The sequence below is a fragment of the Homalodisca vitripennis genome, chromosome 2, assembly GCF_021130785.1.
Source record: "Homalodisca vitripennis isolate AUS2020 chromosome 2, UT_GWSS_2.1, whole genome shotgun sequence".
Taxonomy (NCBI): Eukaryota; Metazoa; Arthropoda; class Insecta; order Hemiptera; family Cicadellidae; genus Homalodisca; species Homalodisca vitripennis.
In genome coordinates, this window is record NC_060208.1 from 178,019,800 (window position 1) to 178,560,495 (window position 540,696).

Sequence of the window (540,696 nt, forward strand, 5' to 3'; positions counted from 1 at the left end):
CCTCTTATGTCAAGTTCTCAGGCTTCATCCCTTTTTGGAGAGCTATTTGGATGTAGTCTCCTGCTCTCCTGCTGGGAGCAACTAGGTATGATTAAGTGCAGAGATTGGGATTTCCAAATAACCCCAACAGATTTCAGTAAAACTTGGGTTATTTGTCAATGTTTTATGTCACAACTTCAGATCCCTCTTTGAAAGCCATATAAGTTATTGGAAACCCAGATATAAAGAGATGTGATTGTCTCCTAAAGACTTCAGATAACACAATATCCATGTTAGGTTACCAAGTAGGCATCATCCCTGTGAAGGGTCATTGGTGTTGTGCGTAAAGTTGAGATATATCTCATGAGATATTCATCACATTGAGTTGAGAACGTTGTCTGGTGAATAAAATTACCGGGGTTGTCAGTCAATTGGTATTGTGATAAGTGTTTAGACGTGGTAAGTTTCTTCTTGCGCTTTTAGCATAACTCTTAAATGAGACTGTAATTTCTAAAATTAAATGTTTAAAGGGTTGAAAGCTAATTTGTTACATTAGACAAGACTATTGTGTCTGGAATACAGGACTGGAAGAGTGAGTCAAAGGGATTAGAGAAGAACAGAACGAGAAGCGAATAATAAAGAAACTGACGAATATAAAAACAAGTTGACAAAAAACATCTAGTTCTGTTCAAGTTAGGAGACAAAAATATGTTTAAAGACTGGAAGTGTATTTTTTATGATTACTAAAGATGACAATCAAAACAAACGACTTTAAGACTGAAAGTTAAGATAATGTTTATTAGAAATAAAGTATTGTTATTTTCTTGAAGTGACTTGTATTATTAGTTAAGAGTTTCAACTATACTTCTTTTAAATAAGTTGTTTCTGCCTGTTCTTTACAACACAATCCATAGTTTTCCTGATAACGATGAAAACTATGTTGCTAAAGACGAAGCAGTTTCATCGCCAGTTTCGACTAATCCCGCGCCCCTGTATCCAAACAGTCCTGATCCGATTAGTTTGGTTACTTTGTGTATTTTATAACCAGAGTAATTAATTTATGACATTCACTCCATAAACATGTTTTTGATCACTCGTCGAGGAAGTTTAGGTAATCATTAGGATAAAGTAGCCCTTGCTTTATGGAAAACAGCCGAAGAAAAGAATAAAGCTATTTTACAGTATGTATCTGAATTATGACTTAAAACTACTAATTCATATATCTATATAAGTCAGCATATACTCAATATACATGATCATATACATGTTTATATAAAACATATGTCATTTATTTCATTTACGTACTCATCCTCATCTTCAGCCGTTTTATGTGGGCCTGATTTCAAGTGTTCAAATTATGAATTTATATGCCTTTAATACCTCACGTTCATACTCAAACGATTTAAAAAAATTTTCTTATGTTTTGCGTGGAGGTATTTTTAAGGCATGTGGCCATGGTATTTCTACAAAATTATAAATAATTACCCTCCTCGTTTAGATCTTCTGTAATTTCTTTTAGGATGGACTACAATTCACAACCTTTAAACACGGCTCAGTCTTCTTCTTCATTTCTTCAGGCAGCGTAGACATATCTAATACAATAAGGTTCCCTCCCCATTCCTAAGGTAAGTGAAGAAAACTCTATCTCTACAATTTACTCAGTTTACATAGTCCGATTACAAGACATTTCTTTAAGTTGGAACACTGATAAATGTTCCACATCACGTATGGATAATTCATAGCTATTAGCGATACCCCAATCTCTGAGCTATATTCAACTTCATAGCTCCACGCTGTATCCAAATGAACCCCATCTGGAGTGCTATCCCGATGATAAAAAAACAATAAAGTGATTTTTAGAACCACTGTGTTAATCCGAAGTCATTTGGGGACAACCTTATCTCTGTAAATATGAATTCCTAATAACTTGTTTTTATGACTTCCAAAATGGATACCACTTAAGCTGTGACATAAACAATGAAATGTCCATAAGGCTTACTGAAATCCATCATGATTAGCCTATCTTAGAAATCCCAATCTCTCCTACCTCTATGCCCTAGGCAGAATGGTTGGAGATAATCTATATCTATCACGACTGTAATAGGTAGGGTCATAATTTTATCTTCATTTAACTTTTCCCACTAGATGGAGATAGGGGGTTTTTATTAATGTATCAAGTACATTTTAGTAGCCAATTTCTAAATTGTGATACGATGGCATGAGGCGAATATGTATCCCTACTTATTACTAAGAGTAGGAGAATATAACGACTGCTCCGGGTGAATTCATATCCCAGGAACATATAATTTCCATACGACTATTTTACCAAATAGTGATAGGGGTTTTCCTATTTTGCATAAAGCTGTTCTAGTAGCTATTTTCAAAATTGTGAAATTAAGGAGGCAAATAGACTGAATGCTTGTTCTTATGTCATACGAACGCTACGATAATTTGGAAATCCACTGTAACGAAGGTCCTGGACTGTTCCACATGGGACATTGTACTACTATAGATAATTACTTTAATTCAGAAAAAACATTCTATTAGTTGGAATTTACTGATGTTTACTTACTTACAATGTGTTTTTGGGTTTATCTTTATTTCTAGCATAGATTTGATGACACAGGATTGACATAAGTTTAAATAAAATAAGAGTTTTAAATATCGATGATAAGAAGATGAGTATAAAGTGCAATAGTTAAAAATCAAACAACTTGTGTATCAGTTAAAAAGACCATCTAAATGTTTATTTAGCTTTATCTGCAGAGGAAGTTTGACAAAGAGCGAGAAGATAATGAGATATTTCAGAATTGGTAGCAACAAGTAGTAATACAAAAAAGTAAATAATTGTATAACAAATCTTTCTCCCTACTCAATAGGGAGAAAGGTAGATTTCACATGAGGCTGTCATAACTAAAATATCAAACTGAAGATGCATTATTTATATATTTGATTCACACACACTGATGGGACAACAAACCTCCATTTTTCATATCGATATAATCGTAATAATGCCAAACATTTATGAAGTCCATAATCTTGAAACCTTACTAGACATGAATTGTTATGACAATAGAAATGTCATTGTAACACGTGGACTTTAGTTACAATTAATCTTAAATTATGTTCCTAAACATATTCACTTATAACGGTTCAATTTTACACTTGTATAACTTGAACAGCCACAATTTTGAAACCTGAAAAGTTATCAAAAAATAAGAACGAACAGTTGCTTGGAATTACTTGAAATTTTTATGGAAAAGTTAAATTTTTATTTGTTTTGTGAAATACTCAAGATAAAAGTTTTTTTTCAAATGCGAATGACCGCCATCTTGAAATGTTTTATTGGTTAAGAATGACTGACGAACTCATCCAAACTACGAGTAGGCCTATATAGAAATACTGCCACTTTACATTGTTTAGTCTGTATCCATTAAAATTTACAGTAGTCATCGTGATCACAATTATTCTTGCAATTTTGTACACTAGTTAAAAATCTGTACGTCCACACCTGGAAACCATACGTGATAAAACAAACACGTTAGAAATATCTCGCACTGTACAAAATGTTCACTTGAAGGCCCTTGCAAAGATATACGGTATTTGGAAGTGTAAGGTTACAATTGGGAACGAGGTTTGCTTAAGAATACCGTAAAGGAGGAAACGTGGAGACAGTGAATAAGCTCAGGCTATGAGTAACGAAAAGGATAGAATAGGCCTACATTGTTCGGATGAATATTAAGATCTGAATCTCGTCAATACCAGGTGTTTTATTAAGATATCAAGATTTTCTGGAAGTGAATTATCGTCACCAGGAGCCAAATTATCGAAGAAGCTAGAACTCGAGTGTCCTGAAGTTAGAACTAACTACCTGCCATAACAACAGTGCCTACAAGCAGATTGTCTCAAAGTCTAGAAAATTCTTTAATCTAAATATTTTTGGACACTGTTACTCTCTGTAAGAAAGGTTTTAAAGAGATCAGAAGTGAAAATTGCTTGAATAGTCTTGTATACAGGAGGGGTCGACAGAGGTTTTGAGCAAAGAACTTGGGCTCCAGGGAGTCAGTATTTTAAAGAACGGGCGCTTTCATAAGTTGAAGCTAGATAATACCACATCTGGTAACTTCCTCAGATGAAACCTTCCAGAGCACGCAAAGAAATCATTTAAAACTAAAATCTAACCGTAATTGGTCACCTTCTATTATAAGGTTTTAAATAATGAAATGACCCTATAACCTTGATGTTCTTGACTCACAGAGACTGTAGGATCCAAGAACCTGACTGATCCCATAAACGACGAATGCCATAGATTGGAAAATCCGGTGCCACATGCTTAAGCTGAAGAATTTAAGAACCCTGTGATCCCAAGCCTTTGGAGCTCAATATGGACAAGTTTCTTGGAAAGGAGGAATGAACGATTTGAAGGATATACTGTAAAATTCCTTTTGAATGGGCGATTTAAAACACCCGCTCATTAGCTGAGAGTCGTAGGTATTGGATTTAGGAAAGTTTAGACAGGATATTTTGCACACAAGAGGTAAATAATGTCAGCACGACACACAACTAATAAATCCCCATTAAGCTTTTATCATTTATCACTTTCACTTAAAATTTTGGTAAATCAATCTCTGTGTTAAAATATGTGTATATAGGTCTAAACACCCCACTGTCTTGATTAGTATTCAATAAAATGTTACTTCATGACATAGGTAGTTCATGGAGTTGCATCCAATGATGCTTGTAATGATAGGATGTTTGGTGTCACCTATACAAGGGACACCCGCCCCCGTCACTAGTTAGCTTCGTCATTGCCATCTGGTTTCCAAGTAACAAGTAAATCGTTTTAAAGAAAGCAAGCTCGTAAAAGAGAGGAAAAGGCTTGGGTAAAGTATTTATGTTATATGGCACAATGGTTTATATCTCTCATCGATTAACCAATACCTACCCCTTACTTGACCATTACTTTTGCTAAATCTAAATTAATAAATGTAAGGTTTAAGGATTTTAAATTAAACAACATGAATAAGCTAATGCAGCGTTTAGTACTTACTTTTAACAATTATAACATAAATATTATATCCTCGAGGAAATCGGTTGTAGAGAGATTCAGAATCGATTTTCCAAGTCATCTACCTGGTGATATGGCCCTTCAAAAATTAATTCTATAATATTCAAACATACAGTTCCTTATTCACCTTGAAAGAGGACACACCTATTTGGTTCAGAAGAATATATTTCCACGTTATGAACTAGAAGATAAAATTTAAACCGATCAACAGATGAATACATTGACTTGTATATACGAGTCGGATGAGGAAGACTCCTTTGAAACCTGAATAGCGCTTGAAAATTCAATCTGATTTTCCATTATGCGTCTGTTTATTAATTTTATCCTTGGCAGTTTGAGGTTGTTAAATAGATCGTTCTGTAGCCCTTTTATTGGCTACGGTTGCCAAGACGTGCCATGTATCTTGGTGGATTAGGTACCTCCTCTCTGCCCCTCATCATCCCTGGTTTGATACTATTGGAAGTTTAAAGTTAGAGCAAATTGAGATTTTTGGATCGTTCTGTAGCCCTTTTATTGGCTAGTGTTGCCAAGAATGTACCAAGTGTCTTGGTGGTCACGTGATACGAGTTGCAAGTGAACTCACGATGGTCGCCTCGTTTATATGTCATGATTTTGATACGGTGGCTGCGGCTCTGAGGTAGCATATACACTTATATCCAGAACATCGAAAACCCCGATAACACTCAGTATCGAAGGACCCAACCGAAACTAATTTAATATGGCATATCTTTACGGAATTAACTAATTTTGGTGCTCATTGACCTTTTTATTCCAAAATTTAACTTTTTGGCGGAAGAGGCTTACCTTAGGCCAAAATGAACCATTGGACTAATTTCCAATGGTCTCTATAATCTTTTTTATCAAAAGCTGTAGTGCAGATGGATTGACAAACAATGGCACATTTTTAAGAAGGACCTATCGAATCATCAAAGCTGCAAGTGCTGTGTAATACACCCAAATGACCTCGTCTGAGAATCACCGGAGTTACACAAAAAGTCTTTGTTTAGGATACCAGCATTCCCTGTGCACACTGCGACCCGAACGCTACAATTTATGGTGGACCAATGGACTGAATATCATTGAAGAACAAAATATAACTCCCAGTTTTATTATAGGCTATAATAATTAATTTTACTATGCTCTATACATTATAATAAGACATCTCGCAGACCCATGTTAACATACTCAATATTTTATAAGTATACTGTTTGTCACAGGCATTGTAACTTTATAGGATTTTTCAATCAACAAATTATATTACTATTATTATTTTAAAATAAGGAGTGACGGAATTCGTACACAACAAAATCACAAGAGGTACACTAAATATATTTGATAATATCCAACTACATCATTGTTCATGATAAAAGTGACTAAGGAGATGAAACAAGAGGAGAATATTTGCTGCTCAGTTTCCAACGACGTTTTTTATCAACACAACCATGTTTTATGCTTGAAGATTCTGTAAACAAGCTTCACATTAACCCTTTTAATGCCAGCATAAATTTTTCTTTTGTAGAAAAATATGCCAAGCCAATATCAGATTGACTTGCGACAAAATGCCAATCTGCGACAAATGAGTTTTGTATAAAAATTCATATGTTTGTTAATTTATTGTCATAGGGTCATGAAATGGTCTTGTTTTGTTTGTATTTAGTTCCATTATTGAAAAAAAAATAGTTGTTTAAAACTTTTCAAAAATGGAAAAAAAAAAAATAAAATAACAAAATATCATTAAAAAAAAAAAAAATTTTTTTAATTTTTAGTTTGTTCTATAATAAGATAGCTTAAAATTAATACCAACAATAATTTCAATATTTTACATAATAACACAGTTAATTGTTAGTACACACAAAAAATTTCAAGTACTTACCTCAATAAATACAGAAGTTATTTTATATTTTTCCAGATATATACATATCTTGAAAAATCACTTTATTCTAACACGCGTATATAGTCCTATTGGTTTTGAGATCATACATTGTTCTAAGTCCAATAAAAACACAATGAAAACTCAAAAAACAGAAAAATTTATAACTTATTACTATGTAGTGTATACTATTGTGATGTATATTTACAAGAAAACTATATACAATTTTTTCCGGTATAATGTTCTAACACCTGTGGTCACCAAAGCATGTCGGGATGGACACCTTTCTTACATGCTTTACAAACAGTTTTTGTTCTCTTTTCTTCTTCCTCCAGTACTGGTACTTTGCTTTGCTGCAAACACAACAGTTTCTTAGCAAGATCCCAGGAAGAGATTCTAGGCCAAAGGGGGGATTAGCTCCAAGATTGTCACCCTCTCCCATAATCCGGGTTGGATCGATGAGGTTGAGACTTCTGCCTAAGCCACTCACTGGAAAGATCTTCAATTATTGAAGATGTAAATTGAAAATCTTGTCAATATTTTCCCTGAACTATTTTTCATTGTAAATTATGTAGGCATTCAGTACCATTCTAGAAAATATAAATTGAACACGACCTTCTTCCAATATTTGACGGTCCGACGTTCGTCTAAATAACAGTACAACATTTGGTCGGATCCGTCTATGCCGCCCATATACATGTTGTATGAGTTTATCATTTGAGGCTTTATTTTTAGGATTGTTCTCGTGCCTTTTTGTCTTCTAACTTGTTTGGACTGTGCTGGTTCTTTAGTAGAAAGTAGCAAAACTGGATTTTTTTTGGGATGCCTTCTCACGGTAACCTAACATCAACATATTTTTCTTGTCTCATGTATAACTTTTTTCCAACATCAAACTTTTCTTTGAACTGGTGAGGTATCCCTTTTCGATTGCTCCGTAAAGTGCCTGTCATGTACGTAAGGTTTTCAAATAAAAATTTAGCCAAAGGAAAGCTGGTAAAAAAATTGTCCATAAAACGTGATAACCCTTTTTTAGATACTGTCCAGTTTCTAAAAGTTTCCGAACAACATTGAAAGCAAGGCCAGTTTCTTTATCTTTATTTTTACTACCCCTATAGCAGAAGAAGAAGGCCAAACAATACTTTGTCACTGAGTCGCATAACATCCACATCTTTATGCCCCAGCGATGGTGGTGCTTGTTAGGCAAGTATTGCAATATTTGCGAGTGGCTCTTTGTTCCTATTAGACTTTCGTCTACAGAAATCTCCCGATGAGGGGTGTAGTGAGTTCTGAAAATCCTATTGGCATGTTCTAACAAAGGGGCAAACTTACCACAAGGATCATATTCAGGATGTCCTGGTTTCGCTAACAATCTGTTATCTGCAATGTGGAAAAACTGTAGGAGACACTGAAACCTGTTCCGGCTGAACATTTTTCCAAACCAAGGTGTGCTAAGTGAGCCAGTTAGCGACCAATAGCTATCAATTGTAGGCTTTTGAATTATTCCATATTTAATATAGTAGCTATAAAAGCTTTCATTTCATGCATAGTTACCGGTTTCCATTGTTGAGCTCTAGAGGAAGGTGATAGTGTTTGGGCATGGGATGCAATGTATTCTCGGGCATATTGATTGGTTCTAAGCACAACAGAATTGATCAAATTTACTGTAAAAAATAAATTGAAATATGAAATCGGTGGTGAATCATGTGGAGGACAATGTTTTGGTCCAGGTAGTTCATCAAATGCAAATGTGGTTTGGGAGTGGGTGTCATTATTTTCCGCAACTACGTTCCAGTCAGAGCCAGGTATATTTTGATTTGGGATATTTTGATTTAGTATATTTTGATTTTGAACGTTGTTTAGGCCTACATTATTTAATTAGTACATCTGTAAAATTAGATATTACATCTTTGATAACTTCATTTACAGAAACATGGTCTTGTACACTTCAAGTCTACGTTTACGTCTGATATGTAGGCTATGGTTGTCATCTCCTTCGTCAGATGAGTCTTCTGATTCTAGGCATATATAGTATGGGGTCAGCATCCGTATCGTCATTATATTCTTCCCTTAGACCCACAGAATCCTCAGATGTACTTGATTCATTTTCAGAAATCAGAAAGATTGTTCACAAAAACCATTTACTATAGTCTGAGTCATTCAAGACTTCAATTCCACTTCCTAACAAACTATTTACTAATGTATTTTCACTAACTGGTGATCTACTCCTCTTACTCATCTTCGAAACCAATATAAAACACCAATAAAAAGAAAAAGTTTTATACATAATATCTTTATAAAAACAATAAATCATCTACAATAACCTCAACACACTGAGCTGTCAGTCTCACTGAAGTGACCAAACCACAAAAGTAAACAACTATATTTTTCATAGATTATAATACATAGAGTAAAATCCAAAAAGGATAAAATGAGATTTATTTATGTTCCATGTAACCTCTAGACACTGCATAATACGTTTTGTGAGATTTGATGTACATTAAATGCTGTAAAGTAAGTTTAAACGAACGATCTTTATAACGATCGTCGGCAATTTTCGCGCAGTGCCATTGACGATCGCTATATCGATCGTTGGCATTAAAAGGGTTAAGGATTGTCGGCAGGTAGGCTATTCTCACAGTATTAATGACAGTGAAGAGCTGCTGATGACATGGGAAAAAACGCATTGTTGCTAATCTATTAGGGACATTTCATGAGACTCAATTCGTAACTTTGGTGTCCTTGGTTAAAATGTGGCCTTTCTCTGAAGTGTATCATTAACTTGTCACTTAACGCTTTACAGTCTGTTGTAGAAGATTCTCATGCCTCAACAGGAATTATGAATAATTACATAGGATAGTGAAGGATTCATGCCGTTTTAAATAGTTTTATTATGTCACACCTGAAAAAGAGAGGAGATGTAGTTTTCGAAACGTCTCGGATGTTTTAACGGTTTTTTACGTATGACTATAGGAAATGTTCGTTAACGTGCCAACATGTCTATTTTCACTATTCATGTGAATGGATTTTTCTACGGGCGACTTGTGGTCATAGTGGAGACCCAGCACACGATCTATAAGGCCGTGTATCCAATTACTTTCAATTTTGTCTTTAAGAAGAAGCAACGCTAATGTCAGGGATACATTCTGCTGACAGGAAGGGTTATTTTAAACATCACACATCAGTTTGAGGACAATTTAAACTTTATAGAACATTTGCTTTATAACAGCCTGATTTTACCTAAGGAATTTGATAATGGCACTACATTTCTAATCTAATAAAAATTGTGGTTTAAACAGTTTTGTGATCATTCTGAAACAAATAAAGAATATGAGTGCATGCTTTAAATATAGTCAGATCTGATTCCCAAATAATGGTTAAAAGTTCAGATATAGACGTACATACTTCTTTAAGACATTAGTGCCTGGTCAGAATTGAAATATTTCATTGAATGCTATAGAATAAAGGAAATATAGCCTAAAGATCACAAACAATAAATAACCATATGATACGTGAATTGCTAGGAGAGACAATAGCTTATGCCCAATTTCAGCCTTTCATTCAATGTTATTGTACCTTATAAAATGTTACTGCGTTTGTTAGAATCTAAAGTTGTTTAGTTAGCTGTTCATTTATTATTTTTAAGATTTCTTATATCTTTACTATTTAAAAGCACGTATAAGTCTGTAAAAAGAAAGTTCAGTAAGTCTACAAAGTTCAAAACTACAATTATGTTGTTGGCTGAGCTTTAGCGAACACTGTCACTTGAGGGGCTTGAAAAACTGTATTTGTGTATGTATGTCTACCCGCACTATAACTAGAAAACAAACTGACATATATACTTGAAATCTACCTTGACTCTTCAATTCTACATAGGCAACAATGTGTTCAATGATAGTGCATAATATTCGATGGGATTGGGCTGAGCGATAGCGAATAGTAGGTAGATTGTTTCATAACGCGGCTTGTAGAAATAACTGTAGAAAATAGCCCAATCAAGTTGAATTTGAATACAAAAATTTATCTTATAAATATCAGTTGGTTGGTCTGCTTAGTACGCCATTTTTTCAATATGACTGCCGTTCAAACTTCAAAAAAATCACAACTCTGTTATTTACAAACTTAAATAAAAAAATAAAAAAAGTGATCTAGAATGCACATACAATTTACCCAACATTTTTTAATTGACAATTTTATTTTTAATCTTGAACGACGGATTTCTGGGTATTTATTACATGTAAATCTCATAATTTCATAAAATGTTTTCATCAGTTTTCAAAATTTCAAACTTAGTACAAAAACTGAGCTCATAAATTATTTTGCTGGTCAGCTTGGTATGCGATGCTCCATTATGGTTTGTAACATTTCCTTTTTGTTACAAGCAAGTTTTCTATCCCGAACGGTATTTTCAGATATTGAGTAGGTCTAAGTGTAACCGAGTACAATCATATGAGATTTTAGTATATGTTATTTAGCACATGTTGCTTAACTACCCTAACACACTTGTTATCTTTTGGTGACTTGGTGTGTACACCTTTATTATTTAAACACTGCTGGCATAATATTTCGAGTAAGATTTCATCTGTAGACTTTAAACTTTGCATGAATAAGTATTTTGACACATGCAAGAGTGAGTTTTATGATGATACGTGTTTAACCATAGAGTAAGTGGAAGGAGAGGAGTCCTAACTTGGTACATGTCTAAACATGGATTTTCAGTGGAAGAGAAGACCTGGGGAGAGGTGTCCTAATTTGGTACATGTCTAACCATGGAGTTTCTGTGGAAGAGAAGACCTGGGGAGGGGTGTCCTAATTTGGTACATGTCTAACCATGGAGTTTCAGTGGAAGAGAAGACCTGGGGAGGGGTGTCCTAATTTGGTACATGTCTAACCATGGAGTTTCAGTGGAAGAGAAGACTTGGTAAGAGGAGCCCTAACTTGGTACATGTCTAACCATGGAGTTTCAGTGGAAGAGAATACGTGGGTAGAGGAGTCCTAACTTGGTACATGTCTAACCATAGAGTTATAAGGAAGACGTGGGGAGAGGAGTCCTAACTTGATACATAGGTCTAACCATAGAGTTATAAGTGAAGACATGGGGACAGGAGTCCTTACCTCGTATTTTTAATAGAGGCATTTTTATTTCATTTCATTTAATTGGATTTGGCTGAGCGTTCTTGAAGCTGGCTCAGTAGACTAACACAATGTATCTTTTGTTTGCCGGGGGATGTAAAATGTCTTTACTGTGTGATCTCTCTACAAGACATCTCGATAGTGAAACAAGTTATAGATTTGTAATTATGCATGCAACCTCAGCGAAGCCTGTTACGAGGTGTGGTGTATTCACACCTTGTTAAGCTGTCGAAGAAAAACAACTGTTGACTTCCACAAAAATAAATACTTGTCAAATCAAACTGCTTTTTTCTTTTCATACAAATCGATTGCAACTATTCCACACATTATGCAACAGAGGTTGTTGCTTGGCTGAGCGTTAAACGAAGCCTCTTTGACAGTGTTGATGATGAGGAAATCCAATTTCGGTCTCTTTGGAAACACGTAACTCTCTAAAGAGGTTACCTAGAGGGCTGAAACTCTGGTAAACGGATTGTAGGTCCATGTCATAGAATTGTCGGAGCCCTTTCTTACCTATTTCTTAAGGGATGGACACAGGATCCACGGTTCCGGCCTATGACCAACTGTCCGACCTTTTTGTGAGTGGTTGACAAGAGATCAAGTTCACACTGCAGTACTTGAACAGGCGTTTGTTTTGTAGATCTACTTACAGTTCAACTTTAATGCACAAATTATGAATTGTGCATTTGTGATTAAAACATAGGAATTTGTAATATGAAATCACAAGTAGTTTTCGTAACTGTTTAAACAATTGTTTATACTGCAGGTTTTTTTTATTTTAATGAACGTATTTATAGTAGTTATTAGAAAAAAAATTATAAAATTTCCCTAATTGTATTATATTTCTATGACAAACTGAATTTGAAATATAATTTGACTCCTAGAGAGACATAAGTTTCGTTTAGTTTTGGTTTATAGGCAAAGCGCCAAAATTTTGGGTAATACAGGCTTTGCTTTCAGTAAACTGTTGTTAATATATACTAACAGCAGCTCGCTGTGCAAATGTAAAGGAACCATCACTAGAATGAGTTCAGCTAGGAATACAAATGCACGGCCAGGTCAGTTTTGAAAAGCAGGATCGGTAGTCCACGGACTAACTGTCCTACCCTGCAGACAGTGACTTCGGCCACTCTTGTCAAAATCAGGCGTGGACCTACAGTCCTACAATCAGGGCCGCATTTACAAATTCGGCGCCCCTAGGCCTACAGACCAAAGAGCGCCCCCCCCCCCCCCCAGAGGACTCTGATTACACTGACGTAGAAATCCAGTAAATTTCTTAATTACGTAATTTTTATGAAAGATAATTACAATAGTATATATATATGTATATATATAATAGTATATATACATATATAGGAGTGTTTTGAATAAATAAAAGCAATGAACCAATGAATGAGTCAACGTCGCACCCCGGACCTAGTTGACCTTGGCCACCCGCCCCGCCGAGCGCCAACACCACCCGCCGCCGCAACTTTTTTCTTTTGTGTACTTTAAAATTTATGCGCCCCCTAAAATTTTGCGCCCTAGGCCTGGGCCTAGTGGGCCTATAGGGAAATGCGGCACTGCCTACAATATGAAACTCTACCAGCTCTACTATCTTTACGTCGGTATTGAAAATAATTGGGTCTACACATCAGTCCATAGCGAGTCCTAAGTCTGTCCATCAGAACGTTGGTCTTATACGGTAACCATGTTGGCAATGATAAAACACAAAATTAGTAAATAGAGTATATTGTGAAAGGTTACCATATGACATTGTCCAGTACCTTATCAAAACATGTGAAGTTCTCTGTTGGATTGGCTGGTTTCACAAATCAGAGCTTAACCTGCAATATGATATTCGTAGCAAGGTCATCCATCCATCATGTGTTAGGTTGACTGGGATTTCTGATGAAGAATGTGATGGACGGTATATGGATCTTGATATCTTGTATTTAGTTTCAAGAATTCTATTAACTCACTATCTTTCTTTCTGTTAAGTACAAATGTTGTATTGGTTATAACTAACTCTGCGAGGAACTAATAACTTGAACATAGCTCCAAACTGGAAAACAGTGATAGGTCTATAATATTTAATTTGCTAGTTTGCATAATAAACTTGAATATACTCGTACAAGTGTTTGCATATGTTTAGGTTAGTGCCATTTGATAGAGAAAGAATACCTTCTACCACCTGTAGATCAATATATATATATATATATATATATATATATATATATATATATATATATATATATATATATTCGTCACTAGATAATGTTTTTATTTAATTGCATTGTTTTGCAGACACAAGTAAACTCGCTGTGCGTTTACTTGTGTTCAGAGTATGAGCAAGACAATGTCACAATGAATTTTTTGATTGTAAAATCTAGGATTCTGTCCTTAAAACCTACTTAAATATTTAACATTAGCAAGTAGGAAGTTTAATTGGCTGAGCGTCTCGCCCACCTGTCCATGATGAAAGCAGATTTCTGTATTTGTGTCGTCCGCCTACAATATAGGCCTACCTTCGAATGAATTAACTTTCAATGAAATTTATAATGGAACTTTACCTCTATTATTTCTATATCGAAAATGTAAATGGTAAACAGCGGTTCATTGGGAATTGTGACACCTCCAGCGAGGATTTGTCCGCTATGGGCCGAACGTGAAACCTACGCTGACTCAAATTAACATTACAAGTTAAAGACTACTACTTATGTATTATAATCTAAGGTTTCCTGGGATATCTTTTAACTATTGAAATATAGTTGTGTATTGAGCACTTGTCATAAAAAACGTTCATTACCTTTTTACTAAATATAATGAACGTTTTTTATGACAAGTGCTCAATACACAACTATATTTCAATAGTTAAAAGATATCCAAGGAAACCTTAGATATAATACATAAGTAGTAGTATTTAACTTTACCTTTTTAATGTTACCTTTTTACTAAATATAACATTGAAATTTCGATTAATAAATACTAGATCTAATCTACTGCATTGTAAAAATGTCGTTTTAAATAAGTCAGTTGGGGATAAACTATCTGCTTTATTGGCTAATGTGTTCCCTATAAGCGGACTCCATTATTATTTTGTTTTCTTAGTTTTGTATTCTAGACATATGTACCATAATCCCAAGTTTTCAAACAAATAAGGATAATATCACAATAAAGGAGGTAATGTTAAAATCTTTAGGACAGCATTGAAATGTGGCGCAAAATATAAAGGCAATCTTTTAGTAAATGCTGTAGATGTGAGTTTCACGTGATCCCCTGATCAAGTTGGGCCTACATTCTAAGAAACGTAATTGATTCAACATCTTCCAAGAAAACGTCCACAATAATCACGCGACCACATTCTTGATCTTGTTGTTGACGAAGGCAAACACTCTTTACATTTTATTTCCAATTGCTTGTTTTCAAATCGATTCTTGAAAATACTCGATGAATCACCTAATTGTAAAACAATTTTTATTTAATTCAGAAAGTCATGTCGTTAAACCCACTTTCCAGTTTGAATGGGTGAACTCACCTGTTGAAACCAATAGGAAAAGTACCGGACCTAATATTGATCCCTGAGGTATACAATGGACATTCCGTTCCAGCCTCACAGAATATTCACAATCCGCACGAACTGCTCTTTGTCTTTAAACTAAGAAGAGATCCAGTCGTGTGACAAACCTCGAATACCTGGTGTAACAGTCACATAGTCAAAATCTTTGTAGAGGTCAAGAAAATATCCTTAGTAAAGTAACGTTTTTTTCCAGGCCATCGACAACATTGAGAATGAGTTCCGTTACTCATAGATAATTATTTTTCCTAAACTCAAAATCCTCGTTTCAAAGAACTTCGAAGAGGTCAAGAAATTGTTAGAATTGTTTTAGGGAAAAAAATTTCGGAAACTGTTGAGGACTGGAAGAATGGAAATCGGACGGTAATCGTTTGAGATGCAACGGTTGTTTTTGTGTTCATCGGAATTATTATTATGTCAAAAACATATTTTGACACGTTATTGTCCTGAAATATGGACACACTTACCAGACTTGTTGTCTCTTTCTACTTAGACTTCTACTACACATACCCCAATCAACCTGAGTTACTGTTATAAAGCGCAACAACTGTGGTGTCGTAGCATGCACACATTGGCCTAACCGTAGTCTGCACTTGCCGTATCGACCATGCCATAGTGTTTTACTAGGATTACGAGTATGAGTATTTACATGGACTTTGTTGTGTGTGTCCGTCATTGAACAAATACATACAGCCAATTAACATTTTATTGCCCTAACAAGATTTACAGCAGGGTTTGGGTCCAATTTGGAACATTCTCTAAGTTGTATATACTTTCAGTATCTAAATTGTAGAACATGTTGTATGCTCTATATCAACATTAATTACTAGTCCCATAAACAATCCTTATAAGCACCGTATTGAAAAAGAAACCACCTCTCACTCCAAATCATGTCAGGATATAGGCTAAATAGCCTATATTTAAATCCCCCCCTAAAGCCAACTCCTAGTTACACCACTGAGTCCCAACCGTAAGACCGAGCAAACCCCAGATACAGTTATCTCGATCATGTTCACATTGAGTAGACTTTCGCATTGATTCGAGATAGTTGACCCGTAGTCTATTACAAACTACAATATATTTATATCAAAATCAAAAATATTAAAATTTGAATAAAGAGGATTATTTAGTAGTAGGCCAAGATAGTCTAATACAAATTACAAACTTGAACAGGTTTTTGTACATAGGCTACTGAACTGAAAGGTCATTTCGGTAGCATACTTTACATTTTATAGGCATTAATCCTTATGTGGCATAAAAACATTAAAATGTATCATTTAGATATTTTCATTACGAATTTAGCCTATACGGTATAGGTATCAAAAGTACTAAGTGAAACGTTAATTATAGCCTATTAAATTACTTTACGCGGTTTACAAAGAAAACGTATTGACAATCAAATAATCATTCTTACGTAAAATTATATCGTTCCCGATACGATATTGTAAAAACTGCTAGTATATTGTTAGTGAAAAATTATATAATAAGCCCCAACGCCGTGATTGATAATTACAAATTACTAACACAAGCTCGCTGGTGATTATTAGTCATTGTATACCATTTGTGTACAATCACAATTGCGACAACTCGGGCAATAATAAATACGAAGGCCGTTTGATCGCACTCGCACACAATCCCCTCACCGGGCGGCGATTGGTGGATCAAAACGTATAAAGCGCATGCACTATTGGTCCGATTATCCTACGATGTAATGCCGTGCATTCAGTCGTTTTTTCTCCACCGATTACAGTAGAATAATCCGCGCGGCCCCGCCCCCAGCACGGTGCGCCGCGATTGGTCTGTAGCGCGGAGGGGAGGGGCGGACGGCCGTGGACAGTCAGTCTGGTTCTCGCTTCCTCCGTGGTCACACGTCATCCCGCATCCCGCATCCCGCGCACAGTTCAGCCGTCCGGTTATGTTACTGAGTCGAGAAACTGCGACCCGTGCTTTGTGACTGTGTCGGTCGTTTCTTCCTTCGTCAGGGAACCGCGTCAGTGTCGTCGTCCTCTAGTGACAGTGTGGTGATCTGTGTCACCCGGACTTTAGACCCCGCCAGTCGACTTAATCATTCAAAATTAGGGTCAAAAACAGAGATCCGGTGCCCGTCTACCAGGTCGAGATGGACCACCGTGACAGTGACATGGAAGGAGGGGTGGTGAGTCAATTGTCATACTACTATTTATTTACTAAGAACCTTAATCAGACTTCACTGTGTTATAGTATCAGTAGTTGTTGACAATGTAGTAAAAACCTCATTCACAGTAACGCATTTCACTCTTTTATACTTATTTCCTGATTAATGTAATATAAAAATTGAGATTAGCTTTAATTTTCATTGCAGGAGCTTTTGTAACTTCCTGTAGGCCTATATAAATCACTAAAGTAAACAAAATTTTCCACAACACCGGTAGAGTAGGCTTTATAGCTTTGTAATTAAATTAATTGCCTCTTAATCGTTGAGAAAAAAAACAAACGGTTAGGCATTAATTGCAGTACTGTTATAGCAATTTAAGTAAAGAATTATCATGTAGATCTAATTGACTGCCCAGTGTGTGGTTTCCATTAGTCTACAATCTGCTAACTGTTGGCCTATATTTGTTCCAAACAGTTTATTTGACGGTCTTCTACGTTTGTAAGAACATTTAATTGATTTACCCTTAGAATGAGAAAAATTAACATAAAATATAATAAAGGACAATTGGCAGAAACAAACATTTCCAAACAAAACAGTTAAAGGGACAGTCATTTTCTGACAAGAAGTAATCATAGGTTAAGCTTAGGTCCAATTTAATGGTTTAATTGTCGATAACGGTCGTGTTAAGGCATGATTAATTATTAAGTCCAGAGATCACAGGTCGCCAACTGTTCATTTTATACTCTGATTTCACAACGATATCTGATCGTGGAAATGGTCAAACTTAATGATCTCGTCCGTGAAGTCGAACAGAAAATAATAATTCCCGACATGTGACCAAGTCTGTACTATCGATATTTAATATACAATACTAAAATTATTTTAATATTGATAGCTACGCATAGTAGCCTAGCTTGAAATTTGTGTTTGTAACCGCGTAAAACGTTTAAATGATAGTCTAATATATAGACTACATACATAAGTTATTCAAAACTAAATATTATGAAAACTAGATATTTTACGTTATCTCACTATTTTTGTCCTAATCAAAAAGAACCGTTCAATGTATAGTATTCACAACATTCTTTAGTAAATATGGTAGGATTTTATAAATTGAGAATAGAAACCAATTAGTAGATAATTATTTATTTATTTAATCTGTGTTTTTTTATACATTCTAAAGTGTTTATGTTGAGATACAGTGTTATAAAACATTGCGTAATGTTTCCAATTGCGCAGGATAGTCTGTCATTTATTGTAGCAGTATGTCAATAGGTAATTTATAATACTATCTTATCCTGCTGATTTACGGATGTTTTTCAGCAAACAAACAATACGTCACTTGATATTTTCCCCCGTAACTCTGGTAAAAGAAATCCACATTCATTGTTAGAATTAATATATTGAATTGTGACAATATGCTATTACAATTGCCCTACTGGATTCACATCTACGTCTTACAGAGTACTTTCAGCTATTGGACTTCAGACATCTGTGTTGAAGGTAATAGTGAAGAGAAATGATAAAACCCGTTATCTTCCACAGGATCGCAGTCTGTAGATAACTAATCGATAATTAATAGCAGCTCGTACGTCTTGTTGTCTGCAAGCATTTCATACCTACTGAATTATGTTTACGCGATGAATTACTTCCGCATTCCCATCCAATGTAAGATTTTGCAGTTAATTAAATTAGCGAGGGTTTCTATAAATTCCTTATTGATTTCTCAGATTTATAGCGCTGTAGATGACGTTTTCTGTAGGTTTTTATTTAGCGCTTTAACACCTCTAAATAAAAAACTAAATAAGACACCTCTCTGATCTTGTATATTTGCTCGTCTCGTAATTTAAACTTTTATAGGCCTAATACGCGTTCGTTTGAATCTGACGTAGTTTTATTTACAAGAGTTTCAAACACATCTTCAACAGTTACAAGAGTGTTGCACTTGTCTGAAGACGTGATCTTGGCATTCTAGCTGCTTAAGAACGTCGGGTCTTGTTGCAGTATGAAAATGGCCTTTTCTGTTTGTTTTCACGTGTTGCTATTGATTTATATATTTATCTAACTTATGTTATCTAATTTTAATATGTAGTTTCTTTGTTGCTTGTTAAATATGAAATAATATTTATTTAAAATTGTTTACTCCATGTTGTTATTTATTATTTATTTAACTGATTGTATTTTGTATCACCGTTAAACTTATAATATATTTCGTCAATTGTTTTTTCCCCCGCAGTTTCTTTTCAAAGTTTTTTTTGCCAATATTATCGCATTAGTCCTTTGTTACTTTTCACACTTTTATAACTCTAAAATGCTACTTGAACATTTGTTGTCGTTAGTTATTAGTTCTTGGTATTAATTACAATAAGCGTTAATTAATATTCACCTTCTTGATTGTGTTATCTCTGTAAATAATTTGGCTGTTGCCGTTGGAATGATAAAAATGAACAATAAATCAAAAACATTCAAGACAGAGAATCAGTGGATTAGTTTTTTCAAGATTTACGCCAAAGTTAATTTTTGGGCAACAATTTTGCCGTCGTGAATCAGGTTATTGACCGACGTTTTGCAATCGGATATGGGGTTTTAATAATTAAATGGCTGACTAGGTAACCTACAAAATGTACAAGCGTAAAGAAACAAATCGGTTTGTTCAACGCACCTGGTTTATACAGCTGGCCGGGGTTATAAACAGATTCAATGTAAATAATAGTGTCTGTAACGTAAAACGCCATGGCAAAAACCGGGTAGATGGTTTTCTTATCTCCTGTTGCCATGGTTGTGTTCAACCGGCATGACCGATCTCCAATGGCAATGGGATACGCAAATACAGATAGTTTGTTTCAATGAATTAGCTATCCAGCGATTACTGTATTGTATGTATTGAAATTTCAAGCATTGGGGAACAAAGTTAGATAATTCCTAGAAACAGCATGATTTAAAAAGGCAATAACAACTACACTGGCCTTTTGGTGCAGTGAAATTTATTGCATGCAGATTGTGATGGTAGATTTATTTACCATCTTAAATGAACAACGCTCTTCCCTTTTATTACCTGAAGGGTGGAAAATCCCAATTGGTATTGTGCATTGTGTTTGCTTTCCTCGAACTAAGGGCTGACCGACTGAGTGGCGTGCCCTAAAACTGGCATTGTTGTGTTAGACAGGCCCTGGCTATTAGTGTTGGACCCTCATTTTGTCCACGGACTTGTATTAAATATGAACCGAACATTGAGTAGTCCACCCAATTAGTCAAGCTGTGACATGGTAGAAGAAATCTTTTGGTAGTCTTCTCTTTAACGTCAAGTAATACTAAACTATAAATTTGTACTATTTTAGCACATGTTTCTTATGAATTTACGAAGTATTTAACCAATTGTGGATCGTTAAACGGACATGATTTTTTTATTATCCTCTGGAGGCAAACATATTATTGGACTTCTTGAACACTAAACGGATGTTTTTTCCGGAGATATTAGCTGGTAATAAGTTAATTCTCATGGTTAAAATAAAAATACAAAACAATGCGCCGAGTTGACATGTTTTATACTGTTTTATTACACGCTTTCTTTTAATAAAGATGCGACTCTTCCGTTCCGATTAACTGATTGTTTAATAGTTTAATTCGATGTATCCTGTGCGCAATCTTAAACAAAATCAATAGTGATATTTTATCAAGATTAAATTGTAAAGATAAATGTCATTTATGAAAGCTCAGAGAAAGTAAAATACAATTAATACACGATTTGTTGTTAATTATTATTTTGTATGTGCATAGAGACATAATTTATTTCGCAACCTTAACATCACAGAGTAGATATGAAACACTTTAACTACAGATTGCTTTACGCCAATAGATTTGTTAGAATTAGAATGTCGTATATTTCTTTTATCAAAGGATACTTGGAAATACTACAACAGTTCTTTTATTTTGCTCTCCAACTTAGAAACAAAATTGATATTCATATTTATAAGTAGTGGTTAATAATTAAGATTTTCAGAAATTATTAATTTTACTTTCGCACTTTATTTTTTATGAATTTTATCCAAAACATGTCTTGGATTGTTCAATTCTGAAACTTATAAAAACTTACTTCTTAGAAAAAACAAATGAATGCTTATTGTATTATTAACTATTGTTTATTTCCACATTATAACTTCCTTTCCGGTAATAGCTTTTCTTTTACAAGTTGTCGACAATTCTGTCCAGCTGTCGACGGTGTATTTGGGTGAATATTTATGATCTTTGGCGTTAAATCATGACCGAGGGAGTCGTATGTCTGGGGGAGAACCCACGCGGCAGGGCTGTAAGATGGTATGGTTTTTCGGGTTCCGGGGTCTTAAATCAATATATTTAATGTAAGTAATTCGTATCAGTATGTTCAATTTTGATGTAGGTTAGGGTACGATGGTAGCTATAACACTGGCTCTCCTTTGCCAACATTGTGAACTTATACTTTCACTTATTCTTTCTGAAGCGTCGGGGTAGAATGATACCACAGAGGCGGTCTTCCAGAAATACGGTAAAGTGTTAAATTTATGTATAGGTGCTCCCTTAAGGCATCGCAACTCATCTATAATATTCGCCTTCAAATCCGTCGCAACCCATACTCGGTCGCCGGGGAGGGGCAGCGCCCCATTTGCCCCCCCGGCAGTCACGGCCCTGCAAAGCGCTAAGTCAGGAAAGCTGGACAGTGCGACCTGTACCGTCGGAGGGGTTCAAATAATTGATGTGTCATCCGTGTAACGAATGTGCTTCACAGACTCATCTCTGGCTTTCTCTAGGAGGTTGTGACGCTCCGGGCTCACTCGGCCATCATGTGTGAGACATGGATTGAGTATTCATAAGGCATCGTTTACGCCCAATGTTTGGCGTTTCTCAAATAATTGATTTACCGTAAATACACGGTGTCCTTGGCTTGTACCGTGAAGCTTTTTTAAAGTTAGGATGGTGTGAGCTATACAAAAAAGGGAGAACCAGTGCATTGCTCCTGTATAGGCTACATACTTTTCTACGTTAGTGTAACTTTGAATTAGCGCATTATTTTTATATTTACGAACGTATAAGAATCCGACATTTTAAATTTGCGTTGTTCTTTGTCCATCCGTGCGACAACTCTTGGTAGAACGGTCCAATTCAACCTTGACAGTTTCACACTTAAAAGGTAAAAGTTAAACGTACAAATAAAATCTGACCATTTTTACATCGGTCTTAAAGGCTAACTAAGATGGTAACGAGGAACTCGTATGATAAACTGATTTGCAAACAATCTGTGTAGAACTGGAACAATATACCGCGATACATCAACATCTTCGTATCTATATTTTATCATGTGGCACGTATCACTTTTATGCTCTTTTATATCGGTTTGTTTACAAACGGAATACTTAAAGATTTACGAGGTAATACTATTACAATTTCAACAAGAACTGCAATAACTTTGTTCAATCGCTAGGAAGCGTAGAACTATTAATTTAATTATATAATTTAAATTGCAACATCAACATTAACGTCCTGTAGTATGTCCAATGAGGTCTGTAGACTTATTTTGCTCAGGGCCCGTCAAAGCTCTCTACGTCTCTGCGGCCCATTATACATTATTTGGCCACATTTCGTTTAAACACAAATAATATACTAATTTTAAAGAAATCATATTGCTATTTTAGTGAAACGAGTGAATTGGAGGTTTGTGATAGTTGTTCCAGAAATTATAGAAATTCTCCCATTTCCCACATTTTTTTCTCTTGCCTTCAGTGTTTTTTGTTTTTACATTTAAAGAAATATTGAAAAACAAGTTGTGATGAGGTACGTGCAAAACAGGCTCATTGCGTATACTTGATTGGTTATGACATTTTTACCGATTACCAATAAAGTGTAAGTGATGCCACAATGATGACGTATTATAGACTTACACAGTAATTAAAAACATCTTTTACAACAATACCGTCCTAAGTGCTTTCAGCTCTAGCTCAGCGTTTGGTTATTTATACGCCTCTGTTTGGTTTCACGCTCATTCAGGGAGTCCCTCAAAAGAAAAAAAAAACAAGGTAGACAGACACTTTTGTATTGCTGCAGAAAGTGGGGACCCTTGGGTTTACACGTAATTGTCTGCACCCTAATTCTACCTGGGGTTCCGAAGAAGACGATACAAATCTGCGTAAGATTGTGAAAGTTCTACGAAAATTGCATAATGCATGGCACTTGGCACATTCATTATTCAAGTTTAAAAATCATAAGTTATATTTTTTTCGTTTATGGTGGGTTACGTTTAAGAACGTTCAGTGTGCTAATGTAGTGAAGTGAAGTTTAAAAACGTCTATACAAGTACCATTTTGAACAATTCTAACTCGTACACACAGACCTAAATTCGTTCAAACTCGTCTCACACGGCGAATTAATTGATTGGGCAATCAATATAGCCTATTGATGTCAGTTTAAACAATCCTAGACTTATTTTAAACGTTTTTGCGAATATTTCGTTATTCTACGATAGTGTAATTTCTACCAGAAACGTTAACCAATAAACAGTATTTATTTTGTATTATCGTATTAAAGGCTCCAAAATAATGGTTATTTATTGCACGCACTCTCTTTATTTAAACATTGGTTAAAGGTTACTAATAACTAAGGTTTTCAACAATAATATACAACTCTGAACTCAGGGAGTTAAATTTGTGTAAAGCCAAGGAACTAAGTACTTTATTGGCTAAACTGTGTGGTTATTATTTCAGCTATCTATCTTTTCCACTTGTGGTCACCAAGATACTTATTCAGAAACTTATATTGCATAGTAATTACTATTATTAATATTAAGTCCTATTGTTACCTGTTTAATGAAGAACTTTGTTATTTAAGTTAATTTATCATTGCACGCTCATAGCTCACTAGTCCATGCACTTTTCACAATGTCAAGCTAATTCCATTTTGGTTCCGTATCCTGTAATACTTCTCCAAAACTAATCTATGTCTTTGCCTCCATGTTAATAATATCTATATGATTATTTTGATAATTTTTTATGCCCTCAGAAAATGTACAGTAGCTTACACAAGATCTCGACCAATGTCAGTTTTATTGTTTGGCTCTTATTTCCTCGAATCTCCTGAAAAGTCCACATGGTATAGAAATGGAATTTGGCATCAATCCGATCTCCGGAAGACTAAAAACATGTGATTACGTAATTTTTGTACAATCTACAAAAACACGACATTAGTGGAACTGAGACGAAATGATATTTGAAGAGTACTTAAAAATAACAGACAATCTTTGCAAAATGGCTTGGAAATCGAAAATAAATTAATGTAAGCGTACGCTTATGCTGTTTTTTGTGTGAAATTTAACTTGAGTAGTGAAAGGCATTCGCCCAGAAATTTAGCGTCTGCGCTTAGAAACCCTGGGGTTCCTTGATAACGGTACGTTGGTGAAAGTTATTTACATTAATTTACATATTGCTTGTGACAACATGTACTGTATATGTCGTCTATTTTTCTTGGTAGTCAATTTCCAAATGTACTAGTAGTATAGTATTCTTATTCTACAAATAAGGTTTTATTTTTAAATTGCAGTAAGCTTATTTGGTGGTCGATTGATAATTAGTTTCAGAGAATGAATGCATACGTAATGTACCTTTACAGTTTAGAATATATATATAATTTGATGATCCCGTAATCTATATTATGTCTCAGGTGATGCGAATCAACAACTAGGAACCAAAGCACAAATATTGTCCCTAATTTTTTTTAGTTGGTAACCGTTGAGTGACTTACTTACTTAAATACTTTGAATTAAAATTACGGATACCAACGGCCATTCCACCAACCCTTTTATTTCATACTTCCTTCCCATTCGTATGTTTTCGTGGTAAATAAAAGAACAAGAAAAGTTGCTCAATAAAACATTCGTTTTTATGGGAGACACAATAGTAGTTAATAAATGACATGTTATGTGACAGTGGGTAATTTTTGTAAGCCCAATTTTGGCACGTAAAATGGCTCTCTACTTAAAAGGGGTGCGGTTAACAATAGCTTGCCTGTATTTATAACCCCCCCTCCCCGACATTATAACAAGGGATGACCCCTCAGTCTCAGATTGGTCTAGTGGGGTAACACAATCGAATCGTGCGCCATACGTCATGCAGAGACAATAACGTGACCGGTAACTCTCGCCCAATGGGTAAACCGTACAAGGGTAGTCCCAGTGTCGTATCTAGAGGGGGGATTCCCCCCGCAATCACTTTCCGAAATAAAAAAGCGCATAACTTAAGCTAATATATGCTAATTTAAAATGAGTTAAGGACGGAAAAAGCTGAGTTAATAAACTGTATGTTAAACTATGTTCATCACGGCTGTATATTTCGTGTAGGCCCTAAATGTAAAATATATAATGGAATTTTACATAAACTTTTTATAAATAACCAAAGTAGTACTATTATGAGATAATAACTTGGAGATATGTGCTATTCGCATTAAAAACTTTTTACATGAAAAATAATTATTTGTATTTAAAACCAAAATACGTTTCGGTGTGGGAAAAACTAAAACGTGAACGTGCTACCAATTTTGAAGACAATCCAATCTGAACATAGTATTTCGTTTTTAAATAACATGCTTGTATTTCGAGACAAATTTTTAAATACAAAGTTGTTTTAAGTAATTTAATTTTCTATACTAACTTACTTTATCAACTCCTAAAGTCGATTTGATATAATGAAGATTAAATACTTACTTACTTACTGCCGGGGCGTAACAAATCTCAGTCGATTCTTTGCCTCGTCTATGAGCCTCTTCCACGCCACCCTGTCTTCCGCCAGATCCACAGACCCTCCACACCGGGTCACATCTTCGACCACTTGATCGCACCATCTTATCTTTGGCCTACCCAAAGGGCGCCTTCCTGCCGGTATCGCCGGTATCGCCTGGTAGACCTCTTTTAACCTTGTGAAGGATTGAATAGGAGATTAAATAGGATTAAATGAAGATTAAATAGGAGAAATTATTAGAAATCTTGAGATCAAAGATGTTTCCGGTTTTTTTTGTTTTGGTTCCACTAGGTCGTGAATTTTGATAAATAATGAATTGCAGTATAGGTATAAATACATGCGCTATTGTCCCGAACGTAAGGTCTAGCTCGAAAGGTGCCTGAGTGTAATCATCGCGCGGGCAGACAGATGGCCGCGAATTTTTTATGGCTAACTACGTCAGTTACTTCGATACGCTCAGCCAACAAATAGCCATGATAAATTGCAACGGTGTAACTGCCCGTTTGAGAGCCCACCGTGGTAAACTAACACAAGCCGGAAAACAGGACTACTCTCAAGCGCGTGTGTTGATGCTGTGTGCTTCCTTTCGTTTAGGACACCACAAATGTTTTAAGGGAGCACAAACATGTAGTGTCTTTTTGTGATCCACTCAATTAAACTGGAAACATATTTTCAAATTAATTTCAGCTACAGCCATTTACGGACAGTCTCTGAACATTGAATAATAGAAATAAGAAATGTCATGCTGTACATTTTCCGTGAAAATCAGTTATTAAACATGCTTATTTCAATCTCTGCAAAATAATTCAATTTCATAATACTAATATCTTTTCACAGATTAAATTTGAATTGTTATAACATTCCCTCTATAAATTATCATGGCAGTAATGATTCTAACTCGCTATAACACTTAGGAAAGTCTGATTGATGTAGACATTGGCCGTAGGATCGACTTTTGGTACTTTGTAATTTCTTGAATTCTTTTAGAGGTTTATTATTACAGCTCTAAAAGTATACAAACTGATCAACAATTTTTAAATTTTGTTCGTAACGTTTTTTTCAAACTTCGATATAATTAGGCTACATTCAGTTCGTCCTGATTTGGGTTTAACAAAATTTCTTTGAAATATTTACAACTGAATATTAAAGATCACCCTGGAATGTCTCAGTGCGTGAATTGAATGTTGAATGAGTATAGTTTAAATGATAAAGCGTGGTTTTTGTAAGGTCACGCCCCAGTACTGGCACCCCTGTCAGGCTCAAGGTTCAGGGGTTTACAACCGCTCAGACCTTTTCCTTTGTTCCGAATTTTAATTCTTCGGAGTTGTAAATCTCTACTAATTGATTCGCCGCACAATGGCGATTGTATTTCAAGTTCTGTGACGTAACTTTTGTTGTGTCCAAAGGCGCCTGAGACGGGTCGAGGGCGGGGGTATCGTCTCATTTACTGACTCGAGACTAATTTTATTGGGCTGGATAAACACGTCCTCCACTACTCTGCACCAGTTGTATTTCAAAGTTTTCACTCAATCTACAGACCTTAAGTATATAAAATATCCTGAGAATGTTCTAACTTTAAAACCCCACTAAAGGTAAAACATCGTTTATGCAGTTACGTGATGTAAAAATGAACAGTATTTACTTTCGAGAGCTGTCCTGTAAAATTATATAATACGGGTGACCAAACAAAATACTTTCAGTAGATTTGATTTTTAGAATTGCTCATCCTCTATCAAAACATTACCGTGTAAGTCAATATTAAAACTTACTTTGCTAGTACTTAGGTTTTGGACACAAAGGGTTAAAATTTCGCTGACTCTTTACAGTCGTGCCGGATCCACACGTCCACGTCGTCGAGGGAATATTACCCACCGCACACGATGACAAAACACAAAGCCAGAGGAAATGACTTATTAAATTAATTCTCAGAAGTGTCTAGTGTAGTTATTCACTAATTGTTCGCCGTTCTCTGCCGCACCCGTCTCACCCCCTCTGGGACGAAGGGTTGACATATGTTCTATCGATCAATCGATGGTCAACGACCCAGCTTAGTCCGACGCCCACCCTACAACGGGACCTCTTTGTTGGGAACAAAAGCTCAAGACTTTTTCCACGATGGTCACTCCATCGATTTCAAAAAGCCTTCCGTATATTTTTGGGGTCAGTTCTGGGAAGGCGGGAAGGATATTCCGGTTTCGTCACGGAGCCTCCGTGAGACACCTGCTTCTGAGATGTCATCCGAGCCCTCATCACTGCACTACACCGCAAACTGCTCGTTGTTTAGTAAATAATGATGTGACACGATATGCTGGAACGGGTATAGAAAGCAAAACTAAATGCATTTCTACTGTAACTACATAGCATTTATTAGTCGAACGCCCATTCGCGGGGATGGAGTCGTGTTTGCTTGCACGTAAACCAGTGGCGTAACTAAGGGGGGTGATGAAGGGGGTAGAAACCCCCCCCAAAGCCTCGTGATTTAAAAACATGTAAACAATAATTTTAATATTTTTAAATACTCAGTTAAATGATCTACTTTGAATTAGGCCTATATAATTTATTTAAATTATTTCACATTTATTTCATACCCTCCACAGCGGTCTTGAAACAGATTTATACCCCGTACAGCCACATTCTAGCTACGTCACTGTAGCTATCCCAGGAATTCCAAAATTGGTGGACGTGTTTTCCTGTCAATCGGATACTCAAAAGAGACCTCACATGTATAAATGCTAAACCATATATAACCTAAACAAGGTTTCTAGGTTTATAGGATTGTATAGTTTTTCTTAAGTATGAGAAATTTAAATCAAGTAAGTTATGGATCGAGGCTTAAACAAAAAATGCATTTTGTGACAATCTACACTTTTGCGTTTGAGTCTTGGTGCTTTACTCTTTCATGAGCAAATGTTTTTTATCCAAAGCAAGACCACAGCACTACTTTGTTATTTTTGGAATAGCACACATGCTTCATTGTAAAAAGTATAAACATTAAGTATTAAATCATTTCTGCTTATTTTTTTTATGAATAATGTGTTTGTCGAAAGGTTTTTATAACAGAAACACCAACTAATAATTTAATTGCACGAGTTTCCTAGCACCAATGTGTCGAATTCACCACCCACGTCTCCCCCGACAACAAGGTTTTTTGCCGAATTTGCCAAGCAGTACAGATTTACTGCCGGCTGTAATTTTGCCATCCGATAAACTTATCGTCACGAACTCATTAAGTTTGCTGCTTCTTGCCGCACGTCCAGAACTATTTTCTTGCTGCGGAAGATTTACTCCAAGATGGCGCTTTTTTCTCAAAGATTTGCTGCAATTTTCCCGGCGGTGGAGCCATTACGGAAGTTACGATCAAGAATACGAATTTCTTTTTCGAAGTCTGGGGATTTCGTTGGAACGGAGTCTACCGACGAACCAAACTAAACTGGGCCAATAAATTGGTGTCTTATTAAGGGAGTGTTCCACCTCACTACTGAAGTTGAAAATAAATCTGCGGAGGATTAATGGCAGAGGTCCAAAGAATTACTTTTGCCTGCTAAATATCACGGCCAATTCTAGATTTTTTTTAGTTTTTAGGATTATTTGGAAAAATAAAGAGAACCAAGCAATCGAGTGAAAATATCGTGTAATGTTTGAACGCTATTTGTAAATTATTCTAAATAATTGATTATTATAGAATCAACAAATATAATGTATTTGTATATGTATAATGTGTCGCTGTTAAAACGGCATTTGTTAATCTCTCCAGAAAGTATGTCATTGTATGTCTAGCATATCTATAGCACTGCTTCTCGAAGCGCTGTTTCATGTTTGACGAAACTCCCTGAAATTGCTCGCACAGTTCAAATGAAATAAATAATAACTAGATCTACATACCGCAAGTAGCAGTATTTGAATGCACACATAATTTTGCTCCAAATATGTTTAATTTTAGAACAAAAGCAATTTGTCTCTCTTTGGGATGCCGTTTAACACGGGAACGAACCAGGACATTTTGTTTAAATCTACTACATCGAAATGAAATATAGCCAGCCTGTTTTTTAATTGAGCCTTTGAACCAACATCTAATACTGTACTTGAAAAACTGGAACATTTGCAGATACTGATAGAGATAAATCATAACGAAAGTTCTTCCATTTAATAAAAAAAAAACATCGTAATAGCGTCAATAAAATAATGCAGCAATGTAAACTTATGCACGGTTAATGCATTACAATGACAATGTACTTACATACACACAAAATCATATTGTATTTTTAAAGTGTTGCGGTAACGTTTTGGGAAAAATATTTGGAAAAGTGTACATAGCCTACAGTAGTTAGAAGCCTTTCATTGCTTCCTAACACGTGGTAACTTGCGTTCCAATATTGTCAAGTGATTTTCCATAAGTCCTTGATAAACTGGAAGTGTGTTCAACGCCAACTGTAATAGGCGCTTCTCTAGGTTTCATGAGTTTCCTTACAGTAAACAAATATTGTTACTTCCTTTATTTGACATGCCACTTCTTGCAAGTAACCTCTTTCACTGGTGAATTTCTGCCACATTCAAGTTCTGCCAAGACCGGTCCTGTTCGGATTTTGTTCGCAATGAAGTGAAAAGTCTACAAGAAAAGTGTCTCTCCCATCGAAAATGAGGCCGCTAAAACTGAATTGGTCTACGTCGTTGAGTTTTTTTTCGCGCAATTTGAAATGTATTATTTATTTGAAATGAATTATTGCTGTGTTGTGGTAATTATCTATATCATAGTAATCAATATAACAAAATTGGATGGATTGGAATAATCGTACTACTTCCCTTTGCTCACTTGTAAAATTTGTTTTATTGTCGTAATTGTGTTCTAATACCTAGTAACTTTGTTAAAGGGGAAATTTTGAAATTTTAGTGAGAAGGAATGAGGCTCTCCTCGGAAGGGTTGGGACAGTTGCTAACATTGCAATCTGTTTTTAGGATTGTAATACAATTTTAGGAAACCCTAAAGACATTTCAAATGACAATAAATCGGGAATTTATGAAATTGGATGCGATGACTGTGACAACATTTATATTGGACAAACAAAAAGAACAATAAAAACACGATTTAAAGAGCATTTATCGCACACAAAATATGGAAGAGTTGAAAAAGCTGCTGTATCCAAGCACTGCACCGAATCAGGACACAAAACATCCATTCAAAATCTAAAATTAATAAAAGAAGTAACAAAACCAATGAACTTAAATGCTTGGGAAACACTACACATAAACATAAATAAAGAAAAAAGTCTAAACAATGAAGAGGGCCCTATTGAAAATTCCAGTCTTCTATCTTCTCAATTTATTCACAAATTACACCGGAGCCATATCTAATTTTCATACTGGGTGAAATATTTCCAAAATCTTTCTATTTACATATTTACACCATATGGTATTTTAATAGTAATAAAAAGTATGTAAATATTTATTTGTGGAGTCGCCTGATGAGAAAAACCTTCGGTTTTGAAAGGCCTCGCACGAAAAATAAATGAATTGGAAATGATATGTATTATTTACATTTATTAATATTGTAATCTGTATTATCAGTATTTACTCATTTTTACTCCTCACTCATTTCATGTAATACTTACGATATGATGGGCCTGCCTTACAAGATTTTATTTCGCATAAGTGTACCAACATTCCATAATGCTCAAATTTTTGTTACGGGTCGCGGTCCATTTTTCATGCCCAGAAGGTGGCCAAACAGTTATAAAAAAGTATAACTTTATTCAGAAACTGATAAACGTAGTGAGCCCAAAACCAGAGTTGGCCTTATTTGCAGTTGGATGTTTCTGTCAAATTGAACGTATATATGCAACGTTTATTAATCAAAGCGAGGCACAATATAGCACCGAGTTTAGACTATATCTTATGCAAATGCAGTGCCCATTCATGGATTGGACCACACATGCACTTCTCGAAAACAAACAACCATTCGTAGTCACTTAGCTGCTCAAAACAGTTTGCAACGTTATTTGCTTTCGCGTCGAGCAGACTGTAGCCGTAAATGTTGATAATTTTCAGCATCGTATACGCCCGTATTGGCCATTACACTAGTATAACGTAATACGCCGAACTTGCACGGTGCACATTCGATTCTGTTTTATCGTAATTAAAATAACACGCTCTAGCGATGAGGGTTGTAAAACCGGCGGTATGGCAATAAAACCCTTTCTCTTCGCTTCGAATGTTGATGGCCCGGCTTAATTAAACGCGAGACTTTATTTCGTGCCGAATTCTGGCCTGTCGTAAACTGGCGATTGGCGTGGTCGGGATTGGTTCCTGACCGGGCTGCGAGCGCCGCCCTAACTCTGCGTGCGTCGCCGGTCTCCAGCCGTCGCGCAACGCAACTCCTTTCTTCCTTCCACTTCATTCTTCCTTCGTCCTTTCTATTGTTCCGATTCCATTTGCCTTTTCGTGTCCTCCAATTACTATTTTCCTTCCGTTCCTCTCTTTTTCCGCAGACATGTCGTGATTTCTCCACGGATCCGAAAAGCAGGTTGCAGGTCTTCTTGTTGGAATTATGTCCTTGATACAGCTAGCTGTCTTTGAGATGGAAAAGAGCTCAAGAAGGAATCTGGACCAACTATTATTATTGCTGATCCAATAGTAAGGTCTATCTCGAGTTTAGATCTCCAATTTATGAGCATTGAAAAAGTTTTAATCACATCTTGACCGACTTAGGATTAGTTTTCCGCTGTGTCGTTTATGCTCCACTATGCAAACAAACAAGAATTGCCGTTTTTCTACTATTTATTTAGTGGTTTTATAAATGAATTTCAATGCAGATCTCTGGTTTGAAAATCCTTACATAAACAACAGACAGTACAGTGCAGACCTATGCTCTAATATTGCCAACCACCAACTGAAGTCGCTAATAGACACAATTGTTTCAATATTTAATTTACGAATGGATAAGGCATATTCTTATTACCAGCTAACTGTTAAATAGTAGCCTAAGTTTCGTTTATAAATGATACATTCCTACCCCAGCAAAAATTTCAGACAAAGTTAATTTGCTGAAAACGTAAATCTCTAAGATTTTCTGAGATTGCCTGATGAAAAAATTCATTTTTTGTCACATTGCGATTTCTCTGAAAATATCATGTAAAAATAAGTCAGAAAATTTAACGGGTGAAATCGATACACAAGTATTTTACAATAGTAATGAGTAGAAATTAATTACTTAACTCAAGGAAAGCTATTCTTTACAAAAAGGATTTTGTTGAGGCGACAACATGTATGGTCTCTCAGAAATAAAACACGCACTAATTGAATGGAAACGCAACAATCCGACAACGTAACAAGTAGAATAGTTAAGTTGTCAAGATTGCAAAAATGACGAACGCCTACAGGCGATCCAGTGACAGTTGCATATAATAAATGCACGTTTTACAGCCGCTACAGACTCGGGCGGTGGTGAGATGACCTCATACCAGTCATTGTCGGCTGTTTATAGCTCACGGGTGACACAATATGGTCTTAATATGCATGATATAGCTGATGTCACCTCTGTATATTCGCTACGCCCCGCACCCCCACCCCCACCACCCACAATGTATATGTAGCGTTGCATTATGTGTTTCAATGTAGTACAAACTACGTCGGTTACAGACATTTCAGTTCTGCTAGGGCATGTGATTGAAACTTGGTGTTTCAAGATAAGATTACTTACTGCATAGATGGTTTAATGTGGAAGGTTTGTCATGTTTCAAACCTCAACTATGATTGCGGTAGAAATTTCAAGAAGCACTAATTACAAAGTACGTGAGTTGAAAGTAAACAAATGATGGAAAGATCTTTGTTGTCTAGAACAATGAAACTAGGACACCCCACTAACTGAGTTTGAACATTTCTTTGGATTTCAGCCTGAGCCACTAAAACAGACTACCGAGTGTCCCAAAAGTCAATTTTCAAGTTAAAGTAAAGTAAGGACAAATGTATACTAATTCATAAAATTATTGCATGTACCGAATGAATTTACATTGCGCAAAACTCACTCAAAACGCTTCGCAAAATTACATTTTCAGAACGTTTTCTGCAATTGAGACCTACCTTACTTGATATTTCAAATTCGTTTTCAATTGCTACTTTCAATTATTGTCGTCAGTGTTGGAGTTATTGAGCAAAAATAATGTTTTTTTTCAATTGCCCAAAATGCAATTCTAACAATGTTAGATCTCTTGATTTTTGGGGCGAACAAGTTATATCACGTCCTTTGATCTACTCGTCGAGTACGTAAGCTGAGAGATTCCCCCGCTATCAAACTGCGATGTGTTATTTAGTATCGCTAGAAAATGTTTCATTAATCGATATTGCATGGCAATGAAGCTTACTCAATAAGTTGATTACATGCTTACCGTGTGCCTTATTAAATGTAATGCTTACTTTGATTAAAATTGAAAAATTAAAAAAATATGTGTTTTTGCAGTGTTCTCCGGATTTCATCAGTAGGCGGATCTACGAGGCCCCACTCAGGGTAAGTTTTGAAATCACTTTTATGTAGTTTTAGGGTTTTTGAAATTATATATAAAACCTGAATATAATACAATAATACAAATTAAATAGGTTACAAAACTATAATCCATTTATATACGAGTTCAGAAATTAATTTATGCCTCTAAATTTGATTATAATTCTTTTTCCCTTTTTTATAAATGTACTACTTCAAACTAGGAGACCATACGTCTTGTGTTTTGTGGAAAGCAGTAATTTAAGTTAATAATCAAGTAATTTTGAACTTTCTCTAATCTATAAAGGTGGGTGCAATAACATAATTCTTCTAGGACTGTAAGGTTAAAATAGCACAACGGTTTTTACCCAGTGGTGGAACTAGATATTCATGTTGTGGAGGGGGGGGGGGTGAAACTGATCGAAGAGCTCACTACACCAAGGATTTTGATTAAATTTGAATAATTCTGAATTAAATAAGCGCATTAAAAATATTTTAAAGCTTATATATCAAACAACTTGGATAGTTATAAGATGTGTTTTACATATTTTAAGTGGGGGAGAGAGGGAGGTACTGTCCTCCTCATCCCCTCACAGTAGTTACGCCACTGTTCTAACTTACACATTAAATTTAACTAGGATAGTAAGCTTCTAGCTTTCAGTATACTTGTCCTCACCTCTCCTTTTATTTAGTCTATAAACACTTGTACTTGTGAGAATGCTTGAATCTGGAATATTAAGATAAAATCATTTGACGCTGTTATGCGTGGGTTTTTAAGTATCTGTGAAACTGTCAACAAGTTCAAGATACTATATAAATCCACAAGGTCGCGAGTAAGTTTCTTAGCTTCAGTTGCATACACTCGTAATAAACTACATGAAAAAGTCAGTTCAGTTACAGGAAGTTTATTACTACCCGCTCGGGGAAAGGCAGAACCGACTTCTTGTAGATCGCGTGCGACACAGGAATGTCGTCCGCCGTGTCGCCGAAGTGAAATCTTTAACTGGGTGCAAATTTTGATCCCCCGAGGCCGGATACGGATGTCGATTTGACAGGCTTCAAGTGCTTCTTGGGACCGCCTGTCCCTCCTGGCTTTCTCGGAAGCAACCCAGTTGTCCAGTCTGGGCTCTGAATGGGCGCCCTTTAATTTGGCATGAACTTTTCAGACGATTCCATTGACTTGGGTTGACTGTTCTGACCTTCGACTGTAGGATTGATGAGATTTTTGGGGTGCCTATTACCTGAATATGGTAGGGAATTGTGGAGAAAGAAGGGAGTTATTGGTCGTAAATCATGTACAGTTGAACAATATGATCGCTTTTGTCTACTTAACAATCGTTCTAAGCTCACAATTCTCTAATACCTCTCTGGCGTTCCTTGTTTAAAGTTTATTAATGTCGATGGAAGGTTTGAAAGGATAATATGATTTCGGATATTTGCCATCGTTATGTGTTACACAATTTATAACGATGACTAATGTCCAAATTCCGATTATCCTGTTCTGGTATATAGGACCTTTCAATATATTCAAGATGCGCACCCAAAATGCATGAAACAACAAATAAATAGGTAGACTGATTGTTCACGAAAAGTGAGGAAAACTTGAAAGCAGAAGGACGGATTTCGCTGCCTAAATCAAATGTTATCTAAGAATACTCTTTGATCCCTCAATGATAACGCTGTTGGACAAACATAACCTCGTAATCTATTTCGGTTTACACTTCAAAAGAAAAGAGCACTGTACACTTAGATCCTTTCGTTCGCTAGTATTTATAACGGGCGATACTTATAAACGCCATTCACGTTTCTTCAACCCCGAGTCAGAAACCGTTCCCATCGCCGAAGGCGGCATCTCGGCGGATTTTTAATTCACTTTATTTATCGGCTAGAAGATTCGCTATAAGTTTATTACCGGGTCGTTAACGAAAAGTGCGGACGACTATGGGAGTAATGTATTCAAGTTAATGGGGCCGTAAATCTGCTCTTTACTGGTGCGAAGAGCTGACAACGTGATTAGCATGGCATACACTGCACGAAAGCTTCCTTCCTTCCACGGGTCGTCTGCCTCTAGATAGTGCCTTATGAGGGATGAAGTCGAGTTGGACTACATAGCTCTTAAATGGACACTCTGATGCCGTTGCTTTGTTCCGAACTAATTTTACATCCTAAAGGAGGATGATTTTGGTTTGATTGTACTCTGTGGTGGTCTTTTCGAAATGGTCAAAAATGAGGTTCGGACATAAGTGGTGGAAGTTACACTCGACACGTGGAATCTGGAATTCATGATTGAAATGCTGTTATTTTCACGTTTCTAAATATTCGTCATCATTGTTTTGAGTTGCCTATTTATATTTTACAAACGTATTTCTGAGGACAAATAATATATACTGATATTTTGAGATATCGTGATCTCCAACATGTTTTGATATTTTGCTGATCTCTGCATCTCCAATTTTAGGTAGGTATAGCTATTGTTGCCTGCAGCTACAATGTTTGCTTTGCAACGCTTCTCGAAATGACGCATTTTTTAGATAAATATCGGAATTATAACGTCCTTTTTGTCAAACTCTACGTTGATTTCCACACTATTCCAATTCATTTTCCAACAGAATTTTAAAGTACTGAGTGAAAATCACTGATTAATGTCTCATTTCACATTTTCATGAAGCAATTCAATAACCAGATTACCAATCATCCAACCATTGGTTTCCATTTACTATTTCACAAACTGCTTGGCTATAAAGGTTATTTTGTAATACTACAGTTTAACGGACGATTATCTCGTCCACTCAGGCATGATATAAAGCAATAAAATCGGCAATGGTCGCGCTTTATAGCCAGAATAAATAATACTTCACAATTATAATCGTAATTAATTGGAGTTAACTTGACATAGCAGCAGTGCAGCGCGAGTTGGCCAGTGACATCGACGGGCTACGACTTTCTCCTTGCACGGGGTTGGACCACAATTGTAGACGTTCGTACCCAGTGTGGTTTACAAGTCGTAATTACCAACCCATTCTACAAGCTATTGTCACCTAAACGCCGGCGTGCCGCGCTGCGCTATAGTCGCAACTTTCTTCCATTAGCCTACCACACCTTCCCTCGGCATGTAGCCTAGAAACCACATAGGCATGGATTTGTAATGGTCTTTGGTCTTCCACTGGAATGAGTTGGGTTTCAGTTTCCGATGTTTAAAATAGATGACCAATAGATTCAGCATATAACGCTATTAAAGTTGCTGTCTAATAGAGAAATTACATTTTCAATATCATAGCCTAGGCATGGAGCAAATTTCCAACCCGGTAAAAATTAAAAATCAGATTATAAATAACTAATAAATTGAAACACGTTAAAATAATTAACTACATTATTGTCGCTTTATGTATTTTCATTGTTAATTCTAATCCGGGATAATTTGAATAGTATTTTTCAATTTTTGAATAATCAGTGAGACGTTAGCCAAGATTTCATTAATGGTTTACTCGCATGTCTTTTGAGTTGATAATAGCATTCGAAAGTATGAAGTAAATTTACTTATAGACTATGCCAATATGGATGCATTACACGAGCATCAGAGAATAAGGATGGGTTGGTTGATTGAAAACTATACTTTAGTTAGCCATTTGGAATGTTTATGGGTACAATGTAGTTTAATGTAGTTCAATATAGTGGGAATATTATTTAAGCTAAAGCGTTCCCAGAAATCCTTTTTGGATCAGAAAGAGAGGGAAAACTCATTAGTTACGCTACTGTATGGAGGAATGCATTATCATCAATAAATGTACAGATACTTTTTAAAAACTTGTTTTTGTTATAAACATTAATTTCATTGTTTTGCTTTGTTAAGGAAATGGTATAACCAATACTGCATTCGCGCCAATAATTAGGACATTCCCACATATCAATGCGGTTTAATTTTAGCCCTGCAAAGGTTATCATTAATTGCTTGAAATTCCACTCATTTATAGGTTATTTCCAGGACTAAAATTGGCATATACGTAAGACGGTGATCAATTATAATAGCACTAATGGTTCAGACAACACCAAAGATAATTTTAACAATAAATTAATCAGCCTCATATTTCTTAATGCAATGGGTAATTATGGCCTTTGCATTCTCCATCGGGTTCACATTGTTCCAACCTATTCTCGGCTACCTATTTGTGCTCAGAATCAACTGATGGTACGAAATACATAATATAATTGTATACTAGAATAAACGAAAAAGCGCCCAAGAACATATAGGCTATGATTTTCTCCACATAGCACTGGTACTGTCGTATTACTTTTTTAAATTTACACATGTATTGTGTCAGGTCCATTAACGTAAAAAGTATTTTAGGTAAGTTAAATGACATTTGAATAAAATTGATCTTGGTTTGCCCATTCTTTAGTTACCCTAGCCTACAGATGCTGTAGGCTAAAGACTCTAGCCTCCTTAATTTTGTTTTTATTTCAAGAAGAAAATACTCGTACTAGCCAATAACTATCGCACACAATAATTGTTATTATTGTTATAAAACACAACCTTAAGATGTTAATTTAATTTTGAATTTTGCTAAGTGCTATTCCGAACCTCACGTCGGTTCCGGTAGTTCCTTTCCAATTGGAAGATAATTTTAAACTAATTTCACTTTCCATGTGACTATCGCAACATTGATAATTATAGTCTAATTGTTGTTCCACATTAGGGTGTAGTTGGAGTAGGACAGGACTTTCACCACGTTCTGGGTTTAATTAATAGTAAAGTGGATCAACAATGCCGAAGGTCTGACGCCAGACCCAGACGAGCTTACGGGTGTTGTCGTGGACAAGTGGAATTCCAAGAACTGTCTGACATTCGACCCTCCAGTCTATTTCGGCTCATTGTGTAACCAGTTCAATTATTCGACATTCCAAACGCGCAAACAAGATAAGTTCTTTTATGAAAAACGCCAAATGGCGGTCGGTAATTTGGCGTAATTGTAAAATAAGCGAGCGGCCATTTGGTTGCCGTCATTTAAATGCGTAAGTGTTTAGGATAGGTTAGTGGTTAGGCAGCAACTACGGCAACTTAGGTGGGGGTTTATTTTACTAATCAATGTATGTGAGACGTAATCTTGGCAAGGTGTATGTGATGGAATTATAATACCACAACAATAACTGGTAAAAGCCGGTGAAACTCTTACAAACCAAATATGACGTTTTTCCATGGGATTTAATGTAATGTGTATGCCTGTTTAGGTATTTGGAAACATGAAGCAGTGATGTTCAACTTTTTTCTTAAAAATTTGAAGGCTTAGAGGTTTATGCGTTATCTATGAACCATCCTAACGTGCGAATGTCTATACCTAACGGAAAGTCCGATCACGTCACTGGAAATTCGATTTTGTGACGTGAAAAACGGGTATCTCTGTTCCGGAATTCGCGAACGACCACAACAAATCAAGGACCACTGATTGAAACGATTTCGTTGATTTGCAGTGTCTAACTTTTCGTAGTCTACGTTAAATTTGTTGATTAATTCTTAGAAATGAGTGTGTGAGCACTGGAACGGGCTTCTTCTCTTGAACATGTTTGCAAATGGGATGTGCCCTGAGGCTGAGCGTATATCGGTTACTGTCACAATTCGAGAAGTTTTATAATACTTCTACATTTCAGGATTGGTCTGTTGGTGGCCAAATGGTATACAGATGTTGACACGTATTTACTATTTAGCCAGCGACGCACTCTCCGGGGGAGGAGATTCTAGGAAAAAGGGTTAGGCGGGGTTGTGTCTTGGACAGGCAGCACATTGGAGAAACCGACACAAAAACTCTATTCCGAATTCCGTCCAGTGTCTCTAGAACTTCTTGCTAAGTTTCTTGAGGGGTGTAGAAGTTTCTGATAGAATCATCAAATGTGTGAATTGGATTCTATAGTCAGTCGAACAATCATAAATGTTTTTGTTGTATCAGTTTTATAACTTACCTGTACTGCGCTGAATTGTCGAAAACCTTAAGGGTATGTAACTCTTTCGTAATATAAATCAAAGAATTAGCTTATGTTTCTATTTCACTGGTTATATTGAAAGGCATTATCTTGAATATGCATCACTGAAATTTTCTTTGCTTTCATTGAACATTTAAATCTGATTACAAAAGTTAAAAGACTGAATGGAATATTTACAGCCATTGAATAAATGTATTAATAATACAATTAAACTGCCTTAATTTAGGAATGACAGCGAGTTTTCCCACACACTCCACGCTGAGGTTAGAAAGTGACAGTTCGATTAACCCACAACACATCAAGAGCGGTAGTAGAGATGGACGCCGGCCAGCTCGAGCACTCCTCGCCAGGCCAATATTTAGAATGGGCTCTCATCATAGCGCGTAAACACAGACATCATTTAGATCAGGAGCGTTGAGTGTAGATGTCGGGAATAATTATGTTTAACCACTATAACCTGCAAAGTACGATTCATCATTCAAACTATCACTATCGACTTGCTAGGTGTTACGGTGATTCAAAGATTGAGGCTCTCTTAGGTGAGAACGTTCACCAAGCTGCTGGAACAGGTTATAATATATGTATAGTATGTGTATGTGTTAGTAGGAAATAATAGATTAACAAGCAGCATTACGGTTACTATACGATAACCAGGAACAGTGATGTAATCCAGTTATATGCAGATAAATTAAATTAAATTGACATTTTACCACGATGATTGTGAACTGGGACATTTTAGTGTCTGGAGTGCGTTGTTTAGGTATATGAAGCATGCTGATTGCAGGCTGAGTGAGAGGTTTGGATGTTGACTCTGGTCATTGTGCTGTCAATTGCCCATTAATAATTAATTACAAATGTAAATTGAGTTAGTTAGCGCCATATTCGGAAAGTAGAATATGATGTTTCTTGAATTCAGGGAATAGAATCGCCAAAGACAAATAACTGCAACTTTGCAAAAATGCAAATTCCTAATACCAGAAGCAGATAGATACCAGAGGACAATCTAAATCACCGAATCCGAAGTGTTCTGTAGACGGTGTACTGACCGACTCGAGGAGCATATCCTAATGGCCACTTGACTGCCGCTTCCATCATCGCCAAGTCGGCGATAAGACTATCAGAGGTTAAACACTCCAAGACCGACCAGACCAGTCGTTCACGAAGCAGTTGAGTGTTACTACCTGTTTACAAGGCATTGTTCCTCTCCTCGAGTAATGTGTAGTCTACATCCCTGCCCCGAGCCGCAGCCGCGCAGGCGCAGTCCAGCCTCTCGTGCAAGGCTCATTGTTTACTTCAAGGCTATTAAAACCCAATTTCGCCAACAATTGCCGGCGGATACCAGGCATACGAAGGGGTTCAATAAACGTTGTCATTGAGCACTCACTGAGCCTTTGCACATGATTCTTTGTAACGTTCATTCTACAATTTGTAATAATGTATCATTCAGTTGGACTCATCTTCCGTACCTCTTCAGTGTTTCACACGTTCAACATTCTTTGTTCGAAGTTTATTTTGTACGATGGAAGGATTGTGAAGGAAACAGGATTTTTTTCCGGACATTTGCCATCGTTCAGTGAAACAAGAAATCAGTAACACTACGTTACTAGGTAAATAACTAACCTAACACATGATTACAAACTATTTTGATTCAGTTTGTATTTGTACAAACCTAACAGTTTGTAATCACGTGTTACTTTAGGTATTTACCTGAATAAAAGATCAATTTGCAGATCTCGAAATGTAGTGTTACTGATTTTTTGTTTCACTGAACGATTGCAGATGTCAGGAAAAATCCTGTCCACATCCTCCACGTCCTACATAATCGCACTGAAAAGAATTTGACCGTATTGAACGTGTACTTATAAAACTTAACATTACTTCATAGATTTTGGATTTCAAATGACCACTGACTAACAACATTCCTTATACACAGCTAACTTTTTATGTAGCGCATGAGGTTATAGGAACGTTTACTGAGAAAAAAAGGTTGATATCAAATTACTTACAAAAAGGATACAATACGTTAAGAGATTTCCCAACGGCTGCTTTCATTATTGGAATCCATTTTTGGACCTTGCTCTTATCTTGAATTTGAATGCAATTAGATTTACTCACCTCATCATTGCCTTTTGACTAGTAGAGTGTGCGAACCAGTTAGTACCGACATCTGTCTTTGATCTTTGACTATGACACCTGCATCAACTATGTCTAAGGGTGGTCCCGGCCCTAGCGGTCAAGGCCCTAATTAATTCCGGCGGATGGTCGGACAGAAGGCCGGTGTTTGCTCTAGGGTCGCGGTGATGGACAACAAGTGGCCGGTCATCGTCAACAGCCAGCATGCCGACCCTGCAGTGTGTGCTCTGGAGGACTGTGATACTTGTGTGATCCCGACACAGGCTAAGAGCCGCTCGTGGTCAAGTTCTGTCTGAGATCCATGGAGTAATGCTGGCCGGTCATCGTCAACAATGGAGTAATGCTGGCCGGTCATCGTCAACAACCAGCATGCCGACCCTGCAGTGTGTGCTCTGGAGGACTGTGATACTTGTGTGATCCCGACAGAGGCTAAGAGCCGCTCTTGGTCAAGTTCGGTCCAAGAGCCATGAAGTAATGCTGGCTGGCATTGGTGACAATTTAATTTAAAGTTGTGATTTTATTAGTCATTAATGTCAGTTAGTTCAACGCCGAGAAACATCACACGACCTCAACCCATCCGAAAAAACGCAAATACAGTTTTTGCGAATCTCCGCTATTAAGAAACAACATAATCCTAGAAAGAGATACGTTATTAACTTTGGCAAATATGCATTAAAAATAATTAATTATGTTCAAACAAAACACTCGTTTTTTTATATTGAAGCTGAATTACTAATCTTAATCGTGCAATCTTGAGAAAGAGGACCAACGTAACCTATTTTACAATTTATAAGTAAGACAGTCGGGAAAATAAATAAAGCAAAAATTCAATTGCATAGGAGGAAAATGTGAATTTCTCGGTTAAAGATTTTCCGGGATACTTGCACGTGAATAAAGGAATTGTGTTGTGATACATAGAGGAATGAAATACGAGGTTCAATCTTAATTGACTTTACAATTCGAAATATACATAATTTACATAACAGTTGTGTTTTCCTTAATGCTATATCTTCCTAGTACCGACTGCCTGTGGATTGACAATTATAGCAAGACTTATTAGCATAGATAGATACAAATATTGCCATTGCATTGGTGGAAATTGACTTGAAATGTTCTGCATGGGACGAATACAGCTGAAAGGAAGAACAAAGGCATAACAGGATGGGTTTGTGTTCAGTGTAGGGATGTTACGTTACCCTGTGCATAACGGCAGTTACAGCAATATACGAGCTAAAACGGTTCATTCTAAAAATTTTTGAATCAGCCGTTCTTTTTATAAATATAATTTGACCTTGATTTTCGCAGTGGCCATAACCCCGCAAATAGACAGCGGCGTCTCGCTGCCAACATAGTTGCACCCGGGTGACACCAGCCCAGAACTGCATTTATTTTAATTTAGCAGATTCGGAATGGGCTATAAAACGATGAGGTGGAAGTGACTCGTAAACGTCTCGTAAGTTGGGAGAAATACGTGTCGAGCGTTTTATGTGGTCCTTCCGCGTGCGATAGTTGGCAACAGTTCTGTACCGGGGCCGGTTCAGGTGTCAGTTGGCACAACTGAAGTACAGGTCCTTTGCTGAGAAACATTTTACATTTTGTGTCCAATTAAAATGTTAATTTATTTTTAAAATAAAATTCAATGGAAGGACGAATTTGGCAGAGCTAACATGTAACCTGACGTAACATCCCTGAACTTTCCTGTATCCTTAGTCAGAAAATGATAACTGCGTTAACGTATCCTACGTTTCCTATTCACACCGCGTAAAAATATTGCTAAAACAATTAGACCTACTGCTTAAAGACATGTCCTTCCTGCCAAATCAATGTGGAAAGCCAAATCACCAAGAACGTTTCTGTTTAACATCTCTTCACTCTGTGCGTACTTGTGGTGGTAGCTCTCTATAGTGAAGTCGAAATTTATCTCATCTTAAAATATTAATTCAGTTAGCACTGTGTGAATTTGAACAGTTTTAAAATGCAATTTTGAATTGTTTTTGGAATTTGAAACCGACATAGAACAGTGACGTTTATAACCTGCTATCATACATTGGGAAGTGTGATATGTAATGTGAATCGATACGTTTATTAAATTTACGTAACCAAAAAGTCACGTATATAATTGCCACTGTTCAAATCGTCATTATTTTTAACTAAGCTACGAGCAAGGTTACAAGTCTACTGTTCTTTTGAGAAGAACACGATACAGCTCAGTGTATATGACAACTTATTATATAGAATACTAGCAGTAACCCGCGGCTTTCCACGAAATTTCACAAAAAGAGCCCCTTGAGTATATATTTCACTAGGTTCTTTTTAGGAGAACAGTATAAAACTCAGTATATAATAAAATTATGACATAGAATACTAGCAGTTACCGGAGGCTTCGCACGCAATTTCATTTAAAAACGAAGCACCATGAGCATATTATTTTAAAACGGAATTTCAAATAATCCTGAGATAAGTAATGGTCACAGAGAGATATTCCAATCGCATTATCTATTTTAGATTTTGATCGTTTAATTATGGTACCCTGAAGTCGGAGAGTGAAAGTGTTTTTCGTAAATACCTCTGAAATTCTAGATTTTATCTAAAACTTTTCGTGATACTTTATTTAACAGCCCCAATAATTTCAGTAACTACTAGGCCAAATTTTGAAGATGGAGCCTGTATTGTCTATTCTTAATTTATTCACTAAATTAAAAACGCCAATCAATACTAATAACTTTTTTAAGAGGCTTTTCCATAGCAAGGTAATCTTCATCAGACACATCACAAAAGTAAATGCATAATGGAGTGTTAAGGGAGCTTTCAAGATCAGTGAGGCGTAGCCAATGATTACATAGTATAAAACCTATGTTTTATACTATGTAATCATTGGGCGTAGCCCGGAAGGATTTTCGAAATAGGAATAAGCCTTTATGTCAACCAGGGACGTTAAGAAAGTCCATATTATACCTCGGTACAATCGGTCCTGTAGTTTTTACGTGATTGAGTAACATGCAAACACAGACAGACACCACTAGATTTTGATATAATTGTATATATATATATATATATATATATATATATATATATATATATATATATATATATATATATATATATATATATATAATTATACCATCTAGTGCGACACTACTTACAAGCAAAGCAATTATTTTAGAAGCACAAATATTTAAAAAGTCACTGCTAAAAGATCACACGTTTTTTTTTATTTTAGGCTGATATTTGGCAGCCACGTCCAGTTGTCCGCGCGTGTGCCATAACTGTCCTTACAATGTCACGATTACTGCTACTTTACAATTTCCTGGTGTGTTTGTACAATGTTGGAGTATTCTCTCTCTATATCTAGCGTTGCTCACGTTTATACGAATATTACAGCAGGCTGATATTTGGCAGCCACATCCAGTTGTCCGCGCGTGTGCCATAACTGTCCTTACAATGTCGCGATTACTGCTACTTTACAGTTCCTGGTGTGTTTGTACAATGTTGGAGTATTCTCTCTCTCTATCTAGCGCTGCTCAGGTTTATATGAATATTACAACAGGCTGATATTTGGCAGCCACATCCAGTTGTCCGCGCGTGTGCCATAACTGTCCTTACAATGTCACGATTACTGCTACTTTACAGTTCCTGGTGTGTTTGTACAATGTTGGAGTATTCTCTCTCTCTATCTAGCGCTGCTCAGGTTTATATGAATATTACAGCAGGCTGATATTTGACAGCCACATCCAGTTGTCCGCGCGTGTGCCATAACTGTCCTTACAATGTCGCGATTACTGCTACTTTACAGTTCCTGGTGTGTTTGTACAATGTTGGAGTATTCTCTCTCTCTATCTAGCGCTGCTCAGGTTTATATGAATATTACAGCAGGCTGATATTTGACAGCCACATCCAGTTGTCCGCGCGTGTGCCATAACTGTCCTTACAATTTCGCGATTACTGCTACTTTACAGTTCCTGGTGTGTTTGTACAATGTTGGAGTATTCTCTCTCTCTATCTAGCGCTGCTCAGGTTTATATGAATATTACAGCAGGCTGATATTTGGCAGCCACATCCAGTTGTCCGCGCGTGTGCCATAACTGTCCTTACAATGTCGCGATTACTGCTACTTTACAGTTCCTGGTGTGTGTACAATGTTGGAGTATTCTCTCTCTCTATCTAGCGCTGCTCAGGTTTATATGAATATTACAGCAGGCTGATATTTGGCAGCCACATCCAGTTGTCCGCGCGTGTGCCATAACTGTCCTTACAATGTCGCGATTACTGCTACTTTACAGTTCCTGGTGTGTTTGTACAATGTTGGAGTATTCTCTCTCTCTATCTAGCGCTGCTCAGGTTTATATGAATATTACAGCAGGCTGATATTTGGCGGTCACGTCCAGTTGTCCGCGCGTGTGCCATAACTGTCCTTACAATGTCGCGATTACTGCTACTTTACAGTTCCTGGTGTGTGTACAATGTTGGAGTATTCTCTCTCTCTATCTAGCGCTGCTCAGGTTTATACGAATATTACAGCAGGCTGATATTTGGCAGCCACATCCAGTTGTCCGCGCGTGTGCCATAACTGTCCTTACAATGTCGCGTTTACTGCTACTTTACAGTTCCTGGTGTGTGTTTGTACAATGTTGGAGTATTCTCTCTCTCTCTATTTAGCGCTGCTCAGGTTTATACGAATATTACAGCAGGCTGATATTTGGCAGCCACATCCAGTTGTCCGCGCGTGTGCCATAACTGTCCTTACAATGTCGCGATTACTGCTACTTTACAGTTCCTGGTGTGTTTGTACAATGTTGGAGTATTCTCTCTCTCTCTATCTAGCGCTGCTCAGGTTTATATGAATATTACAGCAGGCTGATATTTGGCAGCCACATCCAGTTGTCCGCGCGTGTGCCATAACTGTCCTTACAATTTCGCGATTACTGCTACTTTACAGTTCCTGGTGTTTGTACAATGTTGGAGTATTCTCTCTCTCTCTATCTAGCGCTGCTCAGGTTTATATGAATATTACAGCAGGCTGATATTTGGCAGCCACATCCAGTTGTCCGCGCGTGTGCCATAACTGTCCTTACAATTTCGCGATTACTGCTACTTTACAGTTCCTGGTGTTTGTACAATGTTGGAGTATTCTCTCTCTCTCTATCTAGCGCTGCTCAGGTTTATATGAATATTACAGCAGGCTGATATTTGGCAGCCACATCCAGTTGTCCGCGCGTGTGCCATAACTGTCCTTACAATGTCGCGATTACTGCTACTTTACAGTTCCTGGTGTGTTTGTACAATGTTGGAGTATTCTCTCTCTCTATCTAGCGCTGCTCAGGTTTATATGAATATTACAGCAGGCTGATATTTGGCAGCCACATCCAGTTGTCCGCGCGTGTGCCATAACTGTCCTTACAATGTCGCGATTACTGCTACTTTACAGTTCCTGGTGTTTGTACAATGTTGGAGTATTCTCTCTCTCTCTATCTAGCGCTGCTCAGGTTTATACGAATATTACAGCAGGCTGATATTTGGCAGCCACATCCAGTTGTCCGCGCGTGTGCCATAACTGTCCTTACAATGTCGCGAACAGTTCTACTTTACGGCTTAAAGCTACGTTTTGGGCACTTTTTCCTGTTTACAATTCATTAAAATGCAAATTTGTGGTTGACTTAGATGTCTGGCAAGTCACCGAACACATAATGAAAATGATTCGTGTCTCATACGGGTTAATATCTGTATCGGTATTTATGGACTGTAAGCGGCTTTTATTTTCTAATCTCACCTTTGAATTATAATACGCAATATACTTAAAGTGGAGTGAAAGTTATTTTTTGTCCAGAGGCAAGTTCTTCTTCAAAGCTTTTATGTTTTATGGTTATTGTTGTTCATGTCCAAGATTTATGATTCTTTCAATTCAACATAATTGGATAGTGATATTGTTGCTAGGAATAGTTGGCCTTATTTTCTAGTTACATGTGTCAAAATGTCTTAAGTCTTACGCCTATAGTGCGTTTATCTATTTAATCGTAATTTAGTAGATGCAGTATATGCTGTAATTTGAATAAAGTGGTATATATTTGTATTTTACAATTTGGGTTCAATAGAATACCTTTTTCGGTTTAAGAATTTCATTTAAAAATAATTACTTGTGAAGAAAAGGACATGTCCTGATTTGCCGTAATGATTTTTGAAATGCTTTACGTATTTTCTATCCACGCATAAATAAAACGTAACACCAATTTTGAATCAATTGTGTGTAAATAAAAGATAGATTTCTTACTTCACAGCCCTAAGCTAAAATTAATTTCTAAATGACAGAGGTTAAATAAATACTTAACTTGTGGTATTGTAAAACAAAATATAAAAGTGTAAAACATGTCAAACTAAATACTTTCGCTAAAGGTCACCCAAATCCCAACGATTGACATGCACCATCATTGAACTCGATGTTGCCTTTATAGAAAAGAAGCTTCACGCAATATATCAAGTCTATAGGTTAGTTCTGACTTGATAAATTGGTCGGAGAGACATACAGACAGACATTAAATATGTCGATCGCCCCGAGTGATAGAGAAATATGGAATTTAGGAAATATGAATAATTTAGCACTCGGTTAAAAGTAGTCGAAAGTGGAGTGATTCGACTGTCAACAAATAACTCGGGCTGAAATCCAATCTCGGACAGCCTCCGCTTATAACATTATTATAAAATACATCAGGAAACCTACAGAGATTGCAAGTAGACATTAAATGTCGGATTCGGGGAGGTATTTTAACGTCCTGCAGGCTGTTCTTAACTGTCTCCGACAACGCGAAGCTTAACGGAATAATGACAGATCAAAGTAAGTTCCTTTATTCTAACATATGACTTTTAATACCGAATGTTGAGTTTAGCTCCAGTTCGCCTTCCTCTTACGAGCAGCATCTGAAATCAGATGCTGTTGCAGACTTGACTCCTGAAATCTGAAATAATCCAAAAATAGTCGACGACGAAGAGCGAAGTAGCTCAAAACGAAACCTCCCGCATCGTTTCGACATCAGAGACACCCAGACTACAAAAAGTAGTGCAATCTAGGTGAAGAGGTATTCTCATTGTCTTATCAGGTGCACAATTGAGTGCACTATGATGACAATCCCAAAGCACGGTGGAGCAACCGAGTATTCTACATTCTACACAAAACGCCTTTGAGGGGGTTCGTTTTGAGCTTCGTTCTTTGTCGCCGACTATTTTTGGATCCCTTCAGACAAAAATGACTTCAGATTTCTGGAGTCAAGTCTGCAACAGCATCAGATTTCAGATGCTGTACGTAAGCGGAAGGTGGACTGGAGCTAAACTAATCATTCGGTATTGAATCAACCCTTCCCACCATAGCTGCGATATGGCTTTTAATTCTCAATTAACTACTTTGACGACGTACTACATCATTGCTTGCAGCTGAAGGTTTGGTTTGTTATCCGACAGTCTTGAGTCAAAGCCGACCCAAACCCGAACGTCTCACTGATGTTAGTGACTAGAAGCAGCCAACAGAGGTCGCTAGTGCAGCGCTCGTCTCGCCAATGTTACAGCGAGACTTCTTCTGTATTATATCTTGTCTGAGTTCTTTGGTTTGAATGTTTCCGACGAAATACATCACGGAGTAACGTGTCTACCGCGTCACCCGTACCGGCAGTATGTGAACACGTTGATACCCATTCGCCTACGCCGCAATCGTGCCATCAGTAGCCTCAATGCGGTAGTAAAAGGAAGTGAAAACGATGATTTTATTACATAGCCTACTACTTTCGTTGGATGAAAGTTTTGCAGTTTTGAAAGTGAGTGTATGGTTGTAAAATCTCGATTGCATGTTTAAGTTTATTCAAGTAAAAGTAATGAAGAGTCCGTGTGTTTTCAATGTGGTTCGGTAGAGTAATGGAAGCAATCGCGCATTAAATCTGCTACTTCTTTATACGCGTGTAGTCTCTTCATGAGACTAGCCTGCAGGTCACATGGTACCTATCGAGTGTGATCTGACGATATAATAGTGCCACAGGTCGATATTTGATGTCCTCTACTGACAAGGACTTGTTTTGTTCTCAACAACTGATCCAGAAAGTTTGATTTCGACATTATTTTCATTAAAAACATTAATATCGTTGAGTCAAATATTTCTATTACAAATAAAGCTGTCAAGGTCAAGTAAGAAGTCGGCGTCTTACAGAATTAAGCATTGCGGGAGTTTAAAATTGACGTTAAAAGGATTTTCTTGACTGAGAATATGTTGTCTTCAGTTAGTTGAAAGGAAGCGAAAATTAGCAGTTGACGACAAGTACACATATTTTGTATTATATTGCACAGAGCATAATAATAATAATTGTTCGATAAGTTAAGTTCGCTCTTGACAGCGCACCTGGAATATTAATCGGTGTGCAATTCAATTTGCTCGGTTTAATTTACGGTAGTACGATTTTTTTAATACAGAAAATCTTTGTAGTATGATAAAAGCGTTGTTTTTCAATCGAAAAAGTGTCCTTTGGTACTAAAGCGTATTACTGGAACCTGCTTTTGTCTCGCTCGTAAAAGCCATTGCACAACAACACTCATTTTTGCACCCAGTTGTGAAAACTGCTATTAAATCATATTGGCTATTGTGCGGTATTGGATCAACCAAAAAGGGGGCAACATAAAATACATTCTTTCCCATCTGGGGCACTCGAGCTACAATAAAATTATGCCTAACATTATTACTCGATGCGTATTCGAATACTGAGTATTTATAAGAGAACGGTATGCAAAAACGTAACCGACGCAGTCTTAATTGCTATTGATTGTGTAAGAATATTTGTTTTATCATATTTTACAACTTGTTCAGTTGTATCGCCAGTAAAGATTAGACGGAGCGGAATGCAAGAAATTGCCGGCGAAGAAATCTGTGCGCCCTAGAGAAGGCGACAGTGATCGCATGTTTTAATTCGGCGTCGAAAGGTTTCCTCCTTGCAAGGCTTCTGTAGCGTCTTATCAAATATTGGATTTCTCCGATACCAAGGCTTCTCTTCAATATCAAATTAAACAGAATCGTCTTCCCTAATAGGATCACCGCCTTCCGTGTCCCTACCTACGTTATGTCATGCATTCCGACACGATCTTTCCGCTTTCTTATATTCCGATATTCCGAGGCGATCTTTCCGCTGTGTCACTCAGATTACGATATGCGATAGTCAAATTGAGATTCTGAAAAAAGAAGATTGTGGCTCATTTTACTGCTTGTCTTTTAGACGAATCTTAACTATGCAAAGTAAAGAAATAAAACTTAACTGATGAGCCAATGGCTGAAAAAGATATAGAACGCCAAAATCGTTGTGATGTTCAATGCAACTGTGTTGCATTTTGGCTTTTACAACCAAACTAAGGCCGGATAGTCTGATTTTCCAATTTTAGAATCTCCATGTTTGCACATCCAAGGAATAGCCACGATTGATCCTCGACATTGCTTATTATAGTAACAATTACTGTACCTTTTCGATAGGGCATTTGTAATTCTATGGTCTTTACCAAGTTTATAACTACAAAATAAAAAGCATGACCTCATTATAAGAATTCCAAATAGACTCTAAGAAGACTTATACAGTATTACTAACCTCCTGTTTTTCGGCCATCTTGATTTTAGTTTCTTAAGTACAATAAAATTATCAGCATCAAAGCACTATTACGTCCTTATCTTTGGTCGTTGGATTATCGAACTGAAAAATGCCATTTTTCCATTACTTAATCTCTTGAATTTATAAAAAGTTTATAGTTTTTGAATGCATACTAAATGCGTACGTAAAATTAGGAATCTCCTACAGTTTATGACTAAAATTAAGAGGCCAAAAGTGTTAAAGGTTTGATGTTGTTTTATGGGGTAAAATCAAGGTCGTTTCTCTACCGCCGCCTGTTAATAGAGAGAGTTTGATGGTAGTCTACTATTACATGAAGAATATAGAACGATTAATTAGTTGAAATTAAAGAAATTATTGAAAGTCAATTTTCAAACCGTACAAAACTAGTATAATAAATTTGGATTAAGATTGATAATTCTCACATCGCTCATTTCTATTACTGGGGAGCACCAGAATACTTATATCCAATATTCCGCCAATTATAAGAACAAAATGGCCTTTTTCAAACTTGTATAAACGAGTTAATCCACTGTTCAAATTCGATGAACACAAGAACGCAAGGCCACACATAGCGGAAAACTCCGTCATATGTCCGGGCGGTAAGTACGTCGTTTGATTTCATTTCACCCAGTTTATGTCTGGACATCCGAGATGCACTTGACGAAAATAAGTTTTCGCCACTGCTTGTCACACTTTAGAGTTTAGTGCCAATGTAAATGTTAAATTTGGAACAACTCCTCATCAATCATTTACAAATTGTGTTGTCTTTTCAAAAAGTCTGTAGGTTAGTTATTCCACCGATTCTTAATTTTATGCTTGTCTTGTAGATCCAGTCCGAACGGGTGGATGTGCAGCGTGAATGTGGATACGCGGTGTAGTGAAAATATAATGAATAAGTCTGATTGTTAATTTCGAAATCTCAAACTTCTATATATTCTTTTCGTTATTGTGAACCCCCTGGTATTTTAGTTTATCGAACCCACTTAATGCGGTTTTGACATTTTCAAGATGTTATCTTGGATATTTAAACTAATCATTCCAGTAAGTCGTTATGTTCCATGTGATGCGCAGGCTAACCCGAGCACAGATTATATAAACGGACACAATCACGATCCCCTGTCCTCGGGCTGGCGGTGTCGGTGTTATTCTAGAACGTGGAAATCCCTCCCTCCCTTTGATTGCGGCCCGACCCGCGACGTCTGACGGGACCAGAATATCCGCACACGCCACCGTAGGGGAGAGTCGGCGGACCGAAATAAAAACATCCCTTGGATGTAGCCCATGTGGGCAACCCCTACATTGATAAAGCGTGAACTGGATGCCATGTGACTCCTAAAATACGGCCAGCCTACATCTCGACATCCTGCGACTAATCCCGAGCCCTAGACACTGACGGATCTGCCCGATACTCTTCGTGAAAATCTTGCATTCCACCCGAGCTTACAACTCTTAGCATTTGTCAGTTTATTATCAGTCAGTTCCTGCCCTATGTCATCCTCACAGCATTGGCAGCTAAAGTCTGCACTGAGTTCGGATCGCTCCTGATACGTTTTTAAAGGTGAAATCGTTCCTGATACCTTATTTATACTGTTAATGTTGAACTCATTCCTGATACTTTATTTATACTGTTAATGGTGAAGTCGCTCCTGATACTTTACTTATACTGTTAATGGTGAAATCGCTCCTGATACTTAATTTGTGGAATTTTAAATATTAACTATTCCAATTCCGATAGTGTAGAAAATGTATCCTAATAACTATTCATGCCCACTTTAATCCACCAGAATGGTTGAATTCGCATTATTTCAACTTTGGTGGCTGAACAAGGCAAACTATGGTGATTATTCCCTCCGTAAATCTCCTAATTGTAAAACATTCCAGTCCGTGTTAAATAGCGGCGCTCTCCCCGACGCCGGCGAGCCTCTCGTTGGCTTCCTAGAAGGCAAGGCAGCCTATTGATTGCGCCTGCATTTGCATAACGGCCGAAAACAATTAGTGGAAGTCAGTCAGAGTCAGAGAAGGCCTATGGAAATAGGAGGCGGGCGAGAAGAATGCAGGGTAAGCCCATCATACTTTGAAATCCGGAATCGTTTAGTCAAACACGGGGTATTTACGAGCGGGCCTGTTAGTTTACGGGAGTTGTGCAAGCTGGAACAATGTGACGCGAGAGGGACGCGCCTCGCCGCAGCGTTAAATAGCGATATAAAAATCCACAGCGGAGTGGGCTGGCCGGCGACATGACAATGGGGCGCTGACAACGCGGGGCTGGATTTATCGCATTATTAATTTGTCTAATTTGAAATTAATGAAAACAACAGCGTCTACATTACCGAGGACGGCCTAGAGCGCCCACAGTCGAGGTCGCAGTGACGTCATTCGGTGAGCGATCGCTGTTGAGTTGTCACTGGCTGATACAGTAAACATAACCCGTGTGCGGAGATACAAGGACTTCCCCACTATCGAAACTGTTCACTTAATGCATTACGAGTCAGTATCGAAATCATACTTTCGGTTCTTATAAATGATTTCGTGACGATAGGATACATGTCATACTATATAGGTCCTCAAAACCTCTCATCATGAATTGATTTGTCAAAGAGACCTTTTGGCGAATACGTTCACTTTGGAATTCCGAGTTCTTAATAAGATTTGAGGAGATTTCTAGTTGAAATAATTATGATTAGGTTCTCCGAAGTGACATAACGACCTTTAAAAGGTGAAAACCCCCCTGCTCTGCACATGTTACTTGATCTTATCCTCCTCTTCGTATACGAGATTTGGGCGAGATAACCTCTATTACAGTTTCAGAAGGAATTTATGGACACACTGTCGGTTCCAAGGTTAAAAGCAGTCGATGTTACGTTTAAAATTCCCTTTCCTATCCACTATTTTCTGTATCTTCCTATCCCTCTGTCTCTTTCTTTGCCATAAGTATCAATTTGTGGTGCTGAGATTGTACAATGATAAGTACAACAAGTCTCATTTTCACGGAACACTCATGTGGAAGTAAACTTTACATCTTTGAAGTCACCGTTTTTACAATCGATTTTATAACTCATTTTTACAACCGATATACGAGTAGACTTATCGGTTGTAGCAGGCATAAAGTCATCACGCCTCATCACAAGGCCAACTTGTTCAATGCGAGATTTACTACATTCGTATGCTTCTATCGCGGAATCCTAAGTCATTCCTTTATATTATTTGATCCGTACAAGAACGAAGTCTGAATCTCGTTTCACACAAAACACGAGTGGCAATGAGTGTCGTGATGAGTGCTCGTGACTCACTACCTCACTGTTAATCGCGGAGTGATCACTACTCATTTACTACGTCGAGGAAGAAAATCAATTCTTATTTTAGAACAAGCCTGGGTTTACTTGTACACACTTTCACAGGAACATTTCCATCCTTTAAAAAGTGTAGACTAATAAGAGAGAGGGAGATAACTACTCCATACTTGCGTTACTGCTTCGTTTATGAGTGGCTGGTGTATGTGAAATTGCCGATGTGAAAGATATTTTACGTCCAAATAATGAATAACCATTTTCAAAAAAGTTCTTTAAATAATAAATTTCACTCATACATATTGTAGTGACAGTGCCTGCATGCAAAACACAACGATATACACCTTGTGGCCTCGGTGGTGACAATGCCATAAAGAATATCATAGCTGTTCATAAATCAAATGAGTCTCTAACACAACTAGATATCTAGAAAACCAGTACACATCTTTTCTTCTACGTACGTCTAGCGACTATATGGCGTGTGAATATTTTCCGAAAGGCCATATGCATTTCCCATCTAAAGTTTTCTAAATCATATCGTTCTATAGTTTTGGATCATTCAGCACTACTCCAAGAGTCTTCAGTACTTCTGCAGAAGGAGAGAACAAGAGTATCCATCCAACTGGAAGAAAGCAGGACAAGCATTTATACCTAGCAGTAGCCCTGTAGTCCCTTTCTTGCCGCGTATCCATCCCCTGCTGCAAGGGTTACATCCGGGGGCGAGGGCACGCGCCCGACCGCCAGTTTTTGTCCCTCCAAGAGCCGCGCTGAGCTCAATGAGCCCAACAATCGACGAGGTGTGTTCTCTACAAAACGACCACTTGACTGTCTCCACTCCCACCGCCCTTGGAATTGAATGGAGGTTTATTCTGCCCTCTCGCCCCATTTGGGGGACTTTCATTGTATGTGATGGATTGAACACGAGAGATGATGTTATTTACAAGGGTGGTATCGGATCTTGGACATTTTGTATAAAAACGTGATATTCCAAATAAAACGGAGTGCCGAAGAATCTCACAGAAAATAACAAAAGTCTTACCAACCGATCAAATAAAGTAACTCCATACCGTTTTCCTGTGTCAAATGATAAAATATGACTTGATTGTACTTAGTTTATTTACAAATTGGTTTATTCTGTGAGTATCTCGTTACCACCATCATTACTATAATACCAATGTAAATGTAAATATTTTTTTTACCTTTGATTTGATCTTTCGACCCCAAAACTAACATAGTTCTTTTCTTGGACAAAGATGAAACCTATGAACCAAGTTTCAACTCTCTAGGACTTAATAATCGTACAGATAACTACATGAGAGTGCCAAGGTTCTATTGAAATTCCATGAGTCATGATTTTGTTATCGTTATGAATGCAAGATCAGGCGTTTAATTGTGCGATAAGCCAATAGAATAAGGTTATAGCTGTGATAACGTGGAATTCTTCAGGAAGGCGCATTTGAATGGCATATTGATTACTCAGTACATTACTCAGTATCTATCTCATGTTTTTAGGTGGAACTCGCACAATAACGTTGTTATCCACTCATCCTGCCTTATCCCGACGAAAATTTGAGAGTATTATTAGATATTATAATTTCAATTGAGAGCGTTTCCGAGATATCAATGTAGTATGAACAGATTTTGCATTGGCTTCTGTAACAATCAGCTATGCAGTAGTCGGAAGTACCTGCAACATTCAAGCGGCAGATCTCGCGATTAAAGTTGCTTATCCTTGTTCACAAAGCGTAACAGTCGCGCAAGATTTTAGTGTAAACATAGTTTTTAGATGAGGGGGGACAAAGATTAAGCTTATTTCCTTATTCGTGTCTCAAACAAGAATTCTTATTCAGCAGTGGTCCAGTCTACACAGAATCGCTTATTCTTGTGGTAAGGGGCAACTAGTTGATGCCCTTTCGTGGAATTACAATACTATGTCGGTACAACACGAGAAGTATAACATACCCTTTCAACCAATCTACAAAAGTGCGTATCGGTAAGTAATGGAATAATCCTTCCATAACAGTGCGATAAACCAATAAGGCTCCTACACCAATGCGATATGGTCTCACTATCAGATACAGGACGATCTCAGCAGATAGTTCCGATAAATTATGTCAGGTCTCAGCTTCTTCTCCTATCTTAGTAGCGCTGCCTGATAAGATAATTTGGGTCGGATGTGAGATTTATAGCAAGGAGCCTTCGCTCTTTATCGTTGACCAAACAGAACTTCCACCAGGCCTTTCAACGAACGTTCTTAAGGGTAGCCCAAATAGGCTTTATGATTTTCCATCAATATTAAAATTTGTACTATTTTTTATCGGTTATCCTAATAAGAAAATAAATAATAAGCGCGCCTGATATTAACCTCTGATTCTCTGATACTTTTTCTGTGTAAAAGGGAATCATTCAAATGTTTCTTTTGATGAATACTTCAATCGAATTCAGGATCGAAGAACGATCTTCTGGTCACTCTTACCCCAGTGATCAGCTACCGTTCTCCCTCGGAGCGGTCCGGTTGGGGAAGAAGGATTGATCTAACAGTTCCGATTATATCCGATAGGATCAAGGCGTGGCCCTGAGACGGGATCACCAACAGACAGACGACAATGGGGAGGGTGTGTGGTCGTCGCCACCCCGACTCCATTATGATACCCTGCTACCTGCCTCACTTATCAAATCATTTACCCTGCTTTCTGCCTTGATCCGTCACCAAACACGTTCCCCTTATCTTTGGAAACGTCCAACAGCCTTCTGCCGTCCTCGGTTGAAAATCTGTCGCCACTTCGTATGATGTCGAATTCCAGTGTTTTTATCTAGTGTGTCTTTCTTGACGGATTGGTTACTGAGTGGATTGTAAACTACAGAGCGAGATTTTCGCAAAGGTGCAATTTAGATTATTTATGCGATCTACCATTGAAACTGTCAGTAGTTGACACGATGAATTGGAGTTGAGCACGTTTGTTTCTTGACAAATGGTCAAGATCCTAAGGTTTGAAGTTGATCTTGCTCGTTTCTGTTCGTCATGCTTGTTACTAAATCTTTTGCACTAGATATAAAAGGCTTTTATTCCTGATGGCCTTTTCTAAATAAATAGTCTTGGATCGTAAGTCACATATGTGTCTACTTCCTAGACGATAATCATCTTCTTCAATTGGAGCTTGAAGGCCAAAAATATTTCCTCAGAAAGGAGTCAGAGACGTAATCATAAGAGCCCGAAACCGATCGCTGTCGCTCGGATTGAATTGTGGAGTCGCCACATCACTCAAGATCCATCTATTTCGGGTCGGACCGCGACAGGTGAATCGAATTCCAGCGTAGGGGTCGCCAAATCTAATTTTATGCCAGGAGATGATAGAGTCCGCGATGGTTCTCAGCTGTCAGATGTCGGGCCTGCGGCCAGCCAGCATCATCTGATTGTTGATTGTTACATCTGTCGCCGCCAAACAGATGATGTCGCTGTCCGATTTGTTATTGGTGGCAGTGCACTGCGCACCCTACCTCACAGAACTTATTACTTTTCTGGACAGTTTCCAAGTATTGATATGAAAATAATAACCGTTCTGGCGCTCGCGTCTCTATTTTACGACTCGGCGCGCTGACTTATGACTCAGGATGAATAATTGGACGGGAATAACTGGTCGACACGGCGATGCGCAGTGGTGTGCTGATAGAGGCCCGGTGTCGACACTGTAGGAACCAATAGCGGGTTGTCCTGGAGCCTCCTGTTATCAGTTCACCAGCTATCGAGCTGTTCGTCACTGATGACATATCTCTTGTGGAGGAACTTGTACTGCAAAATTCAGCCGAAACGTTCACCTTGTTGTGACGTACTGAACAACATTCCTTGTATCTCCTAAAACGATTTCACCAAACTTAGTTTAGATGAAGAGTGCCTACGTGAGGTAATGTTTCCAAGACAATCCACCATTGTTACTGCACATTTGATTGTGCCTAACAAATTCAACACGGATAAAATTGAATGTGCCTCAACGAATTGCCAATCGGTGTTTTGGTGTTGTGTAGTGTATGACGAATAATGGACTTTAATAACTGTTTTAGAAACCTAAATATTGAAGTTGTTGTTACTAATCACACTAGTTCAAAGGAGACGAATTTCCAAGCTGTTTATCCTTGTTTTGTGAATTAAAATAGCCACCTAGATTCTCCTTCAGCAACTAGGACTTGTCAACAGAACCTGCTATTTCCGTGGGAGTACTAGATCTATTCAGCGGATCGCGTTGTAATCAGATGCTGCGGTGAGACCAGCAGCTTTCTTTTCTGCGGAGAGAACAATCAAACAATAAGACACCCCTATGTGATTAGGGGTGGTTTGGCACTGCTAAACCCCGCTTTCTCTGGTACAAACGAGCAAGTCTGGTGTCCGATCTGATAAATGAACACGACGCTAATCGCCCCCCGCCCCCGCCCTCAACCGCCGCACCGGGACGCTCCACCGTCACGACGCCTCACTTGATCGACGCCCGGTTAACAAATGACTTGACTGATATTGCATTTCAAGTGCCAACACTTTGCTCATAAACACCGGCCTGCCTCACTCAGCTCTCACAACATTAATTATACCGGCTCATCAATTTCCGCCCCGAGGTGCTGGTATGTCCCTACCTCTTCTATCCGTTCCGCCGCTCCCTCTGGCTAATGCGGAAAACTTTCTTTGTGGGCAAAGAGAAATAATACTTTTATCAATTTGTCTTCCTCTACAAACGTATCTAATTTGTTCAAAGGTTTCCTTGCTTAAGTGTTATCCGTTTCCATGGGCGCTATTTGGCGAGTAAAATTAGCATAGTGCACCATAACGTGTCTGTGTGTTGCAAACTTTAATGAGTCCATCGCCGAGTGGACTATAATGATTGTTTACTCTTAAGTAGCGATCGTCTAGATCCTAGCCTTACATGAAATTGTTACGATGTTATTCTTATTCATAGATTTGTGGGAGGGATCTCATTTAAAAAATAAATTAATATACGACAAAACGTGTTTTAATTTTTCATATTTTTATTAGAGATTTATAAACAAATCTAAAACTTTTTCGTACGTCATCGTTTAAATACTCTACAAGAATAACATTTACCAGAAAAAAACTAAAAAGCGTTCAAATATTTAATCACCATATTTCTAAAATAGATATCGTCCATACCCCTAAGATCGAAGGATGTGACAGTGTATAGAGTTAGACAGTTGTTCTTATAGGATAAGACTACGGTCGTTTCACTATACCGGCTCTTAAGAGTAAATGCTCATGTTAGTCCACATTTAACTATTTAAATTTTCATTTGGTTACGATTTTCCAAGTAGAAGTATTCATAGAATACTTGTAATAAGTACAAGAATCCAGACATAATTGTAGTATTTATTATATTGACATTCAAAACTTTGTACTTTTAACATGATCCCAAACCGGTTTGGAGCAAATGCCCATAATTTCTAAAATTCATCGAAAGATGGTATAGATTTAACTCGTGTGAGTTTTGATAATGAGCTGTTTTGAACTAAACAAAACTGCTCTCTTAAGATTAAAATTGAAACTTATAGAATCCCATATATCCCTATTATAGTCGGATGTATGCAATTCACAAAAGGTACATCTTAGATACAGGTACATCTTAGATAAAGGCACCTCTAGATTGTAAGAACTTTCGAGGGATATCAAATATATATATATATATATATATATATATACTTATATATGTATGTATAAGTTACAAATAGGTTGAAATACCCAAAATTGCTATAACAAATCAAAACTTCTTTTGATAATATAGATAATATTCTTAAATGGTGCATAGGACAAATGTTCCAGTTCTTGTAATTAGCAACAATCACGAAAGTTGGTAATTTTGATATTCTTTTATTACATGATATAAGTTTCATATTATTTAATCCAAATGGCTAAATGATTAGCGAAACCCATTTCTTATAATATAAATTTATATGTTACACCATGAACTTTGATTGATATATTTTGTGTCTTAGACTCTTAGAATTGTGAACATGAAGTTTTCACCTATGGTGTTGTTTACATACATTTTCAAGCTTACATTTTTCATGTATGACTTTCTACGTGGCTGTACTAGAAGTTCTAGTTCCTTGACTCGGAACCGTGGCTTGAGCGGCGAAGAAGAGGGCCGCCCTGAGAGGGCTAGGATGTCTGGGCCCCGGGAGAAGGAAGCTATAATTATCTACCGATTAACGAGGGACTAATTGGTGACGTATTATTATTTGTTAGTCGAGGAGATTACGTGGGGAATTAGATATGAACGGTGGCGCCGCGGACACGTAAACAGCCAATTCAGCGGCGGGGGTGTCGGCAATTACAGTAATTAATCACTATCACGGATCACGGAGTGAAAGCGTCAAAACAGAGATTCACATGATATCTTGCTGTAGGACGCCGCGACTTCTTTGAGAAGGTGCAGAAGAGATGTGTGAATAGCGTAATTAAATGGAATACCTGAAATTATAGTACAATAAACATTCTAGCTGTCAAGTTTGCAAGGACTGTAAAAAGGGAGCAAATTGTCGAAAACCTTATTTAATTAATTATTTGTCTCGATAATTTTTTTTTAATCAGACTCAATACATACAGGTCTCTTAGTGTGAAATCATGATTATTTTTTATCAGTTTAAAGTAATTAAGATCAAGACCTTCAGGCTTTATTAGGTTTCTTATGAGATATATAAAATTGTGTACGAAACAAATTTACAAGAAATGTATTAAAATTAACAATCGCCGTAAAACCCCCTACCAGTTGAACGATAAGTAAACTCTAAGAAACCGAGCTTTCATTTTAGTCCATATTGTTATAAAGGAAGAGTTTAAATTTTTTTTACTAACTTTATTTTGTGTGTATGCCTTGCATATACTGCTGAAGGTTGAAGGATTAGCAAACAATAAAATGAAGACGTGTTCTGAATGTTATGATCGATCCATAATTTTCCTTATCTCTTGTGTTGGTTACGTTGGGAGTAGTCAATGTCCGCCGATAGGTGTTTTGACGAAGGTTGTATGTATTACGTAAGTTGCTTCCTAGAATTCGCTAATAATTGGTTGATTTAGATATTATCAACGATAGGCAACTCGGTTTTGATATTAATTTGCTAATTATATTTACCATAAATCCTACAGGTATAATAATACATGTTAAACCTGAGCAAATGTCCCATTCAGAAACATCTTTTCAAACATTGCATTTCCAATGCGATGTACTAAGTAGATAGCTTTATATGTTGATTAAATACTTCCGCTTTTATCAGTCAGTTTCCAAAAACTTTAACAATCTATCGGTCCCAAAATCGCTCAGAGACAGATGAGTACACAGTCCCGGGGACTGTTCCCTCCAGCGGAGCTGCGATAGTGCAGGCAATTTCTCCCAACTAAACAGAGTTCGGCTTTGTATCTTCACACCTCCCTATTTGGCTTTCTCACGAGGCGGCCGTTCTTTGTTTTACCCTGTTTGTATTTCCAATGTAATTAAATATTCGGCCCCAGCATTAGATGGGTCAATGTTTATATTGTGGCGCGCCTTCTTCCGCCTTTTCTGCCATTCACTCGTTGCCCTCGGTAATCCTTTCGGGAGTGGCGGCGGACTGTGTTTGTATGAGAAATTACAGGCATATTTCATTCTTTCACGACTTTTGAAATCATTTCTAAAAATAAAAAAAATATAGGTGAAATAATAAAAAATATCAAATATATGTTCAAACTAATCTGTCTCCCCGTTTGTCTTTTACTGCTTACTTATTTTGCTATCCCAAAAAATATTATAGCAAAATTTAACTAGGTTTAATTGGATTAGAAAAGCTTTGTCATTATACAAGTTGTATTACTTAAATAATTAAATTAATAATAATCTTTCTGCGCATACAATATTTTGATTTCTGTCAATATCATTGTTGAATTTGCTTGTAGTAGGTACTTAAATAACGATTCTTTATTCAAACTTTAATTGTTTCATGACTTTTTATTTAATAATAATCTCTGTAGTCTTCTACTTCAAAGGAGACCGAAGACTGGGTTTGGAATGCAATAATAAATCTCTTTACATCTCCAAATACTTAAATGACCTTAAATTCCATGCACATTGAAACCATTTCACGAAGACAGATTATTCATCCAGGCTCAATAAACAACCAGATTAGAATGTTTTACAGGGTAATAGTGGTCCTCTGTCCAAAGGGTCTCACAGATGACTTCCCGATCATGACCTTGGAAAGTGTGTCACTATGACTAATGCGATCCCTAGGTGGCAAGCAGACCTATCGCTCGTCGGTCAGGCGCCGCGAACTTCCTCAGTCCTGGCCTTGAGAGGTTGGAACGATATCGATCACTCAGGAAGCCCTAAGTCGGCCAGGAGACTCAATCAATACTGTTTTTGACCGTTGCTATCTACCATCAGAGCCCTAAAATAGGCGTTACAGTAGTCTGCGAGTTCAACGAGTGCCAAAAAGCAGGTTTTGTAATCGTTGAAAGCCTCATCACAATTGATTTGCAAAATATATTAAAGATATTTCTATGCAACCATTTTTTTATATTTATTAATTTAAATTGCACATCTCATGTATTTTAATTAATGCACATCTTATTGTCCCCAGTTCAAAGAAAAGTCCCAAAGTCTTGGTAATATTTCATACCAGACAAAGCTAGCAATACTTGAAGGCATTTTCACCGGGTGAGAATAATTGATTGTGTATACATAAATACAACAGCCAAACGCCTGCCAAACTGACGATGCAATACAAACCCGTGTCTGTATTGCTGGACCCCCGCCAGGGTTGTTCTTTGGTCTCGCAGATAGGAGATTGTCTACTATCTGCTATTGAGTACTCTGTCACAAACATTTATTCTTTTTACACTTTTTACTGTAAATCGTGACACCGGAAGAAGAGAACAGATACCCACAGTCGGAACGTCGTGTTTGTAATAAATATCCATTATAATCGTTCACATCAATAAAATAATCTAAGCAAAAAATCATGTAGGCTACCAGAGTCAAATTCGAACACTGAAATAACGGTTTCAATAAATCATATGTCGAATAAATTCCGTATAGTCTGCAGAACACTTGAACGATCACAAGGAAAGGAGTGTCTGCTTTTTGCCAATTGTGTAACTTACAGACTATAATCTAGGCAAATTTACGTTATATAAACTTCATCAAGCGTTCGAAAACAATGGCATTCCAATAGATAGTTACAACTTTCAAGTTAAGACTTCTGGACATGTCATCCAAGAGTGAAGCGAAAGATGTTGCACTTCTACTTGGGCAGTGATACCGTAAGTCTAACATCAAGATTTTCCACCCCGTTCACCCCGGGGTTGAAACATTGCTTAAAAAAATTAATTCTTGGAATGTTACGATCCCCTGTGGAAATCATCATCAGGCAACAGAAGCGGAACTAAGATTGTGTACGTGTTTCAATCATATACTTGAATAAAAGTAAAATAATGCTTGTTGCCTCCGATTTCCTAATGATGATTCATTTTGCTAAACCGCTGCTTTAGTGCAGCCAACAACTGTAAACAACTGACAATACTTTTCCGGTTACTTAATAGCGTCAGGCCTGTCACGACCTAGAAGAACACCGTCCAGAGCTTGGAACAGTGCAGTAGTGCTAGATAATACAATAACCAGACCACAAAGTGTGACGGAGATAGAAAGTTCACCTCTGGTGCCCGGGACAGACCAGAAGATGCCCTGGTGCGACAGAGTTGCCAGTAATTGATTCAGCTGACAATGGATAGAGAGGTGTCTCTCTCAGCGCGTGGGTTGACGTTGACCTCGCCTTCCTCACCTTCATAAATTGCTCTCTTGATTTACACCTCGATAGTCCTGATAGAATTAATTGTCCACCGGTCGAATCGGGCCATTTTATTTGGCCGACTGACCGGTTTTATGTATATTTGATTGAAACCAATTATCTCCCTTATGAATTTATTATTTCGGACGATTCAAGTGGTACAGATTTATTCAGCTCATCCGGTAAGGAATGCTCGAACCCTTTTTGTCCGGCCTACGATATAACAGTCCGTTTCTCTTTGGGCTTTAATCTCTCTCTAGTTATGAATTTAGCATATTAATGTTGCGCACTGAAAGATGGCTGTTGAGCCTAATGAAGCGGAGAGTACGGTCTCTGAATCCTGATGACTTTTCTGAGCGTCTGCTTCACTAATTTGTTAATCCGGTCGAGATGATAGCGTTATTTTGATGAACTCGTAGGTTTGGAAATTTATTGGATTAAAACTAGATTTTTTTTGTAAAAAATCTTAAATAACTGTAGGAGTTCAGTTGTCACGAGTATAGTTTCACCTAACGCCTGTCAGTTATCTGAAATGTTTGCAGGTTTTATTTCACCAGATAATTTACTCTAGTGGGGGAAATACATTAACTTAATTTACTGCGGTGCTGTTTATAATCATACTTATTTGATGGAAGAGGCCATCTTGATAATTTACAGCGCCGTCGCCATTTATTGCCGCTCTCGGTTCCTCGCAAGCCATTATTGATCTCTTTGTAGTCCTTCATGCTTACGGCGGGTTCCTTCCACTTTGATGCTCTTCATTTTTATGTCGCTGTCATACTTTGGAGCCATTACATGTTGCATTGTGAACCGTATTTCTTGCTTCATCGAATTCAACACGGCCATAAATTTGAACTACTTGAAGATAAGTAGAAGCGACTAAAGTCTTATATGAGATACGAACTGCTGCACGGTGTATTTTAATTTCCCACACTCTTTGGTCCATAAATGGAGTTGTAAAAATAACATTTATTAATTTGTAGTACAACATTTTTATAGTTATTATTATGTAAACTACGTTATTTTTGCTTAACATCTTAGTTTCAGTTAGCCGTTAGTTAGATGTTCCTAAGGTACTACAGAAATAATCCAAATATATTCATATCTAATCTTAAAACAGTTTCGTTGTGTAAAATAATGAAAACTCGTATTTTGAAAATGCCTGTCATTAATACTTCAGTTTTAAAATGATATCCTAACAGTTATAAAATCCAATGTTCGAGCTAAGTCCAGATTCTGTTGGTACTCAATTGGAAAATCTCACATCATCCCTCAAATTTCAACTTTTGATCCTGAAGTTTCCAAATTAACATTTGATAGTACTAGTTTGATTTTATAATAGTAAAAGCGAATCAAAATGGCTCTTCAGTTTTTGTATCATTTATTTGTGTAGTGCAGTTGTAAGATGTAAGTTCATTACTTATCATGAAGATACACTCTTATGCATAATACCATTAATTTCTGATTAATTATTAATATCATTATGAGTGTTGGTCAATGCCTTTCAAACCAATTTTAGTCAAAATGAATGGTATATAGGGTTAAAACTTATATTTGCATAGTTTTTTATTGATCGTATTATCAAACTCCTGCACAGAACTCCGCGGAAAAACCATCATGCTGAAGGTGGTTTGCCCAATTGAACCTTCTTGAACTGGCTCTTGATATGAATTATTCCACACCCTAAGGGAAAGGTCACGGAGCAGTCACTACAATAGTGACGTATGATTGTGACTTCACGCCGAAGGTCTCCGACTGCAGCCTGCCCTTGAGGCTGAGGGCCCTCTAGCCCTAAACCGGTTTCCTTATTTATACAGATTTTATCATCAGATGTCCCACTGTTGGCGACATTCATATCTAGTAAATACCCTTGACCCACCCGATCCCGACTAGGGTATAGCTTTATCAGGCTATTTCTGAATGGCCCGTAGTGAGGGGTTTACAACTTCTTGATTACATGTATATTTTTCATTGTCCCTATTCATAATTTCAGTAAAGGAATAGGATTAAAATATTAGACATCGTGCTAAATAATAAGGCTCTATACTACAACAATCCTTACATTACCTTTCGATATTGCTGTATATAGTGGAAGGTCCTTAATCTAGTCCTTTTCCTTTTATCTCCCAAAATATAGTTTTACCACTTTCATTTGTCCATCCCTCTTTAATGAATAAACTTATATTTTTACCATAATTAACTTAACTCTATCTAAGAGCCCGTGGAGCCATAAGAATTGTTGGCCTTCGTATATTTATGTCGTCCTTTATAATTTACAATTACGTACCTGTAGTACTATTTCATTTTCTCTTAATTTTCCTTTTCTCTGATACTTTAAAACGGTATAGACGTAGTAGTTTACCTATTTTATTAAACTATATTTCTAGCGTAACAAAGCGAAGTGACGAGCGTATAAAAAAATTACAACAATAAAATTGTATTTACTGGTAATAAGCAACATAAACACGTAACTATATCATTTTTCTGTGATATACCTAAACTCATCTTGTTTTATCAGAACTTATGTATTGGTGTAATTATTATTATATAGTTAAATAAACTATCATTTTTATTTCTATATTTCTTATTAACCATATTTTAATAACACTCATAAAATTGCAAATACATAACTCATCCCTGGATTTTATCGTTGGCAAAATGGTTTAAGGGAATACAATTAGTAATAGTTCAGTAAATCAGAGATTCATTACAGGAAATCTTATGAATTTGTACTATTTGGTTTTGCAACAGAAAAATAATTCGCTGTCACGAAACCAAAATAACAGCGCGCCATCATGACTGGTTTAATACGTATTTTGACACTTCGGGAATTGTATTCCGTTACCGACAGATGAAGATAGCCTTTCATCGACATTGTTGAATACAATGAAAGTGAATGTGATTTCCAAGGGAAGTTTGAGCAGATGAATCACATTTGATGGAATCAAGTTAACCCTTTGTTTAAATCAAGTGTTTACACGCGATACCAGAGGTCTAAGGTTCTATTTGTCGATTAATTGCTCGATAACCCGGCGTCAGTAGTTGGGCAACATTTCCCCACGATTTGATCCTTGTTCAAGGGAATCAATATTGTCTCTGTGATATCGCATTGTATTTTGGAGAAGTTCAAAGTGAACTCGTTAACCAGCTTTGAGAGTCGTGTGAAGTCCTGAAATAAGCGGGCGTGGCTTTTTAAAGTTAGTTATAGATTAGGTTGTCGATCTTTTCCATTTCAAATTTGATCAAACAGCACACAATGAACCTACGTTTGCTCAAAATATTAACATGTGTCAAGATGGCTCGTTTAATTAAAATTTAAGTTAATATTTCATCGATACATTAATGATTATTAAGGGACTGTCAGTTAGTATTAAAGGTTTGTACGTTTTACGAGAAGACAACACTTTATTGTAAGTGTGATTGAATACCTGAAATAGCTCTACTATAAATCAATTGCAAAGAAGGTTAGTCAAACTTCAAACGTGAATTCTGTCAAGGAAATTATGTCTTTTAACTTCATTTTGGCCTTTCAAATGTTGAGGCAGACGTTTCATTGAAGTAAACAAAATGGCAAATTATTTGTACGTAGTAATAACGTCTCTTTTCTAATATAATTTTTACTTCGGGACGAGGTCTTTTGAAACGAATGGTTTCCACGTCAAGCGACTCCACAAACTCTTATTCCGCCTACTCCAATAGTCTTCAAATTGACAAATATTTTATGTGGTTTTCTACAGCCACATTGACTTTATAAACAATTTGTTGGAATTTTCAATGGGGCAAATGGACAGATTTGTTCAACATGTTCTGTTGCATGGAGATTCACATTATTTTACCTTACTTACATTTCATGCTATTCCAAATAGTAAAGGCTGCTTTTATTTTACAATTGATGTTTCATCAATATGTAAGTCTTATCTTCAGTATTGATATATTGATATTGAACTCCCTAGTTTAATTAGTTATCAAGACATACGAATAGATAATATCAGGTTATATATAATCTGTAAACTTCTCGATTCAAGATTACTTATTCTGGGCTACGATGTTGATCAGCTTGACAAGACGTCACGTAATCGTAACTTACGGATTTATTACACCACTAGTGGGGTCTTCAAGGTCGGTACGTGACTGATGGGATGGTATCACATAACATTAGGAGTTAGGTGAAAGAAATATCCATCGTTAATTTAAACAAATATCATACTGCGTTCTAGGATTGGAATCTATCCTCTTCTTAAGTGCAACAATAGGTTAAGCATGTACAAAAATATAACTTTAAGTTGTAAATCAAAACCCCAACCTGAGGATGCAGGGTGATTAGGGCAAGCGCCAAGCGTTGCACTGCACAAAACAAAACATTTGCACACACCTGATAAATGTTCTATTGTAATATTAACCATGGCTTATATTATGTTCGAAAATATCAAATCATCCAACGTCAACAATTTTAAATATAGTATAGTCAAATAATTCTACGTTCGCAGGACCTTAAATTAAATGATACAAGCTAATTTAAATATCAAATATGAATCACTAATTAATTATTCAACATATTTCATTTACGCGCTGGATTACACACATGAATATGTTAAAAATATTTCCCATAACATCATTACAGGTTATGTAACTTTATCCACTTATCACCGTAGTAATCTAGGACGTTTCGTCAACATTGCACTGGACGTTTTCAAGACAAGCAGAGTAGCTGCTACACGAGAGCCCGACACGTGCAAGGCAGAAGAATGTAAAGAGTGTTTAACTTCCCGTAATGACCAGCCGAGGCCTGAAAGCCGTACGAGCAATAATCTGGCGAAGCACTCACTCTGCCGTCGCCTCCACAGCCTTCATATAGAGGCTACGATGTACTGAGCAGTAGTACTAACAATTAACAGGCTGTTACGGCACGGGTTGTGTCTGGTCCCCGTGACCTCTGCAGCCTATACACGGCTCCTGTCGCTTACATCCCTATTAATTGTCGCGTTCCCCATGTCCAGATCCTCGGACACCGAGTGTGTAATTATCCTTCCCTCCCTGCACCGCTGCGCTGCACGCACTCATAATTGTTTCTCCCTAAATTGCCCCTCTCGCATTGCTTTTCCGATAAATTTAATCTCTTTTTATATTCCCGGTTAATATAAATATTAGAGCCGTGATTGCCTCGGGGTTCGTCTTTCGTGACGGAGATCCAGCGGCCGCGGTCACGCACAGCTACCGGAATTACCTGGGTGGGAATCGCCCCCGTCTTACACTGGACCTCTTTGTCTCCTCCGGATTCGGAGGAGAGCTCTTCTATCAGATCTGTTCCTTCTGTCAAGACTGAATTTCTTCTCTTGTAAGTCACTTGAAATGTTGGGTTGCTGTTTTATCGAGGTTGTTCTGAACTTCCACCTCAGGAACCGGAGGATAATTTATCAGCAATTTAACTTCAGAGAATTTGATTAGACCCAGTTTTTATACTAATTAGTTAATGTCTTTTGTGTGTTCATTGAGTAAGAGAATACAGAATTTTTAAACTGCATCATAAGACGAATGGTTTTTGGGAAAATCAACATTTTATTTTAAAAAAATACGGTAAATAGACTGGGTCTCTATGAAACGGAACGTGTTGGTGTAGACTGCTTAACTTAAGAAAATCAGCTGTTGGTCCAGGAGCTGAGAACCAATTTTTATTGTGTAAGCACTCAACGTAGTTTTCGTGAAACTAATATAAGAATTCCCTTTTGAAAAAAAATCAATCGGCGCAATGGTTTTGGTCGTTGTCGACACAAGAGAGAATCAGAAAGGCTGAAAATATTAACTAAATCTTAACTAAAATCATTAGTAGGCTATGTCCTTATGCAATGCAAACTGGCTCCCTGCTCCCGTAATACTCATAAGGATACAGAATAAATCTAATTGCGTTTACAATATTTGGTTCCTTCCATACTCCAACAAAATTGCATGCAATTCAATAGGGTTGTTATGGTACAATGCGTTTGGGAATTCGCTGCTACCGTTTAAAACGCTTCGATTTACTTGTTTATTTACGTGTTTACGTTTTGTTGCAGCCGACGACCGAGCTGAGTGAACATGAGGAGGATAGCGACAGCGCATCCTCGCGGCGGACACACGAAACTACCCCCGAGCAGGACGTTATCGCCAAAATCAAACGGGAGGTAAATACTCTGATTCTTATAAGCTCCTGTTTACTCGTTCTTACATGTTAAACACCAACAGTAGTAACAAACGAATAGTACACTCTGTTCAGGGAACTGTTGCCCGGAAGGATTACACACCCTTACCGATCCAAGAGCTCACATTTATAGCCTCAGTGGTCACTCACCTACCAATCATTGATAAGCTCCTGTTTACTCGTTCTTACATGTTAAACACCAACAGTAGTAACAAACGAATAGTACACTCTTTTCAGGGAACTGTTGCCCGGAAGGATTACACACCCTTACCGATCCAAGAGCTCACATTTATAGCCTCAGTGGTCACTCACCTACCAATCATTGATAAGCTCCTGTTTACTCGTTCTTACATGTAAAACACCAACAGTAGTAACAAACGAATAGTACACTCTGTTCAGGGAACTGTTGCCCCAAAGGATTACACACCCTTACCGATCCAAGAGCTCACATTTATAGCCTCAGTGGTCACTCACCTACCAATCATTGATAAGCTCCTGTTTACTCGTTCTTACATGTTAAACACCAACAGTAGTAACAAACGAATAGTACACTCTGTTCAGGGAACTGTTGCCCCAAAGGATTACACACCCTTACCGATCCAAGAGCTCACATTTATAGCCTCAGTGGTCACTCACCTACCAATCATTGATAAGCTCCTGTTTACTCGTTCTTACATGTTAAACACCAACAGTAGTAACAAACGAATAGTACACTCTGTTCAGGGAACTGTTGCCCCAAAGGATTACACACCCTTACCGATCCAAGAGCTCACATTTATAGCCTCAGTGGTCACTCACCTACCAATCATTGATAAGCTCCTGTTTACTCGTTCTTACATGTTAAACACCAACAGTAGTAACAAACGAATAGTACACTCTGTTCAGGGAACTGTTGCCCCAAAGGATTACATACCCTTGCCGATCCAATAGCTTATTCACAGACATCTATAGCCTTAATGGTTGGGCTCACCTGTCGATGTGCATTTATCAGTTTGCACACGTAATCTTCATAAAACAATAAAAACTAAGTCCGCGAATGATATACTTATGAATCTGAGTTTGAAAAAAGATAAAGGACGTCTTGTTTGCTAAGAATTCTAAAACTTAACACGATGATGAAGGTCACGTCAGGGTCACTACCAATGGCCGGTCAAGCGGCTACTTGCAAGAACAGGATCACTCAGTGGTCCCCATCCAAGGAGCAGCCAGTTTCCACGTTGTTTGACTATACAATATAATCATTATTTCACTAGCACAACACATCACATTTAAACGTCTTTAGACTTACATTCTTTATGTCCCATAGAAAACACTGATTTCAATCCATTAAAACATACGTCGACCAGTTGACGAATCACAGAAGGCAGGTAGTAATAATCCATGTGACGACCAAATTTGTACTGTATAAGTACACAACCTGAGGTTTCTTGATAAATTTCCGTTGAGCAGGAAATTAATAGTCTTAGATCATCTTTTTTCCTGGACACATTTATAACCATCCACAGACACGGAAATAAATGTTAAATCAGCGTGATCTAACCATATACAGACCCTTAAGTGGCGAATTTCAGCTTTTTATCCACTTGTCTGACGATGATTTATTAATACTTATGCTTTGCGGACGGAGTGTATCAATCTAGGGAAAATACACGACACATTGTTTCATCTATAATCCAGAAATTTTAAGAGCATTCATTTGAAAATTAAAACGAACTTATTTGTTGTTATGTTATTACTGGTTCACATTTGATGTCTATTGCTTTTGTATAAAAGCACAAAACTGTTAATATTTGCAAAATGATAGGGACTATTATCGTTCTAATGTTTGGCATATCCAAAATAGAAATTTAAAATTATGTTTAATTGTTATATGTTTACATGTGGATAGAAATTTAATGTTTATATATAGTTTTTAATGTTCAATAAGTTATTAATTTATTCAGTACATAATAAATAACGTGTATGATCCAGGTATGAGTGAGTTACTAATCATAATCATACAAGAACGGTTGTGAAAATGACTAAATGAAGAAAACCGTTCTCTTCCACAATAAGTGAAATGAACCTGCCCGAAGTGTTTTGCGGTTTTGTGGAAATCCAAGAATCAATGAGGGAGTTACTAGGAGTCCGTTTATTGCCTCTACTAATTGTAGGGGACTGAGCCACGAGCACAGACGGTTGCCCAACGAGCGCAGTGTTGCCGGGGGTTGGTAATTGGCGTTGGGTAACAATAAACTAACGATTAAACTGTCCTACTTTCTAATTTAGACCAGCAACTATCTTTTACTGGACATTGTTTGGGCATGCTGCCGTCTTTTGTGCACCTCTATGCAGAATTCAATTATAGCCTACTTGGTACTGTTAAAAAAATTGAACTTTTATCGATTTGTGATTTGAAACCGTCGGTTACGTTGCTAAGGGGAAATTTCGTGTAAATGCCCCAAAGTCATGTTTTTACTCTTTGTCAAACCAGAACATCTAGCTTTGTCTTAAGTTACGGAGAATTTTTTTAATATGAGAAAGCAAATGGAAATTTGGGAGTTTCGATGTTGTTATTTGTAATGTACGATGCATTACTCGTATATTTCTGAAAATTTATCAGTTTTATTCTGGCTACACAAAATCCTAATATAACAAGTATTCTATACAGATCACAGGTGTGGTTGGAAGAGTTGATACAATGCGAATGTTGAGTTTAGATCCATTTCAACTTCCGCTTATGCAGCGTCTGAAATCTGACACTGTCGCAGACTTGACTCCTAGAATTTAGAGTCAACGTTCGTCTGAAGTTTCGAAACTGAATTTTGAATACTCCAAAAGTTTCAAGTAGTGTCGCCAAAGTCCTGTACTATTCCGGGTCTTAAGATACACTTAAGATCGTAGACGCTGCACTAAGCGAAAGGTGAAATGAAGCTGAACTCAAGAATACTATTGTATTCTATGATCAAATAAAATTGTTTAAAATTAATAAATGCACATTTTTAATGTAATATAATAAGGAACTAAAAGTTTACTTTGATAATATAAACAATAATGACAAGCAGTTTGAATGCATTCCTATGCTTCTGAGGTTAAATGCTTTTAATTCTTTTGGAACTATAAATCCATTTTCTTACTTTGGATAGGGGTTTTTTCATATTTGCAACAAAGTACGAATACATATATTTACAGCTTTATTAGGTAATACATATGACACTTCATTTTAAAAAGAAAAGTTGCTTCACAGCCATGGCTATCAACGTCAATCAATCTGGTAACGGCAAACTTCGGACAAAGGTCCGTTTTTTCGTAGTTACGTTTGAAGGGTCCATGCAAAAACCTTGTTATTGGATTTATACGTCTGTGTTTGTAAACGAGTTTGTGTGTATTAGCCCTCTCTAAGTTGATTTTTTTATAAGTATTATAGGGTTTTTGTTGTGAAAAATAACATTTTTCATTGATGGGAGAAGCAAACGGCACTATATGCTCATGTTTCAAAAACCCTTTGCGTTGCTTCCGGAGTACCAACAAATGTTGTGTGTTAAAAAAATGAGGGAAAGGATTCCAAAAATCTTAATAATCGGTAAAGAGTTCGTATTGTTAATAGACGTAAAAATACTTTGGAATTATAAAACTATCAGGGATCGTGAATTTCATAATCATAATTATGATGAATGTTCTTTTAGTCCCCCAGAGTTGCTGAGAGATTTTTATAAAGGTGAAGTACTGTAGTAGATCGGCTATTTTTTAATCAAATTACTATGCAAATGACTACTCTATGACTACTAATGAGTACTAATTAGCCCTACATGTAAATCTCTATGAATATACTCTTTAAGTTGATTACACATTTTGCTATATAAGTCCAATCTCAACTTATGTGAAAGTATGCACACTAAATGCAATTTTTGCTGTCTCCAAGTTGGTAGCTTCGATTGCGCTCTTAATTAAGATCTTCAAAAGAGAAGATTACTATTAAACAATGTAACAGATGTAAAGAAAGTCAATAGTGTTCCATTATACGATGTTTACTGTTTGTATTTGCTCACTTTATCTTGACGCCACCACGGTTAACATGTGTTATTTTCACTCTTTCTTGTGAAATGACAATGTTTTCTAAATCAGGATCTTTTCGAAATGAGAGGAAAAAGAGAATTTGTTGAAGGTTTCAATTTTGGTGAAGTGGATAACTTAGAAGAAAAAAATGTCAATCAAAGAAAGATTTTCAAATTAAGGCGATCATCTTAGTTATTTAAATGTAGGATTTGTTTTATTGATCCTTGCTTTGTTTTTTCCAGAGGGATGCACATGAGGAGGCCCAGCGCGATACCAAGCCTCCACTGCCCATCTCCAGCGCCGCCTCCCCGATGGTGCCGCCCCCGGCGTTTTCGCTCCCCATGCCGTTCCCGTTCCCGCACCCCGGCGCCGCCTTCCTGCCGCCCGCCCCCGCCTACCCACCCGCTCCGCACCCTGCCACTGCCGCCACCCACCACGCCTCCTCGGGCTCCTCACACTCCTCGGAGTCCTCTACCTCCTCACAGACTCAGCAGTGGCCCTTCGAGGAGCAGTTCAAACAGGTACTGAGGCCAAGGACTTCTCTTAGTTTTAGGAATAAAGTTTAAAATCATGTCTACACAAGATTCACAAGTAGTGCTTCACTAAAGCTTCGTCCTCCATAACTATCCCCGCTGATAATATTTGGCTGTCCTTTATGTTGTCATCCAAAAAGGTAACGCTGCGGAATGCATTTGAATGTTGTCGACTTCAGTACCCGTAATCCAAGCATAGGGGGTTACTCGCGACACAAAGAGAATAACAACGCACTGGGAATATAATAAATTAAGGCTAAAGCAAATAAACATACATTTTAATCTTAAGTTTTCGCAATAAAGTGATTGCAATCTTCTTTCCTGTATTCTGATGCTTGTTTAGTAACGTAGTTAATTTAGACGCTGACGAATTCTACATGAATATTCTTGGTAACGTAATTCAAGACCAGGACATCACATAACGCAGATAGATTCCTTACAACCAAACACAGTTCAGATTGAGAACTTCTGATCTTTCCAGATTTTCCTAACTTTCCTAAAATTATTCCTAACTCAACTGTACAAGGTCTTTAAAGAGATTCGCAATTTTAAAAGTCTATTACCGCCACGCTTCAAGAATATCCAGAAACTCGAATCACAGCAATATTACAAGCTTCTCAGCCCTCTTGGCATAAAATCGAAGCCACAACTGCATAATTCACATCTTAGGAGTGATAAATAACTTCAGAGAATATCCATTCAAACTGATTTACAACTCCTCGAACGCGATAAGACATGAGGAGATAAATGAAAATATCACGTAATAATCACAGCACTTCGCGCCTGCACACTTAAGCGAGATCAACAATTGCGGTATTGTTGTGAATAGAGTCACGTTCCCCGATCGTAAGCTATCAGAACACCTGTTTCTGTGGCAGTTGCGGCCACTTAATCTGTCCGGCCGTGGACGGCTGTCGCTATACAATCACATTGAGAACCGAGAATGCCACGTTCACAGCCAGACTCTCATTAAACGCGAGGTGCAATTGTTAATGTTCCAACTTCAGCGCACGAATTCCGACGGCCTCCTCTTATATCAACCAGTTCGAGAACTGAGAGTGCCACGTTCACAGCCAGACTCTCATTAAACGCGAGGTGCAATTGTTAATGTTCCAACTTCAGCGCACGAATTCCGACGGCCTCCTCGTATATCAACCAGTTCGAGAACTGAGAGTGCCACGTTCACAGCCAGACTCTCATTGAACGCGAGGTGCAATCGTTAATATCCCATCGTCAGCGCACGAATTCCGACGGCCCACCTCCTGTATCAACCAGTTTGACAACTGAGAGTGCCACGTTTACAGCCAGACTCTCATTGAACGCGAGGTGCAATCGTTAATATCCCATCGTCAGCGCACGAATTCCGACGGCCCACCTCCTGTATCAACCAGTTTGACAACTGAGAGTGCCACGTTTACAGCCAGACTCTCATTGAACGCGAGGTGCAATCGTTAATATCCCATCGTCAGCGCACGAATTCCGACGGCCCACCTCCTGTATCAACCAGTTTGACAACTGAGAGTACCACGTTTACAGCCAGACTCTCATTGAACGCGAGGTGCAATCGTTAATCCCTATCGTCAACGAACGAATTCTGACGGCCGTCTCTATATCAACAAGATCGTCAACTGAGAGTGCCACGGTCACAGCCAGACTCTCATTGAACACGAGGTGCAATCGTTAATCCCTATCGTCAACGAACGAATTCTGACGGCCGTCTCTTATATCAACAAGATCGTCAACTGAGAGTGCCACGGTCACAGCCAGACTCTCATTAAACGCGAGGTGCAATTGTTAATGTTCCAACTTCAGCGCACGAATTCCGACGGCCTCCTCGTATATCAACCAGTTCGAGAACTGAGAGTGCCACGTTTCACAGCCAGACTCTCATTGAACGCGAGGTGCAATCGTTAATATCCCATCGTCAGCGCACGAATTCCGACGGCCCACCTCCTGTATCAACCAGTTTGACAACTGAGAGTGCCACGTTCACAGCCAGACTCTCATTGAACGCGAGGCGCAATCGTTAATCCCTATCGTCAACGAACGAATTCTGACGGCCGTCTCTTATATCAACAAGATCGTCAACTGAGAGTGCCACGGTCACAGCCAGACTCTCATTGAACACGAGGTGCAATCGTTAATGTCCCATCGTCAGCGCACGAATTCCGACGGCCGCATCGTATATCAACCAGTTCGGATTTGTAAAGCCTCAATTATTGCAGGAGAATGCGACAGCAATGAGAGAGTCACGGAATTCGCACCAAACATAAATGACAGTCATGTACATTAAAGTAAGGTAACTTATTGCATTTGGCTGAAAGATCTGAGGAAGACGACGCGACGATGCTAGATATAAACCGAGGCACTGTTGGGTTTATACGGCCACTGAGACGGTTACTGCTGTATGACACATAATTCACGGATTGTCCAGCAGAACAGGGCCGTGTTCTGTTTCACTGCACAATTATTACTCTCCAACTGACTGAAGTTGGCACTGATCACTAGGGGTTTGTGAGGTTTGGGCGGCTTTTGCTCAAATTACGTAGCAACGGAATTTCACAATCGCGTTTAAGTTATATACAAAGCTGATAACTGTTACTGGAGGTTTAAACAATTGTCGTAGAGAATTGATTTACTAAAATATTTGACTAGTACTAGAATGACTTCGTTTACTTTTATTACTCTGAAGCCTAGGGGTCCGGTATGTATTTGAACTGTATAAGCATACAATCTCGATTTCTTTGAAATTTTTACAAGAATTTATATTAAAAAAGAAATCGATCCTCAGCCTCGCCACTTTTGGTTTTGGTCGAAATGTGAGGGTATCGAAAAAGTTAAAATATGAAAGGATAATTTTTTTAGGATTATATTTTTGCTAGCTTGATACATTTACAACCAACTGTCAGACATATAATTAAATTATGTCACCGTCTGATAACTGGATTAAGAGTCTGAAAGTCACCATTTTAAGGGTGTATAATATGGTTATTTTCCAATGATGTAACATTTATTTTAGTGCCTGAGAATTGGTTTAGAATGAAAAATGACATAAAGTTATTTAATATTTTCAACCCTTTTGATACACTTAGATTTCTCCTTAACTAAAACATGTGCTGCTGAAGATTGGTTTCTTTTTAGGGGAAGTGTTTGTAACGATTTCAAGAAATAAAATGTTTTGTGTTTATACAATGCAAACTGGCTTTCAGTTCCTGCACTATAATTGAAATAAAATTCATCGTTGAACTCAAGTACACATTATTATTACCAGTCACATGTTTTGGGTAACAACTAAAATCATATAAGATAAGCTCTGTCTTACTTCATTACCTAACCACCAATAAGAAACCTGAGTCTCTTTGACACGATTTATAACAAATCTTCCAGATTTCAAAGCGTAACACATATAAATTGTCTATAATTTACTACGTGTGCTTGACGAATTTATGTAATTACACCGAACGACGCCATGTTTTTTATGGCAGTGATTAGATGTGGAAATTGGAATATAGTTTATCCGAAATGGACATAGTTTAATACGTTAAAGGTCCGAGGAACCATCATCGTAATTGTAAATGAGATTTAACTGGGATTTCCAATTTTCGAGGATTTTCTTGAGTCATTTACAATAGTATTGTACATTACACTTAAGGGCGAATTGTAGTATATCAAGATCCTATTAACTAAAGCGAAGAGAATCGATGTTGTGGCGGTGCCGACAACTACGCAATTGTTAGTGAATCGAGTTATTACGCCGTAATAATAAAACCTTGAACTTAATAACTCAATTAAATATCAGAATTACATCATATTACGATCAACCAATCATAGTTTCTGTTACCATCAACAGTTTTTCTATGTTAAGAATGTTTTATGTGTCTTATTTGCTAATTAGTTCTTTATTTAAAGCTTATCATTGACGATTTGAAAGAATAATAGAAATTTGGACATTTTCCCTTGTTTTATGTTACAATAGAACTACGTTTCGAGGGTTGAAATCTATCATCTTCATCAGGTGTCAAAAACCTTTTCCGTGACAATTATAGTTACATGTCGATAACGGGAAATATGTTCTTATTTTCTCTTTTAAAATAGTTGAAAACCTAATACAATCGTTTTACATACCTGTCCTTTCTTCAGCAATACGTACTTTACGTTGACATTATACACCCGGGATATTAGACACTGTCTGGTCATGTAAATAAAATGTTCAGTATATAAATTCATATTTCAAAGGTCATTTAGATTTCTCTTTGAAAATATTTGTACCTTTATGGTCTACAGTCTAAGTATCTAGGCCTCACCAAACCCGGCTTTTGGCTGCACGGAACTTTCCAGGCACTTGGGGTCATAATTATAAGGTTATAAAACGTGATATTAAAAACAATTTGTTTTGATCACTTTGCATATATAGTAATAAATATTTATCTCCTTGTTGTTGCGTCATCAATATCAATGTTTTAATTTAAAACTAAAACAGCTCTTTTTAAGGAAAAAAATTCATTCAAACTGTTTTTACACAATTCTAATAACACAGTCATAAATTGTTATCCTAATTATTACGAGCTGTTTTTGTAGCTCTTTACAATTTCATTTGAAGGTGACAGAGATTAAAATTAAGTTAGTGGTATAAGAAGTTACAAATTGCAAAACATCTTGTCAAACATGTATTTAAAATGTAAATATACAGAATGTTCGAATAAAAATCAATTCGAAATATTGGCCTAATTCATTTCGTAGCTATGGTGGAAAGAGTAGATTCAATGTGAATGATACATTTAGCTTCTTTTCACCTCTCTATTAGAGATACGTCTCATCTAACATTGTCACACACTTGGCTCCTAGAAACTGGAGTCCAAGTCCTCCTGAAGATTATAAAAAAGAGTCGGTGACGAAGACGTTGTAATGAACTCTTAGCGTCGTTTCGAGACATCCAGACTACAAAATTGGGATAGTGTCTAAAACATCGTAGTGCAACTGGTGAAAAAAAGAATACCTCTTGACTGAATGTCTGATGGGTAAACCAGAAGCATTTGTTTTGAAGTCTAGGGGTTTGATGTCGAAAAGATGCGAAGAGTTCGTTTTTAACGTCTTTGTCGCCGGCTGTTTTTGGATCTCTTCAGACGGACATGGACTCCATCCAGGAGACAAATCTGTAACAGAGTTAGATTTCAGACGATGCACTGAAGAGCTTTTAATAATTGAAGATTACTTTTTGAACCAAAAGCCATACTGCTAATAGGCTATGAAACAAGAGACTTCGATTTCGCGTGCCTCTTATTATTATTAAAGTTAGGTAGTGCGAAAACTGATAAAGTTTCCTAAGCAATATAAATGCAATTTTAAAGCTACCAAATTGTTGATTAAGGATATCAGATGATATAGTTTATTTTGGTTCATAACCTTAAATAATACTAATTAAACATTAAAATTATGTTCTTGGGCTTCCAGTATACAGTTTCTTTTTGGTAACAGAACCAAATAAGACTAAAGTGTAATGTGTAAAATTATTTACAAGATTAACATTTTCAACATATCTGCCTAAGAACTATCGTAAAAATGTCAACTTTATATTTTTTGGAGATATAATGTTCAGTGAATGACAATTTGTTTTCATACATCCATAAAGTATGTTACAAATGTTACAAAATAGATTGATTCAAGTATAACACTCCTTGCTACAAACGAAGTCATCAAAATTACAATACTAATACTGTAATTATGTACCCTAACAATAACAATAAATAACATTCATTGATTATATTCGTAAAGTAAGAAACAACTTCACTTATAAAGTTGACATTTTGACGATCCGAGTACACGTCCTGCGTCTTTGTTTGAAGGTACTCATCGACAACACTCATCCTCTAGCAATTTCATTTATGGAGGCGACGTGTCGGAAAACGGTAATGTCATCTGTAGCTAAGTTTTAATGATACTTCTTTAAAATTACTAGCGTGTGTATTCAAAAACATTAAATAACACAAATCATGTTACTCATACTTAAACCTTCTTTATATTCTTTGATAATACATACTTTGATATCAAGTGGGCTTTTAAATTAATGAAATTTAACCGCCAACAGCTGATTAAATACTACATAAACTGAAGCACTACGTTTAAAAAGCTAGAATCTGCCTTCTTTTTCCGGTATCCGAAACTAAAATATAAAGTTATGTATGCACAAAAATATTTAAAAAAAACTAATAATCATTTGTCTTAAGCTTTGAGACCTCAAGAAGAAAATAGAGATTACTTCTCGAAATGTAGTACGCCCAGGAATTACCCATCTCTAATAGGTCTTTAAGTAAAAGGTATTAAGAAATTTCTCTTTATAGAGGCTATGGGAGCTGATAAAAATGCCATGCCAGGGCCCGTAATCTAAACTGGTACTTGCTTGTATGGGTCATTATGATGTTTAACTCATCCCATTGTTGCTGCTGTGTAATGGCAAACAAATGAAGTTGGTCTACTGCAGAATACGGGTTCGATCTGCGCAGGACAAGAAAATGAGATTCGCGCGGGGAGGCGGCACTCCGAGAGGGGTATCTGCCATTATATCGGCCTCTATTATCTCGCAATATCGCCGGCCGGACGGGCGAACTCACATTATGCCTGCTGCAGCCCGGCCAATAGCATTTTTAATAATATTCGTTTCCTGGGGCCCCGGCCATAAAGCCGCCATTTTGATTATACCTCTGCTAAATATATTATCAAACAAAAGTATCGGCGGTCCATCTCACGAACGCGATATGTAGGGCCAGTCTTTATTGGTTTCACCGCGGACGTTTCTGAGAAAAACTACGCTAATATAATTTTATGATGGAAAATTACCCTATGATTAGATGTAGCTGTTCTCCCACCCAGGCTAGAAGGTTGGCAGCAGTTTTTGTCACGTGGAGTGGATGCCGTAGTACTGCCTCCAGGGCTGTACCTAGTGATTCGGCACCCTGAGAAGCTGTCTCAAAGAGTACATGAAAATTAGTTCGATGAACAATTTGTGAATATTCGAGGTCTAGATGTTGTGCAGCACAAGATAGTGTGTTAAAATAAAGCAAGGGTGACATTTTGTATTAGGCTACTAGCTGGTACACACATGGTTATTGCCAGCATATTACCCTAGGAACTCAGGTATGAATCACATTTTTGACCCGAATTTTTTTCTAGAAATAACCAAATAATTTTCGTCCGATGCAATAAGGGTACTTTAAAAAATGAAACACAAATGGATGTTCCATTCAGGATCGAGGCATTGTCAATTTTATCGATACACCCTTTTCAGAATATCGAAGGTAAACTAGTCTTAAGCATTATGCAACCTTAATGCTCGAAGGTGGATATTAAGTTTAGATATTTTTAAGGTTTTATATTTTTTATTCTCTTTATTCTCTCTTAGACGAATGATGAAAAGGAGGAACATTAGGCGGTTTAGCTTTAGCGTCTGAAGTCATTTTCATTTTGTTTTTGCCAGGTTCAAATTTATTCAAATAACATCTGTATTTCGACAATTAAAACAGTTGATATTAATTAAGTATCTAATTTCAATAAGCAGACAAAACATACACAAAAGTGCATAGAAACAGAAGTTAAAGGGAAATTAACAAGGTGCACACTAGACTTCTAGTAAGTGTTGGGAGATTCCCGTTCCTTCATCCTTACTTGTGTGTTCAATCAAATCCATGATGTATTACATCTATCCATGGAGAGGAGAGCACCACTCGCATGTCGGAGTTAGGCCTTTTCATCTGCACTATTCTCTGCTTTATAATGATCGTAGCTTGTCTCAATGAAAACTGTTAGGACTCTGACCACCGCTCACTCTGCAGATTTGCAGGCTCATGTCGTCTGAAGATAGAGTAAAAGCGAGCTTCTAACTCGGTAGTAGATTTGTTTGATTTTCGTTTCAACATACTTTCAGAATAGTTTATTACGTTTTGACATAAGCGAACCCTTCTCTCCAATGTCACAAAACACTTCAAATGTCACAAAAATTGTTTGAATCGTTTCTTGAATGTCTGCGAAACGTCTCTAAAATATATTCCAATTTGTCATCTTTTGATATTAAGAAAAGACTTATGTCTCCGTAGTAAAGAAACAAACTTCACATACTTGTTTGATCAATCTGTTGAAATGAAGTCTTATTGTAATTATCTAACATATATGCAACATTTCATGTAGTTTTACGTAATGTGACTTTGGCAGTTTTACCTCATAGTCTTCCAGATTAAAAAAATGTTGAAATAAAACATTTTTATTGCTTCTAAATTTTTTGGGACTTAAAATCTTTGGTATGGTCTTTCCAATTGTTGTCTAAAATGTGCCCTTTCCTCAAAAATACGGTCTCCAATCGGTTGCATTTACTGTAAAGAGGGCCACTCTTGCACAATTTAAAGTTCAAATCTTTATTAAGTAGACATGGAGTAAACAAGCAAACATCTGAAGTTGACCTTTACAACCACTGATGATAGAAGCAATCGCGTTAGCAAAGTTTAGACGTGTTGTGAAAAGGCACATTTAGATGTTAGACTTGACATCATCCGCGTAAGCCTTAGATTCTTTCACTAAAATAGTTGTTGAGAAAGATGTTCTAAAACGAGTGTATAAGAGGGCCTTGGCACTGCAGCAGACATCGATATGGCACCCGTTTCCTTGTATACACCACTGATGTGTTGAGAACGAGTGTATAAGAGGGCCTTGGCACTGCAGCAGACATCGATATGGCACCCGTTTCCTTGTATACACCACTGATGTGTTGAGAACGAGTGTATAAGAGAACCTTGGCACTGCAGCAGGCATCAAAATGTCACCCGTTTCCATATATACACCACTGTTGTGTCGAGAACAAGTGTATAAGAGGGCCTTGGCACTGCAGCAGGCATCAAAATGTCACCCGTTTCCATATATACACCACTGTTGTGTCGAGAACAAGTGTATAAGAGGGCCTTGGCACTGCAGCAGGCATCAAAATGTCACCCGTTTCCATATATACACCACTGATGTGTTGAGAACGAGTGTATAAGAGAACCTTGGCACTGCAGCAGGCATCAAAATGTCACCCGTTTCCATATATACACCACTGTTGTTGTCGAGAACAAGTGTATAAGAGGGCCTTGGCACTGCAGCAGGCATCAATATGGCACCCGTTTCCATATATACACCACTGTTGTGTCGAGAACAAGTGTATAAGAGGGCCTTGGCACTGCAGCAGACATCGATATGGCACCCGTTTCCTTGTATACACCACTGATGTGTTGAGAACGAGTGTATAAGAGAACCTTGGCACTGCAGCAGGCATCAAAATGTCACCCGTTTCCATATATACACCACTGTTGTGTCGAGAACAAGTGTATAAGAGAACCTTGGCACTGCAGCAGGCATCAAAATGTCACCCGTTTCCATATATACACCACTGTTGTGTCGAGAACAAGTGTATAAGAGGGCCTTGGCACTGCAGCAGGCATCAATATGGCACCCGTTTCCTTGTATACACCACTGCTGTCTTCGCCACGCCGCGCCGCCTTACGATTACCGGGAACCTATCCTTTATTGCACATGTTCCGGCTAACAAGCTTTATTACTCGGTTATTATCTCCATTTCATCAATCGCGAGCAAACCGTTCCTCCGACATTCCGATCTTAATGTTGACAATTCGTTGTTTATCTGTGCAATTGTGCGGCGAGTCGCCGCGGCGGCGTTACGATTCCTGGTATTGTTCACGGTTTATTGCTACAATACGGACCTATTGCAGTTGCGGAATGGCGGCGGACCGGTCGCTCGCGCTCCAAATGGATGAAGAAATCGGACCGCGGATATGGTCATGACTGGAAGAAACAAACTCGCGTGGTAGTCCGGTCATAACGGTTAACGGGGAGTTTAGAAAAATATTTTAGTGGGAACGGTTTGGCTCTCATGCTTCTGTGGCCGGAGTTGTTGGATCTCCTGAGTACCAGGCGGTGGTGTAGGGTTACAGGAGTAAGATTTACATTACCGTCATCCCCAGCTATAGGACTCCAAGGGTGATGGACTCGGTGTTTGTTTTGGAAATTAAAATATCTTTCTGGAGCTCTCAAGTTTATACACCCCTAAAAAACTTAATTGGCCATTCCAAAGAGGAGTTATAGTAATTTAAAATAGTCATTCTGATAATTTTGGAAGCAGGAACACCTGGAGTAGTGTATAAGGATTTGAATGTTTGTATATTATTTATATGAACGATGAATTAAAATAATAACATTTGTAAGGAACGATTTCTAAGTAAACTAAATTTTATTGAATCATAAATTAGGAAAATACATTTTTTTATATAAAAATATGTTATTCAGGTCTCATTTAATGTACACAATGTTAAAAGGTCATACACTTTCAGGTGGTCCTGATTTATTCGACTCCCAAATTACTTCCAGAAATGCGTACAATTCCGCGGGGAAATTATTAAAAACTATTTTATATGTTTAATGTCTTCGGAGAAGGTTCTTGTAAAATAAAAAAAACATATCTTGGCCGAAATCTGACTGCACCACCTTACAAATGAGTATACTAGAATTTACAAGCCCATTTGTTGGACGAAATTGCTTGCGATTTCACATTTGCGGATATCCCATGTTTTCAGCAATGATATTTGGTAACCGTTTGTTAATAACGTCATTAAAAGGCAGCACTCGTTATTTATAAACAACATAGTAATGGTGTGAAGGGTTGATTTAATATAAATGTTGAGTTAAGCTCCAGTTCACCTTCCTCTTCATGCAACGTCTGGAATCTGATGCTGTTACAGACTTTACTCTGGAGCAATGTTCGTATGAAGAGATCGAAAAAATCGACTACGAAGAAACTGTAAACGCACAATGTACATAGTTTCAACAACAGAGCCACCTAGATTACCAAATTTAAAATATGGTGTAATCCGGCTCGATTCTTTTTCGTCGATTTTTTTATCTCTTCAGAAGAACATGGCTCCAGATTCCAGGAGTCAAGTCTTTAACAACAGCAGATTCCAAACGCTGCATTAAGAGGAAGGTGAACTGGAGCTTAACTCAACATTCATACTCGTTATTTAATAATTCTGCATTCCAATTTTGTACATGGAATAATTACAATTTGCTTAGCACTATATTTAAATATTTTCTTTTAAAATTGGTAAACCTGTAGTAAACTGAATGTAAATATTTTGGAGATTAAAGCCCGCTAATCCTGTTTATTTTTTTCTCAGATGGACCAAAGATTTTCGAACGTGCCATACGACATGTTTCAAGGGTGTAGAATTTCTACAGTTCGCGATTCCTTGGTATGTTTTGTTGGATTTACATAATGTTCACTTTCCGTGGTGACGTCCTACACATACATCCCTAATTGTATTCTTGGAGTTGCATGATTGTATCAGTGTTAGTGCTTGAGTATTTTAACGTTGTGGAGGAACTTTTGGATGTCGGGTATTTTACTGTTCTTAATACACGATCTTGATGTTCTGATTAAGTACACACTCTTAGGACATTATGGGTGTATTTAACCTGGATTGTGTTTTATATAAAATATCCAACACTCGTACCATCATTGGCTGAGCGTTAGCGAAGCCTATCAGTCGCTGGCTTGACAAATCTCATTTCTCTTTGTCCAAAAGATATCTTATAAACGAACTGACGTATAGATTTGAAATTGTGCATGAGCCTTAATGTTTATTTGAGGAGCACTGAGGTCCATTATGGTGCATGTTACTGTATGGAATTTGGCTGAGCGTTAGCTCCCATATGTTAACACTGGTTTATATGGGTAACCATAATGAAAACGAGAAAATATCAGAATAAACAAATTTGTGAACAAACTGAATACAACCATAAATGTTTTAACCTGTGACTTATTAACACATGTAGAATAATTATCCCAACACATCTAATACAATTTTATGGTGACTTGGTGTGTAGAATTTTATTTTTTAAACACTGATATGAATGCCCATTCGATGAATAAAAATGTGAATGTATCATGTGGCAAGATATCTCGTAAAAAATGTCATTATTTGTAGACTAAAGTTCTACATAGAGAAGAATGAGTTATGATGTTGTATGTCCAACCATAGAATTTGGCTGAGCGTCGTTGAAGTCTATCACTCAGTAGGTTGACTTAACTACTCGTTTGTTTGCTGGGAGATGTAAACATTGCTTTGCAGTATAATAGATTGTCGTTTTAGCTGTCAATAATAAAATAAGCTATAGAAACTTTGTATTCATCCTCAATGAAACCTGTTATGCAAAACTTGATGGGGCATACTCATTGTTTATAATGTATAACAGCATTTTATTTGAGTTTTGTGGACAAATGACCTGATGCTCTAAACGGAACCGTTTTCACATTACTTCACGATAGGGTCAGATATTTGTTTTCCTACGCTGGAACCAAGATTCGAACCCAGATCCCTGTGGTAGTTTTGATGGAATATCTTCTATAGATTTCACGAGAACGTAGATTGTGATCTTATGCGATGCAAATTAGCTCTCGTCTACTAAACCATACGCTACAAGGTAGAAAATGTTAGATGTTGGAATGTTTAACACACGGATTACTGTAAACGCACATTACTACTATTCTAAGTCGGTACATGTCTCGTATCCCAGTGCAGATGTTAAAAATGACATATATACTGTTATTGACATCAGTAGCAATACCATATCATAGAAAGAAAATATATGTACATAAATTCACACTTCAGGTACGTTTTACTGAATTAGAATTATTTAAATATATTTTTAGCCTTTGAATAATGCTCAAGGATCTAAAATTAATTTAGGCCTTGACTGCAGTCAGGGAATTTATCGCGGCTGGGAACCAAAGAAGTCAATATGCAATCCTGATTTTGAAAAAGTGCAAACAAAATATTGGTCTCGGCTGAAAACCGTGACAAATACGATACATCCTGATTTTTTTTCTATTTTTTCTTTTTTTTTTTTTTTCTTTTTTCATTTTATAATATTTTGTGAAGTTGGCTGATGATGGAATCATTGATTCCGAAAGGCCTTGCAATAATAAACCTAATATTGGAAAATTTTTATTCATATACCAGTGCTCCATTTATTTTATATTAGTTTAAACTATTTTCTTCGCAAATTTCATATTTTTCAACAAACATTAATTTCGATTCGAACGATTTCACGTTGAAAAACTTGCTAAACTAATTATTGTTTAGTATTGCCATTGCTGAAGTTGGCTGTTTGGTTCTACAGTAAGTTTTGTTGTAATAGCAGTGATGTGTGCAAGGTCCAAAAAGGACTCTCTGGTAAAGTTCACATCTATACAGAATGGTCTTGAAGGCACCTAGCCCCAATGTATCCCAATAGTACTCAACCAAAAAATGCCAACTGCTAGATAACGCCTGCTAATCTATGCATAGTATAAAAGCAAGTGTTCTTAGCCGCCATTTTGGTGGAGGGGGAGGGGGGGCGTAGGCGTTCAACATGTAATTATAAGCTCCTTCGCGCTCGCGTGTCCGCGATGAAGACATAAATCAGGGCCTATTTGGTGTAAGTACGATCCGCTGCAGTTTACGGTGTTCGTGGCTCACAGACTTCGGCCATGCTCACGTTCGCGCTCTCTACACCATGACTTTATGGCTACTCCGTTAATTAACTGCTTCCTAGCAACACAATACCTCTTCTCCATTGGTTCTTGGCCGGTCTTATAGTGAAGGCTTTAACATTATACAATATCTTCTTCGTAAAGGATGTTTTCGAAAATGTTCAATGCATTTAAAATAAATTTAAGTTTATTTTCATAGAAAATTACATATTCTTGTCTTTCGATGTCTTAAGTTATAAATAAACGATAATATGATTAATTTTAGTAAATCTTTTCTTTTTTGAAAGAAAATTTAATGGTCTGGTAACGTCAGACGTATAGAATTTTTCAGTTTTGAATCTGTCCAGAGTAGTTTAAAATTAATTGTTTGAAAATAATCGATAAAATATTGGTACCATTTAAAGCTATTACTTCGATGTACTGCATTGAAATAGTTAAGTAGATGACTACTTCCTATTTAATAATAATTGTTTATGGCTAATGGTTAACCTTGTATTATTCACATCTACTACAGCTATTCGTAATCTCATCCATACAGTGCGATATATTGTTTATAACGTTTCTGTGCAGTCGATTTTCTTCAAATTTAGTTTTTTCCTTAAAGTTCGCATATATTGATGAATTGACGATGTAATAAAAAAATGTAGGTAGATTTTTAAATAAGGCTATGTGAAGTAAGTTGATTTTTTTAACAATACAATTCATGGAAGTCTGTTTACTTACCATAAAAATTGCACCAAGTATGGTAAGTAGAAGTAAGTTAGAAAATTTAACATTTATCGATTTTTGATGTGTTCTCGTAATGTGGTGAAAATAAGGTATAAACATTCTAACCAAAAACATTCAGTAACTGTTGATGAATAGTGAAGAATTTAATATATAAATATGTTACGCTTTTTGTTTTTATATTCTCATTTTGATTGATTGTAACAATAATTGATACTTTAACTTTAACTCTAACTTTAAATTAAGGGGTCTGGATAATAGTTTAACTTAGTTAATTTTGCCTTAGGAATGTTACATTAATTGAAAACATAAAGATGATTTACTCCATGCGTATGCTACTTGTTGTATATTTGTGCATGCCCATGTGTTTGTTGTGTTGTAAGGCAGTATTGTCTTATGCGCGTGTTTGTTTGCAGTACACCAACAAGGCGCCGGAGAGCTCGCCTCTGGCCAACATCGGGACGCCTGAGGAGCAATTCAAACAGGTAATAAAATCTAATTCTGTTTTGGGGAACATTTGTATTTTGGTAAAAGTGCTTTGAGATGCCTTTCATTTTGAAGAAGATTGCTGGTAAGTTTGACCTTTCCTACGAGTAGAAAGAAATTGAGGTATGAGCACTCTTGGACGGTGCGTCAGTTGTACGCTGCTAAGTGACTAGTGACGTCATCGGCGGTAGTTACCGCCTTCATATAGTTCACACTCACTTTCGTTAATAGTTTACTTAAACAGGAAATACGTCTTTGGGAATATTTCCAATAAAATGTGGGTACATATTGATGAATTTGGTTCAATAAGTGAAATTGCACAAATAACTCCTTCTAACATTTTGGTCTATTTCGCGTCGGTTAGTGTATGTATGTTTTTAAAACAAAAATATCATTACTCATAAATGGTTAACGTCATGGCGTTTCAACTTTGCAGGTTTATTAAGGTTGTTACTTTCTGGTAAAAAAAAAACAATCGATTTTTTATAGTTTCAAAATAGCGACCTTTTTAACAGTTTCAAGAAAAGAATCATGAAAAGCGATAGGAATACAAAACACATAGAATACGATAGAAGCATGTAAAAAAAGTAAGTTTTGATACCTTACTTGTTTTGAACGGATGAAACGTAAGGGATAAATGCACGTTTAAAGTCTCATGCAATCCGCTTCAGTTAATAAGTCACAGATACAGATTTCACGACAGTACTAGAAGGCATTACTAACCTTCGTGTTGACCATAGACCGTAGCGTTGGAAGAACCATTTTTTATTTTCACCTATTACACCACATCCCAAAATATTTCCACTCGCGTGTTCAATTTACGAAATTATGAGGACTATGGGGAAACCGTTGTTATAAAAAGAAGGAATCACTTTTTGGCTAGCATAATTATTGCCGCACTTTTCCTGTTTAAAGACGAGCTTTCCGGTACTGTGTATAGTAAGTGTATAGGGAAATTATGGTGTAAATTACATGCTGTCAATTGTCAAAACTTGATACCACCTGAACCGTATCTATCTACAAGCCCTTCGTTCGATATACCCCGCTAATTGAGTGGTTTAAAAACGAGTTTACTTCATTTTTTTACTGTTTCTGTAAAAGTAACGCATAAATTACAACTCGCCAAGAAGTGTTTATTTGTATGTTTGGTCTGATTTCCTTGTATGGAATTTGTCCTTACCTTCGCTTGGAATATTTGTTTGGATTTCCTGCTGAAATGAAAAAAGTGCTCGTGCACCGAATGACACAATTTGACTTTACTGTTCATTTACATCACCGTTATTTTTCAACCAAATCATCAGAGAGGTCGTCAAGGGGGGGGGTTTGAATGTGGTTGAAGAGGAGTTATGATATTGACAAGGTTTTGATGAAGAGGAGTTCAGATATGACATTGACAAGAGTTTGAAATAAACTATTCGAATCACAACTTGAAAGAAGTGGAAGGCATTCGTCGGCCTGTCCCAGCGTTAATTAAGTGTAAAATGTCATTAGTTACTATTTTTATGAGGTAAAAATTAAAACTTACAACTGGGAAGAACGAGCCGTAATCGCCGTCTTCCCTTTGTTTCCCTCATGTAACAATGGCCGGCCCCTTTTATTATTTCCTCTGACTACTCGGAATTAACATAAGCGCGATGCCCCATCTCTATTCATGACTCACTCACTGCCTCTAACTGCCTTAAACTTCTGTAATTATCAGTTTTGTTGAATTTCAATTTCGTCATGTTTATACCATTCCTAGAAGTTTGTTATTAGGGAAATGGAAATTTGATTGCCGCCATTAGCTTTGTTTTTGTCCAGTTTTGGGCTATACCTGTTTCTTTTTTGTAAAAACTTAGAAGATTCGTCATCCCAAAGACACAACTGTAAAATGCTAGACATAGACCTTTGTCAATGTATAATAAAAACTGTTCTTAGAAATGCTTATTAGAAAACTAAGGTAGTAACTTCTTTTCAGTTTAGAGTATTATTGGGATGTGATTTTACTAACATATTTGACCATTGAGCCTTTTCACCGACACTTCGAATTATCTCCGTATAGGAAGATTATCTCTCTCCCCTCTGGCGGTAATTTGGGAGCAATCGAATGCCAAAGTAGAGAGAGTGGAAAGGCGAGTGAGAGAGACAGGTGACCTAATGGCCATCAGATGGTTACTGTATTCCGAGAATCATTCGGGACAAATTGGAAAATACCGAAGAGAAATTATAGTTGCATGTCAGCACATTCATGGTGTCACTCTGCCGGCGGCTAATCCTTTCATTTCGTCCTTCTGACGTACCTGACGTCTTCGGGGACAATATCTTTATCACCACGCCAAGATATTGGAAGGCAGTGTAAGATCATACATTTTTGGAAGTGTTTATCAATTGTTGGTCATCAATTATAAATCAAAGACATCTGCTGAGTAATGTATATTTTGAAGTGAGCCACGACTCGCTAGTTGTTATTGGTAGTGCTTCTAGCTTTAAAAGTCCTTCTTATGATAAATTGTCCTTTATTTGTCATGTACCTCCACAGTGTTACTTTCCTTCTGATAGGATTACTCTGGTAATAGGTGTAATGGGTGGATATTTATAGTTTTGAAAGATTTGAAAAAAAAAACCAGTTTAATAATTATTTGAAAAACAAAAAAATCCACTAGGCGCTAAACAGTAAATAGATATAAACATTTTCAATAGGGCTATGTCATCTTGTCCACCAGACACTTACACACACAGTGGGGGTTCGGAATTCATATTCATTCAAGTCCTTGGTCCCCAGGTTAAGTGAGAGAGGGCTTCTTAGCCCTAAATTCACCTAGTAAAACAAGACATCTTTACTTTATACTTAACTAATCGCTTTCACTAGTTCACAAGGAATAGTTATCCTTTGATGCACACTTAGAATATTAGGTTCTCAGTGTAACTCGACCCGAATGGCACAAGATATAATACGACCGTGGATAATTCACGAACGGATTCTGCAGTATTTGATTGGTAGCTGAGACGTGATATAATATCACTATATGTTCGGCTGGGAAGTGAATCAATTTCAGTTTTCACCCCAAGCATGTCTTGGAAGATATACTGTGATTCCGTGGCTGATCTCAGTAGGAATAGTTTTTCTATAACCGATGACTCAGGAAAAGAAATTACAAGTGCTATTGCAGAGATGTATCAGTGTCTGACCATTGAGGTCCATCAGTAGATTGGATTTTCAAATAGAATCAGATACAAATTCAGATTTGTTAACCGCTTTTGCCACAATCGTTCAAAAGGTCTGCAAGTTGTGGAGGTTTCGGAAATACCTCAGACGTTCAAAAGGTGAGAGTCTTGAAGGACTTGGAGGTGAGGCACACGACTCAGGTCGAAGCACTCAGGTCCCCACCTGCACCCCACTTCCTTGTCATGCTAAACATTATGAATGATAGGATCATCGCTCAGTTTTAATACAGACGACATCTTGTCTCAGATCGTGAGAACTTATTAAACACGCTTCCATTCAACTGTTTCAAAAGCCTCGTGACAATGTAAGAATTCCTTCCGCGGCGACCCTCTCCTTTCATCGGCCCTTGGACGTGCCTTCCGCCTACTAATCAGATCATGTTTTTGTAATTACTCCATACGTCTTCGAGTTACTTCGGTTTGTCAACGATTGTAAAGGCCTGTTCTTTATTCGAGTCTTACGCAACACGTCTTCACCACTCTTGCGTCAGCTTTTGTTCCTTCTGGGTCCAAGGTACGATAAGAGTCTTGCCACATCTGGAGTGTATCGTAACAAAACAGCCTATGGATATTGTCTTAATCGTGTGAATAAGAATCGTTGTGCCACACACAATTGCAAAATGTTTGTTCATACATTTAAATGCCTTTTTGAATTTTTATCACGGTTGTTTCTTATTTCCGAGATTTCAACGAGTGGCTCGACATCAAAATACTGACTGCTATTTCTTCCTCCATTTTTGACTATTCCTATGGTGTTCATCTTCCCGCAGTATCCCACATTAACCCTGATATCCCGCAGTCTACGCGATGATGTCGACCAGCTCCCTCGAGCCTATCTCCCCTATTTCCGGCCGACCCGGCACTCTACCATTTAGTCTATTTTGAAGCTCAATTTCAGATCATCGATTATGCCCCCTTGTCTTCTATATTTACCACGCGACTAGGGCCTGCCTCAAACCATTCGCTCGATTGGGTCAGGAGCTGTTAGAGTCGGTGGTTCCTGTAGTTCTCTTCACTATGCTTACTTCATTAAAACCTGATGACTCCCATGTATGTAGGGAGTGTTCAGAGCAGCTTATTTGAAATATTCCATTTTGTAGAATTATAAAGTGAGAGCCGATGATGATCATAGACGGAGGACAAACAAAGTGGATTCGAGAGAATGTTTGACTTAACATCTGGCTGGAAGTCAGGAATGTAAGTCTTGCCCTTTTTGCCTCATTACGCTAGATAGGCAACTAGATTGGACGATACGGCTTTGACTTGGAGATACGCAACAGGCTTAGTTAGCACAAGATTAGATAAGGCTGTTTTGTGAGAGAGAATCGTCGTTGATTTGAAACATAAAAATTGGCAAAATTGCTTAACATGTAAAAGTATATCCATATGGTACATCAAGTAGTGAAGCCCCTTTTGACATTATAATGTAAAAATTTTAAATTTTGCCATAAAAAGATTGTTCCATACCACTACAAACACGAAAGGTGGGGGGGGGGGTAAAATTGCATGAAAACGTTGAAAATCATACTTGTGCTTGTTTCTACACCAGTGCCAGGTTCCAGAACAACAAATCAGGTTACCAGACAAATTTAAAGGATCTTAATGTTCTGTAACGAGATGTTTAACACACCCTCTACCCGATAAGGACACCCAGTAGTTGATTAGTCCTTGCCACGGTGAGGGGGGGGGGTGGATTGAGACATGGGGGAGGCCGGAGGGCGGAAATGTGACGGGCCGGACCCTAATAAACCTATTCCCAGGCCTGTTAGCCATCCGATTTCCAGAATCAATTAAAACCCTGCAACTCGACCCGTGGGGGTGGGTCGACATTGAGAAATCTCCACGGTTATGGGAATGTGACGGAGACTTGGTCGTTGAATCATTAATTTGGCGCCCCCTCCTCCAAAGTCCCCGACTCCATCGTGTCGCCCTCTCTCGGCGATAATCTACTGGCCACTGGGTTTGAGACTTGCCATACCGTATCTGAAACAGATCTCCTCAGAATTCAGGAGAAATTGTGAGTAAGCTTTATTCTTCGGTGAATGTACATCTTGGATTGATAAACGTACTTCAAATTGAAATGAAAATCAAGGAAGACGATCTTATTGATTTGTTGAGAATTAACGTGTTACACTCAGTTTAACTCATTCAAAATCATTGCTTTTGAGTATGAAATCCCTGTGTTTTAGAATAATTGAAAATACTGGACTGAAAAGTTATGTTCCATTTTGAGCAACACGAGTAAGCAAGCATCCACAGCAACGTCTACAATGGCTTTGGGGTTCTTTAAATACAACGTATAGAAAAGGAGTATTTCTTTTCATATCAATTTATCCAGCTTTTATCGCTTGTCTTGGAGAAGAACTTTTTCTTGAGCCTTGTAGAACAAATATGATCATGTATTTTCTTCGCGTTATTGCAACTTCATACTGTACTTTACAAATCTTAAGATTATTGATCTTCATTTGATGCTTATTCAGAGGCTAAGAAACGAATGCGCTACTCCATCATCACATCTAGCGTCTCGCTAGAGGAACCTCCCAATTTAGACTCTGTCAATCTTCGCCGATAAAAAGAAGCTCGCTGTCATCGTCTGCGCTGCGCTGCAGTCGGGTCGCGCCGCGGCGGGAGATATCGACCGGTATAAAATGATTGTTTAAATATAGCGCTAGTCCTTCGCTTCGTGTGAGTGCCGTAGCCGTATATCCCGAGTTATTGTTTCTCGGAGGAGGCCACATTAAAGTCCCCTCTCGTCACTGTCACTGCACCCCGCGCGAGGCTATTTCCGTGCCCGTACAACGCCGCGCCTGCACCTTTCGCTCATTTAATTAACTCAGTTGCGGGAACGCAATTAGTTGCGATGTACATGCCCCACCCGTCGCGCAGCTGCATTGCGTCGCAAATGAAAGTATATTATTGTAGTAATAGGTATGTTGAAAGGCAAATGTAAGAAGTTGATCACAAGTTTATAGGTTGCGAATTCTTGTATGTAACGTGTTGATGAGAACGTATCGAAATACCAACATTGTTATGGGTGGTCATGCCGGCTGGAAAGAATCATGTTCCAGAAACAAACAAAAACTCCAGACTCGGTAAAGATTCATGTCTTTTATGAGTGACTGTCTTCTTCGTCTCTCGGGTTCATGTGCCATGTTCCCATTAAATTGTGGTTTATACCTAATTTGTTCAGATCTTGATGGGACAAAGAAAAAGAGTAAGATCGAGAGAAGCGTTGGGTGTTCTGCATACTAACTATATAACATCATTTACTGTAACTGTTGACTGCAGGAACAACAAGCGTAGTGTGGCTCTGCTCAATGGAGATAGTATTAACCCTAGCCTCGACAATGGTTTGGGCAGGGTTGACAGCGAATGTTTGCGCCCTCAGCTCGCTGTTGTTGCCGAGTGAGAGGGTGGAGGCCCGTGATCGCGGTTTGTTACAGTGTCATAGATCGGGGGATGTTAGCATCTGCCCGGCACATGGCCTTCCCCCCCCCCGCCCCGCCACCACGGCGACCACCCCTGACCCCGGCTACTGCCCACTGTGCGGACTGATTTCCCCAACAACCTCCCGTCACAGCTAGGTCGTCTTGATGCCTCAGATTGATTCACTAACACTAAAGACATCTTGATTCGGACTCCCAATAGACTTCGTAAACGGTAAACACTCTCTGAACGTCAAATCCAATCATTTATTTGCTCGTTACAATTAACATTGCATGGCAAATGTCGTTTTTCATTATAAAATTTGGAACATTCACATCAAAATCCTACCACATTCAAATTTACATCAAATTCATATACTCAAGTGTCTATTGTCCATCGCCAATTGCAAATCACTTCCAGCGCCGGAGTCAGTCAGCGTTTCAGACGACATTTTGACGGATTGGGTGTAAGGGCATTTTTTATAAAATCGGGTAATCTGTTGATCAATTAAACACCTGCCTGCGAAGGCACATGCTCATACACTACCCTTCTGTGTCTTCCAGTACGGTAGTTCTCTCTCTTGTCTTCCTCATGTCACCGAAGATCCCCCAGAATATACGTCATAGATCCAAAGTAAACATAAGTCAACGCCAGCTACGTGCAATTCTATTTCCTCATTACATTCATACAAATTCAATTATAACCCAACTTTCCATATTTTTGGATGTTAAAACTAAATATGATAAAGCGTGATTCAAAGGTTGGGTTGCAGCGTTGGCATTTAAGCAACTAGTATAATAAAGAATTGTCTTGCCATAGTAACATCATACCTTGCATATTAGTAACAGTTACTACTTACTTTTTGTTTATACTCGTAACTTTATTTATGTGCAAAAAAACTGTAATAGGATCTGACCTTGTAGAAGTTATCTCTGTCTGGGTTTGGGGAAGAAAGTTCTATCAGTAACAAATTCTTCGATTACTAACAAAATCGTTTCATTTCCACTAATACCACGAACCACGATTATCGTGACAATTAATAGGGTCGTTATATAACGATTTAACGATGGCAAATAGCCGAAATCTTGTTATTCCCTTCAAATCACCCATCGTCAATAATGAACTCGCTTTTTAATGTTCTATAGTTCCGATATAGGAAATTCATAATGTTTTTCTATTGAATTTTTCTTTAAAAGACAAATAATTTAGTTCTAATAATTTATACACGTCCCCTACCCCTTATTTAATTTGCGTAGATAAAATGTGGTGTAATCTAATCAAAATGAATTAATAACTTTTTAAGGACCAACAGTTCTATGTAGGTTATAAAACGTTAAATATGCTGTGTTAACTTGTGAGTTTATGCGTTAGTGTGTTTAACTGAAAACTCAAGTTCTTATTCAATTTCTTAAAAACACAAAATAATGAATGGACAGATTTTGCACGCATTGTCTAAAGAGATCAGAGCACATACTCCTTGGTGGGCCAATGAAATTTTAATCCTATATTTTGGTAACACAGCTACTTTAAATTGTATTTGGAATCGAATACAATTATTGACCCAGTCCTCTAGACCCAGGACGTAATTTGTCCAGCGAGGGCTGGAGGGGTCCACGATTCTCCACGGCAGGACTGACCACTGCCATCGCTGATGTATGGCCAGCACATGTCCGCTCTCATGATGACTTAATTGCCGATTTGATGATCGTCAGCTCCCTCCCTCCCCGCGGACCCAGCTGTCTGTCCCCGGCGTCCAGTCATTCTAAAGTACAGTACGAAGTACGAATTGAGATTATTGGAATGGCGGCTCCATAAAATTCGAACTTTCGAAACTTTTCAAAATGTCATGTAAAAGTAATATGTGCTCGTAATTTTTCGTTAATTTCTTAGCATCCGCTGTATGATTGAATTAATTAAATCCATCCGATAATGACATTTTGGGAGGTTAAGATGGATCTTCTGTCCGGAGCTCGTGGTTTTCTTGTTGAATGCCTGCAATGTTCAACTATCAACTACGTGAGCAGAAAAATATGTCGAGTCCTCATTTTCTCGAATCTCTAAAATCGGTTAATAGTTTACACAAGCATTAAAAAATATGCCTTTCACGAAATCCCGATCAGTAACTCTGACATTACCGCATTTGTTTGATAATTCATCTCGATAATAATTTATTGCCCATTTATATGTAGATTAGATGGATACAGCTTGAAGAAGCGCATTACCAACTTCATTATGGAAAATTTATATTGCCTACTTGGTTTTTTTGATAACTTCCCTCTTGTAGTACTTTACGACTTTATGCTCTGTTTAAGTGAAGAACCAATGTTTATTTTTTCATGTTTAACACTTACACTTTAGGTGTAACATAATGATGTACATAGTTTCGAGAGCGATGTCCAGATAAACAGTGGCAATCGAACCTTAATCCAAAAATATGGATTAGCGGTTAAAGTACATGGATGTAAAAAAAACAATACACTTGTACTTATCTTGTATAAAAATTTGGTGTTAATTGGACTCCTGTAATTTTAGCTCAATTGGTTAATTTGTAGTTAACTTTCAATCTTGGTTATCTATACTTTTTTATCCTTTGAGTACTCAGAGATTAATACCAGCGGTAAGCACGGCTTAGAAAGTAGACTTCATAGTTTACAGAGATTTTGACGCAGGTGTCGCCGCTTTACGACTGCGAGTGGTATATAGCGACTGTTGTGTCGTGGTGGGGGGGGGGGGGGGGTGGCAGGAAACAGCGACACACTACACTGTAGTGTTGTTATTGGTTCGGCGGCAGTTAACGTTATCAGGCCATGTATTCCTACCGTGCCTGTACTCGTGTCGCAACCGCCACTTCTGATAACACCGCCTCCTCTATTACACCGCTGTTGCACAAACTAGATATCTAGTTATTACCTGTTTTTGCATTTCACAGTAATTCATTTAGCAAAGAATCCAACATTGGTGCAATGTAAGATATGCCTTTATCCGAGTGTGCAAACAGAGTTAGGCGGTACGACTATCGACTTTATATAAGTGTTTATAATTTAGTCCCTCGTGAAACAATCAAAACCTAAAAAAGATGTATATTTTAGCGAGATCAAGTGAAACGCAGTAAATAATTTTGCTTGAGCAGTTCGGGAACTATTACTTATTATAACGTTTTTAATACGTCGCCACAAAATGTTTTCGTTTATTTTTTCACATTCTCAACATAAGAATTTAAAAGTAACTTATTCGGTAAATGTTATTAAAAATAGAAATGCTATTATTATTATTTCATTTCATTTCATTTCAAACGCTAACATACTTATGTGTAATTAATTATTATATAACTTAATTACATTGTCCCTCCATGTCAGTGGAAGTTCAGTGCTCGCCTAAAATAAAAGTATGATAATCCTTTTTAGTTTAATTAATAAAGCCTTCGTACTATTGTTTAATTTAATCAATAAGATTGATTTTAATCGCTGCATTTAAAAATGCTCTATGATTATTGATAGGCATATATTTGATAATAATGTCCTTATAATAATAGAAGTCAAAATTGGTTCGCAGAAACGTGTTTACCAAAAACGTACACGCCATGTACCCGCACAATTGTAGGTAAAGTGTCGGTGAAGGTATCTGAAGAAATACAAAAGAATTTAGAGGGGAGCATTTCTACCCGCAAAAGCGGGGTTATTCCTTTCCGAAATTGTGCGTTTAATTATTGACAGAGTTAGACTTTTTTATACAAAATTTAAAGAATTTGAAAGAAATTTTGAGTAGTTTTCCAAATGAATTGTGACTTCTCGCAATAAAAATTTTTATTGACACCCCACTTTTAATTAAAAATGTAATACATTTTTGCATAATTTTGATCCCGCCGATTGAAGTCGAAAACCCAAAGCCCATGATTGAGTGACCGACCGTTACTCTCAGTTTGGCACTGCAGGGGTCACACTTGCTGATAACGGACAAAACTATTCAACCCGTCTCTCCAGGTGACTAGTAGGTGATTTTGCAACAGTGGCGTTCTTTGTAGCAGTTGGTCTATTCATTTTCTGCAAGTATCTGGGTCTTTGAAAACTAGATTTTTGGTTCTGTCGTATTTGCATTTTCGAACCATGTAACCGGGTCCCACTGAGGGCAAAGACAATCTAAACTGAGAAGTCTCACTGAGATGAGAATCTTGATAGTACTAGGCCTGGCCGTTAGATCGCGCTGCGAGCATTTGTCCGGAGATTTCTCTGCCTATATTTTGAGTCAGATTCTAAGGTAAGGGGAACACAAATTTGCGAAATCCAGTGATGTTAAATGCAACGAAGAAAGCAATTTTCATATCTTGCTTGTTTTTCCGGCCACGTGTTTTGCTTGTGCATCAAAATTTAAAGTGTTGCAATATAACATTATTATAACCAAACTTAGTGATAGAAAGTTTAAAATATACACCAGTTTCAGATTGGCCATAAAATACATCAAGGTTGAGATAATCGGGGGATAAATAACTGAGAAAGCTCATTTGAATGTTGAAACAAACCTTAATAGGCTACTCTATTAAAGAAACCCTCATACATAAGATTATTAAACATTATTTTTTGTATTTCTTAGTGACGTTACAACAGATCATAAAAAATGAGTTATTAAACTTTTTTTATTCTTACATGGGCTTTTGTGAAATTTGACATGGTCTATTCTAGTGGTTTTAAAACAGTCTCTATTTTATAATAGGCCTACTTCTTTTCAGCAGTAAGTTAGACCATAGTTGTAAACTAGTTTACAAGTCATTAATCATTCGAGGAAACATAGCATACGCACACGATGACGGAAAAACCTGAAAAAGATATGACCACAAATTAACATTAATGATTGTATATTGTGCTACATTAGAAACCAAATCGTGGTGCTTGGTTATACAATGTTTGAACATTTCGAACTCAATGGAAATTCCTAAGCTTTCACGTAGTAAATCGTCAAGTCTAACGTTGTAAACCAATACTAACAATTAGGTGAAGTATTTTACAATGTTCACAATACACCTTCAGTAACAAATGATCATCCCTTGATCTGCCTCCGGAATCATGAATCAAACCGCGACGCAACGCCAGGATGGAAGCGGTGGCAGTGGCAGACGTCATTGTGATCGCATCCCCTTATTAGTCCGCCATAGACGCGCAGTGAGGTGGCGACAGGTGACACGATATATCACGACAGGTCATTGACCTCCCGACAAACACTGATTATTAATAATTGTCAACTCAACTCTCTCCTCAATATGTGCTTAACTAACAGGTCGTTTGGCTTTCATCGTGCCGCGGGCCTCGCACCGCACCGTCCTTGTTTATTCTAATGTGGCCCACTTCTTGTGTGCAGCCATCGGCAGACAAATGCCCGTGGATAATAGGTAACATCGTTACTTTTGGCACAGTATCCGTGAATAATAGGTAACATCGTTACTTTTGGGACAGTATCCGTGGATAATAGGTAACATCGTTACTTTTGGCACAGTATCCGTGGATAATAGGTAACATCGTTACTTTTGGCACAGTATCCGTGGATAATAGGTAACATCGTTACTTTTGGCACAGTATCCGTGGATAATAGGTAACATCGTTAATTTTGGGACAGTATCCGTGGGTAATAGGTAACAATGTTATTTTTGGAACAGTATCCGTGGATAATATTGAACATCGTTACTTTTGGAAAAGTCTCTTTCGCGACTGTACTGTATTAATTATTATTTCAAAAGGGTACTCTTTCCTGTTTATGAACTGTCGTGCATATCTTGACCAGTTTTTACTCTTGTGCTCATTGATCTAAGGGAAAGAAAGGTTCCTTATAAATGGTTGAATACAATGGAATTGAGTTATTTCACCTAAGAGAAAAGGTTAACTAACCTTTACTTTAGGGCCTTAACTAACACAGGTCAGTGTTACGTCTTTTCACCCGTGTCTACTGGATGTAACCCACTTATTTATAGTAACCAAAGAGATTATTCCGCAACGGAATAATCAGCCTTTGTTATCAGTGATAAATTAGAGTTTTGTATGGAAAATATGAAACGTTTACTCTCTGCTCCAAAAAATCTGCTTTCTTTCGTTTTCTCTCTCTTTATTGGAAAGTTTTTCTTTATTTACAGATACAGTATAATCTTTGTTTTCGACCACTGTTAGACTATTTCCTAAACCCCAAAAGTTGATTGTATATGATAGTAACTGTAGACCAAGCTGTTGGATTATTTTACTTAGCGGAGCATTAACAAGGCGTATCTTTTAGGATCATACGACTAGAAAGAAACCTAGGAGAATGTACTGTTACATAGTTGTAATTCACAATCAACGCTACAAACGTTCCCGCAAACTGCAGGTTAATGTCTTGTCAAAGTAGTAATTCAGGTATGTTCTGTGAAGTAACAGAATGGATTAACTTATCTGTTAGTTATTAGGATTAAAATATCTGTAACTCGTGGACATTATTAGAAGTATTAACACTAGAAAATTAAAATAATCTCTAACCTGGAAGACAACGCCATTATGCATTTTTACAGGTCGAAGTGTTACTTTCCTGTTATGTTTTTCGAGGACCCAATCACAAAAAATGTTCGATTGAAAATTGTCTTTGTGACTCTCTAGATGCATCACTTTACTGTACATATATAATATAGTAAACTTGGCACATGCAGTCTTGTTTCATTTTTTGTTACAGTGTCGCTTAAAGAATGTGGCTGTAATACACCTAAAAGCACTAGAAAGAAGACTGGTATCAACATATAAATCATCCGTATAAGCTATGTTATGTCTCTGTGCCTTTGCCAAATTATGGAAATAAGATTGTTTGTGGCTATAAAGTGTGTCATTTCAGAACTTGCTCATAGTCTTATGATTGCCATAAATGTGCCTTTGCCAAATTATGGAAATAAGGTTCTGTATGGCTATAAAATGTATACTTTCTGAACTTTTTTATAGTCATGACTCCCAATTTAAGCAAGGCTATAAAATTCAAAATCACAGTGAATCATCTGGAACACCTTTTTAGAGGCCAAGGTTAAGTCGATAAATAATGTTCGTATATCGATACAGCACCCTCTGTATCTTCTCATGGTGAGGTGAACACGATACAGCTGCGATACGTAAATACTTTTTAGAGGACAATGTTAAGTCGACCAATGTTCGTATATCGATACAGCACCCTCTGTATCTTCTCATGGTGAGGTGAACACGATACAGCTGCGATACGTAAATACTTTTTAGAGGACAATGTTAAGTCGACCAATGTTCGTATATCGATACAGCACCCTCTGTATCTTCTCATGGTGAGGTGAACACGATACAGCTGCAATACGTAAATACTTTTTAGAGGACAATGTTAAGTCGACCAATGTTCGTGTATCGATACAGCACCCTCTCTATCTTCTCATGGTGAGGTGAACACGATACAGCTGCGATACGTAAATACTTTTTAGAGGACAATGTTAAGTCGACCAATGTTCGTATATCGATACAGCACCCTCTCTATCTTCTCATGGTGAGGTGAACACGATACAGCTCGATACGTAAATACTTTTTAGAGGACAATGTTAAGTCGATTCGTATATCGATACAGCACCCTCTGTATCTTCTCATGGTGAGGTGAACACGATACAGCTGCGATACGTAAATACTTTTTAGAGGACAATGTTAAGTCGACCAATGTTCGTGTATCGATACAGCACCCTCTGTATCTTCTCATGGTGAGGTGAACACGATACAGCTGCGATACGTAAATACTTTTTAGAGGACAATGTTAAGTCGACCAATGTTCGTGTATCGATACAGCACCCTCTGTATCTTCTCATGGTGAGGTGAACACGATACAGCTGCGATACGTAAATACTTTTTAGAGGACAATGTTAAGTCGACCAATGTTCGTGTATCGATACAGCACCCTCTCTATCTTCTCATGGTGATACAGCTGCGATACGTAAATACTTTTTTCTGCCACGAGGGACTCTCAGTTTTTGAAAGCCTTCGACTCCCCCCGTCCTCATCGGTCAGTGATCCGATGTCAACAATAAGGTAGCAGCTCATTACCGGCTCCGGGCAGATGTCGCACGGTAATTGAGCCCCAATTTGGCGGTATCTTCCCCATCCGTGGCTCGCCACATTGTGGTGAAGTGTCCATGCAGAATAACGACACATCCCTCTACCCCACCCCACCCCAGCGGCTAATTTGCCGCTAGTCTCCGTGAGGCCTCCAGGTTCTAGGTCTCGGAGACAAATGTTTTGTTTGTCCTTCTTCTGCTAATCCTCCCACTACAACGTTCTTGACAGTAATTGTTCCTGGGATTCCCACGCAACAACCCTTTCTTCACACCTGGGAGGGTGGTCTCATTAGTGGGTGAAACATAACTCGTCGGATCTCAGGCTCAGATTTAAGAGACAGATTCTAGTTGGTTTAGTTGTGTGGAGGAAAATGTTGCAACTCCCTGTTTGACTTGCCGAAACAGGGTGGTGACCATTCATAACTATAGATTGTTCGTTAAAAAAACCTTTTATTTATTTCAACGGAAAGCAACCAGTTTACAATGTTATACAACAACAACGTGACACACGTGTAGATTAGTTCGAGAAGGATGAAGAAACTTATACTAGGAATATCAAGACCACTTGACAGTAACCAATCGCCAGCATAGAAATGGTTCAACAACCACGGACAGAAAAATTAAAAAAAGTAAATTAATACAAGAAATATAACAACATGCATCGAATTAATAGAGACGTTAGCACATACTTATGGGTACATAAGTTAAATAAACAAGTACAATCTTTTGGTTTTGCAATTACCAATATCAAATCTTACTTTCTCGAAGAAATTCAAGTAAAATTCCTAAAATAAAATTTGGGAACGTTTATGGCTTTCATCGCAGCTTTCACAGACGATGTAAACCAAACACCAAAATCTCATGAAAGAAAACAGAATTATGGACATTTACGGTTTTTTTAAGGAATAGAATACCTTAAATATGTACCTTAAGAACGTAACTTACTTGGAAGATCCAATAACGCCATTACTTCCCATAGTGATGTTTTATAATTTTTCAATAAGAGTGGAACTAATTTAGCCCTAAGTACGAACTTTCAATAACTCATCAATAGTTCATGAAGTAATATTAAAAAAAAATAAAAACTTAAATCGTAAAACCAGAGACTGAATTTAAAAAGGCGTATTGTTAACTATTTGTACTCACATTAAAATGCAAAAATATTCCATAATTTTGGACAGGTCAGACCTTCATTACAATTTTTATTAAATTTGTATCACATCGCTCATAGCATCATTTTCAGAACAAATCCCAGTCAAGATCGTTTCAGAAAAAGTTCTTTGTAATATTTGATAAGTGGGTATGCTTAAAATAATAACACAATGAATATTATAATTTTAAATGTTTATTTAAAACAGCTAAATAACATATAACGCAGGACAAAGAAAGTTACGGGCTATTATAAAACTAAATTTATGCTGCCTTCAAATCAAAGATTTTATATTTTTGGTTGATATTTGCCGAAATTAAACCAGTTAAAAGTAAGCTACAATCTATAATCTTTAATTGGCCGTAATTACTGTACATGAACTTGTCTTTACAACGGCAGAAACTGAATATTAAACAATTTTGTAGATCGATCGTCTCAATTACGGATGAAATTTGTAGATAAGGGGACTTCAGTTTCGATCCACCCCGCACCTATAATTGATCGCAGATTTAATCCTCCTGAGCCCCGAGATTGTCCCCAAATCCGGCACAAAGCGCGGGCTGGCGTAAGCCGGTGATGATGACCGCTTTGAGCGGCTCTCTGGCGGAATAAGCCCGCGAGACTCGAGAAACCGACCCATTTATTTGCCTCAATGCTCGCTCCGTCTCTTCCTGGCCGAGCAATACCATCAATCGCCGGGCTCGCGTCTCTATTATTTCTTCCATTTTCTGCCGATGGGATTATCTATCAACTTCTTTAACTATACCTGGGCCATCTGTTAGCGTAATAGGTGTTTGTTATCGATTTGTTCTGTATAGCACTCGGTTTCTCTTCCGTTATTGCCTCTTGTTGATTTATCGCGGATTCGAACACGGGACTGTCCGCCGGGGGCGGCCGATTGTCGTGGTCCTTTTTGAGCGATCGAAGCTATCACTGGGGTACGGTCGTGATCTTGGGATCTCCCAAATATAAAATAGTTGTTAGCATTATTATGCAATGGGTTCTTCCAAGATTATATTTTTTATAATTTCCATTCGTCATTAATGTATTATTATCTTTAGTTCTTTGTTACTACACCTAATTTTCCTTAATTAGTCAACCCAGTAATTGTTTTAGAATTTTCCTTGAAAATACATTTCGAAGTGAATAAACTTACTCGGAACTTGATAAATAGACATTCTCCTGTCGATGGAGTTTTCAACGTCTCTTTAATTTATTGATCTTCTTGAGTAATGTTAAAACTAATGCTTTAGAGTAGTGTAGTGTAGTCTGGCTGGCTAATAATTCTGAATGTATGGTACTATCAGTGATGCAAGATTCTATAGATCTGTGCTGAGATGTTATCAAATTGAATGGATGAGTCATAAGTGGGCAGTGCGAATACAATTATCAAGCAAAGACAGTCATTACTTTGAACTACCATCAGTTCAGTATGAACCTAGTGCCTGTGATTGTATTAGTTAGACAGGAGTGGTGTGCTGACGTCCGGAATCTTATTTTAGTTAGCGCTAAGGTGCTTAGGCTCGATTATTACATAGCTTTGATTATTACCCTTCAGATATTATACCAAAGTCTTTAACTTTCAGTGTTCCGTGCCTCAATTTATAGCACTAGACGGGTTGTCTCTTGTGTAACTAATAGAATCAAAGCTAGTACCCATACGTACCCTAATTTCACACAAGCCGGTAACTTTCAGTGTGTTTTATGGCCACCACAAAAATGAGCAAAATTACTTTTGAGTTTTACTTCCCGAGTTTCAAAACCTTGTTGCAAATCGCAATGCACGTGAATCCTGTTAAACGAAAACGATGTATACCTGAGACGTGATTGGCGAGCTACAGATGAATGAGAGAACTACAGCGCAGCGTGGAGCGGCACGGCGAGGCGCTGACTGTAGTCGACTACAATGTAGTATTTATGCCTGGAGTCACACCCGAGTGTATTGCAGGTATTATACAAGTGTTGCAGTGTTCCAGGAACGTTCATTGGACGTGATGAACAAAGCGGTATAACGCGGCGACAATGTTGCGCGCCGTGATAACAAAACCCTTATCATGACAATGAGCGCGTATTGAGCGTGCAGAATGTCGTGGCCGGCCGGTGCGCACGTCCCTGTGCTTACATTACGAGCGTGCCTTGCCGTGACGTGCGGTGCCGTGCCGTGCCGTGCCGATAGCGTGACCAAGGTGACACCTTTATATCGCCCCACTGCGATTGCACAAGTCCCCCTAATTGATTAATTGCCGAGTTAATCAGAAAGCGAAGTTAGCAAAACACTGACTGTTGTGTCAAGGAGTGATAGCACGGCTATTAGACGTTCTTACATGCACTCTATTTGTAAGTGGAGTGCACAACTTTGTCAAAACAGAGGCTAGCCGAAGAAAACACAACAAAATAAGCTGCTCACAATATGAGATATGAAAACTATTTTACCATTTCAAAGTTGGCAATTTAATCAGCTTGTAATTTTTTTAACTTAGGAATAATTTTTAATTTGAATTGTAATCCGTATTACAGTATCCAAGAGCACTTTTAATTTTGTATGGCATCCGGTACTCAGTGGCGTAGCTAGAAGTTTCAAAAAGGATGGGTTACTACGAATCAGCAATAATCGTCATTGCGTGATTTAAACTGTACGAGTTTCAGAGTTAACGTAATGAGATTATGCACTGCATATGCAAAACCAGTCTTTATGGTAAAAAGACAAATCGATTGGTTTACGAAAGCCATACAATAGAAATGTCGAATGTTTCAAATAAATTGTGAAGTCAAAATGGTAAAGACTTGACGAATCTGTTTAGGTTAATCGAGCAATCGAATGGTAAAGATGTACTTTTTTTTAATCGTTAAGTCAATACGCGAAAACGTGCAGAAATTATAAAAATACCTTGAATACATAAGATAAATAGTGCCGCTGTCGATTTTTTAGAATGTACGATTTTACACCATGCATTATAGTGTAAACACAATATGATAACGTATAATGCTGCATTGTATTTAAATCGTGCAGTCTTTAGGGTAAAGAATTGTATCTGTTTAGAAAAATCCAGTAGTTCAAATGCCAAAGACATTTCGTATTTTTTTAGATTGATTGTTCAGTCTGTATGTTAAATACATGTCAAAATTTCAAAATGAATGTACAAACGAAATCGTGAGAATCGTGATTAATAGTGCTCTTGGATACTGTAATACGGATTGCAATTCAAATTAAAAATTATTCCTAAGTTATAAATAAAAAGAATTACAATCTGATTAAATTGCCAACTCTGAAATGGTAGTCATGTTTTCCTACCTCAGATTGTGGCATGTGCAGTTAATTTTGTTGTGATTTCTTTGGCTAGCCTCTGTTCTGACAAGGCTGTGCATCAGGTTGTTCAGCAACGCAGATTTGATACACGGTGTAAGGTTGGGCAGAGGCGTCACCAAGGACTCAGTTCCAGATACTTGCAGACGATCGACACGACCCGATAGCTAATGGGGATGTCTGGTAGGCTAGCAGCACATGTCTGCCGCCCCTAATGTGTTTCATATCTCCAGACCCTCGCCCTACCAAATACCTTTCATCCCCTTCCAGTCCCAGTTGTACTAGTATTTATAGCTCTGTGATTGATATCGTGTTTACCAAACCCTTCTGAAGTATCAGCTTTTTTATCGAGTTCATAAGTGTATCTCCGTCAGCACGTCCAGGGATTTTTAAACCAGTGGTTTTCTTTCCTTGACCCACGTCCTTGCAAAGTTATTGCTTATTTTACTAGAAATGTCTAATAAGGGAACTCAAATTGTACTTATGTGAAGCCAAATAAACGTCCTCCAACTTTCCCAACCAACCCGAAGAAGTGGTGTCTAACGCTCAGGAAATGAATACGTGTTGACCGGGACTCGCAAAAGGAGCAAAATCATGTATATTTTCCCTTACCAAAAGCATTACCTTTTAAGTAATCTTGTGATCGTGTATCTTGTGATCAATATATTTCGTCAATATCTGACGTGCCTTTGAAACCTTCATTGTTATAGCAGCTTCCTTATGATTGCCGTTGTCGCTTCGCAGCGGTCGTTAGAAATCTCGGTAACACCGACATCGTCAACCTCAGTGTAGGTTATGAAACAGCAGCGACCCCTTCCCCACTCCATCCCCTCCTAAAACCGCGACTACCTAATGGCATAAAGTCAGAACAATAAGTGATATAAAACTGGAAGAAATCATCGTATCGCCGAGCCGCCACCGACGACCGCAGCGACCGACTATCTATCGGAGCGACCGCGAGAACGACCGGTAAGCGACCACTCGCCGATACGGTACGTTATGTTATGGTGCATAACTTCACTGCCTTCACTATCTGCTGTCGCGGACTTCCTGTAGACGATGCGGGCGAGAGACTCATTACCGGTGATATCGCTCAATAAACCGCCTCCGATATGCGATAACCGCTGCCACCGAGCCGCCTGGATTAGGATACGGCCTGCAGTCACACGGAGCAGCATAAGTTATTTGTTCATTGTGAGAGTGTTACGTTTGTCCCATATGAGTTGAGTTCTGCGTTCGATAAGTAACTGAGAAATGAAAGAGTCTTATCATTCCAGAGTTGATATTGTCAAACTTACCATCCCTACCAAGTTATTTGGTTCACTGCTTTACAAAGCTACCAGAGCTATTTGTCAATGTGTTACCCTTTAAATTAATCGGTCAAGGTTATTTCGTTCCACGATCACTGTATAATGAGCATAACGACACAAAAACAGAAGGTCGGTCTATAAAAACTGTAATAACAGAGCAATTTCAATAATTTATGTTCTAGTTACAAAAATCGCCGCTGCATTGCAGTTGTTACGTTTGCAATCAATCCTAATCTCCGATTTACACGGCGAATTTAACGTCTGAAAAAGTCCATGAAACTACTGCAATCTTTTTATATCGTGTTTAAATGTAAAAAAGTAAAAACTGAATGTTGTCGTAAAATGTTAATAATTGTGATAGGTTTGGTTATTGTTATTGGTAATTTAAAAATTAAGAGTGTAAACAGTATTTTACTGTTAATTGCGTTATTTCTTAGATGTCATGGGGTCTCCCTCTTCTTCCGAACTAAATTGCATTGGGGCATAAACACTCATAATAATAAATGCCAGCCATATTAAATGGAAAGAAACAGAATATGTGGATAAGTAGGAGAAAAACAAATTAAGAGAAGCGTGGTGATCTTACAAATTTTAACACCATTCCATTTATGAAACTCCCATATATGAAATGGATGCGTGGATTACATACCACTCAGCTTCTGCAGCTCTGACAATTCTCCTATCAAATTTCATATAGTTCCCATGGAAACCCTTGAGATGTTGATACCAAGAACTCTGTGCGCTGAGTTACGTACTCGTTGATGCAGCAGCAAGGCACCAAGAGACTTCTAAGGAGATAAATCATCCTTAATGACTGGGCACAACGGTACCTCGTCTCTTTTCCGGCGTACAAAGTACTGAACGAAAGAACATAAGTTGAGAAAGGATATACGGTAGAAATCTCGAACATAATCGATAAAGAATCGTCGTGTCATAAATACAATAAGGATCGTAAGATTATAAATTAGTTCGCATAGATTTTATCATTTGCACAATTGATCATTTCATTAATCAACATCCTTGAACCTGTTCAATGTTAAAATTCTGGTAAGGTCAACGTAGTATTAACGCCCTTGTCAACATGGTGGTTCAACCAGCCATATTTTGAAAATATACAAAGAATCCACTATGGAAGAATCTAATGGACTGTGACAATAAACCCTATCTATAGCAAACGACAAGGTCGATCAAACGTAAACAGGTGTCGATAGACGGGGCGTGTTCCTGATAAACAAACTGTTTCTACGGCCAAAATCACGTAAACAGACATGAAGGACGGGCGTGACATTGAAAACCTTTTATTGGCCTCTGATAGGGGATTTTCCTAATTAAGCGATCATCAGTCACCCGTGTCAACATCGGATATCAGGGTCAAGATACCTCGTTGGTGCTTTGGTGTGGGCATACCAGTTAATATTCGCGGAATAGATGGCGAAAACAAATCCGCCCAAACACATGATGAAACTACTGACTTTTCACAAAATTATAGACTTTGATTAAAATGTACAGTGAAATGTTATTCGTCAATATTTTTAGGATGTAAATATAAATCTTTATTTTAAAATTCCTCCTCCAAGTATATTTCTGATAATACTAATTATTGGTACAAGGTAATCTAAATAAATTCAAACACTGTTATACTTTTCCGTTTTCTTTCAGAGGTAGACTAATTTTATTTGGATGGAATTTGGTATGCAATAACTCATCACTCTTTATAGAGAATGATCTGAACCAAAGATTTGGTTTGATAACTTTTCTGTCATGAGCACTAAACAGCCTTACGATTAAAGCAAAGACAAAATAAAGAAGCCTCAATGGAACAACTGTTCACAATCCGATTCGACGGCAAGATCTAGTACTACCATTGGCTGATCCTAGCACAGTAATTGCAAATTCTGTTGATTGGATCCCAGTTACTAACCTATATGTTTTTTGGATTATCTATGTTTGCGGAGATTGTTGGACATTTGTTGGATAAACGATAGGATCTTTTTATTTTAGTTTCATATTTCTCATTCAAGGGGATCGAGCTCCCTTGTGTTCTCTTCTCATTTTATTATTCTTTCAACCTTCCTTCGTACCCATCAGTGCCTATAAGTATCTTATTATACCTTCATACCTATCAATAGCTATAAGTCTTCACCATTACCTCTCAGTCCCATGGACTGTTCCTTCTTATCCATTACTGTCTTCTTAGTCTCCCTCTTATCCTCTTTTTTGCCGTGGCTCACCCTTCTTTTCTATTCTCGTCTCTCTCGCTCTCTCTCCGTATCCCTGTTTTTTCTGTCTTATTCTCTTTCAGCGTTTCTCAATTTCCTCTACGTTCCCCGAATCTCTTCTGTTTCTTTCTTATCTTATTATACCTTCATACCTATCAATAGCTATAAGTCTTCTTCATTATCTCTCAGTTCCATGCACTTTTCATTCTTATCCATTACTGTCTTCTTATAGTCTCCCTCTTATCCTCTTGTCTTATCTTAGACTTACTCTCCTCTATTATTTCCTATTCTCGTCTCTCTCTCTCCGTATCCCTCAGTTTTTCTGACTTATTCTCTTTCAGCGTTTCTCAATTACCTATATGCTCCCCGAATCTCTGTTTCTTCCTTATCTTGATATTCCTTTATACCCATCAGTAGCTATAAGTCTCCTTCTTTATATCTCGGTCCCATACACTTTTCCTTCTTATCCATTAGTGTCTTCTTATCTTAGACTTACCCTCCTATTCTTTCCTATTTACACCTATCTCTCCTTTGTTTCCATCTTACCGTCTCCTTCCGTCTTCCTCAGCTTCTCCCTTGCTCACTCGGTCTCCCCCAATCACGCTCAGGCGACGATTTCTCCCTCCTCGAGTAATTTAGCGAGACCGATGCGATCTACGACTAGCGCTAATGTGACAGGCACCGTGATCGTGCCTTGTTCTCGATCTGCAGCAGTAAGCTATGTGCGCGTGGGCGCTTATAAATGAACGGCAGCGGGCCTACACTCCGAGACAATGCCCATTAAACGGTGTAGGCCGCCATAATTAATAACAAGGATCACTCGGTCACGCCTCGATGTTGTTTTCGATTAGAATCGATTAATTATCGACTCATCGACTAATCAATTAACCGCCGCGCTCGGGTATTAGCCTGTCCGCAGGCGCGTCATCGCTAGACCCGATCTGCCTTCACTGCTCCGCCAGTTACTGCCTGCCTTTTGACAATTATTTCTCTCCGAAATTGTTACCAATTAGCAAGATAGCGATGTAGTTGAATATATAATCTAATTTACATGCGGCTCCTGTATACATACACATCTTTGGTATGGTAATAAACTATTTTTTGTACATTTATTCAACAAATACAGAATTAAAGAATTTAAAATCTGTGTGTTTTATTGATAATATTACTTCTTTGATACTGAGTTGTAATAAATACCAAAGTGTGACATTATTTTTCCACATTAATTTTAATTGTAAGAAATTAAAGTAGGTTACACTTTTTTAATTAGAGCCTAATGAAAATAGAGATGATAGTTTTTTTCTATACAATATTATCTAATTGTTCCCTTTATATGCAAATGTTAAAAAATGAAATATGAAAATATTATTTAAACACAGCTTATATGTTATCCTTGCACATTTTGTACGTAAGACGTATTAACCCAGGTTATAAACTGCCGGAGGTTTAATTAGTGAACGAAGAGAAAATTAATTAAACCACATAGAATCGTAGAAGAGTCGTAGCAACATATCGATCAACATGAGGTCTTTGCCTAGGAATCTTTAGGAATCTGCAATTCAGTACTGATCTTGACTTCTTACGTCTTTTCCATCAAATTGTAAAATAAATAGGACGCATTGGTTGATGATCGTTGTCTTGGGAGAGATCAAAAATAGTAAAAAGAGGCATCCGCATTTTCGAACAGTAAAATCGTCGCGCGAAGCGGACAAAATTGTGGCCAGATACTGTACCGTTCAATTTCCCCCCAGAATATATCTTCTTCCTACAGAATACCTAGAAACAGTTAACAGCAATGTAAGGTGTGCGCGCATGCGCATACCGATGATGGAAAGTGTTGCGATAGCTGTCCCCAATACACGTGTCCTACCCGTTATCGTGGTTAATGTATTCATGTCAACTGGTTAACGCGGTTAGCGTCTAGCTGCTCGCTGTACCGCCTACACACTCCCGTATTGCAGGACAAACACAGGCCCCATTCTGACCCCTGGGAGTCGACGAATCAGTGATCGATACTCATCAGCAAATCGGCCAACAAACACAACGTTGGCTGGAGTCGATTTTGTCGTAATTTATATATTGCCACTTTCTGCAAATATATACACATAAAGGACAAATATCACTGATTGACTAACCACAAAATCTTCAAAACTACAGTATGTATTTACAAGAACTATGTTTCCACATGTTCGTCTTACCTTTTAGACGCTCGCTAAGACAGTTTTTAAAATGTGCCTACCCGCGCCAAATCCGGTTAAACCCTGCGATCACTTTAAATTTTTTGTTTTATCGAACACACAAAATCCGGTGAAACTCGAAACCCCGCGATCCCCTTAACACAATTTTCATCAAAATCAGAATGTTTAAAGCGTTAACATTATTAGTACGGTCCCACATGAGTCTATAGACACTCTCAAGACGAGATTTTGCACGTTATCACATAACCAATTGCGAGAACTCGTGGAAAACCAGAATATCATCCTAGTGAACTGAACAATGGATATCGTGGCATGAAATATTGATAGGAAATGTTTGTGCACAATCGTGAGTGTAAGGGTGCTCGATGATATCTATATTTGAACCCACGAGATTATGGGCCAGGTGCTGTGGGCAGAGTTACGATGCGAAAACGTTGACGTATGTGAATGACTCAGATTTTATCGATCTCCAGGACAGGACAACAACAACAACAACATAAAGGTTTCTGCCAACTCTACAGTTAGAACCGTAAATGGTCTTTATTATTGCTATAAAATTATAACTGTTTTACATATTCTCAACAATACGAAAACTTTGAATTTCCTAATCGCCATGTCATAGTGATTAGCCACTCATTAAGTATGGCTTTTCAATTCAGTCAAAACACGAAGATAAATGAAAATTCGCTCACTAATAGAATTGACTGTACGATATGCCTTTATTAAAATATACGTTACTTTACAAAGTTTTAGTATAAATAATTGTATTAATACTACAAATATCGAAAACAAAAGAAATTATGTCCAAATCACAGTACATTTAAAGGTTCCACTTTCACTTTCAGCGTCACTTTGATGCATTGGGACATCTAAAAAGCAGGTCTTAATCTTTCGATTTCAAAATTGTCTGCATCAGGCCTTACTTCATTGTCTATTGTTCCACACTCTTCCATCCATCATGCCAACCGACTCCACCGGTGTCCTTTGCTCCGCGTAATTATCACCTCGGTTGACATTATTAATTGCGCTTATCCTTTCTCTTCCACCTCCTTTACCTTGCAGAATGCAGACTTCAAAATCTGCATATGCAATGAATAGAGCTGGAGATAAACTACACCCTTGAGGTACACCTCTACTGTTGATATTCCGCCGTCTCATCTGGTATTATTCTAGAAGATGTTTTACATCAAAGCAGGAAGGTTATCCTTTGAGGTGGACTGACAGGATACCACTAATCAAAATTTGAGGATATAGATGGTCTACTTGTGATCCTGACTGTAGAGATAATAGCCTCCTTGAAAATCCAGCATTCAATTGTGATAATTGCACTGGCAATACTTCCAGTTTCTTTCAGCTTCAAACTCATTTTTTATCTATATCTTCCACTTTAATGTTGTTCAATTATATACTAGTTTATTTTTACATTGGGTAAATAATTCATCCTGCATACAAACTAAGACTAAAGGACGATTTTCTGCCCACAGCTGTACGAGATTAGTGATGATCCCAAGAGGAAGGACTTTCTGGATGATCTCTTCAGCTTCATGCAGAGGAGAGGTAAGTCAGTTTATGGGCTTCTAACATACCAATTGTTGTTCACCATACTCTACTTCCGATGTGAAAATGGAATGCCAATTACGTTATTGTAAAGTTTGAGGATTGTTGATTTAATTAATTGATAGTTTTTGATAACCTGCAAAAATATTCAACGCTTACATTATAGTGGAAATGTCACCTTGTTTAATAAGAGATTGTTATACCTCAGTGAACACATTTAATCTCCATGCTGAGTTCGCTTTAGAAAAGTGTGAAGACGGAAAATGAACGTCAAAGGACGCATGCTGCGAGGCAATTACGATTGGACAATTTCGAATGAGATTTCTCGGGATGGAATTGTCACCGTTTCCATGACCAACATTTCAGCGGTCGGTCGAGAGTTTTTGCGCGCAACTACAGTTAAGTTGTTTTGCGGGTAGTGATTGCCAACGATTAGATAACCCATTAGCTATATCACGCATTGGAAGTGCTCGCGCCCCGCCGCGTCAGGCAACCGCTTTTTTGGATTCACGAGATTTCTCAGTTCCGTACCTAGCATAGTCACCCCTTTACCATCCCCGTGACATTCAAAATGTGAGATTAAATTTATTTGGTACACTAATTAAATTTGTGGGATTGTAAGATCTAACATCTCGTACTAGAATCAAAGTAAATGAAACAAATATATGTGTTCAAGCGATTAAATACATTGGACATCCAAGTGGTTTGACAGACCTTAAAGACTTATTGTCCTTTCTTTGTTTTAAGTTTGTTATTGACGATGGAAGGTTTGAAAGGATAACAGGATTTCGAAAATTTTCAATCGCTATATGTTACGAAAAGTAACAACGACAACATTAACAACATTTTGAGGATTGGAGTCTATCTATATTGGAATATATACCGACTCCACCTGACGGAGAGGTTAGAATACAATCCTCGAAACGTCGTGTTATTGTCCTTTAAATTGTGCCGAGGCCTGTCCGTCAATACAATAACTCTTGATACAAATCTCAGATACTAGAACTTTGGTTTATGGTTCCTTTTGATCCAAAGAAGAACTCTATAGATTTTGGGGTTAAAAGGTCAAGGAAAAGAAAAGGTTTTCTTTTTGCTTTTATTGCGTTCTGTCGGATTTCATTGTATCGGTGTATAAATTTAAAATTTATGTTAGATTGTATATGTAATAAGATTTAAAATAGTATACAAAAATATTTTCTAATTTCGTTGAAATGCTCGCAGGCAATTCGCATGGGGCCCCAAAAATGTTGGTACGGCCTTGCACTCATTACTGACATTACCGATGATTTCGCCACTCCAAGTGACAGCAATTACTGGTGTACAATTATGACCGCAAACCAAGTATAAAGTGATTCAAGCTCTAGAAAGTTTTTCCGCGAACGGTTGTCAGTGAGTCGAGGCCTGCTCAGCCAAACTGAGACACTCAGCGGTAGTAGCCTATACAAAGGGACCATGGCAATACTACATTGAATACATAAGCAATACATGTATGTGTACTTGTACATAGTCTGGTACGTTTCTCTTATTCCCTGTATTATCATACAGGTGGACAACGTATACAGTATTTATTATTTAGAGTTCTAATAGAGTTATTCTAGTGTTAAATTGCTGTTACGTTTATTATTAAAGAAATAACCATACTATACCATGCCACCGGGAGTGCCGATGGCCAAGCAGTCTAAGGCGTTGGACTTTGATTCTGAGTTAAGAGAGAGCGCAGGTTCAAATTCTGTTTGTGACGATGGCACTTTTTATCAGTACCATCGACCTTGTAGTCTATCGCCTCTCCCCCTTATTCTGTTTGATAAGATCCTCCCACAGGCCAGTGGCCCATGACGGGCAGAATAAGACTTTAAGAGAATCGGCTTCTCCTTTAAAAAAAAGAAAAGAAAAGAAAAATTCTATAACTGATCTTTACCTTTTCCATTCAACATTCGTAACACTAGAGTTATATGCAAATTAGATACAATTTTGTAGCTGAGTTTTGGGTGAATTGAGTTAAGAAATTAGGTAGTTATGTAGTACAAAAATGGAAGCGACTTATGTTGCTTTTTTGGTTTTAATATAAAAGACATTTATTTATTCTTCTACAATTTAAATTTATGTCAAAAGCGCTTTCGCCGGTTAAGCCGTTATCAGTTATTGTTAGCAGAAAAACATATGTGTAAAAAAATACCACACTGTCTTGTAGAATTATTCTAAAATTATAATTGCATTAAACTTAAGCATGTAAAAATATACAATACAAAAATTTTAAATAAAAACTAAAACGCGTTCATCTTAACAACTGGAAGTAAACACCCATTAAAGGCGAGATGAAGTAATAAAAATTAAAATAATCTGTACAAAACCTTCTTTTTTGTCCCGACAAGCAATTTTCTCCTTTGTATTCTTGATGGAAGTCACCAGGTTTTAATATAAAAGACGTTTTATTCTTCCACAATTTAACTGTATGTCAAAAGCGCTTTCGCCGGTTATATCATCATCAGTTATTGTTTATAGAAAAACAAAATTGCTTGTTCGGGACAAAAAAGGGTTTGTTCGGATTATTTTAATCTGTATTATTTCATCTCGCCTTTAAAGCGGGAGTTTACTTCCTGTTTTTAAGAAGATCGTGTTTTAGTTTTTACTTTTAAATTGCTAAATTTTATCTTCTTACATGCTAAAGTTTAATACAGTTATGTTTTTAGAATAATTCTACGAGTCAATGTGGTATTTCAGAAAAGGATGAGACTTCAAAAACGTTCTAGTTGTGTTTCTTAGGGGCGCGAATAAGGGAACAGCCTGCGACGCTGGCTCGCTGCGGGGAGCCAGGACCGCTGCGGTTAAGCCTATCGTTGATAGCGCACATCGCGCGACCGCAGTCTGTCACATTATCACACTGCGGTCGCCCCTGCCCGCCACCTCGTAAACTGAGTGGCTTTTACAACATTTTACCTCTCAGTGTCACGTTTAATACGGCGTATCTTCGGGCCCACTTTTATATCCCCAACCTTGTTATTCGTGTAACCATTTCAGTAGAAATTTATCTACATAATCGAGTCACTGGTCAACAATCACCTATTGTTTTATACTCGCTTGTTTTGTACAGGGTGTTACAGAAGTCTTGTTTTATATTTCAGACACTCTTACCTGGCGCCCGATCAAAAAAAATTACATAACATTGTAATTTTTCTGTCTGCTATGTTTTTTGTTATAATTGAGCATTGATATTTCTCTCACTAAAACTCGACTTTTGTCTTAAAATTACAATATATATAGCTTACGGGTTGAAATTGATAAACGCGCAAAAGTGTTCCGGTGAGTTTTATACAATTATATACAGTTAGTAAGTTAAATGCGTTATATTAAGTTAGTTTTCAAACATTTTTATATTTATTTTGTCATTTCTTGCTATTCAGGTATTGCTTGTTTGTGGAGTTTTAAATTAATCTTTTATACGGCCGCCACTTTGTAGACCATTGAAAGCAATTTGTAAGAAAAAAGTTAAATGTTAAATATAACAATACCAAATTGTAATTGGACTGGTTACATAAGTTTAATTTCATAGGAGTGTGAATGTTGAACGACAACATATAAAGGCGTAAAAGTAGTCGATTTAGACATGTGTTTTATATGCCATTTTGTATTTATTTGGAACCGAGCATCACTTCCCCAAAAACTTGACATGAGTTACTAAATAAATCTGTAAGATGTCACTCGCAATTTGTGTCGCAAAAACCAACCGAATGTAGGTTACAAAATTGTACTTTTCCTCCTAAACTCTCAACGCTTTTCACAATTGTGTTCTCAGATTCCTTTTAAAATGTTCCGCTTAAAAATCAGTGTTGTAAAATATTGATAACTAACTGTTGGGAAAATGTATCGTTCACAAATATTTTCTGAAGATATTGTAGCTGAAATAGAAATAAGCCTTCTTGAGATGCCAAAAGCGGCTCTTGTCCACAGTTTGTCTTGAAACTCTAATATTAAATTGCGAAAAGGAATGTTATTTAGTATTAGTACTGTACATTTGTTTAAAAAAATAGTTAACAAAGGAGTGGGCTGTTGATTGGTGGTAATTTCTAACGTCAGCGATCGTTGGAAGAACACAGCGAAACATTATTTTTACTAATCACAAACGTATGTACATTGTCGTTCAGCATATTTCATCCTTGACAACACTTATCAGCTTGTTTCAGACTAAGAACGGACACAGTTCATTCATAGTTTAAATGCCAAATGAGAAAATTGGACACGGTGAAAAATTTACGCTACCCAAGAGATTATTATGGCATAAAGGAATTATACGTCATTATATTTTAAGAAAATTATTTAAAGTTTTTCATCGAAAAGTACTTGGTTTCCAAATGAAAGACTCGTCAAGTTCGTGTTTAGTTAGAGTATTCTAGGCTCGTCTTAATACTGTAAGTATAGATATAGAATAATACTTAATATCTTTGTGACGTTTTTATATACTTTACAGAAACAACGTCACACATTGAAGGAGAGCTTTAGTAATATTGTAGTTTTGAATTAAATTTAACTTGTATTATCCTCGGATAAATCTAAAAACACCAACTTCACCGATTAGCTATGCTTTATCCGTCTATTTACACTAAAAACGATCGAAATATAACGAAACGTAGTAATTTAAAAACATCAGGACAGTCCAACTTAGTTTACATAGTATTCAAACTATTTTTAAATAAAAATGTATAACTACCGTAAACCAAAATCTTGTTTAAAAATTTATATCCGAGGTTTTATATATTTAAGGAAACGTATTTCACCCAACTAGATACAAAAAAGAGTACAATAATTAGAATTGCTAATGAGTGGATTCATTAATGACTGTTTGTGTACAGAACTCATTAAAACCTTTTATTATGGCTTAATTTAGTACCATTATCCATCATCAGGTTGAATTAACAATTCCCAATCGGGATTCGCTAATTCACTGTTGAATTACGACGCTCACTGTTTCCTCCGTTGATAATTAGGGAGCCCTAACTTACTGCTCACAACAATGGGCGAGGCGCGTCGAAATCATAATGAGTGTCTATGTTATTGTAATAACAGAATTAATAAACAATGCTACATAAAAAAGAATGATATATGGCCGAAATTTATGGCAGTCATAACACGCTTTATGGATTTGTGTCCGTCGAATTTTATTAGTGTCGAGACCAAGCCGGTACTGCCCTCCAGCCCGCTCGCTCTTTGGGCAATTTTAATGTTTATTTTTTCCGATACGGCGAGCCAATGACCTCCCCGATAGGCTGTAATTTTAGTTTATTGTAGTTCCACAAAGAAAGACTTGAAATTCTCTAACATATTGTTTGTGTTATTACGCTGTTATTGTGAAGGGTCTGCTTTGAAAGGGTCCTAATATTTATTTGTTACTCCCACACAGTATATTTTAGTATCTATAGAGCTTTTACTAAATAATTCTTGAATAACCTGTATGAATTTCACAAGAAATTGATTTAAATTGAATACATTTACAGCAATTTCTTTTTTAACATTAAACTAGACTGGAGACAATTATACTTTCAGTGCTTATATTTTCCTTTGTTTTTAAAATGTTCATAAATATTTACAAATGAACGAATGTAGGTATTTTATTTTTTATCAAGCGCCTGTCCAATACAAATACAAGCTCAAATCTTGTTTTAAAACTCTATACACAAAAAATGACGATTGTTGCTTAATATTTGTATGAATTTGTCATATTATCCAAACATACAAACGTCCGAGCACAAAGTAGCATTCACTTAGGACATATGTAGTAAAACTATTTTAAGTTTTTTTTAACGCCTACTTTACACATTTTAATATTACTGATAAGACATTGATGTGTATGTTTGGGCATTTTGATAAAATATTACTAGGGGATTCAATGAAGAGGAGTTCTGTTCTAGAGAAAGACTGTTGGTAAAATAATTTTGTCACTACTATGACTTGAAGTTGGCATCACTGGGACAAACCTTGATCAGCTGATCAGTCAACGTTGTTTGTACATAACCTCAAAATTAAGTTTAATCGTGACAAGTCTACTTAACAGGAACGAACGACCGCGACGTTCTATAAATCGTTTTACGCTTACTGTAGATTAAAACTAGGCTAATATTTAGGCTACTCTAGAATGTCAAAGGTTAGATGAAAGATGGATATAATTCAGAAATGTTTATATATTGTATAAATTTGTAATGTATACAGTAAATAGTTTAAAAATGGTTGAGTCTCGGTGATTGATTAATACTGTTACTCTTTCGTACAATATAGTCAGTGTAACTGAAATGTTCTTATGAAAAGTTGTGGATTTCAAATGATGATTGTGATTTTCTAGCATGGCAATGCGCACCCTCATGGCTACCAGGCTAACGCACCCTCTAATATTTAAAAAATATTAGGAATTGACACAGCCCGTGAGAGAAACATGTTTTTAACCTTTATAAGTCAACCAATTCACCATCTGGAAAAAAGTCCATGAATGCTGGTGGGGGATTATGTCGAACACTGCGAAATGTTTGTAAAAATACACAATTACTCGACTAGATAAAATTGTCTTTCGTGTTGAATTTTCCTCGTAGTTTATTAAAGCTAAGCACGGTATGTATTAACTAGGATCTCCAATTTTCCCATATCGTCTTTAACTGGCAGACAATAAATCACTATTGCCATATAATGTCAGCCGTCGTTATTCCAGTCCAACGTGCGTGTACTTTCCCTCTTGAGTAACTGAGGAAGTAAATTATAATTGGAGCTACCGCCCAATAGGAGGCAGTTTCAGAGTCCTTCAATTCTTCAGAACTGTGGTCCGGTAACAGTTGCGGTAGCGGTGAGGGCTCTGTGACGTGAGTACACCGGACAGTTGAGGTGTGCGGTCTGACTGGACTGTACCGCCCACTGATATCACTCCACACCTCTGATATCAGAGACAAAGACAGGAAACCGGGAATTAATGCCGTAATGAGTCGGCCACCAGGTGTGTGACGGCCTGCGTGGGACAGTCGGTACATGTAGCGGTGGTGAGTACCAAGACAGCATGCGGGTTGGAGGGTAGCATGACGATACCCAGAATGCCATTCGGGGAAAAATATTTAAAGTGTGTCTGATCGAAATATATGATCTTATTCAGTTTCTACTTTGGATCATGTCAACAGGGTAGGAGTTCTGATCGGACCATCACTTTCCTTTGGATGGATTCATTCGAATTATATTATTTCAGAATTTAAATAAAATTCTAATATTGTTGGGATAAGTGCTCATTGGAAAAAAGTTTGAATACTCATTTTTGTCTACGAAACGAGACTCGTCTACATTTGTGTAATAATACACAAACGGAATTAGGCTGCTTTCTCATGGATATACCGGAATTGACAGGGATGTACATGAATTTACATGTCTATCCCAGAATTGGCATATATATACCGAAATGAAAAGGGATATACCGGTGTTGGAATAGAATTGTTCTCGAGTGTGCTTATAGATCTTATTAATTAATAACTGTACCTGGCCCGAATCAGGATATGTTCCAACGAACGTTGAAGCATAACGGGTTGTAGGCCCACTTAGTGTAAAGTTTGTTATTTGATTGTAATTGTTCGCTAGAGTTAAATAAGACTAAATTGAAGCAATGCTGTGTTACTCAGGCCCAACACATTAGGTATTTATAATATTAGTTTCCAACATATCGTCGAAACTCAACAACCGACACAACCGTGGCCTCCCGGAGTCGATGGATGTGGTGTCGATGGGCCGGAAGGGCAATGTTCCACGGCAGATATGCAAATGTACGATAATAATAGGCCTATTAGCTTCTGCATGGGATTGTAATGACAGGAAATGGGACGAATGATAAATCCACGGTGGCGGTACGGGATAACGCTTAGTGTGCGACAGTTATCTGTCCCTGCCCTGGTATTGTGCCGACTTTCTACTAGATACCGCCCCTCCAATACTAATTTACTGTGGTTTATTGCGGGCGCGGCGTTTACTTGAATGTTCAATGAACCTAGCCAATTGGAACATGTCTGTTTTTATCAACGAGTTGCGTGATATACAGTTAGTTTTTCTATCTTGAAATTTGATAATAATTACACCTTTTTGGAATAGTAGTAATACTAATTGCAGCCATTGAAGAAAGCGCCCTTCTCTTTCTTTATTATTACCTACTTGTTCGTTTCATAACGAATCTTAGACAGCACAGTTTTTGCATTGACTTTAATTACGAAATGTTTTAACCATGTGCTGTTCTGTATTTTATGATCCACAGTCCATGTCTGAAATGTACCGTTTATGAATATCGCTTTTCTACACTAAGACATAAGTAATTTTAGTCAATATCATATTGCAATTTTGAGTCTGGATCTACGATACTTTATCCCTTTAATAAAAAATGTGTAGTCTGCCTGGCAGCCGTTTTGTAAAACAATGGTTACATAAGTTTGCAAAACTATTTCTAATCTAATAAATATATAGATGTATATTTAAATATCGTGTGTCGAATTGTCAGTTTGTCTAAGTTAGCATCGTAAAAGCTAAACATCGAACTAGTACTTTATAATTTTAAATAATTATTAAAATGTGAGATCCGCCACAATTAATTCTTAATTTTTTACTGCAGTGGTGTGTTTTACCAGGACAGAAATTTTTATAGGGAAAATAGCATAGTACTTATTAATTAAATGTGTGGCCCCGTAAATTGAAACTGCGCCCTCAGTAGAAACCGTAACCTTTGGCCTATAGATTTGTAGATTATACGGATTTTTTTCAAACAAATATTTTAACGCTTGCATACGACATCGCATTGACACTCTCGTCTGCCACATACACCACCACTACATTGTACACATTGTATCTCACAGTATACAATTACTAAGTGGCACATTACGAGATTATCGTATAAGTGGCGGAAAGCTCGGTCGATCAGGTTCTGCCAGTAAACGTTGGAGATAATCTCAACACTAAGTGTCAGTGATGACATGCCTGGCTTACACACTTACTTGATTTGTTCGCGATAACTCTGTAGTTTCGTTTCTGCACGGTCGCAACGGGCGCTTGACTTGAATGGTACGAGAAATTTCTTTCAATTTGTGAAAAAAAAAACTATTGTTTTGGATTGGTCTGTTGAGCGACACTAATTACGGAATGTATAAAAACGTTGGACCAATAGCACGTAACTGTGGTAATTTATTTATTTAATATATATATATATATATATATATATATATATATATATATATATATATATATATATAAAACATTTAATAAACCTTTTCTATTTAGTTTTTTAATTTTTAAATATCTCTTTTCTCTTTGGCGAAACCTATATATAAAGACATGTATAAAGTGAAATACTCTGATCGTATCATTACATGTATATGTGTAAAACCCATTAATATAGTTTTATAAAACATCAATGATGGATATTTTAAAAAGGACAGTAAATACTTTACTGTATAACGGATTATACTTAGGAACATTATACATTCTGGAACTAGTCAGCCCACCCATGGAAAAATTCAGAACGTTGACTAAACGTTTAAATATTATATGAATTAATTGTTAACATAGTAGTCAACCTAAACAATAAGTTTCAACTATCTTTATTTCACTTTTTTACTAGCGGTGACAGTGCGGCTCATTTAAATTTATAATAAGGTGAAATCTATGAGTCAGTTAATAAATAAGTATCAAAGTATGTGGCAATGTATGAACGACTGTTTAAGCAGGGAAAGTGGAAAACATAGAAAAGAATGCAAGCGTTTAAGGAGATTCGAAACTTAAATTTGGGAGATTACTGATTACGATTACTTATGTAGAACCTTTTTCGTTGCAATTTGTCATATCCGTTAAGTTCCAAATATTTTCAAATTCCAACATATTAAATTGAAATAGATTTAATCAACTACTACCATTGAACTCCATGACGTGCTTTTAAGGGATGGGTAATGAGAAGAACAATCGATTGAAAACTATATCGATTCATTCTTGTTGGGAAGTAATCGATTCAATCGGTTGTCCAATCCTTAGCGACAAAAAATGGTAATAAGTTTAACAGCAATTTTCAAGAAAACTGTTATAGTAAAAATTAAATTGTTGTGCTAAAAGATGCAGACAAGTTCTAAACAGAGAATTTACCGTACTTTATTCCATACAAATCATTAAAACGATGAAAAAAGAAGAAATAAGCTTGAAAGATCTCTGGAAGGAGCGTACAAAACTGACTGAAGCCGAGTGATATGTAAGGTTGGTACTTGTTACTCTGTACTACGATTGGCACAACTGTAGTTTATTACCGCCCGTTGTCGTAGCACCACTGTCTCATATTGTATCGGGTCAGGTTGCCCGACCACGGCCGGCGTTTATGAATATTTTATTGCCGCCGGCCAAATCGGAGTTTGCTTACGGTTAACCCGACCCGGCCGCGGATCAGTTGATGAAAAAGTATAAAATATAGAGAGCCATAAATCACGCCGTTTATATCGCCGACCATTAAGGAATAGTGGAACGAAATCGAATCGAGCACTGGCTCCGGCCGGGTTAGCCCTCAATAATAAACATATTTTTTAATACTCGACAAACCTCAATTTCTATAACTTTTTATAGAGATCTTTATAGCTTATTCGGTAATGGGTTTCTCGGGATTTAATGTGTGCCGTTCTTTATTTCGGTTCGCCTTTTTTGACGCCTAATCAGAGATTCCAGCGGCCGCAGTTCTACTACTCTTTGTGCAAACATTCGCCCCTCGCATTCTGTTCCCTCTTGTTGCGGCGCGCCAGATGTAGGGTAAATTTGAACGATTAAATTAATTGTAATAAATTATGATTGTCTGAATCCTTCGACTGGTTCAATTTATGGAATTGTACGTGTCATGCCAAATTGCACAAGTACTAGACCAGAAATTAACCTCAAAATATGGAAATGTACAGGATACCTCATTTCATGTCGAGGAATTATAATATCTACGGCACTATATTTGGAACTTAAGTACAGCAAACATACTGTGATATTGCCAAGAATAAACAATTAGCGATTTGAGAGTACTTATTTACAAGAATAACTGATTATAGCGAGAATAAGTTATAAACTCGGGGACTTGATGTCCCGTGAGCAATCAAAAACAATTTTTAATCTTAGAAAATCCATCGCCGCGCCGCTTTAAAGTGTTGTGTCACCCGTATGAATAATACAATATCCGTAATCGAGTTACAGCCGAAGACGAGAGTGATTGTATCGGAGTTCTCGTGCTCCAAGCTCATATTTCAAGTTTCCCTGTTGCAATTGGGACCTTGCGCTGCAGTAGCCCGAGGGAACAGGGGACCTTTTGATTCCTGCTGAAGAAGCCAATCAGAATGGCAGCGCCGGATCGAGCGGTGTGCCCCGGGCCTCGTTTACCATACGGCACCGCTCACCGAGCCGTAAATCACCGCTCTTTTTTGTCTCAGATTTTATACGAACGCCATTAAATAAAACATTTCCAGGGCGTTTAATTAGTGAGTGGCGGGTTGTTTAACGCGAGCGCGGGAATGGAAATTGATTTTCGCCCGATAGTGCGATAGGCGAGTCGATTGTGTTTATAATTAGCGTCGGCCGAGCACAGCGAGCTGAGTGATAATCACATTATCGGCAAGCGGCCTCCATCCGTGAACATTCCATTAGTGATTAGGGCTGTACGCTGTTCCGTTTGTATAAGTTCCCCCGGTGCAGATAACTTACATACATTCTTTTTGGTGGTTCAAGTAGTTCGTTAGAGCTACCGTGAACGTGTGAAATTCTGTTCCGGTCTTTAGACGATTGGAATACTTCACAGCTTAGCTATAATCTATGGCTTATCGTTATATTAATGAAATAATTCACAGCCTATCTATTATCTATAGATTATCTTAAAAAATTGATAAGCATTTAGCATTACTTTTTATGGTGATTATTTCCACGTAAATGGCATTTTTAGAGTTTCAAAGTTAAAACGGGTCAAATATTTTTGCCAATCTTAATGAACAACCTTGAGAATTTATTTTTTGACCTCGAGAGGCGTAACCTTACTCCTACACTTTCGTGGTGTCTTATTTTGAATATGTTAATTAATCATGGACTATATTGATGAACAAGATTATTCCCCTGTTCGTACATGAAAACATATTGTGATTCGTTGCTTTTGGGAACTTAACTATCAAATTGAAGATGAATGACTTAATACATGAATTTAAGTTAGGTTGTATTTAGCTTAGAAATTGCTTGTTCAATAAAATCATCTGTTAGGATGTACATTTCCATTTGGATAATCTTAGATACGAATGCATTGCTTTCATTGCTGGATAAAGCTAGGGCGAATTTCCAATCTGGAGACGAATCCATGGATGTGATTAACGATCAGTGCATTATTTTCTAATAAGAATCTTGGTGTGCAGAAGCAAACCAAAGCTCTTGTCGACATTTTCAAGAGCCTGTACCAAATCTCCCGCCGCTGAGATCCTGCAGCGGCTGAGCGAGATGACTGAGGATGAAGGAAGGGTTATTGTTTTAGCCCGAGAAGAAGGAGAGGTCCAGTGTTTGTCCACGGAGAGATCCCCCGTGTAGTATAACGACCAGTACAAACACAGCCCAAATGTTTGTCTGATTAGGTCAATAATCACGTATTCCTAGAAGTCGGACACCTGCGTGCCAGCAGCGGCCTCTGGGCGGTCTTCTCAACGGTCAGTCTCCACTGGGACTAGGGAGAGAAGATGAGTTCACGATTGAAGATCCTTTTGCTATTAGAATCTGAAATGTCATTCTGTGGGTGCTGTGACAATTATTTGAGCCAAAAAGAGCTTTACATAAGATACAGTATATTGCAAACATCGATATCCTCACCGCAATTTTAGGAATGATTCAATTACAGATAACTAATTGTGTGTGATCGGTGGCATAATTCTGTCAGATTACGTTTAATATCGTTTTCAGTGATATTTTTGTCTCAGATTATGGCTATGGTAATCTAATTAAAAGACCGTTTTACTGTTTTGAAATAAAAATAAAAAAGATAAAAATATTACTTTTGAAAACTTTATTTTTAGCAGAGCTAAACACTTCTTAGTTATGATTTACATATTTTTTATCAGAATTTATAGGTATATGATAAAATACTTGTTTACGAACAAATAAAATAAATTAAACTGTAAAAGAATATAGCCACAAATAGTCGTAACTGTAGTAAACGGGTTATTTTGGGTTTTATTGGAAGCAACTAAGTTATTTCGGACTTAAATCTTACGAAATACATCTAATTTTATTTACTGTAGCCGTACCGTATCGAGGCGACCTCAGGACCAAAATAAAAGTAACCTCTACCCAATTTAACTTCCTGACCCTACATTGTAGGATTCTCCCTCCTCCGCCAGACGGACGCTCCCCCTGGTAGCTACGGCCCTGTAACCCGCGACTTGTCGTCCATCTTGGTTGTACGTGGCTCGCCTTGTCACAGTTGTCATTACACTAATCTGCAAATTTCGCCCTTGTGGCCTATTGTGTACAGTCGCATACTTTCCACTTGTATCCTCCTCTGGTCCGACCCCATTCTTCTTGCAGTAGCCTTGCATTGAATTCGCAAAACCCGCACACGCTTCCGTCACCTTGAATCTGATAGTTGATTTCTTGAGTGATTTGCACAGTGTTTAATTCATCTTCGCTGGCTTTTTATGGAGTTCCCTGCTACCCCAAAATTGGAGCTATAAGCACTTAGTATGCGTTAAGGGGCAGAGTAATAGCAGGCTATGTTTAATGGCGTGTTCGGTTCAAATCCTTCAGCATTTTATAATGTTTACTCGTGTATTGATTAATTAATCTTCACATGTTATTGGACTTTAGAACCCTTTATTAGGTGGAGGTTTTTTTATTATGTAAATTTACGCTTTACACCTTATTTAATAGCACACGTGTGTGTAATGATTCCTAAAAATACGCTTAGTGATCCAAATAGTTTAAACATTCAATTTTTGAAGTTCGATTTAACCTGTAGCCAAGAGTGGGTGATATTGTCTCATACGGTAGTGGAAACACAAACCATTTGATTTACTTACATTACGAATTTAAGATTATAATTTGTTGTGGTACAGCCTAGAATAAAGGCTCTTTATAAATACATGTATTGTGATCCAATTAAATTTTACCCTACTTGTTGTCGGTCTGCATGTTGGTAGACTTGACCTGTCAGACGGTTCTGTTGAAACAAGCCAAGCAAACAAGGAACAGGAAGCCTCCACGCTGAGCCCGAGACCACATTAAGATGTAGATTGTGCGAACCGAGCGGTGCCGACCGTCGGTGTACAAACGATTAGGTCGTAATGCGGCTCGTTACCGGGCGAAGTGGAGGCTGATAATGATGATGATGACACTTCAATCAACGAGAGGGCGTGGCCAGATCCGACGATCGACCAATCGGGGCGGAGGCGGGCTCTGCGCCGGTGTCGAATTGATGGCTCGGCCCGAACAGACGAAATTCTTCTACAGCGAATTGCTGTCGATGTCTCTGAGCCGATCGATCGCAATCGATACCGAGCAGAGAACGCGATCTTGTAGAACACACGCTCTACAGCCTTGATCATCTCGCTTTGAGAGCGATCCAGTCAAACAAAAGGGTTAATAATTTATTCGTGGTGAAACGACTTTTTGATTGCCTCCCTGCCGGATTGATTTACATCCAAATGATCCCGGTGCAGACGAGTTTAATTAAAGAGATGATGGAAGTCCGCATCCTGTTGGATAACAGAGAGAGGTCTGGATCGCGTAATGGCCTTGTCTTAAACAACTTGACTTTTGGTGTTGCTTATGGATTATGGTAAACAATTATGTACAGTCGGTTTAGCCACGAAGTTGTTGATAATATACAACAGTAGTCGTGAAACATCCATATGAATTCCGCTAAATCTCCAGCGATGATGATCACTAGTGTTTGCGAAATTCGTGGAAAGTCCACTCCGAAATTCAGGCAGACACAACAGTGCGTTGAAGAATGTTCTAGCCCAGGACGAAACTGTGACAAGCGTGCCTGAATGATATTAATGTGCGATCATGAGGCGATCGTGCTAGTGGAAAGGGAAGGAGCCGCGACTGGGGACACCTGGCATGGTGAGGCGGGCGGCGAGGCGGGGAAGGCGCGTGGAAGCGCATAAACAGCTTGGGACAAGTGTACATGTCAACCTGCTGCGACCGGCGCATAACAACATGTAAGATATCAACTCTACTAGACAGGTAGAGTTCCCCCCTTCACTACCTAGGTGTCCAAATACGGGTACGTCAGGAATTTCTCACTATGTACGTTTGAAGATTTATTAATACTTCTCTTTTTTTATGAAAATTCTTTAATGTATCTTTTACTTTGATTGTCATCGGGAACAGAATTCTGTTGCCTTTGAAATTTAATTAGAGACCAAGATAAAGACAAGAACCATAATCTACCCTTGGGATATTCTGGAATATTAGGAGTGCCGATGGCCGAGCGCTCTAAGACGTTGGACTTTGGGTCTGGGTTAGAGATAGCGCAGGTTCAAATCCTGTATGTGACCGAAGCACTTTTTATCAGTACCATCGACCTTGTACTGTATCGACACTCCCCTTTATTCTGTTTGATAAGATCCTCGCACAGGTCAGTGGCCTATGAGGACGGACAGAATTAGGCTTAAAAGGGGATCGGAGAAAAAGATTAGTTGACATGTGGAAACTAAGACCAGCAAATAGTATTACACGAATTGAACCAGAGATGGAAAATATGAAATAATTCTGTGTTACTATGACAATAAGAGGATGCAATGAAAACATTAAGAGTAGAAGATATGTAGGGATATGACGTTGAAAGAATGCAGTGATAACAAGGAGAGTTGATATAGAGTTGATCGGACGAATCCCAGATAATTGCAGAGATGAAATAAAACTGTGTTACTATGACAATAAGAGGATACAATGAAAACAGTAGAAGGATACGCAAGGATATGATGTCGAAATAATGCAGTGATAGCAAGGAGAGTGCATATAGGGTTGATCAGACGGATCCCAGATAACTGCAAAGTTCTGCTTCTCTTGTTGCCCCGTGTTGCTCTATACTGGAACTAAAAATCCGCCATAAGTTTCAAAGTTCAAAATCCACTATCATAACAAGTTGCATAAAACATTCGTGGTGACCCCCGTACGATTGCGTACAATGTAAACCACTTTGTCCTGTGTTTGAGAAACGAGTCCTTGTCACGGTCTGTGGAAAGCCAAGCGAGCGAGAAAGCCTCCGGTGGCTTGACTCTCAAATACGACTCGTCCGGTAACAACAATTAACCCAATTAAGCAACTCTGCCGTTGTCACCTGAGTAGGTCCGAGTGTGTTTACAGTTTACACTGACACCAGCTCTCTGTTTACGTCAACAATACGTAGGTCCCCGCCTGCCTCGGTTCACTAGCACTCGACATGCGAAGTAAACAAATATAAGGATACGCTCATGTAATTAGTCTTATCCTGCAACTAAAATTTTGATCCGACTTGAATAAACCGTTCATGAACGAAATCTTTGCAATTATGCCTTTTTAAGTTATTTGGATTCATCTGACAAAGGATGAAGTTCGCAAAATGTTGTAGTTTTACCGTTTTAAGAAGATTGCCCGAAGTAGGAACCAATCGTATAAACCATTACGATTATGGAAAGAGTAATAGATTCTGTTAATTTCATGTCATGACAGTGATTAAGCTAAATCTATTCCTCGAGCGATCAGGATCAGATTGGACTATTTTGAAATCCCTTCAAGATGATCAATGTCGGACTGATTGTTTGATAGAACTCTCCTCTGAGGACGACTGTACCCGATCTTCTTCTGGCGCACATTAACGCCCGTCGCCACACGGACTGTACCGAAGATCAGATTGATTGTTTGATTTCCGCTGTCCGATTGTTGGCAGCGATTGATGGTGGCCTCGTCATTATATCCTCGCTCCCGGCATTTCTAATTACACTTTCATACATGTTAATACGTGCTTATAAACGAGCGGCCCTCGACGATTCGCTATTCTATCATTTTCGGCCTCAACGCCGAATGTATCCCGTTTGATTGATCTCTGGAGGAGCGTCTTTGGGTGATTATTCAGCCGAGCCTTAGGCCACTTCAAAACCTACCGCGGCTGAGTTCTCAGGATTATGCGTTTATGTAAGTTAGGGACATGCATCACATGAAACATGGAGATGCGTGTAGGAATGCGTTAATAAAACATCATAATTTCTGAAATTGAGCTAATTATTTTAATCACAATTCATATCCAAACTGTCTTGCGTGATTAAAAATTTGAATTGTAGATGTTTACTGATAGCCCATGAAAATTGAACTCATCAAAGATTTTCGATATCTCTGTCATCAAAGCAGTAAGAGAGACCTATATGTGAACTTTCTTGAATTTATGGCCTATGACAGTTCACCTTGTAAATACTTAGGTTTCTATCTATTTAAATGCAGCTTGGTGCTCCAGACACACCCAAGATAACCAAGGCTACATTATTTAAGAATCTAAACTGTATTTAACGAATAAGAAATAATTTATTTTTCTCGCGTGTTTCAAATCTATTTGCAATGTGCTTCTAATGTCACATACAATACTACGAGTTATCAATGGAAATAAGGAAGAGCAATTTTATGTTTGTGACTTTGAAGACAAAAGCAACACTTTTATGTTTTTGCAAGACGCGATAAACTACGCAATAACATTTGCAAGGAGGCTTGATATTAACTTTAATGACTGCAGCAGCATTTACATTTACATTGTTTACCACTTTCAAGTAATGCGTAAGGAATAATATGTTCAGAAATGGAAATAGAGAGGTCTTATGAACTAAAACTGTAATTGGTGATAATTTTCATACTTTCCCTATTTTTAACCTTGTCTGTTTCTCTATTCCTCAACTTTGATATCGGTATTATTTCTTTAAAATTATATATGGTCAGTGATCCTGTACATATCTTGAACACATTTGATCTAGGATAATCAAGTTGAGAATTCATGTAGTGTCTACCACAGAAATATTGCGAACAACTTTTCACCATTTTCACTTCGCAAGGAATGGATTATGAGGGATCCATGAAAAACGTGATGATGGCCTCAGAAAATGCCTTAGTTTGGTCAATTAAACTCTATTAGAACGTCTAATTATAAAGATGAACTGTCATTGATGTAGATTCAATCTCAGATATACAGTACATAGGATAATAACATCGTCTTTTCATCGTACACAATTATTTGACACGCTGTTAGTCGTCTCGAAGTGTGGAGTTCGATAATTTTGAGAAAGAAAATGTGTACTCTTTGGGAAATCATAGTTGGTGGAACATTTTCCAGATTCAGGTCAATCAGCCTGAGCAGTTAAGTTGATACACTATTATTTTTTCAATTCTATTGCAGATTCTAGGAGGTCCTCATTATAATACCAAATAATGTGACTAGATTTTTAAATTACATAGATGTCTCAGCTTTTAAAACAAGCCATTCGGCCTTCTCGAATGCCTTTCTCTAAGTGGCGAAGGCAAGGCTCTCTCCTATCAAGGGACCAGGTGTCAGTACAGCGTCACGTAGAGTTTACAATGAACACGCCTCTTCATTCTTACAAACACCTAATCACAAAAACAACTACTCAAGAAGCGGCCGATTCTTTTGTGTCCGGGTGGTTTTTTCGGCGTCATCAATCCAAATTTGTTTCCGGGGGAATGAAAGGGCCGGGTCGCGCGGAGAGGGCAGGCGGCACGGCGCGGTGAGCGGCCTGGGCTCGACACACACCGACATGTTTATTCATGTCCGATGCTAATGTCACTTCCAATCCCGAGTCACCGTTTCTATAGCAGCATTCAAGTCTCCATCGGCCGTGACGTCACCTCGCCTTAATATCTCCCATTGTCTCCCAAGATACGCCTAACGTCCGCAATTAGTGGATATTTAGAAATGGGTTTTACATGACAAAGGTGGCGCAAGGCTTTACACCGAGATGATAAATCGCGGTCCATTTCTCGAGAGGCTGGGCTTCCAAGTGGCACGCGAGGCTTTGATCTCCCGATCGTTTGGCGATCTCGAATTTATCTCTGAGTGTCTGAGTACACTCCACTTCCGTGCCTAGCCACACTCAGACGAGGAGTACACAGGATAGCAAGGAGTTTCCAGAGAAAACCAGTCATCAAAAGCTTAAAACGAATTTTTACCATATTATTAACCATAAGTTTGATCACATATCTCCCTACTTACGATCCTAGTAATGTATCAGCAATACAGGTTGAGATCAAATTAAGAGTTTTCTGTAACACTAATGAACTTTAAAAGGTGGAATGAGATGGACCAGACTATAAAGTGCATATAGTATTTTGTCAGCGCCACGGCAGAGGTTATAGGATGAACTACAAATTTCAAATCCAGCCTCTTACCATTTTCTTACTGCCCTCTCCATTATCAATTTTATTTCTTTATCACTGGATTTCGGACAAAGTAAAAAAGAAACAAATTAGCAGACTTACTCTCTAAATTCTTAATCGAAGAGCATTCGGGATCAACATTGGAAGGATTAATTAACTGAAATAATTTCCAAACTAGAATATTTCTGATTTAATAATTAATAGGTTCTATACGTCTGCCGTTCTTGCAAAAACATACACCATTGGTTGGCAATATAATTGATTTGCTTAGTATGCGTATACATTTTGGCAACCAAATAGTATAAAACAAAAGCTTCCTTCAAGGACATATCTTGATCCAAAATAAAGAAGGTTTCTTTAGCTGTCTCTTCAGTCTCAGACACATAGGGGGACATTATATGACGTGACAACTCCTGGGTGAGAACCGGCGTGTGGCGGTGACAATACAGGGGGAGTAAATCATGATTGTCTGACTGTCTGTCCCTCGATTCGTCGAGGACAGAAGAACCCTCTCTTCCTTCCCTTAAAGAATCACACTGTTGCACAAGACAGGTGGACCGTAATACCCCTCCCGACAAGTGGGGGCGCCGTTTAAAATCGACAACGAGTGATTTATTTACAAACAGTTTACTCGCGTTCAAAATTATTGTGTGTTTATATTTATCGAAATGAAACTTGGCACGGAATTCTACATCCGTGTCAACACAACTGGCTCGCGAGTGTAAACTGGTAATGAAGTTACGAAAATATAAATTCCTATCCGTTAAACACATTTTATTTCTGTGAGTCAGCCAAAGTGGGTCGACTTTTCGACGAGCTCCTCCCGTTTGTTTTCAATGGGGTGATCGTGACAGGCGGAGAGAAAAAGTGGGGATGGAGGGGCCCCTCCTGCCAACTAGAGATAGCCCGCGTATTAGAATAGTGGAATAAGCAGTCCGCGCGTTCTCGCTCTGTACTCCTCTGAATTTAATAGAGCCTGGTGGTGTGTAATATGTATATGTATGTATATGTATAAATGTAATATATATATTACATTTTCAAAGCTGGATGCTGCAGGATGCAGCGCAATTAAATTTATTTCATTGAACCGTGATTTTACAACGTAATTAATGGCAGGCAATTACTCTTGTCTACATACAAATAAACCAATACAACGGAGTATCGAAATACCAAAAAAGACGTAAGGAAGTCTAATGTAACAAAGTAACTTCGTTACATTCAGTGGCGTAGCTATAAAACATTCGAGGGTGGATTAAACATCCAGGAGGATTAAAAAGAGCCCTACTTAGCATAGTAGTTAAAGAATTTATCTTCAGGGTCTCCAAACACAAAATCAACAATTATGTTGAGTTTTTTAATTGCATCTTTCGTATTAAAATGTAAACCAATAAAATTGTTTCGTAACATTATATTTGGTTCATTGCATTTTCCAACTGCCTTAATCAAATAAATATAATTTGTAGGTTACATTACTATTAGTTAGAAATTATTCGATAATTTCCATGTACTATAGATCAGATCAGCATTATAATCGCGTACGCCAGACGACACAAAATGACACTTATCAGGCTTGGTCGAAGTTGCATGCACAATTTCAAGTCTAGCTTATTTCTCACGTGCTATGTTAGGTATTTAAGTCAGGTAGTTGTCATTGATTTTGTCATATTTCTATAATTATGTTTTTGGTTAAGTAATTATTAATTTATTTACTACCAATTAAGGACTCTACATTATAATATGTTGCTTTTGTCCTATTAATTTGAATATATTCCAATATCACAAAAAGATAACTGGATATGGTTATAATTTATATTTATGGCATTTTATGTATACTGAATTAGCTTTAGACTTTGAAAATTATATAATGTGTTTTTAATTCAAATTTAAGTGTTTTATTAAAGCTTAGTTTAAATGGGTAGATTTATCGTATTTGAATTTATTTGTTAATTTCATTTGCTTGAGTGTTGTTTTCTTTTGTTTTTCTAAGAAAGTTGGAGCCTCTACACAGGCAGTTCCTTGCCTTTTGAGGTCCTATTTTGTTTTCTTGAATTTTGTTTATTGATGTACCCTAGCTGTATTAAAATAAAAAAAGACATGTTCATATTTCTTTAATAAAAAGTAACATTGTTTTATTTTTATTCTCATGTCAATTGTGTCTACAACTAAGGAGCAATGTTTGTGTTTGTGCTTAAGGTATAAATGATGTTTATATAATTTTACTATTGTACATATTTTCAAGAAAATAAATAATTTTTCTATTCTATTCTAGATTATGACATTTTATTCGTTGTGCACCATCTCACATTTTGTAAAGTATCTTTAGAGTTATAAAGAAAGTTCAATATTAATATAATTAATTCGATATAATTTCTATGTTTTGCAGATATGTTCGGATATAAAACGACTCATTAATTCGGATATAAAACGACTCATTAATTCGGATATAAAACGACTCATTAATTTGTAAGATAATAGAAATCAGAACCGTTCCGAACTGAGGTCGCTATCAGCCGCATGTACAGGGTTTGTCAGGAATGTTCGGGATTTATCGGTACTGCTCGGCTCTGCCCCCACTCTTTCTCTCCGCCTGTCACGATCACCCCATTGAAAACAAACGGGAGGAGCTCGTCGACTTTTCGTGCCACGATCTTTCACAAGTGAGATGTCCGCAAGGGTGGACCAGTCAGCAAAATCATGTAGGTATTCAATCGTGTATTATTGATCTCAATGCCTTGTTAACACGTGTATGATAAAACTTAACTATGGGGAAAATAATTTCTAGAACCTCATGTTCATCGAGATCAATTGAAACCCACGTGACATTGAGATAATCATATGGGGTGGAAGATATGGGGATACTAGCAACAGCAGCCCTTTTTAATTCCCTAACATCCAACAAGGGATGAGTGATAGAACCCCAAGTCTTCGTCTAACTCCTGCAAATCTGGTCGTCATCTTGTTCCAACTAGAGAGCTGCCTTGGAAAATCCTAGTGGTGCCTTCCAGATTAAGTCCGCAGAACTCCGACGCAACCTTGATATGTATTTATAAAAAATTTACAAAGAAAATATTGTAAGAATTTATAATTTTCTTTGTCATATTTTATTTTCAAAAGTTTAAATTTTAGTAACACACATATCATTCAATCAATAATTCACACTCTGAAGCTACATTTCAGTTACATATCAAAATATTCATTATTCAACATTTATCTGGACAGTTTTTATTTGGAGCTGGTTACATAATTGCATTTGTTACTTTACACTCTTATAAATCCCTCGTCGAGAGATAAAAATTGTTCTCCTTTTTCAGATAAGTTATCTTAAAGGGTCGCGACCAAAGTTTTAAAAACATATCCAAACCGAAATCCACCTCTTCCGCTCTGTTGCAGTTATTTATTACATACGCAGCAATTTTCAATTCTTGATGGCTTTGATGTGCAAATTTTTTGGAAATTCATAATATTTGTGTGGTAGAGCATACTACAATGATGGCTTTGAATAATATAGCTAAAACATTTGAGTTTTTGCATAGATTTGTAGTATTCATCGGTTCATAGGCAAAGAAAGAAAAAAAGACCATTTAAAAACATTAACATTCGGCTCTCATTTAATTATTACAGCTGCAATTGAAGAATCATTGTATTGTGAAACGTGACCTACTCTTAACTGTATAGAAAATCAACACCTTTCATTGCTTTAAACAGACGGAAAATACGTAGGTGATTCAGCGCGGTTTGGGGAATTTCATGTACAGCCTCAACAAATGGCAAGTGACCGCTAATGAAGCTTTTCTATAAGTCCCATTAGCGTCCGGCAGCGCGTCGCGAGTTGCGCCATTTAAACTGACTACGAAGTGTTGTCAAACACGGGCAGACGCCTCGGATACGAAGCCCTCGGTTACCGATGGGCCGACGTTGTTTTCTCCGCCAGCGACACGAAAACAAACAGAGCAGAGTGTTGTTGATGAAATCGATGTATCCTCGTCCACTGTAGTCTCTCTTTGCGCGGCTAATCTGACCAATTAGAGCCCGGCACGACTTTGCATCATCGCTTCCCCTTCGTCACTGAGCATCCCGAATCCGTTCCTTCCCCGTGATTGATTCGGCTGCCCGGGGACGCGCGATCGAGCCGCTAACGACTCTCGATCTATTAAATAAATCGACGTCGATCCCCGCGATCGATCAAGCGTAATGGCCGCCACCTTCGTTATAACCGCTCCGATCGGCCTCCTTTTTGCATCAAGTTTTTACCAGTTCCGATCCTACATTCCGAATGCATTGTTTCTACCTCGGCAGGACTTTGGATTTGATTTATTTAATTCCGCCGCGAAGATCCTTTTTAATTGGATGCCAGCAAGGATAAAATTACTCTCGGCGTGAATTATTCTACCGCCTGAGTTATAGCGTTGGTTTATACTACCTGTTGGCGATCGACTCAGTCGTGGTTCGAGGATCTGTGAGGTAGGAGCCTTGCGAAATTGCCGTCCCTCGATCGAATATCGTAGATTTACAAGCATCTATCTGTAAACTCTTGATCTTTGTATTAATTGTGGATAACACTAAAACAAATAATTTTAGCATCATAATCATTATACCAGGATAATCCGTTTATACTTCGGTAGCAAATTGGGTTATCGGCCTCCGCTAAAACTATGCAAGTTAAACTGAACCTATAATGTTCATCTGTGATATTCAATGAAAATAAAGACAGTTTTTTATAACAATTTCAGGGTTCATCTATAGGGGTCCTTCTTTCAAAAGTGCACATATAACTTACTTACATAGGACAACACCTCACGTGTTGGGAAACCGGGTCACCAAGTGAACAGAGGCACCTAATGTATTTTCTCTTCTCGGAAATACAATTTGTACGAACTTTATGTCACCTGCAAGGGTCTGGTGAGGAATATAGAAACCCTTGCCTTCTCTCAGTTTCTGGTTGTCTACCTTTGTACTATCTATGAGTACTTGATGTTTTACATGTGTTACTTAAAAGATTATTATAACTTCATGAACAACAAATTAAGGTGTGACTGAATTATCAACAGTAGCATTATTTGTAGATTACATTTAGCACTAAAAATATAAACTTATTAAATAGCCTTCTTTTTTGCATTCTTTCCGTAACATCTGAGTATATGTGAGCTGTGTATACATTTATTAATTTAAATTTGGTACAAGACTGTCAGTATTATCAATTTTTCGCGCCATTTAGTTTTGGTTTGAGATGATTTCGTAAAAATTGACCGACAAGGAAAGGTAACAGATGATACAGTCGGAACTGGAGGAGTACAATAAATGAATTGTTGGCATTGACTATTGTAATTTCTAGTGACTTAAGTCACTCTGTGTAGAACCTGTGACGACATTCCGGCAATTATTTGTATTTAAACTATGGAAATACATTCCCTTTCATGTCATGCACGGTGAGCTGCAAGTTGTTACTAAGACGATTGCAATGTCTTGTTCCTTCCTGCACTTTCCGAACAAACGGATCAAACGATCGCTCTCGCTCTAACGGTGGAACAATAACAACGACAACTAATAGCGGAGTGAAAGTGACTCTCTGGGACGCCGGAAGCGATCACTCACTCGATGATAATCCCACAACGCTGTGTCTGTGTGGGTTTTGGCTGCAATTATTTTTCGCGCCGTAAAGATGGCTGTCGGAGCATCCCATTACCTGTAAATCACACAACACTTAGTCCCACAAATTGACTGCGACTGAATAAAACAACAGTGTTATTTAAACATCCTATTTCACCGCCGCTGACAGTTCGATAGACCACACTGGACTCTCTGGATCCTGCTCCTTTACTCGAGGTCGTCCCTGGTGGAGCGGGCCGCGTCTTCGGCATTCCTTCATCGTCTTCGGCAGATCGTCTTCTCTTTCTTTTAGCATTTCAGATACCAGCATTACTCAAAGCTTGAATTCTGTATAAAAATTGGAGATCAGCACTTAATTCTACGCTAACCAAAAGTTTTTTTTTTTTTTCAATGAGTGTTTTTTATATATGCCTCACAGTTAAACTCTGCTTTTACTGCATTCCTTGACTATTACAACATAAAAGCCCATTGGAATAAATATTAACTGAATAAATACTTAAACCATTGGTATGTACAAAAGTACATTATATACCTTCGATTTGTTATACAAGCACAAAAATACGTTATATCATCGATGTGTATATAACTCAAAAGGTCATATACCGTTTATTTGTTTGCCTACCAAACAACAACTTAAGTTATATACCATTGATGTATACAGAAGTACTATCGGAGTACACAACTCTACAAACAGATTTTATCAATGTGTATAAATTTACAAAATGTCATTTACAATCGATGTGTACAAAATTACAAAAACATCATATCAACGATGTATACGATGTGGTCGTAAACCATCAACGTAAATACAACTACAATATGACGGTATACTTTCGATGTGAATAAAAAACGTAGCCAGAAATCTTTTTTTTTGGGGGGGGGAGGGATGGTCCAGAGAACTGATATTTTCCCAAAGTGGAGAATTTTGTTCCTTAAAATTCCTTAACCCGTATCTGTGTTGGGAACAATCTTTCAGCAGTACATGTGACTTACTAAATTATTTAAATAATAATCGTTTACTAAAAAGTTACTGAAACAGTTAAAAATTTTGTGGAGGGGCGGGTCCGGACCATTGTACCAAAATACAGCTAAATTTTAGTCTAGTTAGAGAATACCCACAAATAGGTAAAGCACTGCATGTCTACATTCTTCAATAGGTGAAAGGTTACCGTATATTTCATTTCATTTTTAATTCACAGCCAAACGGTATTTCACATAGGTTTATATTCTCAATTCGCTCAAATCAAATCGTACTTGGCTCCAGTGATTATTTAAACCGCCGAAGACGACGCGAAGGGGAGAACACAAGTGCAAGCCGAGGTGGCGTCGCACGACGATAGTGGGAACGGACGGGGAAGGTGTTGCGACTGACGCAACGCCGGCAAATCGATCCCACCTGTCCGAACTCGCGGCCGTAAATCGAGGCGAGAGCCGATAATCAATTATAGAAAAAAGAAATGTTGTGAAGGGTTGTGCACATGATTTGTACCTCATCGGACACATCAATATCGCACCGCGCGCCTCTTCCTATCCGGTCGAGTATTTATACAATTTGCATTTAAATTGATCTCGGACTCGGACCGTCGCTGCCCCCGCAGTTGCAGGCTGTTCCTTATTACAGGGGAAATTGCATTTGAGATGTCACTTCTCAGCTGTGCCCGATCGTGAAGATATTTATTTACCGGCCCGGTTGTTGAATTAACCCCACCAGCTCGCCAAATGATTCACAATTTAATTTTGACATTGCAATACTTAATTAAACTACCACGAAGTAAAGTAATATGCAGTTGTTTGTCTTGGAAAGTGCTATGTTACAACTGGTTCTGTCGTAAGCTGAAAGGCAAGTTAATCAACAACTTAAGGGACTTAAAACTCCCTTTGCATGCCCTGCAAACTGACAGGCAATGAGAAAATTCGGTCCAGTTTATAGATGGGTGATCCTTTATAAGTGTCATCTATACTCAAGCGGAAATCATGAAATCATATGTTCCTACCTTAGTTAGAATACTGTGATTCTCTAACTTTCTAATCAGTGTTAGACGTGGAAGTGTTCATCTCTAAAAACAGAATATTTAAATCAGCAACGGAGGAAACTATAAAAAGCGTGCAGTTAATCATGTGCAGATAAATCCAATTTTTTTTATTGATAAACAAAAATTGGTAATTTTATCAACAATGAGGGTATATTTGGTAAAATTTATCAGTTTGAATTTCAGAACACTACTAGAAATTGATTGCAGGATCACTCAAGCAGGATAGAGCTTGTGTTTGGAAATGTCACGCAGAAAATCTTTCGTCGTCCACTTCTTGACCGGAAGCCGTCAATTAAAACCGGATCTCCCTTTCGGACACTCATCGGCTCGGCGAAATGGCAGATTAACAAATGAACCTGCAGGAAACGGATGTGTCAGAAATCTAACACCGTTCCATCCAGAGCGGTTCTGAATCTCCTCTTCCGTGTCTGACCGCGAAAAGTGATAGATGTGGTAACTACGAGGGACCGGCGTATAATGAAGCCTCGGAGTCGCAATCCCAGCCACCGGGCTGTCACAGGCCAAATATAAACCCTGGAAATAGACACAGTTCTGATGTGACAGTGATGAATGGATCGGACGACAACATCTGAAAATAATACAGGTTGTGGTGGTACTTACGTGCGTAGGCGCGAGCGTCATATCATCAACAGTGCGATATCGGACCCTGCCTGTCTAGGTGCTGTCTGGTCGTCTTCACGCCTTCGCTTCCGTCAGTCACAAATAGATGTGATCGGTGAACATACAGAGATGTTGGATCGGACGACAACATCTGGAAATATGGCGCGAGCGTCATATCACCAACGGTGCAAAATCCGCCTATGTTTTGTCTGATAAAAGGCCTTTTTCCCAAACAATACAATTTTAAAAATTAAATATACTTTCAATTATATTGGGAGTATGTTATTTATGTAGTTCAATATTCCATAAAAAGTAAGTAATAGCAGCTATTTCAGTACATGGTCATGGTATTGATAGGCAAATTACAAATAAACAAAGTATATAAAAATAGTAATATTATTTCTTATAACAGATTATGAGTTAGTCTAGCAGAGAAACTGTATAAATTAATAACGTGCATATATATGTGTATCAAAACTTAAGATTATAAAGATTACATAAAAATCATCCTCAGATATCTCTACATACTTGACTGGGCGTTGCGGAATACAAATTTTGAAATCACAGGAGTTAAAAGGGCAGGCTAAGAGAATTCTGATGGAAAATAAAGCTACACAGTTAATTATTTTCTCAACTCATTTTTTAACTTGCCACACATTAAACCAGTAGCAAGAATCAGAAATAAAGTGTAAATCAACCTCAGCCAACTATATGCAGATCGACGATTCGGCTGAAAATGAAGACCTCAGTTTCATTATTTCACTCGCTGACAGTGGCAACAATTATTACCGCGACCTACGGTTAGTTTTACTTGAGACAAGCTATAAAAATTGGTATCCTATAAGAAATTGCCGTTAGATTTTTTTTAACCCTTTCAGCCCCCTTCCAGTTTGACCCCCACAAAAACTAGTGGTGCTGACGGTTATTGTTTTGTTGCGGCTCAAATTCCTCTTTCGATTTTGTGAAAGGCTAAGTTGTCTGCTTACATAATGTAAATTAACTGTTGGCTCTAAGATTAAAGTCGTTGACGTAGTAAGGATGCAACAGTTTGCTCAAACTTTGATGAAATATGTAACTAGTTGATCGTACTGGTTATAAGTGTAATGGATATAATTAATCATGCAGAAGCCACGAATGTGGACTCGCCTGTATCTTTGATCGTGGGGAATTTTGATCCCCTATTGATAGCCCCGAAGTAGGGATTCTGGAAAAGACAACATACACGGAGAAGTTATTGTTACTTTACGAATCAAAATATGTCATTGAAGTTGATAGCTTGAAATAAGTCTCTACAATGGCTGGTAAATATTTAAGGATCGGCAAGTCGTAATTGTGTAAGGAATCTTTATCATTGTATACAAAGTAGTAGATAGTATCAGATATAACGCGCTAATCCTAGACAGAATGATTTACAGCCACTTTGTCATCGTACGGTGAGGAACACATTTATTGTTCATCACGACCTGTAAAATCGTGTGCTTCTCTGGCATGATTGACCAACTGAAGAGGTTCGCAGGAAGACGTAATAAACTCGTAACAAAATTGTCCAGTCAGCCAGATATTTCAGTGCCATAGGCGAGATTAAGTGACACATAAATCAGTGTACGAGCGATACACGGGTCAGGTGGGTGGCCATATCAGCTGTTTTATTGCTATCACATGTTATAAGCTGGCTATCGGCCGATAGGCTTTAATATGACAATGTGGCCTTCGCCGACACTGCTGATTAAGGCTGTAATCGTCATGTTCGAGCCATTCTATGTAATCATACATCATAATTTTACTGCGAAATAAGGAAGTATGTTTTACTTTATTGCACGAAAAATAAATTTGTTGGATTTCTGAAATGGATACTTCTACAATAACGATGCTACTATGTTACATATTTTGCAGGTACAACTGCAACTAATTCGCTGCACGAAATATTTGAAGCCATCTTTTGTGCAAACTTTCTCGTAATCTTGTAATTTAATAATGACTTGTTTAATGTCAATTGTCTTCAATGCCGATCGACAACAATAATTATGCTTATATATACTTAATGCTGCATTTTGGTCATCGTAGTGTGTATTATATTGTATTGAGATTGTGTATAATTTGTATTTACGAAATGCGAGTAATTGCTTTGAAGCCAAGTGGCTTTTTAAAGGTTTAATAAGTTCAAATTTTACTACAAACATCACGATTTAAGTTAGGCTTAATTATTTACCTGATATTGTAAACTACTCACAAAGCCACAATATTAGTAAAGGACGTTTTACTAGAATTTTTTGCAACTTTGGGTTAATTGTAAATGTTTCATTCAAGAAATTATTTAGAGTGGAATTACGAGTTATGCAAAAGTAAAAAGGTACATTACTATGTTGGGGTCTTCCTGAAGAGATGTAAAATAATTAAAACAATTTAACATAGCAGCAATCTTTTGATTGTGAATTGTGAGCGAGTTACAGATACCCTCATTAGTTGCGAATAGAGTGCACACACGCGCAATAAGCTTCACGCGCGCGGGTTATCATGGAATGAAATTAAAGGTGGTTTAGCAGATGCTTAGATACTAACGTTGCAAAGTCTTAGAATTTGCACGATTTTTCAATTATAGAATTTTTTGAAATGACTATTACGAGAAGTTAGGACCGTGAAATTAGTTCTTATTGCGTTGTTATTTTCAATTAGAGGGACCTAAGACTCCTTTCCCTTTCCTTTGGTAACATCTGTCTAATTCTCTTGATTCAGAATCGACCGACAAGAATTCAATTGAGCGGTATAGCCACAATGAGTCGCAATTTCGGTTAGTGGTTAGTTTTATAGTTGTATTATACGTTGATCTACTACTTAAGTTACCACCTACCTACTCAGGTAGGTTGGTTACTACTTAGTTCTGTCGTTTTGTACTGTAGGTATTCATTCGGTCACGCCAATCTATAGTGAATGCAAGTATAACTTGCAATTTGAGAACTAATTTGAAGAATGTTTAAGGTTTAAAAGCAGACATAGTATGCCTTGTCTGTGTATACTGAGTCATGTAACATAAGTTACTGCCAATATTGTTAAGGAAACATTAGCTGAAAATTCGAATGTGTTACTAAGTTTATCAGTCCGAACTGAGTCGATTAGATCGTATCGATCGACCATTAAGAACATTTTCTCGCTCTGCTCAGAGATGGATTGTGTTACTAAGTTTATCAGTCCGACTGAGTCGATTAGATCGTATCGATCGACCATTAAGAACAGTTCTCGCTCTACTCAGAGATGGATTCTGTTACTAACTTTATCAGTCCGAACTGAGTCGATTAGATCGTATCGATCGACCATTAAGAACATTTTCTCGCTCGACTCAGAGATGGATTATGTTACTAACTTTATCAGTCCGAACTAAGTCATTAGATCGTATCGATCGACCACCAAGAAATTTTCTCGCTCGACTCAGAGATGGATTATGTTACTAACATTATCAGTCCGAACTGAGTGGATAGATCGTATCGATCGACCACCAAGAAAGTTCTCGCTCGACTCAGAGATGGATTTTGTTACTAACATTATCAGTCCGAACTAAGTCATATTGATCGACCACCAAGAAAGTTCTCGCTCGACTCAGAGATGGATTATGTTACTAACTTTATCAGTCCGAACTAAGTCGTATCGATCGACCACTATGAAGTTCTCGCTCACTCAGAAATGGATTAGGCTATGTTACTGCGCTCTGTACAATTTCGACCGTAAGTCGAGACTGCGAAGTGACAACCGCGCCCGTGCTGTCCGTGTCCACGCCACCAACTATTTCTAGGTGTGTAAATCTCCGACATTGCCTTCTGTTTATTCTACATCCAGAGATTTACGAGGACCTAAATGCTCGCCACTGCCGGCAGTAAACTGCGCTTACATTGTACTCGGGCCTGGTGGCGTGGTACAGTGCACCCGGGCGCGATCGCATTCATTCAATTATCGCGTAGAAATTATGTGCTTTGACACATATCAAATTTTTTTGTTGGTGTCACTATTCAGGAAATTGTAATCGAAAAGGTATTCCAGATCCGAGAGTCAATCTCCAATTTATAAACGCACAGCTTAGTTTTACGTGAAATCCCCTGTGGAATTCCCACTAAGAAAGATATTGGCTGTCAGCCGCTGTGGTTTAGACATTTGTTGAAATGACAAGGTATCAAAAGAGTTTAAAAATTTAAATTTTAATGTGTTTTATTTTTTTATTTAGTTTACCACGCAGCCGTAAGATGTAAAAATATTGCACCGTTTCTTTACTTTCACATTAGTAATTTCACCTGCAAGGTATAAGTTTAACATGGAACTTTATTAAATAAAATGTAAGTATAGTCTTCATGCACGTACTTTCTCGTTTGAAATGTTTAAAATTGTACAGTAAAATTCCAAATTATCCGATACTCAATATAAATAGGCTTTATATTTACTCTCGAAATTCTGACCTATCTCCTAGATATAGGAAATAATTTCAATAAATAGAAGTTATTGAAAACACTGCATGTTTAATTGTAATCACGATAAATTGGGTGCTATATTATTTTAATACATATTTTACAGTAATTCTGAATTAAATGTGAGCATGTTTCCACGAAACGCCCTAAGCAGCTTGCGGATTTTGCAGCATATTTTAAACCGTGCTTTTTAAAGAAGCTTTAAGAAAAATTACTTTTCCACAGATTTATTGTGATTCCACTGACTGCTTTGATCAAGTCGGTGATGCCTCTGGACTGCATGCGGTGGGTAGCCTGGACGGGGAGCCGGGGGTATGGGAATCTCCAGCTGAGGGGGTCGTTACTTCGGTGTAAACTTCACCCCTGGGCCACGGGGAGTTAACACCTCATCAGCCTGGAATAGCTTCAGTAGCGGCCAGAACTGCTGCGGCGCTGTGGGAAGTCATAGTGCCGACAATACAGTGTGAGGGAGATATACCTGCTGTCCTGCAGACCCTCACTTTGTTGTGAACTACTCCCTGTGCTTCGGTCCAGTTATGATTCCTGGATAGTAAATTCTGAGTTCACGACTTCCCAGACCACTTCACTTTCTGGAGTGGACGAGATCCTTGAGACAAGGACTGAGGATATTCAATACTCCTCCAGCCGGTCAGAAAGCAGCGCTGGTTTTTGCAAATAGAGAAAATTAGCTCAAGCACTTTAATGCGTCAAATGTTTCTATGTATGGAACAACCCGATTGTACCCCCCTTCTTCGGGGGAGACATGACTTTGAGATTTAGTGCTCTAATTCTTCCTCATGGATCTCGATAGGAGGCGACCCCTACTCCCTAACCTTACCCATTCTGAATATCCTGTCACTCCGGAAGCAGCGCAACAGTTCTTATAGGACTAAGTGTAATGTTTAAGCTTCTTGTCTTAGGACAAGAAGCTTAAACATTACACTTAAGAGAACAAAAGAAATGGAACAACACACAACTGTAACAGATATGCTTTAACGATTTTAAAAGAGAGGACACAGGAGAATTTAAATTTTCAAAGGTAAAGAAGGCATTGAACATAGAATACCACCTCTTCGAATCCAGAACAACTGAGTGTAATTGTTTGACTGGCTAACAACAGCAAGCACTGTTTTGTCAGTAATTCTGAATTCTGTGAATTTACAGTGCGAAAAAAGAATGCCAAATCTAGATTTGGATTTATAAACACAGTGGAAAAGGTTCATGACATAATGTCCAAAAGTTCAATGATATGCTTCTTACTGTTGTAGTTGGGGAGTTGGGGGTGTATTTAGTATAGTTCAAATTGAAGAGGGGGATGGTGTGGAGAAAGGGTCCGCTCACGGAGTGCTGAGAGTCACGGACTGAGCTTCGTGCAAAAGAACACCCACCTCATCTAATAAGTACCCGAGAGGGCCGCAGAACCCACACAACCAGCGCCAACATAACACTCCACCAACCGGGCCGAGACTTTATTGGGCCGAAGGTTATAAACGCTTGTAAATGCCCTGTCCATAAGAATTATTAAAGCTAGTTTCAAATTAATCCGAACTGAGTGATGGCATAAAAGCTATTAACATGGGCGAGCTCGTGATCAATAGCTCATTGGGATTATTTAATGATGGCGTGATATATTGCCAGACCGTTCCCTCACCTGTCTGCACCAACGGAGTGGGGGAAAGGGAAGGGGGCAACCCAGATGGAAATTTTCTCATTTATATTTGAAGTATCCCGACCGGCACGCTCCTCCACATGCGCTTGCTCGGCAGAATCCCATTCCTCGGGTTCTGGTCGCGGCGCGGATCTTGGGCTTGTTGTGTGCTGTATGGCCTTCCCTTATAGGGTCTTCGAAATTTTAAGGGATTCGCTTTTTGACAACATTTGTCATTTTATGCACATACTGGTGCATTCATGACTTTTTGGACAAATAAAGAAATCTTTATTGATTGATAGAAAAGGACTTTGACAATTGGGATTGATCTATTATCTACTTCTGGGTTCTTCTGAATATTCTACTATTAGTGATTTACACATACACAGCTGTGTTACCCAAAAGAAGGAATGGTTTTCAGTTGTCAACAGTTGAATCAATAAGATATGGCCTATAGAGGTTTTATTAGTTGACATGCCGAGGGCAAAGAAGTTAAGGAAGTTATAAAATTGAAGGATGTAAAAAGATTTTATGCACTCATTACGATGATGGAATTGCTTGTATATTTTAACTTTTATTTTAACTTGGATTTTATCGCTTGCCCATTTGAGAAGGGAATGTTCAGGCCGTCGGGAATCATCTCTAAAATAAAATATGGAGGCTTCATCATAGCAATGTTTTAAAACCAAGCGGTTGACATTTAATTAATTAAGTTTTGATATGCCCATGAATAAATAAAAAATAAATCTAGATATTTTTGACGTCCAAGACACTTCAAATTGTGTGACACTGTGTGACCTCTCCGGGCTGTGGAAAAATAGGAATTGGTCGAAATTTCACTTTAACTACAGGAATAACTTCTCACATATCTTGGGACCCATAGATCTCGGTCTATTCCGCCAAACTGTGCGTCATTTTTTGTAACTTCTTGTAAGGCAACCACGTTGAAGATTGGCAAGGGTTTAAAGTTAAAATCAGAGAAAGTGTCTAGATAGTGTTCCGATAGGAAGCTTGATGGCAAAGTGACTTGAAGGGACAGTAGCAGGAACGCCTCGGACCGGTACGTTTGTTTTGCTCGATTAACTCAGTTCTAATTACAAACTCCAATGAGATGTTATTTATGTGGACCCCCGCGGGCCGACTAATAGCGCCGACACCTACTCCTCTCTCGCTCCTCATCCCGGCAATTACCCGTATCGTCCGGCCGTCCGCCGCCCAGGGCCGTACCTCGGGAAGTTCGTCAGAGGACCACTGCACAGTGGAGGCCCCACGGAGGAACAATCATTTCTGAAGAGAAACAAACCAAGAACATCTTTTCCAACGCATTCAACAACGCATTTTAACCTGTACAACAGTGCTCCCGTTGCTTACCAAATTATTGTGCCATTGGAAACACTCTGAACTCAAAATAGGTCCTCTATTTAAATATTACTACTCTTCAAAAGCATGTTAAAATCAATTTAAAAAAAATCCAGTTGATTAGAAAGTAAATATAATTTAAATGTATTCAGATTTACTGAAATTGTAGTAGTTTGATCCATTCAAATATGAATGCCAAAATAATGATTTTCCTGTTAACACAATTGTATTCCACCGGAATGTCTTCTTTTTCTAAAATCGTTAAAAAAGTTTGTCATCCAAATGTGACAATAATAATGAGTTTTAAAGTCTTAAGAAAAAACTCAAGTGAGTAAAATCCTGAAATAATAAAAAGCCGGTAATAATACGTTTGGTTTTTGGACCTAGTAGTTTCAGTGTGCTACTGATTAAGCAAGTTTCATTGTAAACAATATTTTCTCATTTGCTACATAGCGTCGCAACTAATGACGTATACGAGTGATACGTAGTTTTATCCTTAATGGACTTTTGCAGTAGTTTGACCAAGAATATACAAATTCTGACGTAATTGAATAATACAGAAATTTATTCCTTCATTCTTCTGGAACTTGACATTATGAGGATTACTTAGGACTAAGCTAACCTCGTTTCCAGTGACGTAGCTGTCCTTTACTCCTTAGCTGTCCTTACATTCATCCAATAATCATTATTATTTACAATCAGGTTGTTATATTATTTAATTATGAGGATTACTTAGGACTAAGCTAACCTCGTTGCCAGTGACGTAGCTGTCCTTTACTCCTTAGCTGTCCTTACATTCATCCAATAATCATTATTATTTACAATCAGGTTGTTATATTATTTAATTATGAGGATTACTTTGAACTAAGCTAACCTCGTTACCAGTGATGTAGCTGTCCTTTATTCCTTAGCTGTCCTTACATTCATCCAATAATCATTATTATTTACAATCAGGTTGTTTATTATTTAATTATGAGGATTCAAAATAACCACCAAAAGTAGAAACTGTCCATTTTCAAAGACAGGCTATAAAACACAAAATGTCAGCAATAACGGAAAACTATGAGTAATAAATATATGTTTACAGTGATACCTTACAAATTGATAAATCGAGGTTTTTTTTACTTTGGTCTCAGACCCTTCAAGAATTATAAATTGTAACTGCCGTTGCTAGGTAATTGACCCAAGCTCTTCGAATAACACTATTGCCCCCTCGTCACCAGTGTGGGCTCGCCCCTGGATTGCCCCGCCGCCCACCTAAGCTATCGCACACCTTCAATTCACCCCACTACACTTTTTATTTTAGCATTGTCATAACTTCATAAAGGCTATTTTACGAGACCTAGTTGAGGCTGTGAGTTATGTTATGCAGGGCTATTCCCGACGATTGTTCTTTTGTCGGATGAGTTAGCGCGCATGCGCGCAATAGGATATGCTGTTGATCATCTTAGCTTGCTAATAGCCTTTTGAAATGTCCTGTGAGATTGTAAAGCATGTAGTGCTGAACTCGTTTAGAAGTGGTTTGACAATTTGTTTTGTCTTTAGTTTCTCGGTTACATGCTCGTTTTACTTCAAATCTCTTCCCCCTTTTACACCTTTTTACAAAATTTATCAGTTTGTTGTCAAAAAAGTAGAAGCAGACAGAAAGTGTTGCCACTGGCTTTGTAGCACAAGCATTTTTAATTCACCTTACAGTGATGGTAATTCATTCTTTAAAATAGATTTTCAAACAAAGTGTTCTTACCTTCAAGCCAAATGCAATTGTATAATTTATTGTGTGCTTTAGTTTTAAACAACACCACAATTTCCCCCAAATTACAATTTTCAATATTTACCACTCAACCTGTACTCCAGTAAGTTGTAACTCTATCCCAACCGAACTGTTAAGACTGTGTCTACGTAGAGTAAAATCTACGCTACTTTGACTGTTTTTTGTGTAGAAAGATAGAAGAAGAATGTAAATAGAAGTTTCAATAACGGTGGTTCGCATGTAAAAAACTTACTAAGGAACCTGGCACACGCATTTACTGTGCTCACAATTCTGCCTATTTCGTCATAATTTAGCATCTGCAGGATGTACCTCTTTCTGCACAATTGGCACGCAGAGCAAGATTGTAGGTACATTCCTGGAAGTGTTCTGCAAGGTGCTCTCATTTTGCTGATATTGTAATCTGTGACGTCACATCCGGCTGTCCATGTCAGTAACGAAAACGCTATCAGGGTTCCAGGCACCACTGTATAGTTATCGGTATCACTGTCGAAGTGGCATGATTCGTGATAAGTAGTCGGAGCGGAGCGGCACTCAAAGGAGGTTATGGACTGCGGTCGCCTGATCATCCCGGAGAAGGGTGGAGTGGGAGGGGGGGTGTTGACGATTTCCGCGAACCAGGCGACATCTGCACGCATGTGTCCCAGTATCAAAGGGGAGCGCGACTGTTTGGTTTGGCCGCGCCGCCGCGCAGTCGACTCGATGCAACCGGAATCACATCACAACAGAACGGACCAGAGCCATATTTTATAGGATATTCGGGCGCCGCGTGTGGCCGGGCCCGGCGCGCCAAAATAACACAGTATCATATCAACACACCGTGGGAGGTTGGTCTGATCATAGTACCGCGCCACGTTAATGTCGACACAGCCACGCCGCCGCGCCGGTCGCTTTGTGCTCTTGTTTGGTCGTAACCTTAAACAATGAGATGTAACACGGTTCGACCTGTCTCTGGGGTTGGCCAGAGTTCAGGTTTATTGTAATCAAATTTAACCAACCGGATTTTAATATGGTATTATTTGTATTCAAACTCCTCTGGCAATAAAGATAAATGGATAAATATGTGCAATTGTTTTAAGAACGGCTACAATCAAGAATCATTAATGACGACGGAAGATTTTTAAAGGATAAGTGGAATTTTACTAAACGTTTCCATCATTGTGAATCCTCCCAGAAGAGTAGTAGAGATACTACTACTAGCAGTTTGGGATTACTCGGGTAGTCGCCTCGCACGCACGCACCCACACTCACAAGCGCATAGGGTTGGGGCCAGCCCAGCATCTTCCTCAGGTTTTCCGTCGTGGGTTATCTTAAAGTCATGACTAAGTAACAGTCTGTGACAATTTCAGCGGTATTATACGTTGTTTTGTATCAATTTTCTGGTTTTGATGTTTACAATCTATATATGCTAATCATTTTAGGATAAAATTACAAATGGTAAGAATCTGGGCTTGATTGGGGAGGTGCACTAGGTAAGCAAGCGGAAATGCGGCCGTCCTAATCGTCTGTACTTGTGGATGTGGGGCCTATCTGTTGTACAAAACTACCTGAGCATCAGCCGCAATCACTATTTGGTAATACTATAATTCTCAAATATTCTAGTTCCCTCACCAAAGTACATAAGTTAATCAGTAATTACAATGTCAAAGGAAAGACAATAAATAGATTTTCTGGGTAGTCCTGGTGGTCGTAAAATTATGTTTGTATAAGCCATTTCTTCAGTGTTTTATTCTTAAAACATTCTTCAAATTGTCAACTATATCTATTTATTGAGAAATAACATTGAGGAGGCATAGATTGAGGCAAAGTAGAGATTCTTCGTTAAAAATAAGGTTGCGGTTCACGTTTCGGGTAAGAATTTCGAGATATTCTTGAATGGCCAACGTCGCACTTCCAGAACAGTGCTGAGAGTTTGTGCTTCCGACTAGTAGTCGGGCAAGGCATCCTTGCTCCTCCGGAAGGGGTGTTTGGCCGCCCGACGAATGCCACAGCCTGGCAGTAACCCCGGCAGCGTGGAGTGTCGGGGGTGGGCTATTTGTCTAGGCGAGTGTTTGCCTATCTGTCCACTCCCGGCAGTAAAAGCGGGCGGGATCCGTTGCCTGACGTAATAAGAAAACCGCCGCGTCAACAAATAGAGCCGAATTGAAACAGCGGCGCGCCGCCGTAAAACTCGATGGCGGGGGCGCGGGATTTACGATAAAATATGGCCACGTGGAGCAGTGTATGGCAATTAACACGGGGTATATACAAGACCACCCGCGCCGTGCAACGACTAATTATAGAGGATAGAGCACAAGCCGGTCAGCGGACTCTTTGTGCCGAGAGGAAGTATTGTGGAGAGGTGCTTCTGAAGATTTAGGGCGTAAACACAACTCCCAAAATCATCACATAGAAAGTTCTCGATGTGGGACCGATCCGAGTACAAAGGTGGGAATGGCGAGACTTGACAAGGGCAGTTAAACCGTATGGCCTTTCTTACAGAGAGAACTAATTTACGATATTGTTATAAATGTATATGTTTACTGGTTCTGCTCAAGAGTGCAGCATTGGCTCGAAGGAAGGAATCCTCGCCGACCACCGAGATAAATTTACACACCTTTCAGATATTTTTGGTTATTTCATTACAAAGAATATCCAAGGAGATGACATTTGTTCACAGTGAAACTTGTTGTCATCCAATCCAAATTGTTTATAGTACGAATCTATCCCGGCCCTTTTAGTATCTTCAGATGTAATTCGTAGCCATATTTTTGCTTCAGTACGTTGTCAATTTCTACTTACTATAAACACTCGCCAAGTTTGTTGAAATTACGTTTTGTACAATTGTTGGAGGCATTATGTCTAGCATAACAATATAAAATTGGGATTCTCCATGTAGTTAATATTCAAATATTACTAATGGTAACCACGGTTAACTATTATTCCTTAATCTGAATCCTTAGATTGCCTTAAACCTATAGACAAATATCTTCCTCGAAATATTTCATGCATTGGTCAGATTCGTTCACTAAATTAGGTAAATGCAGTAAATATTAAATTACGCTTGCTCTGTCCGTAATATATACAAATTCCTAAGTGATATAGCAATCGCCCTTCGTGTCGATCACGTGATCGACCCGTTCCCCCAGTACAGGGCGATGTAAACGTGCACCATTCCAGCATCAAAGTCTCGTGGCGAGTTGTAAACCCGGCAATAACAATGCGATTTCACATCTGTGTCGGATCGGGCAAGGCCCGACGAAAATAGACTGTTTTGCATCAAAGGTCGGAGATTTATGGTTTTATGGCAGTACGGTAGATGTCGCCGCACAGGTGTGAAATACGAGCTGTACGACGCTTATATTGGCCTCGCTTCCACGTACGGGGACAGGACGGGGTTACGTTTATTCACGTATTGTCCTGTTCCCGGAATCGGGAAACGGATCGGGATCTTGTGATGTCGGCGTGATCGAGTATAACAAATTTGCCGCCCGACGATCACGCTTTGATGTTTTATAGGTTATTGCTAGCGGCCAGCGTACAGGCGCAAATAACTGTAGCGTGTCGCCGGCTGGTACAGCGCCTTGCGGGTTATTCTGCTGAATATAAAATAGCTCCAACAACAACTTTGTGGAAGTAATAAATAACATGAACAGTGACAATTTTATATCCTCCACAAATTTGCTTTCCTTTCATAACCTAACTGATTTAAATTTTCATGGGTCTGTTTCATGGTGCAGTTTTCATGAATTTTAAGTACATGTATTTAAAATGATTTGTTAGATACTTTTCTCAACAATATAACAGTTGAAAAGCGTTTATGTAAGAGTAAAACTTTCTTTTTACAAGTCGTGTACAAAGTACAGAGTGCTATAAAACGTGTTGGTTACAATTTCAGAAAAACCAAGTGGATTGCGTGTGTTTCGCGGGTTTTTTGGACATAAAATATTAAATTGATCCCCCAGAGTTATATAATTCTGCCGTAATTACTATTTTTATCGCACATGTGTATTCTCCTGTAAAATCATTTGCGAAGCCGGTGTTTTAATTGACAAACTGTAATATCGTTCATTGATGTAAGGGATATTAAACTAATATACCTTTTTAAACAGGTAGATTTTGTATGAATCAACTGAAATCGTTTGTCTAAACCATACGTTCCTTGTTTAATACATATCGATGCAATTTATTGTATTAAATTCATCATTGTAATACAACCAAATATCCCTGCAAACCACCATAATAAATAAATATTGTTTTCCAAAAATTGCATTTCCCCAGTATTAGGGATTTCACACCGCATAATCTTAATTATTATATAGTCTTTTTAAACAAAGATTTTAACTTGAAACTTCAATACACTTAATATTGAGCAAATGTATAAGTAAAATAAATGTAAGTGTTACAGCTGTTTGTATAAGTTAAGATGATGCAGTCAAGTTAGAGTTTATAAATATTTTCCCTGAATGAAAAAAAATTCTTTTTATCAGTCCACAGGCATTAAAAAGTACGAAATTTATGCATTTTGTAATCAGATAGGTTACAAATAAATAAAAAGGACTCAAGATAAAAGTGTGAATCTTTTTCAACATGTGCATGGGATGAGTTATGGCTTAATAAGGTGGACATGTTCTTTAAGTATTAATAAATTTAATTTCGAAAAGAAAATTATATTTATTTAAACACACGATTTCATTAATACATCAATAAATAACAAACATGTCACCGTCACAGGTAACATGTTTGATGAGCTAAATTGGTGGAATTGGTCGTAACAGCCCGTTTGAGATATTAACATAGAAAGAACTCACATTGTTATTCACACTGCAGGTTGCGGTACCGCACAACAAACGAACGTCTCCCACAGGTCGCTCGCTAGTCAAGCCCATTGGCGACGTCAGACGTTTATTGATAGCGACGTTAGCGTTATTGATAACGCTGCAAATTGCTCAGCTCCTCTCGAGGCGCCGGCCGTTTCCCATCCTTAGCGAGTCCACTGTGTCAATCCGAAAGCAGATTTTTCGAAAGCGAAACATACTTTACTCTTATTTACATGAAATAAAATGGACTAAACATTTAAAATTAAGGAAAATATTCGTTTAACGACGGAGAATTTGTACACAAAGCAATAATACAGAGGAGTTCTTTAATAGGCTGAATTTGCCTGTGTGGTCGACAGACCTATACTCTCAGCATTTTGTGTTGGCAGCCTTTAAGTAAGAGAACCTGACAATCATCCTTCGCTGAGCATACATATCCTACAGAAAGCCAACACTAAGGGTCTTCACTTTTTTTTTTTTTTTTTTTTTTTTTTGTTTTTTTTTTTTTTTAAGGAGAAGCTGATCCCTTTTTAAGCCTTACTCTCTCCGTCCTCATGGGCCACTGGCCTGTGCGAGGATCTAAACAGAATAAGGGGGAGATTCGATACAGTATAAGGTCGATGGTACTGATAAAAAGTACAACGGTCACAGACAGGATTCGAACCTGCGCTATCTCTAACTCAGACTCAAAGTCCAACGTCTTAGACCGCTCGGCCATCCGCACTCCCAATAATATGTAGGACGGTGCACTTGCTCACATCTAGTCTGAGACAATTCCTCTTTGACCATTTGTGAATGCAGGGCAGATCAGAGTTGACGCCATGAACTGCCTCGTGCATCAAGCTAGGATCGTACGACAGGTGCAATTGGGAATCGTCAGCATACCTTATGAACAGTGCAGAATTGTTCAGAACTGAATTTCCAGTCAATGTGATCGATCAAAGTTTGAAACTCTAACAGAAACGATATAACGTTCGCACTATAAGGTGAATTGCGAGTATTAGTGTTGCCGCTTTAAGTACCTTCAACTTTATACTCAAAGTATGTATGCAATTTGTGGATCTTACTATTTGTCTTTATCTAGCTTGGTCTCATTATTGAGGTACGGAAAGAAAGCTCATAGACAAGCTGTGCATATGACAAATGTAATGGTTGTCGATAAAGACTTGAATTTTCGCCGTGAAAACGACACAATAAAAGAAGAGTGAACAGTACCAGTGGAATTAGTTATGTTAGAAAGTTTAGTACCTAATTGGCCAAGAGAGAATGAAACAGTTTATTGATGAGAATGTGGTCTCCACAAGTACGCCTAATCTCCACGGAAAGAGGAGATGGCGAAAGGAGTGGTGTCACCGAGCAGGACCGGCCAGTGACCTGTCTGCAAATACAATCAGATTCCTGGAAGCAGAGCTGTAGGAATGTGGCGCACCGTCTGTAATTGTTACGGTTGTATTATAGGGAATAATGGTGGACTTCCCCTCTACCGCCGAGATCAGCTGTTATAGAGAGGCGGGACAATGCTGCCAACACACTCGGTCCAGTGGTGACAACTTTACAGGGAGACACAACTTTCTTCGCGTTGTTGGAGAAACAACAAGGGGTCACTCCGAGCGTGAAATCTGCTCGGACCCTTCATCTAATAATAACTAAAGGGACGTGGCACAGAACAAACGGACTGGGCTTCTATAGAGTCCACCTCAACACCCCCCTCCTCACCTACGAGAAATTGGGAGCATCACACTATTAATTTGCGAACATCAATGATTGTATATGAATACAGTAAATCCGCACTTTTCAAGATCAGATACAAGATTAAATTTCCCTGTCTGCGTTATGACTTTGAATGCCGGGAATCGACAAGTTCCGAACAATGCACAATTTACGAGGAACAGCTGCAATCTGATCATGCAGTATCAGCATTGAATAAAATGGCAGTTGTGTTGGGGCCATTTTGATTTTTCGCTCCATAGGAATAATAATAAAATCTAACACTTTTCCATTCTTATTTTTACTCGTATATCAATCAGAGATGTCTCGTTAAAAATACTAAATATGCCGACGCATCCAAAATGTCTTTTAGATTGTTTTATACTTTTCTTGGCTGTTCAGAAAAAAAACCTTAAATTTGGTAATCTTTATTGTTTGAACATTCAAGAAGAACAAAAAAATGCCTGTGTATTCACCATATAATTAAAACGATACCTTTGCCAAAATTCTATAACCATAAATAAGGGCTAAAAATTGTTTGAAGTATAATTTTTTTCTTTAGGGGTAAAATTTTGGTTGTTTCACCATAGTCGGTTCTCAACAATAGACATTTAAATGCTGGCATTGTTTCTGCAAACTACGTGGTAAAACATACTTTACCAATTTCGCTATCAGTTTTAGTCCATAGAATTATTTGCGAGTAATACTACTGTGAAGGAAATATTTAAATTATTCTAAACAAGTGCTAATAAAAAATGTTTAATAGCAGACAACAACAATTTTATTGTTTACCAGCCGTAGAGAAAAAGAACAAGGAAATAATTAGGAACGCCTTGGGGCTCAAAATGCAATATGATGACAAGTGTCTCAAGCGGGGATTGCATAGACAAATCTTTTAAGGCGCGGCCTCCTGCGTCGATGGATAAGGGGGAAGGTTTGCACCTTTTTTCCGAGAAAAATACATTGTTTTCTTTATAGAAAAATTGTATAAAGAAAGATCTCGTTTACATTTTCTATTACACGCTGATACGAACTGCATTAAAATTAACAACGTGATAAAGTCATGCAAAATTGAACATTGTTAGTAATTATATAAATTAAAACATCAATATTCGTGTGCCTTGTTATTTTGACATTTTATAGTATGTGGGGTTTTTAAATTAATTCACAACAGAATTTGCGGTTTTTGAAATGAAAATTTTACAAATTTGTACCAGCCACGCACGGAAACCCTTGTAGATGTCAGGTATTATAGTACTGTACAGGCAGACGGGCGGGTGGGTGGTGTGTATTTAATCAGTAAATGCTAGCAGGACGGGATGGCACGGCAGGTCATTACGGGTTACGACCATTGCGCGAAGGATTGATCCCTTTGTGCCGAGAAGGAGGGGGGCATCACCAGTCAATTAAAGAGCCAGTGTGAATGTGAAAGGCAAAAGTTGGAAGTAATAAAAGGGCCGTTTGGTGGTTAATGGGCCCACTATAAACCATCTCAACTAGACGTTCGCTCAAACATGTGTTAGGCGGCGTTAAATCACAGACACCCGGCCCGCCGCGTAGCCACCGCACCGACTGGGTACAGACCTTCCGGCAAAATGTTCACTATCTTCCAGCAAGCACTCAGTGGTTTCCAGAATTCGATCTCGAAAGAAGTCGTACGAATTTAATGATCGCCCAGATACTTCTTTTGACAATCTTACTACAAACGGTTTAGATTTGTCATCTTGTTGTGGAGACTTTTGATAAGGTTCTCACCAAAAACTGCAATTTACTGTAGAGGACAAAAATAATTATCATTATTTCTCGTAATTTCATCCAAACAAGGAGTTGAACATTCAATCTTCAATAATATTTCAAACCAATGCACTAATATGGAATATATGTAATTAAATATGCTTGTGTCTGGTCGTGTTTATCCTACTTACGCAATAGTCACTTGTGTGCGTGCTTCAGTAAGTTCAATGCAATGCTATATATGAGGAATAACATTGAGCAACTTGGCACACCTAATCCGGTTGTACAAATGTTGTTCATAATTCCCATAGAAAACTCCTAGTTGGAGACCTGCAGCTAAATGGTAAGGATTTTGGGGATGCCATTATATTCCTAATTGTTTAGACTGACCTCAGGAGTTGTTCAGAGGTATATAATCATCCATGATGCTCCACTGGTATACTAACTTCTACGTATCATACGGTGAAACGCAATATGTTTTGCAGAGACTAGCATTTTGCTTTTACTCAAACACAATCCCTGAACTCTACTTTCGTCTTAGATGTCCAACGATAACAATCATTGTTGATACCTAAATGCCATTATCTCAGTTAAAATGGGATAAAGACTTCATGAGTTTCCTCACAGTTACCATGACTGAACTTGGAGAGTTGCTTAGAGAAGTGAGGGAAGACGACTAATTACGTCCAAGGTTTTTAATCGTATAAAACGAAAGGGGTTTATCTCGGCTTAATCGTAGACGATAGCTTTGATATTTAGAAGCTTTCTTTATGGATAGTGACCGTGACAGGATTATTTTACGCTGAAGCAGCATATACAAAGCTTGCGGCTATAGGACGTCTTTAACGTGAACATCGCTTGTGAAAGAAGTACATTTTTGTTTGAAGCACTGGGAGTGTTTACTAAAGATATGCTCATAGTATCTGACACTATTTGTGATTCATTATCAATTAATTCTGGTCAGAATTAGCCTGAATACTGTATTATTATTTTACTTGTTGAAATATTTCACTTACAACAGAAACATCACAGGGCCAAGCGTAGATCCCTGCGGTTGACCTCGAGATAGGTTGCAACGTGAAACTCCACCAGCTGTCGTAAAACTTCGGTCAGATTCCACACCGGAAGAGCAGAATGTCCAGTGTGATCCTGCCGGTAACCGGGTCACCGGGGTTCCGGATGCCGCGGGAGAGGCGGCGGATGGCGGTGACAGGAGCAGAAAGAACAGAACAACGCTCGCTCGGCAATTTGACAGGATTTATCTCAATAGTAAACAAGAAAGTATCGGATTGAATGCGGCCCATTAGACGGCCATTGTCGTTATGATCTAATTGTCGAAGTAAGCATCCATTGCTGGATTATGACCGCAAATTGTATAGGAAGCTCTTGGCTCGCAATGTTACTGTTTCCTCATGCCTTGGCAGCGACACTCTGCTGTCTACAGTGTGCACCCCTTTCATACCCTTGATCATCGGTTGTTATCAGGATTGTTTTGGGAGAGGCAAACGGTTTGTAAATGAAAAATACAAATAATTAACACGCATTCATTTTTGTTGACAAGGAAAGTCCTCCAAACTTCTGCAAACAAAACAACTTCTTATAAATAATAATCGTAACATTCTAACGGTAAATTAACCTATATATATATATATATATATATATATATATATATATATCGTATGATTAAAAATTACGTAAGTAATGTCTTTCTTCCGATCATACTGTTAGACTGTGGACTTCTCGAAATTGAAATGAATCCAAAGAAAATATAATCTAAAGTCTTTATGAAGTGGAACTTAACACCAGGGGCTGTAGTGAGGCACACCTCTAACGTTTACGTTTCTTCACTCATCCGTCTTGCCGTAATCATTTCAGCCATATACAGTATACTCTCGAAGTATAAGCTAGTTGAAATCAAATTAGAATTCAGTGCAACGCTTCGCTTACAAACAATCAGTGAAGCGTCACGCATTGTGACAAGTTAACGTGGAACGTACAAAATACCCCTCCCTCTCCCTCTTATATACCATCTATAGAGCACTGCACGGTCGGGAGGGGGGAGGGGGAGCCATGGAAGGATTGACGCTTTACGAGACAGCCGCGGCCGAGTCTAATTAATGAGTCTCGTAAACCGCAGATCGCACAAAGTAACACTTGCTAAATATAGAATTCAATTCCGCGACACGTCCCAGACGTGGCTGTCTCGTCAACGTCCCCCACGCCGACGTTGAGCGGCGCGGCGCGGCGTCGTTTTCTGCTTTGTCACTATCAAATCTTCTGTCAACTCTGCCGCGGAGTGGAAATTCATTTGTCATATTATGAGAGTCCATATAATTTTAGTGTGTTTAACGAGGTTTTTGTCGGTCAAACCAAATTATTCCTGAAATATCTTCATTTTAAGACTTTTAAGTAATTAAAGTAAACAGTGTCTGCGTTTGTGTATAGAATATATCTATTGAAGCTTGCTGGAGGCTTCGCCCTTCGGGTGTGTGCTGCTTAGTAGACCACTGTATCCTATGCAGTCATGAAATATTTTTCCTACACTGGCTTCACCTTTGAAATTAAGCTCGCCTAAGGAAATGTCTCCTTTTACTACCTAACTTTGCACAGCTGTAATGGATCTGCATCCTCGTAGTTGATTATGCTACTTTCATTCCAATTAGCCCTATTGACTGTTTTTTCATCTGCTGTACTGAGATTTTTTAAGATGCTCTTGTATAATTCAAAATCGCCCAAAAGCTTTTTAACAGTTTAACAAACTGTAAGGTCAACCTATGTCCCTTTCAACCCTCATGAGAGTTTAGTGATCATTATTTTAATCATTCACTTAGTATTATCTGAACCAAACTTGGTTAAAACCTTTTTTTAGGGGCCATCTTCGTTGCTCTGATTTAAATATCCTCTATAATGTAGCCAATGACCTAACAATTCTTTGTGGGGTGCAGTAACACGCAGAGGCGTGCTCACCCAGTCCCCTCCGGCAAATCGGAGCCGATCGACGAACCACCGATTCCCACAAGAAAAGCCATAATTCGAGTGGGAGCGGAATGTCCGAGCCACGATCGGAGCCGAAGCACAACAGAACCGAACGTAGCGAATAAACCCGGGAAAGAATGGAGTCGTGAGAGACAGAGCCGGAGAGCGATGTTGGCGCAATACAATTATCTGCCGCGCTGCACGGCTGCGGCGGGAACGGGAGTTTGATAGCGCTATGGAGGGGGTAGCCGCCGGTCTGCCATTGGCCCGCCGCGCATTTCCCGCCTCTGATTGGCCCGAGGTAATTGATATGCCCGGCCCTGCCGATTACCTTGATTCGCTTTACGGTCGAGGATCGATACAGGCCGCTATTATCGATAGAGGTTTTGTCGATTGTGAGCCGCAACTCACGCGAGCCTCGCGGTAATCTTTTCGGTCGCGTTTTTGCCCCACAATTGGCCGCCGGTGATTGCGGGCTGTCCGGAGATGCGACTTTGTACCAGCACTATTTATTTGCGCTTTTTCCCTCCTCATTTGGAACTCACGCCGCGCCTCGCCGGGATTTTATTACGAAATATTGCTAGTGGTCGGGAAATTGCCGTCATTGTCGGTCGCGCTGAGCTGATAGGCCTCAATCATACGTACGGTTACTTTCACTGCAGGAATTATCGCTGCAAACTTTGTCTATCCTCTAGTTTTTCTGGCCTCTCTGAAAAAGTACAGAGTCAACCATAATTCATAATTAAGTTATTTAAGTCTTTAAGCACGTAACGTAACAGAGCATTTTAAAATTTTAAAAAACTGTAGTCTGTTATTTTCTACCTCCACGATCAATTGGGGATGTGTGAAACTAAATAATTATTGTTGACTTCAGTGTTCAACTGCAATCAGACTTGTAACCTAATTGGAAAGAAATACCCGTCCTGTATGCTCTGTTAAACTTGCGATATTAACTACAATAATTTGAATAATCGTAGAAATGTCTAGCAAACTTTAGTTTAGCCCACTATGACACCGTTCGTAATCTATTGTGTTACAAATCTATTGTTTATATATGTGCAAACAGCTGTCTCGTTAGGTTGGTATCAGACTAATCATTAAATTCCATGAGAGTATAACAATTATTATTACATCAAAATAATTTTTAAATCGTCTTAAAGACATCTTGGTGTCCAATGCGTTCTATTCTGTAGATGAATTCACGATGAGCCACTGGGATGTATGAAAATTTTATATCTCAAGTCTATGCGATTTTGCGTATCTGAGAGAATGAATGAAAAGAGAGTATGGATGTTCCTGTTGACGAAAACAGTACAATCGTTTACTGTGAATGCAATGAAACAATAGTATTAAAATTAAATTTGAGCATAATATTACGCATTGAATATAGGTAATTATGATGAACCAAATACATTGGAAAAGTTGTTTTACTACAGGCCTACGAAATTAATAAAATAATTAAAAATGATTATCAGTTAAATCTTTGATAAATTACAAATAAAAAATAAATAAATTTCTGTAGGGTTATAACTTGAATATATTATGTTAGTACCCATTACATATATGGCATTAATTTTGATGAAGTTAAATAATTGTCCCAGTGCCAAAGGCCAATTTGTAATGTGTAAGCACAAAATCTAGTTTTCTTGAACTCCAAAGAAGAATTTCGTTTACGAAAAACCGTCAGTCATGGTAATTGTAATAGAAGTCGAAATGTGTATCAAAAGGATAAAAATATGGACATAGGCCCTATCATTATTTCTCGAATCATATTTTTCTCAGTTTGAGTATTAGAGAAATCACTGTATCGATTACAAGAAAACCCCGGTTGTGTACTTAACGAATACGATGAAAGTACACGTACGCCTATGTACAACAGCTTTGTGCGAACATTAGGGTTTGGCGCAATCATATTGTCATTATGTTAACTTGCGTAAAAATTCCTACATTTCGTGTTTATAATTGAATATTTCTATCTTGTGTGTAATATTCCAACCGAATACTTTCAGCATCAACGAGGAACAACAGTTTCGCCGAAGATTTATTATTTCAATTACAATTTCCACTAGAGTATGCTATTTGTATTACGTTTAACTAGCAGATTTGTGTTAGGTAATTTAGCTCATTTAGCCTCAAAGACGTAACTTACATGACGGTAACTGCTGTCTTTAATAAGTTTAACTTATCACATTACTGTACAAGGAAAAGGTGTACTAATTTTTACAGCAGTACCGATGTAGAAAGCCATTTAGTTGTGTTTGAACATCCCCGACGATAAGGCTTGTACTCGCGTTATTCCAACCAATTATTCAAATGAAGTGGCCGGTGATAAGGTATCTAGCGGCTAGCCGCGGCTCGTCGCGAGCACGCGAGTACATCCAGCCGCGCCACAGCCCTGTATTACATATAGGCGGCTATCAGTCCCTCATTTCTCAGAAAGACTGTAAACCCAGTTGCGTGCACCCTGTACGTAATTACTGTATGAAGAGCATGATTCACGTATGTTTATGATGGGGTCTGCCGGTGTGTTTGGCCGGCGAAATCGGCGTTTTATTTATTCATAGTCTAATAATGTACACAGCCGGTACAAATGACTCGCCTCCATATAGGCTATAGGCTGGACTTCGTAATGGTGAGAATAGCCTACTTTTATTGCTGAATGAATGCGAGTACCCACGATCTGATCGACTAGTATTTGGAGTGATCCCAGGAACGGTATTGATCAATACTAAAGTTTAATACGGAACACAAACCGTGCAATGATAACTTTGAGATCAAAAATGCGAACACGATCAACTTAACCTTACCAGCCTTCTCGCTCTCGTTGTCATAGCAACGCCAAATCCCTGTACACAAGTGGATAACTCGGCCTAGTAGATATACCATCAAGATATAAAACAGACTACTCAGTACACTAGCGGACTCTAGTGGTGTCGAGCCAGAGTTACTACTAGTAGCCTTCAACAGTTTGCTGACACTAGCGCAACCTAGGTTCTTGAGACAAGCTTACTCGGCCAAGAGTATGAGCCATGAGTATAATGTATTTTATGAAGAACCTGACATCCTTGTCTGCTCGACTGTCTGTCTGTCTGTCCTTGCGGTAACACTTTGTAGAAAGGTCCTAGAGACTTGAAACTTGGCACGTTGGTTTCTCTTATTCAAATAACGAAATCTGTTGATTAAAAAAATATATTAAAAGTTACAATTATGCATACAAATAACATTGAAACATGTTTACATTGGTCTAGCGGTACCTATGATGGCAAAGGACGGGGACGACAAAGGACAAAGGACGGGGTACAAATAAACTTGTCATGTGACAAGCGATGAAGTTATTTTGTTGGATCTGTTGGTAAGATTTCTTTACGTCCTGTGGGATCCTTCACACTCCGTTTTATCGTATATTTCTATTCTCATACTGTAAATAATACAATATGAAAATTGATAATGCTTTGCTTTTATCTGTATGCTCTAAACTGAACGACATAATCTAAAGCATTGCCTGCTTTAGATTATTTTAACTAATAACTTTTAGTTATAACTAATTACTAGCAAATGCATTTCTTATCCAATCTACTTGAAATGTAAATTTGTACAAGATATCAATCATGTACCCATTGGGAGGGGTTATTGGGTACACCATCATAACGTCTCACGGGGACTCAAAAATATGATCGATGAGAATAATGGTTAAAATAAATTATCCACCCTGTTACAGTTCAACAATTGCAGAGCAACTTATAACTTCACCTAAAAGGTCTACTGTCATAGGATTTACAGGGGTAGTTCCATTTACGGAATGTACAAACTTTCCCCCTTTTGAAAATCCTACTCGTCTTAGTATCGCCCAGTTCAATCCTACTCTTTTTCCAACAAATGAAGAATTGGGTAAATGGAGACCGATACACTGTTGTGTCAATGTCATCATTTTTGGTGCTTTATAAGCATTCCAATAAATAAATATCAACCTCCTTCTCTCTGTTGATTACAATTTTAAAACAGACGTAGCCAGTTACACCTTCATTGTTCCGCTATGTCGGTTCATAAAGTGGTTAAATTCTTTAAATAATTAACCAACCGTCTGTTCATTAATATCAGACAATATCTTGTTCACAGCCTATTAAAGTCATCACTGCAGTTGAGATGCAAATGACGTCTCGCCGGAGAATGCAAAAACGGTGCATTTCCTCGGAGCGCATGCGCGTTGAAATACGAAGAGTGTAATTTGGAAAGCGGCAGGTGCCGTGTAAATATCGTGGTTCCGATCCGCGTGAAATAATTACTTCCATAATTGCCGGAGAAAATGGCGGAGGCGGCTACAGATACGGCGGGAGTGAGCGGTGAACACTGACTGATACTGTAGCGGATGTTGGCAACAATGCGAGAGATCAGCTGATAGCAGTTTACAGCTGATAATTACCAGTTACGGCTGGAACTGTCCCGTCCTTCTCGGAAACTGCGCGAACACTGTACGCATGCGCCTTCTCGGGTCTACCGACGCAACGGTACAACATAAAATTGTTACCGGGTTTTATTGTTCGCTACGAGAACGTATAAACGTCACTTGGCGAACCGGCGTCGAGTATCAATTTGTCTTTTATAAACATTAGCCCGTCACAAATTATCTACTACCGACCGCAGAGTGTCCTGACCTAACCTGCACTTAGCCGTGTTGTTTGCATAATCGGCCGCGGGCATTTATCGATACGGCAGCTCTCGGGTTTTTATACACTTTTCTAACGAGTCTTGCCCACATGTTTTATTAATTTTTGCAAAGCTCGTAAAACCGTGGTGATGCTAACTGGGAACATTACCTCGTACAAAGTACTTTGTTTTATTTCAGAATTAAAATTTGCATTTCATGCTGCATCTGAGACTAGACAATACAAACACAATAAAGTTGGCACCAAACCCAACTTCGGTCGTTATTCAGTATAAGTATGTTTAAGAAGGCCTGCATTATGTTTCTTGGGAGTTTATTTTTGGTTAAGGTGGAAGATCTCGATTAACACTTACTTGCGACTGTGTATGAACGAAACGGTGGCAGTGCCATTCTATAAGTTTCAGTGTTGCAAGTACGTCCATCATAGTCAATTCAGCGCTGAATCTGATCTACAGTGAGAGAGTCTGCTGACATGACCAAAAGTACGTCTAGCAAGAGGTCCACAAACTGCGTAACTATAGTCACCATCAATTTTGCGGTGTTGCAGAATCACCAGTGAACAGAATGTCTACCAGTTTCTAGTCAATATTTGATACGTTTCAGTTTTACACCCTAGGATCCAGACTGAGGACTGGTAACACTGCCGAAAAGAACTTCCTAGTAAAGAAAATTAAAAAAAATTGAGTAATCGAACTAACCATTACTTTTTGTGTTGTTTTAGGCACTCCCATAAATCGACTGCCCATCATGGCCAAATCAGTGCTGGACCTGTTTGAGCTCTATAACCTAGTGATACAAAGAGGTGGACTGGTGGACGTCATCAACAAGAAGCTTTGGCAAGAAATCATCAAAGGTCTGCACCTGCCATCTTCCATCACATCAGCTGCCTTCACGCTGCGAACACAGTGAGTACTTTTGCTCTTTAAGTAAAATTTCAAAATTTCTATAAAAGACCTTTTTAATTTTGTTATATATTTATTTGCAATTAAAGTTTAGTAAGTGGTAGGCCTGTGGGTTAAAGGAAAGGATTTGGGTGTTAATTGTGCAATGGCTGTATTTGGAATATCATGTCGGTTGATTGAATAACCGATGTGGAAGCAATCTGCGTGTTGATCAAACTACTTGATCCACTATACAAAATGTCTTGTTCTTCTATTAGTTTGATGAAGCCTTATTTGAAACCCTCAAAGAGCATTAAACCTTATAATCCGAACTGACAAATTCATGCTTGGGAGCTAAATCTACACGCTTCTCGTCACCGTAACTTGTCACACTCTCTTGTCTCGTGTCACCGAGTTGGCTGATCCTGTTCTTGCAGTGGTAAGGATATCTAAAGTTACTGGGCTGTTTAATTCAAGTAGAATCTTCAAAGGCAGACATACTCACGGCGGGCTGTCTGATGAGAACGTCCAAAGTAAACAACCGCACTGCAATCTGGAGATTCCCGGAAAGATGATATAACAGGATAAAGTCCGGGGATGGGGGCGGCGCGGAGGCGGTAGGCGCTGATCAGGCGGTTGTCGCAGTGATAGATGGAGCATCTCTGCCAAGTGGTGCTGACTTTGATGTCGCTTCCTTCATCAATCATGTCGCTTCTGCCCGAATTAATCTACATTTGGCTCATCGCTTGGGGCCGCTTGTCAGCCCGAAAACAAATAATTATATTTTCAAGAAAATCAATTTTGTTTTAAAAGTAGTCGAGCGCTTTGAGCGTTGGCCATGGGAACGGCGTGATTTATGTATGTCGACCCCTTTAATAAGGTGAGCTGATGAACAGGCCACTTCTGAGATACCTTTGTTTTACCGAATTTCCACGACGGTCACTACCGCTTCACTAATTATGATTCATTAACGTGGACGGTATTATTTACAGCTACAAACGTTTCACTGTCGTTCTCGTTTACTCGCTGGGTACATACGAATTCTTTTTGTAGCAAACAGGTATCTATTCTTTCTACTTAGTTGTATATGTTATACTTACTTCCAGTCTGCATAGCATAGCCATTTATGACCTTTACATAAGATCAAGTGCTACAGAAACCTTCGGTTTTCACACTTTAATTGATAAATGAGCGATTAAGTGTCATTTAGGTACTGGAACCCATACGTAAGTTGTCTTTGAAGAATTCCAAAATGATCCGCCAAACCCGAAATGGAGGGTTGATGAACGGTGACATGCCAAATGAGTGGACTAAATATAATCGAAACCCAACTGGTATCCGATTTATCGTTGAAGTAAAGATTAGGGAGTGAGGACAACATATCCTTATGGGATGAGACTGGTGTTAATATTTTACTTCATCACTTCATTTTACTTTACAAAGTTCCACAATATAATTAGGATATAAAATTAGAATCCCTCGTAGGAAAATTGCCCATTGCCACAACAATAACGTCCAAACCATTTGTTTACAGTTCCCCAGTGAAAATGGCCGGTAGCCAAAACAACAGCTGATCAAGGTTGAAGGCTGCTTGACAATCGGACCCGATGTGTCTTCTTTATTTAGAACTCATCCCCGTCTCTTCCAGGACTCTCTCTTGTCTCGCTAGCAAACTATATATTAGGACCAGGCTTGGGGTTGCATGTCAATCATTGTTGAAAATATTTTGCTGTTAATATCTTTATTACTTTTGAAAGGACGGTCATTTCCAAATGTTTAGATACAGTCTGACACTAAGGATGGTAACTAATCAAAGGTTTGATTGAATGAAATTTTGGAAATCTTATAGAACAAAATTTCAAAGTGTGTAAGGAGAATTTATAAATATTCTTTTATAAGTACTGGAGATTTCGGAATGCCTTGCCATTTTTAATAATTTACTTCATAAGTGAAAGTAATTAATTAGGCATCCATATAAAATCTTAAAACATGTATACCAAGAGTTAACCTTCTGAGGGAAACATTCCTTGAGAAGTCGGTGAAAAGTCTTAAAAGTACAAATCTAGGTAAGTTAAATACAATTTTTCATTTTTTAATTTTATCGCGAATAATATCTTGTTATGATCATATAAGTGTAGTACAAAATCTTAATCAAAACAAAAATTTATGATTTGGCAAAAATAGATTCTCAAAATATTCCCTTGTATACTACCATATTAAATTGAACTGTTTGAATGAAATAATATTGCTTGTTTAGATTAAAATATTAAACGACCTTAAAATGCCAATCCACTATGCCAATGACGCTAATGAGCAAATGAAATCCTTTTTTTGTTTCACCAAGGTCTGTAAATTTAAGATTTCTCACTGAATCTCGTTTGCAATATTTAGAAAAATGTAAAAAAACATGTTCATTTCGAAAAAATGTTTATCTATTTCGTGCACAAGTTCCATAGTAAAACTGCCGGTAGCGAACAGCGTATCTGCTATGGAGAGAGGTCCTCAGTCCTAGCACTAAACTGTATAATACTCAATAAATATAAACAGTCAAAGTAAGGCGAATCAGGGCGTGACTAAATTATTTCAGTCGAAGAACAAAGCAAGCGGAACAAATTTCCTGTCATGGCCTCGCGAAATCGTACCGACACTAATACATCCAGCTTATTTCCTCTGTGTAGCTAGCTTCCGTCGTGGCTGCTCAGCCTTACCGTCGGTCGTGGTAAGTCTGCTTATTGATTAGGTTATTCGATACACCAGCTGGAATCGATACCTAGATGTAGCTTACTCGCTTAGTGTCCGACTTATCGATACCACTCGAATATCGAGAGACAAGTACCAACTTATCAAACAGTCTGATTTGATCGGTTAGAACCAAGCCAAAATAAAGTGAGGAAGTTACCCGAAATATTTTGTGTGTTTTCCAGCCTTGATTTAAACAGTATATTCAAGTTTTTCTGAATGACGAAAAGACATGATTCGATCCAAGTACCGATTCGAAAAGTGTAAATCCTCTTACCAAGTATCGTATGGATCTAACAAAAAGAATCAAAGCCATAACCTAATTCAAAACAGATCTCTGTTACATTATTGATTTAACTCTAATGTTAATTAATTGGTGAAACGCTAATAATATGTCATATGTCATTCCACTTCAATTTCGATTTTTAATAGGTAGTAATTGTTTGCACAGTTAATACAAGCAACATTTGTCTCTTTACAAATATTGGTATCCAACACATTCTCGACATTGCCTGTTATTGTTATACTTCAGAACGAAAAAAATTGAGGTAGGCGTAGTTGTGATTGGGTGTACAAGAAACGAAGGGGTAAGCAAATAATTTTTAAATGATAAAGAAGGCTGTTCAGGACGTCTGTATGAATAAAAAAAGTTATATGTATTGATAAAATTAACGGTAAGGACAAAAACTGAATTATATCTATTTTTTCTATAGCGCGGAGTTTTATGTTTAGACCGACCAGTCACCGGCTTGTTAATTTGCAGATAGAATATGTGGTGTAAATTACTAGTAGGGACGTAACAGCCTATAATTGGAGCCATTGAATGCACAATCACAGCACAATAGGCTACATTGTCCGTACAGGTCTGATTTCGAAAGCGTTCCGGGCCCTGAAATAGCTTGAGTGACAACAGAGGCCGAATCCGTACTTGCTTATTAATATCTCACCTTCTACTCGTGTCGCGCATCACGCCTTGACCACCTCATCATTCACAGCTACTTTGCTTGTTCTCCTGTCCTCGCCCGCCAGCACCAGTCATAACCTGCCCAGTCCGTCATGTAGCTACAAGCACTGTTCCGTTCCAACGTTCCGCGTCTAGTTACGGCATTTGCAGATAGCGATAGTTCGATTTTGATTTTTAGGTTAGAAAATCAATGTTGGCGTTATATATTTTCAAAGATTATACAGGATTTATAAGTAAAGGTTGATCTATAAGTTGTCTCTAGAAAAATTTAGCGGAAATGGCTTTTTTACAGTACGATTAGTTTGTAATTTACCTACTGCAGAGTTCTGTCTGAGGAACACCCAGTATCTTAACGGTACGTGGAAGGTTAACACTGTTTTCCAATATAACTGATACAGAGGACAGGTCTACAAATAACACAATTTCAAGTGCCTAGTGGGTATTGTGTTATATTGCAGTTTGTTTACACAACAAACTAAATAAGGTTACAGTAACATCTCTTATTTTTGTTTAAAACCAATATTGTTACATCAAACAAATGGTATGATACTTGTTTTCAAGTAATGTAGCCTAAATCCTTGCTTATTTGTCTAATGACACATGTGGTAAAAACAATCTGTCTGTCTCTCCATAAGAGAGGCATTAATTACATTTGATTTCGAAATTGTGGGGTGGTTTCCAAAAAGCTTGTACAAACCTTGGGTGGAGAATTAATTTGCATGGTCGTTGTATGAAATTTAAAGCGACAAATTTGTTTAATGGTAAAAAATAAATGTTGGATAACCCTAACAAAAATGGAAACCAATTAAAAATTGTTGCATGATATTCTGGCACTAAGCATTTTTTAAAGTGGGAATGCCCCTAAATATACCCCCCCCCCATTTTTGGGTCAAACAGGCTCAATGGTTTAATCTAAGGGGTTAATAGTTCTCCATCATATTAATATCCAAAACTATAATCAGAGGGGAAAGTACACAGTATTGCAAATATTATCCAACCTGTCAATTTCTAGTTGAACAGTTGTATCATTCACAATAATTGGGGTTACCATTGTGTATATGTATGTGTGTATATATATATATATATATATATATATATATATATATATATATATATATATATATATATACAAGTGGCTAATGCGCCTCATTTGGAAAATTTTGGTTACACCACTAAGGCTTTTGATTTTTCAAAAGTTAAAAAAATCTTATCAATGCACTTCATTTTTTATACCTGCTTGCAATTTATGCAAGTTGTTGGTTGTCTACCAAAATTAAAATCTCAGACTATCAAAATGTGATTTTATTTTTGCTTCTATACTGATGTGTACCTCTATGCCTCCAGATACATGAAGTACCTGTACCCATACGAGTGCGAGAAGCGAAGACTCAGCACGCCTGGGGAACTGCAGGCTGCGATAGATGGCAATAGACGTGAGGGCAGACGTGGCAGCTACGGTACCTATGCTGAGATGATGCAGAGAAGTCCTTCGCAGATGTCACCTCTGAGTTTGGTGACCGCCGCCAGACCTCAAGTAAACGGTTCGGCTGCCCATCATCCGACCAACAACAACCATCTGCCTCACCAGGCACTCATACCACCCGCCCTCGCAGGTAGATACTTTACACTAGCGCTTACTTTCACAAAGACTCTACAGGTACCATGGTATTCACCTGAGAGTCTACTTGCAGCCTGACTTATTGCATGTTGTTAGTTCAGAGGCCACCTTTCTATATATTAAAATGAAGGCTAGTTTAATGGAAATTTGATTGTGGTCAAAATCCCTAACTGAAATCGTTCTAGAAAGGGACATTTGAAACAGTATAGTGTATAGCAAACATTGCCTTGGTTTAATCGCATTTACCCTTTACTGGGTAATAAAAACAGGTTCAGCAAACATTTGACTTTGAACTGTTAAAAATATTGAATAATGCTATCAACTTGTAAGCATGTATCCCAATTTTAAGTAGCTTCTGTTTGGATGGACCCATTAATTGCATTAAATTGCAAACAGCTGCTCTGTTACACATGAATACTTGATAATAAAATATGGATTTATTTAAATAATATTTAAGGTATCTTTTATAATTGAAAATTCGCTCTAATCCTATCAGAATTTCTCATTTAGGAAACAAATAATTTTATTTTCGAGGTGCATAATTTCAGAAAATATAAAAATTTAATTCATCAACAACTGTATTTGTATAGGTGTAAAATGAGAAATAAAAGGTTATTATTTTAGAATAATCAGTATATTAGCCAATTACTTGTATTGTACGTTGTAGTAATAGTAATTCATCAAAGATGGAGAAGTATATTTTAGTTTTCACACTGCCATCTAACCATCATTCGAAACTTGCCCCATAACAAATACGATACGTGCAGCGCTAACAAAAGCGGAAGGATTTTCAATAGGAAGACTGAAAGAGCCACGTTAGCATGTGTTCAATGGGTGGAAATTATATTTCATAAATGATTCCATTATTGTTCATGAATTCACTTACACAATGACCGCATTACCATAAGAACACAGGTGGACAATCCAGGGGGTACGAGATATGAATTTGTCACCTCTGTTCACGTTTAGTATGCTGCGCCATGTGGACCATTTCTGGACTCCTTTTTTATGATAATGTGACCTATTGGGGCTCCTGAACTCTCCTCAGGTGATTTCTTATTATCTGCCTCCATTCTTCTGGGTACGTGTGCCACCTCTTTCCATTCTCTATACCAGGAACTGTTTTCTCTTATTAGTCACATAAGTAATGAACACTGCTTTGCACAAAGAATAGGAAATTATTTATACTCTTTCAACAATTTTGCAAATGTTGCTCTCGCTAAGTTTTCTTTGAAGTACTGATTCGTGTTATTATTTTATTTTTCGTGTTGGTGTGAATAATATTGATTCAATTTTGGAAATTTTTTCAACACTGTCATTAGCAGGATGTTTTCAGTCCGTAGTTGTGTGACCGTAGTATTTCAGCAGTTGTACACATGATCTTTAGAATGTTATATGAATGACATCATCTTTAATTATTTACTTTAACTACGACGGTTAGATATCAGTTGCACATTGTGCAGTTTTAATACAAGGTGACCTGGATGAAGTACTCAAAATAATGAGTAATATAATAAATAACAAATTGACTGATAAATAAGTATATGGATATTTATAAGAAAATGTAATGAACAATGAAATTATAACAACTCTTGATCAACTATGAAATAATGAATGAACTCTAAAAATTCAAAAAGAAAAACAACTAAAAAACAACAAGAAAAATAAGGTATAAAAAATCCATAACCGTCATAAGACTATAAAAGTAATAAATGATATAATAAATAACAATATTAAAAGCATACAATATTAGGTAGAATGCCATTTTCCTACCAGAATTCTTTTTTCAATTTGTAATAAAAAAAAACTAATTATTAAAGTGAGAGTTTTGAATGTATGGTAATGTTGCCATAGTATGATTATTCAGTATCTTTAAACAGCTTGTTGAAATGTCAGTTACGACTTCTGTAAATCTGCCGCGTAAACAAAACTATTTTCAGAAAGGTAAATTAAAGTTTATTCATCTGCGAGGCGAGAATCTAAACTGGAGCGAGTACTGGCAATATTTTAATGCTATAAAACATGAGAATGTTGTTTATATCTGGCATATGTGTTGTAATCTATTGTTGGATAGTTGGAAGAGATCCAACTCCCATCTGCCAATCTCCTGTGATGACTGATGCTTCCTTCTTTTTCTTACGTTAGAATTCAATTTACATTTGGATTAAACCCAAACGCTACCACACGATCTCTCTCCTGATCGGTTCAAGCTGTTTGTTGAATTTAATCGCTTAATGGGTGTTGAAAAGAATAGATAAAAGAAGTTGAGAAGGTTTGAGAATATTACTGATTTATATGTGTTTTCAGGTCATGGAGCTGCTATTCCTCCAGCTGAGTTCGAAGCACGGATGGTAGAATATGTGAAACTTCTGAACAAGGAATTGCGAACATCAGGAGCCACCCCTCCCAACCACAGGCAAAGTTAGTAAGATTCAGTGTTACTTTAGTCACTCATTTCCTACTTGTGAAAAGTGTAAAGCTCAATCTACTTGTACGAATGCTTTTGTACTGTGCCATCCATTGGAAAAGAACTCTTTATTGTTTATATATTTCAATTATCTCAGATAAAAGTCCAATCTTGACCTCTGTGTTTATTTCTAAACTTATGTAAAACAGGGTAAGAACAGGCAATGACTCATGGGTACGTGTGTGGTATGGTTAATGATTAAACTTGTGGGCCATTCAATTTTTTTACTTTCTTACCACACACATTTTTTTACACACTTTTCTTGAAACTGTTGTATCAAGAGTCCTCTGTATAAAATAAGTTTGAATTTTACCTCTTAATAACAATAATAAGCTTCAAACACATTTATCCTGTTTTTATAGTGGTAGAATTAAGGGTGATGTCTCAATTTAATAATTAACTTTCATCAAAATGATTTTTAATTTTTCTTGTTCTATTTATTTTTTAAAATAGAGTCAGATCCCCTTTTAAACCTTTCTCTACCCATCCCCATGAGCTCCTGACCTTTGCAAGGATCTTATCAAACAGATTAAGGGGAAGTAATGATAAAGTCAAGTTCATTGGTATTGATAAATAGTGCTACAGTTGCTATAGTCACAAAGATAATTTGAACCTGTGCTATCTCTAACTCTGATCCAAAGTCTGACATCTTATACTCAACACTGGCTCTTCCAAAAAAGTATACTTTTTCAATATTTAAATAATGAAGTAAAAATAAAGATATGAGGTTTTTTCTAAAAAAACCAATAAAAATTAAGAAAAGACAAAAATTATTTGGATGCGTATTAATTATATCTTTAAAACGAGACTTATAATCTTATGATTAAACTAAGGGTGTAAATTAACACTATTTTTGTGGAGCTAAAAAAATCAAGATTGCTTTCAATACAAAATAATAAGATGGATCTTAACGAGAAATTTCATATACAGCATATCCTTTTCCATGCTGAAACAATAAATCTAGTTGACATTTTTATTGTTTTAATATACATTGATTGATAAACGAAAATGGTTTAAATTTTACAATAACAGATCCTTAAAAATGTAAAAGACTATCTTGAAATCTGTGCAAATTCATTTGTATGTTCAAAACATATAACTAAAAGGTGTACAAAATCTTTGTTTCTTACTCCCTTTAAAGTGATTAAAAAATTACTTTTAGGCGTCATATGATCAATAAATAATTGCAGTAGATACACAGTCGAAGGTATTCAATCACTAACTCAGCAGTTATGACTACTTTGCTAGTGTTGATTACACATACATTAGTCACCAACGTTAACACACATTCAGAGTTAAATTATCAGTTATTATTCAAGACTTAAATGGCCAGATAGACAGTTACACAGGTATTAATCAGTAATGGTACCATTTGTCATTGTGATAAAGGCAATTCACTTGCTAAGGATCACTCAGTACAGATAACATCAAGGACACATGCATATTGTATGGTGAAATCACATTAATATTATGACTCATCACCACTCTTGAACTTTAGCTATATAGTGTTTTAAATGCGGATATTTAAAAGTTTGTTGCTTGATTTTCTTAACACAAGAGACTTCTATTTACTTACAACCTACTCACAAATAGACTACCGTACTATAAAGAAAAAAGTGCTAACATTTTCATTTAGGATTTTTTAAAATGTGCTTCTCTGTAGCACAATAGACACACTTGTTGTTCATTGTTGTTTCATTCATGAATAAATGGATACTTCTTCAATTGGCTGGAATATAGATTAAATGCTAACAAAAAGGTAAAATTCAACAAAGTTATAATTTATTCAGTTTTAATTGTTTTAATGCTCTTAAAAAATCATTTAAGTTAGCTGAAAACGTTAGTCGACATGTGTTGTTACAGGTTCTTTACCAACATCACTGGTTGATACAAGCTTCACAGCTTTCGACATGATTCGTCTCACCCTCTGGAACCTCTATCACAACTGTGTTGTTACAGGTTCACTACCAACATCACTGGCGGAAAAGGGCTTGGCAGCTTTCAACATGTCTCGCAACACTCTCTGGAACCTCTATCACAACTAGATGTGTTGTTACAGGTTCACTACCAACATCACTGGCGGAAAAGGGCTTGGAAGCTTTGAACATGTCTCGCAACACTCTCTGGAACCTGTATCGCAACCAGACATGTGTTGTTACAGGTTCACCACCAACATCACCGCCAGAGACCGCCTTGGCAGCGTTTGACATGTCTCGTCTCACCCTCTGGAACCTCTATCATAACCAGACATCCCCTACGGAGCCTCAGAAGGAACCTATTAACTTGGAGAAGCGAGAGGACCCAGTGGGACCTCCCCCACTCAAGCGCCACCAACCTGACTCTGAGGAGCCCAAAGTCACTGGCACGCACATCAAAATCTCCAGTAGAAGTGAGTTCAAAAGTTGTGACCTTAAATCATATGGTTGTTATAAGCCTTCTTCAAAGATCTTGGGCATTATTCACCTTACTATTCAATAAAATCATCTAAGTAACACTCTACTCCCAGTTCCAAGGTTATGTGCTATTAAATATATGTGAATCCTAAAAAAATTATTGTTCAAAGCTTTTACTCTCAAGTATAAAAAAGAACAAGTTTCAAGAATTGTATCTGTAATTTTATCTGGGTGAAACACTTAAAGCATAAAATATTAAGAATTATAATCCCTCTCCTTATTGGTCTATGAGATAAAATGCCATTGATAAAGGACATTTGTTTTATTTATATCAATAAATTTAGAGCATTTTATAATGTTAATCATAATTTACTTTCAGAAATACTTTCTTGCTTATAAAATAGAAAATAAATTGAGAATTTTTTGAGAAGGTTTTTACAATGTAAACACAATTTGTGCAACAATTTTTACAAGCCAAGTAAGACCATAATCAAGCAAAACACACTAAGTAAGAAAAGTTTGAAAATACAAAGTAAAAACTATGAACTTCGAATAACACAATATTATTTATATAATCTTATATTAATCTAGTGAAACGCCTGTAAAACTTTAATATACTCGTATGTATGGAGCTACGATTTGTTAAGTATAATTTGTTAATTTTATGTATATGCATTTTTAACTCAGGGTAATTCACATGTATAAGTAGTATGACTCTCTTTTAATCTTAATAGTAGAATCCCTAAAAAAAGTTTTAAAAATTTTAAAAACACTGAATATTGATGAATACAATTTAAGTGGAAATGTAAGAAACAATCCTTGCTTTAATTAATCAAGCCACAATAACTCTTAAAAATAGACCATTTTTAATGTCAATAGAGACCTAAAATTTGCATGTAATTTTAATACACCACAGATTTGTATTTTTGACATCATTCTGTGGAAATTTAGTTACGGTATATATATGTCCTCATTTGTATTATTTTCACTTTTTGTTGTCTTACCATCAAATAGTAAACAAGTTCCCGATAAGACAGGTTAAAGTATAAATAATACTAATTAAAGAGGTTATTAAACAATGTATAGAAACAAAATCAGGTTGTCCTCCTAAATTAATGTATTAATGGAATACATGGATATTTGTATTGTGTTTTAGTCCTATTTGGTTTACTATGTTGTTTGGGAAAATAAAAGTGTTCATTAGTTTTTACTGATTCTACAATTTACTAGTGGGGTAACTATGGGGAGGTCTGAAAGTAATAGAACTCCTCAAAAAGTTCTAAAAAATAATAAATAAATATATATTATTTTAAACCTCCTTCAAACCTCCCCAAAGTTACCCAAATGGTCTATATAAAACAACAGTTCAACTTGTTTGCAATACAACTTGTTAAATGCTTTACTTTGAGGTAATCTAATTTATTTAAATTTAGATTGACTCAGGTTTATTACATACCCCCATTGTGGTGTGCTCTTCTATCAAATTCACCCCTGTCAGGACAAATCGAAGACTAATTACGCCACTGCACTTTACAACCTTCAGCTCAGGAGTTAAAAAATAAATATGAACATATTTTTATTGTCTAATGGTTTTAACAACAATTTACTTGTTTACAGATGATGGGCGCGGGGGTGGAGATAACTCTCTGGTAGTCAGTATGGACATCAACGGCACCATGTATCAGGGAGTGCTGTTCGCGCAGACGACGCGCAACTCAAGACTGCCTTCGTAAACCTGTGTCTCTCAATCTCATCGGTGGCCGCGTACGTGACTCGTGCCCACAAACATTACAAGAATAAATCGTGAAACTACTACGGAGTGTCGTTCCACTCTGTGGAGCCTCTGTAGGGAGGTTACTGGTTGGCTTCATTTTGTAATGACTTAAACCAGTTCGTCTGTTCCTATGAGAAAAGTGTAGTATTGTTGACTTTCAATTTAGCTACTGGCCTGTAGCGCGAATATCTTCTGTATGTTTAAGGAAATTTGTGTGAAAAACGTCCTTTGAAGGATTACGTGATGTAAAACGAATGCGACCTAATTAAGTTTTTAAACTTAAGTAATAGATTCAAGTTTCTATCTTGCACAGTTGGCACAATTGTGTGTTTTATGTACGTGACCGAAGAGTACCATTTATCGATGAAAGTATAATTTTCTGGTTACAACTTTTGTATAAAAGTTCTGATATACATTTTTAATTTTCTACTTTATTGTAGTTTTTTAACCATATTTTAGAGGTGACCTCCAGATTGTCTAATTTGGTTTGCAATATAGAGTTATTAAAAAGGGTCCTTACTGTGTTATAGAGTTTTTATTGCTTCATTATGTTTATTATTACAAAGACAAACATATCAAGACATTACTTTAATCTAAATTAAAGTAATCAGTCTTGAATATTGGGATAATAAACATAACGAAGTAATAAAATCTCTATACACAGTACGCTTTTTAATACCTAGTTATTTTTATGAATTTTAACATGAATATCATTTATGAAGTCATTATCTCAATGGTTGTTGATTAACAAAAATGATCAACTTTGTCGTTACTGAAACTAAAAATATTAAAAAATTTGGGAGTGAATGATATATAAAGCATATGTCTAAAAAATGTGCATAATTAGTTAGGTACATCTGTAATATTATTAGTGTTCGTCGAAATGTAAATATTGTTGTGCATACCAAGGTGTTGTATGATTCTTGGTTACTGAGACGTGATCATAGATCATTGTTGTTCGTAATTAGAATTTGTAGGATATGCTTGTAACTTTAAGATAAATAAAAAAAAGTTCTTTGTTAACTTTAGACAGGTCACATAAAGCTAAATCTGTATTTACACTTCTTGATGTTACGACTAACTGTAAAGTGATAAATATCAACTAAACACATTTTCACCTCATGTTTGTAACGTAATGTTTGATGCGCTTATAATTAAGAGCTTTACACACTGCAGAAAACTTTTTCTCTTTATTGTAGAAAAATCACCATTAATGTTATGTTGTAATGCAATAATCAGTTTTTATCAGACAGTCGAACATTGTTAATAATTGTTTTCATTTAAAACATACAGATATTCCACCTTGAAAGATTACACAAATTATGATTCAGCAGCAATTCAGTTTTTAAAAGTTATAATCCATGTTGAAATGTTATATATTTTGTACTGATTTTATTATTAATATTATTAAGTTGGTTGTTTGTACATAATCTTTGTATACTTAGTTACCTGTACATATTGTCTTTTTTTATAAGAATACGTAGAACGGAGTGGGAGGTAATTTTTTTTTTGTAGCTCCAAAGATGTTTTTTTACTAGATTTATTGATCACACTGCGTTGTGGATATTTATTTTTGTAAATTTTTATTTCTCAAATATTTTTAAAAGTAATTCACTGTAGATATTAAGCAGTTGATGTCTTTTGTTATGACTGAATAGATAAGATGCAGCAATAGTGTTTAAAGTTCGAACATACTAAAGATTCCTTTATCTTTTGAATCTCAATATTGAATCGTTATAAACACATTTTTTGTCACCTATGTGACTTGTGCATTATTATTGCATTTTTCCAAAAAATAACCTAAATTGCCAGGGTTATGTATTGTTTAAGGACCAATATGTTTTCAAAACCTGTAAACCTGTGTTTATGTGTAGCTTTGTATAAAGTTCTTACTTTATTATTACATCTGTAGACTATGTAGTTTGTTATTTATTAGATATTAATTAAACTTCAATTAAATTATGTATTAGTTGTATTTTTCTTGACTTCAAAATGATTCCTTACCGTAACTCCTCGTAACAGATTGTAATATTATCAAGCCTTGTGTTTTCCATTTATTTAAGAGTATTGTCATACAATATATTTAGAAAATATGGTGGTAGCCCTAAAATCAGTTTCAGTTGGAGTAAAGATATATATTTTGGGACCACCTAACCAAACAAATGGTTAAAAAAATCCCCATTGATATAATTATGTGTATGTTGTTAAAAGTGGCGTAACTAAGAACTGGTTTTGAGGAGGATCAAACTGATTAAAGAGCACAACCCACCAAGGGAGGTATGGAATATATCTAAATAAATCTAAATTTGAATGTAGGCCTTAATTAAAATTTTAATGTCGTTTTAAATTTGTATTGATTTAATTATACAATGTTAGCTTGATTATGTACATTGACAACGTCCATTGCATGTGTTGTATGTCTAAAGACAAATAAATTATCTTGTATCTTGAATATTTAACTATTGTATTTTAAGCAAGTTGGACAGCTGTTACAGGAATATTTCTTTTATTTTTAGGGTTTTTGGGAACAGAGTTCTATTCTACTTAGCTACACCACTAGTTGTTAAGAATCAACTGGTTAGTTGCTGAGTAGAAATCAACGCATATAACATATAAATTTTTTACTTTGTTCCACCAAAAATATTTCATTTTAGAAACTAGTGAATGATTAAATATGCAACTATCTGTTATTCTAATGGTTTATAACTAATTTTGTATATAATACTAAATTTAGAACATTAATGGATTTGAGATAAGTTCCTACTTATAAACCAGAAGTACCAATGGCGTTCTAATACGTTGAACTTTGGATCTGAGTTAAGAGATAGGGCAGGTTCAAATCCTGTCTGTGACTGTTGCACTTGTATAAATACCATCAACCTTATCAACTCTCTCCCTTATTCTGTTTGACAGGCCAGTGGCCCATGAGGACGGGCAGAATACAGCTTAAAAGGAGATAGTCTCCCTAGTGGCTACAGAGCGAAACATAGTCTACTTTCTGGATAGCTCTCGTTTTAACAACAGTAGGAACCATGCTGTTTAGCAGCAATTCAGTTCTACAAATAAGAAAAGCAAGAAGTGAATCAATAGGAGAGGAACCTTAGAAACATAAGTAAAATATTAGTTAAAAATATAAATAAATACATAGTCAACGAAGATTAAATTTGACTAGATTTAATAAATTGTAGGACTTATTGTATAAATTTCTGCAGGTCAGAGCTCGACAGGTAGGCATGGTGATAGGTGATAACGCACTGTGGACCAAGACATGGCTTGTGCAGTGTCCTTCTCGTTGTTATTGTATAAATTTCTGCAGGTCAGAGCTCGACAGGTAGGCATGGTGATAGGTGATAACGCACTGTGGACCAAGACATGGCTTGTGCAGTGTCCTTCTCGTTGTTATTGTATAAATTTCTGCAGGTCAGAGCTCGACAGGTAGGCATGGTGAACGCACTGTGGCATGGCTTGTGCAGTGTCCTTCTCGTTGTTATTGTATAAATTTCTGCAGGTCAGAGCTCGACAGGTAGGCATGGTGATAGGTGATAACGCACTGTGGACCAAGACATGGCTTGTGCAGTGTCCTTCTCGTTGTTATTGCTAAGCTGATTTTACTATCCAAACTATCCTAACGAATTTTGGGATAAATTATTATTTTAACCAAATTTAGATAATTTGATTAAGATCCAGCATGTTTAAAGACTTTCAGTAAAAAAATCTTCAGATACTGCTAACAGTTAAGGAAAGAGAATCCCCATTTTTGAATATTCATAATATATGTCTACACTTTTACATCCAACCAAAATAAAAAAATAATAGATATCAATAAATAAATATTTAACTACAAAACTTTCTTGGTTGTGTTACAAGTACTGTGTAAGTTAAAAGCTAAACAATAATTTAGCTTTTATAACGTAACAAATATAAAATTTATAACAATTTGTAACATAAATATTTATACTGTTACCAATAAAAAAAACGGGAAACATTTTCCTTGAAGTGCTTACTTTTCCTATTAAGTATATAATATATTAAATTTTCTGTTATTTAGCTATAAAGAACCCAAAAGAATGAACTTTCTACTTTATAACAATAAAATATACAAGACATTTGTATTTGAATAACAATTTTGCTTACATTTAAATTACAAATGTGTAAGAAACATGTGCTCTTTTTTAAATAAATAACCTTAGTTCGTCATCAGGTTGTTTTCTAACATGCTTGCAAAGTTTGAATCCTTAGTGCAGTAAATAAGCATTATAAGGTGAGTAAAGACATTCAGTTTACTCTAGATGGCTGCTTATAGTACACAAGGGGTAACATCTTACTTTGAATATACAGGGGGGTGCAAAAGTAGGTATACAGTAATTAAATATGTTAAAGAAATAAGTAGGTTTATTTCTACAAAAACTAAACTTTTACAATCTATTTTAAGAGCGTTAAGAAACAGAAATTAACTCTTAAAAGTGTTTGTACTTCACCAATACACTTACTTCCTTTTGTGTTCAAAATTGTTTGCCTTCACAGTCAACACACTGCTGTAACCTTGAAGTTACGCTTAAAAACACACTTTTCGGCATAGTTCTTTATTTTCATCTATGTCTTAGGCAAGCTTGGCGAATGAATTCAACCATCTGATTAAGATCACGAGGTTTTTTCGAAAAAACCTTGTCTTTGACAACTCCCCAAAAGAAAAAATCCATCGGTGTCAGATCGGGAGATCTTGCTGGCCATTCAACCGATCCTCTTCGACCGATCCACGAGTTAGGAAACTCCCGATTTAGTAGGTCACGCACGATTGTCGCATAGTGGGCAGGAGCTCCATCTTGTTGGAAGTAGAATTCCTCATTTAACCCTGCTGGGATTTTGATTTGTGGTATACGTCAGTCAGCATGTTCCTGTATGCATGTTGGTCTACAGTGTTATGAAAAATGACAGGTCCAATGACACCTTTACATGAAATGCTAGCCCAAACTGTTACTCCAGGTTGATTCAGCTGTTCTTCGAATGTCAAGTGTGGATTATCAAAACACAGTTGTGTCTATTGACAGTTGTGTGCACCTGAAAGCTTAAAATTAGCCTCATCGCTCCAAACAATTTTTTGAATAATTCCCGCACCTTGAAGTTCCTCGTTTAACATTATCTCGCAAAACTGCAGTCGACGATCAGGGTCGTCCTCTATTTGCCCATGAATAAGTCTTGGAATGTACATTTTCAAACCTAACCGTTTCATTAGGCGTCCTAAAGATCTGCGTTCAATGCCCAGTTCAATTGATGCCCTTTTTCTTGACTTTTTTGGGCTTTGAACTTAGGTCTGCGCGACAATCATTTCGTTTTCAGGAGTAGTGACAGTGATTGGTCGTCCAGCCTTTGGACCATTGCAGATAGAGATCCTGTAAGGTTAAACTTATCTCTTAGTCTATAAATACTTAATCTGGTTGGTGGTGGTGTATCAAACTCTTCTCTCCATCTCTCTCGAACTCTTTCACAGTTTTTCTGTCTTCCAATATTCTTTCAAAACCCACTTTCGTTGATCGTTGGTCATGTAACCAGCCATGATGACAGAAAGTGTAATAATAACAACAGTAACAATGAGAAAACATTGCCAGCTGTTAGTAGCAAACATATTACACAGCTGATCAGGTGGCTAAACTTGGGTATTACCAACCAACTAAAACTGTATACCTACTTTTGCACCCCTCTGTATATGAACTTACATCTATGACTCACATGTTTCCAATAATATATATAAAATATCAAGTATTTTTTATAGTACATAGGCAATGCAACAGTAACAAAAGTATTTTCCTGTGTAGCATAGATACTACTGAGTTATTTCATTTAGTTTTAAAGCATTTGAATGATTGAAAAACCAAACTAATGATTTGATAGATCAGACCAAGGAAATGAACAAAAAGTTAAGAACACAGTGATGCAAAAGCTTTCCATGTGTATTTTATTGAAATCAGAAACTCTTTATTACAATATCTTGAGAAATGTATAGCGTCAACAATTTTATGTCTGTAATATTTACAATAATAATGTTTGCACTAGAGTACATATAATTGTTTATAAAGTTAAAATGCAAGGTTTCTTTTTTTAAAATATTCCCAGTGCAGGTAGAAGGGTCTGGAAGTCAGCCATTTATTCAGAGATTTCTTTAGTTTCGTTCCTATGAGAATCTTCATTTCTACCAGTAGTAGTTGAACAACTTCTGACCTGCGTTTCCTTTGGTACAGCTTGAGATGGTGTACCGATAGATGGTAGTCTGCAGCATGTCTAGTGTGGTAGTCAGGGAGGTCAGCTGCTCGAGGTATGTTTTTGCCCATCAACATGCAATATAACTTCCTGAATATAGAGGGATATCACGGTCATAATTCTGAGATCTGTAAAAAGTCCTCTACAGGTGTCTCTTGGTCCCAGACTATTTAGGATCCTCGTTGATTGCTTTTGAAGGCGCAGAATTCTTTGTAGGTTCCCTTGAGATGTTCCTCCCCAAATATCTATGCAATATCGTATGTGTTTCAAATATGGCAAAGTATGTTGATTTTGTTGTTATAGTGTTACTGATGGTTTTTATTCATTTTAAGATGAAAAGGCTTGTATTCAATTTCTTACACAGGACGTCTACATGATATGTCCATGACTAGTCCATAGTCACTTCTAGAAATTTGGCCTGTGGTTTCACTTCAACATCTGGAAGAGTTGGAACTTGGTTTAGTCTTCTGCCAAATGCTAATTGGTTTATCTGATGTATTAACCACTAGGTCACTTGTGTGGCATTATTGATAAGCCATATTCACATTATATATAAGAGCTTACTGCCAGTTGATCAGAATTCTCTGAAGACAGAAGGGTGGTATCATCTGCATACATAACCGTATGACAGTCAGGCATTGTGAACAAGATAAACATCACAGGGCCAAGGACAGATTCTTGAGACACACCTCTGGTTATAGAAGATGGCTTGGATCTTATAGTATGAGTCCCCTTTCTGTATGTTTGACTTTGATCAATTGGCTGTGTTCTTCAAGGTAGCTCCTAAACCAGTTTAGAGCAGGACCTCTGATACCCAGGTTGTAAAATTTGTTTAAAATTAAGTTATGGCCAAGGCAATCAAATGCCTTACTATAATCAAGCATACTACCTATAACTAGTTCTCCTTTCTCAAGGTGGTCAATTATAAACTCGGTAAGTTCAATGATTGCAGTAGTAGTTGAATTGTCCCTTTAAGAAACCATGATGTCTTGTCAGTAACTTATGTCGCTCACAGTGGTCCATCAATCTCTTAAGTACAACTCGTTCAATCACTTTGGAGAAGGTTGAGATGAGTGAGATTGGTCTGTAGTTACTGGCTTGCTTTGGACTTCCGCTTTTGAACTTATAATACACTTTGGCTAGTTTTAAGGCAATTGGGCATTTTTCTGATTTTAGTGACATATTGGTTATGAAAATTAGAGGTGATATAAGAGTTATACAGCATTGTTATAATAACTTGGATGAGACTCCGTCCCCTCCTGATGAGGTTTTGAGCTTGGAGCTCTTGATTATACTTTGAATTTCTTCTACCTCAGTGTCTGGCAGATGTGTGAGGTGGCTTTTCATAGGCTGTACTTGTATATAGTTGGTTATTTTTATGTGATGTGTGTTGTTGGCAAGTGTCTTGTCCGCTATGTTGGTGAAGAAATGGTTGAAGTGTTATGCCACTTCCCTTGGTTTGCTTATTTCCCTGTTATACACTTCCATATTTAGTTAATTTTTCTGCTGTATATTGTTTTGCCTTTCAGAATTTATTGTCTACCACACAGCCTTACATTTATTGTTAGATTTGTTAGTGGTTTCTGCTGCCTTAGCATTTTCAGTTGGAGATCATAGTCCTTTTTGGCTTTGACTATTTTTGCCTTATCTTGATTAGTGCCTGTACGCTGATGTTTATTCAGGCATATGAGACATTCTGTCTTAAGGTCAAGTGCTCCTTTGTCTATGAATGCCTTTTGTTTTGATTTTGTTCTCATCATGGGGCAAGCAACATCCATGGTCATCGTCAATGTGCTAAGAAGGTATTATATGCATTAACATTTTAGGATTCGCATAAATCGTTCTAATCTTCATTTTCGAGTAGTGCCTTCAATGATTAATGTTTTCTTTCTTGAACTGTCGTTGAATAGAACTTGTAGAGAGAATGTCATGCATTTTAAACTGTGCTGTGGTCAATTGGGCTATGTGATCTGATATGCCTGTTTCAATTACTAATGTTTTAAATCTGATATTTTTTAATTTGCGCATACACAGTCAATGGAAGTACTAGACTGTGGAGTTATCCTTGTGGGAGGAAGGGTCTGTCTGGACAAGTTGTGTCTCATTAATGTTTCATTTTTAATACGGTTGTACCAGTCATGTTGCTTTAAAATATTCACATTTACATCTCCCATCGTAATATTAGGAGATGATTTTCTGCTCTTCTATCTTCCACTACATTGGGTATTATATCCAGAGCATCAATAAGATTTCCACTAGTCTGTAGATGCCTACAACATAAAAGTGTTCTTTTCCTTGAGAAATTTTTACTATCGCCATTTCGCAGGTTAGTTCTATGCAGTGGTGCTTGATGTCTATTTTCTAAATTTTTCCTCCATATCTGTCACATGAATGGCCACTCCTCCTCCTTCTTCTAAAACAAAACATAAACTATAAATAAATCAATTATGCAGACATCAAAACACGACAGCAGACGTAACTAATAAGACAGCCCGGTCAGCTGGTCACAGTTGATACAGTTGTTCATACAAGACATTCTTACTAACTGTACAAAGAAGAATAAAGTTTGATTTATTGAGTAATAAAGTATTTCAATCAATATATGGATTGATCTCCGTTTTGAACCTTAAAATCGAAAATATGCAAATATAACCAATTTCCAAAATGTCTGCTTATTGCCATATATACAGCAGTTTGACCACTCCCGTACTGGCACTGTAAGAGGTGTGGCTAACAATAACGAGACTGGCATAAAATTTGTTATACATAATCACTTATTGTCACATTCAATATACACTCCTTCTCTATCCCTACAACGCTCCATGCAAATTTTCCATTGTTGGAAGTCATCTTCTGTCAGCTCCTTAACGACACATGCTTCTTTCTATGTTACAGCTTCCACAGACTCAAATTTTGTCCCATTTAATGCAGTATTCACCTCAGGGAATAGGTAGAAGTTACATGGTGCAAGATCTGATGAATAAGGAGGATTTTCTAACACCGGGGTCCTGTACTTGGCTAGGAACCTCTTGTCAGATAATGTGGAATGAGCTGGTGAATTGTCTTGGTTGTCCTTTTTAGGTATTTTTCCTTACTCTTTTGAAGTACGTACTTTAGAGAGCACCTCAAGGTAGATATTGATTAATTGTTTGACCTTCAGGAACCCAGTGAAGGTACACAATGCCATGGATATAAAAAAACAATCATCATTGCTTTAAATTTTGACTTGCTCATTTGAGCTTTTTTGGCTCTCAGTAAAGTTAGCCTGTTCCAGTGCATGGATTAGTGCTTCGTTTCCAGATCATAAATACAAAACCACATTTCATCACGTTATTACTGTTTCCAAAATATGTGGGTCACTTTCAATCGAATACAAAGTGTCAGTATAAACATTTTTGTGAGCTTCTTGTTGTTCAAACATTAGAATGTTAAGCACCATTTTAGGACATACTTTTCGCATGTTAAAATTGTAATGTAAAATTTGGCATACACATTCTTTATCAACACCTACAGTTACATCAATTGCGTGAGTACTTAATCAATGGTTAGACCGAATAAAACTACCAACTTTTTTGGCATATTGATCAGTTTTTGACATAGAAGAACGACCTGGACGCCATCTTTGGCGTCTTCTCTGCCATCTTTAAAACGCTTAAACCAATCAAAACACGAGCCTACGATAAACATTCACTGCCATACACTTCATTCAGTAAATTATAAGCTTCAGTAGCAGTTTTTCAAAGTTTCGAGTGAAATTTCACAATAATTCGTTACTCTACTATTATACTGACCATTTTATCCGGCAAAACAAAAACATAATAACTTGAACGTAGGCTCTGACTAAACTGTATTGTTTACAGAAGCGAGACTAGCTGCATAACTGAAGAGAAAGGTTCACACTAAACAGCTGTTGATTAATGGAGATAGTCGCATGTCTCCTTGGCCCATAGCAGCATCAGTCTTATTATTTAATAGTCATACCTCGTATATATGGCAGTTGACAGTTAGAGGATTAAAATTAATTATTGATGGCTAAACAGTTCATCATCTCTCACTTTGAACTATGTTTTTTTAATGCAAATATTTTGTAATTTAAATTCTAATGATATTAGTTTTATTTATTATAAACTAGAAATATACAGGGTGTCAATTAAGTTCCCATCGTCTGGCAATGTCCTAGGCGGTTGTAAAAGCCATCCACTGCATTTTGAAGGTAGTCACGAGAATATCTTGAGCTTCTTGGACTATGAGATTTCTTAGGTGCGCCAAATCTCGCGGCTTAGTACGATAAACTTTATCTTTGAGGTATCCCCAAAGAAAAGAATCCAGCGGAGATAAATCAGGGGAACGAGCAGGCAACTCTACTGCACCATGTCTTCCAATCCATCTGCGAAGGAATATTGTATCCAAGTATTCTCTAACAAGGAGAGCAAAGTGTGGTGGCGCGCCATCTTGTTGGAAATAAATTCTTTTAAATTATCGACCAAGAGCAGCTTGTAGTGCAGGAATTATCTCATTTTGGAGCATTGCTAGATACGAGTCACCATTTAAATTACCATTGATAAATAATGGGCCCATAATTTGATTTCCTGTAATACCTGCCAAAACGTTAAGTTTCTGTGGATGACTCTATCTGCCACTTTCACATTCTAACAGTAGTTGTGTTATTGGTAATAATTATTGATTCCTGGCTTCGATTACTACATTGTCAGATGATGGGAGGGGAACATTTTGAACACTTACTTTGATCACAGGTACTTAAAAATTGGTGTTTACTTGTAATACTTAATAATTTACATTGTTCAATTGTTTTAAAATTCAAATAGCTATAACTACTAAATGAATCCACCTTTTGAAGTCCGGTTTGCGGCATTGTACTCTGCTAAGTAAGACCTTTAATTTGATACCAAACTTGACCTATGCTGCTATTTAAGAATTTTGTCCGACTCCTTGTGGACCGTCCCCCAAAGGGATTATCCGGTCGGTAATTGGGCAGATGTGTGTGTTACTATCACCAGTAAGCACATGTGAACTTTGGTATTTCTTTCTATTGTGGTTCAAAAATTAAAAAAGAGGTTCCAGACTTAATTGACACCCTGTATATTTAAAAGTACTATAAACAACTCTGCGATTCTAACAAAAACATGTATTATTTTCTTACTTACCGCTCACAGTAAGAGTAGTGAATCAATATGTAATTTTTTAAATTTTACTTCACATCCTAGCTGCTATCAGACTAAATTATAAAGATTCTACTTTGTATTGTATGCTTGATGGAAGTCACCAGGTTTTAATATAAAAGACAATTTTAATTTTAATTGTGAAAGCAATATAAATGTCTTTTATACAAAGATTCTCTAGTTCTGTTTGAACTAGTTTTCACTACAAATTCAAAATTGGACTATACCAAGCAGTCTACATAAATTTTCCAGTTTTATTAACATAAAGTGATCTACATATATCAAAATTTATACAGATGTTTCAAAAAATAATGAGACATTGTTTACCTCAATTGTTAATTTTGACTCTGAAATTAAATTCTAAAAGGCTTTCAAAGTTCATTCAATTTTTTAAAATTTTTAGCAGAGTACATACATTATATTACTTAGAAACTCGGAAAGGAAAACAAGGAAAACATTTGTCGGAATAAAAAAGTGTGTTGAGGGCTATGAAAAATGCTGATATTGAATTAAACACACCACCAGTTATTCCCATGATAAACAGAAATATTTTTGTCTTGCTTCCATTGGATATTCTATTAAATTTGTTTGGATTCTAGGTCATACCGGAATTATAGGCAATGAAAACAGATTTTGCAGCCAAACATGGTAGTGCCTTGAATTTAAAACATGACTTCAGAAGTTTTTAAATGTTAAAGAACTTTAAGAAAGGATGGAATTTTGAATCTCAATTATAAGAAAACAAATGTTTCATTTAAAAATCAGGCTTGTGCTCCTCCATGGTTAACATTGATAAATAAAAACAGAAAATATATAAAATTGCTCTGCAGACTAAGAACTGGTCACACATATCGTTATAGCCATTTACACAGGATTAAGATTTTTAAAAGTCCACATTGTGAATGTGGGGAAGGTCATTGACCATTTACGTTTTTACAGATGGAACTCGTGTTTGTGCAAAATCCCTATTGTACATTGGCTACTTCAAAGTTGAATTCACACTGAATATTTTGTCATAATTACATTCAAACAATTTAGAGGTATTGGACCCACTTTCTTGTTCAGAACAATATTATGTAATAATCCACCTTTTAAGAATTGATTGTTATGTTATGTTTAGTTAGCTAGCACATCAAATAAGATGTATGTAAATTATGATTTATAATATGTATCAATTTTGTACATAATATTTACTTAGTTGTGGGCCTGTCATGACTGCTAACAAAAAACCAAAATAAAAAAACTTTGGAAAACACAAAAATAACTAAAATATTACACCATATTAAAGCAATTTGCAGAGCTTCAGGAAAATACAATATGTATTATTTACTTTCTACTTATACATGATAGATTATAAAATGAGATTCCAGAGTCAAAATATATTCCATTTACATTAAAGGTATATGAGTATTGTTCATAATAACGATATTACTTTAAATTAAGTTATATACAAGTTATATTTATATACGACTACATAAAGTATGACGTAAAATAATAATTAGTGATTGTCTTTTACTGTTAAGTGGATGATCTCCGGCAATAGAACCAGCAGAAACACACGGCATTGCAAGATCAGGCATAAAATACAAACTAAAAATACAAAGTCAAATATTGCTGAAGAAAACTTGATATTTCCATACTTTGTTTATCCACCTACAGTTTTGGTGGACATTTGATCAAAGTATGTTACAATAAATGTAAATCAATTATTGTGTAACTGCTGATATACTGACACCCCCCTTTCTGCTATAATTAGGTCCTACCAACTTTAAAAATCATATGTTTACCACTAAATGGATCAGAAATTGCAGGTATACACTTAGGTATATAATCCTAAAAATAAGACGTATGGAGAAATAACTAAGCAAGACAAACTAATTTTTCCATCCATTACGTCAGTAAACAAACTGTTTTGATTCTTTTTGTAAGCGCATTTTACTTTTATACGTTTCAAACCGAACGGTAAAATCAATAAACAACAATACACGCAATATTTACATCAGATTTTGTTTATTTAAAACAGATTATTAATAAAATCACTGAAGTAATGTAAAGTTTACTTTGAACATGTGGGTAAAATTCAGAATATTTATTCACCAATGCATTTCTTACGGAGATTTCGTCAACTTAGAGGCCAGTAGAGTGCAAAATTTCAGCTTTATTAAGTAATGAAAAGTAGTTCAATATATGCAATATATTTTGCATTATGACTATATAAACATGGAAAGAGTTTGAAAGCTAATAGTAGAAATTAAAAATACAATGTTTTTGACTAAAATTTTTTAGAGGTAGGAGAACTCTCTCACATTTAACCCTGCTACTCACTGATCCTCCTGCTGGCTAATGACCTATCGTTGTCAGCCAGTATGAGGATCAAGTATTCTAAATAGCATTAAGGCACCAAAATAAAAAGCTACGTATGAATAATCAGTCACCTAGTCCTCTCCAAAACACCCCCTAGTCTCTTTCAAGTCCTGCCAAAACATGCCAAACCCGTTAGTAAACATTTCCAACAGTTTGAAGTTAGCAATGCTCGTGAATCTCATGAACAGGATACATTTCCCGAGGAAGTCTATTAAATAGATCTTTCCTACAAGATGACTTTCATTGTGTCCACACAAAATTCTACCGAAATAACACAACAATTCTTTGTTTGAAGGTTATTTTTGACGATGGAAGGATTGTGAAGGAAACAGGATTTTTCCGGACATTTGCCATCGTTAAGTGAAACAAGAAAACAGTAACACTACGTTTCGAGATCTGCGATCTGATCTCTTCTTCAGGCAAAGAACTAACCTAATACATAATTACAAACTAGGTTAAAATAAACAAATCTTACTAAAGCGTTGTGGCACGCCTGAGTCATGAATCACAACCTACATGTTGTATGTCAACTTCACTAACACTAAAGACATGCACTTAATAAAAAAAAAAACTATACAAAACACCAATCATTAAACTAAAACTACGGTGTGTATTAAGAGATAGGGATGTCCTTAAGACAACTGTTTTTCGAAAGATAACACACACAGGAAAATATTTAAATTATCAATCCAACCATCAAAAATCTGTCAAAGAAGGAGTAGCCTACTCGTTGTTTGATAGAGCAAAGAGCTTGTGCTCAGATAAAGATGGACTAAAAGAAGAATTTAAGAAAATTGAATCGGATCTCAGAAGCAAAGGATACCCTCAATTAGTAATTAATAAGTGCAAACAAACCAGAAGAATCATTCCTGAGTCAGAAAAACAGAATTGTGATAAATTTGCGTTTATGTCAATCCCTTATGTGCCGGGATTATCGGAGAAAATTAGAAGAGTAGGTAGAAAGTACAACATTAGAACCGCGTTTAAAACACACAACACTCTTAGACAAAGTCTCGTAAAAACAAAACCAAAAAATGGCACACAGGATTCCAAAAACTGTGTTTACAGTATAAAATGTAGCTGCAATAGGGAATACATAGGCGAGACAAAAAGACCACTAAATATAAGGATAAAAGAACACAAAGAAAACACGAGAAAGGGTTTCACAGAAAAGTCAAAAATTGCACACCATTGTTGGTCCGAAGACCATCATATGAATTGGGATGAAGCCCACATAATACATCGGGAACCACATTTCTTCAAAAGGAAATTAATTGAGGCAACATACATTAAATTGGCAGACCAACCAATCAGTCAACCATCAGTCGAGATTAGGCCGCTTTGGTTGCCCATTCTAAAAAAATGAACTAAAGAGAATACCAAAAGTATCAAACGGATCGGATATTTGCAATAAACCAATGCGGAGTCACAATATGGTTTTAAGAAGTTCATCTCGCATGAACCAATAATAACGAAAGGGCCCATTCCTGTTCCCCTTCCCTTGTATTTCCGCCATCTTGTTTTAGCCGGCCGTCACGATTACCATTGGCTACCCCCTCTGGTCAGTCGTAAATGGTTAGTAGACGAGTGAAGACATATTGTGACCTGTATTCCGTAGTTTAGTTTAATGATTGGTGTTTTGTATAGTTTTTTTTATTAAGTGCATGTCTTTAGTGTTAGTGAAGTTGACATACAACATGTAGGTTGTGATTCATGACTCAGGCGTGCCACAACGCTTTAGTAAGATTTGTTTATTTTAACCTAGTTTGTAATTATGTATTAGGTTAGTTCTTTGCCTGAAGAAGAGATCAGATCGCAGATCTCGAAACGTAGTGTTACTGTTTTCTTGTTTCACTTAACGATGGCAAATGTCCGGAAAAATCCTGTTTCCTTCATAACACAACAGGCTCACAGATCAGGAACGTGAAACTTCTTTCACAAGTATACTCCAATCAGAGCAGGAAACTTTTTCTTCTCAATAATTGGCCCTAACTGTGCACTTAAACCTGGATGGTCTTCTGTGGCATCACCAAAACACTTCCAGATCACTCAGGAAAGAAGTTTCTCTGCAATTGCTACATTATGCAACACCTGTGACCGTCTCATACATCGGTGGCGTATGCAATGTGGCATTGAACCAAAAATCTGAATATCACAACAATGTTTATAACTGAAAAACCAGGCAATCCACCCAATTGCTCTGATCTCTTCTAAGAACACTATGTGTAAAGAAAACAGCCTAGAATCTTCAAGTTATTGCACAATATACAAGTACTTTCTCTTTAGTCTACAGCTCCAATCCCATAACAAGACATTTTAGCTCATTAAGGTAGATTTTAAACTTAATTCATAAAACCTGGTGCTTTCAACCTTCCACCACTAGGAGGGAAAGAGGAATTAATTTTATGAGCAAAATACTCCTGTGTTGAAGAGACACCATATCATAGCAGAAACTGATTCCAGAGCCAAATGGTCTCCAAATCTGGTGATTAATGGTCTATACTAACATCTTAATGAAGCTGGATGTAACATCTAATTCTCTATTAGAGTGGTAGGATAAATCATCAGCAGTCAAACAGTATTGTAACTAAACTTTATTTAGGACTACTCTACGATTTAACTACTATCTTTTAATGTTTGTTTTGTAATCTTTCTCCCACAGATAATCAGCAACTTCCTGAGCTTCTATTCTATCTACTTCAGCTTTCCAAGGAACATAAACTAGTTTGAATGTTGCTATTACGCAAATTGCGCCACATGTAAACCACATTCCCTTGGATTTTAACAGGTCCTTAATTCTCTGGAGCCTTGTAGTTTCTGATCTTATCTTAGACTTCTCCAATAAAGTCAGCTTTCGTGTTGAAACGTTATCCTGTGTTCCTGTAGTTGGTTTTCGCTCCATTGCTTGGTGGACTGCAAAACAAGTTGAATAATGTTAAGTTATATACTATACATTATTCATCAAGACAAGGAAGGAGTTTATTTAATCAACTAGTAATGAAATTTGTTGACAAAAATCCCACAGATGAACGATTCCCTTTGAATGGGAGTTATGCTAAAACCTAACTAAATTTACAGAATTATATTTCAATTATTTTATTGTCACTTTTATAACAAACGTCAATAATGTCTGTACAAGGTATGTACTAGAATTACCTCAGGCAACTATGCTTTGAGGAAATTGGCAGAATTTTGTGGAATACACCTATTGAAAATGGCCTAGTGTACCCACATATGTCATACGGCATAACTTTGTAGGGAGGGTGTGCTAATGTCTATTTCCAGAGATGTTTCGTCCTTCAGAAGAAAGCAATATGAATTATAAGAAAGCAAACATAAGAATCAGGAATCTTGTGTGGATTCTTTCAGATAACTTGATTTATTAACTTTCCCAGCTCTCTATATATCAGAGACCGTCCTGTACTGTCGTTATATGAGGTGACATAGGGCAGAGACGTTCATGAGTACAATACCAAAGGGCGGGGTGTGATTAGATTTGCGCAGCACGGGCTCCAGGTTTATGAAGCTCTGCCATCTGAGGTTGGAGCTAACTGTTCAACAAGCTGCCCTTAGACTTGTGTGTTGAAAATAGGTAACCACTGTTTAAGAGGAAGCTAAGGCACCTACTGGTGCAAAGAGCCTACTACTCTGCTGGTTGTGGATAATGAGGATTAATCAATTCTGTTGGGTTGGGGATGCCGTTATGTGTAGCACTTTAGTTTTTAACCTTGCAAACTTTTTACATTCTTTGTTTACAATTATGAGTAGGTATTATACAATTACATTTTATATTTTTAAAGGTACTTAATTGTTAATTGTATGTTTTGTTAATTTTAATTATATTCTTATATTATCAATATGACACATGCCATACAATATTGTAACTGTCTATGGCAATAAAGCTTTTATTATTATGTATTTTATTCTACTCTGGTACTTTACTTAAACTGACCCTTTATTGACTGGCACTTGGAAGAGGGAAAGTTTTAGAAATTGTATTTAAAAATGAGTGATGCGGAAAAAGGTTTCTACACGCAAAATTATGAACAAATGCAAATTTAAACCAGGTGTGTTTTTGAAATAACTCTTAGTTACAGTGAAATAAGATTTTTAATGCTGATTCAAAAAAATAATCTAGTTATATAAAATAATTGTATTTTGAAATAAAAGTGGATATACATGTGTATTTTCAGCACACTCACTATGACAAAACCAGTGAAATTTTGAAGTTATGATCTATGAACACACAACCTCAAAGTACATCTACCTGTTTTCTTAAAACAATGTATTGTTCAAATGACATTCATCACACCTAAATTATTTTATTATATATACATTAGTGTATTATTGGTATAACACAAGTTTGCAAAAAATATACAGTACACATGATGTATAGGATTCAAAATGTAAAAAAATACTTACCAACTGTTTCAGGATAAAATATTAATTTTTTAGTTTGATGATACGACTACTTCTTGTTTCTCTTCCCTTTCTTTTTTCAATTCTTGGTCTTTAATATATTGTTGCATTGGGGTATTCCACATATAATATCCAGAGCATACTCCGAGAAATGTTGCTAACATAATATTTCCAGTCGTCAATCCTCTGGGTTTCCTGATTCTGAAGGGCATAGTTTTTATCTGAGCCACAACACACATTAAAAAACACAAAATACAGAACATTAATACTCGTATTATGCCTAATGCTATAGTACACCTTAGTGAAAGCAATAAGTAAACAAAATTATTAGCACATAAGGTTTATCAGATGAGTATAAGGCCTTATTAAATTAGGGTTGAGTAATTTTTCAGTGATTTTTCTAATCTGCCCTCAATGCTGTTAACATACAGCAGTTTTATTGTGTTTTTGAACTCTTATCAACTTTTATACAGACAGCTTGTGAGACAAATAACACATATACATCTCCATTGTACTTGAGGCCATTACACAAAGACCATACAAATGATTTTACTTTGTTTGAATTAATCTGGAACAATATTGGATAATTCAGTATTGTCCGGAGGTCACTATTTCAGGAAGGGTTTTTCTTACCGCGGACCTAAAAAACTACATTACTACAAAGAACATACAATATTTTATTTACTGTGAAAATTGCATGTCATTATGACTGTCAGTTCTTGTCTTCTGCCTTCCAAAAAAAAGTGATGTCAGTGAGAAAGAGTTCACTCTGTCCCTATCTACTATTTCTCTTTATGTAGCTAAATATACAAATGCAATATAAATATTAAAAGTTAACAAGTGATCACGTCATGTGGGCTTGAGTTTAGGTACTATCTTGAGGGATATTTTTCTTTTTCCACCAGCAGTACAGGGTCATATTATCTTGTAATAACATGTAATTTTCACATTAAACAATAAAGTCTATTCTTTATAATAATAGTTTTTTTGGGACCCCTCAAGAAAGACTCTTCCAAATAAAGTGATGTCCGGATAATACAAAAGTACTCAATATTCTTATTCAATATATTAAAAAAGAGCTGGCAATAATAAATTGTAATAATTAGAATGTTTTTTTAATGGATAGTTTATGTATTTCTAATCGATAACTTAGTACTCGGATTCGATTATGGTGGTGGCCACTTACTATACTACAGTCTGTCTGACCGCAGCAAGGTATGGGTAAAACCAAGAACCCTCCGCAACAGTTACAATAATTTCAGATGCAATAGTTGAAAAGAACACAAATTGTACATAGTGAAGAAGCAGTTCTCTGTAGAGGTAAACTTAGATAGTTTCTCAACGGTGCACAACTTATTCAGGTGCAGGAATCGTCTACAAGGAATAGTTCTGTTATGAAACTCCTCAACAAAATGTTTTAAGTGGAACTGAGCGTAGTATGTAGTATGCAACAGTTTTAAAAACTAGTTACAGTGGCAGGTAAATTAGTTCCTAGTACCCCTAAATATAGGTAAATCAATAGATTTATTTGATATCTTAAACTTATATCATAAAAAATGTTTTGTTTTAGGATGATGTGATATAAGTAATGACTTATTGCTGTTAATTTTATTTATTTTTTAAACACTTTGTGCTATGTACTATAAAACTACTTAATGTAAAAGAGAATATATATAGGCTATGTACAAAAAATTCAAATAATTTATAATAAGTATTGAGTAATTATTTGGGATATTTTACTAATAACACACTCTCACAGAAAAAATAATCCTAGCCTATACAGATTATATCTTTTGACATAGCCAGTCCAATCTTTTGACATGTTGCGTAACATAGTGAATTAGTCTTTAATAATAACAACTGTTTTTATTGTAGGTAACAATCATTGATGACAACGGTCTAGAGTTTAGTTTCAGTTGTGCAATGTGCAGCGCTGGCAGTCAGTACCAACCAGCTTGCGGGTAGGGTACGATAAGCAGATCCGGTTTTTTATATCGAAATTGGCAAACAATATTACTTAATAACCACTAACATAATCAATCGATAGCCTACTGATGAATTATTTTGAACAAATAACTTAAATAATCTATATCAACAGCTGTAAACACTTTCGGTATTTATTTACAATACCGTGACCATGAAAAATGGACTTTTTTTTCATGGGTTGGGCATTTATAGCCAAGTATTATTATCACAGGTGCATATAAACTGGGGGGAAAGTATATTATTGTATTATATTGATGCCTTTCGGGCATTATTGCGTTAAAAATGGAAAATAACCGACAAAATTTTGTCGAACAACACTTGGAGGGTTAAGGATCAGGGGCATCACGTGATCTGGGATTCGACTTTTGCAAAGCTCGAGTTAATTTTTTTTTCTAAAAGAGCAAGCAGTGCGCAGCACTGCGCAGCGGGCAGGCATCGTTGACAGAATTAACGTACTTGTCAGCCTCATTTCAGTAAAATTGCCAGAGATACTGTCAAAAACAGAGTTTTCAAAAAATCGTAACTCCTTTGATTTTCGTTGCCGACGAATTTTTTCTTCACTATTGTTTTCAGGAAAAATTGTAGTTTTCAGGGGAAAAAAATGAACATACCTTTCCATGGTCACGTTATTGTAAATTGATACCACACTTTCAAATAATACACGTAAGGTAATATTTCAATTTTACATAATATGTATAATGTACTTATATTATAAGTAACATTTGATTATTAAGAATGGCAGTCAATTTTCGAAAACTACACAACATTGCTTTGAAAGATGATAAGACATGTCTTACGTGGCTTCAACATGTTGGACTCCTACCGAAAAATCCATTATGTGAAATTTGTGGGAAAGAAACAACTGTAAGAATTTGAACTAATTTATATATGAAAGAAATAAAAAGGCCTAGATTGAGAACTCAATCAACACACTCACCTTTCAGTCAATAAAACATTTCTACAACAAAGTTTAGTTGACTATTGAAGAATGTTGATTGTGAAAATTAAATTTAAAAAAGGCTAACCTTTAAATATAAGGTTAAACAAAAGGAATAGGTAATTTTTTTTTTTTTTTTTTTTTTTTTTTTTTTTTTTTTTTTTTTCTTTAAAGGCTATGACTTTGTCATTTAGCCCCGTTGTCCACTGAGTTTTTTATAATTAAAAATTTCTTCTGTGGTTGAAGGTCATTCTTTTTCTTTTACATCTGAAAAAAATTTACATTTAAAATATTAGTTACATAAATGTATGTTCATGTTAGAGTATAATATTAGTAAAAGTGGGATGTAGGGAAGTTAAAAGTATGATAGAGGTTAAAAGGAGTCTTCTCGTCATGGGTCTATATGACATTTCTAACCCGAAAGGGGACGACCACGGATGAAGAATCCCAGTGAATAGGTATACATAAATGTTCTTGTGTTTTATAAATGTTGTTTTTGTATTATGTTCAAAAAGTCGCATAATTTTCTGTAAATGTCTGTGTTGTTAGTTTGCAAAATGTCTTTCACTGGATGTGTTTTATCTTGAAATGTCTGTTTGATTTTATTTAATTCTACTCTAGCATGTTCATATTGGGGACAATCTATGATGATATGGTCTATTGTTTTCCTCAGTTTCCCATGTTGCATTTAAGGCAGAGGGGTGTAAAATATTTCTTTATTTTGTATAATTTACTGTTGATGTTAGCATGTCCAAATCTCATTCTATTAATATTTACTATGTCATTTCTTTTCCATTTTATGTGTTTAAACCATGGGTTGGGCTTAGTGATGTCTAAAATGTGTTTGTACCAAATGGCTTTGTTTGTTGATATTAGTTGATTATTTACTTTTTCTTTATAATATCTCTTTCTGAGATTTTTAAATCTTCATGGGGGAATAAATTGAATTTTTTTAGCTCTATTCCTTCTATAACTGCCCTTTTTGCTAATTTATCAACATGTTTCATTATGGTTTATGCCACTATGACCTGGAACCCACATAATATTTATATTTTTGCCTTCTGATAGTACTGTTTTGAAAATGTCAAGTACTAATCCGTCTGTTCTTTTGCCCCCGTTCACCGCGTCTATTGCTCGAACAGATGATAGTGAGTCAGTGCAAACTATGATATTATTTTCGTCTATTTCATTAATAAACTGCAATGCTTTATATATTGCAAGCATTTCTGCGTTGTACGAGGAAAATGTGCTGTTAATTTTGTACATTTTGCTATGCCGTGTTGAGGTATATAGAAGGCAATGCCCACGCCTCTAGTAGTCTTTGATGCATCCGTAAATACTTGTAAACAATGACCAAATTTTAGGTTAAGCATTTCATTGACTAATTGTCTCAGATAGGTTATGTTTGTTTCCTTTTTACTTTGATTATAATTTTCTAAGGTTGAGATACATTTAACTATTTTGTCTGTCATAAATAAGGGCAAGTCAAAATCCCAATATGTTGTGTTGTTGTCCATAGTGTGTATATTAGGGTTATCTTGTTCTATATTGTTGTAAGAATTTATATACAGTGGTTGTTTCTTATGTATCCAGTATTGTGAATGAGTGCAGAGTAGATTTAGATAACTAATGCTGTTGAAAATAGGATGGTTTTTTTCTGTGACAATCTTGTATACAAGTCTATCTGTAAGCATTTGTCTTCTCAAGTTTAATGGCATGAGGGAGGATTCGATTTCTAGTGCAACAATTGGTGTAGATGTAAAAGCACCCAATGAAATTCTCATAGCCTGATTTTGTATTAAAATTGAGTTTTTTCAATTCACTATAAGGTAGGTTACCATAAATAAAACAACAGTAGTCTAGTTTTGGACCTTATTAAACTTTTGTATATTTGTAGGGCAAAATCTGGGTGTGGCACCGTATCTACCACCTGTTATTGATTTAATTATATTTAGGTCTTTTAAACACTTTTTGAATACATTGTTAATTTGGGGTTTAAAAGTAAAAGCTTTATCCACTATAATGCCTAGTATCCTTAGACTGTCTACAATGGGCACTTTTTCGGTGTGAATAAGGAAAGGCGTTCTCAATTCATTATTTCTTTTTCTGGAAATTATGATGGTATTACTTTTACTAGCATTAAAATTCAAGGCCAATGCTTTCAAAGTTAGTACACATGTTATTTAGGGTGCATTGCATTATTTCATGTAATATATCATTATTCTTACCGCAAGAATATATTACAATATCATCTGCGTATTGTAAGCACTTTACGTTTCTTTCAATTGTACATTGTATGTCCGCTACATAAATAGAAAATAATAGAGGACTTAACACGCTTCCTTGGGGTAAGCCCCTACATGTTTGTCTTGTAAAATTGGCTTTTGGCGTAATCATCTGTATTTGTCTATCCATCAGCCATTTCTGACAGTACGTCACAAATCTTTTTGGAATCCCAACTTTGTTCATTTTATTTAATAATGTTGGTATATAAACTTTGTCATAGGCATTAGAATATATCTAACGATGTTTACAACTATATTTTCATTATGTGACAAAGCTATGTTGATGTCGCATATAAGATTAAGAATGTAATCGTTACAGCCTCGTTTTTTTCTAAACCCATATTGGAAACTGGGTATAATGTTGTGCTTTTCAACTAAACCATTCTAGTCTGTTTTTTTACCATAGTATTAAATATTTTCATCATGCAAGGTATGAGTGATATCGGTCCCTGTATGAAGTGGATAAATGTTTTTCTTTATTTGGTTTTAACAGGGCTATTACTTTAATTTTTTCCATACCTCTGGGATGTTACATTGTTCATTCCAAATCATATTGTATATATTAAGTAAATATTTTAACGCTATTAAAGGCATATGTCTTAACATGCTATATGTAATTGCCATCTGGTCCTGGGGGCCGTATCTTTATTTTTGGAATTTATAGCTATTTGTAATTCTTTAATAGTAAAGTTAACTTCCAGATTATTATTTTGGTTTGTATTCCAATTTTATTTTGGGCTTAAGTTCGGTTTCATGCGGGACATAGTCTTGTATTATATTTTTCATAAAAACTATTACATAGTTCCTCATTATATTGTATATCTGACATGTTAATAGCAAGTTTATTGTTACTTTTTAGTTTTTTTTTAATTATTTGCCATGTATAAGAGGTGGTATTTTTTTTCACTAATTAAATTACATATGTTTTGCCATGCAGTTTGTTTTGCTAATCAATTGTTTCTCTGGTGGTATACTGGGCATATTGATAATTTTGAAAAATTCAGTGGTGTCATGTTGTGTTTGAATTTAGAAAATGTTAATCTTCTGTGAGCGACAGCCCGGGAACAGTCTTCATTCCACCAAGGTTTTGGTGAGGACTTTCCACTTTTTATTTTAAATTTGGGAATGGCTAAATTAGCTGCATCTTCTAAAATGTTATATAAAATTTTAATACAAGGATCTTGTACATTTTCTAACACTTCTTTAAATTGTTTTTGAATAACTTCAGTATATAGTTCCCAATTGGCTTTTTTCATATTTCTTTTATTATTTGTTACCCAAGTGTAGTGGGGGTTTTCGGTTACGATAGCTGAAGTTTGAAATGTTATAAAAATTGGTAAATGGTTGCTTCCTACAGAATCTGTTCCAACTTCCCAGTTTTTGAGAATTGCATGTTAATTTAGGTGATGCAAATGTTAAGTCAATAGTCGAAGACTGTTGATTTATAGTGGGAATTGTTGTATGTAAATTATTATTTAATAAAATAAATGCTGAGTTTGAATATGCATTGAAGATATCATTACCCCTTTTGTTTGCCTTTTTTATCACTCCAATATGGATGGTGGGCATTAAAATCCCCACATAAGACAGTGAGACCATTATCATTATTAAATATGTGATTCATTCCATAAATCAGGTGTTATCTTTTTGTCTGTAGCATATATATTAAATATTTGTATTGGATGATCATAGTTGTTGATTTTTATTGCTAAAACTTGTATTACATTGTCATTGTATGAATAGATTTTTGTAATGGATATTGATTTGTGTATTATAAATGCTACACCGCCATAGTTATCATTCCTACACAAGTTTTGTTAGTTTATAATTGTTGTCATTTAAATTGTCATTTTCGTTCATCCAGGTTTCCTGAATGACTCCAATGTGTATGTTATTATTTATTAAAATATTTATCAATTCAAGGAATTTTGGTTTTAAAGATCTGGCATTCCACTGTAATATTTTTAATTCATTTGGTTTTACCTGAGACATTTCTGTCAACTGTTAAACCATGAGTAGAGTTTTTACTACTAGATGTTTTCATATTTTTATCAGTTGATTTGTTTTTAGAAAGTATTTCCTGGTCCATGTACGGTATTAATATTTCTACCATTTGTTTTTTTAAGGTGGCAGATAATGTTGTGCTGTTAATTTTGTAACGTATTTCAGCTAATTTTTCATGTAAGAGATTCTTAAAATGTTCTCTAATTTGAGGGTCAAGTTTGTAATCTGGCTTGTGTAAATTTTGTAGTGAAGTGGTTTTTATAGACTTTTCTTGTGTTTTATTGGTAGTTTGGGGTCTACTTATGCTACTGTGAAATTTATCAAATTGTTTTGTGTTGGGATTACTAAGTAATTTGTTATAAGTTTGATGCGGCTGATTATTTTCAGATGTTACTTGGATTTTCATTAGAGGTGAGTATTTATTGTAATTGAGGTAGGCCTGATTTGTGAGTTTGTAAAGGGTCACATGGGTGTATTGAGTTTTCAGGTAATCTAGGGAAAAAATTTTCATCCAAGTTAGTTCTGGTTATTTGAGCATATGATGGGTTTTTGTTGTACTTTATGGATTTATAAGTAATGGGATACAAAAATACTAGCCGTATTGAAGTCTTCCTTAAATAGACTCATGCGGGTTTTTTATTTTCTCTGTCTGATATACTCAGGGCATTGTTTAGAGTTACTGCAGTGATCTGCAAAGCAGTAAATACATTTTATGGGATTTTCACATTGATCGGAAATGATACTTATCTCCACAGCTGCGACAAAGGCGCTGTCTCTCACACGGTGCACTTGCTACGTGCCCATATGCAAAGCAAGCGGTAGCATTGTTTTTACTGGAATTATATATGTTTCTACTTTAAGCCTTAGATAATTCATATAAACTACCTCTGGTAGTTCATCTGTATCAAATGTTACTTTAAACAAATTGACTATTGATCAGATCTTTACCTACTTTCTTTTTAATTCTTTGCACCGATAAGATGTCACATTCAGTTACCAAATCTGTCCAAAATGTCATTTTTTCGGTTATATCCGAGTCTATGTTTAAAACTCCTATGGAGGTTATTTTGTTTGAGGGTACAAAAACATTGTATTCAGGAAGATAAGGTGAGTTAACCAATTCATTGGCAGAAGTATAAATTCTTACAGATAACTGATAAATTTTTACCTGAGCGGTTTACTAAATTCTATGTCATTATGATGGGTAATTAGAATTTTACCTACTTGAAATGGATTTATCTTTTTTTTATCTTTACGTTGAACTATTACTTCAAATGGTCCTTTATGTTCGGGTTTGTAAACACGTTGGATGTGTATTCGTTTAGTGTCTGGTGAGGGGTTTTGTCATTATTAGAGGAATGTGTTTTTTTCATTGTTAAGTGCTAATGCAGTACGCTTTCGGTTTTGTGTTGGGGTTTGGTCTAAATGTTTAGGGTTGATTGTGTCTGTTTCCATATTTGTATTCTGATTTAATTCTGCATTTAATGTTAATGATTCTGAATTGTCATCATTTGTACAATAATTATGTTCTATTATGGAGTTAATGGCTATTTCTGTTTCCCTAATGAGGGCAGTATCCTGTCCCGCCATGGCTAGACCTGTTGCTGTGCAATCAGGTCCAGCCCTTACGGAAGCGGTGTGGGTTTTGTATTAAATTGGATAAATGTTACTGTATGTCTAATAATAAAATGTATTTGTTTTACTTACGGTTTTTTTTTACACACCTAACTTTACCAGGTTAGTTTTAACATAATTACAAATTAGTTACAAAATTACAGTGTAAGTTATAAAATTGCGTGCTGATACCGGTTTAAAAACACACTTTGATTATTCAACCACAGATGTCTATTCAACGAGGTAACACTACGCGACTGGTGTGGAATAGGTAATTATACCAACAGTTAATCATAACCTCCTCGTTAAGGTTAGTCAGAAAGACAATTTCCAAGTCCGGTTAAGTTTTCATTATCAATGTTAGAATTAATATTTAAACAGCTGACTTGCAAACTTGCAAAGGCGACTTACAAAACCATTGGTTTTTTTTAACCAACTTTTATTTATTCACAATCTGTTCAATCTGAGAAGGACAATAAGTAAATAATAATATACAGAAACAATATTAACAATTAAAATTGAGTTAGATGTTAAAATTGTTAACACTAACATAATTAATTAATCAAAAACCTAAAAGGTAGTTCAGGATAGCAGATCGGTGAAGTCTGTACAGATTTTTAGAATTATCAAGTAGATTTACAGCAAGGTAGTTTGGAATAATAATCTTGAAAGATAATTGTAACTGAATTTGGTAATTTCTTCTTCGGCTGTTGGGGGTGTTCAAATCTTGATATAACGTTTTATTGAAAACATACCATGGCGCTTTTGCAATTTTTCTTATAAATTTTGATTGATACCGTTGAAGTATCTTAAAACCATTAATAAGTCAGACTATTTATATTGTCATTTTAAAACCATCAACAGAATAATTAAAGCTTCAACGTTTGTCTATTTATTATTTGCATATTTATTATGAGTACATTTTATACTATGTACACATAACGTAAACAGACATCCCGTTTTTTACTGCAATGCGTACCTATCCCACTGACAACAGATTAGCTGCGACTGTGAGACAGATAGGAACATTCAATGTTTTTCTGTAAAGTGGAAAGATAAAAATTAGTAATTTTTGCATGAATTTAATTCTACAGTTTAGAGGAATAGATGCAAAATATAATAGTACACTCTGGTCTAGCAGAATCAATAAAAATTACGACATACGTACTCTGTTATTCCTATATTCAATTATAAAAAAATCTTACACATTTTGGCAAACATTGCATTTACCGACTTCCATGCCGATTTAAAAAATTCGTGTGGGTTTTTGACAATGTAACACGTGTTGTATTTGGCAGAAAACGGTTTTTCAATGTTTAAATACGAGAAGATTGTTTGCCTAAATAATGTAGGAACGGATCTTTAATTTGTTACGATTGAAATTACAATTACCAGATAGAATTACTATAAATTCTCGTAGTTGTAAGAACATTTGATTCCCAATTTTAAATTATGTTTCTCAAAATTAAATATCATGTGTCAATATTATGACATAGACTACATTCAATTACATCAGTGGCTTCAGAATTGTTTTAGTTCGTCATGATATTTAGCTAAAGCTTATAGTATAACTAAAAATAATATATTATGTAAGATTGACAGTGCAAGCCACAGCAACACCGAAGGTGCTGCACTGGCTACAGCAGACATTCGTAGTCATATTCGTGATTAAGACTGTTATATGTTACCTGACACTATTATCTTCGTTTGTTAGAGTTATACAAGTATCAATTACAAAAGAGCATTTGCCCGTACTCATGAATATTAAATAAAGAGCACCTTCTCCAGAATGTGATGTTGTGTAAGGAGTAAATACTCTATTGAGTATGAATAAGAATTGACTCAGAACTCAAATTTGTACTCATCTAAAGACCTTCTCTCGATTGAAACCAGATAATTTTAAATAATTTCTTATTTTTAATCTTATCTTGTACACTAATACGCCTATAACACTGTGTTGTGAGTAAATGTTCTTGAAGGTTTGATTTCATAATGATGTACAGTATTCAAAAGTGAGTAAAAACACCCGCTTTTTCTGGTTAACAGAATGAAACTATTTTCGTTTCTTGCACAAATTCGTACACCCCTTTGGTAAATAATAATAAAATGCTTCGCTGAATACTATGTGATTTGTACCAAACAAATTTTTAGAAAACCAATCTCTAACAGTAAGTACAAATTTTAATAATGTGAAGATTAGATTAAATTAAAACACAGACAAAACTAAAACTGGTGATACACATAGAAATCAACATTGAAAAAGATTCTGCTTTATTTAATTGAGATACACAGTAATCCAACAATTGCTGAGGTTCCTGATAAACTTCAATGTGGGCTGTCATCTGTCAATTTAAAGTGAAAATTGAAGCCTGGTCTGTTAAAAGCAAGAGTATTTTTTAAGGGGAGGCCGATCCCCTTTCCTTCATCTAGTACTTCATCAGCAGAGTTGCACAGCAAAAATATTTGGAGCCAAATTGTTATAAAAAACTAAAGAATTCTAACACGACTCACATATTTGAGACTGATGAAACTCAGGGGTAATTTATTACCGAACTCCATCTATTAGTTTTGATTGAACAATTACATTACTAGGACTCAAAAAGAAGCGGTTGTATACCAGACAAAATTTTATGCTTGGTGGTTGAAGGCTTGTTAAAAACTGCAATTCAATTGGCAATTTAAATTATTCAGGGATAAAAATGTTGCTTATATTACTTTATTGAGAGGTTTTGTTTATTTCATTGCAGTCAATAAAAATACAATTTAAAAATATCAGACATACTTAGTTCAAACTTTCATAACTGAACATCTGCTTATGATATAGAACTCAGTAACTAATACAGTAAATTAGTGATATTTCAAGAGTTATTATTACTGTTATTTCTTCTGTCGTCCGTTGACCACTATCACTTAACATATTTCCCAGTCATCATCAACTTCTGGCATGACATAAAAATCAAAGCTATTAAATACTTTAGAACATTATAAAGAATGGTACAACACATAATAACCCTTGGTTACGTTGCGCATGTACTTCTACGTGGACATGAAAAGAATGGAAATATTTTTTTAGTACTATCTTTTCGACTCGGCATAGCCTGCAATCACTCTGTAAAACAACGGTTAGTTGTTTTTAAGCTCTCCTTCACAACTAAGTTGTTTCAGATCCTTAAATCATGTTCTAATCCTGGATAACTTGCGTTAATGTTTGAAAATACTGTTTTGCATCGCATGTGCACGGTACATTTAAAGTGCTTCTTTAATTAATGTACTCATATCTATATTTTTCAGCTTTAAAGTTTTAACATGAGTACAGTACAATCAACAGACCCAATGCGTCGGAAATCTAAAATGAGTTGGCCAGATATTTGTTGTCTCGATTATTTCTGCTAGAGAGTCTTGAACTTTTATCCACACATTAGATTTTGAACAATTGAATTAATTATGTGTTACACTATTTTACCAACAGTTGTTTGATGAATACTCCTGAGCAATGTATGACTAGTTACAAGAGTCGGCCATACATCACAAATATGCTTGCTTTTGGGGTTAAAGAGCATCCTCTCTCCAGCTATTCATAGGAAATATAAATTTTTCCATGATACGTTTTCTTAACAAAATCTATACAGAGATTTGTAGTGCATTGTTTGTGGTTTATTTTTACTCATATTAAAAGGAGCATTAGGTCTTACTAAGAGTATTTACTTCAAAAATGTTTTAACTGCAAGAGCCTGAGCGTATGCTCTTTTAATAAATGAGGCATTTACTAAAAAAAAAAACAAGAGTAGGAGCATGTGCTTACTTTTATTCATTTGCCTCAATAAACTCTTTGTTAAGTTATGGCATGACAATTTTTCATTTTATTGGCAGTGTTTCTATATCTTTGATCCAACTTACTTTAGAAGTATTAAATTCATTATAAATTTAGTTGTGTTATCGAATGAAGGAAGTAAACCAATATTACATACTATCTACTTTCAAAGAATAAAATCACTTTTTTCCGGAATGAAGGAAATAAGGAACGCCGGAATGCCCGGAATGGTGGAAATGGAATGCGCAATTAAGTCAAGGCACCAGTCAGTCAGTGTTTTGATGTCTGCATAGTGATGTTAAGTCTGATTTTGAATGTTTAAGTTACTAATAATTTTACTATAAATATGTTTAATCAATAATGAATATATCGAAAAAGTTACCAAAACGATAAGGTAATTCACAACTGTACATCTTCTTTTAAAATATTTACCAAATCATTTTTACTAGATGGTATTTTCTACATTCTAGATTTACATGTTACACCCATTCAAAAACAGCATACAAGTAGCCTAATATGAAAATGTAATTTTGCAAAATATTGAAACCACAAGAAACTACTCATAGTAGAAAATACCTGAACAATTATTGTAAAATTAATATTGCCAATCAATTCAGGGTCAGGGTTGGGAAGTTATATTCTCCCAATCCCAGTGGGGTTTGTAATTTTTTACTCTAGGGTCATAACCTGTTGAGGGAGTGTTAAAAATTAGATATCTTAATGAAACTTTGATTGAAGGTATAATACAAAATTACTTAGACTGTGTGTAAATATGAGATCGATCAGACAAATATAAATGCATATTTAAGTATATTACCACCTGTTATGCTTGTCAAGACCTGGGTGAATAACGGCAATAACCTTTGAACTGGGTACTAAAAATTAGATATCTCATTGAAATTAACAAAGAAGTATTTTACCATTGGTTATTGGACAATTTTAACTGGCAGTGCCCTCCTTAGAGGATTACCATGACTCCTTTTTGTGAAAGTTGTCCTATTTCTACAAATCTTTGTCTAAAGCGTGTTTTGAAGTCTATTTTGAATTTTAATGACCTCTTCTGTATAATTGTGAACTTACGGCCAGAGTGGCAAAATACGAGTGCCACATTATTAACCTATTGCTATAGTCCTCCTGAATAAAAAAAATATAAGGATTTAAGATAAGCAGATGAAAAAAATAACAAAGTTGTGGAACATTAAAATTGGAACTACTTTACTTGCACATACCAATAGACCATTGTCTAAGGGCATCACGTGATTTTGTCAGATTGTAAGTCAGCCTCGTATTGGTTGCTGCTGACGTCAGCTGTTACCCCATATTTGGATATGCAAAATAAAAATAATGATACTTAGATAACTTTCAAAACTAATTGATGGCATTAAAGTAATGCATGAGTAATGTACGCCATTGTAATCTAAGAGGCAGTGAAAGCTACTGTATGAGACATTGATTGATGCTCTACTAAGCTGTTATAACCATTTGCCGCTAGGATAAGCTATCGGGAGCAGATAACGCTGAAAATCATAGATAACAAGAAGGACAGTACACAAATATATGACATTTACATTTAAATCATTAAAAAGGAAGTTATTTATGATTTGCAGCTCTTAAAACCATATATATTTTTGTCAGGAAGATGAGCAGAATACATTAATTATGTTGAAATTTTGATTGGTTACTCCGGCTGTTAACCTTTTCTGTGATTACATTATCACAGCGGGACTCTGGGAGTAAAATATTTAAATATATTTTTTTTTTATATTATCAAAAGAAAATTTGATCATGATAAAGGGGCAAACCGTCATGGAGCCTGAGGGTCACCATAATCTATATACATATCTATATATATAAAAATGAATGTTTGTATGTTTGTCCTTTATGGAATCGTGAACTATTGGACCGATCATGATGAAAATTTGTACGTATATGTATTTTTCCACGGAGAAGGTTTATAAGCTATGCCCATCCCTTTCCCGATTCAGGATTCCGCCCCACTGGTTACAGAAATACCCATAAGAAATGCATTGCAGCAAACATATGTTAACGTCTTTTCAAATTTTTAATCAGCTGTTCTTTGTAAACATATATTACACTTATAGTTTTAAAGCATAGAGTAAGCTTAAGAGAAACGACAAATTTTGTTTAAACTGTTTTTGCAATCACTGTTAAACATAGACTTTACTATCCAGATAATACAATTCAAATTTGACGTAAAAATTCACCTTTAACTGCAATATTTATTTAATATAAACCATGCTCATGCTTGATCAGAAGAGTAATGCAGATATCATAATTACTATCTTACGTTGGCTACAAATATAAAGAATGTTATAAAATCAACCTTAGTTGTTTTTTTTGACAGAAGTATGGTTCTCAAAACTCCGTGTGTACATATTCTCTCGATCGAGACAACAAAGCAAGCTCAATCGTGGCATCGGAGATATAACTAATTTAATCTAAAATTTATTATAGTAAAAAAAAAAATTTACTAAGTAATATAAGGACTTCGGTTCTTAAGATTTGCGTGCGAAGCCGTGGGTAACAGCTAGATAGAGGCAGGAATATGGTACATACCTTCATAATACGCCCAAGAGGCTCACGATGGAACGACTATCAATTATCTCAGCAATGTTTAGAATGTGATAGAAAAAGAATAAGTGAATATAGTGTACTGTTTTCAACGGGAAATTGCGTGCGAAGCCGCGGGCAACTTTTGCAAAAAATTATTGAAATGCGCAGCAAAGCGCGCCGGGCCCGCTAGTATATATATATAAATGAATGTTAGTGTGTTTGTCCTTTATGGAATCGTAAACTATGAGGCCGATCATTATGAAAATTTGTATGTATATGTATTTTTCCGCTGAGAAGGTTTATATGCTACGCCCATTGATGTAACTCGCCACCAGACGGCTCTGCAAAAGATAAAAGTTTTCAAATCGCCTACACATTATAAACTGCAATTGCAAGGCAGTTACGTATATTTAACTGCCAAATACTATTTGAAGGCGCTAAGTTATGATGTATATTTGTCTTTAAAATAAGTTTCTGGTTGAACTTAAAAGTTGAGTGTTAGACCATTTTATAATAAAGGACATGTACGTGTACAATACACTTTCGATAGATTTACATGATCGTGACATCAAGGCAAACTCTACATTGGCGATGGAAATATAATTTACTTGAACCAGAAATGCTCTTACACGGGCAAAGCTTACGAAAAGGGTGCGAAACAGCTAGTTGCTTATAAAATTAATTGGCTACACTTCTATAAGAGACTGGTAAAACAATCAATATGGTGAAAGTAAACATAGATATTTTAATTTAATTTTTAAAATTAGAGTGAGACAAAAAATATATAAACGTACTAAAATTTAATGAAGCTTTTCTTGGTCATTCGAAGCAACATCTGGGGTTCCACAAGGCTCCATATTGGCTCCTCATCTGTTCAACATCTTCATTAATGATGTCACAAATGAGCTGCGTTTTAAGTACTTACTTTTTGCTGATGACAACAAACTTTGTCATAGAATTTCTTCAGCTAGTGACTGACCATCAAGCTGGACTGGATTTTATTGTGGAATGGTGTGGTACTAATTGGAGTCCCTAAACAAAGAATAATGCCTATGCATTACCTTCCACCACAATATTAGTTCTTATCAGCATACATCTGAAGTGAGGGACTTAGGTGTAATCTCTGAACTAGGAACGTTAAGTTCACCCTGTACCAGAGCACTGTGCATGCTTGATCTCATCCATAGGCTCCAAAGACCATTCTACAACATCCAAAAGATTGAATCACCAAAAGTACTTGTTGTCCACAGGGTCTCTAAACTGGATGTCTCACTTCTGGGATGCGCATGCTACCACTACACCACAGAGCCCTTACTTTTTACGATTCCAATGTTTTGTATTTGACCGTTTTGTCACATATGTATTTATATAACCAAGTAACATATGATTGGAAGACCAAATATCTGTTAAATGACTTAATTATTCATTGTTACATAATTTGTATAAATGTTCTGTTTTGGTTATGGACTGACTAAGAAATGTTAATGTATTACTGTGCATAAATATGGAATTATAAGTTAGATTTATGTTGATAGTTTTGTAACACAGTAAGAATTTTTCATACTAAAGACTTTTGTATTATTTAAGAAGTAACAAACTATTAATTGACAAGCAGCATGGTATTATCTCTGGTAAATCCACTACTCCCTTATTGAACTAATAATTGACAACATAGAAACTGGCAACACCGTAACAATTTTACTCCTCGACCTGGGCAAGGCTTTTGACTGATGACCTCATATTAACTAAATGACTTGAGATCCAACATACAGCACTCTGATGGTTCACAAGCTACCTCAAGACACGAATTCAGACAGTGGAACTAAAGGTGGTAAATATTCAACAGATTCATAAGTATAGTTCAGTCTAAACTTATGGCAATCAGAAGAGGGGTTCCACAAGGGTCGTTCTTTGGACCAGTCGTATTCATATTGTTCATTATCAACTTTCCAGAACATCTAGGAGAATATTGTAAAATACTGATTTAAGCGGATGACACTGTGGTGCTACTTACAGCCAATAAGGATACAAATCAACTAGAAATAGACTTGTTCATTCCTTCAGTTTCATCCAAGAGTATTGCACTTAAAAATGATCTTAGCTGCACAGTGGCAGTGGCCAGGTATGGACTAAAATCACCCAGTGTCTTTGTAAGCGGTTTATCTATAGCTCAGCTCTATTTGCATTGATGAGAACTAAACAGACCAGTTGTCCTGAAGCCATGAAAATTGCATGTACCTTTTTAAAGTCACCTACATTACGGAATAACTGTCTGGGGTAGTTCTTTGGCTGGAAATCTGGTTTGTGTCCTAATTATGCAGAAGAAAGCACTAAGGATAATAGCAGGAATAGGACCCAGAGAGAGCTGCAAAAATGTATTTAAAGACTGGAAATTATTGACAGTGACTTCCATCTACTTCCTGGAAACCATTATGCACTGAAGAACCAAGAGACCTCCTTAACAAAGGCATCTGCACAATCACTTCACCAGATAAGCAGGAGACTATACACTCCCTATACACTGAACAGTCTTATTTAAAAAAAGCTGTGCTATGCTGGAATGAAGCTGTCTAACAAGCTGTCAGACTACCTGAAAGATGTCAACCCAAGAACCAGGAAGAGAATCCTTCAACATTGTCTACAAAACCAGGCATTCTACACATTTGGGGAATTCTACTCATGGAATGACAATCTTTGACTTGACTAGACATCCATCTATTCTGAAATCTAATATCACTCTGAAATGTTTTATAATTTTATATTACATGTACACATATTTTTGACTCTGTAACATATCTCAATGATATTGTTTAGTCAAAAATATTGTATATTGTCTATAGACAATATTTAGAAATTTAAAAGAGCTGTTTTGATTGCACAAGGTCTTAGATGCAAGTATTTACAGGAAACAAAATTTATTTCTCAGTCTTCCATGGGGATAAAGCTTGCTTGACCCAGAAGAGCTTTCAGTATCTGGTTAATAAAGTTTTGTAATATTCAGGTTCCACCTTTAAAATTATTCAAGCAATGTATTAAAAAAATATTATTAAAGAACTGTATTAAATAGTGAAGAAGAATTTTTAGGCTTAAATGACTATTAAATTAGATTAAAATACAAAACCAATATTTAATACATATTATTGTGAGGCCTTTCGATATCCAAGATACCTTCATCAATAAGCTCCATCTACAGCATTTAAATGACTATGTCTAAAAATAATTATTAATGTAAAATCTTTTTACCTTTGTCATACATTGTTAAAATAATGTGACCGACGAATAAAGCTTGATTGATTGATTGATTGGAATACTAGGGAGGAACAGCTGCCATATATAAGAACTGTACCATGTAGGAAAATGGTTTCTTATGATCTCATGTGTGCAGTGCTCTGTCTCTCTTCTAAATTCCAAAAATAGGCTATGTTACTTTTAGAAAAAGTTTTAATTATAAATATTTTTCAGTATGTTAAAAGATGGCAAAGTAAAATGAATCGTAGTTTAAAAGAAGTTTGTTATTATATGAGTTATTTTGAAATAAAAATGAAAGTATTGAAAAATTATTATTTAGCCTACTTGATTTTTCTAAGAATTAAGATAGCAAATTTCCTTGTTGACTTAATTGTTTAAATACAAACTGTATTAACTGTTTGTTTAAGGTTTGATGTATGATCTACTAACTTCGTCCAAGAACTACCCAACCATGCCTTTAAGTGCAGGTAAGCTAGATTATAATATATGGTTAAAAAATTTGTATAGCTGTCTATTAATGAAAAATGCTTGTTTATAGTGTGCAGTCATGAAAGTAATTTGTACCATTCAAACTAGTTCTCTCTATTATTCGTGATTAATTAAAAAAAATTGAATTTCGTGATTACAATGGTACTAAATTCAATAAAGTGAATAGCACTTTTAGCAGTAAAAATATAAATGAGATAATATAAACATGTAGGCCTAATTCATCAATCTTAGTTATTAAGCTTCCAGTATCATGATTATTTTCCAGTTTACACCATAGCAACATTACTTTTTATGTTATGTTCAGTTTTATAAATCTTCTTAGTGCTATTTTTCCACTGGAAAATGTATACTGTTGTACTTAAATATGTTTCCTTATTTTATTTTTAAAAGTACAATACACTTTAAAATAGGACTTGTTTCATAGTTTTTAAGGAAGAAATTTATTTTTCTTCTAACATATTTGTAATTTTACAAATTATTTTACTAAAACACTGCAAAACGGCTGAAATAGGCCTGGCATCCTTCAGTAGTACTGGATGAAAAATTTCATTCCCCTCTGTGCGCCTTGAGCATGTACAAAATAATCATTATTATTTGAAACACATCTCTTGTTGCAAATATTCTATAGAAATATCTTGAGAATGTTTTAAATCAGGCATTGTGAATAAAAAAATGATAATTTATATCAATCCCTAAGAGATTATGGTATACAGTAATTGAAAACAAATAGGTTAAGGGCAGCCAAAAAATCAGTCAATGCTGGAAATGAATTCTTTGAAAAATTACAAACGATTAAGTTTTATGGTATAGCACAACTTAAAACACAATATTTTTTATATTTGAAAAGTATTGTTCAGGTTATAAGGTTTTGCAGTTCAATTTTATTTAATAATATATTAATTTTGATGGTTTTCAGACATATCAAGTGCTCTCCAATTGCTGGAGCATATCCAGTTGACAATAAACCAGAGTGATGATGCAAAACTTCAGGCTCAAACTGCTGATGATTTGAACTTTCTTATAGCTTCCCTGGAGAATCCTATATTGCGGAGCATTGTCACAATACAGGTAATAGAACATACTCACTCAGACATATCAAGTGCTCTCAAATTGCTGGAACATATCCAGTTGACAATAAACCAGAGTGATGATGCAAAACTTCAGGCTTAAAGCTGATGATTTAAACTTTAATTCCCTGGAGAATCCTATATTGCAGAATATTGTCACAATACAGTTACTTAGTTTTTCATCAATAAGTCATACTCACTAACAATGAATCTGTAAGTTTTAACTTCCTAGTTTTGCATATTATAGTCAAAATAGCTCAGTAATTTTACTATTAAATGGCAGCCTGTTTTGGGATGTTACTTAAGAAATCTGTTAAATAATAGAAAATAAATATATTGTGGTTATAATATATTGATGTGTTATTCATAAATTTTTCAGCATATTATGAAAAATAATAATGATGTATAATGATTTGCATACATATTAAGTGTAAAAGAAATTAAATGTTAAGGCATACATGTATAAGTTTCATGAAGAGTATTTTTACACAGAATGGACGGGACCATTGGGGAAAATATGTTTTGTCATTTTTTTTAAATCGAGTTAGTTAAAAGTTGCTAAGTATTATCTAGTTTTTACAAATATGTAAGTTTATAGCCACAAATAAAAATAAACCAAGCCTATGCAGGCCTTGGACTAAGGTGACAGAAGATTGGACAAATTATATATTTTTGCCGATTTTCTCACATATGTATTTTATAAATACATATAATAGGTATTTTTTACAAACTACTACACTAATCATATTGTATAACAGGAAATAATAATAAAAGCAGGTTGTTTGTACAAAATAATGTAGCCATTTAATCATAAATTATTTATATTACAAACTATAATAATATTTTATAAGTTAAATTTTTAAGATAGATTATGAGAAGAAATCAAATGAAAGGATATTTGGATTTTTAAATTTGCAAACTTATGTACAATATCAGAAAAATCTATGACTAAGATTAAGTCTTTTTCACAGCACAATAATATTTGTAAAATTTAATTTGCTGTCCGAAAGAATCTTTCCACATTCTTTAGTCGAGTCAAGACAAAAATCTTCTTTTTGTTAAGCAGCTGATGACAGGTAAAGTCAAGAAAAATGTAAATTCCACTAATTTCTTCTTGTTCCACATACATTTTGAAATTCTGACATTAATTTTCAAATTCATTTCCTTTTCCATTATTGTATTATTCATAAGAGTTTACAGGTTTAGAGACTGTAGTTATTTGATATAACCTGACCTCTTTCCGAGATCCATGAGCTGTTTTTCACCTTGACAGGTTATTTATCACATTCAATAATATGTAATTTAAACTTGGAATTTTAAAAGGGCCCTTTCATCAAGAATAGCTTCATCAACTAGGTTGTCATCTGCATAAGTTTTTCTGGTTCTTATTCTTTTTTAGCTGGGTAATTCATCTTGTAAAAGCTTCATGCCTGCTTATTCATACTTGTTACACTCATTTGTAGCTCTGCAAGGATTGAAGCTACTACAGGATTAAGACTTTTACTTTGTAGATTGTTGTTGACTTAATAAAATCTTTCCAAAATACCATTCCAAAAATAGAGGAGAAGGCTATGTGAAGGTGTTTGAACTTCTTTTTCTAGTTCTGAAGCCTTTACTTGTACTGCAGACTTTTGTGTAGGGTCTACAGGTATTTCCTTCAGTGATCTGTAGCCTTTGACCAGAGTCTTTGCAGTATCAGCTCTTGCTGACCATCTAGTTTGAGATAGGGATTCACTGAACATTTACTATTAGTTAAGCATAATTTCAAAATCCCTTATCTATGAATTGAATTGGAAAGAAGGTTAACAAGTTATAAATAAATAAAAAAAGCTTCAATGCAGAACCCTGCAGCAGAAGAATCAGTTTGAGGTAAGGTTCTGACATTAAGCAAAGACATATTAGCTGCATGAACACAGCTTTGTCGTTGGCATAACACCAAATCTAGGCCCAATTCTGATATTGAACTTAAAACTGTCTCTTCTAAACTACTTGAGGTATAGCCTATTCCATGAAGGAGTTTGAAGACTTTGGGTTAGCATCTTTGAAGCAAACGTAATGTAGAACCAATGCCAATTGATCTGTGTGTGAACTATCTGGATTAGAATCCACGATGAAGGCATAGTAGTTAGAATGTTTCACATCCTCTGTTCTGCTTGCATGCAGTCTGACATAACCTTGATGAACTCACCACACTTTTTAACAAATAGGTACAACACTTATCCTAGCTCTTTTGTCACATACTGAACAAGGTGTTGGGAAAGAACAAAAGTTGAGTTTGCTTATCAATTCTAGACATTGTAGATATAAGCTATTAGAGGTAGATCAAACGTTCATTGTCGTCTTGAAATAATATTGAAAAAAAAACAACCTTTGGGTTTAGGAAGTTTACATGATTGTGCAGCTCACATGCCAGTTGTAAATTTACTACTATTGTCAACAATGCAACCATGAATCACTTACTGCCTACAGTATTGCCAACATTAGAGTTGCTTAAAGTATGAATGATAAATACTATGAATTTATATGACATTTCATATTACTTTTTTAGCTCACATAAACTATATTTATTTGATATATTTTAAATAATTTTCATGTGATGCATATTTCTAACATTGGGTGTTCAGCATCCCATACATTTCGATGTCCTATAAACTTTGGCGGCCTGGGAAAATGCCCTCTCTGCCCTTTTGCTGTCCGGGGTCTGAGATTTTCGTTGAACTTCAAAAGTGTGCACAAAATCCAAAAACAGGCATTAGATTTTCAAGTAATCTTTTAGTAGCGTAGTACAATATTTATCTGTATTGGTTACAAATATAAGTTTCATTCACCCTCTTACAAGACATTACATCATTTTGTATAAAACAAAATAAAATTCTTAAAACGCTAATTAATTAACATAGAACATAAAAGTACCAAACATCAGTATTTAGCAGACACGGCAGCTGCAATGTACTGAAATGAACAAGATAAAAATAAATGTAACTAATTAAAAAAATAATCGAGTCATTCATACTTTGTGATATTTCAAAAATAACGTCAGTAGATAGTTAAGAAACTTATGGTTTCCTATGTTGCCTGAATCAAATCGATACAATGATTTTTTTGTATTATAACAAAAGAAATAGTAATGATGCAACTAGGAATTGCTTAAATGTTTCATCATTTGAACAAAACTAGTTGACAACACAAAGCGACTATGCAGAATTTAAGTTCTAAACTGAGGGTGTTTTTTTGGATAATCCTCAGTTACAGAGTATTATCACAATAACAGGTACTTAATCTTTAAGTCCTTAACATATATCCAGTTGATAATAAACTAGGTAATAATAAAGAGTAATTACTTTTTTCATTTATTAGTAATTAACGATTTATGGTAAATTAAATTAAATACTTTTTTGTTGAATTGAAACTGAATTTTTGGAGTTAAAATGTTTGAAGTCCATACACTACTGTAAAACTTGAGTTGAAGACTTTCTCAATCAAAGATGTACATTTGCATAACTCATAACATGTAGCAATTTTGAATAAATCAAATTGAATGTTTTATTGATTTGTAATGGGACTTTTATTACTTCAAAGGTACTTGTCTAATAGTAATTTTCCTTTGTAATATGATTCCAGTCAGACCAATGTCTAGTTTGTGTTTGAAGGCTCTTTGATATTCCTAGTGCCACTCTTATCGTAAACGTAATTTTAATGTTATTTACATTTGAGATTTCTTTATGCTTATGTATTGTAATGTTATTTTTCAAAGTATTATTGTAACTTTTGAAAGAATTTATTAAAAATACAATTATTCAAAATTCTTACTTGCATTCAGTACTTTTTTTACTATAAAAAACTAAGTAATAGAATGTGAAGAGATGAGCAATATTTGAAAAACATGATCTCAAATAAATATTTTTAGCATTAATTATTATTTGTGAAATTGTATTTTTAGGATTCTCTGGGGGAACTAAACCAACAGTTGCAGCAACATCCTTCTATCCTCCCAGTGGACTTTGACATTGGGCTCAGCGGTGACTTGATCCTGAGTGTTCCTCCCCCTCTGTATGAGTCTGACTATCCCCCCGCAGCCACACCTCGCACCGAGTTCGACGATCAGAGGGTGCCAGTGGCCAAATTATCACAGAGTTCATCTGGGGAGTCCCCTTCACCGCAGGTATTTAAATATCTGCACCGTAGAGCAGTTTTCTTTTGTTACAGACTGTAGCAATTAAGACCGCTTAGACTGCTGTTGAGATTACTGACTAGTCACAACTTTTCTTCAAAATTTGTGATTCTGTAAGGGTTCGAAGTTATAAATCACTGTCTTGTTCCTATTATTTTCTTTATCTAAATTGCTTAATTTTTCTTTGATTTGACTATCCTTGAAACTTAAATTAGTTTTATTATAAAAAAAACTATCACATACTATATTTTTCTACTGAATTTTGACTATCCTTTTGTGTAGTTCTTGATAATATATCTGCTAGGATATTTTCTTTCGCTTTCACAAATTCTATTTCCCAATTGAATTCCTGCAATGCTAACACCCACCTCAATAATTTACCATTTGTGAGTTACAACTCTTTATGAATATCAATGCTTTGTGATCTGTTCTTACTATTAATTTTGAATGTCCTATTAAATATGACCTAAATTTTTTGAAAGTTAAAACTACGGGTAATAATTCTTTTTCTGTAATTGTATACAATTTTTGTGCTTGTGTTAATGTCTTGCTATAAAATTATGTTACTTGTTCTTCATTGTTTTCATCTAATTAGTATAATATCCCACTTATGTTGAGGTCACTTGCATCTGTGTGTAAATAAAATAGTTTATTGAAATTTGGGTGTTTCAAAATCACTGTATTTGAGAATTCTGTTTTAATTTGTTCAAATATCTTCTCTTCCTTCTCTGTCCATTTCAAGTCTACTCTGTTGCTCAGTAAATTATTTAATTGTCTATAAAATGACCATAATTTCTTTGAACCTTTCCATAATGTAGGCACAGTCAATTAAACATCTGTAGTTCTTTAATATTTTGTAGGCCACTTGAAATTTACTATTGGCTCAATTTTCTTCTGATTGATTTTTATCCCCTATGCTAAAATTACATACAGTAAATAACTGATCTCCTTTCTTAAAACTGTGATTTCTTTAATTTTACAGCTATCCATCCTTCTTTCAACCTGCTTAGGACCTGATATACATGTTTAAGATGTTCATATTTATTTGAAGTGATCAATATTTCATCTACATAATGATTACAATTTGTCAGATCCTGACCCAATACTTTGTTTAATCCTTTTATAAACAGGGCAGTGCTAGTATTCAGACCATAAGGTAATCTTTTATATTTTAAATTTCTTCCTTCAAAAACAAACGCTACATATTTAAAGATTCTTTATTTAGATTTCTGCTATCTAGACATACGCTTAATGATAAATCCTTTTTCACCACACATACTACTAAGCAGAATATGGACTTGTCATTTGTTATGTTTAATTTTACCTCATAAATTTGTATACAACCTCGTTCATCTGAAAAAATATCTTGATTTTTAATTAATATATTTTGTAATTTATCTAAATCCTTTTGTTCACTTCAAAATATTGTAATATTTCTAAAATTTGTTTGTTTTTTTCACATTTAATTTGATCTTACATGTTCTCTGTTGTGTTTTACATTAAAATCCTGTATTATCGCAAAAATTCTTTAACTCATTTTCACTCACTAATGTGTTTATATAATTACATTAAACACGTTAATGACAATGTGTACCCCTTTGGGTACACACAATCTTCCACATCTGTGTCTTTCACACTGGGCTTTCGTAAATCACGTCATGCGCCTCGTTGGGCACATGATTGCTTAATATTTTAGGTTAATTAATTTTTAGGTATCCCTTGGGGTACACAGAAAAAAACATTGAAAAAACATATTAAACAATTTTTTTGCAAAATTGCGAAGGCTACATACTTTTCTTGTTATACTTACACGTTTAATGTTACACAAACACATACGGTTTATGTAGTTATTATTTAAAAATTTAATGGTATATGAAAAAGTCCGGAAATTTGCCATCGTCATAAACATGTTAATCAACTTCATACCATTTACTATGTCATCTGATTAAAACATTTTTCATTAAACTCAACATTTAATGTTTCTTTTTCCACATCTAAACTTATTCTGTTATGTTCAAAGTAAATTTTTGTACTGTGTTCTCATTAGAAATCATATCATAGTATTGTTCCTAAATTCACTGCTTTCACCACCAAAAAGTTTATTTGAAAAAAATTATTTTATATTTCCATTTCTATCATGACTTGTTTATTTATCCTTTTATTTCTAATTTCTGTTAGTCCTATTATGCTTAAATTGGTTACTGGTAGCTCTGAGATTTCACATGTACTTTTTTCGTTTGTTTCATTGTAATAATTTTCTGACATAATTATGGCCTGACTTCCTAAATCTATTATCATATGATATTTCTCTTTATTTATTTTTGCTATTATTTCTGGTAATGTCTCTGCTGCAGGCTTTATGGGAATTTTATTATAGTTTTCCTCATTGGTCAATTCATCAAACATATTGTTCTCTGGTGCGAAAGCTGTTTTAATATCTATTTTTAGTCAGGATTCTTTTCTTCCTGATCCTGTCAGGTTTCTCAATTTGTTTGCAAAGATAGTTAACAATTCTTTATTTAAGTCCTCACACCGGTTTCTTTTTCATACAGTTTTACATTACATAATAAATCTCAAATATCTTAAATATACAAAAGTGTTATAATATATCTTACTGAAAAATTATCAAAAAATTATTGAGTGAAAAAGTTTGTACTTTTGAATAATATGTATAAAAACGCAGTTATGACAGTTTGGATTCTATTGGATGCTCAGTTTTTTGCAACAGGTAAATATGTGTAGAAGAAAACTTATATTTATAGAAGTTTATGTTATGTAAGATTTTATTCTATGACACTTCTTTTAATCCAAAAGTTATTTATATAGAAAGTATATTTATAGAAGTTTAAAAAAATGTACAACAATGTATTTTTATCTTTATTATTTTCTACTGTCAGTTGGATCAGGCAAAATTAATTCATTAGGTCATATAAGATTTCATTTATATCTACCCAACTAACATTGTCTTCCGATTCACTACCCAGTACATTTCTAATGCCACTACTGTTTAAATTAACACTTATTGTAAAATCTACGATAAATTATTTACTCGAGAATACAAGTATTGAGCCTATGTGAATATAGGCCAATCTAGTTTCATAAAAATCCAATCAATTCAGTAACTACACAATCTTCTACATTTTTCACTTCACTAATAATTTACAAAACATTACACAAACATGTATTTATTCACACTAAACAATGAAAAGTGTAAAAGATCAAAATAAATATCAAACAATACACTAGTATTGACAATAGTGTAGTAACAACAGAGAAATCACCACAGGTACCAGATGATTCGTAATTCTTATCTACTAGCTAATAAAAAACTAGTTGATCGTTTTCAGTGACAATACTGTTGCTTAGAAATGTTCTCTTTTGTTTTTTTATGACTTTTGCTACTTACAGACAATAATAAAGTAAAAAAATTAATACAATTTATTTAAGCTATTTTCAACGTACTAAACATTTGAGATTTTACAAAACATAACCATTTCAAATAACTACTGTATAAACATTTATTTGTTAACTGGTTATTAAACCGATGTTTCTGAAATCCAAAAATACACTCTTTTCAATAATGACACACAATCGTGGAGAACATAAACTCTTAGATAGGGATTTTTGACAAATATATAGTAATTTTTGTGTGTTGAGTAATAACGTAAACCAATCGGAATCAGGAATTTGAAGTATAAAATTTTGTAATGAAAAATATAACGTAACTATAAAATGTTTTATGGTATAATATGAAGCCTTAGATCTTTATCTTTAAATTTACGTTTGTTTTCGTTCAAACAATGTAAACATAGACTTGCTATGAGAGATCATATTGCAACATAGTTAATGCATCGAAAATAGCTTAGTGTCATTTGAAAATGTAGTTAATGCTTTGATAATCGCTTAAAGCCGGTTGCAGAGTTAACTCTTCATTATTTCTATTCAAATCTCTCGTCATGATTCTTATGAATCCAATGAGACCTTCATCTCTAGTTCTCTCATTGTTACAGGGGGTATTAGATCTGCTAGCTTAACTCTTATTATCTGTCTCATCACCTTTCCCAGACATTTCTCTTTCATCAATTATTGATGCCTCTTCAAATTTAAGGTTTAATATGTTCTAATTAAATAACTAATCTGTCCATATTCCAAAACCCAATTAGGAATAACAAAATTTTGAATATGTTTCTGCAAAACCAGCATTAGCCGTTGTATTAATAAAACAAGACAAAGTAGTGAAATCGCTTTAATAATATTTTAGAAAAATATTAAAGGTCTTTGATTCAATGAAATAAGAAAGAAAACACAACCCAAAAACCAATTCAACTACCTTAATACTCGTATGGTCTGTGACAGTTGAGTCTGCACTGCAGAACTTTATTGTTCAGCAAAATTAGAATATAGAAAAAAGTAACAATTTTAATAGCTACAATATTTTTTATTTGAGAGCATACTTTTATAACAATCATATTACTACAAGTATTTAAACATTTTATGCTTTGGGTACTTTCCTAGTTATTCATAATAGTGTTACTTACTGGCATGTTTCTCAATATTGTCATGCAGATAAAACAACTGCAACAAATTTTGCAAAACAACCTTTAAAATAAAAAAAAACGTGTAAACATGGAATTTATGCTAAAACAAACAGTGCATGACATACCCATTTGTAATTCTGTAAATGCAAGGCTAGCCCAGTGCTATAGAAAGAACATAAAATATTGAATTTTAATAACTTCAGTTGTTTAGAATGAAAAGTCTAAGAAATGACAGTCGTGATGATTTGTTTCAGGTGATCAGTCCAGCACCTGAAGAGACTAGCCTACCACCCATCACAACTCCCACTTACGCTCTTGAATTCCAGAAAGCCATAGAACAGACTTCTCATGGACGGGAAGTTCAGACCATCAAGGTAGATTCAGTATTTACATCTAAATAGATTAAATCAAAACATATTAGCCAAGGTCAAAATGGTGTGTACGAGCTACGTGGTTTTATTATTGTATAAGACTTAACACTTTGTTCATTGTTTGTTACAATATATTAATGCAATACGTATCAAAAGATATATATTATAAATATGGAATTTAAACATTCTTTCTAACTATATGGTTTTTGTTATATAAATATTCTATATGGTTTTTGTTATATAAATATTGTGAAGTTTTAATTATTTTCCCAGCCCTTTCTTAGACACTTTTGTGTTATTAACATTTGTGGATAGTTAGAATTTTTAATGATCACTAGGAGTAGTATACTTTTTGGCCGTTCCTGGAGCAATGAACGCACCCGAGAACCGGATCTGGGACAAAACCGTGTGAGACCGAATCTGGGACTCAAACACCAGAATTTTTAGAGAGCGGACGAAGAGTGGTGAGTATGGGTGGTCAGAACCCGACCCCGCTGCCGCGCGAATCACCACGCATGTCAGCGCTGTCCCTTCACCACGTCGCAAACACCACGCGTTGTTACTGTAAGTATACAAGCAATCGGCACGCGCCTCGTCATCGCCGCGCCGCGCGAGCTAGCTGCTGAACCGTCACTCCACAGCCAAGCAAATTGGCACGCGCCTCGTCATCACCTGTGGCGCCGCGCGAACTGCTGAACCGTCACCACCCACCGCGCCGTGTGTTTGTGACACCGCGTGTTGTTTCTATAAGTATACAAACAGATCGGTAACGGCTGCGCCTCGTCACCCTGTCCAGTCACCGCCGCGCCGCACGAGGACCACCGCACCTTACTCATCCCACTCACCCCACCTTCTTCCTTACTCCTCTTCCTATCAGAGTCAAAAGTATTAATAATGCTATCATCCCTCCTTCCACTCAATCCCACCCTCTTCTACTCCGCTTCCTATTCTCATCCATTCCATACCTCATCCCTTTTCCATCGTCAATCGCCCAGACAAATAGAGAGTTAGCCAGCCTCTATAATAAGGCGTTTTCTCCCTGCGTTTTTCCTGCTAGCAAGCAAACAGCATGTTCTCAATGCTACGGATGTGTCTTCGAAGATCATCAGTCAAGAAATGTCCGAATTGTGGAGAAGAGGTTACTGCATCTAACCTATCCCCGCCACCAAAAAAACAAAGAAGTGCATCCATACCTCATCCTTTTCCATCGTCAATCGCCCATCAGTAAGAGAGTAGCCAGCTCTGTAATAATGGCGTTTTTTCTCCTGCTAGCAAGCAAACAGCAATTTCTTTTCTCATGCTATGGGGGGGGGGATGGTCCTTCGAAGATCATCAGTGAAGAAATGTCCGAATTGTGAAGCAGGAGGGTTACTGCATCTAACCTATCCCGCCACCAAAAAACAATGAACTGTATGTCAGTCGACAAATCCCATACCTAGCTTACGCTTCTTCACCAGCTTTTTACGGATTCAATGAAAAACCTCCTTCGATGAAACAAGTATGTTCAAGGGTGGTGCTGAAGTCAGGAACTCCTCCATGTCCCGCCATAAAAAACAAAGAAATGCATGTCTACGTTGAGACAGACAAACTCCGGATTTTGATATGTCTATGTTGGAAAACTAACGCTGATGCTGTGAGTGACAATCAATTCCAGATCGCGATTGCGATTGCTGATTTTGATATGTCTATGTTGCCAGATGTCCTATTCAAATCTCAGACCTGAAGAACAAGACGCGATTGCTGATTTTGATTTGTCTATGTTAGACACTCCAGATTTCTATTCCAAAATTAGAACTATAATTGGTCCATCTACAGCTGACGCTCCAAAGTTTGAACCACCAGTAAAAAGGATACACCCCGATTTCATTGAAAATTAAATCAATACTAGGTCCACGCACCATTTGAAGTTCCGGATAAGTCAGAACTAATTCACTGCATATACCATATATTCCTGTCATACCATTCACCACTACATATCCCTGAGAGTCCAACATACAACGTGGCTTAGTCCGACCGATGTACGTGCTCAAAATAAAACCCCAGAAGAAAACCATGTCCCAAAATGCAGTAAGGAAATAACGGTTTCCAACATGGCTCGGCACCATCGGGCACCAAAAATCTCAGAAATGTGCCAGAAACCAGCATGGTATGACATATAACGAACGTCTGAAAAAGATGGGAAAATCAAACAGCTCCTAAAAGTAAAATGTGTTGTATTTGTGAAACACCAATAGAGTCATCCAACTGGAACCGTCACAAACAATCGAAACGTCAATATCCGCTTGTCAGCACTTCATGAAGGTCCACTCGATACAGGAGTGAAATATTACCCATTACGAGACTGACACGAAGACTGCCCGTGGCGGCACCCACTCCAGACAATCAACATGCTGGTAAAGAAATACCCAAAACGACAAAGGGAAGTCAAACACAAGTTACCCGTAGGGTCAATACAAACGATATAGCTCTTGAAGCGATGATTCTCCGAAAACCGACTAGACCACAAAAGATTCCTACAGGTGTGAAAAAGATTATTATGAGACACCGACTAGTACAAATTAATAGTGAGAATTCGATTAGCCCTACCATGGAAGAGAGACAGCTTCTGTCTGAAACAGAATCACCTTCAACTCCCTCATCTGGTTCCGGTACGTACTCCAGAGGAGTCACATGACAATACTTGATGAAATATCAGAAGTCCAGTCGGCATTCACGGGAAGATTGAAAACGTATGTGATTATGAACAAACGTGGGATCAAAGATCCAAAATGTTTCTTGAGATATGCACAACGTGTGGTTGAGGTGGCACTCGTTGTTGAAAAACTTCAGGAAGCTTGTAAAATGAAAAAAAATCTTAAGGTAAACATGGGTTATCATGCTTTGAATTCAAGAAAAATAATAAACGATGTGGAAGGTGACTCAAGTCATAAACTTTTAAAACAAAAAAATGAAATTCTTTACTCGACAACGTCCCACTGTCTGACTATTATAACTCAGCCAAAAACTTAAGATGTTGGTTGAGATGGAGGAGTTTGAGGCAAACGGTTCTCAATGGTCACTAAAAAGTGTGAAAGACTTGGAGATCAGAGTCAACCGATACGTTCCTTTTCACGGATCCAGCTATGTGGTTCTACCAAAACAGATTCAATCCAAAAAGGCTGTTATTAATGTAAAAAACGAAGATCAGAAATGTTTTATGTGGTCTATTCTGGCAGCTTTACATCCAGTTAAGGGTGTTCATCCAGAAAGAAATCAGCAAATTACGAACCTTTCAAACGAGAGCTGCTTCATGCACTAGTAACTTGCGAATGCCTCCATGAAACTTGATGATATAGCAAAGTTTTGAAATGAAAGACGTAGTGGAATTTCTGTTATGTCTATGCTTATGATGACAAGTTTCGATATATTCCCGCTGAGAATAACTGATAACGAGATGGAAAAACATTTTGTTAATCTACTGTTTATCAGAGAAAAAACAAACACTCACTACTGCTGGATCAAAGATATGGTCCCGTTTGGTTAGTTCACAGAATCTCACGAAATGGACATAAGATGTGGATATGCAAATAGGTGTTTGCAACACTTACGAGAGAGGATTTACTCATCAAGCATAGAGAAGACTGTAACACACACGATGCTGTGTGAAATTGGAACTACCAGAGCCAGGAACTGTAATTAATTTAAAAGATTTCAATTGCCTCAATGAATGTGCCCTTTGTGTATTACGCAGACTTTGAATGCTGTCCTAAGCACCTATTTCAACATGTCCAACCGTGTAAAAGTGGATTGTAATGGTAATCATCAGTCGTTCACATATCAAATATCAGAAACATAATGCCATTTCATTCTGTATGTATGGGGGTGTCAGAGGACGGCTTTCCAAACCACCGATAAAATAAATACTTTGGAGACGATGCTGCACATGTATTTGTAAAATCATTGATTGAGGAGTCGATAAGGATTAATGAACTTTACAAGAGTGAAGCAATCAGTCCCCATGCAGTTTGATGACAAAAGCGCAACAGAAAGTGTTTGAACTCTACACAACTACGAGTCATATCTGTGGAAATTACCTTGGTGATGATCGTGTGTAGAGACCATAACCATTTGACGGGTTTGTTTAGAGGATGACAAAAGGTCCCGATCACAACAAGTGTAACATCAATTTCAAAAAACCTAGGTTCATTCCTGTTTTCATTCATAATTTAGCAGGTTACGACACTCACCTCTTCATTAAAGAGTTTGGTAAGTTCCAAAATCGCATATCATTGATACCCAACAACGAGGAGCGGTACATTTCCTTTACGGGGGTCAGTGTGGAAAGGTGGGATATTGAACTAACGATTCCATCGATTCATTCAAGTTCATGTCACAAAGTCTCGATAGGTTGGCAAGAAGAATCTGACTAGGATCTCAAATTCAAACACATCTCAACATATTACAATGGTAAGGACCTCAATTTATTGCTACGAAAAGGAGTGTTCCCTTACGACTACAAGGACAGTATAGAGGGGGGGGAGGGGGGGGGGGGGGGGAGGGGAGTGATGTGGGGGGGGGGGGGGGGGGGGGTGAAACATCACACTACCTAGTCAAGAAGAATTTTACAATAGACTAAATAAACAACACATAACAAATGAAGATTACAAACATGCGTGCGATGTAGGACCGCCTTTAACATCCAGAACATGAAAGAATATACAAATGCTATATAACGAAACCGATGTCTTGCTGCTTGCAGATGTTATGGAGTACTTCAAGGATGTATGTTCTCAATACATACAAATTAGACTCCTGCATGGTATTTCACAGCACCTGGGTTGGCTTGGAACGCAATGCTAAAAATTACAAAAGTCGAACTGTCCCCTATTGACTGACATCGATATGGTACTCATGTTGAAAAGGGTATTCGTGGTGGTATTTCACAGTGTTCTTCATCGATATGCGAAGGCAAACCATCCCTACATGAAAGACCTACGACAAATCAAAAACAAACAACTACCTCATGTACTTGGATGCAAACAACCTGTATGGGTGGGCAATGGTCTGTAATAAAACTACCATATGCAATCTTATCAGTGGAGCAGTACAGACATCGATGTAATGAAAGTTAGTGACGATTCACAGCCAACAAAGGCTACATATTAGAAGTTGATTTAGGAATATCCTGAAGAACTACACGACGAACACTCTGATCTACCTCTCGCTCCAGAACGTAGAGTCCCACCAGGATCGAAAGAAATGGCAAAGCTTTGACAAACTCTCTACGGCAAAGAAAAGTATTCGTACACTACTAAAAATCTAAAAGCTTTATTTGAGTCTGGGTATGAAACTAAAACATGTTCATAGAGTTCTTAGTTTCAGTCTAGCAATTGGTTGCAACCGTACATTAATCTGATACCATGGGAGCGTAACAAAGGCGAAAAAATGATTTTGAGAAAGACTTTTTCAAACTTATGAACAACTCAAGTTTTTGGAAAAAACTATGGAAAATATGAGAAATCGTGTGGACATTCGTTTGGGTACTAAGTCCAAATTAGTGGAAAGAGATGGGTGTTAGCAAACCCGAACTTTAAGAGTCGAAACCATCTTTACAGAAAACCTCGTTGCTGTACACATTTTAGTAAGAAAAAAACTTTTGTTAAATAAACCTATTTACGTAGGTATGAGTAATTCTAGACATATCAAAGACACTGATGTATGATTTCCACTACAATGTAATGAAAGAGAAGTTTTGGATCTAATATAAAAATGGTGTACACCGATACCGATTTCCCTGAATATATGACATCAAAACTAAAAACTTCTACGAAGACATGAAAACATATAATTGGATTATTTGATACAATTGACTAAAACCCCAACCCCAACCAATATGGCTTCCCACGTAAACAAAAAAGTTCTTTCTGGGTAAAAATGAAAGATGAACTTAATGGTCGAATCATGCGAGAGATTTGTAGGACTACGATCCAAGATGTATGCGAGCAATATAGTAAGACAACCATTTCATAAAATGAGGTCTAAGGGCGTGAAAAAAGCTGTAGTTGAAAATGAAATTACCTTTAGCAACTATAAAGACTGTTTGTTTAGTAACAATCGAGCACTACAAAACGATGAAAACAATTCGGAGTCAAGCACACAAATCTCTACAGCGTAGAACACCATAAAGTGGTACTTTCATCAAAAGGACGACAAGCGTTTCGTACTCGAAGACAATAATCCGAACCCTAGCATGGTGGTCATTATAGAAAATGCGAAAGACTGTTTAAATTGTAAATTAATGTAAGAGAACATACTATGGAAATTCAAGTGTATTGCAAAGATAAATTCGAAAGACCAATTTGTACCTAGAAGACCGTTACGGTGTCTTATTGTATGGACCGACTGGGAGTGGTAAAAACGAACTTGTTATTGAATTTCATTTACAACAAAGATGGAGTTTCCGTTCAAGAATCTATACACGTGTTTAGTCGTTCAATAGAACAACCTGCATAATGTAGATCTGCGAGAACAATACAGTAGATTAGAAAAAAACCTTAGAAGACACATTGCGTTTTTCTATTCGTCCTGTCAAGATCTCATTTCTATCGATGACTGCAAACCAAACTCACATTGTGAGTGGTATTCGATGACTGCCTCCTAGAAGAGCAAACTAAAATCAAAGACTATTTCATTAGAGGACGTCATAAAGGATTTCTTGTGTCTACCTGAGTCAGAGCTAATGGTCGAAGTTGTGATATGCAGGTCATCACGAAACAATGTTAATCTGTTGTGTCTATTTACAATGAACAAGTACTATACAAAGAGAGTGTTCCAGGACATTGTAGGTTCTGACATGACTTTCACCAATTTGAGGCTCTCTGTTTTGAGTGCTGGAAAAACACCTCATGGGTTCATATCTATTAATACAACAGCTAAACCACAAAAAAGGAAATACATGTGCAATTTAAAAAGGAAAACTAAGTGTTGAATAATACTTTCGTTGTTAAAACGTACCAGTATAAACGTAATTTGACGTTTCATAAACGTAAAAAAAAAAAAATTGACGTTCATAAACGTAATTTAACGAGGTTCATAAACGTAATTTGACGTTTAAGTATAACGTAATTTAACGTTCATAAACGTAATTTGACGTTTAAGTATAAACGTAATTTTAACGTTCATAAACGTAAATTTAACGTTCATAAAACGTAATTTGACGTTTAAGTAATAAACGTAATTTAACGTTCATAAACGTAATTTGACGATTAAGTATAAACGTAATTTAACGTTCATTAAACGTAATTTAAACGTTCAATAAACGTAATTTGACGTTTAGTAAGTATAACGTAATTTAACGTTCATAAACGTAATTTGACGTTTAAGTATAAACGTAATTTGACGTTCATAAACGTAATTTGACGTTCTATAGTGTAAACGAGGTTGACTTGAAAGATTTGAAGAATAACGCTGTTATCTATTACTATAAGTATACAACATGGCGAATAAACTAGATGCAAAAGAAGCAAGGGCGACTTGAAAAAATTCAGACTGTCTTGGCTGCAAAGTTCAAACGTGCTGAACAGGATGAATTAAAAAAACTTTCTCAAACAAAAATACTATACTGGTATCAATCAAATGCTAATGAGACGTCTACCAATCGTAACATATCAATAACACATGATCGACACGCCCACTCACTGTTTCTAAAGCTAGAAAGTTGGATGAGTTTAAACCGGAAAATTACAAAGTGAGTTTGCTCAGACCCAGACCCATTTAAAAAAGAGTTAGAAGATGTTCGTGAAAAATGAGAAAAGAGTACGAACCAATCACCAGAGCCATTAGGGAACAACAACATAGAGAATTGGAAACACAAAAGATACGTAGTCAAAACCGTATGAAACAGTTTTTTGGTAAGATTTCAACCTCAAGCATCAGATCGTCGAACGTTTTTGAGGATGTAGATTACGATGATGAGTCCAGAAGTACATACAACCTCAAGAGCAATTGATGAAACAGTTTGATGGATTCAAAAGTAGTAACACTTGGTTTCCTCTAGGAGCCACGATACCTTCCAAAATCCACCGACAAACAGTTTGGTATTTGTACGATGAAAATCTAGAGCAGCCGATGATCGTTCTGAACCGATTACATTTGATTTTGATGACATTATATTAGTCAGCTCTCAAAAGAAATACAAAGGGACTGAGGGTCCTTTGGAGATTGTTGACGAAAAACAATATAGTAGGAAGGATCAGTACATACACCGATGAAGACTGGAACTCTTACAAGGACATGTTGGTGAGGACAAACTCGCTTTTCCAAAGAAACAATCCCAAAAGTAATCGCGTACCCAAATCAAGTCAAGGACTAAAGTGGAAACATATGATAAAACCTATTTGGGATGAGTTGGTGAATGGAAAAGTGGCAACAATTGGTTTCAGGGTTTAAAGGTTTACAAATGAAAGTAGTCCGTGTCGAATATAAGTACATAAAGAACTTCAAAGACCTCAAGATGACAGTTACACTACATTCAAGCTCAGGAAGAAGCTGGGAACAAAACAACTTTCATAATGAAAAACTGGTCTGTGGTTGATTTCCTTCACGATGAAATGGGAAGACCTAATTGCTACACCTAAAGGGTTTGAAGTACCTAAGTCAGAATGTTCGTCTGTATTGCCTGAACATGTTATAGAATGAGAAGGAGGTAAAGGGCTTTTGATTGAACGACATAACATTGAAACCATCATGAACAAGTTACCATTCGAGTTACATGCGCCCAAGAACTGGAATCTTGATACGTACAACTACTGTGGGCCCGGCACCCAGCTTGCACAAGAGACTTGCTAGGGGAGATAAGGGAATTAATCCCCTCGATGAAGCTTTGTAGAGAAGCATGATATATAGGTATAGGGATCATAAAAAAACACAGAAGACAGGTGGGAGGCGGACAAAATATTACAAAAGAAAGCTTGGGGAGAGGGTTACCTCAGATGATGCTGACGTTGAATGATGCGTATGGTGGTCGGCCTAGCAACCAACAGGAGGGAATGTGGTTTGAAACGTAAACTCGGTATGGGTTAGGAACTTCAGGATGTATCTACCCATCAGATATATAAAACAATGAAAGCAAATATTTTTTTACCCATATATATAAGAGAGGATAATAATAGAACAGTGATCAGTGGTAAAACCAGTGATGGAGAAACTATATATTGAATTTATCGCGCGCTGGGTATAGCAAGAAGTGAGTATAGAACTGCAATGCCAATTTTCAGAGCTCAACCTCAATGCACGCCAACAACAATACAACATTCAAACTGGATCATGGAGACGCATTTTATGATTCACGCATTCAATGTACCACATTCAAGGAAAGTATGTGCAAAAATCTGATGGATCTGATTAATCAAACTAACTCTACTGTCAAAAACTGGTAGATCAACTTCGCGGCCTTCCTTGTTTTCAAGAATAAGAGCTGAGGAAACACAATAACATTGATCGACACAGTAGAACTCCACCCGGCATCACCAAGCACTATAAAGGGGGTTGTTAGTTACAGTAACACTGAAAAACAAACACTCTCTATCGAAAGTAGTGGTTTCTCATCACTCGTTTACAGGAGGTGGGAAGTTTTGAAGCACTCGGCACACTTGGGCATTTAGGTATTAGAAGGTTCTTTGACCACCTACGTTTACCCGATGTACATGGGAGGTTTTGAAATCACATTTACTAGAATGAAGATAATGATGCGTTGTTTCACTGGAAATGGCAGGGTCCACAGCAATGGATCCTGGTGATGGAAAAATTGTGATAGAGTCGTTTGTGTTACGAGTCCCCATAGTCGATTATACCAGCACTTCCAAAATCCAGTTAAGGGCAGTCTGACATGAAAAAAAAAATTTTTATTTGGGGAATTTTGGTTTATTTATTTAGTAATATTCTTTAGAATTTTCTCTTTAAAATGGTATATAATATACCTTATTACTATAATATTAACCTTATATAAAAAATATTAATATATAAAGGCTTTGCAACTGTTGTTTGGCGTGAAGCACCCACCCTTATAGTAAACAACAATCTATAAAATAGATTTTTAATTGGTTTTGTTTATGTTTGTACTGTTTTGCTTTAGTCTGGTTTTAGCTGATAATCAACACACTGTCAGCAATATGACAGATGTCATCTGTTGTTATTATTTTATGTTGGAGGTTATTGTGAAGTTTTGAAATACTGTGTTTTTGTGATTTGCAAGTTTCCCTGTTGTTTTTATTTGTAAAGGATGTTTATTGTAAGTGAATGTAGATTAAAATGGGGTAATAAGAAGAGAGTAGAACTAAGAAACTATGTTACAAGAAGAAGACTGTTTTTGTTCGTAGCAAGAAAACAGTAGTAACTTCAGGTGATGAAGAGGATAGGCCTAGAACCACCCAAAGTTGTTTCCACATCCAATGAGAAATTGAGCCCTAACCTAGCCCCTGCTATGATAATTCAACTGATACCTTACAGTTTGGACATCATAGTAAACATTGATACAGCTAGAAATCCAAGTTTTGAAAGATGTTGCAGTGTGTAGGTTTGTCATGGCAACCTATCATTTTAGTCGAAAACCATTAAGCAGGGCTCGCAGTACAAATTTCCGTCTCCTGTAGCTGATGGCATGACAAAAGCTTTTGACAACTGTCCCAAAGCAACAGATATTAGGCCTAGGCCTATTGAGGCACCAAGCAAAAGTTCTCATGCTACTATGACTTGAACCTAAGGTTAGTATACGGCTTGCTTGTAATAGGAAAGGGCTATACTGCTGCCCAAACTCTTTGCTGCCATGATGATTTACCCGCTCCTCCCCGCCCAGCAAGTTCAATCAACATGAACAGTTTTTGTCCAGCCCATGTAGAAAGTTGTGTGAAAACTCTATGAATAGAGCAGTGACAGAAGCAGTTATTGAAAATGGAAATTCTAATGACTTATGTGTTGCGGTTGACGGAAGCTGGCAAAAGCGAGGCCACACCTCGCTAAATGGGCGTTGTCACAATTACTTGCAGCAGATACGGGTAAAGTAATAGATATTTATTCAATGTCAAAATACTGTAACTGCCCTCAGAGAACAAGCAACCAACACTTAGAAATATGCAAGGCAAAATTATGTAGGTAGCAGTGAGAGGTATGGAAGCTGAAGGTGCGACTGCAATGTTCAAAAGATCCGTGGACTAAATACGGTGTGTTCGCTTATGTGGAGTACCTTGGAGATATGGTCGACTCCAATGGCTATGCAGCAGTGTGTGGCAGATAAAGCACCATATGGGCCCAGAATGTGTCCATTCAGAAAGTTGGAATGTGTAGGACACGTCCCAGAAGAGGATGGGGACAAGAATAAGGGACTTTATCATAAAAATAAAGCTTGAAGCTTTCTGACGGAAAAATCTCTTTTTCTGGGAAAGGTAGGCTAACAGGAAGGCGATCCAACAAATCCAAATATACTATGACTAGCCATCCGGTGCCCGGAATACCACACAGCGTGGAAGCCATGAGGCGAGCAGTTTGGGCGTTGTACTGTCATGTTCAGTCTTACTAACGATACGCCCTTTACATATTTTATGCCCACAGGACACTCCGAAGACACATGGTGTAAGTATAACAAAGCCGCCAAAGAAAAAACTAAATATGACCACTCAGCCAGCATTTTCACCTCTCAACCTGTTCTAAATGAAAGCAATCAAACCTAGTTTATTAAATCTTTATTTGTGCAGCCTAAGAACTACTCAGAAAATGTCTCAAAGGAAAATCTCAAAATCCTAAGATGAGTACTATGAATAATGTCATGTATTGGGCTCGACGGCTCCCTAAACGCACCTTTGACTTACACTAGGTGCTCCTTAGTCTAGCGCTCGTGTCTATGAGGCAGTCCTATCATTCAAGGATGGGTACAGCTCCAAGTGAAAGTTTTTAGAGCACATTGGCTAGAACCAGGGACTGAAATATGCGGTTAGCTTTAAAACGCTCTCGACACCGCACGATTTCGCAAAGCAGATAAAGCGGCTACCGACATTGAAAAAAAAATCAGGCAATCAAGGACTTTAGCCAAAAGGAAGCTGGAGGATTTCTGTATCAAGAAGCAGAGGATCCAGACAACCCTTCCTACAGTGCAGGCCATCATTAAAACCAAGGTATGAGTCCAAAATATGCTACCTTCTTGCTTTTTCTTGATTTTGCCGAAACTTGTTATTTTTTAACTTTGGGGCCCTATAACTCAAAAACTACTAGGCCTACCCCAGTCAAAGTTTTATACAGTATTCTACTTACTATTGCCTAGTTCCCCTCATGGGAATTTATAAAATTTCTTGTCAATGAGGCACAGTAAACATTTTTTAACTTATAAAAAATAAAAGTTAGTTAAAAACAATAAATTATAAAAAAAATTATAACTTTTTAATTTTTTTTTCAAATTAAAAACCTCATGATAAGACCTAGATTATAAGCTATTTAATAAGTAAAATAAAAATCAGGACTCTATCTATAACCATTACAGGATATAGGTTTCCCAAGTTAACATTATGTTCTTATGGAGGTCGGACTGCCCTTATATTGATGGTTTTGAAACATCTGAGTGACAAGGATGCTTTAGTCCCCCCCTACAACTTCTTTCAATGGCAATGCATCGACAAAAGAGGGTGTTCGGTTCATCGTTCAGATCTTCGATATTACAAGTGTTTTACAGAAATGGTGTACAATCCTAGATTTGTTTTATAATCGCACTTCAGACAAACAGAACAAACAAACACCCAGAGCAAAAGATCCTAGTAGATTTGACAGCTGCAACATCAATAAATGTGTCCTGTGAAAATTAATGGAGAAAGGTACCCTTCGAGGAATTGCAGAATTTTGACATTACTAATGGTATATACAGGATCATGTACGATCAGTACCTAGAGGTTTCCGAAAATAAAACTTCCGGAGACAATAACGTGTTAGTAAACCTGAAAGAATTTATTTGATAACCTCACCTTTGGTTGTTAATTGACACACATCTACATCAACCAACAACAGACAGATCTCGAAGTGACATTCAGATTGAATTAGATTTGTAAAAGCTATTGCATCTCCACAGGGGAGCAGCGGCCAACCACAGCATATGTTTTTCGTTGTATCTGAGGCACATTTCTCATATGAACATTACTCGAAACATAATCAAATTCCTGTAAAAACAAATAAAAAAGAACAACAAAAAACAAAAAAGTAAAAGTAAAGTTTTTTTTCATTAGTAGGCGGGCAATTTATTGTGTTCATGTTCAGTGTTTTGTATATAAGAAAGCGTATAGAATGGAATAGGTCAGCATAATTATACAGTTCGGCTATCCGAAGCACAAAAACGTAAGCTTCGTACAGCGTACAAAAGACGGAAACCTACAGTAATCAGATTATCAAATGAACAGCTTGTCTCACGGAAGTGATCGTATACTTCTTTTCTGGAGAGCAACACAAAGCAGTTTCTAGAGCTGTTAAGAACAAAAAAGGTTTACAATTGCTTCTAAGTTACTAAAACAACTCTTATCTAATAAACAAGGAGGGATTTTGAAGGAAAATTATGGAAATGGTGGATTCGTCAGATTCCTGGAGGTAAAACGCTTCATCTCTCCATTAATAAAGAAGAAAGGTGGCTCCTTTACTGAGAGAAAAATTTATACCTTGGTTAAAGAGTTTAGTCGATGAGGAGTTGGACACCATTATTGAAAAAAGATCCTACGGTAGAGGGTTGAAAACGGACTATTGTACGTATGGGTCGGAAGCTTGATGCATTGTTTTCTGTGAATAAAAAAAAGACGATCTTCCCGCTGTCTCTTGGTGAAATAGAAACAAATCGAGCAGGTATATATAAACATTAATGAGTTTAGGGGTGTTTTCATGCGACAGAATTTACTTTTCCAGACAAACCTACAAATATCGAACGTGGTATTGTAAATCTTGGTGACCTTTCATCTGGTGGTACTCACTGGACGTGTTATGTGAAACGTGGTGAAAAGAAATTCTATTTTGATTCATATGGCGATGTCAATCCTCCAATAAAGTAGTCAGGTACTTGGGGTCAAAAGGGTTGGTTTATAACTCAGAGCGTATTCAGGGGGGTTTGATGATCCTCCTATCTGTGGACATCTGTGCCTGGAGGTTCTCTAACGACGAAGATTCAGCTGGTGAGGACTGGGAACATATTCTTCGTCAGTATAAGAAACAATAAAAATGCATGGAAACCGTTGTGGTTTTATTTCAACAGATTTGGAGACGACAAATTGGGGGAAATAGGATCAATTACAAACTCAACCCAATTCAACACCCTTATCTCCTGACGAGATAATTGGGCTTGCAAGTGGGATGTATCTATAAAGTCGTCACCAAGATTTATCCGAAAGTCAAGAAATTATTGGAATCGCATTTGGTAAAATCGGAAAAATAAATAAATGCGATCGAGATTGTCCCCCCACTAGTACCGTAAATGGTGAAAAAGATATGGGGCAGCTTCCTATTGTAAAAAACCACCAGAGAATTGGTCAAGTAGAGCAAAGCAGTGGAGCCTAATATGATGTGGTTTGTCAAAGTTCAATTGAGTTGAATTAGAAGGCAAGATATATACATCATGCAGAAAAAATTCAACAACGAAATAAAAAATATATGGAAAGAGGTTTTTGAAGACTTCCATGATGGTAAGTATCTTCATCTAAAACTTGTATAAGAATTATAAGTATATAAAAAACTGCAACCATGCATTACTCAAAACTAACTGGAACTGAGTCTGTACTGACTCTCCATCTAAACACCCCATCCACTTGGATCCAAAACCGCGGAGTATTATAATGGCTTCCCTTGTTTGGATTTTACTCTGAGAACAAACATATACAACTTGTTGCATCAACATGCAAAAGTCCTATTTTTGGACTTGGAAATACATTTCATTCGAAACCACTGATACTTCAATGATGGTTACTGGACCATATGAAAAACTTGACAAGAGTTTCAGAGATTACATAACAATCGTTGAATCTTAGTGTAAATTCTAACGATTTTTAAGATCTTCAAAGATGGTGACAAAATATCAATTAATTCTCCAATTAAATTACTACTTGGATAAAACCGGTAGTGATCTCTTAGGTTTTGAAAAATCAGATGCAACAAACTTACAAAAAGAATCGTCTTACTTCAACTCAATGAAAATGTAATTGCATCGAATCCACCGAATCTCAGAGCCGTTGCATGTCATCGAGAATACACTGCAATATTGTCAACAACAGTCTTTGTCAATCATGATGTTCACATCTCACAAACATTTGGAGAACAGCAATCCTCTACTCCCTTTTCCCCTAATGTACCACACGGCTACAAAATATCTCAATCACCTCAAGAAAAAACACTACATACCTCTTCGGAGCCGGTTTACGAAAGATTCAACAGATCACAATCACACTTGTAGACCAAAACAAACCAACTGCTCCAGAACAACCATGTAAACAACATCGTCTATTTAGATCTGATCAGTAAATCACAAACACATACATACTCACAATTGTGGTAAATAAAAAAACGCGTGGTGTCTGCGCGGTGGCGGGGACAGCGATTGACATGCGTAGGTGATTCGCGCGCGGCGCGGTTCTGACCACCCATACTCACACTCTTAGTCGCTCTCTAAAAATTCTGTCCCAGAAGATTCGCGTTCTCACACGGTTTGTCCCCAGATCCGGTCTCGGGTGCGTTGTCCCAGGAACGGCCAAAGTATACTACTACTAGGTTTAAATGATCCACTTTCCACTGTGTTATTGAAGTATTAAGCATATTCAAAGGAATAATGAACTATGCTGATACATTTTTTTTAGTACGATCAGTAAACAACAAAATGTATGACCTGGATCAAGTCATGCACCTTAGGGTCATTTAGGCTAAGCTGTGCTGCTAGATTGTTTCAAGGAAGGCATTTTCTGGTAAATTTCCAAGAGTTCGTAGGATAGAAATTCTCTTTGATTATATGTAACGGTTATGAGCTGTATTTGGAATTATGGGATGTAATCATAATTGAAAAATAATTAATTAATACTTGTATTTTTTGAATTGTGACTATTAATGTTTTAACTTTTACAGTCTGGAGCCATCTTCCATTCTGTTATTTTCAATTACTAATTTTGTTCATGTAAAGATAGTTGATTTTTATGTGAATCTTACTGTGAATTTAATTTAGCAAAATATTTTGTTCTTATATTTTTAATTGATGTGTTGTGACTAACTTGTAGAAATTTGTTACAGTTATCCAAACCTGATGGTGGCAGTCTCGGATTTAGTGTTGTTGGTTTGAAGAGTGAATACGAAGGCGAGCTTGGTATATTCGTGCAAGAGATTCAACCCACGAGCGTCGCCGGACGGTAAGTCTTTATATCCACAATTTCTGTTATATCCATTAAAAATTCATCCTGTGTTGTGGAATTTTTGTTGAGTGCAAGTTTGCAGAAGCAAATGTGATTGCCATCATCATGTTGTTTAATTGTATTTTGTTTTCTTTCAAGAAAGAAAAAAGTGAACATGTCCCAAGACTTAATTTACTTTATATTTGATATTGATCTATTTTGGAAATGATTGTTTAATAAGGTTACTGAATCACAAGGTAGACATGTTAATTAGTAGTTTTGACATGACTTAATATGTCAAGTGGGAGACGGGGGGGGGGGGGGGTTCTCTAGATTGTTTTTTAGGATGGGAATTTGTGCTGGATTGGGCTGGTTGTGTTTACTTCATAATAGTGTTGTTGGTGGATAGCTTCTAATATGTCCACTGTATCATTGAACTTTTCCAGAGCAAGTGGAATGGAGAAATACATTAGATATGGGTGGCTAAACTAAATGGAAGAGACCATTTTGTATTGTTGGGATGGTGGGTTGTCAAGTGGAAAAGTGAATATTTTTGTTTTTGTGTAATATGGATATTGGTTTGAAGAAATCTCTGTCAAGCTTCAAGTGCACATCAGGAGCTTTTATAACTGTGAGGAGAGATAAGGAGTTTTGGAAGGTATTAAGGAAGGTTTTAATATTGGGATTAGTGACTTCAGGGGAGTCTTTCATACCACTCATTCTTGATTTTTATCTCTTTCTTCATTCATATCTGTTTATGTTGTTTGCATCGTTCAAAATCCTATATTTCTTTAGCCAAGAGCTGGTATGTAGACATAAATTCACTACAATTTTCTTATTTATTAAACTCAAGAATAAACATTTATCTCTAAAAATTATTAAATTAACACCCAAGATTTAGCACTATCTAGATTAGTGCCTTGTTAATGCTTCCAAAATGTTTTGGAAGTAACAGCACTCCTTTATTTTCTACCCTTGAACACCACTCATAACATTGTGACAGAACTGTTCCAACAATATTTTATGATGTATATATAGACTAATTTGTTTTATGGGTATTAAAGAGTCAAAACCATATTGCTATCAGCCTCTAGACAACTTATTAACAAGGCTGTCTATTTTTGTAAATTGAGTATAATGTGAATTTTGTATTGCCATTTAATGAGATGTAACTGATTTTGTTCTCTCATGTAATCTCTGAATTGATAATTAATTAATTAGGTAATGTGATCATTGAGAGTTGGTGTTGTTAACTGATTACTATAATTATTATATTAGTAATATCTTAGTATTTCCAAATTCGTATGAAATGCTAGGTCATAGCTTCCCCGGTCAATAGGCTATGAATTAATTACTTTCTCAGTGAACCTGATCGTCATCGATCCTGCTCACTCTGCTTCTACACATTTATCATCTCATTTTTGTCCATTGTATAATCTTGGATATGAAAACAATTGATTTAAGGTTTTATTTTATATATCTATCTATCAATCCATATTATTAAAAGAATTTCTTAATTAATTTGTGTACGATTTTAGGTATTTAAAACTATTTTATACACTCCCATTTGGTGTCTGTTGAAACCGTTACACTCTGTGGATGTGACTTTATAGATTTGAAATACATCTAATGATAGGGCTCTGTTCCACGGGCTGCCAAAGTTCTAATGTTAATTTTATGAGCGTATTTTTATTTAGTTTAAAACAGCTGATTACTAAAACACATGTGTTGGTCAGGCAAGTAAGTTACTGGCGTCCTCCTCTGTAGACTAATGGTTATAGACTCAGCTCTGTAACCGAGAGATCACGGGTTTGAATCCCGGGGAGGTCCAATCATGTACTTTGAACTTTAATAAAAAACCAGTGCAATTCGAAGTCGGCATAGCTGACGCTGAGGCTTATTAATTCACTAACATTGATAATATCAGCTTATTTTTATAGTATAGGAGCCAAGAGCTAATTTACACTGTGTAAGTTACACAACATTTTTTTAAGAAAGAAATTTTTTGTAAGCCACACAGGTTTTGGTGTGTGTCAAAATAGGAGAGTCTCAAAAGGGTTTAAAATTTGAAATGACAATTTTTGCCTAGATTTTTTTTATAGCATGATACACTTAAAATCAACTGTCAGACAGATAAATAGCAGTTATATCACTGCCAGACAACTAGATAATGAGACTTACTGAGTCACCACTTTTGAGGGTCTGTATTTATGGTTTTATGAGGCTGATTTGTCATTTGTTTGCATGTCTTACAGTTGGTTTTAAGTGTGTTAAGATAACAAAAGTATTATCTCAGAAAAAACTTATGAAATATGTTTAATCCTTTTGATAACCTCCCATTTCTTTCATATTCGGCATATTCATTTGATATTCAATCAAATTCTCATGATTTGATGAGTTTTTCTGGATACAAAATTAAGATGCATGTTTAATTATATAATAATTATTGGATATATTTTTTGGCAAGTAGTTTAAGATTTTTAGAATATCAGAGTACATACGAGTATCGTGAAGTATACATTTTTGTGAAAGCCGTAGAAGACTATCCAAATGTGGTCTGAAGAATATTGTTCTCAAACTCTATTGTTCTTAATTTTTATTACCTTGTGAAGTATCTTGTACAGCAACGCTCTTTAAATAATCAAAAAGAGAAGAATCAAATACAAGGTACGAAAAATACTCTCAGATCAAAAAGTATATATATATATGCCAGAGTTTTAAAGTTAACCAGAATCTAAATAGTAGAGGTATACATGTATACAATGATGTACGTAGATAAATTTTGACACTATGGTATGAGATAAAACTCAATTCCCTTTATGATCCTGAATTGCGGATGAAACACAGAGCGCTGCCCAGATGTGTAATTCTGCATGTCCTAGTTGGTGGGGGCTCGTGACCATGTTAAATCTGATTTTAGAGCATTTTAGCTTCATGATTGGAGGTGATGTATCCATGTTGAACTCCATGCACAGGTTCCAGGTGCCAGGTTGGTGGCTTGCATGCATTTCCCCCAGTGCTTCTTTTATGTGTTTCTGGAATACTCTAAAACAACTGGTGGAAAGGAACTTGGGTGGGTACCAGGTTTTGAGAGCATCCTTAAAAATAATAAATAAATGCAAAGATCAAGATATGCTCTAAAAGAAAATTGTGCGGCTGGAGTCGAGCTGTGAAGTATCTCGTAAAGCAATCCTCTTTAAATAATGAAAAACAAGGATAGAAAATACACTCAGGTCAAAAATTATAGATGCCAGAGTTTTAAAGTAAATCAGAAACTAATTAATAGAGCCACAATAATGGGAGTTACATTAAAATTTAGCTTATTAATTTCTGCATTTATACATATAAATAATTTACAAACAATAAATTCCGCTTTTTACGTCAATGACAACAAAACAGAGTACCTACCTGTTTTTGGTGCTTATTAACCAAACTCAAATTTTGAAAAGTAAAACTTGGACATTTGTGATCTGATTAAGATCAAGTTTTTATGCAAATATGTACAAGTGTACTGTTTTTGAATATGCAATTTTATAATTATATGAAAAAAGTTGTTATTAAATTACCATTTTAACTTATATTGAACAGGCGGTTTAAAAAATTGGCATTGGTCTGGTTATGGAGCCCTTTAAAGTCATTTTGGGCGTATATTTTTTAAACCTTTATAGCTTTATATTTCTAAATACAGAAATATAGAAACTAAATTTTGAATGTAACTGCCGTTATTGTAGCTCTACTAGTTAGTTTGTGGCTGACTTTAAAACTTGTCTACCTATAAATTTTTTACAGAGTAGCCTAGTACAGAGCTAATCAGTGATTGAGCATGGCTCTCACTAAAAAATATAATGTCAAAACCAATAAAATTGTATTCTCGTTGTTCATGACCATGCAGCACAGGGTTAGGTCATCTCAGAGTTTATACCTCACCTCGGTTGCTCAGAGTAATTACCAAAAGAGTTTTCTGGAGCATCTTTATACATTTTTTAGAGGTTGAACTATATGACCACAACAGCTGCAGTAAGGTAGTCTGTCCACCCAACCCACACTGAATTGTGTGAGAATTACTATTTCCCATTTCTTTCTGTTTTTTTCCTTCACAAAGTTGTTGTGTAAATTCTATTGTCATTATAAAGTACAGTTTTTAATTTCAGTAATGTGTAGGAATAATAATATTCCAATGTGAAGAGATGGGTAAAAAATGACCATACTCCATATAACAATAATTTTGTATGGATGAAATGAATATAACATGTGATGAATTCAATCTACTGCCAAGTGCAACTCTTGCCAGCGCTCATGTCAATCATAAACACACCTGGATGAAAAATGACCCGGATGGTTGAATTGGATGTATTGAACTCTGTATTTTCCCACTGTTAATAACATGTTACTCTATTCATAAAGAAGTTAAATTTTTTGGGGGAATCTTAACTCGATAAAAATAGCAGCTGAAAATTTAAGTAGTACATTTTGTAAATTAAATAAGCAAATTATTACCTCATTGTAGCTAGATAATTAATGGAGAGAAATAAATAAATTTAACATGACTTCATAAGTTAATAATTATTTTTTCTCTAAAACTAATGTTCTCATATGTCTCATGTCAGTTATTCTATAAGAAATTTTATTGTGTTTTGTGATGAAAAATGTCAAGTAAAGTGCCATAAAGTAATAAGACCACGTTAAGTGACAAATATCACTTTAAGCGACACTGTTGCAAACAATAAGAGTTTACTTTATTAATGAAATAGCTGACCTATACTGTTGGACATAATGCAGACAGTCCTTGTAACAGAAACATCATTTTGTAGTAGATAGGCTAAACATTTTGACAATGTTTTACAAGCCATTACGCTGGCTTTTAAGAGGAATCGGGATTTTTCCAGCTTGTACACCAAATGATAAATACTTTGCTGGTTTAGCTCTTTTAATGATCATCCCGACAGGTGTACACATGTGTCTGATGAGGAATGATAACTTCGATTCCACAAATCACAACCTGATGTACATCACTGCAGTCGTCCGTGTGTTGACTCCAGTGGGCATCATAATCCACAGTTATCTCTCCCGAGAAAGCTACAAGTCCATATTGGCTGACTTGGTGAGTGTTGACAATGAGCTGAAAACCGACACAACTCGAATGCAGAAAATCATGTGCTCCGCTCTTGGTCTGTTTTTTGTGATGAAAGTCATAGGCTTCAATGTGGGATATGGCATCATTTTCACAAGTGTATCAAAAATGGTTGTTCATTTCATGTTCGCTTGCCCAGTCCTCCAGCATATGGTCTTTGTAAATTTGCTGGCCAGTAAGTTCTCTGCACTCAACATACGACTGGAAAAAATGGGTCCTGATGTGGCTACCACGCCCTTGCAAACCACGAGTGCTAGAATCAACTCTGTGTTCCGTCTACACACTCACCTACACGTCATCGTTTGGGACATCAACTCTCACTTCTGCTTCTACAATTTGCTAAGTGTCACGACGAGACTCACCCTGACAGTTCTTCGCATGTACGAGTACTTGAGGGCTATTTCAGAGGGTGGATCCAACAACCAGGTTGAGACGTCCATCGTTTTGTTGGTTGAAATAGGGGTGTTTGTTGCCCAGTGCCTACTGTGCCATGCCTGTGCCAAGGAAGCCAACCGGACTGTGTTGCTCGCTCACCACCTGCTGCAGCCTGACACTCCTGTTCAGCTCTGGGAAGAGGTCGGTCTCTTCTCCCGCTTGGCTCTCAACAACTATGTCCATTTCTCTGTTGGAGGCATCTTCTCCCTGAACCGTCCCCTCATCACGAAGGTGGCCATGACGTCCCTATCCTATCTCATCATCGCTGTACAGCTCAAGGATATCCGACTCTCTGGTGATGTTGGCCCCATACACAATATCTCAGCCACTGATTATGGAAACTCGACTATCAACGAAAACTTCACTACCTTGTTTGAGTAAAATAGACATGTTGCAGTTTAATAGTTTGGTAGTAAATTCTCACATCAAGGTGGCTATACATCCATATCCTATCTCATCACAGCTGTGCAGCTCAAGGATAACAGACTCTGGTGATGTTTGTCCCAAACGCAATATCTCCACCACTGGTTTTGGAAACTTGAATGTCAACGAAAACTTTACTATTTTGTTTGAATAAAAGAGATATAGTGCAGTTTAATAGTTTGGTAAAATATACTTATTTTAGGCTTCAATAGATTCCTTTTGCTAGGTTTTGAAGTTTTAAATTAAGGGTTTTTTTACTGGAATTAAATACAATTAGAAAGATACTTGTGTTAAGTATCACTTAGAGCTACCCAAAGTGTTCAATGTAACACTGTTTTTTTTTTAAATTGCTGCAGTAATTCTCTGTCCAGTTACCAGGATGGTTGTTTGAATATATAATAATAATAATAATAATTTTTATTTGCTTAGGCAATACAAAATGTAACAATATTAATAATAAATAATATAATTACATACATGTTTTATTTAAACTTAACTGTATATAACAAAGTCAAATTTTTGCCCATGTGGTCTAATGGTATATTGCGATTTTAAAGATGACTTGTTGATACTTTTTTTAAATAACGGTATACAATGTAAATGAATGCATATATCTTATTACCAATTCCAGGGAATAGAAAGTCAATATTGATCCATAAATGCATCCATTTTGATGCAGCAGGTGCATTGTGTAGGCTATACGTTCAGGAAGTTTTGTAAACCTAGAAGTATTTTGAAATCTAGTATTCCGATCAAGAACATCTCTTTCTTGGAATGAATTATCTTTAAATTTACAAAATAGTACTGTTTCTTAAATATATAATTTAGGAAGAGTAATTTAGGATTAAAACTGAATTGGTTTCAATAATTTAATACATGTTTCAAAATTTTTAAATTTGTAACAAATGAGTAAATGAAACACTATAACTATTCAGTACCAGTTTAAGAGATACACATGCTATCAAGGGGGTTTCGTAAATAAGGAGTTTCTTTAACGTTGGTAAACCATATTTTTAATGATAATGTTCAAATCTAATTGTGAGCAATTGGGTATAATACATCTGTATCATAATTGTTACAATGTAAAGACAATTTTGCCATAGTCTATATAGTTTTTATTAAAAAATTCAATAGCTTTTAATTCTTAATGTATTGGTCTCTGTTACATTAAATCCTCAGTATTAAGGTTATAATTACGCAACAGTTTTTACCCAGGACACTATACTCAGCTATACAGGGGGGCCAAAAAGTCCCTTTACAGGGAAGATTACAATACAATACAATACAATTTCTTTATTGCACATTCGTTGAGAATTACAATGGTGTCATAAATTCATAAAAAGTGCATGTTATTTTTCAGTATTTTCAAAAAATTCCTTAATGAGTAGACCGGTCTTTTGATCAGCCACTTCTTTAGCTCCTGGTGCAGCTTATTGCCAGTCAGGTCTCTCAGGCAGTCCGGTAGGTGGTTCCTCAGTTTACAGCCTGCATAAGAAGGTTTTTTCTCCCAGAGAGTAGTTCGATGTACTGGAAGGATCAGCTTGGAGTCATGACGAGTGTTATAGTGGTGTAGATCATGGTTTCTTATAGGGTATATTTCATCTACATGCTTTATGGTTTCAAATATATAGAGAGCCACCACTGTGAGGATTTCTCGGTTGGTAAAGATTGATTTTATAGGTATTAAAAAAACCATAACAGTTTATTTTAATTACATATTTATTTAATAATAAATCATAATTAACATTAGTTTTAATCCAAAACTTTAGAGGCATATTCGCGTTGTCACAGCAGAGCTTGATTCAACACCATGTTCGTTTGCTCATTCATTCCCAGTAGGCACTAATGAAAATCTAAATAAATAGTGGTTTTATGCTAAACATGGACTAAAAGTTACCTTAAAAAATTACTATACAATTACCAACATGTATCCACCACGCATTATCACCATACATGCAATAACTATGTATAATTGGTATCAATTATTCTATTTTTAATGAGTTAGAATGTTTTAGAGGTGAATTATTAAATGATTTGATCAGTTGAAAGAATTATTCAAGCCCTGATTTACCTTATCACTAGTCCTCATTTATTATGCATGATCAACTATTGATTGTGCGAGTGACAATTATTATGGCTTGGAAGTGCCTAATTAGTCTAGTGTTAAGTGGTGGGCAGTGGAGCATATAGTTAATGAGAATCCAGCTTTTGTACACGGTACAACAGGTATTGATTCATACTCAGTTTTTAAAATTAATATATGCAGTAGTTTTTGCCTGTGTCTAATATGTATAGTTGTTTAACCTGTGAGTGTAATGCATGCTATTCGAAATGCTAGTGATTTAATAACGGAAAAGTCTCTAATTTTATTGTGTAACATTTGTGTATTAGTTTTATGTGATGGGCGACTTATCAATAACTTACGGACAACAGTGCCCACATGTATGAGATTTACCCAATGGTTCAATGCTCAGTATCAGTCAGCCACACGAATAAAGCTTTTTTATAAGTAGAAAAATAAATTATATTTTCAATCCAATTGGGTAACTGATTGTATAAATAAGGGACTATGTATTTGGGTAACCATCTCCAATATTCTGTTCTCAGAATGGGAGTTTAATTCTTAAACATGGTTCTTGTGTTAACCCTTATAACGTCAGTATATCTTTTCACGACTTCCAGCAAACGGCACAATATTTAAAAAAAAATTTTAAATGTGTAAAGTTCATTTTTATTTTTACTTTCTATAATTATGGTAAGTATAAAAAAGTAAAAATTTTAAAATTATCTTGTACGTACATATATTTATGGGACATTAAATTGTAGATATAAATAAAGTCAAAATAAAAGGCACACAAAATTTTATTAGCTAAACTATAAACATTACCAGACAATTATATAAATTACACTTGTGATAAATATAAAAAAGAAATGCATGATTGTAAATATACAACTAACCTAATAGTGTTCTTTTGAATGGTAGTCCTCGAAACAATCCTCTGGATGTAGGGCTGGTTCTCCTGTGCATGTCTTGCAGGAGTAGCAGGTCTCGCGCTGTAGGCCTCTCTTTGAGCACACAACGCAGCGTGATTTCTTTTTATCCCTCTTCTTTAGGAAATGTTTTCCATTGAGTCTTTCAAGGAGAGGTCCTTCTGATGGTCTACCTTTCCTCTTTCTTGATGGTGTATTTCTAACTCGGTCCTCAACAAGATCTCGAACTAGACTTCTCCGGAACTGTAGGTGCGTGAGTGGTTTTGTCATAAACTTTATCTGCATCATTTTATAAAGAAGATAAGAATTTATCATCGCTACTTCTAAAAGCCAAAAAAAGAACTTTCTGTACCATTTTTTTGTTCTCCTTAAAAACTGATATGTAGAAATAAAATGATCACTTCTATCGACGCCACCCATACGTTTGATGTAATCCAATATAACATTTGGTTTAGGTGTAGGTGCAAGATGAGGCCATTTACTTGGGACATCAGTCATGTGTTGTATATCCCCTTTCCATTTAGTTGATAGCATTGTAACTACTCTCTTATCTCGCCAGGAAAGGACAAGAATATTATTGTCTCTCTCTGACAAAATATCTCCTTTTTCCAGCTGTTTAGTCCTGGTCTTCAAGTTTGGTGGCATGTCGATACGATTTGTCATTACTGTTCCGGTCAGATGGCAATTCAGCTTCAAAAGTTCTACGGCAAGTTCAGGGCTGGTATAGTAACGATCCGTATAAATATGTGTTCCAGTTGTTGGATTTGACAAATCTTTCAATACAACTGACTCGGTGAGTTTTTTTACGACCTGTGTCACCTTCAAGAGCGGAGAATTTGGAATAAGCTCCTTTTTTCCAAAGTAAGGAATGAAATCACATATATATCCATTTTCCGAATCTGATGCAACAAAAACTTTCATGCCAAACTTATTAGGCTTTAGGGGATTATATACCTTGAATCCAACCTTTCCCTTATAGGCCACTGCACTTTCATACATTGACAAATTGCTACCAGGGGTGTAAAAAAGTTTGCACATTTGTTTTATATGGTCTATTAGGGGACTTATAAGGAACCCTTTTGGTCTCTCAGAAATTCTACGGGGTGTTTCGTCATGGTTAAAGTGTAGATTCCAAAAAATATTTAGGAAATCTCTTTGGGAAAATATTTGTGAAAAAAAAGGTATATACTTGTTTCCCATTTTGTGCTGAAATAAGATTCAACGGTAGGCATTGTTATCAAGCCCATATTGATTACAGTCCCTAAAAAGGCTTTGAGATCAGTGTCATTAATGTCTTTCCATTGTCTAATCCGTGATTTAGGAAATTGGTTTTTATTTTTTTTTTCGTTAGCATTCAAGTTTGTTTCATTACAAATGTAATCTCTTATTTCGTTATTGAAAAAGAGAAAAAAAATATTCAATAGGCTGAGTAGTTTTGTCAAAAAATGATGGTAAATTTGTACCTTGATTCATATTATAGATAGGAATCGTCTTACTTGGCCCGGGGTCGCTGGCAGTCACATTTCTCCATTTGCTGGGGGTGGGAACAGTTCGTGCGGTCTTTGTTTGTCTTTTGTTTGACACAGTTTGTTTACGTTTTCTTTTTTTCGAGATAACAGTACGAATACGCACATTAGCGGTCGAAGTTGAAGGTAATGTTCCAATTGGGAAGGAAGGCGTAGTAGTTATTGTGGTTTTGTCTGTATTATCTTCAATGTTCTCTTCATCACTTGAAACAATGTCTCCATAAGTACTAGATAAGGTTGCGTTCATAAGATGACTAACAAAGTCACTATACTCAGGATCGTCAATGTTACGAGACATGTTATTTATCACTAATAATGAACACTAAATAGGTGACACTAAACACTAAAATGACACTAAAATACTAAATGAATACTAAAACTAAGATATCAATACTTTTAACAAATAAATGAAAACCATATAAACAGAAAACACGACGAAGGAAACCGACTCAGCGATGGTTAGACACGCACTACCTGAAGCCAAACTGCAAACAAAAGCGCGCGCGCTGTACGGCGTCTGTGCCGTGTGGCGGGGAGAGTGTCTAGACACCGCGTCTATTGTTTCAAACAATGTAACGCGACAGCTATATTTTGACGCTTGACATAGGTCAATAACCCACACACATGGTTGACGCATACCGTTAGTGACATTGAACGGATTTAAAAGGAACTTAAATTTGCTATAGACGCAGTTTTGTGTCGATGCGCCGTACCGCGTCTTTGCCGTTTGGAGATAGTTTGTCTATGCGCCATACGGCGTCTGTGACGTTATAAGGGTTAATATTTCATGGTCTTATCTTTTTGTAATGATCGTCACTAAAGTACCTCAGAAAGATGGAATATATGTAGAATCCCTTTGGTGTTAACTGTCCAACGATATTATATCTCCCCAAGCTACCTTCAATTTGATCTAAATTCAGTAACTTACCCTGTGGAACATCGCTTTTACTGATTTACAGTGATAACCAAATATGAATTAGCTGCACTCCCCCATGCGCTGATTCCATATCTAATAGTCTATTTTCAACGAAAAATAACATTTATGTTGGAAATTTGAAATCAATCATAAGCTAGTATATAAATTTAAAATTTATAACTATTTTAATTTATGAAGTACACAGCACTGCACATATAATAATTCAATTTTGTTCAAAATGCTAAATATTTGAGTTTGATTGTCACGTAGCAACTACAAAAGTGAGGTTAGTTACTATTTCTTGTGGCTGCTACCTGTACCTGGTAATTTCAGTAACAGAGTATAAAATAAAGATAAATAGAGTATAAAAAGAGATTCAAAGTGATCTACAATCATATGTTACAGAGTACTCCTATATAAAGTGGTATAGTTAAAGTGGTACAGTTAAAGTGTTACTGCTAAACTAGTCCGAGTACTTTGTACCAGGAACGGTCGTAAATAATGTAAAGTATCGGTATTGTAAAAGTACCCGTAACAGAAACCTGTACCGGGTACTATCGGTTTCAATTTAATCTGTGTTTAAAAAATTAAAAGTTTCAATGGTGGTTCAAGATAAATTACATGTTCAAGATAGTAACTAAGAGCTTCATAACGTGACTAATGCTGAATGTTTTCAACCACCTGGTTAAGATTCAAAGTTAAGATTGTAATTTAATAATAACATGATTTTCATACTATTCTCAAATTACATACTCAATTATTATACACTATACACTTCCACCTATCTTGTTTAAACAATTGGTCATAATAGGATAACAAGTTTCCTAGATATGAATTTTCAAAGTTGCAGTTTGGTTGAAAAGCGCCAAAACACGGTATTTATCCATTGTTACCGATATAAAAACTGGAACTTATTGTTAGTAAAGTGTTTTATATGTAAAAACACAAATAAAGAAGTTAAATTGTAATATATACAATAAATCCAGTTATTGTAGATCTATTAATTAGTTTGTGGTCTTCTTTCAAACTCGGATATTTTCTTGATTACTTTGATCAAGATTTAGCTTTATCTTAATTTGTTATTTAAACTTAACTTTTTTGTACAACATTTTGTTAATTTTATGATTAAATTTTGTTTTAGCTAAATACAGTTTATATATACTGTATTTTGTTCAGAAGATTATTATTATCCCTGTATAAGCCTCTGTTGATTGGTAGTAGAGTAGTTTTACTGTAAACTATACACTCTGACCTGATCTTCTTCTATGGGGCGGCCTATTGCCATGCACTTAAGCCCCAAGGGCCTTTTGCGCACCCAGGAAGCACACCATGAGGCTTACCAATCTATGATTTCAGCAGTTCCACAAACCGCCAAAACAACCTATCTGGTCCTCCTGGGGAAATTCACCACCCCTGTCCAAACTACCAAAGATGGCATACCACTCCCTTGCTATTGTAGGACAATCAAAGAGCAAGTGCTCAGCAGTTTCATCCTGCTCATCACACATTGTACACAGTGGATCCTCCCGAAGGATTCACAATTACAATTTTAACCACCAAACAAAGTGAATAGGCAAAATAACTACAAGTTAAGAATGTGTTGCTGTTATAAATTACTGGCTACAAGTGGATTGTGCATTTCTACAATTGTTATGGGAATTTTTTGCGTGTAATACATTAAAGGTAAATTTGGAAAACCTACTGTTACTGTAAACATATTTCAAGTTTGTAGTAAAACATAAAGCAAAATCATAATAAAAACTTGTTTTTCCCCCAAAATTTAGAATGAACTGTCCTTAGTTCCTTCGAAATTAAATAAAAGAATCGAAATTAATAACAAAAGTAAAAACGAGATCAAAATCTTGTAATCAGAATAGGAATTGATTTTTTTTGGTATTTGGAAGACCCAAAATACAAGGAAGATAATAAGTTTTCATCAGTTCCTGTAGTTAACAAGTTACTATGGTTAACGTATACACAATAACATAATTTAAATGATACGGTCTATATATATATATATATATATATATATATATATATATATATATATATGTGTGTTAGCAAAATGCGTAAACAATTAAAAATAAACGAATCACGTCCAACGCTGATTTCTGTGATAAAGAGTAGAGGGGGTAAGGTGACAGTTCAAGGCCACTCGCTACCAGTGACTGTCGGGGCGTCGCGCCCGCCCGCCGACCAATCAGTTTAGACCGATTGGTTTTTAGATTAGCATAGTCAGGGATTTTTTTAACGAAATAGAGAAAGTCATGGAATTCCACGATAGACCGAGAAAATTATCATATTATTCTTGCAGGGTGCCTACTGGTCACATAAGTCCTGGAGAAGTTACGAATTTTAATGGGGGTTTCAGGTAAATCACAAAAAATAACGAAGCACAACCTTGTTTAAAATATATGTTTTATGCTATTGTGATAGTAGTTAGTGATGTGTCGAAGCCAAACCTCGAAACTATAGAAACTTAAAGAAAGATTCAGGTCTGAAAATCGATCGACGGGTTTCGACAATAGAATCTGGGAAGACTCGCCTCGTCATTAATTATCGCCTGATTGTCAGTACACAAATAACTCATTACAAAACATTTTGTCGTATTTTGTGTTTGAAAAATCGAAAAAAAAGATAATTTTATGAATGAATAGTACGAGTTTTTTTAAAACAGTATTTCGCTTGCAGATAGTATTAGATTTACGTTCGTAGATCGCAGCGATTCGGCTGCGTAACTTCCGGACCATAGCTGATCGGCGTTACGTAAATTACCGATCGCGAAAACGTGATTTTGTTTTAATTTGTGTATTATGAATAACCATAAACAGATGACCTAATTAACAAAGTATCCTAGTTCAGTAAACCATACTTTACTTGTAGTTCTGTGTTTATGTACATGCATCGCCACGAGTCTGCTGTGTATGTTGACGGCAGTACGCGCGTTACTTATCACTAAATCGTGTTTATTGTTGCACCTTGTGTATGAAAAGTCAGAAACTTTCTTCAAGCCAGCAACCTGTATAGTTGTGTAGTATAGTTTGTGGTGGTATATAGCAGTCAGTATTTGCCATAATTTGTTTTTGAATATCATCGTATGTGTTTTATTTTACTATTACAAGTAGCAGTTTATGGAGTGTAATACATTTGCTATTGAGTATTTGTGCTGACAAAAAGTGTTACATAACATACTTCTCAACTCACTCTCTTATTGAAAATAAATTTAAATATACAAAAATAGTTTAATTGTGACAAAATGTTTAGGCCAAAATTAAAAAAAAAAAAATATTAGGTAGAATATAATTAAAAAAAGAATACACTTTAATATACCATATATATTTAAGGCAGTAACTAAACATTATATAGCCTTGGAGTAGACTTGCGAGGACTGCAATGTTTTGTTTAATTATCCTGGAATGTTAAAGATATGTACTTGAAAAATGCGGGAATTGTACAGGAAATTTCCATGATTGAAGTCAGCGGGACTCTCGGAATATAAAATGCTACCATAATAATACGTTTGTTTGAAAAGTCTTGTAAAAAAGGGGACTGCAATCAGTCAGAGGTGTATTTTTAGTAGTCTTAGTGTTGTAGTCCCCGATCAAGAAAATATATACATACATAGGTTTAAAAAAACCTTCTTTGTCCAAAAAGCGCACACTTACATAAAAAAAAATTATATATATATATATATATATATATATATATATATATATATATATATATATATATATATATATTAGTTGGTCTAAACAATCTACTTTGGTCACAAAGCAATTAATTACTTCCCGGGCCGTTATAATCTAGTTCCGATTTAAGATATTTCGGGTACGGATAGTCTGTCAAGAGCATAAAACACCAGTGACCACAGAATAGGAAAGACAGGGCAAGTGCCCCACTGAGTGAAGTTGGGCGTAGATGACAGACCGGACAAAGATGGCGGCGGCAGAGCGTGAGTCATGTCAGTCAATGGCTTCGCGCCCGGTTTCTTTACGCCCAGTGTTGCGGGATATATACCCAGTTTGGGGTAAAATCAGGCAGAATGAAATATAAACTCTTCACAGGTATGTAGAACATTAAACTAAGAAAAGGTAGCAATTTTGGTACTACCTAATAAAGATGACGAAGTAATTTTCTTTTTATTTTAGGGTCAACACTAATGTTGCCTGTGATGCAATCGAGTACGTAGCAGGTTACGTAGTTAGATCACTTACGTCTAAACTCATCTGTGAGCGATGTGTCAATCTTATGACAAGTAGGCTTAACCCACCCCAAAACATAGTTTGATTAATTATAAAGAAACAGAGGTTAACTGAATCCAAACCATCTCAAGGTCTAAACTCTGCTTTGTTTTGTGAATCTCCTGACAAGTATTTCTGTGCAAACCGGTTCCATATCTTCAAAAAACATTTATGCCTAACTAATGCCAAGCGTGTTCACGAAATTGGCAACAATGTTTTCTCTGTTGAGCATTGTTTTCAATCAGGTACCGGAACAAAATCATTTGATAAAGGCTGATAAAGGAAATAGCTGATAAAGGCTATTTTCAGAAAGTATTTCACTGAAAGGTTGCGCCACTGAACAAAATGTGTCAACGAAGGTTTGTACAATTACAAAATTAAGACAATCACTTAGCAAAAGTGGTCATCTCTTTAGGGCAGTAAGGTTTAAAGATTGCATATGTAAATGTATGTAGCCTATTGTATATTTTTACTGAATTATTTGTAATCCGACAATGCATTTTAAACAACAATTTTACCTTATTTTCTTGTATCAAGTAGTAATCATTGTACGGGGATTACAAATTGTTTTGTGTGCTATACCTCTATTTATTTGTACAAAGATTTTGTATACAGTTTCAAATAAAATACTTATCGTTGACAATACAATTCATAATATTTGGACTTTGATGATATTCATTTCTCATGGAAATCAAACCCTTTACTGTAGTAGTTCAATATTACGAAAATATACTAAAAAACTTTAAAAAGCAATGAAAAACTTTTCAGAACTGCCGCAAACCAGGCAGGCGGCAACAACCCTAGGGGCAGCGGGGTTTAGCGTATCTTCAACCTTCTGTAAAATTCAAAGTAATTGAGCTAATTAATAATTTAAATATGACTGTAAAATTCATCTCCTTAGTTCAAATTCTCTCGCTTATAATTTCTCAACCTTTAGAATAAATAACCTCACAGAACAACAGTTTTCATGTCACAATCCCAAATTTAATTGAAAGCACAAACTTTGTTTAGTTGTTTTTACACTTTAAAATGTTTTATAATTAATAAGAGTTATACGTAACCATCTTAAACTAATCCTCTTTCATTGAGTGAAAAATCAAAGCTATCGATAAGTAATAATTATACTAAATAACAATGTAAATGAAGTACGCGTACTGAGTATACTTACCAGGTGTTGCTATTAAATAACGAGACTTACGTTGTAAAAATGTTATTTTAATTGTATCCTTAATCACTTATTGTCACTTTTAATATACAGTCCTTTGGGCTGCCTTACAACGCTCCATGCGTATTCCTTTTATGGAAACAGTGCTGGAAGTCGGGAAACAGTGCATCTTCTGTTGGCTCCTTCAGGACACGTGCTGCGTTTCTCTCTTTTACATCTTCTACAGACTCAAATCTTGTCCCTTTAATGCAGATTTCACCCTAGGGAACAGGTAGAAGTTACATGGTGCAAGATCTTGTGAATAACGTGGATGTTCGAATACGGGGATGATCTACTTGGCTAGGAACCCTCTTGACAGATAGCGGAATGAGCTGGCACATTGTCTTACTGGAAAACCCATGATTTGTCCTTCCACATTTCAGGTGTGTTCCTTACTCTTTAACATAGTTTTAGGTAGTAATATTGATTAATTGTTTGACCTTCAGGATTCCAATAAAGGTACACAATTTTATGGATAAAAACCAATAATTATTGCTTTAAATTTTAACTTGCTCATCCGAGCATTTTTGGCTCGCGGTGAAGTTGGGCTCTTCGTGTGCATGGATTGGCGCTTCGTTTCCGGGTCATAAGTAAAATAAAAACACATTTCATTACATGTTATTTACGTTTCCAAAACATTTTGGTATTTTCAATCATGTACAAACATTTTTGCGAGCTTCTTGTTCAAACGTTATAATTTTAGGCGCCCTTAAAGCACACACTTTTCGCATATTAAAATTGTCATATAATATTTGCCGTAAACATTTCTTTATCAATTACCTTCAGTTTTAACAACCAAATTACCGACTTTTTCGAGTTTTCTCCGTGTTTTTTTGACGTTGAAGAGCGATCTGGCCGCGAATCGTCTTCAACGTTTACTCTTATATTAAAAAAAAGTTTAAACCATTAAAAAAAACGTGTGCCCAAGATAAATATTCACTACTATACACTTCTTTCAGTAAATTATAAGATTCAGTAGCAGTTTTTTCAAGTTTAAAATTGAATTCATTGCTCTACTCGTTACACTGACCATTGAATCCGAAAAAAAAAACAACGCGAACATAGGCTGCATACTAAAAAGAAAAGTTCACACAAACAGCTGTTGATTAATGGCGTTAGACGCATGCCTCCTTGATCCGCAGCAGCGCCAGTCTCATTATTCAATAGTCATACCTCGTATATATATATATATATATATATATATATATATATATATATATATATATATATATATTTAGTAACAACATATTCCGTTAACAAACAGATTGAATATTTAAGGTAGGCGTATAAGCTTGACTTTGGTTTAGTATTCCATCTTTTGCGTAGTTTATGTACAATATAGGTTACGTCACATTCAAGCTCACAATCGTCTAATCCGCTGCACATATTCCTGATTCGGTATTGTCGTAGATGCACTCCAGAAATCATTTAAACTCTTTTGTTTTGAAAGTCAAGTTAGTTGTGATTGTTCGGCATTCATTACTTCATTCCTTGCTTTATTCCTTGCGACATCTTCCCCTTTGCCGCAACAGTTCTACGAGGCGTGGGGACTCATCGTCTGTTTATAGGCACTGGAAGTAGTCTCTAATTCAATATTATACTTTTGTGTTTGTAATCCGTCGGTTTCCAACGATGCGCACCTGGCATTGCGTTTTATCGGTTTTAAAACAACACAAAAAACTATGGGCACAGGAGGTAGTCTCTGATTCAATAGTATACTTTTGTGTTTGTAATCCGTCGGTTTCCAACGATGCGCACCTGGCATTGCGTTTTATCGGTTTAAAACAACACAAAAACTATGGGCACAGGAGGTAGTCTCTAATTCAATATTATACTTTTGTGTTTGTAATCCGTCGGTTTCCAACGATGCGCACCTGGCATTGCGTTTTATCGGTTTAAAACAACACAAAAACTATGGGCACAGGAGGTAGTCTCTGATTCAATAGTATACTTTTGTTCTTGCACCCGTTGGTTTCCAACAATGCGTACCTGTCATATTGAGTTTTATCGTTTTATAAACAACCCAAAAACTATCTTTAGTGCGTTTTTTATAATATTTACGTGTTATAGTCATTTGTTGATCATTTTAATTGATTTTTTACCACAACAAATGTACATTGGAAATTAATTTTGGTCAATACTTTTTATACTTCTCGAGATAAAATATTGAAACGTGTAAATATGCAATCAATAGAGTTAATACCTTATAACCTTTAAAAATAGTCTACTAACATCTACTTTGGCAGTTTTCGCTGATTTGTAGATTATAGTAATGGTATTTTAAATTAAAAACTTTCAAAGCTTTCTCCGTCCAGTTTGGCCATAATTAAATTCAAGTCCGGGCTTTCAGTATTTATTTGAAATAATCACGAAGAGTTATGATAAATCTCATATAATTGAGGAAATATATAATACAAGAAAAAAGACAACGGTTTCTTCAATTAAACATCTTTGTTACTTTTCGTTGATATTTTAAAAGACGAATATATAAATGTAAAAATGTAAATATATATGAGGAAAGGAGATTACGGAAACAAGGAGCTACATATAACACGTGGCATCCAAGCAAATAAATAAAACATGTAACTTTTCCTAAACATAGAGAAAGAAAACAACAATCAACAATCAGTCATGTCTCTCTGGTGATCAATACAGTCGAGCCCCACTGGTGATTTTGTTTAAAGAATCACAATATGTCTTCTCGATAACATTTCTATGTAATGTCTGAAGATTGAAGTCGTTCCTTTGTGGATAAAGACGATCTTATCTAACTAAAAACATTAAAAATGCAAATTGTTATTTGTGCTCGAAATGCGCTTCTACATACTGGATTAATTAATTCTACAATGTAGATTTTGCTGTTATTTTCCCGTAGATCCCATCCAATCCCCCCCCCACCATTCAAATCCAATGATAATTGAGTCCTACTCACTTGTATGCCAATCAGTATTTTGATGAATTTTAGCCTACACAATAAATAGGAGCATTTATAGCATTCGAGCATTTTATCGAGAAGTACAGTAAAACATAAATTATGTACGGAGGAGCGTTCCTCAGGAAAGAATGGAAGAAGGGAGGGGGAGGGTGTTAATTTCGAGGGTATATATATTTAAATAAATAAATAAATATATATATATATATATATATATCATTTTTAAAGTCAACTAAATTTGTTCGAATGTCAACTTTGTTATTTACATTTAGAAAGTTTGTTATCAGGTATTTCTTCTTTTGTGTGTGTGCTGCGTGCATGTGTTTGTGTTGACATATTAAAACACATTTCTATGGTATTCGTTGGACGTACAAAACATCTCGCAACGTAAAACATAATTTCGGAGGTGGAGGAATCGATCCATCATATCCCCTGGATTCAGCCTTGCACTGTTTAAAGGAAATGTTTTATGGGATACCATATTTAAGTTATTCTAGTATAATATACTTGGTCAATCAAAGGCACACTTTCATTTCTAAATTATCAAATGGGGAACGTATTGGAAACAGATTAAATTTTATTTTACAAAATACATCATATTGAACAATGTTTAAAGAAAAATTTCCACACTATAGGTGCCGCGTCCAATATTTAATGAGCCGCGACCTATATTCATGTTGAGCAAAGCATTCCTTTTCCGACAACGCTTTATTAGCAGAATTGTTTATTTTGGCTTCCCTCCTTGACTCGACAAGTATCGATATGGAAATGTCCAAGGGCGCCTTTGTGTCAAGTGCAAGACGCGATGAATGTCGTGATGATTGCCGATGACTTATTTATGGTGGTCGTATGATTGTAGAGCTAAGGTGGGTGGGCCGGGGGGTGTAATTGATTGTGGACGCCGCGGACTGCGCGTGCGCCGAGACCAGGTAGTCTTGGGAACGACACCCACCGTCACCACCACCGCTGCCGCCGCCGTGCTGCCATATTGAGTGATGACTCGCGCCAGACATCGTAACGTTGCGGCATCGTCCCGCCTGCTTCCTCTAGGACCTCAGCCCCGCGGCCTCGGCTTCACCGTCAACTGAACAGAACACCGAGTCGACTCTGGTAGGTGCCCCCTCCTCGCCCCCCCTCGGGCCGCCCCTGTAAACTGTGTTGTACATTCTCTTCTCCTCGGGCCAAATTCGATTTCGTCCTCTCGGCCTTCGAGGAAAGTGACTTTGGCGGGTCTGATACGATAATGTAAACACTCAGAGTGTGTGTAACCTCTTCGTGTTCTCAGAGTGGCGAATTGAATCTTTCAAGCCACTTCCTCTTTACCTGCATGAAAGTCTTAACGCACGAACATCTTCACACTTATTTTAATGTACCTGTATTTTAAATAATTCTTAGAGCACAAATATTTCACCATTACTACAGTTGTTACTCACCAAATAAACAGTTTGTCGCACATTAAATAAATTTGTATAACATGAACTTGTTTCTCAAACGAATGAATTTCGGATAGTTTCATTAGAACACTAATTAGAGGAAATCATAGCACCGATAAGTGGATGTGCCTTAGAATGATAATGGTTATGTTGTATATTGTACCCTAACCGTAATTTGTATTCTTCCTAAATAAATGTGTAAAATTAACTATAATTAAGTTCATATATCGTATATGTTTGTATTTTTGTCAGGTTGAAGTAGGTCCGAAACGTAAAGTTTGAGAGCAAACTAAAGTCTGTGTCATTAATTCAGCAATAATAAAGTCCTAACCTTCATCATAGTCCGCACATATCGTAATTAAATATAATTAAGTTTGTAATTTGTATTTTGTTACGGAAAATGTTAGCTATCCTACTGGAGTTGAGATCAATAGATTTCTACTTTGATGTTATATACCACGGTGCAAGATGTAAACAAAACCTAGCACAAGACTTAATATTAAGTTTGAATTGTAGAATTGAATGGCCATTAAACACTTAAAAAAGAATCCAATAATTTTGTTGCAAAGCTCAAGAATAAATATTTGGAGGTTTACGAAGGGAAAAACATTCTGCAAGTGTTTAAATTTATAATATATGTCCGTATTATAACAATTTATAAACCAATAATGACATTCGTGCATGTTCCAAAACACTAAAAATTCTTATTTATTCGTAATTCGTATTTATGTATTATCGCATAATCTTAGAGTCTCCAAAAATATAAGTTAGGGCATTTTTGGGTTCCATGAGTTAAACTTTGCCATACAATTAAAGTATATCTTTTTTCGATCATTTTCAACAAATTAATTCATGGTGTATGCCAAATTTAATATTTTAAGGGGATTAGAATGTGTAAAACTGGGACTGTATTCACTAAAACAGCAAAAAAATCTATTTTCAGAGCAATATTTTGGTTTGTGCGGTATACAATTTAATTATTTAAAATTTAAAAAATATAAGTGTTCTTTGGTGGCATTGATAAATCTTGCTTTAGAGCAACTTTTAATAATTTTTCAAGTGATTCGTTTATGCTATTTTTAAATCTACCGAACTATACATTTTGAAAATATATCTGTTTTTACTAAAGAATACAAACAAGAAAAATACATGAATATATTCCAATTATACATGAATGCAGATTTTTTAGATTTGTAAGTTTATTTATTCGCCGTCGACGTTTACCATAAGTACATACATTTTAGAAATAGGCAAGTTTTGTACTCCGGTGATTACAAAATTGTCATTATCACTGAAAACCAACATTCAATTTGTACAGCATTCAATAATTTCTCTAACATTACGAGGAAAGTAATAACTAGTCGATTGATGGTGGAATATCACGCAACAGTAAAATTATAATTAGCCTTCAGGAATATAGGATGAATTGTTATTACATTCTCGCCTTCCTAATTTTATTTTTCTTCACTTTTTCAAGTTTCAATGTCACAGGTGCATCGTTAGGCGCTCTTACGATGTAACATATGCATGATCTAAGTGCATATTAGCCAAACAGTAGGCTTACTAGATAGATAATTAGTAGATATTTAGCAATGCAGTACTATATACGTATACAATAGATAGATTGATATACAGTAGTCAAATGTCTACATAGTATCTAGATATAGTAAGCTGTATACCGTTGTATCTAAGTTTGTTCCGGTTTCGAATTTCCGTAATATATTCTACAGCTGGTATTACGTTACACTCCAGGAATACTGTTACAGCGGTAATATTACGCCGTATCTCAACCAATTATAAATGAAGAAAACTAGGATGATCTTGTCAATCTTTATTTATATTTTTCCATTTTACAATTCCTCCAAATAAAGCAGCTACCACTAAGCAGTATTAAATACGTTTAATATGATTATTTAAGTGTGCAGTGATTGTAAAAACTCGTCGACTGTTTAACACTTTTAATATTTTTACACATATCCCATTTATATTATTAAATACGAGTAATTGTATGATGCCTTTGTTATGTACACAGTTTGTGGGGACTATATTTGTGTTCGTTTCAAACTTTGTAAAATACATGGTGAAATAAATAAACAAGTTTTCATACAGTGTTTGCATTACGATAACCAGATACGGTAATGTGTATGTATATTAATGATGTCAAAAACTTAAGGTGCGGTTTGAAACGCAACATGCACGAAGGGAGATAAAACATTATTACACCTAAACTTAAACGACCTTATCTAAACGAGATTCAAACATCGTTAATTTCATCGGCTCCCCCACTGGCTAATGTAACCAGACCAGAAGAAGTGTCCATAACAGTCCGGACGCCTTCCCCATAAAAGTGGACTGTGCAGAAGTGTCGCACAGTCGCACATCGCATGCAATTTCTTGCAGTAAAGATTTCCCAATATTCTTGTAAAATAATTTATTATGTTGGTACCTCTGATTATCGAACAGCACACTTCAAAATTGGAACTACCAAACGAATCTCCCATATGAAGGGTGTAAACTTGTGTTTCCCGTGATGGGCAAGTCGACTTCGTACCTTTTTTGCAAAACTTCATTAGCATTTAAAAATATCTTTAAAATGCCTATAAAGGCCAGATAATTTTTAAAATGATATACATTACACTCAAATAAGACATATGATATTTAATACAGAATTGATACCATTGTTGACTTCACTTCTTTATGAGGAGTTTTATATGAGGAACGAGACTAGGGTAAAAAGTAAAAATCCTGACAAAATAAAATATGAAGAGTATTGGGTTTTTAAAATTAAAAATAACTTAATGGATCTATATTAGATTTGTTTTCAACGTTTGAACATGCTGATTTATTTTTACTTGATGATTACATGACTCGAGAATAACTTGGAAAATTTCAGTGTTGTTCGAGTTTCTGTTTCAAGAGTGGCTCGGTTTGAAACTAAGTCCATGATTGATCGTGACGCTTCCGGCCGCGAGTCTTCGTTTTGTTTGTAAACAGCTGCCTTTGAGTTTACAGTTTTGTTGGCTAAATTTATCCCAGAGGAATTCCCCCTGCGCCGAGTGTGTTAAGGTATACGTCGCTTGCACTATCCAAGGGTTTGTAAGAAAGTTCACATTTGAGGCGTTACCATCGTAAACGACGTCAGGGTTTATACATATCGGTCTCGTATAAAAAGTTCTTTGAATTCTGAAAGCCAAATGATAAATAAATGCAAAATAAAACTGTTTTTATTTCTGCATTCAGTGTGAGGGTGCAAATAATTGTCTATTTTACTAGTATTTTTGAAGGTTTGGTACAATTTAGGACCCATCGTAATACATCCGGTTATTATGTTCAAATTGATTTTAATGAGATGAAAATACCAGTTTTTAAATCTGTGAGCACCCACTAATTAAAACTAACAGTATTAAATCATATACAATTTGTGCAGAGATTAGAAAAAAAGTATTTTGTTATTTTTAAAATTTATATTAATTTCAGTATAGACGCTATTGGCAGGCCCTAACCACAAATCCGTTCTTGTACGTTTCGTGTAGTTTTCTATCGATATCATTTAAAAGTCCAACAGAAGAGTTATTATTATTATAATGGGTGTTGAACCGACCTCAGTTTTCCTTCCAGGAAGATAATGCTAATACGGAGAGACGTTAGTAATGATAGTGCAGTCGGTATTAATTTACCTCAAATTGTGAATGACAATATAGAGTAAGTACAACAAGTACAATGAGCTCGTGGGCGATAAAAGCAGAAGTGAAGGCCAGGCCCGGGTAGCGGACGAGCGAGAGATGGATGTGGTGACTTATTTTCTGCATCATTTGTCAACCGGCCGAGGCGAGGCCAGTTCTGATTTTTACGCGCGGCCGTAACTCCGTGACCTCTTCTGCATACTTTATATGCCTCGCCACAGTAGCACGTTTTATGTGTCTTTGTAGCTGTGCGCCGCGCCGCTCCATCTCGTCTGTCTTTACTCTTCAGAAACGTCTACTAATTGTTTATTAACATGTTTTACTTAGTGAGATATTTCTTGTCGTAAAATTTAGGACGTTTTCATTTGTCCTCTTTTACTTCCTCTCCCAGGCATGAGAATGGGATAAAGTATTGCAATGGTTCAAAAAGGAATGTAGGTAAATATTTGTTGGCATTGTAATTATTGAGGTCGCCCGTTTAACGAATCACTCACTGGAGTTTACAAAACGATCGGACCTTTGTTGATAAAAAATGACAGAGTGGCTATAATAAGTAAATGGATACAACTTTTTTAAAATGTAAATAGCTTTTCCTACACCCTTTTCAGAAAGATTTATTTTTGAATTTTTTTCACAGAATAAACACATTTCGATAAAGAACTACGTAAACAATCACTATTGTGTTGATAACTCATTATATTTTTTAAAGTCGACCAAACTCTATTTCCATCAAAAGATTTGATTATATTTAGAAAGAAATAAAATTGAAAGCATTATCATTGATAGCATGTTCAAGCGATTTTAATGTAAATCTGAATTATGAATAAATTGAGAAAAGTTTTTACTTTTAATAGGTTTTCACAATTGCAGTGTATTTTATTTAAATTCTAACCCTTTAAACCGCGAATATTGTAAAAAAATGCTTTTTAAACGAACAATAAAACTATTGTGATTAAATGTTTACTGCTTATAATACATCAAATGTCTGAAAATTGCATAAACCGCAAATGTAGTTATAGATTTTTTCAAAAATCGAAACTATGAATTCCAGAGAACTCTCTTGTTGTGTGGAAACGACGAATTAACTGTACCTTCTTACTACAGTAGTTTGTTCGTATTACTTTGACTTACGGTTGTTGTCCTGACTACTGACTTACTCTTCCAACTATTACTGTTCAAACCGCCTCGACATAGTGCTTACACAATTAATTATTAACTTAAGATATGCTGAATTGAGGGTTTATTTAAAGTTTACAATTGAAGTTTAATTTCTTCAGTTTTAGTTTAAAGTCTACTGACTGGAGATGGTTGTCCACATCCAAGCCTATAAAATATCCTAAAGTAATATTGTTTTGGCAATTTTTTGACGCGGTATGAACTAAAATACTTGGAAAATAGTCTTAGTCTTAGCAAAGTATAATGTGTTGTGTGTAAATGGAGATAGTTTCGGCATCATTTACTGTAAAATTTCTGTCCTTGTCGTCATGGACAAAATAAGTTCTCTACGAAATTTTTGTGAATCTATTTATACTGTTTTACCAATTTTTAAAATGTTGTATTTTAGTCAGTCTTAAATGTCATTAATGCTAGAAATGAATTCACCAAGGAATGCTCAGTTTTGTGTATGTCAGGAACTTTCCTTTGGGAGTTGCTGATTTTATATTCAGACCCAGAGAGGTGTTAGTCATTCTCGTATTCATAGGTTGATCAAGGGATTACGCTAGCTCGATAATTACGTTGATAATGGAATTTAGTTGACAAGGAGATTAGTTGACCAGAGGATTAAGTTAACTATCGAGTTTATGTAATCAAAGTGTTACGTTGACCGTAAAGTTTAGTTACCAGAGGACTAAGTTGACCATGGTCTTTAGTTGTCCAGAGATTGTAATTAATTGTCATATGATTAAGTTCAAGTTTCTAGTTGATTATTTTATATCGTACTAGTTATCCTTTCCTTGGGTTCGTTATCTAAAGCTCTAGTCCGGAACTGTTTATCACATTACTGCAGGCTGAGCTCAGATAATATTATTGTTAGCGTGCGAAAATGCAATGTCCTATTCTGGACTCGAACTCGGGTCCTTGGGGTGACGCAAACCACTCAGCTATCAGGGATGACTGTAGCTATTTTTTTTTGGCAACTACCGTAAAACATATATACGATTCACAAACAATATGGAAGTACGGTTTATAACCTTCGATGTTGCAACTGCCAATCGAACAGAAAGAGCCGCCGCCGTCTTGCATAAGAGTTGGTCTGCATACTCGGCGCTCTGTGCTAGTAAAGTTGTAACAACGGTGATCGCGTGTTGGCAGTAAATGGTGCGTTGGTTAGCACTCCTCAACGACCTGAGAAATCGAAGAGTTGGTCTGCATACTCGGCGCTCTGTGCTAGTAAAGTTGTAACAACGCTGATCGCGTGTTGGCAGTAAATGGTGCGTTGGTTAGCACTCCTCAACGACCTGAGAAATCGAAGAGTTGGTCTGCATACTCGGCGCTCTGTGCTAGTAAAGTTGTAACAACGGTGATCGCGTGTTGGCAGTAAATGGTGCGTTGGTTAGCACTCCTCAACGACCTGAGAAATCGAAGAGTTGGTCTGCATACTCGGCGCTCTGTGCTAGTAAAGTTGTAACAACGGTGATCGCGTGTTGGCAGTAAATGGTGCGTTGGTTAGCACTCCTCAACGACCTGAGAAATCGAAGAGTTGGTCTGCATACTCGGCGCTCTGTGCTAGTAAAGTTGTAACAACGGTGATCGCGTGTTGGCAGTAAATGGTGCGTTGGTTAGCACTCCTCAACGACCTGAGAAATCGAAGAGTTGGTCTGCATACTCGGCGCTCTGTGCTAGTAAAGTTGTAACAACGGTGATCGCGTGTTGGCAGTAAATGGTGCGTTGGTTAGCACTCCTCAACGACCTGAGAAATCGAAGAGTTGGTCTGCATACTCGGCGCTCTGTGCTAGTAAAGTTGTAACAACGGTGATCGCGTGTTGGCAGTAAATGGTGCGTTGGTTAGCACTCCTCAACGACCTGAGAAATCGAAGAGTTGGTCTGCATACTCGGCGCTCTGTGCTAGTAAAGTTGTAACAACGGTGATCGCGTGTTGGCAGTAAATGGTGCGTTGGTTAGCACTCCTCAACGACCTGAGAAATCGAAGAGTTGGTCTGCATACTCGGCGCTCTGTGCTAGTAAAGTTGTAACAACGGTGATCGCGTGTTGGCAGTAAATGGTGCGTTGGTTTAGCACTCCTCAACGACCTGAGAAATCGAAGAGTTGGTCTGCATACTCGGCGCTCTGTGCTGGTAAAGTTGTAACAACGGTGATCGCGTGTTGGCAGTAAATGGTGCGTTGGTTAGCACTCCTCAACGACCTGAGAAATCGAAGAGTTGGTCTGCATACTCGGCGCTCTGTGCTAGTAAAGTTGTAACAACGGTGATCGCGTGTTGGCAGTAAATGGTGCGTTGGTTAGCACTCCTCAACGACCTGAGAAATCGAAGAGTTGGTCTGCATACTCGGCGCTCTGTGCTAGTAAAGTTGTAACAACGGTGATCGCGTGTTGGCAGTAAATGGTGCGTTGGTTAGCACTCCTCAACGACCTGAGAAATCGAAGAGTTGGTCTGCATACTCGGCGCTCTGTGCTAGTAAAGTTGTAACAACGGTGATCGCGTGTTGGCAGTAAATGGTGCGTTGGTTAGCACTCCTCAACGACCTGAGAAATCGAAGAGTTGGTCTGCATACTCGGCGCTCTGTGCTGGTAAAGTTGTAACAACGGTGATCGCGTGTTGGCAGTAAATGGTGCGTTGGTTAGCACTCCTCAACGACCTGAGAAATCGAAGAGTTGGTCTGCATACTCGGCGCTCTGTGCTAGTAAAGTTGTAACAACGGCTGATCGCGTGTTGGCAGTAAATGGTGCGTTGGTTAGCACTCCTCAACGACCTGAGAAATCGAAGAGTTGGTCTGCATACTCGGCGCTCTGTGCTAGTAAAGTTGTGACAACGGTGATCGCGTGTTGGCAGTAAATGGTGCGTTGGTTAGCACTCCTCAACGACCTGAGAAATCGGATATTCAAATCGTTCTTTAATTGGACCGACAGTACAATGGATTGACACGACAGATGTCAGTGACCTTTCAATGGATATTCTCCTAACCAATAGTAGTTTTTATAGAAATGTTGGTGTTTTTCTTAACACTTAGCTAATAAGTTGAACATTGGGTTTTTTGTAACCGTAGCTTTGTCCATATTATACTCAGCCGTTTCTTGTTACAACTATAATCGTATAACTAAGTCATATAACAACTATAATTAGCACTGCCTATTTCGTCCGAAAATATTTTTGTAAATACGTGACGTATTTTTTCAAGGCCTGTGTGTAATGGATAATTATTGAAGAGTTGAATGTTTTCTCACTCAATTAAGTAATATTGCGGTGACCAAGTTTTAAACAAGTCAATATACGAACTGTTGCCATCACCCAGCGCCGTAGCCTATTATTGAATTTCGATGGCGTGGACAGCAAGACGTGCCGTGCAAGCACGCCATCATTGCACGCAAGTACGGACCCCGGTGTGGGTCCAAGGAAAGGGGAATGTCTGAGAGCGCTTCGTGATTGGCTACTGGACTTCAACGGGAATCACTATTTTGTGAGAGAATATTTGTCGTGAACTGCCACATACTCAGAGACTCAAAACGTAACTCAATAATTTTCTCATGTCCGGGCAGTAAAACACCAGCCCCAACGTTCGACTTTCAGAATCGTTATTTAACTGATCCGTGATTTATAACTCCAGACTCGGCCGTGTGTATGATTCACTGCCATCCACTGCTCACTCTTGTGCTGTGCAGAAAATTATGATTTGCTAAGTGACTATTGTAGTTTGTGTGACTTTGCCTGCGGTGTTGTTCTTAATTTGTAATAACGTAATATTTTATTTTGTCAAAGGACCGCTGGGTAAACAACCAGAAAGTTTGCATTTAATGGTGGTAAATTGTTGTAATGTACACTGAAGATTGTCGCTATTATTTTTATTTTCAACCAATTTTTTACTGATACAGTACCTAATTATAATCTAAAACAACGTATGAGGATTTATTTTTCATATAAAAGTAGTATGTAAAATATTACAGTTTTATTTGTGTACAAGATTAACAACTCAACAGACAAACTATAACAGGTATTGTATGAAGTTCTCTTCATTTATAAAACTCATTATTTCCTGATTGTCTATGTAAATATTTTTTATCTGTAAAATTATCACAGTCTGTTTAAACATTCTTCTTTATCAAACCTCCTCTTTTTTATCAATTCAGATCGATTTTGATTGAAAAGCTTTTTTCTTGATGTCGCGCTCAGTGACAAAAAGCTGCTGTCACCCCCACGCCGAATTTATTAGAGCAAGTTCAAGGACAGTTTTGATTCTGAATAAGGGTTTGTGGCACGTATTATATACCCATGTGACGTCACTTGGCGCCCGTCCAGCAGTAAATAAGCTGCTGTCATCCGCACGCGTAGTTTCTCAGAGCAAGGTCAAGCACAGTTTTGAGTCTGAATAAGGGTTTGTGATTTTACACCCATGTGACGTCACTTGGCGCCCGTCCAGCAGTAAATAAGCTGCGGTCACCCGTACGCGTAGTTCCTCAGAGCAAGGTCAAGTATAGTTTTGAGTCTGAATAAGGGTTTTTTTTGCACGTATTTTACACCCATGTGACGTTTCTTGGCGCCCGTCCAGCAGTAAATAAGCTGCTGTCATCCGCACGCGTAGTTTCTCAGAGCAAGGTCAAGCACAGTTTTGAGAGTGTGGCATCGGCATTGTGGCACGTATTTTACACCCATGTGACGTCACTTGGCGCCCGTCCAGCAGTAAATAAGCTGCGGTCACCCGTACGCGTAGTTTCTCAGAGCAAGGTCAAGTACAGTTTTGAGTCTAAATAAGGGTTTTTTGCACGTATTTTACACCTTCGTAACGTTTCTCGTCATCCACCCAGCGCTAAATGAATGCTGTTACCACCTTCAGTAGAGTTTCTCAGAGCAAGGTCAGGTCAGTTTTGAGAGTGTGGCATCGGCATTGTGGCACGTATTTTACACCTGTGTAACGTTTCTCGGCGGCCGCTCAGCGACAAATAAGCTGCTGTCTCCCTCACGCCGAGTTTCTCAGAGCAAGGTCAGGGCAGTTTTTGGAGTGTGGCAGAGGCATTGTGGCACACATTTTACACCTTCGTAACGATTCTCGTCATCCACCCAGCGACAAATAATCTGCTGTTACCCTCACGCCGTATTTCACAGAGCAAGGTCAGGGCAGTTTTGAGAGTGTGGCAGAGGCATTGTGGCACGTATTTTACACCTGTGTAACGTTTCTCGGCGGCCGCCCAGCGATAAATAAGCTGCTGTCACCCTCACGCCGTATTTCACAGAGCAAGGTCAGGGCAGTTTTGAGAGTGTGGCAGAGGCATTGTGGCACGTATTTTACACCTGTTTAACGTGTCTCGGCGTCCACCCAGCGACAAATGAACTGCTGTTACCCTCACGCCGTATTTCACAGAGCAAGGTCAGGGCAGTTTTTGAGAGTGTGGCAGAGGCATTGTGGCACGTATTTTACACCTGTGTAACGTGTCTCGGCGTCCACCCAGCGACAAATGAACTGCTGTTACCCTCACGCCGTATTTCACAGAGCAAGGTCAGGGCAGTTTTGAGAGTGTGGCAGAGGCATTGTGGCACGTATTTTACACCTGTGTAACGTGTCTCGGGGCGCCAGCGATAAATAAGCTGCTGTTACCCTCACGCCGTATTTCACAGAGCAAGGTCAGGGCAGTTTTGAGAGTGTGGCAGAGGCATTGTGGCACGTATTTTACACCTGTGTAACGTGTCTCGGGGCGCCAGCGATAAATAAGCTGCTGTCACCCTCACGCTGTGTTACACCGCACACCGCGATTTGTCAACCACGATGTCACCGCGGCGTCCGTGATTCCGGATATCACGTTTAATCCATCCGTGATCCTGAACTCGAATCAAGGTTTGGCTCTCTTATTTGTGGTTTGTATTATTGCAACGTAGTAAAGCGCGGAATTGTACTATGTTAAGGCATTATGTTTTATTATAACTTTTTTTGTTGTTCGCTGGGTGTTATAAAATAGACTGTATACATTGAAACATATTTAAGGATTTTGTTAAAAGTGCGAGATTGTGCAGAATAATCCCTATCTATGTCTGAACACCTAGGCTGTTTATAAACCTGGCACCGGCACCTTGAGGCGCTTTGTGCAATAAAACGAAGCCTTGCTGTGGAATGTTATGATGGTCACTACCTCATCTATTTTGCTCAAGATAATATATATACTTTTTTCTGTTACATAGCCTACGTAATCTGCTGTACCTAAGATAATAAATCTTATTTAAGCTAGCAAGTCATATCTAATCTAACTAACTTAGCTTGACATACTGTATACAATCTATTCTTACCTAACCTACTTTACGTAAGATAACTTATCTTATTTCAAACATTATCGTACACTTGATCATGAACTTATTTTAACTGGTGATTTGGAGTTTAAGATATTTTGAAAGGTAAGTGATTTGCCACCTCATACTCTCGCCGAAATTTACTACAAAACCATTTATGGATGCAAATTGTGAGATTATAAAAATGATTACTTATATAAAAGAATCAGTAACCTGGCTCGCGTGATCTTTTTATATTTCACATGCTTTATAATATTAGTCATAAATAAGGAAATGGGTATTAAGTACTGTATAGTAGTATAGTTATATGTTTATACTAAATTTATACAATATATTATTATATTGTATTATTACAATATTATACAATATTATTATTAATATTTGAAACAGGTTTATGAGTGATTCTTAAAAATGAGAGATATTTCCAAAGCGCTTTTAAACATTTTTGCTAAAATGCCAGTTTATTTGTTGAAACATCAAGCTTTAACAAACAAACAAGTCTCTAAATTAAACTACTTATTTGCCTGTGATGTTCGTATATTGAGATTCCTAATGTATTGTTAATATGATGTTGGATCCTTCTATATCGTGCACATTATACATTAATATGTAAGCCATGTTAAACATACAACAGTACATTTTTAAAAATTATGCTATTTTTAACGTAGAGAAAGGTTAGCTGTGTGTTTTTAGTAACTATAATATAATGCGCTGTATTTATATTTTATACTTCCGACAAGTTTGTGGTTTGTTATTTAAGAACAATGGTGAAACTTTTATTGTATTTTAGGGCGCAGAGTTTTGCAAGATTCTTCCTTTTAAGGACATATGTATTGCAGATAACAGTATTGGAAGGTTTTCTTAAAGTGTTATTTGTTAACGTAATTAAGCATTTTTGTTTTAACATTTGAGATTTTCTTGTACAAGAAATAGCAATAGCGTCGAATAACTTAAATATATTTGAATGTGTGTGAACCGTGTTCTACAATGAAACTGTCACGAAACTATAATGAAGAGTAGCCCAACTGTTGTGCAGTCATGCTCATGTCGTGCTGCAATGAGCTCAGTTACACTTGCTTGCTCAAGCGCTTCCTCCTACAGTTACCATCTTACATGACGCAGTCATCCACCAGGCAACACTTTCAGCAGCTTATTGTTTTTGTATATAATATAGTCCAGTACAAATTAGGCATGCGCTCTTAATCACCAGCGGGTTGTATTTAACGTCTTGTTGGAAATAACAAGCAGTAAACCCGTCTGTATTGTTATTAACATAGTATAAATGGATTGCCAGTGCTGTCGACAAATTCGGTGTACTAAGTAGGGCAGGTGTTTTAAAAGTTGTACTAAACGGTTTTCAAAAGGGATGGTAGTCATTGGCTGAGCTTTAGCGAAGCCCATCACTCGTTGGGCTGTAACAAATAGAATTTATGTTTGTCTCGACTGACTGCATAATTGATCTATAGATTTAAAATTGTAAATGAAGCTATATTTATATATTAGCAGCACTAAGTTCGATGGTGATGCATGTTCACTCTATGGGATTTAGCTGAGCGTTAGTGAATATTTTTATATTCATCTTATGGGTAACCGTGATAGCAACAAGAATAAAATACAGTAGCAGAATTATTTGTAAACAATCTGAATCCAATCATTTATGATTTCAACATGTCACTTTCATTCATGGAGTAAAGAGAGAAAGAGTGGAAATTTACTGTTAAAACTCGATGATGAGATTTTATTTCAGCACACTCTTGTGTTGTAGTGACCTCTCTAGATGGAACGTTTATTATTTCAACATGTCACTTTCATTCATGGAGTAAAGAGAGAAAGAGTGGAAATTTACTGTTAAAACTCGATGATGAGATTTTATTTCAGCACACTCTTGCGTTGTAGTGACCTCCCTAGCTGGAATGTTTATTATTTGAACACGTAACGGATTTACCCCTCGAATGTATTGGCCAACGTAACATAAATTTTATTTTTTAATATTAATAAAAACAACATTGGGCTTAAGGACTACCTTTTTGGGAAGAATGGAACGCAGAATAAATAAATAAATAGATTGTACACTGATACGAAATTATATGAATCAGGCTAGGTACATAAGATTTATTTTATAAAAAGTGCGAAATAAGTTACAGCTTAGGGTGTCATTCCTTAAAATGTTGTATCTATTTGCTAAGCAACTTGCCGCAAATTCAAAATGGTCAATAGTTTGGTCGTTGGCGAAAACAAAGCTCTTAGCTGCTATTTACAAACAAGTTTTTTGCGTTAAGAACTGAATTACTTCCACTAGTAAAACTGTTCTTTGCATTTTCTGTAAGTTACTAACAAATGCAATGAAATATTTGTTATTTTGTATTAGTCGGTTAAGCAGTTTGAAAATTGTGTCATTGGTGGTAACTGATAGAACACTGTATAAAGGACAGAGTCCTCGATAAAGATTCTTCATATTTCTGAATATACCGCATTGAAGTCAGGAACCCTATACAAGACAACGTGCGAGAAAGTGTAAGTTCGATTATACCAGTGAATGCTGTGAATTCTTTGATTAGAATGAAACAGATCACGCCATGGCGCATTTGAGCAGTGAGGGAGTGGGAGGGAAAGTTAGCGCTGTCTAAGGAGTAAGCTCTCAACTGACTAAAGTTGGAACGTGGTACGTTTAAACCTAGTGATATAGTTTTTATCTTAAGCACTGCGCTTTTTATTACTGCCCTTGCTGTCAAAACAGGAAATTACGTTTTCTGGCTAAATCCAGTCTTAAGCTCCTTGTAATTAGCTCTAACTACAGGGATTATTTTAATGACCTCTGTAGACGCAGTCTTTTATTATGAGGAGATTCTACAATGCAAATGTAAATACAAAATATTAAGTACATTAAAACACAAATTAATATCAAGGAAAGATGTGGAATCAGATGTATAAAAGAACTGAAACTTCTACAATGCGTGTATGAAAGGTGGACCATCATTATGATAGAAGTCATCCTAAACTAAATGTTAAGATTGTAGACTGGTGTTTGTCCAAATAAGGACTATTTGTAGAACTGTGCAAAGAAAACATAAGCCTAGCACAAACAGACGAGTGAGATGGCTTTCAAGTGGAAACGTGTTAAGCAGGTTGTTTGGATTGAGGCTGGGAACGTTTCCGGGCTTTCAACGCCCACCATAGACTCTTGTGGGTTCAAATACTTACAGGGGTTGTTTTATTTCCTATACCACAAGTTGGGAAAAAAACTAAGATAATGCTAATCCTAATACTATTGTAAATGCGAGAGTGCCTTTGTTTATTTTTTTGCTTTTATGCGTTAACTATTCAACCGATTGTACTGAAATCTTACATGGTCATTCTTACGGTCCCTGGGATAAATTCAAGCGTATTCTTTTTCCGAAGATTTCTCCAGGTTATGCCCCACTGATATTTAAGGTAGAGACAAATTCCAACCTGGGTCTCTAAAGTTTGAAATATTATTTAAAAGAGCAATCTAAAGAAACTGTTGAACTTGACTCAGTAGCGTATAAAGAAAAGATTGCTGACACTTTAAATATTGACAAACATACAGTTTTAAATAAAGACCCAACTGATTCGTTTGAACGTAAAGTAGCAGACACTTTAAGAAAACTCAAACCATATTTTTCAGATAAATTTAGATCTTAATTAACTCTTCACCATTCCAAAATCCCCCATATGTATAGATTAGAGGGTAAAATTTACCGTTAATATGATGAAATGGCAATGTGTTTCTCCACTGTCTCTTATTTTCACCAATATATTTATGAAGGAATTGGAAAAAATGCCTTGGTTTTAGCTCAGTTCAAAGATTTGGTGAAGGTATGTGGATGATACCTTTGTTGTTTTTCCTCATGGACACACTGACTTGGATGATATTTTGACCAGTGTATAGATTTTAATTATGTGTTAGGTTAGTTATTTACCTGAGCAAGATATCAAATTGCAGATCTCGAAACTTAGTGTTACTGATGTTTTTATATGAACGATGATAAATGCCCGGAAAATCGTGTTTCCATCACAAAAAATACTAACATCGAAGTAAATTACAATGACTATAAATAGTCACTTTTTCTCATATTTTCTTGATTGGTGGAAGAAGGTAAACTCAACATTGGCGTCAGAAATATAATTCACTCCAACTAGAAGTACTCAACTACTAGTTCATTACATTTTTGAGCATGCCGGTATAATTCGTATGCATCATAATGGAAATCCATGACATAAAATGAGACTATATATGTAAATCATATAAGAGCAAACATGACCAGACTGTTTAGTGTTTTAGTGTTAGCGGGATTTAGTGTTCGGTTATCAGATGGTACCTAGCAGAGCGGATGTGTAATAACATGTGGAAAGTATGGAACTCACCTGAGTGTAGAAATGGATGATGAGTTTATCTCTGAACTGGGGCCAAGGCCGCGGGCAGGGGAGGGGTTAGAGGTTCATACTCCCTTCCCGCGAAATTAACGATAGTAATTTTTATATCAAGTCGTTTGTTAATACCAATTCCCACCTCCATATTTTTCAATGCCAACATCCATTATTAATGTTTTCTTCTTCTGTTTTCAACGTGAACTAACGTAGGATAGCTGTAAAAATGGCTGAAAACCAACTTGTAGAATTATTTATTTTTAAATTTTCATCAAAATTGAGATTACAATAACGGGAGTTAAGGTTGGGTTAGGGCTAATAAGGTCAGAAAGGATTTTGGTACCTTCGTACAGTTGCGTGTTCTATTTATTGTTATTTAACTCCTGCATTCACTCTGTTGGACGGATAACTTTTAATTGGTTTATTCTCCAGGCTTATGCAGTTTGCTAATGGTTCGTTAAGTTGACCTTGTATTTATTTTTGTATAATATTATAATATGCGGCCTTAGCTGATTTGTAATGATGAAACGTTCTGATGTGGGTAATTGTCCTATATTATAATGTATACATTAATTGTAATGTACAAAATTAAATAAACATTAAAAAGTATTATTTAAATTTTTATTAGTGTTATTTGTTGTTCAACTTGTTTTGTAGCGTTCAAACTGTAACTCAACTTTCAGTGCTCTTTCTGCTTTCTAAGTATTACGATTGACTATTCTAATGAATTTTACCCCTTTATTAATGAGGTGATATTTTGTAATGTGTGCACATTGAGTTTATAAAATGTACATTGGAAGGTACTGTGTACGGTACTTGTAATTCCAATGAAATCCTTTTTAGCAGAATATTAGTGTTTCAAGGAAATACAATTTAAAATTAGACTGGTTGTTGTTTTAAACTCTTTTCTCGCATGCAAATAACCCGCGGTGAAAGTTTTTATTAGGATTTGCAGCAAGAGAAGATTTGTCCGTTTTTGCTTTCTCTTTGTTATTTCCTCTGCCAAGAGATTCAAATTGTCATTGATTCTTGATTATTTCACGATAGTCAAACGGTCTCTTCTTTTAAAACATCATTAATATCGTATGATATAATCTACAAAATCTGATGTATTATAAAAATACTGCTTTGATAAATTAATAAGTTTAAACCCAATCACATTAAATTGACAGAATGATATAGCTAACTAAACAGTGACGTTGATTGACATAGTTGGTAGTTGTCAATCAACCCCACGACAATCGAGTCATTACTGCATCAACCATGTTTATTGGTAATATAGTATATTTCATCTTTATAGTTTATAATGTTCTATAGTCATAAACTAAACAGTGACGTTGATTGACATAGTTGGTAGTTGTCAATCAACCCCACAACAATCGAGTCATTACTGCATCAACCATGTTTATTGGTAATATAGTATATTTCATCTTTATAGTTTATAATGTTCTATAGTCATAAACTAAACAGTGACGTTGATTGACATAGTTGGTAGTTGTCAATCAACCCCACGACAATCGAGTCATTACTGCATCAACCATGTTTATTGGTAATATAGTATATTTCATCTTTATAGTTTATAATGTTCTATAGTCATAAACTAAACAGTGACGTTGATTGACATAGTTGGTAGTTGTCAATCAACCCCACGACAATTGTTATTACTGCATCAACCATGTTTATTGGTAATATTTCATCTTTATAGTTTATAATGTTCTATAGTCATAAACTGAACATGCTGTTTAACAGTTGCTATGAAATAAGAGAGTTGACAGATGTTGACAAAAGTAAACACGATTACGTTTTGTATTCAACAAACTGTTTCAGTGATCCTTATCCTCGTATATTATTTGAAAATGTAAGATGCTGTTTCATGGCGAAAGCCCTCGTGGAGACGTGAACAACTAAAGTCTAATTATAACAGCAGAGTTGTTGGTTGTGAACGTTGACTAAGTGCGAGTCCTCTACGCAAGCAAGCCTGAATGTTGTGTGTGGGAGTGTGCTCCCCTACTAGATACAGTAGTAGTATACCCCTCATTATTTGTTAGCGCGTGTACTCCACGTAGACATTTGCTGGCATTTTTCAGTCGCTCTTATATTAGTTGTGTAAAAATTCAACTTCTGAAGAGTCGGCTGTACTGGTAATCTTGATTTCAACCCCATAGGAACAGTGTTGAACTTCAAACACTTTACGATCTTACTTTTGTCGTAGAATGATGCATGGGAGATGTCTCATTTTAAAGACATAATAATTAGGCATCCAAAGATTTTACAATATTTTATTGACCATCCAGGAAAACATCTAACCCGTTTCGTACTTTATCGTTCATATAAAAAATGTATACGACAGAAAGAAAAAACTAAAAAGCGTTTAGGTGCGCATCAGTTGTTTTCAAATGATACATCTTCCATAATTTTACGACCAACATCAAGGGTGTAAAAGTATTTGAAGATAACATTGTTCAAAAATTTTGGTTAAAGCAATGATGATCCAACATCCTAAAGCTCTTATTCTTTCATTACTAATTATGCAATGAATAACCAGAGATGGTATTCAATACACAAAAATGATATACTGTATATATATATATATAAAATTATAATATATATATTGTAATTTTATAATATTTTTGTGATTCAATGTTTATTGAAATTAAATTAGGCTATTGCCACTTATAAAAATTTAATGAATGCAAATAAAAGTCATTTGACAGGTCTTCTGATCATACGTTAGTTTGGTTATTTAAACACATATATGAAAGAATCGACCAAATACAAAATAATTGAATCGTAAAAAAGTGAGGGCTCTGTGGTGTAATGGTAGCACATTCACCTGGCAAGTGAGAGATCCGGGTTCGAGTCCTGGCGGAGCAAGTACTTTTTGTGATTCAATGTTTATTGAAATTAAATTAGGCTATTGCCATTTATATATTGATGTTGAACTTTCTAAAAGACAATTGAGTACAACGATAATATATTTGCTTCAACTTTATATCATTGTTTACATAGTTTACCATGAATGTCGATCGACATGTTGTTGATGTGATTTTTAGAGAGAATTGGTACCATATAAGCCCACTAAAATGACAAATAAATATTCAATAAAACATACGGTTTACGATATGCAGCGGCAGCTCCGATTCGAACATGCAATAACACAGACCACGCGGCTTAACGATGATGGACGTACACAGTATAAACACAGACCTGTGATGACAACGGCCGCGGCGCGGCGCGGCGCCGACCCACATCATGCATTAGCCGCACTCCGATAAACAGGGCTTGCCGTTTGAACAATCAAGCCGGGATAATTAACGTGAACATTTTGCACGATGTCGTTCTTTTTGTGATGTTAATCACGGACTTCGATAATTTGTGAACCTTTGTCTGGACTCTCTGTTGAGTCGCTGCGGTAATGTTCTTTTCGTAAAATAAACTTGAAAATATTACAGGTAAAAATGCGAATACATACTGTCTAAAGTAGTTCAGTCTTCTGATGTCTTGTTTTATTTAGTAGAAAAAATTGATATTTCCACAAATATCATTTGTGCAGACTGACTTTCACAGACAAAGGAAAGGTACTATTTAATTTAAAGACAACAGACAAGTTCAACAGACAGACACTCGTTTATCAGACAGTAATGATAGATGTTGAAATTAAGGGAAAAACCTGCAGTAGCTGAAACAAAACGCCTCTTTAAATTTAATGAGAATTTGTTGAGATACGGGTGTCATATTTAATTACTTTTATCTGAGAAAAAATAAACTGAAGACAAGAACTATAATTTCAATGGGCTTGAAGCACGTTTCTTTCAAAATATAGCAGTAAAAACTGCCAGTTAATTTTTGTGGGTATTTTGGTTATCTTAAATTGGAATATTGATTTTAAAATCAAGCTAGCATAAAATACTTGTAAACGTTAGTTATATATAGCGATTTTTGTGTGAACGTAAACGGTGTGGATATTAGGGATAGCTTAAAAGTTATTATTGTCTGAAATATTCCAGACGTAACATAAATCTTTTTGATTAGTTCATCGCTGAGCGCGTACTAACGACTGTTTTATACGCTCAAGCTTTATGGACAGACGTTGTGGGCGCTGAATCAGTGACGCGTGGAACCCGCTGGTAAGCCATGTACCGCGCTTGTGCCCGACGTGACTCACGTCGCCTCAGCCACTACCACGGCAAAAATGTGCGCCGACTGCCTTTTGATTAGGTCAAAGCCACATATTGTTGAATCGAGCCTTATACTTATTTCGACCAAATACCAAACTTTCCTTCAATTCTTGAAAAATTACCGGTAAGAAATGTATTGAAATTAAAAATTCAATTATAAATACTCTTTCAGAGCAAGATTTGATATTTGTAGGTAACTTAACACCCAAAAATGTTTATACTGATGTAAATACAGGATCTAAGCAGTCTTTTACTAGGCTTAAAATCAAAGATACAGTTGTGTGTAATAACTTAATTGTCGTCGTCCTGTGTATACATGGTGTAGATTAAGTCGTGATATGCGTGGATATAATTACAAAATTGCAATATCGAGGTACAACCTTTACCACACTTATTAAAATACTTTTGTGGGTTTTTTAGAGGATAGAAAAATTTCCCCCCCTTCTTTTCAAAAGGGGTTGGATAGAGGGCGGTAACTTTAAATTTTGAAATTGCAACACCTATGTTATGACATTATTTTGAAGGTCAATTCAAAAGAAAATCTTTATTAGGACCTTTTGGTGTCAAAATTAAATGATGAAATTAAACAAAACCTAACAGTGTAGAGTAATAGACATTAAATTATTCACTTTTTTATTCCACACTTTATTTGTGTTATTTATTTTTAAAATACAATAATCAGTTTCATTGCAACAACATTTTGAATACAGAGTGAAATTTTTTCAACATTACTAAAATTTAAAAGTACTTAGTAGTCTTTATTACTCACATTCTCTGTTAGATGGAAATCCTGTCTCTGTAGTGATATCATGTAGACAGGACAGATAGTTTGTTGGGTGACTCTAAAAATACATAATTCTAACAAACATTTCTTTATTTTCTTTCATCTATGAGCGGTGGAAGCAACGTACTTATCATATACTATTGATTTGATATATTGCTAGTTTCACTCTAGGGAAAACCGAAGAACCACATTCAGACACTTAACAAAATTTCATTCATAGCTAATTTGCCAATATAAAAATATAATTTTGATCCAAATAGTTTGCAGCATATTAACTAGCTAGGAACTGGGCAATGTGAAAACATCACATTAAATTTAATAGTTATTAAACATGTGTTTTACTTTTACTTAAAAGTAATTATAGATTTACAATCTCAAACTATAATATGAAGATCTTGGTAGTAATATCATATTGTATAAAATATATATAAAAAAGCTGTAATTGATTTATTGGACTTTGGAACCAAAAGTTGTAATGAGTTGAGTGAGGCCTTTAAGTCTCTTTCCGATAAAACAATATTGCAAGTTGGTAAGTGAATGTAAGGAAGCTTTGGTAAAACTTTCAAGTTCCGAGCAGCTTACTACTTATCAAGTATTATATTAAATCTTAATGTAAAGATTATTAGTAGGTACAGTAATTGGTAAAAATATAAATTAATATAATTTATTTGATTACCTTATCAGGAAAAAGTAATTTTTGTATTACTAAGTATGAAACATTGGATGATTGCACAAATATTATTTAGAATTCTTTGTGAATTGAAAATATGTTTTCTCTAATTAAAGAAGTAACGGCACAAAAAAGTTGTGATCGTAAAAGTATAAGGGAAAATAGTAACATAAAATGCACGATTGTATACAGTATTATTATGAAATTATCATTGATGTGGTTCCTAATTTAAAGACTGAACGTAGCTTTTTGTTCTATTCCAAAGTATACCCTTAAATTGAACCTTGCCAAAATATATTAGGTAAGTCATAATACTTGCTGTTGGGAGCTCAGCAAACCAGTAGATCAAGGAAATAGCCGCCAGACAGCCCTTTTAATTGAGTTATTAGATGTATATAATACTCACCGTAATTCTTGAATTTTTCTACTCTTCACGTAAGCCCACTTGAACAAGTTAGATCCAAAAGAAATTGCTAAGAATGTCTTAGCATCAAAATATTTCATTGAGTCTGGATACAAAAAGAAACTTATATTGGTTGCCTTTGTGAATATCTCAACAGCTTACTGTTTGGAGAAAAGAGCCTTTATTGAAGCTTTATAACCTGATTCCTTCCCCTCTCTTTTTATGGCTTGTAAGCTCGTGTTAAGTAACTGTTGGTTAAGGATTATCTGGGAGTGGTACCAAACAGCGTATGGCCTCTCTCAAGGTTCAGTCCTTGCTACTATGTCTTTTACTGTTATACTGTTGATGTCCTAAAACAAGGTTTAGACAGTTTACTTGTACAAATGATATTGCTATTGTATCACAAGTTAAAAAAGTGTCCACATGACAAAAAGTGCCCTCATTCTGAACTTGTGTACTTTTTTCAATCTGGAAGCGAAATCCCAACTCTTTTAAAACATAAATATCTTGCTGTAATATCAAAAACAAGAATGGCAAGCTTTAAAATTGATACTGATGGATAGCATATGGCTGTTTTAACTAATTTTTCACTCAACACTCAAAAGAAAAATAAAACAGTAGTGAGCTGACTAGGGCTAATATTTTTAAACAGTCAGGGGATCTACTTGGTGAATCATATGCAACAGAAGTCTTCTAAATATCTGTTCTATTTCTAGCTTACTCTGCTGGTGTTTGCATCAGTCTTGTTTAATAGCATTTGTATGGTACAAGTTCATGAACACTCAAGGCAATGTGGATGATAACTTGCATCTGTACGGCTACCCAACTTCAATTGCTCCTGGCACTAAACAATATTATCTCTCAATATATGAAGTTTGAGGAGAAGAGGGTTTTGCAAGATCTTTTTTACTTTGTCTTCCAATTTTGAATTATATTTAAAATCAGGTTATATGAGGATAAAACCATAGTTCACCTCTTAGAACAGCGTTTCAACTACGTGGTAGTTTTTCTCTCAGTTTCTTTTGGACAACAATATTGGATTCGACTTTGGACAAAGCATAGTCTTTATAGTTAATGTAACAAAAAACCCAATGTTATGAGTCTTTTCAAGAGGAAGTGCTCTTCGATTAATCTTTTCTGTAATGTTATTAGTTGATAAAACTATCAGAAATATAATTGGGGATAGGTTGAAGATCAGTCTTGCAATTAAATGTGAAGTGGCCTGTAAGATCATACATCACATTGTATTCAAGTATTCATCATAATGTTTTTCTGGATGCACAGTTAAACTTAGAAAACTAAGGGAACACGATATTTTTATATTTTGTCTACATATTAAATATATATATATATATCTATGTAAATAATTATATTATGTATTTTTATATAGTGAAACCATATCAATCGGTATTCATCAGGAGATTTCAAAGCAAAGTCACAGTTGGTTAATAGCCATTTAGTGTAAGAAATATATTTGGTAGTTTGTGGTGTACAACAGATCATTACCAAATTCCCTGGTAATTGTGTCTTCAATCTTGTGGTAGTTAGTTACAGCCCCGATAACTGCTAGTTTATTGTTAGCTTGACTTCATTACAAATAATTAAACTAAACTGTATAGTACTTTTCAGTTTTTTTATTTAAAGCTATACAATTTTTATAATTGATCAAAAGTATTGTTGATTTAGTAAAAATATAGTTTTTAATATGAACTAGCTTATGAGTACTTTAGACTAAGCATGGTACATCAATTATTTATGCAGAAGTGTATAATAAAATTTTTTACATAATTTAATAGTGGTGTTAAAATATTAAAATAAAATACAATTCTCAGGTAAACTGTAGTGGGTAGGTCCACGTATGTGCAATAAACAAGTGACGTGTATGTTGGCTGAGAGCGTGGACCATTATACAGTGTTGGGGAAGTGAGTCCTATCATACTGAGGGACGATAACACTTTAGGTCGGCTAATGTCTTGCCCCCCCTCCCTTCTCCCTACACATTCACCTTCACCGCCCGGCTGTGCAATATTGTCCCTCAGATTTTCACTTACTTGACAACGATGCTGTTTAAAATGCTTTGATGGCCATAATTTTCATTTTATTTATAGTGGTTTAAGCTAGAGGTAACTTTATTCAAAACGAGAATAATGATTAGCAAATATTTTTGATACTGATGAGGTGAAGCTAAATTATATTGAATCGTTGAGGATCACACTTTTGTAATTGCTGGTATGACAAATCAATTGTTAGTTCCATTAGATAATAATAATTACAAATTGGTATTTAAAAATAGAAATAGAGGTATCTTAAAAATAGAATGTGAATAAAAAAATTATAAAAAATATGGAAATCTAGCTGTAGATATTGTGTAGTTTCTCTTTTTTAAAAAAGCGGCTAACCTACCATAAAAATAAACTTAGCTACCACACAAAATTTTCAGAAAGGAAATCGCGTCATGTGACATGATATCAATGGAAACTGCACAAAGTAGACTTTTAACTTAAACAACATTTAATAAAATTAACATTGATTTAGGATTAGCTTCAATTCAGAGTTAAGAAGTAAGTATTTTTCATGTTTAATACATATATGGAATCAAAAAAATAATAAAGATTATAGATTAAGATTAAGACATATGTTAAAAAGATTTAAAATTTAATGTTTATTTAATCCGTATATATAGATAGCATAGTATTAGTTACTTAAATCTTTTTCATTTGTAGTTATAGTAATGTACTAACTGCTGTGTTATTGTCGTGAACATTAACTTAAACATAAGTAATGCAGTAGTGTAAATAACGTGCATATTGTACTACTTAAAAAAAAAAGTAATCTGTAACACTTTTTAGAATATTTTTGAAATTTTGTACTTACATTTTTAATTTAACTCTACTTGGCAGTATATAGATAGTGAGTCACAATACAGAGCATAGCCACAGTCAGAATGATGTACCTAAATGGATAAATGCTACGTAAAGAGTTAAAATGTATTAATTTGTTGTATTGTGTGTATTGACATTTATGTAAATAGTTCTTGATGCATTAATAAAAACTGGTAAAACATCATAATTTAGAAATAAAGTTAACAAACATTCACTTAAAGAGTGTTTTATAACAAAATTATTATACCTTTATTTAATTTCCATATATACTATAGGTGACATGACTACAGTTCTATTCGAATAAATTGAGTTTGGGTTTTACCATATTTCACAAGAAATAGTTTACAGAATTAATATTGAGTTTTTCAGAATTAAACATTTACAGTATATTTTCGTTTGATGAGGAATAATTTTTGGCACATATTGTTTATATCAGGAAACAAACACCTTTATTTAAGAAGAAGAGAACACTGTGGTTGTACGATATCTCCACTAAATTTGAGTAGCAGAGAAATAACAACCAGCCTGGAGCCTGTGAAGGAGGGGTGGGGGAAGGGGCGGTGATAACCTTTGTTCGGAAAAAACTGAGCATTTTTTTCTCGTCTCACTATCTCCTTGCAGACTCTTCTTACGTAGCATAAGTGTAAGATGTATCCAATTTATAGCACATAAGTACTAATTTAATGGGTTTCTACCAATTTATTTACCTTTAGATTAAAAGTATATGATTGTGAAATGTGTGTTAATGTTTTGAATTAAAATAACATAATTCAACCACAACTCATAGAAAAGAACATATTGTTAGATATACATCTGAGGATGGCTTTAGACGATAAATCGTGTCATATTCATCATTTATTTAATTTAAATTCTAGTATTGCAGAGTAGTCTCAATTCGGCAGGAATATAAAATCAGAGTAAAGTATTTCTGGGTTATTATCATTCAAATCATACTTTTTCATTTTTTGGAGTGGTATAATTTCCATTTTACTTTTCAAAAAGCAGAGTATTTATCAATTTTTATTGATAAAGTATTCAAGTATCTTTGATGAAATTTAAAAGAAACAAAACAGTAGTGGTGGTAGGAATATAAGTATCTTTTTTTAAATAGAAGAACATAGAGTTTACAATATATTAATAAATGAACTAACATTAGAAAACCAACTGCTGGATTAAAAAAGATGTTAAACAAACTCAACAGATTTCAAAGATCTTTGAAATGAAATAATTTTATTCAAATACAATTTAAATAAAAAAAAACAACAAAAATATGACCTATAGATACGTTAAAAGAGGTCACCTGAATAGTAAAACCGTAACGATGATCTTATACAATTAAAGTATTCGTTTTTGTGTGTGAAATTTTCTGGATTGTTAATTTTATCCAACAAGTATTTAACATTAATAGTACTTCCTCTACAATGAGGACTAACATAAATCCGCCATTGCAGATGGATCTTTTACATAATATATATTGTTTTGTTAGTCAGCAGATCTATTAGTTGAGTCAGAACATTTCAGATCTTATTCTGCTCAGTGAGGCGTTCGTTATATCAATACAGTGTTGTAAGCCCTATAAACTCTGCCAAGCTTGAATAAATACATCCCCCCACCCTGAGTATCAGATGTTTGATCTTCCTTACAAGGAAATGCAATAAGGTGTGTAGCTTTTATCTTCTGATTCCATGTTTTTCCTTCCATAAATGTTCTCTTCTGAACTTATAACTGCATTTGTCCAAATTTCTCTTGGAGGATTGATGTCTGTCAGGAATTTAACTCATTTTTATTAATTTGTATGCATATAATTTAAAAATAGTTTTGTATATAATTATATCAACTGATGAGTAAAAATTAAAATAAAATATTAAAAAAGTAAAAGTTGCAAATTTTTGTATTATGTTGTATATTAAAGTATAATGTTAATGTTAAAGTTTAAATATGTAGATATTAACATAAATAACACTTATTCAGGAGTTAGTAGTAATATTACATAATTTTAGTTTATAAACATAAGGATAATATATAATTTATTTTATTTGGAACCTAATCCTAATAATGACAACCAATAAAAATAAAATCTAATAATGAGTTGTTTTGACATAATTTAACAGTTCTCTTAGTATTTTGTTCTTTGAATGACGTGACATAATGTTTAGAAGCTTGTTGTTTATGGATCAAGATTAGTTTTACATTTTTCCTGATCACTGATTGGAACCTATCAAATATTTTATCTCGGATAGAACAACATTTTGTTTTCGTTCTCAGACTTACACAGCTAGTATAAATTTCGGTTTAAAACTTCTGGACTCCACAGTGAAGTTAAAATTCTGAAGATTATCACTATGCTAATAATGTTTTGATTTGTAAAACTTAGACAATAGTTACAAATTTTGCCTGCCTGTATGTTTGTCTATCTGCGCAATATGTTAAGTACAGTCTTAGTTGCAGTATTGGAATTCGGGATGAATTCCTGTTTTATTCTAGGCACACTATATTTGGATTCTTAGACCTTAGAAAGTTGCCCAAGAGGCATTGCTAAAGAAACCATTAATATTGCACAAATTGTGTTTATAATTTGTAAGGTCTTGGCAATACAACATTTTGTCATCAGATAGGTACAATTTAGACAACCTAACGAAAAATTATAGCAAATTAAAGTAACTGAATGTTGGTGGATTGGCATTATCGACATTAAAGGAGTCTGTAGATTTTTACAGATTAGAAACACTGCAATGTGTACTAAATCTTAGGAGGGTAGCATATGGGGATGCTAGCACAGATCAAGTTGTGAAATATCTTTATTAAACAGAGTAACCGATATGGAAGAAATACAGTTTGGATGAATCCATTAACACACTAATGTATCCATGATACAGCACTATTAATCAGATACAGTACCTCAGTTAGCTTAATGTAGTTTAGAGTTGCAGTGATGGTGGTACCTAAGAGCTCTAGACAGTTATTGCATAGTAGTTTGACTTGTTTACTGCAGTAGACGCGATACTGTGTTGGTAGTCTTGTATCTTAGTCAGCTTAAATCAGTATAGAGTCATACTGAAGGTGTTACATATGAGAATCATTTGTTAAAGTCAGCAGTTTTTGTAGTTTGTTACACGTCTTACTATTCCATGTACAGTGTTGCAGCTATTTCATAACAAATTTGGGAGAATGTTTTGCTTTTATAGGAAGAATAGTTGTACTGTATTAAAGTAAAAATAAAATTCATGGACATTTTACAGGGAAAATAACCTTGCAAGCCAAAAGTGCACTGGTGGGTTATGGCTGATAGGACTATTCAATCCTGTTTCAGAGTGAACAGCACATTTATCTTTATGGTTCACTTCATTGATATTTTACAGGGAAAATAACCTTGTAATCCAAGATACAATGGTAAGCTAAGGCTGATAGTACTATCCCCTCCTGTTTCAGAGTGAACAGCACATTTATCTTTATGGTTCACTTCATTGTTATTTTACAGGGAAAATAACCTTGTAAGCCAAGAATACAATGGTAAGCTAAGGCTGATAGTACTATCCCCTCCTGTTTCTGATTAAACAGCAATTTATCTTTATGGTTCACTTCATGGATGAATACTGCTCAATCGTAAAATATTTATAGTTATTCTAAATTTGTTTGGTGACATAAAAGTAATTTTCAGATGTGTAAAGCTTACTAATGGGTAGTGAAGTGTCATTGAAAACTGGATTGTAGTAAATGTACAATACTGAAAAGAGCGATTCCAAATGATTTGGATTATATTTTAAAGTGTAGGGTTTGAGTTTCTAATATTGCAATCAGGTATTAATAAGTATCAAGGTAAAAATATGAGATCTTATTGTTCATTGTACCCCTCTAATTTGTCTTGAACTGTGCATTCTGAACTGCAGGGGCTCAACTGAGATAGCCTAGTAAAACCAGAGCTGTATCTGTGACACAGACAACAGACAAGCTACATGTCATCCATGACTGACAGTTTACATTTGTAAAATATATCCGTAGTAGGGGCTCAACTGAGATAGCAGAGTAAAACCAGAGGTGTATCTGTGACACAGACAACAGAAAAGCTACATGACATCCATGACTGACAGTTTACATTTGTAAAATGTATCCGTAGTAGGGGCTCAACTGAGATAGCCTAGTAAAACCAGAGCTGTATCTTTGACACAGACAACAGTCAAGCTACATGTCATCCATGACTGACAGTTTACCTTTGTACAATATATCCGTAGTAGGGGCTCAACTGAGATAGCAGAGTAAAACCAGAGCTGTATCTTTGACACAGACAACAGTCAAGCTACATGTCATCCATGACTGACAGTTCCTTTGTACAATATATCCGTAGTAGGGGCTCAACTGAGATAGCCTAGTAAAACCAGAGCTGTATCTGTGACACAGACAACAGACAAGCTACATGACATCCATGACTGACAGTTTACATTTGTAAAATGTATCCGTTGTAGGGGCTCAACTGAGATAGCCTAGTAAAACCAGAGCTGTATCTTTGACACAGACAACAGTCAAGCTACATGTCATTCATGACTGACAGTTCCTTTGTACAATATATCCGTAGTAGGGGCTCAACTGAGATAGCAGAGTAAAACCAGAGGTGTATCTGTGACACAGACAACAGAAAAGCCACATGACATCCATGACTGACAGTTTACATCCGTTCAATGTATCCGTAGTAGGGGCTCAACTGAGATAGCCTAGTAAAACCAGAGGTGTATCTGTGACACAGACAATAGACAAGCCAAATGACATCCATGACTAACAGTTTACGTCTGTACAATGTATCCATAGTAGGGTCTCAACTGAGATAGCCGAGTAAAACCAGAGGTGTATCTGTGACACAGACAACAAGCAAGCCACATGACATACATGACTGACAGTTTACATCTGTACAATGTACCCGGAGATGTTATATTGATTCTCCTTCCATAAAGTTGATTGCTTGCCTTGTTTTAAGTTACCGAAGTGATATTACGAGGTTGTATAACAGCGCTTTATTTAATTAATAGTTACAGAAATAGCAGCCTTTTTATTAGTTTAATGTAAAAAGCAATATACAAAATGTTATCAAACAAATTTTTAAATGAATGTAGAGTGACCTATGTGACCTATGAGTGTATAAGTTAGTTAGTAAAACTCATTTCTTTAACATTTGACCATAATTTTGCAATAAATGTGTAAATTAAACCAGATTTTAAGTTTACTTATAGCTGAAATAGTCATTTATTAAAACTCAAAAATTAAAAAATTTGCAGCAGTAGCGAGCAAACAATTGTTTTTAATTTTACAAAGAAAAAGAAAAGATGGATGTATGTTTTTTTGTTTTTAATTGTTTTTTTTAATTATGGGCATTAATCATAGAAATCACAATTTGATGACTTTAAGGAGACCAAATATGTTGATGTGTATTACTTGACAAAGTCTTAAAGCAGAGTTGTTTTGTCCTTATTCCAGCTATGGTCTGACTTACGTTTTTAATGCCGATTTCTAAGTAAAAAAACAACTATTTTTAGAACTACACATAAATAAATCATTGCATATAAAAGTGAAATTCAATGTAGCCAAGATTGTCTCCTATCTGGAACAAAACTTGGAACCGTAACAGCATAAATTTAAGTCAGGTACTACCGAGACTCCAGGTTTGTTGCTGAGAAGCATTAACACTGTAGGTACAGCATTGTAAGTGAAGCTCTATCAGAGATATGTTAGGAAAAGTGCGATATAAGGCTGCACATTAAAACAAGATACAACCTTGCCCTGCCTTTGCCCACACTTTACAGTGGTATGAAAAGTTGTATTTCTGGTGTGTACACAGCGTGTTTTATACCTTCAGTGAATTATGCAGAGCCAGCAATGTTTTTGCTGCAGGTGTTTTTTCTAGGTCGGTATCTTTTTCTCAATGTGTTTTATAAAATGAGTCTTTAAATTTTTCTCATGTAACTTATTATTTTTGTGTACGTTTTAAATTATGTCTTTTTGTATTAAATCTTTCTTCAACAATGGTCCAGTATTTATATTAAGTAGGTCAATCGTTTGCTTGTGTGTTGTATTTTTTTTTATATATGTGTTATTCTGTTTTTACACCTTTTACCCAACGAATAAAACATTTAGAGTTGACAGATTAAACATACACCTGATATCACTCAAACAGTGATAATATTGTTGTTATTAATCAAATGTTATTAAAAGTTTTTTGTCAATTAATAATATCAACCCCTGCTAGCTAGCTATTGGAACGGTAAATGAAACCAGGGTGCCAGAGGAGAACAAGTTTGGTTGATATGAATAATATCCCTGTTTGTACGTTTTATGGAGCCAGTACAATATAACTTCCAGTGTAATAACATTCTGGTGAGCTCTGACAAGCACGATTTTCTGCTGCTGCTTCAGTACAGATTGTATTTTATTATTGTTAGGGGCTACGTTATTTATTCTGATGTATTAAATGTTTTGACTTGGTAACTCTGTACATTATAAACTTTCTTTACATGTATATATTGCATTTTATCAGCTATTAAAAATATGTTAGAATCATTGTATTGTTAACAGTTGAATTAAAGCATTTTTATTTTGGGGTTTAGGAAAACTTATCAGAATTTATGCTGTAGATAAATTTATTAATCTGGTTTATAAAAATGTTGATTTTGACAGCAACCATATTTTGTGACCTGCCAAAGGCGTGTGGTCAGTATACAAGGGTTTTCTGTGTTTAGGAATTTAAAAAATCTGTATTCGTCATAAAACAGCTGTATTGAAGACAGCATTTAGAGAGTCCAATTATTGCCTTCAGGGGGACTGTTTAAGAGGGTTATCTGCTGGCTGCTTGTAATAAGAGGTTAAGCTTATAACTGTGTTATAAATAGGATCTGGACTCAAATCCAAAAATATTTCCTCTACAGAAACTTAGATTTTAGTGTCTTAATGCTAATGAACGGTTAAAATATCTGTCAAACACTAATAGTTTATAATTAATATTTAATTTTCTTGTGGAAAAATGTACAGTGGATGATATATCTCAGAATGGGGTACTTAACAGATTTTGTGTGTTGCAGGTAAGTTGGCATTCAGTACTTCATTGTTGTTGGTGAGTAGTACATGCTATAGCTGAAATAATAAAAACAGTTGCAGGTTAAAGGAAGAAATCTATGATATTATTTATTCACACTACCAACGTGTTTAACAAATTTCAGTTGTTAATCCAGAAGGGAAAGCGTCTTCTATCTCAAAAAATTATAATTGGGTAACTCTTTTTGATGAATTTGTGAGAAGGGGATAAGAAGGTTGTTTTATTCTAGATATTTTAGGTCAAAGTTTAAAGAATCTATTTATAAATAGTCCTTCCAGAAGAAGTAGGTAAATTTTGTGACAGCTGAAATTTATTAATTTATTCACATGGGATTTATTTACATGTTTTCAATATATTGAAAACTGAGATACAAAAACTTGCTAGTTACAAAACAGTTTAGGAAATGTTATAAACATCTAGGATACTTTTTGTTTTTTCTTTAGTTTCATAAATAAGGGGAGTTGTGTATGTTGTTTGAACGGCTACTGTATTCAAACTAAACTTCTATTAAAGAACTTAGCTAAGGTACTTGTAAGATCAACTTTTGTACTGAGTTTCAACTTGTGTTTTTTTTTTTGGGACAGTTATCGTTTGTATAAGCTATATTATGGTATGCTTGAAAAGTTCTGGAGCGGTTTAATCATTTTTAACCACTTCTTGTAAAACAATGAGACATGGTATATTAATATTACCCATAAAAGTTAATTTTTTATGCGATTCGTCAGGATTTCAATCTTATTAGGGGGACGTCAGAGGAAAATCTTAATTAGAGAATAGGTCGAGATATACGTAAAATTAAATGTCTCTTTTCGTAGAACACAATGCTGCTAACTGTTCCTAAAAACATTTGCTCTATCCAAAATGGCGGTGTTTTAAAGTTTCTCTTAAATTATGCAAATTAGTATAACACATACTATTCTACTTCTTAAAGATAACAGCAATTAACTGTAATGAAATTTAAAATTAAGTACTTAAGTGTCTGTTGGCAATATCCCAATTGTCAACAATACAATTGTGGTAGATACAATTAACAACATTTTTTAACATCTGGAGGTATTCGCCGATTTTCTTCATTGATGTGAAGAATTAGTTCTTGTGTGTTGGCAGGCTTTGTTATGTTAACCCTTTGTTTTAAATAACTACATAAAATGAAATCTAAAGGGTTTAAATCTGGTGATCTAGGTGGCCACTCTATTGCTCCCTTACTTCCTATCCAACGATTAGGAAACTCTCTGTACAGCAGCTCACGTACTTGTAGTGCATAATGAGGTGGTTCTCCAACCTGTTGATACCATAATGTGTTATAACTTAGACCCAATACAGAATGTAAAGCCGATATAATTGTATCTCCCAACAATAATTCATATTACCATTGATTACAAAGGGACCTACAACGTGATTTCCAACTATCACATAGGTTAAAGTTCTGGGGTTTCCGTGTATAGCTATTTCTTATCCAGTGAGGATTGTTATCGCTCCAATAGCGGCAGTTATGTCTACTTACATCTCCGTGAAGAGTAAAGTTAGCTTCATCTGAAAATACAACTTCAGATGAGAAATTTAGTTCCAATTCATTACACCTACCGATCATTGTTTTACAAAATTTGACTCTTCTTATTCTTTGATGAAGAATATCCTGAATTGAAAAAAGTATCAAGTTATAATTATATAAACATTTTAAAATAGATTGTCAAAAATATCTAGACTGCAATAAAAATAAATTTGTTCATCAGAATATCTTCCACTACATAATATATATTGTAACTACTTGTAAATGTAACATTCTGTGGATATTAAAACAGTGATTACAATGTTCGGTAAACAAGCTCAATGTCATGTCTGTAATTGCATCTTGGTTCAGCTGTTGTGTTAAGTTTTACTTGTGTTCTGTGATACTAATTGTGTCTGTCATTGTGTTGCCCTATTGTGCACAAACTAAACTTCCGTCCATTTGAATTGCCCTCATTTCTTATTTGTTGTTGGATATGTGGAGTATTTACCCATTGTTACATTAGGCTCACTAGGTTCAGGGATCTGGAGTTGGTGTCACAGGGTTAAAAATTTTGTTTTAAACTTTTAATAATGTTTTTGTGGATTACTCTTGCTACCAATTGCTGCATATTATAACTTTTTAATCAAAATTTTTCTTCAAATCTGGCTTTTGATATTTCTTGTGATATCTAATGAAGGTGTATAGTATTTTTTATGGAAGAATATACAGCCCACTCTGTACTCTGCAAAGTAATAATAGTTTTGAGAAACAGTTTTCTCAAAAAATGTATAATTAACAAGGTTTAAAAATTTAAATGATGAATAAAAAAAAATTGAAAAACATTCGTGGGACTGACTGACAGAAGTGATTACTTCTTATAACGGGCTGTGAATATATTTCTTTAAAAAGTACATTTGGTAATTTATTAAATGGTGATTTTTTATATTTTATATTAATTATATATATATATAAACAAATTTTAATCACCAGAGTATGCTCCAGAAATTTGTTGAAAAGTCCAGATATAGTTAAAAGTGTTAATCTCTTTTTTTAATGTGCCAAAACATGTACTTTAAAGAACCCATTTCATTAAAATGTTTTTCATAAAGAAACATAATAATATTATAATAAACCATAATTTAATGAATATCATTAATAATCATACTTAATCTAACCATCACTATATTCTGTAGTTTAGTTAAACTGATAATTGTTGAAGAAATATTCTTATTATCAATTCTTAAAGGTCCATTCAGTTTAGTGTTTAAATTTCTATCGGAAGCCATCAATATCTGTCTTCTAAGGCAGCTCAATAAACGACAAAAGAGAAAAACCCCTCTGAGCTAGAAAGAGATCAGGACGGTTAATGTTTAGGAAATAACGTCATCTGCTGCATTAAACTATCTATTTTATATCGCAACATTGTATACAGGCTGAGTAATATAATATGCTTCCACTTCCTCGGAGTAATAACTCTGTTGATAGTTCTTCAGCGCAGTAGACACTTTTCACTCAACTATTCACTGGTTATATATCTTTTGTTGTGTGAGACTTGCAAGTGTAATAAACTGAGTAATATAACATACTTCCACTTCCTCGGAGTAATAACTCTGTTGATAGTTCTTCAGCGCAGTAGACACTTTTCACCCAACTATTCACTGGTTATATATCTTTTGTTGTGTGAGACTTGCAAGTGTAATAAACTGAGTAATATAACATACTTCCACTTCCTCGGAGTAATAACTCTGTTGATAGTTCTTCAGCGCAGTAGACACTTTTCACCCAACTATTCACTGGTTATATATCTTTTGTTGTGTGATACTTGCAAGTGTAATAAACTGAGTAATATAACATACTTCCACTTCCTCGGAGTAATAACTCTGTTGATAGTTCTTCAGCGCAGTAGACACTTTTCACTCAACTATTCACTGGTTATATATCTTTTGTTGTGTGAGACTTGCAAGTGTAATAAACTGAGTAATATAACATACTTCCACTTCCTCAGAGTAACAACTCTGTTGATAGTTCTTCAGCGCAGTAGACACTTTTCACCCAACTATTCACTGGTTATATATCTTTTGTTGTGTGAGACTTGCAAGTGTAATAAACTGAGTAATATAACATACTTCCACTTCCTCAGAGTAACAACTCTGTTGATAGTTCTTCAGCGCAGTAGACACTTTTCACCCAACTATTCACTGGTTATATATCTTTTGTTGTGTGAGACTTGCAAGTGTAATAAACTGAGTAATATAACATACTTCCACTTCCTTGGAGTAACAACTCTGTTGATAGTTCTTCAGCGCAGTAGACACTTTTCACCCAACTATTCACTGGTTATATATCTTTTGTTGTGTGAGACTTGCAAGTGTAATAAACTGAGTAATATAACATACTTCCACTTCCTCGGAGTAACAACTCTGTTGATAGTTCTTCAGCGCAGTAGACACTTTTCACCCAACTATTCACTGGTTATATATCTTTTGTTGTGTGAGACTTGCAAGTGTAATAAACTGAGTAATATAACATACTTCCACTTCCTTGGAGTAACAACTCTGTTGATAGTTCTTCAGCGCAGTAGACACTTTTCACCCAACTATTCACTGGTTATATATCTTTTGTTGTGTGAGACTTGCAAGTGTAATAAACTGAGTAATATAACATACTTCCACTTCCTTGGAGTAATAACTCTGTTGATAGTTCTTCAGCGCAGTAGACACTTTTCACTCAACTATTCACTGGTTATATATCTTTTGTTGTGTGAGACTTGCAAGTGTAATAAACTGAGTAATATAACATACTTCCACTTCCTCAGAGTAACAACTCTGTTGATAGTTCTTCAGCGCAGTAGACACTTTTCACCCAACTATTCACTGGTTATATATCTTTTGTTGTGTGAGACTTGCAAGTGTAATAAACTGAGTAATATAACATACTTCCACTTCCTCAGAGTAACAACTCTGTTGATAGTTCTTCAGCGCAGTAGACACTTTTCACCCAACTATTCACTGGTTATATATCTTTTGTTGTGTGAGACTTGCAAGTGTAATAAACTGAGTAATATAACATACTTCCACTTCCTTGGAGTAACAACTCTGTTGATAGTTCTTCAGCGCAGTAGACACTTTTCACTCAACTATTCACTGGTTATATATCTTTTGTTGTGTGAGACTTGCAAGTGTAATAAACTGAGTAATATAACATACTTCCACTTCCTCAGAGTAACAACTCTGTTGATAGTTCTTCAGCGCAGTAGACACTTTTCACCCAACTATTCACTGGTTATATATCTTTTGTTGTGTGAGACTTGCAAGTGTAATAAACTGAGTAATATAACATACTTCCACTTCCTTGGAGTAACAACTCTGTTGATAGTTCTTCAGCGCAGTAGACACTTTTCACTCAACTATTCACTGGTTATATATCTTTTGTTGTGTGAGACTTGCAAGTGTAATAAACTGAGTAATATAACATACTTCCACTTCCTCAGAGTAACAACTCTGTTGATAGTTCTTCAGCGCAGTAGACACTTTTCACCCAACTATTCACTGGTTATATATCTTTTGTTGTGTGAGACTTGCAAGTGTAATAAACTGAGTAATATAACATACTTCCACTTCCTTGGAGTAACAACTCTGTTGATAGTTCTTCAGCGCAGTAGACACTTTTCACTCAACTATTCACTGGTTATATATCTTTTGTTGTGTGAGACTTGCAAGTGTAATAAACTGAGTAATATAACATACTTCCACTTCCTCAGAGTAACAACTCTGTTGATAGTTCTTCAGCGCAGTAGACACTTTTCACTCAACTATTCACTGGTTATATATCTTTTGTTGTGTGAGACTTGCAAGTGTAATAAACTGAGTAATATAACATACTTCCACTTCCTCAGAGTAACAACTCTGTTGATAGTTCTTCAGCGCAGTAGACACTTTTCACCCAACTATTCACTGGTTATATATCTTTTGTTGTGTGAGACTTGCAAGTGTAATAAACTGAGTAATATAACATACTTCCACTTCCTCGGAGTAATAACTCTGTTGATAGTTCTTCAGCGCTATAAAAAGTATTTATTAGATAACAATAAGTTTTTAAATAAATAAACTTGTTAATATTATCACCAAATTTCAAAGCCGTAAAATGAAAAATGTCCTAAGATAATTTTTGTGTATAAAGCTGTGATAAGTTATATTTACATTTACATTAGTTGTATTTACATATGTAATATTGGCGGTAAGTAATATTTACATTATTTTGCTTGAAGAAACTTATACTGTTTCCATTTTGGAAATAATTTACTTCTAAACAATACAAAAATTACTTTTAACAACACGAAATATCAAACTTTTGAATAAATGAAACTGTTCAGTAGGAGGAACTTATTTTGAAAACACCTAATTGATCGGTCGTTGACCATTTTTGCTACAACATGTAACTTCAGACGAATGAGATGTTGGGGCTCAAAGGGTTAATGAAAGACACACAATACATGTGTAACTTTATTGTTAAGTGTGTAATGAACTTGTGCTAGGACAAAACTAAAACCTTAAGTAATACAATGACGGTAATAATTAATTGCAAGAGAGTACTTTTCACAATCAGAATTTATTACCATACAAAATACACATCATTCAAAGATAGCTTATAAAGAGGTGACTTGTCACAAATGTAAACTATAAAAAAAATAGATACAGTTAGTAGGTAAAGGGAGTTTTTTGATTTTTTTTTTTAGATAACAGTGCAAAAGGTGTTGGTACATTTAAAAAATTATAGAATATTGCTCATGACTTGTATAATTACCTTATTTAATAAAGTAATAATGTAATACAACACAGCTAGAGACCATTTATTACTAGCAAATGGTGTACCATCAAAAACTAGCATGCAACAGAAAATCATTCTCTCAGAAATACATTTCCTCCCTCAAAGTACATGTAATAATTGAGTGGGAAATTCATTGAAAGGCAGTGAAGATAATGGTTCAGAAGTCTGTGAAAATCTTAAATCCCCTGTAATAAAGTTAGAGTTAGATCAAAAAATTTAGTTGTATAAATCAGATATGGAAACTTATAATAATAGAGTTTCCATACCTGATTCATAGACACGATTATTAAGAATTCATTCATAACATAACAAAAGATTAACTCTACTTGTAATCTTAAAAATTATAAATAAATAATTCTAACAGCTTGTTATATTTACTCGGAAATTATTTTATTATAATTGTATATTAAAGACTCATATTATTTGTAGTGAAGGATATTTAATAATTTAAACTTTTGGGGTAGTATTGACCATTCCTTGACCATCTAATATTTCTGATTTACATAGCATCAAAAGATTGCTTATACAAGTAAATTCTTGAAATATTTCACTCTCGTTGAGAGCAAAACATTTGTTAATTTGAAACTGTTTCGGTTTAACAACTGTTGACTGAATATGGCTCTCCGCAACAAAGCTTAAGTGTATCAAGAATTAATTTAACTAATCTTTTAACTCGGTGTGTCCCAAAAAACTTTGATGATAGTAATGAAACTGACCATTTCAGCCTAAGATCCAAAATTTTTGGATAGTACATGATGCTTCATTGGTTGATTTTTTTTATAATTTCCAAGGTATTTTTTTCAAATTAAAAATTCAATCAATCTTAAATTCTGCTTATTTTAAAATTTTATACGCAATATATCAAAACATTTACTCATCCAAATATACTATGCAAATTTTCTTTTTGGATTTAGCTATACAGTTATTATTAAAGTTAGTTAATGAACAGACTAGAAGTGTTTTAAAGTGTACTAATTCACATTTTGAACTAGTTTAAAAAAAGGCCATGTAAATGAAAATATTTATATGATTTGTAAGAGATTTTTAAAATATTTTCCTGCTCAAAATAACTGTCAACAAAAATGAGGACCAGGAATTTACATTTCTAGTCAGATGCGATGTAAAAAGTGTAGTGTTAACATTGATTGTCTGTACTGTCACTAGGAATATTAAAGCGTACATTCTGTAAACAGAATATTACATTTGTTGTTACTACTGAATTATTCTCTCTCAGGATCATGTAAGCTTCAATTCAATTTACACAATTATTTCTACTCACCAGGTACATTTCGAGATTTAAGTCTGGCATAGTGTCATTTGTATATTAAGTGAGCTACTGACAGCCGGAGCAATGTAGTCTCAGTGGTATCTTGTATATGTAGATCAAACTTCTCCTTATGTAGATTTATTCTAATTAGCTCTTTGAAGCTTATTATCATTTTGAACATTCTCATCATAAAGCATTAAGAATTTCATCGTCTCTTTGAGTACTGCAGTACTATACGTAACTAGATCATATTTATTACTTAATTGGTTTTTGTTGAGCACTTAGATTTGTTGTTTGTTGGTGTAAATTAATGTTTAATTAATGTTGTACAGGTTTCCTTATGTTACACATTAAAATGATTTAAATATTAAATAAGAACATAATGTTTGTTTACTAAGATCTTTGAATCAATGTTTTGAAACACTTTGCCATTTGTGATTGTTTTGTATTTTCAGAGGTTGAACAGAAATTTTCAAGTGAGCTCCCAACTATAAATTCTTATAAGAAACAGATTTACTGAAAATAATTTTTATATTTTTTTAACATTTATCTTTCATTGTTCAAAAATGTTAGTTTTGTGTATTATTTTGAAACTCAACACTTTGAAGAATAACAGAGTGGTAGTTTTGATAATGACAGTAAGCGATTAACACACATTTTATTTTTAATATTTATGGATAAAAAAATATGTATTAAAGGAATTTTGTTTGAACTTAGTATATTTAAAACCCTGATTCAGATAAGAATTTCTGATAAAAGATGAAGAAAGAAAAAATTATAAACATTTGTGTTTGAGTCAAAGTCACAATCTTTTGTTGTCATCTGACTATATTCATAACATTGACAAAGGTCAAATCAATATTATTTATCTATAAAAATAGTTCACATAAGGATTGGATCCTTAGATCAAAGACAATGAAAAACTACATAAATGAAAATCTGTTAATATAAAAGAGAAAGTAATAATAAGAACAGTTGTAGAAATACATAAACACTCCAGTTCGTATAATACCTAAACAGGGCATGGAGGTTAAATAAAAAGAAATGAATTCAATTTCAATGAGTTCCAAAAAGAATCACACAATATTCTAAATTAAAATGTCACACTACAAGTCAACAAAAGTGCTACAAAGTTCACGCCTGTTTGAGAGACTGAAGTCACGGAGGGTTTCTTATAAATGTCATATGTTTTTAAAAGAATAAATATTATATTAAGAATTCAGATATTTGCTATCATTATAATATATTACAAAAACTACAGTACATTGTTCCAATTACTGGTCTTCTTCGAGTATCAAAACCTAAAACACAACATTACACATGCACAGAATAATCAACAAATAAATAACACATTACAATGACCATACCCTAAGTTTGACAGTTGTTGTAAATAAGTCTTTAAATAAAGAGATGGTGTGAGTAACTGTTTATTTTATAAGGAAAATTATTACTTTATGAATTGTAAAATTAACATATTTTATTACTTTTTAATACTATTTCAATAATTATACAAACAGTAAATAGCGTGATGGTTATAAAAGTACTTGTAAACATCCATCCTAATCCTTGATTAGATCCTTGGAAGTGGAGAAAAATATTGTATGGCATACTCACCTAAATTGCTCATGAGACCACAGAGAAACAGAAATTGTGTTTTGTTAGTAGCAAACAAATGTCAGACAATCTACAAAACCCACAAAGTGACATCGCCGACTGGCAGCTCAACATGTGCTCCTCGTGCTTGAAATGTTTCTATTACCTTAATCTTCTAAATTACTTTGTCTCCCACTTTACATTCCCAGATTTCATTTGTTACTCCTCTGGTATTTGCAGTCAAACCATTACCTGGAACACAATAGTCTGTGTGTCCTGTAGCAGCTCAACATGTGCTCCTCGTGCTTGAAATGTTTCTATTACCTTAATCTTCTAAATTACTTTGTCTCCCACTTTAAATTCCCAGATTTCATTTGTTACTCCTCTGGTATTTACAGTCAAACCATTACCTGGGAGCTCTGTGTGTCCTGTAGCAGCTCAACATGTGCTCCTCGTGCTTGAAATGTTTCTATTACCTTAATCTTCTAAATTACTTTGTCTCCCACTTTACATTCCCAGATTTCATTTGTTACTTACTCCTCTGGTATTTGCAGTCAAACCATTACCTGGAACACAATAGTCTGTGTGTCCTGTAGCAGCTCAACATGTGCTCCTCGTGCTTGAAATGTTTCTATTACCTTAATCTTCTAAATTACTTTGTCTCCCACTTTACATTCCCAGATTTCATTTGTTACTCCTCTGGTATTTACAGTCAAACCCATTATCTGGAACACGATAGTCTGTGTGTCCTGTAGCAGCTCAACATGTGCTCCTCGTGCTTGAAATGTTTCTATTACCTTAATCTTCTAAATTACTTTGTCTCCCACTTTACATTCCCAGATTTCATTTGTTACTTACTCCTCTGGTATTTACAGTCAAACCATTATCTGGAACACAATAGTCTGTGTGTCCTGTAGCAGCTCAACATGTGCTCCTCGTGCTTGAAATGTTTCTATTACCTTAATCTTCTAAATTACTTTGTCTCCCACTTTACATTCCCAGATTTCATTTGTTACTTACTCCTCTGGTATTTACAGTCAAACCATTATCTGGAACACAATAGTCTGTGTGTCCTGTAGCAGCTCAACATGTGCTCCTCGTGCTTGAAATGTTTCTATTACCTTAATCTTCTAAATTACTTTGTCTCCCACTTTAAATTCCCAGATTTCATTTGTTACTCCTCTGGTATTTACAGTCAAACCATTACCTGGAACACGATAGTCTGTGTGTCCTGTAGCAGCTCAACATGTGCTCCTCGTGCTTGAAATGTTTCTATTACCTTAATCTTCTAAATTACTTTGTCTCCCACTTTAAATTCCCAGATTTCATTTGTTACTTACTCCTCTGGTATTTACAGTCAAACCATTATCTGGAACACAATAGTCTGTGTGTCCTGTAACAGCTCAACATGTGCTCCTCGTGCTTGAAATGTTTCTATTACCTTAATCTTCTAAATTACTTTGTCTCCCACTTTACATTCCCAGATTTCATTTGTTACTCCTCTGGTATTTACAGTCAAACCATTATCTGGAACACAATAGTCTGTGTGTCCTGTAGCAGCTCAACATGTGCTCCTCGTGCTTGAAATGTTTCTATTACCTTAATCTTCTAAATTACTTTGTTTCCCACTTTACATTCCCAGATTTCATTTGTTACTTACTCCTCTGGTATTTACAGTCAAACCATTATCTGGAACACAATAGTCTGTGTGTCCTGTAGCAGCTCAACATTTGCTCCTCGTGCTGAAATGTTTCTATTACCTTAATCTTCTAAATTACTTTGTCTCCCACTTTACATTCCCAGATTTCATTTGTTACTTACTCCTCTGGTATTTACAGTCAAACCATTATCTGGAACACAATAGTCTGTGTGTCCTGTAGCAGCTCAACATTTGCTCCTCGTGCTTGAAATGTTTCTATTACCTTAATCTTCTAAATTACTTTGTTTCCCACTTTACATTCCCAGATTTCATTTGTTACTTACTCCTCTGGTATTTACAGTCAAACCATTATCTGGAACACAATAGTCTGTGTGTCCTGTAGCAGCTCAACATGTGCTCCTCGTGCTGAAATGTTTCTATTACCTTAATCTTCTAAATTACTTTGTCTCCCACTTTACAGTCGTAGATTGAATTTGTACCTCCTCTGGTATTACAGTCCTTGTGCCCTCTACAGAGTGTACTTGGCCATAACCTTCCACTAATTTTCACTTCCTATTAATTGTTTGGTTTTTGTTGGTATGGTTCTTATTTCAATCTCAGTGTTCTTAATATCAACAATTTTGTAAAGTCAGTAGAATTTAGTTTTTGTATTTGTGGCATTAATTTTAATTTATACATTTACCAGTCACTGCTGCTATGCAGCATTCACGAAATCTGTTGTGCAAGGAAAATATTTATTCTGATATACATATCCAGAACTTTAATTACAATAATCTAAGTATATTATATATTTCAGGTGAAAAATATCAGTGTTGTGGTAGCACTCTCTGACAACCAGTAATAAAAAAATAAATATAAAATTAACAAAAGACATTAACTGAGGAGCTCACCAAATTGCTAGCTCTCAAGATCTGTGTAAACTAAACGGCTTCTGTAAATAATAATTACAGTTGGGTGTTTAGCTATGTAATTCGTAATTAAAGGTTAAGGTAAATGTGTATTAAAACGTTTGTTCCCTCCTGTATTAATGTTCGTGAGTTAAGTTTTCTCTGTATGTTCTAATATAGACTATACAGTAAAAAAGAAAATGGTATATAAAATATAATGTTCTTTAAAGTAGCCTTATATTGTAAAGTTAAATAAATGTTTTTGTTACATAATATGTCACTAGTATTTTAAACAAAACTGAACAAATTAAAAAGCTTAATATAAAACAATATTGTATAGTTCTATACACGATTGACCCAAATTAACTCATAATTCTTATTGGTTTTCTTTTTAAACTTGTACTCTTTTTTATACCACATTTCAGACAATTTTGCTGTCTTTTGAGAAAATGGGTATTTTTGAATACTTGTAAGGGTTTTTAATAATGTGAATGATTCCATATTCTTCTTCTCAGGACTAAAGTATAATGGCCATAAGTATTCAATTCTTGAAATATATTCTTGATTGTGGCAACAAGGCAAATTCAACTTTGGCATCAAAAATATAATTCTTTTGAATCAGATATGCTCATACACGTGTAAAGACTAAAATAAAATTCATGAGAAATTTCATTTAACGTCTGAAGCTGTTGAACTACCATGAACACTAGTACCTAAAGTATGCCTACTTCTGTTTCTAAACTACATAGACACCCATCATGTATTAATGAAAGCTAAGGACTTCGACATTAGGATACCTAAAATAGTTTAAGCCATCACATATCATAGAATTTTTGAGAGAAATTAGAGTTATTTCGCGGGTAATTATAAATACTGTTCAACTCTCCAACTTCAGGGTCTCAAAACACTATTCTTTAACACCTTCACTGCGATACTAGTCATGTACCGACTTTACGACAGGCGGGATAGAATCGATGTGCGCTCAACGCAATCAATGTGTTAAACTTGAATTTAAAATGGCTCAGGGAATTGGAATATTATTCAGTGATTATGACTTATCTCAGGAATTTAATATAAAAAGTAAATTCATTGTATTGGTTCATGCTGTAATTGCACCGCACTATAATATTAAACTTTTATTAGCTGTAGCTCAGATTTAATATTTTTTGTTCACTATGAAATTTAGCAAGTTTTAGATACTGGGTATAATTAATTAAGTAAATTGATGGAGTAATTTTGCATGTACACCAGTTAGTTGTCCAAATGAAGGGATCATTCAAAACATACAAGAGGTAATCCCTAAATATTCTGTAAAATAACTAGAGTTTTGTTAATGCACGCCGAAAAACATATGTGTTAAAATGACTAGTTTTCATTAGTACACCTTCCATTATATTAATACATCAGTGAAGTTTGTCATCCCACCACTGCTCCTGACCATGCATACAGCATGTACATTACTCTGATTGGCTATCCAACAATTTGCTCATCTGTAAAACTGTCCTGTACACTTTGCTGACTCTTTTTGTATGAGGAAAGCAATATTTAATTATAAAAGCAAGATCTAGCTAGTTATCAACTATGTACTATTATACATCACAGTTTAGACCAGAATAATTAGATTGTGTTATTGTTTGATGTGACACATGGGTGTATATATTTTCCAAATATTATATACATTATCAGGATATGTATTGTTAATGAGTGTAGTTTGTAGATTGTATAAAACTTCATCAATACTATCTTCACTTTATTGAGTCCATCTTTAAATTGAAACAGTAAATCTTTAAATAAATTATTCGTGTTTATTGATGGGATTCTGCCATGCCAAGATAAATGTTACCTCAGCAATCACACATGGCTTTACTCCAAAGATATTTTACAGTATTAGCAATAAATATACTGGCAGTGATATTTCCCATTTCTTGCCAATGAATTATTACAGAATCATACATTTATTTAAAAGTCCATCCTAAAAGAAATTCTATTTGCCAGGCATTTCTTTGAAACCACAAGTATTTTGAATTAAGGATTGTGTTGAACAATAATAAATAACATTCTTGATAAAAAATAATATTTTTGTACATTGTTTTTCAAGAAATACTAGAGCTTTGAAATTAATGTTTTGTATTCCTCACGATTGTCCTTATCTTATTTAAAAACACAAATCATGCTATTTTAACACGTTGAATGCTCGCTGCGTACACTGACAAAAAATTGATCGGCTTTAGACAAATTAAACTAATTCATATAAAATATATTTAGCCATAAGATATTGTATGTACCTATCCTTCAACATTGAACATGTTAAACTGATAAAGATGCTTCCTTGAAAAAATGCCAAAATACACGTTATTGCACCAAGAGCCTTGCTTGTTGCTCAGACCTCCCTTCCCATCATCCAGAAGTTTATGAATAAAACATTCACTACTCTGATAACTTGACGATACTATAAAAGACTTCAATATTCACTTAGCGTTCCCCTCAATACTGTTCCATCAGAGCTTTCCAGACTTAGCTCATTAAGCCGAACTTATTCTTTGTTGCCAAGTCACAAATTTCAAGGAGGATAAACTTCTGTTTGAGTTGAGATCAAATTTAGCTACTTAGTTTTAAACCTGTAATATAGTTTGTTTTTGGTTTTATCTTCATTGTGAAATGTTTTAATACCTCCTAAAGTGAGGTTTATTGAAGAAATAGATACTGTTAACCTTAATGTCTATTACCAAATCCACACATTAACTTCATAGTCAACAACTCCGGATTAGCAATAACACATTTTCAATTAGTAATCATGTTAAGGTAAATTTTCATTGGATTAACGTCAATCAAAGCTTTGGAAAGCTAATCTACAGCAGCAGAGTGAAACTAAAGCTACCTATCTCTGTTGGTACAAATACCAGTCAAGCCATATCCCGAGTTGTGACAGTCATGACTGACAGTTGTACATCTCTTCCGTATGGCACCATTTTGTTGTGTCACTTAAATAACCCAAATGGTTTGAAATACCTGAATATTTTCTTAGGTAATCTTCTGCCACCTCAAAAATAGTGTGTGTGTAGATCATGTTATAAATTAAAAAATAAATTATCGTCGCAACACGGAATCTGAATTTAATGTCATTATTTGGCCAGTCTTAATGATGTACACGTCTCTACATCTCTATATGTATTCTTTATGTACAAATATTAAAAATTATATGATGTTATAAGTTGATTTAAAATTTTAGCCTGGGATGGTACAGATTACAATGGCTGTTATTTTTTTAACAGTGATATGCCAGTGTTTTGATACTTAATTTTAATTATGGTTTTGATGCACGGATTTGTACATAAAATATATTGAATTACATTTTTAAATTTGTATTAAAATGGTTGTTTTAAAAAATGAGCAAATGTATAGGCAACACTACAGTATTTTAGGATAGGAAGAAAGCTTAAAATAAAGTAGCAATGTTTGTTTAGTTACAATTTAGCATCATTCAGCAATCTAAGCACAATGTGTCTTGTTGCAACACTAAGCAAAAATACTTCTGGACTTCATAGGGGCACTTTTAGACTCCTGTAAATAGACAAAATGTATATTTTCTTTAATAGAAATGTTGTATATATTTAGTTGGGATGTAGATTATTAGGGCTTTCAGTAAGTATATGGGTCTGGACTAGTTTGTAATCTTCAAACATTAAATACTAAGATATCAGCACAACAAAGCTTTGCTATATAATAATTATATAACTTTCAAAATCATTCCCTCACTTAATTGTTTTTATTGTTGATATGTCACATTCTAATAAAACTCCAGTGACCAAGTACGAAAACTGTATTATATTTTTCACATATTAAGTAAAATGCCAACAAATAGGTGTCTTGGGGTTCACATATAAATGATTTAAGTCTAGATTGTTCCAAGTTGAGACCTAATAAGACATTTGAATGGTGTAGTTCATCAGAGTTATTAAGACTGTATATTTTACATATAACAGGACTCAAGGCATCTTTCATTCTACAACAGAAAGGTATAGAGTCATAACTAAGGCAGAATCAATGTATCACTCACTGTAGAGCACCTTTTTTAGTTACATATCCAAACCTTATATTTCTTTGACCTCTTCATGTGTGTCCAGATATCCTGATAGTTTAAAATTCATTTATGATTTTCTTGAATATAATACTAGGAAAGGAAACTATTGTTGAAGGATCCTCTGGTTAAATGAGCCCTTAAGTAGTCCCTGGAAGTGCAATGTCTTGAAACTTGTGATTAGTGTGTATCCTGTAACAAGAACATTTTATTTTTTGGTTCTTAAAAACTGTTTTATAGAGTTTTTTTAATTCTTTACAGTAGTTAGTATAATTTCTATTCAACACCATTTTATTTTGTTTTAAAAGACATTGTATAGTTCTTTTTAATTTTAAACTTTGGTTTAAGTAACATTAAAGATATCATGTGCCCTAGCTGTGTGCTGTAACTTTCCATATTGTCACATTCATAAAAATTCATATGGCCAATATAACAGTTATAACAATTAGTGTACTTTAAAGTTGACAGTTACAATAATTAGCTTTTTGTTTTAAAATTTTTATTCTACCATTGTAAGTACTCATAAGATGCAGTATTGAATTAAAATGTTGAATTTCTAATAAACATGTGTTATTAATTTTGTTAAATTTATACTGTTTTAAGTAAATCTCAAGCATAATATTAATTTGGTTCAATATTATATGATTCTATGTAAAACCTGCTTATGTATCAAGGTTATAAAGTTTAGTGAGCTTAGTAAAAATGAGGCAAAGCACAATGAATTTATATTTATAACTAGCAGTTACCCGCGCCTTCATACACATTTCATAGGCTTTGCTTGTGTATGAGGACTTCTGGTTTAATTGAATTATATTTCTGGACCCAATGTTGAGTTGTCTTGTAGTCACAATAAGAAAAATCTGTCAAGAAGTTTTTATTCATGACTGTTATAATTTACTCCAATCTTGGTATTTTTTGTTCCATAGTTGATTTTGCCTTGTTTCCCCAATCAAGGAAATATACATACATACACAGGTCTCAGAAGCTTACTTTGTCAAAAGACAACTTAGATGGGTTTTATATAAAGGCCTTAAAATGTATAATAAAGATTAGATTGTAAAGTTGTCTTTTATATCTGCATTGCAGTACTCACCAAGCACTGTTTACTTAGTATTTGCTAAAATGTACAGTTAAAAATATATTGTTACTAAAAATTTCAATTTTCTTATCTAGATATTTTTATTCTATTGGCTTAACATCTGTTGCAGAAAAAATTTAAATAAGTGTTGTTACTATCAAGTTTACTCCTGTGCTTTCACATTATAAATGTAAACAAATTGAAAATAGTGTTTAAATTAATTAAACATATTGTTATGCTGTTATAAAACAATGTTTGCATATAGCAGATGATTACATTTAACAGACTCTTTCAATTAATAATGCTGTAATACAACTTTATAGACAAAGATGGTACTTTTTGCTACTTTAGAGGCTAATTGGACATAGCCCGGAGGGAGTTTTGACATAACAATAAATCTATATCTTAACCAGGAGCGCTAAGAATGTCCATGTAAAAATTGGTCCACTAGTTACACATGAAAGCGTAACAAACAAACAAAGTCACTTTCGCATTTGTAATGTTATTAGGATGATACATGTTATCCTGTTTTCCTTCTTATGTGAAATCAATTCCATACCTTAACGCTACGTTGCATTATGTATTACACTAGCAGTTACTTGCGGCTTTGTACTTCTTGCCACAATCTAGAAAGTATGTAAAAAGGTGTATATTTATATAAGTATTATTTTTGTGATTTACTCTGGCCTTAGTATGTTTCTGCAATCAGAAATCAGAAAATTTATTTGTCATTTAACACAAGAAACAGTGTAATAGACATCGTCACAGCCTAAGTTATTGATTAATACCTTTTCGTATAAAAATACAATGACTAGACTACTTTAAAAACACAACATGTAGCAATAAAACTTTAAGAGACACATAACATATAGACTTAAAAAATAACATCAATGTCAGGCATATTAAAAAAATTCTTGTACATGATAAAATGGGTTTTCTTTTAACCAGGCATATAACACTCTTTTAAATCTACTTATAGGCACAGATCGGGCACTAGAAGGTAATCTATTAAAAAATTTGATGCTTATAACTTTATGTGATGCTTGAGTTTTTGCTAACCTAACATATGGTAAATGTAACAGTGCATTAAATCTAGTATGGTAATGATGAAATTCATTCCTCGTGTAATAGTCCTGCAAGTTATTCTTAACATTACATAAACAAACAAATATATACAGATTTATCACAGTAAGAATACCTTCTTGAACAAAAAGAGGTTTGCAATGTGCCCTATAAGGAGAGTTTGTTAAAATTCTTAAAGCTTTCTTTTGTAGAATTAAAGATTCTCTGTACATCACTGCAGTTTTCACCCAAAGAATAATACCATAAGAAATTATACTATTAAAAAAAGCATATTATGCATTAATTACATATTGTTTTGGGACAAGCTTTCTAATTTGTCTAAGTAAATAAATTACTCTAGAGAGCTTGACAGAAACATTATTTACATGGGCATTCCAAGCTAATTTAGAATCTAAGGTTATACCTAATAATTTGACACTATCATTAATCTTAAAGCCTAAGTCAGTTTCACGATTACATAAACTAAAAATTATAGATTGAGTCTTAGACTGGTTTAGCATAAGACCGTTAGACTGAAACCAAATGGAACTTTTCAGTAATATAATTATCCATTATACCAGATAACATCTCTAGCTTGTTTCTACAGAAAAAAAAGTTGAGTCATCGGCAAATACAACAGAAATTACAATTAACATTTACAGGCAAATCATTTATATGTACAAGAAACAAAAAAGGGCCCAAGACCGATCCCTGTGGTACTCTCCGCAATTTATATCTACTATTTCAGACAGTTTGCTGCCAATACAAACTCTCTGAGTGCGACTGCTTAAAAAAGACTGAAAAAGATTTAGCTCCACACCACTTATTGCCGTAATAAATGTAATGTTTTGAGAAGAGTCTCGTGTGGAACACAGTCAAAACGCCTTTGTGAGATCGCACAAGGTTGCTAAAGTGCTACAGTGAGTTTCAAAAACCCTCCAATACAGATACCACAAGACCCTCCACTGCATCCACAGTTGACCTACCTTCTCGAAAACCAAATTGAGAATTTGAAAAAAGAGGAGTGCAACTCAAAAAAATCACTCACCTGGTGCTTCATCACTGTTTTCTAACATTTTTGAAAAAATTGGCACAACAGAAATCGGTCTGTAGCTACTAGGGAGATGACCTTTCACCCCTTCTTAAATATAGGGACCACCTTAGAAACTTTTTAGAGCTTGAGGAAAAACACCTTTAAACCAGACAATCGTTGACACAAGTTGTTAGGGGCTCCACAACACACGGTAACACTTTCTTTAACAGGCCACCACTGATATCATAGATATCTTTAACACTGCACTTTTTTTATGCTATTAATGAGAGATAAGACATTTTCACTTGACACAAGCTTCCATTTATAGATGACATCAGGCAGAGGGTGGTTTGAGAGAGGCAATATTTTATTTTGCCTTGTTTCCTCGATCAAAAAATAAATATATATATATAAAAGTTACCTGCGGAATCGCACACAATTTCCTAGGCTTTGCATGTATATGAGCACTTCTGGTTCGAGTGACTTATATTTCTGATGCCAATGTAGAGATTGCCTTGCAATCAAGAAAACTTAAAAAAAGTGTATATTTATCCACCTTTTAGTTTTCGCCGGTCTTAGTATCTTTTGTTTCATAGTTGATTCTTCCTTGTTTCTGTTGTAAAAATTAGATAGTAAGTTTGTATTTTATATCTGCAAGATTACAGTACTGATCAAACTCTGTATATTTAACATTTGATTAAATGTATAGTTAAAAGTATATTTTTACCAAAATCTTTCTTATCTGGATATTTTCTAACTCTGAGCTCAACAGTGGTTGCTGAAAAGCTTGAAATAATAAGTGTAATTAATATCATTTTACTCAATGTTTTCAAAACAATAAAGGAAAACAAATTGAAAGTATTGGTTAATTAAATTATTTATTTGGTTGTGTTGACATAAATCAATATTTACACAGAACAGTTGATTACATTTAACATGATCTTTCAATTAATATTTAACAACTTTAGAGACCAAGATGGGATGTTTCACTGCTATAAAGACCAGGGGGCATATTCTGGAGGGATTTTCAAAATAAGAACAGACCTATATTCATACCAGGGATCCTAAGAATATCCATGTAAATTTTCAGTAAAATCGGTTGAATATTTTATGCCTAAAAGCAAAACAAACAAAGGCACTTTCACGTTTATAACATTATTAGGATTTTGTAATTAAATTTGAAAATAAGGAAAAACCTTATTTATTTATAAAATATTCTGAAAATTGTATTTTTATTTAGTTAATTCTACCAAATATTGACATTATTATACTACCAGCGAGTTCTCCTTAATGTACAGCACAAATACTGTGACATAAAGAATGAGATAATTCTTTACAGTAGCCTGCTGTTTGCTGTGGAGTAAAAAGTTGTGTTTCTGGTGTGTACACAGTGGTTTTACACCTTCAGTGAATTATGCAGGGTCAGCAGTGTTATAATGGTGGTACTTTGTTTCTCAACATTACTCTTTGTTACGAAAACTTAAAATTACGCAAATTATGATATTTTTTCTTATTTTACCACAAATCCACCAATTCTCATTCTAAAATCTAGAAACATTCACATAATAATGAACAAAGTTGTATAATTTTAGTTATGAAATTCTCCTACCAGTAATTATTTAAACAATTAAAAATTATATAGGATGTACAAACAATAATATTATTAGGTATTTCCTTAAATAGCATGCCAAAAGTGAAGTGTACTTGTGATCTTTATTACAGTTTACATATAGACACTTATTCATCACCAAACATTATAATAAAGTATATTTCTTTCTACGTAAAGCTGTGAATGGACATTATAGCACCCATTCTTTGTTTAAACACAACACTATGACATCATAAAATACAAATTAAATATAACAATATCATAATCAATATAATATAATAATGAAATATAATATCCAGGGCACAGATGGGCAAAACACAAAATATACTACTATAATGACATGGCAAAGCATATTTTAAATAGGTTCTGACATCACAGCAAGAATAACAACAAAGAGGAATGATAAAACCAACGTTGTCGAATTAATATTTCAGGTGTTTTCAATGATACCTGAAATGTGTTGATTCGTTTATAGTGATGATACGTTTATATTTCGCTCTTTAATCTCCTACAAGAGTGAGCACATGTTCATAAACAGACAACCATCGATTATTGAAATGAAATTATCTTCTCTAGCTGGAGGTTTGTTGATTACTTGATAACATAACATACATACAATGTATGTACGCATCAGGTTAAATTTATAATATTAACATTGTGTTAATTTACTGAAATGTTTTAATGTGTTAAATGTATGAAAACTCCTAAAATTTATATACACACACAAATGTGTGTGTAATAGAGAAATAAAGATCAAATGAATTTAAAATGATGTAGTGTTCAACCTTTTATGTCATTCCCGTAGGTATAATATTTTGATCAAACAATATTAAATTAATTTTTTGTTTCAAAAACATCAAAGATAACTACCAGAGTGTTAAATTAAATTAGTGTGCCAGAGGGGTTGTTTTCATCAAGAAACAGGTTTGGTTGGAATGAATGATATCCGTTTGTATGTTTTATGGAGCCTGTGTAATTTAACAACCTGTGTAATAATGCTCTGGCGTGCTCTGACAGACAAGGTTTTCTGTCGCTGATTTGCATTACACATTATCCTTGTTGCTGATTAAATTATTTATACCGAGTCATAAAGTACTCAATTAACATAAAACTTTGCTGTCAGAGTTCATGTGTTCAAAATAATATTACGACTTTTGGTGATGTTTTATATTTGATTTGAAAATTAAATGAATAGAAAATAAATGTTTAAACAGATTCCTATTTAGATTGTTTTAATCATTTTGATAGTGAATCAGGGTGGCCACCCGACCGGGAAATCGGGAATAAGTCGGGCATTTTTCTGAAAACCGGGAACATTTACAAAAAACAGTTTTTCCGTCTCCAAGAACGTATATAATCATAAGACATGAAGACATAATTTGACAGTTACTTGAATCAAGAATGTATTAATCTAGAAACATCGTATTATATGCGACCTGGACCGTTAATTGTAAATGAAGATCAACATATGTTCGTGAGCTTCATCTGAGGGTTGCCTCCACTTGTATAGTGGAGTTAATCTTGATTAGTTCTACTCTTGTGGCGCGGCAAGTCCCCTCCCACAAAAAACACGTAACAATGCATTGGACAATTTAAAATCGGCCGGCCGTTCCGGACTTTGGCACTAAACGAGCGGTACGTATTAAGCAGTAAATCGGCATAGACCGCGACAAACGGGTTTTATGTATTATTAAGTCGTCTAAGTTGGGCTATAAACAAGCTTAATAATTCGGTTCGTTAAATAATATAATTGTTTGACCGTTTTATATACCCGGTTTTCTTTTAGTACACCAGAATCTCAGTTGGATTTTTCCAGGTCTGATAGGACACCTTTTGGAGAAGAAAACAGTGGGTAAGCTGTAACAAGTAACGCCAAGAAGGGCGCGTTTGCGTCCGACGTGTTGCACAGCAATGACAGAATGGGCTGAGCGGCAGGAGAAACATTTATTTTCTAGAATTGCCTGCGGATACGCGGCATCCTGTGGTGCCGCCATGCCACTCATGTCTGTCTTGGCTAGTATCGAGTGTTCCCCATATGTACAACACAAACATCAAACTTTAAGTTGCCGCTCGATCCAGTGCCCACCGCTTACCACTTATATCTCGGCCGAGACCTCGGTTTGTGAAGGTATGCAAGTGTGTAATTGATAAATTATCTACTTTGATATATTTTTGTGATGAGTATATTTTGTATATTTTCCAAAATATCTTGTTCTTAATCAAATAAAATATTAAATAAAAAATAAAAGTATATATTTCTGTATAAATGTACAGTCAAAACTAAAAAAAAATAAACATAATTGGGTTTTATATAAGTTGGGGGTGATCAAAGACCGTAGGTTTTTTGGTGGAGGTCCGTGATTTGCTTGACTTTGAGCACCTCTGTCATAGTTGATCCACAAACTTCCGTCTAATAAGATGTTCGGACAGGGGATGTATCCGCAAGCACTTAAAACTACAACAAGTGTGACACCAGTTTTTTAAAAAGGATGAAACTCAAGCCCATGTAGCTACAAAGCTATTTCATTATTTCCTACATTCAGTAAATTATTTGAGTTATGTTTTTAAAAACAACTCAATAGTTATTTTGTTTAGAATAATCTCCTTTGTAATGAACAATTTTATATAATTCCAGGCAAAACTACATTTAAGGTTTTAGAGAATGTTGTAAATCAAGTATTAGTACATTTTGAAGGTAATTTATTTTCATATGCTGAATTAAATATTACTATCAGCTTATTATGCTTTCTTCAAATTGCATATGGAATGGAATTACTTTATGGAGTAACATTTACGGTGCAAAAAACAGCTTTTAGAAGGCAAAAGAAGCTTTGAAGAGCAATTAAGAATATTTCAGACAGGAATTCATGTTTACATATTTTTAAAGAATATAAACTAATGACTTCCAAACTTATATATATTTTTTAGTTTAATTAATGTTAAAGGGTCACTAAATGAACTTCCTTTCAGACAAGACACTTAATTACCCTACAAATAATAAACTATATGCTGGACTTAATGCCTGCCAATAACATTAGAAAAAACCAGAAGTCATATTTTTACAAATCAAACTCTAATAAGTTGCCATTAGAAGTATGGCATGTGTTCCTAACTAGATTAAAAAATAATGGAAATATGGCTTAACAATAACCAATGTTTTTATTCTGTGGAAGAATTTTTGGCCTGTGATATTGGTACTTTAAGTTACTATGTTGGTTATGTAAATATTTATTTGCTAGTTTCATGTTTGTTATTGTGTTTTATAATATATATGTATATACATATATATATATATATATATGTATATACATATATAAAACATCTCGTATAATATATAATATAATATAATATATAAATTAGTGTTATATTAACACTTCAATATTATAATATACATTTCAAAATAATATGTTTAATAATTACTATTATACATGTATATGTTCTAATAATATTGTACAGGTCAAACTGTATATATTTGAACATGGTTACGTTTTAATATTGAATAGACCTACAATGTTTTATACATTTTATGTAAGTATGACTGTCAATCATACATTTTGTGTTCAAAGACAATTAAACTTTTCCGAAATCAAGAAATCTTTATTGTCTTAAAGCACTTGGCAATGCAGTGGACAACGTAACTTTTTATTATATCTAAAAGGCCTACTCCTATCACTCTTTTAAAATCCCATAGTACAAGTGTAATGATTAGACAGTAAGTCAAAGTAAATTGTAGATGTGAATAACGCTACAATTTGGTCATTAAAAAGAAATTAAAGTAAAAATGGTATTAGCAGCATCTCGTTAATATATATATATATATATATATATATATATATATATATATATATATATACACACATAATATATCTAAAACATTATATACAGAATAAATTAAATAGTAAATAAAAACTATAAATATATAACAATAAATCAATAAAAAGTAACAATAAATAGATAACAATGCAACAAATAAAAATTCACAATAAAATAGGTTTAACAACAATAATTAAATAACAAGATATAACTATCAACAAAATCATAACTATTAAAAAAATTAAAGTACTAATATCACAGGTTAAGTAGTCATTTAAAGAATAAAGTGTGTTATCAACAAGCCAATTACTCACAACATTTTTAAATCTACTAATAGATACATGCCATGCTTTTTTCAGGAAGTTTATTAAAAAGTTTAATCGTCATATAAATAAAAGTGCCTTTGGTTTTCTCCAATCGAACATTCATCTGTTCAAGCATATATTTTTTTCTTGTACAGTAGGAGTGTATTTCTTGTCTACTAATAAAACTGTCTAATTGTTCCTTGATACTAAGTAAAGTATAATAAATATACAGGGATGGAAGGGTTATAATTCTAAATAAAAAAAAAAAAAAAAAAAAATGGGACACAAGAAACTCTAATGCCAACATTTGCAATAGTTTCTAATTACTTTCTTTTGTGAAATGAAAGCAGTTTTAGCACTAGTACTGTTTTCCTCAAAGTGTTACACCATACCTGAGCTGTGAATGGAAAAAAGCATAATATGCTGTGATTAACATTTCAGTACTGATATTATACTTTAGTTTCCTGATAAGGTATGTTACCCTAGCTAATTTTTTACAAAGAAAACTTACATGTGCATCCCAATTTAATCGATTATCCATGTATATTCCTAATAGCTTAATAATTTCTGTGTACTTACTATCAAGGGCACAATTTCCATCAAGAGTAAAAATTTTGATTTCTTATAAGGTGTTGAAAGTCAGAAGTGTACTACTCAAGTTTACAGTTTATGTATTTTCATCATCTGTTCAAATGTGTAATCATGGATAAAGGCTTGAGAAAATCTAAGTATAAAGAAGTTGAGCTCTGAAATATTCGTTACATAAAAGTCTCTCGTTCAGCTGTATGAACCTCTTTGTAGAGAATATTTGTTGCATTTAATCTCAGTCAAACCTGCCTTCCCGAGAGAATATTTATATCAAGTCTCCATTGTAGAAATCTCCACTTTGGTGTAGAAAATATAATTGTACATATGGTAAACAGTAGTAAAATATAAGTGATTTAAAAAAAAGGTATAATAATATAGAAAAAAACTATAAATTATATTCATGACATTTTACAAATAAAACTATTAAAATAATTTGTTAACGCTTGTAAACAATCTATAAGCCAGAATGAATTGTGGTGATAAAAATGTGCTCTGAATACCAATTACACAATATTATATTTGGTATACTTCAGTTGTGTCTACTACACACACATGTAGAGTGATTTGACTGTAGCCTGTCTTGTGATTTCAAGTGGAAACTACAGTTGTAACGGTTCAATACATATCGGGGTTCCTAGTTAGACTGTTATGTTTGGGAACTGCCTCTATTCCCATGACATCACTTGTGCTTTACTCTGTGTTCTCATATTGTACACAAACACAACACCTGAACGAGCGTTGCTTTGTCTTGCTACTATGCACACTTTGTGTAGAGTGATTTGACTGTAGCATGTCTTTTGATGGGAGGGTATCAAGTGGAAACTACGGTTGTAACGGTTCAATACATATCTGTGTTCCTAGTTTGACTGTTATGCTTGAGAACTGCCTCTATACCCATGACATCACTTGTGCTTTACTCTGTGTTCTCATATTATACACAAACACAACACCTGAACGAGCGTTGCGTTGTCTTGCTACTATGCACACGTTGTGTAGAGTGATTTGACTGTAGCCTTTCTTGTGATGGGAGTGTATCAAGTGGAAACTACTGTTGTAACGGTTCAATACATATCGGTGTTCCTAGTTTGGGAACTGCCTCTATTCCCATGACATCACTTGTGCTTTACTCTGTGTTCTCATATTGTACACAAACACAACACCTGTACGAGCGTTGCTTTGTCCTGCTACTATGCACACTTTGTGTAGAGTGATTTGACTGTAGCCTGTCTTGTGATGGGTGGGTATCAAGTGGAAACTACAGTTGTAACGGTTCAATACATATCTTTGTTCCTAGTTTGACTGTTATGCTTGAGAACTGCCTCCAATCCCATGACATAACTTGTGCTTCACCATGTATACTTCACTCATATTGTACACAGATACAACATCTGTATGTGCGTTGCTTTGTTGCTTTGTCGTTGTTTCTTGTTTGCTGTCAATTGCTCAGGTGCTCTGGGAAGTTGTTTTATCGAAAAAGGTTTTTTCTTGTTGTTATAGTTATAATTGAAATGGACAGAGCAGACCATTGCTCAAAACTGACTTATAGTGTTTGGTAATTTACTAGAAACTTCAGTATTACAAAATTATTTTGTGTATGAAAGCGAGTAGACATCTTTTGATTTTCAAGTGTTACAGTTGTCTTAAAAAAAATTTGTCAAATTTAAGGCAATTAATTTCATTGTTAGATTTGTAAACAGTAAACAATTGTTTAAAGTATATTCATTAACAACTTTTATGAATTAACCCTCATAGTGCCATTGTGTTTGAACAGATTTTTACAGAGGAATGTCAGGTACAAGCTGCTGGCAAAAATATAGTAACAAAATTTATTTTGTCATGTATTTCGATGAATTTTGTTTTTTTCTATAAAGAGATTCCATGTATGTTTCAATTTATAAACTTCATGTATATAAAGAAAGAAATATTTAACACAACTAATAAATTGGAATTTTTGTCAATTTGGAATAGAAAATTAAATTGTAAATTTTTTAATATTTTTTCTAATACTAACGTTAAATAGAGCAAAAACATCAAGGGAATTCTTAAAACATATATAGATTTATTTATTATTTACGTATATAAAATGTGCATTACTTGGAAAGGTTTTATTGATAACATTAAGAGTAAACAATATTTTAATTAAACAAATTTTTTTAATTAAACAATTTTAGCACAATCTTACAGTACAAGTAAAAGCACATGACTGTTGGCAAGTTCCGTCTATATATCTCTATATCAAAATTGAAAAAACTAAGAAGCAATTTTGTAAAATATTTTTTGGCAAACACAGTTTTTCTTTTGCAGATATTTAGGTTTAAACACATGTATGTTAAACACATAGAAACAAACATATTACGAATAACACCACTAAATAAGACAAATGTGTTCTAAAAATTGCTATGTTACATTGAACTTTCAAGAACAATCAATACTTTCAAAAAATAAATGTCACCATTATTTTTGGTGTTTATACAGGATAACATTAAGTTAAAAGCAGCTGATGTTAAAAGCTCTGATAGTTGTAGCGAGAGCCTTTGACTATGATATAGGAGTGCAATCAGTACATTTAATTATAAACATGTGTACTATATAAAATGCTAATTGACACGGCATGTACCAAATTTGTAACTAAATCTATTGGCATAACTCATTTTTGCTGTCTTTAAAATGATTATTGTAGATCTAAAGTCTCAAGTTTCAAATATATTTCATTCAAAAATTAAGAAAGAATACAGATTATATGTTATCCCAAAGTTAGTTATTGATTTCAACTTTGATAATCACAGTAAATATATTCCAAAGTTAGTCTTTTAATATATAGTATACAATATGAATTGAATTGAATCATAATTTATTTCCAAATGTGTTACATGCAAAAAGTGTAAAAACTCAAATTCAAGCCCTTTAAAAAAGAAAATAAATGTACAACAATCCAAATTAATTTGTAATTGCAAGTTAAGTTAATAAATAACATACAGTTATGGAATTAATGTATATAACTAGTTGTACATTCATTAATATTTGCAGTTAAATTATTTTAAGAAGTTAAATTCATTTACTAAGTATTAGTACAAAATATTATTGATCTAGGAACTAAGCCTACATGGGCAGAAAGCCTGTGCGTAGACTCGAGTTGCTTTAATCAATTTGTGGACGGATTGTATTTTGTGGCTGTCATTATTAATTATAGAACCATGCAAGAAAAAAGTATAAAAAAATGACAGAGCATCATCTCATATACAGTGATTGCTTGCAGAGGATTATAGTGAATGCAGTTAAGTGAAATAAATATGTACATACAGTACAGTAAAACTATTTTTAATTTAAGTTCAATAATACAAATTCCTTGATAGTAAAAATAATATTCTAAAATCCTTGTAAATATCTTGTGGAACTCTGTGTAAAAAAAAGAAGAATGCACCGTAAACAATACATTTTAAATTTAAAATCTCAATAAGCAAAATTTTACAATCATCTTAGAAGGAATAAAACAAATAACTTTAGTGATTTAAATCCATCGCTGCAAAACATTTTTTCTTGTGAACAGCCTGTATTTGTTAATTTTCCATAGTGAAACTCTGAATAAGCAAAATTCAGCAACTAAAACCAATGACAGGTAAGTTCTAGACTGGCAAGTTTCACACTTCCGTCCGTCACAGTTTGTGCAAACCTCACCAGGTCGAACTTTTGCTGTTTAAACCTTCATAATGCAGATATTACCAGTTTAAATATCTCTTACATTAATTCTCTCCAATTGTTCTAGACATTGAGATGACACTGCCATTGTGTTTATTACAGTTCTTACCTACAGATTCCCAATAAACTACATAATATAAAGAGAAATTAAGGAGTAATAAAAGTAGCACAATATAAAATTTATACGGATTGTTAATAAACCTGTGTAAAATCTCTCAGTATGGATTCTACACATTGATTTGCAAGAGGCATACATATTGAAATGAATGTTGTCCTGTTACTTAGTGTCTAAGCAATTTACAACTTAGTTTTTTAATGGCATTAGCTCTAGCAAGCAATACAAATATTAAAGTAACTTTTATAATATTATATGTTTCCTTTCCTTAAAGTTAACGAATTCTCCAAAGGGATAATTGTCACAGAATTTTATTACTATAAGTAAATATTGGATGTAAATATATTCCAAATATAATCTTACAATTTTTGTTTGGCCTCTACGATGGAAAAAAATCAAACTTTTGAGGCAATTTTGTGGATTATTATTTACGAAAGGGGGTTGTCACAAACCCATGTTCATAGAAATATAATGTCTTGCAATGTCGGGTCGTGGAATATGACTCTCAGGAGCTTTACACAGGTTAGAAACTCCCTTTAGTAAACCCTTTAGCAAACACAAACACTGCTTGGTGTTAATTTTAAAAATTTTGTCTAAAATACTGCAGAAGTTTAGTACCTCACTAATTATAATGTGATGTGTAAATGTTTTCATTATCTATGAATAGATCTGGATAGAGAACAGTGAACTTCGTTTGTGGAAACTTCATTTTTCAATGAAATAGAATTAAAATACTATATTTGGCCTAATGCCTGTTTTTAAAGAAATTAATTTTCCCATAAATATAATAAACTTATTAATTACTCTTAATATTTCATATATACTTTAAAAAATTCATGTCTCTAAATTCTTTAGCCTTTATTTTTTCTCTTAGTCCTTATTATGATATGCTCCTAAATTCTATTTTTCTTGTCTTAAAAAAGTGTCTCAAATTGATACAACCTAAGGTTTGCTTAAAAATAAAGTTATTCCAATAGAAAATTGATTAGACCAATTTAATTTTATGTTACCTCTTTGAGGTAATATATAAAAACTTTAGGCCTGTTTGTGAAATATTTTAAATTTAACTTGGATGGATCCCGTGGCTGATATAAATGAAACATTAAATTTTATCAGTACACATAAACATGGTTGTACAGTACAACAGATCTTCAGTTGTAAATGTATACATATTATAAAAATTTTGGTTAAAAGGCCATTGCAACAACACTCTAATGGACCAAAAGGGTAAAGGGACTGTACATGTTTGAAAACTCCTGCTTCAGGTATCATAGTAAATTATTAAAGAGGAAACCTCTTTGGCAAATTGGTTATGTTTGGGAATTAGTCTTTCACTGCACAATGACTAGCTAATACTGTATACAAGGTGGGCAATACTTCCTTAGTGTAAAAATTGATATTATTCCAATAAATAATTTTTGTTCACAATTTAACAAAAAAAAACACACAACTAAGATTCATATTGGTGGTTGATATATTTTCTTATGTAGCCATTGTTTTAACAGAATAACACGCAAAAATAATTTGTATTCAAGATTTCTCTGGAAAAATATTGAGTGATAGCTGTTTACCAAGTTGTTAGCGAGATTCAACAAAGAAGTTTGCCGCCTTGTTACATTTTGTCGAGCAATCCATCTCCGGAAGTTCTGAATGCGCTGTTTTTGACATCTGTTTTATCTTTTCCATCTGTGAACACTTTTCAGTGATTTCGTAGTTTAGAAATGATTTTCTTTTCTTTCGGTTCATTTTGTATTCTTTGGTGTAATACATTTTTTGTTATGCTTTATCATTTAACAAAAACTATTTTATATTGTTTGTACATCCATATAAGACAAAGTTGCTGTGTTGGAACAGTAATGCAATTTCCGAAATTTACTAAAACTGTAATATATTGTACCACATCCGTAGTACTAACTTCTTATTAATAAAAATATTTTTAAATCTAAAAAAATCGCACCGTGAAAAATTTAGTATATCAGAAATACAACATATTGTGATTAAAAACACCAGCTATAGTATGATGCTAACCATTATGAAGTCAAAGCTTGGTCTTGTGAGTGTCCCCAGATAGTTAGATCACCCTCTTGACTACCAGATGTGGCACTGATATGACATTAAATATAACAAGCCATTGTTTGATGTATGCAAATGCACTCTGTGCTTATTGCCTGATTCGGGTAACCTCGGGAGGATAGCTGTCCTTTGTGTTCAAGAGGTCCTTCAACTGATCAATTTATTTTTGTTGATTGTCCAGTAGCATTACAAAATGGATGCTATGCTTAGTGGTATGATAAAGTCCTGGGTATTATTCAGGAAGGAGTTAGCTTGACTACTGTGAGGCGCACTTAGTAGGACGTCACTGATATCTGATCTATAAGGAGGAGGGGAAGCATTTATGAATATGAGTGGAATATGAATGGAATCCATAGTTAAGTAAAGGTGGAAGATTGCTGTTGTTACTGATTTTGGTAATCTCCAGTTGAGTTTCTGCCAGAAGTAGCAGTTACATGTGATTTGGGAGCTGTGTATACAAGTAAAATATCAGTGAAACATCAACACCTATGAAACGGTTTGTAGATACATTTTTCTAAAGCATAAGAGATAAAGATAAACCACCATTAATTTTTCAATACAATTTGTTTCTTTTTGGTTTAGCTCTTGGTTCAAAGAACTTTTTTGTTTTGGAATTACTGTTAGTTATTTTTCTTTTAAATTTAATTCTTTAAATAAAAGTAAGGAAAAATATATGGATGATGAAACAAGTTAAGCTTTATTCCGACTTGTATCTCAGTTTCTAGTATCATATAATAATATAGGGCAATTTAAGAATTATAAAACATTGATTTATGTCATTCCATTTCAATCAACTATTGGAAGAAGCTAAAAAGAAACAGACAATAACTCTTATCTTCTAGTTTTCGTTTTGCTATACAATCCTGTAGGGTAGCAGTTAAAATAGATACCATGCAGTAAAATTTCACTTAAAAAAAAAAATGTGTTACCTACCCAAAGTTTTATTTTTTCACTTTGAAACAAGTGTACATACATAACAAAAACAGTGGTACATTGTAGAACATCTATTGTATTAATGCACCAGTGAACTCGGTATGAAATGACTTTCTTCACATCACTGCTTCTGACCATAGATATGACAACAATACACATTGTTCTGGTTCACCTGGGCTGCGTTTTGTTCAACCGTAAAATCGAGTTGTACACTATTTTATATGTAATTTTTAAAGATAGTCGTATTTTTCCGATTATATAGTAATGTGATAAAACAGGGTTATTATTTTAATGTTCACTGAAACATTCAAATCTGTTTTCTACTTAATGGAACAGAAATATTGTAATTTACAGTTAGTGAGAAAAAACTTTATCACAGTCACAGTGGCACGTGATTAGTTTTAAACTTGAGGACAACTAGGTTTTTGGCTAAGTAGACCACTGAAGTAAACTTTTTAAAATGATAACTGTCTAAATGTAATATATGTTGTTAATAGGCTATCTTCACTGCGGCACGTGATTAGTTTAAACTTGAGGACAACCAGGTTTTTGGCTAAGTAGTTCACTGAAGTAAACTTGTTAAAATGATAACTGTCTAACTGTAATATATGTTGTTAATAGGCTATCTTCACTGCAGCACGTGATTAGTTTTAAACTTGACGTCAACCAGGATAGTAGCTAAGTACTCCACTGAAGTGAATCTGTTAAACGACGATACCTCTGTAATACTGTAATGAAATGATAGTTAGGTGCTGATTGTCTAAATTATTCTTGTGGCATTTTTTCTAGAAACTGGTGTATTTGGTAATACCCAGCTTTCATATAGTTAGTTATATTGTAATCAGTTCTGTGCTATGTCTATTGACTGGGATTAGTTGCCCGTTAGAGGGTATAAAATGGATCATCTTCTGTTACTTGAATTCTATAAGTAATAACAATTTATATGAGCAAAAAACTTCCATTATAAAGTGTCTCTCTCTGCAATATTGATGTATTAAATGTAGTTAAACAGTTGTCTAATAAGTCAAGCAAAGATCATTTTGGTTTCTCAAACAGACTGGTAAAAGATACCATCTGCTGTTACATCACTCCTCTTACTGCTCTAATTAATAAGTGTCTGTCTCAAGGTGAATTTCCTAACATTTTAAAGGTTACTAAGGTGATTCCTGTTTTTAAAAAGGGTAAAAAAGATCAACTTAACAACTTTAGACCTATTGCAATTGTTCCTGTCTTATCTAAGGTAATAGAAATTATAATCAGCAAACAGCTTATGCATTACATGGAGTTTAACAAGTTAATCTGTAGTTCACAATTTGGTTTTAGAAAAGGTCTTTCTACAGCCAATGCCTTAATAAAATTGGTGGAACAAATTCTAGGCTGCTTTGAAGAAAAGGAACTTGCTGCGGTCACCTTTTGTGACCTCAGCAAGGCCTTTGACTGTGTGTCTCACGAGCTTTTAGTAAATAAACTTCAGCACTATAAAATTGAAGGCTCTGCCTTAAAAATTTTCCAAAGTTACCTGAAAAATCGCAAACAATATGTAGTAAGCAACAACAAGGAATCAAGCAGCCTAGATGTAAATTGTGGTGTCCCGCAAGGGTCAGTGCTTGGCCCCATACTTTTCATTATTATGATCAATGATTTGAGTGAATGTGTACCTGCGGATGTCGTCCTCTATGCTGATGACACTACAATCATAAATAAACAACCTAGTAGCAGTCTAGCATTGGCACATGCTAAACCAAATCAAAATCTCATTCAAAATTGGTTGACTGCTAATGAATTGGTATTAAATACAAATAAAACAGTGACAACCTTTTTTGGCCTTAAAGAAAAACCAGAACAACACACAGAAAATCCAACTTTTTTGGGCTTAACCCTTGATCCAACATTATGTTGGCATCAACACATAATTGGTCTCAAAATTAAACTTAGCAGAAGCATTTATGCCTTAAAACGCTTATGTGGTGAATTGGACCAGAACGGGATCCGCACTGCCTATTTTGGTATTTTCCAATCACATATTACCTATGGTCTTGTTGTATGGGGTGGAGCCTCCCATGCCGAAGAGGTATTTATACTACAGAAAAAGGCTATCCGTATCATTGCTGGAGCTGGTAGGCTTGATCACTGTAGGGATATTTTTGTACAGCTCAGGATTCTCACTCTACCTTGTCTGTATATAATGCAATGCTTGTTGTATCTTAGAAAAAATGAAGACAGAATTATGCTCAGAAATGAAATCCACTCGTACAATACAAGAAATAGCCATTTAATAAATTTACCTCCACATAGACTTAGCAAAAGTGAAAAAAACCCTCTGCACATTGCATCTAAATTCATGAATAAATTGCCTATGGAAATGAAAAAATTAAAAGACTGTTCTTTTAAATCAAAATTATATAATTTCTTGTTAAATAATGCATTTTATTCAATAAGTGAGTTTTTATTGAGACAATGGACTGACAATGACTTCTTTAACTAGTGAAGTACAATTATAAATTATACTGACCTGCCTATGTATTTGTGTGAAATATCTTGTGGCCAATAAATTATTCTATTCTATTCTATTCTATTCTATTCTATTCAATATTGCACCGAGAGCCATGCTTGTTGCTCAGGACCTCCCCTCCCCCACCTAACATCCAGAAGTCATTGAATAAAACATCTGCAAGCCTGATAACTCAATGGTACTGCAAGACTTCAACATTCACTTAGTGTTCACCTTCGATACTGTTCCATTGGAAGAGTCTTAGCAGACTTTGAACTTATTAACACTTTGTTTCTAAGTCGCAAATCCCTAGGAGGGTTAACTTCTGTTTGAGTTGAGACCGGGTTCAAGTCCCAATTCAAATAAACTTGCAATGAACTTGAGTGTTCTTTTTAGTGATTGTGTTAAAATGTATGCTTCAGGAATGAATTAAAGTTTGGTATTGCAATTGATTTTTTTAGTTTCATTTTTATTCTCAGCCTCAGAATAACTCACTATTCAAATTATTAAAAATATAATAACTATAAAATAATATTATACACACTCGTTTGAACTAAGTCATGCATGAAATTCAAGTCTGGATTGCTGCTTATATGAAACTCATTCTAAATTTGTTCTTATCCTATTGTGATTTGTTTTCCTTTTGAAGTTGGTTAGTAATTAAATGGCTGTATTGTAAATAATATTAGGATTCAAATGATAATTTTTTTATTAAGTGCAGTCAACCAAGTCCATTTACATGGCATAATTGACTTCAACCATTTCATTTGTGTCTCTAATTTATCCATGTACAGTCCTTTTTAATTAAATAATTGGACGTTTTCCAGATTGTTTTCTCTATTTTGTTTTATTAAGATTGCTGCCAAACAGGAGGTTAGTTGAAGTCGGGGTTTGGTATATTATATGGAGATCTTCATTCTGGCCAATTAGTATATTGGAGGAATCCATTAGATGTCATTATTTTACTATTTTACCTCAGTTCGTCACTTAATGAAAATTTATGTTCACTTAGATATACATCAATAATTGTACGATCACAGTTCAATTAGCATTTCTCTCATTAGCGAGATTGTAGCAGTAGTTGCTTAAACGCTTGTTAATTAAACAGAGCCTCTAATTTGTAGAGCGCTCCATCATCGTTAAACTTTTCGTAACGACAAATTATACATAATCTATTGAATGATGTGTTTTAATTTTATTTTGTTGCATTAAGACCAGGTAATGTGTACAAAAGAATATTCTTTTAAATAACACGTTTTATTTTTGGTAACCTTTTCATTTGTAGTAACTATCAGGAACATATCAATCTCCACCAAAACTAGAACAGCTAACGATTGGTTTCTTTCCTAGAGGAAATTATTCTACGAATGTCAAAAAGAAATAGTTTATGTGCTAATACCATGCACATTAGCTCTTGCCTTCTAGACATCCTTCTACACTAAATCAGACCCTCTAAAAGACATTGTGAATGACTCCAAAAAATACAAAATACTTCACCTGGTTTATCCATTAGTACATTTTTTCTGTAGCACTGAAATACTATCTGGTTCAAATTAAGGCAATTTAATTTGTAATTTTTTTAAAACCTTATTTTAAATTTGTAAATAGTTAAGAATAATTCAATCATGTATGTCACATTCAATATTGTTTAGTAATAGAATATATTTTAGTGAATCTACCCCTGTAGTTTTAATTTTGTTACTAATTATAATTGAAGAAATAAGCCCAATAATGGTTAGATTAATATATTGTACCTATAATTCAAATACACTTAACACAGATCTGGTAATAAAAATGAGTTTATGTTATCGGAAATAAATGTTGTATATTTATTCTAAGTAAGATGATAAGTAAATTGTAGATAATAATATTAACCCCCACTACTAGCTAGGAGGTGTGTTAACAGTGCTTAAACACATTATGGTACTTCTCACAAAGAGCATAGTTGCACACAGCTGAAGTAAGTTACCTGTTACCCCAGTATACAGTACTACATAATACATCGTAGCAAAAAGGCATCCTATAATGACTCTTTCATAGCACAAATGTATTTTTTTTTCTGTATATACTAGGAACAAAAATGTTGTTTTGAAATGAATAATTGAGTCATTGTTTGAACTCATTACTGTATGTTATTATTTATGCATTATTATTTCGTCTTCACCAAAGGCATTCCAGTTTATAATTGGCAGCCTGTTTTATACGAGCTCCTAGGATTTTAATTTAAGATATATTGCAATGATTACTCTTAAACCTTATTGGTCAGCAGAATAATATTTTAAGTGTATTTAAACTGTGGAAACTGTACTTTTTCAAATTAAACACTTGTTCTAACCAGAATTTGTTAAGAGAACAGTGTATTTCAAAACTCAAACTTTTATAGCAACCAAATGAAGACTAATCTTCTGAGAAAATAGATTACAGATGCTACACTAAGAGGAACTAAACTTTTCATTCACATTGATTCAACCCTTCCCACCATAGCTACTTTATGTGTAGAAAACTTGGTTGCTCCACCATATTTAGGGATCATGTCTAAAACATTGTAGTGTACCTGATGAGACAATGAGAATATATTATCCGGATTACACTATATTTTCTTGTCTAGGTGAGTTCATTTTGATCTTCTTCGTCACCAACTTTTTTAAAATCTCTTCAGATGAACATGACTCCAGATTGATTATGTCCTGTGAAAGCATCAGATTTCATATGTTGGACTAAGAAGAGGAAGGTGAACTGGAGCTAAACTTGTCATTAAAAAACATGAAACTTTGGACTCTTTGAATATGTGGATAAAATGTCTTCTGGTGTGTCTGAATCCCCCACTTTACACCTTTGCCAAACACTGTTGCCACTTTTACATGCATGGGAAACTACTGATCCATATCGACATCTGTTGCACTAAACAAACATCATCAGCTATATAGTACATGAGACGTCATTCATCTGCTATGCAGACAACATGTAAACCAAGCAGACAGTATATGGCAGTAGCCACTCATAGCAGGAACAGCCGATGGTCAGCAGAGAGATGGATACAACACCTCAAATGTCATCGGACTATATTGCTGCCGGCTACTTTAATAATTATTACCTGTCCCTAACATGGTTAATACTACTTTATTGGTCAGTGACTGGATCGGATCTATCATTTTGCTGCCAGTTTCACATCAGCTGGTAACATCAGTCATTTGTTTAAAATCAGTTGTTAAGATTTTCAGAAATTAACTTCAGATCTTTCTTGTAGAATGTAACGCTCTAATATGGTCAGAAAATGAGCGTATAAATATCAAAAACCTCATTCTGTTACTGCAAGTATCTGTTCATATTCAATCAATGTTTAAAAACGTTTTATAACTCAAAAAAGTTGGCTGTTTGCCACCACTCTGTCGTTGGCAAATAGGGTTTAATTGTCTAACTGCCATGCAGATTTACTTTCTGCGGTTTTGATAATGAATTTACCCAAGTGCTTCCAGATAAAATTTCCTCTTAATTAGTACAACCACCAATTGTCATTTCACTATCCATAATCTAATTCAATAATTTCATTGAACAATCTTAAATAAAAGCGTAAATCATATGGAAGGCTAATTATATCAATAAAATAAAACATTTGCAACCAATAATTGCGATCTGAAAAGACAGTATTCTTGATAAATGTGTTTCTCTGTATTTTTATAGTCAAAATTTTATGGCTGATTCTCCTGTGATTGGTTGTATATAGTTATGTATTCATCACCATCCTAAATTCATATGTTGAGCTCATTCCAAAAAAAACCTCAATACAAATTTGTTCATCACATTTAGTATACAGCATTACCACATTGAAAAACCCAGCCGTTTATAATAAACTGATTACTTTTTACATACACTGTTTACTTGGTAAAGTATCTTTAAGGATTATGTTCTCTTCTAATCTAACATGTAACTTCTAAAGGGCTGACATTTTATGAAAGAAAAAATTATTAATTCAAAAAATATTTATAGTACATATTAATGTCTAAAGTTTAAATTTTAAATTAAATCAAAGTGAAAGTTGTTAAGCAGTTTAGACATATAGTCAAAATATTCTTTGTAGAGAGTTAGCTGAAATAATTTTTACACTTTTAAATCTATATTAAAATGCTTGAAGACTATTTAGGTTAAAGCCATTGAAAGTAATTGTATACACTAATTAATTTAACTACAATCTTGTAATAAACTTGAAATTGTATCATGTGTAATAGCTGTCTTTCAAGAAATGAAATTGCTTTGTTATATTTCACACTTGCATCACTAATAAGTGTAAAATTTCATTTTATAAAAATTTAATAATGAACCATGCTGCTTATATTTAAAGAACAATTGGTGGTTTTCTTAAAAGAAATTCCTCTCACGGAGCTAATAAGGAGTGGAATTGTGGGCTGGATAGTAGAAAGAATTTTACACAATCCACAGAGTGTATGTAGACAACTATAACAGTGATCACATTTTAGATCTGTCAACTCTATCTCCTTACCATAATTAGACTGCCAAGATAGACTGTATTTTGTAATCCCAGCCTCCACCTCCACATTACCACTTACATCTGAACTATAATATTATGTACCAAAATCGATAGGTTGATTTTCTGGTCCTAATCTTGAACTGGGCTCCTTGGTTCCCAGATCTCATCTTCTGTTGAGTCCTGTAGGATTTATAAAACAATATGTTTACACCACCCTTGCGAGGATTACTTCAACTATAGAAAGGTATCATGAAAACCATTAGTAAACTAAAAATAGAACACAATAGTAAAGGTTTTATAAGAGCTTGATTATAAACTTCATGTGTGTTGTATGATAATAAATGTACACACTGAACATTTATAATAAGAATTTGTCTTATTTTTTTCATTCATAGTTGTAAATTTTTAAATTTATACTATTGTGAACTGATTTAACCATGTTAAACTCATGTGCTAGTGCCTGTACACTTCAATTTTAATAATCCTATATCTGGTACGAAATTTAAATTGCGTACACAGAGTAAGCTATGTAGCCTTCACAGTAGCGCCTTTATATCGCATCAAATGTCATCTGTGACATTGTCCTCTATCCATTCAGAGACTGTGCACCAACCAACGTTTCACAATGCTTCACTAACCCCACTCTGAATGTTTCACAGTGCGTTTGACAGATTGTGTTCATTCTCTTGAAATTTGTCCGGTGAGCCTCTGGAGATTGATAATACTGATTGACATGACAGTCTGCTAATTCCTGATTTGTGCACAGTTTAACATCTCTCAATATGAGCTTCTTCTTCCGTCAATAATGTTGTCAATTTCCACTAACTGGTTCATGTGTGTAAAATTACATCAGCAGTTTAAATTCTTATATTCATTTTAATATTGAATAGTGGGAATTTTTAGTAGATTAATTCTGGATATACACACACAATGTGTGTAACAAATTGTAAAACCATTAATTTAAGTTAAAAGTTTCTAGTAATTTTTCTGATACCGGTGTTGGCTGTAAAATCTTTTCTATCACAATAAAATTGTTAGTCACTCACAGACCTCATTTCTCCTTTTACCGTATGATAAATGTTCCTTTTAGTGGAGAAGGTGAGTGTATAAGGACATAACCTAATTTTTCATGAAATTGATCAGGGATTTCCTCGAAATAAGAAATTAATCATCAGCTGCAATAATTAAAATGTCCAAAAGAGAAAATTTTTTCACACATTTGTGAATAAAACTCTCCACAGGTCCTTTCAGATTCATACTGATTCTAAAAGTATTTTTTGGTTTCAAATAATATAAGTTTGAAGTAAAAGATTTTCTAAGACTTGTAGGTATTATTTATAATTATATTCAAAGGTGAGTTTTTACTTGTTTTCATCATTACATATTTTTGCATACTTGATCAATTAATGATGATGTGATTTTCTAAGATGTCCAAGAAGTTTTATTGATATTGAGGATATTCATAACTTACATTTATAACATTAGTTCTCTTTATTTTGGCCTTCTAATCCTCAAAGTTAATTTAAAAATCCAAATAAATTTAAGTTATTTTGATATTTAATTCTAGAGTTTAATTTATACACATAGCTCAAAGACAGCATGGGTTACGTCACTGAAATTAAAAAGGAAAATTTTCTAAAACTGTATTACAATTTAATGTAAAACATATTCAAAGTGTTCTAACTTTAAAAACAATAAGTTTTATTTGTATTAATGCTCAAATACAGAATATAACATCTCTAACATTACAAATAGTACTCAGTTACAAGTTTATAAACATATTTCCAAAATTCACTAAACAAATTGACACAGTCTTTAAGGTATCTACGAGTGTGTAAAAAGTTGACTCTTAATGTACATGAAAACCCCTCCCCCCATACATATATTTTGAAAGGTATATAAGGTGCTTTTCACCCTCTGCACCCAGACATGTCTATTGAAATATAAGTATTCCATCATTATGTGTGTTGCCTTAGCCTATAAAACTAAACTAACAAACCAGCAAGGAAATTTATTGTCACTAATAAAGCGAATTTTAGAGAAAATGAGATGACAAGGCCAGTGTACGTGGAACTTGGCACCAGATAAGTGATTTCCATCATGTACATAATTTACCTCTCAGCTTCTTATTGTCCAACTCAGCTCCGTAATGAGATGACAAGGCCAGTGAGGGAGTTACTCATGTATGTAAATCAGGTCCAGCACTGTATTCATTCTGGATCTTGGCAGCTGATAAGTGATTTCCATCGTTTACATAATTTACCTCTCAGCTTCTTATTGTCCAACTCAGCTCCGTAATGAGATGACAAGGCCAGTGAGGGAGTTACTCATGTATGTAAATCAGGTCCAGCACTGTATTCATTCTGGATCTTGGCAGCTGATAAGTGATTTCCATCGTTTACATAATTTACCTCTCAGCTTCTTATTGTCCAACTCGGCTCCGTAATGAGATGACAAGGCCAGTGTGGCAGTGTTGCTCATGAATGTAAATCAAGTCCAAAACTGTATTAATCCTGGAACTTGGCAGCTGATAAGTGATTCCCATCATGTACATAATTTACCTCTCAGCCTCTCTCATTGTCTAACTCAGCATCATAATTTTGGGATTTGGAAGTGCTCATCAATCTTCTTCTCATTTATCAAACTACAATCAAAGTGAGTTTCACTTTGCTTTCAGAGTTTACTTGTCAGTTTACAAGTTTAGTACCTAACTGATAGAACATGGTTGTTTAATAAAGCAATAGTTTATGTCACATATATTCTAAACCTGCAACTATTATAAGTAAATGTAATTTTTATAAAAATTTTAAGCAATTTAAAACAATGTATATATTTATATAATTAATATGTGAAAAGGTTCTCTTTCTTTTTTTAAGTCTTAGCCTTAATTAAACAAGGTTTTATAAAAACAAATTTTTCAATATTTCAACAAAGATGTAAATAAAGTTTATAATAAACAAAATTTCAAAATATAAACCAAGTAAATGTAAACTTTTTCATTTTTATTTATTAAATTATGAATCTAATTCAGTAAAACATTTTAGCTTTCTTCCAAGGTTAAAATTTACCTCCCTATTATAAATGTGAAATTGAGTACCATCAATTAGCACAATTTAGAAATAAACACCAATATGTCCATCTTTGTAAGTTTATAAACTTTACTAAAATAGTTTACCAAGTAATACTTGATAGTGTGAGACAAAATGTGATGAGAATTCAGTTCTGAATGTGATGCAATGGAGAATTATGTGATACAATGAAGAATAATTCTATGATTTGTACAAACGGTTTTCTAAACTGTTGTAAAAAATGAGCTCCCAGATTGATGTTTTACTGAGAGAAAAGAGTATAGTTGGAAGTAATTAGAGCTAAACATTACAAGGTATAATTTCATATCAAATTGGTTTTGTTCAATAACGATTGTTACAAAAAAGGAGCTAAAGCCTAAAAATAAATAATATAAGTAAGTTTATCAACATCAAAATTTTTATTTTGAACAATAGATAATATTATAAATATAAGTCAAATGACCCTGAAAGAGCACGTTCCTCAATACTTCTATCACCAAAGAGCTTTCTAAAGGCAAAAGCATGAACGGTCAATAACCCATTAAAACTTTTTGTTCGGTGAATTTGACTTGATAGTAATGAAGCTCCTCTTCTTGTAGGCCATTCTCCAATATCGGAGATACAATTGAAAAGATCAGACAGATAGACAGGAGTATTGTTTTGTTAATTGAAACTATAGTAGAACGAATATTGAATTTACATTATTCTTTAAGGTTCATGAGTGATAAGTGCCGTAAAAATTGCAAAACAGCACTCATGAAGTATTGAGATTAAAAATAAATCAATACAGTAATTCTGAGCATGCTTCAGCCTGTCAGATTTCTCAGCAGTTATGTTAATACTCACAACATCACAGTAGTTAAAATGTGGTAATATAAATGTATTAACATATTAACCGTCTTAGCATTGAAGCTCAGATATAAAGCAAACCCCATTAAACCGCAGATGTCAGCAATAACTTAGTAACATGCTATAACATGTTATTAAAATAAAATTATTTATTTTTCCTTCAACAATATATATATACATTGTAATGGACATTGTCAGAAACAGTAAAAAACTATGGATATAGCTCCGTCAAACGACTATGTAACATAAGATAACATAGAATATAACAAAATATAAGTTATAATATCAAAGTGCTCAACAGTATATATACATTGTAATGGACATTGTCAGAAACAGTTAAAAAACTATGGATATAGCTCCGTCAAACGACTATGTAACATAAGATAACATAGAATATAACAAAATATAAGTTATAATATCAAAGTGCTCAACAGTATATATACATTGTAATGGACATTGTCAGAAACAGTAAAAAACTATGGATATAGCTCCGTCAAACGACTATGTAACATAAGATAACATAGAATATAACAAAATATAAGTTATAATATCAAAGTGCTCAACAGTATATATACATTGTAATGGACATTGTCAGAAACAGTAAAAAACTATGGATATAGCTCCGTCAAACGACTATGTAACATAAGATAACATAGAATATAACAAAATATAAGTTATAATATCAAAGTGCTCAACAGTATATATACATTGTAATGGACATTGTCAGAAACAGTTAAAAACTATGGATATAGCTCCGTCAAACGACTATGTAACATAAGATAACATAGAATATAACAAAATATAAGTTATAATATCAAAGTGCTCAACAGTATATATACATTGTAATGGACATTGTCAGAAACAGTAAAAAACTATGGATATAGCTCCGTCAAACGACTATGTAACATAAGATAACATAGAATATAACAAAATATAAGTTATAATATCAAAGTGCTCAACAGTATATATACATTGTAATGGACATTGTCAGAAACAGTAAAAAACTATGGATATAGCTCCGTCAAACGACTATGTAACATAAGATAACATAGAATATAACAAAATATAATATCAAAGTGCTCAACAGTATATATACATTGTAATGGACATTGTCAGAAACAGTAAAAAACTATGGATATAGCTCCGTCAAACAACTATGTAACATAAGATAACATAGAATATAACAAAATATAAGTTATAATATCAAAGTGCTCAACAGTATATATACATTGTAATGGACATTGTCAGAAACAGTAAAAAACTATGGATATAGCTCCGTCAAACGAAAAATATTCATCCAGCCTATAAAAGGGGTTTTTTATTAGCCAATCGTACAAAATATCAGCAAATTTAATCTCTGTTAAATCTAGCCAGGCTAATAGTAGACTAACTTATTACATAACTACGGTAATTCATTGGTTTTAATAGTCTACATGTTGGTAACTCTAGTTTATCTCTATGTTTTGTCTCATAGCTATGCATCATTTTCCTTTTAGGCAGTGTTGTGTAATTTTTCCTAACTAAAATGAATATTCTATATACATATATACATTATATTCATTATACATATTAAATTATATAATATAATTATATATATATATTATAATTATGTAATGTAATGTTATGTGTGTGTGTATGTGTATATATATATAATATTGATAAACATTTTTATATATTGTCTTTAGTCATCTTTAATGTAAGATGATAATGTAATGTGACATTGTCTGTGTGAATACTCCCTAATTTTTAATTTTCTATTGGTGCAGCTTCTATTGAAAAAGCGGTGTATAATATAAACCTTAACGTGTTAAAATAATAGTGTTCTTTTCAAATTAATTCAATTATGTTAGTGTTACATGGAAATGTTTATAAATATAGATAGTGAAAAAGTTTTATAATAACAGTACGAATACAATTTTTCAATTTAGACTGGTTGAAAAGATAGAATAACATTTTTAGAGTGCTTAGTTGTTAAATAAACAAATTATTACTGTAACATCAACAGTTATTAAAAAAAATACAAATCTTTAAATATGAAAGGAGTTGAGTAAGTTAATTATTTTGTACTTTGAGTTTTCATTAAATAAAATGTAAGATGATAAGTAATGTAAATTGACACTCAGCCATTTTATGTTTTACAATTGTAGCACAGTGGAACCTCCATTGTGATAACGTTTGAGTGAGTCGTGAACAAAATGATTTGATTTTCATTGTTGTCCTTTGTTTGAAGCAGGAACAGAACAATATTCTGTTTCAGCACATGAATAACAAACAATACAGTGAACGGTCCTCCTTCAGTTGTTTGATGTTGTTTCATTAAGTGACCTTTGAAAAATGATTTCTGCAAAACGTTGATTTGAAATTCATGTCTGCCAAATAAATAGTACATATGTTGTGATCTAAAAATGAAAATATTTCTCTTGTCTAAATTGTGTAAGAAATCATGATGAACATAATTAATGATTTTTGGAATTTGTTGTTTTATAAATGTAAATAAAACCTCCATTGTGATAAGAAAATTTCATTCGTGGGAATAATGATTTGAACTGGCCTTTGATTTATATATATATATATATATATATTATATATATATAACAAACTTATAAATAATAATTTATAAGTTTCATTAGAACCAATGATTTCTGCAAACCACTTTTGAAATTCATTTTAAGAAATGTTTATTGTGTGGCCTTTTTTGAAAATATTCTCTTTCTAAATTGTTTGAATCATGATACTAATTAATGATTTTTATTTGTTGTTTATAAATGAATAAAACAACCCTGAAATGTATATATAAATTTATTTGTGGATAATTTTGAACTTTTGATATATATATATATATATATATACTTGAAATCTTTTAACAGCTTTGTATGTATTTTTCAGGTAAGTTCCTGATCACGAATGTGGCAGTTAAGTAAGTAGACTGTAATTACCATAGCTCCAACAACATACACATCAGTTATTAGACTTTTGCAAATAAAATCAGTAATATAAAGCCTCTTTGTCATATGGATTTATTATTATAAGATAAAGTATTAATAGTATAAAATGTATTCAACTCAAAGAAAGGATTACAAAAAAAAGCCCACCAATAAACATTTCTTAAAATCAAAAGTGGTTTAATAATCATTGGTTCTAGAAAATTATAAATTATTATTGACATACAGTATGGCCTTTAGGAGTTTTATTTTCAAGTGATGAACACTTATTGGATAACATTTGTTAGTAATATATCCATCAATAAAGTGCTTAAGCTTTTAAGACCTGTAATATATCGTTTTAAGTATCAGATTATTTACACAAAATGTGGAATATGAAAAAATCTTTGAAAATTAACTATTAAATATTTTCACCTCTGTCTCTTAAACAAGTTTTACTGAAAGAAATTGTCTAATAAGATAAGTTAATTTAATAAATTTGTTCAAGAAAAAGGAATTTTACAGACTTTTAAATTTTGTACCATTTTTAAACAAATAAACATTTTGACGTTTGACTCCAAAGAACTGTATTGCACCTTTAAAGAGTATTTTTATAATAAAAAGCAGTTAAAACAATAAAAACAAAAAAAAAACATGTGTAAAAATTATAGTATTTTATAAAAAAAATTAGAGAAAATATATTTATATTCAGTGATAAATGCCAGTTTTTATCAGGATTTACTAAAAAGTAATAAAAATTAACCATTACACATTCTATCTGTGTTTTTTTTTTAAAACTTTGTGTTAAAGTGTTTTTATTTATTTGAATTTAATTAGAATGTAGCATATTTTCTAATAACAAGCAGTTAGAATTAAAGGGAAATCAATTAAGAAATACTATTGAATAGAAGATTGCATTAAGAAAAATCATACATTTTTTATGATTATTTTTGCATTTGTTGTTACTTATTTACAAGGAACACTATGTATAAGTGTATCCCAAAACTCTGTACCAATATTTTCAGGTATTATTCCTGGATCAAGGTAAAACAACATTTTATATTAAAACTTTTGATAACTAAATAGTTAGCCTAACAGCCACCATTTTATTTTTTTCACTTAATTATATTTAATTTAAGAATCTTTTGTTGTAATGAGTTTAAATTTTGTATATAGCTTTATAACGCAAAAGCCTAATAACAACAACTTTAATTTTTTAGAAGCTTTATTTTCAATTTGGTGGCTTCCTAAAAGTTTTAAACATAAACGTTTTAAAAACTACATATGATAAATAATCACAATTATGGTAGTTTAATTAGAAAATTTAATTACAAATCCAATGATACAAAGTTTAAGAACATTGTTAAATAAGGGAGATAGTGCTCTTTAAAAAAATCAAGTACTTAACAATATCCTGTGATTATGTAACATTGTTTGTGAGCTTTAACAATCAGGTGTTTTAATTTTAGCTTTTCTAATCTGTTTTAAATTTTAACTGCTTTAATTAATCTGCTGATAATAACACTACTTGTTCAACTGTGATCAATATGTTAAATAATCACAATTATGGTAGTTTAATTAGAAAATTTAATTACAAATCCAGTGATACAAAGTTTAAGAACATTGTTAAATAAGGGAGATAGTGCTCTTTAAAAAAAATCAAGTACTTAACAATATCCTGTGATTATGTAACATTGTTTGTGAGGTTTAACAATCAGGTGTTTTAATTTTAGCTTTTCTAATCTGTTTTAAATTTTAACTGCTTTAATTAATCTGCTGATAATAACACTACTTGTTCAACTGTGATCAATATGATAAATAATCACAATTATGGTAGTTTAATTAGAAAATTTAATTACAAATCCAGTGATACAAAGTTTAAGAACATTGTTAAATAAGGGAGATAGTGCTCTTTAAAAAAATCAAGTACTTAACAATATCCTGTGATTATGTAACATTGTTTGTGAGCTTTAACAATCAGGTGTTTTAATTTTAGCTTTTCTAATCTGTTTAAAATTTTAACTGCTTTAATTAATCTGCTGATAATAACACTACTTGTTCAACTGTGATCATAATGTCCTTACCTATTTCAGAATTTAAGTTGTATATACTTGATGGAAGTGGTATGTTTTTAGTTTTGAAGACATTTTTATTACTTCCACAGAATTTTATTTCAGTGTTTCTATTAAGTCTGGAAAGTGACTTACTTTTTCAATGCAATGCTTGAGAGAATCATGACTTGTTTATCTTGACTTAATTTAATCACGATTATTACATTTTATATTCACAGATATTTAATAAATTTGTTCCTGGAAAATAGTATTGAATGTGATTTATTTCAGTTTGTTTACATTGTATAAAAAAAATGTAAAAATTTGATCAAAAATGAATGTAGTAATTTATAAAAAATTAGTTCTGTTTTTTAAATAAATATCTAAAATTCTAATTTTTAGACATTTATTATATTTTGTGACAATAACAAATAAATAATTAAGTAAAACTGTTCAATTTTAATGAGTATAGGACACATAACGTTCACCTTCAATTTGTGAATTAGACTAGAGATGTTCCCTGGTTTTCTATAATTGCCTTTTTCAGCCACCTTTAAATATTTATGTATTTCAAGTAAAGGGATTTGGAATTTTTCTGCAGCTAATAATATTTTTCAATAAGGTGTTCGTTGTCTTCATTTGCATTTGGCATTTGTGTTGGTTGGACCCTAAATACATAATTTGTGTTTGTGCCAAATTTACAAACTGCTAACGCACAAGGTGAAGAAGTTAAAAATAAAAAACAATAAAAAAACTATTAAATTAACAATAAAAACTTTCCTGTGTTTTAAGTTAAAACAACTTTGAGTTGTCTTGAATATGTGTTGTGTTGAAATGTCTTCCCAAAATGTAAATCATTTAAGCAATGTTTGCACTAACAATAAAATATGTAAAATCTAATGCCTAGAATCTGTGCAAATCTTTTGTTAAAAATTTGCTTTTATTCGTCAAATGGTTAAAATAAAATGTATAAGTGATGACAACACGTTAATTCAGACAAAAAATGCTATTTCAATTCAGTTTGAATCATCAGAATATAAAGGAGCAAACTGGATATCCTCAATGAACTAAGAGATCATGATATTTAACTGAGAGTTGCTCCTTTTCATTGCACCCTTTCACAGCTGGCCATGAATAAAAGATTTGTTTCTTCGATAGCTTGACAGTTTTACTAAAGCTTCTTAAGAGCCTACTTGATGGTTGCTATCTTGATTTTAGTCCTTTAGAACAATATTAGCCCTCACAACATTTATACAGACTTATTTTGTTGCTAGAAATATTTCTTCAGTAGTTGACAATTCTTCTTAAGAGCCAGCTGTACTGGTTACTATCTCGATTTTAGCCCCTCTCTATTTTGTTGCATGACATTGATATACCTATTATTAGTCTGAACGTCGATTTTTAGTGTGTGAAGCTAAAAAATGATCTGCAAAAATACTTTTGAATTTTTATACCCTCTCGTTTTGACCATGTACGTGGCTAAAAAACCTATTTCTCTTCCTAACCGATTTCACAAAAACCAAGTTTTGTGTTTATACAATGCAAATTAGCTTGTGGCTCCCAGACTATTAAACATAGGCCACCAGGCCAGCACTAAAAGAACAGATTGATAAAACTGTACAAACAAAAATCTCAATACTCTCTAAAATGGTTCAGGGTATGTTATTATGACTGGATTTGGTAGGCTTAGGTTTGTATTAATTTCAGAGTTAAAGACCTGTAAAATGATTTCTCTAAAGTAAATAAAATATAAAAATATTTATTTATAACCCAAGAATTACAGGAGTTTACAATATGAAAATTATATTTAAAAACTGAAAATCCCAACTGAAAACTGATTGAATTCTCCTAGTGTCAAGAACGTAGCCAAGAAAATTTTTTTGGGTGGGGGTCAGGACAACTTATATTTTCCTGTAGTGGACAGAAAGTAAGGTAACTTCAGTCAAACGCTCATTCCTGATTTTGTTCCTAAAAAGGTTCTTAACTTGTGTCAATGTTAAGAACAGTCTTTCAGCCGTACATGTCAGTAATACTAATTATTTAAATAATGATAATCGTTTGCTAAAAAAATAATTTAAAAAAATTTTTAAATTTACGAGGGAGGTCCGGACCCCTTGAACCCCCTCGCTTGCTACGCCCTTGCTTAGTGTTGATATTCCACACAAACATTTATTGAACCCAATCTATAGTTAGAAATTAGAAAATTGTTTTAAATGGTAATTGTTTTAAAACATTAATATAATATCCCACTTAAAATTATTTAATAAACAAAAGTTGCCAAAAGACAAAAGCTAGATGATAAAAAGGTTTAATATTACATATCTCATTATGATAAATACATACTACTCAAACAGACCCAAATAGGAACTGTTGAAAATACAAAATGTGAAAGTTTTACAGTATGTGTATGAGTTATAGCCATAGGAAGTGCCTATTCTATTCGTTTATGACTTATTGAAATATAATTGAATAAAATGGCTTGTGTAAAACATTTTTCTGGAGAAAATTAAAATTTGTTGAAAATAAATATCTGTCACCCCCTTCTGTCATCTTCATGTTCATTTCTTTATCTTGTACTGGTTTTCTTTGGTACCAAAATTTTAAGATGTCTCATAGATTTGCTTCAAATTTCTACCACTCCTTTCTACCACATATTTTTTTGCCTTTACCTGTCTTTAGAAATGGTATAGTAGAAGGTTGTGACCAAAATTTTATTTGAAAATTAATAAATAACTTATTGTAATTGAAAAAAAAGTGTACCAGCCATGTTTTGGCACTATTTATTTTAGTGTAGCACCAAAACCCTAATTTCCAAGTTTTAAGCGAAATGTTTGTCTTAATACTGTAGAACATTGTATGAATCAATAAGAATTATGCACAACAAGATTGAACTATAATGAGTAAATAGTTGCAAAGTACTATAGATTACAGTGTTAGCATATGTATATCAGTTTAGAAAAGTTATTGTTGTGATGATAACATTCAAGTTGGCATAGGTAGTTTGTTGTCCCCCCTTTTATTATCATCAGGGGTCAAACTTTCACTCGCTCATAATCACTTGAAGTGCTTCGATAGGATCCTTGTTGTTTGTAGTTCAAAGCTGACAGAAAATAGTTTATTCCTGTGAAGTGAAATTGTAACTGGTAGGTAAGAATAAGTTAATATTATAACTGAATACTATTGGAATGCTAATTTAGTTAGTTACACAATTTTTCATTATGAAAGGTGCATTACATTGTGGAGTAGATGCACAAGAGTTCCTGACCACGTGATGAGTCAAGATTTCCATACTCAACCAGCCACACTGGTGTTTGTACCTCACTAGGATCTTGTGATCCGTTACCTTGTGAAACATCAACCCTTTGAACTTTGTAGTAGGACACACTCCAATAAGCGCTTTGAAGCCTCCAAAACAACCTTTGCCTTGTTGTGTCGGGTGTTTGATAAATAACTCCACAAACAAGCAAGCTGAAGCTTAATTATTCAGCTACAAGATGTAGGCAACACCATTACTTAATCTGAATCACGCTGTCCTGTACTGCAGCAATTCCAACATAATTTACTGGTGTTAAAACCGATTATGAAAACAATTATCTGTCTCCTATTGAGCACAACAAACACAATGGCTAAAATATAGAATATATTACTTTTTAGATATACTTCTCTTTAATTATTTTTTTATTTTCTTAAAAATTATGTATGGCGAGATTAGAGTTAAAAAAAAAAAAAAAAAAAAAAAAAAACAGTTTACTTGGACTGATTCTTAAAATACTCTCCAATAAAATTTTATACAAAGTATGCACAAAGGCCATAGCCAAATATGGGTAGACACATTATACAGGACTACAGTAAGATAATAATTATAAGAGCCTTTTATTTAATTTTGGCTTGAAAAAATGTAGGACTGAAATAAATAGTTCTTTATGTAGTTATATCTTATCCATAAAGAATATGGAACTAGTGCAATTTCATGATCTACAGTGTATTATAATATCTCTTTTTAATTGACATTGTATTATGAACTAAATTTTGAATAATTTAAGTATTTACCAACTATAGTACTTAAAATATTGTCTTTAGTAAATAATGATGTAAACAGTAGTAATTGTAACAGCTTAAAGGTTTTTATTATTTTAGACATAAACTTGGTATTTCATAGCAGGGAAAGAAATCTTTTTGTACTGTCTCTTCATAAACATTCTATTATGAAAATATAATTTTTCAGTTTTTTTGACAGCTTTGACTAATAAAATTCATGAGTAATAAGATAAACAAAAAAGAAACAAATGCAGAGAACAGGCAGAGTCCCTTAGCCGTTGCTGTGCCGGATCGTACCATGGGGTTGGAGTGAGGTAAATTATTCACGGAGCTGGAATCACTTATCAACTGCCAAGTCCCAGGATTAATACAGTTCTGGACCTGATTTGCATTTATGATACAAGCTGGGCGGGACATAACGTTTATATAGGTTTATTTACACAGTATCTTCATGGATTCTTGAGTCTTATCTTAAGAACCGCTTCAGTAGGTTTCAGTTAATGGTGAAATATCCAAGGATGTTTTTGTTTAATGAGTAGTACCTAAATAATGATCTGTGTTGGGATCAATAACACATAAGATATTTATGCAGAACCTTTCACTTCATTTTGCCTTGACAAAACATCAGACTAAATTGAATTATTTTTAACACCAACAACATACCATGTTAATAAAAGATTGAGAAGTTTAGTGAATCTTTTTAACAATTCTCCAAATTTTATAATTAACAACTATAGAGAGTAAGATACAGATTTTTTCCTTCATTTCAATACTAATTAAATAATGTTTACTGGATATAATTTACATCACAAAGTTATTGGTATGTATATATACATAAAACAAAGTCGAGTTAGTTACATCATTTATAAGTCAAGAATGGCCGTACCGATTATAATGACCTCTGATTTATTGGAATCATGTCCACCTGGAGTATCAGAATAACTATTAAAATATCATAAACATTCTGTGTAAACATTATTTTGTAAAATCACAACCATAGTATGGTTAAAGATATGTTTAATTAATTTAACTACTATTTTTAATTTGTTTACATTTATAGCCTTGAAAGCATAAAGTAAGCTTGATAGTAACATCACTTCTTATTTCAACCTTTTGTGCAACCACTTTTAAATGTAGAGGAAAAAAATATCCCGATAAAAAAAAATGAAAAGTTTTTGGAAAATATACTTTTAAACTCGACATTTTAGCAAACATTAAGTATGCATTGCTTCTTGATCAGTGGCTGTAATGCAGATTTCAAAGACAAATTACTATCCAACATTTACTATATATATATATATATATAATATAGAGGTATATAAAACACGTTTCTTCAACTTGAAATGCTTAATATTTCGTTACTTTTCAGTAACATTATCAAAAGCTTGTATAATATAAAATATAAACAAATATAAGAAACATATATATATATATATATATATATATATATATATATATATATATAACTGTTATAAAACCCATCTTAGATATCTTTTGGCAGAATTAGGCTTATTCATGATAAGAATATATTTCCTTGATCAAGGAAACAAGTCAAAATTAACCATGGCACAAAAATACTAAGATCGGAATAAACTACAATGGGGCCGGTAATATACACTTTTGAATTGTTTTTTTATTTACTTATTTGGGGTTCCTCAATTTCATTTCCTATTCCCAAACACTCTCCTTCAGCACTCACCTATCACAACTTTTTTCGTTTAATACTACTTGATATAATAATATAAAAAATGTTAGTGTTGAAATTGTTAAGAAATGATCAGTAATGTTTCAAACAATTTGATTTTAAATAATTAGCATTAAATAGTATTCAATGATTATAACTTTTTCAAGTTTTACAAGAAGTAATTTAATGAAGATAAGGTATTTGTTGTATACAAGAAAAAAATTGTCAGTTTTGTATGGTATTATTTTAATAAAGTAGCTTTAAGAACTAAATAATTTATTGTTCTAGACATAAATTTTGCAAGTGGCTAACTTCTGTAACTACCATTTTTCAGTTTAGCTAAATCAATTTTGTACCAGCAATCTCTTATAGACTTGAAATTGTAAATTTTTATGTACACCTTCTTGAGATCCTTAAAATGTTTGATGTTATTAATTAAAAGACTGAAAATTTTATTACAGATACACAGTAGTAAGGAATGTTTTCAAGACATAACGCTATAGTACTTGTTTACAAGTTGAGAGTGAGTTATATGTTACATATTTTCTCTGACCGATATGATATATTCAAATAGCAAGTTATACAGTATAATTGTCTCACATGCAATATTTGAAGAAATCGTACCCAACTGGGAGTGGTTTTAGGGATTATGGTCTGATACTGTCACCACCAGGACCTCTTTTGAAAGTAGTAAGTCAAGGTCAAATTAAATAATTAAAATTCTAGAACTAAAGAAATAAAAACTATAATTATGATTAATCATAATTTATTTTAACCTAGTTTGTAATTATGTATTAGGTTAGTTCTTTACCTGAAGAAGAGATCAGATTGCAGATCTCGAAACTGATTTCTTGTTTCACTGAACAATAGCAAATGTCCGGAAAAATCCCGTTTCCTTCACAATCCTTCCATTGTCAAAAATAACCTTCAAACAAAGAATGATTAATCAGTCACACAAAAACTGATTATTCCTTATTTTATTCCTATAACAGAATAAGAATATATACAGCTACACCATTTCATACAAAACAAAAAACACACTTCATGTGTTGTAGCATGCCACTTTCACCAAGGGCCATGCTACAACACATATAACATTTTTCCATATAAAAGGTTAACATTTACTTATTTAAAAATGTAATACGTTTATTATTGTAATTAATATATACCAATATCTTCTTTAGACCGAATGTACCTTGTTTAATATTATTTTTTAAAGCCGATGGAATAGACAAGGTCGGCATCTTTTACGACACATGCGGGTGCAGTGTTTACGTCTCTTCCATCTGCTGTTGGCAGGGGACGTGTAAAGTTTTATTGCCACAGTGTTTTAAATTAAAACTGGGACTTGGGGGCAAGGGTTGAAACTTCTTTAATTTAACAGAGTGTTTGTTTAGCAAAAAGAATTTTGTACTCAATATCACTACAAGTAGTGTGTATATTATGAGTACATTTTTTATATTTAAGAATTATTTCATAAAGTATAAACTCATCTCCATAATTTCGAAATTCTGTAATTTTACTCATTAAAAAATTGATGTCAGCTTTAATCCCAAATGTATAAATATGTTATGTATATACATCACTAATTTGGATTTTTAATTTAGACTTACCCAATAGTGTAGACCTTCACATTTCACAATTCAGTGAGCTCTAAACGTGTTCCCTGTCAATCATGACAATGTAGACTTACCCAATAGTGTAGACCTACACATTCCACAATTCAGTGAGCTCTGAACGTGTTCCCTGTCAATCATGACAATGTAGACTTACCCAATAGTGTAGACCTACACATTCCACAATTCAGTGAGCTCTGAACGTGTTCCCTGTCAATCATGACAATGTAGACTTACCCAATAGTGTAGACCTACACATTCCACAATTCAGGGAGCTCTAAACGTGTTCCCTGTCAATCATGACAATGTAGACTTACCCAATAGTGTAGACCTTCACATTCCACAATTCAGTGAGCTCTAAACGTGTTCCCTGTCAATCATGACAATGTAGACTTACCCAATAGTGTAGACCTACACATTCCACAATTCAGGGAGCTCTGAACGTGTTCCCTGTCAATCATGACAATGTAGACTTACCCAATAGTGTAGACCTTCACATTTCACAATTCAGTGAGCTCTAAATGTGATCCCTGTCAATCATGACAATGTAGACTTACCCAATAGTGTAGACCTTCACATTTCACAATTCAGTGAGCTCTGAACGTGTTCCCTGTCAATCATGACAATGTAGACCTTCACATTTCACAATTCAGTGAGCTCTGAACGTGTTCCCTGTCAATCATGACAATGTAGACTTACCCAATAGTGTAGACCTGCACATTCCACAATTCAGTGAGCTCTGAACGTGTTCCCTGTCAATCATGACAATGTAGACTTACCCAATAGTGTAGACCTACACATTTCACAATTCAGTGAGCTCTGAATGTGTTCCCTGTCAATCATGACAATGTAGACTTACCCAATAGTGTAGACCTTCACATTTCACAATTCAGTGAGCTCTGAACGTGTTCCCTATCAATCATGACAATGTAGACTTACCCAATAGTGTAGACCTACACATTCCACAATTCAGTAAAAATGTTGCATTTTAAGAATGAGATCTTTGTTCTTTGAAACCATTTATTTTATGAAAATCCATATTTGATTGAAATCGTATATCTACTATAATTTGTAAACCTCCATGGGATGTGTTACAATAAAAATTTCCTTAATATTAAATTATAATTAAATCTTTTATTAAAAACTTGCTTGTAAGTTCTTTGTAGATTTTCAACTGTAAGAACTAAAACTGGCGTCTTCCTTTGTCCTGACAAAGCATGGGACGAGGAACATAATCCAAATCCTCATTGTCACTGCATTCCTGGAAGCTTCCATCTGCTTGCAATGAAACGTTTCTATTATTTCATCTGAATTACGTTTCTTAATTACTTTACATCAACACTCTTCAAGCTAAATTAATTACTGTGGACTCAACCGGGTTGAAAGAAATTCCTTCATGCTTGATTACACTTTCATGTAATTGAATTAACTTTTTTGTATTTTATATTATTCTGTAGCGATTAATTACACATTTTGTGAGTTTAATCTGGAAAGTGCATATTTTAGAAGTTATATTTGAAAAATTACCAATATTTTAATGAATTTTGAGGTATGTGGGGAATAATTAAAATATTTTGGCATATTAGAGGCAAACAAGGCAAAGTTACTCAAACTTATATGAATTATTTTACTTTTCCAATCAAAAAGTAAAGAATATCTTGAAATATTTTACTTTTTCTGTTAATAGTTATCTGTAAAGGATTAGTTGAACATTTTTCAAAGTGAATGAATTTTGACGTGTACATTTAGGTATAGCAAATTTAGATTTGACAATTTGACAAAAAATAAATACAATTTTAAATCCATAATAAATAAATAATAGCAAATATAAGATAAATGCAATATACAGACAAATTTTTAAGTCATGAGATATTTTAATTTTTTTATTGAAACTCAACCTCTACATAACCATTACACATTTTAAATAGTAATTTTTCATACTTATAAAAACCTATTACAATGTAGGTTAAAATTGAATTATGGTATTGTGATGCTAGCATTCAAAATTTCAACGTTAATTTGTAAAAAAGAGATGGAATGTTTATTTAATATTTTCCTGAAATTAAAAGCATACAATATCTAAAAAGTAACATCTTAAGATTGCAATTAAAATGGACAGTAATATTTGCTGTATTTATATATTTCTGTAATTGTAACGAAATATTGTACAAATAATTGTAGTTATAATGTATTACTTCTTAATATAGATAATATCTATTACTCTACCAAGCACAGTTTGTTGAATCGAGGTAACGCCCATTATTCTTACAAAAACACTTTTCAATGAGGGTAAACCTCATTATTCTGTCAAGTTTTACTTCAGTCAGAGGAACATCCATTATTTTGGTGGCGTTTGTTGATTCTGAGGATTCATTATCTGGCAGGTATTGCTTCGTATGAGAATCATACATTATTCTAACTGACACTTTTTAATGTGGTAGGAACTGTTTTATGTGAAGAACACTGTTATTCCTACAGGCACTATTTATTCTGGTTTACACGCAATATCTTTGTAGGCATTGTCTAGGGTTAGTGTAGGGGAGGGGGCAACTGACCTAAGCATGTAATATAACTCAATCTAGAAATATCCTTATTTTTATATGTATATGTCACATTATACTTTGATGTAAATAGTGCCAAATAATTAATATATTAAATATAATTAAATATAAAGTCTGTTGTATTATTTATAAAACTCTTAAAAAGATAATTTGTTCCCAAAGTAAATAAACTAAAACATTTTTTCAAATTTAAAATATCAATTTTTTAAAGTCAGACATGATATCTTTTATTATCGTTTGTTATTTTTTTTTAATGTAGAATAAATAATGTAACATTTTTTACAATTCCATAATTCAGTTTAAATAATGATTATTCTTAGCTTAGCCTAATACATTACACTCTGCTGTGGTGGAACAACCGTGAGTCAATCTTTAATCTCAAAACACTGTTACACCTTTATTTGTTTATGAAGAATTACAGGAGGTAAAGGTATAATTAATATACATCTAAACAATTTTTAATTTTTTTGTCATTGTGTATCTTTTAATTTTTTAAATAAAAAATTACTACAAGAAAATGTGTAAAATGATTACAAATATAAAAATGTATTTAGATGTGTAGTAAATATAAAAAGGAAACGACATCTCCCATAACTCTACTACCACAAATACCAAGTAAAGTGTATTGAGATAAAACATTGTTCTAATGGAACTAAAAAAGAAGGGTGTCAGTACAGCTACTCTTAGGATTGTTTTTATTATATTAATATTCCAGAATATTTCCCTAAGTTGCAAATATTAAGAAACTATTTGAAACAAAAATGTGTCTTTTCAACTTAATACTCAAGGAAAAATCTTTGCTTGCCATTATAAAAATCATTTCATCACTTCTTCAGCTTTTAAGCTGACCTGTTTATGGATGTTCCATGCTCCTATAGTCCAAAGTTAAATGTTGACTCGGATGTTGAAGAACTTTGCCAATTTTTTAATCTTCTAGGGATAGAAGACCATTCTCTCTGAGTAATTGTGATTGGAAGCATAACTAAATCTCAGGCACCTTTTTCTTATACTTGGAAATAGATTACAAGTACATTAGGGAATTATATTAATAGGACAAGTAAGAATAACTCCCAACTTCTTTCTTTTTTTCCAGTTTAAATTCTAGTTTTAACAAAACCTTTTCAGTATACTGGTTAGGTAGAGAAGATAAAGCCCAATTAACTGCTTTGTTGTCTTCTGTTGCTTCAAGTCAATAATATAACAGTATAAAGCACTTAAGTTGAACAATTTGTTGAAATTTGTCTCAAAACATTTTGAAAATGAATGGCCAATCAATCAATAATGTTTTCTTTTTGTATTTGCTGCCGCAATACATTCTTGCAATCTTCATAGCTAAATTAAGGTCTTTTGCAGATTGCACCGCTTTCTGACAAAATGGTGGCTAAAGAGGAATAAGACTTGTAAGACTTCACTACACAGACCATGTTTTTATAGGTAGTTGAGTTATTGAACTGATGTTTGTTTTCTCTTACTTCTTTGGAAATTCTGGCCATATTAGAGGCCTCATCGTAATGTCTTTATTTTCTTTTTTCTATACACTAATTCTTTTATATATCTTTCTGGCAAGATCGAACTAAAGTAATACGCTCATTATTGTAAATAGTTAATTCAAAATGAATTATTCATTCTTCCATCGAGTCAGCTATATAATCCATGTGTACTGTGCTGGCTATACCACAAATATCTATAGTATCAACGTCCAACAAAATTAAATTTTTTATCGTCAGCTCAACTATTATTTTTTTTACTAACTAGTAACTTCTTATAATTCCGTATAATGATAGAATTAATTTTTGCTTTATTTCTAGGATGATGACTTTATTTCTAATTTTCCATTGATTAATTCCATTATTAATTAATTGTGACTAATGGATATAGTCACGGATCTCTCACGTAGGTTCAAATCCTGGGGAGGTCCCATCAGACAAGAAAAAAAGCCAAAGTGACCCAGACAAGCTGACATAGCCAAGCCAGCATAGCCAAGAGCTAAGGCTTAATAGAGATAACAAAAACCAAAGATGTAGTGTTTGTATGTAACCAGAGATTTTCACATGAAACTTATCCATCTACAGCTAAAATATTTTCTGCAAGAAATGAGTACTCCAATAACTCTTGCATTATTTCTTATATAAAATATACATTACAAGGTTCATAAAAATCTCCTAGAGTATGACAATCATTCTTTATGTATTTGTATTAAGGATCATTAACACTTAATAAAAGTTTCAGGTGCTTACACCTGTCGTCTCTTTATTCTTTGAAAACTCACATATGTACAATTTGAGTTCTTCCACAACCTAAATCTTCTAAACAAATGCTTGCCAGGTATGAACCAGTTAATATTTTTAGTAACAACTATAGTTGAAAAGGTTAGAAATTTCTCAAACGTAAGTATCAGTTATATCAGCCATTTTGTGGGACATGAGGAAAGGATCAGTGAAATAAGGGGTTGATATCAGAGGGTTCACAAGGCTCTTTGGATTCCACGATGCGCGACTGTCTAGACAGCTCTGAATAAGTTATGTTGTCATGAAGATGAGACAATCAATACCAATGTGAATCCGATTCTACTTGGCCAGGGCATGGTTTTTCACAGTGAGTCACTTGACTTTGTATTTGTCTATGGAAATCGGGTAAGCAAAATATTTTAAAAAAATCTAAAAGTAGAAAGACACTCTTATAAGTAAAAGATTTAAAATTAATTAGTTTATTAGTAGTATCATCATTCTTCCTATAACAGAATGGATAATAAACACATTACACTCTGTAAATGTGTACAATAAACTGCTTTTCTTTTCTATTAGCAGATTATTCATTATTCATGATTTAATACTTTAGTATTAAAAAAGTCATGTGTACGTCAGTATGATTATATGAAAATGTTCTCAACATCACAATTCCTTCTAAAGAAATTATTTAATTGTATATGTATTCCAGCTGAGTTTGTAAGACTCGTGATTCTGATCTTTTTATGTAATTATTTTATATAGATTGTTAGATTACTCAATGACATCCAAATCTTATTTAAAAAAAAAAATAGTAAACAATAAGTGATAATGGGTAGTTGTCATAGGAAGATCCTTTGGAATTACAAAGGTTAGTTTATGATCCCTTTCTTTTTATAAGCTATATTAATGATTTATCTTTTTTGTTATATTTAATATAATATTTTAAGCCGATAATACTACATTGTTTAATTCAGATTATAATGTTGATGAATTTGAAAGAAAAATAAATATAATGAGAACACAACAAATCGGGTGACCTATTACTCTGTATCATATACCGAACTGTTTATTATGTCTAAGAGGGACAATGAGAATCCAACAGAAGCAGTACTTAGTACTGCAGTTGGACATTGCTTTGATTGAGCATGGCAACACAATAATTGTGCTGTTGAAACTCAGGAGACCTTGGGAAGATGTGAAACCATGGTTTGATCCCAAAGTTCAAACTCAGCACTGAAAAATTCCAAAATATACTTTTCGGCCTAAAATCTGATAATACACTAAAATTGTTACTGTTATAAAGTTTTTAAGCATCTATACAGATAGCCAGATAGACTGCAACCACATATTACCTACCCTAAATCTAAACTTAGTTGTTTTTCATACATCTTAAGTTATCTAATTAGCTAATTGAAGAAACTTACGAAGGGACTTCCTAGTCTGCATAGTCTGCTTATTTTTGTCAGTTTTAAGGCATTGATTAATTTTTTGGGACTACAGCCTCAAGGAGAGAAACAGTTTTCTTTTTCTTAGAAAGAACTTTAAGAAAGATTAACTAGGAACTCTTATTTTACTATATTTTTACAAATTCATGGACATAGTACACATATGTAGAATGTAGAATCTTGGAGCATTGGAAAAAAGGTTTATCGTACTATCACTAGTGTAAACAAATTCAACATTTTCCAATATATAATTTTTATTTTGTGCAAGGCCTTTCTGAATCAAAGATTCCATCATCAGGCACTTCACAAATTATCAAATGTTTACATTTTTAAATAATAATTAATTTTATAATAACATATGGTTAACAATTTGGATGTACGGTTAGCCAGTATAAAATATCTAATCAGAATTACATTTTTAATTTAATTTTATAAAAGGAACATTAAGACACGATTCAAAGAACACTTTGCACATATAAAATATGGAAGAAATGAAAAATCTGCTGTGGTGAATCACTGTATTGAATCTGGACACACCATCTCTAATAAAAATTTACGATTATTATTAAAAGAAGTTACTAACACAATACACTTAAATGCTTGGGAAACATTTTACATTAACACAAATCAAGAAAAACTTATCAATAACGAAGACGGACCAATTCAAAATTCAGTTTTACTCTCATCTCAATTTATAAAGAAATTAAAAATGTAATTCTGATTAGATATTTTATACTGGCTAACCGTACATCCAAATTGTTAACCGTATGTTATTATAAAATTATTTATTATTTAAAAATGTAAACATTTGATAATTTGTGAAGTGCCTGATGATGGAATCTTTGATTCAGAAAGGCCTTGCACAAAATAAAAATTATATATTGGAAAATGTTGAATTTGTTTATACTAGTGATAGTACGATAGTACACATAGTGTAAACAAAATTCACATACATTTTTGCTGATCATCCAAACCTTTAAATAATCCCACTATGATATCAAAAAGAAGTTCAAATCAATGAATTCTCCTTCAAAATATTTTAAAACTTAAATTATTGTTAGCCTTGAGACAACTCCTTTTGTAGTTTAGAGAATTTGTTTAGAAAGCGATATTAATTTTAAAGATAAATTAATATTTAAAAGTTAAGAAATAAAACCATATTAAGCAAAACTATATTTATTTACTATTTAAAGCTATATTTATTTAATATTTATAGCTATATTTATTTTAAAAAACAACAAACTGAAAAAAATAAACCAATATTTTTATAGTTTTTTGTTACTATTCATTTCAAAGTCAATTCAATGTGTAATATTTTGTTTCATTATTTAATTTAACTTTTTAGAGGGCCATATTGTTGCATACAAATCTTTGGATATCATTACCTTACTTTTTATTTTAATTTTATAATGTGTTGTTGATTGTTAAAAATGTCTATCTTCTTAAATTGAAAACTGAAACCTAACGTAATAATCCCTTTTTGATATGTGGAATAGTTAGTATAATTTTTAGATAAATTTATTAAGCTATAAAATTATAACCAACTTTCCTGTACTTGAAGAATTTGTACAAAATGAATCAAAGAGGACTCAGTTTTTACTTTGTCTCAGTAGCAATATATTGAAGTGGGTAACTTCTTACTGACCATCCATAGTCTCGAGTGGACACATATGAAAGTCTTTAAGTTTAAAGAAGTCAATAGTTAACAATGGGCTTTCAAAATTTTAGTGTTTTTTTTTCTGGTAATATTTACTGTAGTATTACTTAAATTAAAAAAAGGTAATTAAAAAAAGTATACTCCAAGTAAATAGTGCCATGACTTGGCATTATTTATAGGAATTTTGGCACAATAAGTGGAAATGTGGCTAGGGTTAACATTAATAACATAATATAATAGATATCCGTTTACTGTTATGTTTACTATATAAAAAACTACGGTCAGCACCTTGTTGAAAAAAATGAACTGACGATATAATATACTTACTTTGATAGCATTATATGTTTCTTCTTGACCAGTAAGACATCACATAAGGCTTTCCTTATTTACAACTGTTTAAATTACCCTACCTCATCTCTAATTTGGCTGTTATTCAAAATTTCTAAAATAAAAATATTTAATAGTAAACATTTTCTGTATATTTAGTAAATGGTTTTTAATAAAAAAGTAAACAATCTTTGATAGTAGGCATAGGTTTAAACTTTTGTTTTTAAACTACGTTGAACAACATATATATATTAAATATAATTTTACTAAGGGTTTTAAACAAAACATTCAAAATTTGTAAATTTTCTCAACAAGGGAGAGAGAGCATTTGTAAGTTTTAATTTGTTAGCTTGTTGTAATTAGTTGTAGTACTTTATTCAAGCTAAAAATAAAAATAAAAAAATATATATTCATTGTTGATATTTATAAAATGTACCCATCATTATGGGACTTTTACAGAGTTAGTTTTTTTAGTTATGATAAAAATTTCTCTTTGTTGTACAAATTTATTGGAAGTGTGTACATCATTTGAGTTTGTCAGTGGAGACATTTGAATACAGAATCATAAAAATTCTATTTGAATCCATTGCCAAAGCTCGATGATCAAATGAATATGGAACCCACTTATTGTTAATTTATCAGTAATGTAACTGTAGCATGATTGATATAATATCAGAGCTCTCACTTTGCATGCTGAGCATTATTAATAGATTCAATTAGTTTTCTGTTTTTGATGTATTCACTGCACCTATAGCCTACTACTCTGTTATAACTCACAAATGTATTCAGTTATGAATAACAACCGTATACAATCAGATTAATTATTCTGTCATGTGTACAATCAATATATACCAACCTGCAGGTTAACTACTGTTTATTGTGTACAATGTTTTTACTTTGAACTACATCATTCTAGGCATTAATAAATTATTCAATCTTATTATTCACTTCGAACATGAAACATAAGTTTGAACATACAAATATGTGAATTAAAAAAAAAGTATAAGTGAAAATCTTTATAACGTGCAAAAAAGGTAACCTCAGTTTTTAAGTTTGTGTTTGTTACTAGAACAATAGTAATACAAGTATTGCTTTCAGTCAATTATTGTTTGTTAGTTTTTCTTAGCTCTATTCATGCTTTTTAGGTGTACTGATTAGAGCAGATTTAAACCAAATCAAATTCAACATACTTTAAGGCATTCATTATCTGGAACTGGATATTCTCATTATTCTAATTCAATATTTAAGTATTAAATCCATTGTGAGTAATGAATTGGTATCTTAAATACTTTCTTTAAATTATATTAAATATTTTTTAACACTTAATAATTTGCTTTCGGTGACATTTAGTAAAACTGTAAGAAAGAATACTTTTTTATACAGAGAAGATTGAACATAGAAGTTTGCTATGATTTATCGAGGTCAGAAGTATAAGTTGAGATTAAAAGTTTTAGAGATGACTCGGAAGTCAGGAGCCTGTGAGGCAACCAAACAATTTTGGAGATGAATTGTTTGCACAAATGGAAACAAACAATGGTTTTAAATTGCTGTTTCCTATTACTGTTGAATGAAAGGAAGCTTTCAGAACAAAGTTTTATTTGCTTTGAGAAAGGTTTTAAATAAGCTAGTATTTTCTGTATCTATCTTTATAGTGTATTTTTTATGTAACCAATTTAAGTTTTGTGTTTGAGGTTGATAACAATTGGGAATTAGAAATTAGTGCTTAATTGATTTGTAATCACTGGTACTGAACAATTGCATAAAAATTAAATAAATTGTATGTATGACTAATTGTATTTATTAGAGAGCAGAAACAAAATCTGCATACTAATGTTGTGGAATCGCTGTGTAATGGAACAATATTTATGGAGAATCAGAAACACTTTATAATTTCTCACTTAAAGGTCACATTTTAAATCTCCTATAAAGTGATTTTGCTCCTTTTAGAATTCTGTGTGTGTGTGTTTTTTTAAACAGGTAGCATTGCTTACTTAAAAGGATTAGAGTCCTTTGTATGAGATGCAATTGTAGAATAAATGTGATATCCTTGTTTAGTTTTGTATTCCTATTTTTAATCCTGTTTGTATGCTCTAATATTGAAGTAGAAATTTGTATTTACCGTCAGATAACTGAAGATGACCATAATTAAGAAATTCAAAGAAGTAATTTTATTACTATTTGTATTTTACATAGAACTCTTAATGTACGAGTTCTCGTATTTCTGAACTGTTGATTATAACTTTCATAAATATCTGGACACTCCATATAGAACTATCCCTTATGTTACGAAAAATTATTTACAGTTATAGTTCTTGGCTTCCCAACCGCTTTTACCTAAGTTCTCACCGTATGGGCCCTTCACAGCGTGATTATTTATGGTTTAGTGTGAATTATCTGTTTTACCAATGTAAATGTAACATTTTATATTATGTTTGTATGGTACTTAGACAAAATAAACAGTTAAATAAACAATAAGTCTATAAATACAGCTTAGTAGTAGATATTTGAAAATGGAATGGAATAAATGTCATAAGTGGCAATTATTGGAACACTATATATATATCTATAGAACAATATTCAATCAATCATTGTATTGAATGGTAGACTGAGAGATATACAGATACACATTGGTGAATTAGGAACAGGACATGATATAACATCTTGAATACTTGACTTAAGTGTTCGTATAAAAGTAGTTTTAACATGGATAGATCAAAGAAATTTTATGTAAAACTTATTATTTTAAACTTTTATTTATTAATTGAAATATAAATGTATTATTTGAGAGTCACATTTTGAAATGTATTATCGGTTGGTATGCTTGATAATGTAAGTGACATAAATTGATTAGTCTTATATGTTAAGAAATTAATTATCTCAGCACATTTTGGTAATATTTCATATTTTTCAAATTCTTGACCCATAAAATGTTTTTAATCAAATTAATATTGAGGTTATTTATAAATTTTTGGAATGATCTTATAACATGCAGCTATATCAACATTCCCAGCGAGGGTCAATGTTCAATTTTAAATTTATGAGCAAGGTGTGAATTATGATATAATACATACACATACTCATGGAAAGTGTCAGCCAATATGGCATATTACAAAATAAGTTATCCATAACATTTACATTTACATACAGTTAATAGACAGTCATTTTAATATAAGAAAATATCCAGTAAATATCACAGCCATGGGAGGGAACATTGATTGAATGAAGTGCAGTTATGTAGTTACGTTCTTCAGCTAGAGTACTGGGTGCAAACACTTAGCCCGGTAGTTGCGATGGAACGGGTAATGTCCGGGTCATGGGGGTTTGGCAGAGTGCCTCCACCAACAAGTTGAAAATAACAAACGATAATTACTACCCATATTCGACTCAGCATATGCCTTACAAGCGTGTTCAGCCAGTAAGTCAATATTGTCACCAGCTGTACTGTGTGCAAACACTGAGCTCTGTAGTTGGGTGGAACAACTGTGATATTGCGATGGAACGGGTAATGGAGGTTTGGCGGAGTGCCACCACCAACAAGTTGAAACTAACAAACGATAATTACTACTCAAATTCAACTCAGCATATGCCCGACAAGCGTGTTCAGCCAGTAAGTCAATATTGTCACCAGCTGTACTGTGTGCAAACACTGAGCTCTTTAGTTGTGTGGAACAACTGTGATATTGCGATGGAATGGGTAATGGAGGTTTGGCGGAGTGCCACCGCCAACAAGTTGAAACTAACAAACGATAATTACTACCCACATTCAACTCAGCATATGCCTTACAAGCGTGTTCAGCCAGTAAGTCAATATTGTCACCAGCTGTACTGTGTGCAAACACTGAGCTCTGTAGTTGTGTAGAACAACTGTGATGTTGCGACGGAACGGGTAATGTCCGGGTAATGGAGGTTTGGCGGAGTGCCACCGCCAACAAGTTGGAACTAACAAACGATAATTACTCACCACATTCAACTCAGCATATGCCTTACAAGCGTGTTCAACCAGTAAGTCAATATTACCACTAGCTGTACTGTGTGCTTCTGGATGATTCACAGTTGGTAAACTTTCATAGTAGTAATTTCCATTTGAAGTATACCAGTGCTCTTTGTATTTGAATTGACTGGAGCATGTTCAATAAAAATTAAAGATTTTTTCAATTGCAACTGAGGGAGTAGTTCTGTGTCTCAGCTAATTGGAGGTGGTTGGACTGTATTTCTGTTACTTTGAGATAATTAGCCTGTATTCAAGCTACTTGGAGTTAAATTTATATTTCAACTAATTGCAGATTGCTATAATCTACGTGTTTGAAGTTATTGTATTCCAGCTAATTAATTTGAGGTTGTTCTAAATTCAATTTACATGGAGGAAAGCCTGTATTCAGCTAATTAATTTGAGGTTGTACTAAATTCAATTTACATGGAGGAAAGCCTGTATTCAGCTACTGGGAGATGTTAGGCATGGTATCCATCGCCTATTTGGAGGCTGATATATATTGAGCTACTGTATAGTTACATCTATCTGGCGATTGGCCTTCCATTCTAGCTACTTGGAGATTGGCTTGTTTTTTGCTAAGTGGAGGTATTCCTCTACAAAAAAAAGGATTTCTACAATAATTATTTAACTATCAAAAACCAAACTCTTTATACTTTGAATAAATAAATAATAAATAAAAATGTCTTTATTGGTTGAGCGTTCATCGAGTTACAAACTCTGCTTTTCATGACAACCCCTGTCAAAGTATACAAAATTCATTATACATAGATCACACAATAATACAATTACGAGTAACATTTATCATATAAATATTCCTGCAACACTTTTCTTAAATTTTAAGATGCTGAGGTTTTTTATTGCAGTGGGCAGAGCATTAAATTCTTTTGGTCCAAAGTGTCTAAATGCCTTTTTCCCTGTCTCTAAAGTAGTCCTTGGTAAGTGTAATAGACCATCCTGTCGAGTACAGCACTGACTCACCCCATGCCTAAAAACCATCTTTCTTCTAAGATATTCTGGCCTTCCCGTCTGAAGAACCTTATGAATCAGCTTAACAGTTTGAAGATAGGAACAACCCTCCACCGATATCACCTCAGCACTTAGTTGGTACTCCCTTATGTGATCAAATTTCCTCAAACTGTAAACAAATCTCAATGCCCTATTCTGTAAACGGGTGAGAACCATCACGTTTTCCCGTGTTAAACAGAAAGCAAAGGTTGGAAGACCATAGGTTATTAAAGGGAAAATTGTTGATTTTATAATTTCTAATTTAGAAGAGACTTGGAGAATTCTTCTTAGCTTAGATATAAGTTTCAACTTGGTTGTAAAATTCGAGTTGGGAATCCTGTATCGAATACTTTCATAATTGTGCGGTCATTGGAGCAATGTGTTACTGGGCTAATGAATTCCGTTGAAAAAATGTGAATTTTAGCTACTATTGACAGGGCCTCACGTAATTTATTCATTCATTACACACATATATAATTTATACACACTCATATAAGTCTCTTAAGTATTAATCTCAATGCAAATTAATGAATATGCAGCTTTTGTAAAAATAGTTTAGAGAAGGTAAACATGTCTTTTGAAAGTCCGCTTAAGGAGCAACAGGACGGCTTTGTTCAGAAAGTAATTGCTTTTTCAACTCGGACTATTTTCTTGTTTGAATCATATAGGAGTAGAAAGAGAGTCTTAAATCAGGAAAATAGATAGTAAATGTTGGTCAATCTAAGAGTATTCATGGCAAACTAAAAATGTTCCTACATATCCATAGAAGTGATAGTTACAGGTGAAAAATATGAATTCTAATATATTAAAAAAATAAAATGATGATTTTAGCAATTTGTAAATAACAATCAAGAACTTTTTGTAGAGGTATATACATCTTGCATATCAAGCATTCATATGAGATCTTGTTCAATCAACCATCATTTTTCATATTAATAACCATGCTTGTTAATAACAAACGGGTGACAGGGTGGTTACATATTTTCAGTTGGGCCAAATATTGATTTTCTACTTATCTGTTCCATTATAACTGATTTTGCTTTCGTGTTGTCACATATTCTGTGTGTTGCACTTCTGTAAATTACATTTTGCGTGTAATACCCTTGTAATTATGCCTCATGTCATTTTGTGTTTTTACCATATTAAAACGAGCAAGTTGAACACACTCTGAGTTTATGGTTAAGGTTGTACAAAATTCTAAATATCGTAACTTTGCTCAGATGGAAAACACAATTGAGTTTAAATTACTATAATGTCATTGATCAATGGGGGATGGAGTTGGTTGGAAAGACACTTTTAAATTTATTTTGACTAATATTTGAAATAGCCAAAAGTTTAAAAAAGTTTCTTTGAATTAAATAGTTTTAAATAACAAAAATGCATTATGAGCCTTTCTTTATCATTGCTCAAAATGTAAATATTATTAATGCTTATCATAAGAAATGAAGCATATTTAAAGTTTATAACATTGAATGTTATCTAAACAATCGAATTTGATCAATAAACATTTCATTCAGTCCCTTAAATAAATCACAAAGTTAAAAGGTATTGCACAAATTAAATAAATATCCTTTTACATACAAAGCAGTGTTATTTATATATTAAATGTATGCTACTCACATTCAATTAGTGTGATGTGTTATGAATGAAGGCATTTTAAAATTTCTACCGAGACCAGATCTCTGTGGCTAAGCTCAGACTAATGAAGCCCAGAGCTCTTGCCTGTGCATTTTTAGTTGACCGCCTCTTTCCCATCCCTGTACCCTTTCCTAATTGTTTTCTTTATTCTGCTTGTTGTAAAGGGAAATCCATTGTCAGATTAAATAATTTTGACACTTCAAACACAAAATCAACAAGAGAAAATACAAAATTTCTGTTTGAGCTCAATGAGCAATTCTAAACCAAATGTAAACTCCATAATCATCATATCATATACAGTACATTTAAAGAAACAAAATAAAGTAATCATTTATTGAATACCGGGACACACTTACTGTATTGTGTGACACATTTAGGGTGATTATAAACCCATTTAAAAGTTATTGTAAGCAAATTGTGGGTGTTAACTTAATATTTTTTCTTTTATAAATATAGTTCCATTAATGCCTGCTTTCAGAGCTGCATTGCCTTAAACTTAGAATATGTATAATTTTATTGTTATTACGATTACACTAATTCTTCACAGTTTTGGTCATAACAAGTATGAATTATCTTCCATTTTGTTTCTGAATATTGCTGTTAACATTGAGAAGAAAGTTGTATTAACCCTAGAATGGTAACGCGTAGTCTCTCAGACGACGCAAGCTACAAAAACCGGTCCAGGTGGCATGTGCATGACGTGACCAACCCCCCATCACCAATACCTTCCCCCTGCCAGCCAAGGTTAATGCTGGATAGGGTTCCATTTTGTTTCATTCACTCAGTTCATTTCAGTGAGCCCATAGTCGTCTGGTAGACTACGCGTTACCGTTTATGTTACTTTTTTGTTCCTGAGTAAATATATGAAAAGTTATTTTGTGCGAATGTAGTGTTAGTTTTTCTGATAATTTTTACCGTGGATGGTCAAGTAACCATGGCTGATCCACTGAACACTAGTTTTGAAATAAGAGAAATAATATCTGAACTTGAACGAAGTGATTGTGATGAACAAGAAAGTGATCATGATGAAACGGGTTTTTGATCAACTCATTTGTTATTTATGTCCATCAGGCATTGTCAACAAAAATTAAACCTATGACAAGAAGGGCATTTGCTAAAGAAATATGTGTTGAACTAACAACTCCGCACATTCAGGGAAGACAAAAACTGCCAAATTTGTCAAGGAATCTCAAACGAAACATTGAAGATGTCGTTGGCCCATCAACATCTGAGGCTCAAAATGTTATTGAAGAAGCAGGAACAAGGAAGATTTGTGCAGTTTGCCCAGCGATAAAAAGGAGAATGACCCGATTCCAGTGCACAAAATGTTATAAGCATATTTGCTTGGAGCACCGAGGAATGCTGTGTGTAAAGTGTTCCAATAAAGACTGAAATCAACAAAAATCAGGAAACATGACCTCTAAGATGTAAATAACGTCATTTGTAAATAAATTTAATTTAAACTATATTTTTATACATTTTTATTCATTTTTTCCCTAAAGTAGTCTGAGAGACTACGCGTTACCATTTATGTGTGGCAAATAGGCGTTACCATTCTAGGGTTAAAGTCTAAATTTAAAATCATTGTGGATGTTATTTAATGTTTCAAATAAAGATATCAGCATTATAATATTCTTGGCTTAAAAACAATTCTTGAGGAAATACAATTTGAGTTTAAAAAATTCCTCTTGATGGTAATGGGTGATGATAATAATGGTAATGGGTAGAAAGAACGCTGTGGTGAGATCAAAGGAGAGCAACATATTGCGTGTTACTCATTTTGCTTAAAAAAACCTGAATTTCTTCAAAAACGGTTGAATTTATTTCTATGAAAAAAGAGCAACATGGTATACAATGCGTTATTTTATTCTTTTATTATTATCATTACAATAACTAATGAAGATTCTTTGTTAGCAGTTGGATATCAATACATTTCAGTGTAACATTAACTATAAATTTATTTGTAGAGTTAAAGAAATATAAAATAATACTATTCGTGTTTTATAAAGTAAAGAAATGCTTAGGTTGTATTTTAATTCAATTATCTTAATGCATTTGTGAGATGAATAAAGATTGTAATGTTCCTTTATTAATAGAAAATACCAAGTATGAAAGAGGAGGCTTTGTGTCAGACCAAGAGCAGACAGACAGACAGACAGACATCAGCAGGATGGCTTCTACAGCCTCAGCTTTCCTTGATTACTTCCTTGTGTGACTCTTTTGTACTCCAGTCTATCTTACTGTAGGGCCATCTTAATATATCTGTTCAAAAGATTGATTTGCGTTTTAAATTAGAAATTTAATACAACATTAAATTGTGTTTTTGTGTATTGGAAATAAGCTTCATTCCAAACACCTCTCCAGATTTCAGATTTATTGCTGATGCAGAAAAAGTGCTTTGAGTAAAAACAGGAACATAGGCTATTGATATGACAGTGCACATTTTGAGTCAAACAAAATATTTATGTTGTATTTATTGCACATTATTTATTAAAGCCTAATATATTTAAGAAGAAGTACTACATTTAGACAAAGTACGCACAGGGAGTTCCTTGCATTTCTAATATATACGATCTGGCTAATTATTCAATTTACCTTAGAGTAGGCTTCAAAAAGTATAAACATCTATTTCAAGTAAATTAACAAATAAACTACCCAACAGAGTTAATCAATTAAATAATAAAAATATTATCACAAATTATCATATATATTACATATATTATTATCATAAAATTTTAATTATTAAAGTTTCTGCTCGGTACTAATTTTTATAAGGTGTCCAAGTTGTTAACAAGGAGATGGATAAATTACAAAGTTAAATTGTAAAACAAATATAATTAACCTATATTTTGACTGATATATATCTTGTGGGTCAATAAATATATTCTATTTCCTAAGTTTACAAGAAATATTCTTTTCAATTTTACCTGTAGCATTATGTCAGTTTTTATTTTATCGAATTCTAAGCAAATAAATCTTAATTAAATACTGTAACATAGTTGTCCACAAAAAATTAATGTCCATAAAAATGTTCATTCCGTGTTCTTATAGATACCACAAAAGGTATTAAAGTATATAAAAAATATATTTAGTACCAAGTTTATGAGATAAATGGAAATTACACTTTTAACCCTCATAAGTGCATTACAGAAAGTGGCACAGAAAAAACTTCTGTCAGTTTTTGCTGTTCTTTAGCAGTCATATTAAACGATTTTCTGCAGCGAATCAGTGCACAAATTCAGTTTCCTTATAATACTCGGGCAGCAAAATAAGCAGTGTGCGCCGCTACCAACCGCAGCCGCCGCCGCTTGATTGTCCCCGCTTGTGACTAACTGCTGTACAGTACGGCCAGACCAGCTCGGCTGTACCTACCCGCTGTGAAGGTTTTATTGTTGCGCCTTCAATTTCTACGCTGCAACTACATTTCTTACGTGTATTTGGGCTTGCAGTTACTTATGTGTAGGCGATTGGACATTGCGTCACCTAAAGTGATTATTAAAGGGCATAGACATTGGCCAGCAAAAATAAATAAAATCCTTGACAATTCATAAATAAACTGTAATCAGGAAGGAGTTTGAAGGAGTTTTGTTTCTCGCAAGATGATTAACAATGAGGAGATATTGTTTACAAGCGGAAACTGACGACGATCTTCAGATCTGTCTTATTTCTTTGACTTCTGAGCTGAACGCTCTAATGACTAACTATCCAGAACTTGATTTCACTAACCTTAGTATGCATATCAGTGATCTTCTAAATAAAATTGATTAAACAAAACTCCTCATATAAATGCTGCCTAAGTGATCTCACTCATTCAAGTAATGAACTTCAGTTACTTTCAACGAAGCTGACTTAGAAAAGGAACAGAGAAGGAACGAAATGAACAACTCTTTTAAAAATCCTGGACGAAATCGAACGTTGAGATTGTCGACCTTAAAAAACAAGTCCAATCGTTTGTTTGACGAACTACGGCAGCGAGAGCTTCACATCTCAACGCTCATCGCCGAGAACAACACCCTTGTCTGACGATGTTCGCAGTATTAAAGCCAAGCTTTTGTTGTCGTCTGAGTCCAATGAAAAAAACGATTTAACTATAAAAAATCTCAGTTATAAGCTAGATTTACTAACTGCTGAACTCAGTGTAAATAGTATTAGTGACAAAAAATGTAGTTCTTACAAATGGGTTGAGGAGCATATTATTCGGTATTATTTTTCAGCTATTGCTAATAGTGTGAAGGGTAGAGATGAAATTTTATTGTTTAACCCAGCTGTTTCTCATTTGTTAAAAGTTTGGTACACCTGAGGCGATTAATGACACTTTGTACAACTCCACTTTCAATAATGCCAAGTATGTATTTCTTTGTGTAAATAACAGTGTTGATAAGCAGAGAGCTGACTCTGGAACACACTGGTCCCTTTTATTTATTGATCGAGGTGTATGTAAGGCTTACCACATTGACTCTGTTTTGGGTGTAAATTTGAGCTCAGCAGTAAACATTTTAAGAAATTTCAAATGTACCTCAATCTAGTCTAGTAGAGATCAAATGTCAACAGCAGGCGAATGATTTTGAATGTGGTCTTCAATGTAATTGTCAATGCAAAATTCATTGTTAATTACTATTGTTCTCCTAGACGTAAGGAAGAATTCACTGATTGGTTCTATTGTAATGTTGTAACTTTACCTGACTGTCCATCACCTGCCCTCAACTCTGTCATTACCTTCGAGCACTCCTTCTCACAACCAGTCGCAATCATCCCCCCCTCAGTTAGATAACAATACTCATACTACTAGCTGTAAAGTTGACACTGTAAAACTTGTTAGATGTAAAGGTGACAAGTGGAAACTTGTAAAAATCAAATTCAAAGCGTAAACGATCTAAACAAACAAAAACTTCCTCGGCAAGAAGTGTCAATCGAGTGCGGGAATAAATATGCTGTCCTGAGTGATATTGATGTTGACGACTGTACAGAGTTAAACACGACCCCTGGTGTTATGCGGGAATTCTAAGCCAGCTAAGGAGCTCTCAGTGATATCTCATTCCTCTGTCTCTGTAACAGATCGAAATCAGCCAAAAGAGAAAACATACATGCAAATAAAAGTAATGTTAGCGATAGCCCCTTGACTGTTAATGATATTTCATGTAATGAAAACCTAAGTTGTAATGAGTTACCTTTAAAAATCATGTTTGATTATTGGTGATTCGTTATTGAGATACTCGGGCAAGCAGTGTTCCGACTTAGGTGCTACAATTGATATGAATCCTGGAGCCAGAATAACGTACAATAAAGCAGAAACTTATGTCTTATCTAAATGAAAGGCCTAAGGTTATTTATTTAAATGTTGGCACTAATGATGTACCCTTGTGATATAATGGTGGACCTGGGTTATAACGGGGGGTGTGGCAAACGTTTAATTCTAGATTCTATGGCAGATCTTTTGTATACTGTTAAAACTAAGTTCCCTACTTCTAAGGTATTTTTAAATTGTATTCCAATAAGGCGTGATTTGAAGTATGGTACTCTGTGCATGTTGAATGAGCAGATAGAGTTGATGTGTTTCAACTTTGGAGTACAGTATGTTGATTTAAACTTTTGCTTAAGACTGCGTCACCTTGCAAGGGATGGTAGACATCTGAATAAGGAGGGTATTTTCTACTGGGTTTCATAATGCATCAGATTCTTTGTAAGATAAATGCTCATAAGGACGAAACACAATCCTTTGAACCAGGTACACCTGAACCTGATACTCCTACTGCTCCTGAAACTAAACCTTTATACACCTGAACCCGAACCAGATACTCCTGCTCTCACGTCGTGGAAACGATTCAACGCCTCATCCCAATCCCCCATCTTAGCACTACGTGACTTTTCCCCCGTTGCTTCTGCCTTGGACTTCAGTCCAGGTGATGTACGCAACGGCTTTCATAATAGCTCCCTGAAGGTCCTTCATCAGAATATACGGGGTTTAAATTCTAATTATGAAAACTCTCCAGCTTTTCATTCAGGAAGAAAATCCAATGGTGGTGTGTATTAGTGAGCATCACGTTAACCAATTCGGCATTTTGCAATTGGATGGTTATGTGATGGCAAGTTCGTTTCTGTAGATCCGGAATGGAGAAGGGTGGAGTTTGCTCTCTTCATTAAACCAGATGCTTCCTTTTCCCTTATTGATGTCTCTAACTACTGCGTTGAAGGTTTCTGTGAATTGGTGGCCATTTCTGTTGAGCTAGGCAGTGGAAAACTTTATATAGTTGGGGTATATAGACCCCCCCTTAATTGCAAGGAGGTCTTCTACAAAAATATTATGATTGTCTTTCACAGGTTATGAAAGGGAGTGCAAATACAATTGTCCTGGGCGATTTCAATATTGATTTAGCGGGGTTCTTCCAACGACTCCAAAACTATACTAAACGATATGCTGTCCTTTGGTCTTCGCCCAAACCATTTGGTTCGTATACACGAGAGTTTAAGAAGTCTAGGACCCTGATTGATCATATATACACAGATATACCTGAACCCTGTTTTTCGAGCTCTGTTATAGTGTCATACTTAAGTGACCATCATGCACAGGCTGCAATTGTTGGCTCTCAATCATCTTCAAAGTCATCCCCAGCTCTTTTCCGCTAACAACCGTGTTTTCTCAGAGGAAAACATTAGTCTCTTCAAATATTACTTGAATAAGGAAAACTGGGCTGATTTGTATTCATTGACTGACTTAAATGCAAAGTTTGAGCTGTTCTTGAGTCACATTGACTATTATTTCAACGTTTGTTTCCCCTTGGTCAGGAGAAAGGTCCCTTCAGAGAGTAGGGACAAGTGTAGGATTAAGCTAGATGGTGAGGCAATAAGGGTTAGGGAACAGTTAAGATCCTCTTACTTGGAATCGAAAGATTTGCCTTCTGTCCACCCCCTTAGGCAAAGATATCTTGGCCTCAAGAAGTTGTATCGTTAAGCTTATTTTGAAACTCAAGTCTGATAGTGTGGCTAAGCAGCTCAGAACGTCATCTAATAAAACCAAAAACACTTTGGGGGGATCGTTAATCAGAGTCGAGGTTCACATGACTTTAAAAAGTACCAAAAACCAGAAATCAGGAATAATTTAGGAGAGGTTGTTAATGATCCCTCAGAAGTGTGTAATATTTTCAATGATTATTTTCTTAATGTGGGTGATAAGTCCAACAAGGTTCCGCCTAATATTAGCTCTTCTGCCTTGAGCACATGTCCTCTGAATTCGTTTTTCTTGTCGCCTACTAATCCTATGGAGATTGCTGAGTCGGTTCGCAGCCTAAAATTCAAAGACTTCCGCTGGTTCAGATGGGAATATCATCTGCTTTGTTGAAAAACGTAGTCTTAGAGCTGGCAGAGCCACTCAGTGAATTGATTAATCATTCATTTTCAATGGGTATATTTCCTGACTGTTTGAAACTCGCTATGGTCACCCCTTTGTACAAGAAAGGCTGCAATCTGGACTGTTCAAATTACAGGCCGATTTCTGTAGTTTCAACCTTCTCTAAAGTTATAGAGAAAATAGTATTAAAAAGGCTTTGGAGTTTTCCTACAGCACAACAAGCTGATGTTTCAACATCAATATGGGTTCACCCAAGGGAAAAGTACTGTTGACGCAATGTTCTGTGTCGTGCAGAACATTGTTGATACTATTGACTCGGGTAACCGGTCTAGTGGCTTATTTTTTTGATTTAACTAAAGCCTTGATTTAGTTGATCACGTTCTTCTTCTAAATAAATTGTCTATCATGGGGATTAGAGGTGTCGCACTTCAGTGGTTTCAATCATATCTGGTCAAAAGGGGCACAGTTTGTTAAGGTGAGTTCTATTAATGCGTCAAATAACATCTGCAATAGGTTTTCCACGAAAGGAACTATCAGCAAGGGCGTGCCCCAAGGTTCAATTTTGGGCCCTGTCCTTTTTTTAATCTTTATCAACGATCTTTGTAAGGGCTTAACTGTGCCAAACTTGTGCCTATATGCAGATGACACGTCACTAACGTTTTCTAATTCCTCCAGAGATCACCTGGAACTCGACACATTCTTAGAAGGGAATGCACTTGTTAATTGGCTTGAGCAAAACAGTCTTCAGGTAAATGTCTCAAAAAACTACACTCATTGAATTTTCAATTAACAGCCATTCAAGCAAAAGTTTGCTCAGTATTCATTTGGGTGATGAAGCTGTTTTCTCAGAATGCTCCGTAAAATTTCTTGGCCTTATTATTGACTGCAATTTGTCTTTCCATTTCCACATAGAGCATGTATGTAGGAAGCTGAGTCAGGGTATTTTTGTGCTCAGAAATCTGGCTCGTTTCGCATCAATGAAATTCTTACTGCTACTTATTATGGCATCATCTATCCATTCATATCTTATGGGGTTTCCATTTGAGGTTCTGAAAGCACCAAAACTAAGTCTGTGTTTAGGCTTCAAAAGAAAGCTTTAAGAATAATTTGTCATGTCCCATCCAGAACCTCATGTGCTAACCTTTTTTCCTCCAACAAACTTTTAACTTTTCCTTCCATTTATATTCTGGAAACCTTATCATTTTCTTCATAAAAACTTTCACCTTTTTAATAGATTTTTTCCGACTCACATGTATGGAACAAGAAGTAAACCCAGATGCATTATGAATATCCCGCCACACTCCACCTCATTTTTTGAAAATCATTAAAAATATTCAGCAGTAATTCTTTTTAACAGTCTTCCATTAAGCTTAAGATTAGTCCAAGATTACACAGTTTTTAGAAAAAAATTGAAATGGTTGTTGATCGAGAAGGCTTACTATTCTGTTAAGGACTTTTTAGCTGATAAGATAGTGTAAACTTGAAAAAAGTAAAATTATTTTATTGAGAGACATTATTATATTTTGTTATGATTTGTTGACTTGGCATATACATTGTTAACTCTGTCTACATGCTGAATAAAGAATTTGAATTTGAATTTGAATTTACTAATATTCTTGTAGTAGCTAATGCATTTTAAAATGTTGAGCTCGTTAATTAATTTAGATAGTGTTTGGCTCTAAATTGTGGTAAGGAGTATGCTACCAGTTGAGGTTTCCTTCCGGTGTGGGTCATGGCACTCAAGCCTTCTCTCTGAATTTTTTAGTGTTTTGTTATTAAGTAATTAAACTTATACTAACACCGATATGTTTTGGCATGAAGAGTAGTATCACCAACAACTCTGTCATAACTTTATGACTAAGTATAATATTTCAGATTCGATTTTAGTAACTATAAAATACTATAATAATATTGCTTCACTAAAAATGATTATTATTTAACAAAATAATCCCCACTAAAAGTTCAATAATGATTACACATTAAAATTTAATTTTGAAAATACATTTTTATAAGCTTAATTTTTGTATTTAAATTTGTACACTTTGAAGCATTGTATCATTTCATTAGCAGTGATCAGGCAAAACCTCTTGAAATGAATCAAGAACATCTATACAGTTTAAATGCTGTAAAGACTTTTCAAATTATACATGGAAACACCAACAAAGCATTAAATTACTAAAAACAATTAAATAAAATTGACATGTTTTGTTCGGGCTAGTTCAAATCATTAAACAAATCTATGTATGGATAACAGGTTTTATACATTATCCATCTATATATATATATATATATATATATATATATATATATATATATATATATATATATAAAATAGAAACTACCTGTACATTGTAAGATTTATAATCTGTCTCAGGTGTAAAAAACATTATGATAGGTTAAGCATGCACAAAACAACTAAATATAATCAATAAATGGTGATGAGTTCGCCAAAGTCAAAAGTTGACAACAGAGCAAGTTGGAAAATGTTCATAAAAACTGTTATGGTTTGAAACTGTCCATTGTCAACTATAAGATTTATCCAAAGAATTTATCCTTGTCATACAGTAGTCAAAATGTCATACTCAAAAATGTTCTAAAGAATATAATATTGTGTTTATCATTTACTATTTTAGTACAGTTTTAACTGTTATCATTATTCTATTTATTTATGTTACTAGGGAATTGATAGAAGTATTCAATCTCATATAGAACATTTTGATAAAGAAAATCATGTTTACTGAGTATTAATTGTACTTTTTTCATTGAAATTTTGAAAACATGTACTTAAAAATATCCCTGGCTTTATTATGCAGTTTAATAGGATTATCTATTAACACAGTTCTAATTTCAAGGGCAGTTTGTGTTAATTTTCAAATTAAACATAGTGTTTTTGAAAATTGAAACAGTTTTACAATATTGGATGTGTCTAACTGACGTTTGCAGTCGAGTTAGAGAAGTCCAGAGGCGGAACAGGCCGAGAGGGAAATTCTGTGACAACTTTTAAGTGGGATAATCTAACATTTGACATGATTTAAACTTGGACAGTACTGTGAGAATGATGAGTTTGTGGTCGTATAACGCCATCCGACATTGAAGAAGGGATCTGGTCAGTCGGTTAACCTTGCTTTTCTTCCTTTTTCCCCAAATTTATATGTAAAAGGAAATAGGATTTTTTTGGACATTTACCATCGTTCAGTGATACAATACAATCAGTGACACTACATTTTGAGATCTGCAATCTGATAAATCTTTTTCTGGTAAATGACTAAAATGTGGACGTTTTAAATTTGGTGTGCATGGAATAGACACACAACATGGCTATTGTTTTTCCTGACTTATGTGTGCTACAACGCTCTGGTATGTTTTATTTACTTTAACCTAGATTTTAGTCATGCATTAGTTTACTTTTACTGGAAAAATCCTGTTTCCTTCACAATCCTTCCATTATAAAAAACAAACTTCAAACAAAGAAGTGTATATAAAAGTTAGAAACGAATTTGAAAACTATTCAGTGCATTTTTATGTAATCTCGTAGGTTTAAATAATTTTTCTTTCCTCGAGATCCATCATTAATTACTTTGTTAACATTAAATAAAATAGTTTATAATAGAAAAATAACACAATTTGGCCTTAGTGAGTAATCATTCATAAAACTATAAATAGTTCATAAAACATAGTCCATATAAATAGTTCATTTTCAGTTGGAAATGTCTTTCTGCTTAAATAAAGAAACCCCGTAGATTACGTTTATGCAAGGCTGACAAGAATAATGCTGTTAAAATTTTGAGTTTTGATTTAATTAATGTCTTAAAAGGAATGTCTGATTGAATTACCGCTTTCAGTATTCTTTCACTTTGACACTGATTAAATTAAGCCTACGGATCTTTCCTTTTAAGTAGGAACCATTCCATCAATTGAGTGCCCTACTGAAAACTCATTGCTTATAACAATTATTAATGATCTTTTATTGCAATCTTTATGTTACGTTTACATTTTTTATAAATTTTATAATTGATAGTTTTTGATTCTGCATGTGTTTATAATGAATTTGATATTTAAAAGCAAGTTATACTCTATATTAAAATTAGTCAATGTTATCATCATATTATGCTCTTGAACAAATAGAAATCTCTCCTAAAAATCATGCATTTGTGGATTCTTTGAATGGCTAGACTACAAACAGTAATCAGCCTGTCCAAATCGCAATTTACAATGATTTGGAATTTATTTACATGTACAGTAATATTCCCTTGTTCAAGTGTTACAAAGGGCTTATTAGCCCTCAACTGCTCTATTTGATTAACTTTATAAGCATATACTATTTTTTAGGGAATATAAATTACTAGCTATTGCACCGGCTTCCAATTCCAAGCCAAACGTTTAATTTTTAGGATGCTAGGTATGTTGCTCTCTCATCCAATGAGAGTTAACATCAGCCCAATAATGAGCATTGTGTCTGCTAAGACTACTGTTTAACATGAAGTTGCTTCATCTAAAAAAACAAAGTTATTTAATCTAATTGTATTGTTATCAGTGTTCCACATCATTATTTCTCAAAATTCTACTCAACGATCAAAGTTGTCCTTACTTAGCTCATGAACTAAACGAATTTTGTTTATAACCACTGTCATGTAAAAATTTACAAACTGATGTTTTAGATATACCTAATATTTGAGAAAAATGTCTTATTGAGGGATGAGGATCTTCTACAACGGACTGTAAAACGTCAAGTAACAATGCTATGTTTGTAGCCGATTTTGGCCTTATGTCATCATAAGATCTCACCCGGTCTTCATAGCCTCGCATCATCATACTCTCTTGTTCACTTAAACACTCCATTTCAAGTAAAGTATTTTAAGTATCACAAAACAAGTCATAACTTTTTTCATTCCAGCCAGTCATTGAACATGATACTGGACTTCCTCAAAACTGATATGATAAGGGAGGCCTGCCCTGCAGCAGGCAATAACTGTAAAACGGTTTTAAGCGTGTAAGGAAAGTGGTTGTCTATTGAAATTATTTACCTTCTGAATGTGGATGTTCATATTTTACCTCAATTAATTTGTAATTAATTTCAATGAGCTGCCATTTTGTACTGGGTTGAGATAGGAAGCTCTAGTTTCCACAGTTCTTGTTCTTTTATTCTTTTATAAATCAAATCAAATCAAAAAGTTCTTTATTCACACAATCATAGAGAATGGTGTTGGCGTCAAAAAGTAAAAGCATATTACTATAGTTATGTTTTTAAAGACTAGACTATAGACTATAAACAAGAGTATGTGCTTAAGAAACTGTCCAGTTAATTTCTCCATTCCAGGAATTCCTTTTCTGAATAAAACGGGTGGTCTTCAAGCCATTTTTGGAGTTGTTTTTTGAAGCCTCTTCCAGTAACTTGCTTAAGGTGATCAGGTAGCTTGTTGAAGTAGACTGCTCCTTTGTAAGTTGGCTTCTTCTCTGATAGACTGAGGTGGGAGAAGTTTGAGGCATTTCTGGTGTTATACTGGTGATAGTCTCCAAGTTTTGGTTTTTTTAACGATACCACCAGTAGAATCACCTCACCAATATACAGTGCTGGTATTGTGAGTATTTTTGGTTCTTGAAAGACATGTCGACAACTGTCTCTGTATCCTATGCCTGCTAGACTCCTCATTGCCTTTTTCTGCTGCAGAAATACTCTATCCATGTTTTGATTACTTGTTCCACCCCATGCTGCAATGCTATATCTTACGTGGGCCTCGAAGAGTGAAAAATAAGCAGTTTTTGCTGCAGGTGTTCCAGATTTAAAAAAAAATTCTTTTTATGACATAAATGCCTGATGCAAGTTTTTTACATAAAATGTTAATGTGGGAATCCCATTTAAGGTTCATGTCAAGGGTAATACCAAGGTATTTTGTGTTTTTATCCACTTTTACAGTGGGTAGGCCATCAATTTCCCTTCCTCTTGTGCTGTATGTCATTTGTACTGTTTTATTTTCATTTAGAACAAGGTTGTTTGAATTGCAGTACTGTTTAACTAAGTTGAAAGCCATACCATGTGTGTTTCTTCTTTAAGGTGGTCTTTATGTGTGTTAGCTAGTGTAAGTACAGTATCATCTGCATACGTTACTGTTTGGCAGAACCTGTCCATGCACTTAGGTAAATCGTTTGTAAGCAAGAGGAAAAGAACTGGCCCAAGGACCGATCCTTGTGGCACTCCTCGGTTCATGGGGAGTGTTTCAGACTGAAATTTGCTAGTTGTTCCATTTAAATTGTGTTTCAGTTCCACTAGTTGTTTTCTCCCACTGAGGTAGCTCCTGAACCAGTTTCCTGGTATCCCATTTATTCCAAGGTGTTGTAGTTTATTAAGCAGTAGATCGTGGTCAATGCAGTTAAGCGCTTTACTGAAATCGAGGAACAAACTGGTAACTGTATTACAACTTTCAATTTGGTCAATAATATATTCAATTAATTGGATTATGGCAGTTACTGTAGATTTTGTCTTTAAAAATCCATGCTGGTTGTCTGTTAAGAGGTTGTTGAGGTTTAAATAATTCATAAGTCTCTGCAGGATAGTCTTTTCTATTATTTTGGAAAAAGTTGATGTTACTGATCAACTGTCATATAGTAGGTGTCAACCAGAGTTGGTTGACACCTTTCAAATGAGGTGTCACTTAATGGGTCTTTACATTTAAAAATTATGAGCAGCTCCCCAAAATCCCATTATCTTTACCAAAATCTCCATATTTATCCATAAAAAACTAAAAAGAGTGTATCCATACTTTTAACTCACTGTATATTTCATCTAACACAACACTTAACAACATATTTTACGATAAAAACCACACTAACTAAATATAAACAATTTGATCACAATTCTTACTAAATATAATGTTTATGATTTGATCATTGTTATTAAAAACTCCTCAACAGTGATGGTGTTATATAATAATCCTACTAAAATAAATTTTAATTTTTTAACTCAACTGTACGTTACCCATTTTTATGAATATTTAAATTTGCAACACAATTACTTTGTACTTTCTTAAAATTTATACTATTAGAAACCAAATCATTACTCCTCCGTTTTAATAACATTGTACATAGTAAGCTGCAGTGGATTACTCCTGAATAATAACCTTGTCCATATTACTCATAGATAATCCGTGCTCAGAGAGAGTAACCATGTGGTTAATTGCTTATATAGTTATTGATTCAATTAAATAATTAATTAATTTTTTTACTAGTGAAAGAGAAGATTTAAATTTTAATGGCTAGGAAAAAGTAACTATTAATTAAGTACCTACAAGGATATGTTTTATTTTATGTATTCCATAAGATATCATTCTCTCTGCTAAAAGTCATCCCATACTCAAACAATGTACAGAACTTAAATGAAACTAATTGATAATCACTTTATCACCTACTGACTTGATATAATGAGTGAATCAAACTAAGAATGATATTTAATAATAAAACTTTCAACTTCCAATGTCTGAGATCTAACTGCTCAGGAGTAGATTTCTCCTGGAGTATATGTATCTGTAGGAAGCTGGATTGGTGATGTCATATACTTTACAGTAAAGCCAGAGTTGGTTGTGCTACTGTGCTTTGTTGCGTTTCTAGTTTTTTTATATTTTTTCTATGTTTTGACTCCAGTAGTATAAATCTTATCCATTGATCCATGTAAATCCCTGTCATTTGATCCCTCTGAGCATCTGTTTTCTTTTGTATTTCACACGTTTATAACATTCATATTTTATTTTCCATTATATTTTTAGATAATTAACCATTTACTTTTTAACCTCCTCCTCTTTAATTTTGTCACTTTGCCAGTTATGTTAGTCACCTTATCACAAGGAGATGACGTATGTTGCAGAGATGGGAGGCTACACGAGGGTGACCAGATCCTGGCAATCGATGGACAACCGCTGGACTCCAACATCACCCACTTTCAGGCCATCAACATCCTGCAGAAGGCCCGAGGCCTGGTGGAGCTTGTGATCGCCCACTACGACTGCCCGCCCTCTCCCTCCCCTTCACCACGTCCCGCCTCCGCCGTCTCGGATACCTCCAAGGCTGGATCGGACATGGTATGAATTCACTTAATCTTCCTGCCAAATTAATTTATACATTCGAGTTGAACACAGCATTCAAATTCTTTCTGGGCTTTGGAATTTCAGTTTTGTGTTCACTAAATTTGAAGTGTCTGACAAGTTATTTAGTGATAAACTTGTTTTTGTTTTCGATATTAATAAGAAGTTCTTTACTGGTGCTGTTTAAAACAAATATTCCAACATTTTGTGAGCAAAGGATTAAAATGTAACATTATTTTGAGGGTAATTGAGCATGAAGAGTAATATAAAGCTTGCCATTAAATGTTTCTAAACGCTAATTAAAACTTTACACTATTTGTTTAATTCAGCCAATTCAAAGAAGTTTATTCAATACGTCTCCAGTGAGTCTGTTACTTTACTAAGAAAGCAAGCCTCAGTTAATGAGGTCCAGTCAGTGTAAGCAGCTTTACATGTTCGTACTTCAAACGTTCGTTTGTTGACAAACGTTTTACACACTAGTCTCTGAACAGACTGGGATGTAGTGTAATAATTTATTTCAAGTTGTGAAGAGCCTTTAATCTTTTTAATTTATTTATGCTGCTAGTCTTAGACGTTCTTTTTATAAAACACATAAAATACAGGATAAATTATTACTGAATGAGATGTATTCAAGTCTGGACTTAGAAGTGTGTCACCATTAGGTACACTACTTGTAGTACCTGTCCAAACTCCCAACCCCTTTATATGTCCACTTTGTCTATATTATAGTGTACCTAGTAGGTAGCTACTAATAATATTCTAGGTGAAATTACTTACTGCCTTCCTTAAAAAGCTAAAAATTTAGAATGCAACCACTGTGATAGTCAAATAACAATGCTATACCAAAACGTGGATGTACGCACACGCGCTTGTACGTACATACACAACAAAACAATGCCCAATATAAATACCAAATTTAAAGGTTTTTAATTTGTCTAACTCAAGTGCTCAGTACAATAAGTTAAAAGTTAATTATACAAAATATTTATTGTTGGTGATATTTTCAACTTATTTTTGTGTTGTAAATATTTCATATGTATTTTACAGCTCCTTTTATCATATAATTTTTATTATAATTTCTGAACCAGGCCTATGTATTCAAATTTTTTTTTCTTTTAAGCACTTTAAACTGAGGCATTATTTTTATGTAAGATTTGAAAAAGATGTTCAGCACTTTTAATAGTTTTTTAGTGGTAAGCATTAAAATGAGGTAACTTGGTAAAGACAAATAAAGATGAAAAAAAAATATCAATCAAAACCCAAATGTTGATAAAAGAACTAAACATGATATATAATACAAGTGAATGAGATTGTAAAAGTCAGCAAGCAATATGTGTTTTATAAATTACTAAAAAATATATGATTAGAGTGGACTAAGCAGATTTGTAGCCTAAATTTCAGTTTATAAAAAAAAAAAATAATTTTTTTGTATGAGCAATAAAATTTGTTGTTATAATAAAAAGTATGTAAAATACACAGAATAATGGGGCAGAGAGATGTAAAGGATTTGACATTAAAAGGTAATTAATTTTAAATTAACTCTGAAACTGCATAATTATCTAAGATATAAAGTAAGTCTATTTCAAAATGTCTTAAGCCAAAGCTACATGTGTCAAGATAAAAGTAGAAAATAAACAATTTTAACCCTTAAAGCGCAGATGGAAATTTGGACTCAGTTCAATTAGCGTGTATATAAAAATTAAATTCTGTTCGTGCCAAACTTTAATTTCTTTTCTATTTTGTGGAATATGAAATGAGAAGTACAAATTTTTTTAATGATTAAAAATTTTATACTTACACGAGGGCCCGCCTTATGGTTAAATCTGCATGCTGTGGCTAACATCGTAAGACGAAACGTCAATAAAAGATCAGAATCAGAATCAGAATCAGAATATCATTTCTGTTAAGCACTGAATATCAAGATAAGCACTGTTTTTAAAAATTATTTTTCAAACAGCGTATAATTCAGTTTGCTTTCCAAGGGTCATAAATCAATACGTTTATCCATTCTTACATATTTGAATTATTTTTGTGTATTATATATTTTACACAATAAACTAAACTAAGATGGATATTCTCTTATACCAAGTTTAGCAAAATTCTGATGCTACGGATATATCTGTATGCCGAGCCTCAAGGGTTAAAACTTTGATTGCAGATTGCATTCCAAGACTAACAAAGGTTATCTTAAGAATTTTATAAAAGTGTTATGTAACAATATAACAACTAGACTCTTTTTGAGGGAGAGATTATAATAATCATCTATTTAATGATGATGCCTGTGTAACAGGTTTGCCCATGTTTATGAGTCGTATAAACTTGAGATGAGTCCGTGCTATAGTGTACATGTAATCCAATCCCCCTTTGTCCAGACAATTTTGTATTATTTCTCTCTTTTGTAACCTATTGACATTCTGCCTTATTCTATTAGAGCAAACTGAAACAAAAAATATTAGACAATCTCAGGTTAAGAGCAAACGAAGAAAACTGGTCCTAACTTCTCACAATAAATAAAAAAGTGATTCATTCATTCACTGTACATCATAGGCATATGAGGATAAAGGATCTGTTCCTTTAAACTTGTTTCAGAAAAGCTTGTTCTATCTTTATTAGAAACAAATTATAAATTCATTTGACATTGCTAATTTATAATTCCAAAATTATGTATCTGATACCAGTCTTTCACTGCTACAGAATATTCTAAGTGAGCAATAAAATTTAAAAATACATCTTTAGCCTAAAATATTAACTTGAATTAATTCCTCTATATCAAGCTGCACGTACCACATTTGAATGCACAATTTTTGAGTGACACATTAAGATTGTGGTTTAAAACATCTCAGTTCAGTTCTCAATATTTCTTGCCCCGCAAACCCAAAAGTTTCTACCAAGCTTTGTGTATTTGTGCGTCACTCAGTCTCGAACAAACCACAGCCTGGAGAACTTCTCTAAATCTGGTGTTTCTGTTTCATTGCATTGTTCTTTTTTCCCTTCTAAAAGAAAACTTATTGGACACATCACATTAAATGTTGAAATAAAATGTAATGTAAAAAAGAACATGAAAAAACGTGTATTAAAATTGCCAAAATATATAGGATTTTCCGTAAATTTCTGAACAAAGGTATATCATTGTTATTGTTCAGGTCAAGACAAATATATTTCACCATATGAACATGGGTCTGATGCTTACTTTCCCATCTGTCTGTATGTGTTTTTAGAAAAAATTAATATCTTAAAAACTAATTAGTTCATTGTACCAAATTTGGTTCAAATGTTTATGATAATACGGCCAAAATTATCTTGAGTATTTTCAAAATGGCGGCCATTAAAACTTTTAAACCTTGAATATCTTAAAAACCAGCAGTTTTCTCAAGAAAATCCATGTATAACAGTTTTTAGAGGATATCATCAAAAATCTAGTGACACCAAAATTATTTAAATCGAATTGTAAATAACTGATTTAGAGCAAATTTACTGTGACAAGACATGGCCACATTGAGGTTCTCAGCGAATAGCCAACAATATAAATACTAAATAAACAGCATCTCTCAATGTGGGCCATATTTTGTTCCAGTAAATCTGCTTTGCATCAATTATTTATTATTCAATTTAAATAATTTGGGTGTCATTATATATGTGATAATATCGTCTAAAAACTGTTATTCTTGTAGTTTTTGAGAAAAACTGCTGGTTTTTAATATATTTAGTTTAAAAGTTTTTATGGCCGCCATTTTGAAAATACTAAAGATAATTTCACAATATTTTTTTCAGTAACTGGTCTTGTTATTCTAATCATTTGAGCCAAATTTGGTATGATTTAATTAATTTGTTTGTGTTTTAAATGTTAATATTTTAATAAAACACACATACAAACAGACAGATGGGATACTAAGCATCAGAAACTCATGTTCATATGATGAAATATGTTTGCTTTCACTTGAGCAATAACGCAGAATATTTGTCCAGAGAGATACTGGACACCCTGTATTTTGTTTTTGAGTATTTAACAGTTTTTTGTGATGAAAAGCGATTAAGAAAGGAGAGTTTTTACATTTTAGGTTTTTGTTCAAAGAGAGCTAATTATTTTGGGATGGTTAACTTTTTCCATTCTCCTATATATCATGATGGGAATTTCGTAACATATCATTAGGTGCATTCTTAAAGTAACTTTTTGTCAGATTCCTACTAAGCAATCATAAAAAATTACAGTACAATCAAGTACAGCGCAGTACAATCAAGTACAGCGCAGTACAATCAAGTACAGCGCAGTACAATTTAACAAATTGATAGATGAAGAAATATTGAGGAATTTCTCTTTTTTGATGGGTTTATAAAAGTTATATGGATTTTTGAAACAGTTCTGTTAAATATACATGAATTTTGTGTCCAGCATTCTGCACCTTCTGTGTAGATTTTTGTCATTCAGGTCTTTCATGCAACATGGTTTTCTAGTTCCATACTTCCTTAATTTGCAGCCAGTTAAGGATGATTTTTCTACCAGAGCTTTGTAATTATGATGTATTAATGAGTCGATGTTGAGTGTTTTAAGTAATGTTTGTCTCTACTTTTAAGTGGGGGTTTTTTCATCTTCTTCTATGATGGTTTCTTGAACGTGTAAAATCATCACTGATAGAACATCTATACTGCTGAATATGCTAATATGTAGATTTTTTGTTGACTTTGCAGTATGAGTATTTTACTTATGTTCTGAGCTGATGTTCTATAGCATAGATGCAGACCATAATATCTGACCTTCATATAGTAATCAAAACAGCATTATGTCAAAATTCAGGATATCTAACATTTTCATAAAAGTGTGTGCAGCAACTAATGTTCCTGTCATATAAAGGATCAGACAACACAATTTTAAAGGGATTCACTGGAATGTTTTGAAAGTGTCATGCAAAATAAGGCCATTGTTTGAATTACATAAACATGAAACTATGTCATTTATGGTAATGCGTTTATTTGGCATCTGTGTAGATGACCTAGGATCTGTTTTGTATTCAAATCTTCTTTATTATCTTCATCTATTCACTTAAATTAACTTCAAGTACAAAATATGATTATTAAAATGTATTGACCATTTAAAAAAATTATTTGATGGTTTTAAGAATGCAAACGCTTAAAAAGAATTCAAGTTGATAATTAATATGACAAAAGGGAATGGGCATCACACAAGTAATTCTGTTGAGAACAAAGAGAGTACTTAAATTCTTTCTTAGTTAAAGAACAGTCAGCGCAGAAAACAATAAATAAAAATAGGCAGCCATTTGTTGGTTCTCCTAACAATGAAGCTTTGCTGCAAACATAACTGCTTTTTGTCTGCAAACAGGTAAAAGAACTTTGTTCCTAGAATCTTTTAATTTAAAACTCATGAATTAAATTTGCTGTGAACAAAAACTGTTAATGGTGTTATCAGTGTACCAAAAGAGGTCTTCATAAGTTCATCAGGAACTTATTAAAAAGCTTAATTTAAATTTTTATTTAACGTAGACTTGCATTTTGTAAAATCCCGCTTCAATGGTCTAAAGATATTTTTTATTACAGATCTCCATCTGGCCTTTTACAGAACAAACATATATTTGTCACGTAATATATTTTTACATATTGTTTATAGATATTTCTGTAATTATAATAATTTAATACTTTAATTAACTGTAAACTTAGAAGTGTAGATTGATTAGTCATCAATCCTTACTACTTTACAAACAAGTGCAAAATAAAAAATACTGTTGTTTAGTTTTCTTTTATTTATCTTTCACATGGTATGGTCTTTATGTATTAATTGGCTGCAAGATGTTTTAATAATTTTTTCTAGGATTGGAACAAGTGAAACATTTAATGTAATTTTAAAACTTATTTGAAATTGAGATAGCACAAAGTCAAAATAGGAGCAAAGTATTTTACTCTAGTTGGAGGGAGATTCATGCTGGTGTTCCATAATGTTCTATTTTGGGTGCTTTTATCATTTATAAATGATTTACCTCTGAACATTAAGCCTAAAATTGTTCTATTTGCTAATGTTACAACCTCTCTCCAAACAGGACAAAATTACGCCTCTCTAGATTATTCTGAACAGCAGTCAATCTTCAATATGTTTAATTGGTTTGAAAGCAGTTGTTTGAAATTGAATATTGCCAAAACAAATATTTTAAATTTCTGAACAAATCATAACAAGAATAATATTTATAGCGCAAATTTAACATTCTCAAATGGAAAAATTTCACATAGCACAACTTTTTTCGGAGTAAATCTTAACAGTTTTTTTAAAGTTGGGAGCCCCAGATGTTGCAAGTAAAACTAAGAAGAACATTGAAACTACATCTGAGGTAACAGAGTTAAGTACAACACTGTTAGTGTACCATGGCTACATTTTGTTTCTAATTAGATATAGCAAATTTTTCTGCAAAATTACTAATAAAATCAATCTATTTTTATACTACAGACAAAGTAATCAGGTTCAAATTGGACTGTAGAACTTAATACAAAGTAAATTTTTAAAAATATGATATTTTATCAGTTCCATCACTTTATTCTAGAAATTTTTAGATTTGTAAAAAGAATCCTACTTTTTGCTAAGGCCAAACAAAATAAATGACTTCTACAACATCCCCATATTACATGGGATTTATGTTTATTTAACGAGTTATCTGACAACCTAATGGTTGAACACTGTTTTGCAGAATTCTATAGACACATTCATTGACTAACTGTTAGTATAAAGTTGTTTCAATATTGTAAATATACAATCTAAATTTTTATCCATAAATATTTACATGTTGATATAGAAAGATGGCTTAATGATAATGAAAATAACTTTAACTATCTGAATCGCTATGTTACAATGAAATGTATGTTCAGCTTTATGTTAATTTTAGTATATATAACCTTGTTATTTTTTATATTTATATGACATGTCACTTGTTTCTGGGGCAAAGCTCCAATGATTGTAGCTTTTTATGACAGATAAAATGGTTATGCAACTCCTGTTGTTTATTAGTTGGAATAGCGTTCTGTTTTAGAATTCTTTGAAAAATTAAATTCTTAAAAAATGTATCTAAGACCTCACTGATGAGAGAATTCTGCTTAATTGTTTGTCTCACTGGCTCTGTATTGTTATTTCCATATAATTTTCTATATTGTACTCATGGATTTCAGTTGAACACCGAGTGGGCGCAAGTGGAAGTGATTGACCTGGTCAATGATGGGTCAGGCCTCGGGTTTGGTATCATCGGTGGCCGCAGCACGGGAGTCGTTGTCAAGACCATCCTGCCTGGTGGTGTAGCTGACAGGGTAAGTTGGTGTTTGTTGGCAGTTTAAGGAGCATTACATAAATGTAGTAACAATAGTTTTTCCTTAACTTAAGTTTTATAAATCAACATTTGTTAGATAAAAATGTTTATATCAATGTTAAAATCAAAATTAACATTTGGAGTACATAACAGTTAATTTTAAGTATTGAACTTGAAAAGTATTTCGGACATTTGCTATTGTTATTTTTTACAAAAGGTATAACACAAATAGGTGATTATACTACAAACTAACAATGAAAATTTAAGTTTATCATGGTATAGCAGAAATATTTTAGCACTTTAAACATTAACTGAGAAGTTTTTTAATTTTTTAAACTTTTATTTCACTATGTTTTGCTGTAGGGAAATTTAGATAGAATTTTAATACAACAAAAGAAATCATTAAGAATTATGTGCAAATTAAAAAGAGAAGACTCAGTCAAACATCTTTTTGCTAATCTAAAAATATTAACTGTATATGGGCTCTATATTTTAGAAACTATGACTTACGTAAAACAGAACTTTGACCCGATTTTATCTGTAAATAATCATATTCACAACACTCGATTAAATAGACAGGTTGAAACACATCATTTAGATTTTTTTAAGAAAAAACTAAATATATGGGAACAAAGTTTTTGTATATGCTACCAAGGCATATTTTACTGGAAAATAATGTATGTAAATTCAAATCTAAAGCGAAAGATTATTTAATAAATTTATCTCTTTATTCGCTAGATGAATATTTTCTCAGCTAGAATTAAGCAATTCTGACCTAACTGTAGTAAGGAATCTAGGAGGGGCCATTCTATGTTTGGTATAACATAATATATTTTAATATAAATAAAATCTATATTAAAGTCCTATCTAGTATTAAGTCTTGACCATTTGTAATTTGACGCTATTTATTGTACCTTTGTACATAATATGAATAAAGAATGTTTGAATCTTGAATCTTGAATCTATTAGCTATTATTTTTTAAAGTTTTTCATAAATGTACAGTAAATTTATATGGTATTTTTATGATTCGAATTTGTAATCTTCCTACATAATAAGAGTTTAAAGTTGGTTTTTGTATATATTTTCAAAATTTCAGCTGATTTTCAACATTTCGGTAAATGTTAGTAGGCATCCATTAATACATCCTATTTCAGCAAGATCTGAGGATAAGGGAAATTGTAACTGACTCTTATATTAGGTTTAGCACGAGTAAGAGTATTTCTCATTTGAATTAATTATATTTATGACACCTTAGCTGAGTTTGCCTTTTTTTCCCCAATAAAGTAAATATATACATAGATATTGGAAACTTATTTCCAGTTCTTGTAATTGATTCCTTGTATTTAAAATCTGCATACACATACATTTGGTCGAGAAGAGGACTGTTTGATTGTACAATTGCTTTGACCTGCCAAACTTTGGTTGTAAATCCTGTGGCAGGTATAATAGAAATAAATGTTGTATTTTCAAAAATAATGATTTATTCGTTTTTTAAATTTATGTGGGTTTTTCTGACTCGAGTTCAGTTCGACATATGTTATACACTCACAGGATGGAAGACTGCAGAGTGGAGACCATATACTGCAGATAGGGGAGGTGAACCTGCGGGGGATGGGGAGCGAGCAGGTGGCTGCTGTACTACGACAGTCAGGCAGCCATGTGCGGCTCGTCGTCGCCCGCCCCGTCGAGCCTACATCGCCAGAGTATCAGGTATGTCACTGTGTCTAGGGCTCGCTGGCTACAACAGAGTTTGATATACTTAAAAGTCGTCTCCTTCCCTCCTTATCAACTTTCTTATGAATAGAGATGGAGTGATTTACTTTGGGGGATGTTTATATGACCAACTGAGGAGTTTTTTTATGTATGACAACTTTTGACACCCTCCCCCCCCTAAAATGGGGCATTTTGGTGGTAAGTCAAAATTTTTAAATAGGATCCCTAGTAAGTGACACCTTATTTGAAAGGTATTATGAAAGGAAGAAGAATTGCACAAAGTTGAGGGCTCTAATGTTACTGTATCGAATTTGGCGCCCAATTAAAGTTTGAATTGTTTTATAAAGCCCCCACAGTTTAAATTACATTTAAAGTTATTGTAAGGCAGATAAAACATTCACTCACTAGTTATTTTGAGAACTTACAACTCAAAATCAAACACAAGTTATTACGAGAATCAACAAACCTCAACAACCATGATTAAAATAGCATTTATTAGGTTTTGTTTTGTCTGACCGAAGCCCATTAGGAAGTACTGGGAATACAAATAGCTGGTTTTGCCTTGTCATCTCTTATTGGTTACCAGTTAGTATCTGAGACACATTTAGTCCAGTTACTGTGTCAAGTTGTCGATTTTGGATTTGGGGGGAGGAGTAAAAAATTGTCATACATAAAAAACTCCTTAGTTGGTCAAACATCCTCAAAAGTAAATCACTCCATCTCTATTCATAAGAGAGTGAATAGGGCAGAGGTGGGGATGGGACTTAGGTAAGACACCCGGTATATTGCCTTAACTGATAACATGTATTTATTTACCTTTTTTTCTAATGTAATGCCAATCAAAAAATAATGATTTGATGTAAAGGTCAAGTATATTTAGTTGGTACTCAGTTTTAGCTTGAGCACCAGTTAAAAACTGATGATTGATAGATTGCTCAACATGTGAAGTGGAACACAAACACCTTAAAATTACACTTTCTTTGACTTTTTAAGGAATTCAATTATTTATAAACCAATTTTCAAGTACATGTTTGTGTTTCAATCCAATTTGGATTACTTACAGTTAATTTTCAATAAGTTCCAGTATTTCAAGTTTGTAATATACTGGTTATGTATGTCCTGTAAATGTATTACAGATTAAATTTTAACATACCAGTTCTTCAAATAAATGTATATAGGTGTAGTAAACATTGGTGAATCCTTTTTAGATCACAAAAATGTAAGTTTTAAATACCACATTTGTGTAGTATAGTGTAGGGAAGTGTACTTTAGTAGCTGAAAAGAACAAAATGGGATACACTGCAGTTTTGATTTTTGTATAACATTAACTAGTTTACCAGATTAAAAACCTAAAGCAGTCTGGAAGTATCCGATACCATGTTGAGTGTTGTTGATGACCAGGCGTTGGACAGCCATGCACCCATCGTGCCCACCAAGCTGCTGGGAGACCCAGAGGAGCTGGACAGGCACTTGGTGCAGAACGGGTATCCTGAGGTGACCAATGCTGATGGCTATGACAATCCCTTTATCTATACCGGTCACGACCCCGACATTGACCTGCAGGTGACGTAAATTTGTGTGTGATCTCTGTTGTTTTATAGAAACAATTTTCAAATCACTTGCGTTAAAGCTTCTTAACTATGGTAGCATTTCCGATACTAACTTTATTACTTTTAATTTGCAGGAAAGGCTTTAAATAATATTTGTTTAATAAAGCATTTTTTACAGAATTAAATTGTTATTTAATTAATTTAAACAGAAGTTTGTTTTACAATCAAACAATTTCCAAAATTTGATTCTTATAACAAACGTTTAACAAGAACCCATGAAATAAATTAAAAACTTTTTGCATGTTAGTTCAAGCGTGGGTAGCACCTATATACATGGCCAAGTCGAACACTAAAGCACGATAGCGGTTATAGACACCGTGCGCTCTCTTGGTAAAAAAATAACTATTAGGTGTTAAAAATATTCAATAGAGAGCAGTTAAGAGTTCACTTCTATACTTTGAACCAAACAAAGTGGCTTTTCAGTGCTGTTTATGACAATTTATGATTTATAGAGACGCATAGCAACAGCTGTTCATTTTTGATTGTCCACTGACACAAAATTAAGCTATAAACGCCAGTATGGTTTGCTTATTGATTGTACTTTCTGTATTTATCAACAAGATTTGAGTTTGTAGTTTTGATTAGTGTTTTGAATAGTGTTTACTTTGTTTGTTCTAAATAATGGTAAATTTAGCCAAACCTAACCAGGTAAAACTCAGCCTCCACCCAGATAAATGCTTTGAGGTTTATCCCACCTAAGTAGATTTTTAGTCTAAAATGTTAAGTTGTTTCTCTTATAACCCAGATATAATATTTTGATGGTAAACTAATATAATAACCCAATGTTTATAATTATTTTTGTAGGTAGATAAGAAAACACCATTTTTTTGTGGGTATTTATGTCTTACATTGTATACATTTGAATACCTATTAAACTGTTATTAACTTTAACATAGGAATACAAAAATAATTTTCACTTTTTGTATTCCTATGGTAAAGTTAATAACAATTTCTGAAGATTCCAAAATATAAATAAACATTGATAAAATAAAAAAAGATTTTTACAACTTGAGGGTTTGAGAATTACTTAGATATTCTTACCTCCATCAGATCCAAAAATAACCACGAGGTGTTGTCAGAAGTTAATAACTAAAAAAAAGTTTATTTTGCAAGAACGTATTAGAAATTTGTACGCCTATAAATACATGCCACACCACACATGAACATGAAATGAGTGTTTGTTTTTTTTTTTTTTTTTTTTTGGTGTAATATGTGATGATTGAATAATTTCCGAAACATGTAACTTATGTCAACAGCTCACGGTTATTTTTGGATTTGAAAGAGGTAAGAATATCTAATTAATTGTCAATTTAATTCAAAATGGGGTATTACCAATGAATTAAAATTTAGCGTGTAGTCACAAGATAGACTAAAGCTTTAAGGGTTAACTTCACAAAGAAATTTTTATGTATTTGTAAATTTTTGTTTTGTTATTTTCAATAAAAAAAACTATTTTTATTATCTTCTATACTAAAGGTAACATTTTTGAATTTTTTCACCTATTTACTCTAAGCTGTTGGGGTTTGTAGGGACCTGACTCATTGGTGATGGATGTGGTTCGTCCACCACTACCCACCACTCCGATGCCAGTACTCACCGCCACCCCCTCCCTCCCTCTCCTTACCCTGGACATGATCCCCCCGCAGACTCAGCTGCCGGAGATGGAGAAGTTCAGTGTAGAGATACAGAAAGACAGCCACGGCCTCGGCATCACCATCGCTGGCTATGTCTGCGAGAAAGGTGATAACAGTAGTCTGTGTAGATTACTACTATAGATATACGAACCAAACCAAAGCTTGCATTTTGTCATAAATTTCCATATTGTTCTACATTTTTGCAAAAGGAATTATTAATTTACAACTAACTGTAAAAGTGTGTTTATGTTTTCTCATAAAGAAAATCTATAAAAAACATATTATAAACACAATGTTATGTGAAATGAAATGAAATGATTTATGAAATGAAATGAAATGATTTATTAGCCCAATAGAACATTACAATGTTATAAGGCTCGTCAAGAAATAATAACACTAAATACTAAATAACAATAAAAAAAAAATACTAACTACAACACAAGTAACATATAGCTAATACTAGGTGGTATGATATTTCACATCTTAATTATTTTCTGGTGAATTCGGACGAAAATCGTCAAAAGTATAAATTTCAGTTTGAAGCATGTATTCTTTAATAGTTTTTTTGAAAGCCTTTAATGTAGGAATCTCTCTCCATGCTAAAGGTAATTTGTTAAAAAAATGCTGACTATTGTAAGAGAAAGATGTTTTAAAATGGGTTGTTCTGTGTATAGGAACAGGTAGAGAATAACTATTACGTGTTGTGTAGTTATGATGGGAGATAAAGGGATTGGACTGTATTCTTTTATATTTTTGAGTTAAAACTTCCATTATGTAAATACTTCTTACTGTTAAAATTTGAAGATTAAAAAAATGTCCTCTACATGATTGATTAAATTTCAAATTTCCTAGAATTCGGATTGCTCTCTTTTGAGTTTTGAAAACCTGTTCAATAAATGGTGAACTTCCCCAGGAAACAATTCCATATCTCAACACAGATTCGAAATAGCCAAAATAAATAGTTTTTGCTGTTCTTAAGTCAGTCAAGTCTCTAATTTTACGAATAGCATAACATGCTGAATTTAGTTTCCCATTTAACTGACTGATGTGATTTTCCCATCTAAGATTGTCATCTAAAGTAACACCAAGAAATTTACAACGTTGAGTTTAGCTCCAGTCACCTTCCTCTTACTTACCTCTACATTCCCTTCCCACCATAGTTATGTTACAATTTTATGTTAGGAGTGAAAAATTATACATTCCTTAATATTTACATACTTTATCAAGATCATAATCTATTAGATTTCCACAGATTTATGTGAAAGATTCATTTTACACTTTTAATTGCTGTTATTTTGTGTGCAGAGGACCTCTCTGGTATTTTTGTGAAAAGTATCAGTGAAGGCAGTGCAGCAGATCTGTGTAAGAAGATCCAAGTTAATGACCGGATTGTGGAGGTATTGTACTATTATTAATATTTTTTTAATAAGTCTTAATTTATTAACTTAACATAATTTTCAGTTATTTAAAATACAAGTTTCTCTATTTTGATTAATATTGAATACATGACTAATGTTGCGTGTAATATCTGTAAAAGTGGTGGTTAGATTACAATTATTGATGTTACTTCCTTGCAATTTGTAATGTCCTTCAGGTCCATTAAGTCTTATCATTTTAGTTTGTATTATGTGACATTTTATTTTTTAGTCACATTAGGTTTTAAACCTATAATATTAGTATTTCTATAAATTATTCACTAAAATTATCATAACATACGTTTTCCATTTATAGGATTGAAACATTTTATTATCATAGCAGCCAATATATACAAAGCATTAATTTACAGGTTTATAAACATTAACAGTAAAAAAACAGGTATTATTTCTGTTCTTTGAGTTTAGCTATGACTTTTTCACATGATAATTCTAGAATTACAATTATTCATAAATCTTCCTTAATTTTATTTCTATTTTGTTATGTTGCTTCAGATATTTTAGTATCAGAAATATAGTGCTGATATTATTGTTTTTTATTTTATTATTTAACATTAAATTATGTTTAAAATAAACGATTAAATTTGAACTCTTATTAAAAAATTATTAATTTAAAATACTTTAAAAAAATGAACAAAAGAGAAGTTGTTTTTACTCTTTTGTTAGCATGCACCAGGTTATCAATAATTAGAGTTAAATCAAAATTGTTTGAACGTTTATTTACACAGTTTTATATTAAAACCATGTTGTTTTGGATACAAAAATTTAACAGATAAAATACAACAATATTTAGATAGTTATCTGGGTATTTTCAGTATGAAGTATGAAATCTACATTTGATTCTTAAATTTGGTAAAATACTGCTTGTTTGATATCAGACGCATATACAACATAACTGGACGTTTTCAAAAATAAACTTTTTACTTGAGAAATCATATAACAATGTTTTCTTTGGAAAATGATGGTATCTATTTCTCACAATGCGCTGTGTAGGTGGACGGAAGATCACTACAAGGCTACTCTAACTTTGAGGCTGTGGATCTGCTGCGAGCCACGGGACAGACAGTCCGGCTCACTCTCGAGAGATACCTGCGCGGACCCAAGTTTGAACAGCTACAACAGGCCATCGCCAACCATGAGCTGAAACCACCCACTCCCTCCTCACCGTCAGCAATATCGCTGCCTAAATACCAGTTGAGCACTGTGAGTTCATTTTTGTGAGGATTACGTCAAACTTTAACAAAGTATATCTGGTTTAAAGTATATGAAAAAATGTATGTGTTATGAGCTTAATACAAGCAAATCTGAATTGTAGTCTGATTTGTAAACCGTTAACAGGGTTATCCCGAGTTAAGATTAAGTTTAAAAGTACAAAGAAAGTTAGACATTTTTTTATTGGTTTGGTCTGTGAGATACTATAATTGACACGTGAAGCAAGTTTGTGCACTTTTAAAAAGTTTGTCACTAATGTAGAGGTGAACTAGAGTAAGAAAGGTTGTAATTTTCTTGCACAAATCACTTATAATTCTTTCGAAAATTTGATATTATTTTTACCAGTTAAGTTTAAATCCAGTTGATTAAGTCCTAATGTTTGTTGCATGTGCATCAGACTATTACTTTAGATAACTTGTAATAGTGGGTGGACTTGACTGTGGTATATTTGGTCACTAAATATATTTTTTGCATCAAAATTTAAAGAAATTTGATCTCTTGGTACTCAAAATCAATTAGAAATCTTCCATGAATGTTTTATGGCTTCTAGACTACTACAAAATTTGTTACTAAAGAAGGAGTTCTTTCTATGTAGTATTTGAAAAATGCTGTTCTTCTTAGTATATGCACTTAGTAAAATTATCTTAAAACACTCCTGAAAAGTGTCTAGTTATCTTAAAACTTGAAACGTCCTTATTGTGTTTGCTGGCACGTTACAATTTAAGTTACAGTTTTAAATTAAGAGATAGGTTTACTACAACTTAAATCTGTAGCACAAATTAATTTATGATATACACATACTGTAAATATTTTACTGATACAAAAATAACAAAGAAAAATCATGAAATATACTAATATTTGAGTGAAAACAACACAAAGTATTTATTTTATTTACGTTCAACTCAATGGCGCATATAGAGGCAGCCAATCACTATGATGATTCATGTTAAATGAGAGTTTTGTTTGTGATGTCATAGGATGGAGAGCTGGTAGAGGTGGAACCCGAAGGAGTGTTACAGACGATGATAAACTCAATGGTGCTGGGGGAGGCAGGCATTCATGAGTATGATTCAGTTAAATGAGAGTTTTGATTGTGGTGTCACAGGATGGAGAGTCGGTAGAGGTGGAACCCGAAGGAGAGTCACAGACAACAATGGACTCACAGGTGCTGGCGGAGGCAGCCAATCACTATGACGATTCATGTTAAAAGAGAGTTTTGTTTGTGATGTGACAGGATGGAGAGTCGGTAGAGGTGGAACCCGAAGGAGAGTCACAGACAACAATGGACTCACAGGTGCTGGCGGAGGCAGCCAATCACTATGACGATTCATGTTAAAAGAGAGTTTTGTTTGTGATGTGACAGGATGGAGAGTCGGTAGAGGTGGAACCCGAAGGAGAGTCACAGACAATGGACTCACTGGTGCTGGCGGAGGCAGCCAATCACTATGACGATTCATGTTAAAAGAGAGTTTTGTTTGTGATGTCACAGGATGGAGAGTCGGTAGAGGTGGAACCCGAAGGAGAGTCACAGACAACAATGGACTCACTGGTGCTGGCGGAGGCAGCCAATCACTATGACGATTCATGTTAAAAGAGAGTTTTGTTTGTGATGTCACAGGATGGAGAGTCGGTAGAGGTGGAACCCGAAGGAGAGTCACAGACAACAATGGACTCACTGGTGCTGGCGGAGGCAGCCAATCATGATGTTATTCTGGGAGACACAGAGTTGCTGATAGACGATGACTATGATGGTCCGCTCAAGTCTACTGTAGAGGCAGCCATACAGGCCAAATGGAGCAAGATACTGGGGCCTGACGTTGAGATTGTGGTGAGTTGCTCAAAAACTTCTGTGATTTGATCATTATTTAAAATCACATCAAACCACACTGTTGTATCTTTAAAATAATTAATTTATACTAAATTTATTAAATGGTTTACTAATGGTCTTATCAGGAAAATTTCGTATTATTTCAGTTATATATGAGTTATGCTATAACCTTGCCATAAGTTGTTTCATGTTGTAATGTTACTCACTTAAATACAGTAGTATACCATGCAATTTTTTCACTGTTCCCCACAACCCTCAACTCTTCAATTCACAAAATGCTGGTGATCCCACTCCAAGCTGTCTTTATCCACAAAGATATAGAACTATCCTTAACCCTATGTACTCGAAGGAATTATTTGTAATTTGTCATTGGAGCTTGTATGGCCAGCTCTACTGGCCGATGCCATTTTGTCGGAAGCGGGGATTAATTTTTGCCCTAATGTTATCTCAGATTGTATGTCCCGCTGTACTAGCCAAGATATAATAAATCCATAGCTCGTAATGCTAGCCCTATTAGCCAATAAATATAGCAGTTATTTTCTAATATTCTCTTTGTTTTATAATGAATGGTGAGTGCTGAAACCTGTTGAACAGATTTATTTTAAAGTAAAGCAGTAAATTTTTAATTAGCCTACAATTCTTCTCTAAACATTGACTGTGCAAATAAGATGAATGACGCGTAGTGGGCCTATACACTGAAGTGATAGAAATCTAGACAATTTTACTAGAAGACGTGTGCTAACTATTCTTTACTACACATAGGTGTGTATTTTTAAAAGTTTTATTCCATAAAAAATGTATAGACTGAGAAAAATGTAAAATAGTTCATGTCTGAGTATAACATATCTGTAAATGCCTACTTTATAATATTTTATTTACATATCTTTCTAACAATGTACGTATAAGAGTTAAATTTCCCAAATGTATGTTTATCTTTGTATTAGAAAGATTCATTAAAAATAAATTTTAAATTAGTTTTTATTTCTTTTTTAAAAATTTTAAATTACTATACAAATAACACTGAGAAAATTTAAAAATAATTCTGATCTGGGGAGGGAAACAACAAATATGGCTGCCGAGCTGTCAATGAAAGTAGTGCGGCCATCTGTACTGGCCATATGAATTGCGAGGACAACCTACGGCAAAACTAACGCGAGCTGTCTGCAACCTTGGTGTGGCCAGTGCTTCTGGCCTTTCGAGTGCAAAGTGTTAAGATACATAAAAGAGATACATACAGCATCTTAACTATCTTTAAGAAAGTTAAGAGTAATATGCTGCAGAACGGATTTGATGAGTTTATTCAACACCAAATCTATCGACAATTTTTAAGTTTTTGAACACCTAAGGAAACATGTATATAACTTCAACCCTCTTCTACATGATAGGTGGGTCAGCTGTGCAAGTTTGGTGAAGGAGGAGGCTTGGGGATCAGTCTGGAGGGAACAGTGGATGTAGAAGACGGACAGGAGGTGAGGCCGCATCATTACATCCGGTCCATACTGCCTGAGGGGCCGGTGGGCCAGAACGGCCGTCTACGCTCTGGTGACGAGTTGCTAGAGGTGAAGTATACAGTACTTATTTGGTGTCAAAAATTCACATGTACAAAATGTAAACGGATTCACAAAATGTGCATTGGTGTACACTACACAGCTAATTTGCAGCAAAATATTACTTTATTTATTGAATTCTGATTCTTTATTAAGTGTTCTTTATAATCTAAAAGTTTTCATAACTGAGAAATAGTTTGAAAGTAAATAGTAGAAATAACTAAACATTTGGTTATTTTTCCAAATTTCATAATTTAAAAATATTTGTATTATTAAAAATTTAAATTTAATAACTGTACAACAGTTATTATTGGGGTATCTTCAATAAATAAATATTGATCTGCCATCTCCAATTTTGTCTCTGAGGTGAATGTACACATTTTGATTTTGTAAGTATAATTGGCTTTAGATAAATTCCAAGGACAGGATTGGTTAGTCGTCACAATCTAACGAGCAGCTATGCTTGTTGCTTTGCTTGATTGTGTCACGTTATACATTATACCCAAAAAAATACTATAGCTCTGGATAGTATTTCACCCAAAACTGAATATTAGAGATTCAAGGGTTATCAATATTTACGCTTCTTTTTGAGAGTAGGATACAAGATTTCGGGAATCTTCAGCAAAAAATAATAGGTTTGAAGTAATTTTTAGGAGTAGGCAACAAAAATTCACAGAAAGTACTTGAATACTACTGTAGCTGTATGCTACTGAGTAAGTTTTCTTCTTTTGCTCAAAGATTATAAGAAATTAACCTAATGTATTAATCCTAGTTGTAAGTCAATTGTTTTGTAATGACAGGTGAATGGACACCGGCTGCTCGGCATGAATCACATAGAAGTGGTCTCCATTCTGAAGGATCTGCCAGTAAACGTAAGGATGGTCTGTGCTCGTCGTTCACCTGACTCCACTCCTTACCGTCTCATTGACACCTCCCAGGATAAGGCTGCATTCGCTGCCAGGGTGAGTACTGAAGCAAGTTAAATAAAAAACTGACTTGATTACCGTTCTTCCGTGAGTTATGAAAAATTCATTGTATTTTAATTAAAAATTTAAAGATTATTTAGACAATTGAGTAAAAAAATTAGAACTTGACTTTTGTTTAGTAAAAAAAACTATTATGCATGTGGGCAATCTATTATTTTAGTTTTTCTTTCTAATACTTCTTCTTATACACACCCAGCATGTTTTATGTATTTGGCCGGACTCAATAATTATTCTAAAACTTATATGATTTGTTTGTGTTATGATTAATTAAAATTACATTTTTGATCATTAGACAATGCTTGCAATTTTTTATCATCAGTTTTTTTTTCAATTTTACTGAACTCAGGCAACTGTTTTGAAAGTGTTGCAAACCAGCTATTTATATACGAGGGGTATCCAAAAAGTAAGTTTCCCTGTTCTGTAAAAAGACGCGTACGTAACACAGCGTGCAGCTGTGGGCGGGGATATGTAGCGCGGTTCGGTTGGCAACAGGTGCGCCGGTCACTGGCCCATTGTCACGCTTCTCAGTCAGTTGCTGCCCAAACATTATGGAGACTCCACTGCGTTCTGCCGCCAGTTGCGAAGTCCGTAGTGTTATTCGTTTCTTGACCGCCAAAAACGAAACTGCCGTTGAAATTCATCGTTTGTTGTGTCAAGTGTATGGTGAACATGTTATGTCCGTTCAGATGGTCCGTCGTTGGCGTGCAATGTTTTTGGAAGGAAGATGACGATGTTTTGATGTTCATGACGATGAGCGTAGTGGCCGACCGGCCAATTCTCGGCAACCTGACGTCATTAATGCTGTACGAGCAGTTATTGACAATGATAAGCGAGTGACTCTCGATGAAATTATGGATAAACTGCCGTCAAGTGTTGAAGTTAGCCGGTCATCTGTGCACAATATCATGACAGAAGATCTTCAGCTTGCAAAAGTGTGTGCAAGATGGGTGCCTCGCTTATTGAGCAATGCCCATAAACAACAACGAATGGCTGCTGCCCAGTCTTTCTTGCGATTGTTTGACGATGAAGATGAAAACCTTTTCAGTAGAATAGTCACTGGTGATGAAACATGGATTCACCACTCAACTCCAGAGACCAAACGCCAGAGTATGGTGTGGCAAAAAAAAGGAGAGGCAGCTCCTCAAAAAGCCAAAGTTTTTGAGTCGGCAGGAAAGGTAATGGCTACAGTTTTTTGGGACTGCCGTGGAGTGTTATTGATTGACTATCTTCCTCGTGGCGAAACCATAAATGCAGAAAGGTATTGTGAAGTTCTCACCAGACTTCGGTGGGCAATACAGAATAAACGGCGCGGACTTTTGTCGCGCACGGTTCTGCTTATTCAAGATAACGCCCGACCACACGCTGCTCGTGCAACAATGGAACTTTTGAGGAAATTTAAGTGGGATGTTTTTGGTCATCCTCCATACTCACCAGATCTTGCGCCTAGCAATTTTCATCTGTTTCTGGAGCTGAAAAGACACCTTGGCGGTCGGCGATTTGCCAACAGCGATGACCTTCAAAATGAGGTGGATACTTGGCTTAAAAATTTGGCGGGTGAATTTTGTGATGCTGGAATAAAAAAAACTACTTCCTAGATACCAAGAGTGCTTAGAAAGGGATGGTAACTATGTAGAAAAATAAGGCATGATGTAAAAAGTTGAATAAATGTGTTTCAGTTATTTTTTGAGTCTTTTTAACTTTTTCATAATTAATGGAAACTTACTTTTTGGATACCCCTCATATGTATCTTACTCAATTGTGTGATTTTATTTTATATTTCTACTTGTGACTTAATTTAAGATTTTTTCAATGTGTCTACAATCTTTTTGATATTGTCATCTTGTACACTTTCATCAACTATGTACAATATACCTTTGCTAGTATCGTTTGTATAATACAAAATATAATAGACTACAATTGTTATGTAAAACACATAAATTGACCTTTTTGAGTGTGATCAATTGATTTAATGAGAGTTTTTCATTAGTGTTTCTTAAAACAGACTACATTGTGTGATAATGCTGATCCCTCAGTTTTAAAGCTTAGTTTAACCTTTTGAGTGGTGATTTTTAAAGTATAGAACTAGCCCCAAAATTGAGAGCTGAAAAATAATTTTTTTAATTATATTGATACTTTATCTTGTGCTAGTTCCGAAATTATTACTTTTTGTTACTAAAATATCATTTTATCATTTTTTATTTAGAACACATTTGTATTTAAAACCCCCAATATTGGTAGTAACTAATAGGAAAGTTAAAGAAAAGTGATCTATAATGATTACAATAGTTTTATTTTTGAAATACAAATAGGCATTCACATCATAAAAAATAAGTTGTGAAACAACCAAACTGACAGTGTTCAACTGAGAAGACGTTTCATAACTTAGCATTTGGCTGGAGCAAACAGGCTTTGCCCACACATTATTTACACAACACGCTTCTGACACATGGCTTCTAAAACTCACCAAGGGATGGCAGGATAGTTCACAACAAAACATAAGTAGCTTCAAAATAGCCTAAATATAAAAATGCAAAGTGATGTTATTTGTTATTGTTACTGCAGGTAGCAGCTTGTATTGCGGTGACATGACTTTTGCGTTTTTACTGTTCAAAGGCATAATAATAACTAGTATACGGTTATTTAAAATTCAATTACTTTATTTGTAATTTTCCTTTTAATGTAAATACGATTAGTATGTTTAAAAGTGTACTAGAGTTTTTAAGTAATTTTATTTTTAACATAATTTGATTTAATTATTTATTAGCAAAATCATGCTTTTTATACGTTATGAAGTTAGTTTCGCATAATTAAACCTAATACTTTTGAGAATTTTAAATGTTTTAATTACTTTTTTCATCTGACTATTAATGTAGAGTCTGCTGGGTGGCAGCCTGCAGAACCTGATCCCGGCAATGGAACGGCTGGTGAAGGCCAAGTCCGATGGCTCGCTGGCGTCGACCGCCACAGCTACCACCGAGCCGAGCCTGTCCAAGCTCAAGAGCCGCTCACTTGAGCCACTCACTGGGCTCGCTATGTGGAGCTCGGAGCCGCACATTATCGAGCTGACCAAGGGAGAACGTGGGCTGGGCTTCTCCATACTGGACTATCAGGTACCTTCGTCAGCCACCTACCACTTCTACATCTAGAGCGAGTTCTGATCACTTGTGTTTAACACAATACAAAATATTTATATATTTCAAAGTTACATCACGGTTAACGTCTCACCAGTGATAATAACTATCTTAGAGAGCTTAATTGTAAATCCTTGATAAGAAGTTTTCTTGTATTCCATCTATCTATCTTCTCCTATAAAAGTTTACATTAATTAATTAAAATACATTTATGTAAATGGATCGAAATTCATCGGCAAAATTAATTTATCTTATGGGAGTCGAATGTGCAACAGAGCCCTTAAGTAACAAAACTACATTCTTCAAATAGTTCAATTACTTGGGCATTGAACTAACAAGAAAGTTGATTATTATAACAACTCATACAATTTATGTTGTTAGGTCATATACTATATATTACTATTTGGCCTATAGGGAAGGAAAGTTACGTACACAATTAAAGTAATACCCAAATGACTTTTTAAAACGTTTAACAGTCTAAATTGAATTTGTCAATCAATGGTCTTGAATATTTTTAAAACTAGTCACAGGATAGTGGGCTTTCATAGTAAGATGCTTTTTGGCCTAATTTTTTAAGAAGCATAAGAGTATACTATAGGTTAAGTCCTGATAACTATGTATTTGAACATGGTTGTAGAGCACAATTTAATTTATAAATTTATTCACAATTTGTTATAGTGTTGCTAGTATCAGTTTATAATTGCAGCTCTGATTCTATGATACTATTTCTTGACACTATGAGTATACTATAGGTTAAGTCCTGATAACTAAGTATTTGAACATGGTTGTAGAGCACAATTTAATTTATAAATTTATTCACAATTTGTTATAGTGTTGCTAGTATCAGTTTATAATTGCAGCTCTGATTCTATGATACTATTTCTTGACACTATGAGTATACTATAGGTTAAGTCCTGATAACTATGTATTTGAACATGGTTGTAGAGCACAATTTAATTTATAAATTTATTCACAATTTGTTATAGTGTTGCTAGTATCAGTTTATAATTGCAGCTCTGATTCTATGATACTATTTCTTGACACTATGAGTATACTATAGGTTAAGTCCTGATAACTATGTATTTGAACATGGTTGTAGAGCACAATTTAATTTATAAATTTATTCACAATTTGTTATAGTGTTGCTAGTATCAGTTTATAATTGCAGCTCTGATTCTATGATACTATTTCTTGACACTATATAACTGTTTTAATGTTGCTGTTAGTGTTTCAATCCCTTAAAATTTTATAGATGTTGCTTGTTAACAACTTTTATCTTCTCTATGTGAGTTTGTGGTTTAGAATAATCTATCTGTTTGTAATTTCGGTTAGAAAAATTGTTGGTTTGATTCTTAGGTTTGTGATTGTAATTCCAGTTTATATTTTAATGATTATACAATATTGATCTTACTTGTTCACTTGTGAAAGACTGAAAATCAAAAATGTATGATTCCTTTCCACCATTGTTACTGAAGCGATACAGATGAGGCAATTGCCGGTTGCTTATACAGTTTAGGAGGCGTATGTGTTTTTTAACATAAGTATGCATTCGAATTTTACAGTACTAGTTCTAAAACAAACTTTTAATATGCACACAGATAATTCAATACTTAAAGTAACATTTTGAAGAACTTAACACTTTAAACCTCTGATCCTGGAACTGATATTTTACATTACCTAATTTATAAGTAAAGATACATTTTCGTGACTATGTAACCGGTTCTAGAATAGATTAGTTTTGTCTTACCTTTGTAATTCTAGTAACAATGATGGAAAGTCTCATAATGTTTCGGAAGTGTAATAACAAATTTTCTTTTTCATTACTCCATGCAAAACACTGAAACAATGTTTCTTAAAGTTAAAAAAGCCAGTTAATAATAGTTTTCTTTAATATGTATATAAAATGTTCAGTTTTAATTACTGATTGTGATTGTTGGTATTTTTTATGGTGTTAGTACTTTTAAAAGTTCCAAGTTACTTTAAACCCTAATCTGCAAAGTGCATGTCTTCAGTTTATGTAATGTAAAGGGCCCCATACACCTGCGAGTCTGGCTCGCGAGTCTGGCTCGACTCGCCTAGAAATGGACCAAATCCGTCAGTGTATGGACAATAAAGAGCCGAGCCGAGTCAAATTCAGGCGAGCCGAGCCGGATCCGCCACTGCTTGCCGTGCGGCTCGGCTCGGCTCGGCTCGAGTATCAGTTCGCCAGTGTATGGCGCATTACGGATCGGACTCGTGCCCCCACCACCGAAAAATCTGTTCATTCCGTTTTCACTACTGTAGGCCAAACGTTACGCACCACTCGTTCCGCCAAGGGTAAGGTGTGTTGTTTGTTTTGAGTTAACATGGCTGACTCAAAGTTATTTATGAGCCCTGATTTTTTAACAATATTTATTGAAGAGTATCGAAATTTGCCGATAGCATTTATTATGTAGACCGTCCGGTAGCCAGAAAACGGAGAGTAGCAGTGAGGCGTTCCTCTGGTGATATAGCGCTTAGCAGTATAGTGTCTTTTTCGTTATAAGCGGTTTAAACTTGTCCAATAACATCAGCTGACATCCTTAAATAGTTCTGATAGTCTTGGCGACTATCATTCCTAACAAAATTCAATAAATTCATGTGACTATTTCTCTTTCTATTTAGTAACCAATTCTTTGACCACATTACCCTTTTCTTCCGTTTCTTCTTACATACACCTAGCTCATCTAAAACTATGACCGCAGCTGCAACCTTCTTCGAAAAACTCATGTTTGCAACTGGGCGAGCAAGATACGTAGGTGTATGGTGAATAATCAGCGGGTCCGGCTCGCGAGCTAGGCTCGACGAGCCAGGCTCGCGAGCCAGACTCGCAGGTGTATGGGGCCCTTAAGATTTTGTATGCATAATTTGATGTAAATAACTACTTATAGCAGGCGTGCTATTCCGTATTGGATTTGGAAGTATCATAAATAAGAGTAATTAAGCATTGGATCTACGGAATTAGTGTAAAATGCAATCAATATACAATATCAGTAATATTATATTCAAAAGTAGGAAACTTTATTATTTGTATTTCTCATCATTAGTAAGACTAGTTATATTTAAAATTGATTCATATTGTAGGATAATTTTAAAATTATTGAGTTGATTTATAACTTAAAACTGTTACATTTAGAATGAATAATATGATAATATATATTTAATCCAAACCATCCATAATTGGAGAGAGTAGTTAAGCTATTACAATAATGCATTTAGCTAATTATTTTTATTTATATATTATATAAAAAAACATTCAAAATTCTGTATTTGGTTTAGGAATATTTATTGTCTGTGGATAAAAACAGGTACAGTTTAAAAAATGACACAAACCTTCTGTCCAAATAAGAATTTTTAACTAATACAATTTTTTTTATTTAATACTTTATAAACCCTTTGAGTGCCACGGGTATTTTCCAAAGGCATATGCATAAAGTGCCATGCTGTTTTTCGCATATTTGTAAGCTTTTGGGAAAAAGGCTGTTGTAAAATAACTACTAAACAGATTTCCATCATTTTGTTGTTGTTTTTTTTTCTTATTAAATACAAAATATGTTACATATCGTTACAAATAAAATTTGGTTTATAAAAATTTTAGTATTTATAAAAAAAGTTTTTACTTTTGTATAAAAAGTTAAGTTTTGACCTAATTTGTGTGTATACGGTATTTTTAAGATTTTTTATCTTTATACCATGATAAAGGCCATATGATTCTAAATAAAACCCATGTGTAATATCTTATTCTAGAATTTTAAAAACATGGCATTATATGTATTAACAAAATGCTACCCGGGTACCGACATTTTATAAACTGTACTTCATTTGTCAGAGTTTAGAAATTACTTAGTAATGATGTAGTTTTCCCAATAAATCTAATAAAACATTAATACAACACAAATAAATATGATTAGTAGATTTAGAAACAAATACTTGCTAACATATTTACATAAAAGTTTACATTTACTAAATAATAACCCTAATAATATTTACACTGAAAATTCACGTTTTTCGCTTGAACACAAATCAAATCATACATTACTTTTGTAAAGAAATACAGTAAAATACTGTATAAGTTACTATTTTATTTTGTATTTACTCAAATGCTAGGTTATCGGCACATAAACAACAAGAAAGGCCGTTACGCAACACGGTACTCGTCCGCTACGTCGCGTGACAGGAAGACAGAATCATGTACAGGTACTTATCACAGCCCACTATTTTTGGATGAGTTTTTCCTATCAGAGATAAAAATAAACTTCATTATACTTTCCTTCTTCCATAATGAATCGACAAATACTCGATGAGTCATACTTCCTATCTCCAAATCGTCTCCAAATAGACAAACGAATGACCTGACATTTTCGAATAATGAAACGTTGTTCTTATAGTTTTAATTTAATTTATTGTCGTAATAACTTGTAAATTCCAAAATAGGTTAAATAAAGTCAGTTGTTTTTAATACTGTAATTTATTTTGTCCCCGATAAGGAAAACTCGTCCAAAAATAGTGGCTTCTTGATAAGTACCCAAACAACGTAAGTTTCGCAGATAAAATAGTAGAGAAAGAACATAAAACTCGTATTTATTGATAGTTTGGAACCTATTGAATACAGCCGTCTGATTATTTGGCCAAAATAATCTTGTACTATATAAAATATTATCGAAATACGAAACGTCAAAATTGGCGACGCTGGCACTTTATGCACTTTTCGTACCGTCAAAATTAGCGACGCTGTGGCACTCAAAGGGTTAATCGTAAATGTCTACAGTGATCTAATATTTTGGCTAATTTCATTCTTAATTAATAAAACTAAATACTAGTTCATTGTATTCGTACAACTGTAAAGTTTAACTTAAATATCAGTATCTTGTAACATTCTTGTAAGGGCTATTATACTGTGGATGGTGTGTATCACTTTTTAAACTGTCTAGTTGATGGTTTAACATTGTTACTGTTAGATTATACAGAGTGATCTTGACTAGTTTTAACAGCTATAACATACGTAACAAAATTTCCAGTACTTTTTGAAGATATGTTCAAAAAGTAATGGAAATTTTCAGTAAAAAAATTACTTATATGTCTAAATTAATTGTATCATACAAAAATAGCCCCCATTAGATATTATACACTTTTGCCAACGCTTCTTCCAATCCTCAAAGCACTTCTCAAACTCGGTTGTTGGGATAGCCTTCAGCTCTTTCATTGATGCACCTTTAATTTCATCTATGCTTGTAAAACAACGGTCCTATAAGGTTCTCTTTATTTTTCGGAAATAAACAAAAGACACACTGAACCATGTCTGGAGAATATGAAGACTGGGGCATCATTACACTGCTGTTTTTGGCCAAAAATTCACAAACAAGCAATGAAGTGTGATCCGGTGCATTTTCATGGTGCAAAAGCCATGAATTTGTTTTGCTACAAATCCAGGTTTTTTTTATCATTTCACGCCAACCACGTTGAACTTGTAGGTAGCACTTAGCACTTATTAACCGTTTGACCATGTGGGAAGAATTCATGTTCGACTGCACTTGTCAAGTCTTTTCGGTCTTGACAATCCAGAATGCCTCCACTGGGATGAATAATCCTTAGTTTCAACATCATATCCATAAACCCATTTTTCATCACCTTCAAAATGTTAAAATTTTGAAACAAAAATGTCACTTTGAAACTTTTTTGCCAAGCACACAGCTCTTTAACTTCTCAGTTATATTCTTTGCAACAATCCAAAGGATAAGACTATTCGCATAAGCTGTTTTACCTATGATACTTTATATTATGATATAACTTGACAAACACCTACTAATCAGAAGAACTCGTAGGTTTGATGATATCACAGACTAGTAATGATGCTCACATAGTCTACAAGAAATTATTAGAACTATTAGTGGTAACTTTTGAAGTAAAAACTTTTTTGTGACCTGACCTCGTTACTAGACCTAGCTACTGTGCGACGAGATATTTCATGAATTCTTTTGTACAGTGAGTTGATTGGTTGACAGTTGAACATATTTACTCAACAATTTGAACCTTAACCCAGAATGACCAGTCAGGTATAGGGAAAGTTACCAGTAGTGACCCTGTTGTCCTATATACAAACCACATCCATTTGTATACACTGACCATCTATATCCACATGGTAACAATGATTTAACATAGTTGAAGAGTTTCTAAAATCCATGATGCCCTCCTCAACAGTGAACTGGACTGTTATTGAGTGATTCAGACTGTTGTGAGATTGTGGTGGGAGTAATGCTTGACAGGTATGTCAGGTGTGCTACACCCAGTGTATTAAATAAAGCTATTTGCTATGTTTAATTATCAGATTGTTTCATTCTGCTTGAAGTCTCTCGCTCTTAGTCTGAAATTAAATTATTATCTGTATATTGTTAATCCTCTAAGTGCCAAGAGTTCTCAACGTTGCTGTCATGTTTATTTGACGCACACAGAGTTGCTCCACAGTCAGCATACATGTGTTTTTTTACATAGTGTTTTTTTGTCCACCATGATAAACTTCAGCAACATCTATCTTCATCTACTAAACCGCCACCAGAATCCCCTGAATCATCCTGTCAGATCGTAGTTAACAAATTGAGTCCACATCCCGATCACCATTATTCTCAGAAAAGTTACACATTGCTGAATGCCTAACTCACAATAATGCATCTGGACAAATCTAAAATTGATAAAACATGTAATTATCATTATTGCAAATAATTCCTGACATACCAACTGAACCACAATCAATATATAAATAAAAAAATTCTACAGTAGCAACTTCAAAACCGCGATAGAAAATTCTAGAAAACAATACCATTCTGTTTTTAAAGTCCAGGTAAAATTTCACCATGTGCCTTCTTGATAGTTCCTTAGTTGACCATCAGAGTGCATTAGCTATTAAACAGCACTTCTGTGGATTTGTAGTAGTTTAAATAAACACTACTAGAGGCCAATGTGTATCATCTTAAAGCTGCCAGCCATCGTGTAGCGAAGCATTTGTTTGGCACGCTATAACACGGGCATGGCAGTTGAACGCAATGTGGGATCACTCGTCGTTGTTAGGGAGTTAACAGTAGGAGGCTATTTTACATTACATTATGTAAAAAATAATAACTTGTTCTATGCAAATAATATTACTAGACATACAGTAATCATATAAATGAAGAAAAGGTTTAATTTTGAAGGTAATGTTTTTTTGTAATAATTATGATACAAAAATATATAAAATAATATTTTTATTCTATTGATCTTTCAGAAATATTCTGATTTTCTTAAATGAACAGTAATGTTACATAAAAAGCATAATTAATAAAAAGGTTTTCAAAATTATAGATATTTTAGTTTAATAAAAGCAGTATTGTATTGTCCTGCTGATAACTGTAAAACTTTTTCTCACTATTATGGTAACTAATAATTAAAGCAATACTTTCTCAGTAAATTAAAATAGCATTCATATGTTATAAATATGTTTTTAAATATATAAAACACAGATCAATTGGGTACATGGATTTGTATAAACTGTTGATTTTTAATGTATTGTATAAGTTACTGAACGATCAATATTGTGTAGATTTTTAATCTCTAGTTTCGTAGAAATAGTTCCTACATTTCCTAGATAAAACATTCGTTTCAGTATATCATAACTTGAAAATACCATTAAATTATATTATAGCTAGTTGATTTTGATAGTATTGTAGAGCTAAAATAATTTAATAAATAAGTTAGTACTGAATGTTTACTTTGATTTAAAGTGTTTTAACTGTAGTTTTTATTTGTTACAATTGTTATAAAATAATGAATTAGTTTTTATTAAGTTTTATAGTGTCTCAGTTCTATAATTTTATTGAAATTATTTATATAGTTTATTCTTAAACTTATTTAAATTAAATTTTTATTCAAATGTGTCTGTGATATTGTATTTTTGGCTTTTCCCACATTTGGCTGTTCACTGTGGTAACAGTTTTGTTAACAATTTTTACAAATCAAATAAAAGTGTTCATAAACATATATTTATTTATTGATTTAAGTTAATTTTTAAATCTGTATATTTCAAAAAAGTTATATTAAGTTTACTGTTTATAAACTTATTTTTCTATTATTTATTTAGTTACATTGATTTTTAAATCATTATATTACATGTGAGTAAGTTGTTTGTACATGTGGCTGAAAATTTAGATTTATGAGATTTTATGCTAACTTTAAAAAGGCTAAATATGATTTTAGAATAGTTTATATCAATAATGGGTCATTAAAAGGGAAACATGATTATGCAAGCATTTTGTTCTTACATTATTATATATTGACCCAACTTGTGGAGTATAAAATTGTAATTTTTACGGTGAACTTCTTTTTAAGGTCTGGTGCATTGTTGTATCTTAGTCTAGATCAAATGAAACCAGTCAGGCTTGAATGTATCAGTTTAAACTGAGTAAGATTGTCTTTGGTGCAAAGTGTAAAATTAATTTTGATTTTTAATTAAATACCTAAATCTACAGAAAATTATTATTTCAGAATTTATATGCATTAAGAAATGACTTATACATACACTTTACTCTTATTATTACTCGTAATCTCATTTGAAAATTAATATCAGTTTAAAACTACAGTAGTTTGTTTTACATTGTGTCATCTGTTTTTAGTTCAGATTATTTTTTAAGTTTACATTTGAAATTAAAACAGTTTGAAGTAATAAAAAATAAAACAGATTACTGTGCAGTCTCTTAAGGGTACAAGTAAGGTTATTATGGAACCTGGAATAAATGTTTTCTTACATTACATTACAGGTTTTTTTCAGATATGTGATTTATATTTTTGTTTGGCTTTGATCGATTTATTTGATAATATGTAAGTTTATGGTTCTGTATTGAACCGAAAAATATTGAAAAGAACAACACCTTTACATTGAGATAGTTTGTCTGGCGTTTTGTAATTCAATTAAGATTGAAAGTTTGTCGAAAATTGTTAAACTCCAATTTTATCCTATAGAAATATAGGAACTCCTTCCACAGGTCTTCTTAATGAAGTGATGTAAACTAAAGTCTTGCACAGATTTTTCCAATTTCATGCCAGGTCAATCGGAGGCCAGCTATTGGAAGCTATGTATGCAAAACTTTTGGGGATAAGTTGGGAAATATTTATGGGAAACATTTGTAAGCATTGTTTGTCTGTGCCATCCTTTTGTTTGTCTGACTTAGAACCCTTTCCCCCACTACAACAGGTGAAAATTGTCTTCCATGAATCATTGTGTAAGAGAACAGATTTTGAAATTTCATCTGAATTTTCAGATATGAACTTATTGAAAAAGTAAAAATAACCATCCCACCATTACAACATATCCCAATGTACATTTGAAATCTGATATACTAGCACTGATATTCCAGTGCAGTAATAGTGCTGGCGAGATCGGGTAAGATCGTTATACAGGAAAATAGAGCATTCATCCCTCTTTCACCCCTCCCCTCTGGCGGCCCAACCACCTGACATGTGGGAGAAAGTGATTGAGCTTGCCTGTGTAAAATGTCTTAGCCCAAAAACTTCAAATTACAATCCTGTTTGTCATCAGGTCTGGATATGACAGGTTTTACTGTAATTAAACCCTTTGGTTACTAATGGGAATATTCAGACATGTAAAGAAATGTAGAGAAATACTAATGTCCTGTTATACAGATGTACCTGTAACTGATGAAAGATACTAAATTTAGGATATCACATGCTTTAGAATTTTATTTTTTACATTTCAATCAAATTAATTGCATATTTTTATATATAGCTACTTTAAATATATACTATATCTTTGAAATATGATGGGTTTACACTGACATTTTGTGATAGTTAATACACTACAATAACTTATTGTAAAATAGTTTAAGATTTTGTTCAGTTTTATTTGTAAAGTTCAGTAAAAACAACCATTTTGCATCTGGAATTCTTGTAAAGAGTGCTATTCTACTCAAAGAAGGAAATACATTTGTTGTATACAAACATTTTGATACTGTTACAAATTAATTTATGTAAAATTTTAAGAAATCATTAAATTTTACCAAAAAAATAAGGAAGTTGTAAGTAAAAATTTAAAATAGTTCTCAACAGCCTATAAAGAGTCAGTAATCTGTAGGTAATAAACAATAGACAATCTTTCTTTATTTACACAATCTTAGAGATCGGTATTGGCGTCAAAACAATGTTACATAAAAATGAAGTTCTATCTTGCGAGTGTTATCTTTAAGTCTTCCACTCCATGAATTCCTTTTCGCTATAGAAGGGATGATCTTCAAGCCATCGAAGGAGTTTTCCCCTTGAAGGTCTTTCCCGTGTTTTGTTTGATGTGGTCTGGCAGGTTGTTGAAATACCGTGCTCCCCTGAAGGTTGGCTTCCTTTCAGAAAAGCTAAGGTGATGTGCTGGAAGTGAGAAATCTGAGACATTTCTGGTGTTATATTGGTGATAATCTCCAAGTTTTGGCTTGTTTGATGAGATTACTAGTAGAATTACCTCGCTTATGTAAAGTGGTGGTACTGTAAGTATTTTGTGCTCCTGGAATGCTCTTCGACAGCTGCTTTGAAATCCAAGGCCTGTTAAGCATCTTATTGTTTTTTTTTTTTGCTGCAAGAAAACTCTTTCCATGTTGGAGCTAGTAGTTCCACCCCATGCTGCTATGCCATATCTAACATGTGCCTCAAAAAGAGCAAATTAGGCAATTCTTGCTGCAGATGTTCCGCATATTTCTTTTATCCTTCTTATGACATAGGTGCCCGATGCAAGTCTCTTGCACAGCACATCAACATGAGCCTTCCAATTGAGGTTCATGTCTAGATTAATACCTAAATATTTTAAATTATCTTGTACTTTTAAGTCAGGCATCCCATTCTGTGTGTTTTCTCTTGCGCTTTACGTCATCTGTACAGTTTTACTCTCATTCAAAGCTAGGTCTTTTGTCCTACAGTACTGTTTTGCTGAGTTGAGAATGGTTCGTGTATCTATTTCAAGTTGATTTTTATTTTTTTTAGCTAATGTTAGAACAGTATCATCTGCATACATTATTGTTTGGCAGAGGTTGGTCAGGTACTGAGGTAGGTCGTTTGTAAGCAAGAGGAAAAGGACAGGTCCAAGCACTGTCCCTTGTGGTACTCCTCTATTCACCTGAAGTGGGGTTGAGTGAACCTTGGTAATTGTTCCTTTAGGTTGTGTTTTAGTTCCACTAACTGCTGTCTTCCACTGAGGAAGGTCCTGAACCAGTTAGCTGATGTTCCTTTGATTCCCAGTTGGTGTAGTGTTTCTAGGAGCAATGAGTGGTCTATGCAGTCGAATGCTTTACTAAAATCAAGGAACAAGCTGGTAACAGTTTTTCCACTTTCAATTTGGTCAATGATATACTCAACTAACTGTACGATGGCTGTTGTGGTATATCGCCAGTAAAAGTCACTGGTACTCCTCAAGAAAAATGTTGGTCTGATACCTACCCAAAGGGTTCAAATTATTTTGTACAAGTGTTTCTAAGGGTTATTTAGGATCATGTATAACAGATGAATGATGATTGATAAATTGTTGTACAGTCCGTTTAACTTCCCTGAGAAAAAATTTACCAAAAACGGATTTCCCCAAAACTTTACTTTAAAACGCATTAAAATTTTGTGTGTCCCCTTTATTATTTCTTCTTGATAATGTAAAATTAAACAGACATTGTTAAAACAAAATATAAAATGAAAATACCTACACTTGATAAAGGTAATTCTTAGTTCTTTTCAATATTTTGTAATCTGCCATATCAATAAGTGTTTAAGGTAAGTAATTTAGAAATACTAGATTTTACATTTTAGCTATAGAACAGTAATACTATGTGAGCTTAAACTTAAACTCAGTGTTCTGTAGTTCTTCACCTGCCATTAAAACCTTATCTGTATTTGTTATCACAGTCAATAAATTAAGTTTCTCACTGCTGGTGTTCTAATTTTCCAGTGTAATCATACAAATTATGAGATTGATTGCAGAAAAGTAAATTTATCTAAAAAATATAATTTATTGTATAATTTGATTATTCTTTTCTGTTCTTTTCTAAATTTAAATAATGCAATATTAAAATTTAAAATTATAAACATCAACTTTAGAATCTGCACTTTTTTGGTATTTTGGGCATTTAATACACTAAAAAATCAGGATAAGTTTCAGTTCACTGAACCAATAATGAGTAATTGGGTCCATATGGGCCCAAGAGGTTTTAAATGTACTCTTTAACGATTGATTTCTATTTTTTAATATATGGTTGGTTTTTTTTATAAAGATTACTATCAAATTATAATATTGCACTGAAAAGTACTTCCTATTTGAGTTAAATATTTTGATAACTTGTAAACCCCTGCCTTTCAAGCAAGAGTGTTCCAGTTAATCTAAAAGAAGACATTTTAAAACCAGTAAAATACAATAAGATCCGTCCGAATGGAAACATCTGATTGCATCGTACCTTAAGGTAAATGGATTTCTGCAGTAAAATTTCGTGTTGAATGTACAATCGATAAATGGCTTCTATTGGCATGGTAATATTGCTACTGACTCTTGCTCGCAAGACGGAGGTCTACGCATGCTTGCCTTATTTGGGCATAACGCATGTGTTTTGTTACTGTTGAACGCTTTAAAAGATACAGTTTGGGTAAAATTAAGTCATTGGAATATGTGTGTAAGCATAGCATTGCGATTTATCTTGACGTTGATTTGGAGTTTTTGTGTAATTTTTAAGTAGAGATAGTAACATTAGGGAAACTGTTATATTGCAGTGTGCGTTATTATTTATGTTTTTAGTAATATTTGGTATGTTTTGTTTAGCTTAATTAAGATGTTTTCATTGAACAAGAAGTGTCAGAGAATGTAACTGTGAGACTCAGTGGTCTAGTAGAGGAGTTGTATTTGAAAGGCTTAGCATGTATTTAGATGTTTCTAATAATTATTGTTAATGTGTTGTCAATTGGTTAGTTTCTGTTTATTGTTTGCTACTGAGATACAAATAGCATTGTATAGTGTCAGAGTATTAATAAAACCTCGATGTTTAGTTAAAAACTATTACACATAAAAGACAAAAAAGGCTTTAAAATTGGATCAAACTTAATCACTGTGGATTTATGAGAATGTTTATAGAAAACTTGTACGTTTCCATTTTTCTTCAGAGAAGTATTTATTTAAAGGTTTAATAATATCCTAAAAAAATGTTCTCTGCTGGATATAAGATTCCCTTTTGTTATAAATTAATTTTCTGTTTGTGATTTTTATAATTGACAAATATTTATTATATAAAATTAGAAACAAATTAATAAGTTAATAATAATGTTTGTAATTTCTTCAAATAATAAGTCCAAATATTAATTAGTTTACTGTAATTGAAAGTATTAGACTTGCATTTTTGTGAGGGGGTGAGTCATATTACTTGATAATATGATATTTAAACTACGCCAGTAATAAAATGTGTTAGGTCATTTTGTATTTTCATCAAATTCATAAGTTTTTTTGGAAAGTCTGAAAAATTGTTGTAATCATATAATTTAGCATAATAAATGCCTAACAGACTCATTCAAATTATTTTCAAGTACTGTCTTTTGTACCAATTTTAGCCTGGATATTGTAAAAATGGTGGCAGTTATTGTATTCACAAGTTTGAATTATACTGCATAAGCCTATACATATTTACATACAAAATTTTCAGATCATTTTAGTTTTGGATTCTGAGTTGATATGATTAAAAAAAATGAAAAAAAAATCTCCTGAAAGTTGTGACATGAGGGTGATTACAATAGGCATTTCTACCTAAAATGATGTTTAAATAAAACTTGTAAGTTTTAGCAAACCATAAAGGAAATTATAAATAACGTGATTTATTGAAGATTGCTGAATGGCTTCAACTTTGACATTCCTTGAGTTTGACATCCGGCCATCTTTAAACTTTTGAAGGGATTCACACACAACACCATCACTCATGATGTTTTATCCTTAAACATGGCACATTCTCTGATGGATTTCTGCTGCACTATTCCCGTCTGCTTACAGGAAACAAATAACACTGTTCAGTTTACATTTGGCGGGAGAATTAGTAGAGGCGGTCATGTTTATGTGACTGCAGTTCAGCGCAAACTAGCTACTTGAACTTAGCAGTAACATATGTTATAACACGGAAGATGTGCCGCGATCGATTACTGCGCACACAGCTGACCTGCCAAGTGTCAGGCCATCATTGCGTGAGATCAAAAGTTAATCCGAAAAGATGGCCCTCGAATAATGTTTAATATTCTTTAAAAATGGAAACACTGGAAGTTGTAATAGAACTAAAACTATATGACAATGTTTTAATATTATGGAAACTTTATGAATATTCATAAGTAATTATTTATTATAAGTTTTAAATTGAAAACCAATTTTAATTATTATTTACTTATTATTATTTTAATGTGTAATTTTGACATTTTTACTTTAGGAATAATCGGAATCAGTCTTACTTTGTCATTATAAATTTTAGTGTTTTCTGTATCATAAAGCTCTAAACTATAACATAAATCTGAACTGATTGCTATATGAAGTTTATGTTGATATAATTAAATTCAATTGTATATTTATTTGTCTCAATATTGCTGATTTGTCAACTGTAAACTTATCATTACAGGAGAACGCAAGAAAAATTTCATTTTTTTCATAGTATTTCCTATATTAATAATATTGTGAAGCACAGGCATTTTTTTTACAAGTTCTTTATTTAAACTTGAATATACATCCCATGTTGTTGGATGCCAATATGTACATATTCATTTATTTTGACTGTTTGCCCCAAGTTGATAGCGCCATTCGTTGAAGGTCAGATATTTTGTTTGAATATGTTGATGATTAAATGCCCGTCTTTGTTGTTGTCATATGTGAAGTTCTATTACGATATTGAATGGGTATGATGATCAAGTTGGTTGATGTATATGTCTAGCTCCACGTTTTTTGCATCAAATATAGAAGGCAATATTTAAATAATATGGAGCCACACTTAGTTTGACGTCAAATTTTGAAGTTCAATTACAGGCCTAGTTGAATATGCCCCACATTGATTCTAGCATTTGTTGTGGTTCAAGTTATAAATGTTTAAGTAAGATGACTAAATGTTCTAAGTTGATGCAATTATTTGTTGTAGATCAATTTAAATGGATGAAAATGTAGCTGTAAAATTAATCACATATTCATATAGCACTATATGTTGTTACTTAAGTTAAAATTAGTTATGCCTAATATTGGCAGTCACTCTATAAAAAGTCTTATTTATTAAATAATTATAAATGCTTATTATATACTTTTTATAAGGCATAATAAGGAAGTTGGTAATCCCAAATTTTGAAAGTCATATAGCTCACTTGCTCCAATATGTAGGTTATGTTCAAATAGTTCTCAAGTAGATTCCACTACTCATGTAGATATAATCATCACACATCTCTTCAATTTTTTGTAGAATTTGTATTAGTAAGGATAACAATAATCTAGATCCTGTTTTCATTCTGGTTTCACATTAACATTTTATTTATAAACACCACATATCACATACATTGATTAAAGTGCATTCAGAAGCACGGGCTCAGCAATTAAAGTTCTATCTGTTATTACACATGAAATGAAAATTCCTTCTGTTTATTAATTAATAATCATCAAATTAGCAGCAAATAAACATGTTAAGTCATTAAAGTAAATGAATTACTGGTAATTTCAACGATACGTTGTATTAAAATGCCAGTGAACTCACTTCACTCTTGTTGCTCGTTCAGTGTCTAAAACCAAAGATAACTTCTATAGCCATTTCACCCCTGTTCCCAAATACTTTTTCACCAATATAATAGGTGAATTATTGAGCAATCAAATATACATTATTTTATAATACAAATTTAGGTTATAATTATTTTAATTTAATGTTTTCAGTTTATTGTGATTAATTATTGTTTATTTTAATTAGTTTTAAATTCGTTATGAGGTGGTAATTTCAGCCTTTGGGGACGAGACTAGATCACGTGATGCGCTTTAGATCCGCCCAGTTGATTCATTATCCTTCCGCAAATATCCTTCAATTTATTATCCTCCAATATTACTGATCTGTTACAATTCTTTAGATATGAAAAAAATTGCAGAGAATTAGTTAATACTTTCTAATTAGTTTTTTACGAGTATTTTTTAATACAGTGGTTAAAAAGGACTGTAGAAATGATAATTAATTTGAAGTTCTCTATTGTTTGTTAAATTCAGTGCCAAATGAGAAACTCACTTTCTATAAAGAAAATTGTATTATTAAATTGTGTGGCCTACTATAATTAATACATGATTGTTTAGCACTTAAAGAAACAAAATTACTGTTAAAGACAATAGGTTACTAATGCATGTAAGTTCAACATTTATTTGTAAAAAGTGGTATACATACCCTTTTCTAACTGATTTTTTGTATAGTGATATAAAAAATGTGTACTTGCAACAGGAAAATGTGCCGTATAAAAACTGTTAGTTAGCAATTGCAAAATATTAAAGCCATTAGCCTTATTGATATTTGAAGCTTTGCTTGCACTAAAAAATGAAATAGCTAATTATTGAGCATTATATTCATAGCTTTGCATCTTAAGCAAGAAGTTTATTAATTAAGTATTTTATTTTTTACTTGTTTTTTTACAATGAAGTTTTATAAACTCTCGTATTTTTTCATAAATGAAATAGGTCTGTCTGTAAATGGGTCATTTAACAGTGAAATGGGACAGTTATGTATTTCCAGATCAATAGGTTAATGTTGTTAAATTTTACTTTCAGGTATGTTTGTTGTAAATTTGTGCATTGAATTTGCATTTAGTTCTATATAAAAGTTACATAAATGTTTTAAAGGTATATTGTTCGAATTTATTTAACGTTAATTTAGCCTTAAACAATTCCTTTTGTGTTTATTACTGTTGTTTTTTTGAAAGAATGAACTACAGATACAAATTATTACCTTAGCTTTTTTAACCAGTTCAGTTTCCCTGTGCAGGATCCGATGAATCCCAGTGAGACAGTGATTGTGATCCGGTCTCTGGTGCCGGGCGGCGTGGCACAGCTAGATGGCAGGCTGATACCGGGTGACCGGTTGCTCTCAGTCAATGACACGGCACTGGACAACGCCTCGTTGGACCAGGCGGTGCAGGCTCTCAAGGGAGCACCCAAGGGGCAGGTTCGCATCGGAGTAGCCAAGCCTCTGCCTATCCCCGACTCTGTGTCTCAGAGCCAGGTGAGTGATGACGAACCCAGAGTCAGTGTTACCACCACACACCACGGTGAGTACTATAATGATGTGCTCGAAGGGGGTGCCAACCTTTTGAAATCTGAGAGTTTCTAAGTCCCAAATTTCTTTCTTGATGTTCATACGACTCTTCCTGTTTTCTACAGCCTTTTTCTACAGTCACTAAAACATACTGATGAAAAGAATCTGCATTTATCTTCGATCATTGAGAGCTTTTTTGTATTCTTCTTTGTAACTCCTACATCATTGTATTCCACAATGTCAACTGTTGGATGATTTGATGTTTTCTTGTAACTATGCAGAGAATCGAATGTCAGATAATAAAGTGTACCAGTAGTTGATATTGTTAAGTAGCAAAAAAGATAACAGCAAAACTAAAATTTAAAATTTAAACAAAGTTAAAGCTCAATTAGAAAACGCTAAATCGTGTTTAAAAACCAAACCGTAAATTTGTGAGCTTTTTGTATTATTTGTTTTTGCATAACTAGGACTAGCAAAAATTAAACAATAGTATTGTTAATAGCAACTGCTCAAAATTTAAAGTGATGATGGTTAACATTAATTAGAATAGAATTATGTGCTTGGAATTTCTTCTTTTGAACAAAAACTTATATGTGACTTGTATTGTGTTGTATATTTATTTATTGAATAATTTATATAAAAGATAGTGGAAAGTATCATTTTTAGTGTTTGTAATTTAAATAATACTTTATATTATTAGTATTTTTATATTCAGGCAACAGTATTATACAGGGTCTGGTAGTAAAACAAAAAGATTGAGAAATGCCACAAATTAAGGCGTTATTATTTATTAAAGATGCAGAAATGCATTGTATATTTGTAAAAATTAATGTTCCTCCACAAAAAAAATTTTTATTAAAAGGATTACATCAGCATAATGTTGTCCTCACTCTCCTACATTTTCAAGGTCTGTTGTAAAACATGTCCTTAACTTTACATTCCTTTACGTAGCATTTAGTGGAATGTTGGAAATGAGTTGATTGATTCACTTCTTCAATCATTCCCTGGATTAATCCCAAATACCCTTATAAGAAATAAATCAAGATGACAAATTCAGTAGCTGTCTAATCTGGTGAAGGAGCAAGCCTAGTGATATCACCTCACTCGCTAGTGAGTCAAACGTGGGAATGTTGGCTTTGTAGCTAGTGGTATCAATTTGCTAAAATAATTTCTCAACTTACTTTCATAGCGTTACCACTTTTTCTCTTGGAAAAGTAAATCTGATGATTCCTTCAAATGACATATGTACCAGACAGTTTATTCCTGAATAGAAAAGCTTATCGTGAGGTTTGTAAGGATAATTTTCCCACCAACACCAAAAGTTCTGTTTATTAACAAATCCACTAAAGAGGAAATATGTCTTGTCACTTATCCATAACTAATACTTGGTCATCATCTCACTGCATTGTCCTGAAGTGTGTTTATAGTGAAATCATCTGGCACAATCGAGCAACATGCTATCTCTATAGATGATAAGTAGCACATCTGCAATCTTACCCACTTGCCTATCAACTAATTAATAAATCTTCCCAGACCCTGTACATGGAAAACTAGTAAAATAAGAGTGTACATTCCAAGATGAAAATTATTATACACAAGCGAATTAATTTCAAAACAAAAGAATAATTTTTGTTATTAATCAGTATTGTACTAGATTTTTGCTAATTATTTTTACTGTTTTTTTTAGTGTTATGTTTATTGTAGTAATTGTTTTTATAACATTTATATTTCGAAAGATTTATTACTTATGAGATTTACTTTGTATAAGTGAACGAAAGTATTATGAAAGATCTTCCATGGATTAGTTTAATGTTAGCTTACAATATTCAGTATTTTATTTTAAAACTGAAATAATATTTTTCTGCCAATATGTTACTGCCTAGAGAGTTAAAAATAAACCATTTAATATGCAAGAGATGGTATTGAATGCTTTACTTGATAAGAACCAAAATGTAATAAAAATGAAATGAATATTGTTATAGTAGTTTTATGATGGAATGTAATTAACTGTAAATGATTAAAGTAATCACTTGTGTGACTACATCAATATTTCCTACAGTCAATATTTTGAATTTTAAACTGTCAATTGACAATCACCTTTTTACATTATAATATATTTTGTAATGTGGGTAAAAAGCAATATTTTTGTGAAAGTGACTTGTTTGAGGGAAAATATTCCTATAGTAAGATAACATATGATGTAATTCCATTATTCTTAACACTAGAACTGTCACCTGCACACTTCTATATTGGCAAGACCATATTTGCCACTTTGCAACCTGTTTATAAACAATTTATAGAAAATAACCTTTTCATACTTGTCATTGTGTATATTTTGTCCACCAAGAGTGATGTTTTCACACTATTTCGTGATGAAAAGTATTATAAAGTTTTGGAAATTGATTAAAAATATAAAACAATAGACTTGTTGTCAACTAAAATTTTAAAGTTAAAATGTTTGTAGAAAATACAATGTGTCATAAGCAATGGTTAGGCAAAATAGTGTCAATCATAAATCACAAAATACATTGTTATTTTGTAGCATAGGTGACTTTTAAAAATTGGGTAAACAAGCAAATCAATACAGATCTGAAGAAAGTATGGACATAAATTTTACCATTCAGTGTTATTAATAATATAATATTATAACCTGCACATGAACCTGTCAGTGCAAAGACCTAAATTTTACACATCCATTCAGAATTTGAATTTCACTCCTCAAAGCTTGATAAGTAGATATTTACAAAACTACATTTGTGATCTTTCTCTAAATTAAAAGTCATTCATTTTGCAAGTGGTTCGCCAAAGAGAAAACTCCCAAACAGTATTTCAAATTAAATCAATAAATAGCACAAGACATTAACAACCTTAAAAAAATGATATTGTAAATGGAGAGTTGAAGGATAGTGTGATACAAAAATTAAACTTCACAAATAAAACAATCATTATGATAATGGGAATGGAAATTGCTAATGTTTTGCAATTTTTTGAATTAAAACTATCGAAGGGAATGACTGCAGATTTTGTCATAGCTTATAATGTGTTATGCAGTTACAATAGTTCATTAAACTAATGTGATTGTCATAAAGTCAATATGCTTATTATCTCTGTAATTGAATATACAATAAAGTGAATTAGGACAACAGAAATTCCTACAATAAATATCTCTTTTGAAAATTAGAAAAATTCTACCAAAAAATCAGTGTTTGCTAGTACTCAGCCAGTTCTAGTGTTAATTTTTAATACAGAAATATTCATCATGTACACAACCATTAAATTTTGTTACTAGCTAATGTTTTAAAATAAAATGTTCTGAAAAACTTAGCTTCACATGGTATTACTTTAGGTTTCAAACTTTCGTCCATTGTTATGGAAATGAGGCTTATGAGTATTAACATTTAAAGTAGTTCTCATTGAGTCAAGTGTCTGATTCTGTATTGCTTAAATGTGTATATCAGTATATTTTATAAGATCTAATGATATTTTAAATCAAAATAATGCTTAGTATATTTGTTTAACCCTCCAACTGGCAGTTGAAACGTCCTCAAGGAGCAGGCTATTTTTATGTTTTAGAATAGAATAGAATAATGCTTTTTTTCTGAACATCAGGTACAGAGAATTGTGTCAAATATGTTGATATTATACAATTCAATATATTGCAAAAATATACATTGCAATCGTGTTGTCTTCTTTAGTTAACTCCACTGTCTTTGATTTCATCTACAAACTCTTAGATTGAGTAGATTGGGTAAGTTGTTAACCAGGAGTTTAATATGTATTTCAGTGCTTCACCTGTCGCTACTTTGAAGTGAGGAGGAAGATGGTTGTAGAGTTTAGCCCTGATGAATGATTGTTTTTTTCATAGCTGTCCTATGTTTTGCAATGGGAATTCTTGATGATTGTATAGTGTCATGAGTATGCAATCTTGTTTCTTTTGGGAGTACTAATTATCAACATAGAGTATGACTGCCTGTATGTAAATTGAGATTACTGTTTTAATTTTGAGGTTTTTAAAATTCTTCTCTACAATTTTTGTTGTGCTTTTAGTTTTACTAATGATCTTACAGCTAACTTCTGTATGATCAGTATTCCATTTAACACGTTCGCTGCTAAAAATTAAGTAATGTATGTTGCTAGAGGCTAATTTTTTTTTGATTAGTATTCACTTACCAAATTTAGTTGTTGTGACACGGGTTGGTACAGAAAGGTCATCAAACACCAAAAGAGCCGAATTTCGCCATTTTGAAAACGTGCAGTAGATCTACCGCACACGCTCCTGGGGCCAGTCTCTCTTCGAAGCGCACACCGTTTTCCTATTGTTTTTGAAAAACAGACCAACTAACGATTGTTTATAATAATACTGGGAACAAATCACTTAGTATAACTAAAAATATATTTGATAAAAAAACACTAAAAACTACTATTTACAACCCAACCATCCTCCCCAAGGTAACGCTTCATTAGTCATGGAATTGGTCAAAACAATGTGGGACACACAACCCAGGCCTGTCCATCACATTCTAAACACTGCCACATCACGTATTTCTTTCTGCCATTTGCATAGCAAACTCTGCACCTCTTTTGTTTACTTCTCTTTCCACAAGCCACTTTTTCTGTAATCCGTGAGGGTACATGGGACGCGGCGGCGCTTCAGAGGTCGAGGAGGCTCGGGAACGTCCGGGAGTAGCTTGTCAATAACCTCCAGACGGAAGTCGTACAATGGCATTTTGTTTTCTCCACTTGATGTGCGAACTTCGTTATAGAGATAGTGTGCATTCACTAACATCATCTGAATTACGTGGACAAAAAATCTTTTTATACCACCGCAGTGTTTTCCTTTCGCAAGGATAATATGACATCATTTGGTCACTGCGGTCCACGCCTTTCATAAAATGGTTGTATTGAACAATTGGTAGTGTTTTTAGTCTCTCCAAACCACCTCGATTAATTGAATTCACCATGTCATTTTCAAATTCAGTGGATATGTAAGAGACAACGCGTTTGTCTTTCCATTTGGCGACAACAACACTTTCGGCGTAGCGGGCGATGGTTTCACCCTTTTTCAGGGTTGCCGATTTGACTTCAGGAGATACGTATTTTCTGTCCAGCCGAAGAGTTTCCAGTGCAATATGTATTCCTACGGAGCAGGCTTGAGGCAAGAGTAAAACTATTATAATAATTATCCATAAATAAACTGTGGCCACAATTGAGTTTCCCTTGCATCAGCTTCAATACAACATTGGCTGCATGCCCCTTACCACCGTAATCATCTAAAACTCCGCAATACATAAAAAAACGAAGTATTAGGCCATGGGGGTCACACAAACTGTACAGTTTGATGCCGTACTTATGGCGTTTCCCTTTTATATATTGCCCTAAAGTACAACCGTTCCCCTCCATAAAACCATTCCCTCGTCAATGCACAACTTTTTTTTGAGGATAATAAATTGAGTCCATTTTATTGTTGAAGTAGTCAATTAGAAACTGTACTTTAGAAAGCTCTGTTGTGTTTGGGTTAGGGTACCTTTCAAAATTAATGCATCGCAAAATAAGCATGAATTTGTCCCTGGCCATGAATTTGGGGAAGCACGTTGAAAACAGCTTATAAGTTTTCCAATAGTCTTGTATTTGGGGTAATTGTAATATTCCCATGTGCAGCAATAGGCCAATAAAACATTTGAGATCCTCCACGGTAATGTCTTTCCATTTATGGAATCGTGAGCCTGGGGTTGTAGTAGGACCACAGAATAACTCCAACGCGTATCTATTCGTAGTAGCCACAATGCCCTCCAAAAAAATCACATCCACCAGCAACAAGAAAAAATTGATTGGGGTAATCTCATTAGGCAAAGGGACTAAAAACTTTTCCTCTTTTGTAAACGGTACATCTTTCATACCTATAGTTTGAGGACTCCATTGTGGTGGTCTTACGTCATAGTCTGGGTCTTCGACCTCTGACTCATCAGTCTCGTATTGTTCATCGTCGAGGTCCGGAGCATAACCAGGGACACCAGGGTCGTCTTCATAATCAGAATCACTATTAGCCACAAACTGACGTCTATTCTGGATTCCACTAGTTCCAGGAGGCAAATCCATGTCTATTGTATTATAAGAATAACACTAAACACACAACAAAAACGGTAAAATTTGAAGTAGTCTAAAAACTAACCACAAAACGCTAACTGAGAACGGCGACCACAAAAACGCGGGAAAAGTATATCCCCACGAGCGGCAAAACGGAACAACCATACACGACGAGTGCTGAGAGCACACTGACTGGGTTTCTAAACAATGGCGCTGTGCAGTAGATCTACGTCATGCGCGCCTGGCGCGAGGCAGCCGTGCAGTAGATCTACCGCAACCGCATTGAACGTGTTAACTTTGTATATTGAATGTGCCAACCCAGATCACTACACCATATCTCAAGTATGTCTCAGAATGAGGTATGCCATCTCTGCTGTTATGTTACTGATGCATTTTATTCTTCTTATTACATAGAGAGCAGAGTTAAGTTTCTTGCACAGGGTATCAAAATATGTGGAAATTGAGTCTAGGGTGAGACCTAAAAGATCAGTTTGGTCTATAAGGTCAATTTCAGTAAGGGATTTGTTCAACTCATCTTCTGCAGCTGATCTGTTTTGTTTTAGAGGAGTTTGCTACTAGGTTATTTGCTAGGCAGTAGATGTACGTCACATTTAGAGCAATGTAGGCACTGATACTTAAGTCATATGGTGTGTCTCTTTTCAGCAAAAGAATTGTGTCGTCCTCGTAAATCATTACTGAGCTGTAATCTTTGATGTAGTCAGGGAAGTCATTTGTCAAGAGTATAAATGGTACAGGTCCAAGCACCGATCCTTGTGGTGCTCCTGTTACAATCGAATGTAATTTTGGCTTTACTATTCGAGTAACACCATTTTCCATGTAACTGAGCTCTACCAGTTGGCTCCATCCCTTGAGATAGCTTTCAAACCAGTTCTTAGCTTCCTGGACTCCTAGAGCCTCTAACTTGTGAAGAATAGTATCATGGCTAAGGCAATCAAACACTTCTGAGTAGTCAAGGAGAACAGTAGTGGTTATTTGCCTTTGTCAGTGTGATTAATAATAAATTACAACAGGTCTGTTAAAGCTGTAGCTGTAGATCTACATTTTAGAAAATCATGTTGGTGTCAGTGAGGAGGTCAAGTTGAGTTAAATTTAAAAGCTACTATTTAAAAGCTGACATAGCCAAAACATTCCAAATTTTCGCCAGGGAATAAAGTAATATTTACAACTGAAAACAGAACAAAAAAGCTGTTATTAGGTATTTATTGTTGCTGTAAAAATGGTTCTTTTGCAAATGTTATAAACAATTTTATTTTAATAATATAATTGTACATTTAGTTCAACATTATTGAGGCAACTGCCACTTGGCGGTGCACTTAGATCAACATTATTCAGGCAACTGACACTTGATGCTATGTTTAAATCAACATTATTTAGGCAACTGCTACTTGGCGGTGCACTTAGATCAACATTATTCAGGCAACTGACACTTGATGCTATGTTTAAATCAACATTATTTAGGCAACTGCTACTTGGCACTGCGCTTAGATAAACTTTATTTAAGCGATCATCACTTGGAGGGTTAAAAGAATATTTACCTTGCTTGTTCCACAAATGGCTTAATGTAAGGGGGAAATTATCAGAGTATTGGGCTAGTGGGAGTATTGAACTGGTGATATGTTGTTTACTTGTTCGCACTGTGTCTACCCATCAGGCAATACAGAAATAATGTCCTTTTTATGTTGTATTCAGATCATTCAGGTTTTTTTTTAAAAGTTATGTCTTAATGCTTTAATAGGATAAAAAAAACTTAGTATTTTTTGTTTGTTCGGCACTTTGTTGCTTACAAACTATTAATTATTTTATTTAATGTAATTCTGATTTTAACTATTTTACATTCCAGTAGCAGTGAGTTAATAATTCCCTCTGTATTTAATGTTTTGTAACTGGAATCAGTTATCAGTGTCAGGTTTACTCTTTGCTTTACTATCTTCTCAAAATTCAATACTTGTTTACTAAAATTTATTTTAACTTTTCTTTTTGCAGTTCGTACCACTGTCTCATTTTGAACAAATCAATATAACCTACCTATTATCATCGTAACATAAGATTTTTAAGGAAATAGGTATTATTTTTCCATTGATAAGTCTTAAGTTCAATTTTGACTATTTATAATTTAGTGATATCTAAAAAAGCTCAATAATTAATTAAAAATGAATGTGAAATAGTGGCTTTAGAAAAATTGTGTACGATAAATTTTCCACTATTTGTTTTATTTTTTGGCTTAACAAGGATTCAATAGATACACATGTTTGTTGAAACTGTTAATGTTTTGCTGACAAGTTCAGACAATGTATTGTTCATTTATTATGGTGTAGTGAGATTATTAAATAATTTTGCTATGTGTGGTTATATGTTTCTGAGTGTTCAACCAAGTACACATTTTCAATGTTCTTTATTTGGTACATCTGAATGTTTTATTTGCCAGAACATGTTTACTCTCTCTCTCTTCCCTTCATTTGAAATGTTTTTCTTGTAATTTTTATTCATTATATATGGTTAAACTGAAATGAAGCTGCACATTTTATTTCATGGTGTCATATTGCATTATAATTGTTGTTGATGTTGTAACCTATGAGGGGTTCACAGTGTCTTTGTTTCGTTGGCACTTTATAGATGTCTAAATATACAGATATTATGTGTTTCTCATTATAAAAACGATTATAGATAATAACATTAAGGTTAACAGATTATTAAAGCATTAGAAGGTTATTTTTTTCCATAATACTTAAAATATGTCTCATTTTCAACTAATTTTCTTATGTTTGTTTTTTATTCCAACTGAAATTTGAGATTGCTATTTTAATTAATTCAATTTCGATTTTTAATATTAAAACATGTTTTAATAGGTAAAATGCTACCAATTACGTAATCATTTCATATATGTTGTATTTATAGATTTCAATTGTATTTTATAATAATGGCAGAGTATGTTACTTAATTCTTAGTGAAAAAACAGCTTATGTGTTGTACTCAAAACTGTTCGTTACCTTTAGACATTTTTGTTTAGTTTTATTCTTCATTTTGTAATTCTTAGCCAAAGTTTTAGTACCATGACACATAGATGCAAATATTATTTCTATTAGTTTATATGATATAGTGCTTATTTAAATTATATTTAACTATGTTATATTCAACTAAATGTATATTGTTATGTGAATATAAAGGTATTTATTGTCACACATTCAATTGTGATTTCTGTTAGTTTAAAACTGTGTTATTCTCACTGTTAGTTTCGACACTGCCATGTGAATTTGTTCTGGGTACTTTCTTCATTCTTTTCGCAAATGTCGCTTTTCTCTCCTCTCGAACATTTCCACACTTTCAACTTGCATTTCGGGAGAAGTGAATTACTGTCCAACTCGTCTAGAATCTCTTTCTCTGTAAGTTGTTCCACATTAATACTTTTAAATTTCTTTCTCTCTTTACATTATTTTTATAATTTCTTTTCCTGAGATCTCTTTGCAAAAAATTCTGTCAGACGGAGGTGGACTGAGAAGGGTGGAGAGGTACCTAGACCAAGGCTAGAGAACAGATTAAACAAAAGCCGATCCTAATGCTTGTTAGCCTAGCAGTGACCTAGCACCTGTGGTTGTGGCACCGTTATCCATGTCATTTCGGGTTGAATAAATTATTATGAAGCATACAGTGTTTTATTTGATTGTCTCCCAGCATAAAGTGTCCTGATTTTTGTTTCTAAACACTCAGTAGATCATTTTCAAAAACAAAAGTACAAACCGGATTGATTTCATTGCCGAAAACTTGGTACTGAAGTAATATTTCCACTGAAGACGTTCAAGAGGCAATGCAATGCAATGGATTGTGCATTTTGTTTTAATCTATTCTCACCCTGTCCTCTCCTTCCTTGGCTTGTTTTTAAAGTGTTAGGACTTTTATACAGAAAATGAAAAAAATACCGTATGTCCTCAGTTGATTCTTGACAGAATTTTTTAGGCTTTTCAATTTTTTGTTTTGTATGTTACTCACCTTGAAAAATGTTATGATTATCTTTCTTGGTGATCTAATTTGAAAGCTCACAATAGAAAAGATCTCTCTCAGCATGTGGCTCAATATCATTTAGAATGTGTATGATTTCCATCGGGTGCACATAAAAGAATGTAGTGTTTTGATGGTGTTAAATTACACTTTAATCTTAACTAATAATAACACAATTGATATCTAATGAAATAGTAATATTTCAAGTTCTTAACATTACAATTGTTTAATTTGTACTCTGTTGGTTACATGCTGCATATATAACATGTAGGATTATTCCTCTTGTACTTTTAAAAGCATGTCTTGAGTGATTGTAGTGACAATTTCTGTAATATTGTCACAATTCAGGTAGGTAGGTTGACATTGGTCCTTAACAAAACCCTAAATGAAAATGCATGGGGTGATATTGAATGGTCGTAGAGGGCACAATAGTGTTCCAATCCATCAGTCAGTTACAACATCTTGAACTGTGTTTTACTAATGTGGTGGTTTGCCATCTCATTACTAAATGAAATTACCTCATTCATGTTGTATTTAAAGAATCTTGGGGCATAACCCGATAAGCCAGTTCTGTTGTGGTAGCTTGAATGAAAACTACAAGGGTCACTCTGACAGTTCTTAAATACTGGCAGACATTGCATTCTGCAATAATATTATAATTTTTATCTGATGTTAGATCAGTAACTGACAGTAACTTGTGTTTATCAGCATATGTGTATTGTGTGTTCACAAAGATCAATTTCATGATTTGAATGATCTTTTTGGAATTTTGAAGGAGCCTTAACTTGCTTCAAGACGACGAACGTTCAGGAAGGCCACATTCCTCTGTCATTTAAGAAAACGTTGATCGGGTGCATGCCATGATTCAAGAGGGCAGACACTATACATATTTAATGATTCTTCTCTATGGATAGATCCGTATCAGTGCAAATAATACTGCATGAATTTTTAAAAGTCTGAAAAACTTTCTTGATAAGTTACCTCACAATTAGACAGATGAGTAATAAGCTGAATGTGTGTGAATCAGCCAGCAGACTCTCACACCGCTTAATTTTTGTGGTCATTTGATTATTTCCAAAATCGTTACTGGTAATGGATACATATACACAATTTTATGATTTTGCAACTTGAGGAAAGAGTTGCATATGGATGTTTGAAGATGAGCCATTCCCCTCAATGGTTAAGTAACATTGATTGGTGTAATGTGCACTTCAGGAGTACAAGACTGGTGAAGGCTATTAGGTAGGAAGGACAAAGAACTGCCACAGCAAGTTGGTATACTAACAGTGCTTGTCTGATGTTCTTTAGGGCTTGAACATTAAGAGTTTAATTTTGCACCACAGCAACGCCTCTTCTCACACTGTTGCAAAAACTTTGGAGTGTTTTGGTCAAAAGTCCATCAGAATCATAGAGCACCCCCTTATTCACCCGATCTTGCTAAGTGTGAGACTTCTGACAAGTCATTGCTTATCTTCAGAAGCCAAAATTGTCAATGACAAGATTCACAAATATTTTAATTGCATTTCAAAAGTTGAGTGGCTGGGTGCTTTTCAACACATGGAAATTCCGATGTCAAAAGCACATGGACACTGAAGGGGATTACTTAGATAACATCTAATAATTGGTGAGTCTAGCACAAGATCTCTTCATATATCTCAAACTTTCAGAGTGACTTTGTGGTCTGTAAACTTATTTTGGGAAACACTAAAGAGAAACTTAACTTTTTTACAGTGTCGTTCATACTGTAAAAGATTCTGGGAATTTCAGGCACCCAGATTCTGATATCTTATCTCTTAGATGAAATCATGATTTATTACTGAACCCAAAAATCATAAAATCTTCATTTCTTTGCTGCAATATTTCATTTACAGAGTTATAGTGCATATAGTTGTCAGTATACAGTCCAGGAGCCTAGAGCCAATTTGCATTTTATAAACACAGAAACCAGTTTTTCATGAGTTTAGTAGAGTAATTTAAGAAAGAGTTAAATCATCAGCTGCGATAGCTTTGGTGGAGTTTAGAATGGGAGGATATTAAAAAGATTAAAAATATTAAACAATATTTTTTCTTAGATTATATTATTTTTAGCTTGATACTCTTACAATCAACGATCAGACACAAAAAGTTAAATCGGATTCTGTCAACCATATACAAACTGATCTCTTAACTGGAAGTGGCCACCTTTAGTCTCTTTACTTTATATAATATAGAGCCTGACATGATATAATGATTATTCATGTGTCTGATGGTTGGTTTTAAGTGTATTTAAATAAAAAAAAGTTTTGAGAAAAAGTATTGTTTAATATTTTAACTCTTGGGTATCTTCCTAATTTTATCCCCACCAAAGCTAATGCGACTGATAATCGATCTCTTTCTTAGGGAAAATTTCTCTGCTGATTTCAAGAAAAAACCGGTTGTGTGCTTTGTATACAATTTAATATGTCTCTTGGCTCTTAGGCCAACGCAGGTTTAGAAAAGCCTGTTACAGTTGTAAGTGATATAGATGCATATACAAGAATAAATCTTTAACCTTAGAGACTGATAGTCGAGTATATGCCGACCACAATATTTTTTTGAAACACGTAAATGTTGGTGACATCAATAAGACATTTTTATGATTTAATTAAAGAATAATTTTAATTTTATTATTCGATAGTAATATAACTGTTGATAAACACAGCTTGGAAGAAATGGACATTTTCTTTTAGATATGTTCAGAAAGTACCAGTCATTAAAAATATTTCAGAAAGTACCAATCATTTAAAATATTTAAGAAAGTACCAATCATTTAAAATATTTCAAAAAGTACCAATCATTTAAAATATTTAAGAAAGTACCAATCATTTCAAATCTTTCAGAAAGTACCAATCATTTTAAATCTTTCAGAAAGTACCAATCATTTAAAATTTTTCAGAAAGTCTTTCTTTGCATTGCAACTGGACTTCCTAACAGACTATTTAGGACTTAATAAAAATGTTTCCCTTGTATGCTTAGACTGTTGGTTATCCCACATTTATTTTAAACTGCTGGGAAGGGATTAAACCTTCTATGAAATACACATTTATCTATAATAACAGATTCATTACTACTAAACTGAGAAATTGAGGAGTTGCCACCAACTATATTACTGTTCCTGTCTATCCCAGAATAAAGTAATCTTATTGAAATTGTACACAGTAGCAATGAATGAACTTATTAGTACATAAGAGCTAAGCGATAATATGTCAGCATTGAATCCTGTATTCTTTTATTTACACCTAATACATAATATTTAGTAATCAAAGATTAACATTTTCCAATACAGAGGCATGGGACTTACGATCTGTATCGGTCTACTTTACAAGATATACAAATATAGAGGCATGGGACTAGTAACTATCTCCAATCTGTATCAGCTACTTTATTATATATTATAATATTCTTGTGTGATACAAATAAATCCTCATTTAATAGTACACTAATTTGAATAGATAATCCAACCTAGATATTTCAATGTGGTAAGTAATTTGTTAGTGTTTGCTAGGTTCTGTGATTTTTAGTACGAGGCCTGGCCGTCTGATTGTGTTGTGAACGGTTGTTTCAGTTAGTAATTTTATCGACCAATCAATTTAGCAGTCAATAAATATCTATTAATATTAAACATTGATTTTGGGAAACTTAATTGTTGATTAATCACTTCTTCATTTGATCGATTGATTCCATTAATCGATATCTATCAACATTATTTAAGAACTGGCTACGGTGAAACATACTTAGGTTTTACCTAATAAGAACAGTTAAACCTGTAACACTTTTTTTGGTTGTAGAAATATGATTGATGTCCATTGTAAAGATAAGATAAATATGCATCTATACGCTTTTTTATTTTTGATAAACTTTCCTTTTTTGTATGTAATGTTAAATTTAAAAATTTTTTTCTTACAAAAATTCGATAAAAATGTATTTAAACAGTGTTTTAGTGCATATTAATTATACTTTTAAAATTAGACATCTCATAATTCTACAGCAGAAAATAAGGGTGTAAAAGTGTGTAAGGTGTAACATTGTTCTTATGGAGCTAAAGTCAAGATTATTTCCAGTACAGCCGGCTCTTAAGCACTGTTGGAAGTATTATTTTTTGTGCATTGTAAATTTATTCCTATTATTTCATTAATGCACTTTATCCCGTTAAAACATTTAAAATGCTTGTTTTCTGATTGATGCAGCACCTCATCACTTTTTATGTTTTTTATAGTATGAAAAAATAACCCATGATATGTGATTTAAATTTTTTAACCATTGTGTTGTCTGCAGGAATTTTACATCAAACGCTATGATTTTTTTCTTATGAATGTTAAAGTTACAATGCTCTTTTACACAGACACTTTCACTAACTTTGAAAATTGATTTGATTTCAAAGTGATAAGTTTATTTAAGGTTCTAAAGTACTGTTCCCGTTCACAGTGTTGCTCTGGTACTTTAAAACGTTGTGCAACACTCTCAGTTCGTTATCAGTGAAATAGTTAATCTAAATAGATCCTTTTGAAAGTGTGTAAATCTATGATTGGGTAAACCATGTTATAGAACAAACCAAGTGTGAAAGTGATGTTCAACATTTTTAGTAAATACTGTAATATAAGTGAATGAAAAGCTATGAACGTATTACTAACACCACATGGAGACATAAATAATTATAATTTTATAATTATATTTATTATAATTATTACACTACCCTGTGACACAGCAGTGTAGTATGCTGTAGAAGTGTAAATGGCTGTTTGTGTTCCCCAAGGAAAAACATGCATCTAGTCCACTTACACTGTGTATTTCTCTTGTCAAACATTCTTTCTTTTTATTGTCACTTGTACTTTTTTCATGGACAACCAGTTGGCTATTTTGAAGTTTATTTATACCTACATAATACTTTTGGTTTTTATTTGTCAATTATTCCTGTATATAAAAAAATGTTCAGCATTGCAAGTGTGTCACTTGATTAATAAATTGCAGCCAAATTTAGAGATTTAAGATTGTATTAACTAAATAATATATTCATAAATCTGCATTTTATAATTTAAAATTTATCTCAACTAAAACTTTTTACTCTAGAAATATTACTTTCAGACAACTTGGTGTAGTGAAATTTGTGCAAGTCTGCAATAAACCTGTTCACTGTTTCAAATATTAATGTGTGAACATGGCTTAGTTTGAACATGCAATGAAACAGTATTGTTATTAAGAGTATATTGTGTTTTATTAAAGGTATCACAAACTTAGACTCAAGGTTAAAAAAAAAAAAAAATCTGCTAAAAAGGGAAGCTGCGATGTATCTGCTTTTATTAATTACTCCATATTTTGCTAAACAAGTTTTCCAGTGAGTTTTTGTTTAAATATACAGAACAACGCTTGGCTTTGTGTGAGTAAATAAATCTATGTATAAAAAATACACACCAGATTGATTTGTGTATCTACACACTCAAACCATTCAGTTATGGTAAATAAGAATAACAGGTTTCCAGACATTTGCTAGTGTTATATGCTCAAAGAAGGTGAGTACTCTTTTTAGTAATTTTGTATGATTAACTGAAAACATTAGCAATAAAAGAAAATCGCTCAAGCAAAATTATACTTGTGAATGTTGAGCTTAGCTCTAGTTCACCTACCTCTTAGTGCAGCATCTTAAATCTAACTCTGTGATAGACTTAACTCCTGGGATGTGGAGTCATACCCATTTGAAGAGAGCCAATAAAAAGTCAGCAACAATGAAGCTCAAAACAACTCTTTGCATCTTTTTGACATCGGAGAGACCTACACTACAAAATCAAGTGTAATTAAGGTAAAGAGGAGTTCTTATTGTCTCATCAGGTGTACAGTTGAGTGCAGTACGATGTTTTAGACGCAATCTCCAAGTACGGTAGAGCAACAGAGTTTTCTACACATAACGTAGCTATGTTAGGTACGTTAGGAGGGGTTGATTAAATGTGCGTGTTGAGTTTAGCTTCAGTACACCTTCCTTTGGGATTGAAGATTTTATAGTCTAGGTGGAAACAATAAAAAAGGGTTCATTTTGAGCTTCTTCATTACTGGCTTTTTGATGAATGAAGACTGTTCTTTACAGTGAGGCAAAAATATTTCAACAGTGGAATTGTGTTAGTAATTTTTTGATACGGTTTGAACCAGAAGTCCTTAACCTTAGTCATGACACCAGCCTTGTAAGCCCAAGAATTAAAAGTGCTATGTCAAATAGAAATTGGTATTAACTACAACTAACTAAATAATTACACACCACATTGCAGAGACTCCACTCCTAACATAAAATGCACATTGATTGATATGTAGTGACTTTTAAAATAAATCAATAACTGCTATAAGGGTGTCATCTGGAAAAGTCATGGATTTTAATGTAGGGTCACGGAATTTACAGAAAAGTCACAGATTAGGCCTTTTAAGTCATTGAAATTTTCTTTTTAAATGTAATTTTTTATGGCATAATGATGATAACTAGTGATGTATCAAAGCCGAATCTTGAACCAACCGATCTTCAACAAAGGTTCAGATTCGAGAATCAATTGATGATATTTGATGATTGAATCTGCGTAGACTCGCCGAGTCATTCATTAATTATCAATTGATTGGCAGTACACATATTAATGATCGCTTAAATGTTTTTGTTGTACTCTGTGTTTAAAAATCGTAAGTAGATAATCTTATTAATGAATTAACTAAGCTTTGAAAATAATATTTTACGTGCAGTTACTATTTTTTTATATTTACGTTCATGCATCGCTGTGAGTCTGCTTAGTACATTCCTGGACAATAGCTGATGGGCATTACGTAAATTACTGATCGCAAAAACATGCTTTTGTTGTTCTTTGAATATGAAAAACCCTTAGATAGATAAAATATTTAATAAATTATCCAATTTTAGTGACCATATTTTGCTTGCAGTTCTGTATTTATGTACATGCATCACAACTAGTCTGCTGCGTATATTCACAGGGGACAGCTGATGGCCAATATGCAATTTGCTAATATGTGTATTTGTCATACTTTTGTTTGAGAAATCATAAATAAATAATCTTATTAACGAATCATCTGAGTATTGAAAATAATATTTTTCTTGCTATGAGTGCTGTGTATATTCGCGGACTGTAGCTGATTGACAATACATAAATTACCGATCGTTAAAATTTTGTACTTTGTGTATGAAAAAGTCCTTTAGACTCAGTTGGAAGAAGTTTGTAGATTTTGTGAAAACTGAAATAATATTAATTTATTCTCATAGTGTTTACAAAAATACTTATTATCTGAAAAACCATCTGAAATAAAAAAATAAAATGTTAATAACAAAAAGTTTAAGAAATATCATAACCCTACCAGAACAGATTTTTCTCTAGGTTCATAAGTAAAGGAGTTGTGAATTACTCCATAATGGAAAGAAATGGTGTACGAATCTGGCCAATGAACTTAGCTGAGACATTTATAAGATCAACTTGTTTGGGTTTTTTTTTGGAACAGCTATCGTTTCCAAAAGCTGTGTTAAATAGCATATATATAAATATAAAACATTTTGGACAGGGAGTGGTTTTGGGCTCTGGGGATCATGTTTGGTGAAGTTATACAAAAAATTTCTGTTAAGTGGTAAGATTGCAATCGGCTTATTTTGTATACACAATCTATCACCTAAAACGATAGATAGATGACTAAATCAACAAATTATCATCCTTTTGTCAATAATATTTTGCTTTTGCTTCATATTTGTCTTGATTTTGTCTGAAAAAATTTTCTAGAATTTTTACATTTATTACTATGTATTAAAACTGCTTAGGCTGCTGAACACTACTCACACCTATAAGTAAGGTAAGGTTATTGTAAAAAGTTTTCTCTAATCTATCCATATCTTTCCCAGTTTAATTACAGAAACTTGGCCTAAGAATTGCTTTGTAAATATGTTGCTTTTTGTACAGTATTTTTGTAATGGTTGTCACAAACCATGTTAAAGGTCACAGATTTTTTGCTTCAAAGGTCACTCACTGTATGTCATCAAAAGTCTGTCACTGATATTCATTATACATCAGCAGTAGATACCTTGGCTAAGATTATTTTATTGTGTATTATACTTTTCTAATAAAAATAATTTGCATGAAGAATTAGAGTTTGTCAAATATTTTTTTAAGACAACTTATTTAGTGAGCGTTTTTATTGACACCAAGACTTGTGGTAAATAATTTTGTGTGCAGGGTTTAAATAATTACCAGTATGTTATCTTTTAAATCATTTGTAATATAATGTAAAAGGAAGGTTGTGCTTAAATCAGTTATACAATTATACAGGTTACAAATTCTTTACTCTGAAAATATATAATTATATTCGAGTGGATGATCAATTTTAAGGATAGGTTTGATTTTAAGGGGGTCTATTGAAACCACTCTTTTCTCTATGGTGTCTGATGTCTATGTAACACTTTTTGCTTGCTGTATAGAATTTTCTTTTTTACCATATGTCATTAGGGAATAAATAGATAGAATGATAGATACTTTGTAGGAAATTATTTATTTCATATAAGTCCTCCATCTGTAGAAAAACTCCTATACTACTTATTATAATAGCAATTATTATTACACTACATCACATCTTCTTTATTTTTAAAAGTCTTACATGGGTATATCAAAAAGTACAATATTAAAATTTGGAAAATCACTACAAAACACAAAAAAGTAATGTTTGTGTAAAAGATGTGTTTTGTTTGCGAAGGAACAGTAAGACAGATTTGTTTGTGTTTGAACTGTGACACGCAGTTGATTAATGACCATCATGTTTGCTCTTGGTTGCAAAATAAATAAATAAATTTCTTTTGAACTACTTAAAAAAATAAAGAAATCTAATTAAACGTATATATTTGTCTGTCGTCAGTTTTCCTAACTTAGATTATGGATGAAAAAATTACATATTCTTTGTATTATTTATTTTATTCTTTATTCCTTTAAGGGAGTATATATTAATTCATGAAAGGTAACAGTGTTTGTTTGACATCTGCTTTACAAATATTAGATTGTTTAATTGTTGTGTGTGTTTTTTTTTTATGTTCACTGATATAAAAAATAATTAGTAACACTACATTTCGAGATCTGAAATCTAATCTTTTCCACAGGTGGATAACTAATGTAACACATAACTACAATCTTAAAAAACACAAGACTAGAACTTAAATTAAAATAAACTGCTCATACTAAAGCATTGTGCAACACATAAGTCAGGAATGACAACAAACTTGTTTGTCAACTCCTTACACACTATCTTGAAGATATGCAGCTAATAAACCAAACCCTAATTATTATAATTTGAACTAAAGAATACAGATAACTGACAATTCATACCAGAGATATAAAATCAACAATTTTTTTGAATCAATCCATGTTTGAATGAACACTATAAATCAATCAATAAAAAAACAAAGAATAATTTTTTCTAAAATCAGACTATACCAATCCAAGTATTATTTATCATTTCCTATGTTTCCTGACAAAAATATGTATAATTTGGGCAAAGCATATATTTGTGACTTCTCATAAAAACCTAGAAAGCACAGAACTTAGGGTGATTGTTTTGAACTTTAATATGTCAACAGGTCTATGATAAAAATGATATAATTTTAACCATAAAATTATTAGAAGAATATGCCTACATGGGCACCATATACTGAGCTCAGAGATTTGCCAATTGATTCAGAAAAGCAATACTAGTTATATTTTAGTACATAGTAGGTATTAATTTAAAGTTTTAATGGTATGTCGTTAAATTTATATAATAAGGACAAAAATGTCTTCAATCACTACACAATGTCGGTGTCTTATGGTCTTATGTCTTAATGTAATGCTTTGTTTATAACCAACTGGATACAAATTGAGTTTCTATAAACTGCATTTTATAATGGCTTACCCAAACAAACATGTTTATTAATTAAGAAAGATGACTTTAGAATCATCAATTTGGTGATTTCAGATTGCGTTGTAATCTACACTTCTAACAATTATTAGCCATTTTTAACCAACTATTGTGTTTTTAAAACTTATTGAGTTAATTTTAGAATTATGGAAAGAATATAAATGTCTGGCAGTAAATAATTTGAGAAGACCGAGAAAATGTAAAATATTTGTCAGTGACTACCATACATACATTAGCAAAACAAAGATAAAAATGCATTGCTAATTAAAAAAAACAAATACAGAACAAGTTGCAATAGAATTATAAATAATGAATAAATCTAAAACAAACAGAAACCTTCATACGAGTAATTGTTACCATTATATCGGCATGTGATGTACTGTTTTCACCTAGAATCACTTAATAATACAGATGTAAACCTCTTCTATTATTTTATATTAATATATTCTTAACTAATTTATTAAAACATGAAGTTTTTAATGATGATTAACAATTATGGGATAAAGATAAAAGTTATAAAATGGTGCATTCGATTTTTGGTTGGGTTAGGTTTTTAACATCAGGGTCATTCCCTTTTAGATATCTTCCCTGGCGACAGAAAGTTAATTTAATCCTACGATCACTTCACAAGGGTTTATAGGGGTTTTAAGAAGGAATTTTGGGCAGTTTTTAATAAATTTTATAGAAAAACAGCTTAAGATGAGATTGTATTTTTTATAAGTATGTATACGAATCATGAATTCCAGGGAATGACATGTTTTAATTAATGAAATGTAAATTAAGAAAACTATAGATTTTTAATAAAATATTACATAACATGTATTTTAAAAAACAAGTCACCACCTTCATTCCTTTTTTATTTACATACTGCACAGATTTCATATTCTTATCTTAGCTTTTTTTAAGTGGTCCCAAAATATTCAATTAAACGCCAATAGTTCCTCATCAAATATAGAAAACTTTTTCCTCAAGAAAGGCATTTTAAAAGACTGTTACACAATTATTTTTAAACTAAAAAAAAACACCAGAATATCAATTGAACATTGTAATACAATCCTTAATAATTTTAATGATGTATATGGACCCGTATATGACAGAAAATCAAAATTCTTGTAGACGAGGTGTTTTAACACTTAATGGCACTTTGACGTTAGGCATCTCACAATAATTTTATTCCCTGATGATGTTTATTTTTACAATAGCAAGTGTCCATTAGTAGGTAATGCGACAAAAGATTAAAAATATTTTAATTTTGTTAGAAATTAAATAAAATTTTGATCTTACCTCTGTAGAAATGTATTAAAGATATAATCTCATTACAAAAGAAAGAAAGAAACACTTCTTTATTGAGGTGAAATTAGGACCATATGGTCCTTTCTTACATTTAACCTCTTTAACAACAGACATAACATGAAATCATTGTTTGTAATAGAAGTCAAATCATAAACAGTAAAGGTCATCACGTTTATCACAAAGCTGTATTAATTTTGTTTTGTGTGTAACATTGTATAAACTAATCTGACAATGCAGCCATTACAATGCACACCAGAATATCTCATCAATGGCCAGTTCTAAAAGTGTGGGGAGAACAACAAAGTAAAGGCACGCACTAGTGGCACAGCCCTGTGTAACAAACAAGCCTCACAGCTACCAGTGTTTGTTACAAAGGAGGAAATGAAATCCAATCGCAGAACAATATCTATTGTGAGAGTTAATACAATGCAGAACTTCAAAATCGGTGTATTTTCATTTTGTTTTCAAGGATTTCTAACTTTTATGTGACTTTTATTTATGTGATCTCTTGTCAAATTGATTTGATAAAATAGTACATGTTAAGTTAATATTTAGAGGTAACTGGAGGATGCAAAATGTATTTTAGAAGGACAAGAAAAATTCAACATGAGGTTTTTTATACAGACAACGGTTGCACAGCTGTAATCTAGTTGCTTGGAGCCAAGTTATTATTCATTAATGGTAGATTCTGTAAATTAGAATATCCAGTTCAGCTGTTGCCCATGTCTGTTTGGCAAGATAGTTTACACCTGTTGCAAATGAAAATTCAATACGGTTGAAAGGCAAGTTTTGTAGGTTAGCGATTCATGGAAATAACAAGTTATACTTGGACATTTTTCAACAGTTAGATATAATTTTAATTTATCTAATTTCAAAATTTCATAACCGTAGCCAGACTTGCTGAAGGACTAACCCATCAGACAGAGCAGAGCTCGGCAATGAAAGGGCTGATCCTTCTGATTGGACTTGTCAACCTTCAATCGAACTCTCCAGCCGTGACTCCTGATCATATTACATTTCTAGGCTCCACTCAGTAGATGCAAGGTGGCTATACTTGTGAGGTCACCAAATCCTGAAGAAGGTTCTGAAAAATTTGGATAGGAATTAAGGATAAAAACTAATGCTAACTTTAGTCTAAGAACAATACACTATAAGGATGGGTTCCTTTAAAAAATCTGCCAACATTTAAAATTTCTTGTGTTAAAGTTTGCTAGCTTTAAATATATTTCACAGATAGATAGCACCATTTTATGAGAGAATACAAAGAGTAAAAACAGATTGTGGTGGGTTAGGAAAGGTGAAAGATCATCAGTTCTATAATAAATAAGGTTAGGAATGTTTGTTTATTAGGATAAGAAGTTCAAAAAGTGACAGAAATTTTCAATTACAATGAACAAAGGTTTCAAGGCCAAAGGTTTTTAGAACAATTCTCATAGAGCTAAAGTATTGTCAACTTACTTGCATTTCCATGGCTGTTTAAATCACAGCTGAATCTTAACCTCATTATCAAACACATTCTAATCATCTTCTGTTCTCTGTTTCCTTAATATTCCATCATCTGTGTATTTCAGGGTTTCCCAGTATATGTCCTGCCCATTCTTACAAGTTTTATCAAATAATTATATCTTTGTAAGTATTTATTATTTTTGCTGTATTCTTTTAGAGACCATTTTCCTATGTAGGGTACCAGAGTTCAATACATTCAACACCTCAATACATTATTTCTCGAACACAGTGAGCTTAATTATTTTTCTATCATCCATAAGCAATGGCTCTGTATCATAAAACTGCACTAAATATAATGCTACTCGATTTGATTAATTTTTTTCTGGTGTGATGTCACCTCATCACTTGTTGGGGAGTGCTCATTGTGAGTGGTCTAAGACGGGATCTCGGTTTGAGATAACGGAGGTTCAAATCCTGTCTGTCACTGCAGCACCTTTTATCAGTATCATTAACCTTGAACTGTATTAACTCTCCCTCTTATTCTGTTTAATAAGATCCTTGCATACGCTAGTAGCCCATGAAAATGGGCATGATAAGGTTTAAAAGGGGATTGGCCTCTTCTTTTTGTAGATATACACAAATGTTTGCACAGATTATTTTGTTGCACATATACTTAAATGTACTAACTAGATCTATTCTACTCTTTATTAAAATTTTTTATTGTTTTCTTTGGTATTAGTATTTGGATATTTAAATTGTTCAAAAGTGTTTAAAATTGTAAGACCTTCTATATTTAGTAAGTTTACAGTTGGTTTGTTTTCTTTTGGAAAATGCATGTATTTGGCTTTTTCATAATTAATTTTTAACACAAATGTTGGTATATAATATTGGTGTGAAATAATATAGAAAAGTACACAAAATGTTGGGTGAAGGCATGATATGAATACTGCTTTAAAAATTATTATACCTAACCTAAGGCGGATACATGTTCCCAAACTAACCTATCTAAAATAGTAAATACAAATATTCCCTAATAAAACTTCCAAAAACGAGAAAGTACATTCAACCAATAATCTATATTACTGGTTATCTATCTATATACTGGTTAATATCTCATATTACTGAGTGTTGGAGGAAAGCTATTGTTGGATATTTCCATAACGGCCTAAAGCACTCTACAGCTGGACATTTTTGAACATTAATCTCTCACACAGTAATCTGCCTGTCCCAACTGATGGCTTCACTTACCACACTTCACCTGTCAACTCTCAGGACAAATGTACAAGGCACTTCTGATTGTTTCCCTCAGTGTTGTGTATTTGTCTCACATGGAATTCCATTCTACTATTTATGATGGAGGCTGGCTTGGTCACACTAGGAATTGTAACTTTTTGGAGAGAGTAGGATAGATAATGTCTCAAATTTGAATTTTTAATGCCATCAGACGTACTCAACAAGCTTTTTATAACTCGGTATTGTTATTTTAAAACATTGTTTATAATAAAATTAACTACATATGGTTAATTTGGAGAAAGCTAACTATTTTCTTCATTACAAAATACGATAGAAAACCTAAGTACCAATTACTTTCAAAGTTTACCTTCAAAGTTATTAGTTATAGACACTGGTCTTATCTTAACTTTGAATAGAAATGAATTTCTCAAATATGGTAACAAAATTTGTTTCTGTACAAATTGTGTCTTCTTAAAAGTGAAACCAATATTCTTGCTTTGACTTTTTTTGAAGTTGTCAATTCTATAAAAAATCATCTGGAAGATAGATTTTTCAATAAAATATATTCTTTTCTCTTTCCTTCAAATATGAGAGTAAAGTACCTTCTTTGGATAGTATTTCATCAAATGGGTTGGTTAGGGATGAAAGTATTGAATGTCATTGAGGGTTGAAATGAGATTGTGTAATATTGCATTGGCCTTGATATCTCTTTTGACTATGCCACTTAGGTGTATTTATGACTTTGTCAATGCATTTTGTAAAATGACAATAAACATTATTCTATTCTATTCTATATGTTAAATTTGCTTTTTTTTGTTTGCCCCTCATTCATTCTAGAAGGCTTAAGTTCAACTTTGAGTTTCTCACAGATTTGTTTAAATTTTTTCAAATATTCCTGTATACTCTTCTTCATTAGCTCTATGTTGTTAAATGGTTTTAAACAGTGTACTGTGACATTTTTTATAAAATCAGTGTGAAAATTTAACTTTCCAATTGTACTGATAATGTTGTATACATCTTAGTAATACACCTTTAAATCTTTGCCTATTAAGTATAACCTGTGTGAAGTGCACTAGAAAAGTACTGATTTTGTGTTGAGCTCTTTTATTCTAGCTTGTTCTACACTCTTGTGGTTGACCATTGTTGAACATCTATCAAGTATTACCGAATATTGACCAGTGAAGTTGGTTCTATAAATTCCAAAGATCATTTAATCACTTATCACACCTGTTCATTGAGAAGTTTTACTCAAACAAAAATCTTTTTTATTTATTTATACGGATTGTTTCACCAAGCAATATAATCATAATAACCTCTTTTAAATTAATATGCTTCTTTTTCTCTCTCTCTTTTTTAACCCTTCATCTTACATAGCATATTTGTCTAATCATGTTTGGACTTCCCAGGATATGGACCTCTGATCTCTCAGTTAGAGATCCGAGATTATATCCATTAGACTATGAAGTAGGACTTCATTGCTTCTTCTTATCAATTAAATACTTAAGAACATGTATAAGTACATGCATAAAATATATAGCTATTGAAATTATAGTTCATAAGTTAAAAAATATCAAATGAAAATCATTGATTAAAATAAAATTGAAACTACTATATGGATTAATAGAAACAACTAGATGTTTAGAAACTATGTGGTACAGAAGAAATTTGAAACATTATCTGAATAATTGGAAGTATTTCCAAAGAGAGATAGCCTAGATTAAGACATTGAAATCCTACCTTTCTGGCATTATGTAAGCATGAAAAGGAAAAATTATTATGCATTAGACAAAGCTGACAGCTTAGCAGTAAAAGTGGCTGGAGCGGTGCAAGTGAATGTTTACATGTACACTCCACTTACATGTAAATGTTAGCTAAACATTAGATGAATCCTGATCTGCAGGTTAATTTCAAAGTAATACACTAATATGTATAAATTATTTTACTTTAACACCTTAAACTCCAAAAATGTAGGGGATGTCCATGTTTGTATGTTTGCAAAAAAAACCTATACAAATTTTAAACTTATTATGCAAATGTTCAGATAACACCTTCACCGTGGCTGTGTACTGAGTGACCTAAGCATGACACAGAATGTTGTATATCGCAGTCAACATTTTATACAATATTGCCTAAGTTATAAGGATGATATACCTTATCTCTTGAAGTGGCAGAGGCTCTACTTAGAGTAGTTAGAAGTTGTTCTACTTTGCATTTACTTCCAAACTGAGGTCTATGCAACTTGTATTAACAAAAATTATGGGTCATTACAGTAGCAATTAAAGAAGAAGATAATTAAACATTGGGTTTATTTTGTTTGATAATAAATTGTATCATGTAAATGACTAAAGTTGATGGTTTTTGAACTGTTAAGATTTATGTTATAACATTTAAAATTTTCTTATATCACATATTTTTGGAATATTGACTCATTGTTTCAGTTGATTCGCTGCTTTCAATTGTATTTTAACACATGATTATAGTTTAATATTATATAAATTTTCATCTATAGTTTTGCTAACGATTTTGTTTATGGATTTTGTTTATGATGTTTTCTTAGATATGTAATGAGCAATAAAAGAAGGATAAAATGGTGCTCATGTTCAAAAAAATTATCATTTCCAAAAGATTATTTTTCCCGTAAAATTGTGGTTTATTAGATTTACAAATCTAATACAATAGCAGCGAAAGATAAAAAAATTGGGTGTAGGATTCAAAAGTTTAACTTAAATGTCAAATTTTACTATAACTTACTATTTATGTAATTGTGATAAAGCTATCTGTCTAATCAGCTTTTGCCAAATGAAATAATAAGATAAAAGTTATACAAACACACAGAAAACAAATGTAACTCTCAACATTAACCTCTTGTTCTTTGTACTCAAGACTCTTCCCAAATAATGGCTAGATCCTGATTGATGATGACTAAACACACAGAAAACAAATGTAACTCTCAACATTAACCTCTTATTCTTTGTACTCAAGACTCTTCCCAAATAATGGCTAGATCCTGATTGATGATGACTAAACACACAGAAAACAAATGTAACTCTCAACATTAACCTCTTGTTCTTTGTACTCAAGACTCTTCCCAAATAATGGCTATATCCTGATTGATGATGACTAGGTCCATTTTTCAAGATAAATACTATAAAAACATTGCAGAAAATAATAATAATATGCAACACACAACATGTTTATTTGGTTATTTGTATCTGAGACTTTTCTCAAGTAATAGCTAGATTCTCTTTGTGGACCACTATTTATGATTGCTTGCTATGATTATTTACTTCTGACAGATATGTAAAAATAGTTAGGACCAGGGAGGAAAGGGGAGGTAAAATATAAGACGTGTGATTTGTAGATTTTTAACAATTTCTAACCATATTTTTCAATAACTTTTGAGTATAAAACTGGCGGTTTGATTCTAAAAGTACAATTTTTGATATCTAGAAACTTAGAAAGTAGTAGCACACAAAGAAAAAGTACAATAAAATCATTTGTATACAAATGTTTGTATTAGTAATACATCTGTAACATATTTTGAAGATGACAGTACACTATGTTTTTAATACTGATAATACTCACACTAAACAAATGTGGCAATACAGTAGTGGAAGTTTGAAAAGAATTGAATTCAAGCAGGAATCATGCTCTTGACCTCATTGAATGGCTACCTCTTTCTCCGAAAAATACTTCATAAGAACTTGATCATGGTACCTGAACAGAGCTTACCCTTGAGATATGCGGACTATATCACCACTGTTATTAGTGCAAAGACTCTTATAAAGGAACATGGTTGTGAATGAAATTGCTGGCCTGAGCGAGTGAGCTTATCTTGATTCTGGCAGTTGAGAACATTAAGATCCTCCTTCTGGGTTTTGGAAGCAAATTTATGATGTAGCTAACAAGGTAGCAGAAATCTCCATCACTTTAAACCATGTAAGGAAAAACAGCAGGCTGTGACAAGTGGTAGCTACTCTGTAACAGAGTCTGTGCTCTCATGTGGATACAAGATATAGATGACCCCATTATAGCTAGAATAACAGTGGAGAAAAAGTGTAGTATTTAGATAGCAACTGTTTACCAAACCAGTAGTCATTGTGGTTGTTAATTGGTTGTTAATGATAATGAGAAAATCTCTCATTGCAAGTAATTCTAAAGGGACCTTTGTGCTGCTTCAGTGACTTGTTAATGAAAATAGGTAAGTTTGAGGGTAGCGGCCATCTTCTGTATATCCATAAGGAGGGATAATCTTAGTTGGCATCTTGGAAAAAGGAGAGTCAAGTTCTGTTCCACCCTCTTCCAGTTGAAGCGGGTAGAAAATACCAGGGGGAGAGGTGGGGGATAATACTCCCTCATGTTTAGGCTTGGAGAAACTTTTAACATTAAGGGAACCCATCCTCTCCAACAGTCATTTTCCAGAGTAAACTAGACCCATTAACCAGCTCTTGCTACCCCAATGTCATGACAGCCATAAGGAAACCCTCCTGGGAGTGTCATTGTGGTTAAAAAGGTTATTATTCCTATCAGTTTTTTCACTTTCAAGACAGGTTTATAAGTGAATTCATCCACCCTGAAACAAAAGTATGCTCCATGGAGGACTGGTAAAAATGATAATGCATCAAACAAAGGGGGACATTACATCTGAGAGAGCACCTTTTATGTCTCATTTTTCAAGGCAACGTTGTCTTATCATCAGTGTGGCATCAGTCCTATTATGCGTAGGAAGGATAAAAACCTAGAAAACAGAGACAGGCAATGTGACATCGATGTTGACCAGCCCATTGGATCAAACTGCAGATAGAAGTCTTAGTAGTTACTCCCTTGAAGTAATGTGGAAGAGATGTGTGGACTAGTGGATTTTTCTTTGGATGAAAGTACCTCTCGCCAACAGCTTACTTGTGAGTGCTGAAAATAAATTAGCATTTTACCTTTTAATATAAAATCTTGTCAGTTTGCTTCCTTTACCATATCACATCTTTTAATAATCTATGGTATAATGGATGTAAAACATTTAGTATAAATGGATTTGGAAGACTGAAAATTGCTATTGACATTTTTATAGTGGCAAATGCTTTTAATCGTTTCTTATTACTATAAAGTAAAACTAGGACTGGTGTTGATCAAGTAATTCTACTTGCTACTTTATGGATGTATTTTGAAAGTGATTTGTGGAAAATGTTTAGTATAGGAATTGTGCCTTCTGTGTTACCTGCCATTTGAACTAACCTCTAAGATGATATAAATGAGCAATTAAATAAAGAAATAAAATGTAATTAATCTGAGGCCTGAAGTTATTTTTATAGCTCAAAATAGATCAGTTACACAATAAAATAATGATATAAAACTAATATTTATATTTAATTTAGCAAAGAAAACAACATTAGATATTTTATTTTTTTGAAAATGTTATTAAAAATAATTTTTGTGTAGTTATCAGATTAAAAACGCACAGTAATGAGTATGATACATTTTTTGACTCTTTATAGAAATTCAGGAATGAATGAGAATGAAAATGAAAATAAGTATTATTAAATCGCAACAATTTCTTTTAATTTTGTAGAGTTACAAACTCATAAAATGTTCAAATATTCTGCAATGCACTCAGCATGCATGCATTCCTTGATTACATGCAGTGCCCCTGATTTATGTGCAAGAGAAAGCTAATGGAACCATATTTTAGCCTTGTATATTCCAGGTCTTGAGATGTCTTCAGTGTTCTCTCCTGCCGTCTTGTGTTAATCTAAGCACCAGTAATTATTTTAATAATTGTATATTTTATTGTTCTTTGTGTGGTCTTTGTTAATTTATCATTGTGAGGATTTTATTCTTTAATAATTAATATCGGTGCATTTCAACTAATTCTATCCCATAAGAAGAAATTTGTATTATTCATTACATTATTCTGTCAGTATATTAAAACTGTTTTTTTGGTTTTTTTAGATGTATATGCTCAAATTTAATAGTGAGATGTTTAATTTTATACACAACAGCAATAAATTGCAAGCACATGCAGTACATATTAATGGCTAACATATGTTCATAAGTGGTATTTTCAAGACATCCTTGTTTTTGGCCTCAGAATAATTTGGAATAAATTGGATAAATAAGTTGGTTGTAGATAAAGTGTATGATTAATATTCTGATTACATTTAAATTCTCATAACGACAATATTTATTTTAAACTAAACTTGTTAATGACGGGTTGTTTAATTTAACTTTTAATAGCTAGATATTTTCTTTGCATTAAATATTTTTCATTAGCTAATTTTTCATTAAAATATGTAAATTTGATTTATTAAATAAACATTACAACTACATTGAAATTTGTATAATGTACTTCAAATATTACAATATATAATATATTAAATGTATTATCATATATTATATAATATATTTTCTATTAAATTACAGTATAAATGGACAGTTAAATTTTTAATGCAGATAGATTAATTGAGATCTAGTAATGGTTTTTTAGTGTGATATAATAATTATTGACAATTCACTTTAAGTTACTTAAAAATATATCTTAAACATCATTAATGTGAAGACAATTGCCAAAAGAAACAAAATGTTTAAGATTTATTGTTGTTGTAATCAGTAATAACAAGTAGAGAGTAATTAATACAAGGTACTAGGTAGAGAAGAGAACATTGAGGGACATTTCGAGGTCTGGAATATACAAGGCTGAAATATGGTTCCACTGGCTTCCCTCATAAATCATGGGAACCTAGTAATCAAGAGATGCATAGGGAATATGTTACTGTGTCTTAGAACATTTGATGGGTATAAAGCTTTGAAAATCCAATGTGATTTGCATTTTAACAATGTTTTAATCAGGTGTTATTGTTGATAGATTGATCTATTCATTATTAAACACTTGACACACTTTCTTAAAATCATGTAGTTATCTGTCTATCTATCTATCTGTCCATCTAAGCAATAACTATTGATAGAAAAATATCGGACACTTGAAATTTGGCACATAGGTTCCTTTTGGTCCAATAATGAAACTTACCAAGTTTGGGACTAAAAGGGAAAGGGCAGTCCTTATGTCTGTCTGTCTGTCCATCTTTGCAATAAGTGTTTATAGAAAGGTCTCATAAACTTGAAATTTGGTAAATAGGTCCCTCTTGGTTCAATAATGATGTTTGAGGCTAAAAGGGAAAGGGAAGTCTGTATGTCTGTCCATCTGTGCAATAAGTCTTTATAGAAGGGTCTTAGGGATTTGAAACTTGGCATATAGGTTCCTATTGGTCTAAGAAAGAAACCTACTGATTTATGGGTCAAAAAGTTAATAAATCATCTGGCTGTCAAAAGGTTTTCTATAAAAACATATATGTGTGATAAGTCGGGATAGGAAAATAGAATCTTGTAAGTTTAATAGAATTTTATAAAAAAATTAAAGTTGATTGTTTTAGCATCTTTGATGAGGCAAAAGAAGACCTGAGAATTTTAAAAAAAAGGTTTTAGAAAAATGTTGTTATAACATTCATACACTATAAAAATCTGTTTACATTTTAAACACACAAATCAATTTAAAACAAATGTAATAAATATAATATGTCATGTCTCTTTTCCTGTGAAAATATTATGTACTTTTCAACAAGTTGTTTCTAACCTACACATTTCTCACAAATAACAAAATTTATCTTTTTAAAAAGTCAAATGTCTACTTCAATCAATAAATCTTTATTTTAGCTGTACATTATATGTTTTCAACTTTAATTCATGCATATTTTCACTCCTCCTGTCTTACCTTTTTAAAGAGTCAAATGTTTTTGTAAGCCAGGAATGTAATATGAGGTCAAAATTAATCAATATTTAGTGATATAGCTACCTAGTAATATTAGTAATGTGATTACATATTTTTGATCAAGCCAAAATTTTATTTACATATGTTTATCAATACAATTATATGTTAGCGATGAAATACCCTTATAGTACATAATTATATTTTACACGTAATAAAACTTTGTTATTGCCAAATTACAATAAAAAATGTAATATTTTAAATTTAAGGATATCAAATTTTGCCAGTTTAAAATTCAAGGTTAAAACATTAACAAAAACTTATATAAGTTTCTTTCCATCCTGTTTATTTTGCATAGAGGGATATAGAAGTTCATTGTATCACAAAATTGTGTTTATAAAGTACAAAATTGTTGTATCATTTTTATTTATATTTAAAACAGGCAGTTTGAATAGTACATAGTTCTGAAAATTAGTTAGAAGAGTAGAATATAAATTGTAGCATGTGTATAAGGTATCCATAATTTCCAAAGCACTTTTGGAGGTAGTATGTAGATAAAACTAAATTCATTGCAATTTTCATATTTATATCAATAATATGACTGAATTCTCATTTATGTGTAGCATTCCACATTTTGTAGTAAACTGTGTATATACTTTTTGGTGAAGACAGAATATTTATTAATGATATATGCATAGTAAAGAGATAGAAACACTGTTGACAACTAGAATAATAGGATAAAATTTAGACATTGAAATTTGAATCAATATTAGTAATATATAATTTGCAAAAATTTATTTCATTTGTTTGCATTAACTATTTTTTATCAGTATTAAAACTATGAAGAATTATTGCAGCATTTGTAAAGATCAAACATGCAGATGCTGTCTTTTATGTCAAGTCTCAGTGTGAACTGGTTCAATGCAGTTCTGTCCTAGTTGTGCAAAGAACAAAGCAGAACAACCAACCTGCTGACTGTAAGTTGTGCAGACGGTTTAGTGCACAATGGAATTGTACAGACTCGTTGATGCAGCCGCAGTTTGTTATTCAAAGCATTTCATTAATTTAAGCAGAAAGTTGACATCAAAGCATTGCCGGAACAGAAACATTCATTTCTATTCCTTGCGTCTCGCTCGGAGAGAGCCCCGCAATCATCCCTGTTCGCTTCTCCACAACTTATTTACATGTGGATTTGAATATCCTGATTGTCAATCTCCAAACGTGCGTTGCCTATCTAAATGTTTGTAATATAGGTTACATTCTTGTAAATCTAGAGGAAGAAAATTTTACGCATAGAGTCTAGCAAACTATAAAATCTGTATTTTAAAAAAATAGTATGAAAAAATAAAATAGATCTTAATTGTAAAAAAAACTCATAAATGCTAAATTTCTTTAATTTTATACCCAGTTATTCTAATATATATTCATGGCGGTTTTATTTAATAATGAATATTTTTTTTTAATTAAATTTTGTACAGTGTGTAATAAAATTTAATTGGCTCTGTCCAGCTAAAGTTAATTACTGTAAAACGTATAAACTGCTGTAAGAGTGGTTAAGTAAAAATTGACACAATACTAACTCAGTTTACAGTTCAATGTTAAGCAATCATTTACCTAGGAATGAACGAGGAATTGCTCTTTGAATAATCTTATTTTATAGTTAATGCTCATTTTGATAGCAATTGTAGTCTATCATACTCGTCCTTTATTGTCTCAGTTTAATTTACATTTGTGAGACAATGTTAGTAAATGTCTTTATGACTGAATTTATATGCTGTACATTGTCTTAGTGATCAATAAAAGTGATTTGTATACTTAGTGCAGTCTTGGTCTGGGCGACATCCACTGTTTTATGTCATTATGTAAATATTCCAGTGACCAGTTTAAACTAGAGACTTGAAATCCGAACTTCGTAGGTAAGATGATCCTACTAATGCACTCTACATTTAGCCTCTGAGCGCTGTGTTACATAATTACTTCATGAGTGTCTAAACTGTTTGGTTGACCTTTCAATCCATGACCCACAACAAATTCCTAACTTTTGTGTAATATTTATAATGACCAACCCTTGTAATACACAACCCTTTATTGAAAATCACAATTCAAGTGACCACAATTTTATAACAAGAAAGACATCTGTTATTACTCGCACAGGTTGAAGGCGTTTTATGAAATGCTTTAACTACCGTTATCATCTTCGTAATGGAAGAAGTTTGTCATTGAAAGTGAATGTAAATTAAATTTATAGCCAGATTAGTGTTGCAAAACCAGACCAGCCAGTTGAAGTAAAACAATTAGCCTAGTAAATCAACTAATGGAAGACTTACCGCCTTACCCAGTTTAATCCCGAACAAACTGCTAGCGTCCGCATTTACTTTTCCAGTTGTTGCATTTACCTGCCTCTGGACTCAGGGCTGTAAGAAATGCTGGTTCTGAAAACATGTGAATACTTTTAGTAAATTGGCCCAAATAAAGAGTAATAAAAATATAGATTATACAACATTATTTATCAGTGAATTTACTGTTACAGTATTGTAATTAGGTACTTCTTACTCAAATATTTTTATTTCCATTTGGATACCTTAAATACGAGAGGTAATTAAGAACCCAAACATTTCACCAGGAATCTTGGTTTAAGCTTTGATCTTGGTATTTTACAAAGCTACAAAATAATCATTTAAACCTAGCCAGATGTAGTGTAGTACACATTTACACACAATAGCTTTACATTATTACCATATACATAAACAGATAAATAATACAGAAATATGTTAAAAACCCTAAATTTTGCAGTGTTTTCATTTTTACACTTCCAGAGATTTGAAAATATTAAAATATTGACTTGAGTGTGAAAATATATTTGTCTCTATAGTTACAATTTTATTTTTATATTATATAAAATTAAATATTTTGGGAGGTATTTCAGTTGTTAGAAAATTCTTAACCATTGCTGTCAGTTGTTAAAAATTAATATAAAAATGCCCAAAGAAAAAGAAACTTCCTTTTTATGACAAAAATCAAAATTAATAAAAGATAATGATGTATTGGGTTTTAAAATCTTTAAATATGTTTAAAATAAGAAGGTTCTACAGAAATATTGAATTTATCTTACATTTTGAATTTTGTAAAAATGAGATAATCTTTACGGTTTCAATAATAGATTCTTGAAAATAAATTTCAAGCAAAATTAATGTTTAATCTTTGATCACTTAAAAAAAATATTTTTATAAAGATATAAGTTGGGCAATGACTAAAACCTGTTTCAAGTAACAACTCTTAAAAACGTAAAATTTAAAATAATTTTTAAAAATCTACACATACAAAATTTGGCCAAAATCGGTCAATTCCATGAATTAAGACCAATTTTTACAGACAATTTTTTGCATAAACTAACATTTGGCTCTAGTGGTCCAAAAAATATATTTTCATTCATTTAAAAATTGTGAATTGGAAGAAATTAAAAATAAATCTTAACTACAGTGTTATATTTTAAAAGTGTTTTGTCTTAAGCATGTGTGATTGAAATGTCTATTTTGTTCCTCCAAAACATGAAATTGTTTTAAAAAATTAAATAAATATGATGAATTTATGATGTCTCGACCGTCTTGTTCATCCAATTATTGTTCATCCAATTATGTGACTAGTTCAAACACGTGATAAATATTCAAGAGATACTTTCAGGAAATATTCATAAAAATGTACATATGTTTGAGATTATATTTCAAACTTAATTTTTTTTTTATTTAAAACATTTGCATAATGTAACTAATTACCTTAGTTAAAAAAGAAATGTATTTTATTAAAAAAAGAATATGTTTACAAAAATAAAAAAAGATAAAAACTTTAATGTATTAGCAGATGTGGTAAGCAAATTTCAAGTTAAGTGATGACCCTCAGCTCATTACGAGTGAGGTTTCATGTGCACACCACCATTGTCAGTTCTCATCAGTGGTGTAACTAGGACCTGGTTTAGATTGGGGAATTAATGAAATTAAAGAAGACACCTACATTTACATAAATCTAAATTAAGATAAATTAGGTATGTCTAATTCATAGTAAAATATTGAACTTATTTATAAAAAAAAATGTTTTGCTGTTATACATATATTTTTTAAATTATTAGGATTTTGAGAGGGAGGGGGTTTATTCACTTCACTAGTTACACTACTGTTGCTCATTGCTGCTCCAAATTTACAGTATTTGTAAATATAAGTATTTAACTGAAATATGCATAATTTTTAAAACCTTAAGCTAAATATATATGTATTTATAACCCATTCCAAATATATATTATTATTAAATAATACAATATTTAAACAAATATCTAAATTAAGAAAGTAATCCTGAAAGTAGACTTTATCAAAGAAAATTTATGGTTTATTACATTTATTACCATGTGTGTTCTGGTTTTTATTTGTTTATGGTTTACTTTGAGGTTATGTTTCTATGACCATAGCACAACATGTGTTATAAATAAACATTATGAAAGCTCTGCAAATAAAGTATATTATAAAAGTTATACTTACAATATTGTGAATTCTAGTTTTTGTGAAAGTGTTCTTATGACATGTATGTGAGATGCTCAGATCCATTATTAAAAAAAGTTTCTAAAGCATTTGTAATTGAAATGTACTGTTACAATTAGGAATGATAATTTTGATTTTATACAGGAAAAGAATGTTCAAAAGTACAATCAAATAGAACAAAATAAATTAATAAGAGAAATATAGTACAAATAACTTTGGCTTGTTTTGTCTTAAAAATCTGTTTTCATCCTAAGCAAATTACTTTATGATACAATGTGGACTATAGCTGATTGAGTATGTAACTATTGAAACCAAAAAGAATACCATAATCTTTTAGTTTTTTTAAAAACATAAGAATAATTGAATACTGATGGTGGTTTGTTACAAAATCCCCAGTGGCAACGAAACACGGATTCAGCATAGACCTGTAGTTATAAAGTCAATTACTTTAAAACACTCATTAGATCCTTATCTCAGCAATATCATTTACCGGTGAATTATCCCCCATGGCACGATACAACAGAACTCTTGACATTTGATGAGTCATTAACCAGTGGTATTTGCATGTTAATGTGATAACAACACACTTGTCGTGCTGCACCACACCGCGCTACACCAAACTGTCTCATCAGGGCGAGTGCTACGCTAATGGCTGGCTACAACACGTTACTTAATGAGAGACTCTGCATTTGTTTGAGGCGGCTTAGTTGATTGCTTTGGTTCCTTTTTCAGTTTCTCAAACTTGCAAATGGCAGTTTTTTTCGGTTTATTAATCAAATGGCAAATTACTGCTATTTATTGAAATATAGTAATCTACCACAGCTTGTGGTAACAAATTATGACAAATGTCTCAAATCTGTCACAGCTTCGCTTGGAAGCTAAAGGTGTGAGATATATGGTGGAACAGATTCAAAATTCATAACAAGGACTAAAAATATTAATTTCATAATTAAGTTATTTCATATAATTTTAGGAATTGAGAATTTTAGTAAAACCAAATTTAAATTATGGTAGGTTTGTATTTTAGGTGGATTTTATAAAAAATTGCCTCTGGCAACTGATACATCTGCTGACCATGCACCTCAGACATTAAAAAACACTCCTTTCAAAAACGTATATATACATATATGAAAAAATGTAAGATAAAACTTTGTATGGGAACTTCGTGCATAGTATTTGTGCATGCACATTTTTATTTTGTCTCTCTATAAAATAGTTTTCAAGCCAAATCCACTCAATAAAGTTTTAGTATGGTGGATCATTATATCAATTTTAAAATATCTATTCTTTTATTTAATAGACTATCCAAATAGATTATCTAGAGGGATGGGTTTTGACATTCATACAATACTTTTATATAGGTTATGATCGCATGTGGAGCAAAAATAAAGTGTTTAAAAATTACAGTTATAGAACACTAATACATCGTTTTTCTCACTATTATTGTGCTTAACTGTTTCAATAACTCAAATTTTCAAGATGGTGCCACCTCCAAATTTTCCAAATTAGTATATTAGTATGCCAGCGAGAGAGGTCATTGTTATAATGTTGTAAAGTACTGACACATCTTCTGTGTGATATTTACAGATGACAGTGTCATAATGTCTACCTTTCATACAGCTGTATTGGAAGGTGAGAGTGTATACTCCAGTGTAGTATCACATGTGGAGGGTTCAATTTCCACATTTTCAAATTCACATTTTAATAGGTTTGATAAATTTACCAACTACTTTAAAACCTGTCACGGAATAATACATCTTAAAACATAACATTTTTATTCAGACTTTTCTTTATTGCAACTCTTATCCAAGGAGGCAGAGATAATTTATATTTACTGTGATGGAACCTTCCATCAGATCGGTTTCAGTGAGTGTACTCTCACTTCTTGTGACACATCGGATCACTAGTAATACCTTCAGCGATAGTGCTGTTATGAATGAATATCAAAGAGAAGCCGACTCCTAAAATTGTATCATTGAGACTGATGGGCACTACTTGTAGGGCATGAGAAAAGAAAGAGTGATAAGTGATGGATGGCGCTCTGGTATAAAGTTCCAAAGTATGACTCAATAAAATTTCACCCTCTTTATCATATTTCCCGCCAACTTGTCGAAGCCCTTGAAGTATTTGAAGCCATGCTATATGGTTAGTGTTCATTGATCAAAGATGTAGATAAATTAAAAACCAGAACTCCCAGAAAAATTCTTATTGCTCTCTCTTGAAAACAAAATATAGCCTTTTCTATTAGTAACAAATACTTAACTCAGAATAAATGTCTCTCTAGAACATTTATATATTACGTGACACTTAAAATTAGATTAATTTAATTGTTAATAATTCAGATCCCTTTTAAATTTAAAACTTCAGAGGTAGTAGTAATTTGTGTACTTAAATTGTATTAGTTCTGTGTTGGCAAATGTAATTGCAGGCTACTACTGCAGTTCACTTTCTCACTGAGTCAGTCAATTTTGAGGTGATGCAGAAATAAGTAGGTCTTAAAAGTTCAGCTTACATTTAATAAACACCATTGTCTACTAACTTTTTTAAATAATCATTTTGTTTTGCAGATATTTGAGGAAAGATAAACATTGCTATCACTTACTCAATGGCAAGCAACTGATTCTGATGTAAAGTAAAAATGTCCCTTTCAGCACAGTTAAAAGATAGGTTGATTTTTTTGGTGTGGCTGTGATTTAAAACTATGGAACTGGATATTCAATATTAGTTTTTTCTTTATTAGTTAATTTGTAAAACACTGATAGTATGCCAACTCTAATGGTTAACATATCTAATAATAGACTTTAACAGTTTCAAAGATGTATAAACACCATCATCATAAAATCTAATATGATAAAAATTGTTGTCTATGTCTGTATGTATGTTTTTTTTTCAAGGATTTTAAGTAAACAGCATGTATGGTTACATCAAACATTGCTACAATGGGAAGGATTGATTCAATGTGACTGGAACTAAACTCAAAATTCACATAGGATTAGATAGATGGAAAGATGTTTTTTTTAACACCACCGGTACCAATGTTTATCGATCATTCAACCGTTTTCATTTAATTTGGAGCTAAATTTCCTTTCGGATTTTCTTGGATTATCTTATTAGACAACAAAATCCAATCAGAATCTATAATTTTTAGTGGGATTTTTGTGTGTGAGAAAATTTGTTTTTAGTTTCCTTGAAAATTTCTTAGAAGAGATTAAGTGTAGAAAAAAAGGATTGTAATTTAATTTGGAACTGGTGAAAATAAATGTGGACTCTACACTCTGGGAATTGTAGGCACTGGTGCCAATTTAGAGAAAAATCACTTGCGTAGAATAAATTAAAATGTATTAGAATTTGAACAATGACTTTCGTACGTAGGAGTCAGTAATGGATTATTAACAAACCTACAGTTCCTTCCTAAGTTGTGTTGGTGTTCATCAGTCTGTCTGTACGTTCATGCAATAAACTCTTATAGAAAGGTCTTAGAGACATGAAAGTTGGTAAATAGATTTCTTTGGATCCACAGAAGAAACCGATTGATTTTGGGTTCGAATGGGCATAGTTTACTAAAAAGGCCAAAGAAATATTGGTAACCACGATGGCATCGAGAAAAACTCAGGATAGCAAATTGAGTATACTGTGAATGTTAATCATAAGGTTTTTAGTAAGTTACCTAAACACGTAATTTTGTTGGATTGATTGGTTTCGTATAAAGATTGAACATTTTAATTTAACCTGCAATGTCACCTTCATAGTAAGGTACATAGCAAAAGGCACTTCATTTTTTCACTTTGGATATTGTTACATGCTGTTGGTTCCTTTCTTGTTGTATTGTATCTATGGAATTCACTACAAATTCATTATACTTAAGGTACAAAGTGAATTGTTATTCTGTGGGATAAGTAGTATTTTTACTAGTATAGTAAATTAATTTTTTTCATATTTATTATTATTATTATTTACAGCATCAGTATTATTTCCTACAAAAACTGTCAAGATATAGAATCTTAAAAAGTCTGTATATAAAATTAATTTTTTTTGTTAAATGTTCATGACATCGGTTTATTTTTGGACTATTTGATTTCCCGTTAAATTTTTCAATGATAATGGCAAAAAACCGTAATAGTTTTTTTTAAATGTTAAACGTCTAAGTATAACAAGAAAAGTATGTAGGATTTGTAGTTTTGCACAAAAAATTATTTTCAATGTTTTTTTAATGTTTCTCTGTGTACTGCAAGTGGTACATAAAAAATTTATTTACTTTAAAAATTTAGCAATTATGACCCTGACGGGGTACACAATAGAATGTGATACTTATTTAAGTGCAGGATTAAATTCAAACCATTAAGACAAGAAAGCAATAAAAACCCAATAAGGAAATGCATAGCAAAGTGTACCCCCTTGGACGCACAGTGTGTTTTACGAAAGCCTGGTATGTACCCGATCAGATACACAATGGCAGTTGTAAAAGATCGTGTGAACCTGATAAGGTACTCGTTGTCGTGAACATGTTAAGTAAAACAAATTAAATTTTTTGTTACTTTTTTATTTTATAAATATTTTTAAGTTGCAATTGTGCTTAGATTGGCCTCTAGCACACGGCTTATAACAGTCTGTAAAATATTAGCGATCACGGCTCGACAAATTAACCTTTTAACGGATTAAATCGAGTAAGCTCGAGCTGCCTGGGTGTTATAAAACGGACCAACGTGAGTCAACTTGTGCACAAATAAATACTTTGTTTCTGATTCCAAATGAGTTTTTTGTAATAAACAGTTTATACTAGAGGTGTACAGTATCGCAGGTTAATAATGTTGCAATCTATATAATATGTCAACCTTACTCTGTCTGTAAAGTTGTACTGTTTAATTTTGTATTCCTGTGATACAATTATACATTTATTCAATGCATCCTATTCAAATATCATTGAAATATATAGGAAATAAGTTAATTAATCAATTTTTATTAATGTAACTTTTTGTGAATTCAGTTGAAAATCACTTTATTTATTAATTATATAAATTTTACTGTGTTTGTTATAACTGAAGGATTCATTTAATAGCTTTTTATCTACAAAGCTATACATTCAAGTACCATGTTGCAAAACTATTTACACACTCGATTGATGCCCTTGAAAATAAAAAAAACTCATATTTCTGAGCATATTAAAAACAGATATGAACATCCTAACTTTTAAAAATTGAATATTTTAATACCTAAACTAATAAGCTTAACAAAACAGAATTTTGTAGAATTTGAAAAGATAATAATGTACTATTGTTTTAAACTCTAAACATACCTGTAAAATAAACAATGTTATAAAATAAATATTTTAGTGCACTTGAATACATCTTGGTTTGTAACTATTTATAAATAATAAAAACAACAAATATTTGTATTTCAGGCCAAAATTATTTTCTATATACGAAATTAATACGAAAAGAATTTTAGGGGGCAGCTTGTATTGCCTAGAATTATAACAACCACAAAAAATAATTATTAAAACTATAATAATAATTTCCTCACATGTTCCTGGAGGCTGAGGACGTTGTTGTTTGTCTTCAGAATCCCACAATCAAATCCTATCATTATTATCAGTCCTGTAAGAATCAAGTTATCTTTGGTCTTTTGTAATATTAAAATTACAAATTAATAGTCTCTCTAAAATCCTTTTCTAATTTATATAAAAACTTATTATTTATAATGATACTAATTTATATTCCAAGTTGTATTGCGCTTTACAATTTGACAAGTGTTGAAATTCATGTCAATTCCTAACATTCCCATTTGGTATTCAAAGAATTTGTTTTGTGAAAAAGTGGCTTTACACATAAAATGAACAAATGTATAGATTCTCTGTAGTGGTTTCCCCAAACTTTACCATTGAGTTTGTATCATGCCATGAAAGCCTCATGTTTTATGTGAATAAATTAATACAGTCTTATTATATTGTTTATAGTTTTATATTGTTAATAAATTGTGAAACCAACTTACAGCTGTTGCAGTTTCTCAAAGGAATGTTGAATGAGTCAACATATTCGGCCAACACTCTCTAACCTCCATCTGAAATTAATTTTTTTTATTTATAAGCAATAAATGAATAAAATATTCTATAGCAAAATTTATATAATTAAATCTGTCAATTAAAAATCTTTGATTTGTTAACTAATTATTCACTTTCACTACAACATTGCATAGCTAAAACCTTAAAATACAAAAGTATTAACAGTGACAAAACTAAAATTTTAAAAATTGCTAAACAAAACCTTTTCCACTACAAAATCGTTATAATAAAATTGTTTATTTACTACTTTCTGTGAAACTAGTAACCAATGATCAAATAATTTCTTTCCATTTCTTAAATTTACGCATCAGATACAACCAGTTTTTGTTTTTATTGGATTTTTATGACTCATTTACTAGATCTCAAATTAAAAATATGCAACTTTTCCTTTGAGTACTTTATTTTTAGTAGATACAGTATTTTTCCCTATAGCACTATACACATTGTAATGAAAATATGAATTTAAATACAGATATTTCTGCAAAAAATGAAAGGTCAAATTGTCAGTAGCTAATTATAAAGAAAGTATCTGAATTTTTCAATGTTTCACACCCCATGTTGATTATATGTAAGATTTTTATTCTAATACCTACAGTTCATATTGGAAATTTTAAGAGGTTTATGCCGAGTGTATATGCTGAGTAGTGAATCGAGTGACATCAAAGCCTTTGATATCGATTCTGCCGTTTTCTCCATCTGTAATATCATCGCCTGACTGGCTATTAATTGTATAAACGATTATTCATAAAGCTATATTTGTAGTAAGAGTTATGATGAGCCCTTTGGTTCTGGGCATGTTTAGGGTTTTTAAGAAAAAGTATTTTTGTTACTATTTATCTATTTTTATATTATTTAATACATTGCTCATGTAAGTATTATCTTGTGTATAAAATAATATGTTGCAGATTACATTCCTTATGCTGTTGTTGATGAGTCACTGTGTATTTATGGCATTTTATGAGTGTACATTTAAACAAATTCTTGTGCCAGCAACACAATTTCTCGTTTTGAGGAATGAGATACTAAATCTATATAGGAATGCAAGCATACAGGATGTACAAAATATAGATATCGCTGAAGAAATATCAAGAATATTTTACTCTTTTGTACATATTAAATATTTTAGTAAACTGTATTTTATATAGCACATAGAGAAAGATATGTTTGGAAAAAAATTCTTAGTTTCGTCAAAAAATTTATTTAGTAGTTTAAAAAATAGGTAAAAGAAAACCAATATTAATAACACTGATAAATAATGTACTATAATTTGTTTGAAAAAGAAATATTTAAAGATGTATATAATATTTTTAAGGTTTAAAAGTCTTCATTTTAAGCTGAACAAGCCTATTATATTGTTGACTGCATGCCTCATAAAAATATAAATCTATAGAAAATCCTAATGATCTAACTTTAACGATTATTACAACTTATGTAAACTAAATATATTGATATTTTACGTGGATACCGAGATACATGGTTAGAAAAATAGTAAATGGTGTTCCCGTTATCCAATACCCAAAATGTCTTATACTGATGATGCAAAGTACTTTAACAAATATTATTGATTATTTGAAACTTAGAGTTCCATTTATTTGTCATGTGATGATGATGTCATTCAGTTTGTATTTGTTACTCTAGATTCTTTGTTTTTAGAATATATTACTTTATACATATATATATATATATATATATATATATATATATATATATAAAAAATATTTTTTGTAGGTACTAAGTTGTGACTTATTTTTAAATAGTAATAAATTTATGGTCGAGATATACTGATCGCGAGAGAAAAGAAGAGACCTGGATTCTGGCCTATCTGAAATTTGCAGGCGCTACTACTAGTATGTTGCCGCGCCTTGTTTCGTAATTCCATTATTGTTTCACTGTTCCATTGCTATGATAAACAATTCACAGGGTTGGCTGTGGGGCGAAGCGCCTGAAATTACCGCGCGCGGCAACACACTAGTACACAGCTGTGCGCTGGCACGGGTCAGGTCTCTTCTTTTCTCTCGCCATCAGTCGAGATATAATTACAGTCATCCTCAGTGTGTGCTTCAGTTCTGAAACAGCTGATGCTTACTGAGGTATGGCATTGTTATTTTTCATAATTGTTTTGACTAAGTATGATTCCATTCAAGAAACCATAACGATTTTGATGCTTGGTCAGTTGTAAAATTTATGTCAATAATCACTCCTTATGGTGATTGTCTGTTATTAAGTTTTACTATGCTCAGATCTCACTTTGTTATTTAAATAGATTTTAAAATTCTAAATGTTTATATGTGTCACAGAAAGAAAATAATCTATTGAAGTATGAAATTTAGCTAAATAAATATTTATAATAAACACACACTATATATTTTGAAAATTGTAATATTTTGATTACCCCTAAGTGCCATTCTTGGATCACTCTTTTTGTTGTAATAAAGAAAGTTAACTATTTAAGTTATGTAAATAAATGTAAATTGAATTATTATTTGATTTCAAAGTAACTTTATTAATTGGAAGACCTTTCAGATGATAAAGCTTAATATTGTTAAAATGTAGTTTTATAGTTGTTTATTATATATTATTCCTGACAAAATTTGTATTTGTACTTTTTGTCTAATATTGAGTAAAGCATGTTTTAATTGAATTAACCAGAAAATGTATTGTATTCCTCTAATTTAATTTAAAATAAGTTAGTATGTATGGTATGATGTAATTGTTATCACATTGATAGAAAAAATTTGGGTTATATGATTTAATATGAAATGCACACTAAAATTACTATTTTGTTTAATCTTTAATAATGAATTTAAGATGTATTTACCTGAATGGCCATAATTCATTACTATTTAAGGGCAATTATTTAAATATTAACGGAATGACCTTCGTTAAATACTAAAGAATAATTAATTATTTAAAACTTATCAAATATATCAAGATACTTAATTTTATTAATTTTCACTATTAAAATTTGTGAGAACATTTCCTTTTATCCTACTGCCATAAAAATGAAAAAAAAAATATTACCTACCATGTCCTATCTGGATGGTATTTTATAACAGTATGTACTTTTTTTATAAAAAATTTGTATGTACATTTTAAAAAAATGTAATAAGAAACTTTTAGATTTTTTATTATTTAAGCTACATAATTTTTAGTACTCAAATTTAGTGTGTTGTTATATAATGAAACTAAACCTACTTTGACAAGTAGTTTAAGTATTTTATCATTTTATTTTTCTTTATGCGTTGTTGATATATTAAAGGTTGTAATATATTGTAGTAGAAAGCATGTGTAGTTATGAACATAATTACATGTTACCTTATTCTGTATCAAAGAATTTAATTATTGTTTCCACAACATTTTCTCCTTAAAATTGTATTTAAAATATTCACATAAAATAATTTTGAGATATTTCATGAACGCAATGAAATATGTATTAATTACCATCTAATGTTAATTTAATTTTTTCACACATCTTCATCACATATTTTAATAGTTTAACCTCTGTAGAGATTGTACTTATGGTACCTAAAAACAATTATAATTGTTGTAATTGCTTTTTGTTCATAATGACATTTAAAAAATAACAACACTTTAAGTATATTTTACAAAAAATATATGTAAGGAGCAAGTTAAATATCCACCCTAGAAACAAAATGAAAATCTCTGGAGGAGTCCAAAAGGTTTTCTGATGTTTTACAGCAAAAATTTAAATGAAATAGGATTCATATTTTCCAACTTCTTAAAGATAAGAGAATTTCCATTTAGAATACAAATTGTTATCTTTGTTGTAAAAGTAAAAACAATTTATGATACGTGCTTGCCCAATATTTTCTTGTCAAAAATAAACTGATAGGGTTCATTTAATTAGAAGTAAAAATGCTCTCCTCTAACCTAATGTGCTCTAATTTGAGTTTTGTAGTGTCTGGAATATCAGACATGAAACAAATATTGAAGCAATAGCAGTTTTTTTAAATAGCAGTTTTTTAAATAGCAGTTTTTTGTTCCACCCTTATTATTGAAACCTATAGAATGTATACTTTGTATGGAGAGACGACAAGCTATAGGATGAAGTGAGCCTAACTGTCATGATTCTAGTTTAATGGATTCTAGTCTCTGTACTAGCTCTCTATATTAACAATTTCTGCCTATATGACTGTACTAGTGATAACCCTGGAATTCTTTGTTTCAATGCCGCCAAAGCTCATTGTTAAATTTGTGTCTTACCAGATAGTGTCAGTATCCTCTTATTGTACAAAGTATACACCCTCTAGAATAGAACTCTGACCTATAAGCCTTGATGGTGAACCATTGCTCTGCTTGCAGGAGTTCCTGGAAGGGTTGAGCCAGGCCACTCCGACACTGGATGACCACTCCATGTACTCCTGCTCCGGGTCCCTGCCCTCCGACCTGGAAGAGGTAAGTAGAGGTCATTCACTATCACTGCATGTGTGGTAATGGAATAGAAAACATTGCATGTGCACCAATGAGCAGTGCTAGACTATATTCTACAGAACAGAAATGTGAATATAATTTTCATAAGCATTAACCGTGGAACTGGCAAAGTCATAATTTACAACGCATTTTTTTCCCACTGTTCACTGGTAGTCGTAATTTACAAAATATTAAACATTATCTGATAATTATGTAATCTTTCGAACAATCTACATTCAAATTGCAATAAAAATTTTATAATTGTAATCAGAAGATTCCAAACTTTCTTTTAATGCACTTATTTGTATATTTTACTGGGTGCTAAAAGCTAAAGTGCTTGAAGCACTAAGCAATCTTGACAGCTGTTGCTGTTTGTATCAGCTGAATTCTGTTCTGTTTAGTTTTATGTTGTTTTCATTCTGTATTATAAGTAGACATTTTTTTTATCAAATTAATTGTTTTATTGCTCACTTTACATCTTTCAATTCTATGTTGAGTTATATTTCCAAATAACAAATAAACAAATGCAAGAAATATTTTTCGATAAGTGTTTAACCAACTTACTTTTCTGATACTGTGCCAACTTTATATCGCCAAGTTGTTTTATTTTTTTTAATACTGGGACAGTTTTTTGTGAAAATAAATATTTGAAATCTTTATGCTCAATGAACTTTAACTAATTTTCTTTTCAAAATAAAGTTTTGTATATGAAAACTGTCTCTTTCTAAACTGGAAAAAAGTGGAAAAAATACATAGTGGTCAGGTTCTTGATATCTCTATTTTTAATCAAAATCTGTTAGCACACCTATATAAGAAACTTTTCTGGTTAACAAAATAAGTAAATAAATAAATAAAATATTGATCTATTGAATAATATTACCAAAATAACCGATTAAGAAAGAGTATTATTTTTTCAGATAATGACGATTTTGTTTCTGACAATTAATTATAATGTATAAAATAGAAATGCTAATGCCTAGAAAATAATACAGGAGCATAATGTTCTAAATAATTTTACAATTTTTAATGACTATTGAAAACTCTTTCATAAAACTCACTAAATTACATTTTTATTAGAAACTGTAATAACCACACTTTTTTAAAGTATTAAATAGTATGTTAATTTTGTTTCTGACAAGTAAGATTGATTTGAATAGATTAAACTAAATATACCAAGAAATTGTAAAAGTTATTCTTTTTTTACTAGTATTGGTGTACACTAAATACCTTTTACACAATAACGGCAGCATTTTGAAATAATAATATTTTTAAACATACGAATAAATCGTATCACATGGCTTTATAAAGAAACTTACTTTCCAAACAAATAAAAGCCCAATATAGAAGAATAGAAATTGTAATAAGTTTATTAAACGCGCCCAAGTACAATATCGTAATCTCCACATACTGTTTACTTAATTAAAATAAAACAGTTGATTAGAACAGACATAATTAAGGAGACGCAGGCTGCATATTCATAAGTTTAATTTCGAGTTAGATGAAGTTGATGAAAATGGTTTGTATTGTATTGAATATTGTATGAGCTAACTGGATGTCTCATTGCCTAACACGCTAAGGAAGAGAAGAGTAGAGGGGGAGCTATAGAGGGGTTGTGAGTCTGTCTCCCTTCTAGGGAGCCTTGTAATGATTGCAACAGAGAACTCAGCTTGCTTTTAATCTTTGGTTGGATAATCACTCTCGACAAATTTCCCCCAAAAAAAGCTACTGCAAGCAGCTATTTGAAACCATTTACAAGATGAAAACTACCCATTGATTAGAAATGTAATGTAGATATGTGATGCGAATAATTGGAAAATACGTATAAACCTTTTTTGCGTTATCATTATAAAGAAGCATGATTCATTTTTAATTTAATGCCTTTGGTAGTAATGTTTTGAGCTTTGATGGCTTTCTTCGCTTATGTTCTGTAACTTTGATTTTTATTAGTATTCATAAATAACAATTGGTAATTAATACTCATTATTATCAATGTCTCCTATAAGTGTCATTGTTTCAAAATTCGTTTTTACACAGTAGCGAAACTAGGAATACACATTGGGGGGGAAGAATCTGATTGAAGAACACACCATGCTGTGGTGGAATAATTAATCTAAATTTAAGTAAATTATATAGGCCTAATTTACAGTAAAACATTTAAATGCTATATTTTGAACAGGATGAGTTGCTGTTATACATATACTTTTTAACTTTTTGGGGCTTAGGGTGGTGCTATATCCCCCTCATCTCCCCCCTTAGTTACGTCACTGTTTCTAGATAATCTGAGTGCTACTGAATGCTTTAAAAATTTTGTCTGGACAAAATAAACACAAAGCTTTATGTTAACATAAAAGTACCACATGTTCCAATAAAGAAGTTTAATACTTATAATAATAATATTGATTGCACTGTGGAATAACTGCAGAGTTTGGCTTTCCTATAGAGAAAATTGGAAAGTTTCCAGTAGATTGGTCAGGCTGATTGACCTTGATTGGGAGACTCACAGATTAACTATGGAGTGATATCTTTAGCTGATAGTTAAAATTAGCCAGTTAAATCTTTAGCTTTCGTTGTATTCTGTCACTAGCTAGCAGTTACACCTCAGACATGAGTGTGAGTGTGATAATAAGCAGTCTAAGATAGTTTTAAATTTAAAAACATTAAAAAAAAACTAGTGTCATTCAAGATTTTTGATAGTACGGTAATAATATTTGTGCAGCAGGGAAACCTATTTTCCCGAACTATGAACAGATAGGGCTGACCCAGATAAAGCAGGTATCTAGGCAGTTTTCATTGAGAACATGTTTAGAGCTATGTATATGCTGAAAATACACTATATTTTTTACTATCATAAGAGACTTTGAAGAGCAGTTGATTCAGTCAGACCTGACATGTTAGGAGTTATGTTGTCCATCCATGTACTTCTTTAAATAAAATAAATGTTGGTTAGGCATGTATTATATAATGAAAAATATATATTCAATACAGATTTTTACTATGTATAAAATTCCTTAGCCAAGCTATCATGATATAATAGTAACTGTTATTACATCAAATAAGAGGCTCTAATAACTAGTTTACTTTTTAAAATACAGGAAAAAGATTGTATTTCCTTATTGAGATTAGTAATTAGGCTCGCAATATATGATGTAGAGTGAATGACAGTTTTTTAAACGCAACGCCAGTGCACTTTAATGAACCCTTCTAAATATTTCTGCTAATGAGCGAATACGAGTTTTTAATCTCTGTGTCAAGGATATATTCAAGGAGTCACGATTTATTCAAGAATCCACGGGGTTGAAATGGATCAACGGAGCATTTTCTAGAATTTAATGGAATGAACTAAATATTTGTTTATTCCTGGTACATAATACTTTTTCTTGAATTTAATTCAGACAGTTGTTAAATTTCGCTCCTTCTCAAATTAAATCGTTCTATATTTTTGTTGCCTTTAATACTACATTATTAATGCCTTATAATTTATAACAATTTTCAACTTATTGTGTCCTGATTGTGTTCTCTGGAATGTGCAGCGAGGGGCTCATCATCTACATGAACAATACTATAACTGTGACCTGTCATTCTAATACGAAGATGTGACTAGAATTACAATCAATAATTCCTTTAATTCCTATGTATATAGTATTAGAATATATATCAGCGATCAAAACAAAGAGACAGAAAGAGTATGAAAATGGTGACGAAAAGATAAAAAAATTAATATATTTTAATTACATAAATTAACCATAGAACATAAAAAGTTTTTAAATGTTCAAGAGTTTTTAGAGTAAATGGTTGACAGTTTGAATTATCTATAGATTACAGATAGGTTTGAAGTTGGCTCTGAAACCTATCTCATCAGTTATTATTCATCTTAAATAATCAATTACCCAGGTTGCCGGCAGCACCATTCAATCGGACAAAAGCCATTCATTAATCATTCTATATAAATGTTCATTAAATAACATCTCAAAACATTTTGTTTTAGTATTCGCTGTATAGTATTTTATTAAAAATTTGCTTATTATTTAAAATTGTTTGCTTTCAAAGTTATTTGCAATTTTATTAATCAATACAGTACTATGATCACAGAAAATTGTATATATATATATATATATATATACAATGGAATTTAATATATATATATATATATATATATATATATATATTATATATAATATATATATATATAATATATATATATAATATATATATATAATATATATATATATATATATATATATATATATATACAATATATATATATATTGAAATTATTGAAGAATTGAAATTATAACTTTTAATTTTTGTATAGGATCGTCATAGAATATTCCGCATAGTTCGTGATATATTCTACTACATCCTAGACTTACTAATTATCTGCTCTATTTTTCACAATATCTATATATTTGATATAGATTATTTCAGTTATTTTTATTTCAAATGATAATAGGGAATTGAAATCCGCCCTACTCTTCAGGTGTACATAAGACACTAAAACATTAAAACATTTAAAAAAGTGGCAATGGTCTGCCACTCAAAGTTAAAATGATTATTAAGTGATATCTGATGAACTGAATACAAGTCCAGACTGGAGAAAATGAAACTAGACTTTGTGCTGGTTTAACAGAGATTACATTGTATAATTATAATAACAGTAATTGTTGATTACAAATATAGTTTTTTTCACAAATTGTTATTTTTGTGATTACAATATTTATGTTCATATTTGTTAAATATAATTAAAATTTGGAGTTTAAAAATCTTGTATTTGTAACAGAATGTATTTTATTGTGTATAATATTAAGCCCTTAAATTTGTCCATACATTCATTTTAGTTTCCAATGCTTATTACAAGATTATGTTTGAAAGAAATTATAACCATTGAAGATTTTGTTAAATTTATTTTGATTATAAGAAAATTGGTCTCAAATGCAGTTTGAATTGATAATTTGTATAAAATTAATTCTGTATCTATCTATGAATGGTGACCAGACAGTCCCAGGAGTAACGCTGGTTTGTGGAGGCTCCATGTAGCACTGTAGTTCTCGGAGCTGCACTGTTGACACAGTAAGAGCAATAAGGCAACTCTTATACGTGTGATGGGTTTTCGCTTTGCAGTCAAGGTTTTACTATTAATAATTGCAGTTTTTATCTTTGGATTAATTCCTCACAAAAAATAACCTTTTTGTCTTTAAATATTTAAAAAAATATTCTAATGGCAACATTCACGATGAAAAGTATACTCATTTATAATGAAATCTGTCACTGATGAAAATGCTGAGAATAATATCATATTACTTCTTCCCCCTATGGTCATATAGTTTTAATTTCTAAACTTTCTATATCTAGTGTATGCAAAAATTTCCAAATATTTTTTTTGTATTTTGGGTGACTATACAGTCTTGGAGAAAAGTTTAAATATATTATTTTTTTAACCGAAAATCATCTACCTTCTTGGCCTCCTCCACATTCTCTATCTCTATAATTCTTAAGTTACACTCTGTTATATTATTTATTACATTTATGTTATACCATTGGTTTTATTAATTATTTTAGAGTAACATATACTGTGGGTTTGATTTATACTAGTTTAGTTTTGAGATATTTCTAATAAGCTATTGAATTATTTCAACTTTAAAAAAATGCTTTAGGATTTCATTAATGATTTTCCAAACAAAACACAAAAGTTTATTGTTGTTAATTATGAAGTCTATAGAAAGAAGTTGCAGTTTGATCCATGATAAATAACAATTGATAACAGATATAATAAAAGCAGTAATTTTATTATAATAAAGAAGACTAAAATATGTATGTATTAATTAGATGAGTAGTTTGTGTTTTTAATAATAAAATTATTATTTGTGATTAAGCTGTATTATTATAAGGGATATAACTTTTATTGACACTGTCAATTAGTGGGTGGTTTAATTGTTGTACTTTAGGATGTTCATAAAAATTCCCTAATTAAATGCTATGGTTTTAAAAATTTTGCATTAAATTTTTAGTCTATTAAAGAGTTTTAAAGTGAGAAGTAGCACTACAATATTTAAAAATCATCAGTAACTTACAATATGTGAAATATTTAGTACTTTGGTAATGGTGGTTAGAAATTGATTATGAATCATATCCTTATTATGAATAATATTCAAACAAGTAAAATACTAAATAAATAAACAATATGTAAAACATGTTTTTAGACTCATACAATTAATTAATTGTAAATATCAATACAATCCGTAGACAAATTATTGAAAAATGTGTTTTTGTACCAAGTGAAACTGAATATATTTGTATTTTTTCCCATTGTAATAACATAATGAGGTTATATTTGTAACACTACTTAAAGTGATAAAATGTCTGAGAATATGAAATGAACTAATTTGGTTTGTTATAATTTAATAATGCTCATCTGTGCTTCTTGTAAAATTGATAAACATATGTAAGATATTAACATATCTGTTGTAGTCTTTGTTTTTTTAATTTAAATAATACAAGTAAAAGAAATTAACAATGATAAAAAGATGTACAGTTGTTCATGTATGTAGTATGGACACTGGAGAAGGCGGTTAGAGTGAAGAAGGGCGAAGTGACCATATAGAAGCGAGAGTATTAATTAACAAATTCCTCAGTCTTCAATGTGGAATTCCACTACTTCCAAAGCTAAGACCACCTTCAGCCTCCGTCACTTGTCACCCGTCATCATTCTCTATTGGTTTTTACTCAAAACCGTGTGTCAAAATGTGACAAATGCAAAAATGTCCCCTGTTCTAATTTAAGTTCAAAACCGTTACAAGAAGAACCTCAAATAGTGGCTGTTTTTTTAAAGTGTGCGTGATTTTTCTGTTGTAAATTAAATTGATTTGTTATTTTATAAATTGAAAAACTAAATTGAAAATGCAGATTTTAAATTTAATGGTAATAACAACATTGTTTCAGCTATGGTAGCCATCTAAGAGGTATCTTAATCCTCATTATAGATTTGGTTTTTTAATTAAAAAAATACTAATGTTATTTTGTTTTAATGGTACTACTTGTAAAATAAAATACCATAGAAAAAATACATTTTGTATTTAATTGTAATATATTCAAAATATAGAGAATAATTATAAATGCCATACTTATTTGGCTTAAAGTATATTGTTTTACATCCTCTCTGTGATATATTTCGACAAGAACCCTTTTTTTACGACAGAACCCTTTTTTGCTCCAGTCTTAAATTTTTATTCTTTTAAATTAAAAAAAATTTGTTAATAACCTTTATTACTCAACTATTGTGTAACATTTAATTACAATTTTTTAATTTTCCATTATGTATTCTATTGGAAGGAAACATAAAATTCTCTAAAACATTATATATAATCGAGTCAGTTTGGTAAATTCATAATTTTTGTTTAAGTCACGTTATTATTGGAGCTTAACTCAACATTCACGTGGAATCAACCCCTCCTACCATAGCTACTTTATGTGTAGAAAACTTGGTTGCTCCACCGTGCTTAGAGATCATGTCTATCGTATCATAGTGCTCACAATTGTGCACTTAATGGGACAATGAGAATACCTCTTCTTCATCTATATTAGTATATTACACTATATCTTGTGGTCTAGGTGTTTATGATGTAGAAATGATGTAATGAGTTCATTTTGAGGCTCTTCTTCGACAACATTTTTTGGATCTCTTCAGATGAACATGACTCCAAATTTCAGGAGTCAAGTCTATAAGAGTGTCAGATCCCAGGCGCTGTATTAAAGAGGAATGTGAGGCCCCAAGTCACTGACCATTTTCATAGTATCAATTTTAAAATTCTGACCCATACATGGACTTGCATCAGTATTATAACTTTGTAGTGTTCAAACGTAACAATTCTGTTTTCTCTTCATGAGCCCGTATGCAATTAAGAGATTGATTGAAAAATCAGATGAAGTGAAAAACGTTCCTTTATTGTTGCATAACCTTTTGAAATCCTGGCACAGTGAGAAGAAATAGAGTGTAATTAATATTAGTTTTTATCTCTTTGTGAATAAGTAAAGGAACTATTTCATTAATTTCAAACTAAATTTAAAATATTTAATAACTACCAAAAGCTGTGAGGTATGAATAGCATGTGCGCCTGAACTGCATGTTTCTAACACTAATACACTGCTTGGCTATAACACAGTGTTCACCTGTGTTTGGCCATTATATTTAGTGGCTAGCCTGTTTACTAATCTCTTCAAACTGAATACAGTGGAGTTTGCATTCTATTATTGCCATTATATCATACTGTATTTATACAGAAATAGCATAACTAAGGAATGAAATATGTAATGTGAACTTATATTTTTAACTCCAAAAGATACAATTTTACTAAATATGTTTTATAAAAACTTTGTAACAAAGCGGTTTTGACTATATTTTACATTAAGACAATTTAAGTGAAAACCCTTAGTACAGAAATCAAATAAATTTGTCTTACATGTAATTTTTTCTATTGAGACTAAATTGTTCTAATTTAAAATTAACTATTAATGTAAGAGCTTGCTTTTCTGATGGTAATCTCGATTATTGACCTATGTAATATTGGGTTAAACTTCAAACTATTTCAAATTGTGCCTTTCAAACAAACGATGCCCTTGTTTTTAGTTGTAAAATTATATAATATAAGGCTTAACTGATTGTAGAGATATGATTATTACGCATCCTAAAACTATTTAATTTCTTTGTTATTATCATAAGCTATTCAGATAAAAATCTCAAATATTTTGTTTTTCAACATTTTGTACTTCAAAAAGTAAGCACTTAATAAATCAAGGTCTTTTCACTACCGACTCTTAATGATGGATGTCTAATCATTATTACAAGAATCATGTCTAGAAGTTAACTGACTGAGTTGCTTTATACAGTCCTGATGGTTGGATGTACTCATATAAAAATGCATATAGCAAATGGTCCGTACATGGTTTAGTTTTTGAAATATATTTGTGTGTGTATGTCGGAAATTAATAGTGTAAAAACTAACTTAAGATACTTACTACTATACTATTTCTTAAAGAGTATTTATTTGGTTTTAATTCTATATGAAAAAAAATACAAATTAGAAGATTTAGAAACATTCTGTCAATTTTCCAGAAACTGTAGTAAAAGTGCAACTAGCCTTAAACATTTCACAATCTGGAATTTAAATTATCATAATTATTCAATAAAAGGTCATTAAAGGTGATACAATTGTTACCAATAAAAAAGTCTTTAATTGAGTTAAATCAATTGAGTTACCAAGCTATGAACACTGAGGTGTATGAAAATTAGAATACAGTAGTGTGATGTTTAGTACATGTTAAATACAATGATTTATTTATTTTTCTTGACATTAAATTGGAGGCTATTTTGTAGGTACTTACTTAGATATCAGATTGTGAGGACGATTTGGTGTTGTGTGTTGGAATTGGTATTCCTATGTCACTTGACACCTGTAATACCCACCCACTACCCACCCATGCCTGACCCATATTGTCTGTGATGTTGAGGGGATAGAATTGAGCAGTGAACAATGGACTTGTATATACAGAGTCTCGTGGAATAGGGGCGTATGAGCCGTTTTGATAAGTTTTCCCTCTGAAATATTTGGGTAAAGATGATAAAATGCTGAATTAATAGTACTGTGTGGAAACATTTTAAAATAACAGTATCAGAAGTTATTTCATAACATATTTAAACCATGTAGGGTGGTAAATAATCAAAACATTAATTTCAACTCTATAAGTTTTGATAACTTGATGGCAGATAAAATAGGAAATATATTTTTATTGCTCAACAAGGAATCATAGGCATTCTTATGAGTCATTTACGACCATTATTGGAGTTTTGTAACCAGTCCCAAGAAGAAAACGGCTGAACTCAAGAATATGAATTTTTACATTGTTTACACATGAATGATGACTTCTGGGAATTATAGATTTTTAATGGTTGATGATTGGATGGAATTTCGTTTCTGTAAAGTTGGTGATTTTGCATGATCTATCAAGGAAAATAATGTGCCGGAATAGTTGACTGAACTGGTGACCAGTAGTGAAACATCTACATTTGCTACAATAATTCAAGAGAAGTGGCGAAAAATTTAGAAAACATGATTTAGAATGTGTCTGAAAAGTTAGGACAAGAATAGTTGAGGGGTTTCAAAGTTGTTATGCATGGAGGCTGCCTACTGAGTCAGACGTGGTGTTCAGTCACAAGGGGGTAGGTTTATGTTACATTGTCATTGACGAAAACGACCCAAGGAAGTATTTTGATGAAAACCGACAAACGGTAGTCTTGGTGGAATTGTATCCACAAAAATAGGATCGTTAAGGAAGAGAAAGCTTGTTACCGTGTGACGTGTGTGTCTGGACTCTCGCGTGCTTCCCCCTCCTTCCCTCCTCTCGCCCTCTACCCCTCACCATCGCCAACTGTAACTGGGTGATGTATGTCTTCAGTTATAGAAGTCTCGACCTTGCTCATGTACTGTATATAAATAAACTACTTCGACTTTCAGAACTATTGATTCATTTTTCATGGGTTACATTTAATGTCTGAAACTTAAACAAAATGAAGCACAGACGTTCTAGTGCGTTTCTTGGCACTTTACTAAGACGTACCTAATGATACTAAAGAGGCGTCGTTGAAAAAACAGAGAAAAACTATTCAAACAATGTACAAAATCGGATGAAGGGGGCGCGGAGAAGTTTTTAATTTAAAATTACCCTTCGAGAGGGAAACACCCAAAATTGTGAATACATGAGTAAGCAGACTGCATTCGCTATAGAAAGTTATGTTTTTCTAATTTCGAATACGGTATTTAAAAGATAGTGACTAATTTTTCATTCTTTATTTAAGACTTTTAACCGACTCTATTAATACAGATGAAAAATACTGTCCTTTGTTAATGTACAAATTTAAATTTCATATGTGGATCCTCATGAAATCCGAGCTAATATATACATTATTTAAATTTTTATAAATGACAATAGCCTAATTTAATAATTCAATAAACATTGAATCACGTATTGAAAAGTACTTGTCACGGTGGAGCAGTTGAAAGTTTATATATATATATATATATATATATATATATATATATATATATATATATAAATATACCGTAGGTCGACTCTGAGAGTGTTATATTTAATCAACCTCCCACCACCAAAGGGCAAACTTATAAGTCACCTACATAAATACTATGAGTAGGCCTATGCTGTTTTTGGGATTGGCCGGAGCCATAAGTGTTTTGTATCTCTGTCACGTTTAGTTATTTAATGTTTTATAATTTTTGCAACAGACCCATTTTAACAGTCTTTATTTTCGGTTTATAAGTATTGTACGTAATAATCATGGCCGTGGTACGTAAATACCAAATTATTATTCTCAAATAATAATTTGAGAAGGCATGCTTAGTTATTGGTATTTTTAACTTGGTTTATATTTAATAGAGCATATTATTAATTATGTAGTCAAGTGTTACAAGACAGTTTAAACCAAATGAAGTGTAAACTTTTAATTTTGTGTGTAGTCTATATATCGGAGTTTGCCAAAAATATTAAATAATTTTGTTATTAGGAGTGTCAAAAACCTTACCAGTTGTGTTCTAAACTATCCGGAAATCAGAACAACGCAGTAGTTATACTAAACGTTTTAAAGTATTCGAAGATTAGAACAACGCAGTAACTTTGTAGTTATACTAAACGTTTTAAAGTATTCGGAGATTAGAACAACGCAGTAACTTTGTAGTTACACTAAACGTTTTTAAAATATTCGGAGATCAGAAAAACGCAGTAACTTTGTAGTTATACTAAACGTTTTAAAGTATTCGGAGATCAGAATAACCCAATAACACGAAGCGTATCTAAAAGAATTGAATTAAAGTGAGTGTTACGTTAAAATACAAAACAACTACCGAAATGGATGTTTGCATAAAATATGAAAACTTAGGTAATGCAGACTGAAATTTTATCTTTACTGTTAAAAGTCAGAATCGTCGAGTTCAGATTAGTAATAAAGTTAATATGAATAATAGATAACAAATTTATTTATTTGTTTTTGTTATGAAACCTAACCTTCTGTTGAGAATAAACACATGAATATAAAACAATAATATTTAATGGCCAAATTAAATTTAATAATTTTCGGTTATAACAGTCTTTTGTCAAGTATTTAACGAGAAATTTATTGAAACAATAATTTGTGCTTAGCTGTAAATTAGCGTTGGAATATTAAATATAAGATCAATAAATAAAAACGCTATCTGACAAAACATCGTAGGAAAATAAAAAAAAATAAGATTTGGAAATACACTATAAAAACTATTTAGTAATCTTCCTGTGCCTGCTTTCTAATATTACATAATTCGCTAATTAAATGCATAACAATATACGATAAATTCGATGATATAAATTATAATGTGAGATGTATTTTTAAATGAGTAAAACTAACTTTCACAAACGGTTGACCTAAAAAATCGCTTAGTCTGATAGAAAGTTGGGTGAAAGTAGTGCACGGTTGTACAGTACCTGTTCACATGGAGAGGCGCTCCGCGAATGGATACGGCTTCTGAATTGTGTGATACATCAGTGCTGCCACTACTGCCACTTTGATATATCGTACAAGGAAGGAAATTATCGTATATACGAAGTATCGGTGTCTTATATCACAATGCAGTGCAGAACAGTCTAAATGTAACACTACGGTACCTTTTGTAAAGCTTATTGATATCTTTTAATTTTACGCTGTCTTATCAGTATTTAGCCGAAAGTTTCGAATAAAATGTCAATGAAATCCATAAAACATTTGGAGGATTTTAACCGTTGTATTTATAAAGTGTTGTGAAATAATTAATTTAATTTCCACTGCGTTAGCTAAAAAATGTAATTCGTATTTTGTGTTCACCAAATACGTAAAAATAATAATTGGTTTCAGACGCTTTTGCGTTTCTCTACTTTAAGAATGCCGGTATTAAATTTTATGCTATAAAATAAAAAATAAAAATTTAATTTAATTTATAAAATTTCTAATTATTAGTACATTTATTTTTGTATAATACAACTTAATAAATTATAATATAATATTATAATTTACATTAACATTTTTTTATGTGTATTTTGTTTCGAGGTCAGGCTGAGCATAGAAAGCTTTATCATATTTTTATTTTGTTTCAAAATTTTTTTGTTTTGTTCGTTTTAAATATTATTTTCTAAATAAGGAATATGTTTGATCTGATTGTAAAAAGCAGAAGATATATTACTTTCTTTAAGTAATAACATGTTTTTTCCTTATTTATATATTTTATTTGTACATTAATATTGTGTATAAAGCATTTTTAAATGTAAAGTTGGACAATAAGAATAATAACAACATATTTAACATTTTTAAGTTGCTTTTTGCCGCGTACAGTCTGTACACTGTAGCCATTAGGCTTATGTGAGAATTATTTCAGTATGTTGAGACCCTTCTTATAAATTGTTTAAGATATGTTTTCTCAGATTTACCAATGACATACAGCATTCGTATTCATATTGGCAAGTGCTTTTAGTAAATTAATTAAATATACGAGTAGTAATCATTGTGATCAAAGAAATAAGATGATGAAACTATTTATGTAATGATCTGTTGTAGACTCAACCTTCTAAGAAAAACGGTTTTGAAAAGTTCAAACATTTTCTGAGGGTAAACTGTCCAAACTTTTAGTATATGATGGATAACGTGTTTGGAGGGTGTCCTGTGGAGGGGTAGCCATATCATACTTTATCCTTAGGAACGCCATGAATGAACTTGGTCCGATGACCGTACAAGCTTACAGATGTCGAGTTTAACCTGGAATGCGATCGATGTGTTTTCATGGTCTGATTTTGTATAATTCGTAACGCTCTCGTTAATTCTTAACTATCTCGGAGTCCTGGATGAGTCACTCGTAGCTGATATGGAACATATTTCATTACTCTTGTTCGGACGGAGCGAGAATAGCAAGTGAACATAGATGTAAACATTAAATAAATAAGCATGTATAAAGAAACTAGAGGTACGTTGCGAAATAGTTACAAAAATTACGCTCAACCAAATTCTATGGCTGGACATGCACCATCATAGAACACATTGTCCATAAAGAAATCAAGTTTAATGCAAAATTTAAAGTCTACAGATTAAATCTTCCTCGAGATATCTTGCTACATTAAAATGTTTGTTCATTATGCTAATTTCATCATACAAGTTCGGTAAGCTATTGAGGGTACTACAACGCAATAGTAGCCTGAAATTAAATCTTGTCATCCACTTTTTAAAGTTGACTTTCCACTCGTAAAATATGAAGAATAATAATAATAAATATCCAATGTAATAATATCCTGGTCAATCCTGTTCGTCTCATATGTTGCAAATAAATAAATTCCGATTTGAGAAATGTAATTGTTGTGTCTAAGGATTTATTATGTTATAAACTGGTTTAAATTCGAGAATATTTGTTCGTTTATTATTGTGCACAATTAAAGTCAGTTAATTTGATTAATTTTTCTCCTCATAAATCATAAAATTTAATAAAACGAAATTCGGTTTGGACTGATAGGGTAAAAATGTTAATCACTCGAAACTGATTTGCATTTGAGGAGCTCTGCAGATTTGCATTAAAGATCAGATGACGTGAGCGGAATGAAGCATGTCGCAACTCTGCAGTCTGTGCGATTTCTATTCGGAGACAAGTTAAAATTTTAGTTGAAAATAAATTTCAAATAAACCTCACTGTTAGCTTTTTTAGCTCTGAGCTGGATATTGTAGCGAGCAGTGTGAATCTTTGAAACCCGCGTGGCAGCACTGCCACCGAAGTGAGCCGAACGCAGTCGAGCGCTGCCGATCCGTCCGTAATCAGGTTTTGTGATCAATTCCCGCCGAAGCCAAAGTACCCATAAAGTTTGCGATTCACAAAATGAAAGTTGAAGCCGTCACCCGTCGCGTGTCATCTCATATTGACTTTGGAAGCTGAGCAACGCTAATCGGGATTAGCTAGTCAGGTACGAGCCCTCTGATCAATCTGTCAGGGGCGTATCGAGAAATTTGTGTCGGGGGATTGCAGTATGTACGAGAGGAGATCAGAAAGTTCCAGGAATTTTTATATAGTATGAGAATAAAATGTCGCATAGCGATGCGGTTGGCAACAGTGTATTATCTGACTCAACAGTAGCACAGCTGTTTCAGATCAATGCTAACGTGACCGACAAAAATAAGCAAAGTTTGTTTGAGGTTAGTTTTATGGATTTTCGCTACTTCTTGTTTAATGAAAATGAATGTAAAAGAACAGCAACGTGTTTGTGTGAAACTGAACAAAACTTTTCGGAAACTTTCTCGATTTTACAAAATGCTTTTGGTAAAGAATGTTTAAGCCGATCAGGTTTTCATCAGTGGCACAAGATGGCCGAACACCCACAGAGGATGATGCTGGTTGCGACGCCCTGTAACATCAATCGATGACAACAATGTTGCTAAAATGAACGCTCTCGTACGATCAGACCGTCGACTAATAGTCCTTGAAATGGCAAAACCAGGTAACATTTAATTTGGTTCACGTCAGGAAATTTTAACTGAAAAACTTCAAATTCGTCGTTTTGCGGCGAAATTTGTTCCAAAACTGTTGACCCAAGACCACAAACAACACCAACTTCAGGTTTCGGAGGAACTTCTCGAAATGGCAAATAACGACAAGGGATTTTTGAAACATATCATTACGGGAGACGAGAAATGTGGTTTTTTAGTTATGGCGTGGAAAAAACTCAATCATCACAATGTACATCAAAAGGCTCTCCAAGACCGAAGAAAGCTCGTCAATTCAAATCAAATGTGAAGGTCATGCTTGCGGTTTTATTTGATTTTAAAGGTGTTTCCTACTATAAATTCCTTCCAAATGTCACCTGTTCATTATACATAATATTATATTTAATATGCTCAACCATCAAGTGACTAATCCAAGTTCGAGTTCGAGTCCGTATGGAACATGTACGTTTTGTCAATCAATCCTTATTGAAATGTGATTATATACATCCATAATATATAATTATATATAATAATCTACGAAGTGAGTCTTACTCCAGGATGGTTCATTTGTAAATGGCTTATACTTTCCAGCTGAATATATTGTGGGTGCAAAAAACACGACGTGATCTTACATCTAGATATTCCCATTGGTGTCCAGAGCGGCACTACACTAACAGTTATTGTAGATATATTATTGGTGTGGATTGATATATCTAAACTTCTGCGAAGGATGACTGCTGCAGTAGGTAAATTCTCCCTTAGTATCAATGTCTTTTGCTTGCCTAAATATAAAGGAGTAAGCTTTCCCCATACGCTCTGACTCTTTGTGTCTGACTGGGATTTAGGTATGCACTGTATATACTTGCATTACATTATTAATGATAAATATAGTTAAGATAAATAAAGTATTTATCGGCTAAGTTGAAATCCAATTTTTAGCAAGGGATTCATTCTTATATGAGGTAGTACACACTCATTATAATACCTAATGAGTAATATCACTCAGTTGTAGTCATCACTTTCTGTAACAGTAGCAGGATGTTCTGAAACTCGCAGTAGTAGGTTATTAGAGACTACGCCTAGCCGTCTGATATTGAGAGTTAATAGAACTGCTTGATGAGTAATATCACTCAGTGGTAGAGGTACCACGTTCTGTGGCAGCCTATTAAGAGGCAAAGCCTCGCCGTCTGATATTGAGAGATAGAATGCGTGATGAGTAATATCACTCAGTGGTAGGTACCACGTTTTGTAACAGTAGCAGAATGTTCTGAAACTCGCAGTAGTAGGTTATTAGAGACTATGCCTCGCTGTCTGATATTGAGAGTTAATAGAACTGCGTGATGTGTAACATCACTCAGTGGTAGGTACCACGTTTTGTAACAGTAGCAGGATGTTCTGAAACTCGCAGTAGTAGGTTATTAGAGGACTATGCCTCGCTGTCTGATATTGAGAGTTAATAGAACTGCGTGATGAGTAACATCACTCAGTGGTAGGTACCACGTTTTGTAGCAGTAGCAGGATGTTCTGAAACTCGCAGTAGTAGGTTATTAGAGACTATGCCTCGCTGTCTGATATTGAGAGTTAATAGAACTGCGTGATGAGTAATATCACTCAGTGGTAGGTACCACGTTCTGTAACAGTAGCAGGATGTTCTGAAACTCGCAGTAGTAGGTTATTAGAGACTATGCCTCGCTGTCTGATATTGAGAGTTAATAGAACTGCGTGATGAGTAATATCACTCGGTGGTAGGTACCACGTTTGTAACAGTAGCAGGATGTTCTGAAACTCGCAGTAGTAGGTTATTAGAGACTATGCCTCGCTGTCTGATATTGAGAGTTAATAGAACTGCGTGATGTGTAATATCACTCAGTGGTAGGTACCACGTTCTGTAACAGTAGCAGGATGTTCTGAAACTCGCAGTAGTAGGTTATTAGAGACTATGCCTCGCTGTCTGATATTGAGAGTTAATAGAACTGCGTGATGAGTAATATCACTCAGTGGTAGGTACCACGTTCTGTAGCAGTAGCAGGATGTTCTGAAACTCGCAGTAGTAGGTTATTAGAGACTATGCCTCGCTGTCTGATATTGAGAGTTAATAGAACTGCGTGATGAGTAACATCACTCGGTGGTAGGTACCACGTTCTGTAGCAGTAGCAGGATGTTCTGAAACTCGCAGTAGTAGGTTATTAGAGACTATGCCTCGCTGTCTGATATTGAGAGTTAATAGAACTGCGTGATGAGTAACATCACTCGGTGGTAGGTACCACGCTCTGTAGCAGTAGCAGGATGTTCTGAAACTCGCAGTAGTAGGTCGCGATATTGAGAGTTAATAGAACTGCGTGATGAGTAACATCACTCGGTGGTAGGTACCACGTTCTGTAGCAGTAGCAGGATGTTTCTGAAACTCGCAGTAGTAGGTTATTAGAGGCTATGCCTCGCTGTCTGATATTGAGAGTTAATAGAATGCGTGATGAGTAACACTCGGTGGTAGGTTACCACGTTCTGTAGCAGTAGCAGGATGTTCTGAAATGAGTAGTAGGTTATTCACTCAGTGAACTGCGTGATGAGTACCACGTTCTGTAGCAGCCTATTAAGAGGCAAAGCCTTGCCGTCTGATATTCAGAGTTAATAGAACCTGCGTGATGAGGTTGCCATGGCCTTTGCTGCAATTCAAATTCTGACGTGTCAGTGCATTTTATGATAATAAATAAAACTGTTATTTTTAAACTCTTAAAACTCGTATTCTGAGCAATCCAATAAAGATTAAAACAACAGTATTATATTGAAGAGTTATCAACAGAATCTGTTTAATTTATGATTTTAGTACATAAAATCAAATTAGAAGAGTGTGTGTCAATACTTATAAGTTGTGTATTTAGTTTAAAATGTCTGTAGGCTTATTAGTTCAAAAATGTACGATAGTTTTGTTTCGAGATGTTCGAAGTGTTTAACTGACACACCGCTCCTTCATAACTACTCAACATACAGACGTAATTAAACTCGCAGGAGCACTACCGTGATACAATTTTTCCTAGAGTTGTAAACAAATCCAACCTTATAGCCTTGACTTCTTTGCGATGAATTAAATTTAAATATTGTGCACGCTTTGTTATTGCCATAGTTGACTCACAATAACATGTATGAAACTTCTCTGTAATGTATTTATAGTCACAGTTTCCTTCGTTTACCGCCAGATAACGTGCAACCACAACGTTTCAAGTGGCAGCAGATTTTAATATTGGATGTCATGTCTTCTCATAAACTATTATACTAACGAAGCTACACACCACAAATAGTGACAACGGGAAATTATTTGTAACTTCCTCCACGCATAACAGATAAAATAATGTGCATAACCTTAACTTTATGTGATAGAGTTATGTAAATCACTTAATGCATGTAGTAATCCCCAGGTGGGTTAACGTCTGGGGCTGGTTTATACCTTCCAACCAACACTGTTTGTACCAAAAACCGACGTGTCACTAAAATCTGGGCAATGTCATATATGTCCAGGACTGGCACATCACTAATCGCAAATCTTGTGATATTGGGGTATAAGAGCAGATATATAGGTCTAGTCTACTGCGGGAGGAGTTGAGGCTCCTTATGTGTTAAGGGCTGTTGCTAGCCTAATCATAAGGGCCTGCCACCCCTGCCTGATTTGATTGGAGAGGCTGATACAGAGTTGGTTTCCATTCTTTCTAGGAGACATGACTGAGATTATTGCCCAAAATCTTTCCTCATGGATCTTCACAGAAGGCGACCTCCAAGGTCCAACCTTACTCTTCCAGTGTATCTTATCACTCCGGAAGTAGTTTAAAGGTCCTTTTACGACTAGGTGCAATTTATCAGCTTCTTGTCCTAAGAGAACAAACAAATATATCTAGGATCAGATGCTTGGTGAGCACTGGGTTGATAAACAGAATGATAGACCCTAGATAGAAACCTAGCGTAGGAAGTTTTGTCATAGGAAGTTTAATGTTGGACAAAACGACGGCCAATTAGCTTAATTAGGAAAGGTTGTATAAATTCATGTTCATAACGCCCCAAATTTTCGTCGAGATGGTATATTTATTTTATGATTTTCAAAATGAGAATGGGTTTGATAGGTTACTCTAAACTATAACAAGGAATATCCTTAAACCGTTGTGATTGTTATAAAAATGTGTTTGTTAGAGACATCATGTTATGGTTTAAGATAGTTTGTGTTTGTTTATGTGGTAATGCTATGCAGCGTAGCCGAATTATGTGTAAGACGGCAATGTTAGCTACTTCGTGACGTAACTGTAATTCTGACGGAACCTCAACACGTTAGGTTCGGTGTAAACTTTAATTGTATGTTTGCATGTCTAAGGCATTTAGTTTCTCCCCGATTTGATATTTACATGGATTTTATAATCGAGTTTTGACAAATTGTTATATTGTGTATGTATAATGTTGCTTCTGATTCAGCCCCAATTAGCGTCGTGTTGGTTTTTATCATATACGTTTTGTAAGTAGATCGTTATTTATATTGAAGCGCCATTTATACTTATGGCAAACAGCTGGAGTCAACCGTCTCTAGTAAAGTCAGCGCGGCAATTCGTTTTTGCTTGAATCAATTTTGTGTTGATTAATGTGTAGTCGGCGCCATGTACGGGGTTGATGCCGGAAACGGAAGATATGAAGTCCCGATTCCGATACATATGAGAAGGTAACTAACGTGAGAGAACGGGTTGTCAAATTCTGCACCGAATCCAATATCGAGATCCAAGATTCCATTCAGTTTATTTTGTACTTAATTGTTTTCAAGATTACAACTTCAACATGTGCCTAATTAAATATCATATAACCTATAACCTTAGATATTACAAAATCGATGGTCTTCAGTTTTTTATTCTTTTATGAATTCAGTATTTAAATGTTGAGATTGTAGGGTCATAGGGAAGGGCTCAGATATCCTAACTGATTATTGGTTTCGCGCAACAGGCTTCGCTGAGTTTCAATGCGAAATTTCAAGTCTATTATTGACAAATAGAACGACAGATAGTCATGCGCTAAAAATTTAAAATCCTCCTAAAAATGTAATATAACAAGAGTTATATTATGTCAGCCTACTAAGAATTTCAAGGACGATTACCCAAATTTCATGGTTGCACATGCAACATCATAGAACTCGATCTTGTCTAAGTAGAAATTAAATTTCATGCAACAGTTAAAGTGTAAGAACTAAATGTTTCTCGGGATATCTTGCCGCATGATACATTCATAATTTTTTAATTATATTGGGTTTCATATCAGTTTAAGCAATAACAGTCTACACACCAAGTCACTATAAATTTATGTTGCATGTTTTAGGATAATTACCTACATGTGTGAATCAATGATGTCGCATGTTAAAATCTCCCATAAGGAAACTGAATTTTATCTATTCTGCTATTTTGTCGTTGCCATCATGGTTATCCACAAGGAAAATGTATAAATATTCGCTGACGCTCAGCCAAATCACGTAGAGTAACATGTACCATAATCGAACTAACTTTTCCTGATGTAGAAATGAAGCTTCATGCACATTTTCTAGTCTATAGATTAGATTCATGTCATTTCATTCACTGTTTATAAAATAGAAAATCAAATTTAGGGACAAAGACGATAATTAAAATTAATAAATTGAAGTAAGGAGTAAGGGAATTAATCTTATTTTGTGCTCCTTAATTTTCTCAAACAAGAGAACATTTGAAGATTTCATCAAAAGCGTTCAAGTGAGTTTGAAGTTTGTCATTTTAATCACCGCCCGGCTGGTCGTGAAGCATGAATCGGCTCCGTTAATTGGTTTAGGAGAAAAACATTGTTCTAGTATTCTCCGCAAATATAGAAGACGTGTATGCATAATTGATTTTATAATTGACAATACACCCTCCTGTATACTTCACATATGTGCATTCAGATAAATGACAAGTGCAGTGTTTTGGTTTTTTATGCCCGCTTGGAAAGGTGATCGACTGTTACGAGCTTTGTACTAAGTAATTAGCACTTAAGGAGACGTCACTTCTTGCGATAAAGTACGAGAAATAATAAAAAATCATGTTTTTTTTACTTTCAATACCCCTTTAGCATAACAAAATTTAGGTTATATATAAAACGCTGTATTTTCAACAAATTAAAAATAAAATATTAAAACCAGCAAATTCTTGATCTGCAATAAATGCCCTTTAAAGTTATATATCATATGAATAAACATTAAAGAAGTTAAAATGGGCATATCGAGACAAATCGCAATGGAAGTTCGCATCATGTTGTACCTCATTTTAAAGATCTTTGCAAAAGAAATATTTTTTAGAATGCAACCACGTGTCTACAAATGACTTTAATGGGTCTTTAGTGAAAACTATAAAAATTAATTTTAATGCTAAACATGCTGTATTATTGTTGCAGATTATAATACGTGTTTTCTAACGTAGCTTTAAGCTACATTGCATTTTAATGGTATAGTAAAAAGAAAACATTTTGGGACAATTTTTAAATAAATATTTCACATTATTTGGAAGTGTGAGACAAAACGGTTTAGAATATAAAACAATGTAGTATAAAACTGTGCTAATAATTGTATTTGCAATGCGTTTCTTTAAAAATTAAATATTACAAGAACACATTAAAAATATTGCTTAATCTGAAAAATGAAATATGTATTTGGTAAAACGTGTAACTCCCCGTAATCCAAAAATGTCACTATTTCATGTCATAATAAGAGGGTATCTATTATCTAAGGGGTTGAGTATTTTATCGAGTTCCGGTTTTCCTAGCTTGACACACTTGAAACCAACCAGTCAGACACGTAAATCCAAAAATGTCACTATTTCATGTCATAATAAGAGGGTATCTATTATCTAAGGGGTTGAGTATTTTATCGAGTTCCGGTTTTCCTAGCTTGACACACTTGAAACCAACCAGTCAGACACGTAAATCCAAAAATGTCACTATTTCATGTCATAATAAGAGGGTATCTATTATCTAAGGGGTTGAGTATTTTATCGAGTTCCGGTTTTCCTAGCTTGACACACTTGAAACCAACCAGTCAGACACGTAAATCCAAAAATGTCACTATTTCATGTCATAATAAGAGGGTATCTATTATCTAAGGGGTTGAGTATTTTATCGAGTTCCGGTTTTCCTAGCTTGACACACTTGAAACCAACCAGTCAGACACGTAAATCCAAAAATGTCACTATTTCATGTCATAATAAGAGGGTATCTATTATCTAAGGGGTTGAGTATTTTATCGAGTTCCGGTTTTCCTAGCTTGACACACTTGAAACCAACCAGTCAGACACGTAAATCCAAAAATGTCACTATTTCATGTCATAATAAGAGGGTATCTATTATCTAAGGGGATGAGTATTTTATCGAGTTCCGGTTTTCCTAGCTTGACACACTTGAAACCAACCAGTCAGACACGTAAATCCAAAAAAGTCACTATTTCATGTCATAATAAGAGGGTATCTATTATCTAAGGGGTTGAGTATTTTATCGAGTTCCGGTTTTCCTAGCTTGACACACTTGAAACCAACCAGTCAGACACGTAAATCCAAAAATGTCACTATTTCATGTCATAATAAGAGGGTATCTAAGGGGTTGAGTATTTTATCGAGTTCCGGTTTTCCTAGCTTGACACACTTGAAACCAACCAGTCAGACACGTAAATATGTGTTAACTTAGCGTCAGCGAACCATATATAGACACTTTAGAAGACACACTAGAAGTCTTTAGACACTTTAGACAAACTAGAAGTGGGGACTTCTAGTGTTTGATCAAGTTTTCTGCCGATGATTTAATAACTACTATTTATGTGACCGAATAGGAACAATATTATCTGAGCAAAATGTACTAGTATTTTTAATACTTCCGGTATCCGCCGATTTCAACATCCATTACAATTAGCGCGGTCGACGATCAATTTCTTTCTTAAGCGAAATTACTCTATTGATTTCGAGAGATGAATAAGTTGTGTGCCTATACCGTGCTAAGTGTTCTCGGTACCTAGACTTTATGCACGACTTTTACTAATACATAGACATAAACCTATTATTCCGATTCCTATGATAAAAAATAGTTTACTCTCGTACTCTTCTTTTATTCTGCATTTCCAATAAAAAGTTTTGTCATTTTAGCACTTGTTAGGATGATAAAATTGCCGGTCGCCCGGCTGTGCGGGAATGGAAATCGAGAATGTTATGCGGGTGTTTAGCTTAAAGAGGTTAGAATTGGTTTACACAGCTGCGAAATGGAATGAGGTTCCCTACGGTCGTATCACAAAAACGTGAAACGGCATCACAATATCGTAGCCATCAACAGAGGCTTAACGCTTGTTGTTTTACACCGGATGTTTCCTTTGAATATAAGTTTATTTTTCGAGACATTGTTTACATTGTGAACGTTAGCAAATTGTCTTTAGATATATGCTGAAGTTGAAAAATTTAATCTTGTTTTATCAATCGAAAGAAAATATTAAATTTTTGGAAGAGCTGACTAACATTTTGACATGTATACAGTTTTACGTTTTAAACAATATATTTTACAGCGAAAAATAGAATAAATTAGTTTTGGGTACTGCTTTATTTATATGTAACAAAAACCAAGCTAGTCGTGTTAACAACATTTCACGTGATATACTGTTATAGCCACACTGGTTTAGTCGACAGTAACATTCCTGGGCTTGGCAACAGAGCGGCAGCACTGGTTTACAGGTTTGTGTGACAGTAAGCGGCCAACCCGAGTGAATAAATAAGTTTTTGAATTTGTAGGAAATTATAAATTTATTTTTGTTGTTTGGTGATGGTTGGTCGAACGAAATTCAATTGTTGGAAAATAGGAATGTTTGACCTTTCGACCACCTTGTGTATGTATACCAGTGTCCAATTTTCTCTTTTATGGATCCAAAGATAGTTTCGAATGTTAAAGTTTTCGACTGCATAAGTACGAGTTGTCTTAAATTTAAAAACGTTACTTCCAAATTTAAAATTCTACTGAGGAATTTTTTATTATTTATTACGTAATTGTGTTTAGAGTATTGAAACATTTCTGGCAGTACATAATATATTATACCATTTGTATTAAAATTTATATAATTATTGTCCTTTCAGGCCTTAGACATATCGTTATTTATAGGGAACATTTCTTGATAACTGGCTTAGCGTTAGCGGTAAGTATCACTTAAGCGGCAGGTGGCATTTGTCAATAAATGCCATTGAAGTCTGTTTAAAAATATCTTAAAAAACTTTGCCTAACCAACAGACTTGAAATTTTAAGTAAAGCTTCATTTCTATATGAACATATCGAGTTGGATGATGTAATGTGTCATTTCATGAGTTATGGTTGTGCGTTAGCAAATATTTTTACGTTGGTCTTATTAGCAACCGTAATAACGACAATAGAATCACAGAATAAATAAATGTATGAAGTAACTAAGTAAAATCATATAACATTTACACATTTTTGAATATGTGATGTAATAACACATGTAGCCTAATGTAATGAGTGATACACAACATTTACACATTTTTGAACATGTGATGTAATAACACATGTAGCCTAATGTAATGAGTGATGCACAGCATTTACACATTTCTGAACATGTGATGTAATAACACACGTAGCCTAATGTAATGAGTGATACACATCATTTACACATTTCTGAACATGTGACGTAATAACACATGTAGCCTAATTTAATGAGTGATACACAACATTTACACATTTTTGAACATGTGATGTAATAACAAATGTAGCCTAATGTAATGAGTGATACACATCATTTACACATTTCTGAACATGTGACGTAATAACACATGTAGCCTAATGTAATGAGTGATACACAACATTTACACATTTGTGAATATGTGACGTAATAACACATGTAGCCCAATGTAATGAGTGATGCACTAGAAAATTTGCATGCGACCTCAGCGAAGCCTGTTACGCGACATAAGCTTGTCTTAACATGAATCGCTGCTTTGGCATAGATTTGCAAGTGTTGATAATGCAAATTTGGCACATTCGCCTTGGCTGATCTTGCAACTAATTGTATCGTTGTCCTCTTACCAAAGTAGCAAACATTAGACTGCAGATGTATTCAAACGTACACTTTACAAATAAAAACAAATATATTATGTATATTCAAATCATTTGAAATTATATTGTATATATATATATATATATATATATATATATATATATATATATATATATATATATGTTAAATTGTATAAAATGGCAATAGCCTTATTTAATTTCAAAAACATTGAATCACAAAAAGTACTTGCTCCGCCGGGAGTCGAACCGGATCTCCTCAATAAACTTGTGATTCAATGTTCTTATTGAAATTAAATAAGGCTATTGCCATTTATATCAATTTAACGTAAATAAAAGTCATGTTGACAGGTATTTGGGTCTTCCGATCATATGTTAGTTTGCTTATTTAAAACACATATGTCACAGATTACGGCCAAATTCAAAATAATTGAATCGGAAAAGTAAGCACTGTTGGTGTAATGGTAGCACATTCACCCGGCAAGTGGAGAGATCCGGTTCGACTCCCGGCGGAGCAAGTACTTTTTGTGATTCAATGTTTATTGAAATTATATATATTATATATAATACACACCTCAAAACAATTAAAGGATCACTTTTAGCGTCTTGTAAAACAAGTAATTAATAACAGAAGAATGTTTGAACTTTGCACACTGATAAAGGAACCTCTCGGTAGCAAAGATAAATAATTCTTGTTTATTTCTGACTAATTCAGTAAAAGATAAGAGCGATTATTTCGATATCATGTCTAAACAAGAATGAGATAAGGAAAGGTTCAGGCTCAGTTTTGTCAGAAGTTGATCTCGTTCAGTCTGGATTAGACTTCTATAGTTAGGCCTGTGTGTTTTTTTATGTTATGGCGGGTGTTAGACGGTTTTTGTCTGAGAAAGTGATGTCAGTAGAGCTGTTACTTTGATAGAAGTGGAGTTTCCCAACGAGAAGTGTAGGCCTTAGGTGTGAGTCAATCAGTAATTTCAAGATTATGGAAACCGACATCAGGAGCTAGGAACTCTTCAAAGACGCCCAGGACAAGGCCGCTCGAGATCTACCACGCACCTAGAAGATCGATTTTTACGAGTTAATGCACTTCGTAATCGATTTTTAACTGCTAGAGAACTACAAAACGACCTAAGCCAGGCGACTGGAAAATCGTGTGTCTGATCAACTGTTAGAAATCGACTCCGGGAACTGGATTGAGATCTAGGAGACTTCCCGAGTGCCGAGATTGACTGTGCGTCATAAGAGAGCCAGATTGCAGTTTGCAAGAGATCATAGGCGTTGGCAGCTGAGACAGTGCGTAAGGTAATGTCTCAGACGATCAAAATTAACAATTTTTGGTAATGACGGCCAGCGTTCGAGTGTGGAGAAGAGGAAAATGAACGGTTTATTAACTGTTCCTAGCTCCCAGAGTTCCGTTTGGCGGGGGCTCAGTATTAGTGTGGGGTGGCATAACAATGGACGGTCGTACAGACCTTGTCATAATCCGAACGGTACTTTGACAGCCCAGCGTTATGTGGACGAGGTGTTAGACGTTCATATTCGTCCGAGAGCAGAGCAAGCAGGTCAAAAGTTTTTATTTATGCAAGACCGGAGCTCGACCACATGCAGCAAGATTGGTCCGTGAGTACCTGGGCGAACACAACATACCACTGCTGGAGTGGCCAGCCTGCAGTCCGGACCTAAACCCGATTGAGCACGTCTGGGACCAACTAGGACGAAGTATCCGGGGCCGCCCAAACCAACCCAGGACTTTGGATGAGCTGGAAATGGCATACGAGAAGAATGGGAGCGGTTACCTCAAGATAGCCTCAGACGACTCATCAGAACCATGCCACAGCGTGGTTCTTGCGGTTATATCAGCTAGAGGTGGCAATACAAGGTATTGAAAGTGAGATTCAAAAGACCAGACCATTTCTTATTACATTTGGTACTTTATTAAGAGAGTTGTTTTCGTTTTAATTTGCGGTTTTAAACTTTTTTTACTGTTCTAGCCTAAAAATAAAATATCATATAAAAAAAACATATACGATGTATTATTTTACTTTCAACACCGGACTTTGAAATTAAAAAAAAATTATTAGAAAATTTCGAACCGTTTAACCGAGTGCATTCTGTTAAAAAAGTGATCCTTTAATTGTTTTGAGGAGTGTATATATTTTATGCATGCAAAATCATCGAAGCCTGTTACGCGACATGTGGTGTGGCGTACTTTGTTTATCACGTGGATGTGTTTGGTGAAATGAAAATTTAATTTCAACCAATTCGTATGCAAAGGTTAAAATTTGATTAGTTTCGACCCAAATATTACTGCTTTACAATAAGACTTGGATTTTTGAAATCGCGTGCCACTCTTGTCTACTTGGAAATACATTTATCGAAGTTTATTACTACGTGAAATAAACATGACTGTTGTTTGTTAAATTACACATTATTTTAGTTGCTTAGTTATTTTTGATTTTAAATAAACTATTTTATTGCTTTTTTAATACTTTACTTTAATACTTAAATATGTTTAGTGTTAAACGTTGACCTTACGCTGAATGCCGTAGCACCTTGCAGTATTCTAATCAGGGCAATCAATTCCTTTCACGTGAAAATCCGTCAGAGATGATAAAATCTGTGTTTTCACTTCTCCAAGGCAGGATACGGTTGGTGTTTTGCCATAATTGAGTTACCAGCTTTACGGTAACACACGAACAGTCTGAAAGGTGTAAAGTCAGAGAGGGTTCTGAGGGAGCGAAGCCTTTGAAAGAGATTAGCCCTTGTAGAGTAAATTTGGCAAGCGACTCTGTGCGGCGTCTTTTATTATTGTAAGGTGGCTCACAAACGAGTTTGGAATAGCTGAGGGGAACTTGGAGCAGTCATTGTATAAGTTTGGATGGGGTCGTTTGTACCTATTTTATGTGAAACATAAGTTCGACTTTACATCCAAAATTTGTGGTATTAGTTCTGAATAGGTTATTTTCCAACAGTATAGAAATATATGGATTATTGCATTGTGGGTAAATAAAGGACCCTTACGTAAAAAAAAACTAAATTAAAATTAAAGAAAACATTTGTATTCCTTTTGGGGATTACAGATACAAAGGAAACTAAAACAAATTTGTAATAGAATTGTTATATAGTCGTAAAAACTACGATGTCGGTCGTTTCAGGCAACAAATTTGCCTGTTGTACAGATTAACGATAGCACTATTATAACACAGATATAATATAACGGTAAACAAAACGTCAGTTCTACTATGTTAACGACTCTTGCGTCATATAAACTGAATTATATGCGAGTTATCGCTGACGTCTTTTTATCACTGTAATATTGTTAACTCCTCAACAAGAGTGATACACCGCACTATAGAAGTCCACTTTTGTGGCTAAGCTTTAACGAATTTCATCACTTAGGGGCTGGGAAATTTTCAATTATTTCGGATTTTTATGACTTTGACAAGATCGCGCGATATCTTGAGAACAAAGTAATTTATAGACTTCAGTTATTGTATGAAGTTTTTTTCTATATATCGAAAATCGAGTTCAGTAATGGTGTATGTCACTACATGGTATTTAGAGCGTTATCAAACTGTTTCATCGGTCTTATGGGTATCCATAATGGCAATGGGAATATCACAGAATAAACGTATTTTGTAATGAAACTGAGTATCATATGACATAGTAACATATGTAGTCAAATTAAATGAGCTATGGACTTGACATTTCGCATGAAACCTATCCGACATAAACTTGTCTTAACATGAATCGGTGCTTTGGCATAGCTATGCAATTGTTGAAAATGCTCATTTGGCACATTTGGCATAGCTGATCTAGTACTAATTGTGCTATTGTCCTCTTTTACCAAAGCAGCAAGCTGAGAAGTATAAAAGTATTCAGACAGACACTGTACATTTTAAAAAGTAATTGGTTACGCATATTCGACCTCAAAATATTTGAAACAGTACGTTTACTCATTTTAAGTTATGAATTGATAACGGTGCACGTTTTACTGTAGTATTTTACTGCTATTGTTTTTCAAAGAATCAGGTTGAGCGATGTCGGCATGTTTCTCTAAAGCATATTGTCTACAACACTAAATTGTCTAGATTCAGAAATACAGTGAGATCTACTACATTGTCTAGATTCAGAAACACAGTGAGATCTACTACATTGTCTAGATTCAGAAACACAGTGAGATCTACTACATTGTCTAGATTCAGAAACACAGTGAGATCTACTACATTGTCTAGATTCAGAAACACAGTGAGATCTACTACATTGTCTAGATTCAGAAACACAGTGAGATCTACTACATTGTCTAGATTCAGAAATACAGTGAGATCTGTAACAAAAGAAATAGTTCCCAGTGGCAATGTTTAAAGTCGCGTCTGTCTTCGGTTGCGAACATTTCAATTCCGGTTTATACAGCAGTCACTGTTTCTCTCTGTACAGTAGCCTATATTGTTCGGATATCTGGATTAACATTTCAATCATTGTGACATTGTCAGTGTATTATTACATGAGGTTGTCGTATAAACATTTAATTGTTTCCATTAAGACGTCTCTAGGTTTTATGTAGAATATTGAAAGAAAAGATTAATTTAGGTGCACAACAATATATACATTTTTATACGTATTCTACTTACAGTAAAGAAGACTTCAATAATTCGGTATATTTAGTTTTATTGTTAATAAATACACCAAACATTAAGTTAGATCTTAATCAAACTATCCAATCCATACAATAATTGTGCCCTATAACGCCTTTTGGAAAATATTTCCTAGAAGATAATTTATTTATTTTGGCTGAAAAATAGTTTTAAGTGTGATTTAGCTTTCAAAGTTGAACGTAAAGCTCTAGCGTAAAGCTGTACGATATCTAATGTATAGCAGAAAAGAGATGCAAATTGCTTGGAGAGAGGCCTAAAAAAATATTATTACAATTTACTTAACTTTTAAGTTTATCATTCTTGAATTATGTTAATAGATATCAAAATATACAATCATTCTAAGGTACGGGAAATCTGGCGGAAGGCTGCATTATTTGACTCTATTTTTATGATTAATAATTGCTATTACTAAACAATTTCTAATTTTGTACTCATTACAATGGTCAGTATGGTTCTGACTTCTATAGAAAACTGATTTATTTTGTCGCTATCGTTAGCTGTGAGTAATTAGTACTTCATTAATTTTCCTACATACATTATTGCTTGCACAATATTTCCCCCTCCTAGTTCCCACTTGAGGAGAAATAGAAAGTTTGTAACTAATCGAAAAATATGGTCATGAAGTGAGGCTACACAGGATTTGAAAACCATTCATAAAATATGAAAAGGAAAGACCGTTTACGGAAATGCTTTCTTAAACTGAACAACCGAAAAATGAACTTCCGAGATGTTTTAGTCGTGAATCGTGTTGTCAGTACTTTGGAAGTGTTTGTCGACCGTAAAAGGGAGAGGCTGGTGTTATAGTTATTGATACAAAGTGCTTTACAAAGCTAATGGTTGCCAATAAAGAACTGATGTTACGCCTTTATATGTTGTCGTAAAGCAGAAGACGTTTCTTTTCCTAACGTACACTAAACAAGTCAATAGGAAAGGGAGATATCGTTATTAATCCTAATCTTTTATATATGTAAGGCGTTCTTACTTTTTTATGCTTTAGTCACTTTTACAACTGTTTCTATTGCCACCTGATGATTGTAACCACAGCCTGTAGAAGTCATTTATAACATTGATGCCAGTGTTTACCAGTTCAATCAGTGGTATTGGTGTCGGCATCGCGTGTTAATTTCACCGGAACCTCGCAATTAGAGAAATGCACGGCTGTCAACGTCATAATTACTGTTTCGTCATTCACGAAATCTACGTGACCAGAGTGCTCCAAGTCCACGTCATTATAGTAATGAGTAATTGCTGATTTACAAAACACCTTTACCTCGCGGAGTATTTTATAACTTTTCATTTCAGGTGGGTTACTTCGCAAATAGCGTAGTTGAGCGAAAGTTTGTCCATTAATTCTTCAGTGTGAAGTGGATTTAAAACATTATAATTTTATTTTTAATGATCACATTTGATAAATAAGAACAGCAACAAATTTGTCCTTTTGTTTTCTCAGACCAAAAGGTCTGAGTTTTCGTTATGTTATGTTTGTATTTAAGCAGTATTTATTTTCCCAAACTTTCCTAAAATGGTGTAAAACTAATTTTTCATTATGCGTATTTTGAAATACACAATCAGTAGAGGGGTTTCTGTGTAGAATTAAATAATTATTATTTTCTGTTATTATAAGTAAAAGCAGTTGTAATATCTAAAAGTTATAAGAGTTAAATGTCATGTTTTAGGCATCGAGTAAGTTATAAACAGCAAAATCTTTATCAAAATGACCAGAGTCATTGGGGAAATCATTGCTATTTGCCAAAATTAAAAAAATACAAACTTGGTTTGGTGGTAGTAGCACAGATTTCATAAAGATACCGATCTAATCATACTTTTACATCCCAAAACGAATTTGTTATACAATTAGCAAAGAAATTTTCCAAAAAAGTAATACGTTCTTTATTCGAATGAATTATAAGTTTAATTGTAATTGAAAGTAAAAAAGTTACTCCCAAATACATAATTTACAGTTTACGTAAGAACAGTTTATTGCAGGTACGATTTTAAAATGTAGCAGCATAGAATCTAAAATAAATATTTGTAGAATAAATAATTTTAGAATATTTATTGCTACATTTTGTGTGTAAGAGAGGACTAAAACAGCCGTAACCCACCTCAAATACAAACATTTAAATTTAATTGCTTATTAATTGAAAATCCTTATACGATTTCTTATTTGAAATGAATAATCCATTTAGCCAAATCTGTTTCAATATGCTTTATACTGTCATTAATAAGTTGATTTTAACGTAAATTAACCTCATTATAATCTGAGATTGTCGCTTAATTTAAGTGCACGTAGAAGTCGCTGCGACGCAAAATTAGTACTGTTGTATTTTGCCCCGTCTTCGTCTCATTAATGGTGCAGTAATGGTTTATTACAGTATAAGTTAATTTTGTGGCATGTGTGAATGTGTAGAAATACCTGTTTGCGTTTGGTATATATAATTTCAAAACTACTTATGTATTTTTTATTGTATTAGCAAAGAACGATAATTTTAAAAGTTAGGAAAGTAGAAATGAAGATACGAAGACTGCTTTTCAGCTGTCTGCTGCAAGTTGAAAACTATTTCTGATAACTATTTAGCCCGGCGTACTTCTTTCACTTAGCAAAGTTAGATATCAAGTTACCGAGCTTTCTGACGAAGTAAAGTTTCACAATAAACTGAAACACTGGTGCATAAATACCCAGGTTTGACAACCTTTACATGTCGTACAGGTAATAGAAATATTCCCGCCAGTTTGTGCATAACGTACTTCTAGCGTTTCTTAATTAGTCCAACCACTTTTAATACGTTAGTTTTAAATCCAAAACACTTAAACTACTTAGGATTTATTTTATTTTTTATTCTCTAACATATGAATTTTATATTTGAAAATTAAACACTACTATGTTGGAGTCGAAACGCTTTGGCTGAAATGACTAACAGCTAGTAGGCGATTAGTAGTTATGTACAACGCTAAGTTATAAATGAACATAACAAAATCCAGTGGTGTAAAGTTAGCAAGTTACCCAGGGCGCTAAGGCTAAATCCAATTAGTTGAAAAAAGATCGTTGTTGTGTGAATCTCTCGAGAAAGTAGGTGTAATTAATTAAAACGGTAAATTACCCAGGAAAACAATGACCCCTTAATTAAAGAGACGTCTTTGTGGTTTCGTACGGATTAAATATAATTGTTTGTTTTAAGCACCTTTTCAACTTATGTTGTGTGCGATTTAATTCGCTAAGGGTGAAAATACAGGTGAGTGAATGGATTGCAACTGCGTTTTCCCACGGAACTGATTGCGCTCGCTTTGATGTTGCGCCTGATTTAATCCCCTGGACATATCAACCCCTCCCCGGACTGTACGTGACTCATTTGTACAAGGTGCTGAACTAGCTACCCATTACTTCCGGTTCAGGAGGTGTCACTTTCATGTTCGTGCCCCGAATACACTTCCTAACTCGTTATTTATTCTTGGCATGAACTTATCTTGTTTTTCTTTCAATACATTTTCTGTCAATTTTACTTATAAAATGACTTTAAAAATAGTTGAAAGTTACGTTTTTATTTGTTTACAAATGTTTAAAGCATTGTACAGTATTAGAAATGTTACTCTTTTTTCGCGAATAAAAATTTTTATATTGTTATTTTACAATTAATTTATAACAGTCAGCCGAAATAGGTCCACTATTGAAATTTTATTTAAAGTTTGAATGTGTTTATAGAAGTGTGTCTGAGTTATAAGGTCAAAAACTGTACTAACGAGGCTTCTATAGTGAACGGATTTCAATAACACGTGGGAAATACCTTCTTTGAAAAATCTGTTAATCATCTCTTAATCTGTTAATTTAAGTACTCGTAGATACGGGTGTTTAGAAAAGTGGTTATTGTGCTAGACTAATCCATTCTTTACACGAATCTTATATAGTTCATTTTTATTAACGGACTCTTCAAATTTACCATCAGTGGGCGTCCCAAATACAAATCTGCCTTTTGAAGAGAGCTTGATATACTGTACCCTGCAAACATTGTAGACATTTACATAGAGAATAGCTTTTTTGAATGTAAATCATACGTGACGTCTGTTCACTGAAGACAAGAACCTCAGGAAATTTCTCATTGCACTTAGTCATAAAAAGACCTATGAGCTGCTTCCGGAATTACAGGATATTCAGGATGCTACTATAAGTTTCGGTTTAGAAGTCTCCTGCATCAAGATTCCATTTCACTACCCCCACGGATAGCGAGGACTATATCTCAGACATTTCACCTTGGATGAAGGGGAAGCTCTGCTCCTTATTTAATATGCCACATGTTAAAATGTACTCTGTTTACACTTTTTTATTCTACTATTGCATTGTTGTCATCATGGTTATCCATAAGAGCAATGTAGAAATGTTCGCTAACGCTCAGCCAAATCTGATGAGTGCCACATACCATCATCGTACTCATTGTTGCTTATCATGTATGAATGGAGCTTCAAGCAAAATTTGAAGTATATGCGTCAATTCATTTTTGAAATGTGCTAACAGACAGATGGACAGACAGACACACATATAGAGAGATAGAAATTTGAATTGTCCAGCCTCACAAGTAATATGCTTCGCTTGCGCTCAGCTAATAATGGCCCTTAATGATGAGTTCTACAGTTAACGAGCAATAAATTTTGATAGAAACGTGAATATAAACAGGAGTTGGCGTCTTGTATGAATGTTCTGTATGAAAGACGGTTAGGAAACGGGGTTAATGTTGACATTTACGCCGTGCGAAGAAAAACGATGCCTCCTGTAATCGGATTCCGCGGGCCCGTTTTTATCTCTTCCATTTCAAACAGCGAGCGGGGAAATTAAAGTTTGCGCCAACTTGGGTGGTGTATGCGTGCAAATCGTTACCAGTGTCGTTCCTAATCTTTTTGCCTTTTACCTCTGTTTTAGTTGAAATTCCTATGGCATATACTTTTAATAAAACACAATAATTTCTAATGGTGTTGGAGAGAAACGTGAAGTTCATTTTAAAGTACTGACAACAAGTTGCTTTTTGTTGTCAGAAGATGGATTTTATGTTGGTAGTTTCGTACCAAATGTGCATTATGCTACCTTACCTGGTAGCATAATGTGCAAATGTCCGTATATACCTTACCCGAAAATTGGTTGGGTGTGCATTTATATACTTTCTAAAGTATTGCTGTTTCCGTTTATTATATTAATTTCATTATTGATAGTATATTATACTGCAATCATATATTGTAAATACTGTATTGCCTTCAGTATTATATGTTGTGTAAAATGTCTAGAAATACCTTAGCAGTTTTTAAACCATATCAGATAAAAAATTCACACATTTTGTTGAACGTTTTGTGGCTATCGTAATAACCTTTTATGCAATAATCAGTAAACGTCGAAATTTGGTGAGAGGGGGGCAGAGGAGAACGGCCCGTGGGAAAGTTTATGGAAATTTTAAATTCATTCTTAGGACAGTATTCATTTACTTTTGAAGGTACTTATTAATATATTAGCTTGTAATATAGCTATAGCTTATTGGCGGAAACCACGTGTTTATGTGCTTTATTTATTACAAAACAATGGCTGTTGACAAAAATCAATATTAAATCTGAAATAGCCGCCATGTCTTATAAAAAAAACGTTTTAGAAATCACTGTATTTTAGAAATTGGATATTTATTCTAAGGACGATTCCTTAAACAGTTATGCCATGCAAATTGGCAGACGTTTAATGTTTAATATTCATCTCGTTTTAACAGCCGCCATTTTGTAATTAAAATGGATTTTGAAGTGCGGTTTGTGACATCATGTTCTAATAATAAATATCTTTAAAAATTATATGCACGTGGGCCTAAGCTTGTATGTAAGATCTCCATGACACTCCCCACGGCCCTCCCTCCCCCAATGTATGTGTATGAAAGTTATTGCATAGTTAATATACCTGTATTGGGTTGTGGAACGTTTGTAAATTTATCTCCTAAGGGTTGAAGAAAGATAAGAGTGGTTCCAGTTATTTTGTATATTGGCTTACTCGTATGTAAAGTATGTGAAATTTTTGGATTTGGTTGAAAAGGCTTTCGACAATTTGTTACGGGTTATCCACACATAACGGCAAACCATAATGGGTTCTGTGTCGCTATATTTCAGCTGTTACAGTGGTTGGAGGGTTCATTGTTGCGGTTAACAATGGTTTGATTCATGCCATAGTTTCACCTGAACGCGCAATGAGGCAACTTGTCTGAAACCAGGAGAGTCAATGACACTATTTTATGTGAAATTTTTCTGGGGCACCTTATTTCAATGTTTCACGGTCTGTAAGGCCCGAACTTGTGATTGTTGGCTATGTGGTTCTCCTGAAGTAAATTCCTTGTTTCAAAATCTCGAGCTTTTGCTGAAGTAGGTGTATTAAACGAGAAGAACTACACCGGTATTATTTCTCAGGCAACGTTACGTAAGGTTACCGCAAATATGTAAAATAGATGGGAGGCCTCTGGAGTTACATAGTAAGCTATTAATAGAAATAACACAAATATATAAATATTATATTTGAATTCCCAATGGTACAATAAATTACATTTTTGTTATCTAATTAATGTAAATATAGCATGTTTTTTATGACGATCGTAGCTTTACGATTGAAACATGAAATGACTTGTCTGCCCCGACGGTTCCAGTCATCTTGGGAGTTCTAGAGCTAGGAACAGTAATGCTGATAAAAAAATCTCTATAACAAGATAAAATACCCTGAATGGTACTATCATGCAATTGCTCTTTAATTTGTAATAGTTTTAATTTACGTTACGAAAAAATATTGGGCATGGAGATTGCTTAACGAAGCAATGAGGAATTCTAACTCTGCCTTCTTTGTACATTTTAAAATCGATTCTGTTTTCTCGTTATAATAAATGTACGCTGAAAACAGGCTGGGATGTGCAATCACGTACTGATAGATTGAATGGACATGTCAGGCCACATGTGACCTTTTTTGAAAATCTTTCATCTTATTCTGGAAGATATATTTTAGATTTTTTACGAGGAAGCATTAAAAATGAACGAATTCTCCAATGTTTAAATCTAAATAAACATCACTTATAACCAATAATGTATAAAACAATTCAAGATCAATTTATAGATTATTTCCAAAATTCAAATTCAACTTAATTTTTAATTGTAATGAATTCATTAATTTTGTACATGAGCAATAAATATTTTAACAATTAATAAAACTTATGTAGGCCATATTTGCCACAAGAAACTAAATTTCTTTTCATTGCGTTTACATCATAATACTATATCTATTAGAAAACATTCCAAAATTCTAACTGTTTGTAAAATTCCTAGCAAATAAAGGAATTGTAGAAAATAAAGAATTTATTTTTAATAATTTTATTTTGTATTGTTTGCAAATGCAATGTTTTTTTAAGAAAACGTTTACTTATCTTGGTGAACAAAGAACGAAAATTTATCATCTTTTACTCAAAAGACGTGAGTTAATTGTTTATGTTAATTGTTTTTTCGGACTATGAAAATTTGTTATGGCTTTTGTACAAAGTCTGACACAAACCACAATTGCGTTAATACTTTCGTTTGTGTGTGAAGGTGTACTTTATGTACTGTGCCTTACTTTTTAATTACTGCACTCCCTATTTTTCTAATTACTAAAAAAATTACATTAGCTGGGTGAACGTCAATACAGTTTTTAATAAATTGTCGTTCCTCCTCAACAGACATGATCCATGGTGGTTTTAGATTTAAATAAGGTAATTTTTTAAAAGTAATTTTCAAATTTTTTAAATGGTAATTTTGTTTGTTATGAAGTTTAAATAGGGGATACTGTTATTCTCTTGGTCTAAATAAATTGTAAATAGTTTACAAAAATTGAGAAGTATTTCATATATAATTTGTATTTTATAATAAAATAGGCGTTAATTATTGTCCTGGCACATTTTTGAAGATACCCATGAGCAATTTAAAAACATTTTTTGTTACGAGTTGCAGTTTAAATACTGTGAGTTGTGGCTGTGATAATATGACAGAGGTATTTTACAGGTGGTTTCTTCGAGGGTTACTTCCAAACACTTTGTTTGGAGAAGGTTCGAAACAATAACTAAGTTTAAATTAAAACGTGCTTCCGAAATGAAAAGATAAACTTCTAAAGTGAAAACGCTTTGATGATTACGATGAAGCGTTTTATTACAAGAGTTTTTAAGATACAAATTAATGGTATAAAAAACTTGCGGCGCCTACAGAAATGTTTAGATTAGTCTTTCTTCTGATCCACGAGGAAAAATCGGGTTTGTCAGGCTGAATAGCAAACAATCATGACCCTAATAGACTATAACACTATACATGGAAACATAACCTGACACTCAGTGATTCTGCCGTAGCAACAAATATACGGGTAATATGATTATCGTTTCGTTAGATTTATTCTTCTCGTGGTGAAGAATGATGATATACTACTTTCACCGATTAGTGGCCTGTGCTGAAGAATGCAGTTATTAACAAGGGTGGATGGCGTTAAAGAACGGATGATATGATCATAGTTTCGCTAAATTTATGCTTCTGGTGGTGAAGAAAGATGATAATGATGATCGGCAAGTGGCCTGTGCTGAAGGATGCAGCGATTAACAAGGGTGGATGGCGTTAAAGGACGGATGATATGATCATAGTTTCGCTAAATTTATGCTTCTGGTGGTGAAGAAAGATGATAATGTTGATCGCCAAGTGGCCTGTGCTGAAGAGTGCAGTTGTTAACAAGGGTGGATGGCGTTAAAGAACGGATGATATGATCATAGTTTCGCTAAATTTATGCTTCTGGTGGTGAAGAAAGATGATAATGATGATCGGCAAGTGGCCTGTGCTGAAGGATGCAGCGATTAACAAGGGTGGATGGCGTTAAAGAACGGATGATATGATCATAGTTTCGCTAAATTTATGCTTCTGGTGGTGAAGAAAGATGATAATGTTGATCGCCAAGTGGCCTGTGCTGAGGGGGTGCAGCGATTAACAAGGGTGGATGGCGTTAAACGATAACGAGTGTGGTAGCTCCTTGGACGGGTGACGGGTGGTTTAGTGGCCCTAACATTGCTAGCGCAGGTCGGATGCGCCACTGGTGATGGCCCGGTAATCACCTTTTAACGAGTTTTAGTCCAGCCTTCACACCTTTCAGGGTATTGAGGTTACGTAGATGCGAACTTGGTTTAAGATGATGCAATAGGTTTTCGGCTGGGTTTATATATTTAAAGGTTTGTAATCACAGATTTTTAAAACCCTCCCAAAGAGAAAGAATGAATTCTGTGTACACTGATTTTAGATCCTGGAAAACCGAAAGATATATGTGAATGTTTCCAAGTATGTGTATGAAGTATGACCCAATAAAATGACATGTTTTATAAAAAAACACGTTCTCATCAACAACCACACTTCATTAAAGATCTTGAATTTTCTAATAATATAAATTTTTATGCATATCTCATGAAATCATAATGCATGTAAGAGACTGTCAAAGTTCTTATCGTTATGTCCAGTAGTTTTTAGTGGAGCTTTTACAAACATTGCGTATAGGATCGAGGCGGCAGTAAAGAAGTTGGGTTGTGACATATTCGCTTGTGTAGACAACAGAGGTTCATTCTAAAAGCAGCAGTGCTTTAACAGTCTATGGTCTTTTCACACTTTTCTTCTTTGTTACAATTTTCACTATGCACAATGACGTTGGAAAAGTTTTGATCGCTGGATTTATATATTCTTTTTAATTTCGAGGGGGAAAGAATATGAGTACATTTATTTTCTAAGTTTTTAACAGATGTCAAGACAATTTTTAAATTTATTATATAGTTATTATATTATATAGTTCACTGTCCTTAGTTGCAACTTGCCATGACTCACTTTAAAAATTTACAAATACAAAAATATACAGATTTACTACACGTGCACTGCATGTACTAGGCGTCCCCACTCTGGTTTTACCCACCGTGGTTTGATTTAAGTGTTAATCAGGTTATTAAAGGTTGGGCAGAATCTTTACACTTCAATTGATGGTTTTGAATCCAGTGAATCATCATTTCACTACCTCAACCGCATGAGTGTACGCTGATTCCTTTGAGATCCCTGGTCAAAGTGTTATTTATATTTCAGATCATTTACACTTTAACCCACTCACCGCTTTGGAATTAGAGCATTCAAAAGAAGAAAGTGGCATTTCTGGTGCTGAATTGATTCTCTTATTTTGAAGATCGCAACATGTGATACAAATAATCAGATATTGTCTGAGATGACATGACGTATGCTGTGTGTTACCTTGAACTGTATAGTTATACAGCAGATTAATCATTCATACGGACGAGGTTTGTTGAAATCGGGTGGATTATTTGTTAGTTCTGAGGTTAGCCGCCAGGGCTGAGCCACGTAACTGTAATTGTTACCGTTCAAATATTTACTACCTGGGCTACTTAAGGGGTTCCTCTCACTCTATAGAAGGCGGTTCGGACGCTCACTGTTGCTTTTCCTCAATTTATAGCATTGCATAAGTTGTTATATATTGTGTAACCAATACACAATGGAAGGTGTTACTGACAACCGAGTAGTGAATTGAGTTCCTACGTGCGCGATTTGTAGAGGTCATTGGAAGTGGACTGGGAGTGCACTGTGTATCCGAAGTGCAGTGTCGAGACTCGTGATCTTGTCTTCAAATGTTCCCCGGGGAGCCATATAAATAAAACAAGCACCAGTGCTGCAGGAGTTCAGCAGGGTGATGCATTCCATCCTTACAATTCCACAGAATCTGTTGTGTCATGTTCAACTTATTTATGTGATCATCCCTGTGTTGCTTCGAAATATATAACTAACATAAACGTAATATGTCAAACTGACAATTGTGAACGAATTTTGTTTTGTCATACAACAATAGTTATCGTTGTTTTTTTGTAAAAATAAAAGTGCTTGGAGCAATTAAGGAAAAATACATTAAAGAAATGTGAATTTCGAAAGCAGTTTCCTGTATATTAATAAGAAATCTGTATGACTGTTAAATATTTTTTTCGTATTCATAGATTGAAAAGTACTGAGTGTGCACTTTTATTTGATTCTGCGGTGTAGCGTTGACTTGTAATAATATTTAATTATGTATTTTTCGTAATGTATTGTTGTTTTGAATCCAAAACTTTATGTTTTAAAATACGTTTGAGTCATTTGTTTTTTTTAAGAACGCCTTCCATTTATCTTGATGTGGATATACAAAATTGGCAAAGTTTCATTCTGAAATACCAAAATTTAGATCTATTACATTTAAACCGAATGAGGAGCTTTTGTATAGCAATGAACTATTCAATAAAATCGTGTTTCAATAACACCTATATTATGTATTCGCATATACGTAAAGTTTTAATGAAATGGTCTCTTTGAAAACGCAAAAAAAACTGTACTTCTGTAAATTGAAAACATGTAAACGACAAGTTTATTCATGTAATGGACTGTAGACAATGAACGTACCGACTGTGAGAGTGACGTGGGTGGACGATTGTTTACGGAGGGACGGTAAAGAACAAAGCCAAAGAGAAGCCACTTTGTGAAGTCCGATATTTATTCGCCGGTTTCGCCTAACCGTTGTCTTTATCGGGAGAAACTTGTACGATTTTGACAATAACAATTGTTCTCTTCGGATGGTAATTAGTACAGAATCTTGAAGCACATCCAGTTTTAAAAGATCTGGGACGTGTAGCAATCTTCTTGCTAGCGATCAATAGATCATATTTGTTTAGATACATGATGATGAAAATTCTATACTAGACATGCTGTTTTTCTAATGAAACCCGCGGTTTTCTTAGATGTACCCTGACACTGAGGTGAGATAAATTTCAACAGAGTTGCCAGTCACCACCATGTGATCAGGATTGTTGGAAGCATTAGCCGCAGTTGTTGAGGTTTTACAGGAAATGTTGAGGTAAAAAGTATCGACCTTCACTCAAAGTGTTTCTGGCAAATTTATTAATCTGACTATTGACAAATTAAAGTACCTAGTGAGTTTAAAAATTGTTTTCATAAAAGAAAATAAACATTTCTTAAACACGTACTTTGTTGTGAGTTGTGTAGTATTTTGATATTCTGTCTTGAAAAACCCCAAAGGTTTTAGTGGAATTTTTAAATTTGTAATTTTAATGGGCCTAAAATGACCCATGGTGTAAGAACACCATGGGTCATTTTTTTTACTTACAACATGGAGTAAGAACATATTCACAGTGACCGTTATGTAAAACTGTTACATGTAAGCTTCAGCTATCGAGTTAAAAAACATTGTAAATCGTGACTTTTAATCTGTTTATCGTGTTGGCAGACTAAAAATATCTGTTAATTGATATTAAAAAGACGTCCGATTTTTTAAAAAGTTGTGTTCTTAGTGTTTTCATAATATACACATGTTTTAACTATTCACTTAGTTCACAATCTTGGCATGAAATATTTACCACTAACTCAGTTGATGATAAAATTGAGAGTTTCGTAAGTACTTATAAATATTGTTATGGCGTAGCATTTCCAAATATAAAGAACAAAATTAATATTCATATAAAATACAGTTCATCTACAACAACGGATAAACATTGTAATATTGCTAATTTAAAGTCTTTTTAGAACAGCTCTTTTCCTGATGGGGTTATAAAAAATATGAAAAAACATATTGATGTAGCACATTCTGCAAATACAAAATACTATGATCAAATAATTCTTAGTAAAAATATTTAACAAAGACAATCTGGGGCATGATAAATGTGCTTCGCCCTCGACCGCCTTACTTAGGTATGCAGTTGTCATGTACGAGTACCACTTGCAGTATTTTATTCTAAAGTAGAATCAAATCCTCGTTATGATATTATCTTCTGGAGATTCTAGAGTAATAAAAACTTTTTAATACAGTTTAAATTGTAGAAATGTTATTGCAATGACAAAAACTACAAGCAGAGAATCTTGTAAACCATTATTTGCAGAACTGGGTGTGATGCCGTTAGTCGCCGGACTGTTGGTGTACGAGTGTTACGTGTTTGTCAAGAGCTATCCCCTGCTGTTTATAAAAAGAGATGACTATCATTCATACCTCACAAGATGAAGAGTAACTCTTGGAGTGCTTAAACACAAATCAATAACATTTGAATAGGATCCGTATAACTCGTGTGATACAATTTACTACGTTGTGATACAATTAATGATACAATTAATCGCCTACGTTGTGTTATCGGTAAGATACGATGTCACTATACATTCAAAAGTAATTCAAAATATATTCGTTTCTAAATGTTTGTATACTTTAATATAATAATATTACTTTAATTATAAGACAAAATTACATTTCTTTGTATAACATGCTCGTAAGTATCCAATCGCGTACACTGACGTGTTCTTTACAATTTATTGTATAATGAACGAATATACAATTGAATGGAATCACTATTAATATGCGCCATTTCTCAAATTTTCTGATTTTATATATATATATATACACACTTGTTTAACTAAACTAAATATTACCTTACATATATAAACATGTTAACTTAGATAAGTAGAAGAATTTACGTGAGAAATCTCTACAAGGATCTTTATTATTGTGTTTGTTTCATGGATTTAACCATTTCTGTAAATTACGATCATTACATATTCCGGTCTCTTGATCGTAGATCTGTTCCGAAATAAAACGTTTCGTACGTATTCTCTGCATAAGTTGGCGATCCAAATTCATAAATCAACACAAATGCTTATTTAAACTCCAAATACTTATTTGAATCCAAATTTCACGAGTGTCAAAGTGTTTTGGCTCTCTTTGTTTGAATATCGGGCCGAAATTGTATCCAACTTTTAAACCGATTCCTGGGTCTGGTGGCAAGGACATTGCAGGAGTTTGTCACGGCCTGATAACATTATCAATCGTCTCGAGAGTCATGGAGCTGTGACAGAACTTGATGACGCAATCGGTCATTTTATTCGACGCTGGGTGTGCATATGGTAAGATATTCGATATTGATCACAGAGAGCCTTATACCCGGTGCTGTCGACAAAAGAGCTGGCAGACTGTCTGGGGCTGATACTTACTTTGGATTGTTTCTTCTAATTGTAGTCATTTGCATTCTACGATCAATATCATAACCACGTTGTCACAGTATATTTTACATTAATATGAAAAGTACTATAACGATTTGTATTAAACATTAAATTTATTAACTGTTTTGGACGAAAAACTTATCATGTAAATTTAATAAATGTTTACTACCAAGGATTGTAACTTTTCGTTAAGTTACAACGATAATCCTATATCGTACAATTAATAATATTATATATTGTATTTTACTATAACGATTAGTTATGAATAAGTTACTTTTTGTTTAGTTTCTCATTTAGTACTATCATATATAAATTTGAACTCATTTTGTTCAAGATAAAAACAATATACATGTATAGTTGTTTGCCTATAGATCTGCACAATGAAATCCTAAACAATTAATTTAGTTACAACTTCAAGAGTTGCACTCGCGCAATTTCGCACACAATTATTTAAGCCACTTCTTCTTTCATCCACTAGCCCAAATTAAAATACTCTCTGGTGCAATTAATTTGTTTAGTTTGACCTTTGAGAGCTCTCACGAATAAAAATTCCAAACAGATTTACGTTGAGGTTTGTGTTATATACAGGGTGTCCACAAAAGGGTGTCACAAACTTCTGTGGCTGATATTACTCATAGTTTGGAACACAAAATGTCATATAAACATAGGTCGATATATGTCTCGTTTAGCCACTAGCCGCTATTTTGTATCTATATATATATAAAAATGAATGTTTGTGTGTTTGTCCTTTATAGACTCAGAAACTATTTGACCGATCATTATGAACAGTTAGTTGTATGTATATGTATTTTTCCACGTAGAAGGTTTATATGCTACGCCCATTGATGTAACTCACCACCAGGAGGCGCTGCAAAATATATAAGTTATCAAAGCGCCTGCACATTGTAAACTACAATTACGAGATAGTTGTGTATAATAACCACACACTATGTGAAGGCGCTTAAGTTTTTATGGATATTTGTCTTTCAAATGAATTTCTGTTCTGGCCTTATAGCTTGAATGTTTAGACCACTTTATTATTAAGTACATGTACGTGTACAATGTCTATAAACATACAATTTTGTCAGATTTTCTTGATAGTGTCAACAAGGTAAACTCTACATCGGCGTTGACAATATAATTCACTTGAACCAGAAGTGCGCATACACGAGCAAAGCTTACAAAAAGCGTGCGAAGCCGCGGGGAACAGCTATTTGTTTATAGAAAATTATTATCTCTAAAACTAGTTAAGCTAAAGAAACCAAATTTGGCACATAGGTGTAAATAAATAAGGGGAAAATTAAAACGGTTTATTGTGTTATTTTATTCTAAAATGACAAAATGGCTTCTATTGCAAATTTTAAAAGTTAAATTTTAACGATTATAGTTATAAAAAGCTTACTAGATATCAGCTATTTCAAAATTTTTATAACAATTGCAATGGTGCTTGTAACAACGAAATCCGTAAATACATAAGCGACCACGACAATTTCAAATGAAGGCTTTGCACAAGCCGGGAAAGCAAACGTTTTGTTATTGATAGGCTTCAGCTGTTTTACACAGGTTATAACATTTTTCACAAGATACTAAATATTTTGTAATGTTTTAAAAATTCCAAAGGCACTTTTTCAACAAAATCCGTCACCGTATAAGCAAACAAGACCACTTTAAAGGTACGCTTGCACAAGCCAGGAGCAACAAACAACTGATACCTCTCAACTGTGACATGTTAGGCGCTCATGGTTATAAATATATGAATAAATATAAGATCATATAAGAGTAATAGTATTGTTTGTAGTATGAGGAGTATATGAGGAGGATTAGACCAATCCAATAGTTTCTTTCTTGCCTTCTTGAAATGGACTTCATTGAGCAAATTCTTGGCGTCTGTAGCCTTGAGCATACCGTTGAGTATTTCATTTGGTCGGAAGTAAAACATTCTCTGCGCAGCTTCGGCAGCTACCAGTCTTGTTTGTATTCAAATCTTTTGTTTCTGAGAATACTTCACATTAATCTCACGTTTTTCTCATTTTTGTTATGAGTTGTCTTTAGAAAATACTATCGTGGAATATTTGTTTGGCTTTATTCTCAGAAGAGTTGAGTTGATTTTTATTAGTGATATTACTCGTAAGGATAAATAATTTGACAAGTTGTCATCATACTATTTTAAATTATTTTCTATGTTAGAACTTTTCCTTCCGCTTTTTCCGTTTGTGTTGTTGACAATTACGAAAAATTGTATTTCATATTTTACTCATGTAATAATGATTATCCATTATTGGCACCAAAATGTTCTTAGGAGAATCTCGCAGACGTAAGAAGAGTTGCCTAGAGAAGCTTTTGCAATCCATAAAACTAGTCTCCTTTTTTGAGAGCAAGGACTTACACAACTAATATATAACAGTCTTATATAACTAGAAACAATACAAATATGATTTGGTATAACATTTTTCTATGGTTTTAAATTACTTGAAACCCATACCAGTAGCCTCCCTTAGACGCAAAGACACCCGAAAGTGAGAGAACGCTAAAAAATGGAGCAATTTTATTCTTTTGTTGGAGAAGTAAGACGTGGAGTTCTTAATCAGCCTTGAAAGAGTTCCTTTTCGATCACATTCAAGCGTCAAAACTTTTCTGATTCGGCATTCCAGTTTACTGGAGAGTCTATCGATTAGTGCGGTGTATTATGCAAGATATCAGGGCCGTAACTACAGGTTCGGGGGCCCGGGACTTGGATCCAGTTCTATAGTTTGGACCGGAAAGAGTAGTAATGCAAAATAGTAAAAATCACCAATGTAGTACCAAAGAACAACTTCATATTTTGCCTCTAGTTTGTGTGTCCCATGACAGTTTAAGAACTTGTACTCCAGTGTTTGTGGAAGTACGATGGTAAATGGATATTTTCGATCCTAATCCATTGTTGATTCTGTTTTCTTGGTTTGGGTTCTAGGTAATTTCTATTACGTGTCTCGCTTGGAGGGCTGGGCAAGGTTGATAATTTGAATTATCTTCAGTTAAGGTTCGAAAAAAGATTGTATTTTTCCAAATTTGTTTCTCATTTGAGGGTCGAGAATAACTTTGTACTTTATCTGATCCCTTTTTAATACAGGAGGACGGAGACATGTTCAAATTTAACATCTTGGTCTTAGATGTTGTGTTTAGGGAAATATTTATGTTTTTATATACAAATTTAGGTTTATAACTAAGAACTAGGATTTATAATTTTGTTCGTGGCTGCTACTTTAGGATTTGTGGCCATGGAGATACTTGATCATATATTTGAGGATTTGAAATTACTCGATTTATGCATTTTTGTTCCTAGTTTGAAAATCCTGAGACATTGATGTTTTGTATTGATCCCTAGACTTAGCTCCTGGTGTGACTTAATATTTTGACTGGTCCCAGATTTTAGTTCATGGTGTAGTTCATATTTTCGATCGGGTCAGTAGTTTGAGGAACAGTGGCTGTCAATATTTTGGATTATGATTTATATTTAGAGATTCGAGGTATACTGATGTGTAAAATGTTCGTTCATGATTTTATGGGCTGAAAACATGTTTTGATGGTATGAGTTATGGTACCTATTTTGAGGTATAGGATGTTTCGATACATTGAATTTTGTACCCAAAATTATTTTTGTACAAATAAGTATATATCACCCTATAGCCATTTTTCATATACATACTGTAACAGCATTATATCTTCATCTTCAATGGGTTTCCTTTGGTCCAGATTATATTTTGTTCCAAAGTTCTCTTTCAATTATTTCCAGGGGTTGTGTTTTTTTCTATAAGAATGTAAACAGAATATTATAATCGAAAACCAGTTTCACCACCGTAAATTAGATCTGGGTTCTTTGTTGAGGGTCTAGATATTCTACTACCTTGGGCCCTTGAAAATACCCCCCTTTATTTATTAGTAATTACGCCTCTGTAAGAAGTCTCCGTCCGTCTGGGAATAATAACTTCTCTCTTTACTGCTAAGTCGGTTCTCATCATTCTCTCTGTCACAGCCACAGTTCAAGATCCTTACTGAGTCATATCTATCAAGCATTAATGAGTGTTGGTAATTAGTTATTGCAAAGTTGTCAGTAGCGTTGGTTAATTGTGCCCAGTTTAATTAAAGTACTTCTCTCATTCTTTGTCAAGAAATTAGCATTCTTGGTTGTACAGAATGTTACACTGTCCTTTTATAAATACATATTCTTTCCTTTTTTAATTTAATTGTGTTAATTTAAATATAAACTTTAATTGTTTCCTTTACGGTGATGTTATTCTTTCTTCAGTTTACGTTGACGTATTAAAGGTTACAGTCAGATATTCTGGCCAAGAACAGTAATCTGTAATAACATGTTGTCTTGTACAGGAAAACATAGCTCCACTTGAAACTGTGTATCCAATATCCGTTGTTGACCGAACGGGCAACGACTTGTTTTTCTCGACTTATTGCGGATACGTATCTAACCTTTCATCGCCCACGACAAGAGTCGCTTGCGTCCACCACTTTGCCATTTTCTAAGAAAGAAAATGTATATTATCAATATAATTTAGAGTAATTAATTGATGTACAATTATATTGATCTTTAGATCAAATTCTGTTCGATAGAACTTTTGATTATGCCTCTGCACACGGAGGGAGCGCTTGTGGCAAGACCACGTGAGTGCCTCTCTTCTATCTCGTTCACCACATTGTTGTTGAGTTGTCTTGTGGTCAACTTTGAGGCTCTTTCCCTCTCTCTCCTGCTCTGAATGTCCCTGACTTGAGAATGATCGGGTCAGGAATATCTGGATCTGTGTGGCTCTTTCTCTTTCCTGCTCTGAAAGTCCCTAACTTGAGAATGATCGGAACGGAGGATATCCTGATCTTTGTGGCTCTCTCTCTCTCTCTCTCTCTTGCTCTGAAAGTCCCTGAGTTGAGAACTTTCGGGTCGGAGGATATCTGGATCTTTGTTGGTCTTTCTTCTTCCTGCTCTGAAAGTCCCTGACATGAGAACGATCGGGACGGAGGATATCTGGATCTTTGTGTAGTCTTTCTTCTTCCTGCTCTGAAATTCCCTAACTTGAGAACTATCGGGTCGGAGGATATCCGGAACTTCGCTACCTGTGGCGTGAATCAAGTGTTAATGCGTGTAATGGACAAGACGCCGTTAAGGAGTAATTACAGATAATTAAGTGGCGGAGTGTGCTGGGGTGAGCGAGTGAGTGCGGTGCGGCAGTGTGAGGGCTGCTCACCCGGGCTGCCCCCCGTGCCGCCCCTCGCCGCCCCTGCCGCCGCCACTACCGCCGCCACCCCCGAGCCGAGTCGAGTCGCGCCGCGCGAGATCTGCTCCCATCGATCTATCGATGCTATGTGAGAACATAACCTATCCACTTCTCCTACGGCGGTAAGTCCTACTCATGATTTCATCTTGCTTTGCAGTTTTGTGTCGACAGGGGACGAGAACCGAGGGGTAGTTTTGGTGACGCTTTGGCCGGGCTGTTGTCAAGACGCGCGGGGACGGGGTCTTATATTGGACGTTGATTATCTGACGCCCCCCCCCCTCAAAACCTTAACAGGTCTGGAACAACCGTTTTTTGTTTGTTATAATCACGAATGTAAAATTTTTATTAGAAATTTGTTAAATTTATTTAGATATTTCCCGTCAAAATATAATGTAGTACGTAGGCCTAATTTTAAATACTCCACCATATAACAAGAATTGTGACAGTATTTTTAACATTCTGTTTAAATTATTTTGTTTTAAGAATTAAACTTAATACTTTAAAAAGTATTCTCTAATATCACTATAATTTGTAACTTTCTATCAGAAACTCTGAACGTTTGGTAATTGGAGCGCCAAATATGTAACCCCAAAATATGTTGTTGGTTTATTAGTCTTATTAAATTTTACTTCTTATGCCTGATGAGGAATAACAGATAAGATATCGTCTCACACCATACACTGTGAATACGATATAAACTTGTTTGCAAATGACAGTAACTGTTATTAATATCTTGTATGAAATTGCAGATAAAATGTTCCATTATATCAGCCGATTTTCACAATTATTGAAAGTTAGCGTATACATTATTGTGTTACACTGCCTTACTCCATTCAACTAGGCATATCAGTCTTGGTTTATCTTTCTAGAAATGTAAAGAAAGCATTGCGAAATTTGAATGATATTATTAGCTGTAGTCGATTTACTTTATAATTAATAAATATGTGTAGATATTGACACTATTTAGTTATGCTATTTGTTTCTGATAAGTAACGCAATAAAAAATAATTAAATATATCACAACATACCCTGACATGATTTTAGGACATAGAACACAATGGTTATGAATGTCCGTAATTAACATTCTAATCTAGCAAAATTATCAAATCAATAAGGCTGTGCTAATAATTGAAGTAAATTCATTGAGTAATTGAAGTAAGTTCATTGAGTAATTGAAGTAAGTTCATTGAGTAATTGAAGTAAGTTCATTGAGTAATTGAAGTAAATTCATTGAGTAGACAACACACACATGGGAACAAATGCTTATTGTTTAAAAAGGGAAAATTTATAAACGCGTGTAAAGAGCTTACTTTACTTGCATGTGGATATATTTGAACATACAGAGGTATTGTTGCGTATTAAATGAATTACTCGTAGTTGAAATAGTATAAACGAACTTAATTATTGCTGAAAATTGAATTTATGTTTTTGAATTTGGTGCTGTACCGACAGCACTATTTTTTATTATACAAGCAACTTGTCCGCGACTTCTCACGAAATTTCCTGCTAAATAACTTGGGTGCCGTGGTTATATTCATTTTAAATGGCCTACCAAACACTCTTGAGATGAGTGATGGCCACTGAAGGGTATTCCAATCTCTCATTCGGGAAAAAATGAGTCTACTACCGGCGTTTGTAATCTACTTTCGGTCTAATGTACTGTATGTAATGAGTTGAGGTTGGATCGGTAGAAAAGTGCAACTATAATTATAATTTATATATTTTATCTGGGAATTGTTAAAGGTATTTCAAGAACATATTCATGTATAAAGCATAAAAGTAAACTCAGCCATGGCACTCATATGCGGAATGTTTCAGACCACCCGTCTTAAATTATGGTCAGATGGATGACAGGGTTTTGTTTAAATGGACTCCCCACTAAGTAGGTCGCAAATAATCGGTTTCAAGTAATTTCAACTCTATAAAAATACAACAATGTGTCCCAAAAACAGAGTCCCGAATCTAAAAAATCTGAAATGCAAGCACATGTTATGGTTTACATAATTTTATACGTCTTTGGATCCTAAATATCTTGTCGAAAACTCACCTTAATTCGTTTAAAAATGGCGGTATAAAGTATACAGAAAAAGTGTGTGTTTCTTTTTAATTTTCCACTCTTGTAAAACGACACAACAAAATCCATGTTTCGATACTCCATGACACAGGCCTTCTAATGGTTACCATGCATGGATGTATTGTTCAAAATTGTTCTACCACTGTAAAGTTACTTTTATCTGAAATAAACGTTATATAGTAATGTTTTTTTCGCCATCACTACTGCATTACACTACTGATCAAGCACTGTATCTTTGACTAAAGCTTCCATTCTTCTTAATTGTATAAACCCTTAGTGATTACAGAAATGATTGAAATGAGTAATGTTGTTACTTTCAAAACTATAAATGTAAATACAGTATGCTTCAGCATATTTCGTGAACTTCAGCTAAGAGAGTTTTTCTCGAATATTTTTATTAATTTCCTGAATGAAAAAAATATTCCGGGAATCTTTTTCAGTTTTTTCATAACAAACTTCCTCGAATTAAACAAAATTTCGAATTGGTTCAACCGTTTTTGAGATTTGCGCTTTGCAACATATGTAGCGATTAATTTATATTTATACAACTTTTTTACTGTTATAAAGTGTTATAAATGTAACTGCGTTATAACTGGAACTGCTGAATAAATGGTCATTATGTGAATGCGATATTGTAAAATTAAAAAAGCTATTAATAGTTTAAATTAACATTATTGAGGTTTATTCCGTAATTATATATAATTGTCTGGTTAATACAACGGATGCTAATAGGAAAGTACTATGGAATACCACTTAGCTTTTAATGAATAACTCTTTACAATAATGAAGGGGTTTTAAAAGTATTGATGTACACAATGACCATACGTTGGTATGGATGCTTGTGTATCGAGTCCTTTAAGTAGTGAAGGGGTTTGAAAATATTGACGTACACAATAATGTATGAATGCTACTATAATGTGTCTGCAATAATGAAGGGGTTTGAAAGTATTGATATACACAACGACTTATGGGTGGTATGGATGCTACTGTATCGAGTATTTTAAGTAATGAAGGGGTTTGAAAGTATTGATGAACACAATGATGTATGAATGCTACTACAATGTGTCTGCAATAATGAAGGGGTTTGAAAATATTGACGTATACAATAATGTATGAATGCTACTATAATGTGTCTGCAATAATGAAGGGGTTTGAAAGTATTAATATACACAACGACTTATGGGTGGTATGGATGCTACTGTATCGAGTATTTTAAGTAATGAAGGGGTTTGAAAGTATTGATGAACACAATGACGTATGAATGCTACTACAATATGTCTGTAGTAAAGAAGGGGTTTGAAAGTATTGATGTACACAACGACTTATGGGTGGTATGGATGCTACTGTATCGAGTCCTTTAAGTAATGAAGGGGTTTTGAAAGTATTGATGAACACAATGACGTATGAATGCTACTACAATGTGTCTGCAATAATGAAGGGGTTTGAAAGTATTGATGTACACAACGACTTATGGGTGGTATGGATGCTGCTGTATCGAGTCTTTTAAGTAATGAAGGGGTTTGAAAGTATTGATGAACACAATGATGTATGAATGCTACTACAATGTGTCTGCAATAATGAAGGGGTTTGAAAGTATTGATGTCGTACACAACGACTTATGGGTGGTATGGATGCTACTGTAATGAGTCTGGAACTCCGAGTTGAGTCAACATTCAACGAGTGACAATAAAACAGCTGACGTTTCAAAACCCTCGTTCCCGTCTCTAGATCGTGTTTTAGTACTCCTCCATTAAATATTGTTGTTCGTGTTCATTTTTCATTGTCGAGATGTTTTCAAACATAAAGCTGAATAATTAATTGCGGCTTACGAGACAACTTTAGGATTTATAAGTTTATCATTTGCTAGTAATAAATTATGAATTTAGATATCTTTTACATATTATGGATTATACCCTTAAAAACAGTTTTATGTTTACTAAAATTTCATCATGGGGTCTATACTTTTAGCATTTTACAAATTTTGCAATCGATTCTCTGCATGCAGATTTATCTACAGTAAGTGAGATTTATGCTTCCTGGTTAGTTATACCAGTACACTGTGAATTCGTATAATTTAATTTTAATACAATTGTTTATCACTATTAATTCGAATTTTAATAATTGATCACAAAAGGGAGAGGCTAATCCCCTTAAAAATGCGTCAAGAGTATACACACGCACACACACACTTGTATGTATATATATGTATATATATATATACATACATACAAATATGTGTAAAGTCCAGCAGTACAGCTTTATTCTACCATGACCACTGTATTGTGCGAGGGTCTTATCAAACAGAATAAGGAGGAGAGTTACAGCGTAAAGCTGACGATACTGATGAAAAGTGCAGCGGTCTCAAACGGTATTTGAAGCTGCTCTATCTCTAGCTGAGATTTAATTTTCAAAACCTTTGACCATGAGCCCACCGCTTATATTTGTTATAATAAGACCTATAATGACCTAACGACTGTATAAAATTACAATTATTTAATTATTACCACTAATAATAACTCCAGGTTCATATATATATAGGTCATATACTCGTATAATTGCTTCAATACGATGAAGAAGAACCTTCTCCTTCATTAACTTTTTTGTTTTGTATTATTGGCTTCTCTTTTGCTAAAAAAGATCATTCTACTCATATACAAAACCTATGGGCGCAATAGACTTGGTATTAATACACGTACTGTCTTCCATCTTACTCTTATGGTATCCGTAATTCTCCAAGTATACAAATACATGTTGGATTATTTGTTTAAAGTTTGTTATTGGCGATGGATTATTTTGAAGGATGTAGGATTTCTGACCGTTACCATCGTTGTATCAATGCCCGATCAATACTTTTTGTAACGTACAACGATGGTAAATATCGGAAATTATACATTCTGGATATGAAAAAATTGTATTTGATAAAACTTCCTATTTTATCAACCTTTAGATGTGCCGTGTACGATTCCATCAGTGTTGAATAAACAATTTTTTCACTAAGGATTCATAGGTTGACGTTGCGATAGAAGCGCGTGCACCGGTTCCACGCCTCTTCTCGAAACTACTTTTGATATTGCTGTTAAGGTAACAATGTTTTCACCTCCTTGAGCACTCATGTAAAGTAAAGCACTCTTGTGCAGCGTTTGTGCAGTTTTTGCATAATGTGGGAAACTCGAGTTGCTGCTCTGAACCAACAAAAATGTGTGATTGACTCAGAAGCAGTATTTTCGGAGTCAACTTCCAACGTCTGACAATAAAACAACTTGACATTTCTAAATCTTCTTATTCAGGACTTCCAGATTCAGCCTTTTTATACCCCCTCCTCCACCCCTCTCACTGCCATTCACTTCCATTCTGCGGTTATCCATCCCGAGTTCGCGATCCTTGCCTTTTCTCGTTACCTATATTATTAAAATAATGTCTTGATTTTTCTATGGCGATTATAGATGTGTAGTAATAATAATAAATCTATTTATTGAATAACAGTATAATAACTGTATCGCATTCGTCAATTTAATTGAATACAACAAACAATTTGGCATTCATTACTTCCAGTACCTCATTCATACATACGAAATGTTTCATAGACCCGGTACTCATTAATTTTCTAATTTCTTACCTAGCGTACTAATTTCAAATTTTTAATTTCTAATTTCAATAAGCGTGGGAATCAATTAGCTTATCGTTTGGTCTCCCAGCTATGTGCCAACTCGCCTATACTATAAAACGCTTCGTTATAGTATCTAAGGCCATATTTATGGTTAGATGAGAGTCGAATGTTCTTATGCTCTAGTTGGGCTCTGCCACACGGCTTCAATGACAATAATATGAGAGTTTTTGTGTTTAGTTGTAAACTGTTTACTATCAAAACAGAGATCTTTTGCTCAAGAAGTTATTCTTAATCCAATAACCATTTGCATATCACCTAATTGGTTTTAAATTAGTTGAATAAAAAACAAAGAAGTGACCTATACCTGCTAAGGGAATTATTTTCGGTTACCTTAAACAAGTGTAATCCCCGTCTTCGCCTGAATTGTAATTTTCTCTAAATATAATGTGTTCAAAAATGTATTACTTTTATATTATTTCAGATAACGGTGGAAATCCTTACAGTCTGAAAGTTGGCTTGCAACTCTGTGTATGCTGTAGGCTACTTTGACAGCAACTTTTGTCTCGTTATTTTAACAATATTCGTGTTTAAATGTTTGATGTACGACGTTGCTCTTCGTCTCCCGTGTTTTATTCAACGGTGAAGTTGTGAATCACAGAGTAAGTACGTGCATGGCCAATCCCCACTGGTTCTGAGCATTGATTAAAGTACATTTATAAAGTTTCTTATTTGATTAGTTGAATCTGTATTTGTTTCTTAAGCACTCAGCCAGTATCCGTAAAGTTCGTCAGATCTGATTTCTATTGGTTACTAATTTGTACACGACATTTCAAAAATCTTTATTTAAACATTAAGAAGTCCGTACACTCCCCGACACAGTTAACTGGTGTTTAATGTCTACTGAAAGATTTGATCGACAGGACTCCAGATTAAGTTCGGGAGATGGAAGCAGTAAAAGAGTAAACTACTAAGACGATCCATTATCTGTAACAATAGACAGAGCTTTTTTGCATTGGCTTGACTTATCACATCTGTTACATCTTCAGTCTGCACAGTTTTGAGAATAACAAACTATTCCAGGCGGTAATTGATGACTTTACTGTAAACGTATCAAATATTCGCTTCTGAATATCGGTTATAGTAATCGTCATTATTACTTTTTGCAAAACGGTATAAGCAGTTTTATCCATGCTAGTTAGTATCAGTCTGAATGATTCCGTATTCAATTTTTGTTTGTTCATTTTTGAATTATGACAGGATCTTTAATGTTATTCTATAAAGTCTAGGTTAAATTTAAAATGCATTGATGACACATGTATAATTTTGTGCGATTTCCCGTTTTCAACCTCGATTTAAAAAATATTCAACTAATTTTTCTACGCCATCCTTACATGTATCAATGATGTTAGGTAGTTACAGAGTTTGATTGCACTTTCAAACGTTCATTTGACTAAGAATGCCTAGGATATTACAGTAATTGTCTATCAGAAATGGCCCCATCCAACATCGCAGGAAGAGTCGAGGAAGCCCAAGCTAAATACATACACGTGGAGAGGAAGTAATTAACAAAATCAGGTTGTGTTCCCAATGTAATCAGAGTGCGAAACGTGGCGTCAATAATTCTGGCAGCTCATTCCTTGAAATTCTACGTGATCATTGTGCAGTTGACAAATGAATGGCGGCTTGCACTTATAACAACTAAGTTCGGTTTTGACAAATGAAATCCCCCGAAATTATAATTACAGTTCAAAATTAAGTCTCATTAAAACAACAAGTGTTCTCTTCGTGTTTGTTTCGGAAAAAATCACATAACTTTCACAATTTAATAATAATATAATACGGTAGATTTTGTATGTCTCCCAGTTGAGACGTAAAATATATTACAGACCAGCTAAAAAATTGAATGTATGTTATAAACCGTTGCAAACTCAGAAGATTATTCTTTTAAAATATATAAACTAGAACTTTTTCAGTTTAACTTAATAATTGACTTAAAAATTAAAAAAATGTGTTAGTGGTGAGAAATTCGTCTTACAATGAGAACAAATATACGTATTGAATAAAATAACTGTGTATAAGAAAAACGGAGTAGTACATTTTATATAAAAATAATTGTGTTTCTATTCATATTGTATCACATCGAATAGCTTCCTATATAATCGGTAATAGCCATAGCTATTGTAACGGAGGTATTGAGTAACCAACTTTTATATAGCCTGCCTGATTTAAGATCTAAATCATCAAAATACCATAAGCGAGCGGGCCATATCGTAATGATTCAATGCAGTAACATTCGATACAAGTGCTCCTCTCGACACTAAGGATATATCGATTAAATTATACAGAATGTACCCAATATTCGCAATATTCGGATCTGGTTGTATTTATTGTTTGTTTGTGTTTCTGTTCGTGTTGTTCCATCACTTGCTGTGATGTCGTTAAGTGCTAATATTAACTGTTATCTTATCGGCTTATATTTAAAATACTGCCAATGCAATTTAACCAGCCAGTATCTTGAGATTCCTCAAAATGTTTTTGCCCTCTTCATTCGGTTACCTAAGACTTAAACGATATGGAGCAGTCGTGTACACTATATCATATTAGGTCTTGTATTTTACAATTATCCTTACAAAGAGACTATTATGAGACATTAACTTATTATTTAATAGTACATTAAAAGTAATACAAATGTATAAAATCTCCTAATAAATACACTTTTTACTATTCCATATATTGGTTGCTGAACATTTCTGAACAACCCATTTACTCGACAAGTACGAAACTTGCAGTTTAGTTGTGGTCCAGACCGCAACACATTAACCGTATATAACTCTGCCGTTTCCCGTGGGGCGATCGCCGATTCCGGGACTCGGGCTGCCCACTTATCACTGTAGTTTATCGCCCAATATACTGAAATGTGCAGCACTTCAGTTCCTTTGTTACTATCTTGAGTGGAAGATTTTAAATTTTAATTGGAACTTCCTAAATCGTCAACTGTGACAGGCAAAACTCATACTTAACAATCCGTGGTCCCCAACGGAACTGAATGATACAAAGCCGATTTTAACTTCTTACTTGTTCATCCCTAACAAATCTCCAGTTTATATACTGGAGTTGCTTTTAATTGTATTCAATTGTTTTGTGATGTTGGAAGTTTTATTAAGGTTTACGATCCTTTTGGAGTTTGTAGTGTCAATACGATACAAAGATTACGATTTGTAAATATTTTCCATCACTGGTGATTTTCAACAATATTTTTCCAGTTTAGTGATAATAGTTATACAATTATAGGGTTGGTTTCAAAACCACCTGGATGTTTATACAAACATCAGTAGTTTATAGTTTGAAACGCAATTGAAATTTCGACTCACAAGATATTTGTTCTATACTGTGGCTATACTTCTTGAATATGTGTATTCAGTGCCAAGTAAGTAGGATCAAGTCGATTAGTGAATTAAACTTGTGTTTCTTGATCTCAGACGATGGCTTTAGTCTTTAGAGTTTTACTTTGGGATTGCTGTATTGCAAGTTAAAGTTCTGTCTGTGACCTTTGCATATTTTGTCATTATCTCCATTTCATACTATACAGGGTGTCCATAAATGACTATCAGACTTCACCATATGATTTGTGGGGTCATAATAAGTCAGAAATGTCAAAATAAGGTACAGTCCTATCTGAATATCCAATCTAAATTTACTAAATAAAATCGGTAAAGTTTAACTTTTTGTACTAAAATTTTTTATTGAATATTAAATTTGATTCCTGAAATTAATCGCTAATTGTTATTTTTATTTCGTAAATCAACTGACTTTAAAGTAAATAAGATTTAAAAACCAAATTGGCGCTTTTTGGTCATAGTTAGTGGCGCCAATATTTAATAATTAGTTATATTTTTAGTAAATAAAAAAAGGTATAATGCTTTGTTTTGTTTTTAGGCTATTTAATTAGTTCAGTTGATAGATTAGTCCATAAGGTTTGGCATAGAAGCACATCTTTTGTTTTTAGTTTTTGTTTGTTATATCACAGTAGAGTTGTTAATAAATTATAAACTAATGCTCCTGAACTCATTAATTTTTAATAGTTATAATTATTATGATGGAACCCTTAGATGGGCTAATTAGTAGCCTTAGGGGCCCTATTATTTTCCTTTGAGGTCAGCCTGGGTCTTAGAATATGTATAATTGTACTATTCAATTGTTTTGAGATTTAAAAATGCTAAGTATGTTTTGTAAAGTATGACTTCATGAGGAGAATAAAGATATATATATCTTTATTCCTATATATATATATATATATATATATATATATATATATATATATATATATATATATATAATACGAAAAAGTATGTTTGTACTGACCACACAAGTTTGTGACACTGAAGGCCAGAAAACGAGAAAGGTGCCCAACGCTGTGGGATTGTCAGGATATTTTTACGTATTCTTTTTGTGTTGTGAAAGACAAAGCTAGGGGTTCGTCTGCCTTTGTGTTATCTCGCAGTATAGTCTACATACTAACAACACCATTAGTCTTATGGTTCGGTAACTCTAATCTTATTGTATCCTTCTCCTTAATAATCTGGTTACGCAACATCATACGTAATTAGCTCATGTAAGGAAGTTTGTACCGACATAAATCCGAAAGATGTTATGTTACTCACGTCGTGGGTGATTTACAGCTAGCGAGAGCTCTTACCTCGACTTCGGCTACGAGATAAGGCCGCACTGATTTCTAGGAGGCACCGTTAAATGCAATATAACATATAGTGGTGGTTCCGCATGGCATTTTGTCGAAAACCCGTTACCACATTGTAGAGAGATTTTTTTGTAGTTTTGAGAAAACCGATGTAAAATTAAATAACAATGGAGTCATGACAAATTGTTTTCAGCTTCTTGCTCTGCAATTATTTTGTTAGTTTACGAATGGACAGGCTGCATGGTCAAATCAAACTTGTAGAATATTGTACTTAAACTAAACTGGGAAAATAAAGTTCAAATAGTAATCGAACAAATCATAAATTAAATAATATTTCACTTTTATCAGTACCAAATTGTATTTAAATGAGAAATCTTGGAATAAATAATAGTGTATGGAACTTATAATCAATGATAGAAAAGTTGTTCATTATATTTCAAGTAATTTTCTGTATGTTTGTGGATAGTAATACTTTCTGGAATTTCCTTTACGGTGTCTACATTTTCCTTCGTCCTTTCCATACGTAAATATACAGCGGCGAAAGGTCCGGTAATTTGGGTGGCTAGTATACACGACTTACGTGTATAATCCACTTATTTTTAGAAATTTGTGATTTAAATAGGAATTTATAAAATTTTTATAAATTAGATTTACGTCAACGTGCTGGGAGTACTTGAGCGCGGTGTCTCGTTGCACAAGGAACAATACACCGACATTTCTTCTTATCTTTAAGAAGAAATATCGGCATTTTTGAAGAAATACGTATTTTTCAGATCTTTTGGCATTCTTGGAAACTAAAGTGTCCAATATCGTTTCCTCCATACTTCATATTGTAATACCAAACATTTTGTAATGCGTTTCATACAAATATCTGAACATTTACATAAACATCATGTTAGAGATGGCGGTCATATTAATCACTTATGTCAGGTAGCGTCTCTGTTTCCCGTTACATAGGAAAGAACAAATAATATTTATTAAATTTTGAGATTTTGGCAGAGGTGAGGTTGTCTATATTCTCAACACCATTACCATCATACACGTCGTGGCAATGGATAAAACATATCAGCGTACCCATCAGTCGGAGATAAGTCTATCATTACTGTGTCAATAGTTCCACTTTCCGAAACAGTCCTTGCATTAGATATTCATCTGTAATACTTTACAATATGTCTAGCATTATTATGCCAATAGTTCCACCTAACCGATACAAACAGTCCTTGCATTAGATACTCAACTGTAATACTTTACAATATGTGTGGCATTACTATTTCAATAATTCCACCTATCCGAAACAAACAGTCCTTGCATTAGATACTCAACTGTAATACTTTACAATATGTGTGGCATTACTATTTCAATAATTCCACCTATCCGAAACAAACAGTGCTTGCATTAGATACTCAACTGTAATACTTTACAATATGTGTGGCATTACTATTTCAATAATTCCACCTATCCGAAACAAACAGTCATTGCATTAGATACTCAACTGTAATACTTTACAGTAAGGACTATAGTATACGAACATGTTACAAGACGTACGTGGACTGAAACTGAATTATAATCCATCTAAGTATCGTGTTAGCTACTGTTCGAGGCAATGTTTTGCTACATTATTATGCCAGAATTATACTGTTCTGTAAAACGCAACTAATTAACTAAATCATAATGATAAATTACTCATCTTATCATAAGTTTATAAATGTAAATTGGTTTTTTGACCATTGAAAGGAAATAAATAAATGAATTTTTGCAGTGTTACAAAACTAAAAGATATTTTTTTATGGGTTTGCTATGCAGTGTTCTAGATAAAAGTGCATTTTAAATTTATTTAGTTTCTATACAAACTTTATTCATACAATTTCGTTTGAGATAAAAATTCCTTCAAGGTTTATGAAAAATGCTGTTTATTAGTTTTTAAACTAACAAAGTTATTGTAGACTAGATTAAAACTGTCTTATTAAGATTTCAATATCATATATGTATGTTTTCTCAAAAGCTATAAAACATACAGTTATAGAATCTGGTTCAGTCGATTTTTAGATAAAATATGATACGCAACCACAATTCTTGTCTCTTAATATTGTCCTAAAGAGACACTGCGGCTTTATTTAACGAGAGAAGTTTAAATTCCGGCGAAACCTTTTGCTGGCCTAACTCACTAACACCGGGCGTGTTTTTATAAGGACATTTCCTTTATTTTCATATTCAGATTGGGGTAAACAAGTTTTTGATTCATTTGTATTCATTCTGTATCTTGTGTTGATATTGATAATATTTGACTGTATCTTTATGTCATTTGGATGTACCTTTAAAACGTGCGTTTAGTCTAAGTTAATGGATTTTAAAACTACATTTTAAGTGCATTTACGTACACAGTTAAACACAATAATGTTCCAAAAAGTTGTTTGTGATGGTGATAGTTTTTAAAATTAAAATAACATTTTATAGTTTGTTGGTAAAAAATTACTCCATAACAAAAGTACTCGTATTTTATTATTTTCGTTTATCTGAAAATGTCTGACTGAGATTTTGTTACGTAACAAATTGTTCAGTTTAGTATTAAAGTAGTAGTTGATTGTTGAAATAATCCTTATTGACGTCAAATTCAGCTCTTTACATTTTAGGACTAAAATGTTGTAATACCTAACTTCGTTGCCGTTTAAAGATGTTAAGTATAATTTACCACATCAGGTTAAGTGATCTAAAAACCACATGAAGTTCTATAGACGAGTTAGTTTAGTATACATTTTTATGCAGAACTAATATGTTTAGTGGAGAAAGAGAGTTTTTATAATTGACCGTGAATATTCCACACCGGAGATTCGGAGCTCCTCCTGGGATGGAAACGACAATCTCCAGTTTGGTCTAATGCCAACCACGGTCTCTGTTCCCTTGGAAATTCAGAGGTGAGGTTAGATTTATGGATGCGGGTGGTGTGCCTTATTTACTTTTTGTCATATTCATCCGACATGTTCTTTGTTTTATTGCAGGTATTAAATTCATAGCTAATAGGAAGATACATTTCTCTACCGCCTTTGTAATGGCAATCTTTTTTCAAGTCTACTACGGTATTTTTGTAATTTTTATTGTATTTTAATGTGATTTATATAAAGATCCTTTAGTTAATTAAAATGTAATTATTGAGATTCAAGAATAATTTTCAGATGAATACATTTTTAGCCGGCTTAATTAAACGCAAACTTATTCCGATGATACAGTGAATATAGTTTCACGTTTAATTATTTAATGTCGGCTGTACGTAAATTTGGAGAAATATTATCTGTGTAAAATGGAGCAATTTTACTTTGTAATCCGTTTTTGGGAAATTGTATGTACAGTATTAAAAAAAAGAAAAGAAAAAAAGTAGTATTCTGGTGGTACTGGTTCCAGTTTAGTTACTTCTGGGGAAGGGGGGATAAGTTAAAATAAGTATTACCCCATCGAGTGACATCTCATTAAAGGCCCTTGTAAAAGAACAATGCCGCATACCAAAGGTCTCTATCTCAATCCGGTACAAAATGGCGGGTTGACAAAGGTTTTAAAAAAATGGAGGGAAAAAATACTTTTAAAGAAGTGTGTTTTATAATTAAATAACACAAACATTAATTTAATTATATTTGAAATGACTTTAGACACTTGTTATATTAATTTAGTCATCTTAACTTATTTTCAAAATTAACAAATCAATAAACATTTTTTCAACCTTTTTAATAAAAGCAATAAAAATCAATCTGGAAATTACAGTTAAATTATAACTGTTAATATTATTTTATATTGATAACAGTGAAAGATTTCAAAAGATAACTAATGCAATGACCGCAATACATTTTGAATCATTGTGATACTAAATGAAATAGGCGCTTTAGGGTGTGTACTTAATGTTCACAGACAGGTTTTTTAGTTATTTTGAAAGCTTTTGCAGATGTTTTTATACTATCACGTTTGAAATGTAAATAATCTTCACAAACCAGTGCACTCATTTCAGACCTTCATATATATATATATACACACACACACACACCACATCAGAAGAGCAACTTCTGAGTAGATACGTCTACAGCGCTGTACGCAAAGAAGTTTTAGGTCATCGATAAAGCAAGCCGAGTGAGGAAATTGAACATCGGACCCGAGTACTTGAACACTGTATAAAGTTCCAAGTTCCGGCCGAGTTGGTGAGGCCCTGAAAGTTTTATATCGCTGTAGTCGAGATTAACCTATGAATAGGGCATCGATAAAGCAAGCCGAGTGAGGAAATTGAACATCGGACCCGAGTACTTGAACACTGTATAAAGTTCCAAGTTCCGGCCGAGTTGGCGAGGCCCTGAAAGTTTTATATCGCTGTAGTCGAGATTAACCTATGAATAGGGCATCGATAAAGCAAGCCGAGTGAGGAAATTGAACATCGGACCCGAGTACTTGAACACTGTATAAAGTTCCAAGTTCCGGCCGAGTTGGCGAGGCCCTGAAAGTTTTATATCGCTGTAGTCGAGATTAACCTATGAATAGGGCATCGATAAAGCAAGCCGAGTGAGGAAATTGAACATCGGACCCGAGTACTTGAACACTGTATAAAGTTCCAAGTTCCGGCCGAGTTGGCGAGGCCCTGAAAGTTTTATATCGCTGTAGTCGAGATTAACCTATGAATAGGGCATCGATAAAGCAAGCCGAGTGAGGAAATTGAACATCGGGCCCGAGTACTTGAACACTGTATAAAGTTCCAAGTTCCGGCCGAGTTGGTGAGGCCCTGAAAGTTTTATATCGCTGTAGTCGAGATTAACCTATGAATAGGGCATCGATAAAGCAAGCCGAGTGAGGAAATTGAACATCGGACCCGAGTACTTGAACACTGTATAAAGTTCCAAGTTCCGGCCGAGTTGGCGAGGCCCTGAAAGTTTTATATCGCTACAAAAGCTCCCCACATTCCCTCAGAATACATTTCTCGCTCTTCTACTCAGTTAAATCTTTGTGCAGAATACATTGTTTTACTTGTTTAAATTGTTGTACTGTTCAAACTAACTCTTGAAGACTTATTGTAACGGTATATAACAGTACAACCAACTTGTCGATGTTATACACCGTGGAGGCCACCATGTAGAATGTAGATTGTGCTGGCCATTGTTTGGTTTCCTTATCGAAATTTGTTTTACTTTTTGTAAAAAATAATTGGCAGCTACCCGTCAAATTGCGAGTTTATCATTACTGCATTTCACAATGTTTTCAGTTTTAATTGTTATTCTTGTCATAATAAAAATTCGCAATTAAAAAAATTCTTAAATTTTTTGAAGTTGTACTGTCACAAAAGAACGCGTAAATTAGAGACTGGTATAATTATTGAGGACCTGGCAGGTCCTTCTAAACATGTGTCTGCCCCTCCGTCTGGGCGATAACTCGTGATATAAAAGTCATAAAGACGTGAAACTTGGTAGATGGGATCCTTTTGGCTATAGGGATTTTTGAGGTTCCTTCTGATTTTGGAGCAAAAGGTTAAAGGGCAATCCGTCTGTCCTTTGACGCATGCACGTCCATCTGTATTTCCGTCCGTGCAATAACTCGTAAGAAAAAAGTCCTATAGACTTGAAACTTAGTGTGGGTTTCTCTCGTCCAATTGTTATTGATTTGCGGTCAAAAGATAAAAAAAGGCAATCTATTCGTCTGTGCGATAACTCGTGATTGAAAGGTCCCAAATACTTTACACTTGGTACATGGATCACCACTTTTAGTCCAAGGGATTTCTGAGCAGGAGTCAAAAGGTTAAAGGAAAATCCGTCCGTCCTTTAACGCACGCACGTCCATCTTTATGTCCGTCTGTGCAATAACTCGTCTAATTGTTATCGATTTGCGGTGAAAATATTCCTTCGGTAATCGGATATTTTGGTTTTTTAAACAAACAACTATTGTTGGACCCTTTAAATTATTAGAATAACTAACAGAACAATAAACAGAATTGTTTGAAGTTGTTACTAAGTGCCTCTTCGTCTATTATAATTTCCATTTTGATAAACGCGTGCCTTGGCGTACCAGCAGTGTTCAGTTCAGGTAAAAGGTTGTTTTCAACAACTTTTTCTCGAAACTAACACAGATGTATGTGCTGTAAAGTTTGATGGTGGTATATTATTTATACGGAAACGTATTATAATTAAATCTTCACTGGGTGTAAGACAAAGTATATTTTAGCAACCATTGTTATAATTTACTGAACAGGGCGTCGGAAATAAATGTATATTAAACAATTTCTGTAAAAATAGTAAATTTTAAGATAAAAAATTAAACTATATTGCTATATTTCTGTGTATGTGGATAGTATTGTAGATAGAACAGTCGGCGCGGCGGTCAGCTTATGAGACAGCTAGGGTATCTAGGCCAACATAGCTTCGCGCTGGCTTCTCTACGTTTAATACTGTATTTATAACCTGCCAACCGCATCACTTAGACAGTTGAGTGTTGTTGATACAGGTCGAGCTCTCTGGGTATAAATTAAACCCCCTTACTATTTATGGATGAGTAAACACTATATGAAATGTTGATGTGGAGACTGTGTAAGAACAAATAATTCTAAAGTATGGCAAATATATATCGATCAGTTACATCGCTGTGGAGTTTATTAACTGTAATTTTGTACATTACATTTTATCTTGGTACACGTATCCAGAAATGAGTAACTACTCATACCATACTTTTACATACTAGGCACTGTAATTCGCCCTTTTAACACGTTCAGCATTCTTTTAACATTAGGGTTAATAGGCAGAGAGGACTTTTATTTCATAACTTCGCCTTTATAATAAAGAGTGTTCATTTGATTTCACGATTTTTCAAATTAGTTCTAAAAGTTCCAGAGAGGTCTCGCCGTTCGGGCTTCAATGCATTTTAAAAAGAACTCAACATTATTTTTAAGATAACTTTTTTTATACGTAAGTAGTTTATGCTATTTTAACCACTTAGCTAGATATCAAATAATTAACGTGTAGTCTAAAGCTTAGATTGAATAAATGTATGTGACCACATACGGAGAAAGAGTTTTAAAACACACTGTTTTATACTCTTGGGTCCCAAAGTGGACATTTTCTGTGATAAATAAAAATTAGTTTTTAACAATTTCAACTTCTTTACCCTATTCTTTTTATAGTTGAAGGCAAAACGTCACTTTTCTAATAAGGTTGGCGTCTTCTTGTCTGTCACAAACTTCTTTAATTTCTGTGTTGAACCCTGAGTGCGCTTAAGGTGCAGAAATATATTCACGCAGTAAGATTATATATATACCTGTATATACACAAAAGAAAAATTACATTCCATCCGATCTTACTCTAAATATGAATGACGCCAACATTTAATGCTTTGAGTACATACATTTCTTAATAAAGCGAAATTTTTAATTTTAGGAAAGGTATCATAGGGTTTTGAGTACATTTTTTATATTAAAAAATAATCCCAGTCGTAAACTTATTGTACGACCTTAATGTGAAATACTGCTTTATCAGTTAACAATAAAACAACGTTAGCTCAAAGCTTTAATAGAACTCGTATTGTGTATGCAAACAAAGGTTCTTGTCTCGTAAATATCCATAACTAGAGTAGTCAATGTGAAATACTGCTTTATTCAGTTAACAATAAAACAACGTTAGCTCAAAGCTTTAATAGAACTCGTATTGTGTATGCAAACAAAGGTTCTTGTCTCGTAAATATCCATAACTAGAGTAGTCAATGTGAAATACTGCTTTATTAGTTAACAATAAAACAACGTTAGCTCAAAGCTTTAATAGAACTCGTATTGTGTATGCAAACAAAGGTTCTTGTCTCGTAAATATCCATAACTAGAGTAGTCAATGTGAAATACTGCTTTATCAGTTAACAATAAAACAACGTTAGCTCAAAGCTTTAATAGAACTCGTATTGTGTATGCAAACAAAGGTTCTTGTCTCGTAAATATCCATAACTAGAGTAGTCAAGTGTTATTGGTAAAGTTGTTTAGCAAAACTGTTGTTAAACATTGCAACTGAGGGTGAAAATTGGTACAGCGTTGTAGGGAAACGTGATTTAAATCTGTTATTGTGATAGAGCAGAGTTGGACGGTTGCCACAAATCCCTTTACACACTGTTGCTTCCCGGTCCTAGGCGCTGTGTGTCCTCGCAGATACTTAAGTTGTGTCTGGGTGTGAAACATCCATACAGCGCGGTAGGGAAACGTGATTTAAATGTGTTATTGTGATAGAGCAGAGTTGGACGGTTGCCACAAATCCCTTTACACACTGTTGCTTGCCGGTCCTAGGCGCTGTGTGTTCTCGCAGATACTTAAGTTGTGTCTGGGTGTGAAACATCCATACAGCGCGGTAGGGAAACGTGATTTAAATGTGTTATTGTGATAGAGCAGAGTTGGACGGTTGCCACAAATCCCTTTACACACTGTTGCTTGCCGGTCCTAGGCGCTGTGTGTTCTCGCAGATACTTAAGTTGTGTCTGGGTGTGAAGCATCCATACAGCGCGGTAGGGAAACGTGATTTAAATGTGTTATTGTGATAGAGCAGAGTTGGACGGTTGCCACAAATCCCTTTACACACTGTTGCTTGCCGGTCCTAGGCGCTGTGTGTTCTCGCAGATACTTAAGTTGTGTCTGGGTGTGAAGCATCCATACAGCGCGGTAGGGAAACGTGATTTAAATGTGTTATTGTGATAGAGCAGAGTTGGACGGTTGCCACAAATCCCTTTACACACTGTTGCTTGCCGGTCCTAGGCGCTGTGTGTTCTCGCAGATACTTAAGTTGTGTCTGGGTGTGAAGCATCCATACAGCGCGGTAGGGAAACGTGATTTAAATGTGTTATTGTGATAGAGCAGAGTTGGACGGTTGCCACAAATCCCTTCACACGTTGTTGCTTCCCGGTCCGAGTCGCTGTGTGTCCTCACAGATAGGCCTACTAACTTTCGTGTCCTCACAAAAGTGGGTCATAGCGCTTGTAAACCTTCATGAAATAAACACGTCCCTAGGTTG

General features: G+C 34.3%; 2 protein-coding genes and 2 long non-coding RNA genes across 8 annotated transcripts; 2 read left to right on the plus strand and 2 right to left on the minus strand.

Annotated features, from left to right (window-relative positions):
- The first annotated feature begins 17,457 nt into the window (after window positions 1–17,457).
- Window positions 17,458–185,292, plus strand: LOC124355095 (protein dead ringer-like). 4 transcript variants are annotated; one of them, XM_046806040.1, is made up of 12 exons: window positions 17,458–17,758; window positions 34,943–34,990; window positions 71,843–71,950; window positions 76,245–76,523; window positions 87,746–87,820; window positions 91,245–91,313; window positions 117,666–117,738; window positions 171,212–171,395; window positions 176,419–176,687; window positions 179,000–179,113; window positions 181,219–181,548; window positions 183,170–185,292. In XM_046806040.1, the coding sequence occupies exons 1-12, from the start codon at window positions 17,723–17,725 to the stop codon at window positions 183,283–183,285; spliced, it is 1,701 nt and encodes a 566-aa protein (XP_046661996.1). In that variant the 5' UTR covers window positions 17,458–17,722; the 3' UTR covers window positions 183,286–185,292. The 4 variants fall into 4 exon arrangements, with proteins under 4 accessions (XP_046661996.1, XP_046661998.1, XP_046661997.1 ...); XM_046806042.1 differs by having other exon boundaries at window positions 181,321–181,548; XM_046806041.1 differs by lacking the exon at window positions 87,746–87,820.
- Window positions 185,293–199,704: 14,412 nt separating this feature from the next.
- Window positions 199,705–204,585, minus strand: LOC124355096. The gene is made up of 3 exons (XR_006921738.1): window positions 204,468–204,585; window positions 201,548–201,765; window positions 199,705–200,038 (listed from the first exon to the last, which is right to left on the minus strand). It is a non-coding gene; the product is annotated as an uncharacterized LOC124355096 (long non-coding RNA).
- A 9,818-nt stretch (window positions 204,586–214,403) lies between these two features.
- LOC124355097 (patj homolog) lies at window positions 214,404–475,716 on the plus strand. Its single transcript, XM_046806044.1, has 20 exons — window positions 214,404–214,575; window positions 220,412–220,471; window positions 221,410–221,561; window positions 225,501–225,722; window positions 230,524–230,643; window positions 246,901–247,016; window positions 385,108–385,321; window positions 392,486–392,620; window positions 394,172–394,330; window positions 395,735–395,896; window positions 397,473–397,683; window positions 398,883–398,974; window positions 400,004–400,213; window positions 401,841–402,050; window positions 403,436–403,609; window positions 404,398–404,559; window positions 407,457–407,693; window positions 424,736–424,972; window positions 471,657–471,749; window positions 475,295–475,716. The coding sequence occupies exons 2-20, from the start codon at window positions 220,417–220,419 to the stop codon at window positions 475,346–475,348; spliced, it is 3,015 nt and encodes a 1,004-aa protein (XP_046662000.1). The 5' UTR covers window positions 214,404–214,575; window positions 220,412–220,416; the 3' UTR covers window positions 475,349–475,716.
- On the minus strand, window positions 447,149–484,433 carry LOC124355098. Of its 2 annotated transcripts, none has more exons than XR_006921739.1 (6): window positions 484,284–484,433; window positions 471,619–471,740; window positions 467,264–467,332; window positions 459,077–459,181; window positions 450,734–453,904; window positions 447,149–447,401 (listed from the first exon to the last, which is right to left on the minus strand). It is a non-coding gene; the product is annotated as an uncharacterized LOC124355098 (long non-coding RNA). The 2 variants fall into 2 exon arrangements; XR_006921740.1 differs by having other exon boundaries at window positions 453,653–453,904; window positions 484,284–484,432.
- Between the last annotated feature and the right edge of the window lie 56,263 nt (window positions 484,434–540,696).

Bases quoted from the DNA above. Each gene is read 5' to 3' on its own strand.
- LOC124355095 (XM_046806040.1), top strand. From the start codon at position 17,723: ATGGACCACCGTGACAGTGACATGGAAGGAGGGGTG. The intron at 87,821-91,244 runs GTATGTTTTGTT...GTTTGTTTGCAG, and splicing joins CTACAGTTCGCGATTCCTTG to TACACCAACAAGGCGCCGGA. The intron at 176,688-178,999 runs GTAGATACTTTA...ATGTGTTTTCAG, and splicing joins CATACCACCCGCCCTCGCAG to GTCATGGAGCTGCTATTCCT.
- LOC124355097 (XM_046806044.1), top strand. From the start codon at position 220,417: ATGTATGATCTACTAACTTCGTCCAAGAACTACCCAACCATGCCTTTA. The intron at 397,684-398,882 runs GTGATAACAGTA...TTTTGTGTGCAG, and splicing joins TGGCTATGTCTGCGAGAAAG to AGGACCTCTCTGGTATTTTT. The intron at 398,975-400,003 runs GTATTGTACTAT...TGCGCTGTGTAG, and splicing joins TTAATGACCGGATTGTGGAG to GTGGACGGAAGATCACTACA.